The sequence below is a fragment of the Macrosteles quadrilineatus genome, unplaced genomic scaffold, assembly GCF_028750875.1.
Source record: "Macrosteles quadrilineatus isolate MER2022 unplaced genomic scaffold, UCM_ALF_1.0 Scaffold_9__3_contigs__length_116548681, whole genome shotgun sequence".
NCBI lineage: Eukaryota > Metazoa > Arthropoda > Insecta > Hemiptera > Cicadellidae > Macrosteles > Macrosteles quadrilineatus.
The window spans coordinates 84171630-84696448 of NW_026542602.1; the positions used below are offsets into that span (position 1 = coordinate 84171630).

A 524819-nucleotide genomic window follows, 5' to 3' on the forward strand; every position below is an offset into this window, starting at 1 on the left:
TATAATAATCTTTGCAAAATTTTTCTCGTCACACTGATAATAAAAAATTACTAGTTAGGTAAGTGATTTGTCAGTGTGTTTTTGATAAGAAGATAGCGTAGGAAGACCACTGAAGAAACCACCCAAGCTGAATATAGAGAATAAGGTGTTACATAAACTTCTAGCTCAGAGCACAGACAACAAAGGGGATAACTTAAAACAAAACAAAAATTGAGAGAAATTATTTTCAATTTAAAGAACCTTATTTTCATTGGTACGTGAAGGATATTTACTGTGTAAGGTAATCATTTACACAACATAATAAAAACATTCTTCATTTTTAACAGTTAATAGTTAACATTAAAAATAACACTCTTATAGCCTTAATATGATACATAATTTTTAACACTACATTATATCATAACTGCAATGATCTTTTACTTAATAAATTAAATTATATATAATTTCTAGAGTTACCACTTACCAGTACCTTCAATGTATTCATAGTGGTAATAGCACGGACCAGGAAGTAAAGATTTACTTTTTTTAAATAGAATGTGACAACCAGAACTTTAGTGTGTTGATTTTTGTAGTCGGTTACTACATTATTGTAGTCAGATTATTTCAAAATGTATCACTCACTTAAAATGTGTTCACTTATTAATAAATGTAAAATCTTTGAAAAAAATAATGAAACACAATGATAAAAGAAACGATGTTTCTGTAATAGTAACTTCTAAAAACAAAAAGTAATATTTTCTGACAGAAAGAGTCTTACCTACTACAAAAATCCACATCTTTTTAATTTCAAGGGTAAAATAACAGGAAATGCAACAAAATATTTTTACGATTTTAAAATTAAAAAACTGATGAATTAGTAGGATTTTAACACTGTATTTTCTGATTATTCTTAAAATAATAAATTTATATGAATAGGTCTAATAGGCTGTTCCTTATTTAGAATTAATATTTTCAGTTTAATGCACAGCAATAAACCAATAAACCCATGATGTTTATATATGATATACTAACTACTTTTCCAAGCTCAGCATTTTACTATGTCTATTTCTTAGTTTAAACTGGTGTTCAATAAAACATGTTCAAGCAGAAAAAAACAAATATTCTTGAAGACATTTTTTTTACCTTATCAAAGGTTGGCTCTACCAATTTATCATTATTAAATATCACTTTTAATTGGTTTAAATAAAGAACCATACTTCATAACACTTATTTACAGGGGCGTCCATCAATATGGTCTAGGGGGGGGGGGGTTTGAGCCCCTCCTATGAGACCCCCGTTTACCTTGGGTAGTTTTACAAAATAGTGTAAAATAAACAATTTTGTACCTAAATTTTAAACAATGTCTAGGTAGGACCTTTGCCGCTACTACCCACTATCTTGCAGGGTTATTCCAAAGCCCCCCAGCTACCCCTAAGGAACAGCTAGATGGAGGCTCATGTTCTTTTTCTTAATGTGTAATATGCCAAAACTCTTGTCAAGAAAAATGAAAAAACCTACAGAATAACATTTTGTTCATATGGTACACGCCAAATGTTACTGTTCCTCAGAACAAAAATAATAATTTTGAAATATTGTTGCATATTTCAAAAGTTGATGAGAACCAATTTTTTTGGACACCTATCTTTAGAGGTAAAGCCAAACCTTATAATCACACATATTTTCATGGACGTAAACATCTTCAATACTTCAGTCTACTTTTAGGTAACTTACAAAAATCAAAAGTCATTCACGCCTTTCTGAAACGTTGAACAAAAAATATTCTATCACAACAGTATACACAGACTCTATCACAAACCTCAAGGAATATAACAACAAACTGTACAAAAATTACACAAACTTCAGTAACGTAATACAGTAAAAATCTTACAAGTATATACAAATTCTAATTCAGCCAGCCCTAGCAATATTGTAGTAATTTCTGTCAATCTTGTTTTTCTTGATTGAGCTTTTTCTAATTCTACTACAATAAAAAAACACAAAATGTTTATTGAAAACACTAAAAAGCTACTTAAAACATATTTGGAAGACCATGGAATATTTAAATGTTTAACATTAAACCATTTAAGATCTTTTATATAATTTATGCCAAACTCACTATCACATCCACAGGCTTATTTTATAAATTCAATAAAACTGTTTTTCAACTAACTGTAATTTTATACTAGCATCAGTTTATTTTTTATGTGTTCTAAAAATAGTTGTCTTTGGCACATTTTAGATAGTCACCCATTGAAAAATTCTTCTTAAACAAAATTTACTTACTCTTACTTTCAAGGCCAGTTACAACAGTGTGATTTTTAGCTGTACCAACAGAACCTTTGCCAGGCAAAAAAGGAAATTTATCCAATTAACTTTTAAGCGGGCAAGTTTCTCAACTACCCTCACCATATTAATACAATCTTTGGGAGAAAAAATAATTGGGATTCACAGTGAGTTTTGGAGGTTTGAAAGAGGGGTTATGAATTTTAAAAGTGGTTTCCTCACTGTAATATCTTAATGTTTGCTTAAATCCAATGCTCAGTCAAAAACAAACTACTGTGTTTGCCATCAAGTCAGATGTTTTTACAAAGAAAGGGTTCATTTGGTGAAAGTACTTGCATTTTCCAATCTTTGTAAAAAGTTCATGTCAGTACAAACAATGTAAGTGCAGATCTAAAAAAATCTGTCCTGCAACTAACTTTGAACTTGAACAAAGCACCGTGCAATATACACTGGGCTGTTATAGTTCTGAAGGTCTTCATTATATTTCAAAAGTAATATGGTACAAAACATGACTTTGTCCTATATTTTTTTATCTGTTGCAATTTTTTTAACAGATTTTTACTCTCAATTCTGATTATAATTAGCCAGATTTAAAATGTTTCCTTTTTTCAAATGTTGAGGTGGTATTCTAAGACCTTGCAGTGTTCCTTTTGACAACATTTTATCATTGCTCTGCCAGTTATTGCTGGGCTGGCTGGCTGGAAGGTTGTGTGTTTTCCTAAGGTCAGTCGTTGCCTTTTTGTCTGCTTCGTCTCCGTCTCGCTCTAAATGGAGGACTGTCTGTTTCTATGCACAGTACAGCTAGTTGTTGGTCACATGGGAATCTGGACAAATCGTACATTGAATCAATGACTTGACACTTCATGACTTCATTGGGTACTTGCTAATTGCTAAGTAGTTCCTACTAAAGGACTTATGTAGGCTATAAGTTATCCTAAAGTTTTATGTGTGTTGATAGCTAATTGATTAACAAATATTTTTTTGACAAAAATAGATAAAGTTCATTTAAATATTGCCTGATTAGTATAAGGAAAACCTAAATTAAATGAAATGATCAATTCAACTCATCATCATCAAAGAATATATACCCTATCCAAATGATTTGGTGCTTTTAGTACAATCCGACAACACCAATACCTAAATAAATCATCTAAAGAAATTTCCTCTTTTTTGTATATCGACTACCACATAAATAGTATTCCACTTGGAAAAAATTGGCTTAGAAGATATAAGACTATTGTTGCAAATACTTCATCCGATGTTTAAATGTTAAAATCTTTACTGATCTTAGTCAGCAACAGCTACACAGATCATCTCACACTATTCTACACTCATCCTTCACTCATATTTGGGTTAAAACACGCACATAGGTGGCGTTCCATCTCAAATGATAATGACGATAATAATAATAAAAGTATAGCAGCTTACTGCAATGTGCATTCCATTCAAAACATTTTAAGTTGGATTTAGACTCACCTCTCTTGACCCAGCAGTTTGTTCTGTGCCAAGGGAGAAGCTAAACCCACTCTATCATGGCTGTCGGAATCCCAGGCATCACAATACAAGTCCATTGCTCTGTCCCCAGACGTTAAAGATCCATGCCACATGTACTTGTTGGGCCTAGAGAAAACATAACAAAACATACAGAATCCCAATCACTACACAGTTATTGTTACACACTTAACTTAAATTGTAAAAAAATACTAGGGAAACTATGGTACCAGAAGTGACACTCATCGTCCGTGGGCCTTCTGTAGTGTCATACATGAGGAGGCGGAACCGGAGATAATCCTCTATGATCGCATGTGGTATGCCGGAACGTGGAAGGTGTTCTCCAGAGCATCCAGCATATCGCACCACCTCGCACATCGAGTGTTACGAGCAGCCCAACCCTACGAGAGTAGTGGTTAAAATTCTCAGCTCTCATCACGGCTTGCTTCAACTCCTCAACAGCGTCAACCGTAGATCGCCCCATCCTGAATCCATACTGACGAGGGGACAGGTCCCCTGCAGCGACCAAGGCTGAATTCAGCCGGGAACTGATCAACTTCTTGAGGACTTTTCCAGCCGTTCTTTTTATAACTTCTCACTTATAATATTAGTAGGATTAGTAAACTATAACAGATCATTCTTAAACAGCACCACATATTTAATTCATGCTCAAAAAATCAATTTGTTATGGACTCTGACCTGCTAATTCTAACCCAGTATGGTTCTCCAAAAGTCAAATAGAGACAAAACCAGGACTTTAAATTTCAATCCCTTAAAACCAACTAAAAGTTAAGAATGTTATTCAGTTAACAGGTATAAAATCAACACATGTCACTGTCAAAATACTATGAAAACGGTTTACACTCGATCTGTGCTGGTTTGCTAAGCTAAGAGGGCATACAATTTGTTATACTATGCTTGAGTACAAAGAACACAATTGTTACTGAACTGTATATTTACTCTGAAATTCACCCATAATGCAGTGCTGGATTGTAAAAAAATAAGGTGCCGGAACTGTAACCTATTTAATCTGATTAAATACCTATTTATGACAATATTTCTATCTTTTCAAAAGTGTGTGGAAAGACATTCTTCCTTGTTCCGCTGCAAGTTGAGCACTGCATACATGTATAGCTTTTATTTGGTATCTTACTGTGCAATAAATACCTAAAAGTAAATTTAAGTATACCTAAAAAGAGCTTACCAAGAGAAATCTGTGAGAATGTTTTTCCCACTGAAGCTGTATATTCTGGGCGGTTGTGGAAAATATGCTCCGTCTCCGTTAAACAGGTCTTGCCAGGAGTTGAATAGAACGTCACCCTGTAAATAAACAAAGTCCACGCTTTGGTCATCCAAAGTAATAGGTGGGAGTTATCAATATTTTGTGAGGAACAAGTTGTGAAGTACCATTAGTTAACAAGAAATCAAGAAAACTTTATTTTGATAATTTTTGATCTTCGGAAAAAATAACCCTGTCATTTTAGGTAACTTGGGCTGGCGTTTCAGCATAGTTGCTGATGACCATCTTCAGAGCCTTAACAGGGCTCTCTACTACTGGTGATGGCCGATAGAAAATCACTAACATTACCAGCGTTTCTGTAGACCAAGATTTTATGGACTTTTGCCTGTCGAAGCTTAGCAGTTTTAAACAGTTAAAAAGTTCTTAGCAACTTTTCAATACAATTTTGGGTTTTCAAATGTTAATCGATTACAAATGTTTCTAATGATAATGAAAAAAATTTTTATGAGAATAAGTTGACATAGTATAGTATAAAAGACTATTTGCTTTTAAAGGCAACCACAATTACTTATCAATTTGAAAACTGAATACCTAGAAGAAATGCAAGCGTCAAGTGAGAAAACTATGGATGATTGTCAATAAATACTCCATGTGTACAGGTGGTATTTTCCATTAAAAGTGTACACTCTTCCATGTGATTATTCAGTGGATACTGATATTCCTGATAAGCACAATGAATATGTTTTTTCAGCTTTTCAATCTATTAAATCGTTAGAACCCAACCCATATGTTTATACCTTCAGGTTGACGATGGGTAGATCTCTATCAGCAAAACGGACGAGAGTGTTGATGTTTTGAACCCTCGATGATAGGAAAGCTCTGAAGTCCCCCTTGAGACCGGCCCGTCTCGCCTGCCGATAGCATTGGTAATCTGCTTGGCCTTTGAGATCTCCAGCAAATGGCTCATTTAGAGCCACCATCCTTAACTGCATTGCATAACAATTAGTAGGTAGGTATTGTATGTGAGTAATATAATCACTTAATTAAGACAGTGACACACATTGTCTGAGTAGGGGGGAGTTTTTGTCATAAAATAGCAGCTGGTCTCAGTCAGTAAAAAAGACATACATGGCCACACACTCCATTCTACACTCCTTTACTCATATTTGGGTTAAAATACGCCCAGTTGTGTCTTCTCAGTTGATATCGATGATGTAGAATGGAGTGAAGGATCAGTGTAGCAGCAACAACAAGTAAGTTGACTAAAATCAGCTGTTTTCTTTAAGACTCCATCAAAAGTAATTTGATCATAGACATGATTAAGCCCCCCATAACCGGACGAGAATGTTTGCGAGCATATTCGTGACGGTGTTGGCGGCGAACATGCTCGCCCGTGTGAGGGGTCTGCGAGGCTTCGTACCGGCGAGCATGTTGGGCTCTGCAATCGGCTTGTCGGACTGTCACAGCACGAGAGAAGCAAGAGTAGGCCTACTGTGCGGTGGCGGCAAGCAAGTATGCGTGAGCGTGTCCGCCAACAGGCTCGTGGCCGTGTATGGGGGGCTTAACAGATTCAAACCATCGAAAGGTGTCGAGCCAGTGACATGCTGGTTTTTTAGGCAAGCTCAACAAGCCATATAACTACTAAGCTATAGTCCGTTCACAAAATTGAGGTGGTTTGAGGCGAAGTTCCCTCACTACTATTTTTCTTAATGTATATGTTGCTGCTGATTAACGTTTTGGTAAATCTCAGCTATTGTTTTAAAGGTAGGATCAAATGGAGGGGATGGATCTTTTCCCCTGCTACAATTTGTGAACGGAGTATAGTCAGATAAGTAATGCATGTTAGTAAATATAATGTGTTGGAGTTGATGACAAGTTTTGATTGGAACCATTGGCGAATCCAGAAGGATGGGGGAAGGGAGCTAACCCCCATCAGGCATTTAGTTTTTTTACTACATGTAATGTCAAAATTTTGACGCGATCAGCAAAGACGATGATGATGTTCCATTACCTCGTGGGCTATTCAGGGTTTTGCCGTGACCACGGGAGAATGAGGATGTCCACACGACTGCGGGAAATGGACAATAATTTGCCCAGATCTTGAGAGACGATGATGATGTTCCATTGCGGAGATTATTCGGTGTTTTGCTGTGACCGCGGGAGACAATGACGATGTCTACACAGCTGCAGGAAATGATCAGAATTATGCCGAGATCGTGGAAGACTATGATGATGTTTCTGTGACTGTGGGAAACGAGTGTATGATGTCTACATGGCCCTGGGAGATGATCAGAATTTAGCCGCGAACAGACAACGATAATCAACGATAATGTCTACACGGCCACGGGAGATGTTCATAATTTTGCCGCAATCACAGAATACAGATATGGTGTTAGTTACCACAGGGGTTATTCAGGATTTTGCCGCGAACGAAGGGGACAATGATGGTGTGTCTATACGACTCCGGGTTTGCGGGAAATGAAACAAATTTTGCTGCGATCAGAGAAGACGATGTTGATGTTTTCATGACTGTGGGATCTTGAGATGATCAGAATTTAGTTGCAAAAGCAGAAGGCAACAACAATGTCTACATCAGGAGTGTGGGTATTGTTCATGATTTTGCCGCTATTGCAGAAGACGGTGGTAATGTTCCGTTAACGCGGGGGTTAGTCAGGGTTCTGCCGTGACCGTGGGAGACAATGATGATGTGGGGGGCTTCACCAGTAATCTGGCCCCCTCAATCTAAAGCTGGATCCGCCACTGATTGGAACTGAAATTTGTCCTAAAAAGGATCGAATGTAAATGTTTGGTGTTGATGGTTACCCCTCTAAACCCATCAAGGACAGAGTTTTGTTTGATTATAATTAATTATTGGATATACGAATGTTGCTCAGAATGTAACTTCCAATCATTTATATGAAGAACAACTATGTAAAAAACCAATCATTATACACATTTGAAAACCAAATCATTACTTTATACATCAACATGATACACATTTGTATCATGATCACATACTTTGAACATGATCACACATATTCAAGCAACTGTAATACATTTTACCTACGACCGCTTTTTAAAGTAGCCGTTTCTTATACAGTTCTTAGAATTGAAAAGTATCTCATAACAGCATTGTTTACTTTCATAACAGCATAGTTTTACTCATAACAACACGGGTAACGGAAACGGACCAATGAGGTTCAAGGATTGAGAGAGGAGAAGCAGAATTGTAATGATTCAAAATTCAACTAATCAGCTGTTCAGGTCAATTTAATTGTTGATTGGTGCAATTAGTATTTGATACAATGTTTCGTTGCATCACTGTCAGTGGCAATTAGAGGTTATAAACAAAACCATAACCTCTAATAAGAAGTTATGAGTAGTGATTTTGAGTAATTAAAACACCGTCGTAGATAAAGTAGTGTATGCAACTCGCGTAAATAGTGTTAACGACACTTGTAGAAGTTTTTAAGGCACTCGCCAAGGCTCGTACCTTAAATTTTCTACTCGTGTCATTAACACTATCTTTACGCAATCGTTGTGTAAACTACTATTTAAAAACGTTAAAATATTGTCTGAGCCTTAATACAACGATATCTTTCAGTTCTTAATCATTACAGAATTACTGAGATAGTAATAATAATAAAGTTAAATATAGTTACCAGCCAATTTTTCATCATATGCAAGAAAGAGATGTTATTTACTGGGGGCTATTTTCATGCTTATTAGCACAACAGCGGATGTCAGCATTTTGAGGCGGTTGTTTTGTATGGCTTTACTGAACAGATTCACAATCTACTCCTTTGCTCATCACATTTGGTCCATATTGAACAATATTTCTGATGAATGACTGCAGATGTATACTTTTTTGATGTTGGAAATCTTACAACAACTAAGTTGGTGGTATTTAAACTAGTTTACACATTTTGCGGCGCTTCAAAATTGAAATAAGTGTTCCCCATACACAACCACGGCTGGACTCCAAATAACCTGCCACATAAGGCTGTATTGAACGTCCCCGCTACACTCATTACTTCCAACATTGTGTTCCAGACCTGCAGTTTGCATGTGATGCACTATGGGCCTGTGAGATATGCGCCTCTTCACCTACATAAAGAGGGAACCCTCTTGTGCCTTTGGGGCTACATTTATTAAAGCATCCCTAGCTGTTGTGTTCAAATGGAGGTTACTTTCTGAATGAGCCAAGAGTGTTTACTTATCCTAATCAAAAGTTGTAATTATACTTCCAGATTTTTAATGCTTATTCTATAAAAAAAATATACAAGGTGGCAAAAATGTCTGGAAACAGATTAATGTGTTTTTAACTAAATCCGTTAGAAAATTCAAACCTTTCACATAAACTTATATGTATGAACAAACTACTTTTTGCAAGCATTACCATTATTTTGAACTCTACTAGGGGACGACCCATTAGGAGTAGGTACATATTCCTTAATGTAAGCATAGGTTGATATGCACATATTTTTAAAGGGCTTGTCAACTGGAGTTCATTGCGTCTCAAAAGGTTCATCCGTTACAAAATGGCGGATGTCCAAAGTTCTTGTGGAAAATACCTGCACAGGCCTTAAATACTTGCAGTCAACATTAGCTAGAGAGATGAAGCCTGGTTAATTTGTTTTGAAAATTAAATTATATTAGTCACTTTGAATTTCAACCTTTGATGGGGACGGACCATGAGGAGTCAGTGTCACCTCTCTATAGCTAATGTTGACTACAAGTATTTAAGGCCTGTGCAGGTATTTTCCACAAGAACTTTGGACATCCGCCATTTTGTAACGGATGAACCAATGAGACGCAATGAACTCCAGTTGACAAGCCCTTTAAAAATATGTGCATATCCAACCTATGCTTACATTAAAGATTATGTACTCCTGATGGTTCGTCCCCTGTGGGTAGAGTTCAAAAAATGACAATTCTTGTAAAAAGTAGTTTTCATATTTATATCAATTTATGTATAAGTTTTGAATTTTCTAACGGATTTAGTTAAAAAGATATTAATCCGTTTCCAGATTTTTTTGTCACCCTCTATAACATGAACCATTCACCAAAACAACTAGAACTCAGTAAAAAGCAATAATACTTACCATTCTCGGGTAAGTCTGAAAGCGTGAAAGCAAAATAATATTATAGTTGGCCTAATATGCTGATGGTCACAATGCACAGCAATTGTTCATAACCAAAGAGTGGAGCACACTTTTTACAATAAACCCTAAGATATTTAAATATAAAATAGTATAAGAATGGATATTAGCACACTCAAACATAAGCAACATAAAACACACATTAAAACTGTGATATTTCAGAGTTCATTTTCCTACTACCGGATATTGAAGATTTAAATTGTTAAATAAACTGTTCAATATCCCTTGGGACATTTTGATACAGTGCTCCAGAGTTTACATTAGAATTTGGAAACCTACTTAAACTATTCACAGTACTTACCATGAACTCTAGATACTGAAGTAGATATTCAATATATTCTGTTTGAGCTTCTAGCAGCTTTAGCTCCCGAGTGTGTTATTATATACTCATTGATGGGTGCATAAAAAAACGAATCCCATAGTGAGGAAAAGTAATAAATAGGTGTTAACAAAGGAAACAGTATAAGTAACTACTAGTCCCGAAAGGGACCAATTTAGATTTTTGGGGCAAGATAGTAGTTTACAAGCGAGGTTAAGCTAAAAGTATGTTGCAGCTAAATTAACGTTTTGGAAAACCTCAGCTGTTGAGCTATTGTTTTAAAGGTATAGGTTCAAGAGGAGGGAATAAATTTTATCCTCTAAAACTGCCTTAATTTTGTGAACAGAGTATAGTGCTCCTGTTAAGCTAAAAGGGAATTTTGTTTTTGGTTGGGACAGGAAAAGTACTGTTTGGACCAGGAAATAGCTATTTACATTACAAGTGTAGTAAGAGTGCTTTTACATCACGCAGGTGAATGTTGTGCAACGAGCTGAAGCGAGTTGCACAACATTCACCTAAGTGATGTAAACACGCTCTTGCGTAACGTGTAACGTAAAAAATTTTGCCTGACCTGACAATATACAGGGGGTTACTTACAACATTTTTCATTACCGGTATCCATTTCACTAATCTTCTAACAGTTACGTTCTTTTACAAAAAAAGCTAGGTTAGGAAAATACTTTAAAGCATAACAATAAAATTCAAGCGCACAGCTGATTTCTAGCGTTGAACGTCGTTGGATCCATAGAGGTAGCCTATATTTTTTTAGTTGAGCACTCAATGTTATTTAAATGGGTTTTATTACTTCACCGAGTGAGTTTTTGAAACTTTACTTCACTTGTGAAGTAAAGAAGTTGTATACATCACGCTTGGGATGGGGATAATTTAACATGGCAGGTTAGGTAAAGTTATGTTTAGGACAGACAAAATGTCAGCTGTACAGAAATCTATTATTTTAATAGCAGAGTGATAAAATAATTATTTTACCTAACCCGCCATGTTAAACTTCCCTATCCCAAGCGTGATGTATATAACTTCGTTACTTCTCGAGTGATATAAAGTTGAAAAAAACTCACTCGGTGATGTAATGAAACCCATTTAAATAACATTGAATGCTTAACTTAAAAAATATACCTCTATGGAGGCAACGACGTTCAACGCTAGAAATCAGCTGTGTGCTTGAATTTTATTGTTATGTTTTGAAGAATTTTCCTAACCTAGCTTTTGTTTGTAAATGAACGTTACTGTTAGAAGATGAGTGAAATGGATAATGAAAAATATTGTTCGTAACCTCCTGTATATTGTCGGGTGAGGTAAAATCTTGTACGTTACACGTTACGCAAGAGCGTGTTTACATCACTTCGGTAAATTTGATGTAAAAAGGCTCTTACTACACTTATGTAAGGTAAATAGCTATTACACAAGCCACACTCTCTAACAGTGGTTCTACATCTACTCACGTATAACTGATGGCCACATTTAAAGGGAAATATTGTATAGTTTGTGGTAGTGTATCTACCATCAAAGCAATATCCTCACCTGATGAGATTCCACATGATGTGGCAGGTTGAGTAGGTTGGATGTTTCAAAGACAGGCTGATGTACATGATGGTCTGCAGGTGTAGTGGAAGGTGGAACTTCAGTAGTCACTGGTACCAGGGACCCCAGCTGTGGACAAACCATCAAGGGCATTGGACCAGAAAAAGGATACCATATGAGCTACAACTATGTGTTACCTTCTATTACCAATCGTGAATTGTTGACCCTAGATAGTAAACAATCTATCATAAGCTTTGGAACAAAACTACTACAACAAAATAGTATTATCATTGACTAATTGGATACTGAAGAAAAATTTGTATGGGAAAACTCTATCCGTGGTTTCTGTGGTAAAGAAATCTCTTCATTCGCACGTTATTATGTCTGCACTATTGCTTAAACCACCCTTTACCGATAGATATTAGATTTTAACTACGCTCATACCAGGGAGCGTATTTTAAGGCAATGACTGTTAATAAGAATAAGACAACTACTTCGTAATCAACTGAAATCAATTGGTTCTTGAACCAGCATCATTATTACTAAACGACCAATGATCAAGGACAAATGGACCCACTTTCAAACTTAAGTCAGTTCTTTAAATGTTTCTTAAGTTTTAATAGGTTAGCTGTTTGGTTAGGAACTTAAGGAATGTTCTCAATAATTTCATGGGATTGTACAGGGTTACTTAGGATTCCAAAGCAAGGTCTCTGCAGCATGTTGTACACTGTATAGAAATGTTATCTATGCATCTTTTGTATGAATAGTCAAAGGTAAGGTAAGTTACTATCCAACACAAATTATTTTTAATTTGAATCTGACACTTTATAGAATTTTCACTTTCAGTTACTGGTTCCTGTATTTGTCTTGGAATTGTTAATAAATAGCTGTGGTCAACTCCATTACTGTACAAACAAACTTTGGATCACAACTAATAAGTTACCCTACAAAAATGTATAATATGCATTATGAGTAATGTACCAACACCATCACAAATCAGATTCTAGCTTAGATGCTAATTTTAATTTTGATTCTACCGTTTTAGTTACCAAACCTTTGAATGGTTTGGTTAGAGAATTCATGGATTGTTTACCCTGCTGGGGATGAACAATGCATTACAGACTAAGAAAATCTATTACGGCTACTTTAAAGTATAATCAAAGATTACATATGCTACACAAAATAGATATTGCACCTTACGGCAATTTTGTATAGCATTTGTAATCTTTGGTACAATATTTCTACATAAATATCCAAAATATGGATCCATAGAAATTGTAAGGCCACAATTAAGGAGTCGGAGGATAGGAAAATGAGGATAGGAGGAAATAACATAACATTCAAGAAGAGCTGGATTCACTTTTAAATCTAACGCTTTTAACTTTTCTTAGGGTCAAACAAGCCAAAATCATCTTTTGGTGTTGTCCATGTCCACAGATAAATAGTTCATCTATATAAATTCATACTAGTGTCCCTGTTGCTCGAAATCGAGCAATTGCTATGTATTATAGGCGTTATTTTAAAACGAATAACAGTCATAATTTTTGATGACTTTAAAAGATGCGACTTAAAGACTATGGAATACTCAAGATGTAAATAACAGATTGATATAATCAACATTTCTTGTAAATATACTATTTCTTCTCCTTGGTGCTGTTCTATGACTTTTCTATGTTTCCATAGTTTGCAAATCGGCTCTTTCAATGATTACTAAGAAATGCTGCACAGTGTTAATTCAGTTTTCTTTTTAGTATATCAATTTATCCAGGCTCTCTCGTTTATTTTTTTCATTGTAATATTTACGCTAACCCAAATTCAAATAGTAAATATTTCATTTCAACCAAGTAAGTAAATGTTTGTAACAAACTAACTGTTAAATTAGAAAACTTATTGACTGTTTACAATAACATATGTTCTTCTTCTCACTTTTAATTTCTGACAACAGCTGGAGTTTCATAACAATATTTGTTTCCCATGTTAATCTTATGGATAAATACGAAACTTTAAAGGGCCCCAGGGCCTCGCCCTCTAATTATTTCCCTAAAAAGAAAGTTTCCTGCACAACTTCACGTTACGCTCCTTTCAATGACACCAAGAACATGTCAATCGGTTCAGTAGTTTCGGAGGAGTAATTGTCACAAAAAACCTGCTTGCGTATTAAATAAGTATAGATGTATATTTTTTTAGAAACTGGTGTTAGTAACACTTCTGGAAATCTAATTGGGCTTCCAGGTCCCAAATAAATCATTTTAATAAAGGGCTGTAGCTCAGACTAGTGAACCATAGTAAACGATTGACCATACAAATTATAACATGTGGGTAGCTTTAACTCCGAAACCCAGATAATGCAACGCAAACAGGATTTTGTTGCAACAAGATCTATTGGCGAATTTCCAATTTCCCATATAGGGGATAAGCTATTACCGTAGGTCTCATGGTAAGACCTAGACCCGGGACCGATTTACTTTTTCGTTTTGAGGTCAGACTCCACTCTCCACTTCTGCGCCTAGAAAACCCAGCTTTAAAATTTTAGAAAGATAGCTATAGACAAAGGTAGACATGTCAACTTCGTAAAAATGTTACCGCATGTGCATTTTCGGTCAACTATTCAAGTGGGACTACCATTTTAATATCAATACTTCTTTTTTGATCAAATCAAAATTCCACAACAGAGGATACACTTTTGGTATTTTTTTTACCAAGGAAGACATACTCACAGCCACATACTGCCAGCCGTTTCTCACCCTGACTAGGAGTGCCTCTTCATCTATAACGTATGCCAGAGTTCCAACTGGGCTTACCACTGACATCTGCCAATCAGATGCTAGAATTAGTCAATGTAACACAAAAACTGACGGTTAGATTCTTAGCAAACAGCATTATAATTACATGATGTTTTAAAGGTAAATTTTATGGTAGGTGGATAGAGTGATTTGTAATTGTTTTCAAAATTACAGCTTAATGTAAGGTGACAAATGCTTTTTGATTGGCTACAGAAGATTTTTCTGCTCTTCATAGCTGCTCATAGTCAATAATTAATTAATGATTATATCATGCATATTTTTATTATTTTTAATCTTAATTTATCTTGTGAAATTTTCTTTACTAAGACGCTATGTACGAGCCCAGGAGTGTTTTTCACATTACTACAGGAATTATACCCTTGGGTTTGTGGAATTTTCACTTAGATCAAATCCATTGTGATTTGGTGGAATTTTTAACCCGGGACCTCAGGGACCGAAGTCCCACGCTCTACCAGTAGACCAGCTTGCTCCCTAAATACATTTTTTAGAGATATCTTTTGAACAGCAAACATCCAAATTCTTTTAAATCAAGTTTTCTGTGGCAAGTATGGGCAAATAGTATTGCTGTCCCTGATTTTAAGGTGCAACTCGCATCCGAATATCCATCCTTACTACTACTAAAACACAGAGACAGTGCCGGATTTACCACTAGGCCGCGGCAAGCAAAAGGGGGCCGCAGCGGATCGAGAAAAACATTTTTTTTAGATAAAAAATAATTTATTTTAAACCACCAGTTTGCCGCGATCACAGGTGTCCATAATGATGTCTCCGCGGACCGAGTGAGATGTTCATGATTTTGCCGCGGCCGCGGGTGCCGTTGATGATGTCCCCGTGATTGCGGCCCGCGGGAGACGTTAAAGAATTAGCCGCAGTTGCAAAAGTCGATGATGATGTTCCGGATATTGCGGCTCACGGGAGATGGTAACGATTTTGCCGCGGCTGGGGGTGTCAATGAGGATGTCCCCGTGATGGCTTCCCGAGGGGGATGTTTACGATTTGGACATGGTCGCGGTTTACAATGATGATGTCCTCATGATCGTAGTCCACGGGAGAAGTTTTTAACACGACTTTGCCGCGATCGCAAGTGTCGATGATGATGTCCCCGTGATTGATGCTTCGCAGGAGATGTTTACGATTTTGCCACGGTCGCGAGTGTCGATGATGATGTCCCCATGATTACGGCTCACGGGAGATGTTCACAATTTTACTGATGCGGTCGCGGGTGACGGTGATGATGTCCTCAAGTTCACACCTCATGGGATATGATCAGGATTCCGCTGATGTTGCGAGTGTCGAGGATGATGTCCCTTTTTTGCAGCCCGCGGGGGATGTTTACGATTTTGCCGCGGTCACGGATACCTATCATGGCTTTGACTTGGTTTAGGAGAGATGTCCACAATTTCATCAACGATCACGGGTGTCGATGGTGATGACCCCTTGATGCATAGGAGATATTCATGATTATTTCCACTATCGTACGGAATTTCCACCACAGGAGGAGGGCCGCTCAAGTAATTTGGCCTAGGGCCGCAAGTACCCTAAATCCGGCACTGCACAGAGACTCAGAGCGACAAGTTATTCAATCTCAATCCATGGTACGGTACTGTCTTTTAGCTGAATAGACATATATGACACCACTTGGCTATTTCTTTGACATAACGGTAACTAATTAATATCGGTAAGCCCCAAAGCCAAAATAAGAAGTACTTCTAAAGTGTTGACTACCTGGTTGTACATTTCAGGTTAAATTTTCAGTACTTTTTGTTGAGTTCTTTGCAATAAGAATTGTAAATTAAAATTTGCATGTTACCCTTGATGTCCAATACTTTGGCCTTTGAATGTCCAGGGTTAAGAAAGAGTTATTATTCCTTTCTGACTTTCTAACAAATGAACTCACACTAGACATAGCAGCTTTGGTAGGGAAAGTAACTGCTCCTGGCACAACTTTGGTTTCATTGATCTGCCTTCTGGGAGATGAGAAGGGGCCTGTAAAATATAATCATTATTGTTGTACATTTCATACTGTAGAAATTAGAAGAATGTTGTCCATATTATAAGGCATAAATATATGAAATTGTTATTCTAGAGGTTATGTACCTTGTTGCTTGGCTTATATAATCCTTGGTCGTTGGAATGTTTTGGTTAACGCCCTCCTAGGAGCGACAACAACGTCTGAGAACGTATTTAAGGTGCTTGATATTGACACCTTAAATATGTCAAATCCGGTTGCATTCCAACGAACAAGGTTTACATTTATGTTGGCATCAAGATATTTAACCTCTAGAATAGGCCTACCTAGATCCATTGTAAATGGGTGGGTTTGCCTGCATCTTACACACACACTCGTTGCTTTGTACTAAGCCCAGAACACAGAAACAAACAAGTAGGAACCAGTGCCTTGCCCTGTTCCTCATTTATCTCATTATTGTATTATTGATCAATTCATCAATGATCAGCGCCATTTAGAAAGTAGGAGTACAGAACAGACTAACACTTATATTAAATAATAAAAAAATATAGGTATCTACATTATACAAAGATGCAATTCTCATGCCGCGTCCCCATCATCAACCAAACTTACAACACCAAATAACATTTGTGATGTCTGTCGAACATTGTTTGGTCTTTTGGTGGAGACGCCTTCTCGAACATTCTGAGCATTGTGGTGGGGGTAGTGGCATGAAGCTGTTTTTGGTTGTAAAAAATTCGCTCCCAGACCAAACATTTAGTCGAAATCACGTTTCTCTTCGTTTAGCTTGTAGCGGTTTTCATTGTTTTAGTGAAGTTTGACATTTGCTAGAGGTATTGTTTAAAGACGTAGTGTTTTTATTAATTTGATGATTGATTGTTTAATCAGTTTCAGTAATGGTAAATGGACAGAATAAGTGATTCAGCGAAGATTGAGATTTATAACAAACCAAGGAAAGTAGAAAATTTAATATAACACTATTGCTTTGATTCATATGAAAAACATCCTTTATTATCATAGTATCCAAGTGAAACTTGGTGAACATTCGGTTGGGGGAGGTGGCACACAGCTTAAAAAAAAAGGAAAAACACTATAGTGTACTAATAAGCCAATAACCATCCAATACTTCACTAATGTCCTTTTACATTATGCTAGGGTGCTATTTAGTTTAAAGGTTTAAAAATGTTTCAAAACCGTTTCTGAGTTTCAATAGCCCAATTCTCAAGGCAAGACAATTTTAAATGAAACTATGCAGCTTACCTCTATATCTTTCTTCTTTGAGCTGTTTTAATTCATTTAATGCCTTCAATTCTTCAAAGGATCCCATTCGTCCATCTAAAGAGACATGGACAAATGATGTTCCTAAATTCCACACATGATAGTGAACAAAAAGAATTTATTTAAAGATAATTTTGAATAAATAGTAATTAAATTTAACTACTTTATGTACTAAGTTTGGATCATTGACTAATACAAAGTTATGGGCAAACAAGCAGCAACAACAGTTTATTTTTTACCAAGATAACTTAACAATACATGAGGTACATCACCATAGCAATTTTGGTAACCATTAGTATAAAACCATGCAGGTAAATAATTTTGGGGGATACTGTACATAATCATCTTCAACGATCACAGAGACATCATGACTCTCTCACACATTTGCGACAAAATGTTCTGCCTAAATCCTTCCTTTGATACATCAGTGGGAAAATTTCAATTGTTTGTTTGTATTAAGCTGGATTCAAACTTGTGTTATTGTTATATATATATATATATATATATATATATATACTTTTTGTTCAGTTTTCTGGATTTTCAGAAAATGAAGCAAATAACAAAGTTTTGTGATAAAAAAATGTGGAAAGTGGAAAGTATACCAATTATAGGGATCCATATGGTGAATGGGGAGGAATATTGAGAATTTGAGGAGGATTGGATGCAAACTACGATACAAATTTTTAATATACCTATCTTTAATTTTTCTATTACTATGAACATATGAATTGTTACTTACCCAACCTATCAAAAGATGGACGATCCTTGAATTTTGATCTGAAAGATGAGTTTGTAGGTACAGTGCTTCCCTGGTAAATAAAATTATATATGATTAATAACTTGTAAATTTAGTTTAAAAGTGACACTAATTTTTTTCAAAAACAACATAGTTTAATGAGCTAGTTACAGAAGGTGCTCCAGTATAAAATTCTATTTTCTACCTTAGGATGTGTTTTTGGGGGTAGATGGACTTAGGACTTATAAAATACCACAGCCTACAACAAAGACGTCGTGTGATATCTTACTTAGTAATAATCAAATCATATCATCGCCATATCTACTTAGTTAATAAGTAAACGTAATAAACAGAATTCAGTAATTGTCTCAGTAATTGTGTCATGTAATAACTCTGTTGGTGGCTCAATGGCTCAATTCAAGTACAGTATGTTCATTTTCATTATAAAACTGGTGACAGCTATAACATGGAGATGGAATGTCTAGTAATGTCAATAGTCTTTAAGCAAGTAGCTAGTTGCTGATTTTGTTAATAGTGTTATTGTTATTACTGAACTCCCAAGTTGTTTTCCACAAGTTGGTATTTAAAATTACTAGTATGGTAAGACCAGTACTTTCACATAAAAATAAGATGAGTTCCATTCAGGACTACCAAAATAAATAGCTTCAAAATCATGTCTAAGCTTCCAGAACATACCGGAGGGCCGGGGGGTCCGGGTGGTCCGGGGGGTCCTGGAACAGGAACATACTGTACTCCACTTCCAGCAGGAAGTCCTGGAAGTCCCGCAGGACCTGGGTTACCGTCCATCCCTCTCTCCCCCTTCTCACCTTTCATCTGTGGGCAGAAACAAGATTGTATCATTGACTATATATACCTACAGAAGACATCCCAGGCTTATGGGCCGGTAGTAGTGTGAGCCAGGTCTCGGGAGCAAGTAGTTGATGTAAGCTGCTGGTAGGCGCGCGATAGTAGGATATCTGTGCTCTCTCTCGCACACTGTAGGTATATATATTCAATGATTGTATGAAGCAATGCTTCAAGGTGTTGAGACTGCTATGAGAAAATCCAAAAACAAACAAACCAGAACAAAAACAAAAACATAACGACATACTAAAAAAAAATACCACAATAAGATAACCCTTTAGCTAACTAGGAAGTAGTGATGGACAAACCCAGAAATGTTGAATCTCAAAACTGAAACTGAAACTCAAATCCTGAATCTTGAAACCTAAATACAAAATTTGTTTACTTGCTTGGAAAGAGTAAAAAAATACAGGAAGTAATGAAAAATTTGTAAATGTTATGGTTATGCAATCAAAACTAAAAAAAATATACCCCCTGACTCTAATATAATAACATGGTTTAAACTTAAAAGATCCTCATTTCTTATAAACAACTAACATTGAGATAAATTCAACTTCTGACACAGACATAATAATATAAGAACGGTACTTAATTGAATCAAAGGTTTGTTTTGAATTGCGAAACTCACAAAATTGAATACCAAAACCAAAGCATTTCCCAAGCTTAGGTGGTTTTAAGATTTGAGATTTGGTTTTGACACACACACCAAACCAAAACCTATTAGACACTATTAGAGTGTTATACATTCACAGTTTTTGTTTTTAATCAAACGACAATACAAAAGATGAAAAAATTATCTTATTGTCATTATGTGATTAATTTCAAGTATAGTAGTTTTAAAATTCCAGGGAAACATATACTAAAATATATACCTGCAGGGACACGAGGTCTTTGCTAAGTAGCAATTAAATATTGAAAATCAATGGCTCATTAATTAGCAATCATATTGTTCATAATTACACTACAATTTCAGGGGAAGAGATTTAAAGTCAATTTTTAAAATACTGTATTTAAGTTAACATTTCATCAGTTGGTGGTAAGGAACATCAAGTATTTTATCCATTCATAACTAATTTATAGAACTAATAGGTAATTTATAATGATGTAAAACATATTAACCAGTTTGATTGAAAGATTTATTAAGGAGCTTGAAACTTTCTAAATTAGATAAGTTGCCACCCTGCAACAGGAATAAGTTAAAGTGCAAGGTAGGTCTTTCGTAAAGTTGATTTCTAAAGAAAGTCTGTTCATCGCACAACTTTAACTTTATCCAGAATATAACTTGTTTTGTGGAAACTGAACAGAAAATGAAATTCTAAAGGAAATGAATTTCTTTGTTGTGAAGTAAAAGAAGAATAATCACGAGGCATTAAAAACTGAAAGTTAAAATGATCCACCGTAATGGAAATTTTCTCATGATTGCACATAACTGATAACAGATCAAATACTTTTAATAATAATACCTACTTTATATTGTTCTCTTTTTGCAAGTTTTTGCAATTTTCATGGAGGTCTCTAAGTTTTAAGGTTTATTAATTTTGATTGTTATCTACTAGCTTTGACTAATAGTCAATGCTACTAGTGAACAACACAAAAAAAAAATGTATAATTGCATCCAATTAATCTGTTAATCCGTTAAGTTTAACTAGTACCTAGGTTTGCCGCTACAGGAAAAGAAATAGTGTTTCTTTATGTTATAAAATCCTATAATCTAAATCAAGCGCATGTGCAAGCAAACTTTTATTTTTGTCCGAGCATTTTTTATTTATTATGGGGTATTTTGCCACGAGAAATCTATTGGGGTTGGTCCCAATACTTGGAAAAATATGGTTTCTGTCCTACAGCCCTATGAGTACTACGGTAAGTGCTTATTCCATATATGGGAAATTCGCTAAAAAAAGCCACTTTCTCCTAAAGTTTCACCCACCACAACTTGTGTAGGAGCAGGTAGTCCTGGAGGTCCCATAGGTCCAGGTCTACCTCTTCTGCCTCTCTTCCCCGTCTCGCCCTTGTCCCCCTTGATGGCCAGGAGGTCAAACCCTTGATCGGACACCAGACTAGGTCCAGGAGGTCCTGGGTCCCCCTTGGGCCCTGGAGATCCCACAGGACCTTGGAGTCCTTCCGGTCCTGCTTCCCCTTTTGGACCTTCTGGGCCCTAAAATGAACGAATTAATATAACTTTGGAGCAGATATCCCAAATGTAATGTAATGTATATCTAAATGTAAACACAGAGGATACGCGTCCGGTAACCAGACATGGATTAGGCGTCCGGTAGTGACGTCACCGGGTTGTGGGGTCCCGGAACGCCATTACCACAACGATACGATGTTCGGTCAGCGTTGTTCGTGGTGTAGTGGATAGAGTGCTCGGCTGATATCCTAGAGGTCCCTGGTTCGAAACCCATCGGTTACTTTAACTTTTTGTCACAGATTTTGCTTTGAATGTAATTTCTTCTTAACTGTACATCTTTTGTTAGACTTTTTGCCATTTATAATTTTATGTTATGAAGAGAATTGAACCTTCATTTGATTTTTTAATTATCAGCAAGTTTGGTTGGTTAGGTTAGGTTATGACAGTAACTGCCGGACGCCTAATCCACGTCCGGTTACCGGACGCGTATCCTCTGCGAAATGTAAAACCAGCTTGATTCTCCTTATAAATATAAAAGAAGAATGTTTGTTGAGGATATTTTCAGTGTGACACAATCAACAGTTTACTTATTATTGATTTCTTCACACTGTGATGATTAAATTAACTTTAACGATACTATTGTTTAAATAAGATCTCCAGATATGTAAAAATTGTATGTGAAAGACAGAAAATAGTATTTAACAGCAGCAGTCTTTAGGTTTCTCTCTTAAACTTTTTTCTCACTATTATAATAAAAGAGCTACCATTTAAATCTATAAAAGAGGACAAGATGCAACTAAAATGCTTTTATACTTATGCTTATGCTTTTTTTCCTTGCTTTTATGTTTTTATGCTTTTTTATGATGCTTTTTTTTGGGGGGTTTTATATTTAAAAAAATTAAAAGAAAGTGTGATTTGATTAAATTTTTTCCTCAGATTAAGATTTAGGGATATGGTTTAAAATAAAAACATGACTGGACTGCCAGTCTATATGGGTTGGGTGAGATGATTTTAGTATATTTGTTACTGATATAAAGAACGGAAACTCAAAAAGTTTATTTTAAAGTTTTATCTGATTCGTCATTCAATACTGGTGAAAGCATTGTTTTATTGTGATTGGAGGGTTTAAATAAAGTCAATTACACCTTTGCTCCTGCTTTAACCATACAATATTGTGTTCCAGTGTAGGAGTAACTCTTTGAAATGTAAAAAAAAAAAAATACTTTGTTTGATTTGTACTTTTAACAAACTCTGGTCACCAAATGGGTTGTGAGAATTATCTCTACAGTTTTAAACTATCAAAACGTAAGAGATACTCATAAGAGATGTACCTGAGGCCCCCTTGGTCCGGGTATCCCGGCCATTCCCCTTTCTCCTGGTTCACCCCTCTCCCCTGAAGGTCCTTTCTCCCCCCTTTCTCCCTTAGGACCAGGATCTCCCCGAGAAACTGCAAAAAAATTCAGACACATATCACACAGCTTTTCCAGTTAGCCACCATACTAATTTAGACAGGATACTTACATTAACAAATCTTGATAGCAAATCTCTCATGAGAAGGATCAAATAAGACTTGCTATCAAGGTTGATTCTTATAGGGGTTTGCAATGAAATTTAATGAAGAAAAATGTAAAATCTGTGGTGTGATTGAAAATGACACTTGTTATCAAGTGTCTTCTTATTTAAGTTCCACTTCACGTAAAGAGTATCTTTGTAAATCCAAATAAAGATATAAAATGAGACATGACAAATTTGGTTTTTTTACTGAATACATGACTGTACTAGTATGGCCACAAACATATGATGTACAGTAATCCAGTTGAGAAGATTTGATTGGTCAGGGTTTTAGACTTAAGGCTTATCAGGGTTTATAGAAACTCTATTGATCTACTCTGTGATTTGAAAACTGGATATAAATACCCGAATAAAATAATAATACTGATAACTTTTAACAACAATACATTTTTAAATTCCTGATAATATTATTTATACAATAACCCTAGAACTACAAGCAGGGACACAACTTGATATACTGAATGGAAGATTACCAAGGGAAGATGGATATGAAACAATATTTTATCTTACACACTTTGTGGTACCAATATAAATTACCCAGAAAATATTTACCTGTAAGAATAGTTCCATCTTCGTCTAATGTCATCATTTGTGCCACAGTTCCTGGAGGACCGGGAGGACCGGGGACCCCAGTGTCGCCTGGAACATAGGAAATGAAATAACACATGTATCCGGAGTCTTTGAAACACGGTATGTAAACATTCTTAATTATTGAGGTAAACAGACAGAACCAATTATTAAATGTTGTAAACTATGCTATGAGTAATGTTGGTCTGAATTCTTTTCATACCTTTGGAAAATGAATAAAGATGTCCAAAATAACTAATTTCAACTAAAAAACTAGGTTTAAGTATAAGACAGGTCTTATAGTCAAACAATTTTAATTAGGTTACAAGACAAATTATTTTAACATACATTTAAGAAAATTTCAAAATAAAAAATCAATAATAGCAATAATTCTAAACTAATTGGATTGTAGTGTTTATTTAATTGTGATGGTTGAAGTGAATTGCAAAATAGGAATAAGTCTTTAACAAGCTCTGGAAGAAGATATTGAAGTACGGTAATAGACTAAATACACTTCACAAGTAGAAGCTGAGTGCTTATAACTTGATAAGGAATGTATTTTTAAAAGTTAATTGGGCTGTTAAGAACTAATTTGTTGACTGAGCACTTCCCATTGCTTACTTAGGAGTATTTCGATATTAGTTAATTGGCAAAACACTTAAATATTAAAAATAAACCTTTTGGGTTGAATATTGTAACAAAAAAACTTAATTCAATAGTTGTCTGGATCAAGGGGGCGTCAGGCACATTCTACTTGTTTACATTAATTTCATGTTTCATTTTTCAGTAATTTAATGATTACGAAAACGAAACAAAACTATGAACATTTTAAACTGTTGCTTGTCAAGCTGGACCAATCAACTATAGAGTAAAATATACAATATAAATGCATGCTAAAATGAGATGGATACAATAATAAACTGTATTTTAATACTAATCATTAGTCTTTATAACAAAACACAACTAAAACAGGATTGAGATTTTATAATAAGATGAGAGGTGTACTTCTTAATTATTTCCAATTTATGTTAGCAAAACCAATATATCTGTGTACTACCATAGATGAAGTAATATAATTATATTACTTTATCTACGGTAGTACTTAATAAAGATATCTGCATTTAGCACATTGTTGTGTGTCATAGTGTTTAAGTTTCAAAGAAATATATCAGATAACTTACCATAGTAGATATTACTGCTAGACCGTAAAAATTAGGGAGAGTATGTCATATAAGTTTTATCTCAAAATTCTTCATTTTTAGATAGTTGTTCTTCGAATCTTATTGTAGAATCTGAAGTCATTTATGTAAGTTATGTTATATTGCAAAGGCGTATACGAATGTGAAATATTTCTCCTTTATTTAAGGGTGTATTTTACAATTTGTGCATCACTCTTGGTTTATAATAGTAAAAGACAAAATTTTACAAATATATTATTGCGTTTAATTAGTTGTGAAAATACAAACGAATAGTAACCAGTAAAGTACTTTCTATCCAAACCAGAAAAAAAAAACTAACAGTTCTTGGCAAATAAAAAATATTTTCCATAACAAAAAAAAAACTATTTTTATGATGATAATAAACAAAGAGCATCCACCTAGCAAAATAAAAAGCAGTTCATTTTTTTCAGCAGAAGATGTAGTAGTTGATCCCTGTAAAATAAAGTTTAATGTGTTTTTCAATTGTCATTTCATAAGTAAAGAAAAACCCAAGTTATTACCTTTCTCCCCTTTACTTCCAGGTCTCCCGTTTAATCCCGGTAATCCGGGTAAACCATCCAGGCCGGGAATTCCAGGCTCCCCTTTAACTCCTTGCATCCCGGCAAAGCCCTGAATAATAAAATGCCATGTAAAACACACAATAAAACACACAATAAAACCTCATAAAGTAATACAAAACATCATCTATTATTCTTTCTATTATTGCTTTCGGATCAAGTGTGTGTATTGCTTAAATCTTATCTTTAAAATAAGCCTACTGAGGGAAATAGTTTTGATTTAATATGATCAATAAACTTATCCTGATAAACGTGGTTGAGAAGAGGGTTAAGGCTTTAACTAGAAATGAGGGTATGAAAACTATTCGTATAGATCATAGGTTAGTAGAAAAAGACCCTTTTTAAGATTCTTTATACATGTATATAAAAAAAAATTTAAAGTTTTTATCTGAAATTGTCCGATGTCTTACCACTCCAAAAATAATAATACTCATGGAATTTACTTGCGAATGAATAGTTTTTATATTAACACTTTATAGCTTACTAAGCAAATTAAGTTAATTTCCCCTTTTATGGTTTGCCAAAAACTATTACACCTATGACTTATAACCCCCCCCCCTCGGTTTTACAATAAATACACAATAATTCCGTAAAAATATGAAAGAACATTAAATTATTCTGAAAATAATTATGAAACAATAAATAACAGAAGTAAAGCTAGTTAGCTTTCACATGTTTTACTTCGCAAATTAGTATTTTATCTTACGTGCTGCTACTAAAGTAATGTATAAATTAATACTCACTCTGTCCCCCTTTTCTCCTCTACTACCATCAACCCCCTTGTCCCCCTTTTCCCCACGCAGTCCTGGTTCTCCCTTTGGTCCCTGAGCTCCAATTCTCAAACTTCTAGGAGAGCCTACTCCTCCACCACTACTTTCCTAAAAACAGAAAAAACCCAGAAAAATTGTAAAAAAATATATATGTAGGTAGCTATCTTGTCATTGTCATCAATCAGTGTAAGGTGAGTGAATTATTTTATAACGCAAATATTCACGTACTAAAACGTCAAAGATAAAGTTAAAAATGTTTTTGGGGGTACCAATTATTTGCAGTACTTTTAAGAACAAATCTAGTTTTAAGGTAGTTACATGAATTACGTCCAAGCTCTTTCTAAAGTTATTTTTGTAATTTAGGCCTACTGATAAAAAAGGTTCTATTAAAATGTATGTGGCCATTGTATCACATTGTGAAAATCAAGCTAATTACAAATAGTTTATAAAGTGAATTTAGAATCAAGGATGAAAACAAAAGCAACCTTAATATTTCTACTTAAACTAAAATATAAAACTTTAATGTAATTTATTAACATTTAAGTCGTAAAACAGTTAAATTATGTCCTAATAAGAGTGCAGTTCCCACAAAATCCCAAGGGCATACCAACCATAGAGATATGTGTTAAAAGGAAGCAAACAATAAACATGTAATTAAATCAGAAACTAATTACATTTAGTACAAAAACAAACTCATAAAAAATGCATATTCATACCAAAATTGAGTCTTAAGTTATGATGGTGGAAGCTAAAAGGGAGGGAATCCCTGGCCAAGATGTAATGAGGGTTAGAACCACAAAAACGTAGTCAGTCGCGGCTGGCCAACCTGTTTCTCATTAAGCTTAATTGGTGTGTGTTATTTATTGTTGCGGTGGTGGTCTGACTGCATCCTTTATCAGTTTCCCCAACAAAACCTCCTCGCAAAGATAAACTCGTAATTGCTCTCATGCACATTGCGTTTTTCTGCTGAAATTTAATTAAGCTTTATAACAAAGTTGTAACGTGATTAATTATGGATAATACAATTTAGATTTTCTCAACTTTTATTCATTTTTTCTTAAAGTAAGAAATATGTTGAATATTAAATATTTGTTCGAACTCAATATGCATTAGGTTTTCTTTATTTTGGTAAGGAAAATCGGTTAGGTAGGGATTTACAATGTTGTATTTGAGTGTATTTGCACAATGTTTTTCTATGGTAAATATTAAACCAATACATGTGAAAAAAATAATACAGTATTGAACATATCGTTATGTAACTTGTAACCATGAAGTATCATCTACCATGTTAACGTTACAAAAGTGCAATTTAGAACAGTAGTAGTTTGTTTTAATTTAAAAAGTGGTCAAACGAGAATGCTATGCCAATTTATGTACTGTTTTACATGTGCAATGTATGCATTTTATCGTTTGCTTTTTTGTTTAAAATTAAAAACAAAATATATTACGTTCATCCAACTTTTTTTACCAACGGTTGTATTGTGCGTGCACTTGGAACAGGGTCGTTGAGAGGGATAAAAGCCTCCAGCGAAAATCTCCTTGCGTCGCAACCTCATCTTACTTGGTTTTTAAAATACACTCGCACAGAATAACTTAGTTCTAAAACATGTTGGCTACTGAAATAGAACGAATGACCGATGACATCAAAATTGTACGCCAATCACCTACAACCAGAATAACTGAGTTATTATAACTGTATTACCCGTTTGCCCAAACCTTTTTATTATATATTCTGTATAATATATAAATATCTTTGGAGAAATCTTTATATCGGCCATACCCACCTTCTGACACTGTCTCACAAAGTGATATGTACATAAATTAAAAACACGGGTTTGAACTACCTTAAAGTATCAGATACATCTGAAATACAACATCATTGTATTAATAATATGCACACAATAATAAAATTAAAACCAATTTCTTTTTTTGAAGAGCTGTTATATTCAGTGTGTGCTATGCCTTAAAAATCAAACCTTATGTTACAGGTTGTTATGCTTACATCCTGAGAGGATCCTCCTGCAGGACCCGGTGGTCCCGGTGCTCCCGGGGATCCTGGAAGTCCCCTCTCTCCCTGCTCTCCTACAGGAATAAAAAGAAAATGTATAGAGTAGGTGCATAATATTCCAGCAAGGGAACGTTCACTTTTCGCTACCTCAACTGAAGAGTCTATTTTTTGATCAGCCTAGTTTTACACTAGCAGCGTTAGTTTTGGAGAATAAGTAAACTGTTGTGGTTTACTTGTTTTTGGATATGATAGAATTTGGTAAATGTATTAACTTCTTCCGAAGCCATAAATATTTTACAAAAAACACACTTTATTATATTCCTTGTAGCAGCAACCCTGTGTACTTTTTAAACCTAATGTTATTTAAATAGGGAACAAATCTGAAACGTTCAAGAAAATATAGTGAAAATCGATTAGGAAGTTGGGAATTCACTTAGCAGGTTTGCTGCTGAGGATGTTATATTTTTGTAGTTTATTTAGATTAAATGCAAATTTAAGAAAGTAAAAATATTTAAATCAAAACCTTCCAAATACAAGAACTAAAAAAACTTATCTAATAATCTGAAAACCTGAAAGATGTTAAATCAGTTAACAAGTATGTAGTTGCAAATGTCGATAAAACCAATTAATTTACATTTAAAATTCATTCCAAAGTGAACTGATCAATCATCAATATCAACAAAGGGAAATCAAGCGTAAAAATACCACATGTGCCATAATTAACCCATTGTTGAGAAGCAAAACAAAATTATTCGACAGCGGGCGCAAAAACCGCTCATCAGCAATTCAATTTAATCAGTCGAGTTTGGCGGCAGAGAGTGGCCAAACATGCGCCGAATGAAACTAATTAATTCGCCCGATAGTGGATAAAATATAGCGAGCCTAGCCAGCCATAAAGTGGGGCCTATGAATAACACTACAGTTTAATAATGGACTCAGTTCAGTCGGAGTTTATTCCTCTTTCCATATGCGAGCTAACTTTTGCGGTTTAATAAACCCCTTTGTGCGAATGTGTTTTTAATTGTGTTTAACCCAGATTTGTGTTGGATGTCAAAAGGCAACAATAAATACGCTTGTAATTTTCATTAAATTTAAAATTTAATTTGTATGAGATTTTGTCAATTTTACGGACCTAAACCAAGAAAAAGTAAGCATGGGAAGAAGTATAACACAATTTTATGATAATGCAGGATAATGTCTACCTACAATGTAAATAATCGTACAACACTAAGTATACTTCTACGGTAGGCCTACTTATAGAATATAATCGTGTAATTTTACCAAGGTAATTCAATAGTGGAATAAATTAGGATTATCCCAAATGCTGTTAGCTCGCGTGGAGTAAAAATCCCACCTATTAGTCTTTAAGAAACCTTCAAATGTTTCAAGTTGTTTCAAGTGTTTGTTTTAATCGTCGTGAAAAATAATATAATTTCTTAAAGCTATGTTCAAAACAAGCTAATAATTGGTCATAATAACGTAACAAAACATTAATAATATAAAGTGAGCAGATGTAAGATACGATACCAAATAATTAAAATAAAGTTTCTTCTCTAGATGAAAAGTGTAAAAACACTGTGAAGAAAGAGATAAAATGAAGTTTCATTCAAATACAACAAAAATAATCTCAGACATATATAATATAACGGACGCCCTAGCATAGTCGTTATGAATGTAAGCTTAAGTTTGATTACATGACATGCTTTGAGTTGCTTTGTTGGCGTGAATACGTAGACTTTACACAAGCATGCAACGAGCTACATAGCTCTAAGATAGAACAAAGGCATCAACAACATTCGGACATAAAACGTAAGGAAAAACTAAAATATTACAGTGTATGCGATTTAAACAGTTTTAAACCTAAAACTAACAGCGTACAATTGTAAAAACACTAGTTTATAGTAACTGTTTGTTGGTAAATTAGTTATTTAATTTTTTACTAAAATGCAACCACCGAATACGTGCAGTTTTCGGAGTATTCAGTTTTGTTATGTCCTAAGGGCTGTAAACATTTTTCTAAGAAAAAAAAAATAGAATCTGGAAAAGACTAATTTGAAATTTGCATTGTATCGTCTAAACACTAGACAAGGTATTTTATTTATTATTTTAATAAGTATGGTTGTGATTAGGACTACTATTATATTAATAATTGGAAACATTATAACAACATTAAGTACCCTTTTAAATTCATTTTAATTAAGAAACGACATGTTTCGACACTATAAAATGAAATAAAAATAATATAAAAATTCATACTACATTAGCATAAAATTATTATTGTAGGCCCTACTGTAGTTCTTAGTTAAATTAAAAAATACCGCGACATCTTCTATATTATCAAAAAGGTTTAAATCTCCCTGCTTGGAGGAAACGGTTTTTGACAAATCAATATAGAAAACTAATTCACCATGTTTTAAAATATAATTGCATCTTTTTAAAACAATTATTTATCAGAAACCTTGGACATGTCTATACCCAGGTGTAATAGAATTAAACATTAACTCAACAATTAATCTTAACCACTTAATTCATTGAAAAAAAAAACTATTAGCAATTTTAAAATTACCTTTAGGTCCCGGGAGACCTTGAGGACCTCTTGGTCCAACTTCCCCTCTCTCTCCCTTCCTACCGGGGATGAAATCGAGGTCTGCAGGTGAATAGATTGAACCCTGGAACAAGAAGAGGTAAGTACAACACTGAAATAAAACATACCGCCACTATAGGCTGCGGTCATCAGCAATGTTGTAACACAATCCCCTCAATTCGTCCGTATTGACATTGGAATGTTAAGCTTTGTTGACTCTTGTGGTTACAATTCTACTGTGCAAATCTCGAATATAACACAACATTAGTATGAAAACCTCAAGTTACTTAATTTACACACACAAATAATGACACTGTTCAGTAAAGTAGTGTTTGTACATTATTGTATTAATTTAAATGTTTCTGTTTCTAAAAATTTTCCTCTAACTTCCTCTCATTTATGTAAATTTCCCATTGTCAAATTCAACCACTCTTCAGGTCACACATGTACGTTTTTTCTTAATTTAAATAAAACTCTTTTTTTTCCAAAAATTGCATTCCTTAGATTTTAAAATATATTTATTTTATCTACACCTTTCAAGGGCGATAACCTCCCCTACAGGAACTTATTTTTAAAAAACAACTTTAAACCTTAAATTGTTAAAGTCTGTTGTATCTAGCTTCCCTAAAAGTATATTAAGTTTTACATAAACCTAGGCACGAGTACATTTAAATTTATTTAGAACCTACTTAGTCATGTAATGTTTGGCTTTTCTGTGTTTCACCTCTTTGATTAAAGCCTGAAGATTGTTTACTACTTTATGTGTAGTAAAATATCTTACTTTTTAAATATATTATATTCTTTAGAAGAAACTCGCTTATTCTGAGGGACTATTAATCATCAATTCCCGTTTAAAATCTATGTAAGAACGTCTCCATAAACGAGGATAATGTTTCTTACATTATGTAAAAAATAAACACAATTTATTTGATGAAATAGAAGTTTTTGCCAACTACACCGGTGGAATTTTTACCGGAAGTATCACATGAGGAAGTATTCAAACTTTTTTTTTTAAGCGGCACAGACTTATGCAGGGTGGTTTTTTTTTTTTAAACTTGCTTCTCTATTTATATGAAAACTTCAATAGATATAAGTATGTAGTTTGCGGGAATCATCTATTGACGTAGGGGCCACAATTGTTGTGAATTCAACGTTAAGTTCCCATTCACCCCCTTTCTCCCCCTACCCTTAACTTAACATTTTAAAACTGCAATGTACCCCTTAAGTCACACGCTTTTTGAAACGGCTATAGCTAAAAAACGGTATGAACCAGCAGATTTGAAAGAATTTTCATGGTTAGGAATTAAATTTTCTACAAAACACTCTTAGGCGTTTCGCATTCCTTCACCTTTAAAAACGCCCTACTTCTAAAATTGGATATGTTAAGGGTAGGGGGAGAAAGTGGGTGAATGGGAACCTAACGTTGAATTCATTGTGGCCTCGACGTCAATATATGATTTCCGCAAACTACATACTTATGTTTGACGACAAAGCTTGAGAATGAAACACCAGTTTCGAAACTAGTCGCTTGTAAGACTATTCAAGGATTGACGACGTAAGGTACGTAAACCTATTTTATACTGTCTTAAATCAATCCTGGAGGCAATGCTGAATAAAATACATACTTATATCTATTGAAGTTTTTATATAAATAGAGAAGCAAGTTTAAAAAAAAAACACCCTGTATGTGTTGTAGGTGTGCCGGGAATCAAACCCGTCCTTCCCGTGCCGAACTCTGAGGCGCTACAAACTACTAGCAACACATACCACATTTTACTTTAACACGATCCTTTGTTAATTTGGAAAAATGTGTTTTAGCTTTTTATAAAACCATGTTATAAGGTTCCAAAATCTTTTAATAAAAGATGGAAAACGTGTGCAAACGTGCTACAAGTTTTATAGAAAGAGGAACTTGCAGAGTTACAAAAGTTCATAAATGATGCAGAGTAATTAAATCAAAACACAGATGGAGAGAACAAACATTGTATTAACTTTCAACGAGAGACATGTCAGAAAGCATCGATAAAGGGCTTAACATTTCAACCGTATTTGGTTCAAATTTGCAAGTTTATGTTTCGTATAGTCAGTTCGTACTTAATCGAGGTATTATATTATTTCCAATTGTATTTTATATCGGATTTTTTTTTCAAAGTAAGTTTTTTCAATCGTAATAAGGCAGTTTAATTTATTATTTTATAATTTAACTTTTTTTGACACAAAATTATTCGATTTTACAATAATTTGTTTATACTATAAATTAATAACTACGTAATTCATTTGTTTCATTAACTACTGTATAACGACACGAAAAAGTCAACTATGTTTTAAATGAGTTAACACTTCCTACAGCTTCTAAATATGAAAGAAATTTTTTACTTCAGTATGCAGTCTGAAGTCAACCTTAAAAAAATTGTTGAAAGAATCATTTATACTCGCATGATAATTTTAGTAGACGTGATGACTTTTGTTCAAATACCCATGTAGATTATGTTAATAAATGTTTTTTTAAAGGAACTAAAAAATAAAAACTGTATGGGTATAAAAAATAAAGCTTGGTTCAAACATAATGTCTAAAATACGGAGTTTTCGTTGAATACAATCTTTTATTGTTCCTGAATGAGTGATTGACGTCGCCAGACAGCTCAGCAATACCTCCTGATTGATTAACTAGCTAAACCACTTGACGAGACCTGCTTGATTTATTACTGTATTGTTTGTATTGCTGACAATACAATCTTTTATTGTTCCTGAGTGAGTGATTGACGTCGCCAGACAGCTTCAGCAATACCTCCTGATTGATTAACTAGCTAAACCACTTGACGAGACCTGCTTGATTTATTACTGTATTGTTTGTATTGCTGACAATACAATATATTACAACCATGTAGGACTTTACTTTGATATTCATTGAAGTACAAGTATATCATAAGGTTGGTTTTATTTTGTTGGTTTCGTAATATTAAATATTAAGCTCTACTTATGCAATATACAAAATATCTAAGAGAGAAATATATATAGCATATAAAATGGTGGAATTACTTAGTAAGAAAGGAATGTGGATACAAACTCAGAGACAGTATAAGTACACTAGGTGTTTACATTCTAAAACTAATTTTAAGGGACTATGTTGTTTAATTATAAGTGCATTCAGGGCCTATGAGTAGTTATTAAATTAATGATTAAGTACTTATATCAGAAAAATATATTTAAACAAATAAATTTATCATCACTTGATTGTTTAATTTAGAAATAATTATGAAAATGAAATACCTCCAAGGAGATGATAGGAAATGGGAATGGATTAGTTAAATGAAATGGGGAATAATTATTTCTCCTCGGGATAAGATACTTCAATTCTAACTTCAATTTATTTCAATATTTGTTTACGCTTTTGGTTTATCTTATTAACGTAATTGGAAACACGCTTTTCTCATTTCAAAGTGTGTTTTTTCAGTTCTATTCAAAATTGAAGGAGTAGTTTTGTTTAAACAACTAAAACAGAGTTGCTCATAATATATAAGCAAACTCCGACTACGACAATGGTTTAAAATGGTTATTAAACCAATGCAGTCTCGGTTTTTAAAATCAAGTGTAATATAAAGTATCCATATCTTATATTAGAAGGTAATGCATTCTTTTAAGCAAATTTCCAGGAGTCATAAGCAATTACAAAAGTCTCATTGGCGTAAAAAAATCACTATTCAATTTAGGTAGATAAATGTGTCAAATTCAACAGTTATTACTCCAATAAATACTTAGACACATATATTTGTTCGATACATTATCAACCATTCACTCAATTTTTAACTAGTCATAAAACTATCTTCAAAATGGAAGGGGTTTACAAAAGCTTTAAAATCTACAATTAATTGTTTCTTTTATTGTAAACATGTTTGTAACTTCTTTTTGCATTATAATGGTAGGAATCTTCACCGTGGTAGGATTCAATTGGATACAGTGGTATATTGCATATTCATGACAATATAATCGCTTAGATTATGTAAGCATTATATGTATTATATCCAGCAAATGTAACACATACAATCCCAGGTTTTGTTTTCGACAATATGTTGGGGTGGAGCATTAGTCTATGTTGTTATATGACAGTTGTTCAACGTATGATATATTAACGTCACGTGAAATAAGTATCTTTCCGCCCTTCCACATTGTTTATATCTACTAGTTACGCCTTTATAAATACAGTAATAACTTGCCAGATTTCCATTGAAGGTATCTTGTAAGTTCAGGAATTAACAGAAAGAAATTTAAATAAAGATTTATGTGAAAATAGTCGATATTATATTGAAACTTTATATTGATACATGCATTAAATTATTTAAATTATCTTATAAGGCAAAAAAGTATCAAGCCAATCCATATTCCTATTTTGATTCCTATAAACTTATTTTAAGTAATAATAAACACAAAATGTCTCTTTAAACTTGAAGGAAGAAATTATTCAGCAAAAAAATATGAAACGAAACAAGCCGTAGTTGTTAAGTCTGAGTTGAGAATGCGCTTTTAACAATATTTCAGGACTTAACATGATTACATTTAATACTGAACTTGAATAAATCATGAATGCTTTATAATTTCAATGGTTAGCCCAGTTGGTGGATGACTATTATATCTTTTATATGCAATATTATTAAGATTGTTTTCCCAAAACTGCATGGCACGTATGGCTAGTCTTCTGAGAACGGTGGTTGACAGATTACAGCTAATTACTGCTGTGGAATGTATAATTAACTACTGAATACCTCCCTATGTGGCCAGCCAATAGTAATTATGGCAAACCTCCAAGTTTGATTATTCATTACTAATTTGTGGATACCTAATTGGGCAGCTTGGCACACCTTTCGTAGTTTATATACAAATATAAGGAGCTTGTTAAGAATTGTTCTTGACAAGTCTATATAAAAGATAATAAGCGGGTTCGACCACTTTACCGGTACCGGATGGTGAAATATGTATGAATATTAATTAACCAAATTTTATTGTTTGTTATGTATCGTAATTTAAACATTCTTAGTCTTTGTTTAATAACATAAATTAAAAGCCGAATCACTGATGGGATATTAAGAATCGAACTTGATTGAGATGTACCCTTGAAATCTTTGGATTCAATGGCGTGTACTGTAACCACTGGCCTACCCAGATAATTAATAGTGATCAAGATGTTAGTGTATCATAAATTGTATATTCATTTCAGGGTGCTTATTTGTTTTCAATTCACGACCTTAATATAATAGCATTCCTATTTCGTGAAATTTAAAACAGTAGAGTATTATCTAATAAAACATGTTTACGTATAAATATGTGTAAACAGTTGAAATAACACTATCTTCAACTTTAATGAATCGAAACACCCAAAAAAGTATGTCAAACATTTATGTTTCACCCTACTATCGTAATAGCTGCAACACTTTGTGTATAAAGTAGGTATACTGCAACCATTAATAGCCAGCCATTTGGTTTACTTATTTTGTGGATTTTAGGCAAGTGGAAAACTTTTTAAGAGAGCTTCTAAGTGAGAAAATATAATTTAAGTCACTCCCCAAATTGTTGAGTTAAAAAGAGGATTTATTAAACTAGAAATCGATTGTGATATCAACTGCATTTTCACAGAAACTATAAAAAAAACCATCCCTGGGCTGTATGGTTGGGGTGTAACCGTCAACTGGGGTGAGCTTTTTATTGAGGTGGTTTACAGGAAATTGTACAGCATCACGGATTATCTCTCATTATATAATTGATAATGTTTAAGCATTTGGAAATAAATAGATTGTTATAAAATATCCATCAAGGTTTTCTAGAGTACTTTACTTCTATTCTAGAAATTATACTCATTAATATTTGGTTAATTAATAATACATTTTTATGGAAACACACTAATTACGATTAAACCCCCTAAGTCTCACTGGCCTTAGAAACTGCTAGATGTTTTATATAATAACAATAAAAACAACATTGTAGATAGTATAAAGAAGACAGCTTAAGCGTTTCGGAAGGAAATTCTGATGCTCATAATAATAAAACGACTATTTATGAAGACTTAACTCAAAGGCGATTATAAGAATTGTCTGAGGCTTTGCAAGTTTCCCGGATGCAAATTTAAAACTTACTTTGAACAAGGGAAACCTTTGTTTAAACATATTTTTGCTAGTTAATGAGTCTGATACTATAGTATTTTTATACAAATTTAAAATTTATTTCAAAAAGATTTATTTACCTTTGATGTTAGTTGGGTACGTTTTGCAGTTATTCTTTTAATTCGGAATATTACTCATCTAAACCAATGGGAAGACAAATTGCGTTGATAATGACCAACACTGAATTATTTTTCAGCTTTAAAAAATATGAGTAAACTTATATCTTACCTTTACGGCTTGGATATTTTTTATCACACAAAGCTCAAAAGATAATTATATTTGTTGTAAAGCTTACTACTCACTTAATTTATTTCCCCTTGATTTTTTAAACTGAACCTTTAATAAGAACAGACAGCAATACTACCGGTACTCCAATATCTGAAAGAGGATTGATTCAATCTGCTCCATGATTATCTTAGCGTTATGTTTAACCACAATATTAACAGGTAATGCAATTAGAACGGTATTCAAAGTGACACAAATGACGTCATGTTAATATGTCACATGACATCCAAGCAGGGTTGCTACCAACGCTTGCAGTCAGTGTTACCAACCGTGCAATGGTTTACCTTATGAAACTTACATGTATTTAAACCCTATGCAAAAAAATTCAGTCTTCGCGTGAAATTTATACCTTTTTGACGAATCATTACGAATTATGTGTACCTCTCGTTGTTTATCCAATACAAATTAACACGAAGATAGCTAAATTTAATTAATCAGTAATTTTTTTACAAACTTTCAGCGTAGTCAAAAGTTGAATACGTAGCTGGACGTTTTGAGGGCTCGAAATCACATTCCACCAATCGCGCTTGGATTTGTGTTATGTTGTAATCAGTGGTTCGGAACCCACAATAAGCTCCAGATATATTTACCTTAAAACCAAAGTAACATATCTCTATCAGACGTGTAGATAATACTCTATATTTGAGACCTTCCTCCGATAATATCAACGCATTTATACATTTAACTAATATTATATTAATTATGTATAAAGTGAGTGACAAGGCATGATTGATTAACCCATGGTATTAGTATTATGTGGTGGCATTCTGTGTTGTGTTATCTCTAGAACAAGTCTTTATTCTTGTTCAGGAAAATGTTTTCATATCAGAGCTAATGAGGATGTAGTTAAAAGTTAATTGAAACAAATCTCAACAAAAAATGGGCTTGAGATAAATAGGCCTACCTCGAATGTGAAATTTTTATGGAATATTATTATCTGTAGTTGAACAAGACATAACAAAATCCTGTTTAGCATAATACTTATTTTTATGAATAATTGTCACCCATAAATTCGTTATCATTTGTTTTAATTACATTCGATCCAACAAACTGTATATTACAGCCGATGAGCAGAGGCATCTCAAGTTGAACTTAACTCTACCATGATTAGATGGTTCGAGTTGGTTGAGACAACTAGAAGTTTAAAAAGTGTCAATGATTATGCAACTTTTGAATGAAACTCTATTGAAATGTTAAACACGTTGGAGTTAGACAACTATAAACCCTCTTCGGAATTGGTAATTTGCTATTTTAAACTTTTTGAATGTCGAAATAGTGACTGAATCAGCTGAATTATATTTTTATATGTTTTGATAAAAAAGCAAGAAATCCGCTAAAACTCCGTTTTTATATAAAATACATACTAATTTGATAATCATTGAAATAAAAAACGTTCTATACAGAGTAATTAAAATACATTTTCCATCTACTTTATTCTCATTGTGAAATTGTAAATGTCAAAACATAGGAATGTTCTACTAAAGTATAAAATACAAACTATACAAGAATTACTTAGCCTTATTAATGTACAATATAAATAAGTCAATTGTTATAGGTAGTTGAAAGGGTAGGTAGGGTTACTCGTTCCATATCGAAATGTTCATACAATAGCTCCAAAACCAATATGAACATTCTATTTACCACTGAAATATCCACGACTCGAGTCTTAAACAAACACATTGCTAATTTAAACAAGTTTATTTAGCTTGACAAAACTACGTTGAGCAAACGGATCTCTCATCACTATGTAATGTTTGTGGTATGTAGTGCGAGAGTATCTAGATACAAGTTTTATAAACGCTAGAATGTTTAATGTTACGTAGAATATACATGAATGTGGTTACTGTAAGACTTATTGCAAACGTGAAAGTTACATTCATTTACCAACCATCTTGTAATATAAAAAAAAATAGTTTTCCTTTTCCGAGTTCGTTTGGATTTTCAACTTGACAGATTTTCATGATTGAGATCTCAAGTTAAAGGTATGCACGCACAGATTTGCCATCAAGCATCGGCATACAGTATATTGATCCCCACCCGGCTATAGTATATACAGCCCCACTCGGTTCATACGTAAACGAAATTTGTTCCTCACGTATTTATTACGGGAGTTAAGTTTTGTTTTTATTTTCGGAGTTCGTTTTGGCTCTTACATCCGACCGATTTCCATGATTGAGGTCTCAAATTGAAGTCATGCACGCACAGATCAAGACATCAAGCATCGGCATATATTTATTGCGAGTCCCATGCCTCACTTTAAATTTAAGTTTCCTAAAAGTTTCCCACTCGCTTAGCCTAGTCAAGAGGTGTTAGGTTAATGAGACATAAGACTGATTAAGGGTGTTACTCAACGTGTAATAAACAGAATTAAATTTAGAAAAACTACAAAATTAACAAAGTGTTACAACAGCAAAAGAAAACTTTGAAAAGACAAAACAATCAACAATAATAAGATAAATTAAATTACAACGTTAAATTTACAAGAAAAGAAAATCGATTGAAAATATAAAAGCATTAGTTACTGACAAATTACAAAACTTTAGTTATATATTTTATTCTTTTTACATACTGTTAATTGTCCCAGAAGCACACGCACCGATACACGCAATCCAAAACTTCTGATCTTCTTGGTCCCGTGGCCCGTGGTGATCTCCTCGATTGTCCTCTCCAGGTCCTCCAGCTCCGAGACTCCTGACCCCTCCATCTTCTTCATTAGCCCTTCTCATTGGCTGATTACCGATAGGGTGTGTGGCTAATAGGTTAATGATGTTTCTTGGAAGTCAGCCCTACCGGTCATCGCCTAGCTCACATCAGCTGGGAAAGGAATTTGTAAATCGATGCTCATGCTACTGTTCAACTCTGTTCACACCAACTGGTCGACTAAGTGTAATTTGAACAGAGTGTCTGCATAGATGAGCACCGTGGGTACGGGGTTAATCCCCTTTCTTACATTATTTACTGTATTACTCGACCAAAAAACATAGATTTGATTTATTATCACCAGTTATAATAATTATATAATCCTATATATTTTGGTCTAAGAACTTCGGTTAAATACCGGTTTTCATTTAAGCTATTAGTTATTCAAATCGGACGAGTTTCAAGCAAACACAAAGTGAACAACCAACATAACATTATTTTTATGAGGTTTTCTATTATTAAAAAGTCAATAGCTCCAGTATTGTTTGTTTTTTAACATAATTTACACTCAAAATAATCAGTAAATTATAGGCTTTATTTTGAGCTGTTGATCATTTGAATCAGGTAAGTTCAAGATACTTAATTAGTCAATAAAAAATCACAAATTTCATTATTTCTCGGATATTAATTTCAACGCTGTAGAGCAGCATGGGTCCTCGAGTATACTTATTATTTTATAAAATGTACAATTTGTAAATGTACTAAAATGACTCAACTGAAAAGATCACAGTAACAGTGTAAGTAAATCGACATAAAATAAGTGGATTGAGTTAATCTTTTGATTTATTTAGTTACTTATTCATAGGTTAAGTATATAATATACACCTTTTAGATATTGGAAATCAACAGAGGTTTAATTCTAGCTGCCTGTTACTTTAAAACCAATGCATACAGTTCAATTAAATTTGAATCTCTTGGAATAGCATTCAAGAACGATGATAGTTCAAATACATGTTTTCTCAAGATTTTTATCTTTAAATATATTCTAAACCTGAGATGCAAGCAACCATGAATGATGCAAAGGTTTAATCAGCAAAGTCCACCACGGATATTAGTCATGCCACCCTAGCTCTGTACAAGTGAACTGAAGCGTACAGTTCAAGGCTTTATTTTAAATGCAAAATTACTGTTTATTATTATTATTTTTCAAGTAAATCACAACTCATTGGATATAAGTGCATATTTTAGTCAAACGTGTTAAAAACTCGTGCTTGTATTTTACTATAATATAATATAATTAATTTAGTCATTATCTGCCAAAAATTGTGAAAATCCCACTCGAAGATTAACGATATCCTCTTACAACATCGCTCCATCAAGTAATGATATCAACGGAGCTTCAACGACAACACATAGAATACGTAAATAAAGTGACGACATAATACTGGCTGTCACTGCGCCACAGTGTCTCGTGTTAATCAATCAAACGTCTGAATTTACCTGCTTCGTGATATAATACGAGTAATTAATTACGTGCTGCACACTTTGACATGGAAATACGAGAATAATGTCTTTACATATAATTTGTGTAAAGTAAAAGGACTTGTATTTATTCGGAAAATACAATAATTTTCTTTGTTGGTAAAATAAAAATGCTATGTTTACGCTACTGTGTTTATTTATGTTACCTATTTCAAATGTCATTTCTTAGAATTCTTTTTATATGATCGAACAAAATCTTTCACAACTGTGTGTTTTTTAACGCGATTCATACAAAAAAATAGTTTCAGCTTTGCACCCTGTGCACCTAATTTTCTCATTCGCATTTCCCTTAATTATTTTAACTTTTTAATTTCGCAATACAGTACCAACCTTCTGGCCCTTAAAAATAGTTATAGTATCTTCTTGTGTTCCATTATCCTAACTCAAATATCACATTTCTATTCATAAATAACATATTTTACATTTAAAACAAGTCTAACGTATTGGTAAATGAACTACAAAAACAAACAATTTTACGAATACACTATGTGATATAGTGTAAAAGGATTTGAAAAGGTAAATGTTAATGATAAATTTATTTTATAAAGCGAGTGCTTGTATTGGCATATCAATCGTCGACAAAGGTAAAAGCAAAGCTCTATTGTAAAATCCCTGGTTGAAAATTCAATTGAGCTGATAAATTTTCCTGGTAATGTTTGAAAAACAATCGGAAAGCCCGTTCCGAAATGTAAATGTAGGTATGCTTTAACATATTGGTGTAAAAATGACAACATTAGCAAGGAATATTATAGACTTTATACTTATTCGTAGTAAAAGCCCTGATGAAAAAGCTACATTTACGGATATTAATGTCATAATGACATTTCTATCATCAATGTCTTATTAATCTTACCGATCCTTAATTATTTAGGTTTTAAATAACCAAACACATTTAAACTATTTATTCCTTCAACCTCATAGTTTAAAATTGTTAGATTTTCCATAGAACCATCAGAACTTGATATTATATACGTTTACAAGCTAAAATATCAAGTCTTTTAATTGTATATTCTTTAATAAAATATTCTTTAATTAATAAAAATTAATATTCTCTGATCAATACTTAAGTGTGTCGAAAGGAAATTCTGATGCTCATAATAATAATACGAATTGTGATAAAGACTTAAGTCAAAGGCGATTTTGTGAATCGTCTGAGAATTTGCGAGTTTCCCGGTTGCAAATTTAAAACTTGACTTTTAACTAGGTGAAAACTTAAAACGTCCATTGTTGCTATTAAAAACGTCTTTATTTTGTAGACTTTTGTTGTTTATATTCCTAACGCAAATTAAAAATGTATTATTATAACAATTTGCAATAGGAAAAAATACAGCAAGACTACAGGCACAATAAAATCTAGAAGCTCATTGATTCATTTTGTTTAGATATTCTCAGTGTTATGATTAACCGTAATTTTAACAGGTAATGTAATAACAGTTACACAAACCGACGTTACGTTAATATGTACGTCATACAAGCTTGACAAGCTAAGCAGGGTTGCCATCTGATTAATGTTAATGCTATAGACAGTGTTACCAACCGTGAAATGACCTTATGAAACATGTGTTTAAACTCTAAAGTAGAATCGTTAGAAGCATTTCATTTATTATTTTATAATTTAACTTGTTGACACAAAATTATTAATTTTACAATAATTTGTTTTTACTATGTTACGAAATTAATTTGTTTCATTAACTATGACGGCACGAAAACTCAACGTTTTAAATGAGTTAACACTTCCTACAGCTTCTAAATATGAAAGAAAATTATTACTTCAATATGCAGTCTGAAGTCAACCTTAAAAAAATTGTTGAAAGAATCATTTATACTTGCATGATAATTAGTAGACGTGATGACTTTTGTTCAAATACCAATATACATTATGTTAATAAACGTAATTTAAAAGAACTAAAAATAAAAATTGTATGGATATAAAATAGAATACTTGGTTCAAACATAATGTCTAAAATATGGAGTTTTTGTTGAATACAATCTTTTATTGTTCCTGAGTGAGTGATTGACGTCACCAGACAGCTCAGCAATACCTCCTGATTGATTAACTAGCTAAACCACTTGACGAGACCTACTTGATTTAATACTGTATTGTTTGTATTGCTGACAATACAATCTTTTATTGTTCCTGAGTGAGTGATTGACGTCACCAGACAGCTTCAGTAATACCTCCTGATTGATTAACTAGCTAAACCACTTGACGAGACCTGCTTGATTTATTACTCTATTGTTTGTATTGCTGACAATACAATCTTTTATTGTTCCTGAGTGAGTGATTGACGTCACCAGACAGCTCAGCAATACCTCCTGATTGATTAACTAGCTAAACCACTTGACGAGACCTGCTTGATTTATTACTGTATTGTTTGTATTGCTGACAATCTTTTATTGTTCCTGAATGAGTGATTGACGTCACCAGACAGCTCAGCAATACCTCCTGATTGATTAACTAGCTAAACCACTTGACGAGACCTGCTTGATTTATTACTCTATTGTTTGTATTCCTGACAAAACAATCTTTTATTGTTCCTGAGTGAGTGATTGACGTCGCCAGACAGCTTCAGCAATACCTCCTGATTGATTAACTAGCCAAACCACTTAACGAGACCTGCTTGATTTATTACTGTATTGTTTGTATTGCTGACAATACAATCTTTTATTGTTCCTGAGTGAGTGATTGACGTCACCAGACAGCTCAGTAATACCTCCTGATTGATTAACTAGCTAAACCACTTGACGAGACCTGCTTGATTTATTACTCTATTGTTTGTATTGCTGACAATACAATCTTTTATTGTTCCTGAGTGAGTGATTGACGTCGCCAGACAGCTCAGCAATACCTCCTGATTGATTAACTAGCTAAACCACTTGACGAGACCTGCTTGATTTATTACTCTATTGTTTGTATTGCTGACAATACAATCTTTTATTGTTTCTGAGTGAGTGATTGACGTCGCCAGACAGCTCAGCAATACCTCCTGATTGATTAACTACCTAAACCACTTGACGAGACCTGCTTGATTTATTACTCTATTGTTTGTATTGCTGACAATACAATCTTTTATTGTTCCTGAGTGAGTGATTGACGTCGCCAGACAGCTCAGCAATACCTCCTGATTGATTAACTAGCTAAACCACTTGACGAGACCTGCTTGATTTATTACTTTATTATGTTTGTATTGCTTACAATACAATATATTACAACCATGGAGGACTTTACTTTGATATTTATTGAAGTACAATTATATCATAAGGTTGGTTTTATTTTATTGGTTTGGTCAAATTAACTACTAAGCTCTCCTTATGTATAAGAAACATCTAAAAGGAAAAAAATATATATCATATAAAACGGTGGAATTACGTTGTTAAAAAAGGGCTGTGGATACAAACTCCGATATAGTATAAGTGCACTGGGTTTTTGCGTTCTGAAAGTAGTTTTAAGGGTCTCCTGCATTCAAGGCTTGTGATTAGTTATAAAATGAATAATTAAGTACAGTACAAATAAAGTGAAAATCTCCGAAACGATTAAAGTCTAATTTTGTATACCATTGGAATTACACCTACCACTCAAACACTTTTGCTAAATTATTGTTAAATATTTTTTTAGTTTGGCTGTAGAAATTAGGAAGGTTTATCATATTAAATTACTGCTTATATCAGAAAAATATTTTAAAACATTTATATTTATTGTCACTTGATTTTTTAATTTAGAAATAATTATGAAAATGAAATACCCTCAAGGAGATGATAGGAAATGGGAATGGATTAGTTAAATGAAATGGGGAATAATTATTTCTCCTCGGGATAAGATACTTCAATTTATTTCAATATTTGTTTAAGCTTTCGGTTTATCTTATTAACGTAATTGGAAACACGCTTTTCTCATTTCAAAGTTTGTGTTTTCAGTTCTATTCAAAATTGAAAAGGTAGTTTTGTTTAAATAGCTAAAACAGAGTTGCTGATATTAAATAAGCAATCTCTGAGTACGACAATGGTTTAAAATGGATATTAAACCAATGCAGTTTGGTTTTTTCAATCAAGAGTATTAAAAAGTATCCACATCTTATATTAGAAGGTAATGCATTCTTTTAAGCAAATTTCCAGGAGTCATAAGCAATTACAAAAGTCTCATGTCACTCATTGACGTAAAAAAAATCACGAATCAATTCAGGTGGATAAATGTGTCAAATTCAACAGTTATTACTCCAACAATTGCATAGACACATACATTTGTGCGATACATTATCAACCATTTACACATTTTTTATCTAGTCATAAAAATATCTTCAAACTGGAAGGGGTTTGCAAAAGCTTTTAAATCTAATTATACAATTAATTGTTTCTTCTATTGTAAACATGTTTGTAACTTCTTTTTGTATTATAATGGTAGGAATCTTCACCGTTGTATGATTCAATTGGATATAGTGGTATATTGCACATTCATGACAATATAATCGCTTGGATTATGTAAGCATTATATGTATTATATCCAGCAAATGTAACACATACAATCCCAGGTTTTGTTTCCGACAATATGTTGGGGTGGAGCATTAGTCTATGTTGTTATATGACAGTTGTTCAACGTATGATATATTAACGTCACGTGAAATAAGTACCTTTTCCTACAGTTACCTAACAATGTACATGTTCTCTCACTGATTTGAGAAAGCAAAGTGGCCAATTCGCTCATCAGTGAGACAATGTTAACATTGTCTCACTCTAATTACTTTGTCTCACTCCAGATTTGCAACGTGAAGGCACGAAATAGTGAGCGCGTAACATGCAGGCAACGTTTTATGCGCGCGAAATACGTTGGCAGCACTGGCTGTAAATCAGCTGGTCAGCTGTTGTACTGTTGTATTTGTCACTTCGCGTTAAATGTTATATTAAAAGTTCACTTCTGTGTAAAAATAGGTTATGTTTCTTCACCAATTTATTTGTTTTATGGTAACTGTAGGAAAAGTATAATGTGCAACTCGAGTTCAAAGTACAATTGCCTCACTCGAGAAACCATTCCTCACTCGCCTACGGCTCGTGAGTAAGGATATCTCTCGAGTGAGTCAATTGCTCACTTTTCTCACTAGTTGCACAAATAACTATTCCTCCCTTCCACATTGTTTATGTCTATTAGTTACGCCTTTATAAATACAGTAATAACTTGCCAGATTTCCATTGAAGGTATCTTGAAAGCTCAGGAATTAACAGAAAGAAATGTCCATAAAGGTTTATGTGAAAATAATCAATATTATATTGAAACTTTATATTGAAACATGCATCTAAGTATTACAATTATCTTATCTAACAAAAAACCACTAAGTGGTAACACTTTCCCCGCCAAGTCAGCAATCCAAAAAAGATAATAAATCATTACTTTTTCCGCCAAGAAAAACAATGTAATGTATGTAAGTTTGGCAACTTGCCGGCAGACTTTTGCTCGATCACTTTAAAAATACCATAAAACTAGTTTCATTGAGCAAGTATCTCTCCCATTAGTACATTGCTAGGTGAGAGCTTATTTTACAAAACTTGACCTTATTTGTGCCACATTTCATAAAATCATAATAGTGATGGTTTTATATTTACTGATTACCTCGAAATTATTATACTTAGTTGGACTAATTAATTAGAGAAGTTGATTTGTGAAATTATCCACGAACGTAACTTAAATGAAAAAAAACCAAGCAAAAGTATGCCGCCAAGTTGCCAAACTTACATACATTACATTGTTTTTCTTGGCGGAAAAAGTAATGATTTATTATCTTTTTTGGATTGCTGACTTGGCGGGGAAAGTGTTACCACTTAGTGGTTTTTTGTTAGATTTTATTTATTTTTGTAGAAAATTAACCGTTCAAATAAAAATACTCTTTTCTCTTAAAAAAAAAAATAAATTTTAATGCTAAAGTTGACTGAACTCTCGATCTTCCGGTAGTCTTTGCAGAGGGTACCGGTTTTGTACTCTCATCCTGCACTTTTTTGACATTTTTGGTCTGGCACCACTTCCTGTCTCTCACATAAGGAGCCGAAGAGGAGTCACAACTTGTGTTGTAAAGTGGAAGGTCAGACCTGTACTTCTGCCTTAGTCTGTTGTATTCGAGAATGGCGGATTTCTGAGGCTTCACATCTCTTGGGTTAAAGTTAATAAGATGAAGCCCTTCTAATGAAGTCACTCGTGACAAGGCAACATATGATTGGCCACATGTAAATATGGACTCCCCAATATCAATTATTACGCTATTTAAGCTGAGGCCCTGGCATTTGTGAATTGTAACCGCGTAGGACATTGATATCGGGAATTGCTCTCGATACACAAATGCGTTATCCATAACTTGAAACTTGACGTTTACTCGCTGTAGGTGATGGGTAATGCCACAATCAAAGTTAATTGTCACTGAGTCTACGTCATCAGAATTGTCTGTATTAAACCTCAACCCCGTTACTGTTCCAATGGCGGAGTTAACTAGCCCCACAGTGACGTCAATGTTTCTAAGCAACATAACTTTAGCACCAACCTTAATAGGAATAATTTTCTCCATACCAGCCGTTCTGCTGCAGTCAGAGTTGTAAGAGGACAGTATCTTTTTAACTTTGTTTTGTTGACGAGGTAGACAGTCAACTGAGTCTTTTGCAACCAAGTTAACGACAGGACCACTTATTCTATTGACCATTTCATCATTTATTATGGAGCATTGGTAACCAGTTGAACAAAGACACACAGAATTGTTGGGTAAAGCAGACAAGTAATCTCCTAATAGAGAAAGGTTTTCACAAGCAGTTTTTCCATTAAGATGTATTTTCTTGCTTTCAATTAGACGGATGTCCTCAACGGTCATATTGCCTACTCTGACTTTGCTTAACACATCAGCAAACTTAGAATCTTGAGCTTGTCGCATGTTTGTAGTAAGTTCATCATAAGAGAACTGTTCAGACCAGATGTTAACACAAGACAGAGAGCCAACAAAAGAACTAAGTTTGCTACTGTCAAGTTCAATGAATGGGGAGTCTTCGTGTACTGGTGGAAGTTGTAAAAGGTCTCCAAAGAGCAGTATATGTTTTTTACCAAACCAGCCGTTACTTTGGTCTGAGGTGTTGAATATTTCACACAATCTGAGATTTATGTACATCAATGTTAGATTGGAGACCATGGACACTTCGTCTATTATGAAGAGCACCACATCTTTCAGGTTGGATCTCAACATTTTTAAAACATCATCAGTAAGAGCTTTGTACTTTGGAGTTTTTCCATGCTCAACTGGCAGCTGAAACACTTTGTAGATCGTAGAACCATTGATGTTGTAAGCACTTAGTCCTGTGGGAGCTGATATTGATGTAGAGGCTTGAAGACATTTTTTAGTCCAAGAGCTGATAGTTTTTATGAGAAAACTCTTACCAGTACCTCCCACACCACTTACAAAATGTCTGAGAAATTTATCTGTCCCATCAGAGTTTGCAACAACTCGTTTGACATAATCAAACACTCTCTTTTGGTCGTCATTGAGTTTTTGGTATTTTTTCTCAAACGGCTCGTCATTCGGCGACCAATTGCTGTCCCTGACAGGCTGGGATGCGGGGACAGGTTCATTAAAGGGCTGAAAGGCTATATTGGATGGATCAGCAACCTCTCCTTCTTCTGCATTGATCTCTTCAACTCGGTTTTGAATTTTGTCTCTTGCATTCTCCGATGCCGCAATAATGTCTTTTAAACGTTTGTCATAGTTGAAGGCTTGAGTGAGAAGTGTCCGCTTGGCCATAAAAGCATCTGTGTATGTTTCATGAGACTCTTTCAGCTCATCAGTAGATCTCCAACAAAGAAACATAAGAAGTAATGCATGGTAGTATTTTTCAGGATCCTGAGTGGGGCTGTACTTATAGTGATTCAGTAAGCATGGTCTGACTCTTTTAGTGAGGAATTTGCCTGAATTCAACTTATGCACTTCACGGTCGCCTTTAGGTGGTTGAGCAGCTATATCGTACCATCTCACAAAGTCGTATAAGTTCATATCTTCTAGTTCGTCTGGTCTAGTTAGGTAGTGGTCATCAACCCACGACTCGTAGAATATGTTCGATATCTTTTACTGTTGTAACAAAGTAATAACTGCTGCTTCTACTGTTCTGTTAATAACAGCATGTACAAATTCTTTGAACCAATGGGCCATCTTTGATTTGATATTTGTTCATCATTGGCTGTTGTCCAACCTGAAGATGTCTTTATGGTACAAGTGTAATGCCCTCGTGATATTGCATCTCCGTGATGAAAAATTGCTGCTGTAGGTCTATATGTTTTATTACCTATAGTCACTTGAGCACTTGGGACTCCTACTATGTTTGTTGCGGTTATCTTTTGTAGGTTGTTGTCAAAGATTAAAAATTGTAAGATAACACAGCGGTTTGACTTTGTAACGTGTACCTTGCCCAGGCTCGATCCTCGTTGGCCGCATTCATCATTACTGCACACATAATCTAACAAGGGCTCCCAGTTGTTTATCGTAAGGCTTAAAAGATTTTTTAGCGTTACCTTACCAGCCACCACGGGGATTCTGATTATATTGTCTGTCTCTTCTTGCCCTGTGAATGTGTAATGACAGTGCTGGCATTTTGTGGTTTTCACCGTGCTGTATGAGATGGCTTCTATAATGCCCTTGTTTGTCTCCAATAAGTCCAGCAAGAACAAAGCACAGTCTTGCTGCTCTGTCAGGGTATATGTATTGTTGTTAGGGAGATTTCTTATAACCACTGTATCTAAAACAACCTCCGAGGGAGAAACTTCGTAATCATGAAGATGTTGTTTTAACTCAGGACAAATTAGTTCAGAGTTCTTTATTATCTCTCTGATGTACGGAACAGAATACAGTATCTGAACTGCAACATTCGCATAACAAGACACACGATCATTGTTCTCAAACCCTCTTAATGCTAAAGTTGACTGAACTCTCGATCTTCCGGTAGTCTTTGCAGAGGGTACCGGTTTTGTACTCTCATCCTGCACTTTTTCGACATTTTTGGTCTGGCACCACTTCCTGTCTCTCACATAAGGAGCCGAAGAGGAGTCACAACTTGTGTTGTAAAGTGGAAGGTCAGACCTGTACTTCTGCCTTAGTCTGTTGTATTCGAGAATGGCGGATTTCTGAGGCTTCACATCTCTTGGGTTAAAGTTAATAAGATGAAGCCCTTCTAATGAAGTCACTCGTGACAAGGCAACATATGATTGGCCACATGTAAATATGGACTCCCCAATATCAATTATTACGCTATTTAAGCTGAGGCCCTGGCATTTGTGAATTGTAACCGCGTAGGACATCGATATCGGGAATTGCTCTCGATACACAAATGCGTTATCCATAACTTGAAACTTGACGTTTACTCGCTGTAGGTGATGGGTAATGCCACAATCAAAGTTAATTGTCACTGAGTCTACGTCATCAGAATTGTCTGTATTAAACCTCAACCCCGTTACTGTTCCAATGGCGGAGTTAACTAGCCCCACAGTGACGTCAATGTTTCTAAGCAACATAACTTTAGCACCAACCTTAATAGGAATAATTTTCTCCATACCAGCCGTTCTGCTGCAGTCAGAGTTGTAAGAGGACAGTATCTTTTTAACTTTGTTTTGTTGACGAGGTAGACAGTCAACTGAGTCTTTTGCAACCAAGTTAACGACAGGACCACTTATTCTATTGACCATTTCATCATTTATTATGGAGCATTGGTAACCAGTTGAACAAAGACACACAGAATTGTTGGGTAAAGCAGACAAGTAATCTCCTAATAGAGAAAGGTTTTCACAAGCAGTTTTTCCATTAAGATGTATTTTCTTGCTTTCAATTAGACGGATGTCCTCAACGGTCATATTGCCTACTCTGACTTTGCTTAACACATCAGCAAACTTAGAATCTTGAGCTTGTCGCATGTTTGTAGTAAGTTCATCATAAGAGAACTGTTCAGACCAGATGTTAACACAAGACAGAGAGCCAACAAAAGAACTAAGTTTGCTACTGTCAAGTTCAATGAATGGGGAGTCTTCGTGTACTGGTGGAAGTTGTAAAAGGTCTCCAAAGAGCAGTATATGTTTTTTACCAAACCAGCCGTTACTTTGGTCTGAGGTGTTGAATATTTCACACAATCTGAGATTTATGTACATCAATGTTAGATTGGAGACCATGGACACTTCGTCTATTATGAAGAGCACCACATCTTTCAGGTTGGATCTCAACATTTTTAAAACATCATCAGTAAGAGCTTTGTACTTTGGAGTTTTTCCATGCTCAACTGGCAGCTGAAACACTTTGTAGATCGTAGAACCATTGATGTTGTAAGCACTTAGTCCTGTGGGAGCTGATATTGATGTAGAGGCTTGAAGACATTTTTTAGTCCAAGAGCTGATAGTTTTTATGAGAAAACTCTTACCAGTACCTCCCACACCACTTACAAAATGTCTGAGAAATTTATCTGTCCCATCAGAGTTTGCAACAACTCGTTTGACATAATCAAACACTCTCTTTTGGTCGTCATTGAGTTTTTGGTATTTTTTCTCAAACGGCTCGTCATTCGGCGACCAATTGCTGTCCCTGACAGGCTGGGATGCGGGGACAGGTTCATTAAAGGGCTGAAAGGCTATATTGGATGGATCAGCAACCTCTCCTTCTTCTGCATTGATCTCTTCAACTCGGTTTTGAATTTTGTCTCTTGCATTCTCCGATGCCGCAATAATGTCTTTTAAACGTTTGTCATAGTTGAAGGCTTGAGTGAGAAGTGTCCGCTTGGCCATAAAAGCATCTGTGTATGTTTCATGAGACTCTTTCAGCTCATCAGTAGATCTCCAACAAAGAAACATAAGAAGTAATGCATGGTAGTATTTTTCAGGATCCTGAGTGGGGCTGTACTTATAGTGATTCAGTAAGCATGGTCTGACTCTTTTAGTGAGGAATTTGCCTGAATTCAACTTATGCACTTCACGGTCGCCTTTAGGTGGTTGAGCAGCTATATCGTACCATCTCACAAAGTCGTATAAGTTCATATCTTCTAGTTCGTCTGGTCTAGTTGGGTAGTGGTCATCAACCCACGACTCGTAGAATATGTTCGTTGAACTTGGGTCCATACTTCGTATCTTGTCGATTTTTTGTAGTCTTTTGCGTCTGGTCATGCCTACATCCAACCATCTTATTGTTGTCTCCGGGTCCGTGCCGTACAATGGAATGCCCAACAGTGTGTCACTAGCTTCTAAAGAACCACACTCACGGTTGTTTAAAGCTCTAAGGCCAACGTTAAACAGTCTACTAGCTAATGATTTTGTAGAATTAATCTCTGTATAAACTTGGCCAGCATGACTTTGTTCACTTTTGGTAGTGTACTTTGTGACATACCAATGTAGGATAGAAGTGCTTTCGCCTACATACTGGATGTCCACGTTTCCATTCCAAGCTAGCAACACGGCCGGGTTGTAGTCATTGACAAAGCTCTCGCTTGGTGTTCTGGGTAGGTCATAAAGACGTGACTTAGACTTGAGAGCTTTTCTGCCAGCTACAGACTCGACAACGTCACGCAGAACAAGATTCCCTGTGATTGGCCGGGGGAACCCGAAACGACAAGCCTTACGAAACCCGGTTTTGGTTTTCTTTGTCCGCATACAGTACGAGTTGTGGTGATGCATTTGGTAACTTGTAACTCTGTTGTTGAGAGTAGGTGAATCGGATGCATTTGGAACCTTGCAAGTAATGTACTTAAGGATAAAGTCGGCTACTTCTGCGTTGCTGGACGTCCCCATTACAGGAGCATTTTCTACCCACAGAAGAAGATGGAAATGTTGGAGACCTCTGCTTTGGTATTCTCGCCTGTAGAAGTAGTGACTTACTTTTCCTAAAGGAGCAGCATCAGAGACAATAAAATCCAACATTGCCTTGAACTTTATATGGATAAACCGTGACGCACTGATAGGATCCATAGCCACAAGTTCACTAGTTTGTTTTTTTTCTGCGCCTGGAACACTCCGGTTAACTTCCCTAATGAACAATGCCATGTCATCCCAGTTCCAATCGCTTGGGCTTATGGTTAAAAACCATGTAGCTGGTCCATAATGCTGAGCCATGCAATTGACATCATTTCTAGGCTGTATCCAGTACTGGCTAGTGTTCCTGAGTTTGGAGAATACTGATGTCAGGTTCCCCTCTAATTCTCCCGATGCAAGGTTGTTCAAACAGTCTCTAGCACTAAGAGAGCCACTGAATCCAGTGACGTTGAGCTTGTGGAATACTCCTTGTCTTAACTGCCGAAGGTTTGCATCGTGCAGCAAATAAAAAAGGTACTGCTGATTCAGTCTGAACTGAGAATGCTTTGAAAGCAACCGACATTTGATAAATTCAGCAGAAGAGAGTTTAGTTTCTCTGGAATGAAACTGGCCAAATTTACCTTCGGGATACAAATCAGGGAAACAAAGCACGTCAATCTCTTTGTTTTCATGACTAATCGGAGGTTCATTCACTTTCAGCATCTTATAGAGCTCGGTGTCATCACTATAAGATTTTGACTCATGAAGAGCGTGGATTGTATAGTGAGACTCTTCTGAATCCCATTCCTCGTGAGTTACCTGAGTTAATATAGCACGTCTATGTAGTATTTCCTGAGGTGGCAGTTCGTTTTGATGGGTAGATTGAAACAAATTTGTGTCATCATTAAGGTTGAAGAGTCCTTCTGGATCTGTAGGTAGTACGATGCTACCATAATGAGCGTTGTTTTTCTTTAAGAAAATTAAGGCTGCGTGTACCTTATCCACACTAACCAACATTTGCCAAACTTTCTTTGCTTTGGTCGGTACCCCTCTGACCAAAACGTACAGCTCGTGGTTTGGATTCAGAGGGTCACTTGGTTTGGGCAATTTTTGCAGGGTTTCTTGAAGGGGTAGTGGCAAATGAAAACTTCTTCCAACGACTTTAGAAATTTGTTGCTGAGCTCGACTTGTTCTTTTCCCAACTGTGTTCATTTTTGTAACAACCTGAAATGCTTTGGCTCTCTGAATTAAAACTTTTTCATAACTGTTAAGGCAAGTTAGCTCTTTCGGCTGCGCACAAACATAGAGATCGTTAAGAATGCAAGTAGGAGGCATCTGACCTTTCCTTAGTTTTTCGAGGCAGCCCCGACAAATCCATCCTGTTTTGCACTCTTCTTTCTTTATGTCTTTTATTCTTTTCCATATGTGTCCTACAATTTGATTTTTTAGGTTTTTCAAAAGGCTTACTTGCTGCTTACTAAACAACTTATCGCATGAGACACAGGGAAACACTGGGGTTTCAGAAGAACGCTTCTCCAATGCCTCAAATGCTTTTTGATATTTTTCGAACAACTGAGACTCAGATTCAGGGACCTTGCTTTCACTTGTGTCGTCTGTAAGAAAGGCTTTTGTTTGCTCTTTAAATTCCCTCTCTATCGAAAACAACACGTTCACCTGCACGTTAAGAATACCATTTTTAATTAGCATAATCTTCTTAGTTATTTTCAACAGTCGGTAAATTTTGGAGACAAGACTACGAATTGCAGGAAAGTGAGGATAGATTGTTCTCAGAAAAGGAAGTTTCGAAACACATGCTCCTGAGTAACAGTCCAAAGAGTGAGGATGAACACCTACACGAGATGATACACCACTTTGACATGAGTGCTCTCCCATGCTGACAATAAGCTTAGAACCTTTAGTGAGAGAGCTGGCAACTATTTCATTGTAAAGAGATTTAAGTTGCTCTAAGTGGTCAGGCTCAATGAAGCACATATCTGAGTTGCATTTCCACTGTTTCTTTGGAGAACTATGAGCTGTGCTGGGCTCATTACCAACAGTTATTTGTTTACCAGGAAACACTCTATACGTAAACTCCCACAAATAAGGCTCCGACGTGGAAACATGAAGACTGTGCCCACACAACGCCTCAACATTGTCTTCAAACGTGCTTGTTGCAGATAGCTTAGCAAGAGACTCTTTAGCACGATTTTGCAGGCTAACAAATAGCTTAAGGAAATTGTTTTTGTAATTTTTATAAGCATGCAACACCCATTTCAAGAGCTCTTTAGCCCTTAGCAACCTTTTGGTATAACCTTGCTCAAGTATTTTCTTTGCTATAAGTCTGGCTATTTTCTCACAATTTATTTTCCCAAAGAAAATATGTGAAGCTGCAACAGTTTTTTTAATTTTCCTTTTTGCATTTTGTAATGATTTTCTTTTCCCATCAGATCTATTTCTAAAAAAAAGCGTCTGCTTTGATAGGCTGCACACTTTCGCACCCTTTCGTGAAAAACCTTAAGTTTATATCGCAAGCGAAAGTGGCCAGGGTGTTTTGCACAAAGTACTTTGTAACGTCTCCTGCGATTAGATTGTTTCATTTCTTGTTTTGCACCGTAGTTTAAACGTTGTTTAGCTTTATAATATTCTGGATCAGTAGAGTATTTCTGACGCACTCTAGCCTTGTGTGGCTCAGGATCAGTAGAATACTGCTGACGCTTCCTAGTCTTGTGTGGCTCAGGATCAGTTGAATACTGCTGACGCTTCCTAGCCTTGTGTGGCTCAGGATCAGTAGAATACTGCTGACGCACTCTAGTCTTGTGTGGCTCAGGATCAGTAGAATACTGCTGACGCTTCCTAGCCTTGTGTGGCTCAGGATTAGCAGAATATTGCTGCCGCAACCTAGCTCTGTGAGGTTCAGGATTAGCACTGTACTGCACACTTTTTCTTAACCTCTCAGTTTCAATATTAGCTAGATAACGTTTTCTGGCTTTGGATTTTTCTCCTTTAACATGTTCAAGGTACCAAGCTTTAGAAGTAGAACTCTTATTAGTGGATTGTATGCTAGCTTCTTCTGTTTTTCTTTTTTTTATAGCAGGGGCGTTTTCTAAATACCATTCTTGTTTTCTTTTTCTTGCCAGTCTTTCTTTAGAAGGCATACTGATGTTAGATTAGAAAGAAAGTAAATGCAATTAAAACATGGACGTGGTATCTTACCAAATGATCCTAAGAAATGTTCTCAATCATCTCAATGTTCTTGAACTAGATCTCTTCACTAAACATAAACAATGCTGCTCTTTTTGTAAAAATAAACAAGACATCAAATTTTTTTTATTTACAGCTGGTAATTAAAAATGGTTATAAATAGTTTGGGTGAAATATATAGACCACGGCACAACTACATCTCATTTCATTTCAATAATATTGTTTGTGTAGAACTAAATTCTACATTTTTTGGTCTTATCTGCTATAAACCAATTAAAAACTTTTTGACACACCTACCAAAATTACTATTTAACAAAAATTGCTACGTTGGAAGTTTTTGAAAACATGTGTTAAACGTATAGTCAACAGGGTGGTTGTTTCTATTTATGATTTTGTCAAGAATATGTTTATTTTAAACTAAACACACACTTTGAAACTGTATAATCTAGTCATCATCCATTAATATAGGTTCTGTGTCTGGGGCTGTAAATTCAGCAATGTTCATCTTGAACAACATAAAATGCGTTGGTGTTACATAAGTGTTCTGATAATTAAACCCGTATATCTAAAGACTAGTGTAAATTGAGCCCTTATTATAGAAGTAAAAATGTAATCAAACAGTTTAGGTTTGTTGGAAATAGCATAAGGCAAAACGAATATTGAAAAACTAATTAATCCTATATTTACATTTTAATTGCTGGTTTAACATACGTAAAGTGACTTTCCCGATTCTTTTATTTGTTTTAGTGTATCAAAAAATAAAACAAACCTTAGTACTAGTACTAAGTTTCAAGTTACTAGGTTTCATATGTTTTGATAAGTAGTATTAAACTGTTAAAAATGACGAACTGCTGTACCAGTGTACCATCGGTACACTGCATTTTTCAATGGAAAGTATCGGGGAATATCACTGCTCTAAGTAATTTTATATAGTAAGTAGTTCAAATCATTCGGTATACCTGAAAAAATACTTTATGAAAGTTTTAAAATAATTTTTCAGCTGTTCCTATGAATTTCTCTAACATTTAAATTAATTGAGATTTAATCGCAGCTGGTCCTTCTTTTGTTTTGATTTTAATCCCATGTTATTTAAATGGGCCAAAATCGTACTTTGAGGGCTTGCCAAGGGTTTATGGTTCAACTCACCGACTTGAGACCCTCAAAAGGCACATCTACACGTTAAGGGCTTTCAAACAACATAAAGAACATTAAAATTGAGCCAGTGGTTTGGGCTGTAGGTCCGTCAACATTCAAGGAGAAGGAGAAGGAGGAGAAGGAGAACACGGAAAATTTGTGAATTTTCAAACTAGTTTTTCTTGGCTCAAACACAACAGTTTTTTAAATTCTTTTTTTTATTTTGTTGAGGATGAGTGCCCCTATCCAATAGATGAACAATTATTTTAATAGCTTTTGTTTCTTCAGAGCTATAGACGAGTGAAAAAGCCACTTTGTCACGTCAAGTATATATACACTGCAGCAGCTGTGTACCGCTGGGGGACTTGGCGGGGCGGAACGCTGCCGCTTTAAAATTTATTTCAAAAAGATTTATTTACCTTTGATGTTAGTTTGGTACGTTTTGCAGTTTTTCTTTTAATTCGGAATATTACTCATCCAAACCAATGTGAAGACAAATTGATTTGATAATGACCAACACTGAATTATTTTTCAGCTTTAAAAAATATGAGTAAACTTATATCTTACCTTTACGGCTTGGATATTTTTTCTCGCACAAAGCTTAAAAGATAATTACATTTGTAAAGCTTACTACTCACTTAATTTATTTCCCCTTGATTTTTAAACTTTAATGAGAACAGACAGCAATGTAGTATTTGTGAATTTGAATGTGTACCAGGGATGTAAATGTGAATGTGTTGTAGGTACTCCAATATCTGAAAGAGGATTGATTCAATCTGTTCCATGATTATCTTAGCGTTATGTTTAACCGCAATATTAACAGGTAATGCAATTAGAACGGTATACAAAGTGACACAAATGACGTCACGTTAATATGTCACATGACATCCAAGCAGGGTTGCTACCAACGCTTGCAGTCTGTGTTACCAACCGTGCAATGGTTTACCTTTGAAACTTACATGTATTTAAACCCTATGCAAATACGTAAATTCAGTCATCAAGTGAAATGTATGTAATTTTGATGACTCATTATGAATTATGTGTAGCACTCGTTGTTTATCCAATACAAACTAACATGATAGCTAAATTTAATTAATCAGTCACTTTTTTGACAAACTTTCAGCGTAGTCAAAAGTTGAATACAAAGCTGTACGTTCTGAGGGCTCGAAATCACATCCCGCCAATTGCGCTTAGATTTGTGTTATGTTGTAATCAGTGGTTCGGAACCCACAATAAGCTCCATATATATTTACCTTGAAACCAAAGTAACATATCTCTATCAGACGTGTAGATAATACTCTATATTTGAGACCTTCCTCCGATAATAACAACGCATTAATAAATTCAACTAATATTATATTAATTCTGTATAAAGTGAGTGACAAAATAATTAACCCATGATAGTATTATGTGGTAGCATTCTATGTTGTGTTATCTCTAGAACAAGTCTTTGTTCTTATTCAGGGAAACGTATTCATATCAGAGATAATGAGGATGTAGTTAAAAGTTAATTAAAACAAATCTCAACCGAAAATGGGCTTAAGATAAATACCTCGAATGTGAACTTTTCATGGAATATTATTATCTGTAGCTGAACAAGACATAAAAAAATCCTGTTTAGCGTAATACTTATTTTTATGAATAATTGTCACCCATGAATTCGTTATCATTTGTTTTAATTACCATTCGATCCAACAAATTGTATATTACAGCCGATGAGCAGAGGCATCTCAAGTTGAACTTTACTGTACCACGATTAGATGGTTCGAGTTGGTTGAGACAACTACAAGTTTAAAAAGTGTCAATGATTATGCAACTTTTGGATGGAACTCTATTAAACCGACACTTTACTCTATTAAACTCTATTAAACTCTATTAAAATTAAACTCTATTGAACTCTATTAAAATGTTAAACACGTTGGAGTTAGACAACTATAAACCCTCTTCGGAATTCGTAATTTGCTATTTTAAACTTTTTGAACGTCGAAATAGTGACTGAATTGCCTGGACGGTATTTGTATATGTTTTGAGGGTAAGGAAGTCGCTAAAAACCCGCAGTTAGATAAAATTAAAACTATTAATAAAAAAAGTTCAATACAGTAATTTAAAATACATTTTCCTTCTACTTTATTTTCACTGTACAATAGTAAATGTCAAAACAGAGGAATGTTCTACTTAAGTATAAAATACAAACTATTCAAGAATTACTTAGTCTTTAATGTACAATCTAAATAAGTCAGTTGTTATAGGTAGAAAGGTAGGGTTACTCGTTCCATATCGAAATGTTCATACAATAGCTCCAAAACCAATATGAACATTCTATTTACCACTGAAATATCCACGACTCGAGTCTTAAACAAACACATTGCTAATTTAAACAAGTTTATTTAGCTTGATAAAACTACGTTGAGCAAACGGATCTCTCATCACTATGTAATGTTTGTGGTATGTTGTGCGAGAGTAGTATCTAGATACAAGTTTTATAAGCGCTAGAATGTTTAATGTTACGTAGAATACACATGAATGTGGTTACTGTAAGACTTATTGCAAACGTGAAAGTTACATTCATTTACCAACCATCTTGTAATATAAAAAAAAATAGTTTTCCTTTTCCGAGTTCGTTTGGATTTTCAACTTGACAGATTTTCATGATTGAGATCTCAAGTTAAAGGTATGCACGCACAGATTTGCCATCAAGCATCGGCATACAGTATATTGATCCCCACCCGGCTATAGTATATACAGCCCCACTCGGTTCATACGTAAACGAAATTTGTTCCTCACGTATTTATTACGGGAGTTAAGTTTTGTTTTTATTTTCGGAGTTCGTTTTGGCTCTTACATCCGACCGATTTCCATGATTGAGGTCTCAAATTGAAGTCATGCACGCACAGATCAAGACATCAAGCATCGGCATATATTTATTGCGAGTCCCATGCCTCACTTTAAATTTAAGTTTCCTAAAAGTTTCCCACTCGCTTAGCCTAGTCAAGAGGTGTTAGGTTAATGAGACATAAGACTGATTAAGGGTGTTACTCAACGTGTAATAAACAGAATTAAATTTAGAAAAACTACAAAATTAACAAAGTGTTACAACAGCAAAAGAAAACTTTGAAAAGACAAAACAATCAACAATAATAAGATAAATTAAATTACAACGTTAAATTTACAAGAAAAGAAAATCGATTGAAAATATAAAAGCATTAGTTACTGACAAATTACAAAACTTTAGTTATATATTTTATTCTTTTTACATACTGTTAATTGTCCCAGAAGCACACGCACCGATACACGCAATCCAAAACTTCTGATCTTCTTGGTCCCGTGGCCCGTGGTGATCTCCTCGATTGTCCTCTCCAGGTCCTCCAGCTCCGAGACTCCTGACCCCTCCATCTTCTTCATTAGCCCTTCTCATTGGCTGATTACCGATAGGGTGTGTGGCTAATAGGTTAATGATGTTTCTTGGAAGTCAGCCCTACCGGTCATCGCCTAGCTCACATCAGCTGGGAAAGGAATTTGTAAATCGATGCTCATGCTACTGTTCAACTCTGTTCACACCAACTGGTCGACTAAGTGTAATTTGAACAGAGTGTCTGCATAGATGAGCACCGTGGGTACGGGGTTAATCCCCTTTCTTACATTATTTACTGTATTACTCGACCAAAAAACATAGATTTGATTTATTATCACCAGTTATAATAATTATATAATCCTATATATTTTGGTCTAAGAACTTCGGTCAAATACCGGCTTTCATTTAAGCTATTAGTTATTCAAATCGGACGAGTTTCAAGCAAACACAAAGTGAACAACCAACATAACATTATTTTTATGAGGTTTTCTATTATTAAAAAGTCAATAGCTCCAGTATTGTTTGTTTTTTAACATAATTTACACTCAAAATAATCAGTAAATTATAGGCTTTATTTTGAGCTGTTGATCATTTGAATCAGGTAAGTTCAAGATACTTAATTAGTCAATAAAAAATCACAAATTTCATTATTTCTCGGATATTAATTTCAACGCTGTAGAGCAGCATGGGTCCTCGAGTATACTTATTATTTTATAAAATGTACAATTTGTAAATGTACTAAAATGACTCAACTGAAAAGATCACAGTAACAGTGTAAGTAAATCGACATAAAATAAGTGGATTGAGTTAATCTTTTGATTTATTTAGTTACTTATTCATAGGTTAAGTATATAATATACACCTTTTAGATATTGGAAATCAACAGAGGTTTAATTCTAGCTGCCTGTTACTTTAAAACCAATGCATACAGTTCAATTAAATTTGAATCTCTTGGAATAGCATTCAAGAACGATGATAGTTCAAATACATGTTTTCTCAAGATTTTTATCTTTAAATATATTCTAAACCTGAGATGCAAGCAACCATGAATGATGCAAAGGTTTAATCAGCAAAGTCCACCACGGATATTAGTCATGCCACCCTAGCTCTGTACAAGTGAACTGAAGCGTACAGTTCAAGGCTTTATTTTAAATGCAAAATTACTGTTTATTATTATTATTTTTCAAGTAAATCACAACTCATTGGATATAAGTGCATATTTTAGTCAAACGTGTTAAAAACTCGTGCTTGTATTTTACTATAATATAATATAATTAATTTAGTCATTATCTGCCAAAAATTGTGAAAATCCCACTCGAAGATTAACGATATCCTCTTACAACATCGCTCCATCAAGTAATGATATCAACGGAGCTTCAACGACAACACATAGAATACGTAAATAAAGTGACGACATAATACTGGCTGTCACTGCGCCACAGTGTCTCGTGTTAATCAATCAAACGTCTGAATTTACCTGCTTCGTGATATAATACGAGTAATTAATTACGTGCTGCACACTTTGACATGGAAATACGAGAATAATGTCTTTACATATAATTTGTGTAAAGTAAAGGGACTTGTATTTATTCGGAAAATACAATAATTTTCTTTGTTGGTAAAATAAAAATGCTATGTTTACGCTACTGTGTTTATTTATGTTACCTATTTCAAATGTCATTTCTTAGAATTCTTTTTATATGATCGAACAAAATCTTTCACAACTGTGTGTTTTTTAACGCGATTCATACAAAAAAATAGTTTCAGCTTTGCACCCTGTGCACCTAATTTTCTCATTCGCATTTCCCTTAATTATTTTAACTTTTTAATTTCGCAATACAGTACCAACCTTCTGGCCCTTAAAAATAGTTATAGTATCTTCTTGTGTTCCATTATCCTAACTCAAATATCACATTTCTATTCATAAATAACATATTTTACATTTAAAACAAGTCTAACGTATTGGTAAATGAACTACAAAAACAAACAATTTTACGAATACACTATGTGATATAGTGTAAAAGGATTTGAAAAGGTAAATGTTAATGATAAATTTATTTTATAAAGCGAGTGCTTGTATTGGCATATCAATCGTCGACAAAGGTAAAAGCAAAGCTCTATTGTAAAATCCCTGGTTGAAAATTCAATTGAGCTGATAAATTTTCCTGGTAATGTTTGAAAAACAATCGGAAAGCCCGTTCCGAAATGTAAATGTAGGTATGCTTTAACATATTGGTGTAAAAATGACAACATTAGCAAGGAATATTATAGACTTTATACTTATTCGTAGTAAAAGCCCTGATGAAAAAGCTACATTTACGGATATTAATGTCATAATGACATTTCTATCATCAATGTCTTATTAATCTTACCGATCCTTAATTATTTAGGTTTTAAATAACCAAACACATTTAAACTATTTATTCCTTCAACCTCATAGTTTAAAATTGTTAGATTTTCCATAGAACCATCAGAACTTGATATTATATACGTTTACAAGCTAAAATATCAAGTCTTTTAATTGTATATTCTTTAATAAAATATTCTTTAATTAATAAAAATTAATATTCTCTGATCAATACTTAAGTGTGTCGAAAGGAAATTCTGATGCTCATAATAATAATACGAATTGTGATAAAGACTTAAGTCAAAGGCGATTTTGTGAATCGTCTGAGAATTTGCGAGTTTCCCGGTTGCAAATTTAAAACTTGACTTTTAACTAGGTGAAAACTTAAAACGTCCATTGTTGCTATTAAAAACGTCTTTATTTTGTAGACTTTTGTTGTTTATATTCCTAACGCAAATTAAAAATGTATTATTATAACAATTTGCAATAGGAAAAAATACAGCAAGACTACAGGCACAATAAAATCTAGAAGCTCATTGATTCATTTTGTTTAGATATTCTCAGTGTTATGATTAACCGTAATTTTAACAGGTAATGTAATAACAGTTACACAAACCGACGTTACGTTAATATGTACGTCATACAAGCTTGACAAGCTAAGCAGGGTTGCCATCTGATTAATGTTAATGCTATAGACAGTGTTACCAACCGTGAAATGACCTTATGAAACATGTGTTTAAACTCTAAAGTAGAATCGTTAGAAGCATTTCATTTATTATTTTATAATTTAACTTGTTGACACAAAATTATTAATTTTACAATAATTTGTTTTTACTATGTTACGAAATTAATTTGTTTCATTAACTATGACGGCACGAAAACTCAACGTTTTAAATGAGTTAACACTTCCTACAGCTTCTAAATATGAAAGAAAATTATTACTTCAATATGCAGTCTGAAGTCAACCTTAAAAAAATTGTTGAAAGAATCATTTATACTTGCATGATAATTAGTAGACGTGATGACTTTTGTTCAAATACCAATATACATTATGTTAATAAACGTAATTTAAAAGAACTAAAAATAAAAATTGTATGGATATAAAATAGAATACTTGGTTCAAACATAATGTCTAAAATATGGAGTTTTTGTTGAATACAATCTTTTATTGTTCCTGAGTGAGTGATTGACGTCACCAGACAGCTCAGCAATACCTCCTGATTGATTAACTAGCTAAACCACTTGACGAGACCTACTTGATTTAATACTGTATTGTTTGTATTGCTGACAATACAATCTTTTATTGTTCCTGAGTGAGTGATTGACGTCACCAGACAGCTTCAGTAATACCTCCTGATTGATTAACTAGCTAAACCACTTGACGAGACCTGCTTGATTTATTACTCTATTGTTTGTATTGCTGACAATACAATCTTTTATTGTTCCTGAGTGAGTGATTGACGTCACCAGACAGCTCAGCAATACCTCCTGATTGATTAACTAGCTAAACCACTTGACGAGACCTGCTTGATTTATTACTGTATTGTTTGTATTGCTGACAATCTTTTATTGTTCCTGAATGAGTGATTGACGTCACCAGACAGCTCAGCAATACCTCCTGATTGATTAACTAGCTAAACCACTTGACGAGACCTGCTTGATTTATTACTCTATTGTTTGTATTCCTGACAAAACAATCTTTTATTGTTCCTGAGTGAGTGATTGACGTCGCCAGACAGCTTCAGCAATACCTCCTGATTGATTAACTAGCCAAACCACTTAACGAGACCTGCTTGATTTATTACTGTATTGTTTGTATTGCTGACAATACAATCTTTTATTGTTCCTGAGTGAGTGATTGACGTCACCAGACAGCTCAGTAATACCTCCTGATTGATTAACTAGCTAAACCACTTGACGAGACCTGCTTGATTTATTACTCTATTGTTTGTATTGCTGACAATACAATCTTTTATTGTTCCTGAGTGAGTGATTGACGTCGCCAGACAGCTCAGCAATACCTCCTGATTGATTAACTAGCTAAACCACTTGACGAGACCTGCTTGATTTATTACTCTATTGTTTGTATTGCTGACAATACAATCTTTTATTGTTTCTGAGTGAGTGATTGACGTCGCCAGACAGCTCAGCAATACCTCCTGATTGATTAACTACCTAAACCACTTGACGAGACCTGCTTGATTTATTACTCTATTGTTTGTATTGCTGACAATACAATCTTTTATTGTTCCTGAGTGAGTGATTGACGTCGCCAGACAGCTCAGCAATACCTCCTGATTGATTAACTAGCTAAACCACTTGACGAGACCTGCTTGATTTATTACTTTATTATGTTTGTATTGCTTACAATACAATATATTACAACCATGGAGGACTTTACTTTGATATTTATTGAAGTACAATTATATCATAAGGTTGGTTTTATTTTATTGGTTTGGTCAAATTAACTACTAAGCTCTCCTTATGTATAAGAAACATCTAAAAGGAAAAAAATATATATCATATAAAACGGTGGAATTACGTTGTTAAAAAAGGGCTGTGGATACAAACTCCGATATAGTATAAGTGCACTGGGTTTTTGCGTTCTGAAAGTAGTTTTAAGGGTCTCCTGCATTCAAGGCTTGTGATTAGTTATAAAATGAATAATTAAGTACAGTACAAATAAAGTGAAAATCTCCGAAACGATTAAAGTCTAATTTTGTATACCATTGGAATTACACCTACCACTCAAACACTTTTGCTAAATTATTGTTAAATATTTTTTTAGTTTGGCTGTAGAAATTAGGAAGGTTTATCATATTAAATTACTGCTTATATCAGAAAAATATTTTAAAACATTTATATTTATTGTCACTTGATTTTTTAATTTAGAAATAATTATGAAAATGAAATACCCTCAAGGAGATGATAGGAAATGGGAATGGATTAGTTAAATGAAATGGGGAATAATTATTTCTCCTCGGGATAAGATACTTCAATTTATTTCAATATTTGTTTAAGCTTTCGGTTTATCTTATTAACGTAATTGGAAACACGCTTTTCTCATTTCAAAGTTTGTGTTTTCAGTTCTATTCAAAATTGAAATGGTAGTTTTGTTTAAATAGCTAAAACAGAGTTGCTGATATTAAATAAGCAATCTCTGAGTACGACAATGGTTTAAAATGGATATTAAACCAATGCAGTTTGTTTTTTTCAATCAAGAGTATTAAAAAGTATCCACATCTTATATTAGAAGGTAATGCATTCTTTTAAGCAAATTTCCAGGAGTCATAAGCAATTACAAAAGTCTCATGTCACTCATTGACGTAAAAAAAATCACGAATCAATTCAGGTGGATAAATGTGTCAAATTCAACAGTTATTACTCCAACAATTGCATAGACACATACATTTGTGCGATACATTATCAACCATTTACACATTTTTTATCTAGTCATAAAAATATCTTCAAACTGGAAGGGGTTTGCAAAAGCTTTTAAATCTAATTATACAATTAATTGTTTCTTCTATTGTAAACATGTTTGTAACTTCTTTTTGTATTATAATGGTAGGAATCTTCACCGTTGTATGATTCAATTGGATATAGTGGTATATTGCACATTCATGACAATATAATCGCTTGGATTATGTAAGCATTATATGTATTATATCCAGCAAATGTAACACATACAATCCCAGGTTTTGTTTCCGACAATATGTTGGGGTGGAGCATTAGTCTATGTTGTTATATGACAGTTGTTCAACGTATGATATATTAACGTCACGTGAAATAAGTACCTTTTCCTACAGTTACCTAACAATGTACATGTTCTCTCACTGATTTGAGAAAGCAAAGTGGCCAATTCGCTCATCAGTGAGACAATGTTAACATTGTCTCACTCTAATTACTTTGTCTCACTCCAGATTTGCAACGTGAAGGCACGAAATAGTGAGCGCGTAACATGCAGGCAACGTTTTATGCGCGCGAAATACGTTGGCAGCACTGGCTGTAAATCAGCTGGTCAGCTGTTGTACTGTTGTATTTGTCACTTCGCGTTAAATGTTATATTAAAAGTTCACTTCTGTGTAAAAATAGGTTATGTTTCTTCACCAATTTATTTGTTTTATGGTAACTGTAGGAAAAGTATAATGTGCAACTCGAGTTCAAAGTACAATTGCCTCACTCGAGAAACCATTCCTCACTCGCCTACGGCTCGTGAGTAAGGATATCTCTCGAGTGAGTCAATTGCTCACTTTTCTCACTAGTTGCACAAATAACTATTCCTCCCTTCCACATTGTTTATGTCTATTAGTTACGCCTTTATAAATACAGTAATAACTTGCCAGATTTCCATTGAAGGTATCTTGAAAGCTCAGGAATTAACAGAAAGAAATGTCCATAAAGGTTTATGTGAAAATAATCAATATTATATTGAAACTTTATATTGAAACATGCATCTAAGTATTACAATTATCTTATCTAACAAAAAACCACTAAGTGGTAACACTTTCCCCGCCAAGTCAGCAATCCAAAAAAGATAATAAATCATTACTTTTTCCGCCAAGAAAAACAATGTAATGTATGTAAGTTTGGCAACTTGCCGGCAGACTTTTGCTCGATCACTTTAAAAATACCATAAAACTAGTTTCATTGAGCAAGTATCTTTCCCATTAGTACATTGCTAGGTGAGAGCTTATTTTACAAAACTTGACCTTATTTGTGCCACATTTCATAAAATCATAATAGTGATGGTTTTATATTTACTGATTACCTCGAAATTATTATACTTAGTTGGACTAATTAATTAGAGAAGTTGATTTGTGAAATTATCCACGAACGTAACTTAAATGAAAAAAAACCAAGCAAAAGGCTGCCGCCAAGTTGCCAAACTTACATACATTACATTGTTTTTCTTGGCGGAAAAAGTAATGATTTATTATCTTTTTTGGATTGCTGACTTGGCGGGGAAAGTGTTACCACTTAGTGGTTTTTTGTTAGATTTTATTTATTTTTGTAGAAAATTAACCGTTCAAATAAAAATACTCTTTTCTCTGAAAAAAAAAAATAAATTTTAATGCTAAAGTTGACTGAACTCTCGATCTTCCGGTAGTCTTTGCAGAGGGTACCGGTTTTGTACTCTCATCCTGCACTTTTTTGACATTTTTGGTCTGGCACCACTTCCTGTCTCTCACATAAGGAGCCGAAGAGGAGTCACAACTTGTGTTGTAAAGTGGAAGGTCAGACCTGTACTTCTGCCTTAGTCTGTTGTATTCGAGAATGGCGGATTTCTGAGGCTTCACATCTCTTGGGTTAAAGTTAATAAGATGAAGCCCTTCTAATGAAGTCACTCGTGACAAGGCAACATATGATTGGCCACATGTAAATATGGACTCCCCAATATCAATTATTACGCTATTTAAGCTGAGGCCCTGGCATTTGTGAATTGTAACCGCGTAGGACATTGATATCGGGAATTGCTCTCGATACACAAATGCGTTATCCATAACTTGAAACTTGACGTTTACTCGCTGTAGGTGATGGGTAATGCCACAATCAAAGTTAATTGTCACTGAGTCTACGTCATCAGAATTGTCTGTATTAAACCTCAACCCCGTTACTGTTCCAATGGCGGAGTTAACTAGCCCCACAGTGACGTCAATGTTTCTAAGCAACATAACTTTAGCACCAACCTTAATAGGAATAATTTTCTCCATACCAGCCGTTCTGCTGTAGTCAGAGTTGTAAGAGGACAGTATCTTTTTAACTTTGTTTTGTTGACGAGGTAGACAGTCAACTGAGTCTTTTGCAACCAAGTTAACGACAGGACCACTTATTCTATTGACCATTTCATCATTTATTATGGAGCATTGGTAACCAGTTGAACAAAGACACACAGAATTGTTGGGTAAAGCAGACAAGTAATCTCCTAATAGAGAAAGGTTTTCACAAGCAGTTTTTCCATTAAGATGTATTTTCTTGCTTTCAATTAGACGGATGTCCTCAACGGTCATATTGCCTACTCTGACTTTGCTTAACACATCAGCAAACTTAGAATCTTGAGCTTGTCGCATGTTTGTAGTAAGTTCATCATAAGAGAACTGTTCAGACCAGATGTTAACACAAGACAGAGAGCCAACAAAAGAACTAAGTTTGCTACTGTCAAGTTTAATGAATGTCGAGAAATGAATGAAGGGGAGTCTTCGTGTACTGGTGGAAGTTGTAAAAGGTCTCCAAAGAGCAGTATATGTTTTTTACCAAACCAGCCGTTACTTTGGTCTGAGGTGTTGAATATTTCACACAATCTGAGATTTATGTACATCAATGTTAGATTGGAGACCATGGACACTTCGTCTATTATGAAGAGCACCACATCTTTCAGGTTGGATCTCAACATTTTTAAAACATCATCAGTAAGAGCTTTGTACTTTGGAGTTTTTCCATGCTCAACTGGCAGCTGAAACACTTTGTAGATCGTAGAACCATTGATGTTGTAAGCACTTAGTCCTGTGGGAGCTGATATTGATGTAGAGGCTTGAAGACATTTTTTAGTCCAAGAGCTGATAGTTTTTATGAGAAAACTCTTACCAGTACCTCCCACACCACTTACAAAATGTCTGAGAAATTTATCTGTCCCATCAGAGTTTGCAACAACTCGTTTGACATAATCAAACACTCTCTTTTGGTCGTCATTGAGTTTTTGGTATTTTTTCTCAAACGGCTCGTCATTCGGCGACCAATTGCTGTCCCTGACAGGCTGGGATGCGGGGACAGGTTCATTAAAGGGCTGAAAGGCTATATTGGATGGATCAGCAACCTCTCCTTCTTCTGCATTCATCTCTTCAACTCGGTTTTGAATTTTGTCTCTTGCATTCTCCGATGCCGCAATAATGTCTTTTAAACGTTTGTCATAGTTGAAGGCTTGAGTGAGAAGTGTCCGCTTGGCCATAAAAGCATCTGTGTATGTTTCATGAGACTCTTTCAGCTCATCAGTAGATCTCCAACAAAGAAACATAAGAAGTAATGCATGGTAGTATTTTTCAGGATCCTGAGTGGGGCTGTACTTATAGTGATTCAGTAAGCATGGTCTGACTCTTTTAGTGAGGAATTTGCCTGAATTCAACTTATGCACTTCACGGTCGCCTTTAGGTGGTTGAGCAGCTATATCGTACCATCTCACAAAGTCGTATAAGTTCATATCTTCTAGTTCGTCTGGTCTAGTTGGGTAGTGGTCATCAACCCACGACTCGTAGAATATGTTCGTTGAACTTGGGTCCATACTTCGTATCTTGTCGATTTTTTGTAGTCTTTTGCGTCTGGTCATGCCTACATCCAACCATCTTATTGTTGTCTCCGGGTCCGTGCCGTACAATGGAATGCCCAACAGTGTGTCACTAGCTTCTAAAGAACCACACTCACGGTTGTTTAAAGCTCTAAGGCCAACGTTAAACAGTCTACTAGCTAATGATTTTGTAGAATTAATCTCTGTAAAAACTTGGCCAGCATGACTTTGTTCACTTTTGGTAGTGTACTTTGTGACATACCAATGTAGGATAGAAGTGCTTTCGCCTACATACTGGATGTCCACGTTTCCATTCCAAGCTAGCAACACGGCCGGGTTGTAGTCATTGACAAAGCTCTCGCTTGGTGTTCTGGGTAGGTCATAAAGACGTGACTTAGACTTGAGAGCTTTTCTGCCAGCTACAGACTCGACAACGTCACGCAGAACAAGATTCCCTGTGATTGGCCGGGGGAACCCGAAACGACAAGCCTTACGAAACCCGGTTTTGGTTTTCTTTGTCCGCATACAGTACGAGTTGTGGTGATGCATTTGGTAACTTGTAACTCTGTTGTTGAGAGTAGGTGAAACGGATGCATTTGGAACCTTGCAAGTAATGTACTTAAGGATAAAGTCGGCTACTTCTGCGTTGCTGGACGTCCCCATTACAGGAGCATTTTCTACCCACAGAAGAAGATGGAAATGTTGGAGACCTCTGCTTTGGTATTCTCGCCTGTAGAAGTAGTGACTTACTTTTCCTAAAGGAGCAGCATCAGAGACAATAAAATCCAACATTGCCTTGAACTTTATATGGATAAACCGTGACGCACTGATAGGATCCATAGCCACAAGTTCACTAGTTTGTTTTTTTTCTGCGCCTGGAACACTCCGGTTAACTTCCCTAATGAACAATGCCATGTCATCCCAGTTCCAATCGCTTGGGCTTATGGTTAAAAACCATGTAGCTGGTCCATAATGCTGAGCCATGCAATTGACATCATTTCTAGGCTGTATCCAGTACTGGCTAGTGTTCCTGAGTTTGGAGAATACTGATGTCAGGTTCCCCTCTAATTCTCCCGATGCAAGGTTGTTCAAACAGTCTCTAGCACTAAGAGAGCCACTGAATCCAGTGACGTTGAGCTTGTGGAATACTCCTTGTCTTAACTGCCGAAGGTTTGCATCGTGCAGCAAATAAAAAAGGTACTGCTGATTCAGTCTGAACTGAGAATGCTTTGAAAGCAACCGACATTTGATAAATTCAGCAGAAGAGAGTTTAGTTTCTCTGGAATGAAACTGGCCAAATTTACCTTCGGGATACAAATCAGGGAAACAAAGCACGTCAATCTCTTTGTTTTCATGACTAATCGGAGGTTCATTCACTTTCAGCATCTTATAGAGCTCGGTGTCATCACTATAAGATTTTGACTCATGAAGAGCGTGGATTGTATAGTGAGACTCTTCTGAATCCCATTCCTCGTGAGTTACCTGAGTTAATATAGCACGTCTATGTAGTATTTCCTGAGGTGGCAGTTCGTTTTGATGGGTAGATTGAAACAAATTTGTGTCATCATTAAGGTTGAAGAGTCCTTCTGGATCTGTAGGTAGTACGATGCTACCATAATGAGCGTTGTTTTTCTTTAAGAAAATTAAGGCTGCGTGTACCTTATCCACACTAACCAACATTTGCCAAACTTTCTTTGCTTTGGTCGGTACCCCTCTGACCAAAACGTACAGCTCGTGGTTTGGATTCAGAGGGTCACTTGGTTTGGGCAATTTTTGCAGGGTTTCTTGAAGGGGTAGTGGCAAATGAAAACTTCTTCCAACGACTTTAGAAATTTGTTGCTGAGCTCGACTTGTTCTTTTCCCAACTGTGTTCATTTTTGTAACAACCTGAAATGCTTTGGCTCTCTGAATTAAAACTTTTTCATAACTGTTAAGGCAAGTTAGCTCTTTCGGCTGCGCACAAACATAGAGATCGTTAAGAATGCAAGTAGGAGGCATCTGACCTTTCCTTAGTTTTTCGAGGCAGCCCCGACAAATCCATCCTGTTTTGCACTCTTCTTTCTTTATGTCTTTTATTCTTTTCCATATGTGTCCTACAATTTGATTTTTTAGGTTTTTCAAAAGGCTTACTTGCTGCTTACTAAACAACTTATCGCATGAGACACAGGGAAACACTGGGGTTTCAGAAGAACGCTTCTCCAATGCCTCAAATGCTTTTTGATATTTTTCGAACAACTGAGACTCAGATTCAGGGACCTTGCTTTCACTTGTGTCATCTGTAAGAAAGGCTTTTGTTTGCTCTTTAAATTCCCTCTCTATCGAAAACAACACGTTCACCTGCACGTTAAGAATACCATTTTTAATTAGCATAATCTTCTTAGTTATTTTCAACAGTCGGTAAATTTTGGAGACAAGACTACGAATTGCAGGAAAGTGAGGATAGATTGTTCTCAGAAAAGGAAGTTTCGAAACACATGCTCCTGAGTAACAGTCCAAAGAGTGAGGATGAACACCTACACGAGATGATACACCACTTTGACATGAGTGCTCTCCCATGCTGACAATAAGCTTAGAACCTTTAGTGAGAGAGCTGGCAACTATTTCATTGTAAAGAGATTTAAGTTGCTCTAAGTGGTCAGGCTCAATGAAGCACATATCTGAGTTGCATTTCCACTGTTTCTTTGGAGAACTATGAGCTGTGCTGGGCTCATTACCAACAGTTATTTGTTTACCAGGAAACACTCTATACGTAAACTCCCACAAATAAGGCTCCGACGTGGAAACATGAAGACTGTGCCCACACAACGCCTCAACATTGTCTTCAAACGTGCTTGTTGCAGATAGCTTAGCAAGAGACTCTTTAGCACGATTTTGCAGGCTAACAAATAGCTTAAGGAAATTGTTTTTGTAATTTTTATAAGCATGCAACACCCATTTCAAGAGCTCTTTAGCCCTTAGCAACCTTTTGGTATAACCTTGCTCAAGTATTTTCTTTGCTATAAGTCTGGCTATTTTCTCACAATTTATTTTCCCCAAGAAAATATGTGAAGCTGCAACAGTTTTTTTAATTTTCCTTTTTGCATTTTGTAATGATTTTCTTTTCCCATCAGATCTATTTCTAAAAAAAAGCGTCTGCTTTGATAGGCTGCACACTTTCGCACCCTTTCGTGAAAAACCTTAAGTTTATATCGCAAGCGAAAGTGGCCAGGGTGTTTTGCACAAAGTACTTTGTAACGTCTCCTGCGATTAGATTGTTTCATTTCTTGTTTTGCACCGTAGTTTAAACGTTGTTTAGCTTTATAATATTCTGGATCAGTAGAGTATTTCTGACGCACTCTAGCCTTGTGTGGCTCAGGATCAGTAGAATACTGCTGACGCTTCCTAGTCTTGTGTGGCTCAGGATCAGTAGAATACTGCTGACGCTTCCTAGCCTTGTGTGGCTCAGGATCAGTAGAATACTGCTGACGCACTCTAGTCTTGTGTGGCTCAGGATCAGTAGAATACTGCTGACGCTTCCTAGCCTTGTGTGGCTCAGGATTAGCAGAATATTGCTGCCGCAACCTAGCTCTGTGAGGTTCAGGATTAGCACTGTACTGCACACTTTTTCTTAACCTCTCAGTTTCAATATTAGCTAGATAACGTTTTCTGGCTTTGGATTTTTCTCCTTTAACATGTTCAAGGTACCAAGCTTTAGAAGTAGAACTCTTATTAGTGGATTGTATGCTAGCTTCTTCTGTTTTTCTTTTTTTTATAGCAGGGGCGTTTTCTAAATACCATTCTTGTTTTCTTTTTCTTGCCAGTCTTTCTTTAGAAGGCATACTGATGTTAGATTAGAAAGAAAGTAAATGCAATTAAAACATGGACGTGGTATCTTACCAAATGATCCTAAGAAATGTTCTCAATCATCTCAATGTTCTTGAACTAGATCTCTTCACTAAACATAAACAATGCTGCTCTTTTTGTAAAAATAAACAAGACATCAAATTTTTTTTATTTACAGCTGGTAATTAAAAATGGTTATAAATAGTTTGGGTGAAATATATAGACCACGGCACAACTACATCTCATTTCATTTCAATAATATTGTTTGTGTAGAACTAAATTCTACATTTTTTGGTCTTATCTGCTATAAACCAATTAAAAACTTTTTGACACACCTACCAAAATTACTATTTAACAAAAATTGCTACGTTGGAAGTTTTTGAAAACATGTGTTAAACGTATAGTCAACAGGGTGGTTGTTTCTATTTATGATTTTGTCAAGAATATGTTTATTTTAAACTAAACACACACTTTGAAACTGTATAATCTAGTCATCATCCATTAATATAGGTTCTGTGTCTGGGGCTGTAAATTCAGCAATGTTCATCTTGAACAACATAAAATGCGTTGGTGTTACATAAGTGTTCTGATAATTAAACCCGTATATCTAAAGACTAGTGTAAATTGAGCCCTTATTATAGAAGTAAAAATGTAATCAAACAGTTTAGGTTTGTTGGAAATAGCATAAGGCAAAACGAATATTGAAAAACTAATTAATCCTATATTTACATTTTAATTGCTGGTTTAACATACGTAAAGTGACTTTCCCGATTCTTTTATTTGTTTTAGTGTATCAAAAAATAAAACAAACCTTAGTACTAGTACTAAGTTTCAAGTTACTAGGTTTCATATGTTTTGATAAGTAGTATTAAACTGTTAAAAATGACGAACTGCTGTACCAGTGTACCATCGGTACACTGCATTTTTCAATGGAAAGTATCGGGGAATATCACTGCTCTAAGTAATTTTATATAGTAAGTAGTTCAAATCATTCGGTATACCTGAAAAAATACTTTATGAAAGTTTTAAAATAATTTTTCAGCTGTTCCTATGAATTTCTCTAACATTTAAATTAATTGAGATTTAATCGCAGCTGGTCCTTCTTTTGTTTTGATTTTAATCCCATGTTATTTAAATGGGCCAAAATCGTACTTTGAGGGCTTGCCAAGGGTTTATGGTTCAACTCACCGACTTGAGACCCTCAAAAGGCACATCTACACGTTAAGGGCTTTCAAACAACATAAAGAACATTAAAATTGAGCCAGTGGTTTGGGCTGTAGGTCCGTCAACATTCAAGGAGAAGGAGAAGGAGGAGAAGGAGAACACGGAAAATTTGTGAATTTTCAAACTAGTTTTTCTTGGCTCAAACACAACAGTTTTTTAAATTCTTTTTTTTATTTTGTTGAGGATGAGTGCCCCTATCCAATAGATGAACAATTATTTTAATAGCTTTTGTTTCTTCAGAGCTATAGACGAGTGAAAAAGCCACTTTGTCACGTCAAGTATATATACACTGCAGCAGCTGTGTACCGCTGGGGGACTTGGCGGGGCGGAACGCTGCCGCGTTCCTTAATAAGGCAAAAAAAGTACCTAACTAATCATATTCCTATTTTGATTCCTAAATAACTGAGAAACTAGAAACACTTATTTTAAGTAATAATAAACACAAAATATCTCTTTAAACTCGAAGAAAGAAATTATTCCGCAAGAAATTATGACACGAAACAAGCCGTAGTTGTTAAGTCTGCGTTGAGAATGCGCTTTTAACAATAGCTCAGGACTTAACATGATTACATTTAAACCTGAACTTGAATAAATAATGAATGCTTTATAATTTCAATGGTTTGCCTAGTTGGTGGATGACTATTATATCTTTTATATACAACAGTATCAAGATTGTTTTCCCGAAACTGCATGGCATGTATTACTAGTCTTCTGAGAACAGTGGTTGACAGATTATAGCTAATTACTGCCCTGGAATGTATAATTAACTACTGAATACCTCCCTATGTGGCCAGCCAATAGTAATTATGGCAAACCTCCAAGTTTGATTATTCATTACTAATTTGTGGATACCTAATTGGGCAGCTTGGCACACCTTTGGTAGTTTATGTACAAATATCTTAAATAAGGAACTTGTTAAGAATTGTTCTTGACAAATCCATTTAAAAGACAAGTGGGTTCAACCACTTTACCGGTGACAATGTATGAATAATAATTAACCAAATTTTATTGTTTGTTATATATCGCAATTTAAACATTTTTTCCATTGTTTAATAACATAAATTAATAGCCGAATCAATAATGGGATATTAAGAATCGAACTTGATTGAGATGTACCCTAGCAATCTTTGGATTCAACGGCGTGTACAGTAACCACTAGCCTACCCAGATAATAGTGATTAGGATGTTAGTGTATTATTAAATTGTATATTTATTTCAGGGTGCACATTTGTTTTCAATTCACGACCTTAATATAATAACATTCCTATTTCGTGAAATTTAAAACAGTAGAGTATTATCTTATAAAACATGTATACGTATAAATATGTGTAAAGATTTGAAATAACACTATCTTCAACTTTAATGAAACGAAACACCCAAACAAGTAGATCGAAACCTTAGATTTCCCCATACTATCGTATTAGCTACAACACTTTGGGTATAAAGTAGGTATACTACAACCATTAATAGACTAAACTATTTGGTTTATTTATTTTGTGGGATTTTATGCAAGTGGAAAACGTTTTAAGAGAGCTTCCAAATGAGAAAATATAATTTAAGTTACTTCCCAAATTGTTGAGTTAAATAGAGGATTTATTAAACTAGAAATCGATTGTGATATCAACTGCATTTTCACAGAAACTATTAAAAAAAACATCCCTGGGGTGTATGGTTGGGGTGTAACCGTCAACTGGGGTGAGCTTTTTATTGAGGTGGTTTACAGGAAATTGTACAGCATCACGGATTAGATCTCATTATATAATTGATAAGGTTTAAGCATTTGGAAATAAATAGATTGTTATAAAATATCCATCAAGGTTTTCTAGAGTACTTTACTTCTATTCTAGAAATTATACTCATTAATATTTGGTTAATTAATAATACATTTTTATGGAATCACACTAATTACGATTAAAATCCCTAAGTTTCACTGGCCTTAAAAACTGCTAGATTAAAAAAATAACAATAATAACAACATTGTAGATAGTATAAAGAAGACAACTTAAGCGTTTCGGAAGGAAATTCTGATGCTCATAATAATAAAACGCCTAGTTATGAAGACTTAACTCAAAGGCGATTATAAGAATTGTCTGAGGCTTTGCAAGTTTCCCGGATGCAAATTTAAAACTTACTTTGAACAAGGGAAACCTTTGTTTAATAAACATATTTTTGCTAGTTAATGAGTCTGATACTATTATTTTTTATACAAATTTAAAATGTATTTCAAAAAGATTAATTTACCTTTAATGTTAGTTGGGTACGTTTTGCAGTTATTCTTTTAATTAGGAATATTGCTCATCCAAACCAATGTGAAGACAAACTGCGTTAATGATGACCATCACAAAATTATTTTTTAGCTTTAAAAAATATGAGCAAAATTATAGCTTTCTTTTACGGCTTGGATATTTTTCATCACATAAAGCTTAAAAGATAATTATATTTGTTGTAAAGCTTACTACTCACTTCGTTTATTTCCCCTTGATTTTTTAAACTGAACCTTTAATGAGAACAGACAACAATACTACCGGTACTCCTATATCTGAAAGAGGATTGATTCAATCTGATCCACGATTGTCTTAGCGTTATGTTTAACCGCAATATTAACAGGTAATGCAATTAGAACGGTAAAGTGACATAAATGACGTCATGTTAATATGTCACATGACATCCAAGCAGGGTTGCTACCAACGCTTGCAGTCAGTGTTACCAACCGTGCAATGGTTTACCTTATGAAACTTCACATGAAATGTATGTAATTCTTATGGCCCATTATGAATTATGTGTAACACTCGTTGTTTATCCAATACAATTTAACATGAAGATAGCTAAATTTAATTAATCAGTCATTTTTTGACAAACCTTCAGCGGATTCAAAAGTTGAATAGAAAGCTGGACGTTCTGAGGGCTCGAAATCACATCCCGCCAATTGTGCTTAGATTTGTGTTATGTGGTATTTAGTGGTTCGGAACCCACTATAAGCTCCAGATATATTTGCCTTAAAACCAAAGTAACATTTCTCTATCAGATGTGTAGAACATTCTTTATATTTGCGACCTTCCTCCAATAATATCAACTCATTAATAAATTCAACTAATATTATACAAATGTATAAAATGAATGACAAAATGATTAACCCATGATAGTATTATGTGGTAGCATTCTGTGTTGTTTATCTCTAGAACATGTCTTTGTTCTTGTTCAGGGAAATGTGTTCATATCTTAGCTAATGAGGATGTAGTTAAGAGTCAATTGAAACCAATCTCAACAGAAAATGGTCTTGAGATAAATATACCTAGAATGTGAACTTTTCATGGAATATTATTATCTGTAGCTGAACAAGACATAACAAAATCCTGTTTAGCGTAATACTCGTTTTTATGAATAATTGTCACCCATAAATTCATTGTCATTATTTTTAATAACCATTCGATCCAACAAATCGTATATTACAGAAGATGAACAAAGGCATCTCAAGTTGAACTTTACCCTACCACGTTTAGATGGTTCGAGTTGGTTGAGGCATCTAAAAGTTGGAAAAGTGTCAATGATTATGCAACTTTTGGATGAAACTCTATTAAAATGTTAAACACGTTGGAGTTAGACAACTATAAACCCTCTTCGGAATTCGTAATTTGCTATTTTAAACTTTTTGAATGTCAAAATAGTGACTGAATCAGCTGAATGGTATTTTTATATGTTTTGATAAAAAAGTAAGAAATCCGCTAAAACTCCGTTTTTATATAAAATACATACTAATTTGATATTCATTGAAATAAAAAACGTTCTATACAGAGTAATTAAAATACATTTTCCATCTACTTTATTCTCATTGTGCGATTGTAAATGTCAAAACATAGGAATGTTCTACTAAAGTATAAAATACAAACTATACAAGAATTACTTAGTCTTATTAATGTACAATCTAAATAAGTCAGTTGTTATAGGTAGAAAGGTAGGGTTACTCGTTCCATATCGAAATGTTCATACAATAGCTCCAAAACCAATATGAACATTCTATTTACCACTGAAATATCCACGACTCGAGTCTTAAACAAACACATTGCTAATTTAAACAAGTTTATTTAGCTTGATAAAACTACGTTGAGCAAACGGATCTCTCATCACTATGTAATGTTTGTGGTATGTTGTGCGAGAGTAGTATCTAGATACAAGTTTTATAAACGTCAGAATGTTTAATGTTACGTATAATCTACATGAATATGGTAACTGTTGGCAAACGTGAAAGTTACATTCATTTACCACCCATCTTATATACAAAAATGGTTTTCCTTTTCCGAGTTCGTTTGGCTCTTCTACCCGATCGATTTTCATGATTGAGGTCTCAAATTGATGATATGCACAGCACGCACAGATTTCACATACAGCATTGGCATTTATCTACAGTCCAACTCGGCTCATACGTAAACGAAATTGCTCCCCATGTATTTCTTATAGGAATTAATTTTTTTTTCTTTTCCGAGTTCGTTTGGCTCTTTTACCTGACCGATTTTCATGATTGAGGTCTCAAATTGAAGGCAGATTTTCTCATGCGCAATCAGATTTTACATCAAGCATCTGAATGTATTTATCTACTGTATTACTTTACAAAAAAACATAAATTTGATTTATTATCACCATTTATAATAATTATATAATCCTATATATTTTGGTATAAGAACCTCAGTGAAATACCGGTTTTCATTTAAGCTATTAGTTATTAAAATTAGACGAGTTTCAAGCAAATGCAAGGTGAACACCCCCAACATAACAATTATTTTATAAGGGTTTTCTATGATTAAAAATCAAAAGCTGCAGTATTGTTTATGCTTTTATTTATATAATTTAAACTCAAAATAGTCAGTAAATTATAGGCTTTAATTTGAGATATTTATCGTTTGTATCAGTTTAGTTCAAGATAATGTATTACTAAATAAAAAATCATAAATTTGATTATTTCTTAGATATGATGTTTATTTCAACGCTGTGGAGCAGCTTGGGTCCTCTAGTATATTTTGAGATGTAAAATTGTAAATTTACTAAAATAACTCAATTGAAAAGATCACAGTAAGTAAAACGACATATAAGTGGATTCAGTTAATCTGTTGATTTATTTAGTTACTTGTTCATGGGTTAGGTACATAATATACATCTTTTAGATTTTGGAAATCAACAGAGGATTAATTGTAGCTGCCTGTTAATTTAAAACCAATACATTCAATTCAATTAAATTTGAATAAATCTCTTGGAATAGCATTCAAGACCGATGAGTGTTTAAATACATGTTTTCTCAAGATTTTTATCTTTAAATTTATTCTAAACCTGAGATGCAAGCACAACTATGAATGATGCAGAGGTTTAATCAGCAAAGTCCACGACGGATATTAGTCATGCCACCCTAGCTCTGTACAAGTGAACTGAAGTTTACAGTTCAAGGCTGTAGTTTAAATGCAAAATTACTGTTTTATACTTATTTTTCAACTAAATCACAACTCATTGGATTACATATTTACATATTATAGTCAATGGATTACTCAATGTACATATTATAGTCAAACGTGTTAAAAACTTCTGTTTGTATTTCACTACAATGTAATATAATTAATTTAGTCATTATCAGCAAAAATTGTAAAAAATCTTCCTCGACGACCATTAAAAGCATCTTTACACAACATTGCTCCATCAAGTAATGATATCAACGGAGCTTCAACGACAACACATAGAATACGTAAATAAAGTGACGTCATAATACTGACTGTCACTGCGCCACAGTGTCTCGTGTTAATCAATCAAACGTCTGAATTTACCTGCTTCGTGATATAATACGAGTAATTAATTACGTGCTGTACACTTTGACATTGAAATACGAGTATAATGTCGATACAAATACTTTGTGTAACGTAAAGGGACTTGTATTTATTCGGAAAATACAATCATTATCTTTGTTTGTTAAAATAAAAATGCTATGTATGCTACTGTGTTTATTTAAGTTACCTATCAAATGTCCTTTCTTAGAATGGTGTTTAAAATTGAACAAAATCTTTCTTAATTGTGTGTTTTTAACACAATTCATACACAAAAAAATAGTTGTAGCTTTGCACCCTGTGTACCTAATTTCTCGTGCGTATTTCTCTTAATTATTTTAACTTTTTAATTTCCCAATACCTACCTCCTGGTCCTTTAAAATAGTTATCGTATCTTCTTTTGTTCCATTATTCTAACTCAAATATCACATTTTTAATACTAAATAACTTATTTTCGATTCAAAACAAGTCTAACGTATTGGTAAATGAACTACAAAAACAAACAATTTTACGAATACACTCTGTGATGTTATGGAATTAAAAAGGTAAATGTTAATGATAAATATATTTTATAAAGCGAGTGCTTGTATTGGCATATCAATCATCGACAAAGGTAAAAGCAAAGCTCTATTGTAATATCTCTGGTTGAAAATTCAATTGAGCTGATAAATCTTCCTGGGTCTAGTAGTCTAGTATTTACTAGTCCATGGACTAGTAATACTAGTGTATTTTACAAGTCTACGTTTCAAAAACCTACTAGTGTAAAATACTAGTTACTAGTGTAGGGACTAGTGGTTTTTACTAGTGTAGACAGCAATGTGTTTCATAAAGTTTTACTCTTGTAAATTACACTAGTAAATACTTGCTATTTTCTACCAACCTCTCTTCACCCGTATTATTTGAAGTAGACTAGTATTTTTGGAAAGAGAGCTATTTCATTACTCACATCATAAAAAAAAATGAATTATTAAGTTCTTTTTGCAAGTGCGAATTGGCTCACGAATAGATCTGTGAGTGCTAAAATGATAATTATTAGATATAAATTACAATCAATAAATGTGGCGTAGTACAAAATGAGAGAAATAGAATTTTGTAATGTATATACAATCGCCCTATTAGAATTAATTATAATTATAAGTTATCAATTATAGTCTAATTTTACTTGAGTTAAATTTCATGGTTATATCACTATGTAGCCATCACAGAGAAAAGATTTTTAAGCTTTGAGAGAAACCAATTTTAAACCGCATACCGTATTGCATACAAAGATGTAACAATAAATGTATCCAACATTGCAACATTAATCAGATTATTTTACACCCAAGGCTCTCGGTTTTATTTAAAGACATTTTAGTAGGAAATAATAGCAAGACAATTTTAAAGAGGAGTTGCATTGTATTTAATTTATTGGGGTGCTTGTTATTTGCTTCCCTAAATAGCTAAGACCCTGTGATATACTAACAATTTTGTAGGCCTATATTTGATTTTTGGGCGTTGAACTGAACTGCTTATCATAAAAACATTACTTTTAATCCATTTTGGTATTCAGAATTTGTTATTCAAAGTAATAAAAACATTTGATGTTGATTAGAGCTGTTAATTAATGGAATTAAAAGTATAGTGAGTGTCATGGATTTGAACCAGGGACCCGCCACATGACTAGCGAGAACGCTGAGCTACGCCCATGCTACGCCCTGCCGTAGCTACTATGCCATGTTTTACTATACTTGAAAATCTACTCCATTGCTTGTAACAGCTGCAATTATTTGTTACATCAAGAAACGTTTAGGCTTAGCATTCATGGTTTGTAGACTCAAAATAAGAATATCACCAAATGGTGTTTAACCCAAATATCCTTATGCATTCGAATAATTGAAAACATAGGTAAGGGTACTTGAAACCGTTCCAATAAACAAAATGTCCTTAGACGATTTAATTACATTCAAAATTTGAGCCTTCTTTTCTTTACTCATAGCAAGCTTAATTTTATATGTCAGAATAAAACAAAAACTATACAAATCACAGCGAATGCGGCAGCAACAGATCAACTTCCTTCCACCCAACTGTTGAGCGCAGCAACTAGGCCTATAACCGACTACTACTATCACCGTGTTGATTGCAGCGACGCGACGCCGCGCCGCGCCGGCGCGTCGGTGGGCTCATTGATGAACATAAATAATAGCGGTTTGATAAATAATGTGTGATTGTTTTACTTATGTGTCTATATATGGTTATTAATTAAAAGAAAACACTGCGTTTCTACAACTATTTACTTTTTGTATCAAATGAAAACAAAATTAAAACCCTTTATAAAGGGTTTGAAAACCCGTGATTGAGGTTAGAAATTTTTTTTGAAAATTTACCTTGTAAAGTTGGTCACGTGACTAGTAAAATACACTAGTATTTACTAGCGTTATAAAAACGTTTATGAAACACAAATTAGTAGGACAGGTAAATACGGGGCTAGTATTTACTAGACTAGTATTTTTATGAAACAGGGCCCTGGTAATGTTTGAAAAACAATCGGAAAGCCCGTTCTCAAATGTAAATGTAGGTATGCTTTAACATATTGGTGTAAATATAACAGCATTAGGATAGCAAGGAATACTATAGACTTTTATACTATTTAAAAAGTTAAAGCCCTGGTAAAAAAGCTACATTTACTTGATATCATCAATGTCTTATTAATCTTACCGATCCTTAATTATTTAGGTTTTAAATAACCAAACACATTTTAACCATATATCATTGAACCTCATCGCTTTATTTTTAGATTTATCATAGAACCACCAGAAAATTTGATATCATATACGTTTATAAGCTAAAATATCAAGTCTTTCATTTTTATGTGTACTGTACTAATATCTTTTTTTATTAAAAACCTTTAATGTGGTTTACTGGTTTAAAAGTATTCTCTGATATTTACTGAAATGTGTCGAAAGGAAATTTCAAAGCTCATAGTAATAAAACGAGTTGTTATGAAGACTTAAATCAAAGGCGATTTTGTGAATTGTCTGAGACTTTGAGTTTCCCCGTTGAAAATTTAAAACTGCCTTTTAACTAGGAGAACACTTCCTTTACATTCATTGTTGCTATTAAAAAGGTCCTTATAAATAGACTTTTTTATTTATATTCCTAATGCAGATTAAAATGTATTGTTATAACTATTTGCTTTATATAGTTTAACAAATAGTAATTTGTAGAGTTTATATTTTGATTAATTACTTCCCCATAAACGACATTAACATTATTTATAAGAACAGGACCTTCAATGAGAAAAGACGGCAATACTGCAGGCACTCTAAAATCTAAAGGCGCATTGATTCAATCTGTCCCATGATATTCTCAGTGTTATGATTAACCGCAATTTTAACAGTTAATGTTATTACAGTTACACAAACCGACGTCACGTTAATATGTACGTCATATTAACACGCTTGACAAGCTAAGCAGGGTTGCCACCTGATTAATGTTAATGCTATAGACAGTGTTACCAACCATGAAATAGTTTACCTTATGAAACATGTATTTAAACTCTAACTTTTTACATGCTTAAATTCAGACTTTATGGCTTTACAGACTTATTGTGAATAAGTGGAACCACTCATTGTTTATCGAACACAGATTTTTAAATGGCTATCTAAACACAAAAATAATTACCCATTTGACAACGTTATAGCTTAGTTTAAAGATAAAATAATTTAGTCCTATTTTGCACATGTATAGCACACCATTAAATATTATAATAAAAAGCAGATGTCTGAAACTAGTTGTGGAATACAACGATTGCATTGCCAAAATCAAGGTATTTAAACCATTCCTAAAAGTTATTCTTCGCAATCTGGAGGCTATTCATACTACAATACAATTTATTAATTGTTTGTCACTATAAAATTCGTGAGTTAATCTTTAAAAAAGTTCGAAGAATATAGTGTACTCAAGACCTCCTTAAAACAATACAATAATCATGAATCAATTACTGTATAGCCAATTCATATTAGGTATATGATAAGATATAATTGACTAGCTTATATTATCAAATGATGAAACACTGTCTTTAAAAAATCTTTTTCACGACATATTCATTATCTTATAAATTAAAAACTCTTCAATCTAATAAATTTTATTTTACACCCAATGAACAAAGACGTCTCAATTAGAACTCTAGACCGATTATAAAACTCGAGTTGGTTGAGACATCTTAAAGTATAAGTGTCAATGATTAAACAATTTTCGGACGAAACCCTATTGAAATGTTAAACACGTTGGTGTTAGAACAAGATAAACCCTCTTTGGAATCCGTAACTTGCTACGTTAAAACTATTTATTGTTGCATTTATCAAAATGTTGACGCAATTCGCTGATATTTAGATAAAGATGTTAGCCAGATGATATGCATTATATGAGTAGCATTATATGTAAAAGAAATCAAAGAAAAATGTTTACACGGTTTTACATGGTTTAGGAGTAACGATACTATATTTTAAAAGCTTGACTTATGGAAAGTCCATATAAAACCCTAACTGACAGCTCATAGTTATCTTATGAAAAGAAAGTGAAAGACCAAAAAATAACACACATAACCCATAAACATTGAATAACATCAAAATGTATCGTTTCCAGCCAAAATTTTAAAAAATCTTTGAGATTTCAGCCAGTTAATCACAAGACGTATAGGAATGATTTTTATTTATCTACAATTTCGAATCAGATGTATAAGATGAAAAGATACTTGACCAATATAGAATTATACATACAATAATTCCAAAACCAATATCTATATTGACTTTTACCACTGAAATATGGATCCTGGAGTCCTAAACAAATACATTGCTAATTTAAACACGTTTATTTAGCTTGATAAAACTATGTTGAGCAAACGGTTCTCCCTTCACTATGTAATTTTTGAAGTTTGTAGTGTAGAAAGTAGAATATTTTTACTTGCCTAGACGAAAGTTTTGTGAACTTTAGTGTTTGAAAATGAATTATAATCACCACAAATATAGGCCTAGTAACTGTAAAAACATTTTCTAAACTCGATAGCTTGATACAAAATATATTATTATATGTATAGTGGAATTTTTTAAATTTACATTTAAAATGTAAAACATTATACTAATCTTTTTTATAGGAGTTTAAATTGTTAATATACTAAAAAATATATTTCAAATTGCCACAGTTTTTTCATAACAACTTATACGTCGAATGAATGAAATTGATTGATTTATCATGTTATTTCTTTAATTTTTAAGATAAAGAATTTTAATAAATAATGAATCAACGAGAGACTGTGCGTTGAGTTGTGTTACTTTGAAACACACAAATACTCTTGAACTAAATTTGAACAAATCTCTTGGTAATAGCTTAAAGAACGACAAGAATGTTGAAATACATGTTTTATCAAGATTTTATCTAAATAGTTGTTCTAAACCCAAGATGGTAATACATACTATGAATGATGCAAAGGTTTAATCAGCAGAGTCCACCACGGATATTAGTCATGCCACCCTAGCTCTGTACAAGTGAACTGAAGTGTACAGTTCATGGCTGTATTTTAAATGCGAAATTACTGTCTTATAGGCTACATCTTTTCTAGTAAATCACACCTCGTTTGAAATATGTGTACATTTATTCAAGAGACTTTTTTTTAATTGGCTTATTACGTAAATGTAAGATCAATTTAAAAAAAGAATATTGCTATTGAAAAAGATTCAGTTAACGTGTGCAAATAATATATTTAGCCTACTGAGTGTTTTCGTTGCTTACTTATAATATTTTAATACTCTGTTATGAAGAAGTGGCTGGTACATTTTTAGTACGTTAAAATTTAGTTACGAAATTAGCTAGGAATTATGACGTTATTATCTACTTTTATTTCTAAATTTAAGGAATTGAAATAAATGTAAGCTGTTTGACTTAGCTGAGTTAATTTAATTACATAGGCTACAAGCTTTTAACAATTCAATAACTGCATTTCATACCTTTGAACTAAAATCTTAAAATCCCACTGAATTTAAATTCAACCTAAATAAATGTTCACAAACTAATCGATACCCGATTTTAACGAGAAATATTTAATTGGTTGGCCCATACAGCTGGCTGGTAACACGACTTTATCACTGGATAATTCAGTTTAAATTCAGCTAATCGCAAATTCTTACAGCCAACTGATCAAACAAGATCCTGTATAAAAATTAAAATCCTCCATTATCAAAGCAAATACATAACCATATCATTAACGATGTCCTCATACAACATTGCTCCATCAAGTAATGATATCAACGGAGCTTCAACGACAACACATAGAATACGTAAATAAAGTGACGACATAATACTGGCTGTCACTGCGCCACAGTGTCTCGTGTTAATCAATCAAACGTCTGAATTTACCTGCTTCGTGATATAATACGAGTAATTAATTACGTGCCAAACACTTTGACATGGAAATACGAGTATAATGTCTTTACATATTGTGTAAAGTAAAGGGACTTGTATTTATTCGGAAAATACAATAATTTTCTTTGTTGGTAAAATAAATAATGCTATGTTTATGCTACTGTGTTTATTTAAGTTGCCTATTTCAAATGTCATTTCTTAGAATTCTGTTCATAATTGAACAAAATCTTTCACAACTGTGTGTTTTTTAACGCAATTCATAAAAAAAAAATATTTGTAGCTATGCACTCTGTGCACCTAATTTCTCGTTCGTATTTCTCTTAATTATTTTAACTTTGCAATTTCCCAATCCCAACCTCCTAGTCCTTCAAAATAGTTATTGTATCTTCTTTTGTTCCATTATTCTAACTCAAATATCACATTTCTATTCCTAAATAACTTATTTTCCATTCAAAACAAGTCTAAAGTATTGGTAAATGAACTACAAAAACAAACAATTTTACGAATACACTATATGATACAGTTTAAAAAGATTTAAAAGGTAAATGTTAACAATAAATTTCTTTTATAAAGCGAGTGCTTGTATTGGCATATCAATCGTCGACAAAGGTAAAAGCAAAGATATATAGTAAAATATCTGGTTGAAAATTCAATTGAGCTGATAAATTTTCCTGGTAATGTTTGAAAAAAAAAATCGGAAAGCCCGTTCTGAAATGTAAATGTAGGTATGTTTTAACATATTGGTGTAAAAATTACAACATTAGAATAGCAAGGAATGTAATAGACTTTATACTTATTGAAAAGTAAAAGCCCTGGTAAAAAGCTACATTTACTTGATATCATCAATGTTTTAGTAATCTTACCGATCCTTAATTATTTAGGTTTTAAATAACCAAACACATTTAAACTATTTATTCCTTCAACCTCATACTTTTAAACTGTTAGATTTTTCATAGAACCACCAGAATTTGATATTATATACGTTTACAAGCTAAAATATCAAGTCTTTTAATTGTATGTATATCTAAATATTCTTTAATAAAAAAAAATATGGCTTACCGGTTTAAAAATATTTTCTGATCATTACTTAAGTGTGTCGAGAGGAAATTCTGATGCTCATAATAATAATACGAATTGTGATAAAGACTTAAGTCAAAGGCGATTTTGTGAATTGTCTGAGAATTTGCGAGTTTCCCGGTTGCAAATTTAAAACTTGACTTTTAACTAGGTGAAAACTTAAAACGTTCATGAAAACGTTCATTATTGCTATTAAAAACGTTTTTATTTTGTAGACTTTTGTTGTTTATATTCCTGACGCAAATTAAAATTATAACAATATTTGCAATAGGAAAAAATACAGCAAGACTACGGGCACTCTAAAATCTAGAAGCTCATTGATTCGTTTTGTTTAATGATATTCTCAGTGTTATGATTAACCACAATTTTAACAGTTAATGTAATTACAGTTACAAAAACCGACGTCACGTTAATATGTACGTCGTATTAACACGCTTGACAAGCTAAGCAGGGTTGCCACCTGATTAATGTTAATGCTATAGACAGTGTTACCAACCATGAAATAGTTTACCTTATGAAACATGTATTTAAACTCTAACTTTTTACATGCTTAAATTCAGACTATATGGCTTTACAGACTTATTGTGAATAAGTGGAACCACTCATTGTTTATCGAACACAGATTTTTAAATGGCTATCTTAAAACACAAAAAAATTACCCATTTGACAACGTTATAGCTTAGTTTAAAGATAAAATAATTTAGTCATATTTTGCACATGTATAGCACCCCATTAAATATTATCATAAAAACTAGATATACGAAACTAGTTTTGGAATACAACAATTGGATTGCCAAAATCAGTTAATTAAACCAATGCTATAAGTTATTCTTCGCAATCCGGAGGTTATTCATACTACAATAACTTTATTAATGTGTTTGTCACTATAAAACTAATTTTTAAAATAGTTTGAAGAATATAGAAAAATGTACTCTAGACCTCCTTACAATTAAAGCAATACAATAATCTACTTTAAATGTTAACAATGAATCAATTCCTTTATAGTCAATTCGTATTAAGTATCTGATAAGATATAATTGACTAGCTGATACTATCAAGTGATGAAATAAAAGTCTTCGCTCCTGTTGAGGAAACTGTATTCATCGACACATATTCATTGATAGAAAATATTTTAAAATAAATACAAAGATAATATTATTTCAAAATCTAAAAAAAATTAACATTTCTTGTCTTTTTTCGCGTAATACTAAGTCCTATAAATAATTAAGAACCATAAATTCACGAACTATTTATTTTCTTAGGAATTAATTACTCTTCAATCAAATAAATTTTATTTTACACTCAATGAACAAAGACGTCTCAAAAAGAACTCTAGACCGATTAGAAAACTCGAGTTGGTTGAGGCATCTTAAAGTTTTAGAAGTGTCAATGAATAAACTACTTTGGGATGATACCCCATTGAAATGTTAAACACGTTGGAGTTAGAACAAGATATACCCTCTTTGGAATCTGTAACATCCTATGTTAAAACTATTTATTGTTGCATTTAACAAAATGTTGACGCAATTGGCTGATCTGTAGATAATGATATTAGCCAGATAATATCTTAGTAGCATTATATGTAAAGGAAATCAAAGAAAAATGTTTACACGGTTTTACATGGTTTAGGAGTAACAATACTATATTTTAAAAGCTTGACTTATGGAAAGTCCATATAAAATCCTTAACTGACAGCTCATAGTCATCTTATGAAAAGAAAGTGAAAGGCCCAAAAATAACACACATAACACATAAACATTGAATAACATGAAAATGCATCGTTTCCAGCCAAAATTTAAAAAAATCTTTGTGATTTCAGCCATAAGTAATAGTTAATCACAAGACGTACATTAGGAATGATTTTTTATTTATTAAAAATTTCGAATCAGATGTATAAGGTGAAACGATACTTGACCAATATAGAATTATCCATACAATAATGCAAAAACCAATATGTATATTGACTTTTACTTCTAAAATGTCCATGTCTGGAGTCCTAAACAAATACATTGCTAATTTAAACACGTTTATTTAGCTCAATAAAACTACTTGAGCAAACGGTTCTCCCTTCACTATGTAATTTTTGAAGTTCGTAGTGTAGAAAGTAGAATATTTTTATTTGCCTAGACGAAAGTTTTGTGAACTTTAGAGTTTTAAAAATGAATTATAATCACCACGAATATGGTAACTGTAAAAATATTTACTATACTCGATAGTTACATACAAAAAAGTATTACATGTGTTATGAATTATACATTTACATTTAAAAGGTAAAACATTTACTTAAGGTTATAAATTGATTTTTTTTATAAGAGTTTAAGTTGTTAATATAAAAAAAAAAAAAAACTATTGAAATTGCCACAGTTTTTTCATAACAACTTATAAGTTGATTGAATGAAACTTATTTATTTATCATGTGATTTCTTTAGTTGTAAAGATACTTACTTACTTACTTACTGCTTACTACCATGGCCATTGTAAAGATACAGCTTTTAATTAATGAATCAACGAGCGACTGTGCGATACGTTTTGTTAATTTGAGACAAATAAATACTTTTAAATTAAATTTGGACAAATCTCTTGGTAGTATCTTAAAGGAACGAGAAGAATGTTAAAATACATGTTTTATCAAGAATTTTACTTATAAGTTATAATAAACCCAAGATGGTACCTAATACATACTATGAATGATGCAAAGGTTTAATCAGCAGAGTCCACCACGGATATTAGTCATACCACCCTAGCTCTGTACAAGTGAACTGAAGTGTACAGTTCATGGGTGTATTTTAAATGCTAAATTACTGTCTTATAGGCTACATCTTTTCTAGTAAATCACACCTCGTTTGAAATATGTGCACATTTATTCAAGAGACTTTTTTTATTGGCTTATTACGTAAATGTAAGATAAATTTAAAATACCCCCGTCGCAGCAAACCTGCATACTAAGCGAATTTCCATTTACCCGGCTTGATTTCTTCTAAAATATTCCCTATAAATTTTCAGATTTATTTCCTATTTAAATAACATTAATTTTAGTGAGTAGTTAGGTTTGCTGCTACGGGGAAGATGTTGAGGTGTGTTTTTTCAATTGAAATATTGATAGCTTAGTATGAAATAAACCAAATTGCCAAATTTGATTAAAATATATCCATAAACAAGCAAACTAAAACAGTTTATTTATTATCCATAAAAATAACATTGGAATTTTAAATTTACAATTTTTTTAATTTTCACCATAGTCAATGAACATTCAAAAACACTTCAATATACTAAATTATTTGTTTTTTAAGCTCTTCAAAATGGTCTAGAGAGAAATTTAGAAATTTAAAGTTTTTAGGGTCAAAAATGAGAAAAACCCATTTTTACCCCATAAAACCCCCCATAAACCCCTGATCCCATAGTCCGATTATGCTGGTTCGCGAACTCGTTCGAATAAATGTAGGTTTACACGTTTGTACCAAATTTCATCAAAATCGGATCAATTTTGCTCGAGTTATTGCGCTAACGGACACATATATAAATATATATATATAAATATATATATATAAATATATATATAAATATATAAATATATATATATAAATATATATATATATATATATATAAATATAAATATATATATATATATATAAATATATATATATATATATATATAAATATATATATATATATATGAATTTGAACGGATGGTGTTTTTGGCCTCTGGGAACCTCAAAACGAAAAAGTAAATCGGTCCCAGGTCTAGGTCTTACCATGAGACCTACGGTAATAGCTTATTCCCTATATGGGAAATTCGCTAAAATAGTATATTACGTTACTAGTCCTGAAAATAAGTGTTTACCGGACGAGTGTGGTCGTTCCCGTGCGAGACGAAGTCGAGTACGGGATTACCATACGAGTCCGGTACACACATTTTGGACGAGTTACGTACGATAGTTTACGCCATACTACTAAATCCGTACAAATCCTTATATATTTCCACCAACTAAAGGACTAATAATTACTAGTCATAACCTCTAAGAGAGGTTATGTTTTTGTTTATAACCACTCACTGCCACCTAAATACAGTATAATCAGCTGATTGGTGTCCGGCAAAACTCATTGCAGCACAGTAGTACGCAATGAAACCCCATTTGAATAAGCTGGCGGCAAACAGCTGTTTTCTGGACTAAATCCTTGCGTGGGAAGTTCGTCAAAATAATGTAGTGTGGCGTAAAGAATATTACTCTTGAAAAAGATTCTGTTAACGTGTACAAATAATATATGTACTGAGTGTTTTCGTTGCTTACTTATAATATATTAATACCCTGTTATGAAGAAGTTGCTGGAGTAAGATAAAATTTAGTTACAAAATAAGCGAGGAATTATGAATTATTAAGAAAAAGTTACTTGTATTTGTACAGTATATGTAAGGCATTTAAATTAAGGTAAGCTGTTTGACTACAGTAAACTTAATTTTCAACAATTCATTAACTTTATTTCATACTTTTGTAAAATAAAGTTTGAAAACCCTCTGAATTTAAATCAACCTAAATAATTGTTCACAAACTAATAGATACCAGATTTTAACGAGAAATATTTAATTGGCTGGCTCATACAACTGGCTGGGAAGACGACTTTATCACTGGATAATTCATTTTCAATTCAGCAAATCACAAATTCTTACAGTCACTTGATCAAACAAGATCCTGTATAAAAATTAAAATCCTCCATTATCAAAGCAAATACATAACCATATCATTAACGATATCTTCATACAACGTTGCTCCATCAAGTAATGATATCAAAGGAGCTTCAACGACAACACATAGAATACGTAAATAAAGTGACGACATAATACTGGCTGTCACTGCGCCACAGTGTCTCGTGTTAATCAATCAAACGTCTGAATTTACCTGCTTCGTGATATAATACGAGTAATTGATTACGTGCTATACACTTTGACATGGAAATACGAGTATAATGTCTGTGTATTTATGGTCTGCGTAATCATTATTAGCAATTCTAATTACAATTTGAAAAGTATAAAATCTTAGTATTATTGTAAAACCCCCGCCGCAGCAAACCTGCAGACTAAGCGAATTTCCATTTGCTTGATTGGATTTACACAAAAATGTCTCCTATAAAAATATTACATTTATTCCCTATTAAAATACATTAATTTAACGAGTATTTAGGTTTGCTACAACAGGGAGAGTAAAAATGCGTGTTTTTTTTTGTAAAATGTTAATAGTTTAGAATGAATTTTCTAAATTTGATCAAAATATGTTCATAAACAAGCAAACTACAACAGTTTACTTATTCTCCATAAGAATAACATGGGAATTTTAAATTTCCAGTTTTTTGGATTTTTCTCCGTAACCATTAGGCGCATAATAACGCTTCAATACACTAAATTATTTCTTTTTTTTAAGCTCTACAAAATGGTATGGAAAGAAAATGTTAAATTTTAAGTTTTTAGGGTTTAAAATGGGAAAAGCTAATTTTTACCCCATAAAACCCCCTATAAACACCTGTTCCCATAGTTCGATCATGCTGGTTCGCGAAATCATTCGAATAAACGTAGGTTTTCACGTTTGTACTAAATTTCATCAAAATCGGATGAGTTTTGCTCGAGTTATCACGCTAACGGACACATATATAAATATATATATATATATATGAATTTGAACGGATGGTGTTTTTGGCCTCTAGGGACCTCAAAACGAAAAAGTAAAATCGGTCCCGGGTCCAGGTCTTACCATGAGTACTACGGTAATAGCTTATTCCCTATATGGGAAATTCGCTAAAAACTTAAACATTGTATATTTATGGCTGACAGTTTACTTCAGTTAACTATTTTAAAAGTTATTTGTGAAAAAAAATATCTTTACTATTGAACCAAATTATTCCCTAAATGTATAGTTGAATAACGCATGTTATATCAAAAATAAAATAATTAACAGTTGTTTTTGTAATTAATATAAAATTGCGTACTTTTTTCCAATCTACGCTTTTGGTATTTTTAACTAGTTTGTAAGGAAACAGTACAATACCTTGGTCTTGACCAGATCAACTTAAAAAATTTTGTTAGACACCATCATTTATTGATATATTTCTTTAGTTTAGTATACATTTCCATTTTCAAACTCATCCCAGTGGCCTTTCAGATAATTCTTGATTTTTCTGAATTCATTCCTATCTCAAACACAATCCTAGTTCTAAATTTTAATCATACATTAAATAAATATAACTTATGGGTAAAGAAGGAACATACAAAACTATAAACCTTTATACACTTATACGTTTACATTAGAACGGAATGATGTCTCATCGAATTAAAAAGATAAATATGAATATTAAATCTCTTTTCAAAAGCCTAATGCTCTTACAAGCATATCAGCCTTTGACTGAGGTCAAAGCAAAGCCCCATTGTCAAATCTCTTGTCGGGAATTCAATTACCATGCGCTGATGAATTTTCTGGATAAGGGTTGAAAAAAACTTGCAAAAAAATGTAAAAGAAGCATTGATAACTGTATTGCTATAAATATAAAAAGTAAGATTACGTTGACTGGGAATTAATTTTATACACTATATATAAAACTTGTAATTCGAAAAAAGCTTCTTACTCTTAACACCAATATTTGTTTAAATCATTACGTTTTGGAAGCTCTTTGATTCTAAATTTAGCTCCAAATAACTTTTAATTATTTACTTTCTATTTAAAGGCTTACTAAACTGTTCCATATTCTTTACACAACAAAAAATATCTTATATACACTTTAAAACTATTTTTTCGGTGGTAAAGCTTTAAATGAATTTAAATTCTACAGTCACTTAAGAGAAATATTGGTATGTCTTGTCTATAAAATTGCAGATATCCGTTGGTATATAAAATAAATAAATAAATAAAATGACTCAATGAGCCTTTTCTTAAGAGATTTGAAGTACATTGATATTCCCATATTTGATCTATAAAAGCTTTCTTTTAAATAATTACATAAATGTATATGAAACTAAATATTATTGTCTAACAAAAATGAATTGATAAAATAATTGTGTTTTAACAGGAAAAGTGAAAACCCTGCTAAGGGTATAGTTACAAAAATTGCATTAGACCAATTATTTGAAGAAAGTCTATGTACAAACACCTTAATATTATCAATTGTCGGACTTTATCGTAAAAGAATATACAAACGCGGCTAAAAGACAAATAAAATAGAATATAACCAAAGGTTACAGCTTAATGATTGTATATTTTGGTGTATCATAAACTCTATATTTGTTTGTTTGTTTATTAAATGAAATTGCTACTGTTTGCGTACAGTCGCAATTTCATATTACTTTAAACCAGCGTTTGAACCAGTGTTAAACCAGTGTACTTTAAACCCTTAACAAAGTTTTAAACAAGAAAACTTCATACGATTCCGCTCTAGCATTGTTATTTAGTATCATTGGAAATCATAACAAGAGGATTACGTGTTTTAAGATTAGGTTTGCGGATGGTTGGGAGTTAGGCTAAAGTCCAAAAGGAAAATAAATACGAGCTACATATACCATTACGGAAATTACAAATACAGTATGCGAGATACCTTTAATCCTGAGAATATGTGTTCTATCTTACTTAAAAAATGTAAACATAGAGAAGTAAGAAATATAGATTCCTTGAGATGTTGATAGTCTTTGGCTAACAAACCAGAAATTGCTGTTCCCAGCCTCTGAAATATCTTTCTTCTACAACTATCACAGGCTTGTCTAAATGACTTATACTGTAACAATACTTAACTGGCCGTAGTTCACCACATGAATCCCATAATTAACAATAGTATGTAGTGACAAGCATGTAAAAATTAGTGGTTGGAGAGTTGTATTAATAATGTTAACGATAAAAGACGTAAAATTAAAAATATTTTCTGGAACACAATACAGTTTTTTCCGGTACAATAAATAGAAATGATCCTTAATAGAAAAAATGAATGATAGACAGTGGCGGATATTTAAGGTACTATAGCAAATGAGCTGATTCGCAAATTAGCATTTACCTTGTTAAAAGTCTGTTTCCATTGAAGTCAACTTTTAAAGCTTCATACCATTCTTTTAATCGCATTTTGAATAACTGCCTGTTTCATTATTATAAGCATCGGAAGTTTCTTCATAATTCTTAAGCCTTTTGCAAGTTCATCGGTGTTTTAAAGTAAACACATAAAGACGAGGTAATTATTTTCAACGTTGAAATTGTGATAAACTTCAATGCTTCCAGACATTAAGTATATACATTAAGTATATACATCTATTAACATACATGTATATACACACATCGGCTGGATAATGTTAGATCCACATTAGAATTGTAAATGTTTAGTGTGCCCGAATCTTTTCAAATAACTGATTCTATAACTAATTAACATAATGCAATGTTTATCAGAAATGAGCTACCTTCTCAGGCTTGGCTTCATATTTCAGACATACCAACATAATTTGGAAAAGGTTAAAGGAACCTTTACCATTTTTCGTTATTTCCTCCTGCTTCGAATTGGTGTTGCTCATCAAGAGATCTGACTGAATACCTTTCAGTATAGGATCTATGCTATTTTAAATACAAACTAAGTATATCAAAATAATTAACTTGCCATTCAAACTTTAGATACAAGCAACAAAATACATTGTACGCTAATGCAATAACTCCTCTTTTGTAACATGAATCAAGCTTAAATGAAGTAACAACAAAACTTACTTGGATTAACTAGATTCTTAACTTCAAGATATTCTAATTTCAAACTTTAGAGTTTGTTGTTAACGTTTTAATTCAGTTACCTAAGTAATTTACAATGCCTCATCTTGACACTTAACAGTAAGAAGTTTCCTCGTTTACAGTTTGAGTTTATTAATTTAAAATTCGCTTCATAACATTTAAACATATTTAAATAACGCATACCACATACTTCAGAGATTGTTGTCTTCTAAATTAATAAAGGATTTGGATAGTGAAAACCTTCCAAGTATTCCAATAGAGTGTGGCGAAACTTTCACAACTAACGACTAATAAGCTAAAATTCGTAATGAGTACGCAATTGATTAGCAAAGGAGCTAAGGGGTCTGACCATAGTCTATGTATGATGGTTTGATTTGTGGTCAAGCCAATCCGATTGCTTATTTGCTTAAGATCGTATTAGCAAAGACGATAATGGTGAGATATTGGAAGTTAGTAATAAAATATCAAATTTAATGAATTAGTGTAGACATTGTCCAAGACGAGCCATACACGGTTGATGAATAGAATAGATTGAAGAACAATACTTAAACAAATTGAATTACAGGCAATTTTGATTAGTTCAAAATTGTAATTAAATTAATCTAAGTACTGTTTTGATATGGTATTTATTTATGTATGCAACTGATAAATAATCGGTAAAACACACATAATAATTTCCAAGACAAATTAGATGATATAAAAAGCCCCCAGTAATCCATTAACATATCACAAAAATTAAATAGGAACGTTTATTTTATGTAAATCTTAACTTTATCCCTACAGATAATTTACTTTTTTAAAACGAATTAGGGGAAAAATTATAACTTAAGGCTGAAACATCCACTTTACTATGGCTAAATTTTAAGTATTGTTTTATCGAAGCCCATCTAAACTTAAAGATATACGAAATTAATCATTGTCTTCTTTCCAGGGTTTTCACTTTTCTTTTGATACTACTGTATTTTGTTTTAATGCGGCAAAAAATAAGTTAAATTTCATTTAACGACAAATGCCGAACCAGCAGTTCCTAATATATTTATTGTCTAACAACACATAATCAATCTGCAATGGCTCCCCCTTTCATTTAAATTGTCATTTGCGTGGAATAGAATATATACATGGTGAATAGAAAATAAATAATCAACAATGCCAATTTAAGGTAAACCCAAAATATAACTAACTAATTTCTGTATAAAGAGGATACATTTCTTAGAATATTTCTTTTTACCGACTTAAAATACAAAAATAAATTCAAACCTCATGCTTAATACACCACCCTTGTATTAAATTAGGTCATGGCTTATGCAATAATTGATTCAAGATAGAGCTACAGATATAACCATCTATTGTGTCCTTGTATTGATCAATCTAGCGATACTATGCAGTTTGATTACTCTAACATAACTAGTACACAACTAAGTTACTCACGGGATATCTAGTATCAGACTCCACGAAGTTGTTATAAGATGCGATGATCTGAGAAATGTTGCAAGAACATATACCAGGGGGTCCCGGCGGTCCGCGCTCCCTTGGTCCACGTAGCTAGAAAAAACAAAAGTAAACATTTTAAATTTCTTAGATCTAAGAAAAAAAGTTAAAACTATAGGAGACATATTTCCCTCTCTTGGCATAATTTACGTATATTATTGTAAGGCTTTTAATAGAGGGGAACTCTATACAGAGAATGAGTGGACAACAGCTTATGTGCACCAAACTACCGATTCAGGGTGATATCACAAAGCTAAATTAATTGATAATTGAATGGTATTAAATTCGAGCCTCAAAAACAGAAGGGCAAAGGTCACACATAACACGGATCAGCTACACTAAACAATTATTTTTATGAATAATGAAAAAAATTTAAATCTGTCATTATATTAGAAGAAACGTTAAACTAAATAAGAAGACATAATCCCCTTCGTAATTGGTAACGTGGTCAGTTAAAATAATATCTTGAACTAAGTTTATTAGCGTAGTCCTTACACATGTGACCTTAACAAATACAGCCTAACCTTTTGAAAATATGTAAGTCCCTGACACTATACAGTATACACTACTAAAGATGACATGAAGAAATAATTGAGAAAATATCTGTCTGAAAACAAGTTTTGTTTGCAACTAACTAATAAAATACTAGTAACTTAGTTAATAGTACTACTAATACTAGCAACAATAATTTTTATTGGTGACAAACCTAAGTCCAACTAAAATTACAACATATTCACAATAATTAAACAATTGAAGTTAACAGATGAAATACTATTTCATCTAGTAATTAGTCATAAGTCAAAAGTTCTTCATTCCAAAATAACAAATAATACATTGTATTGGAAAGGTTATTAAATAAACAATAGTGTAAACCGAACATTTCTTGATCAAGATAATAATGTGTACAAAGACTACTAACTAAACTATTTGAATTCTGGTTAAATCGTTAATCCAACAGGAATGACTGACTACATGTCAGCTGAGAAATCACGAACGCTGTAACAAGCCTTTTCAACTATTGTGCACAACAATCATGAACACAACTAATATACTTGATTAAGCTCGCTATTGTCATGTAATACTAATAACAGAATTATTAGAAATTCCATATCGATATGAAATAATTTGGATAATGGACATTCAGTTAATACAAAGGGCTTCCATGTTTCAACAGCCAAGTTTAAATACCTGGCTTTTAATCATAAGTAACATTTGGTAACGTGCTAAATCAATCGACTCAAATAAATCCCCGATTTGTCTGCATCAATTATGAAAGTAGTCACTAGTTTGAGTATACTGTAGTATTAGATTTATTTCAAATACTCATAGTTAAGGGAAATACTCTAATCTCCAAAAATATAATTGAAACTATTAGTAGGATACATTATGCTTGTATTTTGATGCATTTAAGGAAAGGTTTTCTAGATTGATTGTTGAACACTTTATAAAGCTTGAACATTTATCAAGGTTAGCTGATGTAATGGAAAATCTCAGCACACGTAAACTAAGCTGTGTCCCAGAAAGGTTCTTGGAACTGATGGTAGCAACATGCTGAAAATGTTTATGAATAATATCACCTGCTGTTATTACACGGTAGATTTAAACTTGTTTTTGAGCGATTTTCGATAGAAAAATACAAACATTTTCAAACTTATGCTATGCGATGAGATTATTAAGTTTGGTATAGTGAAGTATCTTGAGACAATTTTATACATTCTGCGACTGCGCTAGGGAAATGGTGAAAAGAGCTTTATTCAGACTTCAAAATTACTCTAACTGAAATAAAATGTACAGACAAATATTTAAAAGTAAAAGTAAATCAAGATGTCACGACATAAAATGTATTTGCCTAGATGATAAAACTGATGCCGAAATGCCGTTCCCAAGTACAAAGAAGAATCAAAGAAGTCTTGAAAACATTTGGGTATTGAAATACTTTATGCATATGAGATTTAAGTCAAAGTCAACAAGGAAAAGTAGAGACTAAATAAACTAATTGAAGTGGATTTATTGATTTTAGCTCATAAAGATTCTTTTTATAATAATCCTATCTGAAAGGTTATTTAATGTGACATATGCACTGAAATTTGTTATACTCTAAGGCTAAATTTATTGTAAACAAAAAATTGGATCAATTTGATCCAAGTTAATGAAGTAAAGGTTTGTAATGTCTCCTTTTGCTTGTTTTATTTCACTTGCAATTTTAATAATTGAATGAGGGGGATTTATAACTCTACAATGTGTAAACATTTTTCCTTGTAATGAACTCACATTCAATTCACTGTAATGCCCAAGAAGAACAGCGCATAAATATAATTGAACAGGATCATGCCTTTACAAAATCATAAACAATTTATAATACAGTTAGAGTTAATTAAACTAATTTTTATACAATCCATTCTCCCAATACAGAGCTTCAGATAGTGTATAAAAGCTACTTTTTATGTCGAACTCTCCACATTCGGGTAACAAAGTGTCCATTAGCAAAGACTGATACTGGTTATACAGCGGGAACTCGCACCTGGACTAGTGCATTAGCCATCCGTACATTGTTTTGGACAACAGCCATAATACAACACTGTATAACAAGGGAGAAATAATAACAACGACGAGATTACTATTAGGGGAAGGTATCTTGATTTCCCAGCCATAAATGTTGTACAAAAACAATATATTTTGTTTTTCATATTATTAGTCAAAGAAGAAAACACTTTTCATATTATAAGTCCAACATAAAAAACAAATTAATTTATTTATTCATCTATGTACTCATTTATTCATACATTCAGTGATTCGTACATCACTAAATGATTGTATATCTTTAAATCCATTCATCTATTATTCATCTATTTCACCATAAGGATTATAGAGCATATAATACTCATCCATAAATGGCTTACGCGGACGAAAAGGGTCAATAAAAAAAGCTATATGAACTGTAAAATATTGTTTAGTGAATGGTATAAGTCTTGGTACGTATTTTTTGTGAGCTGCAGTAATAACATTAATCACAGTAGTTTACGTAGAAATCAAGAGGAAATAGATTTTTCTAGGAAATCTAGACCGACAAACCAGTTTGCAAAATAGTTCAAAACACGCCAAAAATAAGGTGTTTTACTGATCATTGTAAAAAAGTTACAGTTACTGTTTACTGTAATCGACTTTATGGATTAAATATATAAATCATATACAAATCATTGTAAAATCCATGCTTTTGAGTTTTATGGAAACGAATGAACTAAGATTTAATGGTTTTAACAATTCAACAATCACGTTTAGTAATTATTATACGTAAACCAATTCAACAACATTCAATTTTGTCAGAGACAAAAGAATGCGATGATACTTTAAGATGAGAAGAGCTTTATGATTCAATCGATTGCACTTTAGAGACCAACTGTAGAGTCAACTTGAGCACGTTTATATCTTTACAACTTTAGATAAATTCACTGAATTCTATATTTAGTAACGTTAAAAAATAAATTATTCTTTAGTTGGTGTTCCCTGACTGGAGATGACGCTGTAGTCTTTCACTTACACCCTATCAGTAGCGTTTCTATATTCAGTATTTTAAATTATTGTCTATTTAATGTACGACAAACATTGTAACATATTATTTAACATATTTTTAGCAGAAGAGCGTAACAGGACTGAAAAGCCTGGTGTATTTTTTTCAACCGAGACTAACTTCGAAAATAATGGTTTGAACGTTAAATAATGTGTCTGTAACTTCCGTTTTTTACTAACGAACATGCTTCAAACCATTACAAAATATATTCTAATGATTATGAGCTCAATGTTTCTAAATTAATGTATAATTAGCATTACAGTCGAAGACTATGCACTGCTATTCCACGTTGGTATATTTTACCATACAAAATTCCTGTAAGCTTTATTAACATTAATATTTATTAAAATACCCCCGCTGCAGCAAACCTGCCGACTAAGCGAATTTCGATTTGTCTGAATTGATTTTCAGTTAAATATATTTTAATAACATTAGGTTTAACGAGTACCTAGGTTTGCTGCTACAAGGAATCTAATAAAGTGTGTTTTTGAGTAAAATATTGATTGCTTAGTACAAAATTAATAAATTTGCCAAATTTGATCAAAAAATATCCATAAACAAGCAAACTACAACATTTGACAATATTCTCCATAAGAATAACATGGTAATTTTAAATTTACAATTTTTTTAATTTTCTAGGTAACTAATAATCGAACAGAAATACTTTTATATACAAAATTATTTATTTTTTTAAGCTCTTTAAAAAGGTCTTAAGAGGAATTGGGAAATTTTGTGTTTTGAGGGTCAAAAGTGAGAAAACCCAATTTTTACCCCATAAAACCCCCCGTAAAGCCCCGTTCCCATGGTCCGATCGTGCTGGTTCGCGATCTCATTCAAGTTTATCCCACTTTACACCTTTAAACCAAATTTCATCAAAATCGGACAAAAATTACTCAAGTTATCGCGTTCACGGACGTATATATATATATATAAATCTATATATATATATATATATATATATATATACATATATATAAAAATTTGAACGAATGGTGTTTTTGGCCTCTGGGGACATCAAAATGAAAAAGTAAATCGGTCTCGGGTTTAGGTCTTACCGTGCCACCTACGGTAATAGCTACTTCCTTATAGGGAAATTCGCTAAAATGTTATGCTTTATTCAATCCCTTTTTTGCTGGTATGCATTTACGTAGTTCGTATAACTTTCAGCATAATTCAGCTGGGATATTTAAAGAAAGTTCCACTTTGTCGGAGCCTTGCTTGTCCGCACATATGGTGCCATGTTCAGATTGTTCGTCTTTAACTACGCACTCGCATAAAAAACCGTTTATGAAGGGTTTAATTTAATAAGGGCCTTAGTGTGCATCTTTCTGAAAGTATAATTAATTTAACGTATAAAAAGTAATATATTCGTATTAAAAATTTTTAACTTGTAAAACCATGAATAAATACCCCAAGAGTGAAACAGTATATAGGATACGTAGTTCATTTTTTATTACTAAAATTATTACTAGAATACGTGTAGCTTTGTTTAGGCTGTGATTCGCCCTCATTTTCCTATAAGAGATTTTTAGTGTACGTTTCAGTGATACATATGTGTACAAAAATTGCCGGGCGAAGGAACAAGATTTTTGGTATAAAACTGTTTCCCTGAAATAATTCGGTCTTTCAGTTTACTGAGGTAGATCAAGTACTTTGATATTCTAACAGTTGATTGCTATAAAATCACACCGTTACTTCTAAAATTATGTCTGTTAACCTACTTAAATTAAAAAAAAATAATTATCTAAAGATTTTATGTACCGGTATAGAAAAGATTTTGATATAGTATAATGTTTATAGTTTATCTGAACTAAAATATATTTAATTCCTATAGCTTTGAGGATTAAAACTAGTTAGTTAAGCCCATTAGTGCTTAGCTGTGACTTAACGGACTTAACATCCTAAAAAGTTATGATTACACAAAGATATGTTTTACAAAACAAATCTAGCACTTACTTTCAACATATTGAGTTTAGTGATATATTTCTTACAGGCAAAGAGTGAAAAATTGAATCAAAATCAGTACTTTAATCAAGTTTTAGTTTCAATATATCAAGGGAAACGAAGGACAGCGAGGCTCAGTGCAATAAAACGATAAGGCTGATGACGAAGATAGAAACAACCCGCCAGGGAGTACTGGTGTTTTACATTAGTTGAAACTCTACATCAGACATGAAAATATGTAAATGTTCAACCTTTGACGACATGTTCTAAAACAGTGACACTCTGCATTATAATACAAAGGTATTATTTGCATTAGGTCTGAGTGCAACGGTAGTAATGAAACAAGTATTATGTTTGAAGTGTTATGCCTAAACAAAGCAACGCTGACTATTCTGGTCACTAGGGCTCTCGAAATGTAATTGCAAATCGTAATAATGTGAATTTAAGCTAAGTTTATTTTAGTTAAGTTAATTTTTGAAAGTGTGAGTTTTAGTTAAGTTGTGAATTTGAGTTTAAGTGTATTTGTTGGAAAAATAGTTTTGCAGAGACGTTACTAAAATATATTTTACTATAATATTTTTACTTAAGACAATTTTAAACTGTAAGCTGGTGACGGGTTTTCATATTTATTCATATCATATCATTAATTATAAAATAATAATTTTTTTTCAACCATTTTGTTTGTATTCCAAAACAATAGCATTACTTACGATTTAATAAATAACTAGTGTCCCTGTTGCTCGAATTCGAGCAATTGCTAAGTATTAGAAGCGTTATTTTAAAAGGATTAACGGTCATAATTTCTGATGACTTTAGAAGATTCGACCAAAAGATTATGGAAATACTCAAGATGTACATAACAGTATTATATCAATTTATCCAGGCTCTCTCGCTTTTTTCCATTGTAATATTTACACTAACCCAAATTCAAATAGTAATATTCCATTTCAACCAAGTCAGTAAATGTTTGTAGCAAACTGTATTAGCAAACTTATTGAATGTTTAGAATTAACATATGTTCTTCTTCTCACTTTTAACTTCTGACAACAGCTGGAGTTTCATAACAATTTTTGTTTCCTATGTTAATCTTATGGAGAAATACGAAACTTTAAAGGGTCCCAGGGCCTCACTCTCTAATTATTTCAGTAAAAAGAAAGTTTCCTGCACAACTTCACGTTACGCTCTTTCCAATGACACCGAAAACATGTCAATCGGTTCAGTAGTTTCGGAGGAGTAATTGTCACAAAAAACATGCTTGCGTATTAAATAAGTATAGATAATGTAAAAGTAATTTAAATTACTGAACCATTAAAACCGTCTAAACCATACATTTGTAAAGATGAACAGCCTAATGAAGGAAATGCAAGCATCATTACTAGGCCTATTGAATACTGGTAAACGGTTAGAAATTTAATCAAATTTTTAGATAACAGAAAATTAGTCCAACGTGAATAAACAAGGTTAAAAATTAAAGATGTAAAAACACTAACAAACAGTTGAGAATTCCCACAGTATTACTCAACAGCTGGTACTAATGGACACTTTGTTACACTAAATGTAGACCCTTCGACATAGTGGGCTATTGTAACATTAACTGATGGTACCCTATAGCGAAGCATTCCCTTACATGTGTAAAATCATTCCGTTTTGCTTGTAGCAAAATTCAATTTGGCGAGTTAAATTTAGAGAATTTACCAAATGGAATGAGCTACTAGAGTCCCAGTAACGCTTTCCTTTTTTCAATGTAGCAAATCCACCACATACGAAAAAAATATCATGAAGGAACTATTACTAGAAATTATAAGAGTAAAATTCCCATCATGCAAGTAGAAACTTTCACTGTCTGCAGGTTTTCTGAGGCGGAGGTATCTTTGATACCCTGGCGTTACACTGGGGGTACAAATTAAATTAAACAATAAAACCAGACTTTTCAAGCTGGACCTAGTATATATTTTATTGTTGCTTTTTTGTATGCAAACATTGTAACCAGTTATGCAGGGATAGAATAGTTAAAACAGTGGGTTTAGTGACATGATTAAAACACAAAGACTAAAATACATTAAATTATGTAACTACCTTAACATGATAATTTCATTCTTTTTTTCCAGCATAGCACTGAAAATTCTACTGTTATAGTAGTGTAATAACTACAGAACATACCTGGATGAAAATTAAAATCAAATTAAGCATGTTAAGTCTACAAGTAACACATTAGTTTTCTCTGTATTAGTCTAATTGAATTTTAAATAACCAATCCCAAGAATTATATTAATCCCTTACAACTGAACATTTCTTATTTGAAACAAATCTCGTGAATAACTCGGTTTGGTTCATTCCCGCGAGCTTAAAAGAGAGGATTTGGTTAACAAAGCAAACGTGATCGAGTTTTAAATTAAGCTCGAAACGTTTCAAATTATACTTCAATCTGGTTTTGAATGACTGACCTGAAATTATGAATTACTTAAGGATATCCACAAAGAATTCAGAATATAATGTTTATTAAATTAAGCCATAAGAACAAGAAAAGGGACTATCATGTTTTCGAGATATAATCTTTTTCTTTCCTAATATTTTGTATTTTTGTATTTACGTTTATTTAATAATATATATTTTAAAACATTTCGAATTGAAACAATATAGAAAATCCAACATTAGGAAGTATTAATAATCATGTTGTTATAACTCTTTCTTTACTACAGAAATGAATACTTTTCTTTGCTAAATAGTTTATTTAGCAAAGAATTTATTAAAGAGAACTAACATTAATACTGTTGAAAGTGAACAAACTCTTTAAGACTATTAAAGCAAAAGCTTAAACAATTGAACTCGCTACTGAGAACTAAGGAATTGAAGAAAACTGAAATTACGAAGTAGTATCATCATAGTAGTTGTTTCATATGACACGTACAATTAGAATTAAAGTGTCTACAATCTGATACAAACTACTCATGGCTGTATCTCAACTCACTTTAATAAAAAGTAAGTAATTTACTATTCAGGCAAGCTAATGAAAAATATCAACTATAGGAAGAATGGCTTTGTTTATCTTTCTTTCTATTTGGCAGCGAGAACAAATTTCATAAGTGGGATATTTGTAAGTTTGAGAAACAATGAATAATGCAGTATTACAATTTTCGTGAGATTACAATATAAAACAGGCTTTAGCACATTATTTCGTCAAAACAACACAGGTTGAATGTAATGCTTTTAACTCTGCAGTGAGATGGAAAACAATAGCTTTTTAAAATCGCTCTTGAAGAAAATTAAAACAAGTTTTACATGGTTCTTTTATACGTCGTATAAATAATTGTTCTTATGATCATACTCGAAAATTTTATTTATCCAAATATAAAAAAATAACTGGATAAGTTAACTTTAAAGGTAACGACCAGTAATGTACGTTTTTTAAACACTAATTGCATTAAGTTTACCTAAGAATACAGGGTGTTTCGTAGTAAGGAAAACTTAGGGATAGGTTCAATCTGTCCAAATAAAACAAAAGTATAGAATAATATTTGTTCAAAAAGTGCCTTGTTAACGAGATATCCACATTATATTGTTATAAGAATATTTGAAACCATTTATGATATATTTATTGAATTTTATAAACGATTTTGACAAGGAAAAGGTTAAGCACAAAAAATAATCATTATAAATGAGTTAAGGGTCAAAATGGTGGTCATTTATATATTATAACTCAAAACAAATAATGAATGGATGAATTTAATAAACAATAGTAAGACCACTTTTATTCAGCATTACAATTATCTTGAAATGAAACACTAGTTCAAAAACATCCAAAAATAAATAGCTGAGCAATTACAATTTTAAAGCGCATCCTAACGGCTTCGCCTTATTCTGCCAAGCCTGTACGTACAGTGTACAACAACCTAGAATCAACGAATCTTGCCATTACCTTTAAAAGTAATCATAGATATAATATTTCCTACCAAGAAAACTATACGTAAAAAAATCTGGAAAACAATTAATAACGATGAAAAAAGTTAGGAATTTACTTATATAATAATCAAATTAATTACGATAAGGACAAAAAATAATTATATGTTTGAGGCATTATTTTATTAAATTAAATGTCGGAAAGTTTAAATTCACAGTACTAAACATTACATCGCTGAGTAATTTAAAATTGAGTTCTTTTACATGTTAGAATTATCTTGTATTTCTAAGGATCGTTTGTATGAAACCTCCCAACTAAATCACACTTTTATGAATTGTTTTCGTTTCATTTTTTATCAAAGCAAGTTTTCAATGAAAAATCGCCTAACATCTTGGTGTAGAGGGTATTTTATTAGTTGAGTTTAACCGACTGATTACGTCCAAATACACTACAATATTATATGAGCAAACAGTTTAAAATTACACATTTGTGGCAATTCATATTTTCTACATTTATACGTGAAATATGACATTTTCTCCATTCAAAAGCATAATTATTCTGGTTAGGTGGGGATTAAAAAGTAAATTGAGTGTGTCACAAAGAACACAAAAGTAAGCATTAACAAGTCTAATGAGAAAGACCAAACAGTTCTCAAAGTAAAGCTCCACTTTGTATATTTAAATCCTCGAATGTAAATGTTTATTGTCATCTTGTGATATTTTTTTGCACTTTCGCTTTTCAGCTGGTCTACTAATTACGTAGATTAAAATGGCTGTAGGAGTAAATACAAATGAAATATTTTCAACCTTTCAAGTCCTTTTAATTCTGTGTACTATACCTCATTCATCTTTCCTCAACGATGTTTATAATTACTGAAAGACAATTATCAAAGTTTCTTCACCGAGCTAACAATTAATTACTCCTCTGTTATTCTTCACTGGTTTTAAGTTTCACCTCGATAATTTTAAATATTGCTGGTTAACGCAAAGAAAGGGACGTAAAAATCTAATGTTTTAATACATTATCTGTTTTAATAACCACTTTCATCAGTAACATCCTCCTGTTACCAAACCATTACCTCCTAATATTACTTGATTGAAGCCAGATTGGTCCAAAAGACAAAATAAAAAGCTTGAAATAATTTTAGACAACTTTATAATAAAATAACGTATTGCTAGAACGCATAGCATAACCCATCCTTACCGATTTTAATTTAAATCCAATATGACTGTTTTAAAATCCACTTAGAGATTTCCCAATGCCAAGAGTTGTCGAGACCTGTTCCCATACGTTACAAAGTCGAGGGTTCTTGTAGACCCTTCGGAGTTTGCATATTAAAACAAAGAATCACTTGTTCAAAACTTTTGAATTACCATAGGAATAGTAATTATTGTTATCCTTCAAAGGACCTTTGTATCAAAATTAATGATCATTGAAATAGTGAACGAGCTCTAGTGTTTAGTTATTATTATTTTGTGCATTGTTTGAAATATGACAGAGGCAATTTCATTGGAATATAAATTACTTCTTTCTATTTAAATCATTTCAACCAATTGAGGAAACAACAAACATCAACTGAACTATAAATAAATATCACACAAAACAAATTATTAAATAATGATTAAATGAGGTTAAATCAGCTTAGTTTGTTTCAACTTTGTCCAATTTCGTATTTTAGGGCTGATGAGTGAACGATCAGTGTCAAATGTTAGAGATGACTACTAGAACCTGACTAAGATCAGCTGGTTAGCCTACTCTAATGATAACAACTTAGTCCACTTTCGAACCTTAAATGATTTGAAGTCTGTCAGAATTAAGCTGGTAACATTATAATTTTTAGATGACCACTATAACATTTCAGCTACCTGTAACCAACTTTAAGAATAAACACCTCCGGGAACTTAATGGTCACAAAAAATAATAAGAGTAGGAATATACAAAAACCATAAGAATAATAAAAGGAGAATCGCACAATAATCCATTCAAATGTAAAGGGGAGCAGCAAACAAAAAGCCATTGAATTAAAAAAAGAGAATTCGTGTCTTATAATTACATGAACCTTATGTCACTACAGAAAAGCCTATGTTCAAATTTAATGAACACATCGCTCCTTTGTGGGCGTATGGTTCAAAGCGTAGTCCATCATAACATATGCATTTCCTTAATTACATTTCTGTACATGGGAAACTCTTGTATGTACACAGCTACATTTAAAACCAATTGATATAATAAGATTGATAAAATGTATGGCATACAACTGAATAAAGTTCCATTAAAATAAGATAGAAAGAGAGAACTAAAACTTTTTTTACAACGCGCTTATATATTATAATTATTATATATATTATATATAAATTATATATATATATATATATATGTAAACTTAAATACAATACAGAAGTAAATATTAATTAATATATAACAAGGAGACTTCAATATTTTCCATAACTATCAAAAATAATCAAACTAAACTAACTAAAATACCTCTTGGCTAGGGATTCAGAATTTTATTTCATAATAGATAAAAAATGATGGTGTAAAAAAGGCCAGTGAATGTTATAGGTTTATAAATATACAATAAATAAAAAAAATTAAATACTGTACAATATAGTACAATATAGTGCACTGGGTAGTGTACTGTACAATATAGTGAGTCGGTGGCTCAGTCGGTAGCGTCGCGGACTTCGGGCCCATGCGGGGCCAACGTAAACTAACATGGCAGCGATGTCGTGGGTTCGGATCCTGGTCACTGCCGATAACATTTTATCAGTACAGTTCACCTTTGTACTGTACCGGCTCACTCCTTGCTTTGCTGTAAACGATCCACGCACGGGCGCTTAGTCTATGTGGACGAGCAAATGCAAGGTTAAAAGAGGCCGCCAACCTCTTTAAAAAAAAAAAAAATATATATATATATAACTGTTCAAATCATCAAACTCTCTATATCATATTACAACGTGTTTTCCTTGTGTACACAGGCTCACCTTGTGTTAACGATTGTGGTGGAATAAATACTCCATTACAGTTTAAATAACCAGTCTCTAAATCAGGAATTAACTCTTTAGCAAGTATATAGAAACTTACGTCAAGTCGAATATATATTATTCAGTAATTATAAATTTTACCTACGACCATTTTTTAAACTAGCCGTTTCAGTTCAGTTTTAGAATTGATAAGATTTACTTAACAGCGTTGTTTACCTACTTAACAGCATTGTTTTTTACTTAACAATACGGGTAACGGACTAATGGGGTTCAAGGATTCGTAGAAAAGAAGTAAAATTGTAATGCTTTGAACTTAAACTAATCAACATATTTTGATCAATTTTGGAAAACTATTAACATTTCACACAAAAAACATTTTCACTGGTTAAACACTCTCTAATAATTAAAATCAAACGTTACATGGCGATTGCATTTTTTAATCTCATACCTCTTGGAACCAAAAAAAGTACAAATGATACATATAAATAAAATCTGACGGTTTATTTTATTTTAAGCTAAATAAATTTTTTTTAATAATATACGGTTGAAAACTTTTGAAAATTTAGATTTTAGAGCTTAAATGTGGGGTTTCTTGTTGCATGATTCTCAGGTTTTTGGACTTTTTATGCTTTGTTTTTATGCTTTGTTGTCAAGTTTAAGCCCGTAATTGTATGAATAAAAGGTGTTTATTTTTTAATATTTTTGTTTGAAAACGGCAACACAAACATACGCTCAGCTTTATTCAATTCCCATGTAACATTTGTATTACCAGTTTAATAAAAAGTGTTCAATCTCTAAAATGTATATTGTGTACGATAAAAAAGTCAGATATCCGTTCTTATCTATACTTAACCATAGTTAATGTATAAGTTATTCTTCAAATTTCTCAAGAATACCTTAAGGTAATACTGAATTATGTACTGTGATAGGTTTGTTTAGTAATTAATATCAAGTTAATTGGCTTTGGGAATCACTTGATACTAAGAACTGTATAAAGAAGATTTTCATTACCAATCTAGCAATCAATCAGATGGTGAAAAGTGTCATAATAATGTTGAAACGTAACCAGCATTAAATTAGAGTACCAAATATTCTCTTTGACTTTTTTGCACCACTTTAACGTTTAGTACCTATACTCTAAGTTATGAGTGTAATTAATTTTATAAAGGACTTCATTTAAATTTAAACAATACCTTCAAGTCGTTTAATGGTTGAATAATGTAGGTTTGAGCTCTATATGTTTAGTTTTATTTAATTGTAATGTAACTAAATCCGATTAAAATATAGAATAATGGAGTAAAGATTTTCGTTGTATCAAAATGATAATAAATTTCAGTAATGACGTCTAATTTGTTTGGATAAAAATAAATACTAAAATAAGCCATGGATACAATTTATGAATACTGCATTAAGCCTTAATGTAAACTTGATATATTGTTTAAAAAACAGTGTCAAGACAAAATAGAGTTACATGGATGAATTATGAAAATCTCCTCAGGACTCCAAAGATTATGTATTATCTTTGACTCTCAATACAACTAACAGTATCCAATAGTCAATGGTATTATTGATAAGAATGTAGGAGTAAAGAAGGTGCTACACATAAAAAATATTGAAAATATTAACATCCTTGAAATATATGAATTATCTGTAATATCTGTAAAATCAACCGATCAACCGACTAGGCGGGTTGATTTTATCCGCAAAGTTTAGACATCTGTATTTTAATAATATTATTAGGTGTTTATATTATATATTTGAAAACAACGAACAAAATAATCTGTAGTGATAAATCTAAACACAAATCAATCAGACATTCAAATCATACTTTTTAGCCCATTGACCTAATTAATGTTATAATTACAAGTCGTAAAAATACACGGTATCAACAACTATATTATGGTATAACAACTATTTTCACGTTAGTTGTATTATAATTACAACAATGACGATTGGTATTTTACTTACCATGAATATTGTAATGTAAAAGCCACATACATGGCCTTGCATTTTAATCAAAACACATATTATCCCTTTATTTCAATAGTAACACTGATTTATAAAGAGCGGAAGGTAGGGACAAAAACTTGTGATAGCAATTGAAAACGTGTCCAGGCTTTAATGAAACCAATGACAACTCATCTAGAAAATCCGAACCACGTTAATCTTCTCATTTAAAATGGATTTTGAAAACAAATTTTCCATGTTTAATTTATTTAATTAGTTTAAATACATATCCACTTCCAAGTGCAATTTGAGGAATTATTACAAAATATACTTTTTTGGAATCTTTACGTACCTATATCTTTATCATACTATTAAAAAAGATATATGACGGCAATAGTTCCGAAAAATAAATTAAATTATGTTGTAAAATATTATAGTAGATTTGTTGGTAATAGTACATTTAGCAATGGATGCACTATCATAAAGTCAATATTCCATGCCTAGGTATTTATTTTGTCTTAAGATAAAAATAATTTTGTTCGTTTTTCCATTTAAACAGTTTTCTTTATGAAATATAGTCTTCCCTTCTTACAGAAAGTTAGTGAGTCGGTGGCTCAGTCGGTAGCGTCGCGGACTTCGGGCCCAAGGCAGCGATGTCGTGGGTTCGGATCCTGGTCACTGCCGAAAACATTTTATCAGTACAGTTCACCTTTGTACTGTACCGGCTCACTCCTTGCTTTGCTGTAAACGATCCACGCACGGGCGCTTAGTCTATGTGGACGGGCAAATGTAAGGTTAAAAGAGGCCGCTAACCTCTTTAAAAAAAAAAAAAAAAACTATTCGTCAACAATTTTTACATATGAGATTCAACTTAATATATAAAAGCAAAAAATAGCAGAAACGATTAGTTTGAGGACGTGGATTGCTTAAGCTGTGGTTTCCTAGGCGCGGAAGCGGAGAGCGGAGACAGGAACGCGGAGAGCGGAAAAGAGATTAACATGGTGTTCCACTCCGCTTGTAGGAAAACAGTAACATTAAATTACCTTAGACAAGTGGAGTCCGCTCTCCGCTTCCGCGCCTAGGAAAACCCAGCTTTAGGCTCTTTTTATGCACCTGCGGTCGCCATACTGCGGCCCGCAAGTCCAGTGCGGTGGACCTATAGGAAACGCAGGTTTTTTGCGGCGTAGGTACATTGGGTCTTATGGGAACTTTTATGCATTGGGGCGGGCCGCAACCGCATTCAATGCTACCAGTGATATAAAACCTGCGGTGCCGCAAGTTCAAGACCTATGGAAGCCAAACTTTCAATTTATGTTTTAAAATATTATAAAATACTAACCTGGTCATCCCTGAGGCCTGCATCAAGCACGCCAGCAGCTCCCGGCATTCCGGGCAGTCCAACAATAGATTCACCAGGCGGTCCCTGAAATAGGTACGAAACATCAAGTAAATATTAAATGTTAGACGTGGGAAGTTGAGTAGGGTACTGTAATCTAACACGTATAGTCTAAGAACCCTGAACAAAAAGTTTGAATTTTTCCATGTAAGTATTCACCAGACTTAAATAAATAGTTTAAATAAACTAGATTATATACTTACCAGTTAAAAATTTAAATTCAATTAAAACTTGCATAAACTAGAAATGCGCATTTATGTGACCATTATAATATCCTAAACAGCAACCTTGAATAAATTCTTTGTGAAAATAAGTGTACTTAAGGCTTCGAGTTATATAAATTGTTATAATAAATTGTTGTGATCCACTCTTGAGAGTCAAAAAACAATTTGCCAATTACATAAATTTTTTTTAACATGATATTTTAGTTCTTTATTATATTTTGGAAGTTCTTTACTAATAATAGTTTGCACAATTTACTATAAACTATTCAATAATTTATGCTATGATAAGTTTTTTGCATAACTATTTTATTAATATCACTATTTATTTGATAAGTGGGTTAGTAACAAAAGTACAATGATATCATGGTAATGCACGCCTATACATTTTAGGCTTAGAAATCAACTACTAGTTTTGCTTCAAACCTAAGGTAGAGCTTGTCGTTTATTGGTGTGCTGTTACTAAAATAAAAAAAAATACCGAAAATATAATAAAACGATGCTTTTAAGTAAAAAATTTTAATTTGGTAAAAATGCACCGTTATATTTATTAAATTAAGCTGGTGAGTCTTGGCAAGGTTCACAATCCTAATATCTAAATATGCAACACACATATTATGCATATGCAAAACTGCAGCTGAACCTAAAAACATCGTCTCCTCTTGGTATTTTATGCAAATGGATTACATCTGCATGAAAGAAACAAGGCCTCTTATGTGTAAATGTTTACAAACCATTGTCTTGTAAAACTCACAAGACATACCAATTCTAAAAGGCGAAATTCCCTTCTACTTACAGACACAATGCTTCGTTAGCTGTTTGGGCTATTAATTAACAGCTGTGTCTAAGGAATATGTCGGCATTAGTCACTAAAACAAGACTACAAGATCGTGCCACTCATCCTACACTCGTCCTTCACTCATATTTGTGTTAAAATACGCACATAGTGGCGTCCCCATCTTAAATAATTGATATAATTGATACTCTTGGTAAATATTGTTATACCAGGCGAAAAGACATATATTTTTAGTAAAATCTGTAGCAAAGAGAAATTTTGCAAGATTTTTTTTCACTAACCAAATCTTGTTTTCAAATAAATAATGGTAATCATAGTCCATTTAACCCTTCAACGGTACATACCGCAAGGGAACTGTGCTTAAACAACCTTCCTGTTACAAACCTGTATTCCAAGAGAATCTATTGGCTTTAATAATAGAATAATGACAAAATGAATTAACAAAGTACTGATATTATGTTGTTTAATATTATACAGTGTGTAAAAAATGTCTCCCCCCCCTATTTATTTTTTTTTTTTTTTTAAAATAATGAAATATTGTTTGGGGAGTGATAGTAACATAACGTGAAGTTTCTTTTGACATAGTTAAAATTTTTGAATTCCCCCCCTAAATGGGGGGTAAGGGGGGTAACTCAAAATTTTTAAATGTAAACCCCTAGCTTGTGACACCTCATTTGAAAGAGCATTAAAAAACTAGGTAAATGGTGAAAACTAGAAATTTCTATCTAATTTCTAACCGGAATTACAGCCAAAAACGCTCAAAATTACAATATTTTTGGGAAACTCAAAATTGTAATTATTGCATACACCCTTTGAGTGACCCCTCATTTGAAAGAGCAATAAAAATCAGGCTTATGTTATTAAATTAAAAAACTGTTACTTCCTACAGCCAAAAATTTCTACAGCTAATAAATTATTATTTTAATAAAATCTTTTATTTCTTTATTATTGCAAAAGTGCAAAATAACATCTTTTGAAAAAAAGTGAAAATGAAATGTATTGGTTATCCACAACAGAGCAAGTACAAACTAAAAATTTAAGGTTATTACAATAAGAAATTTTCGTGAACATGAGTTTGTTTCATTAGATGACCTTTGCTCAGCCGGTTTTCCCTGTTTGCCCTGGCATGGGTTTCCTCAACTCATTCTGTCAATGAGCTGTTACAGACAGGTCTAGGTCAGTACTGCAGCATAAATTCAATTTCTATTTAATAATAACAATTATGTAACTATTTGATAACTGTAAAGACTTTTTTGTTCATTAAAATTCTCTAAGGTTAATAATTAATTGTTAGTTTGTTGCTATTTAGTTAGTCAGGTTTTTTAATTTAGTTTCTTTATTCAATAGTTAGTTTTTTGTTAAAAGTTTATTAGAAATTTTTAATAATGGCTCGAAGCAAAGACGATAAGGTGGAAATGGTTTTAACTTTTGGTGCCTCGAATGAAAACTACCACGAGACAGAAAGGAGATTCAACGAAGCACATCCTGATCGACCAGTGTGTCGAAAATATTTGAGGGAACTAATTGGCAAGTTCAGACGAACTGGATCCGTAGCTAATGCTCCAAAATCAGGCCGAACATCTTTAGACGAAGAAACACAATTTGAAGTTGTGGCAGAATTTGTAGAGGATCCTCAGCAGTCGACTCGATCAGTTGCTACACTGTGTGACTTATCCCATCAAACAGTTCGAAATATTTTAAAGAAAAATAAATTTCACGCTTATAAATTTAAACTTGTCCATGCATTAAACGACGATGATCCAGACCGTCGACTTCAATTTTGCGAAGAAATGGAAGAACTAATCAAAGCTAATCCACATTTCGTGTATAATGTAGCTTTTTCAGACGAATGCACTTTTTTTGTTAATGGAACTGTCAATAAACATAACTGCAGATACTGGGATACTGCAAACCCCCATGTTTACCGAGAATCCTCAACGCAGTACCCAGAAAAATTAAATGTATGGGCTGGGATGTTGGGTAATCATATCCTAGGACCATTTTTCATCGATGGCAACCTCAATGGAGAACATTATTTGCAAATGCTTCAAGAGTCGGTTTTTCCAGCCATAGTGGAAGTTATTGCACAACATCCACATGAGTTTGATGAAGATATTGTTCACTTCCAGCAGGATGGCGCTCCCCCTCATTTTCATCGACAGGTCCGAGCATTTCTAAATACACAACTGAATGGTCAGTGGATTGGCAGGCGTGGCCGGATAGAATGGCCAGCACGGTACCCCGATCTAACACCTTTGGATTTTTTTCTATGGGGGTTTATTAAATCGACAATTTATAAAACTCCCGTACAGAATATTGAAGACTTGAGACACAGGATTGTTGAAGCCTGCAGAAAAATCACTGAGGAAACATTCCATAACGTGAGGGAAGAGTTCACGTCTCGTTTATTTTACTGTCAGGAAGTAGGAGGACTTCAGTTTGAACATTTGCTGTGAATTTATTTGGTGAACACAACATCGCTACTGTTATTTCGCACTTAAGGTTAGTTTGTTTGTAAAAATCATAAAAAACCATCTAATTACCTGTTAGAAATTATTAATCCTTATCATTGGCCTGATTTTTATTTATCTTTCAAATGAGGGATCACTCAAAGGGTGTATGCAATAATTACATTTTTGAGTTTCCCAAAAATATCGTATTTTGAGCGTTTTTGGCTGTAATTCCGGTTAAAAATTAGATAGAAATTTCTAGTTTTCACCATTTACCTAGTTTTTTAATGCTCTTTCAAATGAGGTGTCACAAGCTAGGGGTTTACATTTAAAAATTTTGAGTTACCCCCCTTACCCCCCATTTAGGGGGGGAATTCAAAAATTTTAACTATGTCAAAAGAAACTTCACGTTATGTTACTATCACCCCCCAAACGATATTTCATTATTTTAAAAAATAAAAAAAATAAATAGGGGGGGGGAGACATTTTTTACACACTGTATGTGTATCATGTTCGATAAATACTTATGTGTCCTACCACGGGCAACACATATAATTGAATGCATTTGTAAAATTGCAAAACCATAAACCGCAATAAACAGATTTGCTACATTCCATAAAGATAAATTTAAGCAATATACAGCAAAATATATATTAACCTTCAGTATAAAATCGAAGACACCATTCTGACCGTTAATAGTTTTGGTGTACAATAGGCCTTAAACAAATCCTAGGTTTTCTTCCAATGTAAAGAGATTAGATTGAATGATTGATATGAATAAGTCAACAAATGTGTTAAAAATTTACAAAAAATATAACAACACTAGTGTTTGTTATTACCTTTATCCGTTTCCTTGCAAATGTAAAAATAATACAAGTCTTAAATCGAAGAACTACAGTTAACCAAAAGCATTTTCTCTTTTAGTATATATTTATATTACAGTACATATACATGAACATAATTTAGTTATATTATTGAACCTACGTATTTAACATATATTAACTTACCTGGAACCCTCGATCACCTTTCTGACCCCTTGTGACAAATTCCTCATCGTCAACTGGAAACGAAAACAGTGCTTTAAACATTGTACTAACAGATAATAAAACATAAATTACTATACATTTTAAAAACTTAAATTTTGGTTTAAGAAAATCTGGACTATTTTCTTTCGCAAGGCCAGCGAATGTAGACAAAATAATGTACAGCTGACGTCATCAACTTTAGCTGGTTATTTTTCGCCCAAGGAAAAAAAGAACTACTTTATATTTGCAACAACAAAAATTTTTGCCGCAGTGTATATACTATTTCCCTATTGAAAAACCATGCTGTTTTGTAACTAGGGTCTAAAGTGACTCTCAAAAAGACACTTTTGCCCAGATGAACTAAATTTTGGTCATACTGCATTATTCTTGTCGCAAAAGTAACTGAAAAAACTGAAAATATCAAAGTCATAAATTGTACGGATGACGTAATTGACTACATCTGATTATTGCCCACCCTAGAAAGAGCTAATTAGACTCACAACATATTGGAAACAGCCGTTTTCGCCGCACTGTGACAAACAATGATTATGAAACATATGCCCCTGTCATATTAGTATTTCTGATCCTTTATATGACTATACTTGTACTCAATATTTCAAGTTTGTAGCTTATTTATCATCATCAAACCAACTCTAATTTTCAACTATTATCTCAAACTAATCTTCTTAATGAAATTAGGACTGCAACAGGTAATCAATTTGAACTTCTTCAACGATAAAGTTGATTAAGTGTCGAGAGTGCAATAACCAATTTTCTAATGCCACGACGGGGAGGTATACAATCAAGTTGTTATACAACCCTCAGGGTGAGTTCGACACTTCAACTTGATTATAACTTGGTTCTAGTCAGAACTTGGAGATGTGGTTATTGCATCAAACACATCTACATGAACTTGCAAGTAGTAAACATTGACAATAATCTAACTGTTGGGTGGCAATTCCTATGGTGATAGTGTGAATCAAACAATTTGATGGTGGAAGATGAAGATTTTGTGAAATTGGATACCTCTGAAAATTCAACAGAAGTCACCAATGAAGAATGAAAAGTTTCTAGTTTAGGAAATGATTTTAATTTAAATTTTAATCCATCTGTTAGTTTAATTTTTGTATGTTAACGCTGTTAAAGCTGGTTATTTACATGCTTTTGTATGGAATGACCTGAACTACGTTTTGTATCCGTCTATGTCTTGTATCTGTGTAAGCGTGGTAGAATCAACAATTGGTAGGGACAAGGGGTGCAGAAATGGAAAATTTAAATTTGTTTCATAACGATCCGCTTGTACTTTGACACGCTATAATCCTCCCAATGTTGAAAGCTGCAATATAAAATATAATGCAATGTTAAACTGCAATGTCCTAAATTCGATTGAAGATACTAACCCATTATATTTCGTATAAACTTACCAAACAGAAAGATGATGATTTTGTAACGATTTTTTACCTCGATAATGCAATTATTGATTTATTTCGTCATACAAAATAATATTGTTTGGAAGTTCTGATTTGTTGCAATTTTGATAATCCTTAAATATTTTGATCACAGACCTCTTATATCGACATAATTTGAACTTGACACAAAACTAACAACTTATACATGCTTAGGAATGTCCAAGAGTCATAAAGCAGAACAAACAGATGATAATACATATGATTTAATTTGGCATGAAAATTTTATCAAGATGAAACTCGAATGCTGCTCTTTTTACACAGCTCCCCAGCGATGTTCTTTGGCAGATTTAATTAACTGAATGCGACTCCGAGGAAATATGCATAATGATAACGGAGATTTGAAATTGTTTAATGAAGTTAAATATAGCTCAACGTAATATGTCCATGGTAAATTGTTTGAAGCTTCTTGTAGCGTATAGTTGTAAAAAATAACAGATTTTGATGCAAAACAGATTTATATCACAAAATTAAACAAACAATTGTAAAAAACAGAATTACTTCTTACATATCATTTTACTCAAAAGATATGTAACCTTAAAATTAAAGTAGGCCTACTTGGTGGAAAATATATTTTGCGACATTTAGAAAAGAAAGCGGGTGGATTTTATTCCAAAAGCTACAACTTGGAAGACATACACCATCTCATAACAGGCCTTTAAAGTGTTACAACAATAAAATAGATAATGAAATTATGCTTATTTCATTCCTTATTGAGAAATATTCCACAAAAACCAAGGAATCAATTCAACCAATCTTAAATGCACTATTTTTTAACAGTATTCAACTTATTAAATATAATAAATTGTTACAACCCTAGAAAATCACCCATTTCAATACCAGAATAATTTTTACAAGTCAAACCATTGTATTTTGGATACTTAAGTAGAAATCCCATCAATATGGACTAACCGAAGCTATTTTTTTTTTTTTTTTTTAGGAACATTGATGAATGTACCACTCGTACAGTTTACCACAGTCTAAAATTATATCTTCTCTCTTAGCTTTAATTGCCGTGATAATTGGTTTGACATAGAATGCTATAGCGTTTAATAAGTCTCCCACTCAGTTTTGATTGGTTAAAAAGTTGCATATTGGAATAAAATAAGTAATTTACATCAGCGTACCCTGACCGTAGCTTAATTTAACTCCGTTAATTTGTATTCAAAACTTAATACAACTATAAAATATAAATTAAGATGTGTAGTTCGACTCACAGTCAGATGTAATACATACACAATAAATCATAGTAAGGAAAAGTTACACACGGATCTTGGACCATAACTCATGCAGCGCTGAGAATATCAAACTTATCCCGTTATTCTTCTTTGGCTGTCCATTTCTCATTTTACCAAAAGCCAAACGTAAGTAAAAAAATATGTCACATACTAATGTTTTTTTCCTAAATTGTGGAAAGACACAATCATCACCATTGAACAATGTCTGTATTAAAATTATTTACACACTCATTTGGTACAGTATGAAATTCCGAACAATAATAACTGCCTAGGTAAATATTTTAACTTCAGTACAAATGACGGTATTTTAGCTTCAAATGCAATAATTATACGTTTAGAAAAACTCGAAAACAAGTTTTAACATAAATAAAATTATTTTTTAATAAAATTAAATACAAATAACTGGACATTTATTCACTTCTATTTTATGAACATGATGGCTAAATGCATTCGTAATTATCACAAAAACTCATTATCAACAAAGCTATTAAAGGGTGATTAAAAACTTCACACCTCATCAATTTCCCCTTCTGATAAGCAGATTATGATTAAATTGCTTTGATTTCAGATAATGTCCGATATAACGTTTATTAGGGGGTTTAGCAGTGGCATTATTGCTTGTTAACTTTTGTAAGTTAGAGATAAAAGAATAGGGGTTTGATTTATTTTAATAGACAATTATAGGCTAATAAAAAATACTTTTGACAAGTTTTCCAGCCGTAATAATTCCTTTTTCAGGCCTACATGTGAAAGAGACTACAATAAGAAAACTAGGAGCAATGACTGTAATGTTCCACTTTTAAATATGGATAGTCAAAATCACACTAATTAAAATAAATTTATGTTAAGAATATATGTGTGAAAAATTTAAAAGATCCAATAAGATAAAACGGAAATTTTATGACTTTTATTTACAGGACTTTTTTTTTAAATTCAAATAGTAAACCCGGCAAATACTGCATGCAATTTTAATTGCGATGAAATATTTAGTAGATAAAAACGTATATTTGAAGGACACAAAATGCAATTTACAACTTCAAATAAACTTGACAAAGACAATTAGACGTAATCAAGCTGGAATAATTAACTAAACGCCGTTATGGACAGCTACTGGTGTTTATTTCACATTTTAATTCTCTTTAGCGATTGTTATTTCAATTTTAAATTATAATTAAATACATTAAATTCACGTTAACACATTACACTAAATTGAATGACGTTTCATAAACATAATAACGTAGTAAAACTAGTTCTAGCTAGAAAAACTGCCTTGTGTAATGCGAAAATGAAGTTTAAAAGTAGTTTAGGGGCAATGTTTAATATAAACCAGCAAGACCTTGGTTATATATAATACTAAAACCCATTTAATCTAATGTTCATATGTATTACATTTTAATTGTAGGCCTACTTTAAATAGGATTTTTGCGTTGAAATAATTTACCTACCCCATAGGTTCTATTTTTTATTTACTATCAAAACTATTTCTTATAATAATGTTACCTCCATCGCTTCCATTAATCAAATCTTACTGAAAGATCTCAACCATCATCTGGAACTTTTGGAAATAGAAATATTCAATAATAGCAGTAGAATGTTTGAACAAAAATCTATTTCAATAAAAATCAAATATTAAAACCCAAACATATACTTGGGTTAGAGGTTAGCTGTCAGACGAGTTTTTTTTTTAGTTTACCTACTCAACCACGACATATGTACACAATAAGCTGTTTCAGCTGCGATGCAATCCCATTGACTACTTATAAGCCTGACCCTCTTAAAAAATTAATGTAATACTCAGTAGCACAGGCAATATATCTTCATCTCTTATAGGATTATGCTTAGAAACGCTTGCCAGATACCCGTATCGAAAATGTCGTCCTTGGCTTTTGGCTTAGCTTCCTGACGTGAGGTTACAACGAAAATAGAATTTACTGGCGTTGGATATGTCTAAAGATGGATACACAGGGCGTTATTGTTTCTTGGTTTTAAAGCATTTAAAAACAAATATTTTTACAAACAAACTACTTTTAATAACCTTTAGCTAGGAAACGTGTTTCCAAACAATTCCATGAAACTAGTTCTAGGGTGAAACTTACGAATTGTGCAAAGCTTGTAGGGAATGTTAGATTAAACGATGGAAGCCAGATATTAAACCCTGAAAAATAATTATTTCGTTGGGTTCCGCCAAATACTAAACAATCAGCACGAATAGTTTTTGAATTAAATGTCTCGAATATGTTTTCAGTATATTTTCATGCAAATTAGTTCAAAAATACTAACGAATTGGCATCAGAGGCGAAAGAACATACGAATCATAAGTATTAAATAGTTACTGAGATATTCAACGAGATAATCACTGGTCACTTACAATATTATCTAATATTGAGAATGAATTAATTAGTTAAATTAGCTTGATAATATTTGGAATATTTCTATGTTTATTGTATATTTTTCAAGGGTTTCTAAATAAAAAAAGGTTAGTCTTAATCATACCATGGCAAAAACAACAATTTCCAAGAATATGTTTTGAACATCAGAATGAAGCAAGTACTCTTCAACCCACTTTTACACTGGTTGTGTTGCTAGTAAAAAATTACGACTCTGTTGGAATGAAAACTCTATTAAGCAACTTGTGATTCAGCCTACAATTGTGCTCTGACGGGGGGCAGTTAGATATTATTTCAGCTTAACTTAGTTACTTGTACATTTTAGAACTAATTCAGAACAATCGACACAATGCAAGGATGAATCATGTCCAGTTATGTTACAATGTAGCAAAGTTATAATCATATTATGAGTTTTAATTTGAAATCCTCACTTGTAATGTTCCAGGGCCTGATTGGTTCGCGTCAACTTCCTTGATTGAGTTTTAATTGCCTCTGATTGTTATTACTGAAATCATAAGCACTTAAAGTTTTTCAAAATATATATTTTAAATTTAAATAACCATAACATTGCTTGTTTAAGGGTGAAACTAAATACGGTTTTTAAGTACTTTGTTTATTTTTTAATAAATTTTCTTGATGCGATAGAATACAATTAATTAATTGTATTTCATTGCAAACGAATTTTAGAATCTCCTAAAAAGGCCGTCAATTAATAACCCATTTATAAAATAAAAAAATACATTAAAATAAATGTAATTATAGTCTTTAAAAGCTTGCTGAACTTTTTAATATATTAAGTACATAAAAATACGACAAAAAATAGGGCAGTCATGGTTAGTTGTTCAACTAGCGTCCGCGAGAAGAATAAGGTAATTCTTTGTTTGAAGTTCATTGTTGGTGATGGTGAGTTTAAGTTTTTCAAAGGTTTATTGCGGACATTTTCCATCACGAATGTAAAAAAACAATACACAACGTTTCAAACAAAACACAATAAACAAAAAAAAACAATAAACAATGAAACACGTGTTATTGTAACACAAAAAGTATTCATTAGCTTGCATTCCTCTCTGGAAATTAAATTTTTATGAATTTTGCTAATCAAGTTCTTCTTGGCACTTGGGAAATTAAAGACGGTGCAAGGATGGACGAATCCAAAATAAACTTGTCTAAGTGTGCCACCGCATAATATTACTGAAATATATTATACACTTATGCAAACTATCCAATTCTTTTGCAAATTTTTTGTTACCCTACATAAAGCATTTTACTAAGTAGGTATAACGGTTATCTGAGGAAAACTTTCAGTAGTAATTCTTAGAAAAGTAGTAATTTTATAGCAAATTATTAAATAAGATTAAATATATTTCAAGAATCCTGATAACTTGTACGTAATTTATTGTTTCAAATTGTATTTTTCTACTGAGAAATCATTTATAGATGGATATATTTTCGTCATCTCACTTATCCGAATGCACATTGAGAAATATTTCTGAGAAAGAACCAAGAGCTACAAATAATTAAAGAGATCTTTGCAAACTTGTTACTTTTGCCTTTCACTTTTCCATGTTATTTCGCATTATTTATTTACCTACACAAAGTCGTCCCAGTTATATGCGGATCTATTTACAGAACACAAATCTCATTTTATTGCCGTCTAGGTATCTTTAAAAATTTCAAACATTAAAAAATATAATAAAACTAGTTAAAGCTGTTAAAGAGGTTCTGTTAAATTTAACTTATGGTTTAAAGTTAACAACTGAGTTAATTGTCAGTAAAAATCGTCTTATCACTAAAATCTACTGCTATGAAGAGTTAACGATCAGAAAACAACATAATAATAAAATATAAACTGAATTATACCCGCAAGACCGTTAAATTAGACATACCATCTACACAGAACTTCAGTAGCCATATTTTGAGGTTTAGAATAGAAGCCTCTAAGAAAGTGTAAACCATTGACTATTTATAATATATTAGATTATACATGCGGTATATATATATATATATATATATATATATATATATATATATATATATATATATATATATATATGATTATTTACTTTTTAACCCGTCATAGAATGTACCACAATATTATAAAAGAAACCAGTATGGATCGTAAACATAAACAAATTAAGTATATGGACCCAATCCTCTACTAATAGCAGTAACGTGTGTTCCATTTAAGCAATGTTAAACAATGTTTACTTTCGGGCTAGTAACATTATTTGTATAAGTTAATGATCCATACCGGGTCTGCTATAGTATTCGTGGATTGTACTAGCCTATTAATGAAATTGCATTTTAAACGTATATTTTCGTTACATCAAAGAAAATCTTTAGGTTCTATATTCTGTGTTTCCATGCATATAAAAGACACAATATTTTACTAGTAAATGTTACACTATTTACCTAGGGAATAAAATCCCTTTTAAGTCAGTATAGGAGTAAAAGTCTGGTGTTGTTAACAGTTTTAAACTTTGATTGTAAGCCAACGCATTTATTGAAATCACATTATTATAATTTATCGATTGGTTTAAACGTTTGTACCTTATTGTTGCATTATTATCAATAATGCAACATATCGATGGTATAATAAACCGTAACACAATCGTATTATACGAAATAATCGAATCACTAACTAAATAGCTACTTAGAAATTGTTTTGAGGGGTTATCTTAACATGAAAAGTATTTTCGTTTCCTAACTTAGTTTGTTAAACAATGGTGAAACATTACGAAATATATTGTTCATCACACGTGCAAAAAGTGTCTTTTTAGGCCTCTAGTTCATTTTCCTTGAAACTTGAGCTCGGGTCGAAAAGAGTCATTCAATGCCATAGTGATAAAATATACTACTTTGGACTTTGAAGTAATCATGATAGGGATAATAAATTAACTGAAAACCGTTGTGAACTGCTGATGGGGTTCCCTGATATTATTTTTTTTAAGAATTTTCGTTTTACTGTTTTTTTATTCACGCATTTATATATAAAAGAAAAACAAGGACAATTTAGAAAAAAAAAATATTCAAGTATAAGGAATAAATTAAATATTTAACCAAATAATTTCAAAGAAAATATTAAATTAATGACTATTCTAAGTCTCTAGTTTTGTTAACGAGCGAAACTTTACAACTTTAGCAAACTTTGCTGGTTTCAACAAACATGATAGGAGGTCAACGTTAATAATGTTGTAATTTTACACAGAGGTGCATTATCCCAACAAATAAAGTTTTATTACCGGAGTTTAAGTCAGTAAAAACTAGTTTGTTACAAAACATAAAGTAAAAGAAAGTTTTATGAACCACATAAAATGTTGACGCATTTGTGAACGCAAATGCGTGCGTATTGTTGTGTATCCTACCTACTTTTGCAGAAACTCTTCTTCGAACTTCGTGAGCATTATGTTTAATCATTAAGCTATCATTTATATTCAAAAAATTGTATCATACAATTAGCTGGTTAAAACTATTGCTTCTTAGGGTATTTTTTAAGTTTTTTTTGCCATGAAACCTATGTTTACATGTTTAAAACAGAAGGTTAGGAGTATTGGTTCTCACTAATTGTTATAGCTGTTAACATTTAAAACAATCCACGATCCAATAATAACAATAAAAAGATGTGTAGCGATATAAAATATCTAATATTGGGTTATGTTCAAAACACCTATTTAAAAATGTCGTCACCTTAACGGTTTTTGGTCCCATATAAATTATAGTTCCATCTTAACCTATGATAAAATATGACAGGTTTTCTTCGTAGAAGAATACCATTTACGTGACTGACTTGACTTACTAGTCGTTAACGACGTAATAACGACAATAAAATATGTAAATAGAATAATTCATGCAAGGTTGTTAAATTAGACATACCATCTACAAAGCACAACTGAAGTGATCTTCGCAAACTTGCTGTATTTGTTTGTTTCTTTGAATTTAGGTAGTGTAGTGACCAGCCATATAGCAGTACATGTGAAAAGGGAGCTATATGCAAAACAGCCTATACTAATCACCCTAGTTCATGCTTATTTATGAATAAAGTGACTCTCAAAAGACACTTTTGCCCATATGATGAACTACATTTTTGTCATACTGCATTATTCTTGAATCAAAGTAACTGAAAAACGGAAAATGTCAAAGTAATAAATTGTGCAGATGACGTAATTGGCTCCAGCTGACTATTTTTCACCATAGAAAGAGCTAATTATACCCACAACGTATTGGAAACAGCCATTTTCGCTCCACTTTTGACATACAATTATTATCAAACATATGTCACTGTAACAATAGTATTTCTGAGCGTTTATATGACTATACTTTAATCAATATTCCAAGTGTTAGGCTTAATGATTATTATAATCAAACCAACACTAATTTTCAACTACTATCCCAAACTAATCTTCTTCATTAAATTAGGACTGCACCAGGTAATCAATTTGAACTTCTTCAACGATAAAGTTGATTAAGTGTTGAGAGTGCAATAACCAATTTTCTAATGCCACGACGGGGAGGTATACAATCAAGTTGTTATACAACCCTCAGGGTGAGTTCGACACTTCAACTTGATTATAACTTGGTTCTAGTCAGAACTTGGAGATGCGGTTATTGCATCAAACACATCTACATGAACTTGCAAGTAGTAAACATTGACAATAATCTAACTGTTGGTCAATTCCTACGGTGATAGGGCGAATCAAACAATTTGATGGTGGAAGATGAAAATTTTGTGAAATTGGATACTTCTGAAAATTCAACAGAAGTCACCAATGAAGAATGAAAAGTTTCTAGTTTAGGAAATTACTGTAATTTTAATTTAATCCATCTTTTGGATACATTTTTTATTGTGTTAGTAATATTAAAGATGTTTATTTACATGGTTTTAGATGAAATGGCCTGGCTTGCATCTGTGTAAGCGTGGCAACATCAACAATTAGTAGTAACGAGAGGTGCAGAAATGTAATATTTAAAATCTGTTTCACAACGATCCGGTTGAACTTTGACACCGTGTAATCCTAATGTTGAAAGCTGCAATATAAAATCTAATGCCATGTTAAACTGTAATGTCCTAAATTCGACTAACCCGTTCTATTTTGTATAAACTTACCTAATAGCAAGATGATTATTGTGATGATTTTTTTCCTTGATTATACAAAGATTGATTCATTTCATCATACAAAATAATATTGTTTGGAAGTTCTGACTTAATGCAATTTGGATAATTCTTAAATATTTTGAATCATATTTTGAACTCGACAAAAAACTAACAACTTATAACTCCTTAGGAATGTCCAAGATTCATAAAGCAGAACAAACAGATGATAATACATATGATTTAATTTGGCACGATAATTTTATCAAGATGAAACTCGAATGCTTTTTACACAGCTCCCCAGTGATGTTCTTTGGCAGATTTAATTAACTGAATGCGACTCCGAGGAAATATGCATAATGATAACGGAGATTTGAAATTGTTTAATGAAGTTAAATATAGTTTAACGTAATATGTCCATGGTAAATTCTTTGAAGCTTCTTGTAGCTTATAGTTGTGAAAGCTTGCGGATTATTTGATGCAACAGATATTTATACAACAATTTTATACAAAAAATTTAATTAAAAAACCGATTTATTTCTTACATATCATTTTACTCCAATGATATGTAACCTCAAAATTAAAATAGGCCTACTAGGTGGAAAATATATGTTGCGACATTTAGAAAAGAAAGCTGGTGGATTTTATTCCAAAAGCTATAACTTGAAAGACATATACCATCTCATAACAGGCCTTTAAAGTGTTACAACAATAAAATATATAATGAAATTATGCTTATTTCATCCCTTATTGAGAAATATTCCACAAAAACCAAATTGGATATTCTCTCTTTAATTGCCGTGATAATTGGTGTGACATAACATATAGTGTTATAGTGTTTAATAAGTCTCCTACTCAGTTTTGATTGGTTAAAAAGATGCATATTCGAATGAAATTAGTACTGTAATTTACATCAGCGTACCCTGATTGTCGCACAATTCATCCCCATTAATTAATTGTTATTCAAAACTTGCTACAGCTATAAAATATAAATTAAGATGTGTAGTTCGACTCAGAGTCAGATGTAATACATACACAATAAATCATAGTAAGGAAAAGTTACACACGGATCTTGCACCATAACTCATGCAGCGCCGAGAATATCAAACTTATCGCGTTATTCTTCTTTGGCTGTCCATTTCACATTTTACCAAAAGCCAAACGTAAGAAAAAAGTATGTCACATACAAACACGTCAACGGATTTACAGTTTTTTTCCCAAATTGTGGAAAGACACATCACCACTGAACAATGTCTGTATTAAAATGATTTACAAGATAATTTGATAAAGTATAAAATAAATGTTAAACAATAATAACTGTCTAGGTAAAGATTTTAACTTCAGTATAAATGACAGCTTAAATGCAACATTTATACGTTTAGAAAAACTGGAAAACAATTTTTAACATAAATGATATTATTATTTTATAAAACTAAAATATAAATAACTGGACAGTTATTTACTGCTATTTTATCTACATGATGGCTAAATGCATTCGTAATTATCACAAAAACTCATTATCAACAAAGCTATTAAAGAGTGATTAAAAACTTCACACCTCATCAATTTCCCCTACTGATAAGCAGATTATGATTAAATTGCTTTGATTTCAGATAATGTCCGATATAATGTTTATTAGGGGGTTTAGCAGTGGCATTATTGCTTAGTAACTTTTGTAAGTTAGTGACAACAAGAATACGGGTTTGATTTATTTTAATAGAAAATTATAGGCAAATAAAAAAATACTTTTGACATGTTTTCCAGCCGTTATCATTCCTTTTTCAGGCCTACATGTGAAAGAGACTACAATAAGAAAACTAGGTGCAATAATTGTACCTAGTTTTCTTACTATGTGTAGTTTTTGTGGAATATTTCTCAATAACGGATGAAATGAGCATAATTTCACTATCTATTTTATTGCTGCAACACTTTAAAGGCCTGTTAGGAGATGGTATTGGTCTTTCAAGTTAGGCATAGCTCACTGTAATGTGTTTCTTTAAAATATGGATAATCAAAATCACACTAATCAAAATAAATTTATTTAAGAATATATGTGTGAAAAATTTAGAAGATCCAATAAGATAAAACGGAAATTTTATTACTCTTATCAACAGGACTTTTTTAAATTGCAAATTGTAAGCCCGGCAAATACTGCATGCAATTTTAATTGCTATGAAATATTTAGTAGATAAAAACGTATATTTGAAGGACACCAAATGCAATTTAAAACTTCAAATAAACTTGACAAAGACAATTAGACGTAATCAAGCTGGAATAATTAACTAAACGCCGTTATGGACTGCTACTGGTGTTTATTTCACATTTTAATTCTCTTCAGCAATTGTTATTTCAATAAAATATTTTAATTGAATACATTAAATACACTTACACTACACAAAATTAAATTAATTTATTACACTAAATTGAATGACGTTTCATAAACATAATAACGTAGTAAAACTAGTTGTAGCTAGAAAAAAACTGCCTTGTGTATTGCGAAGATTAGGTTTAAAAGTACAGTAGTTTGGGGCAATGTTTAATAGAAACTAGCAAGATCATGGTTATATATTATACTAAACCCCATTTAATCTAATGTTCATATGTATTACATTTTAATTGTACTTTAAATAGGATTTTTGCGTTAAAATAATTTACCTATCCCATAGGTTTTAATTTTTATTTACTATCATGACTATTTCTTATAATAATGTTACCTCCATCGCTTCCATTAATCAAATCTTACTGAAAGATTTTAACTGTCACCTGGAATTTTTGGAAATGGAAATATTCAATAATAGCAGTAGAATGTTTGAACAAAAAATCTATTTCAATAAAAATGAAATTTTTGGGTTAGAGGTTAGCTGTCAGGCGTGGTTTTTTATGTTGAACTACTCAACCCCGACTGGCAAAAGTCAGAAAATAAAAAGGTGAAAAACCAAAGGTACGCCAACGAATTGACCTGTTACATACATACGTATTCATAATTTTATCTAGATTTTAAAATACAGACGAAATGTAATACGCAGTAGTACAGGCAATATGTCTTCATCTCTTATAGGATTATGCTTGGAAACGCTTGCCAGATGCCCGTATCGAAAATGTCGTTCTTAGCTTTTGGCTTAGCTTCCTGACTTGAGGTTACGACGAAAATAGAATTTACTGGCGTTGGATATGTCTAAAGATGGATACACAGGGCGTTATTGTTTCTTGGTTTTAAAGCATTTAAAAACAAATATTTTTACAAACAAACTACTTTTAATAACCTTTAGCTAGGAAATGTGTTTCCAAACAATTCCATGACGTGAAACTAGTTCTAAGGTGAAACTTACGAATTGTGCAAAGCTTGTAGGGAATGTTAGATTTAACGATGGAAGCCAGATATTAAACCCTGAAAAATAATTATTTCGTTGGGTTCCGCCAAATACTAAACAATCAGCACGAATAGTTTTTGAATTAAATGTCTGGAATATGTTTTCAGTATATTTTCATGCAAATTAGTTCTAAAATACTAACGATTTGGCATCGGACATACGTATTAAAAACGAAAGATCATACGAATCATGCGTATTAAATAGTTACTGAGATATTCAACGAGATAATCACTGGTCACTTACAATATTATCGAATATTGAGAATGATTTAATTAGTTAAATTAGCTTGATAACATTTAGAATATTTCTATGTTTATCGTATATTTTTCAAGGGTTTCTAAATAAAAAAAGGTTAGTTTTAATTGTACCATGGCAAAAACAACGATTTCCAAGCATATATTTTGAACATCAGAAAGAAGCAAGTACTCTTCAACCCACTTTCACACTGGTTGTGTTGCTAGTAAAAAATTACGACTCCTGTTGGAATGAAAACTCTATTAAGCAACTTGTGATTCAGTCTATAATTGTGCTCTGGCGGGGGGCAGTTAGATATTATTTCAGCCTAACTTAGTTAACTTGTACATTTTAGAACTAACTCAGAACAATCGACACAATGCAAGGATGAATCATGTCCAGTTATATTACAATGTAGCAAAGTTATAATCATATTATGAGTTTTAATTTGAAATCCTCACTTGTAATGTTCCAGGGCCTGATTGGTTCGCGTCAACTTCCTTGATTAAGTTTTAATTGCCTGTGATTGTTATAACTGAAATCATAAGCACTAATAAAACTTGCCTAAAAACATGTCCTTCCAAAATAAAATACGACTAAGCTAATAAGTATATAAAGTATGCAAACCATACATCTCACGCTTATACTAATGAACGATTAAATTAAGGACTAAATTTATATTCAAACATTTAAGGCACGTACAATTCCATAAATAGATTACACAGTTAATTACTCAATCAGTGATTATTGGCTGCATTTAACAAAATAATCATTTTGCCGTCATTTCAGTAAATAAAAATATTGCTTACTACTCAAACCTTAATACCAATGTATAATTTTTAAATATACCATCGATACTTTTTAAATAAATTCCTGTTTTTTTTTATTTAGACTTTGAGCAGTTACGTTATGAGTATTGTGTTGTATTAATAATTCATCCAATAAGCTATGAACTAGTTTCCTCTCCCTTATTAATTTAGACGGAGATTGGATGAAAACACGTGTTGTTGTAACACAAAAAGTATTCATTAGCTTGCATTCCTCTCTGGAAATTAAATTTTTATGAATTTTGCTAATCAAGTACAATTCTTCTTGGCACTTGGGAAATTAAAGACGGTGCAAGAAGAGACGAATCCAAAATAAACATGTCTAAGTGTGTCACTGCATGTTATTACTGAAAAACTATTATACACTTATGCAAACTATCCAATTTCCTTGCTAAAATGTTATTTGTTATTATCCTACATAACGCATTTTACTAAGTAGGTATAACGGTTATCTGAGGAAACATTTATTCTTAGAAAAGTAGTAATTTTATAGCAAATTATAAAATAAGATTAAATATATTTCAAGAATCCTGATACCTTGTACGTAATTTATTGTTTCAAATTGTATTTTTCTACTGAGAAATAATTTATAGATGGATATATTTTCGTCATCTCACTAATCCGAATGCACCTTGAGAAATATTTCCGAGAAAGATCCAAGAGCTATAAATCATTAAAGAGATCTTTGCAAACTTGTTACTTTTGCCTTTCACTTTTCTCTGTTGATTCGCATTATTTATTTACATACACAAAGTCGTCCTAGTTATATACGGATCTATTTAAAAAAAATTAAATCTTATTCAGTCATTCTATGCCATAGTGAAAAAATATACTACTTTGGACTTTGAATGTATTTAACTAAATCATATGCACTTAAAAAATATATTTGATGTTATCATGATGGGAATAATAAATTAACTAAAAACCGTTGAGAACTGCCGATGGGGTTCCCTGATATAATTTTTTTAAGGAATTTTCGTTTTATTGTTTTTATTCACGCATTTATATATGAAACAAAAACAAGGACAATTTTGAAAAAAATATGCAAGTATAAGGAGTAAATTAAATATTTGACTAAATAATTTCAAAGAAAATATGAAATTAATGACTATTCTAAGTCTCTAGTTTTGTTAACGAGCGAAACTTTACAACCTTAGCAAACTTTGCTGGTTACAACAAACATGATATGAGGTCAAAGTTAACAATGTTGTAATTTTACACAGGTGCATTATGCAAACAAATAAAGTTTTATTACCTGAGTTTAAGTTGGTAAAAAACTAGTTTGTTACAAAACAAATAAAGTAAAAGATACTTTTATGAACCATATAAAATGTTGACGTATTTGTGAACGTAAGTGCGTGCGTATTGTTGTGTATCATACTTTTGCAGAAACTCTTCTATGAACTTCGTGAACATTATGTTTAATCATTAAAAACTAGTTTTTTACAAAACATATAAAGTAAAAGATACTTTTATGAACCACATAATATGTTGACGTATTTGTGAAAATAAGAGCGTGCGTTTTGTTGGACATCATACTTTTGCAGAAACACTTCTATGAACTTCGTGAACATTATGTTCAATCATTAAGCTTTAATTTATATTCAATAAAAATTGTATCATACTATTTATTGCTTAATTTATTGGTTAAAACTATTGCTTCTTAGGGTAGTTTTAGAGTTTTTTTTTCCATGAAACCTATGTTTACATGTTTAAAACAGAAGGTTAAAGTCATTGGCACCAACTACTTGTTTTGGCTGTTAACATTTAAAACAATCCACAATCCAATAACAACAAAAATATGAGTAAAGATATAAAATATACTAATATTGGGTTATGTCTAAAACGTCTACTTAAAAATGTCGTCACATTAACGGTTATTGGTCCCATACAAAATATATGGTTCCATCTTTTAACCTATGATAAAATATGACAGAGTTTCTTCGAAGAAGAATACCGTTTACGTGACTGACTTGAATTACTAGTCGTTAACAAAATATGTAAACTGAATAGTTCATGCAAGGTTGTTAAATAAGACATACCATGTACAAAGCACAACTCAAGTGATCTTCGCAAACTATTTGCTTGTTAATTTCAATTTAGATACTGTGGTGACCATCCATGTAGCGGTGTACATGTGAATAGAAAGCTATTTGCAAAACGGCTTCTACTTGAAAATAGTAGTTTGCTTTTTTATTAATACATTATTAAAACTTGGAAAATGTATTTGTTTTATTGTACTAATCTATCTACACGTTCCTAAAGCACGCACTTTATTGCCTTTCCTGTAGCAGCAACCCTACTCGTAAACATAATGGTATTTAAGTGGTGAACAAATCTTAAGCGTTTTATTGAACTGAAAATCGATGGAGAATCGAAATTCGGCCAGTCAACAGATTTACTGCGGTGGGCGCGTTTACATTTGGTACTCATCTCCCTTGCAATTAGTGCAGTATATTGAATCACAATATTTTTCACCATATAACAATTGAATAAATTTTAATTTTATCATTGTAATCATAAGCCAATTAAAAAGTTATATTATTTTTTGTACACATAATGTAAAACTAATTGTACATACAAAAAAGATGCAAATGACAAATTGGATTGAAAATATCTTCATCACAACCTCGTCTCGTTAAACGAAGCTGTCTAATTAAATAAAGGTAATTTCAACACTGAGGGCGCCTCTATGAGTTTGTTATCTCTCATAACTGTTCCACCTTTATCCCATTTCAGATTAAGTGATGTAATTTAGTAAAGGTTATAATATCTCGTTGTTTTTACAACAAACAGATTTCCACAACTAGAACGAAATAGTTGTTTTTATAGAACCGTAATTAGAGTGGTGAACTAGTTGTATTCATAGTAAATTAATCAAAAGATCTTAACGTGTGTAGTTGGTTAAATTTGATATTAGTATTGTTTGGCCTTTCAAATAACAATACTGTTGTTGGATCTAAAAACAGCGTCTAAGGAAAACAAATAAGATAAAAGTGTAAAACCTACTCGGTAATATGTGTACGAGATTTTATTATATTGTTCTTTTTATTTAACTATTGTATTGTACAAAAATTCAAAATAGGAAATTAATAAATCTGTTAGAGAACGTAATAAACAAAATACTGTACGTGGTTTTAGGTAAAACGAAATAATTATTGAAATGCAGGGTGAAACCTCTTGATCTAAGGAAACGCTCCAGTTGTCGAAAACGTAATTGCACTAAAATGATTTAAAATTATACTTTTTATGTCATACTTCTAGAAATCAATAAATTACCAAATCTTTATATCCTTTAAACATAATTCATAATCTGTATATTAAACAGAAACGTTGAACCATTATGTGTTTTATTAATACAAAATACAAAATACAATACTATAATTTGAATAAAGATACATAAAAAACTTCCATATGTTAAACACATTTGGGCAGTGTTTAATATGAAATATATTTAGTGATACTATCCCATTAATGCAAAGCTTATGTCCAATCAAAGCTACTTATGACTATTAATATCAAAAATCACGTGTGTTCATTATCGTTGAAAGCTAATCCCAAAGAGGAAATATTGAATTATACATAAAAATTAAATAAAACATAATATTATGTAGATAAAAATAAGTTCTTGACAAACCGGATGATTTGTTTTGAAAGTGATGTTCCAAATAATTGGTTTAGTTGGAAAACATTATGTAAATTTAAACGTAATTTGAATGAGAATTATTATTATTCTATTCAAACAGTTTATATTTGAAATGAGTGGTTACATTTTGGAGACAATTTAAAGCTGCAGACGAATATCCATACAAATTAATTTATATAGGGTGTGATTTTCATTTCATTTTTTGGACTCACTTTTTAAGGAAACCCCAAGATTCTATGTTATTAGCCTTACTTCCTACACTTCAAAACCGATCAGCTAATATGCACTTTAGCATTGTTTTCCACGCGGCATCGTGTTATTGGGAATTTATTATGAATAATACGCAAAATAGTGTTTTTACAAGTTCAACTATTGGAGTAAGACGGATCATAGCTGTTCCTTAAGGATGAGAAATCTACTAAGGGAGTATGTTTTATATGGTATAGGCCTACAACCTGAACCCGTAGCCGTTCCGAGAGTTGTATGGCCATACAGTATTATTCGTTCGTAAAAATGTTTGTTTGTGTTAACTTATGTTATTTATTCCCCTCTTTATGTGTTTTGAGTACTTTATGACGACCTCCTAGGAGCGACAACCACGTCTAGGGTTGTTTTAGGCCCACAGTAGTTTTTCCCCAAATTATTGGATTAATATGTTTGCTTCACTCAATATTGAATGCAGACATATTGCAAGCATTTTACACCCTAGTCATTATAAAGTCCTTAATACTGAAACATTAAGGGGAAAGCAAACGTAAATCTGCATTAACGACAATTGTGTATTTGTGAACATAATAGGATTATCCTTAAATACTCTATTTGATGACTTATGCAACTGCAAAAGGTATACAGTATAAATTTGATTAATCTACTCAATAAAAAAGAGTGCAGTTTTCAATCATACGGTGATTTATCAATCCGCTATTCCCACTGCAATAGAATTAATCAGGAAATCGACAGAGCCAAGTATGACAAATTTATGTTTTATTCAGTTTGACCGTTTGTCGATAGTAGCGCTTTAATTGAGTATCTTTCTAGTAAAATTCAGATTGATGGTAACAAACATAGTAGGACTGAAAATTCTATTTTTGATAAAGATTGAATTGAACCATTAGAGTCGTTACATCCATAAAATCAACAATTGTGTAATGTAGTAACTAGTAAGGACTTATATGAAATCTTACTTTATAAATGCAACTTAAAATTTTTGTATAAAAAAATGTATTTTTGCTGCGTCATAATATCAACTTACGAAAACAAAGAGCAAAACTGTGCCAGTTTCTAATCAAAAAACATTTTATTGCAGTAAAATTATCAATATATGTAAATATATAGATTTACGAGATTTGAATTCAAATTTTTTTCTCCGGTATTAAATAAAAACCTAATTTACTTTATTAATTATTAAAACGTTTACATAATCTTCATAATGGATACAAATGAAATAATATGCTATCTATTTTTAAGTATTTAAATTATTCCTGTTACATCGTAAAAGTAAATATATTGATTACCATGTAGATCAACATTGAATTAAACGCTAATAACACCAAAAGGTACAGTGTAACCCTTGTATTCCCAAATCTTACACGTTAATTAATAATTAATTAACAGTAATTGATTAGTTTAATTTAAAAAAAATAATCTTTATATTCTAATATAAATCAATAAAACACTAAAAAATATCCAAAAACACGTTTAAATGTCGTTGGATATCAATGAATACTTTTTATATGTGAATTTTGTTGTTGTATTACCAAAAAGTGATCAGATTTGAACTAAATAATTTACAATTAAAAATCCACATGTTGTTCATACAAGTTTTTAGCTAGTGTCTTTATGTAGGGAAATATTGAAATGATTTGTTCAACAATATAAATTTGGAGCAACAGGAAAGTACTCTACAAATTAATACGGGTGTTAAAATGTTTTGATAGGATTATAAATTCACCTGACGCCGACGGAAAGCTGGCAGCTCTGTTGAAGAGTTCCGGAGGCTCATAATTCTCTTCCTCTTCCTGATAAACCTGAAATCATTATTCAAAATTAGATTTTTTTACTTTATTTGACGAAAAAAGTTTTAATTTTATGTATTACTTTATTTTATACAAATGCAAATAAAATTAATATCATGAGTGCAAAGTATTATTTAAATATGTTCTAGGTGCCTTTGGTAAGATGAACACACAGTAGCTTTGGTATTTTCACAGTTGAATATCGATGTTGATATTTGTAATAAATATTATGACCATGCAACGAAGGCAAAGGGTACATTTTCATGAACCCAGTGATAGGAATGTCATGTGATCAAGGAAAACCACTATTCTAAAGGGAATGTTAAGCTTAATGTTAAGCTTCCAATGTTAAGCTTTCTTGAAAATACATCGAGTTAAAATAAAATGTCAGTACTGTAATTTGGGCAACTTGAAGTGCTATAAAAGGTGGTGGCTAATATAATGCGTTGTAAATGCTACTGAAAAACTAATTGGGTGGAAACGATATTAAAAATTAGTTAAAATCTTGTTGATAAAGCTACTCCCTACAAAATAAATGTTTCTAGAGGTGTGTAAGCTAAAATTGTCTTTGAAGGCGGTGTTAGCTTTTTAAAAATCATGTTTTTGCTGAAAAGAAACCAAAGTAGAACATTCAAGAGATGTGCTTGATTTAAGTACCCTATTACGTATTCCTGTAAACAAATATTAGGAAACTAAAATTATATGCAAGATGTTATTTTATCAAGTAATTTTATATATTCAGTATTTTTTTGGGCCCCGTTTGTTAATTTGAAAAAAGGACGCAATTATGTACGAATACGAATTCAGAATGTATTCAGCCTTATGAAAACGACAGAACTAAAGTGATAAGTTGAAATAAAATCACCCGCCACACTTGGGCGTCAACAGTTGATAACTTTATTACTTCGGGTCCCGACTGATTTGATTTAAACGAGTGTGCGGAATATTGAAAAGCTCTTATTAAATGACACGTCATTCAATTTATTTTAATTTTATAATTTTTTTTCAAATTGATTAGCAGGTATACTTTTTGATTTGCCTTGCATATTTAATATTATTGTTAAATTTCTGCAGTTTGACTCTAGTGTAACACATCAATTTGCAGAAATGTGATAATAATATTAAATAGCAACTCCCTCTGTGTACACATATCGTATTATTATGAGTTAAGATGTCCCCACCTAGGTACTGTAGAAACCAATGGGCCAAATACCGTAAGAGAAATGTTTTCACTGGGATAACCTACGGCGTATGAACTACTACAGTTCCATTCCAGATATTGAATACAGATTTAGATTTCGGCCTAGGACCCTGCCTATGAGTTTTAAAATGAAGTATAAAGGTTATTGAGTAGCAAAAACATAAAACATATTTATTTCACTTTCTGAATTTCCCAAATGCTATCCATTCCCACTTTTAAACCTAAAGTGTGAACGGACACTTATAAATCTAAAGATGAACAAATAAGATTGTATCCTCTGAAAAATAAATAATTATATGACACCATTTTGGTTTTGCCTTAATAGTTTTACAGGAAGACTCGTTTCTTACATCATTTTAATGAAGAGTAACCAACGTAAGAAAAATTTCTAAGCAAGTTGCTCAATGAAACATGCGAAAATCAACTTAAAACTTTGAAATACGGTAACGTACAACATGTTTACGTTACTGCTTTGTCCTCAAATAGCAAACTATTCCTAAACAACTAACTACTTAATGCTCCAAGCCCAATGAACATTCTAAATGATAATTTAATATTTTCACCCACACACCTTTGAACTACTAACCTTTGATTTCCACTCAAATTCGCTGTATAAAAGAAAAGTATTTCGTGTCTACATTTTGAGTGGTTAACATTTTGAAAAATAAGAATTACATATAAAAATAAAAACCAACATCATTTCACGAACACGTTATGCTACCTGGTGAATCAGAAGTGACATGTGTCCCAACCTTGTCAAACTTTCCAACGAAACTGTCTGTGCTCTGAAATGCCTCGTAATATCTTTCTCTGACAGACAAACTAGTCTTTATGTAATTTCCTGGTTTGACACTTTAAAATGTAACGTCAATCTCAAAGTTAACGAAATGATTTTTACCTACGACCGTTTTTTTAAAGTAGCCGTTTCAGTACAGTTCTTAGAATTGAAAAGTATCTCATAACAGCATTGTTTACTTTCATAACAGCATAGTTTTACTCATAACAGCACGGGTAACGGACCAATAAGGTTCAAGGATTAAGAGAGGAGAAGTAAAATTGTAATGATTCAAAATTCAACTAATCAGCTGTTCAGGCCAATTTAATTGTTGATTGGCGCAATTAGTGTGTTTCGTTGCATCACTGTCAGTGGCAATGGGAGGTTATAAACGAAAACATAACCTCTTAAATTATGAAAAGTGATTTTTAGTAATTAAAACAATGTCGTGGGTAAAGTAGTGTACGCAACTCGCGTAAATAATGTTAACGACACTCGTAGAAATTTTTAAGGCACTCGCCAAGGCTCGTATTATAATTTTTGTACTCGTGTCGTTAACACTATCTTTACGCAATCGTTGCGTAAACTACTATTTCTGACTTACTATTATTTACTATACTAAATTAAAGATGAGGGTCATACTTGTTTGCAGTACTTTTCCTGTATAATTTAATTTTATAAAGTAGAATTCTTTCAAATCTTTCCTTTTAAAGTTCGTTATATTGTGTTATGTGAAAATAAAAAATACCCTACTGTACTTCCAAATGCTAAGTAAAATACTTAAGTATGCCCTTATAACGCATGATGAGTAATGGAATCGTTTCAGAACAACCACTTTGTAATAGCTTTTTCCCTCCTAACTTTAATGCACTACGATAACTAACAAACGATTAGGATTTACCTGAAAAATTCCAAAACTATCTATTTTTACCATGTTTCTCAAAAGCTGATAGTATGCAATAACTCCTCTGTTGTTTCTACATTCATTTACGGCAAAGGTTAAAAAAAACGAATTAAATTGCAAACACATCAACTGTTTTCCTTACATTAACCGATAAATATCTGTTTTGATAATACATTTAACGTAAACGCTTACAGGTAAGTTTCAAAGATTGTTAATGAGGTAAACTAACAGGGTTTTCAACCGTGTAAACATTTGCCCCAGCAAAGGCAACAACGTCCCAATTTAACTTCGTATCACACATTCATACACTGACCGTTGGCCAGCTCGGTTCATTAGGACTCGTTAGAGTACATTGTTGACTTTGACGGACTCTGTCTGACCCTAAACCTGTAAAGTCTCCTAAGAACAATGGTATAATGTTTTATCATTAATAATGAATAAATAAATAATTATCAAAGAAATTGATCGATATTGCAAACAAAACCAAAACAGTTTTTTATATAAACTTATATGAGCCGACAGGTAAATTTTAAAATTTGACAACACTACTTAAGTTTTTGTACACAGTTTTTTACCACCTATTGGAGGAGGTAAGATTATACCACCTATCTTATAAGTAAGAACGAGACAAGGATGGTAAAAGATTTTAGAAGCGTATCGTCCGCAGTTATTGTAAGATTTTTATTCCATAATAAAGAAACTTCGGTATGAAACAACTTACCGTTGAAGATAATATTTCCCCCGTAGAAAAGCAATACCACTTGATAATTACATCATTAGCATCATGGTAATGTTTATGGTGTATGGAAAAACCTCATGCTTGAAAAAAGATAACAGAAAAAAGGATGTTTGGGAAAAAGATAACATGCTGTCCCAATAACAGTAATGTTAGGATGAAATAATAACTTATATCACTTACACAAGCTTACGCTTGTTAAATTTAATTATTGTAATACTGGAGAGTATCGGATTCAAAACATCTACATGGTATCTTCCTTTCTCTATGACATTAATATGCTTAAAGAAATATAGGCACAAAAAGAACCTCACTCTCACGAGTATTGATTAGGAGGTAAAATTTGAAGTGATTCACGAAACCAACAAGATATATGATCATTATACATACAGGGTAAAGTGCTGTTGTAGTAAACAAAGTATGTTTACATAATTTTATTCGTTAAATATATTAAAAACCTCCTTTGGTCTTGCTTTACCGGTTCCTCAAAACATTTAACGCAGAATTTTGTCCAATAAAAATCATGTTTATTTTTTGCAGTAGAAAAAAACTGTTTAGACGATTGGTTAAGAGTTCAAAACTTCAAGAACATAAGTATGAAACATATTATTATTAATTAGACTGAAACGTGATTTATAGAGAATTTTGCATATTTAGTAAGGTTTTTAAAAATAACACTTGAAGGTCTTCAAAGGAAACAGTAGTTCCCGCGGGGCTTGTACTTGTACATATTTAATTATGTTTCAACAACAACAAAGTTGAACTCAAACAACTAGTTTGGGTACAGAATTGATAGCGACATCTTAGAATATAGCAACCTTATTAAAATTGGATTACCTCAACTAATCATTTATACTATTGATTACTCAGAATTAATTACAGATCAGGACTTGTTTTTAACATCGATGTATATAACTCAACTGGATAGCGCGCTAGGTGGTGGAAAAACGGTCCGTGCCCGCCAATCGAATTGGCGGGATACCGAGGCGGACGGGCCGAATGAACCTCTGTCTTTTACACAAACATACTTTCACTCAACCTGCCCTGCTTCACTTATTTGCCAACGTAAAAATTCCAAATTTTTATTTTTATTTTCTGGAAAAGACAGTGCTTCTTACTGTATAGGTTGTTTTAACCTAAACATATTTTTTATAATTTATTTAGGCAAATTAAAACTGATGATCGTTTTTTAACACTACTAAAAACATGAAAAATGTAGTAAGCGAGGAACTTTTTTATTTTTTGGTCAGGAAAAAAATTCCTGCGGCAAAGTTTTAGATTAAAGTATGAATTAAATTTTTTATTTGAAGCTTTTTTTGATACGGAGTTTCCTTGTACCATTTTTAAGCGATTATATATACGCATAAAACTGCTTAGCGCGCGGCACCGAGCGCTGGCAGCCGTCGGCTCTGCAGCAGTTCACGGTAGTTATATACTGAGTTTCTGAGAAGTTATTATGTAACATAAAATATATTAGTACAATATAAAGGATGGTAAATAAGTCAAGAAACGTAGGTTCATACATTTTATTGCTTAAATCAAAGAAAACACTTTTGAATCATAGTAGTATACAACTTTAATTCACATGAGAAAACATGACAATATTTGGTTAACATTTTACTTGACTGAGAATAGACAAACAATTTGAGATATTTTCATAGAACATAATGCAATAATTTGATTTCAAAAACAAAAAACAATACAATATTTCTCTAACACGCTATTTACAGTAAGACAAAGAATATAACAGTACATAACATTGAACATAACAGTAAGAAATATTCTGACAGTATTGTGTTGCTAAGAATATCATATAATAACACGAGAGCTTACAGCAGAAAATGCTGATCTATTTTATACTGTTATTGTACAAAACTAATAGGAAATCTCATTCATGTTAGACTCATTCATGTTAAACGTTACTGAACAAAACCATTTTATTTAGTTTCTGTCTAAGTCCCAATTTGGACGAGGTAACAGCTGTAGTTTTATCCCTCGCATAAGAGTGGCCAACAACTTTGTAGAATAAAGCCCCTATTAACTTTATTAATTTCATTTCGTGAATATCATCATATGAACCTCTAAGTTTATGTTTGAATACCTGTCCAGCAAAATGCTGACATGCTAGTGCAACAAGCTGAGTTGTGTTGCACTTGCCCTGGACAATGTTTACATTGAACAGATTATACAAAAATCTAATAAGTTTCATTACATCACCAGATGCCCTAACAAGTTTTCCCCTCGACACACAATCTGTGAAGTGAGTGTAAGTACTAAGATTGCTGATATCTGTTTCTAAAACCTCCTTACATTCCTCGCAATCAATTTTATTCTGAATCCTTCTGCAGGGCCGGATCTAGACAATTTTTGAGTGGGGGCAAACTACAATTTGCCGCCCCTCCCCCCCCCCTTCACACACAACAAAAAATCCCTCACAAATTAAACCAAAATGGAATAGGTAGATATAACGAATTCCTTGATATAACGATTTTTTTTTTTCCCCTAGAACTCTCCATAAGACACAATGTATATTTTACCTCTACATAATGAACAAACTATAACAACGACCTTGATTTAACAAATTTTTCGTGATTTCGGCTAAAATAAGACACCTCAATATAACAAATTTATCATTGTCTGAACCTCTACATTGCGAATTTAACCTATGCATAACGAATTGTCTACGTCTTTCCCTCGATATAACAAATCCCCCACCCAATTATTGTTTTGGGAAAATCTGTTTCTTTATCAAATGAAATGGAAAGGTCACGTCATCGCTCGCGCTAACATTCGACTGCTCCGTTTTACATCTTTGTCTGCTGTCTCTGCGCGCGCTATGTTGCAACTGAGAAGAGAACTGATTTCATTCACTGAGGACTGATGACGACGTAATGTTTAGTAAGCTCAAGCTGTGATTGGGCGATATGGGATAACTATGGTGAATTTTACAATTTTTTTTATAAAGAAAAACCTAAGAAAGAATATAAAAACAAAACCAAAGAGAAAGAATAACAACATCGCTAATTTAACATTCCTTTTACGAGTATTTTTACTATCCATAAGTTGGCTATGATTATACACTTTTATAATGACTTATCTAATAATTTATTGTTTTCAATACGATTTTTTTCAACTAGCATTAGCAACACCAATGCTATAGTTAATGATTATTATTGACATTCCTCTGTTGTGATAAATCAGTACTGTACTGTAAGTAGCCTACCGGCCTATCGCGAGCAGTAGCTTTAGCTTACAAAACTTTCTACTGTTTTGTTTTGTTCTTTACATAATTTATGACTACGCAATACCAGGGCTGCAGATATACAGTGTTTGGCTAGGTTTTAGGAGGGTTAGAACAAGCTGTGATTTTAAACTTATAGTTTTTAACCTGTACCAAGGCCAATGCCATTGTCATGATTGCGCAATATTCAAGATCCCTCCCCTTTATTATGCCGGATAATTTAGGTTCTACTGTACAATGTAAACACTGTACTGTAAAGTATTGTAGCCCATGCTACTTTAATTGTACTGTATCTTAATGAGGTCAAGTCCCAACCTGAACCTATATTGATCGACGCTGGTTCTGAACCTCGACTTAACGAAATTCCTGCAATCTGCAAACATAACCTCTATATAACGAACCACGGCAGTGAGGCAGGGCGGCATGGCGCCTTGACAGGGATGGCGATCAGCTGAAATTATAAACAAACTTTTCTGTGCTGCTAACTATGCTATTAGGGCTCTCAGTGTTTTCTACTCCGTTGCAATTTATATTGATTTCTATTGTAAAATTATTGTTTGTTTATTACGTTATGCAGTTTTGAAATTACTTAATTGACGTTCCTTATGACGTTCGGCTCATTAAAAACTTTTACAAACTGTATTAAACAAATTTTCTGCAACCAGAAATTTGCCGCCCCTCAACCCTGCCGCCCGGGGCAACCGCCCCCTCTGCCCCCCCCTTGTTCCGGCCCTGTCCTTCTGACGATATACCCACAAATGTAATAAAGAATATTTTCCTTGTAATACGACGTTTGGATTACAGTTACTGCATCGCAAAGCTCTTCAAATTCATCAGTATTTTCTTCTTCGTCGATATTGAGCAATGCATGAGGTTCGTGGAAACTTAAAATTGCAGCTTGGTGATAGTCATCGAACTCTAAACAATTACTCCCTACAGGAGCATGTACACTATTCCGAAACATGAGTTTTCTCAGGGCCCATTGGAATTGTTTCACGTTGGGGTTATTGTTATTCCCACCTCTTGATCTTATACACGAAAAAACAATTCCAAGTGGTCCTGAGATAGCTTGTATGTTAAAATATAGCTAAAGTTTAGGTCTTCTAATAATCTACTATGGAGCATTTTAATTACATTTATGTTGCCTAGGAATCCTAACGCAAAGGTTTTCCTTGCATGTTTCATGACGGGAACGCCGTCAATTTTTAAAGTACTTAAATACGTGGTACATTCGTTTAGAAACTCTGTGTCTTTGTTTACATGTTCTCGTGTTATTGGTTTTTTAAACCCTTTACCATGTGGATCCCTGCTATTAAAGTAGTCAAAAAGCCTATCAATAATTCTAATAAAACGTACTGTGGCTTGGCAACCATCAAATGCTGGATCATTTTTTCTCATTAGGAATTCTATAGCGTCAGCAACTCCGGCACTTAGCGTTTGTGCTGCTACCTTAACGTTCATCTTTCTATTTCTGTAAAAGATGTGCCTATCCGAAAGTTTGTTTGCAAATTTCAAACCTTCAGTTTTTTGCCGATTGTTAAGATTTTCTACATACTTGAAATCTACGACACCATCTTCTGTTTCTATCGTGCGTTTGTCAGCCAATGTGTTACGAGCCAATTTGAGCATATGACATGCGTCTAGCATGACAAATATCTTACGACTTATACCTTTGATTTCAAAATATGGTTTCGACGGTAATTTACAGCCTAGTTTATTTACCGCAGCAATATTAGTGCTGGCTCCATCAAAAGTGACATTTTCTACAAGAACGCCGATGTCCTGAAGTTTCATTATTGCCATCTTCACCAAATTTGACAAAACATCAGCACATATTTTGTCAATAAAAAAGTATGCAATGGCGCACTTGAAATTACCTTTTAGGGATACAATTTGAAAAACTAGAACTTCTGAAGCTAAGGACTCTTCATTATTTACATTGGCACCATTTCCTAAATCAACATACCCTACGTTTTTCCCAATTTTTGAGTCGTATATAATTTGCTTTCTTAAACTCATGCTATCAAACACCAAATTAACATGTTTCAAGTTTTCATTTGATTTTACATTATTTCTTAAATAAATTAAAACTTCCTCCAAGAATCCAGGGGAACAGTTAAAATTTGACAGGTACTTTCTGAGTGTTGCTGGGTGAGGTAATCCTAATTTCATATTTCTAAGATACCTGTAGGCTTTAGGAGAATAGAAATAAATAGTTAGGGCAAATTCTTTCATTTTGTCGGTGTAAGTGTTCTTAAATTTACTTTTTTTAGCATTACTAAGATTGTTGACGAGCAAGTGCATTGGAAAGCCTGAGAAGTTATTTTCTAATACCTCGGTCAATCTTTCCGGTGCGTTGAGTTTTTTCTTTAAGAGTGATATGAGTTCTTTCATTGATGAAATCTTCTCGTCCCTCCTCTTCAATTTCTGTTGCAGTAGGTTTACTTTCCGCCGCAGTAGTATTTTAGTTGGCGTAGCCGGTGTCTAAAAAGAATGAAAAAATATGCATAAAGCCATATTGCACAAAACGTAGGGGAAATAACGATTAAAAACAATTTGTGTGTGTGTTGAAAACAGCAATTCTTTAAATGTTCATACTAAGGTTAGTGGCAGGCCTATATATTTATAAATTAGATCATTATTATTTATTGTGATTATTTATTGTGCCCTGAGAAAACTCATGTTTCGGAATAGTGTACATGCTCCTGTAGGGAGTAATTGTTTAGAGTTCGATGACTATCACCAAGCTGCAATTTTAAGTTTCCACGAACCTCATGCATTGCTCAATATCGACGAAGAAGAAAATACTGATGAATTTGAAGAGCTTTGCGATGCAGTAACTGTAATCCAAACGTCGTATTACAAGGAAAATATTCTTTATTACATTTGTGGGTATATCGTCAGAAGGATTCAGAATAAAATTGATTGCGAGGAATGTAAGGAGGTTTTAGAAACAGATATCAGCAATCTTAGTACTTACACTCACTTCACAGATTGTGTGTCGAGGGGAAAACTTGTTAGGGCATCTGGTGATGTAATGAAACTTATTAGATTTTTGTATAATCTGTTCAATGTAAACATTGTCCAGGGCAAGTGCAACACAACTCAGCTTGTTGCACTAGCATGTCAGCATTTTGCTGGACAGGTATTCAAACATAAACTTAGAGGTTCATATGATGATATTCACGAAATGAAATTAATAAAGTTAATAGGGGCTTTATTCTACAAAGTTGTTGGCCACTCTTATGCGAGGGATAAAACTACAGCTGTTACCTCGTCCAAATTGGGACTTAGACAGAAACTAAATAAAATGGTTTTGTTCAGTAACGTTTAACATGAATGAGTCTAACATGAATGAGATTTCCTATTAGTTTTGTACAATAACAGTATAAAATAGATCAGCATTTTCTGCTGTAAGCTCTCGTGTTATTATATGATATTCTTAGCAACACAATACTGTCAGAATATTTCTTACTGTTATGTTCAATGTTATGTACTGTTATATTCTTTGTCTTACTGTAAATAGCGTGTTAGAGAAATATTGTATTGTTTTTTTGTTTTTGAAATCAAATTATTGCATTATGTTCTATGAAAATATCTCAAATTGTTTGTCTATTCTCAGTCAAGTAAAATGTTAACCAAATATTGTCATGTTTTCTCATGTGAATTAAAGTTGTATACTACTATGATTCAAAAGTGTTTTCTTTGATTTAAGCAATAAAATGTATGAACCTACGTTTCTTGACTTATTTACCATCCTTTATATTGTACTAATATATTTTATGTTACATAATAACTTCTCAGAAACTCAGTATATAACTACCGTGAACTGCTGCAGAGCCGACGGCTGCCAGCGCTCGGTGCCGCGCGCCAAGCAGTTTTATGCGTATATATAATCGCTTAAAAATGGTACAAGGAAACTCCGTATCAAAAAAAGCTTCAAATAAAAATTTAATTCATACTTTAATCTAAAACTTTGCCGCAGGAATTTTTTTCCTGACCAAAAAATAAAAAAGTTCCTCGCTTACTACATTTTTCATGTTTTTAGTAGTGTTAAAAAACGATCATCAGTTTTAATTTGCCTAAATAAATTATAAAAAATATGTTTAGGTTAAAACAACCTATACAGTAAGAAGCACTGTCTTTTCCAGAAAATAAAAATAAAAATTTGGAATTTTTACGTTGGCAAATAAGTGAAGCAGGGCAGGTTGAGTGAAAGTATGTTTGTGTAAAAGACAGAGGTTCATTCGGCCCGTCCGCCTCGGTATCCCGCCAATTCGATTGGCGGGCACGGACCGTTTTTCCACCAGCTAGCGCGCTATCCAGTTGAGTTATATACATCGATGCTTCAACCTGAGCGCGCAATCCAGTTGAGTTATATACATCGATGGTTTTTAATCCATACCAGTAGATAGTAGGTGCAGAGTTTGTTTAGTACCTACTGTATACAAAATTAAAACATAATTAAGAAGACAAAATTATAACAACAACGTAAAAACACTAAAATATATTTCTTTATTGTCGTAATATTTATTTTAATCAAATGATATCATTTCAAACAACAAATGACGACGATTTTATCATTAGAGGAAAATTAGCTTTATATTTTACTCTACAACAAAAAATGAATGAAACAGTTGAAGAGTTTATAGTTAGTCTCCATTCCTTGGCTAGAACCTGTGACTGGGGTTCACTTAATGATGAAATGGTGTTGATGGTACTAATACTGGGTTTAAATGATGAGAAACTTAGTGATCGCTTGTTGCTAGATCCCGAGATGAATTTAGACAAGGCCATTACAGTAATAAGACATGCAGATAACGTAAAGAAAGAGAAGGCAGATTTATGTCTAGTTAGAAACCTGTATCTTCAATAACTAGTGGAACCTCTATAAGAAGATCCTCGATAACAAGTCACCCTTGATAACAAGTGTCATTTTCAAATCCCCTAGAACTTATTTTATCTCAAATCACATGTTATTGCAAAGGAGTCAACCTTGATAACAAGTCTCATATAATAATCCCCTTGAGAGTCTTGTTATCAAGGTTCTACTACTACCTTAGACATTAGCATAGCTAACAACAACCAAAGACAACGCTACCTTACGTACACATTCATTATAGTGTACTAATGTATCTACTTGACAATTAATTAAATTCCTTAACACAATATTTTTATTGTGACTTTTGTCCAACTTAGTTTCAAGGCGTTTTATTGTTAAACCTATCTAAGCTAGTAGGTTAACTCAGCAAAAGAAAAGGTAATTACCGTACTTGTTTATTTTTTGTGCAGATAATACCTTAGAAGGATGCTTTGCCAGAGCTTGTTTTGTCGTATATCATTGTCATACTGTATTTCAGTTTACACATTTCAAAGGAGAAACAAAAATATAAATTTTTATGTAATTGTATAGTCCCAGTCAATGGCTAATTATTATTTAGAAAATTTTTAGTTTCTTATAGAATGTCGATAATTATACATAATAGTACAATATAATATTGCAATATATATTGAAAAGACATTTTATTAGGCAGCAAACACATACAATCAAAAGCATTTTTTATTTCATTGTTACTTCCATATACTATGGTAACCAGTATCATCTTAGTATCATTACAATGAAGATAGGGATGTCAATAACTGAACCCAAAAGTAGAACTGAAACCACCTAAAGTACACTTTTAACCGCCTAAGTTACAAGGGGAAGAATGTGAGAAAACAAAACTTTTTCTTTCCGATTGTGTTTGCCAAAGGAAATGGCTTTAACTTTGCTTGTTGAAACTTTACATGTAACTGGAAAAGTCACAGTAGTTTCCGACCGGCTGTCAAGGTATTTCCAGTACTGTAACTAGTGTGAAATGACAAAAGACAGCTGCATTTTATGGTTGTTTTCTGTTCTGGTCTTCACACAACAAGGTGAAAAGATGTTATACTACCTAACCTTTTTTATTCATGCCTTCAATCTGCTTAGACCTCAGTTTTGAAAAAGTTATTTAGAGCCATAATAACCTTATGGTTTGATAGGTTATTATGGGTTAAATAATAAGTATTGTATGTTGTAGTTTTCTTTGGCATTTACGAACCCGTGTTTGACTTTCGCAAACATACTTATAAGCTCTAAAAAAACTTTAGAATATTCTATTCATCTTGATAAACGCATTTACCCATGTATATACATACATTAATTGAGCGAAGCTCTTGTATTACATTCCTGCTTTTGATTTACAAACACCCCTCACGGATGGCTGAATAGAGAAGCAATTAGGTAGGTCATAATAAACTAAACACGGAAAATAATTAATCTGAAAGGGTACAAATCAGACTTTAGGGGTCTAACCTACAGAAATTTTAACTTTTGGACATTTCCCATGGACCTTATGGTTTGATTGGTTATTATGGGTTATTAAAACATAATACTGATGCCACATTTTATATAAAATAAAATAATTACCTAATAGGTCTATGTTCAATAATAAAACATGGGTAACCAATTTACAAAAAGCTAGATGAATGAAATTATTAGTCCATTAAGACATTTTCCTCGATCAACCTTCGAAGTTCAAGTCATAACACAATGTTTACTTCGACAGGCAATTTAAGTTGGTCTAGTAAGTTGATCCATTCGACTTTAGCTTTGAGAACTAAACATTTCTAAAAAAAAAATAAAATAAAAACCAGGCAAATTTGTATTCGTGTAAATTAATCAATTTTAAATCGTGATACATGTCGTGATTTTATAACATTATAAAATGATCAGAGTAAAGGACGATAAAGTTATTCACAAATCATATAAGTGATTTTATGAAAAATCATAAATTATTGTTGTTATTAAGTGTGAAATAATTAAACAGTTTAAAAATAGTTTGTTTTTATGGCAGTCGAATCAAAAGTTTCAAAATTTGATTAGTTCCAAGTGTTAAATCTCGCATTTCCCATTTATCATGTTTCCTTAACAAAACTGAAATACAAAATTTAATAATAATAAAATTTAATGAATAGTAAATAAATTGCATTCATTATAAAAAAAAAGTATTATTCGTTTATTTACTCTCCCCTTATTCAATAGCACTCAAAACTCTTGAAGATTAAGGTTGGACATAGAATAAGTTACTGAGCAAAAAGATAATACCCCCGCCGCAGCAAACCTGCAGACTAAGCGAATTTCAACTTGTCTGATTACATTTTTACTAAAACGAGCTGGTGGCCCGTCCTACGTACGGGAATCGAGTTGTCAACTAAAACGGAATAATTCAGAACATCTAGTTTACACGCATAGACACAAATTCTGGCAGTTTTAATGGGGAAGATCACCTTATAAACAAAATGTAAAGTGACCACCTATTTATTCCATTCGAATATAGACCTAAAATATGATGTATTTTAAATCTGATAATTTTACCATAAAACAGCATTTGTGTCGATTTGAAAAATCTTGAAGTGAGATTGGCGACCGATTCACACTGGTTTTGAGTAGAGTAGCTACATGCCACATCCAATTGCATACTGTACTACTTATGTACTTATGTACATACCGTACCTTATCTTACCTCCGTGACAACTGAACCTTTTATGAGGATTCTCTTCTATCACCTGCCTCTTCAAAATTCAGATCCCAGTCTGAGGATGCATTTCATAACTTGATATTTCCCGTCTATCGTGTGGTACTCCTTGGAATATACTTTTTAAAAGTTTATATGCACAGCCTGTCCATCCAAGCTTTACCTACTTCTGGAAAGCATCCATATATTTGGGTGTTAACACATTTCTCTTAGCTCTCTGTTCTTTTTTATTTCGACCTCCGGGCCGTTATCTTGAACTGGTCTGTATATTTTCTCTGCACTTTATTATCTAACCCATCATTAAGGTTTTTCGGTTCTTTGGTCAGTGCCCAAGTTTTTGAATCATCAGTACTACGGGGATAGTTGGTGGTATGGTATGAGTCGACTTTGGTTTCTGCTGCACCCTGCAGTTTATTTGACAGTTTTATAGAGACCTACTACACCGATTGACGCTTTCATTACTAACCAAAATTTTAGTATACCGACATACTCACATTCAAACATACAGAAAAAGAAGTATCAAACCGTAAACCACTTGTATCTTAAACAATTAACTTAAGCGATAAACTGCTGAGAAAATATTTCCCAATCATGAGTTTAAATTTGCAATGCATAAACTAAATACTTACACAGATTGCATTTACGACAAAACTTGATTAAACGCAAGTGTTTGAGATGTTTAGTTCAAAATAACACATTTCCTGATAACGCAGATCCTTCACGGTAAGGGAAAACTACCTACATTTTAAAGTGAAATAGTATGTAAGCAAACACCAACGAACAATATTTTTTTAAACAAACAACTCGTAACATAAACATTTCAATGACAGTTATAAACCAGCTGTTTAAACCAGCATTGAAAATACTTTAAATTGCTAGCGTCGGCTGCTACACTTTTTAAAAATTAAAATTTAATTTCTAAAAAACTGAAACCCTAAACTAAAATTATGGCTTCGACATTCCCTAGTTCTCAAAATTATCTTTCTTTCAACACAAAAATAATGAAAATCCGTCAAGTGGTTGATTCAGAATCGTGAAATAAAAAAACCATGTTTCGTTTTAATATTATAGATAGATATTTCCATAAATAAGACATATTTAAGTATTCCCTATTTAAATAACATTAGATTTAACTCGAGAACTTAGGTTTTCTGCTACGGGGAAGGTAAAAAGTGGTTTTTGACCATACGTCAATAGTATAGGATGAAATAAATAAATTTGCCAAATTTTATCAATATACATCCATAAACAAGTAAACTACAACAATTTTCATTTCCTCCATAAGAATAACATGGGAATCTTAAATCACACAATTTTTTTAATTTTTTCCGTGACCGTTTAGCATACAACAGCGCTTTAATATACTAAATTATTTCTTTTTTTAAGCTCTACAAAACGGTTTAAAAATAAATTGCAAGATTTTTGTTTTTAGGGTCAAAAATCGGAAAACCCCATATTTACCCCATAAAACCCCCATAAACCCCCGTTCCCATGGTCCGATTATGCTGGATCGCGAACTCGTTCAAATAAACGTAGATTTACACGTTTGTACTAAATTTCATCAAAATCGGATAATTTTTGCTTGAATTATCGCGCTAACGGACACAAATATATATATATGAATTTGAACGGATGGTGTTTTTGGCCTCTTGGGACCTCAAAATGAAAAATAAAATCGGTCCCGGGTCCAGGTCTTACCATGCGTACTACGGTAATAGCTTATTCCCTACATGGGAAATTCGCTAAACCTGACAATCAAAACCAACATTAAAACCTGACGTTAATAGTCAGTTATAATTTGATTTTTTAAAACGTTTTTATTAGCTCGCTTTCTTGTCCGGTACAAATTTTGTAATCAATTTCATACTAACTTCCCAATGAGCTAGAGACTTGAAACTTGAAACATAGCTCACAAATGGAAGACAATGCAATATTATATCATTTAATTTTCATATTTCCCTTGGGCTGCGCCCCATGGGCTTGTTTTTATTAACTCGCTTTCTTGCAAATTGTGATACTTCCCGATGAGCTAAAGACTTGAAACTTGAAACTTGAAACATAGCTCACAAATGGATGACAATGCAATATTATATCATTTAGTTTTCATATTTCCATTGGGCTACGCCCCATGGGCTTGTTTTTATTAGCTCGCTTTCCTACAAATTTTGATATCAATTTTAAACGAGGTTCCCGATGAGCTAGAGACTTGAAATTTGAAACATAGCTCACAAATGGATGACAATACAATATTATATCATTTAATTGTCATACTTCCCTTGGAATACGCCCCATGGGCTTCCGAATTTTCCATGTTTACATTTTGAAAGAGTGTAAACATATCAAATAATTTAAGTCCGCTGTAAATATTTAAATTTGACAGTTCGAAGAGCAGAGACAGGTTATGCTCCCAAGAAATGCATTATACAAACAAACATTTCAAAATAAAGATAAACAATCTGATTGCATATATAAAGGTGTTCAATAATAATGTTAATTGCTATTTATTTTGTATTCTCTAAAGTAAACAATAAATTAAATAAATTGATATACTTATAGTTAGTAGGTAGGTCATACATTCAATCTAGTACATATTTATATGAAAAGAAACTCAAATAAACCTTAGATTTCCCGTTAGACATGCCTCTGTCTTAATCTGATATAGATGCTTGAATTAGATTTAACATCCCCACACATTAAAAACTAAAAAGTAGAAAATAATTTATAAATAAAAAAACTTTTTTAAAACAAAACGTTTTTAAACGCACTAAAAAGTAGAAAATAGTTTATAAATATGTGGAGAGTATAAGTACTTGTAAGATTTAAAACGAAAAACGTGGGGTGCATGCAATTGATAATACTACATTAGTTCAATAGGTGAAGGTAATTGTAAATTATCTATTGCATGCACACCACGTTTTTTGTTTTAAATCTTACAAGTATTTATACTCTCCACATATTTATAAATTATTTTCTACTTTTTAGTGCGTTTAAAAAGTTTTGTTTTAAAAAAGTTTTTTTATTTATTAATTATTTTTAATCCTTGCTGACTTAGATTACCAACAAGTATAGATGGAATAAATTCCTTAATCAATTCTAAACCAACAGTAGGCCTAACTGTACTGCATAAGTACAAATATGTATCAAATCAAATCAAATCAATTTATTGTTGTAGACATTTCACAATGTTTTAACAATCGTCATAAAATACATAAATTAATACAGCAAATTAATACTTAGATGTAATAAATCAATATAATAAGTTCTAGTATTAAAAAATATATAAATATTATAAATACAGGCACAATTAAATAGAAATATTTTGACATGTAAAACAATCCTCCACTGTATATGGGCATTTTTGTATTAATAGTATATTTCATTGCTAGGACCGAAAGCGGCATTTTCCGACGCGCGCTCAAGTTTCATGTGTGAGGCAAAGCCGAACACAGGAAAACCAAATTTCACGTGCGAGGCAAAGCCGAGCAGGTGAGAGCTATTTTCACGTACGAGGCGAAGCCGAGGACGGGAATAATGGAGCAAGTGTCGGAAAAAAGCTTTTGGTACGAGTTATGAACGATACTTTTCATCACGACGCAAAAATACACACATTCAGAATAACATATCTCAGTAGGATTAAAATAGTTTTAGACCACTCTCTATCATTGAAAATACACTTCACAACTTACATATATGGTTTCACAATTGTAGAGTATTTAGATAAATAATGTATTAATAAATACTTCGTCACGTTAATTAACTTAACATTTTGTAATTTGTACCAGTGTCTAAGCTTTCTGTATTCTTCTACTTATCCTTCCCGTGATTTATCCGGTGAAATGTGATAAGTTAAACTGTTTTCATCAAATCAGTAATGTTAGACATACTTTGAGCAATTTCAAACATGCATTATGTTAAAAACACAGCAAAACAAACTAATGCCTGTTTCTGTATAGATTTATATAAAATCAGCTGTTTCAAATCATTAAATTAAACCATAACAAAACACTAGCGCGCGTAGTGAGTAAATGGAGAACTAATCGAGAGCGAGGGAAAGAAAATTTAGAGCGAGGGAAAATCAGCTGATTGATTTTCCCTCGCCCTAAATTAGAGCTTGGGAAACAGCTACTTTCATTGATGACAGCTGTTATCGAAACTAGTTACTTTCGGCGAGGAGTGATGAAATAGTAGTTTACGCAACGATTGCGTTAAGTGAGTCTTTACGACACGAGTAGAAAATTTAAGGCACGAGCTATTACAGCTGATTTCCTGTAATTACGTGTTTGTTAAACTTCGTTAAATATTACATTGCTAGCAGCATTCTTACCATAAATAATATTGTATCAGGTACAATTCGGCAAATATTTCATTTATTTTTGGACTTCCACCAACTTAATTAAGAATACGCGAGTATCAACATGAACAAGTCGGATCAACAATTAAATTGGTCAACTGATCAGCTGATCAGCTGATTAGTTGACGTTCGAAGCATTACAATTTTAATTCTTTTCTCTCAATACTTGAACCTCATTGGTCCGTTACCTGTGTGGATATGAGAAAACTATGCGGATATGAAATGAAACTATGCGGATATGAAAGTAAACAGCTGTAAAGTGAAACTTTTCAATTCTAAGAACTGGACTGAAATGGCTACTTTAAAAAATGGTCGTAGGTAAATATGTTTTCAATTTAGATTTGAAAGTGTTCAAGGACAACTCCCGAGACTTCACTGATAAATTATTAAACAATTTAGCTGCCATGTATTGAATGTTTGTTTGACTCTTTGAGTATTTACAGAGCACTGTTTGCAAATTGTTTTTAAATCTGGTTTCATAATTATGTCTATTTGAATTTTCTGAGAACATTTCTAAATGATTTTTTTACATACAACAGAACTTGAAGAATATATATCGCAGGCAAAGTTAAGATTTTGAAATGTTTAAATATATGTTTACAGTGAGTTCTAGAGCGTACACCACTTGCAAGCCTTACTCACAATCCTCACAAAACTAACTTTAGATGAACCAGCATAAACCGATACAACGATTGCACTTTCATGTGGTTTTGATTATTATCACAGATAACACGAACTTTCCACACAGAGCACTATACACCTGTCATTGATGTAGGATTTAACTGCACCGCAAAGACTAATGTAATTAATGAGTTTACCAGAAGCTCGTTTGTTTTAATGGTTGTGTTATGTAATATGACTTTTGAATGTCACTTGAATCATGTTGAAACACAATATTTAATCATGAAACACAACTAGGATGATTGATTTAGTTGTGGACGATTGTAGTAGTTGTTGACAATTGTAGTAAAGAGGCCTATTTTATATCAAGCTGAGGTTCACTCTCCATAATTTTTTTTAGGTAATTATATCGATCACGGACGTGTCGCTAAAAAAAAATTTTTTTCACTATTCTTATGCTAAATTACGTCCTGAATTCAAAAATGATTGTCATTTTCGTCGGAAAAGCACCGTTTGCCCGGAAAAGTGGAAAAACAGAAAAAACAAATATTTTGCGGAAATGGGTCATGTGTATACTCAAATTAACCGGTAAAGCGAGCTAAACAAGAATATGCAGAATTTCAAGATCCGATTAATATTAACGGAGATACGGCCGAAAAAGCGCTGTCGGAAAAGTTCATTAGTCACAGGAACAACGGCATCAGGAGGATCAGTAGGTGCTGCTGTCTGTGGGAGCGATTTAGAGGTTATTTGGTGAATATATATTCTTTATACCCTTGATTATATTAGGTTAGGTTGGGTTAGGTTAGGTTAGGTTAATTTAGGTTAAGTTTGGTTAGATTAGGTTGTCTAACCTAACCTAACTTAACCTAACCTAACCTAACCTAACTTAACCTAACCCAACCTAACCTAACCTAACCTAACCTAACCTAACCCAACCTAACCTAACCTAACTTAACCTAACCCAACCTAACCTAACCTAACCTAACCCAACCTAACTTAACCTAACCTAACCTAACCTTTTTTTGGCCATTTGACGCTAACTCGATTTACCGACGCTTTTCCTGCCGTATCTCTGTTAATAGTAATCGGATCTGTAAAAATCTTGCATATTCTTGTTCAGCTTGCTTTACCGGTTAATTTGAGTATACACATGACCCATTTCCGCAAAATGTTAGTTTTTTTCCGTTTTTCCTCTTTTCCGGGAAAACGGTGCTTTTCCGACGAAAATGGCAATCATTTTTGAATTCATGACGTAATTTAGCATAAGAATAGTGAAACAAAATTTTTTAGCGACACGTCCGTGATCGATATAATTACCTTTTTGTATTATAGAGGCCGCTCCGATATGCATAAATGAATCGATAACTATTCCTTTAAAGCAAGACTTATTTAATATGTCGAGAACCACTCTAGTTAACCCCTTTGATTTCGTTGAGAGACAAGCCCGCTGGTAGTAGAAATACTCAGGATATGACCAAATTTAGATTGAATGGGTAGAACAACAATGCCACCATCGCAAAATAATGAGAATGTAGTTTTTCATGTTTATACACACACATTTGTAGGATTTTTTCTAAAGCCGGGGTTTCCTAGACGCGGAAGAGGAGCGCGGAGAGCGGAGGACGAGAGCGGAGGACGGAGAGCGGAAAAGCAATTAAAGCCGGGTTTTCCTAGGTGCGGAAGTGGAGAGTGGAGAGTGGAACGCGGAGAGCGGACTCCACTTGTCTTAGGTAATTTAATGTTACTGTTTTCCTAGAAGCGGAGCGGAACACCATGTTAATCTCTATTCCACTCTCCGCGTTCCTCTCTCCGCTCTCCGCTTCAGCGCCTAGGAAAACCCAGCTTAACATGTTCCTCTCCGCTTCTAGGAAAACAGTAACATCAAATTACCTAAGAGAAGAGGAGTCCGCTCTCCACGTTCTTCTCTCCGCGCTCCGCTTCCGCGCCTAGGAAAACCCGGCTTTTTACATTACTCTAAACGTGTTCAATGGTATTGTTCACTACTCAGTTGTGCTTGAAAGGATAGATAATTAATGTATAATATTTACCATTCCGCCTATAAGTGCAATAAATATTTTCTCTAATGCTATTATAAAGTCAATAAGCCATTTTAATGTAGATTGTTTGTCCACCACTCCACACACGTTTCTCCAAGAAAGTCCTCTACTGAAATTAAGTCCTATTTGGCTATACAATAGTTTATGGATTTTTTTAGAAAAGATTCTTCTAAGTTCAAAGAAAGACATTAGTTTTTTATTTAATGAGTAAGATAAACAATATATATATATATATAGCTTATAGTGTCGAATCGCTCGGATAAAGTGTGCCTTGTTGAACTTAATTTGAAGTTGGTATAACGAAGTTTAACCATTTCCCCAAACAAACTCAATCAGCACTAAGATATTCTACAGAAGTTTACACTTTCTTTCCTGAAGAACCAATTTTGCTCTTAATATGTTCAAAGAGTTGTGTATTTTATTTTAAATGTAGGTTTTCATGACTTTTATTTAAAGCTTTCATGACTTTCGAATGGGTTAGTTTAATTAACAAAGTAATTGAATTTACCTATCCACATAAATATTTCAGATTGTAAATAAAAAGATTTTCAAGGTTTTTTTACGACTTCTTTCTGATAAGGGATATTTTGGTTGTATCTATTCATATTAACAGTTCGTTGCTTAAAGTTAGAAAGGGTTGTATAAAAACTTTCCATTCTCTTTTTTTTTACATTTTTTCAATTATAAGGACTAGTTTCAATTTAAACAGGATTTAGTGTGGCTCACCTACAGTAGATTCATTATCTAAAAACCAAACCTTAAGAATTGTATTTTAACATACAATTTAAATTGATTTAATACAACTTTTGGGTAACCTGAGTAATTTTTTTTTATTTTATTGACTTTAAAAATACTTTTTTTAAGTTAAAAAATTTCTAAGAGATTGAATCCGCTTACAAAGGTTTCTTGCTTGACGATGCGATTCTCAAGAAACTTTGCTGATTTACCAATATTCCCAATATTTGTGGATGATCATCAAACTTTAGGTCAGCTTTTGGCAGCCATCCTATATCTACAAAACTCTGGCTCCATAGGACGCAAATTAATTTAAAAATCTTACATCATCAAGTGAGTTACGAAACTTTGAAAAACACTTTAAAATGGATTATTTATAAAATTAAGTCATAAAAACCTTGTCTATATTTAGACATGCACAGAGAAAAAAAATATTATTTTCATATAGTAGTGTATAGTACGTATTTAAAAGAGTTTTAAAATACTATACAAAAATAAAATTACCCTGCGGATACATATTTGTAATTTATAGTGTTTCATTTTTTATAACATTTTTGCCATGATATTGTTAAATGGTTGTAAAAGAACTAAAAAATAAAATAATAATAATTTACAGTTTTAGCTTTTATATATTTTTTACTCTTACGTTTAGATAAGGTAAATGGAACATTTGCTGTGAAGTCCGTATGTTATTTATAACTACTGGACAGTAAAGCTAGGTCTGTTATCGCAGAGTGCAGGAATATCCAGCCTCTGTCAGGGTTAATACCTGTAAATGTGAGTCCAGTAATATATATTCCTCCCTTATTACAAACTGATAGTTATTCAGTTAGTTAAAAATTAAATTTACTTCAAACGAAAATCTTTATTCACAATATTTTTTTTTTAATTATGAGTCTAAAAATAAAAAGATGACTATTTTATTCTCAAAGAAGAAAGGAAATTAATTGTCATGAGACCTAATAACTTTTATGATTTACTGTTGTTGTCCTAATTGATGACCATTATTTATAGTTTATTACAATAATTATTAATTAATGGTATCAAAAATGAAAGTGTAATACAGTGGTAAGATATATTTTACCAGAGTAATTATTAATGAGCGCGTTTATGTTCATTCTGGTACTTCTTTTCCAGTTTATATGCTGTTAATAAATAATACGCTATAAGGAAATACATGATATAGACACAAACGCTTGTCGAGGATAGTATCATGACGTCACCTTGCAGTTTACAATTAGCATAATATCAGACAATTGAGACAATGCGAGACACAGCCAATATAGAACAGATAAAGGTGACAATAGCGTCTGTTTGTCTAAATGGGACTCATTGAGTCAAAGGATTATTACTTCCAACCAGAATTATTACAAAAGAACAATTAGTATAATACAAATCTCAGTGATTAAACGAATAAGCCAACCAGTAAAATACAATTTAGAGTATATTTATAAATATTAAAGATTTTGTAAACACTTATTACAGCGGAAAAATCATTACACACACTTCTTTACACATTTACACTTGTAACCACCTAAGTTACAAGGGGAAGAATGTGAGAAAACTAAACTTTTTCTTTCCGATTGTGTTTGCCAAAGGAAATGGCCTCAACTTAGCTTGTTGAAACTTGACATGTAACTGGAAAAGTCACAGTAGTTTCCGACCAGCTGTCAAGGTATTTCAAGTACCGTAACTAGTGTGAAATGACAACAGACAGCTGCATTTTATGGTTGTTTTCTGTTCTGGTCTTCACCCAACAAGGTGAAAAAATGTTATACTAACTAACCTAATTTGTTCATGCCTTCAATCTGCTTGGTACTCAGTTTAAAAAAAGTAATTTAGAGTAGTACTGTATGTTGTAGTTTTCTTTGGCATTTACGAACCCGTGTTTGACTTTCGCAAACATACCAATAAGCTGTAAAATAAACTTTAGAATATTCTATTCATCTTGATAAACGCATTTACCCATGAATATAAAGATTAATTGAGCAAAGCACTTGTACTACATTCCTGTTTTTGATTTACAAACACCCCTCATGGACAGCTGAATAGAGAAGCAATTAAGTAGGTCATAATAACTATATATGGAAAATTGTTAATCTGAAACGGTGCAAATCAGACTTCAGGGCTCTGTCCTACAGAAATCTTAACTTTACGAAATTTTCCATGGACTTTATGGTTTGATTGGTTATTATGGGTTAAAACATAATACTGATTCCACAGTTTATGTACGATAAAAAAATTGCCTAATATGTCAATTTTCAACAGTAAAACATGAGTAACTAATTTAAAGAAAGCTAGATGAATGAAATTATTAGTCCATAACGTCATTTTCCTCGATCAACCTTCGAAGTTCAAGTCATAACACATTGTTTACTTCGACAGGCAATTTAAGTTGGTTGAATAAGTTTATCCATTGGACTTTAGCTTTGAAAACTTAACATTTCTTCCAATAAAAAAAACCAGTTAAATTAGTATCTGTGTAAATTAATCAATTTAAATCGTGATACATGTCATGATATTATAACATTAAAAAAATTATCAAGGTAACGGACAGTAAAGGTTATTTACAAATCATATAATTTATTTAATGAAAAATCATAAATTAGTGTTGTTATTTTAGGTGTAAAGATATTTAAACAGTTTAAAAATACTTTGTTTACAAGACAGTCAAATCAAAAGTTTCAAAATTTGATTAGTTCCAAGTGTTAAATCCTTCGTTTCTAATTTCTCATAATGTTTTCTTAACAAAACTGAAATAACAAATTTAATAATTAAATATTGAATGAATTGGTAAATAAATTGCCTTTCATTGTGAAAAAGTTTTAATCTTTTATTTATCTTCTCCCTTTTCATATATAGCAACTCATATAAATGGCACTCAAAACTCTTGGAGATTAAGGTACATATAAGGTTGGACATGAAATAAGCTACTAAGCAAAAATATAATAGTGATAAGAAAAACCAACATTAAAACCTGACATAATAGTCAGTTGCAATTTGAAACTTTTTTATATCCTTACCGACATAGATTACCAAAAAGTGTGGATTGAATAAATTACTTAATCAATCCTAAAACAATAGTCTGGCTAACTGTACTGCACAAGTACAAATATGTATACTCACAAAACTAACTTTAGATGAACCAGCATAAACCGATACAACGATTGCACTTTCATGTGGTTTTGATTATTATCACAGATAACACGAACTTTCCACACAGAGCATACACCTGTCATTGATGTAGGATTTAACTGCACCGCAAAGACTAATGTAATTAATGAGTTTACCAGAGCTCGTTTGTGTTAATGGTTGTGTTATGTAATATGACTTTTGAATATTACTTGAATCATGTTGAAACACGTTGAAACTCAACTAGGAGGATTGAGTTGTGGAGGTTTGTAGTAGTTGTTGACAATTGTAGTGAACAGGCCTATATTATTTAAAGCTGAAGTTCGCTCTCTATAATTTTTTTTATTCTATAGCCAATTATTTTAATTTTTTTATATTTTAAGCCGCTCCGATATACACATATGAAACGATTATCTCCTTTAAAAAGCAAGACTTCTTTAATATGTCGAGAACCAGTCTAGTTAACCCCTTTGATTTCGTCGCAACACAAGCCCGCTGGTAGTAGAAATTTTTAGGATATGACCAAATTTCCATTGAATGGGTAAAACAACAATGCCGGCTATTGCAAAATAATGAGAATGTAGTTTTTCATATGTTCATAAATAAATAATAAATAAATAAATAAAAATGCCTTTATTTATCAAGAGTTTCTCAGTACAAATACTGCTTCTCAGAACAACTTTCGTCAATAACAATATAAAACTAACAACAAATAATAGAGCAATAACAAAACAGAAACAAGACAATATGAATAACAATAATTAACCATCAGTGCACAATTCTTTGATCTTAATTCTAAATGATGATAAAGAATATTTTTTGAGGCCAGAGGGGAGGTCGTTGTACAGTTTTGGACCGAAGTACGAGAAGCTTCGTCTTTCAAACTCAAGCCTCACTCTTGGAAAGTAAAGCTGGAGACCTCCATGGCGGGTACTGCGCTGAGAGACCTCCTCCCGGAAAGAGAGCCTCTCAAGAAGGTACTGTGGCTCCTGTAAGACAAGAGCCTTGTGCACCATGCAGCACGTCATAATCCTGCAAACAGTGTCTACTGTCGTCATCCCCACTACAGCTCTATAGGGAGAGATATGTTCATATTTTTTGAGGCAAAATATGAAGCGAATAGCTGAATTTTGCAGTTTCTGCATTCGGGTCATGTGTACTCCAGAGATGCTGTTTCCATAAGCAGGGAGACAATATGTAAACACCGACAGGACTAGTGACTGCATGAGGCGCAGCTTCGCAGATTCTGGTAGCAGACTTCTAAACCTGTACAGCCCATTGTACATACCCATTCATACATACACATTGTAGGATTTTGTCTAAAAACGTGTTCAATGGTATTGTTCACTACTCAGTTCTGCTTGAAAAGATAGATCACTTACTGTATAATATTTACTATTCCGCCTATAAGTGTTATAAATATTTTCTCTAATGCTATTATAAAGTCAATAAGCGATTTAATGTAGATTGTTTGTCTCTCTTTCCACAAACGTTTCTCCAAGAAAGTCCTCTACTGAAATTAAGTCCTATTTGGATAATATAGCTACTTTATAATCAACTTCCTTAACACAATATTTGTATTATGACTTTTTTTCTTACTTTTGTCCAATTAGTTTCAAGGCGTTTTGATGTTAAACATATCTAAGCTAGTCGATTTACCCAGCAAAAAGTATATACAATAATTTATGGATTTTTTAGGAAAAGGTTGAGATCAATGGAAGTCATTGATTTATTTATTCAATGAGTATGATAAACACAATATATAGCTTATACTTTCGAATTGCTCGGATAAAGTGTGCCTCGTTGAACTTAATTTAAAGTTGGTATAACGAAGTTTAACCATTTCCCCAACAAACTCAATCAGCAATAAGATATTCTGCAGAAATTTACACTTTCTTTTCCTGAAGAACCAATTTTGCTCTTAATACGTTCAAAGAGTTATATAATTTTTTTAAAATGTACGTTTTCATGACTTTCCTAAAGCTTTTATGACTTTCCGATCTAAATGAAATAAAAAAAAAACAGTTAAAATCTTTTAATTTAGTAAACAAAATAATTAAATTTACTTATTCACATAAATAGTTTCGATTGTAAATAAAAAGATTTTCAAGCTTTTTTCACGACTTCTATCTTGTAAGGTATATTTTGGTTGTGTCTATTCAGATTAACAGTTCGTTGCTTAAAGCTAGAAATGGTTGTATAGCAACTTTTCATTCTCTTTTTCTTTATATTTTTAATGATTAGGCCTAGTTTCACTTCAATCAGAATTCAGTGTGGTACACTTACAGTAGATTCATTATTTAAAACCAAACCTTAAGAATTGTATGTATTTTAACTTGCAATTCAAATTGATTTAATACATCTTTTGGGCAACCTGACTATTCAATTTTTTATTTTTGAGACTTGAAAAATACTTTTTTTTGTTGAAATATTTCTAAGAGATTGAATCCGTTTACAAAGGTTTCTTGCTTGACGATGCGATTTTCAAGAAACTTTGCTGATTTACCAATATTCCCAATATTTGTGGATGATCATCAAACTTTAGGTCAGCTTTTGGCAGCCATCCTATATCTACAAAACTCTGGCTCCATAGGACGCAAATTAATTTAAAAAATCTTACACCTTCAAGAAAGTTATGAACCATTGCAAAACACTTTAAAACGGATTATTTATAAAATTAAGTCATTAAACAAACCTTGCCTATATTTAGACATGCATAGAGAAAAAATATTATTTTTATATAGAGTAGTGTGTAGTACGCATTTAAAGGAGTTATAAAATACTATACAAAATAAAATTACCCTGCGGATACATATTTGTAATTTATAATGTTTCTTTTTTGTCACTTTTTTGCCATGATATGGTTAAACGGTTTAGTAAAAGAACTTAATAAATATCGTTTTAATAAAAAAAATAATTTACAGTTTTAGCATTTATAAATTTTTATTCCTACCTTTAGATAAGGTAAATTGAACATTTGCAGTAAAGTCTGTATATTTATAACTACTGGACAGTAAAGCTAGGTCTGTTATCGCAGAGTGCAGGAATATCCAGCCCCTATCAGGGTTAATACCTGTAAATGTGAGTCCAGTAATATATATTCCTCCCTTATTACAAACTGATAGTAACACAGTTGGTTATAAATGAAATTAACTTTAATCGGAAATCTTTATTCAACGACAACAATACTTGTTTTATGTTATGAGTCTAAAATAAAAAGATGACTATTTAATTCTCAAAGAAGAAAGGAAATTAATTGTGCGACCTAATAACTGTTATGATTTACCGTTGTTGTGCTAATTGATAACCATTAATTAATTATAGTTTATTACAATTATTTATAACTAATTGTATCAAAATTGAAAGTGTAATACAGTCAGTAAGTAGTAAGATATATCTTACCAGAATAGTTATTAATGAGTGCGTTTATGTTCATTCTGGTACTTCTTTTCCAGTTTATATGCTGTTAATAAATAATACGCTATAAGGCAATACATAGTATAGACACAAATGTTTGTCGAGGATAGTATCATGACGTCACCTTACAGCTTACAATCAGCATAATATCAGACAATTAAGACAATGCGAGACACAGCCAATATAGAACAGATAAAGGTGACAATAGCGTCTGTTTGTCTGAATGGGACTTATTGAGTCAAAGGATTATTACTTAACCAACCAAAATTATTACAATAGAATAATTAGTACAGTACAAATCTCAGTGATATAACGATTAAGCTAATTTGTAAGGTAAAATGTTGAATAAATTTCTATAAAGTAAACATTTTGTTTAAAACATTACTTACTAACACTATGCTAGGGGGTTCTTTGTTGTATTTTAATTTAATTAAAATTTGGATATAATTTTTTGGGTTCCAATAAGATAAGTTAAGCTACCTCGTTTTTGATTTTATACTTAGGGTCTAGATTATTGCTGTACGGTAACCAGGAAAAATAAAAACAGAAAATTGAGAACAACAATGGACATTTATTTAAACGTGATGATTTATAAACTACTTACAGAATTCAAAATCAAACATAAGTTGAGATATTGATAAATTTAGAGATTGTTTACGAATATTAAATAGGCTAATTAGACAAGCCTACCTATATGATTTTAAATATTGATATGTGATTTCTGGCTTGAATAAAATAAATTAAATTAGATTAAATCTGGCCTGTTTGAGTGGTGATCTGAAGTCTCGTCGCTGACTACGGTTCCGCAGCTGAGCTGTAACTAGACTACAGTCTCCCACTGTAGACGATACGGTGATGTCAAATGAATAGTTCGATTTCAGCAAGACATTCCTTTGATGCCGACCCGGCTCAGTCTTTGCATAAACGGTAGAGGTCGAAAATACCCAACGTCGGTCTGAAGATAAATCTGAAGATAAGATGCAGCTAAGTCATTAAATCCACCCTCACAATAGACGGGAAATGTCGACGTATGCTCACCGGTATAACAGCACTATTATTGTCACTAACAACGTGAAGATCACACAAATCGGTTTCACGACATAGACGAATAATATATAAGGTACAGAATAGGCGTCTCGAATTGGAAACGCGTTCACTTCGACCACTGCAGCACGACAGCACTAATCACCACATGGCACATGGTTACATCGGAGCCAAACAATAACACGTCCATTCATCTAGGGTGGTATACCTCGACTGACTTGCCATGTGCCCTCTCAACGCTACCTGCTACACCTAACCCCTATGGTTCGAGCTATCCCATTAGCTGCCGAACTCTCCCTCGGCTCCCGAACCTCCCCGAAGATATACGAGACGGTTTTGCGTCATCGCATTGGCGCCGTCTTTTCAAGCCTGCCCCAACAGGAAAATTGTAGATACTCCTAGACTACATTTTGTCACGTCGGCCAAGTGAATTAATCGAATTATTTTTTATATTAAATACTTTCAAATTTCCAAATGACCCGTCACAACCACTACCCCAAAGTTTAAAGTAAAAACTGCAAAGTGCAAAGTATAAAGGCAAAATGTTTGTGTAAAGTTGTGTGTAAACACTTCTTTACACAAAAAAAAAACATTACATACACCTGATTGAAGATGGAAATTTTCTTCCAAATTAATAATTGCAATAACTAAGCCATTTGTTTTGATAAGATGGTCATAAGAATCTAACAAGTGAACCTATGTTTTGAAAGATATTTTATGCAATAAACGATTATTACTATTTTAAGATTTCTCCTCAAATTTGCAGTGTTTATAACTATCAGAAAAAGTAATACTTTAGTTTGGTATTGCAGTATTGTTATACTTGTTAGAATACTACAAAATCTTTATTACAATATTATATTTATTTTTTTTATTATTTTGTGCACAAGTCCTAAGGAAAAATAGTAAGACCTTCAACCTTCCATAATCAAAGGTTTTATACTTTTAGATTCTTACATACGTTTTAGTTTTGGTTGCTAGCTTTTTTAAACATTGTATACTTTACTAGCTTAGGTTCATGTTTAAGGTAATTAAGCTCTGAAAACAAATTTTCAAGGAATTAAAATAATACACGTGGGAATTATTTAATTCATTTAACGAACTAAAAACACTGAGAGCAAAATTAAACATGCAATTCGCGAAAGCTTAGCTTCAGAGTTGTCAAGACAAAATTAAAAATTTCTGCGATGAAAAGTGTGGAGGTACTTGGCTCGCCATTCTACCAGCTAACTTTTCTTTTTTTACCCCTACTTTGTCAGCTAATAACAAACAGTGTATTCACTAAAACACGTTAATACAAATATTTATTTAGAAAGAACCCGACTAATTTTTCTTCTTAATATCGCAGTTAAGAAACTTGAAATTTCACTACCTACAGTAGTTAATTTATATTTGATTTTGTGTGAAATTTTGAAATAATTTATCCAAATGTTTAGGTCTTACGTTAAAAGATGGCCTAGGGCTTGAATTTAGAATATGTCTTTCTTCCTCCAGTATTGGAGGCCCAAGAGAATACTAGGTTTCATCGCCTTTACCACAATAGCCTTTGTTGGTTAGAAAGGTACGTCCTTTTTATTTAACATAACAACTACACTGACTCTGCGGTAAACGTTTGTGCTATAACCAGGAGAAGTAAGAGTAATGATTGCTAGGAATTCAGAAATACACTAAAACATCATCTATAATATGGCCATTATAGGTAATATGATATGGCCATAATAATATGGCCATTAAATATTGTAATTCACTTATACATTGCAAAAAGACTAACTAATACACTTCTTAATACACAAACCCACCAAATACGCCCGATGGCTTATCCAAAAACAGTCCGTCATTGAAATGTAGAAATACTAATTAAATAAATAACAACAGTATACATCATTTCTAGTCCGTCACGATAAACTTGAACTAAAACCAGCTTTGCATAATTTGTATTGTTATCTTTATCATAATATTGATCGTGCTGAAAATGTACAATTTAAGTTATCGTTGTTAACGGTAAAATATCTCAGTAAATTTAATGTTAAAAAAATTTAATGTTAAAAAGTATTAACATTCCCATGGAAACAATGTATGTGTTAACAACATTCTCAACTAATAAACCTTTTTTCCAGGATTTAGACCTTATTTTCATTGGACCCAAGGTTTGATACGTCGGATAACTTGACGAGCGATTAACTTAAACTTAAACAAGAACTTAAAACTTTACTTTAGAACTTAACTTTTTTTTATTAACTTAAAAAGAAGTTTTTGGTCCAATGGAATGTCTAAAAACACGGTTAGGTTTTGGATTACTTCATTCGCTTGTCAAAATGCATATTTAGCTTGGCGTGTATAATGGATATTTATCCTAAATCATCTAATAAAAACGAAACGATACAGATTTGTTTTAATATTTTATAAACTAATACTCAAACATTTTACCCAACTTTCCCCCCAACAAATATGTTTAGGAAGAGTAGCACATACAGCATGATGATTGGACATGGTTCAATCCCTGGGAATCCCTGAACTAAGTTGGTTTTGTTGTTAAAGCCTCGTGTCCAAAACTAAGCAGCTTAGTTCAGTGTTTGCTGATTTTATGACGGATTCAGCAGCTGACGAAAGCTGACTATGTGACTCTATTGTTGTATCAGTATAGTAAAACCATTCAAGTGCAATGTTGTAATCTGAATACGGTTAATGGGAATTGTCGTTTAATGAAATTCCAATTAAATCATTTTTTTTTTTTACTTTTAGTATTGAGGAAACCAACATTATAAAATATTCTTCATATGAATGTAATTAGTAATATAAAAGATCACACATGCTACACTAACACATATTATGAAGGCATAACACAATTGTGTCTATAAATATTAATTTCAAATTAATATACCAACATTAACCACGGAGTATACACATTATGAATGTATAATACGGTTGCATACACTTCAAGAGACCTGACGTACGCGTTAAACCTGATCAAACTTTGTGAGAAGACTGTCAAGAGCTCAACAACTCAGGAGTTCATGTGGTATTTAACTTTCTAAAACGGTTTCTTCAGCTCTAAATAATTGTCAGCACAATGGCAACGCTATTTCTTTTCTAATTTTCTCGTTAAGATAAATGCTTTAGAAATTTGTTTATTATTTTTGCATCGGCTTTGTAAAATAATTAAACTTTTAATCTACATTTAAGATATTTTTTTATTTACAGCTCCTATAAATAATGTTTATCTTTATTATTTAATATTGTTTACTTATTAATTTGCAAATAAATGTTTTATTAACAATAATAACACACAATTTCATATACAGGTCAGAGCCATAATGGTGCATACAGATTGAAGTTAGTCTAAGCTAGCTTAGAACATGTCATGCAGAAGCAAATTGTTACCTGGGTCGTTATTTAGAACTTCTCAACCTTAACGTAATCCGTGCTATGCCCATCTGAATATTATAGACATGTTCATCGTAAGTTTTTTTATATAAAAAAAACATAACAATAATATAGTCAATACATTAATGGTTGCATGAATGAAAAGTTATTTACAACATTCAGTTGTAAAACATTTTGTATTATCTTTGAACAGTTATTGCAAATTTCCATTTAAAGCCTTCAACTCCATTATAGTTAAGAATTTCAAAGTGAAAACTGAACGTGGAGGTTTCAATGTTATGCCAAAATAATTATGTTTTTTCTCTAATAATAAATCCAGTCTTTAAAATGTAAACCTGGAACCGAAATATTTAATCAAATTTTCATTAAAATTAGGGGTTTTGATAATAATGGCCACAAATATTCATATTCTACGTTAAATATGTAAAACATCATTATTTTCACCAAGATTAAATCTGTAATGATTCCTCTTAGATACCTAAGTTCACTAAAGTAATTGACTACCGAGAGAACGGACAGGTTATATGCATTATTTTACCGAGGAAAAGAGACCAACGATAAGTTACGTTTAGTGTTCAAGCAAATTTTATGTTCAACAAGCTTATTTTTTATGTTGTAATTCATCACATCATACTTTTTTATAGAGATAAAAGATATTTACAAGACAAAAAATGTTATTTATGTCTTTCAACTTCATATGGAATCTTTATTCTGTATTGGAGATTTTAGAGAAGGCCGAACAAATTTAAAGTAAAGGTGTTGAGAGATATTTCCAGACTCACTTTTAAAACACTCACAATTCTTGTTGCTCCCAAGGGATAAGAATATATCGTTCCTTCTCCAAAAGGGTATAAAAGTTTTGGATTTGCAAAACAGATTCTATTGCAAGACTTTAATTTAAATTTTAATAATAGAAATATTTATGCAGTCGTTAGTGATTTCAATTTTATTAAATTAATGTTTTATTTATTACAAATTATGTTTTTTTTTGTCTAAATTTCCAGAATCAACATATTCTGGATATTCTGGAGGTCATATAAAGGAAAGGTTTTCGGTTGATAGGACAATTAGGTTTGTTTTTTCCGTAGAAATCCGTAGGCTGAAATATAACTTTAAGTACAGTTAACACATTAATAGTTAGTTTCCCATGTATTGTTACAGACCAAAGTACATATTAAAGTTTAAACAAATTTGACCCGTTTTTACCGTGAAGTCATTACGCCTACTTATACTGTTTAAAATATTTATTAATATTATAAAGGTAAAGGATGAAATACTTCTATGCAATTTTAGAGTACTTATATGCAAACGAATAACAAACTAATCAACCTAACAAAAAATCCAACTTAATACCGACAGCATATTTGCTAAATATTGTCACTAGTTAGTAACAAAAAAAATCTCTCACATAGGTTACAAGTACAATACTGTGCAATTATTGGAGTGGAATTGATTATAGACTATTATTATTTTATTATTAATACGATATTTATTAATAATACCGAAAAAATCTTTTCAATCACATAGTTACATGTTCAGCACTGTGCAACTGAGATTGGAGTGGAACCAATAACTATGGACTATGTTTATTACTTAATCATAAATAAAACTCGCTTTTGACGATATTATGCAAATTTTTCCGTCATACTTCTTAACACCTGAAGTTAGCATATAAAATAAGATAAATTTAAATAATTGTATTACGTCTATTCCATTATAAAACAATATATATCAACTTCCGTTTTTATGGTTCAAATAACGTTAAAACTTTACGTAAAAGAATATAAAAATCAAAGGAAGATACATTTTATTTTTTTACTACTAAACGAAATATCATTTTCTCAGCCAACGCATGTTACACATCCCATGAGGACTGACGAAACCTCATCAAACTTTGTCAGAAGACTGTCAGGAACTCGACAAGTTATAAGTTCATGTGGTATGAAACTTTGTAAATTTGTATGAAAACGGTTTCTTTACTTTCATACAGGCAGCTCTTTTTCAGCCGAGGTTTGTACGCCATTTTAGGCAAAGTATTCTGCTATCTCATCATCTTACTTTTGATATGGTTGCCTAGAGGGTGAAAAGGTCTCCAAGTCATCACGTCACGTCATATTTGCATAGCTAGTTACGGTTTGTGTTTGGTAGGACCTTAACTCTAACCTCCAAAACATATATCCCACGCTATAATCACGAGTAGAGATTAATTGTACCTCTGTGAAATAAAACTGCTAATTAAATGCATGTCGTTTTACAATAAAAGAGTATTATACGATTTTAAAATGTGTACTACAACCAACTTACACTATTTAGCGGTAATCAAAGTATTTGTAGTACTACATGACAACATACAATGTCTACAAGTGTAGCTTATTAGTTCAACAAATATTTAAGAAATGATTTAAAAGAACAAATTTGATTTATGATAAACATATAGCTGAAGTAAATAAACTTGCTACTGTACCTGGACTAGATTGTTATTAAAAGCTTCTCTACCATGACCAGATATTCAACCAAAAATAACACTATAAATTTATAACGGCAATTTAACAAACATAACAACGTTCATAGTATTGATGCGATTTTTTACCGACATTCAGAGCTAGCTTTATTCGTGTACTAGTTTGTCAATAATTAATTACGTTTTTAGATAATTCATTATTGGTAATTTTATAGGGATTTGAAAACATAATAAAAGAGATATACTGTAAGTAAAATCCAAATAAATTCACTTTGTTCGCAAAGGAACTAAATTCTAAGCCGTTTTAATTGGAATGCCGAGGGCCTTATGCTGCGTTATTTGCTTATTCAATTAAACTTAAGTCATTTTAAGATTCAATAAATAAGAGCTTCACTAACTTCAAATGTCCAAACGTTTAAATCCCCAATTTGGAATTAAAACCATTTATTAATCGCACGCCAGGGTTTGAGTTAACTGCAAGCTAAAAGAACTCAAGATACAAACTAATTTCTATCTTTTTACAGAATATAATGCAATTACTGTAACAAGTGGTGGTAATACCACTCAAACCACAAACACAAACGATTATTTATCTTTGAACTATTGACAATTTTTACCATCCTTTTTAGTAAGCCTTAATTTTTGAAATTGTTTATTTGTACTCAGTTTAAGTCAAGTAAACCAACTAAGTTGTTTTTGTTATGAAAGCCACGTGCCCTAAGCTAAGCAGCTTAGGCTCAGTGTTTGCTGATATTATGATGGATTCAGCAGCGTTGACGTATGCTGATTCAACCCGTTCGTTGAACCAGCATTTTACATAGATAATTCACAAACCGGCATTCACCAAATTATTCATAACTGTTTATTCGATCCCAACTGAAACATTAAGTTGTAAAAATGTAATTGTTTCAATGTCTGTTTCGTATATATTAAGATGTATGATTTACAGCGTACATTAGTATGCATTACATTGTTTTATTATATTGGTAGTATCATAGTAGTTGGCTGTTGAAGAACATAGACATATAGTTTGGATATTATTTTGGTTTTCATTTAATTAACTGTATCTTAAAGTTTTTTTTTTATATATATATGTTGCCAATTAAATAACAATTGTGTGTCGTTACAGTAACATAAATCAAGTTCTAAAAAATCTAGCGAATGAGACTGAGGGTGAAAAAGGAATATTACGCTTCGTACACTACCAATTTGACTTTAGCTGTTTCAAAACCTAACATATAAAAAAATCAAAATATTAACGAAGGATAAGAAAGGAACATTTTAATGGTCTCATTTACGCACTTTTTTCATAAACTCTACACCAATTAAACGAGACTGACTGTAAAATGAATCAAAACTATACAATGTAAATCAACGTTCAAAAAGACATTACAGGTAATGAATATTTGTCATGAGTTTGTGGCATTAATTTAAATAAAATAAAACAAAACTAATACTAAAATGCTCCATGTTATGCTTTATTTTAATTTATATGTATGGAGACTATCAGTGTAAACATCAACCAATCTAACGTCACAAACCAACCCAACACATTTACAGACTCTATTCATTGGTCAACTTCCTTAACTAAGGCTTATTACAGGACTCTGTTGACTAAGCAAGTAATGGTAGGTAAATACTGTTTATCAATAACGACCACTCTAGACATCAGCAAAGCTAACAACGTCCCAATCCAACACAATCACAGGCTCTACTCGTTGGTCAACTTCCTTAACTAAGCCTTGTTACAGGACTCTATTGACTAAGCAAGTAATGGCAGGTAAATCCGGTAAACTGTTTTATCACTAACTACTACTATGGACATCAGCAAAGCTAACAACGTCCCAATCCAACACAATCACAGGCTCTACTCGTTGGTCAACTTCCATAACTAAGGCTTGTTACAGGACTCTGTTGACTAAGCAAGTAAAGGTAGGTAAATTCTGTTTGTCACTAACTACCACTCTGGACATCAGCAAAGCTAACAACGTCCCAATCCAACACATTCACAGGCTCTACTCGTTGGTCATCTTCCTTAACTAAGGCTTGTTATAGGACTCTGTTGACTAAGCAAGTAAAGGTAGGTAAATTCTGTAAACTGTTTTATCCCTAACTACCACTCTGGACATCAGCAAAGCTAACAACGTCCCAAGCTAACACATTCACAGGCTCTACTCGTTGGTCAACTTACTTAACATTAAAGTAGTCCAACTTGTTACAGGACTCTGTTGACTCAAGCAAGTAAAGGTAGGTAAATCCTGTAAACTAGTTTATCCCTAACTACCACTCTGGACATCAGCAAAGCTAACAACGTCCCAATCCAACACAATCACAGGCTCTACTCGTTGGTCAACTTCCTTAACTAAGGCTTGTTACAGGACCCTGTTGCCTCAAGCAAACAAGGACAGGTAAATGCTGCAAAGTGTTTTATCACTAACTACCACTCTGGACATCAGCAAAGCAAACAATATCCCAACCCAACACATTTACATGCTCTACTAGTTGGTCAACTTCCTTAATTCAGACTTGTTACAGTACTCTGTTGCCTCAAGCAAGTAAGGCAGGTAAATTCTGTAAACAGTTTGACCACTAACTACAACTCTGGACATCAGCAAAGCTAACAACGTCCCATTCCAACACATTTACAGGCTCTACTCGTTGGTCAACTTCCTTAACTAAGGCTTGTTACAGGACTTTGTTGACTCAAGCAAGTAAAGGTAGGTAAATTATGTGAATTGCATGACAACAAAGCTAACAACGTCCCAAGGTACAAATATTAATTTATCAAGTAATTGCTGTAAAATGTAATAACATACAAAACTGTGGTGGAATCAAATCGCTTAGCTTTTAAAACAACAAGGAAAACTCGTCTATGTCATTAGATTAATTGAACAACCATTTCTTACAAGTCTTAATTCAATAGACTTATATATATATATATATTTTAAGTGTGACTACATGCCATTAAGTATGTACATTGTTGAGTTTAGTTTGAAATAAATGAAAGCCTGGAGTGGTATGAAAGTAAGGTGTGATTTTATATTGATTTTGATTGAAGAAACAATTTTATCCCTTGACTTGTTGCGCATTGAAAAGACAATCAGCTTCAAGCCTTTTACATAAGACAATTATTCCGTAGATATGAAATTCGTGTTTAATTTCTAAGAAGCAAATAAATTATCAATCGTGTTTGGACAGTTCTTTTACAAAAGGTTAAAACATGTCACTGGCGTAGATAGTAAACACCAAAATAAAATAAAATAAAACCAAAATAAAATAAAGTTAATTAATTTAATTAAAAAGTAATTATAATTAATTGATTAATTAATTATTTTAATTATTATTAATCATTATTATTAATTTATTTATTTCTTTGAACAACAAAATAAAATGTTGTCACACAGGTATTGTTAATCGGTCACTTTGTAAAAACTTTCCTAAGGTTCATAATTCTAGCAGGTTATATTTAATTCCCAGGTGTGTATGAAATAAAACACAGGAATAGTTTTATTATTATATTCAATGTATTTCTACAAAACTGACAAATTGATTTAACGTTTACTGTAGGAGCATAATTATTAATAGTAAAACATAACAGATACAGAGTTACATGGGTTATTAATGTAACTCTACTCATTATAATCTAGATAGTATTGTCATAAGAAATTATTTTCGTTAACACCAATGTAGAACTCACAGTTCTTGCTTTTGATTTTATAAGACCCCAATTTGAAACAAAGAAATGTTCCAAAGTATATAAAATTGTATCCTTAAAAATTAATCAGTAATCTTCATCAATCAACTGTCCATAAGTATATCAAAGAAGAAACAAGCTTCGTTTGGTAAATGTAATATCTTAGTAACCCACAGCCACAATATAAAAGTACCATTCTTATTAGACTATTATTTGTTCCCAGCTACAGAATTTAGAACTCTGCAAACACATTGTTTTTAAATCAAACCTTTTGAGATTTGTGTCACTGCTTTCATTACAAAGTTGTAGATTTTACGTGAACAACTTTGTTTACTTACAATTATTTTTAAATTGTGCTTTGGTTCTGATGACCCTAAAATGAAACCAGTAAAATGAAATACAGTGGTTCTAGAAAATGACTACGTTAAAGGTCCAAAGGGAAATTCCCTGAAAGCAAGCCACAACAACTTACATTGTAGTTGTTATAAAACTCGTTTCACTCAATCGTATAGAATGGAGGTTATAAATGAGTTAGCTTGGAACAATACAATTCTGGGAATCGTGTTATACGGTGACGCGTTGTTAGAAAATCAATTGCAGGGCTTTTAAATCACACAGAGTTTTCCCATTTATAGCTTTAAAAACGCTACTTTTAAGCGGTTTGCTGTGAAATTTAAAACCAGTATAATATTAGAGCCATATTTACAATAAGAAATCAAATTTAGCAAATTTACAACTAACGCACAAGCCAAGACTAAGGTTTACGCAAATGTGTCACTCAAGAAAAGTGGAATGAATTATGATTTAACCTGGTAATTTTCATAACCAATATAATCCTACATAACTGAACATAACCCAAACCAACGAAATATATTTCTCAGCAATCTGACCAAACTAACTTAACCTAGCCCAACCATTAACTTACAACCAGTAACTGAGAAATTTGTCAATCAAATTGTTGTACCAGTGTCAATCAATGTGTAGACGTTTTAATACAGTAATGCTATTTGAAAATTAAAATCAAACTCGTAATGATTTCAAATATAAGTTTAGTTTAGTTTTACGATTTAATTATTTGAATCCAGTCTTGCCATTTAACACAACAAGACGAGACTAGTTTTATTAGCGAATTTCCCATATAGGGAATAAGCTATTACCGTAGTACTCATGGTAAGACCTGGACCCGGGACCGATTTATTTTTTCATTTTGAGGTCCCTAGAGGCCAAAAACACCATCCGTTCAAATTCATATATATATATACAATTGTTTAGATAAAGGGCTACTATTATAAATAATGAAGAAAGCATATTAACTCAGTACCCTGAAATTATTGTTATTTTTAAAACTCAATAATAAATAAAATAAAAATAATTTCAGGGTACTGAGTTAATATGCTTTCTTCATTATATATATATATATATGTCCGTCAGCACGATAACTCGAGCAAAAATGATCCGATTTTGATGAAATTTGGTACAAACGTGTAAACCTACATTTATTTGAACGAGTTCGCGAACCAGCACGATCGGACTATGGGAACGGGGGTTTATGGGGGGTTTTATGGGGTAAAAATAGGTTTTTCCCATTTTTGACCCTAAAAACACAAAATTTTACAATTTATTTCCAAACCATTTTGTAGAGCTTAAAAAAACAAATAATTTAGTATATTGAAGCGATATTGTGCGCCTAATAGTTAAAGAGAAAATTCCAAAAAATTGTAAATTATAAATTGTAAATGTTATTCTTATGAATAATAAGTCAACTGTTGTAGTTTACTTGTTTATGAACATATTTTGATCGAATTTGGAAAGTACATTCATTTCATACTAAAATATTAACATAAAAACCACCTTTTTACCCTCCCTGTTGCAGCAAACCTAAGTACTCGTTAAACTAATTCTATTTAAATAAGGAATAAATATGATATTTTTAAGGAGGCATTTTAATGTGAATTCCTATCAGGCTAATGGAAATTCGCTTAGACTGCAGGTTTACTGCGGCGGGGGTATTAACTACATTCATTGAGAATGGATGGCACAACTGTTAAAAAAGTATAATCAAGGTACAATTTTAAAAACCTACTGCTTAAATACTCTAAATTAATAGCCAAAAATGAAACAATTAAATAACTACTGAGCTAGAACCTGGCTAGAACTGACTATCACTTAAACATTAACAATAGTTTGAGCAAGTTTTTGCACCATAAAATAAAAATATCACTAAATCACTATACAATATTAGTTTTCCGAGGGAATAAAAACATGACATGGAGATCACTAGATTACGTAATTTATTTCTATCTTTATGAACTTGGATTACTGTTGAATCAAAAGTATCAGTAAAAAAGGATATAATTAAAACCATGAAAATATTTTAGTTATTTATTCAAAACATGGATATTAAGCCAGTTTTAATGAATATTTTAAAGGTTTGGTGAATATCTATATTACTTAGATCCTCACCCTAAAACTGACTTATTATCCAAACACAAAAACTTTGTTCAGAGTACATGGGGAAGTTTTAATTAGAGGCCTGAAACTAAGAGGTATTGTGGAATTTCACTTTAGCCCTGAAGAGCTCAATTATGCAACGAATATACGACAATTGTTTCATCGTATCATTCTATTATGACAATTATAGGTGAAAATGGATAGAATATTGGTGTATATAAATAACTGTATAGTTTTTTGAGATAATTATAATTATCATCAAATGCAATTTGTTTTTTCGATCATTTTTTTGTCTTGAATAGGTTTGCCTATTATTAAATTGCACATTTCTTACACACTGTACAATGCCGTTGTGTCCAACATCGTTTGTATTAAAAAACTGCATGAAATCATATAAAAAATGAAACTTTATTTAACTTATGACTTGCTTGTAAAACTTTAAAAAATACAATACCTACTGTTTTTGTTTTTACAAATAAAAATTCAATCATATGTTAATTTAAAAACATTAGGAGATTGAACATTCCGCCCACCTTGAAAGTACCACTTTCAATAAAAAAAAAAAGAAACTATTTACAAAAAATGTCTTATCAATAATTGTCTTTGGCCTTTTCAAATTTCAATTGGTAATACACACAGGCGATTTACAGATCTCTTAAATGTTCCTGTAGAGGTTCGCACTGTAGCCACTCTAGTTTTTCCATCAAGTCCAGGATGAACATCTTCAACAATAGCAGTAATCCATTTTAAAGGTGGTAGATTGTCATCTTTGATTATGACTAGTTGACCAGGTTTGATATTTTTGGCAGTCGTGAACCACTTTTGCCTTTGTTGTAATTGAGAGAGGTATTCCTTGGACCAACGGCGCATGAACTTATATAAATATGAAACTTTATTTAACTTATGACTTGCTTGTAAAACTTTAAAAAATACAATACCTACTGTTTTTTTTTTTTTTTACAAATAAAAATTCAATCATATGTTAATTTAAAAACAGTCTGTTAGGAGATTGAACACACACAGAATTAAAAGATAGGAAATGTGATTTTTAATCCTATAGATTCTCACAGGTACTTTGGAATTTGTAAAAACAGCCGTTTTAATATTTGTGTTTATTTAATATTTGGCGGGTCTAAAGGAGCTCGTTTACTCCCTTTGGAGTAAAAGTCAGCAGTTGTAAAACTCAGATGTAAACTTCGATTGTAAGGAATCGCATGTGTCGAAATTATGAATCGATTGATTTCTTTGGTTGGAGCTTATTGTTGCATTCTTGTCATTAGATCGACATATCGATGGTATAATGTACCATATTACACAATCGTAATACGTATACGAAATGATTAAATCTATAAACAACTACTTTTATGCATTTAAAATTTTTTAAACAAGTTGTAAGTCGTTTTGAGGGGTTATCTTTCCATGACAAGTATTTCGGTCTTAAAACTTCAACCCGAAAGGGGTCACTTTACGCCCTAGTGATTAAATATACGTATAAATAATGTGGAAAATGTGTTATTTTAAATAAATTTCAAACCACAAACCAATTTACTAAACCAAATTTAATTTTTCCTAATCCTACTTCATGAAAAAATGTATTTAGAACCCCGTATTGATTCAAATTGTTGTCAATACTTCAGATTTATTATGATTCAATACTGCAGTTTTAAATGTGAAATCGAATAGGTAATACAAGGTTTATTTATTACTTCCAATCTTTGTTATTTGAAAATAGGTATGATAGATATGAGTTTTTGAAGTAACAGCAAAGACAATTCAGTTTAATATTCTTTGATGTACACACTTATCTCATTGTATCCTCCTTTCAAGCAATTGAAAACCTGTGTCTACTTTTTAATAATGCCTACTAATCTCACGTTGCTACTTAGTAAATTCCAGAAAGTGCTTTAGTCGATGTCGTTCGAAACTACAGTTTTAATGAAATATTGGTTTTGTACCAGTATACATGATAAAAAATTGAATTTTAAATTGAATACTATTAAAATGGACATTAGTGCAAAACTGCATATACATAAAAGATTTACACTTTTCGTTTAAGAGTCCTGTATGATAGATTTCATATTAACAATTATACAGTTTTTTAAAGCTTTTTTATGAATTTTTACTTTGAGTTGATGGTGCAATTTCTTAAAAATGCAGTACTTTTAAAATGTTAATTCTGTTCCAAACGACATAATTGAACATTATGTTTACTTAACAATATTATAATTCAATTACCAATGAAAGTTGTGTTATGTTTTACAGAAAAAAGCCATATACTCTCTTGGTGTATTGAGTATTAGTCTATAATTTAGGTTTACAGATATTCTTTCTTAATCTCTTCTAAAAAAATATACTGAGGTTCGTTATAAATGTAGGGTTACATTTCTCTGGGCGTTTCTTTGTCCAATGAAATAATAAAGTCGGTTAGTTTGTGATGTTATGAAAGCTTTTGTTCTTTATATCTTATAAACACACTCTAATTATCAAGGGAATTGTAGCTTAAATTGTCAATTAGTAACTAAAACTGAGGACGGTACAATTAGATCTTAGTAACAACACAATTCAACTCTAATTATGCGGAATTCGTCCAAATTATCAGTCTGTTTTCTTTAATTAACCGAATTTGAGCTCGTTTATTAGGGGATTTATTTCCTCTACAGAGATTTATATATTCCTATGACTGCTTCCAACTAAATCGATGTTGTGTCACGTCAACATTAAACTAACAAAAATAAAATAAGTAACACTATTAATATTGGACATATTTATTTTATGCAATGACTGCAATATGACCCTAACGTAATATTTAATATTCCTGCTATACATATAATACTTTTATATTAAAATAAATTCGTACCTATATCATTTTGTACATAACATGTAGCTACTGTAAGAACTACTACTTTATTGTGTTTATAGGAAATACGAACAATGCTGCAATGCTTTTGATGGTGACAACTCCCCATGTAGAAATCTTTCAACGCTTAGTATACATATATAGTTTCTTACACGAAATAAAGGTTATTCAAAGTCAAGGATTTTTGCATAGGAAATTTTTTTTATGTATATAATTTGTTTTAAAATTATTTCTAAAGACAAGATCTTGCAACATTGTTTAACAGATTTATAATTTGCCAAAATGTTAACTGAAATTCGGTTTCACTCACTAGAGAAGTAAAATATTATAGTATACATGGAATAGTAGGCGTAACCCTATTCTAGATAGGTAAATTCACAGACTAATATGAAACATTTTCGTTTTAACCTTTTCAACTAACCTTAATATAACCTTAATATAATGACCCCTAAAACTATATATGCTGAACTTTGTTAAGGAAAAGCACAATATGTTTAGACTATTAAATTATCAATCCGATATCAATATATCTGTTAATGATACAATTAGGTTAAATTCATAATTTATTTGTATTGTAACTCAAGCGTTTTCATTCAGTGCAAAGGAAAGCACGCAGAAGCATGTGCATATGTGCATGTATTCTTTTATTTGGCAAAACAATTATCACATATATGCAATAAAGCAATGTATATATCATTCAATGATAAACTATTATGTACATGTGACAAGACACAGCCTAGCTACAGGCTACAGATGTTAGCTCATCACAAATAAACAGCTGATTGTGCTACAATACCGGGAGCGGCCAATGAGAAGCAGTGTTTGGATTGACTGGTGTACAATAGGATTTTCGTACGTGATATCATAGACAAAATTCCTGTTGTCTATGATGATATGTAGTTGAAACAAATACTTTAGTTACATAACTTTAAACTTAACGCTGGTTCACTTGATATGCATCGCTGAAAAATGAAAAAAAACTAGCACCATCAATATTGTGATGTGGAATGTTTTCTTTCCTACTTCCTACTACTTTCCTTTTTCAATAAATTAATTTAGAAAGAATAATTTCACTATTAATCCTTAAGGATTTATTTAAGAATCTTAATTGTAACAAATTGGTTGCATTTAAGTAAAAATTGTGAAATTTAGACCAAACTATGTTTCATACAGCAACAGGAACCTTACAAGTTGTACAAGCCGATGTGACCGATTGGGCCTTTACCACAATATTGCCAGTGTAGCAGTAACATATGAGCAACATCGGCTACCCATTTGTCGTATTTTTCGAAAAAGATTTTTCCTCTTAGATATAAAAAATATCCTCCATGGTTTGCTTAAATAGAAAATACCCCCGCCGCAGCAAACCTGCAGACTAAGCAAATTTCCATTGACCTGATTGGATTTACACTAAAATGCCTCCATAAAAATAGCACATTTATTTCCTATTTAAATAGAATTAGTTTAACAAGTACCTTAGGTTTGCTGCAACAGGGAGGGTAAAAAAGATTTTTTTATAAAATGATAATAGTTTAGTAAGAAATAAAAGTATAAATAAATAAAGTACAAGTTTGTATATACAGTACTATCAAACATATAATTAAACTATTTTTTTTTACAACGCAAACATTCTGAGAAAGTACAATGGTGACACATCTATCGTTGTTAAGGGTATAATTTCATCCATGGTCAAATGGCAGTTATTAATGTATTTACCTGAAGCGTTTTATGGGTTGTTTTGTTAAGGCGAGCATTGATGTATTTTGATCGAGATATTTTAAATGAAAATTCTATTATACCGAACCTTTGGTAGAGATTATAAAAATCAACCCTTTGAAAAAACAATTGATGTGTTTTAGGATGAAGATTAGGCCTAGCAAAAAAAAAAACTTAAATACAACGGGAAATTTGTAACATTAATGTCAGGTAATGCAATCCTTTGAATATGTTTTTCATTCATCGCTAGCTTGTTTCAGTTGAATCGAAATTAGTCCACGTTTTATATATTTTTTTTACGTTTTAAACTATAAAACACCTGTTTGAAACAACACTAATGACAGCCAATCCTGAGTATTAAATTAGTTTGACAATAATTTAAGGCGTATAATTTATAAAATATAAGCAACACATACCAAACCTAAATTTAAAAAATGATTATATTTTTTTCTGAACGTTGTAATATTGCAACATACTGCTTTCTTGATGCATTAGAGGACCCATGCTGCACCGAAGCGTTGAAATAAATATCATATGCAAGAAAAGGTCAAATTTATGATTTTCGATTGAGTAAAACAGTATCTCGAACTTAATATGATTTAAACGATCAATAGGTAATATTAAAGCCTATAATTTACTGATTATTTTAGTCTAAAATACATAAAAAATATAAACGATGCTGGAGATATTGGTTTTTAATCATAGAAAACACTTGTAAAAGAATGTTTATGTTGTTTGTTAACCTTGCGTTTGCTTCGAAACTTGTCCGAATTGAATAACAAATAGCTTGAATGAAAGTCGGTATTGTAGAACAAAATGTATAGGATTATATCATTATAACTGGTGAAATACATAATAAATTGAAGTAAGAATTTAAAAATACCCCCGCCGCAGCAAACCTGCAGACTAAGCGAATTTCCATTTGACTGATTGGATTTACACTGAAATGTCTACTTAAAAATATAACATTTATTCTTGATTTAAATAGAATTCAAGTACTTAGGTTTGCTGCATCAGGGAGGGTAAAACTGTTTTTTTTTTTTTTTTTGTAAAATGTGAATAGTTAGATAGAAATAAAAACATTTTCCAAATTTGATCAAAATATGTTCACAAACAAGTAAACTACAACAGTTTACTTATTCTCCATAAGAATAACATGGGAATTTTAAATTTACAATTTTTTGGAATTTTCTCCGTAACCATTAGGCGCATAATAACGCTTCAATATACTAAATTATTTGTTTTTTTAAGCTCTACAAAATGGTTTGGAAAAAAATTGCTAAATTTTATGTTTTTTGGGTCAAAAATGGGAAAAACCTTTTTTTACCCCATAAAACCCCCCGTAAACCCCCGTTCCCATGGTCCGATCATGCTGGATCGCGAACTCGTTCGAATAAACATACGTTTACACGTTTGTACCAAATTTAATCAAAATCGGATCATTTTTGCTCGAGTTATCGTGCTGACGGACACACACACACATATATATATATATATATATATATATATATATATATATATATATATATATATATATATATATATATATATATATATATAAAATTCTCGTGTCACAGTGTTTGTCTGCAAACTCCTCCGGAACGACTTCACCGATCGTTATGAAATTTGGTGTGTAAATTCTGTAGGTATGCGAATCGGACGTAAACTATTTCCCGTTTCGAAATTCTTAAAAGGGCTCCGCCCCAGTGGCTCTGGAGTTTCCCATGTTAACCTTATGAGAAATGGAATTAATGAATCTTAACAGCTGTTTCAATTAAACAAGTTGGTTCTGTTCTATGATGTTCAATAGCATTAAAGTTACAAGGATTACCAACAGGGTGCAGCACTATTATTTCTTTTACATTTATGACAACAGCTAATTTGCAACCAAAAGGTGAGTGAGCGTAGCGAACGAACTTCAACCTGGAGGCGAGTTAGCGTAGCGAACGAGCTAACCTGAAGGCAAGTGAGCGCAGCGAACGAGCTCCAACCTAAAGGTGAGTGAGCGTAGCGAACGAGCTCCAACCCAAAGGTGAGTGAGCGTAGCGAACGAACTTCAACCTGGAGGCGAGTTAGCGTAGCGAACGAGCTAACCTGAAGGCAAGTGAGCGCAGCGAACGAGCTCCAACCTAAAGGTGAGTGAGCGTAGCGAACGAGCTCCAACCCAAAGGTGAGTGAGCGTAGCGAACGAACTTCAACCAGGACGTGATTGAGCGATGCGAACGAGATCATCTTGAAAATTAAACGTAACGGTACTTTCTTTCCATCGGTCTGTCTTAGGGAAAACCTATAACTTAGGCGATACGAAGTTCGCCGGGTCAGCTAGTATATATATATATATATATATATATATATATATATATATATATATATATATATATGAATTTGAACGGATGGTGTTTTTGGCCTCTAGGGACCTCAAAACGAAAAAAAAAATCGGTCCCGCGTCCAGGTCTTACCATGAGTACTACGGTAATAGCTTATTCCCTATATGGGAAATTCGCTAATAAATCTAATTAAAGTTTTTTGGTCGAATAATACAGTAGATAGATATAATATACCGGTGCTTGGTGTGAAGTCTGTGCGTGCGTGCATACCTCCAATTTGAGACCTCAATCATGAAAATCGTTCGGGTAGGAGAGCCAAACGAACTCGGAAAAGAAAAAAAAAACAAATTTTTTATATATAAGATTGTCTTTGAAATTCTTTGAACACAAAAATCACTATTTCTGTCAAATCACTTTAGCTGTACATGACCCAGCATAGTTATTATTAATTAAGTCAGTGGAACTATTAACTTTAAGGTTACTGGAGAGTAACAACAGATTGAAGCCATTTACTTCAGTAACCACAAGCAGTAAGGCTTTGTTTGCTGACCTTGACAATCCCTCACGCTTACTGCTTTGTGAATTTATTGATTTTGTAAAACTTAAGCTGAGTTGTTGTGCTGTTGATTGCATAAAGCGTAACCTTGCACGATTTGGAAATATTTCACAGAAAAAGGTCCAAACTTTGAGTTTGTTTGGATTAAATATAATGATATTTATATCCAACTACGATATTAACTATGATTAAATATCATATTAAACCAATTTAAAAAGTAGTATACATTTCAGTTTGCACTAAAATCTGAAAGCTACAATGGCATTAAAAAGAGACAAAAACCGTGAAAGAAAATGGTTGTTCACAATTAGTATGGCATTTATTAATGGAGTTTTTTTTGTTGTTTTTTTTAAACCACTCCAGAAATAGGTAGGAATTGTGTTTTTAGTTTTCCTACAATTCAAATTTTATTCAAGAGCAGAAAAATGTATTTACAATGTAAACTTGACGAACTCCGTATCTTGTATCCACACCTGTAAATTTATATCATTAATTTCAATAAAAATGTCCTTAAAAACCTTGTAGTAAAATTATTGTTCAGTAGGCTTTTCTTGAATTACGCGTATTATTTCGTTTAAAGTGTATTTTGAGTTATATCAATGTTAAATTACACAACATTCCAGTAATAAGTGTTACGCTTTCAGGTTTCTAGTTGCTTTAATATTAAATTAGGTATTGTAAGTATTGTAGTTAGGTAGTGTAAAGTTTTTTTTTATAACTGATATTTTATAATTTCCCATAAATCAATATACAGGCTAATTTAAAATCGTACTGGTGATATTTAGTATTAAAAATCTGTCCGTAGGCGCATTGTCAGAGGGGCAGTTTTCGTAATTTATTCATGAGCTGGGAATTTCATGTTTAAAACTTACGTTTTAAAACGAGCCATACCCACGGGATTTTTATTTGATTAACAAAAATATTTAGAATTATCTTTTCAGGCAATATACTTACAGCTCTTGTGTAAGGTAGGCATTTTCCCAACTTTCCACCAGTTTTTAATTCAAGTAAGAATATCGTAAAATGATCGTAAATTAAAAACCATAATGAGGGAGTGAAGGTTTTGTCTCTTTTCAAACATCTGTGAAACCGGCGTTTTCTATCTGTGAAACACCTGATTTCTAGAAAATGTGGAGAAACAAAGTAAAACTTTTCACTAGTTCATCTCTTCGGAGACTGTTTTTCTGGTGTTCCACCTTTTCTAGAACACTCTCTGTATAGAGATAAAATTAGGGATATAAAGTAAAATGTTTCCTGAGTTCAACGGCGTACATTTGAGAGTGTCGAAGTTTCAGACTCCCTTGAGAGACACGTCGTCGATGCGTACTCTGTATGTCAAGATAAAAAGTGTATAAATAAAGTAAAGTGTCTCATCAGATCAACAGAGAATCTCTGAGAAAGTTAGCTTTTAACCATTTCCCCAGAAAGCGGTTTATTCGGCATTACCACCTTGTCTCAACACCTGTGATCTTTACATAGAAATACATTTAGAGACTGAAACAGTTTCTATTACATTTAAGTTATTTTGAATTATGGAAATCACTGCAATTACGGTAATATATTAAAACGAACGTTTTGTAATCACGAGACTGTAAATTACAACGATTGGAGAGTTGAAATTATTTGCAATTTAAATGTAGTGTTAAAAATGAAAATGCTCGTGAACATTATGAGCTTTGAATTATCCGAGTTGTTAATGGTCCATACTCAACTGTATTTTCAAATGATATTTATCGACGTAAATGTGTTGCCTTTAGTACATTGCTCGTATATGTAAGTTTTGGCAATCATTTTATGTTGAATAACGGAAGAAATACTTTCAAAATTCCCGTCGAAAAGGATACATGTGTAAATTTTTAAATGGTTTTCTCAGTTTTTCATATACATTTTATGTATTACTAATTAATTTATTCTACTTGTTACCTTTCCGTCACCTTTAGGTATACAATGGTCCTCTACTGAAATTAAGTCCTATTTGGCTTTGGCTATACAATAATTTATAGATTTTTTAGAAAAGATTCTTCTGAGATCAATGGGAGTCATTGATTTATTTATTCAATTAGTAAGATAAACAATATATATATAGCTTATAGTGTTGAATCGCTCGGATAAAGTGTGCCTTGTTGAACTTAATTTAAAGTCGGTACAACGAAGTTTAACGATTTCCCCAAACAAACTCAATCAGCAATAAGATATTCTACAGAAGTTTACACTTTCTTTCCTGAAGAACCAATTTCGCTCTTAATATGTTCAAGGAGAATTTTATTTTTATTTTAAATATATGTTTTCATGACTTTTCTTTAAAGCTTTCATGACTTTTCAATAGTTAAATTTAATTAACAAAATAATTAAGTTTACCTATCCATAAATTGTTTTGCTTGTAGATAAATAGATTTTCTTACGACTTCTTTCTTATAAGGGATATGTTTGTTGTATCTATTCATATTAACAGTTCGTTGCTTTAAGTTAGAAATGGTTGTATGAAAACTTTCCGTTCTATTTTTTTACATTTTACTTTCCCCCTATACCATTGTTTTTGTTGAAATATTTCTAAGAGATTGAATCCGTTTACAAAGGTTTCTTGCTTGACGATGCGATTCTTGAGAAACTTTGCTGATTTACCAATATTCCCAATATTTGTGGATGATCATCAAACTTTAGGTCAGCTTTTGGCAGCCATCCTATATCTACAAAACTCTGGCTCCCTAGGACGCAAATTAATTTAAAAATTTTACATCATCAAGTGAGTTACGAAACTTTGAAAAACACTTTAAAATGGATTATTTATAAAATTAAGTCTTAAAAAACCCTTGCCTATATTTAGACATGCACGGAGAAAAAAATATTACTTTCATATAATAGTGTATAGTACGCATTTAAAGAGTTATAACATGATATAAAAATAAAATTACCCTGCAGATACATTTTTGTAATTTATAGTGATTCATTTTTTTATAAAATTTTTACCATGATATTTTTAAATGTTTTTAAAAGAACTTAAACAATAAAAAAAATTACAATTTTAGCTTTTATACATTTTTTACTCTTATACATTTAGATAAGGTAAATTGAACATTTGCTGTAAAGTCTGTATATTTATAACTACTGGACAGTAAAGCTAGGTCTGTTATCGCAGAGTGCAGGAACATTCAGCCCCTGTCAGGGTTAATACCTGTAAATGTGAGTCCAGTAATATATATATTCCTCCCTTATTACAAACTGATAGTAATACAGTTAGTTAAAAATGAAATTTACTTCAAACGAAAATCTTTATTCACAATAATTGTTTTATATTATGAATCTAAAAATAAAAATATGACTATTTAATTCTCAAAGAATAAAGTTAATTCATTGTCATGCGACCTAATATATCCTAACCTAATAATATATATGACCTAATATAATATATTATATGATTTACCGTTGTTGTCCTAATTGATAAGCATTAATTATAGTTTATTACAATTATTAATAACTAATTGTATCAAAAATGAAAGTGTAATACAGTCAGTGGTAAAATATAATTTACCAGAGTAATTATTAATGAGTGCAGAATGTTCATTCTGGTACTTCTTTTCCAGTTTATTTGTAATTGTATGCTGTTAATTAATAATACGCTATAAGGCAATACATGGTATAGACACAAACGCTTGTCGAGTATAGTACCATGACGTCACCTTACAGTTTACAATTAGCATAATATCAGACAATTGAGAGAATGCGAGACACAGCCAATATAGAACGGATAAAGGTGACAATAGCGCCTGTTTGTCTGAATGGGACTTATTGAGTCAAAGGATTATTACTTAACCAACCAGAATTATTACAATAGAACAATTAGCACAGTAAAAATCTCAGTGATATAACGATTAAGCTAATTTGTAAGGTAAAATGTTGAATACATTTCTATAAAGTAAAAACTTTGTTTAAAACACTACTTACTAACACCACTACCCCAAAGTTTAAAGTGCAAAGTGCAAAGTATAGGTGCGAAATGTTTACACACTACTTTACACACAAAAAAAAACATTACATACACCTGATTAAAGATGAAAATTTTCTTGCAAATTAATAATTGCAATAACTAAGCCATTTGATTTTATATGATGGTCATAAGAATCTAACTAGTGAACCTATTTTTTGAAAGATATTTTATGCAATAAAAGATTATCACTATTTTAAGATTTCTCCTCAAATTTGCGCTGTTTATAACTATCAGAAAAAGTAATACTTTTGTTTGGTATTGCAGTATTGTTATAATTGTTAGAATACTACAAAATCTGTATTACATTATTATCTTTATTATTTAGTGCACAAGTCCTAAGGAGAAATAGAAAGACCTTCAACCATACAAATATTAAAGGTTTTATACTTTTAGATCCTTACATACGTTTTAGTTTTGGTTGCTAGCTTTTTAAAACATTGTATACTTTACTAGCTTAGGTTCATGGTTTAAGGTATTTAAGCTCTGAAAACAAATTTTCAAAGAATTATAATAATACACGTGGGTTTTATTTTAATGAAGTAAAAACCCTAAGAGAACAAAATTAAACATGCAATACGCGAATGTTTAGCTTCAGAGTTGTCAAGACAAAATTAAAAATTTCTGCGATGAAAAGTATGGTAGCTGTTCTACCAGCTAACTTTCCTTTTTTTACTCCTACTTTGTCAGCTAATAACAAAACAGTGTATCCACTAAAACACGTTATTAGAAATATTTATTTAGAGAGAACTTATCTAATTTTTCTCTTTTCATCACAGTTGAGAATATTATAATTTGCATTACCTAGTAGTTAATTTATATTATATTTTGTGCGAAATTTTTAAATAATTTTTCAAAAAGTTTAGGTTTGACGTTAAAAGATGCCCTAAGGCTCGAGTTTAGAATATTTCTTTCTTCCTCCAGTATTGGAGGCCCAAGAGAAAACTAGGTTCCATCGCCTTTACCACAATAGCCTTTGTTGGTTAGAAAGGTACATCCTTTTTATTTAACATAACAACTAACACTAACTCTGCAGTAAACGTTTATACTATAACCAGGAGAAATGAGTGGATGAAATGTTTCGATGATTAATTAGTAATTGCTAGGAATTCAGAAATACACTAAAAACATAATCTATAATATGACCATTAAACATTGTAGTTCACTTATACATTGCAATAAGACTAACTAATATCTTATATCAATGAATACAGGCTCTGTATTCATTGCTAATATACTTCTTAATATACAAACCCGTCAAATACGTCTGTCTGCAGGCTTATCCTAAACTAGTCTGTCATTGAAATGTAGAAATAGTAATTAAGTAGATAACAACAGTAGACATCATTTTGTAGTCTGTCACGATAAACGTTAACTAAATCCAGCTTTGCACCATTTCTATTGTTATCTTTATCATTGTATTGATTGTACTGAAAATGTATAATTTAAGTTATCGTTGTCAACGGTAAAATATCTCAGTAAATTAATCTTGAAAAATATTAATATTCCAATTAAAACACTGTATGTATAAAAAAACATTCTCATTGATCATTGTAACTGAGTAGTTCCTACTTATATTTTTAACTAATACACTTTTTCTTCCAGGATTTGGACCTTTAACTTTTTCCTTGTACCCCAGGTTTGATACGTCGGATTAATTGACGAGCGATTCACTTAAATAGAAGTTTTTTGTTTAATGAAATGTCTAAAAACACGGATACGTTTTGGATTAGTTCATTCGCTTGTATTATAATTTTTGGAATTGCATATTTAGCTTGGCGTGTATAATGGATATTTATCCTAAAACATCTAATAAAAACGAAACGTTACAGATTTGTATTAGTACATTATAACCTAATATTCAAAAATCTTTCCAACTTTTCCCCCAACAAATATTTTTAGGAAGAGTAGCACATACAGCATGATGATTGGACATGGTTCAATCCCTGGGAATCCCTGAACTAAGTTGGTTTTGTTGTTAAAGCATCGTGTCCAAAACTAAGCAGCTTAGTTCAGTGTTTGCTGATTTTATGACGGATTCAGCAGCTGACGAAAGCTGACTATGTGACTCCATTGTTGTATCAGTAAAGTGAAACCATTCAAGTGCAGAGATGTAGTCTGAATACGGTTAATGGGAATTGCCATTTAATGAAATTCCAAATAAATCAAAAATAACTTTTTTGACTTTTCGTATTGAGGAAACCAACATAATAAAATATCCTTCATATGAATGTATAAAAGATTACACATGCTACACTAACACATATCATGAAGGCATAACACAATTTTGTCTATAAATATTAATTTTAAATTAATATACCAACATTAACAATATGGTTGCATACACTTCAAGAGAACTGACGTAAGCGTTAAACCTGATCAAACTTTGTGAGAAGACTGTCAAGAGCTCAACAACTCAGGAGTTCATGTGGTATTTAACTTTCTAAAAACGATTTCTTCAGCTTTAAATAATTGTTAGCACAATTTTAACGCTATTTATTTTCTCATTAATTTAATTTTTAAGATAAATGATTTTGAAAGATTTAATTATTTTTGCATGGGCCTTGTAAAGAAATTAAACTTTTATTCCACATTTAAGATATTTTTTTATTTACAGCTCCTATAAATAATGCTTATCTTTATTATTTAATATTGTTTACTTATTAATTTGCAAATAAAGGTTTTATCAACAATAATTACCACACAATTTCATATACAAGTCAGAGCAATAATGGTGCATACAGATTGAAGTTAGTCTAAGCTAGCTTGGAACATGTCATGCAGAAGCAAATTGTTACCTGGGTCGTTATTTAGAACTTCTCAACCTTAACGTAATCCGTGCTATTCCCATCTGAATATTATAGACATGTTTATCGTAAGTTAAAAAAAAAAAACAAAAAACATAACAATAATACAGGGTGATTCAAAAAAGACTTTACAACTTTGGAAATTCATATAAATCTTATTAAACAAGGTACAGAGCTGGTTTTGGGGTTGTTTTAAAGGAAAACACTTCAAGTTTTTTTACATTAAACTAAAGATGTTCTATGTGACTTCCGTTGAATTTGGGGAAAATAATTATTTAGGTATGAAAAATAGTAAAAACCGTTAAAAAATTTGAGAGAAATTTACAAAATTTTGAAGGTAGGGCGTTTTTTTGATGGTGAAGGAGTGCGATACACCCACTTCTAGATGTGCTAGGGAGTTTAAATTTCGCACACTTGTAGTTCTTGGTCCCAAACCACCCATAAAATTCCAAAAAGTCACATTTTCAAATTTTAACCCACCCAAAAATTTAAAATGGCGGACCTCTTAAAACGACAAAACACGTTTTTTTTAAACGGCTACAGCTCGAAAACGGTAAGAGCTAGAAAAGATTTGAGTTCGGAATTAAATTTCCTACAAGACACTAATTATGCGTTTTTCGAAAATCGCACTCCTTCACCTTCAAAAAACGCCCTACTTTCAAAATTTTGTAAATTTCTCTCAAATTTTTAACGGTTTTCACTATTTTTTCATACCTAAATAATTATTTTCCCCAAATCCAACGGAAGTCACAAAGAATATTTTTAGTTTAAGGTAAAAAAAAATTGAAGTGTTTTCCTTTAAAACAACACCAAAACCAGCTATGTACCTTGTTTAATAAGATTTATATGAATTTTCAAAGGTGTAAAGTCCTTTTTGAATCACCCTGTATAGTCAATACAAAAATGATTGCATGAATGTAAAGCTATTTAGAACATTAAGTTGTAAAAAATTTTGCATTATCTTTGAACAGTTATTACAGTTTCCCATTTAGTCAAGCCTTCAACTCCATAATAGTTAACAATTTCCAAGTGAAAATTTAACGTGAAGGTGATATGCCAAAATAATTATTCTTTTTCTCTAATAATAAATCCAGTCTTTAAAGTGCAAACCTGGAACGGAAATATTTAAACAAATTGTCATCAAAATGAGGGATTTCGATAATAATGGCCACAAATATTCATATACCACTTCTACGTTAAATATGTAAAACAACATTATTTTCACAAAGATTAAATTTGTAATGATTCCTCTCAGATACCTAAGTTCACTGAAGTAATTGACTGCTGAGAGAACGGACAGGTTATATGCATTATTTTACCGTGGAAAAGAGTCCAACGATAAGTTATGTTTAGTGTTGAAGCAAACTTCATGTTCAACAAGCTTATTTTTTATGTCGTAATTCATCACATCATACTTTTTTATAGAGATAAAAGATATTTACAAGACAAAAAATGTTATTTATGTCTTTCAACTTCATTTGGAATCTTTATTCTGTATTTGAGATATTAAAGATGGCCGAACAAATTTAAAGTAAAGGTGTTGAGAGATATTTCCAGACTCACTTTTAAAACACTCACAATTCTTGTGACTCCCAAGGGATAAGAATATATCGTTCCTTCTCCAAAAGGGTATGAAAGTTTTGGATTTGTAAAACAGATTCTACTGCAAGACTTTAATTTAAATTTCAGTAATGGAACCATCCATGCAGTCGTTATTGATTTCAATTTTATTAAATTAATGATTGATTTATTACAAGATTATGTTTTTTTGTTTTGGTATAAATTCTCAGAATCAACATATTCTGGATATTCTGGAGGTCATATAAAGGAAAGGTAATAAACAATTTACCTTGACCTTTTTGATTTTGGGTTGACGTAACTCAAAAGTTAAAATATGGTTAGTTTTTTCCGTACAAATCCGTAGGCTGAAAGTTTCCAATATATTATTACACACCAAATTAAATATTAAAGTTTAAACAAATTCAACCCGTTTTTACCGTGAAGTCATTACGCCTAGTTATACTGTTTAGAATACTTATTAATGTTAAAGAGGCAAAGGATAACATACTTGTATCCAATTACACAATACTTATATGCAATTTATAAAAAAACTTCAATTTACTTATCTAACTAACAAAAAATCCAACTTTATAACGACAACATATTTGCTAAATATCGAGTAACTTAGGAACCGAAAAAAATCTTTTCAATCACATAGTTACATGTTCAGCACTGTGCAACTGAGATTGGAGTGGAACCAATAACTATGGACTATGTTTATTACTTAATCATAAATAAAACTCGCTTTTGACGATATTATGTAATTTATTCCGTCATACTTCTTAACACCTAAAGTTAGCATATAAAATAAGATAAATTAAAATAATTGTATTACGTATTTTCTATTATAAAACAATATATATCAACTTCCGTTTTTATGGTTTAACTAACGTAAAAACTTAACGTAAAAGAGTCTAAAATCAAATGAAGATACATTTTTATTTTTTTACTACTAAACGAAATATTATTTTCTCAGCCAACGTATGTTACACATCCCATGAGGACTGACGAAACCTCATCAAACTTTGTCAGAAGACTGTCAGGAACTCGACAAGTTATAACTTTATGTGATATGAAACTTTGTATGAAAACTGTTTCTTTACTTACCTGTTCTGTACTACCTGTCATTCAGGCAGTTCTTTATCAGCCGAGGTTTGTGCGCCATTTTAGGCAAAGTATTCTGCTGTGTAATTATCTTACGATTTGATATGGTTGCCTACAGGGCGATAAGGTCTCCTAGTCATCGCGTCACGTCATATTTTCATAGATGGTTACTGTTTGTGGTTGACAGGAACTCTAATCTCCAAAACATATATCCCACGCTATAATCCAAGATTAATTGTATCCCTGTGAAATTAAACGGCTAGCACAATTATTTTTTTTAAATGCACTTTGTTTTACAATAAAAGAGTACTATACGATTGAAAAATTTATACCAACTTACACTATTTAGCAGTTTAATAAAAGTATTTGTAGTATTACATGATACATGATGCAATTGTTTATAGCTATTCATTGAGCTTTATTCGTGTACTAGTTTGACAATTAATTGGTTCCCAATATCACAAAATGTATTTACTCCTCAATGGAATGGACTAAAAGTGACATTAAATAGTGGTTACTATTTTACGTGATAAAACGGTCAACATCCGTCATATGATTTTAATAAAGCACAAGTACGTCTAAAACATATGTCTACTAATTAAGTATAAGTACATTCAGTATTTAAACCTGTAAAACCAAATTATTAACGTTCCGTAAATATAATCCATCCTAAAACAAGTTTACTATTATTTTAACTGTTTATAAAGTTCCCATGTGTTCAATCGCATTTAAGGAATTGCATTACCGAATTAGCTTGAAGCTGACCAACCCAAGTATTTTGGCAGTATAGAAATGTGTTGTTTAGTAATGTGGACATAACAACATGTGTAATTAATGTCTTATAATTAATTTGCATGGAAATAATTACAGTTTCCAAAGTCAATAATTAAACTAATAATAAGGTTTCTACTAAAGATCATATTTTCAATTGGAATCTTTTCTAGATTCCGATAGACATCATTCACTTAATTTAAACATGTTGAATACGACGTAAGTATATATTTTTATTTTAAAATATTTACTTATCTATCTTTAATACATTTTTAGACATTTCATTTTTGATAATTATATAGGGTTTTGAAAACATAATAAGAGAGATATACTGCAAAATCCAAATAAATTCACTTTAATCACAAAGGAATTAAGTTCTAAGTCGTTTTAATTGGAATTATGAGGTCTTGTGCTGCGTTATTTGCTTATACAATTAAACTTTAGTTATTTGAAAATTCAATAAATAAGAGCTTCACTAACTTCAAATGTCCAAACGATTAAATCCCCAATTTGGAATTGAAACTATTTATCAATCGCACGCCAGGGTTTAGGTTAACTGTAAGCTAAAAGAACTCAACATATAATCTAATTGATTATAGACATACAAAGCATATATACAGAGTGATTGGTACTCATTGTGACAAACATTTTTTGTGTAAGTACAAAGTAAATGAAGTGTGATGATGCATATCAAATGTTCCAAGTCTAAAAATTAGCTTCCCAAAAAATTATTTTATGTTTTTCAAAAATAACCATGCTTTTAAACCTAATACAGCGATTTCTCAATTACTTGTATATGGATTTAAGTAGATAATGTCATTTTCTATTATTCTTGTTATTACAGAATATAATGCAATTATTGTAATAAGTGGTGTTGGTAATACCATTCAAACCAGAAACACAAACGATTATATATCGTTGAACAGTTTAAAATGTTAGATACTCCTTTCAGTAATCACCTTATTTGTGATATTGTTTATTTGGACTCAGTTTAAGTCAGGTAAACCAACTAAGTTGTTTTTGTTATGAAAGCCACGTGCCCTAAGCTAAGCAGCTTAGGCTCAGTGTTTGCTGATATTATGATGGATTCAGCAGCGTTGACGTATGCTGATTCAACCCGTTCGTTGAACGAGCATTTTACATAGTTAATTCACAAACCGGCAATCACCAAGTTATTCATAACTGTTTATTTGATCCCAACTGAAACAGTACAGTGTAAAAATTTAATTGTTTCAATGTATGTTTCCCATATATTAAGATATATGCATTACAGTATACATTAGTATGCATCATATTGTTTTATTATATTAGTGGTATTATAGTAGTTGACTGTTTAAGAACATAGATAAACAGTTCGAATATAATTTTTGTTATCATTATTTTCCTGTATCTTTAACGTTTTTTAACATGTCGCCAATTAAATAACAATGGCGAGTTGTTATAGTAACATAAATCAAGTTCTAAAAAATCCAGCGAATGGGACTGAGGGCGAAAAATGTATATTACGCTTCGTACTCTACCAATTTGACTGCAGCTGTTTCAAACCCTAACATACTATCAAAGTATATAAATAAAATAAAAAAGTGTTGAGGAAGGATAAGAAGGAACATTTAAGTGTTTCATTTAAACATATTTTTTCATAAATTCTACACCAGTTAAACGAGACTGACTGTAAAATGAATCGAAACTATACAATGTAAATCAACGTACAGAAAGACATTACAAGTAATTAATATTTGTCATGAGTTCGTGGCATTAATTTGAATAAAATAAAACAAAATTAATATTAAAATCCTCCAAGTAATGCTTTATTTTAATTTATATATATGGAAAATATCAGTGTAAACATCAACCAAGCTAACAACGTCCCAATCCAACACAATCACAGGCTCTACTCGTTGGTCAACTTCCTTAACTAAGCCTTATTACAGGACTCTGTTGACTAAGCAAGTAAAGGTAGGTAAATTCTGTTTATCACAAACTACTACTCTGGCCATCAGCAAAGCTAACAACGTCCCAATCCAACACAATAACAGGCTCTACTCGTTGGTCAACTTCCTTAACTAAGCCTTATTACAGGACTCTGTTGACTAAGCAAGTAAAGGTAGGTAAATTCTGTTTATCACAAACTACCACTCTGGACATCAGCAAAGCTAACAACGTCCCAATCCAACACAATCACAGGCTCTACTCGTTGGTCAACTTCCTTAACTAAGCCTTGTTACAGGACTCTGTTGACTAAGCAAGTAAAGGTAGGTAAATTCTGTTTATCACCAACTACCACTCTGGACATCAGCAAAGCGAACAACGTCCCAACTCAACACATTCACAGGCTCTACTCGTTGGTCAACTTCCTTAACTAAGCCTTGTTAAAGGACTCTGTTGACTAAGCAAGTGAAGGTAGGTAAATTCTGTTTATCACCAACTACCACTCTGGACATCAGCAAAGCGAACAACGTCGCAATCTAACACATTCACAGGCTCTACTCGTTGGTCAACTTCCTTAACTAAGCCTTGTTACAGGACTCTGTTGCCTAAGCAAGTGAAGGTAGGTAAATTCTGTTTATCACCAACTACCACTCTGGACATCAGCAAAGCGAACAACGTCGCAATCTAACACATTCACAGGCTCTACTCGTTGGTCAACTTCCTTAACTAAGCCTTGTTAAAGGACTCTGTTGACTAAGCAAGTGAAGGTAGGTAAATTCTGTTTATCACAAACTACCACTCTGGACATCAGCAAAGCTAACAACGTCCCAATCCAACACAATCACAGGCTCTACTCGTTGGTCAACTTCCTTAACTAAGCCTTGTTACAGGACTCTGTTGACTAAGCAAGTAAAGGTAGGTAAATTCTGTTTATCACCAACTACCACTCTGGACATCAGCAAAGCGAACAACGTCCCAACTCAACACATTCACAGGCTCTACTCGTTGGTCAACTTCCTTAACTAAGCCTTGTTAAAGGACTCTGTTGACTAAGCAAGTAAAGGTAGGTAAATTCTGTTTATCACCAACTACCACTCTGGACATCAGCAAAGCGAACAACGTCCCATTCCAACACAATCACAGGCTCTACTCGTTGGTCAACTTCCTTAACTAAGCCTTGTTACAGGACTCTGTTGACTCAAGCAAGTAAAGGCAGGTAAACTGTTTTATCACTAACTACTACTCTGGACATCAGCAAAGCTAACAACGTCCCAATCCAACATATTCACAGGCTCTACTCGTTGGTCAACTTCCTTAACTAAGCCTTGTTACAGGACTCTGTTGCCTCAAGCAAGTAAAGGCAGGCAAATGCTGTAAACTGTTTTATCACTAACTACCACTCTAGACATCAGCAAAGCTAACAACGTCCCAATCCATCACATTCACAGGTTCTACTCGTTAGTCAACTTCCTTTACTAAGGCCTGTTACAGGACCCTGTTGCCTCAAGCAAGTAAAGGCAGGTAAATGCAGCAAAATGTTTTATCTCTAACTACCACTCTGGACATCAGCAAAGCTAACGTTCTAATCTAACACATTCACAGACTCTACTCGTTGGTCAACTTCCTTAACTAAGGCTTTTTACAGGACTCTGTTGACTCAAGCAAGTAAAGGTAGGTAAATTCTGTTTGTCACTAACGACCACTCTAGACATCAGCAAAGCGAACAACGTCCCAATCCAACACAATCACAGGCTCTACTCGTTGGTCAACTTCCTTAACTAAGCCTTGTTACAGAACTCTGTTGACTAAGCAAGTAAAGGCAGGTAAATTATGTAAACTGTTTGACCACTAACTACCACTCTGAACATCAGCAAAGCCTTATTGTTATTATGGTAGCCCCTCATTTATGAAAAGGTTGCCGCGAACCGCAAAATTTCAAATATCTCAAATAGGTAGTTAAAAATTTAAAGGGGGTGTGAGTTAATTTTCAGCCACCCTCATGGTTATTTGGATTTTAAACGTTTTAGGGCGCCATGTTGTTATTAGTGGGCCGATTTTGGTTTTCTTTGTGTCAATTGTTTTTTTTCGGCAAGATCTGTAAAATGATACCAAACTTGACTATACTTGCCTTTGAAAATTTGGAACTACCCCCTACCCCCACTACCCCTACGGGCAAAATTTTCAAAATTGACCATAATTATTGTAGCCCATCATATCAAAGAAGGTTGCCGCAAACCGATTTAAAATATCTCAAATGGTTGAAAAGTTAAGAGGGAGTGCAAGTTACTTTTCAGCCAACCCTATAACCTAGATAGTATTGTCATAAGAAATTATTTTCGTTGGCACCAACGTAGAACACACAGTTGTTTTTGTTGTTATTTTAAGACCCCAATATGAAATAAAAAAGTGTTCCAAAGTATATAAAATTGTATCCGTAAAATAAATCAGTATTCTTCATCAATCAACTGTCCATAAGTATATAAAAGAAGAAACAAGCTTCGTTTGGTAAATGGAATATCATAGTAATATACAATATAATATACAATATAAAAGTATCATTCTTATTAGACTATTTTTGGTTTCCAGCTACGGAATTTAGAACTCTGCAAACACATTGTTTTTAAATCAAACCTTTTGAGATTCATGTCACTGATCAACTTTCATTACGAAGTTGTAGATTTTACGTGAACAACTTTGTTTACTTACAATTATTTTTAAATTGTGCTTTGGTTTTGAGGACCCTAAAATGAAACCTACAGTGGTTCTAGAAAATGACTACGTTAAAGGTCCCAAGGGAAATTCACTGAAAGCAAGCCACAACAACTTACATTGTAGTTGTTATAAAACTCGTTTCACTCAATCGTATAGAATGGAGGTTATAAATGAGTTAGCTTGGAATAGTACAATTCTGGGAATCGTGTTATACGGTGACGCGTTAGAAAATCAATTGCAGGGCTTTCAAATCACACAGAGAGCCTGTTTTCCCATTTATAGCTTTAAAAAAGCTACTTTTAAGCGGTTTGCTGTGAAATTTAAAACGAGTATATGTAACCATATTAGCAAATTTACAACTAATGCACAAGCCAAGACTAAGGTTTACGCAAATGTGTCACTCAAGAAAAGTGGAATGAATTATGATTTAACCTGGTAATTTTCATAACCAATATAATCCTACATAACTGAACATAACCCAAACCAACGAAATATATTTCTCAGCAATCCGACCAAACTAACTTAACCTAGCCCAACCATTAACTTACAACCAGTAACTGAGAAATTTGTCAAACAAATTTTTGTACCAGTAAATGTGCAGACGTTGTAATAAAGTAATGCTATTTGAAAATTAAAATCACTCGTAATGATTTCAAATATAAGTTTAGTTTAGTTGTTCGATTTAATTATTTAAATTCAGTCTTGCCATTTAACACAACAAGATGAGACTAGTTTTAACTACATTCATTGAGAATGGATGACACAACTGTTAAAAAAGTATAATCAAGGTACAATCTTAAAAACCTACTGCTTAAATACTCTAAATTAATTGCCAAAAATGAAACAATTAAATAACTACTGAGCTAGAACCTGGCTAGAACTGACTATCACTTAAACATTAACAATAGTTTGAGCAAGTTTTTGCACCATAAAATAAAAATATCATTAAATCAATATACAATATCAGTTTTCCGAGGGAATAAAAACATGACGTGTAGATCACCATATTAAGTAATTTATTTCTAACTTTATGAACTTGGATTACTGTTGAATCAAAAGTATTAGTAAAATAGAATATAATTTAAACTAAGAAAATATTTTAGTTATTTATTCAAAACATGGATATTAAGCCAGTTTTAATGAATATTTTAAAGGCTTGGTAAATATCTATATCAGTTGGATCCTCACCCTAAAACTGACTTATTATCCAAACACAAAAACATTGTTCAGAGTACATGGGGAAGTTTTAATTAGAGGCCTGAAACTAAGAGGTATTGTGGAATATCACTTTAGCCCTGAAGAGCTCAATTATGCAACGAATATACGACAATTGTTTCATCGATCATATTATTATAACAATTATAGGTGAAAATGGATGGAATATTGGTGTATATAAATAACTGTATAGTTTTTTTGAAATAATTATAATGATCATAAAATGCAATTTGTTTTCTTTAGATCATCTTTTGTCTTGAATAGGTTTGCCTATTATTAAATTGCACATTTCTTACACACTGTACAATGCCGTTGTGTCCAACATGGTTTTTATTTAAAAAAAACTGCATGAAATCATATAAAAAATGAAACTTTATTTAACTTATGACTTGCTTCTAAAACTTTAAAAAACACAATACCTACTGTTTTTGTTTTTACAAATAAAAATTCAATCATATGTTAATTTAAAAACAGTCTGTTAGGAGATTGAACATGCCGCCCACCTTGAAAGTACCACTTTCAACAAAATAAAAAAAAGAAACTATTTAAAAAAAATGTCTTATCGATTGTCTTTGGCCTTTTCAATTTTCAATTGGTAATACACACAGGCGATTTACAGATCTCTTAAATGTTCCTGTAGAGGTTCGCATTGTAGCCACTCTAGTTTTTCCATCAAGTCCAGGATGAACATCTTCAACAATAGCAGTAATCCATTTTAAAGGTGGTAGATTGTCATCTTTGATTATGACTAGTTATGACCAGGTTTGATATTGTTGGCAGTCGTGAACCACTTTTGCCTTTGTTGTAATTGAGAGAGGTATTCCTTGGACCAACGGCGCATGAAATTATATAAATATGAAACTTTATTTAACTTATGACTTGCTTGTAAAACTTTAAAAAAATACAATACCTACAGTTTTTTTTTTACAAATAAAAATTCAATCATATGTTATTTAAAAACAGTCTGTTAGGAGATTGAACACACACAGAATTAAAAGATAGGAAATGTGATTTTTAATCCTATAGATTCTCACAGGTACTTTGGAATTTTTAAAAACAGTCGTTTTAATATTTGTGTTTATTTAATATTTGGCGGGTCTAAAGAAACTCCCTTTGGAGTAAAAGTCAGCAGTTGTAAAACTCAGATGTAAACTTTGATTGTAAGGAATCGCATGTGTCGAAATTATGAATCGATTGATTTCTTTGGTTGGAGCTTATTGTTGCACTCTTGTCATTAGATCGACATATCGATGGTATAATGTACCATATTACACAATCGTAATATGTATACGAAATGATTAAATCTATAAACAACTACTTTTATGCATTCAAAAAATTGAAAACAAGTTGTAAGTCGTTTTGAGGGGTTATATTTCCATGAAAAGTATTTCGGTCTTCAAACTTCAACCCGAAAGGGGTCACTTTACACCCTAGTGATTAAATATACTTGTAAATAATGTGGAAAATGTGTTATTTTAAATCAATTTAAAACCACAAACTAATCAACTAAATTAAATTTAATTTGCCTAATACTACTTCATGAGAAAATGTATTTAGAACCCCGTATTGATTCAAATTGTTGTCAATATTTCAGTTTTATTATGATTCAATACTGCAGTTTTAAATGTGAAATCGAATAGGTAACAAGGTTTATGTATTACTTTCAATCTTTGTTATTTTAAAATAGGTATGATAGATATGAGTTTTTGAAGTAACAGCAAAGACAATTCGTTTTAATATTCTTTGATGTACACACTTATCTCGGTGTATCCTTCTTCTTTCAAGCAATAGAAAACCTGTGTCTACTTTTTGATAATGCCTACTAATCCCATGTTGTTACTTAGTAAATTCCAGAAAGTGCTTTAGTCAATGTCGTTCGAAACTACAGTTTTAATAAAATATTCGTTTTGTACCAGTATGAATGATAAAAGAAATTGTTATTTTTTCAATCGAATGCTATTAAAATGGACATTAGTGCAAAACTGCATATACATAAAAGATTTTACACTTTTCGTTCAAGGATTCTGTATGATAGATTTCATATTAACCATCATAAAGTATTTTAAAACTTTTTATGTATTTTAACTTTGAGCTGATGGTGCAGTTTCTTAAATATGTACTGTTAAAATGTTAATACTGTTTCAAACGATATGATTCAACATTATGTTTACTTAACAAAATAATAATTCAATTACTCATTAAAGTTACGTTGTGTTTTAACATAAAAAGGCATATACACTACGTGTTTTGAGTATTAGTCTATATTTAGGTTTACAGATTTCTCTTTAGTTACAACAAATAAAATGTATTCTGAGTTTCGTTATAAACGTAGGATTGCATTTCTCTGGGCGTTTCGTTGTCCAATAAAATAATAATCTTGGTTAGTTTGTGTTGCTATGAATTTTCTTGTTCTTTATATCTTAAGCAACACTTTTATTATCACTTAAATTGTCAATTAGCAACTAAAACTGAGGACGAGGCAATTAGATCTTATTAACAACACAATTCAGCTCTAATTAAGCGGAATTCGTCCAAACTCTCAGTCTGTTTTCTTTAATTAACCGAATTTGAGCTCGTTTATTAGGGAATTTATTTCCTCTACAGAGATTTATATACTCTTGCTTCTAACTAAATCGATGTTGTGTCACGTCAACATTAAACTAACACAAACAAAATAAGTAACAATGTTTATATTTAACATATTTATTTTATGCAATGAATGCAATATGACCCTAACGTAATATTTAATATTCCTGCTATACATATTATACTTTTATATTAAAATAAATTCGTACCTATATAATTTTGTACATAACATGCAGCTACTGTAAGAACTACTACTGTATTATGTTTATAGGAAATACGAACAATGCCCATTGCTTTTGTTGGCGATAGCTCGCCATGTAGAAATCTTTCAACGCTTAGTATACATATATAGTTTCTTACACTAAATAAAGGTTATTCAAAGTCAAGGATTTTTGCATAGGAAAATTTTTTTATGTATATGATTTGTTTTAAAATTATTCCTAAAGACAAGATCTTGCAACATTGTTTAACAGATTTATAATTTGCCAAAATGTTAACTGAAATTCGGTTTCACTCACTAGAGAAGTAAAATATTATAGTATACATGGAATAGTAGGCGTAACTCTATTCTAGATAGGTAAATTCACAGACTAATATGAAACATTTTCGTTTTTACCTTTTCAGCTAACCTTAATATAACCTTAATATAATGACCCCTAAAACTATATATGCTGAACTTTGTTAAGGAAAAGCACAATATGTTTAGACTATTAAATTATCAATCCGATATCAATATATCTGTTAATGATACAATTAGGTTAAATTCATAATTTATTTGTATTGTAACTCAAGCGTTTTCATTCAGTGCAAAGTAAAGCACGCAGAAGCATGTGCATATGTGCATGTATTCTTTTATTTGGCAAAACAATTATCACATATATGCAATATAGCAATGTGTATATTATTGAATGATAAACTATTATGTACATGTGACAAGACACAGCCTAGCTACAGGCTACAGCTGATTGTGCTACAATACCGGGAGCGTCCAATGAGAAGCAGTGTTTGATGCAGGATTGACTGGTGTACAATAGGATATTCGTACGTGATATCATAGACAAAATTCATTTTGTCTATAATGATATGTAGTTGAAACAAATACTTCAGTTACATAACTTTAAACTTAACGCTGGTTCACTTAATATGCATCGTTGAAAAAAAATAACACTAACACTATAGTGATGTGGAATGTTTTCTTTTCTACGATGCACTTTTTTCATTAGAATAATTTTACTATTAATCCTTACGGATAAAATTGAGAATTTGTATTGTAACAAATCGGTTGTATTTTAATAAAATTTAGACCAAACTATGTTATCATACAGCAACAGAAACATTACAAGTTGTACAAGCCGATGTGACCGATTGGGCCTTTACCACAATATTGCCAGTGTGGCAGTAACATATGAGCAACATCGGCTATTCATTTGTCGTATTTTTCGAAAAAAAAACATTTTTACTCGTATATAAAAAACATCCACAATGGTTTGCATACATAGGACACATACTGGCACTATAATTAATTTTAAATATTCATCATTTTCGGGCTGCAAATATAAGTAAGATATAAAGGGGTCAAATCCATTAATTATCTGCTTTAGATTTTTTCATCTAATTCAAGCATTTTGTGTCCAATATAAGATATTTTTAATGAAATTTTCTTATTTTCTTTACATTTTGGATGTTTTAAAACTGCGACTGATGATTTTGTTACAAATTCTTAATTTAAGCGCTTGTTTCAGTAGCGGCAATTAAATGTTGTATTTTTTTAAACTATCAACTAATGTATGGATGCTCTGGTATGACACAGATTTAAATCCAACTTAAAGTTTTGTGAGTGTTAGTTTTATGTATAAATACAATTGAAGATTCAATTAAGTAAGACCAATAATAACTAATTCTGAAACGTTGCATTGTAGTGAGTATATTTGACATCTGCATTATTCAACGTTTGTACCTTTAACAGACATAATACATTTTAAATATTTAATGTATTTATCGATTATAACTACTTAAAGTAAAGTTTACATCCTGTAACCATTGAAATGTGTAGTGTTACGATAAAAGAAGCAGACGCTTAATTGATAAATTATTACTCATTGCAATTTACGTTGTTGCATATTTTTTTAGTTTTAAACCAAACAAAACTAAACACTTACATAAACGGGTTAATCACCCGGCTTGCATAATGTAAAGTCAATTATTATTTTAACACAAGCTTAGCATCAACTTTCTTGGAAAATATTCATCAATGTTATGACGTCCCTTACGAGTGTTTATTTATACATATTTAAATGTTTGTTTTCATTAATTATATCTAACCTCCAGTATTTATGCTAAATTATAAATTATATTCAAGAGTTTTAGCAGTTTTTTTAAGTATTGAGTTTCTTACAATAAATTAAGGTTATTGAAAGTCAAGGATTTTTACATAGCAAAATAGTTTTTTCATGTATTATTTGTTTTAACATTATTCAAAAAAAGATCTTGCAACATTGTTTAACAAATTTAGTATTTGCTTAAATGTTCACTGAAATTCGGTTCAAGTCACTAAAGAAGTAAAATATTATTTTGAAGCATTATTACTAATCTCGTGTTAATGTTAAGTAGCAAAACACAATTTCAATGATAGTAACTGGAAAATATACTGAAAACGTTAATTTGAAAGTTAAATATATTTGACATAAGACATTACAATAAAAGCATTTCTAGCACTAGTAGTGAGAACCAATCAGAGAGAATCACGTAGACCACGTGACGAGTCACTTCCGGTCTGTGACTGAGGTCGACTTTTACAAACAGTTCATTTCATTCCACTCTCTATTTGGCATGATCCTAAATGTTTACTTCGTAGCAAACAAAAATATTTAACAATTTACTTTATTACGCTTTCATGAGACACTTTGTCAACATGTTTTCATTTACTGTGATATTTGTACGTTTTGATTAAAAGTATTGCAAAATATGATAGATTTTTCGCCATAAAATGTACAAGTTTTTATATACAGTACTATTAAACATATTATTAAACTATTTTTTTACAACGCAAAAATTCTGAGAAAGTACAATGGTGCCTCATCTGGCAGTTATTAATGAGTTTACCTGAAGCGTTTTATGGATTGTTTTGTTAAGGCGAGCATTGATGCATTTTTCTGGAGATTGTAAATCAAAATTCTATTACACCCAACCTTTGGTAGAAATAAAAAAATCAAACGTTGAAAAAACTATTAATGTGTTTTAAGGTGAAGATTAGGCCTGGCTACAAAAATTATATACTAAGGGAGATTTTTAACAGAATTTTAAGGAAATATAATCCTTTCAATATTTTTTTATCACTAGCTCGTTTAGTTGAAGCACTTCAAATCGAAATTAGTACAAGTTTTATTTAAAAAATAGTTTTTGAAGAACATGTTAAACGATTAAAACACCTGTTTGAAACTACGCTAATGAGATCCAATGTATGGCGTAATATATCCAATATAAGCAACATATACCAAACCAAAATTTAAAAAAATGATTATATATTTTCCTGAACGTTGTAATGTTGCAATAATCAATAAAGCTTTCTTGATGTAGGCCTACTAGAGGACCCATGCTGCTCTACAGCGTTGAAATAAATATCATATGCGAGAAATTATAAAATTTATAATTTTTGATTGAGTAATACAGTATCTTGAGCGTAACTGATTCAAACGATCAATAGATAACATTAAAGCCTATAATTTACTGATTATTTTTAGTCAAAAGTATATAAAAAAACAATTTTTATGTTGTATGTTCACCTTGCGTTTGCTTCGAAACTCGTTCGATTTGAATAACTAATAGCTTAAATGAAAGCCGGTATTTCACTGAAGGTTCGTAGACCAAAATACATAGGATTATATAATTATAACTTGTGAAATATATCATAAATTGAAGTAAGAATTTGAAAATAAATCAATTTAAGTTGTTGGTCGAAAAATAGGTAGATAAATATGCCGATGCTTGATGTGAAATCTGTGCGTGCATACCTTCAATTTGAGCCCTCAATCATAAAATTCGTTCGTGTAGAAAAGCCAAACGAACTCGGAATAGAAAAACCAAATCTTTTTATAAATAAGATTGTCTTTGAAATTCTTTAAACACAAAAAATCCCCATTTCTGTCAAATCACTTAAGCTTTATATGACCAGCATAGTTATAATTAAAATGAGAAGTCAGAGGAACTATTTACTTTTAAAGTTACTGGAGAGTAACAACAGATTGAAGCCATTTACTTCAGTAAAACACAAGCAGTAAGGTTTTGTTTGCTGACCTTGAAAATCCCTCAAGCTTACTGGTTTGTGAATTTATTGACTTTGTAAAACTTAAGCTGAGTTGTTGTGCAGTTGATTGCTTAAAGCTTCACCCTTGCACAATTCGGCAATTTATCGCAGGAAATTTTTCAAACTTTAAGATAAAATATAATATAATATAATAGGATAAAATATAATAATAGTTATATTCAACTACGATATTAACTATGATTAACTATCATATTAAATCAATTTAAAAAGTAGTATACATTTTAGTTTACACTAAAATCTAAAAGTTACAATGGCATTAAAAAGTGACGACAAAAACCGTGAAAGACAATCATTGTCCATTATGGTTGTTCACATTTAGTATGGCATTTATTAATGGAGTTTTTTTTTGTTTTTTTTACCACTCCAGAAATAGGTAGGAATTGTGTTTTTAGTTTTCCTACAATTCAAATTTTATTCAAGAGCAGAAAAATTTATGTATTTACAATGTAAACTTGACGAACTCCGTATCTTGTATCCACACCTGTAAATTCCGAATTTATAAAATTAATTTCAATAAAAATATCCTTAAAACCCTTGGAGTTAAAATTATTATTCATTAGGTTTTTCTTGAATTACACGTATTATTTCGTTTAAAGTATATTTTGAGGTATATCAATGTTAAATTATACAACATTTCAGTAATAAGTGTTACGCTTTCAGGTTTCTAGTTGCTTTTAATATTTTAATAGGTAGTGTAAAGTTTTTTGATAACTGATATTTTAAAATTTCCCATAAATTAATACAAGGGCTAATTTAAAATCAAACTGGTGATATTTAGTTTTAAAAATCCGTCCGTAGGCGCATTGTCAGAGGGGCAGTTTTCGTAATTTATTCATGAGCTGGGAATTTCATGTTTTAAAACCTACGGTTTAAAACGAGCCATACCCACGGGATTGTTATTTGATTAACAAAAATATTTAGAATTAACTTTTTCAGGCAATATACTTACAGTTCTTGCGTAAAGTAGGTATTTTCCCAACTTTCCACCAGTTTTTAATTCAAGTAAGAATATCGTAAAATGGCCGTAAATTAAAAACAATCATGAGAGAGTGAAGGTTTTGTCTCTTTTCAAACATCTGTGAAACCGGCGTTTTCTATCTGTGAAACACCTGATTTCTAGAAAATATGGAGAAACAAAGTAAAACTTTTCACTAGTTCCATCTCTTCGGAGACTGTTTTGCTGGTGCTCCAGCTTTGCTTGAACATTCTCTGTATAGAGATAAAATTAGGGATATTAAGTCAAATGTTTCCTGAGTTCAGCGGCGTACATTTGAGAGTGTTGAGGTTTCAGTCTCCCTTGAGAGACACGTCGTCGATGTTTTAACCTTTCTTCAACACGTACTCTGTGTGTCAAGATAAAAAGTGTATAAATAAAGTAAAGTGTCTCATCAACTCAACAGAGAATCTCTAAGAAAGTTAGGTTTTATCCATTTCCCCAGAGAGCGGTTTATTCGTCATTGCCACATTGTCTCAACACCTGTGATCTTTACATAGAAATACATTTAGAGACTGAAACAGTTTCTATTACATTTTAGTTATTTTGAATTATGGAAATCACTGCAATTACGGTAATAGATTAAAACGAACGTTTTGTAATCACAAGACTGTAAATTACAACGATTGGAAAGTTGAAATTATTTGCATTTTCAATGTAGTGTTTCAAATGAAAATGCTCGTGAAAATTATGAGCTTTGAATTATCCGAGTTGTCAATTAAATGGTGCATACTCAACTGTATTTTCAAATTATATGTATCGACGTTAATGTGTTGCCTTTAGTACATCGCTCGTACATGTAAGTTTTGGCAATCATTTTATGTTGAATAACGGAAGAAATACTTTCACAATTCCCGTCGAAAAAGATTTATGGGTAAATTTTTAAATGGTTTTGTCAGTTTTTCATATATATTTTATGTATTACTAATAAATTTATTCTACTTATCACCTTTCCGTCACCTTTATAGGTATACACAAGATGCGAAACAGAATTTATTATTTTCCTGAATTAACTGGTGTCGTCCGTCCCTGTGTGTTTTCAACAGGCTGTTAAATTATTAAATATTGAACCGTAATAGTGATATAATGAACTCCAGTTATTGTCAGGTCTGAATAGTCGTCGTGATAAATTATCCTCTATTCAGGAGCGATTTAAAAGGATCCATTACCTGCCTGTAATATGAGAATACTTCATCGAACAGGAATTAAATTTAGTTGCAGTAATAAAAGTTAATTAAAGTCTACACATCACGATACAATGGTATTGGTGTTTGCATGTGTGTTAAAATATAAATACGTCCAATCCAATTAATTTACCAAATAATAATAATAATGTAATAGTTTTCCATGTGTTTTATCAAGATAATAGATAATAGGGTAATTTAAATTTTATTATGAAATGTTGCTTAAAAGTGGATATAATTTTTACTTCCTTCCCCCATTCATATGGAAAAAGTATAGTTTTCGTCAAAACTCCAGAAATATTGGAAACATCCGATTTGGGGTCAACTGAACAGAAAAAATATGGTTTTAATAGTGGTGTGTATGTACAGAGCTACAGACTATGCCTATCGTCTGATTTATATAACATTTAGTATGAGAGTGGTATCTCTCAAAACTTTCACAACGGTTGGAATGATTTTTATTGAAATATTTCATGTTTATTTCTCATATGACTCTAAACAAAATAATTTAACCACCAATGCTGTAAAAGTCACGGTTCAAAAGTTATTGCAGCTTTTGTAATTGTACCCATAACATATCATAGTTGTTATAAGAAGGCTAATACTAATATTTCCTTGTTTTAGCCAATGTACTCATACAAAACAGTTTTCCTGTTTAACCATAATTTTTATTGGTAAACACTTAATATCTGAAAGGGGTTTTATGTCAGTCGGTTCATATACATAACCATCATAATGTAAGATACAGGATGTTATAGAATAACAGTGTCATGTTAATGTTAGTTTATTTAAAGTTTTGCAAAGAAAATAAATTTAAAGATTTTTAAATGTGCAAATTTAATTCAAGCTGCATTTTTTGTAGCGTTTGATTGTGTTCTCGGTTTGAATTTGAAAACAACTTGTTTGATGATTATATTGATTTTTGGAAACTTTTTTTAATGGTTAAAACATGATATAGCTATAATTAGAGCACGCTGTAGGGGAAAAATAATAAATATGATTTTTTCCAATACAGTACTATATTTTTTCTTACAGTTCAAGGAGCCATCATTTTTTTAACTCACTAAATTTATGCACAAATGTAAGAGAATTAGTAGGCCTATACAAACATAATGAGAGAAATGGGGAGTTCCTAAATTAAAACTCTGGTTTAAAATTTAGAATGAGATAAAATTCCATGCAACATTTTATCACATTACTTACTAATTTAATATTAGCAGATTCTTCCAAAAGCATTATAGATTAAGCAACTAATCAATAACATTTTGTTTGGAAATCGTGTTATCGTAGTGGTCATCAACAAAAAGTCTTACTATCTTATAGAAGAATCTCCAAAAACAGTTTTAATGTGTTTTATGGTCGATGCACCTTGTGAGGAAAGAAAAATATCGCCAAGGTTTAATGGATATTCTACATAATATTGAAACTTTTATAATAATACACATAATTTAAATACAAATAGGGTAGAACTTGTTGTTAAAAGTAGGAAGAATATGGAAATAATCCAGATTGGGGATCGAGGCACTAAGCCAACAATAATGCAGTGTAACCATCCGTCAGCAACTCTGAATTTATCACGATTTGCAACTTTTAAAGTTGCTACATCCCCATACTGGGCAAGTGAAACAGTTCTCAGGTAGTACGAAAAATATACTAATGTGCTATTCCTAATTAATAGTAAGTGCCAGTGTTTAAGTACAACGGATTAAACATTGGTCTTGGTTACGCGAAGAGCGGAATTTAACAACCAAAGAATTTGGAAACACCAAAACAGTCTCCTTAGTAAAATAAAATAAATAAAGGGTCCAGTTCTTTAAATGTACGTGGTCGGGTAGTTGGGGTGATATAGTGCTGGCTTAGCTTTTAGAAAGTTGCCGGTCCTAAAAAGTCAGAAGCATTTTAATCGTCCAAACTGGGATCAGCTGTCTTTGATTATTGGGCTTTTGACAGATGGTCCTAGCCAAAGAAATTGATAATGTAAGTTTGGTGTATGGTAATGATGTATGGTAATGATGTAAGTCTATAATAAAGCGGTCATATTAGTCCTTCAACACTCACACTTCAATCATCTTCCCCTTAAAATGCACAGCCTGGATTAACGGCGTCGTATGGATCAGATATAGTTTATAACTTGGTGTAGTTGTTATTGCATCTGAATACTTTTAACGTGTGTTGAGGATTTGTTACTTTAGTTGCAATAGATAAAACAATGGTAAAATACTTCAGCAATTTAATATATATCTGTATAGTGTTAACCACAGCCTACATACAAATTACAATACAGTAGTTATGTTTTCATAGATGACTGTTAGAAAAGATAATTTACATTAGTTCAAATTTTTATGTCAATAAAAATATAATAAATACAAAATAAGTATAGAAGTCGTTATACTTTTAAACTTCCTGCATACCTGAGCTTTACTCTTCGACGTGGCAATGTTTTACAATGATGTCTGTTTGTTGTTTAGATTATTCCGTTAAATAAAAATATAATAAATACAAATAGGTATATAAATGGTTGTAATTATAAACTTCCCACGTACCTGTAATTGCACTTTGACGTAAACATTTTTTATAATGCTGCCTTTATCAATGCATTTTTTTGATTATTCCGTTTCATGTCTTATGACATAAGCATTTCTATACAATTTGTTACGATACAATTACAGAGATTTAAAATTATTACGTTTGGAAATTATCTAACTGATGGTATGTATCTATCAATTGCAGAGTTTCCTCATTCAATTCATGTAATGCATTTGTCACTACACAGACTGTAAATGACTTGGCAGCATTTCTTCATATCAAACATAAAACAACTCGTCAGACCGGCTCAAAGCTTGTTTGTAAAAGCCGTGTTTAAAAATGAAAACTCTTGACAACACAGTGTCAGAAGACATTTCACTAAAACAACATTTTCCTGTTCCTGTCTTATAATACGTTGTATGTCACATTTTATATTTTAATTAAAACATGTAACGCCCAATTAAATGTAAGGGGAAATAAAAGCGGCTGCATTGTTTTCACATTATCATACAATTAATTACTGATAACACATAAGACTAAAATTCCGACTAAAACGATACTGCAAGTTAGAAAATATATACTTTGCTGAAAACAATTACTACCTGCCATTGTTGAGCTTTGGATTTAGACTACATGGATTTAGATTATTGTCTGTTAAGGTTTATAAAATATTCAACAATATCAACATAGGTATTTGTATGGTCGTCAAAATCTAAAATGCTACCTGATAGTTCTTTTTTATATAAAATACCTTAAAACATTCTTTTAAATAAATTATTTGTATGTTTTAAACGGTCTAGAATAAATTTTAGATATACAATTAACAATTAAAGAGTGTTTAGGTTAAAATACATCGGTAACCAATCACGATACCGTATTGATGGCCGTAATCATTATACACCCCCTGGGAACTTTTCAATGTGTCCCTAGTGCAAATGTTGCAAATGCTGCATAAGCTGATTATTCTCTTGGCATTACTACAATACTCAACTCGTGTTAACTTTCAACATGATTAGGATAATTACAAATACATTACGGTCAATGATTGAACGTTTTTAATAGGAGCCTATTGTAAAGCCAGTTGTAGTGGATGCATTTTAGGTTAAACAGAAATTCAAGCGTAATAAAAATAATTTTACGTTTATTTTTAAGTGCTGCAAATACCGTATTATTCACTATAAGTTTCAATTTTTAAGTTTAAGCTTACATCTAAAAAAAAACAATTGTAACATGCTAGGTTATGTTAATGCCACTTGGCACTATTTTGTTAAACCCAAATCTCGATGAAAGAATTTAAACTTAGAAAACTCCAATGAACATTAAGACTCAAGCCTTCAATGAACATAAAGACACAAGCCTTTATTAACACATACCAAAGAGTCCATAGCTTCCAGTCCATTTTCCACACGATGGTTCCATCGTCTCCAGTCCAATATGTCCTATATACTACGTGTCTCATCCGTCTGATATTGTGCTAATTGTAGACTGACAACACAGCAATACAATTGTGTCTTCGTTCCAATATGTCCTATATCGGTGCTGTGTCTCGTATGCCTGATACTTCTCTAATTAATTGTATAGTGACAGCACAGCAATACAGATCTAAGAGCCAATAAAGCCCATCCAGACAGACAGTCTCCATTGTCTTCAATCCAATATGTCCTATATTAACGCTGTTCCTCGTATGTCTGATATTGTTCTAATTGAATAGTAAAAACACAGCAATACAGATCCAAGACCCAATAATGTCCAGTCAGACAGACGGCCGTCATTGTATACCGTCCAATCTGCCCTATATTGACTCTGTGTCTTATGTCTGATACTGTGCTAATTAATTGTAGACTGACAATTAACACAGCAATACAGATCTAAGCTAAGAGCCAATAATGCCCATTCAGACAGACAGTCGTCATTGTATTCAGTCCAGTCTGCCCTATATTGACTCTGTGTCTTATGTCTGATACTGTGCTAATTAATTGTAGACAATTGACACTGACAATTAACACAGCAATACAGATCTAAGAGCCAACAATGTCCAGCCAGACAGACGGTCGCCATTGTCTTCAGTCCAATATATCCAATATTGGCTCTGTGTGTCGTATGCCTGATACTGTGCTAATTAATTGTATAGTGACAGCACAGCAATACAGATCCAAGAGCCAACAATGTCCAGCCAGACAGACGGTCGCCATTGTCTTCAGTCCAATATATCCAATATTGGCTCTGTGTGTCGTATGCCTGATACTGTGCTAATTAATTGTATAGTGACAGCACAGCAATACAGATCCAAGAGCCAACAATGTCCAGCCAGACAGACGGTCGCCATTGTCTTCAGTCCAATATATCCAATATTGGCTCTGTGTGTCGTATGCCTGATACTGTGCTAATTAATTGTATAGTGACAGCACAGCAATACAGATCCAAGAGCCAACAATGTCCAGCCAGACAGACGGTCGCCATTGTCTTCAGTCCAATATATCCAATATTGGCTCTGTGTGTCGTATGCCTGATACTGTGCTAATTAATTGTATAGTGACAGCACAGCAATACAGATTTAAGAGCTAATAATGTCCAGTCAGACAGACGGTCGCCATTGTCTTCAGTCTAATATGTCCAATATTGGCTCTGTGTCTCGTATGCCTGATACTGTGCTAATTAATTGTATAGTGACAGCACAGCAATACAGATCCAAGAGTCAATATTGTCCAGTCAGACAGACGGTCGCCATTGTCTTCAGTCCAATACGTACAGTATTGGCTCTGTGTCTCGTATGCCTGATACTGTGCTAATTAATTGTATAGTGACAGCACAGCAATACAGATCCAAGAGTCAATAATGTCCAGTCAGGCAGACGGCCGCCATTGTCTTCAGTCCAACAAGTCATATATTGGTGATGTGTCTTGTATGTCTGATACTGTGCCAATTAATTGTATAGTGACAGCACAGCAATACAGATCCAAGAGCCAATAATGCCCAGTCAGACAGACGGTCGCCATTGTCTTCAGTCCAATATGTCCAATATTGGCTGCGTGCCTTGTAGTCTCTGGCTCTGATACTTCTATAATCAAAACCCAAATATTCCATAGCTTTATACGCCAGTGATAATTATTAAACATTTCAATTTATGACATGTAATTTACTCGAAAGTTTTCCCAGGATAAAATATATTTTGCTATTTTGTCGCGGATTCTTTTTTTGTGATGAATTACACTAACAACTTAATTTTTTTTTGTAAGAGTTCATATTAAATATTTTTTCTGCATCAAAGCTTTTTTGTTTTTCAAGATATCACTAGATTTAACACACATTTTAAGTTACATACAATGTCTCTTAATATCTTTAATAAAATACTATCCCATACATTTAAGTTCACAGACAATAGTTAATATATAAAAGTGTATTTTGTGTTAATAATGCTATTTTTAATAACAGATAAACTTAGAGTAGTTGATGCTAAGTTTATTTAGTAAAATGTTTTTGTTATGGATTTTACGTATTGAATTTTAAGTGTTTATTTAAACTTTTCTAACCGTAAAAAATAAAATATTGAATGCATAAGTGTAAATGTGTTTAAGAAATAAACGATTAATATATATCCAACTGTTACTCATGCTACAGTTTAATGTTTGAGATTTTTAGTACAAAACACCATTTGATCAAACGTAATTACTTTATAGCCCCTGGGAAAAGCCTACTGTGTCTAGTAAAGTATCACTGGCAAACATTTATTTCACTTGAAACTGCTTTAATGCCCGAAAACATTTCATTGTTTTCTCTCAAAGTATAGTTGCCTTTACGTGTGAATCCAGTGGCTCATCTAATTTGAATCATACAAGCTGTTTTACATTTTTCGATCTTTGGATATACTGGATGGGTTGTATATTCATATAATATATTCATGGAAAACCGAGTGACTAAAGTCACAGATAACCAAGTCCTTACTTTACTGTGTTTTAGGTCAAGTTTATACTCAATGGTTTTAGTCAAATCCGGGTCGCTTGTTCGATTCTAAGCGAGACAGCTTTTGGACCCAAATACCATTATTTGTCATTAGGCAATGAATTAATGGTGCTGTCTAACAATAACTTTGGGTAGTTTTTATTATTTTTTACACGTCACCATTACATTATAGGACGCTAGGTTCTAATCAGGAACCATTTTACACATTACTTGAGGTTAGTCCTAGAGTGTCGCAGTTTTATCACATGGATAAAAATCTATTGGTGATTAGAGGGATTTGAACCCAGGACCACGGGCTCGAAAGCTCTGAGCTCTACCACTGGACCAGCTTGCCCAGTAGTAGTCAATGTTGGGAAGTAACAAGACGAGGGTTAGGACAATTATCTTAGAAAATCATAAATACTGACTGAGAAAATTTTTAAATATATTGCCAGGCTTGGTCCATGGATATAGAGCATGATACTTGATACTTGATACTTGATCACTGCATCGGTGACCGACAATGTCGGAATAGATTGCGTCAAACTTATAACTAAAAAGGAATAATAAAAACTTATGATGGCGGCGGGTTGCCAAAAGGTGGTGTGTCCTCTAGCTCAGTCAACGAATAGAGAGGTCTGCGCACCAAATAGTCCTTCAGTTTGTCTCTAAAAGCTTTCACGTCTAACTCACGCACTTCAGATGGGAGTGTGTTGTAGAACTTGCTGGTATAGTAAGGGTAGCCCTTTTGGGTCCAGGCAAGACGGCATCTTGGCAGGTCAAGTAAATGGGCATGCCGTGTCTGGTATGATTGTTGGTCCTCACGTCGAACAAGTGTTGCTGAGTTTTCCTTAAGTAATACCAGGCTATTGAGGATGTATTGACTGTAGACGGTCAGAATCTTTAAATCCCTAAAGATAGGCCTACAGTGGTCACGGTATCCGGCGGACGTTATCACCCTCAGAGCCATCTTCTGAAGGAGCAAGATGTCATGTGCTGCAGCTGTATGGTTAGTGGTGCATGGCTGTGTCTGTCTGTCCTTCTATACTCCAATACGATCTATGTCTGTATGTCTCTCTGTCCTTCTATACTCCAATACGAGCTATGTCTGTCTGTCCTTCGATACTCCAATAAGATCTATGTCTGTCTGTATATCTGTGTATCCTTCTGTACTCAAATACGATTTATGTCTGTCTGTCTGTCTGTCCTTCTATATTCCAATACGAGCTATGGCAACGATACGGTTAAGAAGAACTATCAGCCTCCCTGGTCCAACAGATATCGTGCCGGGCTGAGAAACTGGAGGTACCAGGTTCGAATCCTGTCTTATCTGTCTGTCCTTCTATACTCCAATACGAGCTGTCCATCCATGGCTGTCTGTCTGCCTTTCTATACTATAATACGATCTATGACTGTCTGTCCTTCTATACTCCAATACTATCTATGTCTGTCTGTCGGTCCTTCTATACTCCAATATGAGCTATGTATGTCAGTCTGTATATCCTTCTATACTGTATGTCCTATCTATATGTGTCTGTCTGTCTGTCATTCTATACACCAATACGAACTATGTCTGTCTGTCCTTCAATACTCCAATAAGATCTATGTCTCTCTGTCTGTCTGTCTGTCCTTCTGTACTCAAATACGATCTATATCTGTCCATCCTTCTGTACTCAAATACGATTTATGTCTGTCTGTCTGTCCTTCTGTACACCAATATGATCTATGTCCGTCTCTCTGTCCTTCTATACTCCAATACGAGCTATGTCTGTTCGTCTGTCTGTCTGTCCTTCTATACTCCATTCTCTTTGTCCTTCTATACTCCAATATGATCTATGTCCGTCTCTCTGTCCTTCTATACTCCTATACGAGCTATGTCTGTCCGACTGTCTATTCATTTATACACCAATACCAGCTATGTATGTCTGTCTGTCCTTCTATACTCTAATACGGTCTATGCCTGTCTTTTTGTCTGTCCTTCTATATTCAAATACGAACTATGTCTGTCTGTCCTTCTATACTCCAATACGAGCTATGGCGACGATACGGTTAAGAAGAACCATCAGCCTCCCTGGTCCAATCGAAATCGTGCCGGACTGAGAAACTGAAGGTACCAGGTTCGAATCCTGTCTTATCTGTCTTTCCTTCTTTACTCCAATACGAGCTATGTCTGTTCGTCTGTCTGTCTGTCCTTCTATACTCTAATACGATCCTTGTCTGTCTGCTTGTCTGTCCTTATATACTCTAATACGATCCATGACTGTCTGTCTGTTTGTCTTTCTATACTCCAATGCGAGCTATGTCTGTCTGTCTGTCTGTCTGTCCATCTATAATCCAATACGAGCTATGAACCATCAGAACCATAAGAACCATCAGCCTCCCTGGTCCAATCGATACCGGGCTAAAAAAAACTGAAGGTACCAGGTTCGAATCCTGTCTTATCTGCCTGTCCTTCTATACTCCAATACGAGCTATGTCTGTTCGTCTGTCTATCTGTCCTTCTATACTCCATACGATCTATGTCTGTCTGCTTGTCTGTCCTTCTATACTCTAATACGATCCATGTCTGTCTGTCTGTTTGTCTTTCTATACTCCAATGCGAGCTATGTCTGTCTGTCTGTCTGTCTGTCCATCTATAATCCAATACGAGCTATGTATGTCTGTCTGTCTGTCTCTCTATACTTCTATAATCCAATATGATCTATGTCTGTCTGTCTGCCTGTCCTTCTATACTCTTATACGATCTATGTCTGTCTGTCTGTCCTTCTATACTCCAACATGATCTATGTCCGTCTCTCTGTCCTTATATACTCCTATACGAGCTATATCTGTCCTTCTGGCAGTCTGTCTGTCCTTCTGTCTGTCTGTCCTTCTATACTCCAATAAGATCTATATCTGTTTGTTCTTCTATACTCCAATACGAGCTATGTCTGTCCGTATGTCTGTTCTTTTATACACCAATACGAGCTATGTCTGTCTGTCTGTCTGTCCTTCTATTGTTAAATCGAGCTATGTCTGTCTGTCCTTCTATACTCCAATACGAGCTATGTCTGTCTGCCTTTCTGTTCTTATATACTTTAATACGAGCTATGTCTGTCTGTCTCTCTGTCCTTCTATACTCCTATACGAGCTATATCTATCCTTCTGTCAGACTGTCTGTCCTTCTGTCTGTTTGTCTGTCCTTGTATACTCTAATAAGATCTATATCTGTTTGTCCTTCTATATTCCAATACGAGTTATGTATGAATGTATGTCTGTCCTTCAATACTGCAATACGATCTATGTCTGTCTGTATGTCTGTCCTTCTATAATGCAATACGATCTACGACTGTCTGTCTGTCCTTCCATACTCCAATAGATCTATGGCTGTCTGTCTGTCCTTCTATACTTTAATACGAGCTATATCTGTCTGTCTGTCTGTCCTTCTATACTCTAATACAATCTATGCTTGTCTGTCCGTCTGTCCTTCTATACTCCAATACGATCCTTGCTGGCTGAACGTTTACATAGTTTTTGGGCCCGTATTCTTGATAACGAGTGATATAAAGCTAACAAAAATAATAGATTATTTATGTTGATTACTACCACATTATACATCCTATATTATCAATGCATTTATAACAACGATAAACTAATATAAACGAAACAAACATAACATAAAATATAATTTTCAACAAAATCTATTTGACTGATTTGTTAAAAAGCTTGATTTCCATTAAAATTATTATGTCTGTGTAACAAAATATTCCTGCAGATATACAAGGATACGTTATCTTCAACACCAGCGATACTCGCGTCATGGCATTGTCGCATTGGCGTCCTTTCAAGACCCAAATTACTTTGTTGTCTTAAAGTTTTACATTTATTCTAAAATATGTAATTTGTAAACATTTAATTTTTCTCTATGCTTAAGATTGCTTAAGCGTTGTTCAAAACCGAGTGGAAGAAGTAGACCTATCAATAAAAAAAATGTTAAAATGTTAATAAAGTTATTTAATTTATGCAATAATAAATAACTAATGGTAAATATAAGGGTAGCGGTCATATATAATAGATTTTTTTATCATACATATATATTATTCTTTCACTTATTCGATAATTGGTGTAATTTTGCATTTCGTTTGCAATTCGCAATTCCTCTCATGCATATTCTTAGATAGCAATTAGTTATGAATCGAACAGATGCAGTTTAGAGTGCATAGTACAGTAATAGAAAACTGTAAGTACAAAATCCAACCAAAATCTCTTATCATCAATCTCCAGTACAAATAACACACAGAAAACACACTTAGAATACATATACAGCTACCTCACTAACACGGATGTGAGACTCTACCTGGCGTCAGGTGCGAAGCTAAGTCGTGATAGCGATAGTTGGTAATTGCTACATTAACTGCTCTTTAAACGTTGCTAAGTGTCTTCTTACGCGTTATTGTTTTAAGTGCTGGTAATATTTTATGTCATAAGCTTAAAATGACTGCTATTTTATTGTATTGTTGAAAGTTTTCATAATATATTACTTCTCCACTTACCTAAATAGCACATTAGGTGGATTAGTGGATGGTAATTAATTAGAAAGTGTCGATATTAGGAAGTATATATTAAGGTCATAGTCCCAATACATATGCACGATTCTCACCTAGGAATTTTGGAATCAGAAACCACAAGTAGTTTGGATATTAATATATTATATTAATATTTTTTTTTCAAACAAATGTACCATGTTCGATTTGATTAATACTGTTACTTTTCATCATAAATGTTCAGATCAAGCGAATTTAACTGTTTTTCACTTAATACATATTAGAATTCCATATTCACAAGATGAAATCAACTACCACTGTATTTACTATTTTTGAACTGTAAGCGAAAGTTATAACAGAAAGTGCAAACTCACGACGATGTTTGCAGATATTGTCGTTGGTAGTGAAATGACTTTCAAGACACAAAAGTCTCAACACATCTACAACACCTGGTGCAGCTGAGGTACCCATGTTGCAACTTTACTGATATTTTTGGATCGCAAAGTCCTCCATTCAATATTTGCAATTTCAATAATTATTTAACAAAGCTTGTTCATTAAACTATTACATCTTTCACGTAGCTTGGAGTTAACGGATTTCTCTCTTAAATATAATTCCAATTTCCTTGGTGGTTGATAGTTTTAAACCCGGAAGCAGAGATAAGTCCTGGTTAAAGACAGAATTTTAGATGACATGCTACATTAGCATGCATTACGTGCTATGTCAATAGCTCGTTCTACTACAATTTTCAATATCACTTATATTTATATTTTCATGATTTTTACAATATATTGTAATAATAATTAAACATGTTAACTTACCAACGCATTGTATTCTTGAGAAATTTAGCCAAACACAGGACATTAAAAAAATGGGTTACAATTATCATATGCGTGATTTTAACATTTTAATGTATTTTTCAATAATTATTAACTTGATAAAAATATATATGTTTGGGTCTAGCCAAGGACGTGGTTTTAATATTGTTAACAAGATATACTATTATTTCAGCATGTACTCAATATTGGTTTCCACTCAAGTTTCATCTTTCCGAAGTTGGCAGCACTGGTTGTGAGAGCCAATCAGAGAGGATCACGTAGACCACGTGACCCACTACTTCCGGTCCCTGACCCTCAAAACCTTTTACTTTGTTTTACTCTCTACTTGGTATGGTTTTATGTAATATTCATTTTAAAATCAGAACCTGCTACTACATTATAAGAATGTTTTCAAAAATCACCATGATTAGGTTTTGCAAATGTCTATGAATACTTCAATGCGAAATCGAAAATGCAATTGAATAAACATCTCAGTGGGTTTATACAATTGCAACAATTAAAGAATTAATTTTAAACTAGGCTTAAACGTTTGATCATTTGTAGTAAATCGGAACAAGATTTTGAGTTTAAAATTCCGATACAAAAATATGCACTTAAAATGAAACCGCAGTAAAAGTTTGAATCTAGTTTGATTCCATATAATACCATAAACTAAACTAAAGATTAAATTATTTGTTTGCTTATTTTCGGTAGAATATTATTACTGAAAATGTGATCGTTTATTTTTAATACGTTTAAATTCATTGTTTCATTCATCATTGTTCATTGTTTCATTTTTGATGTTGTGTTTGTTTTTGTTTGAAAACTTACCATCCAGTATTGAGCTTTTTGACGTAAGTAATTTATTCTTACAATTTAATAACTTAAGTGAAATATCACTCTTAAACCAAGGTAATGAGCAAATGATAACTAGTTTTTAATTCAATTCTACTTCAGGAGCCTTGGTGATGAAATAGTTGTGTAAAAGATAAATCGCTCAGTTTCAGATGGAACTATAAATGTTATCTGGTTACGTAATTTTTATTTTTATTTTATTCAGTATCCTATGAAATTAAAATGGCAAAGTATTCGTTGTTTCATCTCAAACTTAGAATTTGAAATCCGTATTTTTTAGAGTCCGTTAAGTTCTTTTCCTGATCTCAAAGCATTGTAAATTGTCATCCTCAATAATTTAAATTTTTAATACCCATAATTTGAAATACACTTTTACTGTTACTGTCAGATTTAAAATTAATTGACATAGTTACAGTTTATTAACTAAGACAAACAAAACTTCAACTGGATCTAGATGAATGTCTCGTAGAAGTTTTAATTAGATCAAATAACGAGTGTAATGGACGAGTTTTGTTTGTCACTTGATTTGGGAGTTGTAAGTCTTGAAAGATTCACGGTTTCAATTTAACTTGACCCATTTAGCGCTTCTCATTTACCATAAGTTATCGGCTCTGTTAGTCAATCAGTACTGATCGGGTCTTAAGCTGGTCCATGTTTGTAAGTTTTTTCTGTACATTGATTTGTAAAGCTACGATTATTTAGATTTCCGATAGTTATTACAAATTCAGGTTGAGATGGAAGCGTTGCAAGTGATAAAACATGAATAATTTAAAAATAAACTAAATAAACAAAGGTTATTGCAAAATTTTTAAGTGTATTGTTGAGATTTTTAAATTGTAACAGAATTTATTTAAAGTTCTAAATGAACGAATCAATTTGAACGAATTGGTGAATAAAGGACATGATTAAAATGCCTTTAATCACTAGCATTTCGTAATTTATTGTACAGGTGATTTAAACTATTTAAACAAATACCCCTTTTCCTTGAACAGCATAAATAACATTAAATTGCTTAACAACCTTAACACAGCTTAAACAGCTTAAAATGACTATGAGAAATAGTTTGTAAAGTAGTAATTTACCTTAGAGTTATGCTACACACAAATGCCTACCATTGAAGGAAATGAGGTATTACTATAATATACTTTAACTTAAATACATTTATTATTTAATTTTTACACGTTACTATTAGGTTTACTAAAAACGATTAGTATTATGTAATTCGAAGCATGTATTGCCCGACAATAAACCAAGGCATTGTTTAATCCATGGTAATACTGAGATGTGATATGAAGGCTACGCTTTGTCTGTAGAACAATAAGGAACCTGATATTGCATATCTGAACACAGCACGTCTGTTTTACGTGTCACATGAGTAGTTAACATTTTTATACGCAGTTTGATATTTTATCAATTTATGGTCAAAAACATTCAGTGGCAGGCACATTTTCATGTGGTTTAACATCTGTAATCGTTATTCACAAGTTACACAATAGCTACTGACTAGATATTTTGTCAATGTACAAAAACCCTTAGTGCCCTAAGAAATAAAATATTTAAGGTGATTTATTAAAAATTTTAGTTGGATTTTTTTGTTTAATAATTTAAGTAAGTACACGCTACTTTTATTTAGCCCTTTTTATACTATTAATAAACACTGCATAGTAATCTTAACGATAAATTTAAATATCTTAAACCTATTACTTAGGCTACATGAATAATAATATCGTATATCCAACCCTTTTTTACAATTAAAAACTCCAACGGTAGACCCTAAGTACTTCAGAGAGTTACAAAATATAGACGACTGACCAAACGTTTGACCACACTATTGCAGCTATATTTTAAAATATTTTCATGATTTGAATGTGCTGTACTTCAATAAAACTTGTTGACATCTGTTAAATTAGTGTTAACTTAAAAACCCCTTTGGTTCAGTGTTTTGATTACCTACCAAAACTATACAGATTTTTCATTGCTTACTGCAGCAAAACAAATAAGAACTGAGTCTTGGGTCTCAAGATTCAAATTCAAATGAATTTGTTTCAGATAATAAATCATTACATAGAATATGTAAAACACAACACTCTGAAATTATGTCCATGCAAAGCAAAGCTTGAGTGCAGGGACCGGGTCAAAAGTGAATATTCTGCTTACAGACTGTGTTAATTAACTTAAAGATAACTTTGAACCTATTTAAGGATAATGGGTTGGTTTTCATTCTTAATAGAACATTTTTAAAATTAACGTATAAAAATTATATTAATACAACTGCACTTAGAAATATTTAACGATTATAAAGTAACATAATAACGTCGACGTTTACGATGTGACTGCGTCAGTAAATCTTTCTGTGGACCTCTGAAACCATAAAACATAGAACGTGATCGTATCCAGAACTTGGGGCTTACTTTGAGTGGTATTGAGGTGAAAACCGATAGATATACGATCCAGGGGGATTTGGAGATCTTTATAAGAGACTGATTTGAATTTAATGTGATTACTTACGTATTGCTTTAGGTAGAATCGATAATTATGTAAATGAGTTTCCCTTTAAATGACACTTGAGATATTTTGGAATATTTTTGCAAACATTTAAAAAGCTTAAATACATTTAATTGACAAAGAAAATTAAACTATTTTTTTATAATGTTACTATAGTTATTATTGTACAATTTAATTGTTACTATTGTAAAAGGGTCAGACATTGGAAAAAGTACATGGTAAACTCTTTGTTTGAAGTTCATTGTTGGTGATGGTGAGTTAATGTTGTTCAAAGGTTTATTGCGGACATTTTCCATCACGATGGTAAAAAACAATACAAACAATACAACACAATTGGTATTGGTTTTTACCGTCGTGATGGAAAATGTCCGCAATAAACCTTTGAACAACACGGTACACCTCGCAAAGGTTAAATAAAAAATATATGTGGTACAGTTAATTGTTAGGTGTAATGTATTTTTAATCTTTACTCAAGGGGCTAAAGATTAAATGACATGATACGGGCACGTCGAAACCCATTTTAGTACCTTCCCGTCAATTCACTACCACCAGGTTTTTTTAGGTTGATATATTATAATTGCATACAAATCCTCTTTAGAATTAGGTCATTTTAGGTTGTTTCAGCCTACGATAGGTTAAACTAAGATATGCAAACTATATAGTTGTGGTGAATTGACGGAAAATCCACGGTTTTATATTAGAACCGAAATAGTTTTTAAGTTTAATTTTATTTTTTTACATATACTCACACATAGTAGTTCATGTAAGTCGCATACCTGTCAAAAATAAATACCCCCGCCGCAGCAAACCTGCCGACTAACCGAATTTCCATTTGCCTGAATTGATTTTCAATTGAATGTATTTAATTAACATTAGGTTTTATGAGTACCAAGGCTTGGTGCTACAGGGAGGGTAAAAAAGTGTATTTTTGGTAAAATATGAATAACTTTGTATAAAATAAATAAATTTACCAAGTTTGATTAAAATATATCCATAAACAAGCAAACTACAACATTTTACAATATTCTCCATAAGAATAACATGGGAATTTTAAAATAACATTTTTTTGAATTTTCTCCGTAACCAATAATTGTACAAAAACACTTGGATATACTGAATTGTTTCTTTTAAGCTCTTTAAAAAGGTCCGGAGAGAAATTGGGAAATTTTGTGTTTAGAGGGTAAAAAATTAGAAAAACCAATTTTTACCCCATAAAACCCCCCGTAAAACCCTGTTCCCATGGTCCGATCATGCTGGTTCGCGAACTCATTCAAGTTTATCCCGCCTTACACCTTCAAACCAAATTTCATCAAAATCGGACAAAAATTACTCAAGTTATCGTGTTCACGGACACATATATATATAAATCTATATATATATATGTATATATATATACAGGGTGTCTCAGACCACCCGGCCGGCTTGTATAGCTCCAATATGAAAGCAAATAGAAACCTAATTGCAACTGGAACCCCCTATTTTGACCCCAAGGAATCCAGCTAAATTATTTTCAACCCCAAAAAAACACCCCAAAGGGCAGATTTTGGGGGGTGGGGGTGGTTTTGGGGAAATTTTCAAACGTAAAGGGGGGTCGTGTTATACCTCTTTTTAAAGGTCCTTTAGTCCTGAGTATTTTAGTGGAAAAAGATTTAAATTATCTTCATCCCTATTTACAGGGTGTTCAAAAACGTACAAAAAATAGACCTTTGAACTACTTTTCACTGTAAAGAGGTGGAATTTCGTGGGGAGTTCAAATTTGGATAACACTTTAATTGCTAAATGAGCTTTCAAAAAACTCTGGTTTCAACCCTTTTGCTATCTTTTTACTTATGTTAAGCATTTTCAAACTTTTTGAAGTTTCAAGAGCTGCTATCTCAAAAATTTCAAATGGCAACATGGGTTTCATTACAAACCACATTGTAGCCCTTAAAATTTGCTATAATTTTTTTATGTAATGTTTTTTGGTATCTTCATTGGTTAAAGAGATATAACGAAATTAGTGTATTTTAATGTTTTATTAAATGGTATTCAAAGTGTTTGCTGTTGCAAATGTACACCTCTAGGTCTCAATTAAAACAAATATTGTCTAAAAAAATAAAATAGTACTCAGATTGATGATCTTGGAAGATTGATAAAGGTAAGAACACAACTGCAAATATTCTTAGTTATTTTACAATTCCATGGCTCTAATAGTGCTTTGAATGAATAATTTGTTTTAATCAGCATTAATAGCATACATACCGATGGACTTCTACAAATGCTTAAATTGCCTTCCATTTTGTTCCATGCAAACCCCAACTCTGTTTATGCACGTAGTACTTCTTCTCCACTATTATGGTACTGTATTGCTATTTTACTACCGCACGTGCACCTCTCGTACAGATCCAGTAAGTTCCTTATAATTTGTTTTATCTGATCAAACGTGACCAGTTTCAAGCACACGCTCATTGATTTCATGATGATTTTTTTATTTACCAGTAGCATTTATAGACAGTATTCATTCAAAGCACTATTAGAATTTTGTAAATTGTAAAATAACTAAGAATATTTGCAGTTGTGCTTTTTCCTTTATTAATCCTCCAAGTTTAACAATCTGGGTAGTATTTTATTTTTTTAGACAATATTTGTTTTAATTGAGACCTAGAGGTGTACATTTGCAACAGCAAACACTTTGAATACCATTTAATAAAACATTAAAATACACTAATTTCGTTATATCTCTTTAACCAATGAAGATACCAAAAAACATTAAATACAAAAATTATAGCAAATTTCAAGGGCTACAATGTGGTTTGTAATGAAACCCATGTTGCCATTTGAAATTTTTGAGATAACAGCTTTTGAAACTTCAAAAAGTTTGAAAATGCGTAACATAAGTAAAAAGATAGCAAAAGGGTTAAAATCAGAGTTTTTTTAAAGTTCATTTATTAATTAAAGTGTTGTCAAAATTTGAACCCCCCACAAAATTCCACCTCTTTACAGTGAAAAATAGTTCAAAGATCTATTTTTTGTACGTTTTTGAACACCCTGTAAATAGGGATGAAGATAATTTAAATCTTTTTCCACTAAAATACTCAGGACTAAAGGACCTTTAAAAAGAGGTATAACACGACCCCCCTTTACATTTGAAAATTTACCAAAAACCACCCCCACCCCCCAAAATCTGCCCTTTGGGGTGCTTTTTTGGGGTTGAAAATAATTTAGCTGAATTCCTTGGGGTCAAAATAGGGGGTTCCAGTTGCAATTAGGTTTCCATTTGCTTTCATATTGGAGCTATACAAGCCGGCCGGGTGGTCTGAGACACCCTGTATATACATATATAAAAATTTGAACGAATGGTGTTTTTGGCCTCTGGGGACATCAAAATGAAAAAGTAAATCAGTCCCAGGCCTAGGTCTTACCATGCCACCTACGGTAATAGCTACTTCCCTATAGGGAAATTCGCTAAAACAGTATTAATAATCATTTTACAAACCCTGACTTAAATGTCTCACTATTAACTAAATAGTAAATGCGTTAAGGTCGATTTCGTTTTAGTTGTAAGTCCAATTGCTAGTTTAGACACTCCAACTACTAACCAATCTAACCATATTTTTTTGTTCACAATTCATCGAGAACAACCCAGTACAATAGCTTCAATGACATCAATCTGTATGTGTACAGCTCACATCAAGGATACGGTTGTTATCTTGCCTTCCCTGTTATGTGATCTGCCAGTTGAGCCGTGACTATTTCCACCGGGCGAATGTCACGACTCATGATCAATGGTTCAAGTGTTTTTTTTTTATAGTAGGCTAGTTCAGTGTTTCTCACTCCACGACCCCGAACAAGGCTGTGGGTTTTGTTCTTATTACTCCCACCGCCGACGATTCAGAGGCTCCGAGACTTTCGTTAGCGCTGCATCGGCATAAATTTTGCATCGTCTTACATCTTAATTTTGTAGTATGTTTGCGTTGTATTTTTGCCTTTTTCTTACTTGTGTGAAGATATTCTCTACTATGCAGTAAATTAAGAGCGCCCAGCGCGCTTGATGGGTAAGTTTGGACTATTTTCTGATACTTAGGTTAGAGCACATGTTGCACTAGGTCTGGAACCTAGTCTTGGGGTCGTGGAAGACTTTTGATAGTTAGTTTCCCTTTTCTCTGTTGTTTTGTTTAATTCAGGGCTTTGCCCGAAATGCTAGGCCTAGAATTGACTGAGAAATGTTTGTTGGAAGGCCGCTATTTGAGAGAAACTGCCAAGTCAGTTTTTGGTCCTTCTGACTGCTTTGTGGTAGGCCTAGGCTTACAATTTTTGCTCAGTAAATGTAATTGTCTTAGGCTACTACTCTGGTAGTCTTTTGTTTCTGTGTCCCGTACAATTTTTAGTGTTTTTGTCTTGTAAAATGTTCAGTTTGTGTTACCCAGTCAAGTAAGGTTAAAGTCTTTTATTTTGCTTTGTCCTTGCCAAACTAGTTAAATTAAGTTGAATTAACTGCTCTTAAAGCTCCCCAGAAAGTTTGAGTCATTTTACTCAAGTTTTAAGAAAGTTATTAAGAGTTTGGCAATTCTCCATTCAGGTTTGAACTGGGTAACCAAAAGGCCTACTGGTTTCAGCCTTTGAGTTAAGGTTTGGAATGGTCTGGAAAAGCTGCTGGAACATTTCCCCCAGCTTTTAAGACCATTCCGAACAAATTCTGATCACAACTTTTGGAGAAATTAGCAAAAATACATGAGTCGTTGCGTTAGGCCTAAAATTTTTGTTTGGAACGTTTTTTGTCAATTTTAAAGTATTTCTCTGTGTTTAAGTGTCAATTGTTTACTGTTAACTTGTTCTTCTGGCCACTTTGGACCAGACAATTTAAATATTTTCTCTCTATTGGTGAAATTTACCACTGTCACATACCTGTCTGGCCTGCTGACGGTTTTACCGCAAATATTAATGTTACCATTCTTGTACTGTTTAACCTGTTAATTGTTATGTTTAAAATATTGTTATTGTTTGAAATGTTTTATATTGATAAAGAGCTGTTAAAGAGAGATAAACCTTTTAAAAATTTATAATTTTTTTTGAAAATATTATGTTAGGCCCAATCTGTGGATTTTTGGAAGTCAGTGAAAATAGTGAAATGTGTGACAGTGAATTTTGCGGATATGGACTTGAACTCTTTCTGGTACTACTGTGTTTCTGGGTTTGTTACTCAGGACCCGTGAGGAGGAACATGTAGCAGCCGCATCAGCATTGACGGAGTGGATTCTACTGCTCTTGGCCACCCCTGGATCATGGCCCCCCTCTTCCGTCATGCTCGTTTCCCCCTCCGGTGCTGCTTGCCCAGAACCATTGAACTGAACGCCCTACCGCAAGTTACTTAGACCTAATTTATTGTTACCGCTATGGACTGAGGGATTTTAATTGTTATTTTGTTAATTTGTGCACAGATCTCTATTAATTGTTATTCCTTTTAAATTTTAAATTCTTTAGCCTAGGCTACTTGTTGATTTTTTAGATTTTATAATTTTTTTTACATATTCTATTAAATTTCAATTTTGGGGCCCCTAAATTTTCTATAGTTACCATGAAATGAATTTATTAAAAGAGTCATTAGATATTTCATTGTTGTAATTTGTTAATTTAAAAGGTTAAAACTGATTAAATTTACTTTGACTGAAATTAGCCTATTTTGAATTTTTTTAAATTAATGTTTGTAAGTGAGTAGGTCAGAGTGGTATCAAAATTTTTTAAAGTTTAATTGAGAGTATTTAATTCATGTATTATTGTTAATTATTGTTGTGTTATTCTTTTAAATGGTTAATTACAGCTCGTTTCTCTCAAATGGCGTGTTGTTCTTGAACCTCCATCCATGGTTCTCATTTGTTAAGTAAAGTTTTGTGAGCCGCTCCTCGGGCCTGCGCATGGATCACGCTTCCTTTTCGTTAGTCTGGGTGCAGGCACGAGGGCATGGTTCACAGGTGATATTCCGTGTTTGTTTTCCTTCCAACAATATTGTAATTGTACAGTACCTCCTTCGCGCAAAACAATGTATACAAAGTGGGTAATGGAGACGTTGTGTCAATCATTCCATATTTTGTGTCATCAGTCACTTGCCTTCAACTAAAATTATAGAAACTTGTTTGGTGATTGTTTTAAATAAAAATATTACAGATTAAATTATTCCAATACTGAAGAGTATTTCTATATAGTCAGCTCATAAATTGTGTTTATAATTTTTTTTCTTTGACCTTTCATAACAGCTTGTCCTTCCTAGGATGATTACTTTAACGATTAAAAACTATTTTCTGGTACGAATTTACAAAAAAAAAATGTGCCTTACAAGATACAAATTTGAAAATACTGCTTGAAACAAATCACAGTTAAAATAAAAAAAACCCATATTTATAACTGTTGATAGTACCTTGACGTTGCCCCCCAATGAAACAGCTTTTAAACGTTCTGATAAAATCTATATGGTTACCCAAAATTTATAAATTCATATTTCACTAAAAGCTGTGTTCAGGTGTTCAGTAAAACAGAGAGCTGCCACAGCTAGGTCTCAGGGGAGTGATGATGAATCCTACATTCTACCTGTTGAAGTGTTACTTCTTCACAAAGTAAATGAAAATATTCTCAAAACTAAATGTGGTAAAATACTTAAGTTCTCTAAAGGCGTACTAAATTTACAAAAGCTCTCTATAATTAATTAATTAATCTTCTTAGTGATCTTAAATGCTAAAACAAATTGCAAATGTAGATGTTTAACCAAAGGAAACTGTAGAACTAAAATCTTAGTACAGTAATATATTTCAATTGTTTACTCCAATTGTTTACTCAACATAATTAATTGATAATCCAGACACGAAAAATGTAATTATAAAATATGTTGATTAAGCAAATGGTTATTGAGTCCACATCAATAGTTTTTTAGGAGACCGATTTAACCTTTCAACTTACCAGACTACTCTGTTTTCTTGTAACAACATTGCAAATATGTTTAGTGGTAAACAATAATCTCTAACATAATATAACCTATATTTAACCATATGTCAGTTCCAAAACTGTATACTTTGACGTATACAATGTTTTTTAATGTATTTTTTATCGACGTAAATTCATAAAATTATGTAGACTTAGTGTGTTTATAAAGCATTGAAAACTTCAACTTTAAGTGAATATTCGATATATAAAATATAGAGAAAAAGCTAATACCGTGAGTCCTGAAGGTAATAGTCCAAGGTGTTCGGACCTTGGACCGATTTAGGCCTAATATTATTGGTGTTAATGCTTTAATATTACAAAAACACCATACGTTATACATAACAACATAACCATAACATTGCATTTGCAAAACATAACATTTTGCAATTAATCTATAAGCCAACTTGAAAAAAAATATTTTGATGCGTTGTTCTGCGCTCAACTTGATAGATATTTACAGTGAAAATTACAAAAGACAGTAAATTTAAATTTCCACGTTATTTAAGTAAACTGCTGTGGTTTGCTCATTTATAGAAATATTTTGATATAATTTGACATATTTATTTATCTCAATCTTGGCTTTTAATATTTTACCAAAACACGCTTTCTTACCTTTTCATGTCTTATCAAACCTAGGCACTCGTTAAACCCATGTTTTTTTAATAGGAAATAAAACCTGACAATTCTTAGGAAATATCTTGGTGAAAACACGATAAGGCAAATGAACATCTGCTTAGTCTACAGGTTTGCTCCGGTGAAGGTATTGTTATACAAGCGTATATTAAATCAAAATTACTAAAAAACTAAGATAACAATGGGTTAAATTTAAAAAATAATTCATATTAATCTTAAAAACAGGTATAATTAATCTGATACAAAATATTTAACACCTGAAAGCAACATTCAGAATTTTAAAATTCCCTTCTTCCAAAGGGACAGTTTTTCGTAATTTATTCATGAGAAGATGTCTTCTGTTTTTAAAAGTAACGGTTCTAGACTCACCACACTCAGGAGAGGCTTTTCCTTTATGTGATTTTCAACATTATCTCTTATTTAAATATATATATATATATTAAAAAAAAAACTAAATATAAATATATCTTCAAAATGTTAACGAAAACTACTAAACTACAAACTAGCTCACGCATGTATGTTGAGCTTTCAAATAACTATTCAAGCAAATCGAAAAGATCCTTTGTCGTATTTTCCAAAGATTTGTCTATGGTTTTTGAGATAACCGATTGCAAACGTATAAAAGGTTTTAGGATTTTACACCTCGTCTATTTGTAATTTTTCTATCCTATTCTCAACATTTTTCCAAATGTTTTTGAATTTTAAGTATGAGTAATTTAATGGTTAGTCGATTATTGCGACCTAGGTTTCAGCACGACGTTGTGCTATCATCAGGCTTCCAGTCGAAAACGTTCAGCAAAATGTATAGTACAACGTCGTGTTGAAACCTAGGTCGCAATAATCGACTTACTTTGAACTGGAGACTGAAGGTAATTAAACCATTATATTAGTTATAAACCAGTTCAGGGGCAATTCCACATCTTATGATGTCAAAACTAAAACACATTAACTGAACTAAGCTATTAGCACATTTCTAAACACTTTAGGATAAGAGAAAATCCTCATCTGAAGAGTTTTATGTAGACACGCATTTGACTGAATTCATTTAACAATATACCAAGGTAGAAACAAAGTCTGCAGGTTGATAAACATAATCTAATTTAAAAGGGTTAGATGGCAGTTAGACATAAGGCACAAAACCATTATCGTTTGCAGAATCATTCCACTTAAAGTTTTTATTGTTGTTTTAAAACATAATGAGTCAACTAAATCAATTATGTGTATGTATCCGGGTGATTATACTGCTAACCTTCAAATCTGAAGGTCGCTGGTTCGATTTCAAGAGAGATCGTTTGTGGATTCAGTGATCCAGATACCATTCAGAATGTGGCTATCAATAATGCCATCTATTTCAAAAAGGGTCGACGATAGATGGTAAGAAAATTAGGACATGGATTTTTTTCTTGCAAAACCCGTTAAAATGTATATGCGGTATACAGATACAAAATTTGACAGTCTCATGTTAAACAACTATCTCAAACACTAGGCCGTCGTGGGTTTTTAAATATTTTAATATAAAAATAGCCTTTTTGATCCAATTTTGATGGTGAAATGTTTTAATAATTTACATAATTCTCATGGTGAATTTAAAAGTAAAATGAGACCTGGTAACAATCCCAGAAGACGCCAATGCGACAACGCTATGAGAACGAGTCTCAATGTAGCTGAGAAAAACATTCCTTACTTAAATATCTGCAACGCGATTCTTGACATTAGCAAATTAATTGAATAAGTTAACAAATAAACTTTTTAAAAATCATTACGTTTTACATCAAAACAATTTTAAAACCTTTTTTAGCGAATTTCCCTATAGGGAAGTAGCTATTACCGTAGGTGGCACGGTAAGACCTAGACCCGGGATCGATTTACTTTTTCATTTTGATGTCCCCAGAGGCCAAAAACACCATTCGTTCAAATTTTTATATATGTATATATATATATATATATATAGACTTATATATATATATATACGTCCGTGAACGCGATAACTTGAGTAATTTTTGTCCGATTTTGATGAAATTTGGTTTAAAGGTGTAAAGCGGGATAAACTTGAATGAGTTCGCAAACCAGCACGATCGGACCATGGGAACGGGGCTTTACGGGGGGTTTTATGGGGTAAAAATTAGTTTTTCTCACTTTTGACCCTCAAAACACAAAATTTCCCGATTTCTCTTTAAACCTTTTTAAAGAGCTTAAAAAAACAAATAATTTAGTATGTAAAAGTATTTTTGTTCGATTATTAGTAACGGAGAAAATTTAAAAAATTGTAAATTTAAAATTCCCATGTTATTCTTATGGAGAATATTGTCAAATATTGTAGTTTGCTTGTTTATTGATATATTTTGATCAAACTTGGCAAATTTATTTATTTTGTACTAAGCTATCAATATTTTACTCAAAAACACACTTTATTAGTTTCCTTGTAGCAGCAAACCTAGGTACTCGTTAAACCTAATGTTATTAAAATATATTTAACTGAAAATCAATTCAGACAAATGGAAATTCGCTTAGTCGGCAGGTTTGCTGCGGCGGGGGTATATTTTTATATAATTACAGTAATTAAAATATAAAAAGTTGCAATATATTCCGATCATACGTCTTTTAAATATCATGAAAATACGTAACGTAGCATAACCAAGCTTAAAGTCTACAAAATTGTAAATAGTCTTAAAAGAAGACTTTTTCTGTTTGAAACATTATTAAGGCTTTAGTCAATAAATAATCTTCATAAAAAGAACACCATCACAGTATAATAAATAAAGGCTATAGGGTTGTTCTAAGGCCTTCTATAACCTAATGTTCCTTTTTTAAAGTATGGAAACAACACGTGCATTTGCTATTTAAAAACAAGTAAACCAACAATTCCGAGTATTCCCACAACTAGAACAACATCACGTTAATGAATAAACTTAGCAGTGGTATTAAAGCTCGCTTTGACAAAGATGTTAAATGTAATTAAGACAAGTGGCAGTGTTCAGAACCCACACATGTGTACGTTAAAACCAAAACTGTAGATTATTGTAAACATTATCTTATATTCTGATATATACTCAATCTAGTGTCAATTAATAATATTCTATTTTCCTATATTTTAATACCAGCTGATTGGTTAATTATTTATTGTTTTCTGTTGTGAGTCAGTTGTACAATTTAATGTTTTTGTTTCAGTGTTTGTACATTTTACAATGTCCAAATATATTTCTCAAATGCTTAAAGTTTATTTAATTTAGACACAATATTGGCGACGAGGATGGGTGAAATACTTAAGCTTAAAAAGGTATTAACTGCAGTCAAAATTCAAATTAGGAAAGCTTACAATGCAATTGTACAAAATAAAACAGTTAGAGAAGACACGAGTAGTGATGAAGTCACAGTGCGGTTGTCTTCATTACGGACATATTGGAACAGATTCGAAAATGCTCAATCTGAACTTGAATCTTTAGTTGATGAAGAAGATATTGAGCAATTAGCAACTAGCAGAAGTGAAATTGAAGAGCTGTACATTACAACCGAAGTGGTGTTAAGAAACAAACTGCAATCCCCAACCACAGTTACGAATCAGTCTTCAGTAGGTCTACACCCTTCTGTTACATCAAATATTGCTTTTGTTCCGTTCGATGAAGGAGAATCATTTGCAAACTTCGTTAAAAGATTTGAAAACTTTATTTCCTTGAAGGAAATTTCTGATGATAAAACCAAACTTTGCACATTACTTGCAGTGCTTCCACCAAAACTACATGAACAGCTTCAAGACCTTGTTTCTCCAGATGATCCATACAAGATGAATTATAAAAATGTGGTAACAGTGTTGAAGGATTATTTGGAACCGTTACCTAGTGTTATATCTCTTCAACACAAATTTTTGTGCCATGTTCAGCAAGACGAATCAACGATGGATTTTTCAATGGAACTGAAGAGACTAGCAAAGGATTGTCGTTTTCAATGTGAATGTGGGAAATCGGTATCAGACATGTTACTAAGAATGCAGTTTGTTAGAGGACTTAAAGATAATGATGTAAGAGGGCAGTTACTACAGAAAGAAACAAGTACTTTCAAAGAATCAGTGCAAGCTGCAATTTCCTTCGAATCCTCAAGACTTGAGAGCAGCATTATATCAAATCCTACAACAGCTGCTGTTCTTAAGCTAACAGGAAGTACTGAAAGAAAAATGCCGCAACAACAACAATATGCAAGCAAAGGCCCTACCAAGAAGACCGAAAGATATCATACAGTTCGCTCTACATTTGACCAACTACGTGGACGGTGCTATCGATGCGGGGATAAATTCCATAAAGCTGACAGTTGCAGGTATAAGGATGAATTCTGCAATTCTTGTAATAAGGTCGGTCACTTAGCCAGGGTCTGCATGGCAAAGAACAGAGCTAGGCATATCAACCAGATCGAGGACAGTGAAAATGTAAGTGATATTGACCACGCAACGTACGACACATATAAGATACAAATGAATGGTTCTGACAAGTTCATGGTTGAAGTTACACTAGAAGGAAAGCCAATTCAAATGGAATTGGACACAGGAGCAGCTTTATCGTCGATATCATACAAGGATTATAAGAAACTAAATTTGAGTAAAAAGCTATTTCAAACTCATGTACAACTAAGAACTTACACGGGCGAACTTATCAAACCAAAGGGGGTAGTGTATGTCGAGTTTAACTTCAAAGACAAAGCATACTTCGGTAAGCTGTATGTTATTGGACAAAATGTTGAACCTATTTTCGGAAGAGAGTGGCTTAGGGAAATTAACTTAAAAATTGGGGATATCCGAACTATTCAAGAAAACTCGTGTGATCTTTCTAAACTCCTTACAGAATTCTCTGATGTTTTCAAAAAAGAAATTGGATGTATTCCAAATGAGAAGGTTCATTTATCCCTTCAAGAAGGTTGCAAGCCCATTTTCATCAAACCCAGGCAAGTTCCATACTCACTTAAAGGAAAAGTAGAGGACGAACTCAATCGACTAGAGAATGCCGGTATAATCACTAAGGTAAACAATGCTCAGTGGGGAACGCCAATTGTCCCAGTGGTTAAACCCAATGGATCTGTAAGAATATGTGCAGACTATAAAACTACACTGAATAAAGTGATACAAGACGACAAACATCCAATACCTAGGATAGAGGACATTTTCGCAGAAATGAATGGAGGCAAGCTATTTTGTACCTTGGACATAAGCAATGCTTACCTGCACATGCAAATGGACGAGGAAAGTTCAAATATGCAAACTATAAGTACTGAAAAAGGTCTTTACAAAGTCAACAGAATGATGTTTGGGGTTAAGGTAGCACCATCAGTATGGCAAAGGTTCATGGACAGAATACTACAAGGAATTAGCGGTGTTAAATGCTTCTTTGACGACATTACCATACAAGGATCAAATTATGAAGAAACTGTGCAAAGATTGAAGCTAGTCCTTGATAAAATGAGGGAACATGACCTTAGGTTGAATTTTGAAAAGTGTAAATTCTTTCAGAAAAGGATTGCTTACTTAGGTCATACAATTGATGAAAATGGACTTCAAAAAGGGTCTGAAAAGGTAAAAGCGATTGTTGAAGCAAAGTGACCTCGTGATGTCAACCAATTACGTTCTTTCATAGGTTTGGCAAACTACTACAACAAGTTCATACCTAAACTGGCAGAGAAACTAAACCCATTGAACAAACTCTTACAGAAGGGCAAGAAATTCGAATGGACTGATGAATGTGAAAGAAGTTTTGAATCTGTTAAAATGGACATTGCCAAAGACAAAACTCTAATCCACTACAATCCGTCATTACCTTTAATACTGTCAACAGATGCATCACCAACTGGCTTAGGAGCTGTAATTTCACACCGGCTAAATGATGGAACAGAAAAGCCAATTGCCTTTGCATCTAGATCACTGAGTAAAAGTGAGAATCAATACAGTCAAATTGACAAGGAAGCGACTGCCATTTATTGGGGTGTGAAAAAGTTCTTTCCATACTGCTATGGCAGGAAATTCATTCTTGTCACAGACCACAAACCTCTTGTATCTATTTTTCATCCTTCAAAATCCCTACCTGCAATGTCAGCTACACGTTTGTTAAATTACGCTCTTTTCCTTGCTGGTTTTGACTATAAAATAGAATACAGAAAAACTTCAGACCACTCCAATGCAGATTTTCTTTCAAGATTCCCAGTAGAAAAGTTAGAAGAAGGTGAAGATCTCTTCAAAATTTCAGATGAATCAAATATCTATGCTACCACTTACCAAAGAGACAATTGCAGAACATACGAAGAAGGATACTTTTTTCTCTAAAGTCAAGATAGCCCTTGAAAATGGAGATGATCTTGAGACAATGGGATTAAACAACAACGAGTACACATTACACAAAGGATGTGTTTTTCGAGGTATAAGGGTTGTGATACCTTCATCTCTTCAGAAAGAAGTACTCAAAGAACTACACGTGGGCCACCTTGGGATGACAAAAATGAAAGCAATAGCAAGAAGCTATTTGTACTGGAAGAATGTGGACAGAGACATTGAAGAGTTGGTCAGAAACTGTAAGATATGTTCCCAGAAGAGAAATGAACCTCCAAAAGACAGGAATCACCCTTGGGAAGAACCATCTGGACCATGGGAGAGAATACACTTGGATTTCCTTGGGCCCATGAATGGAAATTACTTCCTAGTCATCATTGATGCCCATACTAAATGGCTAGAAATATTACATACAAAATCTACTACAGCAGAATGGTGTATCAAAAAGCTACAACATCTATTTACAACGTTTGGTCTTCCAGTGACAGTCGTTACAGACAACGGGACACAACCAGCACGGCTTTTCAAAACTATTTGAAAGAAAATGGAATTTGTCACAGAACATGCGCACCATTTCACCCTTCTAGCAATGGTCAAGCAGAAAGATTCGTACAAAGCGTGAAGAAGGGGCTAAATTCAATGGTGGGGGAGAGAGGTGACATACAAACAAAGATCGACGCATTAGTCACACAGCTGAGGAAGGCACCAAGCTCTACAACTGGAATGTCTGCATACAAGATGATGTTTGGCAGAGACATCAGAACTAAACTAAACGTCATGTCAGATAAAACAGAATGGTTTAGAGTTGAACAAAGGAAGATTAGAAGACAGTTCAGTGTGGGACAAAATGCGCAAGCGAGGAACTATGCATCCAAAGAAAAGTGGAGATTAGGAGAGATCATCAGTCGAGTCCTGAAGTCCTGTGCTGATAGAATTCAGCTACGCTTCTTTCATGTGAAAAACAACAATTCTAACAGTGAGACAAAATACAGTAACTAATAATACTATGTTTTAAACAATGACCTCTGAATGGCTAGTGTACATGTTATATAACTGGTTTCATAAGACATATCTGGACGCAATGAGCACTGAACACAATATTGCAACATATGAATGTTTGATGTCTATATAGCGACCACCGGTGACGCATAGGTTGGCCGAGTTGGTTCTAAACTTCATATGTGTCTTATAAATGAAACTGCTGGATACTGAAACATTGAAACGTAGCTAAATTAATAGAATTTATTAGTTTTATCTATGATCCAGAAAAGTTCCATAACTCTTTCATCGTATTGTTGAAATTAAAGTCAATTTTTTCACAGTTCACACGAAATGATGGTATTATTGATTAAAAGAGCCTAGTAACTATTTCACGACTTCAAATTTAATTACTAACAACGCATGTAGTAAAATCAACAGTTTTCGATGAGGTTGGCCTATAAAGAAAAGAACTTTGCATCCTTCCACAAAATTACCCGTAAAAGGTTACTTGGGTGAAACACAATGGGTTGTGATTAAACAAAGGACGTTTCTTCGGTTCGGACACACAGTTAAATTAGTCTTAATGCACTGTCCTGGTCGAAATGGAAGGGGGATATTACCTGTTAAGAATAACTGAAAAGAATAGTGGTTAGGAATAATTAAACAGTAGAAAGGAGAAATATTACCCACTGACTTAAAAGATTAGCTATAAACACAAATAAAAGGAGAATGTGAGTGAGAAGAATTACCCAGCAACTTAAAAGATTAGCTATAAACACAAATAAAAGGAGACTGTGAGTGTATCAAACTAAAGATTAACAGCTTCCATGACTACTGTACTCTTTTGAGATTAATCTGAACCAATTATAGGAATAACCACAAACTATTTTATGAAATTTGTAATCAAATAATTACAAACCAAACGTTGTCTTATTTAGCAGAATTACACTTCCATGGAGCAAAACCAATAAAAATTGTTATTTTATAAAGTAATTAGAGTATGTCCAAAGGAATATGTACTAAAATGCAATACATTGTTGAGGTTTATGATAACCATGTCCATTCTATTTAACGCTTGATGGCCTTTCTCTATAAGCCAGAGCATATAACTAATTCTGATTCATCATATATTCCATTTGTACTGCGAGTGATTGAGCAGCATTCCAATAATATCGAGATTACTTTACTTTATACGTTCCTTGTTGACTTAATAAACTCCTGATGTTTGAAATTTAATTTTGAGTTGTTCAATTATGTTATCAAGAATTACCTTGGGTGCAAACCATGCTGTAACTAGGGCTTTGGTGGTTGAAACACACACAAATGTGAAAAAAAAACATTTCTTAAAGTGGCGTTTCAAATTCATTGTTTAGTTTGTATTTTGAATTTAAATTTAGTTGATTATAATTAACGAACGTTCAAACTACCAAGTACCAACAATTTAAAATACCTCCATCTCAAACCCAATAGGCTAATGATACTCACCCTTTTGGCAATTAGTGCCAAGTAAAAATCAAAACACTCTTGTTTTTTCATTGTTTACAAACGGTTGTTTCTTCACAAACTAAATATTTTTGATCCAAACAATTAATTTTGTTGTACTTAGGCATGCACACTCAAGCTGTTTTGTTTGCAAAAAAGTGTTTCCGTTAGATTGAATTTCAATGGATTTCTCTTCAAATACAATCTGAAGTAATATAATTCATTATAACCACTTTCAGTTCAACCAATTATACTTATTGTGTCGTAAAGTCCTCCCTCTATAAGGCAATAATATCATTATAAACAATAAATAAAACAAAATTAGATTAAGTCACCATAATACACAAATGTTACTAATGACAGATGAATTGTAATAAACAAATGTATTCTATGAGGTAGTGACGACGTAGTACAGTGTTAATGTAAGCCATAGATAGAGATGATTGAAAATTTTGTATTACCAACATTTGATATTGTTTTTATTAATTAAAAATTAGTATTAGAGCAACAAAAACACAGCTTCAATCAATAATTATATAAATTAGTTTTATTCTATATGAAATTTACACCATGGTTTGAGTATACGTCGGCATTAGTTTCGGTTGAATCCTCAGCGGTAAGGCGGTTACGACAGTTCCCCCCTGAGTATTAAATGGTCGTACTATCTTATGTGAACACACCTGCTCTCTACATAGATTCTGAAATATTCCGTTGAAACTCATACACTGTACAATTGATCGTAAGATACTGCGAATTCTCAATTTGACATTGTTGCTACGCCATTTTGAGTTGGAATGTTAGAAAATACCTACCTGAAGGTTTATCTAGAAGGTAAAACTGAGTCTAAATAAACTCTAAGGCATTGTTTCTTGTAAGAATTGAGATTGATTTATGGGATCTGCATGATTAAAAGTTTGAGTGTTGGAATGGGAACAAAAATATTACATAAAGAGATTTTTATTAAACTGCGTGAACTAAGCCTGAATTTAAACTCATTCGCAAGAACTAAAACTAAACTATTTCGGAGGAACGGCTTTTAAATTTAAACCTGCTTCAAGGTGAATTTTATTTGCAATTTTAAATAAAATCAATATCAACGAGTATTTAAGTTTTAAACAATTATCTATAGAACTCGACACCAATATAGGAAATAGTTATTTGTGCAACTAGTGAGAAAAGTGAGCAATTGACTCACTCGAAAGAAATACTTACTCACGAGCCGTAGGCGAGTGAGGAATGGTTTCTCGAGTGAGGCAATTGTACTTTGAACTCGAGTTGCACATTATACTTTTCCTACAGTTACCATAAAACAAATAAATTTGTGAAGAAACATAACCTATTTTTACACAGAAGTGAACTTTTAATATAACATTTAATGTGAAGTGACAAATACAACAGTACAACAGCTGACCAGCTGATTTGCAGCCAGTGCTGCCAACGTATTTAGCGCGCATACGACGTTGCCTGCATGTTACGCGCTCACTATTTCGTGCCTTCACGTTGCAAATCTGGAGTGAGACAAAGTAATTAGAGTGAAACAATGTTAACATCGTCTCACTGATGAGCGAATTGGCCACTTTGCTTTCTCAAATCAGTGAGAGAACATGTATATTGTTAGGTAACTGTAGGAAAACTAAATACTATCACAGTTTTTATATTTACATTGATGGGATTTAGCTTTATTTATTTGTCGGGGATTTCCCAAAAAGACGGTAAAATTTAAAAGCGTTCAGATTTAAAATGGGTATATCATAAAAATACACTAGTGGAATGTGTTCGACGTTTTACGTAGAGAATGGTGTTAAGAAATCTCTGCTTCCAAGAAATCCTTTTTGAAACACAAAGAACTATTTTGTTGAACGACTTCATTTAAAGGGATCAGCAGTTAATTGTTTTACTAGTTATTTTGCTAAGATTTGTGTACCACTACGAATGTTCTAAGTTGATAATCGGAGTTTTTGTATAATTTGTTTGGACATATAAAGGGTATTTTTTGTAAACGAAATACCGTTTTTAACACCTAGCTAAATGTTTACATTTTACAGTTAAAATGCGTCCAACATCTATAAAAACGGATAACTATACGAGATGATTTAAATATATTATTAAATCTAGTATGTATCCGTTCATTGGTTTTTGGCATACATTTTAAATTTTTTTACATGTTTTTTTTTGTTTTTGGTTTAGTATGTCACATTTCTCTATGTATAAGGCCTTGACTACCGTATATAATAATGTCTACCACAGGATCTAAATTGAACACAATTTTTTAATCCACAGACATTTATCGTAAGAAAATGCGTAAATTAAATATTTTTATTTTTGTTCAATTTTTAACCAAACGTATTTCTCAAATAAAACTATTGTGTGTTTTAGATACATACATGATAGAGTTGAGTAGAGATGAGTCTGTCATTGGGTGCGAATATAATTCTGTTCTATTGCAAAGCAAAAATCATTTCACCACTTAAAATGGCATGCAATCCGATTCAGCCAGGTACTGCAGGATAGGGTTATTGGGTGAACGAGATTATCAAATTTTAATCTGCCAGTGATTGGCTTCTGTTTTTAATGTTATACATTGCTGTCCGTTGAAGATTGGATTGGTTTCATAATTGATCGAAAGAGAAATCAAGTTATTTATTCATTTCATCGTTAATATAATTTTGATGTGTATGAAACAAATTAATTATTGCCTAAAATTTGTATTTTTAAGTTTAAGTTTTAATATAAACAGATTTGTATTCAAAATTACAATAATCTCTTATCTGACCTGTTAACTATACTAGTTTATTCTAAGTTTAATCGACAATTTGTTTAAAAAAAATTACGGAAAAAATACTTTTCAGAAAGAAAGGACTAACTGTTTGATTGGTTATAAAATAATTTCACTACAGCTTTGCCCATAGGTTAATTTTACAACTATGCCATGTTCTGCTTTTAAAAGCCCAATGAAATAGCATTTCATATCTTATGAAATAATTATAGGTTCTAGTAATATTATGTTTACAAATATTTTTATAACAGCCTTTGAATAGTGGTGATTTAAAAAAATGTTATCGAGGTAGGAAATTATTTTACAAATATTGCAGAAGTATTTTCTACTCTATGTCAAACAATTTACTAATGTATTATTGAAAACTATCTGTCGTAAAATATGAATTTCATGTGGGTGTTTTTCATGGTTTTAGTTAGTAAGAGAGGTGTGGATGGTAATTTATGATGAAACCAATATTTTCATGGAATTATATTTTGTCTTCTTTATCTTCTCTAATTAGTTATGATTCGCAATTTTTTATTTATTATCTACTGTACATGCCACTATGTGTTTGCTAATGGATTTAACTATAACCGAACTTTGAATCAACAATGTATTAATAGTGTGAAAGCGTTTTTTCCACTAACATTACAGTCCGTTTCAATTTTAAATTATTATTTTTCTTTATGTCAAATCAGTAATATTCACGAAAAAGATAATCCTAGCGCATAATCTCAATACAATCATAGTAGCAAATACGTTAACTATGAGTAAAACTACTACGTACACGCAGACATTATCTTAAAGACATTTCTACTTTAAGTGTATCTTAAAGTCCCATCGTCACTGTCAAACGGTAAAAGGAAAGTTTTCAGGAACTTTCTCTGTAATAGGACTTTCAAAGGTCATCTTGTTGTTCTACATTACGACGCTAACACGGATGGTTCACAAAAAAAGACACTTAAAATTATAACCTTATTTAGTGATTATATATTATTTATCAACGTATATTTTATTTTAAAAGATAAATGTTGCTAATTCGTAGATTTTTTTATATTTTAAGTACTTAATTATTACGTACTCGTTGTCGATTTTATGAATCAAATAACATTAGGTATTAATAAAAGATAACACCAATTGTATTATAGGTCGTAACCGGTTCAGTAAATCATTTAGTGGATCTCTAGAGCCATAAAACACCAACGTGATCGTATCTTACTCGAGAGTCAATGGAAGTAGTGTGAAACAATTTATGATATTTATTCATTATATTTGTTATATTTAAACCATAATATTTGTTTCAATATCATTGTTCCTTAAGTAAAAATGAGACTATTTCATGAGGCAATATATATAGACACATGATGACAGGTCTTCAGTCAGATTTTTTCGTCACATTTTACGTTCCATCATTTTCTAAAAAGGTTTTTATTTTTTTATAAAAAAAACAATTTTCTTAATTTGCAAAAATGATTGTTATGGATATATAAGAATATTCATCAGACGTTAGATATTGAATAGAGTTACCAGGTACAAATTTAAAAAGACGTCTCTTTTAAAAGTGCAAACCTATGCTCTGGATGGCTGGAGGTATTTAATTGTTGATTAGTTTGCTGAATTGATCTTTAACAAACAATTGTGGAGTGAGGTATCAGTTCCTATCGTACCTTTTCAAATAAAAGTTAGTTTTTACAATGTGTAAAATTTTAATTGTGGATTAATACTCGGACAGTAATTATTGTGAACAGAACTGAGTTCCAATTTTTACACAGTGGATTCTAATCATACAATATACAAAATCAACCTAGAAAGCGACCCTAGATTGGACCCAAAGAATAATATTGTCATGTTGTGCATCAAGAACGAACAGCTCAGTAAACTTAAACGCATAGAACATTGGAACAAAATGAGAACACAGCAAATATTGTTGAAGTACGGAAAACAGATGAAAACATTTCCTTTCATTTTACACAATAACATTTTATCGCAATTGTGTGTTTGTGTTACTGTCAGCATAGTAATGATCATCGAGAGCATTTTTATATATTATTATATGGAAATTCTTTTTATTAAAGAATTTGTTTCATATTGATAAAGCACTTAATATTTCTATTCTTAACGATTGTATAACATACATTAAAACTGAATAACTAAACGAACTTATATGATGTAATTTAACTAGTTGTAACATCATAGTACATTACCAAAACAGTTATTAAATAAGAACAGTTCAATTCAAATATAGTTTAAGTTAAATTTTATGGTAATTTATTTTTATAATTTTATAACGAGATCACAATTCGGTTCGGATAAATGAACCTTACGAAGTATTTAACTTTGCTCAATTTTTTGATCACATCTTTTTTAGTTTGAAGTAAGAATCAAACAGTAAAAAAGTAAAAGTGAAGATTCCATTTCAATTAAAACCTATGCCAGTTTGCTGGAGAATGTACGTATTCGAATTGAACTTCCACCACAGTTTTCTCCTTCTTACCATAACTCTTTGTTCTACTATTTTCTATAAAAGTAAGGCAATTTAAGAGCCACGTTTTCATCATATCAGCTCTCATAGTGCAAATATAGAAAGAAACTATAATTTTAGTAGTAGTTCAGTCCAAGAAAAACTCATTGAACTATGTTAAGTTAAAATTTCTCTAAGCTGTAACATGTCCATATAGAAGGGGTGTTTCCCATTACTCATTTATTTAAGTTATCTTTAAAGCCATGCACGTTTGTCATCACGACTTTATTACACATTTAATGTGACAACACCCTTAATAAATCGCATGTCACTAAGGCTACCTCAGAAACCTGTATTTATAAAACATGTTTATTAGCCTCGACCAAGTAAAGTCCCCCAGACCACACAAACCAGCAACTGCCGTAGTCATTATAGTGTATTGCTTGGGCAGCATCGCGCTCTAAGTGCCTATAACTTACACTTAGATTACCGCGTTCCAGACCCACCTTTCTATTGACCATTGATCTTTAATTTCTAGAATAATCACTATTTAGAAGTATAATGTAGCATATTTGTAGATAATTTTATTGTTGGAAACACTTTTAATTGCCTTACTATGTTTAATACGATTTGTGATTTCTTATTTCGTTACATAATAGAAGCATTTATAGTTAAAAATTTTTAGTGTAATTTCAAAAAACATTTGAACGACTATCAAATCAAAACATACTTTATTTCCAAAAATATTGCAGAATATAAATTATAAACATAACTTCTAGTGAAACAGACACCTTACTTGCTATTGCATAGATAAAAATAATTAAATATAAAAATACATGTAAACTTAATAATAACAACAAAGGATGTAAGGTCTCAGAGAAGCTATGTTAAACATATACATTAAGGAAATGAGCCTACATGGGCGGAAGCCTGTGCGTAGGCTCAGTCGCTATCAGTGACTTACGTATTTGTTGGAAAACAATAATATTCATAAATATTCAGAAAATCTTAAAAAAAATAATTTAATATAATTGTAAAACTATTCTGAGGCTAAATTAGTGAAATGAGCAATTTGAGGAATGAGGCAAGGCGGAGGACACAGACATAAATATAGTTACGAATGTTCGATGTTAGTAATTCAGTTGCTCAGTAAAGATTACGAGAGAATAAAGTAGGGTCAAGTCTGCCTGTACTCTGCTTTGACTAGGAGTTCTGATTCATCTACACCCCACTCATTTACAAGTCTCGTATGCTAAACAACCATCTCAAACACTTGGCCGTCGTAGGTTTTTAAATATTTTAATATAAAAATAGTCTTTTTATCCAATTTTGATTGTGAAATGTTTAAATAATTTACATATATCATGGTGAATTTAAAAGTTAAATGAGACCTAGTAACAATCCCAGAAGACGCCAATGCGACAACGCTATGAGAACGAGTCTCGATGTCGTCGCTGAGAAAAACATTCCTTTCTTGAATATCTGCAACGTGATTCTTGACATTAGCAAATTAATTGAATAACTTAATAAATAAACTCTTTAAAAATCACTAAACATTTTTATTTTATATTATTACAATAATTAAAATATAAAACATTGCAATATATTCCGATCATACGTCTTTTAAATACCATAAAAATACGTATCGTAGTATAACCGAACTTTAAGTCTACAAAATTGTAAATAGTCTTAAAAGAAGACTTTTTCTGTTTGATTAGAAACATTAATACAGCATTACTCAATAATTAATCTTCATAAGAACACCATCACAGTATAATGAATAAATACTTTAGGGTTGTTCTAATGGCTTCTATAACCTAATGTTCCTTTTTCAAAGTATGGAAACACCACATGCATTTACCTTTGAAAAACAAGTAAACCAGCAATTCCGAGTATTCCCACAACTAGAACCGCATCACGTTAATGAATACACTTAGCAGTGGTATTATAGCTTGCTTTGACAAAGATGTTAAATGTAATTAAGACAAGTATCAGTGCTCACAACACATACGACACATGTGTACGTTAAGCCTAAAACTGTAGTTCATTGTAAACATTATCTTATATTCAAACAAAAGTACCTCATTGTTGAAATTAGAAAATTGTCATCTTGACGATTTCTAATCCCCTTTCTCAAAGATAGTTGCAAGTACTGTAGTTTCAAAGCAAAATCAATAATTCTTAATCTCATGTGTACATTAGTATGGAACAGATATTTGTTTAAGACGAGGAGAGCGACTATACTCTCTAGGGAGTATTATCAGGGAGTATTCCCTGAATCTTGGCTTAGCCTCTGATGATTTACCTTCGTAGGTAATAGGATTTTACTTTGAACATATTCATTGGGCACATTAACTTGATTACATAAAGAAACACATATACTTTTTAGTTAATTAACTAAGTATACAAAACCCGAAAGTATTTTACCGTGTTCTTTAAATAAGTTCTGCTCTCAAAACCACCATATCATTCTCCAATCTCAATTTTTTAATTGAACTTGGTCTTCCGCGACTAAAGTCCTGTGCTAATAGAATTCAGTTACGCTTCTTACATCGTGTAAAAACAACAATACTAAAAGTGAGACAAAACACAGTAACTAATAACACAATGTTTTAAACAGTGACCTCTGAATCGCTAGTGTACATGTTATATAACCGGTTTCATAAGACGTATCTGGATGCACTGAACACAATATTGCAACATATTTGAATGTTTGATGTCCATGTAGCAACCACCGGTGACGTATATGTTGCCCGAGTAGGTTCTAAACTTCATATGTTTCTTATAAATGAAACTGCTGGATACTAAAATATTGAAACGTAGCTCAATTAATGGTATTTATTGGTTTTATCTATGATCCAGCTACGTTCCAGAACTCTTTCATCTTATTGTTATAATTAAAATCTATTTTTATACACAGTTCACAGTAAACGATGGTATTATTTATTAAAAGATCCTAAAGTAACTATTTCCATCACGACTTCAAATTTAATTACTAAAAACGCATGTAATAAAATCAGCAGTTTTCGATGAGGTAGGCCTATAAAGAAAAGAACGTTGCATCCTTCCACAAAATTACCCGTAAAAGGTTACTTGGGTAAAACACAATGGGTTGTGATTAAACAAAGGACGGTTCTTTGGCTCGGACAGACAGTTAAATTAGTCTTAATGCACTGTCCTGATCGAAATGGAAGGGGGATATTACCTGTTAAGAATAACTAAAAACGAATAGTGGTTAAGAATAATTAAACGGTAGAAAGGAGAAACATTAACCAGTGACTTAAAAGATTAGATATAAACACAAATAAAATAATACTGTGAGTGAGAGGAATTACCCGTTGACTAAAAAGATTAGCTATAAACACAAATAAAAGGAGACTGTGAGTGAGAGTGATTACCCAGTAACTTAAAAGATTAGCTATAAACACAAATAAAATAATACTGTGAGTGAGAAGAATTACCCACTGACTAAAAAGATTAGCTATAAACACAAATAAAATAATACTGTGAGTGAGAGGAATTACCCAGTGACTTAAAAGATTAGCTATAAACACAAATAAAAAGAGATTGTGAGTGTGAATAATTACCCAGCAACTTAAAAGATTAGCTATAAACACACAAAAAATGAGACAGTGAGTAAGAAGAACTAACCAGTGACTTAAAAGATTAGATATTAACACATATACAAGAATACTGTGAGTGAGAGGAATTACCCAGTGACTTAAAAGATTAGCTATAAACACAAATAAAAGGAGACTGTGAGTGAGAGGAATTACCCAGTGACTTAAAAGATCAGCTATAAACACAAATAAAATAATACTGTGAGTGAGAGGAATTACCCAGTGACTTAAAAGATTAGCTATAAACACAAATAAAATAATACTGTGAGTGAGAGGAATTACCCAGTGACTTAAAAGATTAGCTATAAACACAAATAAAATAATACTGTGAGTGAGAGGAATTACCCACTGACTAAAAAGATTAGCTATAAACACAAATAAAATAATACTGTGAGTGAGAGGAATTATCCAGTGACTTTAAAGATTAGCTATAAACACAAATAAAAAGAGACTGTGATCGTGAATAATTACCCTGCAACTTAAAAGATTAGCTATAAACACACAAAAAATGAGACAGTGAGTAAGAAGAACTAACCAGTGACTTAAAAGATTAGATATTAACACATATACAAGAATACTGTGAGTGAGAGGAATTACCCAGTGACTTAAAAGATTAGCTATAAACACAAATAAAAGGAGACTGTGAGTGAGAGGAATTACCCAGTGACTTAAAAGATTATATATAAACACAAATAAAAGGAGACTGTGAGTGAGAAGAGTTACCCAGTGACTTAAAAGATTAGCTATAAACACAAATAAAAGGAGACAGTGAGAGTATCAAACTATATACTAACAACTTCCATGACTACTTACCTCTTTTAGAGTAATCTGAAGCAATTGTGGGAATAACCACAAATTATTTTTATACAATTTTTAATCAAATAACTACAAACCAAACGTTGTCTTATTTAGCAGAATTACACTTCCATGAAACTAAACCAATAACAATTGCTATTTTATAAAGTTGTAAGAGTATTTCCAAAGAAATATATTATAAAATGCAATACATTGTTGAGGTTTATGATAATCATGTCCATTCTATTTAACGCTTATGCCCTTCCTCTATAAGCCAGAGCATATAACTAATTCTGATTCATCATATATTCCATTTGTACTGCGAGTGATTGAGTAGTATTCCAATAATATCGAGATTACTTTACTTTATACGTTACTTGTTGACTTAATAAACTCCTGTTGTTTGAAATGTAATTTTGAGTTGTTGAATTATGTTATCAAGAATTACCTTGGGTGCAAACCATGCTGTAACTAAGGCTTTGGTGGTTGAAACACACACAAATGTCTAAAGTAAAACATTTTTCGTTGAGTTTCAACTTTATTGTTTGGTTTATATTTAGTTGTTTATAATTAACAAACGTTCAAACTACGAAGTACTAACAATTTAAAACACCCCCCTCTTAAACCCAATAGGCTTAATGCAAGTACCCCCTTTTAGCAAGTAGTGCAAAATAAAAATCAAAGAAATCTTGTTTTTCATTGTTTACAAAAGGTTGTTTCTTCACAAACTAAATATTTTTGATCCAAACAATTAATTTCGTTGTACTTAGGCATGCACACTCAAGCTGTTTTGTTTGCAAAAAAGTGTTTCCGTTGGATTGAATTTCAATGGATTTCTTTTCGAATACAATCTGAAGTCATATAGTTCATTAGAACAACTTTCAGTTCGACCAATTATACCTATTGTATCTCAAAGTCCTCCTTCTATAAGTCAAGTCAATAATATCATTAGAAACAATACATAAAACAAAATTAGTTTAAGTCACTATAATACACAAATATTACTCATGACAGATGAATTGCAATAAAAAAATGTAATACTATAAGATAGTAACTACGTAGTACGGAGCCATAGCGATGGTTGAAAATTTTGTTTGACCGACATTTAATATTGTTTTTAATTAATATAAATTAATATCAGAGCAAGAAAACCACAGCTTCAATCAATAATTATATAAATTAGTTTTATTCTACATGAAATTTACATTAGTTTCGGCTGAATACTCAGCGGCAGGGCGGTTACGACAGTTCCCCCCTGAGTATTAAATGGTCGCGCTATCTTATGTGAACACACCTGCTCTCTACATAGATTCTGAAATATTCCGTTGAAACTCATACACTGTACAATTGATCGTAAGATACTGTGAATTCTCAAATTGACATTGTTGCTACGCCATTTTGAGTCGGAATGTTAGAAAATACCTGAAGGTTTATCTAGAAGGTAAACCTGAGTCTAAATAACCTCTAAGGCAGAATTGTTTCTTTTAAGAATGATATTGATTTATGGGATCTGCGTGATTAAAAGTTCGAGTGTTAGAATGGGAACAAAAATATTACATAAAGAGATTTTTATTAAACTGCGTGAACTAAGCCTGAATTTAATCTCATTCGCAAGAACTAAAACTAAACTATTTCGAAGGAGCGACTTTTAAATTTAAACCTCCTTCAAGGTGAATTTTATTTGCATTTTTAAATAAAATCAATATTAACGAGTAGTTAAGTTTTAAAGAATTATCTATAAAACTCGACACGAATTTCTTCTTACTCTTATTCTTATTCTTAATTGAGAAAAACTAAATGTTATCACAGTTGTTTTTAGTTACTTGATGAAATTTTGCTTTATACATTTGTCGGGGATTTAAAAGAAAACAGTGTAATTTAAAAGCGTTCAGATTTAAAATGGGTAGAACATAAAAATACACTATTGGAAGGTGTTTGACGTTCTACGTAGAGAATGGTGTTAAGAAATCTCTGCTTCCAAGAAATCTTTTTTGAAACACAAAGAACTACTTTGTTGAACGACTTCATTTAAAGGGATCAGCAGTAAATTGTTTTACTAGTCATTTTGTTAAGATTTGTGTACGACTACGTTGATATTCAGAGTTTTCGTATAATTTGTTTGAACATATAAAGGCTACTTTTTGTAAATGAAATTCCGTTTTTAACCCCTAGTTAAAAGATCATATTTTACAGTTTAAATGCGTCTAAGATCTATAGAACGGATAATTATTCGCATATAACAACGATATAATTTAAATCTATTATTAAATCGAGTAATTATCCGTTCATTGGTTTTGGCATACTCTAGTATGTCACATTATCCGTGTTCTCTATGTATGAATAAGGTCTAGAATACTGTATATAATAATGTCTACCTCAGGATCTAAATTGAACACAATGTTTAATCCACAGACTTTTATCGTAATAAAATTCATAAATGAAATATGTATATATATATTTTTTCTAACCAAACATATATTTTTTAAATAAAACTATTTCATGTATTGGAAATGCATGATAGAGTTTGAGTCTGTCATTGGGTGCAAATGTAATTCTGTTCTATTGCAAAACAAAAATCATTTCGCCAATTAAAATGGCATGAAATCCGATACAGCCAGGTACTGCAGGATAGGGTTATTGGGTGATCGAGATTATCAAATTTTAATCTACCAGTGATTGGCTTCTGTTTTTAATGTTATACATTGCTGTCCGTTGAAGATTGGATTGGTTTCTGAATTTATCGAAAGAGAAATTAAGTTATTTCTTTATTTCATTGTTAATATCATTTTGATGTGTATGAAACAAATTAATTATTGGCTAAGATTTGTATTTAAAGTTTTAATACAAACGGATTTTTATTTAAAATTAGAAGACACTTTTATCTGACCTTTTATTTATATTAGTTTATCGTAAGTTTTATCGGAAATTTGCTTTAAAAAAGAATTACTAAAAAGACTAACTGTTTGATTGGTTATAAAATAATTTCACTACAGCTTTGTCCATAGTTAATTTTACAGCTATGCCATATTCTGATCTTAAAATCCCAATGAAATATATGTATATAAAGCCTTTGAAATAATTATAGGAACTAGTAATATTCTTTACAAATATGTTTATGACAACCTCTGAATATTGGTAATTTATAAAGAAGTATTATCTACTCTATGTAAAACAATTTACTGGTATATTATTGAAAACTATCTTCCGTCGAAAAATATAGTTTGTATGTGGGTGTTTTTCATAGTTTTAGTTAGTAAAAGAGGTGTGGATGGTAATACATGACGAAACCCATATTTTAATGGAATTATATTTGGTCTTTTTTATATTCTCTAATTAATTATGATTAGCAATTTTTTACTTATTATCTACTGTACATGACACTAGGCTTTTGCTAATGAATTAACCTTAACTGTACTTTGAATCAACTATGCATTCATATTACAGTCCGCGATATAATTGTTATTTCCATTTTAAATTATTATGCTTGATTGTGTCAAATCAGTAGTCTAATATTCACGAAAAGATCCTAGTGCATATAGTCTCAATATAGTACAAGTATAGTATAAAATACGTTAACTATGAGGAAACTACTACGTACACGCAGACATTATCTTAAAGACATTTCTACTTTAAGTGTATCTTAAAGTCCCATCGTCACTGACAAACGGTAAAAGGAAAGTTTTCAGGAACTTCCTCTGTAATAGGACTTTCAAAGGTCATCTTGTTGTTCTAAATTACGACGCTAACACGGATGGTTCACTAAAAACACACTTAATTATAAGGCTATTTAGTGATTATATATTATTTATCAACGTATATTTTATTTTTAAAGATGAATGTTGCTCATTCGTAGATTTTTTATATTTTAAATACTTAATTATTACGTACTCATTGTCGATTTTATGAATAAAATAACATTAGGTATTAATAAAAGATAACACCAATGGTATTATAGGTCGTAACCAGTTCAGTAAATCATTTCGTGGATCTCTGGAGCCATAAAACACCAACGTGATCGTATCTTACTCGAGAGTCAATGGAAGTAGTGTGAAACAATTGATGATATATCTTCATTTAAACCCATAATATTTGTTTTAATATCATTGTTCCTTAAGTAAAAATGATACTATTTTATGAGACAATTGATGATATTTCTTCATTTAAACCCATAATTTTTGTTTTTATGTCATTGTTCCTTAAGTAAAAATGATACTATTTTATGAGACAATATATTAGTACCAGACAATATATTAAATACAGGTCACATGTCACAGTCTATATACACATAGATATATACACATAGACACATGATGACAGGTCTGCAGTCTGATTTTTTCGTCACATTTTACGTTCCATCATTTTCTAAAAATGTTTTCATTTTTTTATAAAACAAACAATTTTCTTAATTTGCAAAAATGATTTTTATGGTTATACAGGGTGGGGCAATGAAAGCGCCCCAATTTATAAGCAGTACAAACTCAATAATATTCACCCTATGGATATAGATAGCACATCAAAACACAGCTTGTCTTTTGCCATTTTAACTTAACAAAGTCATTTTTCCATTTCTTGAGAACAAATTCCTGCAAGTGACGTCCTTGTCCTACTTGACATTAGGCACTTGAAAACTCCATCAAATACTCCTCCAGCATTTCTTCAGGAATCACTTTAGGTTGTGGACAATTCTTAGCTTCGGTTCAAGCAAATCTGTGGGGTGACTTTGAAAAACCTCGAACTTCAAGTAGCTTATTAGAAACCCCCCCCCTTCCAAAAAAAGAGCAAAGCTTTCAACAACAGCTTCCTGGCAAATCTCTTTGGACTTTGAGTTACTGCGACTCGCACTCTTTCAACATTTGCTGGTGTACAAAGAGTTTTGCGGCACCCACCGATTATTTTTAAGGTTTAAGCTTTTATCCTAAATAATTTTACCCAGTTCTTTACAGTTTAAAACAATTTCCATTGTTTTCCAATCTGAAACAGTGCCATGTTGACCAAGGATGGAATGTGGTACTAACAATCTCTGGGTTTTGCACAAGAACCACTATTTGAAAAATAGGTTTGCAAATCAAAATCTCAGTGTTAATAGCCTTGGGCATAATATTTACTAAAATGGCATAGTTTAATTGATGTTTTGATCACAACTGATCATTCGTTGTTGCAACAATTAACATGTGACAGCTGAAACAAATTGTGGCGTTCATTGCCCCACCCTGTATAAGAATATTCATCAGACGTTAGATATTGAATAGAGGTACCAGGTACAAATTAAAAAAGACGACTCTTTCAAAAGTGCAAAACTATGCTCTGGATGGCCGGAGGTACTTAATTGTTGATAAGTTTGCTGAATTGATCTTTAACAAACAATTGTGCAACGAGGTATCAGTTCATATCGTACATTTTCAAATAAAAGTTAGTTCTTACAATGTAAAAATTGTAATTGTGGATAAAAACTCGGACAGTAATATTATTGTGAACAGAACTGAGTTCCAATTTTTACACAGTGGATTCTAATCATACAATATAGACTACCAAATCAACCTAGAAAGCGACCCTAGATTGAGCCCAAAAAATAATATAGTCCTGTTGTGCATCAATAACGAATAGCTCAGTAACGTAAACGCATAGAACATTGGAACAAAATGAGAACACAGCTAATGTTATTGTAGTACGGAAAACAGATGAAAACATTTCCTTTCATTGTACACAATAACATTTTATCGCAATTGTGTGTTTGTGTTACTGTCAGCATAGTAATGATCATCGAGAGCATGTTTGTGTATTATTATGTGGAAATTGTTACTTGTATATATTCTTTTTATTTAAGAATTTGTTTCAAATTGATAAAGCACTTAATATTTCTATTCATAACGATTTCATAACATATTTTAAAACGGTTTAACTAAAAGTGATTATATGATATAATTTAACTAGTTGTAACATCATAGTACATGACCAAAATAGTTGTTAAATTAAAACATTTCGATTCAAATATAGTTTACCACAGCTTTTAACTTCAATTTTATGGCAATTTACTTTTATAACTTCATAATGAGATCACAATTCGGATAAACGAACCTTATAAAATATTTAACTTTGCTCAATTTTTTGATCACATCTTTTTTAGTTCGAAGTAAGAATCAAACAGTAAAAAAGGTAAAAGTGAAGTTTCTATTTTAATTAAAAACCTATGCCAGTTTGCTGGAAAATTTACGTATTCTAATTGAACTTCCGCCACAGTTTTCTCCTTCTTACCATAACTCTTTGTTCTACTATTTTCTATAAAAGTAAGGCAATCTAATAGGCATGTTTTCATCATATTAGCTCTCATAGTGCAAATATAAAAGAAACTATAGAACTATAGAACTATAGTAGAAACTATAATCTTGGTAGTAGCTAAGTCCAAGAAAAACTCATTGAACTATGTTATGTTAAAATTTTGCTAAGTTGTAACTTGTCTATATAGAAGAGGTTTTTACCCTATTCAAGTCCAAGTCTATATGACCGTGACATCTAGTGCAACTTCTTCACAAGCTCCTGCCTCTCTATCCATAACCCATTTATTTAAGTTAATAATCACGACTTTATTACACATTTAATGTAACAACTCCCTTATCAAATCACATGTCACCAAGGCTACCTCAGAAAAATATATTAAAAAACATGTTTATTAGCCTCGACCAAGTAAAGTCCCCCAGACCACACAAACCAGCAACTGCCGTAGTCATTATAGTGTATTGCTTGGGCAGCATCGCGCTCTAAGTGCCTATAACTTACACTTGGATTACCGCGTTCCAGACCAACCTTTCTATTGACAATTGTACTTTAATTTCTAGAATAATCACTGTTTAGATGTAAAATGTGGCATATTTGTAGTTTATTTTATTTTTAAAAACACTTTTAATTGCCTTACTATGTTTAATACGATTTGTGATTCCTAAAGCCGTTACATAATGCAAGCATTTATAGTTTAAAATTGTTATTGTTATTTCAAAAATATTTGAGCAACTATCAATATGGAGTTTAAAGATCTTTGGCTGTTCTTCACAATACTCCTTCTCCTTAGTACACTGAAGTAAGTACACCCCGTTCATAAATATGAATGCAAACGTTGGCAGCAAATGAGAACATGACAAACGCAACCCAATTAAACGATTGTCTAACTACGATAGGAAAAGTGACAAACTAACAGGTTCAGACAAACATAAATTATTCCCTATGCTATTTATAATATTTCCTATTACTATATTATTTAAGAAGAGTATACCACCACCGAAGAAAACCTGCGGACTTGGTGAATTCCCATTTGTGATTTGTTCTCTGATTCAATTTTGAGCTAAATTCCTTAAACATGTCAGATTGATGTTCAATCTAAACAACATTAGGATAAAAGAGTACTTATGTTCGCTTCTAGGAAGGCGAAAATATGTGTTTTGGTTACAGTTAAGGATGAATTAATCCAATTTAACCAAGTTAAAACAATTTACTTATACGCAATATCATGGGAGTTTCAAAATTATCCAAACCTACCGTAAAAGCTTATTACCAATACGGGAAATTCACTAAAACGTGAATATACAATAAAATCTGGTCCATCTGATCATACAGAAAAACGTACGTCCTTTTTAAGACTCAAAATAATAAAATAATTGATCAAAATAGCTCAAACCTAGTTGTGTTACTTTCAATGCACACTATTTACTCTTCATTTAAAAATTCCTTAATTATATTTTAAAGACTCCTAAAACATAGACTAGCAACATACATAGACAAACATAGACTCGTAGAACTACAATTAAAACAACGACGAAATTACGATTATAATAACAATTAAAACATACACTCAATGACAATGTTTTCCCAAAATAATTTCGTGTTGTTTGATTTGGTCCCAACTGCAATATATAATGTTACGCTCAGTGATTAAATTACTTTTAAAACATGAAACAATGTCAAACAATTCACAGTTTCATAAAAAATGTTCATTACATGCTGTCATTTCTTATTTGATTTTAATTCTCATTTAATGTTATTGAATCTGTATTTTCTTCCAAACCAGTGCAACATTAGCAAACTTTTAAGTCTAGATTATTTTCAATTTACATTTAACATAGATTTAAAGTATAAAATGATATTGTATCGATATTTAAAGGTTATGCGTATGTTACATACTTACATGTCTAGATTATTTTCAATTTACATTTAACATAGATTTAAAGTATAAAATGATATTGTATCTATATTTAAAGGTTATGCGTATGTTACAGGCGTGTTATTATAACTAAAGTTCACTGCTCGACAAAAGTTAGTCGTTTAGGTGATATTAGGATATCATCATATATTTCCATGCTAGGATGTAATTATTAAAATCATAATTTTAATTGTTTCATATTAAATTTTCCAAAGCTACCTCTGAAGGAATTTAAAAAATGCCTACTTTCGGTTATTAAGGTCTAATTTTTTAAGAGTTATTTTAGTTTAAATTTCTCTGTAAAGATTATCATTTTATTTTAATAGCATAGTACCGATTTCATAAAGAAATATCGTTTATTCTGAAATAATTATTTATTCATCAAATGATTCTTAAGATTTAATCTGTGTTGTATTATTTTCCTTAAAAACACGATGGTTCATGTTGTATTTCATAATATTAATTCTTACATCCTAGACGTACCAAACTACACAAACCTAAATGCATTTACATTTAATGCATAACATAGCATTGACTCTTACAATACACAACCCTGTAAAGTGAATGTTTGCATAATGTTGAAATAACGTAGACACCAATTTGTAAACTCGCCGAATGTTTTTGTATCTGTTGCATTGTATCGACAAGGCTGTCACAAGTAGTTTACACGTTACAAGTCTCTTATACTGTTGCCTGAATAAACACTCCAGGACCACATTTCCATTCAGCAGGAGTATAGCTTTCTGCACTTTCTGCCAGGAAAACAAATACAGTTGTTTACCAAACTATTTATTTTACCTGGCCGTTGGTATCATCAGTCTTCTCCAAATGTCATGTAAATTTATTCATTTATTTATTTGTTTATTTATTTATTTATTTATTTATTTATTTATTTATTTATTTATTTATTTATTTATTTATTTATTTATTTATTTATTTATTTAAATAGTTGTCATATCACTCAATGTCCCCATTATGTATTTCCGCTTCAGTTTTTTCTTGTTTTATGTTTTCTGTTCGTGTGTGATAACCAACGACCTCGACTTGAGTAATATGACATTTGAAGAAGCCTAATAATGAGATTTCAATATCGAAACCACTCGCCATAGACGACAATAGGATCACCGACGGACAGGTAATAAAACCATTTAATTCTCTGACTGACCCTAGGACGCTAAATTTAAAATTACTGTGTTGTATATAACATAGCATTAAACTAAGATAGCCTATTTCCAGAACACTGAGAAAATCTAATTACGTTGAATAGTACCATAGACTAACAACACAAGAAAGTATGTTTTATCTATAATAGTACTTACAGAATTTGAGTTCAGTTGTAGTAGGTTAACGTACCTTCTTTACCATGCAACATGCTGTACGGTGGTATAATCATTAGCTGGCTATTTAAAATCAGTAGTGGTATGTAAAATTCTAATCTTACGTAGTTAAATCAATAAAATAAGTTGAGTATGGCAGTCAATCATCTTCCTTTAAAACTTCCTTGGATTACTTTAAGAAGGAATTAGCTGTTAAAATATTAGGAGAAACACCTTTTACCGTGTAAAATGTTTATTTTCATTGTACTCTGTATTCAACACATTTTATTAGTTTTAAAGATTACCTCCATTTTTAGTCGTTATGCTATAAGATTCCTAAGATACATAGCCCTCTTTCAGTTTCATAAAAAATATTATTTTACATTGTAAACCAATAATGCTTTAGTCACAATATTTTTATTCATGGTATTTCAATTGCCATATCTTTAGTGATATAAGTGAACATGTTTAGCCCCTAGATAATGTTTTTTACCAATTAAAGGGTTAAATACTGTTGAACTGTCAATAATCCGTTTTTTTTCTGTGACCAAGCTTTCTAATCTAAAGGTTCATTTTTAAACTGTATGTGGTTTAAAAAATCCTCTCCGTCCCTGGGGGTTTGAAAGGTCGTCAAAGGGACTCGTACTAGTGATGAAGGCAAATTTTACCACTTGGTGAACATCTTGCAAATGAACCTTTAGGTCCAAAACCTAGTCACAGACTAAAAACTGATTACTTTTTATGACAGGTACAGTATTTAACTTTTTTATTTGATGTAAACAACTTGTTGCAGTTCGTGTGAGGTTGTTGAAAAATTTGTATAGCTATTTGGAAAACACTTTCTAATGCAATATAGGAAACGCGACGCCAACGAAAACGGAAACCAATACAAAAAAGACAAACGAACAGGAACTGAGAGGATATTTGTCTCCGTTGGTTGTATTTCTGTCCAGTCATAAATATTTGAAAGTTCTCTAGGCTCACTTTATACTTTGTAGCTTGCATAACTACAAAACTACTTATTATAATTCGTTTCATGAAACAAACTTGATCTGAAATAAGTTTAACACTAATCCAAAAGCTGTTATAGATGAAACATTTTTGACGTAATATCACGACTGATTGAGCCGCTGTCACTCGTCAATCTGTTAGCGTTCACTAATACGTCATCAATACGTCATCAATACGTCATCAATATGTATTCACTGTTTATTACAGTATGTCAAGCGACATTCATCGCCTTTCGGTCAGTAGTGATCATACACGAGCGTTTTGATGTTTCGAAAGATTAAAAATCTCAAAACAGCTATAAACTCTGAAAATATAAGCACATAAAACTATTCCTATTTTATTATTTATACTAACCGAAGAAAATATATTTCAATTAGTATTTAAGTTTATACTTAAAAGTAACTTTTTTAATTTCACTTTACCTAACTTTACTTTAATTTTTCATAAACAATTTATTTTTGTTTCACAACGTTTACATTATACTGTAAGAAATTTCTAAATGATCATAACATTTTAATTCTGGCTAGTAATTAAATCACATTTATCGACGAACTTAATTTTATAAACCAATTGAATAAAATAAAATATCATTGTATTGTGATATAAAAAAAAATTTAATTAATCGGATTAGTTAATTAAGTCAAATAATTTATGAAACAGAAAATCTAATTCAAAAACATAAAAAAAACTAACAGGTGATCAATAGTAACGGTCTTAAGTTAATTACATTAGTTAAACACATCACATGTTAATAAAATTATTAGAGATTTTCCCTGGCCAACATTTAATGCTACCTTATCATGTTATGTTTGAAAGTATAACATTACAGCAACAAATTATAAACATGGCCAGTTATATAATAAGCAATCTAACATGTCCCCAAGAAAATGAAGCAGCCAAACCTAATTTCTCTTCAAACCTTTTACGTTAAAGGGATCATTCAAAGAATCCAATGTAATGTGGACAATATGTTTAGAAACCAAGATATACTTCTAGGCAGACTTGGACACTGTAACCTAGATTGTATTGGCTTTTGTTCTTTGTTGGATATTGGTACATCTCTGTAACATATGTCTAGAATAAAAACCCTCTAAGAAATTTTAGAAACTGTATTTAATGGTCATTTAAATTTAAATAATTGTAGCTCATTCATAATTCCTGAAAACACAATTCTTATTTATTCGTCTTACTCTATAATTTCAAAAGCGATCTTTAATCTATTCCAATCTCATTTGAATGTGCTCTTCAATAGCCTTACCATTATATTGTGCATGTACAGATTTGATTAAAAGCTCTATTGAGAACGTTCATAGAAGGCGTGCGTTATATTAATTTTTTTAAGTATTTCGAAAGCTCAAGAAGGTAATTCAACACTTGCCAGACCAATTTATCTAGGATTATTATATGTAGATAATCAGTGAGTGTAGACAGCAACTCAGTGTTGAAATTCACCAGAGAGCGGCTTCCCCAGAGAACGATACGTAGTTTCAAATACTTGTGACTGGACACAAATACAACCAAACAGAGACAAATATCCTCACAATTCCTGCTCGTTTGTCTTCTTTGTATTGGTTTCCGTTTCCGTTGGCTCGTCGTTCCTACACATATCTGATAGTATTTCTTCCCAACATCTTTTATACGTCTCGCGTTTAAAGGAATTATAATGATATCAGTTTAGATAGGTGAGTAGAACACGGGCACTTTAAAATAAATACATTTTCAAAACTAAATGCATTCAATTATAATAACAACTAAGAAAATCATGCAAATTCTACAGTATCATCTTAAAACGAGTTTTTTTACAAAGTTTTTAATTTTTTATTGTGTTGTTTCCAATTACAATTTAATGAATACGAATTAGTAAAAGTTGACTATTTGAGACCTATTAAGATGATAAAAAGGAGGGTACTGGGTACTATTTTCATAATACTTAGTTTTAAATTTTAATATACAGGGTGTTTTTTTAAAAACTTGCATCTTTATTTATGTAAAAACCTCAATAGATAGAAATATGCAGTTTGCGGGAATCATCTATTGACGTAGGGGGACCAATTGTTTTGAATTCAACGTTACATTCACATTCCCCCCCTTTCCCCCCCTGCCCCCAACTTATTTTTTTTAAATAGCAAGGTACCCCTTGTGACATATCAAATAAAAGAGCATAAAAAAAGAAAATGTTTGATGAAAAAAAATTGAAAATCGGTTCATAAATTTATGAGATATTCCCCCCCTCACCCCCCCGGAACTTATTTTTTTTTAATAGCAAAGTACCCCTTGTGACATATCAAATGAAAGAGCATGAAAAAAGAAAATTTTTGGTGAAAAAAAAAATAAAATCGGCTCATAAGTTTGTGAGATAATCACCCCCCTTTTCCCCTACCCATAACTTGTTTTTTAATAGCAAGGTACCCGCCCTTGTGACATATCAAATGAAAAATAAATTTCGCCAAAATTTTTCTTTTTTCATGCTCTTTCATTTGATATGTCACAAGGGGTACTTTGCTATTAAAAAAAATTAAGTTCCGGGGGGGGGTGAGGGGGGGAATATCTCACAAATTTATGAACCGATTTTCAATTTTTTTTCATCAAACATTTTCTTTTTTTATGCTCTTTTATTTGATATGTCACAAGGGGTACCTTGCTATTTAAAAAAATTAAGTTGGAGGCAGGGGGGGAAAGGGGGGGAATGTGAATGTAACGGCGAATTCAAAACAATTGGTCCCCCTACGTCAATAGATGATTCCCGCAAACTGCATATTTCTATCTATTGCGGTTTTTACATAAATAAAGATGCAAGTTTTTAAAAAAACACCCTGTATGGCTTCAATTTGATTAAGGTAATTGAGTAATGATATCTTATGAGCGTACTTATTTTTGGTTTCGAATTAGTTGTTGCTTAAGAAATATCCAAAATTTGAATTACACTACCTTCAGATTAAAACAATTTAATAATAATTTCTTCCATATAAGTTGTGTCATTAAATGTTTTGCAGTACATCTTTCTGCAAAACACATGTACATGTATTGCAATACATTTAACCAACGTGTTTAGATTATCTTTGGTTTACACCAACGTAATTTGTTTTAGGTATCGGTGCAGTTTCCCACAAAAGAATACCCATAGTTTCTATTTAAAATACAGATTTTACGCGAAATATCAATTAAATTTGAAAAATGAAGTCGGCGAGTCCATTTTTGGTAATGTAATAATCTTAAATTCGTAAAACAATTTTTTTGAGAACCTTCCTTGCTAAATTTGAAGCCTTACCAACAACTAAAAACGAACCAAAGCTGTATTTTACACAATATTACCTCTTGTATTTCATCATAACAAAACTGTTACCATACACGTCAGTGTTTTATTCGTGCTAAATTGGATTTATGCCAATTATTGTTAACGAGAAACTACAGGCCCTACGGAATCATTTTTATGTACCGGTAACAGTAACTATTGTAATTATATTTGTCAAGTAGCATTTTAAATTCTACAACTAGGTAGTGTTTTCTAGTAGTAGAGGCAGAAAATCTAAAGATTTTAGTGCAGATGCATCTTATATGTTATGCTGTAATTAAAAAAAAAAAACTCAATTAAATTTTAGAATTATATTTTAGTATAGTAGTAGAGCGATATGTACCAAAAACATATAAACATTTTCAATATCTGCAAAATTCTAAAGTATTTTATCAGTATACAATGAGATCAAATCGTTCATGGCGCAATCAAGACACGATGAGCTCCAAACTCGATATCATTTTGTTCACAACGTATCCATAAACACCATTGGCTGAACTAACAGTGGAGTTTTATCACTATCGTTAATCCGATTATGTGTCCATTTAAGTGTTGGGTAGTATGGTACGTTATCCAAAACAACATTATTGTCTTTGAGATTACATTTATTTTCATTGGGATGGTTTTTTTTATTTAATTATCCTACTCTGCTGGTCACTGTCGACTACTTGGATTTAAATAATTTTTATTACAGTAACACATAGCCAAGCTAGCGGTGAGATAGTACTGTCAATAATGAATATCTGATACGAAGGTATATCCGCGGCACCGTAATCCAGGTCTTAGTTGTGGCCTGCAGTTGGGATACCAACTGAATATAATGGCATTTAGGCTAAACATTTTTGCGATTTCCCTTGTCCCTTGTTCCATCGAAATGAAGAGCACGTCATCATTGGTAATAACTTATCATTGTGTTAACATAACTCAAAACTCTATAAGAACGACTTTTAGTTGTATAATTAATAAGTATATTAGTTAATATAATGAATTAATTAAAATAATTAGTTAATATAAGTTATAAGTTAATATTAGTTAATAAGGTTGTATAGTTGTTTGTGTAACTAGTGCACAAAGAAGCGTAAAATGTCAGGTGATATAGTCGACAATTGTAAAATATCAGATGGTAATAGACAACAATCAAGCGTAAAATACCAGATTATATAGTTGACTAACAAGCGTAAAATATCAGATGATATAGTTGACAAACAAGCATAAAATATTAGATGATATAGTTGACAAACAAGCATAAAATATTAGATGATATAGTTGACAAACAAACATAAAATATTAGATGATATAGTTGTCAACAAGCGTAAAATATTAGATGATATAGTTGACTAACAAGCGTAAAATATCAGATTATATGGTTGACTAACAAGCATAAAATATTAGATGATATAGTTGACTAACAAGCGTAAAATATCAGAAGATATAGTTGACTAACAAACGTAAAATATCAGAGGATATAGTTGACTAACAAGCGTAAAATATCAGAGGATATAGTTGACTAACAAGCGTAAAATATTGGATGATATAGTTGACTAACAAGCGTAAAATATCAGAGGATATAGTTGACTAACAAGCGTAAAATATTAGATGATATAGTTGACTGACAGGCGTAAAATATTAGATGATATAGTTGACTAACAAGCGTAAAATATCAGATGATATAGTTGACAAACAAGCATAAAATATTAGATGATATAGTTGACTAACAAGCGTAAAATATCAGATGATATAGTTGACTAACAAGCGTAAAATATTAGATGATATGGTTGTCTAACAAGTGAAAAATATTAGACGATACAGTTGATTAACAAGCGTAAAATATTAGATGATATAGTTGACTAACAAGCGTAGAATACCAGATGATATAGTTGTCAATAAGCGTAAAATATTAGATGATATAGTTGACTGACAAGCGTAAAATATCAGATGACATAGTTGACTAATAAGTGAAAAATATTAGACGATATAGTTGACTAACAAGCGTAAAATATTAGATGGTATAGTTGACTAACAAGCGTAAAACTTCGCATGATATAGCTTTTAAAACACGTAGGCTATACAATACTCCCTGATGAAGGCAAATTTAAGAATACTAGTTGTTCTGCCCGTGCTTCGCTACGGGGTGATAATGCAGAAAAGAATAATTCAGATTTACTTTAAGATATAATAATATACTAACAGAAACAGTTACAACACACTTAGCCTACCAGGAAACATATAGGCAAAGGTTCAATCGTGCTTATTGATTATTTAAATGAAGATCTCTTAATGTATTACAGTACTATAATTTTATATAATGTATAGCATTTAAAATATATGCAAAAGTATAATTCATTGACCACATGGCACCAAGAAACAATTCTTGTAAACAAATTAAATTCAATAGCAGAACAGGATTTCTGAAAACAGCTGGAGTTTCATAACCATTGTTTATTTCCCATTTTAATCTTATGGATAAATACGAAACTTTAAAAGGCCCCAGGGCCTCACTGTCTAATTATTTCCCTAAAAAGAAAATTTCCTGCACAACTTCACGTTACGCTTTTCCCAAAAACATGTCAATCGGTTCAGTAGTTTCGGAGGAGTAATTGTCACAAAAACCTGCTTGCGTCTTAAATAAGTATAGATTATATCAGATGATATATTTGGCAAACAAGTTAACAATATCAGGTGATATAGTCACAGACATTACCCAGTGATATTTGAACATTACAGTAGTATACTTTGTCTCTATTCGGGATAGTCCCGAGTTATACAAAATATTTTATCGGTTTCCAGTGATGTGAGTACTGGGGAACATCCGATTAGTTAACAATAGAGTAATGTTATAATACTCGATTTAATTGTTTATATTAGGCCTACTGCAGAACTTTGTTGCGCAGGATTTGTTTTGAGTAAGACCGCTTGTTTATTTATACTGTGCATGATACCATGATGGATTATTTACAATCGTCATTTTAAATTCAGTTATTTATACGATTTATTTACCTCCTGCACATAAAATTAGACAACAATAGACGATTATCGAAACGACAGTCGTACTTATTACTACTATCAGTTCAATATATTCTTCGCCGATTCAACGATTAATTATTTTGACTGTATGGTTTAAAACTCATATGCAACCAAACTATCTCTTACAATACCCCTTAAGAGTAGTAAAATCCCATATCTCGGCAATTAAAATTAGCGTAAAAACTATGGCCTCTTCTACAAAAAAAATTATCTGACTAGAGGGTTCAATTTCAAACCAAGACGTTTATAAAAATCATTGACTCGAATAGGTTAATGTGTACATTACTGACCATGTTTTAAATTAACCCATGTATTTACATGGAAGTCTCATGTTTATCTCTAATAAAAACAAGTATGTTTTTTTGAAACGATAGTAAGTGATGCATGGAAAAAAGACAACTTTTAAATTGTTAACATATCTAATTTCGTGTACTCGTGCTGTTCAATGTATTCTATACATTTCATCCCAAAATAAAACACATATTTTTCCTAACTCCTCTTTCTTTTTCCGGGTTAGAAAAGTATGAATTATATACCAGTATTAACAAGTATATTCATACAATATTAATCAGTTAAGACAGCTCTATTCAAAAGATCTTAGAGTAATGTTATAAAAAATAATGCAAGCTTCTTGGGAATTGTTTTCTGTCCAAAAAATCTTATACAAATTTCTGGTGTCCCTCTTTCCCGTGTCCAACTTAAAGCTCGGTTGGAATTCCAATATAAGGACTAAGAAAATGTGACCAACCAAGGCCTGATACGCGTCCTACACAACACAAACGTCATTAAACACAAACTAAATCTAGATATGGCTTCGAGAAGAAATGTTTAATCAGAATAACATATTAAAGTTCAATAAATGTTTCCTACCACTGTATGAAAATAATCACATTGCCACACCTTTTAACAGTACGCAAAACCACTCATCTATCTTTCGAGCTCACTGATTTCATTGTTAGAGTTTCACTAACACTAACATTCAGTAAGAAAATAAACACAACTAAAAATAGGAAACATAAGATGAATGGCATTTTATAAACAACTATTAAGTTCATCCGTGTGTTATAAAAAGTTAATTATGATAGCAGGAAAAATCATGTATGTATTACTAGCGCAAACAGACGTTGCCCATCTTGAAATCTATCTACTTCAGTTCTTGAGCAGCACGTACGTACTTTGCGCTCTTAATATACATCTATTATTCCGTATCATCAAACGTTAACCTATTTGTTACCACTTAAAACGAGACCTTTTAGTTTTATATCTTACTAATCTGAAAGTTTGTGAGTGTGTGTTGGTGTGTTTGTGTGTGTGTTTGTGTGTTGCTCAATCACGCATAAACTACTGGACGGATTGGGCTGAAATTTGGCATGATGTTAGATCACATTACCAATTAACATTTAGGCATATTTTTATCTCATAAATCCTTTCGGTCTCCACCCCAGCTGTGATACACAATGAGAAATGTCAAAGTAAGATTGTTTACAGTTAGGTTTGAGTTTTAAATTTATGAATAATTTGTAATATTGTGCGATGATTAATTTTTTCCTGATGTTTAGGTGCAGTGGTAGAACATTATGGCAATGGTATATGTGTTATATTATATTCTACCATAAATTTATGAACCAAATATTATCAAACTGCGTGTCCTCCCCCGTTGCAAACGCAAAGCTTGAGTATAACTGCACTAAGCATTTTATACTTATATGCCCACCCCGTACGAAGGACGGGTGCTCAGCTAGTTAACCATAAAGTAAAGTGGGTTTGCAAGGAATGTAATTAAATTGCATATGCAGTTTATTTGTATGGGCTTCTAATATTGGCTTGAGGTTGTTTGAAGAGTCTAATATAACGTGGTAAATATATAATGAGTCTCTTTCCACGAAACTATGTGATAAGGGGTTGCAATAATCTCAGATATCCTGTTTAATATACACCAATCTCTATAAACAGATTATTATAGCTTATGGATTATTATAGCTTATCGCGAACGATAAATTGTACTATGGTAAAATTTTTAATCGTTCACATCAATAAGTAATATACAGTTTTCCTTTTATGGGTATCATTGTAAACCCCGTTGCATTGAAGCGATGACATGGTCAATAAAGTTCTCTTAATATTTTACTTTTTCAGTCCATTTGTTTATTGTTTTTTTAATTATTTAGCTATTTACATAGTATAATGTGTTAGGAATGTATGTAAATTTGCTACAAATTCATTTAATATTATCAATGTTAGGAAAATATGTATGTTACTTTCCATAGTAGTTTTATAACGAAACCCTTACATAGCTAAAATATACGCACAACCGGTTGTGCCATTTCATTATATAATGGACGTTTCAATTGTCTTACTAGAAGTCGGTGCGTTTTTCGTTTTTATGAGATATAAATATTAAGAGTAATGCATTTACAACAAAAAAGTATTGAGTTTTGGATAATAAAACGTATTGGAAGTGTTTTATAATTTGTAACCAAACAATCTCTTTAGGCTCAAAATCAATATCCGATACAAAGGTAGATCCGCCGCACGGTAATCCAGGCCAAAGTTATGACCCGCAGTTAGGGGTACCAACTGGGTATAATGGCATTCGTACATTTATGCGATTGTTCCTTGTCTATAGTATTTATAAAACACTAACTCAACTATGTATTTACTACTACCGACCATCTATGTTACTACCACACTTATAAGACCAAAAGTATATTAGAATAATTTGCGTGACGCTGACATACTAGAGTACATATGGGTCAGGAAAGATAACCGAAAGATGGATGTCAATTTAATGTGATGAAAACGTTGTTACAACCTAAGATCTGCTAGTTTAGCCTTAGAGCCCTTCAAGAATCAGGCTAGTTAAGCCCTTAAGGCCCTTCAAGAATCAGGCTAGTTAAGCCCTTAAGGCCCTGCAAGAATCAGGCTAGTTTAGCCCTTAAGGCCCTTCAAGAATCAGGCTAGTTAAGCCCTTAAGGCCCTGCAAGAATCAGGCTAGTTAAGCCCTTAAGGCCCTTCAAGAATCATGCTAGTTTAGCCCTTAAGGCCCTTCAAGAATCAGGCTAGTTAAGCCCTTAAGGCCCTTCAATAATCAGGCTAGTTTAGCCCTTAAGGCCCTTCAAGAATCAGGCTAGTTAAGCCCTTAAGGCCCTTCAAGAATCAGGCTAGTTTAGCCCTTAAGGCCCTTCAAGAATCAGGCTAGTTTAGCCCTTAAGGCCCTTCAAGAATCAGGCTAGTTAAGCCCTTAAGGCCCTGCAAGAATCAGGATTGAACCGAAAACCTGTCGATCAGTGGGTGAGCACTATCAGTAATATCTTTGACTATTATTACAACTATGGTACTATGGTACTATACAATTAGCAAAAAAAAATGGTCCAAGCTTATTATACAAAGTGAAAGCTAGCATATAACTCCAATCTGTTCAATATAGTTACAAAATTGCATAGTACAGGCTACACCATTTTGACCGTCAGGTTTGTGGAAGAGTGGGGGGTTAAAGTTAAAAAATGTTTTCTTTTTTATATATCTCATAAACCTTTATTTTATAGCAAACTTGAAATAAACACACTATAATGTTCTTCTAGAGAACTATTTGTCTGAACAAATCTTTAAAGCATGTAAATGATTACCTGTACTACGTCAAAGGTTATTGCGTCCAGTGTAACAGTATAAATCATTCACCACGTTGTATTCAAGTTGACTAACAATTGTAAAATTTCAGAAAAGTATACATATTATCAGGTGATTTAGTCACTACACAAGTAAATTATGTAGGTGATATAGTCGCAAGTATTCCACAGAGATATTTAAACACAACGAGCGGTACTTTGTCACTATTAGCGGATAGTCCCGAGTTATACGCTGTATTTTATCTGGTTCCAGTGTTTTGGGTACTCGGCGAAATCCGATCGGTTTGAAATACACTAATGTTATGATACTCGGTTTAATTTTTAATTGATAACGGTCGAACGTTGAGAGGAATGCGTACAGAGTAAAAATCCTCGTGTTTTATATCAAATATAATATCACGGTGAATGTTTTCAAGCTGCGTGGTTGGTTAATTAGTTTTAGGAATATTTATTTACCTCTGTAACGTAAAACTCTGCAACTGTGATATATCACTAACTAAACATTTACCGACAGGTCAATGAATTCCTCACAGTTTTAACTGTTGTTATTTTTTTTAGGTTTGAATATGTAAAACTAGTATAAATCCCAACTATCCCTCTGTCACTACCTTAAGCCTTAAACTTCTTAAATTGGAAATTGTATAATCGTATATCCAAGCAAATATAAAACAGTGAAATCAAAAACAAATATTTACTATAGCACGTCCTGTCTACAAAAATCTCTACAATATATTGTACCATTTATACAATGTATATACTTAATTAATGTTTAAAATCTTTTCAAGTCATGATAAAGCAAATACATGTAAAAATAAATAAACGTTGAATAGTTTGCGATAAAAAATAGTAAAATAATTTATTTTTTCTTGTTTCATGTGTTATTTGTTATTTATATATTAGTTATTTGTGCAACTAGTGAGAAAAGTGAGCAATTGACTCACTCGAGAGAAATCCTTACTCACGAGCCGTAGGCGAGTGAGGAATGGTTTCTCGAGTGAGGCAATTGTACTTTGCACTCGAGATGCACATTATATTTTTCCTACAGTTACCATAAAACAAATAAATTGGTGAAGAAACGTACCATATTTTTACACAGAAATTAACTTTTAATATAACATTTAATGTGAAGTGATAAATACAACAGTACAAGAGCTGACCAGCTGATTTACAGCCAGTGCTGCCAACGTATTTCGCGCGCATACGACGTTGTATGCATGTTACTCGCTCACTATTTCGTGCCTTCACGTTGCAAGTCTGGAGTGAGACAAAGTAATTAGAGTGAGACAATGTTAACATTGTCTCACTGATAAGCGAATTGGCCACTTTGCTTTCTCAAATCAGTGAGAGAACATGTACATTGTTAGGTATTTTTCAAGATATTTTTAATTTATGAAAATATATTTTTTATTTATTTTTCATTCTTCTTTTGCTCTATTTAATCATGAGATACGAGCTATACATTGGTAAACTGAAATTAACTCATTGTACATTTGTTTAAAGCGTGTGTAGTGTATGGTTCAGTTATACAAATTATTATTAGAATAAAACATTTTTGTGTGTGTTGCTAGCCTAGTGGTTAGCGTCTCGGGTTTTGGTGCGGGAGAGTCCGGTTCAATTCCCGGCACACCCACAACACACATGGGTTTGGACCGCTTTCCCCTAAAATCTTTTTTTGAATTGACTTAGATAAAAAAAAACTCCACTGGTGTAGACACAAGCAAAGAAAAACTATACAACTACTGCCACTTGGTTATTAGTTTTATTGAAACGAGAACTGTTGGTTTCATACTCGTTGCAAGGTAAAGTGGGTTTGTAAGGAATGCAATTAAAGCTGCATATTCTGTTTATCCTAGACGGGGAAGCTTCTAATATTGGCTTAACGTGTTTCGAAGAGTATATTATGATGTGGGTCATATTTAATCTTCCCACATAGTCTACCTACGAAGTGATGTGTATAACCACATACAGAACCACTATTATCTTTAAATCCTTAAAAAATAAACAAATCTGCTTTGACAGATTATTATGTTTGGAACATGGATAACGCAGCTTGTAGAGTCGTATTTAAAAATAATAAAAAAGGTAAAAAAATCTTTCATTGGTTGTCGAAACCTCTAAAAATAGATTTACTTTTCTATTCTACTTCAGTATTTTACAGTTTAATATTGGATATTTAATGTACACTTTTTGTAGGATGCATGTCTTTATGATAAATTCATGCTATACAATATCACTAACTTGCTACACCAAGTTTTTTAGGACAATATTACATAAGCCGATTAATTTAATGGTATTTAATGGTACATTGTATTATATCAAACAGAAATATATTATACAGGGTGATTGATATAACTGCGCCAGCCGTTTTATTCGAAAACTATAAGAGATATCAAAAAAGTTAAACAGAAGTGCCTTGGATTTTTTATAAAAAAAAATTGAAGTCGAACAAAATATTTTAGCCGCCACTTTTCTAATATGGCTGCCAACTTTGATTTTCGTTATGGAACACCCTGTATTTTATGATGTGTTCCAGTAGAAAATGTAATTTTAAGACGATTTTATTCTTGTGATTCTTTTCATAAACCTAACCGTTTCAAAGATAATATTGGTTAAAGGTTTTAAATTTCGGCATGAGAAAGAGTTTCGATAAGGGCCTAAGCAAGCATGCCAGATGTTTTATTCGAACACTATTCGAAATTTCACAACTGAAACCATTATTATCTTTGAAATGGTTAGGTTTATGAAAAAAATCACAAGAATAAAATCAAAAAAATAAATCTTAAATAAAAATAAATAAATAATATAAATCTTAAGATTATATTTTCTACCGGAATACATACAGAGTGTTGTTCTTTAAGAAAAATCAAAGTTGGCGGCCCTATTGGAAAAATGGCAGCTAAAATAATTTTTTCAACTTGACTACAATTTTTGTAAATAAAAAATCCAAGGCACTTTCCGATTAACTTTTTTTGATATCTCTTATAGTTTTCGAATAAAATGGCTGGCACACTTATATCAATCACCCTGTATACGTGAGATGAACCCCTCATCGTAGTTTATAGTGGCCAAATATTAACTTTCTAGTCAGCTAAAATTTACCCCCAAGTTACAAGGGGTAGCTTATTAAACAATCTTATAGCTAGTGCAGATGGCTTTTTATTGGTTTACTAAGTCTAACATAAGGCAATTGTAAGTCATGTCTTATTCTAGTGTTGTAAGAGTGCGTCTTTATTATGCATCAAATATGGTTGATTTTTTATGAAAAACAAGTTTTGCAGAACAAAGGCATAGTAAAAACTTAATGCAGAGTTAAAATAAACCTTATGTTAATAACAATAAACAATATTGTTATCTAAAAGATGATAACGATTCCCAGTAACTAACTTGACTAAACTATCCAAATTGAACTATGTAAAACTCTACAGGGTTTAGCGTAAAACTACTACAAAACTTTTTGAAATAGTGAATTCAAAGCAATAGTTAAGACAATTTACTCGCTTTTAAAACAGTTTACATTTAGGAAAGATTTTAACAATAACGAGTTCGGGGGAAATAATGGAAAATAATTACATTTTGACAACATGACATTAACAGTGTTATGTCAAAAATGTAACGACTTGTCATCCATAACTGATGAATTCGCAGCAACATTGTTTTCCGATTTATTATTTATGCAACGTGAATATTATACCAATTGAATCCACAAACCAGTCTACCCCTTGATGGGGTTTTATGTTAAATGTGTAATGTTAGAGTTTCTGTGTTAGTGGATATAGAGGATAACATAAGTGGAGCTTTTAATAGAAACAGCTCCTTTGGTAGCGAGCTGGTCTAGTGGTAGAGAACGGATTTTGGAGCTCGAGGTTCCGAGTTTTAATACCGCAAATCACCAACGTATTATATTATCCATGTGTTAATACCGTAACCCTTTAAGACTAGTCTGAAGTGAGGTGCAAAACAGTTTCCGGCTAGAAACTGGCGTCCTAGCATGTGAAAAAGTAGAAAAAAATCCAAAATACACGGGAAGAATCTACTCCTTTCGATAACATTATATTTAATGCTATTCGTAGAGGTATGAAAAGTTTAGGTACATATACCCTCAACAGGATTGCGTGGTTTTCAGATAGCAAGTAAATGTGACAGGATTTACACCAGTTAAGATGTAACTGGTGTTTAACTTTTCATCATTAAACGTAACTTAATAAAATCCTAAAATATCATTATTCGGTAATTACTAATACGTATATGAACGTATGTTTATATAAATCAGAACGGATTGTGTTTTTAACCTCTGGGGACATCGAAACGAAAAACTGTATCGGTTCTTGGTCTAGAGATTATACCATGTCACCAATAATAATAGCTTATTGTTTACATAAGACCAAAAACAATAGATTATTCATTATATAGAAAATATGCAAAATTGCGGTGGCATTGTCAGTACAAAACTACGTTTGTAAAAATAACACTTAGAGAAAACAGGAAACAGGAAACAGAAACAAATAAAAACTAGAATAGCACTGAATTCACACCATGCACATATGAACAATGCTTCAGTTACAGGTAGTTGGTGTGAGAAATTATAACAGGCCTTGTTAGTGAACGCTTATAACAAGATAATTATTCAATTATTCCTCACACGGATTTGTCATCAATGCAGGATTACGTCTGTCATCCTGCATTGATGACAAGTCCATGTGAGGAAAAATTGTATAATTAATTAATTATCTTGTTATTAGCGTATTGACTATTAAAGCAAGCTCTAAATGTAAAACACCTAGTGTTGGATACTATTCATGTTCACTATACATTAGATCGCTTGTGTCACTATCGCTATTTGTTTTCCTTGTTATGCTCTGTAAACCGTTAACATTTGTATTTGTTCTAAGTTGCTTGGCAAGAATACATTTCATGGTCCCTGATTCTCAAACACAAGCCATTCCTTGTACCTTGAACAGTCAACGTTTACATTTATTCTAAATTAATTTATGTGAATACAATTTTCTTACTTGCTTGTAGTAGGTGAACGGCAATAAGGAACGAATAGTTTGGCTTAGCGCATAGCGTTTCACTGAGCAGTTGAGCAGAACTAGCAATAGCGACAAGAATGTCAATAAGTGCAGCAAAACTAGTGTTTCTTTAGACGTGCTCTGTTTGTTAAATTGTTCAAGTTTACACAAGAGTAGCTTAAAAATTTGTAGAGCTATATTTTCTAGCACTTTTTTAGTCTACAGATAAATAATACTAACGTTTTTACTGCTAATAATACTTAGTTTGTAACGAAATTAACTTAGTTTAGTTTACATAATTTGTAAACTTTGTAACAAAATACTTTTTAGCACTTTTTCAATCTGCTGATCAATGATACTGGTTATTTGTATTAGTAGACACATCATCATACAAAAAAATTGGATTTTTTGTATATGATTTAAGGTACATAAATTGTTTAGTAGAGCTGTAATTAAAATAAATATGTTCTTGGGCAGATGTTTCTATGCGGTTACAAAACTATACTAACTACGAATTCATTAAAACATAATTACATTTTCCAAGCACTATTGTATTGCACTAAATGTCATAAGCGAGAAAACAAAAACTGTTCGTTGTTTTCTGCAGTAAATAACCATTTTAGTTAACTATATAAGTGTTCGTGCTCCACAGAGCAAAAGTACTCCACATCCTTATATAGAATAGTACGTAAAAACAATTACTTTGGTCTGCATTTAATAATATAACATAGCTTTTAACCTTTTTTCCGAACAAATACATTTTACGAAAAAATTAGATCGATATTTACCAACTTTTACTCTGACAAAAAACTTTGTTTTCAAAGAAAAAGGTTTGTTAAGCATGCCGATGGTGGACCCAGAGGCAATTCTTATTGGAATATCATATGATGCTACCTTAAAAACGTTTAAGATAGTAACGAATAACCTAAATTTTCGTTGACCTTAATAAAAACTTAAACTCCAACAACGTAGGAATGGATCAGAATAGTTTTTAACAAATGTTTAATAATTACTGAGAATACATTTAATTTTTAAAAAATGTCTAAATACCTTTATTGCAATTTATTTATATAACAACAATTCTTCTGATAATTAACATCAAATATTTGACTTTGAATGTCTCTGAACAAGTTTTATAAATAAAATGTAATCTACGTGCCCTTGGTGATTTTTCTTATGACACAATATAACATACATAATACAACAATATAATTACGACTGTTGATCGAATGATAGCTATTTTATAAAACAAAGTTTCTATGATAAATCTTACGTAAGGAAGCCACTAAACCCAATTTTGATACAATCTCAAGATGCCGGACGAGGAGGAAAGATACCAAGAATCCAATGTCTTGTGGACAATATGTGAAGCACGCCGGGGATTCTTGTATTAAAGTCTGGTTGAACTTTCTTACCGTCACCTTTATACTTAACAGGGTGTCACTAAGTATTAAAATTTACGAATACAGTTTATGGGTAAAAATAAACGGAAATTAGGAATACAATTTTTTTCTAAAACACCTTGTTAGTGAGACATATTGTTATTATTTTAGATAAATCACTTAAGTTCAATGAATTTTTTTATAATAATCTACTTTAAATATATTCAGTTTTAAAATATTTGTACAACTAAATCCAGAGTTCTACTGGACCAATTGTATTAATTAATGGGTCGTTGGAAAGCTTAATTCGTCTAGATTTGGAAAAAACTATGAAAATTTGTTTTTGTTATAAGGTATGATGAAAATTAAAAAAAAAACTGTTTTCCATATTTTTTTACTACGTTGAAAAAAGGTTTTTTAAATATTTTTATTTGGAGGCAACTGTTGGCTGCCTTTTTGAGTATTTTCAAGAAATGCATCGTACCAATTTAAAAAAAATAAAATTCTCGTTCAGAATATCACCTTACACTTTGGTCGATTAAAAAGTAATTTTCAAAAAAACTAAGCAGCCTCCTAATTTATAGTATTGAGAAAATACTGAGTAATTTTAAATTTTATGTTTATCTTCGTACAACTATATCTAGACTTCTATTGGAGCAATTTTGTTAGTTAATGGGTCATCGAACAGCCTAACTCATGTAGAGCTGCAAATAATTTTATAAAAGTGTGATTTTATTAGTGGTGAAAAAGTAAAAAATAACATAAATACATTAAAAACTGCTTTTTCAAGTTTCTGTTTTCAATTTCCAATTTGTAGTCACCTTTTGGCTGTCTTTATTAATTATTTTAAAAAAATAGCTGTTATTTGTAGAAAATTGTATTCCCTTTCAGAATATCACATCCACTTTCCTCGATTTTCTGACAATTTCAAAGTTATTAAATAAGCCAAGTGATTCCAAATTAATAGCTGTTATTTTTTATAAAAAATCTATTAAAGTTTTTTTTATGTACAAAAAAACCAAGAATAAATTAAAATCGCAATATACTAATACTGAATTAGAGATCTTTTGGTTAAACTTTAGAATTAAAGCTAGAGTTATACTACACAAATTTTGTTAAATAATACGTCAATGGAAAGCTTTATCCATGTAGGTTTTTAAATAATTAATTACGAGAGTTTTGGCAGTAATGGTTTGCCAGTATGCGTCGTCTAAAAGTGTGTTCCTTATGTTATGTATGTGTTTCTAAAGGCATGTGCTTAATCTGTACCATTAATAATAGTGAGTGAAGTGGTGCTTGGATTTAATAATTGTTATTTTCCTAGAGACCGTTATATTTAACCACAACGGCCTCTGTTGCGAGTTTTTAATGTATGATAAAAACTATTAATCGATACTGAGTTGAAAAATATCAAATGATAAATAGTTGAAATATCAAGATTTTTACTTGTACAGTCCAGGCAAAATGAGCCACCAAGGGAGGCTTTGTTGTGCGTAAAAGCACACTTCGTTGTAGTATTTTTATTTTTCTAAAATACCAACCTAATATTTCAAAGATACGCACCAAGAGCTTTTTTATATAATGACGTTTGAAAGCCATTAAATCTATTCACTAGTTTAAACCATATATTTTGTGATAAACTTACACGAAACCGACAAATTAGCTTTCAAAGCTAAAATTACAACTTAAGTATCGATACTTTAGGGACAAACCCATTTGAGAAATGAATAATAAGTAAGTGAAATAAAAGAGCAGTGACAGCAAGCGCATTTGCATCTGTTACTTTGTATTGACGGTGCTGTCACAAATGGTTACACGTTCTCCATATACTTTACCCTAGTCCTTGCAGCTGAAATGCCAATTTCCTTGGAATACATTTTCGTACTTCTTATTGGAAAGACCATTTTCAAATATTTCGTAATGGTCTTAGTAATGGATTCAACTGCATATTATGATTTTTTAGTGATGCATTCTAACTTTTTTTATTTGATAACATATTTGTATTCATTAAAATGTGTACAGTTTGCGTTTTAACATTTGTACAGAACTATAATAACTTAAATGAAAATATATAAAATAAAAAGTCTTTTCAATAATGCATGAAATACTACATGAAACACTTATAACTTCTAAATCTGTTGATAATATTATTATTGTTAGTCCGTGATTTCATTGATTATTAGGGATTTGTTCATATAACTGTGACTAATGTTTGACTTTCTTTCTGTTCTTTGCACTACAGTATATGTAATTCGGATAAGATTGGATTTTCGTTTCGTATTAATGGATATTTAGTGATATTCCCACGAAAAAAATGTTTTACTTGGTTCTATGTGCTCATGATATGTTTTAAAAAGGTTTCCAATACCTCTAATTGATGACTTGTGCGTTTTCACATGTCACTGGTAATTTTTATTCGTGTATTTTTAGTACGAGATCATTTTATATATTGATAAAGACGTCACAGATATTTTAGCTGTGTATGGTACTTTTATGAAGTTTTGTTACGATAAAGAAATTGTTTTTTTCAAAACGTCTAATAATGCTTTAACAGTTAACTTACAAGACTGCAATGAAAATAAAAGATAGTTTATTTACCATATTAAGTAACCATTAAGTTAAGTTAGCCATTTAGTTTTATTTGTGAGTAAGAGGTATTAGTGGAAATATATGTTTCAAGTGTAAATATACGCATTTTCATTTACACTGATTATAAACATAAAGAAATTAATTCACATGTCTGATTATTTTATTAATAACATTGAGCTTGAGAGTGTTTGACACTTCCATTCAAATAACAAAACAAACCTGTTTACTTTCTGGCCAGTGACGTAATTTGTTTGGTTTTATAAAATTTACCGTTTCCGCACTAAAATTGTTTTCCTGATTAAGAAGTTACTAGGTCCGTTGATTAAAAAGCTGTTTCTACGATATGCTTGAAATATTATCTGAAATAAATTGGGGCAAAAACAAATATTTACAATCAACCACCAAATGATAATTGTTAACACTAGTAATATTGGGTGAAAAAAGAATTGGACCGTCAGTGGAAATGTAAGGTAGAAGAATAAAACGAAAGTGCCTGAGATCGAACTCACGAATGTAACAAGGGATAGGGCCACCTTAAAGATATTTTAATATGCGATGTGTTTCGGAAGGCTGAAGTAAAATCGATGGCCTTGAAGAGCGCAATGATTGAAGCTGAAGAGAAAAGACAATTAATTGAATTTTGTTATACAAGTGTTTCAAAAGAAGTACCTATCTCTATGGTACTTGTTTAAATGTTTTTGTGTTTTCGATTTTTCAGGAAGTTAGGCCTACACGAATCTTAAAGGAATTTATATGGACACTATTTAAACATTCCAATTAATATTTAGATACAATGTACAACAATAGGGGTAATGCTAAGGATATTCTAGTGTATTATTGACTTATAATGATGCAGAAAAGCTTTCCAAAACGTTGTTTAAACAAACAGAAAACTGTTGTCAACACAGTGACGTTTGTTATGGCATGAACTACATTTCAACGTAGACGACTTTTCTGTAGAGACAATACTGATACCGTACGTCAGTGGAACTACGACGTTTGTATTTGTTTATCTACAACTGTGCTCATAGACTGTTAAAACACTAACAATCTTTGTTAACCAACTTAATCTATTCATCTAATGTTTTAGCTCTGTATTGTTTTCTACATTTTTTTACCCACAAATATTTATTCATACTATAATTTAACACGATCAAGTAGATTGACTACCATTTATTGGCTCAATAAGTACCTATTTTATGACATTCTTTATGCTAGTTATAGGTAAAACTAGTGGAAAAACTCGCATTAAATATGGTTTTCAATTATTATTTTTGAGCTGTTTCATTTTTTTCAAGTGTCATATGAAATGTACCCCACCCTTAATATATCACTTTTACAGATGAAAATTGTTTACATAATGTTCACAGTTTAATCCTTAAATTTTGTTACATTATGTTTTTGTAGTATTTGTTGGTTGATTTTAATTGTGTATGATCTAAAGGAGGCAAAAAACATAATTTTTAAACTGGACACTCATTTAGTAGCTAAATATAAATAATATATTTTTGTTATTGAAAACTTTTTTTATTTAAGCGTTTGAATATAATGTCTACTCCACGATGCATGTAGCCTAAGATTAAATACGTACGTCTATGGAATAAATTTAAGGAATGAAAATCACAACATTCTGATACTTAGATCTTCATAAAATAAAACTTAATCACTAGCTCAATATTCCACGGCGGAGCTTTTTATCCTTTTACAAAAGCTGTTTCTCTTAAATTTAATTGAGAACGTTTAATACTTAAGGATATAACAGCGATCGTTTTTATTACGAATGTTTTATTAAAATAAAACTTCTTATTACTAGCAAAAATTTTAGGTGCTTAAAATCGAAATTTTAAAATTTGCAATTTTTTAGACCATGAATCTAATCCAATTGTTCATAAACTAACTCAAATTTGAATTCAGTTCCATTTAATGTTTTTGAGGTCACTCAAAAATTATATGTAAAGTATTATATGGTACTACCTGACACTCATTTTTGGATAATAATGTTATTTTTCACAGAGGAACATCACTTTCATTTAAATAAATGAAAGCTAATCCCACGGACAAAACGTTTTCCTTAAGAAAATCCTATTTATTATAGAACAGCAATGTTATACACATCGAAGGATTATGTGAACTGACAAATGAGAAAACGTATTGTTGGACGATTATGGTAAACAACAACTTGTATTCGGAAGTACTATCGAAAACACGATTGTTCCGAAATGATTTGTTTATCTGTAAATACGCATGGGCAAACGTTGCTTAAGCCATTATTGTTTCATATACTCTTTTGGAAGAGAGGAACATAACAAAAATAATGGCTATGAATTGTTTCTAGTCGTCATGTTTGTATAGCTAGACATAGCCGTACAAAGATTATCATTACTTGGGTAACCTGTGCTAATTCACTTAAAAAATATTGCACTTTTGGAAGAGAGGTTTTCTTAACAATCCTCTAAATAAATTAGCCTTTAATCCATATAATAATAATGATTTTTATTCACGAAACAACCCTGTAGAGATTAAGTTTTTCAAAATGGTGAAACAACGTAAACGCAAGTAGCATCGTTTAGACAAGCCTGCCAAAATTATTTTTCACATTCCTTATACTGTTACCTGAATAAACACTCGAGGGCCACTTTGCTATTCCATTTTAATACAACTCTTATACACTTTCCTCAAGTACAACAAGTACTCATTTTAGTTCGAATATTTGAATATCTAATAAACAATAAAAAATATTAATCCAAGAGCACTACAGTAACGGTTTTTTCGTGATAGTTACAGGATTATAATTCTTTGTTTGAAGTTCATTGTTGGTGATGGTGAGTTAATGTTGTTCAAAGGTTTATTGCGGACATTTTCCATCACGAAAGTAAAAAACAATACACAACGTTTCGGGATCTGGAATCTGATCCCGTCTTCAGGTGCAAAAAACTTAACTAACACATTACAACTAACAATACACAAACGCCCAACCTAAGTTGGAATACACTACCGAGGGTAGTAGTCAAAAAATATGCACTGTATAGCAGTCAAGTCATGATACAACATGCAATTAATAACAAATCACAAAACACTATAATCTATAAAAGGTTTACGTACAAAAAAACTCACACAATGGAACACTAACAACACCGTACGCTATGACTCCACCAATGAAACTGAACCAACATGGCTGACCAATCGGAAACACGGAGACAACAGAAATGGCTTCCGGTCCCTGGAAAAGTAAAACCAACAGAATGGCGGAGCAATGTACGATGCCGCAAGATGGGTGTTAATTATGTTTATTCCTATCACGAGTTTTACTACGAGTTAACATAACGTGCGAATTTTGAGGAGAACTCGTTATTTCCCTATTTATCGAACAATTAAGTTCCCTATCCTTTAGTTCCTTTTTCAAAATGGGTAGCCAAAGTGGCCTTATTTCAACCGATGACTGACTGATTGGTTGGTCTGCTAATTTAATGTATGAGGCTTCAATGAGTTTACGTTTGAAAAAATGAGGTTCCTTATGGACAATTTTTGCCTCTTCAAAATTCATACGATGATTTTCGGACCAGCAATGATGAGCGATCTTAGATTTTTCCACTAAACCTTTTTTGGTGTTTTCTCTGTGTTCTTTGATTCTAATGTTCAATGGTCTTTTTGTCTCGCCATAGTAAGGCCTGGAACAATCATTGCAATTTATTCTGTAAACACAGTTTTTAGTATCCTGAGTGTCATTTTTGGGTTTTGTTTTGACGAGACTCTGCCTAAGTGTGTTTTGTGTCCTAAATGCTGTTTGCACATTAAATTTCCTAGCAACCCTTCTGATCTTTTCCGACAGTCCTGACACATACGGGATTGACATGTGGACGAGTTTTTCCTTACGATTTTGTAAAGGTTCACGCGTAGCCCTATCTTTCTTGCATTTGTTTATAATGGATCGAGGGTATCCGTTACTAGCCAAATCCTGTTCTACTTTCTTAATTTCATCCTTTAACTCATCCTGATTGGAGCAAATGCTCTTAGCCCTGTCAAACAGAGAGTAAGCAACCCCCTCCTTGACAGAAATTTGGTGGTTTGATTGAAAGTTTAGATACTGCCCTGTGTGTGTCTTTTTTCTATAAACAGATGTTCTAAGACTGTTCAAATGCTTTTCTACGCACACGTCCAAAAAGGGGAGTTTGTTTTGTGATTCCACCTCCATGGTTAGTTTTATGGAGGATGAAACGCTATTAAGATGCTCTAAAAACTCATTCAATTTATCATCTCCATGAGGGAAAACCACGAAAGTGTCATCGACATATCTCCACCATATCCTCGGTTTGAGCCGAGCTGAAGCCAAAGCTTTTTGCTCAAACTCCTCCATAAAGATGTTGGCAAAGATAGGTGACAATGGTGACCCCATGGCCATACCCTCATCTTGACGGTATAATTTACCCTCTAATTGGAAATAGTTACATTGAGTACACAACTCCAAAAGTTCCATTATGACGTTAACAGGGAGTTTAGTTCTGTTTGCTAAAGTATCGTCGTTTGTGAGACGATTCTCAATTATTTTTAGGGTTTCCGAAACGGGGACATTCGTAAACAGACTTTCAACATCGAAGCTGACCAGCTTGTCAGTATCAGCCAGTACGATAGATTTAGACTTTTCTACAAAATCTTTGGAGTTTTTGATAAACGAATCAGTGTTTCCTACTAAAGGCTTTAAAATGTCCAGAAGGACTTCCCTACAAGCAGAATCACGGGAGCTAACTATTGGTCTCAGAGGAACGTTAGGTTTGTGGATCTTAGGTAACCCGTACATGTGTGGAATTTTGGAATGGTGTGGTGTCAACCGAGTCCTTTGTTTGTCGCTAAAAAACTTTTTGTGTTTTCTTAGAGTACTAGCGATCTTACGCTCGAAAGTTTCTGTGGGGTCTTTTTTCAATTGGGTGTATTGGCCAGATTGCAAAGTTTCTAACATTTTTTCTTCGTATGTCATAGTATCAAGAACTACCGTGGCATTCCCTTTATCCGCGGGCAAAATCTTTACAGTACCGTAGTTTTTTTGTACGTAAACCTTTTATAGATTATAGTGTTTTGTGATTTGTTATTAATTGCATGTTGTATCATGACTTGACTGCTATACAGTGCATATTTTTTGACTACTACCCTCGGTAGTGTATTCCAACTTAGGTTGGGCGTTTGTGTATTGTTAGTTGTAATGTGTTAGTTAAGTTTTTTCACCTGAAGACGGGATCGGATTCCAGATCCCGAAACGTTGTGTATTGTTTTTTACTTTCGTGATGGAAAATGTCCGCAATAAACCTTTGAACAACATTAACTCACCATCACCAACAATGAACTTCAAACAAAGAATTGAATCTCGGTACGGACCCGGAGTAAGTAATCAAATAAGTGAATTGGAACAAATGCATTTAAAATTGGCTAATCACACAAACCATTTGACCTTTCTTGTGAAATGCAAACGTGATAATTTGATACCTAAAGGTTTTTACCTAAAGCTTCCTTACAAAAGTTTCAAAGCCAGCAAAATAATGTCTTTAGCTTCTAAATCTCTAATCAATGAAAGAATTGAACACCACCGTTTAGAAAAAAGACTTCTGAAAAGCTCTATGGAGAACAAAAAAGCTGAATTGGCACTAATAATAGGTTCTGATTTTCAAAACATTTTTCAAAGCATACAAAATAGGTTCAACAAAGAATCGGAAAATGTGAAGGCTAGGCAAAAGGCTAAACTACAACATCTCAGACCTCCCGATAACATTGATAGGAATACTCAAATTTCACAGTGTGATGATGCAAAAAACCAAGTTGTGAATCTGTCTTCTAAAGTTCTAAACCCAGTTGAGATTTCTGTTTTGGGCAGAGGGCTAAATTTTTCCGTTGTGCCTAAATCAGTTAAAACGCTGGATTTTGTGACAGGGATTGAGTCTGCTGTTTCTCAGTTACCTGAGTCTCAGGGGGATCAGTTCCGTTGTGAAGCTAGTATTTTACTAAAGAAAATTCCTACTCCTAAACCTAATCTTAGTAAAGAGGAAACCAAAGCAGTATCAGTCCTTGGGAAAGACGGTACTGTAAAGATTTTGCCCGCGGATAAAGGGAATGCCACGGTAGTTCTTGATACTATGACATACGAAGAAAAAATGTTAGAAACTTTGCAATCTGGCCAATACACCCAATTGAAAAAAGACCCCACAGAAACTTTCGAGCGTAAGATCGCTAGTACTCTAAGAAAACACAAAAAGTTTTTTAGCGACAAACAAAGGACTCGGTTGACACCACACCATTCCAAAATTCCACACATGTACGGGTTACCTAAGATCCACAAACCTAACGTTCCTCTGAGACCAATAGTTAGCTCCCGTGATTCTGCTTGTAGGGAAGTCCTTCTGGACATTTTAAAGCCTTTAGTAGGAAACACTGATTCGTTTATCAAAAACTCCAAAGATTTTGTAGAAAAGTCTAAATCTATCGTACTGGCTGATACTGACAAGCTGGTCAGCTTCGATGTTGAAAGTCTGTTTACGAATGTCCCCGTTTCGGAAACCCTAAAAATAATTGAGAATCGTCTCACAAACGACGATACTTTAGCAAACAGAACTAAACTCCCTGTTAACGTCATAATGGAACTTTTGGAGTTGTGTACTCAATGTAACTATTTCCAATTAGAGGGTAAATTATACCGTCAAGATGAGGGTATGGCCATGGGGTCACCATTGTCACCTATCTTTGCCAACATCTTTATGGAGGAGTTTGAGCAAAAAGCTTTGGCTTCAGCTCGGCTCAAACCGAGGATATGGTGGAGATATGTCGATGACACTTTCGTGGTTTTCCCTCATGGAGATGATAAATTGAATGAGTTTTTAGAGCATCTTAATAGCGTTTCATCCTCCATAAAACTAACCATGGAAGTGGAATCACAAAACAAACTCCCCTTTTTGGACGTGTGCGTAGAAAAGCATTTGAACAGTCTTAGAACATCTGTTTATAGAAAAAAGACACACACAGGGCAGTATCTAAACTTTCAATCAAACCACCAAATTTCTGTCAAGGAGGGGGTTGCTTACTCTCTGTTTGACAGGGCTAAGAGCATTTGCTCCAATCAGGATGAGTTAAAGGATGAAATTAAGAAAGTAGAACAGGATTTGGCTAGTAACGGATACCCTCGATCCATTATAAACAAATGCAAGAAAGATAGGGCTACGCGTGAACCTTTACAAAATCGTAAGGAAAAACTCGTCCACATGTCAATCCCGTATGTGTCAGGACTGTCGGAAAAGATCAGAAGGGTTGCTAGGAAATTTAATGTGCAAACAGCATTTAGGACACAAAACACACTTAGGCAGAGTCTCGTCAAAACAAAACCCAAAAATGACACTCAGGATACTAAAAACTGTGTTTACAGAATAAATTGCAATGATTGTTCCAGGCCTTACTATGGCGAGACAAAAAGACCATTGAACATTAGAATCAAAGAACACAGAGAAAACACCAAAAAAGGTTTAGTGGAAAAATCTAAGATCGCTCATCATTGCTGGTCCGAAAATCATCGTATGAATTTTGAAGAGGCAAAAATTGTCCATAAGGAACCTCATTTTTTCAAACGTAAACTCATTGAAGCCTCATACATTAAATTAGCAGACCAACCAATCAGTCAGTCATCGGTTGAAATAAGGCCACTTTGGCTACCCATTTTGAACAAGGAACTAAAGGATAGGGAACTTAATTGTTCGATAAATAGGGAAATAACGAGTTCTCCTCAAAATTCGCACGTTATGTTAACTCGTAGTAAAACTCGTGATAGGAATAAACATAATTAACACCCATCTTGCGGCATCGTACATCGCTCCGCCATTCTGTTGGTTTTACTTTTCCAGGGACCGGAAGCCATTTCTGTTGTCTCCGTGTTTCCGATTGGTCAGCCATGTTGGTTCAGTTTCATTGGTGGAGTCATAGCGTACGATGTTGTTAGTGTTCCATTGTGTGAGTTTTTTTGTACGTAAACCTTTTATAGATTATAGTGTTTTGTGATTTGTTATTAATTGCATGTTGTATCATGACTTGACTGCTATACAGTGCATATTTTTTGACTACTACCCTCGGTAGTGTATTCCAACTTAGGTTGGGCGTTTGTGTATTGTTAGTTGTAATGTGTTAGTTAAGTTTTTTCACCTGAAGACAGGATCAGATTCCAGATCCCGAAACGTTGTGTATTGTTTTTTACTTTCGTGATGGAAAATGTCCGCAATAAACCTTTGAACAACAGGATTATAATGTTGAAAATGTATTACTGAAATATTCATGATAAATTGTCATAATATTTACGAAGCTTTTATCCTTCGTCTATAAATATTTGTAGACGATAGATACATTTGTAGAGGATTATGTAGATATATAATGTTCTTTGATATGCAAAATACATATTCAGTCCCGTAGTAAATATTTTCTGGTAGTCTAATTACATTTATTTTTATTTTATTTATTTTATTTCATTCCAACGGCAAAACCATTATACATTTCAATACAAGAAAGATGGCTAGGTACTATTTACATACTAAAAAAAAAATAATGGATACTGAGTGCTAACAAATACATAACATACAAGCAAATAAGTAGTAGTAATAACAAAGGATGCAACAACAACAACACTGTGGCTAATTAATAAACTATTGACATACCACAAAGAAGAATTTCTAGAAAGCTATCAGGCACACATGGAAGTTCCTTACTAGATAGTATAAATAAATATAACAAACAATATAAATAAATATAACAAACAATATAAATATATATAACAAACAATATAAATAAATATAACAAACAATATAAATAAATATACAAACAATATAAATATATATAACAAACAATATAAATAAATATAACAAACAATATAAATAAATATAACAAACAATATAAATAATTATAACAAATAACAACAAATGACATTAACAACAACAGCAACAATAAGACTTTTCAATGGTGTTCAATGGTGTGACGGGCTTCGAGAACTCTTCTACGAACAGAGGAAGTATTCTCGTGGAAAAAGTCGACTGTGTGGCAGAATCGATTCCCAAGCCTCATCATTCTTGCAAGTGGGCTGTGAAAGTCGTAACCACGTGCATGATGCCTCCTGCCGAACAGATCCAGAGATCGGGTCACTGATGGAGTGCGGAAGTCCACCTGAGTGAGAAGCATTGGGCAGTCCAACAGGCCATTGATCAGCTTGGCGAGAAATACTACATCTGCCACTTCACGTCTGACTTGAAGATCATGGAGATGGAGGTCAGCCTGGAGATCAGCAAGTGGAACCTCCGTCCAACACACAAACACACACACACTAACACACACACTAACTACATTAACAAAAACCCAATTTGGCTGGACTAATTTAGAAAATAAACTGAGCCAAGCATTAGATCCTTCCTTTGAAACAGATTATCAAGAATATTCAGCTTAGTTGGATTATTTTAAGAAGGATTTAACTGCCTAGTTGTTTAAAGAAAAGCCGGTACTTGAGTATTAAACGGAGGCCACCATTACGAAACGCGCCGCGGCACTTATAGAGGGTTAAATTGTTATAGATGTTGTAGTAGAACTATTCTAGTATGGTTGTGAGTCGAGCGTTATCAGATGAGTCATGTGTCTACTCGCAGAATCCCCTCCAAGTAGGCCAAGGTCAGGGTCGTTGACCGGAGCGCGCGCCATTACCTGTCATCGCCTGTCACTGTGTCTGGTCAGCTATATCAGTTATAAAATTAAATTATCATAACCTAACCTAACCAACCAAACTTGCTGATAGTTAAAACATCGAATGAAGGTTTACTAATAATCAGTATTATCATAGCTAAGTTAAGAAACTGTAGGTTAGGTGGCCTCCGTTTAATACTCAAGTACCGAAAAGCCTTTTAGAGTGTAAAATGTTTTTTCCTTTGGGTCATATATTGTACCTTTATTTTTTTAGTTTTGAAGATTATAATCATGTGTTTATGCATTAGGTGTCTATAAAAACCTGTTGTATTTTAAAAATTAATAGAAATGTTGTTTAAGAATATGAAACAATAATTTTTACACAGCCCCTCCCCCCCACAAACATTAAGAAACTTTCTAGATTAATCTTTTGGTAGCAATATCCGTTTTGAGTCACTTGAAAAAGTGGTTTTTGTAATTGACATCACTGACTTTGGGAATGTATTAAATGTTTGCGTATGAGTAAGATATGTGGACAGAGCTACAATTCACACTTGTGGTTAGATTTGCATGATATTTGGTAGTAGGTACAAATTCATGATTTTTAATTTCCCCTTAAAAACCATGAAATAATAGAAAAATCAGCTTTAAGAAAAACTACTCGATCGATTTTTATAAAAAAACTGTTGTGTCTTATGTTTCTTTTTAACTCTAAACAAAATGGAGCACGACTTCCAATACCGTGAAAATGATTGTTAAAAAAATATTGCGTCTTTTTACTAATTATAGTAAATTTTTAACAGAATATTTTAGAAAGACAACGGTTAAAATCTTTAGTAGCGATAGTTGGTTTTCAAACAGCTATTTAAGACTATCACGCATTACAGGAAAAAAATCTTTATTTAGTAACAAAAAGAGGCTCTATTGTTTATACTTACATGTTATTAATTATGAAAATAGTGTAAAAGTTGTAAATTACGACAACAATATAGAAGGTTTCCCTGTTTATCAAAATTAAAATTATATAACAAGGACCATCTCAATATTCTCTACATTTTTGTTCTTGCTAATAATTCATTTAAATTCACCCAGGAATTAAAAATAAACTAAAAGATCAAAAGTGACTTATGGTTCCACAACTAGTTGTATATCGTATAAAAAGAACATGTCAATCAAATAAAAACTAAACTTATAATATAACAAATTATTGTGCCTTACTCAATGCTACCCAACGACGTTAAAGTTGGTTTAAACACGTAACCAAAACCCATATAAAACAACCTCTAGTGTATTAAAAAAGTAATCGTAAAATTTCCCATATAACAAAGGAACAAAACCCAATTTCGGCCTAATCTTAAAAGGGGCGTAAAAAGGGACATTCGAAGAATTTATCGTGTTTCAGACAGTATGTTAGAAACTCAAGAAATACTTCCAGGTGAACTTTGGTACAATCTAGATTCCCTTGGTTTATCTTCCTCGTTGGGTATTGATCTATTCTCTGAGTCGCATTTATAGTATATACCACCAAAAAGTCTATTACAAGCTGTTTATTATGTATATTTTTTTATAATTGGAGCGTATCCATATCTCCTTAAAAATTATTAAAATGTTATGCCATCACATTCTGAAGATAAAAGTTATCTTCAATGTAACTAACTTAATTTTATTTCTCAATCATTCTCATTTTATTTCAATTCACATTCTTTTTTACATGCTTTATTGACTTCCACAGTACAAGTATACTTTTCGTACTACTGTAAGGATCTTAAGCTTGTTTTATTTGGTTTTCACGTTGGTGGCGTTGAACTAGTGTTAAATTTTTTTTTCATTTTTAGGTTCAGTTTTAGAATTTTTGCTTTACCGGAAGGTTATAAGAACAAAGGACGAGCAATAGGTTTGTATTAGATCGTTTTATTTGGTAAGAAACGGATAGTAATCTAAAACACAATACATAAACCAGACGAAACTAGCAGTAAAATTTTCACAAAAACTGTGAGCATTACAAATCCATGTTTATATATGTGATAAAATCTAAACCATATGAGTGTATTTATGAAAAAGGTAGAAGGTAGGTCCATTGATATTATTTTTAAAGAGCTAGTTATATTAACACAAAAGCTCACTAAGATCGGTATTCACGGGTTTGGCACACCCCAAGATCATTATACATGTGATGCCATGCTGATACTGTATAGTCTAGTTGCCAAAAGGCATTTTTCACCCAAACCTGAAAGTAAGGTCCACCCGAAGTTTTATGGTGTTTTCTGTTTCTTCAAGACCTACATAACTAAAATCTGCAAGGTGCCACTTTGTCACTCTTGAGCAAATTGAAATATTCAAGATGGCGGCCAAGATGGCTTAAAAACTGTATATTTGCTGTATCTTTTCCTATAGAAGAGACAGGATAATAATTTTTGTGTCTAATTTTATGTTTTAAGGGTCAGAGAATACCAATAATTGATTATCTTAGTAATAAAAAGACCCCCGCCACAGGAAACCTGCCGACTAAGCGAATTTCCAGTTGCCTGAATTGATTTTCAATTAAATGTATTTAATTAACATTAATTTTTATGAGTACTTAGGCTTGCTGCTACAGGGAGGGTAAAAAAGTGTTTTTTTTTGTGAAATATTAATAACTTAGTATAAAATAAATAAATTTACCAAGTTTGATCAAAATATATCCATAAACAAGCAGACTACAACATTTTACAATATTCCCCATAAGAATAACATAGGAATTTTAAAATAACAATTATTTAAATTTTCTCCGTATCTAATAATGGTACAAAAACCCTTTGATATACTAAATTATTTGCTTTTTTAAGCTCTTTAAGGAGGTTTGAAGAGAAATTGGAAAATTTTGCGTTTAGAGGGTCAAAAATTAGAAAAAACAATTTTACTCCATAAAACCCCGCGTAAAACCCCGTTCCCATGGTCCGATCATGCTGGTTCTCGAACTCATTCAAGTTTATCCTGCCTTACACCTTCAAACCAAATTTCATCAAAATTGTATAAAAATTACTCAAGTTATCGTGTTCACGGACACATATATGTAATTGTCTAGTATGAAAAATTGAATTTTGGTATGTTTCAAAACCCCAACTTTTTCAATCAATCAATCAATCAATTTATTTATTGAACTATAATGAATACATGCATATTATACAATAGGTGCAAAAACCATACAAGGCTTGTCTGCACCAACATATTATGAAAAACAGTGTTCAGTGTTCTCATGCTAGGATTTTGTCAGATCTTTTTATACATTGCCCTATATGTATGAATGTATGATTCCAAAATATGTTTTAAATGTTCTCAAAGCAATTTTTCCCACCTCAAAGTGTATTTTAATCGAACTAGATGTAGTGGTGCAGCCCGCGTCACGACTAGCGTTCCAAGTTGAAGACTAATAACAATATATCCCATAATATATCTTCAAAGCAATATACAAACTGATATGAGGTTGATAATTGTTGAAAATTGTATTCAGATTCTTTTAAGAGCCACAAAATATGAATGTTCTTATCACCTGAGTTTGTATTTGCAAACATTTAAAGGTTTTACAAAAAAAATCTTCGAAATTTGCTATTGTTTCAATTTAAAGCTGTCTATTTTAAATAAATCAATAATGAAATGGTATAAGGTTATTATTATCTTAAAGTAAACTTGAAGAGGAATCTATTAAGACAAACCGAAAATCGTTAAAACGATTAGTTGTCAAATAATTGATGTTTTACTAAAAGCTTACATAAATCCAATATGGCGGAAGTTTTTTCAAAAATGGTGGCTTTCCACCACATGGATTTTCTTGATTTTTAGTATAATATTCTTGACACCTTTTTTGACAAAATCCCATATATTTTGGAATATATGGGGAAGAAATATATTTTATTTCTTTTACCTTAAGTTTGATGTTGGACCGTATTTTGACTAGCCTAAAGAACAGTGTTTTTTTCTTAATTCAAGAAAACTATAATTTAAAAAGCAGTTGATAAAGTCATTCACTGTTCCTGAAGAAGGATAATGCACTGTCCCCAGTACAGCACAAGCATCAATTAGAAGAACTGCTTGTAAGTTAACTGATTTGATGACTGTGTTCTGTTTGAATGTAGCACTTATCCTCAGAAACCATAGATATAATGTTTTAAGTCAAGTAAATACTTGAAAACATTGTTGATAAGGTAACTTGGCAACAAATTAATGTGGAAATTTATTAAAAACTTATATTGATTTATTATTTTGGGTAATTTTCTAATTAAAACATCAAACTAGGCACAACATGATTATCCTGTCTCTTCTATAGGGAAAGATACAGCAGATATACAGGATTAGTAAACCGAACCAGCATGATCGGACCATGGGAACGGGGTTTTACGTGGGGTTTTATGGAGTAAAAATTTGTTTTTCTAATTTTTGACCCTCTAAACGCAAAATTTTCCAATTTCTCTTCAAACCTTCTTAAAGAGCTTAAAAGAACAAATAATTTAGTATATCAAAGTGTTTTTGTACCATTATTAGTTACGGAGAAAATACAAATAATTGTTATTTTTAAATTCACATGTTATTCTTGATTATATTTTATATATTTTTTATATTAGGATATATTTTGATCAAAATTGGTAAATTTATTTATTTTATACTAAGTTATTAATATTTCACAAAAAAAACACACTTTTTTACCCTCCCTGTAGCAGCAAGCCTAAGTACTCATAAAAATTTATGTTAATTAAATACATTTAATTGAAAATCAATTCAGGCAACTGGAAATTCGCTTAGTCGGCAGGTTTGCTGTGGCGGGGGTCTTTTTATTACTAAGATAATCAATTATTGGTATTCTCTGACCCTTAAAACATAAAATTAGACACAAAAATTATTATCCTGACTCTTCTATAGGAAAATATACAGCAAATATACAGTTTTTAAGCCATCTTGGCCGCCATCTTGAATATTTCAATTTGCTCAAGGGTGACAAAGTGGCACCTTGCAGATTTTAGTTATGTAGGTCTTGAAGAAACAGAAAACACCATAAAACTTCGGGTGGACCTTACTTCCAGGTTTTTTGACCGGCAACCAGACTAGTATAGCTGTATGCAAGTTTCGATAGTGACTCAGTCAATGGGGACAATACTATAAGAAAAACGATTAACAGTAAAATGTCGTTTTGGTAAAACAAATTCAGAAATTAAATGCATGCAATACAGTAATATGTTGAACGAAGAAAAGGGGATTAAGTAATAGAAAGGGCTTCTATTTCTAGCTTCGCATCTTTAATGAAGATAGATTTTACATTATTGCAATAGATCATACATCGGAGACCATAATTTTTAAAACCGAATTCGTTTACTATATGTTTTTAATCACGTTGGTTCCTCTTAACTGTATAAAATGTAAGTACAGTAACAGTAAAAGTTGAAATCGATTTAGATGATGTTAGATGATGGTGTTTAGATGATGAAGAGTCCTATTTTATTGTTTAGTATGAGTTGGCAAAAGGAAAAACTGAGCTATATAGAGAAGGTAAATTTTTACTTTTTTTTGTAATTTAGACAGTTTACATATACAATATAGCCTCGGTTTTATAATTTCAGCTGAGCAACGCTACCTTATGAAGGTTGATAACGTACCGATATTAATTTTGTATCAAATTTGTTACTACAAATAGGAAATACTTGTACTAATAAAATAAGGAAACGGACAGGTTTATAAACAGTTTTTAGAGAATGATATTCAGCTTGAAACCCGTATAAAGATGTTCACTATCTTACTTTTTTTATTCGCTCCATACTATAACGATAAAGTATTTTTTATCAATCTAAAATAATATAAGATCATTATAGCTGCAATCAAGATACGATGAGCTCCAAACTCGATATCATTTTGTTCATAACGTATCCATAAACACCATTGGCTGAACGAGCAGTGGAGTTTTATTACAATCGTTACATCGTTGTTAGAGTCGGTGTTCGATTATTTGGAGTAGATAAACCACGGTTCATGATTAGGGTGTCTAAATTTTTCATCTAAACTGTATTAGATGGTATTGCATGTTATCAAAAATGTTCAAATGTTTTATAGAATTTTACCTTCTTAGATACATATGTATAAAATATATGTTTTAAATTAAAAACGCCCTAAACCACTCATCACCATTGACTTAAGGTTTTTGGTGATATTAAGGTTATTTAAGTTTAACACAATCTCATATCCTGTCATTTATATTTATATGCGTACTTATTGTATTTGTACTTATAATGCATACAGGATGGCATATACTTTATTACGAAGCTCTCTTAGAGCAAAAAAATACGAACAAGCAATCGAAACTTTTCATTACTATCTGGTCGTTTAATTTACCTTACTAGAATGTTATGCGTTTTTCGTGCTTACACGATATAAATGTTGAAAGTAAATTAATTTTGATAATACATACACTACACATAATATGGATTTAAAAAAAAAAATATTTGAATGGTTGATAATTTGTAATCCAACAATATCTTTAGGCTCAAAATCAATATCCTATACAAAGGTAGATCCGCAGCACGGTAATCCAGGCCAAAGTTATGACCCACAGTTGGGCATACCAACTGGGTATAATGGCATTTATACATTTACGCGATCATCCCTTGCCTATAGTAGGCTATTTAAAACACGCTAACTCCATCATGGATGTAATACTACCAATGTAACTATGACAGACTTTACTCAGGAGGATATCATATTGGTACCATAAGGTTTATATTCACAAGAGACCTAAGATCAGCCGTTTTTTAGTCAAAACTATTTATTTCACCTCAATAATCAGGTACAGCTTGATCCAGTTTTGAAACAAGACACTGCTGATCCAGAGACTTCTCGTTGCTAGGCGAGTCTTATATCCACACATCTATCGATTCATGATTTAAAAGTAGACTTTACACGTGCGATAACTCTTACTTAGTATAAAAAAAACTATAAGTTTAGTAATAAATCAACTCTATGAATCAAATGTTCAGAGATATATTTTGTGTTGGAATATCTTTAAATGGAAATACAAACTTATGCTATGTTGTCATTTTTAAATCCCTACTGATTGCATGGCAAATTATTACAATGGTACAATAAGTTTTGCGTCTAGTAGAATGATTGGATTTAAGATCCCAATTTCACCTCATGGTGTTGACAAACATCAGGTGATAGTTAACGAACAATTTTACAGTATCAGGAAGTAATATATATCGACAAACAGGTGTGCGGTATCGAGTAATATAGTTAGCAAAAAGTGTAAAATAGCAGGTGATATAGTCACAGGTATTTATTTCCCAGTGATATTTAACGAACGGTACTTTGTCACTATTAGCGGATAGTCCGGAGTTTAACAGAGTATTTTATCGGTTTCCAGTGATTTGAGTACTCGGTTAAATCCGATAAGTGTAAAATCGATGTTTTGATACTCAGTTTTATTTTTAATTTTTAATGGTGGAACCTTATTGGGCGAAATTTGTGCTGAGTAAATCTCCTTGTTCATATTTTATACTGTATGATATCACTATTAATTTTACGAAATTATTGTCATTTCATTGCCTCGACAATGATCTACCTCATAAACTTAAACGACAAAACTAACGAAAGAACTATTGGCAGCTAAATGACACTTCACAGTTTCTCGTCTAATTATTTTTATCGATTAATACAGTTAAAACTTTAACTTTTTAATTTTTTATGTACCAGTAACTATTGTAATTATATTTTTCAAGTAGCGTTAAAAACTCTACAACTACTGCTTTCTAGTAGTAGAGGCAGAAAAACTAAAATATTTAGTACAGAACTTTTTTATATTATGCTGTAATTATAAAAAAAAACTCTCAATTAAATGTTTATATTATTTTATAGTATAGTAGTAGAGCTATATGCTCGTTAATATGCATAAGCTTCTTTCTAAATGAAATAGGTATAGAGAAAGAAAAGCGCAGTTGTCCTTCAACAAAAGGGTAACAAAAGTTTACAAACTTAAATTCATTACCAAAAATATATAAATATTTTCAATTTCAATATTTTATTTATGTCCATACTGTAACCACTGCAAAAGTTTAAAGTATTTTATCAGTATACAATGAGATAAAATCGTTCATGGCACAATCAAGACACGATGAGCTCCAAACTCGATATCATTTTGTTCACAACGTATCCATAAACACCATTGGCTGAACTAACATTGGATTTTTATCACTATCGTAAATTCGGTTATGTGTCCATTTAGTGGGTAGTATGGTACGATATCCAAAACAAAATTATTGCCTTTGAAATTACATTTATTTTCATTGGAATTTTTTTATTTTTTATTAAACCATCCTAATCAGCTGGTCACTATAGACTACGTACAATTGAAAATGTTCATTACAGTAACACATAGCCAAGCTAGTGGTAAGATAATACTATCAATAATCAATATCTGATGCAAAGGTAGATCCGCAGCACAAGTAATCCAGGTCTAAGCTATAGCCCGCAGTTAGGGATCCCAACTGAGTATAATGGTATTTTTTAGGCTAAAGATTTTTGCGATTTGCTTGTCCATTACTATCCATCAGAATGGAGAACACGTCGTCATTTGGTAAAAACTAATCATTGTGTTAACATAACTCGAAGCTTTAGAAGAACGACTTTTGGTTGTATAGTTAATAAGTATATTAGTGAATAAAAATACCAGATGATCTAGTTGACTAACAAGCGTAAAATATTAGATGATATAGTTGTCTAACAAGCGTCAAATATTAGATGATATAGTTGTCTAACAAGCGTCAAATATTAGATGATATAGTTGTCAACAAGTGAAAAATATTAGATGATATAGTTGTCAACAAGCGTCAAATATCAGATGATATAGTTGTCATCAAGCGTCAAATATCAGATGATATAGTTGTCAAAAAAGTGAAAAATATTAGTTGATATAGTTGTCAACAAGCGTCAAGTATCAGATGATATAGTTGTCAACAAGCGTCAAATATCAGATGATATAGTTGTCAACAAGCGTCAAATATCAGATGATATAGTTGTCAACAAGTGAAAAATATTAGATGATATAGTTGTCAACAACCGTCAAATATTAGATGATATAGTTGTCAACAAGCGTCAAATATCAGATGATATAGTTGTCAACAAGTGAAAAATATTAGATGATATAGTTGTCAACATGTGAAAAATATTAGATGATATAGTTGTCAACAAGCGTAAAATATCAGATGATATAGTTGTCAACAAGCGTCAAATATCAAATAAAATAGTTGTCAACAAGCGTAAAATATCAAACGATATAGTTGTCAACAAGCGTCAAATATCAGATGATATAGTTGTCAACATGTGAAAAATATTAGATGATATAGTTGTCAACAAGCGTAAAATATCAGATGATATAGTTGTCAACATGTGAAAAATATTAGATGATATAGTTGTCAACAAGCGTAAAATATCAAACGATATAGTTGTCAACAAGCGTCAAATATCAGATGATATAGTTGTCAACATGTGAAAAATATTAGATGATATAGTTGTCAACAAGCGTAAAATATCATATGATATAGTTGTCAACAAGCGTCAAATATCAGATGATATAGTTGACTAACAAGCGTCAAATATCAGATGATATAGTTGTCAACAATCGTAAAATGTCATATGGTATAGTCGACATTCAAGTGTAAAAATTTGCATGATATAGCTTTTTAAAACACGTAGGCTATACAATACCCCCTATACAATATTGATGAAGGCAAATTTAAGAATATTATATCCGATGATATATTTGCCAAAAAATTTAAAAATATCAGGTGATATAGTCACAGACATTACCCAGTGATATTTGAACATAACGGTGGTATACTTTGTTTCTATTCGGGATAGTTCCCGGTTATATAAAAGTTTTAATCGGTTTCCAATGATTTGATTACTGGGGGAAATCCGATTAGTTGACAATAGAGTAATGTTATAATACTCGATTTAATTGTTTATATTAGGCCTACTGTGAAACTTTGTTGCGCAGGATTTGTTTTGAGTAAGGCCGCTTGTTTATTTATACTGTGCATGATACCATGATGGGTTCTTTACAATCGTCATTTTGAATTCAGTAGTATTTATAGGATTTATTTAACTCCTAAACATAAAATTATACAACAAAACACGATTATCGAAACGTCTTCTATTGTCAGTTCAATATATTCTTCGCCGATTCAACGATTAATTGTTTGGCTGTATTGTTTAAAACTCATATACAACCAAACTATCTCGTACAATTTCCCTTAGAGTAGTAAAATCTGGCATATCTCGGCAATTAAAACTAGCGTAAAAACTATGGCCTCGCCTACAAAAAAAATTATCTGACTAGAGGGTTCAATTTCAAACCAAGACGTTTATAAAAATCATTGACTCAAATAGGTTAATGTGTACATTACTGACCATGTTTTAAAGTAACCCATGTATTTACATGGTATTCTCATGTTCATCTCTAATAAAAACAATTATGTTATTTGAAACGATAGTGTTGCATGGAAAAAAGACAACTTTTTAAATTGTTAACATATCTAATTTCGTTTACTCGTGCTGTTCAATGTATTCTATACATTTCATCCCAAAATAAAACACATATTTTTCCTAACTCCTCTTTCTTTTTCCGAGTTAAAAAAGTATGAATTATATATTAACACGAATATTATTACAATATTAATTAATTTAAACAGCTCTTTACAAAAGATATTCGTGTAAATTTATAAAAACTAATGCAAGCCTCTTAGGAATTGTTTTCTGTCCGAAAATCTTATACGAATTTCTGGTGTCCCTCTTTCCCATGTCCAACTTAAAGCTCGGTTGGAATTCCAATATAAGGACTAAGAAAATGTGACCAACTGAGGCCTGATACGCGTCCTACACAACACAAACGTCATTACACACAAACTAAATCTAGATATAGCTTCGAGAAGAAATGTTTGATCAACATAACATTTTATGGTTCAATAAATATTTCCTACCACTGTATGAAAATAATCACATTGCCACACCTTTTAACAGTACGCAAAACCACGCATTTCTTCTCTAGAACGGGAATCACCTTTCGAGCTCACTGATTTCATTGTTGGAGTTTCACTAACACTAACATTCGGTAAGAAAATCAAATAACCTAAAAAATTATACATAACCTAAATGGAATTTATAAACAACTAAAAGAGTTTATCTGTGTGTTATTAAAAGTCAATTATGATAGTAGGAAAAATCGTGTGTATATTACGAGCGCAAACAGACCTTGCCGCTCTTGAAATTTATCTACAGATCTTGAGCAGCAATTACTTATTTTGCGCTCTTAATACACAGCTTTTATTCCGTATCAACAAACGTCAACCAATTTGTTATCACTTAAAACGAGAACTGTTAGTTTTGTATTTACCATAAGGTAAAGTGGGTTTGGAAGGAATGTAATTAAATTGTATATGCAGTTCATTTACATGGACTTCTAATATTGACTTGAAGTGGTTTGAAGAGTGTGTGGTAAATATTTAATGAGTCTCTTTCCACGAAACTATGTGATAGGGGTTGCAATAATCTTAGATATCCTGTTGAATATACATCAATCTCTATAAACAGATTATTATAGGCTATGGATCATATAGCTGGTATATTAGTGTGTATATAAAATAGCAATAATTGATATAGACCTACAGGGTGGGTGAAAAAAACTTGCACCCCCCCCCCTTTAGCTTTTGAACTATTTCAGATATTTGCGGCAACCTTCTTAGATATGAGAGTGAGAGTTTACAATACTAATGGTTGGTAAAAAAATTCAAACCTTTAGGGGTAATGGCTAGCTCAAAGTTTTCTTGGTGAAACTAAACCATTGGGATAAAGGAAATAAAAATCATACTAAAATGGCAACAAAAATTTATTTTTATAACGCACTTTAAACAACGATGCCTTAAACAGCATTGAGGTGGTAAAAGAAGAAAAAAAACAATTATTTTATTAACTTTTCATTTGTATCAAGGCAACTTTTTTTCTGATCTGCATGGTTAGGAAACAGTTTCTGGAAAATCCCCCATAATAAAAGTTAAGGGGCCCTGTATGACAATACAATTGAAAAGCGTGAACAACTTGATCAAACTTCATGGGATACACAACATAATATATTGTAATTGAAAATGTATGTTTAAAATGTTAAAAAAAATTATTTAAGTCAAACAATAAATTAATTCATTCTAGCAGATTCTAATAATAACATATGCAGGTTAGCGCCTTATCAGAAAGAAAGCTTTAAAATCTCTTTTAACGAGAATGTAAGAAACATACAACTAGAGCATTTTTTATCATTTACATAAATGTACATTTAAAATAAATTTTATTATATTACTGTATATGTTAACTTAAAAAAGAAGATTTTAATTATATGTTACGCTGGCCATTTTTGCTTCACTACTGTTCACAAATATTGTGGGTGGGTTAAGCATCATTTGGGACGCGTTGCAGAAAGTCAACAGTCCCGGAAGGTCAAATAATTTAAACCTGTGCCGCTAGGTCAAAAACTACAATGTTTGCAGTGTCTGTAGATCAAAAATCCCAGAAAGTCAAATAGTACAGTCCGGGCTAAAAGTTTAGTCTATTTTAAAGCAATTGACTTATTGGGAATTTGACTTAATGCAACAGCAGTTTTAATATAACGAAATAAGATAAAATATAAGTTCAGTTTCGCTGAGTCAACAGTGCCGGAAGGTCAAAAGTATAATCTGTTAAAAACAACGATAGTCCTCTCGACGCATGTCTTCAATAATTTCGTGTTTTGGTGTTCTTAAAGTTGTGCTAAAATTTTGAAATTTGGCACAGAGCTTCTTGGTTAGTCCTACTCGATGACTATTTTGTTGGAACTTTAAACTATTTACCGATCTAATTAATAAAAAATGATTTGTATGGTGAAATAGTTTTAAATCGTGATTTCTAACATGAAAAAGTTAGCATGCGAGATTTTTTTTTGTTTTTGGGTTAGAGAGGTTTTGTCTGTGGCAAAGTTGTAGCCAAAAGTGTAATGCGTAAAATATATTTTTTTGAATTTTTTACAATCAGTGGTTCAGTAGATAACTTGGGTTGAAGAGGACGGCAAATGTAGCATTTCGCAACGCATGGAAAGAACTACATCGTACGATGCGACTGCTGAGTGGACTTTTAATTTATCTAATTTAATTTATCTAAGGACAAGAAAAAGGTGAATATACAGATCACCAGTACATTCATATTATTTATAAAACATCTTTCTTTATTACCAGCTAACATTTTTCACTTATAAGAATACATCATAAACAGGGTGTTAAAATAAGCGGGGAGATACTTTACCTAGTAATTCCTTGGGTCAAAATAAACAGAAAATCAAGGATAACATTTTTTCCAAAATAATTTCGTTAACCAGATATCCGCCATTTTGTATTTTTTACATACAAATATTTATCTTTGCACTTTTCCAACCGATGTTTATCAAACTTGGTATGTATGTTAAGGTAGGAGAGACCCATGTTATAAACAAAGATTCATCTCGATTCACCCTAAAATTTCAAAATTTAACACTTAACTACAATATAATATACTCTACTACACCACAATATTTACGTATCACCATAAATCTTTAACAAAATAAAACTATCATTTTTAAAAACCAAAGTAAATCAATATAATATTTCTTTTTTGAAAAATATATTTAAAAAACAGGCGATGGTAAAATAACGACAGGCGAGTTTCGATCTGGGTGTTTCAGGTTTGAATCTAGGAGGATTTAACATTAATTAACATTAATGTTTAATCCTCCTAGGTTTGAACTGATTGAGAGGAATACATGAAACCGAAGGGGGGAGGTAGCAACAAGTGCACTAGTATTTACTAGTGTCCAATTACAATTTGATGGATTTAACCAAAACCTTTTCTATTTCACTTATTTTCAGCTGTTAAATTTCAAACGATACGTTTTAGCGACATCATTAACGTTATTATCATCATCCTCGTTTGAGTTTGGGTTTGCAGCAATGTATTTTTATGAATAAAACCTTTAATTTGATACCAAACTTGACCTCTGCTGCTATTAATTGACTGTATGCACTATTAATTAACAGCTGTGTCTAAGGATTATGTCGGCCTTAGTCACAAACAGGACAACAAGATCGCTCCACTCATCCCACACTCATCTCCATTCATACTTGGCTTAAAATGCATACATTTTGTATGGTCGCCATTTCAAAGCAACATGGCTACATTATCAATGACAAACGTGGAAAACCTTATACGAGTGTGAGTAAGTCCGAAAACAACTCTAAAAAACAATAAGCAATAAATTGCAAGAACCGTTGCTTATATCATTGGGTATACACGTATGTACTGACGTGTATACTCAATGCTTATATCGAACGAATGTACATCGTGAGAATTTCCATTAGTTGTTCCATTTAGTTGTGTGTCCATTAGTATAATAGTTTAGTTGACTCTTTTAAAGTCAGCGGAAATTGTGACTGTTATTACCCTTGAAATAATGTTTGTGTAGTACTTTGCAATCCTACCAATGCTTATAGAATCATACGATTACAATATTCTGGCTAGAATATGTCGCATAGAGTGGTGACTACTGTATCTTTTTGGTTTGCTTGTAAAACAGGATCAACAGAGATTTTCCATCGACTTAAACAATACGATAGGTACTCTCAAACTGTTCATTGCTATAACAAACTATCACACAGTTTGATGAATATTTGTGTGTAAACCACATACAGTACACCTGTAGTCTATCTATTTTTCCTTTTATTTTCCAAGACTTTATAGAAAATCACGCATTACGTGATCAGTGAAGAAAGGTGTCAACCTTGTTTTATAGGTAAAGAAGAACACTGCTTCATGTCAGAGCATTCAGTTATCTTTCAGTTATCATTCAGTTTACCAAATATTTGGTGAGAATTGTAAATGCTAGTCGACCTGTACCTACCCTTCTAGACCTGTACGTAAAAAGAAATGTACTGTACACTGTTTAAGCTCGTCAATTGTACTCTGGATGAATGGGCAAGAGATAAGAGGGGCCCAATCAGCTGTTTGATAACGGTATTCGTGCGGTTTACTATTTGAGTTTCCTCGTTCATAATTCTACTATAGGCTTTATTTCTGCATAATACAACCGACTTGCTTGCCCGTAAAATATTTGGGATTGAAACTGTTTAATAGTAATAGTATTCATTAACGTATTATTATTAAATTTCTTGTTGTCCTATTAAAAACAGGACTCGAAAACCCTTGTTTCTCTGTAGTACAGCAATATTGTTACGCACAAGTATTAAGATTGTTTAATACTGACATTGCATTATTATATTTTAATTTGAGCCTAATTACGACGGTCTACGTACACGTTATTAGTGATATAGTAACATTGTTTATTATCATATTGTTGTATTACACGAAAGACATTAATTTACGACGATCCTTCGGCTTACATATTATTGGATCATTTGTTTACGTATCACGATTGTAAACGTTGATTGTTGGGGTATAATTTTAGCGATTTAAATATTATACAGAGCACCTACGGTTAGGAACAAACTCCTACAACAGTTTTATTGTTATTTAACATACTAATCAACAATAACGTTTGCCGCCAATTGTATTAAATCTAATATGGGTCCTTGGAACCTATTTTTGTTAGTTTGGATGTACTATCTCTTCCCGATGGTGTAAGTGCTGACTGAGCCAGAAGACAGGCAAAAACAGCCTTGCAAGAACAACGACTCATCCGTGCCTACCACGACCACTCCCGCCGTTATCACCGTGACACTGGCGTACTACACCCAAGGCAATAGTTTTAGCATAGATTTATCATTAACTTTAGATACTGCAAGTAGAGATTTCATTTAAGAGAAACAGATAAAGCATTGACTTTGGATACTACAAGTAGTCATCCCATTTATGAGAAACAATTATACAATTGACTTAGTGGACTTGTAGGAGACATCTCAATTACGTGAACTATATTTAGCATTGACTTTGCAAAAGTATTGGATTACAGTACTATGATAGCTCCGCTCAAAATTGCAAGCAGACAACTGCATTGTACACCTAGTACATATTAGTACACGCAAAATAATGCAAGGGACCTTGAAAGAAATATTGGCAATGAATTTTTCATAATGGCAGAAAATAATTACAGTACAAAGCACTGTGGTGCATAATCAACACAGTAAATCAATGAAAAAAGAAAAAAGTTCAAAATCTACACATTTTTTTCTACATCTATTATTTCTTACTTTACAAAATCACCGAAACCACGCTCTCCTCGTGTAAGTATAGATATATTGTGGGAACTACATCTGCCCTAGGTTGAATTAGCATAATAGCGCAAGTTTAAATGAGAACAATTGTATGACTAAAACTAGTAAAAATAATTGATTTGGTAACTGATGACGTTGTTTAGACCTATCAGGAAACTACACTCCTTTACCACGTAAATATCTAACATAGTTTGTACCTCTGTGATTTCGTCTAATCATATTCAGTGATTCATTATTTACATAGTTTGACTTTTTCGTAGGCCTGGTTGTAATATAGCTTATGTCTGGTTTTTCATAGGTGTTGTCGTTGGTTATACAGTAGTACTTGCACATATTCGCGCCTTTTTTAATCCCGCGCTTTTATCGAGTGCGTTGACATTGACTAGTTATTCCAACTATTGTCATCAGTTTCTTGTTCTGTAACACACATTCTAATCCTGATGTATCCCTCACTACATTTCCGCCTTGAACTGCATTATTTGACGAGCGTCTGGTTTAAATACATTAATCGATTTACAAGCTACATTATGAAATATTCATAATGTACCTTGCAAATCGATTAATAGATAGTCTACTAACTAATTTACTCCCTACAAATAATTAGGTAATACATTATTTAATACAGTGATATCAATGACAAATGTATATGATACTTTTACTAATACAATATTCTTAAATTTATTACACCTATTTGCAAATGTTTCAGCTACCTTGTCCACAGTAACATTTACATTCGTGTAGTTCTTGACAGAAGACTTTAATACAAAACTAGATGTATGTCTCTTGGACTTGACATAATTTCAAAAAGAAGTGATATTGTATACAACTCACAACAAAAATCAAATAGTTAGTATACGCTGTCCTAATTGTTATTTTTACTTCCGATTTTATAGTTGTAAACAAGGCAATAATGGTGGTTGGAAAACTTAAGTTTTTCGCATACTTGTCTTAATTTACAGATTCGGTTGCATCCTTTGTTAACCAAAAAGGATATTTACATTTATTGACAAAATAAAACTTAGACTGATCGATGATTATAAATTCGATGACAACTGCATTTGCATCACCATACTTATGCAAATAGGTCCAAAATAAATCTCTCATAGACAATATAACTTATAAAGACCGGCCTCTGCAGTAATATGGTTTACCGTACTTATTAATTGCGTACTTATTAATTTACCTTACTTATTAAAAAATAGCAAAGTGCCGATAATTACCAATTTGTGGGTAAACCAAAGTAATCCAACCTAGCTTACTCTAACCTAACCTAACCTAACCCATGCTTAGATCAGCAAAGTGCCGAAAATTACCGATTTTGGGTAAACCCAGCTTAGGTTAGGGCTGAGGAGCTCAGCTAAAGGTTATTTTAGGGAGTCCTTGGAGGCTAGTGGCCATTTTGGATAATTTCAAACAGCTGCTGAAGAGCGATTTATCGTCCAAAAATATTTTTTCAAACACCAAAGTGATTATAATTTAACATCGAGTATAGTGTGAGATTAGAAATGTTCTTTGTAGTTTTTTATTGTTCTCCAGTGGAGTCAATGAAAGCTAACAGCCATCTTGGATTTGTCCCCCATAAGAGCGATGTTAATTACGTTAATTTCAGACAGCAGCTGGAGATTTATTTACAGTCCAAAAGTATTTTTTCAAACATCAGAGTGATTGTAATTTAAATATCTAGTATATTGTTAAATTATAAATTGTCTTTGTAGTTCTTACATTGTTTTATGAGTTACAACGTCTAGGCTCCAAGGACTCTTTTACACTCTTTTATTGACACTTACCAGTCAAATGTGGCGATATTAATGATTTATAACGCTTTTAACGATTTTCAAACGTGTTTTTCGTGGTGAAATATGTGTTTGCTGAAAAAGTGCAAGAGGAAAAGAAGTTTGAAATGACTCGAATAATAAAAAATAGGCTTCCATTAAAAGAAAAAAAGATTTTTCAAGCGCTTATAATCGCCGATTTTTAAAGCTTTTCTCGATTTCCAAACGTGATTTTCAGGGTGAAATAGTCGTTTCCCCCTAAAGTGCCAAAGGGAAATAGCATAATTTTGGTAGATAAGGTAAAAAATGCGATAAAACATAAGTAGTGCAAGTTCAGTATTGCCTCCTGGATTTCACCAATCACGTATTCAGACCCTAATTCCAAAATTTAGTTAACCTTGCGCTGAATTTTGAGATAAATATTGCAAACCCACAACGGACCTTTCCAGTTCTTGCTTATCTTTACCGCATATCTCTCTTATCTCCAAGACTACAGACTGCGCAATGAAGGAGGGTCTCGTGCCTATGCCTAATCTGACGAAGAATGAGCAAGAGCAATCGTACATTTGTTTTTTTAATTGTGGTGTAAAACTTTTTAATTTATGTTTAGATGTTATTTAATTTCTTGTTATGTGAGTTTGAATTTAGTATGGTAGCCATTTCAGATGAAAGTATTAAAGTAATTTGAGATGTTAAGATTATGAAGAAATGTCATTTCTTTAACAGAAATACTAAGATAACTTCTCAAAATGACTTCTAAATTGTTATTTATTTTGCTAATGCAAACAAGCATCTGTTTAGTAAATATAATTAAATTATTTCGTTTATTACGATTGTGTTAGTGTATATTACTATCGATATATCGAACTATTGACAAGAATGCCACATTTAGCTACCCCATTCAGTTTTTCATATTTAAAAATCATATCTTACAAACAGAACTTTCCAAATTAAACATCAAAATTATTTAACTGACCTTTACCCTATAGAATCAGGAATCCCCAAAGGAAGCGTACTTGAACCATACTTGTATATTCCCTTTACATCGGACCTACCAGAAATTGTAAATACTATCGTTGCCACATTTGCGGATGATATGACCATTTTATCTGTCCACGACAAACCGGTTCAAACTACAGCAAATTTACAGTTAAACTTGGATGAAATTTCACATTGGTTTAAAACATGGAGGTTCAAAATTAGTGAAAATAAATCAGAAAACATTACTTTTACCCTAAATCTGGCTACATGTCCTCCAGTATCCATGAACAATATTTACCACCCTAAAGTAACAGAAATAAAATACTTGGGCATGCACTTAGATGCAAAGCTTAATTGGAAGGCACATATCTGGACTAAAAGACAATATCTAAATTTTAAAATAACTAAGCTTAATTGTCTTCTTGGATCTAAATCAAAACTTAGTACACAAAATAATGTTACTTTGCAGAAAAGTTATAAAACCAATTTGGACTTATGGGATCCAACTTTGGGGATCATCAAGTACATCAAACATTGAAATTTTTCAACGATACCAATCAAAATTGCTACGTAAAATTGTCAACGCACCTTGGTTTGTTACTAACAGAACACTTCATAATAATCTTAGAATTTGAAAAGTCAAAGAAGAAATTACAAAATCTAGTGAAAAAAGATAATCAAATTGGAAAATCATTCAAAATCGTCTTATACAAAACAACTTTTGCAAAACTTATGACAGCTAGCCTGACCATACTACTGGAACGAATTACACGCGGTTGGTACCAAATGAAAGATATTTTCCTGTAGATGTGATGAATCCCTTTATAAATTAAAATAGGCTCAAAAATAAACACAAGAAACGAATTTAAAATTTTAAAAATAACTTGGGCCGTATGGGTTGCCATGTAGGTAACGAAATAACAACTAAATGTAAACAGAAAATAAAACCAAATAGAAGAAATTCCATTTACATGTCTTATTTATAGCATAGGGTAAATATAGATAAGTTGGAAAAATACATACTTTTGGTCAAGTTTCCGACCACAAGGCGAGCTCTCATCTTGCACTAAATTTATTGGACAATCACAACACCATTTACGACATTTAAACCTCCCATTCAGATTCGGCTGTGTTATCAAAATTATCTTTGTCAGCTAGTGTTGAGAGTGGTAAATCACTATACTTTTAACGTTGTATTATTGTTAATGTATTTGCTTATTTTTCTACTTTTGAAACAGACTGTAAATTAAATAAAGTTGAAACCCGATTAAGCTACAACCCATTTAATAGTATATTTCGTACCTAGGGCCAAAAATAAGGTTTTGCCGGCTCGAGATAGTTCGACTTCGTCTCGATCGAGAGCTGCAAAACCATTTCGGTCCGTGGTACGAACGCTATTTTGCACCACACTATACCCTATTGCCACTATTCACCTCTATAATAATGCACACTGATGGTTAGCACAACTACAACTTTAAGGTTATGTGAAGAAATAATTCGAGGCATCAGCAAAAATAAAAATAAATTGTTGCTAGGCAACGGTGACAATAAAATAATTCTATGGATACTGATTGTGTATTTAATATGCATTCATGTTTTAAGTAAGTAAGCGGGCAGCTAATTTTGCGGCCCTAGGGACCAGCGACCACAGAATTAAAATTAAAATTTTAATTCTGTGGTCGCTGCTAGGGACCTGCTCGGTCCCCGAATAACGATGACAGCTAAAAACCTAATAATTCTATAGAATAACAAGCTGTACCCGCTGGCTTTGCCCCGTTAAACTAATTAATTTTCAAGATTAGCTCGTTCGCATGGCTCAATCAAGTCCTGGTTGAAGTTCGTTCGCTACGCTCTCTCACCTTTAGGTTGGAGCTCGTTCGCTGAGCTCACTTGCCTTGGGGTTAACTCGCCTCCAGGTTGAAGTTCGTTCGAAACGCTCACTCAGCTTTTGGTTGCAAATTAGCTGTTGTCATAAATTGTTAAATTGACACAGCTGTTATGATTCATTAATTCCTTTTAAATATGAAAAATCATAAGGTTAAGATGGGAAACTCCAGAGCCACTGGGGCGGAGCCCGAATGCCCGATCATAATAAAAACTACTTAGTTTTCCTATTTAATGCCCAAAGAATCGGTGTATCGAATTTCAGCCTCCTAGGTAAATGGGAAGTGGGAGAATTAGTGATGATGCGTGAGTGAGAGTGAGTGTGTCAGTGAGGGCTTTGCCTTTTATAAGTATACATAGCACATTCAACCAGCTGTTAGTTAAAACAAATTATATTGGACTAAAACAAATCGATGATTACAAAGAATACTTTAAAAAATAATTTGAACATCCTACTACTGTATTTTACTATGCACATTTAATTAAACTGCCATCCTCGTACCGAAGAATTAAATGTATCAATGGTCAGCATTACACATACATAGTATAAATAAGTCAACCATAAGTATGTATTTGAATTTTCTTCCAAATGCTGAATTTGTGTCACAAATACTGAATGTTACAGCTGTTATGTTAAGCAAATTATAATGTACTAAAAGCTAGCTAGAAGCATTGACTTATTGGAGAAGGTTAGCATCGGCTGCTAGACTTTTTAAAAACTAAAACTTAATTTATAAAAAACTGGGACATTAATTTTAAATTATGGCTTTGAAATTATCTAGTTCTCAAAATGGTCTTTCTTTCAACACAAAACTAATGAAAATCCATCGACTGGTTGATTCAGAATCGTGAAAAAACCCCATTTACGTTATAATAATATATATGATAGTTTGGACAGGTTTCAACCCTTCCGTGGCGTAATACATTACACAGTTTATATGTAGACTACATTATAACTCATAAAATAGTTCTACAATTAAATGGATCTCCTTTTACAAACGTATATAATAACCAGAAATGTTCAGATCGTCCTTGCGTGTATTTTATGCCACAAATTTTGACGAAAGGCTTTTCATTACATAAACTATACCTATTTACAGTGTTGACCAAACAGTTGGCAAGAAGCATTAATAAATAAGCTATGTACCAAATATGATAATTTTAGCTCTATTCTAATTATGACAAAACACGAAGTAACTAAAAGTGAGTTTTGTTGGTGTAGTAAGCGTTGCAGGAGGTCTACTTTACACTGAATCGACGTTCACTTTTATTGCTTTTGATCTTCCGACACTTTTGACTCAGCGAAACTGAACTTGTATTTTACCGTATTTCGTTATATTAATCCTGCTGTTGCATTAGGTCAAATTCCCAATAAGTCAATTGCTTTAACATAGACTAAACTTTTAGCCCGGACTGTACTATTTGACTTTCTGGGATTTTTGATCTACAGACACTGCAAACATTGTAGTTTTTGACCTAGCGGCACAGGTATAAATTATTTGATCTTCCGGGACTGTTGACTTTCAGCAACATTCCCATCATTTGTATTGAGAGAGCAAAAATTGGATTTAAAGATCAAAATAACGTTTTTAAATGTACGTATTTGTATCTTTTAATAAAGCATAAAATATGTATTTAGTATTGTTTGAACCATAAAAAATTATGTTTACTAATACCTCAGTAAGAAATGTCCCTCAACACCCCGAACATTATCGCGTACTATAAATTGTACCATGGTAAAATTTGGAATCGTTCACATCACTAAGTTATATACAGTTTTGATTTTAATGGGTATTATTGTAAAACCAGCATTGGAGCGATGACGTGATTGTTCAATAAAGTTCTCTTTACATTTAACTTTTCGTATACATATTTAATTTCTAAAAGGCCATTTGGTTATTGTTTTTTAATTATTTAACTATTCACACGTACAATGTGTTAGAAATTTATATAAATTTGTTACAAATTCATTTAATGTCATCAATGTTAGAAAATACAAAAGAAATATGTATGTTACTTCCCATGGTAGTTTTATAACGAAACCCTTACATAGCAAAAATATACGAACAACCGGTTGTGCCAATTCGTTATATAATGGGCGTTTAAAATATCTTACTAGAAGTTCATCTTTATGAGATATAAATATTAAGAGTAATACATTTACTACAAAAAAGTATTGAGTTTGGGAAATTAAACTTATTGGAAGTGTTTTATAATTTGTAACCAAACAATCTCTTTAGGCTCAAAATCAATATCCGATACAAAGGTAGATCCGCAGCACGGTAATCCAGGCCAAAGTTATGACCCGCAGTTAGGGATACCTACTGGATATAATGGCATTCGTACATTTATGCGATTGTTCCTTGTCTATAGTATTTATAAAAACGCTAACTCAACAATGTATTTACTACTACCAATCAACCATGTTACTATTACAGTTATAATACCAAAAGTGTATTAGAATAATGTGCGTGACGCTGACAAACTAGAGTACATATGGGTCAGGCAAGGTAACCGAAAGATGGGTGTCAATTTAATGTGATGAAAACGTTGTTACAACCTAATATCTGCTAGTTTTACCCCTTAAAGGCTTTCAATTAACAGGATTGAACCAAAAACCTGTCGATCAGAGGGTGAGCACGATCGGTACCATGTAATTGGCCAAATAATGGTCCAAGTGGCTATATCCAAAGTGAAAGCTAGCATGTAACTCTAATCTGTTCAATATAGTCACAAAATTGCATGGTAAAAGTTACACCATTTTGACCGTCAGGTTTGTGGAAGAGTGGGGTGTTAAAGTTAAAAAATGTGTAGTTGTTTTGTCTTTGTTGGATGTCTCAAAAACCTTGTGGTTTACTTTTAATTTATAGCAAACTTGAAATAAACAGACTTGGATGTTCTTCTACTAGAATAGTAGACAACTATTTGTCTGGACAAATCTTTAAGGCATGTAAATGATTACTGTGTCAAAGGTAATTGCGTCCAGTGTAACAGTATAAATCATTGTAACGTTGTACTCAAGTTGACCAACAATTGTGTAATTTAAGACGATGAGTATAACATCAGATCATGAAGCCGATAAACAAGTGTACATATTATCAGGTGATATAGTCACTACAAAAGTAAATTATGTGATATAGCGACCAGGTGATATAGTCGCAAGTATTCCGTAGAGATATTTAAACACAACGAGCGGTACTTTGTCACTATTAGCGGATAGTCCCGAGTTATACGCTGTATTTTATCTGTTTCCAGTGTTTTGGGTACTCGGCGAAATCCGATCGGTTTGAAATACACTAATGTCATGATACTCGGTTTAATTTTTAATTGATAGCGGTCGAACGTTATTGAGAGGAATGCGTACGGAGTAAAAGTCCTCGGGTTTTATATCAAATATAATATCACGGTGAATGTTTTCAAGCGGTGTGGTTGGTTAATTTAGTTTTAGGAATATTTATTTACCTCTGTAACGTAACTCTACAACAGTGATGTATCACTACCTGAATATTTTCTGACAGTTCAATGAATTCTTCACAATTTTAACTGTTGTTTTTTTTTTAGGTTTGAATATGTAAAACTAGTATAAATCCCAACTATCCCTCTGTCACTACCTTAAGCCTTAAACTCCTTAAGTGGAAATTGTTTAATCGTATATCCAAGCAAATATAAAACAATGATATCAAAAACAGTATTTACTGCAGCACGTCCTGTATACAAAAATATTTACAATATATTGTACCATTTATACAATTTATATATATAATTAATGTTTGAGCATTCTCAAATTAGGTCTAAACTTAAAATTATTTTAAATAAAATAATACTTGTTTTGTCATTTAAATAATAGATATTTAAATGTTTTGTGTGTAAATAAATAACTGCTCTTTTTGGTTCAATTCAGAATAATATTTTTAAGTGAATTCATAAAATAAAATTGTATTAAGTTAAGCCAGACAGAGAGAGAGAGAGAGAGAGAGAGGCAGACAATGCAGAGGAATGTGCTGCGTATCCTGCTTATCAGTTCCAGCCGACATGATATAGACTGACCAGTGGCTTTTCCTGTACACTGCTCCAATTCACTCAGTTACTATGCAGTCTTCATGTGAAAAACATTATGAGGGTCTCTGAATCCCTCTAACTATTTTACCATGGGTCTCAGTATCCCATATTAAATTATCAATTATTGACTCTATTGTTTCTACAGAAGTTTTATTTAACCGTGAGGAACATTCACCAGAAGTTTGTGTGCACACAGTGTTATATTTTATTTTCTCAAGAAGTGTTAATCTCCATTACTTGGTATTAACGAACATTCGATAATTTCTTCTCTTCGAGGTCGTGAGTACATCTCTACACATCATTCCTCTCTGTCTATTTCAATTTGGACTTAAATATATCATCAAGAGAATAGTTTTGATTTTAATATTTTTATTGTAAAGGGTTAATTTAATTTTGTATCATTATAATATTTTCTTAACTCAAATGAATTTATTATTTTTCCAGTAGTAACTCACTGTTTAGACAGATCAATAAACTTGCTTTCTACTATATTAACCAATATCTATTGAACCAGCAATTATTCAGTTTGGTAGCAAAGTCAGGAATTCAATTTTTAATTCCCCTTTGTTCAAACATATTGGTCCTTCGAGCCGGATTAACTTAGTCATTTTTTGTCAATTAAAATATAATTTATAAAAAAAACATATTGAAGGTCATTTTTTAAATTGTCAAAGTAAGGTTAATTGTATTTGAAGGTTATTGTAGATTACAGTTGAAAATTTGTTTGTTTAAAGATAGTTATCATATAAAATATTTGGTATTCATTTTGTCTTAGATTAAATTAGATATTTAAACGTAAAACGCTCATACATTTCTCCAGTATTGGTTTTGTGATTTATTAATATTTTTAAGAGTTATTAGGGTTGTTTAGAGAATTTAATCTGAAAATATATTCTTCTGCTGAATAGTTTCTTAACACAAATAAATATTGCTGATTTATATTCTACAATCTTGTTTTATGTGCTGCTGTAATATTATATACAAGCTTTATTGAATCATTTTGCAAATCATTATGTGAATTTTTTTATCTATTTTCATTATGAGTTAATGGTATTCTTTATTCTTTGTTGATTTTTTTACTATCTTGAAGTATATAGCACTTGTCATGTTCATACTTGTGTAAAGATTGCTCAAACATTCTCGTGCCTTTGATTATTTAAATTTTGTCTTGGTCTTCAATTTCTGAGGGGTAAAATGGATGCAGAAGATTTTAAGCGTAAGGTTTCTGCCTTGAAGAGAAAATTATCAGATAGTGCTAAGGAAGTCCAAACTATTAATGAGAAGGGTAGGGCAGCTCTCAAAGATCCTGCTCAAGTAAACTTATTTAAGGGTATGTTTAAGGTGTTAGAGAAATATTTTTCCAAATTTGAAACTCTCTGGGATGAACTTATTGACCTACATGAAGATGAAGGAAAAGTCTCAGAATTTCCTGTCGAAGCAGATCTGACTATGCAAACTAAGGCCAAACGTTATTACTACGAGGCACACACAAGCTATGAGGCACTTATGGCTCTTGTTCAGACAACATCACCTCCCTCACGCCAAAGCATTAATCCTAATGAATCAGTTATATCATCTGAAAACAGATCAAATAAAATTTTACCTCGGATCAATCTGCCCCACTTCAACGGACAAATTACAAACTGGCCTAAATTCCGTGATGCATTCTTATCAATTATTCATAATGATGCTTTGTTGACTAAAATGGAGAAATTCCATTACCTGGTTTCCTCACTTGTAGGCACAGCTTCTGCAGTTATAAGTAACTTGCCATTAATAGAAGACAATTATGACTTGGCATGGAAGGCATTGAACGACACGTTTAATAATAAACGTATGCTAGCCTCTAACTATTTAAATCAGCTCATCCAGTTTAAGCCACAGCAAGGCAAACCTACCATTGATTCTCTACAGAACTTTGTATCACAAGTTTCAGACAATATTGCAGCATTTAAACTGCTAAAAATTCCAAATGAAGCAGATTTTGTATTGTTTCATATTGCAGTTCGATTATTAGATTCTGCGACCAGAGAACAATTTGAACTTCAACACAAAGATAAAGATTTTCCTGTCTTTGATGATCTTACGAAGTTTCTACGGGAACGATGCCTAGCATTACAGCTCGCCCTTGGAAATTCTCATCAATCCTCACTTGACAATAACTCTGCGAAGCCTAGTGGCGCTATTAAAGGATATAATACTAGATCTTCTAGCCGTGGTATGCGAGCTACACTCTTGGCTAACTCACCAAGAAATAACATGCAATCGAAAGATAACAATAAAGGTTTCACATGCTTTCTATGCAACAGTGGTAGTCATACACTCGGGAGATGTAAAGATTTTATGAATGCAACAGTTGATGAGCGACACAAGATGTTAAAAAATTGGCATGGATGTAAAAATTGCTTGTATGCCAACCACACTATAGGAAAGTGTAACTCAAAGTGGACTTGTAAATTTTGCAAGAAGAGACACCACTCGTTACTACATATTCCAACCTCAGCTGATGAAGAACCGAAAGATAATGCTACTAGTGCACCAACTTCGTCTTTGACTGCAACTCTTCCTCAACATAGCAACATATTGCTGGGTACTGTTGTTGCTGAGATAAAAGATGCTTCAGGAAGATTTCAACCCATACGTCTAGTGATAGACTCAGGAAGTCAACATTCCTTCATAACTCACAAATGCCTCACCAAACTTGGTTTATCGACAACTCCATATCCAAAGAAGATATCGGCTATTGGCCAGACCATATTTGATGGTGCAAAAGGCAAGGCACTTTGTCATCTGAAGCCAAAAAATCAGGAAACCCCTATCCTCAAAACAGAAGCTGTTGTGATCAACAATATTACTTCATACCTACCCAACTTCACTATGCCTTCTAACTTATGGTCGGAATATACCAAATTTGAACTAGCAGACCCTAAGTTTTGGGAACCTGGACCTATTGAGTTTTTATTGGGCTCTGACTTGTTTCCAGATGTTTGGCTTGGATCTTCGATTACTCTTCATGAAAACCAACCCAAGCTGTTTGCATCAGTCTTTGGCTACATTGCTATTGGGAGAGTTCTTGACTGTCAATCATCCGCTAGTATGAATGCTTCTTTCTTCACCCTTGCTTATGATAAAGATGATATTCATAATCAGCTGCAACGATTTTGGGAACTCGAGGAACCTGCTTCTATCCCAGTCCAAGAAAACCCAGAAGATTTAGCTTGTGAAAAGCATTTTACAGAGACTCACTACAGACTTGAGAGCGGCCAGTACGTTGTTCGCCTACCGTTTAAAAGTGAGCCAAAGCATCTTGGTGACTCTGAAAGAAATTCTCTGAAAAGACTATACAGTCTAGAAACAAAACTGACAAAGAATTCTCTACTTAAGTCTGAATACTGCAATTTCATGAAAGAATACCTTGAACTGGAACACATGAGCCCCACATCATCTACTTCAAAATATGTGATCCCGCACCATTCTGTTACTAAAGAAGATCGCTCACAGATTAAGCTCAGAGTAGTATTTGATGCTTCTTCCCTTACTGACTCTAACACGTCTCTAAACAACCATCTTATGATAGGACCAAAGTTACAGCAAGACATCAAAAGTATCTTGACAAGATTTAGGATGTATCCAGTAGTTTTTGTGGCTGATATAATAAAAATGTACAGGCAGATTTTAGTTCATCCCTCTGATAGGGTATATCAACACATTTTCTGGAGATTTGATCCTTCTGAAGCTATTCAGAAATATGAACTGAATACAGTAACGTATGGTACTACCTCTGCACCTTTTTTAGCCTTGAGAGTCATGAAACAGCTAGCAACCGATGAAGGGACTGACTATCCACATGCAGCAAAGGCTATTCTTCAAGACATGTATGTCGACGATCTTGTCACTGGTGCTTCTACTGTTGATGAAGCCTTGAAACTCAAGGATGAAGTAATCAATCTTTTACACAAAGGTCATTTTGGTCTAAGTAAATGGGCCAGTAACTCTCAGGAAATTTTAAATGCAATCAATCCTTCAAAACATATCAAACAGATCAACCTCTCATCTAGTGAAGATTCAAATGTCAAGATCCTAGGACTTCAATGGAACCCTTCAAGCGACACGTTTGCATACCAGATTGAACAATTTACCCCTGTGTTTACTAAAAGGGCCATCCTATCAGCTGTTGCAAAGATTTTTGATCCTCTAGGATTCGTTTCTCCTGTGATAATGATTGCAAAGAGCATAATACAAAGCCTATGGAAATTGAAGCTGGGCTGGGATTCGGAAATCCCAACTAACTTGAAGACTCTATGGAATGACTTGACTACTCAGCTAGAGAACCTGCAACATCTTAGTATTCCAAGATTTGTAACATCTGACAAACCATACAAATTGCAAATAGTAGGATTTGCTGATGCTTCAGAAAAAGGATATTGTGCTGCACTGTATCTGAGAGTTATTAGTGACAAAATAACTACAAACCTTCTAACAGCCAAAACTAAGTTAGCCCCGATCAAGACTCTGTCTATCCCACGCTTAGAGTTGTGTGGAGCCTACCTGCTTGCAACAATGTTCCACTCTGTTATGGAAACCCTCAGCCAATTCACCAGTAATCAGTTTCAGAAGCCTATTTTCTTCACTGATTCTTCAATTGTCTTAGGATGGCTGAATACACCAACTTACAAGCTTAAAGTTTTTGTAGCAAACAGAGTTGCACATATCTCAGAACATACTCCTGTTTCATCGTGGAGACATATTAAATCAGAGGAAAATCCAAGTGACCATGGTTCTAGAGGACTTTTACCAGATAAACTAACTAACTGTGATCTATGGTGGCATGGCCCTAAGTGGATGAATATGCCTGAAGATAAATGGCCAGAGTCTACAGTACAGTTCCAGCAGCAGCCCCTACCTGAAGTGAAAGCTGAACCACAAGTGCTTGTCTCAAATATTACTGAGCCAGAGCTTATCAAGATGATGGAAAACTATTCTTCATACTACAAACTTTTACGTGTGATATCTTGGATCAGAAGATTTATCTACAATTGTCAAGCTAAACTACACAGTACTAGTCGTCTTAAAGGACCCCTTCAGCCTAAGGAAATTCAAGAGTCCTTACTATTCTGCATCAAGAAAATTCAATCACACTTTTTCTCTATTGATGGCGACAGAAGATGTGCAACTGCTGTCTTCAATAAGTTTCATAAACTTACCCCTTTCTTTGACAAACTGGGGATACTCAGGGTGGGCGGCAGGCTAAATAATGCAGCTATCCCAGAAGATCAAAGACACCCAATCCTTCTGCCAAAGTGTCATTTCACCTTATTGTTGGTAGATTATTACCATAAAATCTACCTACACCCAGGACCCAACTTGCTTCAAGCTCTGATTCAATTACGATTTTGGATACCATCACTGAGAAATATTGTCCGTCAGCGAACCTTCAAATGTCTAAGGTGCTTCAAGCTAAAGGCTGAAACCTTTTCCCCGATGATGGCTGATCTTCCTTCGCAACGAGTGAATGTAAGCCGAGCATTTTTACATGTTGGTGTTGACTTTGCTGGACCTTTGACTATGAGAGAGTCGTTAAGAAGAAAAGCAACCACTGCCAAGACTTACATCTGTGTTTTTGTCTGCATGGCTACTAAAGCTTTACATTTAGAGCTGGTAACCGCACTCTCAACAGATGCCTTTATGGCTGCTTTCAGACGTTTTATTTCTAGAAGAGGTCTTCCTGAACAAGTGTATTCCGACTGTGGAACCAACTTCAGAGGAGCAGCTAATCGTCTTCGAGAGTTAGGATTATGGTACTCCAATCAGACTACACAAGAAGAAATTCTACAGCAAACTACTAAACTGGAAGTAAAATGGAATTTCAATCCTCCCTATTCCCCACACTTTGGTGGACTGTGGGAGTCGGCAGTTAAATCAACAAAGACACATTTGAGGAAGATAGCTGGAGAAACTGCTTTGACTTATGAAGAGTGGTCAACCTTGCTCACCCAAGTAGAAGCAGTTCTGAATTCAAGACCACTCTGTCCTTTGTCAGCTAGTCCAGAAGAAACTAATTTTCTTTCTCCAGGACACTTTCTTGTTGGATGTCCTCTTGTTGCTCCTCCCGAACCTTCTCTTCTTGATCTTCGAGAAAACGTCCTTACAAGATGGCAACTAGTCCACAAGATGGTTCAACATTTTTGGAAGAGGTGGCGAGTGGAATACTTGAACATCCTGCAAGCGAGAGGAAAATGGACAAGATCTTCTACAAACCCTAAAATCGGAGACTTGGTTCTTCTTAAGGATCAAAATGTACCTATCTTGCAGTGGCCTCTTGGAAGAATCATCAAGACTCACCCAGGCCGTGATGGAATTGTTCGAGTGATGACTGTCAAGACCAGTGACTCTGAATTCCAACGTCCAGCTGTGAAATTGGTACCTCTTCTTTCAATCAATTCTGACCCTTTTAAGTAAGATGCTAGAAATTTCCTTTGAAATTTCGGTGGGCGGTATGTTTGAGCATTCTCAAATTAGGTCTAAACTTAAATTTATTTTAAATAAAATAATACTTGTTTTGTCATTTAAATAATAGATATTTAAATGTTTTGTGTGTAAATAAATAACTGCTCTTTTTGGTTCAATTCAGAATAATATTTTTAAGTGAATTCATAAAATAAAATTGTATTAAGTTAAGCCAGACAGAGAGAGAGAGAGAGAGAGATAGGCAGACAATGCAGAGGAATGTGCTGCGTATCCTGCTTATCAGTTCCAGCCGACATGATATAGACTGACCAGTGGCTTTTCCTGTACACTGCTCCAATTCACTCAGTTACTATGCAGTCTTCATGTGAAAAACATTATGAGGGTCTCTGAATCCCTCTAACTATTTTACCATGGGTCTCAGTATCCCATATTAAATTATCAATTATTGACTCTATTGTTTCTACAGAAGTTTTATTTAACCGTGAGGAACATTCACCAGAAGTTTGTGTGCACACAGTGTTATATTTTATTTTCTCAAGAAGTGTTAATCTCCATTACTTGGTATTAACGAACATTCGATAATTTCTTCTCTTCGAGGTCGTGAGTACATCTCTACACATCATTCCTCTCTGTCTATTTCAATTTGGACTTAAATATATCATCAAGAGAATAGTTTTGATTTTAATATTTTTATTGTAAAGGGTTAATTTAATTTTGTATCATTATAATATTTTCTTAACTCAAATGAATTTATTATTTTTCCAGTAGTAACTCACTGTTTAGACAGATCAATAAACTTGCTTTCTACTATATTAACCAATATCTATTGAACCAGCAATTATTCAGTTTGGTAGCAAAGTCAGGAATTCAATTTTTAATTCCCCTTTGTTCAAACAATTAATGTTTAAAATCTTGTCAAGTCATGGTAAAGCAAATACATGTAAAAATAAATAAACGTTGAATAGTTAGCGATAAAAAATAGTAAAATAATTTAGGTTTTCTTGTTTCATGTGTAAGATATTTTTTATTTATTTTTCATTCTTCTTTTGCTCTATTGAATCATGAGATACGAGATATACATTGGTAAACTGAAATGAACTCATTGTACATTTGTTTAAAGCGTGTGTATGGTTCAGTCATACAAATTAATATTAGAATAAAACTTTTTTGTGTGTGTTTCTAGCCTAATGGTTAGCGTCTCGGACTTCGGTGCGGGAGAGACGGGTTCAATTCCCGGCACACCCACAACATACATGGGTTTGGACCGCTTTCCCCTAAAATCTTTTTTTGAATTTACTTAGATAAAAAAAAACCTCCACTGGTGTAGACACAAGCAAAGAAAAACTGAACGTCTGCTACCACTTGGTTATTAGTTTTATTGAAACGAGAACTGTTGGTTTCATATTCGTTGCAAGGTAAAGTGGGTTTGTAAGGAATGTAATTAAAATTGCATATTCTGTTTATCCGAGACGGGGAAGCTTCTAATATTGGCTTAACGTGTTTCGAAGAGTATATTATGATATGGGTGATATGGGTAATCTTCCCACATAGTCTACCTACGAAGTGATGTGTATAACCACATATAAAACTAAATAAATTTGAACCACTGTTATCTTTAAATCCTTACAAAATAAACAAATCTACTTTGACAGATTATTATGTTTGGAACATGGATAACGCAGCTTGTAGAGTCGTATTTAAAAATAATGAAAAAGGTAAAAAAAATCTTTCATTGGTTGTCGAAACCTCTAAAAATAGCTTTACTTTTCTATTCTACTTCAGTATTTTACAGTTTAATATTGGATATTTAATGTACACTTTTTGTAGGATGCATGTCTTTATGATAAATTCACGCCATAAAATATCACTAACTTGCTACACCAAGTTTTTAGGACATATAACATAAACCGATTAATTTAATGGTATTTAATGGTACACTGTATTATATCAAACAGAAAGATATTATATACGTGAGATGAACCCCTCGTCGTAGTTTACAGTGGCCAAATATTAACTTTCTAGTCAGCTAAAATGTATCCCCAAGTTACAAGGGGTAGCTTATTAAATAATCTTATAGCTAGTGCAGATGGCTTTTTATTGGTTTACTAAGTCTAACATAAGGCAATTGTAAGTCTTGTCTTATTCTAGTGTTGTAAGAGTGCACGTCTTTATTATGCATCAAATCTGGTTGATTTTTAATGAAAAACAAGTTTTGTAGAACAAAGGCATAGTAAAAACTTAATGCAGAGTTAAAATAAACCTTACATTAATAACCACAAACACTATTGTTATCTAAAAGATGATAACGATTCCCAGTAACTAACTTGACTAAACTATCCAAATTGAACTATGTAAAACTCTACAGGGTTTACAGTAAAACGACTACAAAACTTTTTGAAATAGTGAATTCAAAGCAATAGTTAAGACAATTGACACGCTTTTAAAACAGTTAGTTTACATTTAGGACAGATTTAACAATAACGAGTTAAGGGGAAATAATGGAAAATAATTACATTTTGACAACATGACATTAACAGTGTTATGTCAAAAATGTAACGAGTTGTCATCCATAACTGATGAATTCTCAGCAACATTGTTTTCCGATTTATTATTTATGCAACGTGAATATTATACCAATTGAATCCACAAACTATTCTACCCCTTGATGGTTTTTAATGTTAAATGTGTGATGTTATTTGTATGTTTCAGAACAATGGTGAATGTTATGAAACTAAACTTAAAATTTTACACTGTAGCATCATTCTAGGCTTAAATAAACATAGCTATAAATGTAGAGTTTCTTTGTTAGTGGATATAGAGGATAACCTTAGTGGAGCTTTTAATAGAAACAGCTCCTTTGGTAGCGAGCTGGTCTAGTGGTAGAGAACGGATTTTGGAGCTCGAGGTTCCGAGTTTTAATACCGCAAATCACCAATGTATTATTTATCCATGTGTTAATGCCGTAACCCTTTAGGACTAGTCTGAAGTGAGGTGCAAAACAGTTTCCGGCTAGAAAGTGGCGTCCTAGCAAGTGAAAAAGTAGGAAAAAATCCAAAATATATAAATTTGAACTGATGCGTTTTTAGCCTCTAGGGACATGAAAACGGAAAAATTTATCGGTTCTTGGTCTAGAAATCCTACCATCAGACCAATAATAATAGCTTATTGATTACATAGGATTAGACCAATAACAATAGCTTAATTAAATTATTATTGTTACCTTACAATATCCGTTTAGGATATCCGTTTAGACTAAACGGATATTGTAAGGTAACAATAATAATTTAATTAATATAAAGCAATATCCAGAAGTAGGACAATGAATTCTAACAATAGCTTATTCGTAAAATGCACTAGCATTGTCAGTACAAAACTACGTTTGTAAAAATAACACTTAGAGAAAAGAGGAAAAAGGAAAACAGAAACAAATAAAAACTAGAATAGCACTGAATTCACACCATGTGCATATGCACAATGCTCCAGTTACAGGTAGTTGGTGTGAGAAATTATAACAGGCCTTGTTAGTGAACGCTTATAACAAGACAATTATTCAATTATTCCTCACACGGATTTGTCATCAATGCAGGATTACGTCTGTCATCCTGCATTGATGACAAGTCCATGTGAGGAAAAATTTTATAATTAATTAATTATCTTATTATAAGCGTGTTGACTATTATAGCAACCTCTAAAAGTAAGCACCTAGTTTCGGATATTATTTATGTTCACTATACATTAGATCACTTGTGTCACTATCACTATTTGTTTTCCTTGTTATGCTCTGTAAACCGTTAACATTTGTATTTGTTCTAAGTTGCTTGGCAAGAATATATTTCATGGTCCCTGATTCTCAAACACAAACCATTCCTTGTACCTTGAACAGTCAAGGTTTACATTCAATCTAAATTAATTTATGTGAATACAATTTTCTTACTTGCTTGTAGTAGGTGAACGGTAATAAGGAACGAATAGTTTGGCTACCGTTTAGCGTTTCACCCAGCAGTTGAACAGAACTAGCAATAGCGACAAGAATGTCAATAAGTGCAGCAAAACTAGTGTTTCTTTAGACGTGGCCTGTTTGTTAAATTGTTCAAGTTTACACAAAAGTAGCTTAAGAATTTGTAGAGCTATATTTTCTAGCACTTTTTTAGTCTACAGATAAATATTACTAAAGTTTTTACTGCTAATAATACTTAGTTTGTAACGAAATTAACTTAGTTTAACTAAGTTTACATCATTTGTAAACTTTGTAACAAAATACTTTTTAGCACTTTTTCAATCTGCTGATCAATGATACTGGTTATTTGTATTAGTAGACATATCATCATACAAAAAATTTGGATTATTTTTTATATGTTTTAAGGTACAGAAATTGTTTAGTAGAGCTGTAATTAAAATAAATATGTTCTTGGGCAGATGTTTCTATGCGGCTACAAAACTATACTAACTACGAATTCATTAAAACATAATTACATTTTCCAAGCACTGTTGTATTGCACTAAATGTCATAAGCGAGAAAACAAAAACTGTTGGTTGTTTTCTGCAGTAAATAACCATTTTAGTTAATTATACTAGTGTTCGTGCTCCACAGAGCAAAAGTACTCCACATCCTTATATAGAATAGTAAGTAAAACAATTACTTTGGTCTGCATTTAGTAATGTAACATAGCTTTTAACCTTTTTTCCGAACAAATAAATTTTACGAAAAAATTAGATTGATATTTACCAACTTTTGCTCTGACAAAATAACTTTGTTTTCAAAGAAAAATGTTTGTTAAGCATGCCGATGGTGGACCCAGAGTCAATTCTTATTGGAATATCATATGATGCTACTTTAAAAACGTTTAAGTTAAATAGTAACGAATAACCTAAATTTTCGTTAACCTCCTTAATAAAGACTTAAACTCCAACAACGTATGAATGGATAAGAATCGTTTAATAACAAAATGTTTAATAACTCCTGAGAATACATTTAATTAAAAAAAAATTCTAAATACCTTAATTGCAATTTATTTATATAACAACAATTCTTCTGATAATTTATCTCAACTAGTTGACTTTGAATTTCTCTGAACAAGCTTTATAAATAAAATGTAATCTACGTGCCCTTGGTGATTTTTCTTATGACACAATATAACATACATAATACAACAATATAACTACGACTGTTGATCGACTGTTAGCTATTTTATAAAACAAAGTTACTGTGATAAATCTTATGTCAGGAAGCCACTAAACCCAATTTTGATACAATCTCAAGATACCGGACGAGGAGGAAAGATACCAAGAATCCAATGTCTTGTGGACAATATGTGAGGCGTGCCGGGGATTCTTGTATTAAAGTCTGGTTGAACTTTCCTACCATCAAAATTGTCATCAAAGGGTGTCACTAAGTAAGTATTAACATTTACGAATGCAGTTTATGGGTGAAAATAAATTAGGAAATTAGTAATAAAATTTGTTTCTAAGGCACGTTGCTGAGTTAGTGATCTTTTTAATAAACTTTGTAGGTACATATAAATGTAAGCTTTTACCGGACTAATTTTGTTATTTAATGGGTCCTTGGAAAACCTAACTCATGTAGATTTGCAAATAATGATTTTATGTGATTTTATTAAGTATTTGTGGTTAAAAAGTAAAAATAACATAAATACCTACATTAAACATGTTTTTTTTTTCAAGATTCTGTTTTCAAGTTTCAATTTGTAGTCAACGTTTGGCTGCCTTTATTAAGTATTTTCAAGAAATCCATAGTAGTAAGTTGTAGTAAATTTTATTATCTTTCAAAATATTGCATCTACTTTGGTAGATTTTTCAACAATTTAAAAGGTATTGGCAAATAAGCCAAGCGATTCCAAATTAATAGTTGTTTGAAAATGCTGAATTCGAGATTTGTTTTGTACACTTTGTACAACTAAATCTAGACTTCTACTGGACCGATTTTGTTGATCAATGGATCGTTGGAAAGCTCAATTAGTGTAGATTCGCAAATAGTTATCAAATTTTTATTTTTCGATTTATTTTAATTTATTTTTTATGAAAATTACAAAAAACCCAAGAATACATTAAAACTGTTTTTTTTTTCAAGTTTCTATTTCCAATTTTCTATTTGTAACCAGCTTTAGCCTGCCTATATTGAGTATTTTTAAGAAATGCATAATATTAATTAAAAGTTGATTTGCAAAAAGGTTAAGCAGCCTCCGTATTTATAGTTGTTAGAATATACTGAATTAGAGATAATTTTGTTAAACTTTGTAGAATTAAATCGACAGTTATACTAGACAGATGTTGTTAAATAATTTGTCAATGTAAAGCTTTATCCATGTATATTGGCAAATAATTAATTATGAGAGTTTGATTTTAAGATTTATGGCAGTTTATTTATGTTTGCCGCTATGCATAGTCTAAAAGTGTGTTCCTTATGTTATGTATGTGTTTCTTAAGGCATGTGCTTACTCTATACCATTAATATTAACATTGAGTAATGATATTAGTGAGTGAAGTGGTGCATGGATTTCATAACTGTTATTTTCGCAGAGACTGTTGTATTTAACCACAACGGGCTCTGTTAGCCCGGGCTAGTTTTTAATGAATTGGTTTGTTCTATACTTAGTTGAAAAATATAATATGACTAGCTGTAACCCGCTGGCTTTGCCCCGTTTAACTTCTTAATTTTCAAGATTATCTCGTTCGCATGGCTCAATCACGTCCTGGTTGAAGTTTGTTCGCTACGCTCACTCACCTTTAGGTTGGAGCTCGTTCGCTGCGCTCACTTGCCTTCAGGTTGGCTCGTTCGCTACGCTAACTTGCCTCCGGGTTGAAGTTCGTTCGCTACGCTCACTCACCTTTTGGTTGCAAATTAGCTATTGTCATAAATGTAAAAGAAATAATAGTGCTGCACCCTGTTGGTAATCCTTGTAACTTTAATGCTATTGAACATCATAGAACAGAACCAACTTGTTTAATTGAAACAGCTGTTAAGATTCAATAATTCCATTTCTCATAAGGTTAACATGGGAAACTCCAGAGCCACTGGGGCGGACCCCGAAAGGATTTTTGAAATAAGAATATGCCTATATGTTAATCGGGAATGTGAGCTATCATCATGCCAAATTTCAGCCCAATCCGACCAGTATTTCTCGCGTTCACTTGTCAAAAACATACATCCAAACATCCATACATCCATACATCCAAACTTTCTCATTTATAATATTAGTAGGATGAATAGCTGAAATATCGCGATTTTTATTTGTACAGTCCAGGCAAAGGAGCCACCAAGGAAGGCTTTGTTATGCATAAAAACACACTTCTGCAAATAACAAATAAAATAAAAATATACTAACATGAATATTTACTTTAAATAAATTAAAAGAAATAAGAGGCCGCACAGCTTCTCCACCTCTTTTGTATAAAAATTCTCAGAAAATATATTCAGAACCAAGTAATTTTTATCAACTATGTTTGGTTAAGATATTTTATTGCATTTTAAAGAAAGATGGCTAATTAAGTTTAAACAAAAATCTAATATGATGATCAGGATATTTCTATTGTTTTATTGTTATACCGACAAAATCTCATTTAATGTTGTAATATGCTGAGATTAAGAAACGTGTGATGAAGTATGAGCCGAAGCACTGAAGAAACATATTCATCATATATTTTATTTCGGAAAAAACTACTGTGTTTTTAGTAACTAAAATTTAGTTTAATGATAGTTGTTTTGATACAACCTACAAATAGCAACTTTTTTACGTAATTACGATGGCGCTTGAAAAGTCAAACTTAATTTTATTGTAGTATTTTTAGTCTTCTAAAATACTAACCTAATATTTCAAAGTTATGCATCAAGAGTTTTTTTTTATATAACAAGTTTTGAAAGGCATTTATTCACTGGTTGAAGTCATATATTTTGTGATAAACATACACAAAACCAACAAATTAGCTTTCAAAGCTAAGTAAATCGAATTACAACTTAAGTATCGATACTTTAGGGACAAACCGATTTGAAAAATGAATAATACGTAAGTAAAATAAAAGAGCAGTGACAGCAAGCACATTTGTATCTGTTACTTTGTATTGCAGCGCTGTCACAAATGGTTACACGTTCTCCATATACTTTACCCTAGTCCTGGCAGCTGAAATGCCAATTTCCTTGGAATACATTTTCGTACTTGTTGGAAAGACCATTTTCAAATATTTCGCAATGGTCTTTGTAACTGATTCAACAGCAAATAATTATGATTCTAATTCTTTAGTGATGCATTCTAATTTTTTATTTGATAACCTTTTTGTATTCATTAAAATTTTTACAGTTTGCGTTTTGCGTACACTACTATAATAACATAATTGGAAGTGCATAAAATAAAAAAGTGTTTTTCAATAATGCATGAATTATTACATGAAATACAAAAATCTGTTGATAATATCATTATTCTTAGTCCGTGATTTCATTGATTATTAGGAATTTGTTCATATAACTGTGTGTATAGGTTTACTGTGACTAATGTTTGACTTTCTTCCTGTTCTTTGCTCTACAGTATATGTAATTCAGATAAGATTGGATTTTCGTTTGTTATTAATGGTTATTTAGGTTTATTTCATGAAAATAAATGATTACATGGTACAAAGGAGGTTAAAAGAGGCTGAAGTAAAACTCGATGGTTTTGAAGTGCACGATGTTTCAAGCTGAAGTAAGAGAGAACACAATTAATTGCATTTTGTTATACAAGTGTTTCAAAAGAAGTATCTATCTCTATGGTACATGTTTAAATGATTTTGTGTTTTTGATTTTTCCGAAAATTATGCCTACACGAAGCTTAAAAGAATTTATATGGGCACCATTTTAAGCATACCAATTAATTGATATACTTACAATATACAGCAATATAGGTAACTCTAAGGATATTCTAGTGTATTATTGAGTTATAATGATGCAGAAAAGCTTTCCAAAACGTTGTTTAAACAAACAGAAAACTGTTGTCAACACCGTGACATTTGCTATGGCATGAACAACATTTCAACGTAGACGTCTTCTCTGTAGAGACAATACTGATACCGTACGTCAGTGGAACTACAACGTTTGTATTTGTTTATCTACAACTGTGTTCACAGACTGTTAAACACAAACAATCTTTGTTAACCAACTTAATCTATTTATCTAATGTTTTAGCTCTGTATTGTTTTCTACATTTTTTTCACCCACAAAGATTTATTTATACTATAATTTAACACGATCAAGTAGATTGACTACCATTTATTGGCTCAATAAGTACCTATTTTATGACATTCTTTATAGGTAAAACTAGTGGAAAAACTCCCATGAAAGATGGGTTTCAAACATTATTTTTTGCTGTTTAATTTTTTTCAAGTGTCATATGAAATGTACCCCACCCTTAATATATCACTTTTTACAGATGAAAATTGTTTACATAATGTTCACAGTTTAAACTTTAAATTTTGTTAAATTATGTTTTTGTAGTATTTTTTGGTTGATTTCAATTGTGTATGATCTAAAGGAGGCAAAAAACATAATTTTTAAACTGGACACTCATTTAGTAGCTAAATATAAATAATAAATTTTTGTTATTTAAAACTTATTTTTTGTTATTTTGAGCGTTTGAATATATTGTCTACTTCACGGTGTAGGCTATGTAGCCTAAGATTAAATACGTACGTCTATGGAATAAATTTAAGGAATGAAAATCACAACATTCTGATACTTAGATCTTCTTAAAATAAAACTTAATAACCAGCCCAATATTCCACGGTGGAGCTTGTTATCCTTTTACAAAAGCTTTTTCTCTTAAATTTAATTGAGAACGTTTAATACTTAAGGATATAACATAAATCGTTTTTATTACGAATGTTTTATTAAAATAAAACTTCTTATTACTACCAAACATTTTAGGTGTTTAAAATCAAAATTTTAAAATTTGCAATTTTTTAGACCATGAATCTAATCTAATTGTTCATAAACTAACTCAAATTTGAATTCAGTTATATTTAATGTTTTTGAGGTCACTCAAAAGTTATATGTAAAATATTCTATGGTACTACCAGACACTAATTTTTGGATACAAATGTTATTTTTTACAGAGGAACATCACTTTTATTTAAATAAATGAAAGCTAATCCCATGGACAAAACGATTCCTTAAGAAAATCCTGTTTATTATAGAACAGCATTGTTATACACATCACAGGATTATGTCATAGATAAAACATACTCTCCTGTGTTGGTTAGTCTATGATTATGTCAACCGACATATAAGAAAACGTATTGTTTGACGATTATGGTAAACAACAACCTGTGTTCAGAAGTATTATAGAAAACACGATTGTTCCAAATTGATTAGACATAGCCGTACAAATATTATCAATTACTTAGGTAGCCTGTGCGAATTCGCATAAAAATATTGCACTTTTGGAAGAGAGGTTTTTTTAACAATCCTCTAAATAAATTAGCGTTTAATCCATATAATAATAATGATTTTTATTCACGAAACAACCCTGTAGAGATTAAGTTTTTCAAAATGGTGAAACAACGTAAACGCAAGTAGCATCGTATAGACAATCCTGTCAAAATTATTTTGCACATTCCTTATACTCTTACCTGAATAAACACTCGGGGGCCTCATTGCTACTCCATTTGAATACAACTCCTATACACTTTCCTCAAGTACAACAAGTACTCATTTTAGTTCGAATATTTGAATATCTAATAAACAATAAAAAATATATACTCCAAGAGCACCACCGTAAAGTGTTTTTCGTGATAGTTACAGGATTATAATGTTGAAAATGTATTACTGAAATATTCATGATAAACTGTTATAATGTTTACGAAGCTTTTATCCTTCGTCTATATATTTTTGTAGACGATAGATACATTTATAGAAGATTATGTAGATATGTAATGTTCTTTGCTATGCAACATACATAACCATTCGCGTAGTAAATATTTTCTGGTAGTCTAATTACATTAAGATTGGTATTAAAAACTAAAATCCAATTTTTATGGACTAATTCAGAAAATAAACTGAGCCAAGCATTAGATCCTTCGTTTGAAACAGATTATCAAGAATATTCAGCTTAGTTGGATTATTTTAAGAAGGAATTAACTGCCTGGTTGTTTAAATAAAAGCCTTTTAGAGTGTAAAATGTTTTTTTATATTTTTTTCCTTTAGGTCGTATATTGTACCTTTTTTTAGTTTTGAAGATTGTAATCATTAAGTGTTTATGCGTTAGGTGTCTATAAAAACCTGTTGTATATTAAAAATTAATACAAATGTTTAAGAATATAATTGTATAAGTATATAATTGTTTAAGAATATGAAACAATAATTTTTACAACCCCCCCCCCCAACCCTTCCTCCAACCTCTTCACATACGACGTAGACTGGCTGATCTTGTGGTACTGTACAAGCTGGTTAATGGTCTTCTGGACAGCCCCGATCTGCTCTTCAACATTGACCTTATTGTTCCGAGAGGTACTCGCTCCAGAGCAATTTTCCAGCGCAGATTCCATCCCACATCATATGCGTACAACAGCGGCTTGTCTCGGTTACTGCGTGAGGGCGCTGTGGCGGCTGCTCATGTGGACTTCTTCAGCACTTCAGCTCCTGTTTTTAAAAGATGTGCCAGTGCCTTTTTAACCTAGTGGCTGCCTAAGGGCTTCAGTAAAGTTTCAGTTATTTCTTTGGTGGTGCCTTTAAAGGGCCACATTTGTGTCCAGTTGGAGCTTCCTGTTTGTCTATTAAATAAGTTTCCTGTTGTGTTTGCGTTTGTTAAATAATTTATGGCTGTTGTTTTGTATATATATATATTTATTTATTTTTATTGTTGTTGTTGTTGTTGTTGTTGTTGTATCTTACTTTTTCTTTTGTTAGTCTACCGGTATTGCACTTGTTGTTTCCTTTTTTCTCGTTGTTGTTATGTCTCGGTTGCATATTGTTAAATATTGTTGTTGTTATGTTTTTGCACTTCATATTTTACCTATTGCTGTTATCTTTTGCGCCATATTATTATGTCTTTTGCATCTTATGCCTGCATCTCATTTTCATTCTTATTAATTGCACGTATTTTAGTAGCCTGTACCAAATTTGCTATGTCTTTGTATGCCTTATACTAGAAATGTTTCAGCCTATGAATGTATTTTTGCTTTCTTTTATACTGGTTATGTATTTTGCATGTCATGTCTGCTTTTTAATTTATTCTCATTATTATAGCTCATATTTATTACCTAATTATGCTATGTTATTAAGTGATTTAATCCTATTTAATGTATATTCTAATGTAAAAATGGTGTTACCGTTGAATGAATAAATGAATAAATGAAAATGAAACCCAAACATTAAGAAACTTTCTAGATTCATTTTTTGGTAGCAATATCCGTTTTGAGCCCACTTAAAAAAGTGGTTTTTGATGTGACATCACTGAGTGTGGGAATGTATTATATGTTTGCGTATGAGTAAGATATGCGTACAGAGCTACAATTCACACTCGTGGTCAGATTTTTATGATATTTGTATGTAGGTACAAATCCATGGTTTTTTCATTTCCCCTTAAAAAACCATGAAATAATAGAAAAATCAGCTTTAACAAAAACTACTCAATCGATTTTGATAAAAAATGTTGTGTCTTATGATTCTTTTTAACTCTAAACAAAATGGAGCACCACATCCAATACCGTGAAAATGATTGTTAAAAAACCATTTCATCTTTTTACTAGTTATAGTCAATGTTTAACAGAATATTTTAGAAAGACAATGGTTAAAATCTTTAATAGTAATAGTTGGTTTTCAAACAGCTATTAAAGACTATCACGCATTACAGGAAACAGATCTTTATTTAGTACCAAAAAGAGGCTCTATTGTTTATACTTACATGTTATTAATTATGAAAATAGTGTAAAAGTTGTAAATTACGACAACAATATAGAAGGTTTGTTTCCCTGTTTATCAAAATTAAAATTATATATCAAGGACCATCTCAATATTCTCTACATTTTGTCTTGCTAAAACTAAAATTCATCATTCATAAAAAATTTGCATTATGCATTTAAACTCACCAAGGAATATGCATTTATTCGTTCTACAACTAGTTTTATTTAGTATATTCTGGCCATCAAATCTGTCAATCAAATAAAAACTAAACTATAGTTTTAGAAAATATTATGCCCTACTTAACGCTACCCAACCACGTTAAAATTAGGTTTAGACACGTAACCACAACCCATATAAAACAACCTCTAGTGTATTAAAAAAGTAATCGTAAAATTTCCGGTATAACAAAGGAGCAAAACCCAATTTCGGCCTAATCTTAAAAGGGGCGTAAAAAGAGACATTCGAAGAATTTATCGTGTTTCAGACAGTATGTTAGAAACTCAAGAAATACTTCCAGGTGAACTTTGGTACAATCTAGATTCCCTTGGTTTATCTTCCTCGTTGGGTATTGATTTATTCCCTGAGTCACATTTCTCGTATATAACGTCACAAAGTCTATTAAAAGCTATTTATTATGTGCTGCATTTTTTTGAATAATTGTAGCGTATCCATATCTCTTTAAAAAATATTCAAAGTATATTTCCATCACATTCTGAAGATAAAAGCTATCTTCAATGTAACGAGCTTAATTTCATTTTACATTCTCTTTTACATGCTTTATTGACTTCGACAGTACAAGTATACTTCTCGTCCTATTGTAAGATCTTAAGCATTGGGTTTCACGTTGGTGACGTTGAACTAGTGTCGACGAAATATTTTTAAATTGTTTTTGTGTCATTTTTATATTTTTTCGCATCTTTAATGAAAAAGGATTTTACATTATTGCAATAGATAATACATCAGAGACCATAATTTTTAAAACGGAATTCGTTAGCTATATATTTTTAATCACGTTGGTTCCCCTTACTGTATAAAATGTAAGTAACATTAAAAGTTGAAATCGATTAAAGATTGTTTAGATGATGAAGAGTCCTATTTTTTTTGTTTAGTGTATGAGTGAACAAAAGAAATAGCTGGGTTATATAAAGAAGGTGAATTTTTCCTTTTTTTAATTTGGACAGTTTACTTGTACAATATGGCCTAGGTTTTATAATTTCAGCTGAGCAACGCTACCTTATGAAGGTTGATAACGCACAGATATTTATTTTGTAATTTTGTTAATTTTGTTATTACAAATAGGAAATACTCATACTAACAAGGTAAGTAAGATGACAGGTATATAAACAGTTTTTAGAGAATGGTATTCAGCCTGAAACCCGTATAAAAATGTTCACTATCTTGCTATTTTTATTCGCCCCATACTATAACTCGATAAAGTATTTTTTATCTATCTACAATAAGATAACATCATTATAGCTGTAATCTATACACGATGAGCTCTAAACTCGATATCATTTTGTTCATAACGTATCCATAAACACCATTGGCTGAACTAGCAGTGAAGTTTTATTACAATCGTTACTTTGCCGTTGTTAAGACTCGGTGTTCGGTTATTTGGAGTATAAAAACCACGGTTGATGATTAGGGTGTGTAAAACCGATGGATTTGTCATCTAAACTGTATTAGATGGTATTGCATGTTATCAAAAACGTTAAAATTGTTTATAGAACTTTACCTTCTTTGAGATATATATGTATAAAACGCCCTTAACCACTCATCACCATTGACTTAAGATTTTTGTGGCTATTTTAAGTTTAACACAATCTCACGTCCGGTTACTTATACTTATATGCGTACTTATTACTTGTGTACTTAAATACATACAGGATAACATATACTTTATTACGAAGCTCTCTTAGAGCAAAAACATACGAACAACCAATCGGAACTCTTCATTACTAACTGGACGTGTAATTTACTTTACTAGAATTGTATGCGTTCTTCGTGCTTCCAGGATATAAATGTTAAAAGTAAATTAATTTTTATAATACATTCACTACAATTAATATTGAGGTTAGGAAATAAATATTTGAATGCTTGATAATTTGTAAACCAACAATCTCTTTAGGCTCAAAATCAATATCCGATACAAAGGTAGATCCGCAGTACAGTAATCCTAGCCAAAGTTATGACCCGGAGTTGGGATACCAACTGGGTATAATGGCATTTATACATTTACGCGATCATCCCTTGCCTATAAATACACTAAAACATAAATATAGGCTATTTAAAACACGCTAGCTCGATCATGTATTTAATACCATTGACTATACACATGTTGATAGGGCCTACTACCTATGTTACTATGACAGACTTTACTCAGGAGGATATGATATTGGTACCATAAGGTTTATATTTACACGGGACCTAGGATCAGCCGGTGTTTTAGTCAAAACTATTTATTACAGCTCCAATAATCAGTACAGCTGGATCCAGTTTTGCTACAAGGCACTGCTGATCCAGAGACTTCTCGTTATTAGGCGAGTCTTATACCCACATGTCTATCGAGTTATAACTTAAAGTAGACTTTAGACAAGTGATAACTCTTTCTTTAAAAAAAAACTATAAGTTTAATAATAAATCAACTCTATGAATCAAATGTTCATAGACTTTTTTTTATTTGTTGTTGCAATATCTTTAAATGGAAATAAAGACTTATGCTATGTTGTCGGATTTTAAATTCCTACTGATTGCATGGCAAATTATTACAATGTAGCAATATGTTTTGCGTCTAGTAGAATCAATCATTCTACTAGACGCAAAACATATTGCTATGATATGATATGATCTATTGACCCAATTTCACCTCATGGTGTAGACAAATATCAGGCGATATAGTAAACGAATAAGTTTACAGTATCAGGAAGTGATATATATCGACAAACAGGTGTGCGGTATCGAGTAATATAATTAGCGAAAAGTGTAAAATAACAGGTGATATAGTCACAGGTATTTCGCAGTGATATTTAACGACGGTACTTTGTCACTATTAGCGGATAGTCCGGAGTTGAACAGAGTATTTTATTGGTTTCCAGTGATTTGAGTACTCGGTTAAATCCGATAAGTGTAAAATCGATGTTATGATACTCAATTTTATTTTTATTTTTTAATGGTGGAACCTTATTGGGCGAAATTTGTGCTGAGTAAATCTCCTTGTTTATATTTTATACTGAATTTAATGTCACCATTAATTTTACGAAATTATTGTCATTTCATTACCTCGACAATGATCTGCCTCATAAACTTAAACGACAAAACTATAACGAAAGAACTATTGGCAGCTAAATGACACTTCACAGTTTCTCGCCTAATTATTTGTATCGATTAATACAGTTAAAACTTACGTAAAACCATTGTAAAACCTAATTATTCATGTGACACATCTATACTCACTGGCCACACTTACTTGTGGCGTAAGCTTTTAAAAGGTAATCGATACAACGTCAAATATCTTATAAAATATTAAATAACGCAAAGAACACAATAACGATGTAGAGTTTAAGGGGAAATAATACTTTTTAAGGAAATATTCCACGTATTCTCTTATTCATTAAATTTCACCCCATTTTCTCTTTATTTTTAATTTTTTTATAATTCAAGGTAGTGAGACGAACACTTGATGCACCTATACGAACACTGAGCAAACCTAGATAGTTAACATATCTATTTCAATGACCATTTAATTCGACTTATTGTACGTATGTTGATCTAAAAGTGATATTATAACTGCATAAACCAAAAGTATGCTCCGTGCACTAGGAATTGTGTTTGCTAGCCCAAAACTAACACATTCTCAGGGCTCCATCTCCTTCTTTTGTCTAGAAAGCAGAGCTCAATTGGAATTTTAGTAAGGTACTAAGAAACGTATATAGTCAAGACGTGATGGAAGGACAACAACGTCACAACAAAAAGGTTTAAAATTGAACAACAAACCATAATATTACAAAAACTTAAACAAATTTATAATTTTTCAAGCTTACGATGGTTTTGACTTTACTCCGTTTTCGTTATGTTAAATTAAAAATAAGAAGAACATTTAAATTTATAAGCTGCATTTAAATAGAAAGGTATTAGATTTTTTATTTTCAAAACTAAAAAGGAAAGTGTTTCAAACAACGTTTGTCTGAATCATAGATGGATAAATATAAATGTTTTAACAGCTACCACATTTTAATTAATTTTAATTTAAACTGTTGCTTTTGCATTTGCTGCAAGGTAATGTTGGTTTGTGAGAAATGTAATTATTGTTGCATAATTAGTTTATTCGCGTGGGAAAAGCTCCTTATATTGGCTTGAAGCTGTTTGAAGAACCTAATAAAATGAAACCCAAATGAATGAGTCCCTTTCCCACGACGTGATGTGTATAACACGAAGTAAATAAGGGTCACTATTATCACCATTACAATGGATCATATAGTTATATTGATGTATAAAAGTCATAGAAAATAGTGACTGGCGTAAATTGATAGGTTTAGCATTGCTGTTTAATGAGATATCCTACCCTACATAAATTGTTGTAAACATAAAATTGCAGAATATTTAATTAATTTTTTTTTATTTCTTCAAGATTATCTCAGTGATAAATTCCCACAAAAACAATTAACTGAGTGAACTTAATGTTTTGGGAAAAAAATTATTTAATGAAATTAATCAGTTATTTTAATACTCTCCCAAATATTACAGTAGTTTAGAAAATAAAGTTAGTTTTTAAATAGTTTTAAAAGAATACAGTAAAGTATAAAAGTATGAAGCATTAAGTAGTTTTTAAATAAATAACCTTTTAGTTCAAACCTTTACTATACAGATAATCGTATAAATAATTTACGTTCTTAATCACCCTTAAACTTACACTGGTCAAATGGAAATTTTTATCGTGCAATATGCCAATATGTTTTGCTACAGCCTAATCTACGGAAAAGGATTTTTATATTGTATATGGGCTATTGAAATTTCCTAAGATCTTTTTAATATGACAGAAACAACGCCCAACATAATATATGGAACTAAATAAATAAGGAGATAAACCTGATTTCATAATACTTCTATAGAATGAATAACTGCTATACTATACTATTGACATTCAATTGTAATATTGTGCCACGATAGTGTTGATTCAAACAAAATGTTTAAAACCCCAAATAACATTGCAATCTGAGAGAATATAACAATTCCAGATAACTAAATTGTCTAAAACTATCCAACTGGTGATTCGTCAAATCGATGTTGTGAAATATGATTCCATAGAGAAAATATTGGTTTTGATTTTCACATTTCTGGTTTTTACTCATATTAAAAAAGTGAAAATGTGATTGAAAAATGATTTAAGTATCATCGTTGATAACGATGATACTTAAATCTCTCTAATAAAAAAACTTTTAACAGAAAATTGTCACTACAGTTGTTTGATTTGGGAATCAGACTATACAAGGGTTTTAAATTATTTGGTTTTCAACAATAGCAAATAATTGACTCGCATTTAGAACAGTTGATTTATGTTTAGAGCTAAATTATCTAAATTGGGACTGTAGGCAAGAATGGAAAGTAATTATATTTATAAAACAAAACGTTTACAGTGAAGTGTTACAAATTGTATAACATGCTACGAATAAAAAAACGAACTTTCAGGAACATTGGTTTTAAATTTAATAACGAAGCAACGTAATTATTATTACGCCAAATGTCGCCACTAAACATGTTAGGCTGTCATGTTTGTTTTATTGATTGATCAATATGTAGTTTAATCGTATTTTTAGATTTTACGTAGGATTCCATAACGATCAACTGTAATAAGTGTACACTGTAAAATTAATTAACAATATTGTACACCAATATACTTATGCAAAACTGTAAATAAAGCTTTTCTGTTATTATTACATACTAGCAGAGTACCCACACTACGTATGAGGGTGACATGATTTGTTAGGTGCTTATTGCAGTTCGGAGCACATGAAAAGAGCCCGAAATTTTAATCCCCAAAAAGGTTCACTAATCTTAAGCATGGAAAGAGCCCGGGTCTCCACAGGTACCTGAGGAGGACGCTGACTCGTGTTCTGAAATAGCGTTGTGTTTAATTGGGTTAGGTTAGGTTAAGTTAGGATAGGTTAGCTTAGATTAGGTTAGGTTAGGTTAGGTTAAGTTAGGTTGGGTAAACAGACTATATCTTTTAGTAATGTGTAAATATCTTTTAATAATCTATATTTTAATAATTCATCTTTTAACAGTGTATCTTTTAATATTGTAAATAAATTCATGTATTTCAACTGTGATTGGTTCTTTCTCCTTTAAAGACTCGTTGTGAAAGTTCTAGGAAGAACCCGGGCTCTTTTCGCACCGTCCTGGGGGGGACCTTGGAGGTCCGGGCGCTTTTCAAGCGTCTGCCTGAGTTTTTGTTCTCTTTTCATGTGCGCCCTTGCAGTTGTGTCAGTGCTTTGCGTTTACATCAGGAATTGGACCCGACCCGGAAGTGGGAATGTTGGACCTTTAAATTCATATTATGAAATAGTTGCACATCTACCAATGATTTGAAATACTACATTCAATTGCAAAGTTTTTTATTCATTTCCCTTTAATTTTACCTACTTTTATTCGGTTTATCGATAAATTATATCATGGTTTGTATTATTTATGTAATTTGACGTATGTAATTGCACCATGACCTATACAGGTCCAAACTATATAACGTGAAATAATTATAATGTAAACAGCAAAATCTTTATGTGTTCAACAATCCGAGTACACCACAAAAACAGCAATCATAAAATATACACAATCAAATAAAATAAAATTTACTTAATATAAAAACAAACTCACTAGCATTACAATATAACCACGCTCGAACTGAAATACAAAACTGGAACATAACTGGATATGCGAGTTAAATAAAACCAGAACAACACTGGATTCACACAATGCAGGCTCTAGTTTCAGGTAGTTAGCGTGTGAAATGACAACAAGCCTTGTTAGTGAACTGAACTGTCTGTAATCCTGCATTGATGACCAGTCCATGTGTGGAGAAATAGAGCGAATATCTGGTTACAAGCCTATTGATTGCTATTAACGCTAGTCTAAACGTAAAAAAAAACTATTGAAATGCACTATGTATTAGATCTGTCATTTTGTTATGTTTTGTATACCTCCTCTTCAATCGTTTGTGTTTTGTTTGACCAAATATAGTCTTTAGTTCTTATTATTAAAACACGAGCTAAATGAGATCATCACAATTTATAAACTGAACAAATTGTCTAGGTAGTCGCGTGGTTATAGTGCTGTGTGTGTAGAGCTCACCTTCAAATCTGAAGGTCGTTGGTTCGATTCCAAGTGAGATTATTACCAGGGCTAGATTCAATGTCAGTAGGCTGTCAATTATTGTTGATTTCTAACCAAAGGTTGATGTTAGATAGTACAAGACCACGGTTTGGACCGTTCCCTTGCTAAACACTTAACAAATGCCAGTGAAAATTCTATTAGTGATCCAAAAGAATCACTATTCCTTAAAAAATGATCTGCATCAAATCACAGATTTAATGACTCGCTAGCGCTATATTTATAAAAAAAAACATAGTTTAATTCATTGCCTATTGGATGACGGTTTAATTAAGGTATAAAAACAACTGTTCATTAATTGTTGCATGTTTTATTTATCATGTGACAGCGAAAAATCGGTTGTGCTCAAATTGCCTCCCACGTAACGTAAAGATGAAAAAAAAACTTCACCTCATGATATTTCTGGAAATTTTATATTTACATACTAGCATATAGTGAGTAACAAGTAATTTATTTAGTAAAGTAAGTAAAGCATTCCATTCCGGAGTTGTGCAAGAGCTTGTAACAAATGTGACAAGAACTCAATAAGACTCAATGAGATTCAATAAGTGCAGCAAGAGTAATGTATTAAAAGACATGACTAGTTTGTCAAACTATTCTAGTTTCCACAAGAATAACTCGAGACATACCTTTTAATACTTTTTCACTCTTCAGATAAATAATACTGATTAATTTTGACATTTTTCGTTCGGAAATAAACAATTATTAACTTTTTAATCATTTCTAGAAAATATTTACATTTTATTTGGCCACTTAATGATTGTAGATAAAAGGTTATTATTTAGGTGTTAACATTTTATTGACTTTTTTCTTGATAGGCAGTTTGTATGCTATCCTATACGCATTTTGCCAGCTCAAGTGGCATTTGCAGTGTCTTCTTATCTTGTCACACCAACACTAACATTATAGTCTATATCAGGTAGTGTTAATGACTAATGTGACAACATAAGAAAATGCCGCACAAACTCGCGAAGTGTGCCATCTTGTGTGGCACAAAATGCAAATTACTACTCAAGAACAATAGCAACAAAAGCTATCACAAAATATTATGAATGAGGAAAGCGAATGTCCTCATTGAAAAGCAGTTTTAATTAGTTATTTAGTTTGTGTAGTTATTAACCGTTCCACGTGTTTTATAAAACCACAAAAGTATTATAATGGTTTGTGACAACACCCCACGTTCTTAAATGGGACAATGCGTTAAAGAAATTAATTTTAATTGCAGCTCTCGAACAAATAAACAACAATTTACTTTGATATAATATCCTCATTAATCAATCATTCTTAAAAATCATTTTAGTTTTCGCTAAAAGTTTGCTGAAAATCGGCTCATGCGGGGATTAATTCTGGGTCCATGAGACACTTTATTAATGGGCTATCAATTGATGATGCTACCTAATATGTTTTGGATGTATATAATCAGGACCATGATTTTGGACCATTCTCTAAAAAAAATAATCCAACAGTGCGAATGAATTAACAAAATAATTTTTATCTTTACCCAGCAATAACTTACACATGTTTTTTTTATTTTTATAATTACATTGTATCATAAATATCCGTAAGTATATCATTAAATTATTTTTTTTATTGTTTTGTGAAACAATATTACATTTTGGACTATTGGCTATTTTATAAAATGAAGTTTCTATCATGGAACTTATGTCGGAAAGCCACAAAACCCAATTTTGATACAATCTCGAGATACCGGACGAGGAGGAAATATTTCAAGAATCCAATGTCTTGTCAACAATATGTGAGGCGCGCCGGGGATTCTTGTGTTAAAGCCTGGTTAAACTATCCTACTGTAAAACATATATTTCCTTTTCTGGGGTAGATTTAAAAGCAATGTGGGTTTATAAAATATAATAGACTTAAGAAAACTAGAAGAAATGAGTGAAAATGAAATCATACAGTAAAATATATTTAGAATTTGTAATATTATGCTTTGATTCAAAACTGAATAATACGTGTGAATTTAATAAATTAAATAACCATACTTTTTCTTGAATAAGTTTGTCAAGTAGGTCCTTCAGTATAACTGATATCTAAAATGTTAAACTAGATTTTAATCTTTCAGCACTCTAGTATTGCGAATACAATACTGCAACAAAATTATGAAACGGTACTATTATTGGCAAAACTAAATCAATTTATATCCAAAATAGCCACTTCAGTTTTGAGTTGTGGCCTATTTCTATGTATTATAAGAAGTAACTTGAAGAAAAAATAGTACGACTCGTGCGCATAAATTTGCAATAAAAATATTAAATATAAGCTATATTTTTCGATTATGGTTAAATTTTACTCTTTATCAGATTATTGGGTTGTAGTAATAGATATTAATTTAATGATGATATTTTTGCTGTAGCCTTCATAAGTCTTTAATAAATAGTTTTAAGCTAATTTAAATGCCAAATATAATCGCCTTTGTTTCTAATTATTTATTTTGTAAGCTCTTCATACTGAATGTTTTATAGCTAAAAATTATATATACAATATTATCACATGTTTTGAGTTTCTTTTATAACACTTAAATGAAAAATACACAAACTTGTCAATGTAAGACTTGTATTGATACCTTAAGGACAAATCGATCCAAGAGATGAATAATTCGTAAGTAAAACAAAAGAGCAGTGACAGCAAGCACATTTGTATCTGTTACTTTGTATTGGCAGCGCTGTCACAAATGGTTATACGTTATCCATATACTTTACCCAAGTCCCTGCAGTTGAAATGCCAATTTACTGCATAGGCCTACATTTTTGGAAGTGTCTTCAAAAAGAGCATTTACAAATATTTCGTAATGGTCTCAGTAATTGGTTTAACAATTGATATACACCATCAGACATCAGCAATGTGTTCTAATTTTTTACAGAATGAATTTTAAATTGAAGACATGACAAATGTATTTTTAACTTTTTTAAGTATGTAATTTTATAGTTTATTCAAGACATTTACTTATATTAAAAAACCTGTGATAGTATTAATAAGCTTATATGGTTTCTAATTACCAGTTATGGATTTCTTAGTTGAGTCTCCTTTTTATCGTTCTTATTCAGTGCACTACTCGTAATTTAGAAAATTTTAGGTTTTTTCTATGATTAAAGAAGATTCTTTTTAAATTTTCCTGTACCGTTAACTATTTTCGACCAATATTCTCATTATGTGTTATGAAATGACTTTTTAAAATTTAAATTTTTTTTATTATCTATTGGCTATAAATTGAACGGCTGTTATTTTTGGGTGTGTAATAAATAAAAAATTTTAAAAATATATAGAAATTGTCTTAATGCTAAACAATGTATGTAATCAAAGTTCGTTTATACATCTATTAAAATCTCTAAAAATATTTTCTCAAGATATTATTTGAAGAAATATATAATTTTTCCAAAAAAGTTAATGCTGACATGAATTATATCGGTATAGTAAGGATTTAGGCCGTAAATATTCAAGCACTGTAGAGTATAGAAAACATGTCGTAGGTGTCTGAGATTGAACTGGTGAACTGTAAAAGGAGTGGAATAATCTTACAGATGTTATGTGAAAAGAGTCTGAAAGTCTAAAGTAGTTATCGACATCCTTGAAGAGCGCAACGTTTGAAGTTAAGGTGAGAGAGGAGCGCTATAAATATAGTTGCTTATATTTGTATATTATCTTGTGATAATTAACATTTTAGTTAAGATATGTATCCGTACATGAATATTGTTTTGTGGCTGTCAAATATTATTCAATAAATCTATCTCAATGGTAGTTTAAAAACGTTTGTGTATCAACAGACTATGTTGTGCAAGAGACTACTGCGATTTTAAACCATTTATGTTGGCACAAACTCAAACACACTATAATCATTTCAATTTCGTACTACTAAATTTATGTTAAATTCTAAAAAAATCCGATTGGAAAATATTCAAACAAAAATGTGTGTGAACCGTTGTCTATCAATTCATTCATTCATTCCAAAGTGGCCTTCCTGTAAGTGGAGGAGTCATAATGCTTGATATATTTTGAAATAATCCAAAAGATGTAACATAAATCTCATTCTTTTAACATGTTTTTTATATTAGTATACCTTAGTAGAAACAATATATACAACGGCGCTGACTAGCAATATAGAGGCATGCATGTACTGCGGTTATTGCGTTGGAAGAATACCACGGCGCTTGCCACTACTGCCGTCGACATTAACGTATATACGACGTTGTAAGATAAAATATAGGATGAGTAGGTGTCATGTTAAAAGCTTTTCAATTTAATTTTCTCATAACCATTAACCATACATACCTTTAATCCTTTCATCGAGTTAACTAGGTTTTCACATACCTGTAACAAAAATACAATTATTTAGATACACCATCTAAACATAGTTTTTAAACAACACGTAAAATTGCACATTACTCCTCCAAAACTTGAATACGATCTTAAGAACAGATTTTTGTAATTTCAAGAGTAACATTCAATGTAACAAAAGTATTTGCAGAATATCGTTTACGGAAAACCCCATTTCCTATGCTGGGATAAAGTTTGGAAATACGATTTTCAAAACAATTCTTGTTTGAAAATTATTCCACCAAAACAGGCGTAACTCTATGTTTCTGTAACTATAAATCACTGCATTCTCAAACTAACTTTCCAGTGAAAGGAACTTTATTAAAGGGTTCCTATTGAATACAACATTTGAATCAAAATCACAAGTATCACTACGTAAATCGTCCTTCCTATTTTTGCGAGGACTTTACTCTGCAACTTTTAACGATGGATGCAAAAGTTGTACCATTAAAGTACAATGGAAAAACTTACTTATTGCAAGGAGTTAAAATCTGTTGCAAACATCTAGCCTTGTAATTTAGCCTAAGCAATTTGCACTCGTAATAAAACGTGTATTTATTTATTCGACCTTTATTGCAAAACTAATGAAATCTATAACGATGCAATTAGCTAGTAGCTTTTATATGTTTTTTGTTTTACTAACAAATAGTTAAAAATAATGTTCCACCTCTAATGGAATATGGTTTTAATTGTTTAAATGTAGTCTAGGTTTTTTATATGTAACTAGAAAATGAACATTTGTCCTTCTGATTTTTTATCTTTAGTAAATTATCTTACCACAGTCAATGTTTTAATCGATAAGATAAACTAAATATGGAATCAAACAACTCATCACAAACCTCTTTATTATTTTATCGAAGCAATGATTATTGACATGGTTCTCTATCGAGAACTAATCTTATTTCAGGAATACAAATCAAACCGCCCAACAGTAACAGTATTCCAGCCGTGATATTGTATTAGCCAATTGATTAATGACATTTTACCCTCAGCTGTGGAAAATATAAGACGACCTCTCAACAATGAGCTTACAATCTTTGTTATTTATCTATATAAGTATAAAAGAGGATGTTTGTATATATATTTGTTTGTTTGGCAGTGATAAACTCATACACTGCTGAACCGATTGTCACAAAACTTGGTACATACATGTAGAATATCATGGAATAGGTTTATACACCATCAATTTCGTGATCCGTCCAATCGGCTCCGCCCCAGTGGCTCTGGAGTTTCCCATGTTAACCTTATGAGAAATGGAATTAATGAATCTTAACAGCTGTTTCAATTAAACAAGTTGGTTCTGTTCTATCATGTTAAATAGCATTAAAGTTACAAGGATTACCAACAGGGTGCAGCACTATTATTTCTTTTACATTTATGACAACATCTAATTTGCAACCAAAAGGTGAGTGAGCGTAGCGAACGAACTTCAACCTGGAGGCGAGTTAGCGTAGCGAACGAGCTAACCTGAAGGCAAGTGAGCGTAGCGAACGAGCTCCAACCTAAAGGTGAGTGAGCGTAGCGAACGAACTTCAACCAGGACGTGATTGAGCCATGCGAACGAGATCATCTTGAAAATTAAGAAGTTAAACGGGACAAAGCCCGCGGGATTATAAATAGTCAAAGGCAAGACAACGTCTGCCGGGTTCAGCTAGTCATATCTAATTCATTTTTTGTTAGTTCTTATATTTCAATAATTATTGAATATTACATAATAGTAGAGTTTAAATATATTATTAAAAAAATAATCATTTTGGTTTCATACGAAGGTAAAATAACAACAAAATGATGGTCAAAATCCCTCAAAAGTATAAAAATAATCATAATTCAGTTGTTCATGGTTAAGTGCACGTCAGAAATTTATAATCGAAAGGAACAGCTTAACTCAGTTGAGTACTGATTGAAGCTACACTTTAATAGGTGTAGCAGTACTTTTTTAAGTACAGTAATTCTGAAAAGTCATCAAAATGAAAAGCCACTTAATTCACAAGCTTAAGCCTAAAACATTTTTTTTACTTATCACAACAAGTTGCTGAGATTGTTATAACTTTAATGTATACAAATTAATATTGTTTACAACTATTTAATAAAGACTAATACGTTTAATAAAGACTAATACGATGTTTTTCTTGGCTGTAATAGGTAGCCATAAAAGAATCGTTAATAGATACAGGGGGCCTTGTCTATTATCAGTGCCTAAATAAGATCTAAGTTCAGTTTAAAGCTTCGCCGTTTAAACCGCAGTAATAAACAGAACTAGGAGTACGTTTACCTCTAAAATAAATATATTGACCTTAAAACGACAGATCTTGTGAAAATCAAAGCAATAGCCTCATGCTTTGAAAACAGGCTCAGTATGGGATGGTAACTGGTGAGTTATGCCTCGTACAAGAAAATTGGGTGGGTACTACTTAGTTTTTACAAGGTCTCAAACACCCCCAACAACATTAAACCTATTGCAAGACATTACATCTCCAACAAAGATATTACTATTTGGATTAAAAATCTCCAACAGCGATCGGAGCTTTTGATTAAAAGTAAACACAATTAGTGCGAACAGAAGTAGAGGCTGCAACAGCTGAAAAAGCATTTCCGGTCGAGCTAGAGCGAGGAGGTTTTGAACAGTGGTTTTGTTGGATAATTAATATCTTGATTGAAACTCATTTGCACCATTTTGTGAAGGTTGTGTTGTTTTTGTTGTTTTACTCAAATTTCACCTTTGGGTTTTTCTATAGTAGCCTCTAACTTGAGCTGTTTTATTTTAAACACTTTGTTTTTAACTAATATACGACAAACTTACTATTTAAACTAGTGTAATTACAAAGAAACTATACACTAAACATTATTGTAAATTATAGTGTAAATATATTTTTTTTTTCAAAAACCCTTGTAAAACCATCTCTTCTTTTATCTACAGTACTACCATAATACCACCTAGTAATGGTGGTATAGTTACTTCCATTAACCATAATTATTTCATAGCTTTTGAGAAAAATACTACTCCTTTCTAACACGGGTGTAGGTTAAGCTTATATCGAAAATGTAAGATAATCAATTACACATCTGCATGGCAGATTCTAAAAAATACTACATTACACCAAATATTTTTTATATACACGTCACTAAGACAGTGGCGTTCTTATTGTTCGTTTTTAATACAGTACAGTAGTATACTTCGTGTTCGTTACTTAGTAAAAAAAAACTGTTGATAGCTCACACAGACTGGTCCTCAATGCAGGATTACAGACAGTTCAGTTCACAAAGCCCTGCTGTCATTTCACACAATACGGTAACTACTCTAGTTACACAACCTTTATTGTGTGAGTCCAGTATTATTCTGGTTTTTATTTGTTTCGTGTTTCCACTTTATTTGTCTAGTCACCATGTTACAGTTGTTTGTCCTAATCACGGATATACTGTGACTATGAATGAGTTTGTGAGCATTATACATTTTGGGGTTGGTTTTAAAAAGTGTAGAAAATACGCCTATGATTTTTTTTAAATGGATATAATCGTTTTATGGCTTGGCTAAGATCAAGATTTTTTAATCGATTGAACTAAAGTTATGTTATTTCGAAATATTATGAACTTCTAAAGCCCAGACACCCCAGATATTGTTAACCTTACCCATTTAAATGACAATATTGTAACATTTAGTACATTTCTAGTGTTTAGCTTTTACCGACGAACAAGTTGAAATCTGTTCTTTACAACTATACTTTACAACTATGAATTGCCATAGCAATCTTATTGTAATACATATATATTTTGAGGTTTTGCTACTGAATTTTCAACTGTTTAAATTAAATAAATAACAAATAGGCCTAGTAATAGCTATTTACGTTACAAGTGTAGGAAGAGCGTTTTTACCTCACGCAGGTGAATGGTGTGCAAGGAGCGGAAGCGAGTTGCACACCATTCGTGATGAAAACACGCTTTTGCGTAACGTGTAACGTACGAGATTTTACCTGACCCAACAATATACAGGGGGTTACGTACAATATTTTTCATTATCCATTTCACTCAACTTCTAACAGTAACGTTCTTTTTCAAACAAAAGCTAGGTTAAGAAAATACTTTAAAGCATAACAGTAACATTCAAGTGCACAGCTGATTTCTAGCGTAGAACGTCGTTGGCTCCATAGAGGCTTAATATTTTCTTAAGTTGAGCACTCAATGTTATTTGAATGGGTTTCATTGCTTCACCGAGTGAAGTAAAGAAGTTATTTACATCACGCTTGGGATGGGGAAGTTTAACATGGCGGGTTGGGTAAATTATTACAACAATTATTGATGTAAAACTATTAAGCTTATAGTGTGGTGAAAATTAAGTTAACATTCAGTTGTTCGCTTTTACTGAGCGGTTACATGCACGTTGGGAATGTATAATCAAAAAGAACAGCTTAACTTAATTGAGTACTGACGGATGTTACACTTCAATAGTTAACATTGAATCAAAATATCAACATCTGTGAAAACTTTTGGAAGTGTTCGAAGGAGTTGTTTTAATGTGGCCACTGTAGGTGGCAATATTTAATGTGTAACGCCTAATGAAATATCTACATAGACTTATATTGCATCATTCTCATAATTTGCATCTTACTCATTTAAACACACACCTAAAAAAAATTACATTTAGTGATATGACCCAACAACCTTTAAAAGACAATTCTCTATACCATCTCTCTCCAAGCCCCTAGCCACTTGCCTTTTCCACATATCCATGGCCCCGATGGGGTCGCCGGGTGTTGATGGGGATGGAAAGGTCGTCCTCCGAAGGGTCGAACCATCCCAGAGCGCTTCCAATGACAAGGGTGAGGATGAGACCAAAGGCGGTCACCACAAGGGCAGTCACAACCTTCGACCTAGCGGAGATCACTATGGCCATTCTGGGGACTTTAACGGTGGAGTGGGTGAGTTCTCCCGTAGTTGGGGTTGACACAAACGTTCTAGGTTTGAATTTAAACCTTCAGTTTTCGTACCTCACATCACTTTTAATTATCTCAAAATATAGACCTACTGCGGAAGGGTTTGTGTGAAATCTTGTTTTGTGTAAAACACTGGGACATTATTGCAATCTTTAACTTTTTGATATTTCTAAGTTCGACGATGGAAACTTTTTTTCCTATTACAGTTAGTTTATTAGAAGAATATTTAGCGGTACATGAAAGTTTATATGAGAGAAATTACACCATTACACTAGTTAAGACATTAAATATGGCCTAAATTCTCTAAAGGTATTGAAAACAACTGATTCAAGTATTGTATAGTAAAGTTAACGCCTACGTTTAAGTTAACTTACTTAAACTCAAACACACTATGAGCAAATTTATTTTTTTAGAAATCAAGAAATTATTAAAAAAAAGTGCTTTAATAATTTTAAAATATCTCAAATAATGTTCATCAGTAAATTGATTAGGAATAAATGTCATGTTCCATTCTGTAATGTACTTTTAAACACTATGACTTGTTTACCAAACAATATATTTTAACTTTCACTTAAAACACTTGACTAAGTAAGACAATGAAACTACAAGTTCTGTAACGGATATTTAGTGGATGAAGTGAACTGTTTACTAACTCTCATTAGCTGGAACAAACTTTAAAACTCATTACTTTGCATTATGAAATATACTGAGTGTTTTTAACTTTTGCTCGACTTTACGAATAAATTGTTAAACACGTACTTCGTATTACACTAATACCATTAAACTTCAAGAAGTACATTTTTATAAATAGTTTTGACAGTAAATATAGTTTAACTTTTTAAGTTTACTTAGTGAATAAGTTAGTTATCACTACTTAACGTAGTCGAATTGTAAATATTCCCCCTATTATTATTTTCAATAAAACCTAATGCATTTTCGTATTATTTTCAATTAATGGACAATTACTTGAATTTTACTGCACTATAGTGTGTCCTAATGTTAAACAATTATTCACTTCTTATAGTAAGGTCTAGTAGGTATAGATGACACATTAAAATGATAAACAAAGATTGAAGTAAATCTATAATACTCCAATCTGTAATTAATCATACAAATGGTTACTCTACATTCCATCTATAGATTAAACATATAACCGTTCACCCATTCTAAAAACTAACCACAACAATTTATTAACACGTGGCCACACTTCACAACTAAATCTCTAGTTGTTTACAAAACCCGTGACGTCACTCTGCACACAACACGTTCACAAGTACCACATCGTTGTACACGCCCGACGTGATACGTACGTACGTAACGTACGTGTCTCGACGTCGCCCGGACGTCAACTGGCGCCGAGACGGCGGCATACAGACAGGGGCGACGCGACGCCGACGCCACATCCATTCATACCTCCACCACCGCCACCCAACCCACCCCAACGTTACGATTTATACCTCGACTTCCCGCGTTCAGTTTTTACAAGTGCGCTCAGCAGAGCAAAATGAATTGGGTAATCCTTTACCGATATACTGACGTGGCGTTTTGAAATGGATGTATTGTTTCATCTTTTATTTTTATATCGATTGAATGGGTCTGAATTTATAGAAGAGCATGTTTTCCTTCAGCAAATTAATCATGTAAAGAGGTTGTGATAATTTGCAATAAATTTCAACAGCGGTAGTTTTGAATGTATTAATGAATTCTTAATAGTGATGCAATCATTACAATTTTTGGGGGCTCATATGCGTATTTGATTTAGTTGACATAATCACTGTTTAGTTTCAATTTAATTTATTTATTCAGAAAAAGAAACATTACATGTAATTTTTTACATCAAACACTCTGAAGTTAGGCCCCTGCGAAGCAAAGCTTGAGTGCAGGGACCGAGTCGCAAACATCAAATGAAAATACTACACAATAACAAATACATAGATATATCAATAACATTAAATTGTGACATAAATATTATTGCTATTAACTATATCCTAAGACATTTATTAAATTTTCTATTCTCAATGCTCTACATGCTCTAGTTCGGAATAGTTTTTCACATTACTTTAGGCTTTATTTGTTTATTTACGGTATATTAATTTTACAATAATTTAAATATGCATTCATTTGCATTCACAGGCTTGGCCTAGAGGATCGCGGAAACATCACTTAGGAATATTCTTTTGGTGATTTACGGCATTTGAACCCAGGACCTCACAGACCGAAGTCTAAACCAGCTCACTGCCTTATGCCTTAGCTCTAATGAGTAGTAAATTACCAATCCTATTTATTGAAAATTATGAAATCTCAGGAATTTTAATATGTAAAGGAATGTATAATACAGTGTGGTAGAAAAGTCCCGGAATGGTTAAATATTTTTAAATATAATGCAAATAGAGCTAAAATACTTGGTACAAAGTTACAGGGCATAAAACTCTATTTTAACACATATTCAGTGATTAAATAACTCTTCAGGGGGACGTCCCACAAGGAGTCAGAAGAAAATCTTAAATGGAAGCATAGGTCAATATGCACATCAAATTAAAGGTATTTTTTTTAGAATATAATGCCGCAAACCGCACTTCAAAAGGTTGATCTTGCGCAAAATGACAGTTGATCAAAGATTCATTTAATTTACATTGCTATTATACGCTTTCTCCTCAGGGGGCACAGCCCTAGGAATCGGAAGAAAATTGTTAACGTAAGAATAGGTCGATATGCACATCAAATTGAAGGTCTTCACTTTTAGATTACGATGCCTTAAATTCAAGCTCAATAGAATGCCTGAGTAAAAAATGGCAGTCGTTCAAAGATTCAAAATGGCGGATTCAAGAAATCTTTGAAGATCTGCCATTTTGCGCAGGATCAACCCTTTGAAGTGCGGTTTGCGGCATTGTATTTTACAAAAAAAGACCTTTAATTTGATGTGCATATTGACCTATGCTTCCATTTAAGATTTTCTTCAGACTCCTTGGGGGCCGTCCCCCTGATGAATTATTGCTAAATATGTGTTAAAATATTTAACAGTTTTATGCTCTGTAACTTTGTACAAAGTATTTTAGCTCTATCTGCATTATTTTTTTTAAATATTTTACCGTTCCGGGACTTTTCTACCACACTGTATAATAGAATGGCAAGGTAATGTAAATAATAGGAAAAGATATTCAAACCCATATACAAAAGGACAATATAGCACGTCAAAAAGAATTAGGAGATGAAACTTCATTGAAGACATTTGTAAAATGAAATTTGACATTTTATTTTAAATTTCAGGACTTTATACAATTTTATTCCACGTAAAATGGTTTTACAACTAAACAAAATTGTTTTAATACTCTAAAATATATTTTTTCTAATGGTTATAAATCAAAGGAAAGGCCTGGAAGTATATACAAAAAAGTGTTTGTAAATGGGTTCTTAATATACATATTATAGATGTATACATATTTTGGTTAATCAGACTTTTAGATGGAATAAAAATTAAATGAAGCCACAACGATCGTGAAGCTTAAAAACGGTAATTTCTTAGATACAAAAATGTTTACGATGTTTAATGAAATTATGAGATTTTAAGATATCAACAAGAACAAGGTTAATTAAAGGATAAAACATTATCCCGCCATGAATCAAACACACAGGAAATATGTAATAATACACAACAAATCAATAGTTTACGTGTTTAAAATAGTACGCTCGCCGAAACTGCGAAACTAAATATAATTGGAAAAGAAAATTTAATTTGTTGAAGTAAGCTATGGTTTATTATTCAACATAAATCTATAAAAAATTGAAGTTTCACTAAGAAACTCCAAAATGAAACTTACCATGAACAACATACTAAATAATTAAATTATCTAATTAGATTCATTCAAATTACATTAGTAGGAGAGGTTCTTGAAAGTTACTGTTCATAACATTAGTGTTATGGAGACAAGAGATTTGTTAATGTATTATAGAGTCGTGTATCCTATGCTCCTGAGTATAATAACAACGATCAGAACGTTGTAGTTGATCAATCTACCGGTTACATAGCTTAACGACTGAAGTAATGATGTTGACATTGATCTTTGCCACACAGTCAGTATGTGACAGTTTGAATATTGATACAATGCTTGTATGGTTTGTTATCTTAATCATGAAACTTGATTTATAAATGATTTGCATTTACATAATTTATAAAACATATTATTTTCACTATTGTTCCCATAATCCTTCAGGCAAACATATTAAAAGGGGAAATAATTGGCGATTCCTAACAAGATTTCTTCTTGGTTTTGGTTCAGTGATATTTATTCAGTCACGTATTCACTCAAAATATCTTAAAAAAGTTTGAGTAAACCATAAAAAGTTTCCCTTCAACCATGTTCTGATTGTTTGTAATCCACAAGGATTTAAGTAACAATGTGTTTGTACATTCTCTCTTTTCGGTCCACAATACGTTTTATTTCCAGAATCTCGAAGTTTACAGGATTGCGTTTATAAACATTAATGTAACTAAAGCAGTTACCTTTTTCAAGTAGGTGCTCAAGATAAAAGGCGAGAGGTGAAGACACTTGAGAAATAAACCCAACATTTTCACGAGTGAGACGAGAATCGTAAAATCCATCGTTAAAAGAAACACTTGCTTTACATTTTTGCAGCCTTCTTAGTAGCTTCAATCCAATCCAATCTTCTTAAAACTTTTCAACAGATATAATGTGATCGAGTGCTTAGTTTCTTGTATTCTTTAAGAAAGAGGGAAATTTATCATTACTAAGGTAGAGAAAATCCCATTCGTAGAATCTTCAATGGAGTTATCTTTTAATCCATTGATAAAAACTTTCAATTGATAAATCTGTCACTGAGCGAAACAAAATTTCTCCAGTTTTTATAACACAATATATGATTTTTTTATTATTTATTTGAAATACAATATATATATATATATATATATATATATATATATTCCTTAATTTGATATATATGATATCATTTAAATCAGAAGGTACAAAACGATAAATAACAGTTTTTACATACGTCTGCTACAGAAGAATAGCTGATAAGTTATTTTTGTTTAAATAATTCCTTGATCAGCATTGTACGTGTTATTAAATTTACGGAAAGTAAATAAAAAAACATCTTACCCACCACAAAAAATAAACCACTTACCATCTTTTTTGTATATTTACCTTCTGTGAGTAACAGTATAAGCGTAAATATATGTTTTAAGTGTTATAAGACGTTTCTTTTATTTACTTTCCGTTCTTTTTATTTGTACAGTTAATAGAATATTAGTCTAGCGAATATAAGAACCTTATAACTTCAAACTAATGCTAATTAGTAGATATCTCAATTTTTTACCGGAAAAAGATGTGGTATTTCTACAATCAGGCTATATGTTTATTCCCATCAAAATGTGTATAACTACTTGAGAAGTTGAAAATGTAATGAATTAACAACTTAAGTTTGTTCTAAACATAAATAAATGTGTTAATAATGTTTTTACCACTACATAATAGTTAAAAGAGAGATTGGCTTGAAGTAACCGGTATAAAAAAAAACATATTAGGCAAATAAAGTAATGAACATTTCCTTTTAACGATACGTTTTATGGCCGTTTCGGTAAAGTGGTACTGTTAAGTGGATTTCTCGTGCATCTTCAATCTCCATATTTGTATAGTTGCTTAACTAAATGTCGATTTAATTATAAAACCATTACAACTGTATAAAAGATTGGGTTTTTTTTTACTTTTTTACCAAACAACTGTAAGGTTGTAGCAATATTTTGGAAAAGGTATATTGTAATTTTTCCTATAACTTTCATCAACAAGATCTAAGTGGTTAAATATTGACAATCGCCGCAATTAAGGTATGTCGGTACGTTTTTTTTATGACGACCTCAAGTAAAGTTTTGGAGACTGGCATCAACATCATACTCAAAAGTAAAATCATAATCATAATATTCGTCACATAGGAATCTTCGACAGGTTCCAACTACTACACTTTTCACTAGATTTAGTAGTACGTAAAAATTAATTTGATTGTCCCTAAATTTAAAAATAACTAAATATAAAATTTAATCGATTCTTTAAACGACTCTCCTTTTTAAAATGAATAAAAGTATGTCTTTTCAGACTTCGTATTACAGTAACCACTGGAAAGAATATTAAAATGTGTATAATCATTATCTCAACTAATGTATCTAAGGGACTGGGGACTGTGTACGTAAAGGCCTGTTCACACCGGCGTAGCCCGACGTCTGCAGACGTATTCGGTGTATTAATACGTTGCCCGTGCACTGTTCACACCGCAGCTACGTCTGACGGCTACGTAGCCGGTGAGCCGGCTGTTGTTTGTTTATTTTATTATATTATTTTATTATATTATTTTATATTTGGTAATTTTATTGTTTATTTTTATAAGCGTTTTATGGATTTCAGTTAAGATTGTCACGGTTCAATTGCAGCTTTTATAGTACGCTGAAAAGTCTGTTTATTAATGACTTAATGTTGACAAAAATGTTTCATTCTAATTTTAGGCCGTATATAGTAGACTATAAGACTTGTGCTATATTATAGTATAAAATAAATACTATCAGAAAACATGCAATAATTTTGCTCATCCATGGATTACATAATAAAATATTCTTTGGTGTAAGTAAGACGTAGGCCTATGTCTAAAAATAATTCATTAATGTTTCATAAATATCAGCCCACAATATGAACCATAATAAACCATATTAAGAAAGACGACTTTTTTGATAAGGAGATTTACAAGCAAAATGTTAGTGAACATTAGGTACTCGTATGATGAAGTATTATTATATTGATCATATAAAGTTTTCTTAAGGTTGTTATGTTATAGTGATTTATTGATTTTTTTTAAGTGATTCTAAATTTTTGTGTTATAATCCAACATGTACCGCTTAATAAATTAATTATAAGGTGGAGGGAGGGTGGCGGTGACAGTCCGGTGTGCTAGTGCGCATGCGCGTATTCGGCTATGCGAGCTACGCGTAGCTAGCCGGCGTAGCGGCAGCGCCGTAGCTTCCGTAGCTCACGTATTAATACGTCGGTGTGAACACTCTCTATGAATTACATTAAGAGCTACGTCAGCTACGTATTCCGAAAAAGTATTAATACGTCTGGCTACGCCGGTGTGAACAGTCCTTAATGATAAAGCAGTGTAAGTGACTTATCAGCTGTCAGTAGAGTTAATGAAGCATGTTCGTCATTAGAGTTATATATTTTGTGTTAATTGTAGAGTGTCTAATCTATCGGTAATGATTGCAAGCTTATTTCATTACTTAATAGCAAGAAGTGGTGTGATAATATCATAATATCATATTATGTCCACATATAAATTTACGCAGGAATTGTGATTTGTATTGCTGAGATTTGTATCGGTCCTTACTACATTTATTTTTGTATTATTAATTACCTTAACACAAAAATTGATTTGACTTTAAATGAGTAGTATTAACAATTAAATATAATAACTACTTACGAAATCAAGTATAGCATTCCAATTGTACAGCAACACCAACGCAGCCTCGTTATAAATATTTTGCTTAAGGGTTTCAACAGTTGATATTTATAATGAGGTAGATCTGAAAAGACGTGCTGAGCCCCACTTAAAAATACAATCACTACAGAATAAGATGTTTTGGAGATGTTTACAAATTGAAGGACTTAAGCCACTTGAACCGCTTCTAGTTGGGACAATTTAAAAGGAGTTCAGCATTGGTTGATACTATTTCAACACTATCCGATTACACGTTTCAGGCTACGGGTTACAGATTGTTAAGGGGTGCAAAGCCTACAAAGAACATTAAGAGAAGAATAGTCTAAATAAAAAAATTATGTTAAGGTTTGCTGCGGCAGGGTTATTATGTTAATAATTAATTATTTATTGACATATTGTAACGTATTTCAGTAGTTGTAACTGAATTTTAATCAAATTTATGTTTAGAAATAATAGAGTAGTGCCATCGTACTCTATAGCAACCACTCTTAAAGACTGGGCTTTTGTGCCATAAACTGTCACAATTGAAAGTTGTATATATCCATTTATTTCTACCAAATGATAACACATTGTAATATTGAACTGGGAACAACGTATGTATGTTAAGGGTCAATGATAATGTTATTTTTAAGTTGAGAAACAAGAGAATTTTAAAAAAGTCGAGAAAAACTTGTAAGGATAACTCAAGAGAGAAAAGCCGAGTTGATTTTCGGAGGACTGAAGTTAAGTACAATCCCAAGACAGGGATTTTTGCCGGCCGAAGTAAACACTGTCAGGAGCTCCAGCTAATTCACACTGACTGTTGCCAACTCAACAAATTTATACTCTAAACAACATACTTCACCCTAATGCATTAAAAGTACCAGTCAATGTTGAGAAATAGAACATTGACGAGTTAAACCTTTTGTTCCTGATTAACAGCGTCAATATTGGATGTGTAGGAAACATTTTTTGAACAGATTAAAAAGTATATAACTGCGTTGCACGAGTTAATTTGCGGAAAGTAAATAACAAAGTACAAACATACATTACACTTACGGTAAATATCTAATTAAATATATGCTAGTATACAATATGGTTTTAATTCACTCGCCCTTAATTTAAAAAGTAATATTAGAGGTAGTCAATCTTCCTTTGAGAATGTCATCAACTGTATTTGATAAATGCAACTTCTGCATTCCAAAAATGTAGTCTTTGAAATGTAATGTGTTAGGAAGAAAGGTGTTACAAAGACTATGGTAGTTTGTATTTTATTCCAGCGTAGTCATGATCTCCATTTTTGTGCTATAGGCCTATCATGCGTATTACACTTAATACATATATGTAATATAACAAGATAACAATCCAAAGTCGTTTAGATGTGTGACATATTTAATAATTGAATGATGTATTTCTTCACACAAAAATGTTTTACTAATTCCTATTATAAAGCAAAATACAAGCATTAACCTGATACAAACTGTAGAAGCCAGTTCGAATTGACTTCTATGGATAAACTAGTTAGAGTGAGACCTGTCTTTCCATTGACCTGATTATAAGACACGTTCTATCAATAGAGGCTTTAGAGGTAAAGTGTAATAAGAAACTCAATTAATTGTGATACTATTTTGAGCGACTATTTCTTACAAAGAATTGCTTTTAACTCATAAATCACATACTCGTTAGTAAAATTCATTCCTGGTTTCAATAAAATTAGAACTAATTTAGATCGTAAATAACATTTGCCAAGATTATGTTATGAGAAACCAAATATCAATTTTAGCAAAGTTTTCACGAAAAATTAACAACTTAGCAAGCAAGGTAATAATTCAAACTTAATAATATATTTTTTCTTACCATCTACGAAATCAGAGGCTTTATCGTACTACGGCCGTTTCGGAGATAACTCCATCCAGGAGCGTTGTAGTCCATAACGGCCGTAGAGCTGTATCACCTTTGATTGAGTAGACAGTAAGAACAAAATATATCATTGTATTTTCACGCAATCTGCCACACTCGAGAATTATAATTCCACCTAATTTATTCCGTTCAAATATATACATGCAGCATTAGCAATCACTAACCACTTATAGAAAATAGTGACCTCATACTCATCCTGCTCAATAATACATGGAGGACAAAACTAATCACATTATTTTAATGTTCTCCAAAAACACATAAACAACTTGGCAACTATGTATAGTCTGCTCAACTATTGGTTACATGCATCATTGGCAACAACACTACTCATAGAGTCGTTTCTATCCTAATCTCTATTTAATGTAACATGTAGTGACGTAATGTAGCAATGTTGCAAATCACAAGCAACTTATCAACAGTCAACAGTCAATGACGCAAGTGTGTTTAGAGTCTGATTAACATTGATGGCGTCACTAAGCATCATTTATACCTCACTTCAAAGAATGTAAAGAGGGTTTAAAGCTAAGTATCCATCTATAATAAAATTTGACATTCATAATAAGCCCTAGTTGTCGGTTTTAAAATATATGTTAACATTTCTCCAAACATTAGATGCGACTTAATTAACACTTTTTGCCAAGGAGAATAATAATAATAATAATGTTATATTAAAACGACAGTTATGTTACGACTTAAAGGATTGAACAGAATCTATATATTGTATGATTTAGCTACACATGACGTCATATGTGTGTTTGAATCCCATCTGTTTGAGAACTAAAGGCATAAATTCTGCGACTGTGAAGACGCCGCAATAATAAATCTTTGCAGCACGTCGACGCACCGTAAAGTTTCCAGAGATCCGGTACGGTCTCAGATGGGTATAATACATTGTTATTTTTCCCAATTTAGGGTAATTCTTCCTGTTTGCACCCACCCTTGTCGTAAAATGCGGTGTCTTTAATAACCGCAGACAAATTTTAGTGTTTTGCCAATATGGAATAAGCTTTTACCATAGCCTTCTTGTTAAGACTTCTGGAAACACGGTATTTTAGCTTTATTTCCAACAGGTAAGTCAGCCATTAACCTCGAGAAGCGACTAGGTGTAATAGAAGAGCGAGAGGCTTCGGTCTCCAAGGTCCAGGTTATGTATACACTTCACATAACTTGAGCCTAGCGTCCTAGAAGTGAAGTCAGGACTTAGGGAGACAAATAGCTACTTAACTGTAGGATAACTGAGTCATAGTATTAATTTTACCTTTATGCTTTCGGGTCTAGGTTCCATAAAGTGAGTTATTATTTGTATATAAACATTTGTTCCACAAAAACAATTAATAACAACAAACATTAATAAACAATGTTCCATAACGAGTTATAAGTAATTAAGTTGACCAACAGTAGAGAAATGTGAATATGTGGCACAAACTACGGTTGGAGCTACGTTAACTTTTTTTTGTGCAGATGTTTACGAATGGTTGGAAACCTTAACCATTGTCACACAGAGAAGTAAGTGGTTGCCTTGATTAACAATCTCCTACTACTTGATTATAGGGTTTTACAATATTTACCTTATCTCAAAGATATATGTTTAAGGTAAGCATGTACATGAAAGTACTTTAAAAGTAGTATTTGCCCGGTGATCTAATAAAGTGCTGTGTGTAAAAAAATTGAATATCCGCTAATGATGAAGTAAAGTCCTATGTCGTGAATAGTTATATCTTTTGGAGGCCTTTAAACAGAAATCGCTGTTTATCTAGGTCTATCGATTGTCGGATGAGATCGTTTAATTTTATGGGAGATACTGCCAGCTAAACCATTACCAAATGAAACTATGGTTTTCTTCAAGGTACTCATTTTTAAGAATACTAGAAAGAACTAAGTTAGTAGACTGTTGTCAATTATTGTAAATGATATTCGTAAAGATTTTGTGAATGATATTAGTTATCAAACTTCGTTACGTTATTATCAATATAACTTAGCTTGCATCAATCACAGTGAACGTTTTTTGTACGTTTCAATGTGTAAGGATAGCAAAGTGTTTGGTTAGGAAACTATGTGTCTAAGCTCTGTCTTAACTTACTTACTTTAAGTGATCTTGTTTTGAACTATTGGTACTCGATGTAATTTAAAACACTAAAATATTAGGGAACTTAAATGTATCCTAATAACGTTTTAACCCAGATATCGAGTTAGTTTATGCTTTATAAGATCTATTTACCCTCGCTAAAATGGAGTATGACCTCAGAATTGCATGGTATACAAAATAAAAAGTTATAACAACCAGTTAAGACACATCTAAAGAATAATACTTGATGCAAAATTTGTAACGGTCTTTCGGAACAATAGGTAGCCAAAATGAAATATCTCCGGTTTTATAAATAACGTGAAAAAAAATAGGGCGTTGGTGTTAATTCCTTAAGTACACAAGCTAGAATTTTGCACTTATGTTGTCAAGTCGATCATTGAATACCAATAATTTTGAAAGTTTAGAAAATTGCATTCACCTGGGAGCATAAAACAGTTTTCTTTTCGACGTTGGTGGATTCCAAATAAAAGATTTACATATCTAGGATTTATTTCAAGAATTTAAGATCCCAAAACATTGTTCAGGCCCTAATGTATGATGTAACATGTTTGTTTAAGCATAATAATAACACAAATCTCCACTTTAACTACAGGTTCGTCTTGTACAGGAAATTCATAAAATTTTGTTTAACATACGATAACAGTACGTACTAAATAGTATTAACACTTACCTTAGGAAAAATCCACGATAACTTGTCTTCCACCGGCCACAAAATGTGACATAGCGTGTGTTGATTTAGTGACTTCCTGCAAACAAAAGTTAAATTGTTAAAACTCACTCAAATCAGATTCTTTTCAAGATGTTATAGCGGCTGCAACAGTTATCATGCAGTAATTCGAATTACGAATAAATACCCCTTATTTTATCACCACCCTACTCCATTCCTGGAGTTGTACGAAACGTCATTATTGGAGCATAAACAACATCAAATAATTACCCTGATGTTCTCTAAACAGACACAACGGTTGACCTCATGCTCCAATGGTCTGTAGACATGTAGGTTACAGTGTGTAATAGACCATCCGTCGATGTGCTCTAGAAACTGTAGTGTGTTATAGCCTTATTTGTATTCATAATATTGCTTTTTGAACACATTTGTCAAAATATTCTTTCTACATAACTTGTCCACAGATCTAATCAGTAATATGTCTGTGGGATCAAAGAGATTGAACATTTGAATTTATATTCTCACAATATATTCTACGTAATAGTTTTTGCGTTAACTTACTCAATTTTTCGTATCACATGTTAATATAATAGATACTACATTAAATAAACACCATTAATATTATTTTTGCCCTTCCGCTTAATCATTACAGGAAGGACTATAGTTTTGTGGGAGAGTAGTCTCTGAATCTTGACTACAATCAACTACAACAATATGTCGACGTTAGATAACAAGACCACATAAAAAGAACTTAAGAATCCCCCTGCTGTAAACATATTATATCACATTAATTGTAATGACTATTACCTTACAGATACAATTAACTACGAATTGCCAATACTGACTTGCTGCAAGGGGAGAAGAGAGTAAGTCAGAGTCATAAACCCGATGAATATTAATGAACTCGCCCCGCATATCAAGGCGTATCAGCGTACCCCAGTTTTATGCTGTTAGGCAAAATTTACCTTCCTCAGGGGTTTTAAGAGATTTTAGCTACATTGTTTATCTCTACAATCATATACAGGGTGTATATAAAGTCCCACACGGGCATAATATTTTATAAACGACAACAGATAAATCAATAAGATTTGGTACACCAATACCACACATTAAATGAAAGGTCTTTTTTGGTGGAATACAATGCCGCAAACCGCACTTCAAAAGGTTGATCCTGCGCAAAATGGCAGCCGTTCAAAGATTTCTTGAATCCGCCATTTTGAATCTTTGGACGACTGCCATTTTTTACTCAGGCGTTCTTTTTTATGTGCATATCGACCTATGCTTACGTTAACAATTTTCTTCCGATTCCTAGGGCTGTGGCCCCTGAGGAGTAAGCGTATAATAGCAATGCAAATTAAATTAATCTTTGAACAACTGTCATTATTGGCTCGGTTGTCCGTTTGAGTTCAATTTTGCGGCATTATATTCTGCTAGTAAAGACCTTTAATTTGATGTACATGCCAACCTATGCTTATATTTAAGATTTCCTTCCAACTCCTTGCGGGACGTCCCCATGATATGACAGAAATTGATAGTTCCTTGAAAAAGTAGATTTTAGGTGTGGCGTTGATGTACCAAATCTTATTGATTTATCTGTTGACGTTTAGAAAATATTAAGCCCGTGCGGGACTTTATACACCCTGTATGTATGATACAACCATTCAATTCCAAAGCGGCGTCGAGACAAAAATACGTCACTTCGCTACAGATCATATAACGGATTCACAGTCAACGATATAACGGAACATTTTAGGATGTTTTCGTTATCGGTTTTATCTCGTGAAATGAAACAAGAACTTTTGTAAACGTAAACAGATAATACGTTTACTGCGGTCTTTATGGCTGTGTTACCGTCTCCTTCTGGATCTGGCTTGGTAGTTTACAATAATCACTTACAGAAGGTAAATACGCATCTAATTATTTCGGAATGTAATAATAATCTTATGACTGCCTCTTTACCTTTAAAGGAAGAGGATATAGAATGAGTTTTCAATTCGTCTTAGTAACCCTCAATTAGTCATTTCTTTGAACTGTACAATTCCGCTAAAGGTTACTTATTTTTTACTAGAAAACTATTATCAATGATGCTAATGTAGTAACACTTAAGGAATTTATTTAGAGAATTCCCCGTCGAAGGTAAATAGTTTTTTCCAACCAAGAATGGATTTTCATAGTTTTAATTATTTTACTATCGGCACTCCTTTAATATGCAAAAAACACTTAAAACACTGTTTGCTATAAATGAAAAACAAAAGCCTTATAATGAAGGTAGGCAACTAACAACAACAAATAGAAAATTAGTATTCAAGTGCAGAATTATATTAAATTATATATTTATAATTAAACTCTACCTTAACTGGAAATTCTCCTTATAATAACTCCCAGTCTTTCATTTAATATTTTTGATTCTTGAAATTGAAATAAATAAAAAGAAACCTATTGTTACGAATACATAAGCCAAGTAATGTAAAAAAAATTATTAAAATATAATTCTCAAAATCAAAAAGATATTGCAAGTTGTCTTATATTTTTCCAGATTTAAGACCGTTGTACATCACAATCCTACAGGGAAGAATCACGAACCATTCCGGCTGTGATTATTTCCAAGGGAGTTGTGCAAACTGTAGCTTGGTAACGCAATCTTGATTACCAAGGCACTAACTAGGCCTAGTAGAATAACTAGCATTGCAGCAGGAGTATATTTTCTAAAATATAAATTCACTTAAAAAATCCCAATTTGTAACTTTTAAATATTCGTAAATCGTCCAAGAAAATCCTTTAAGCGAATGAACTTTAAAATGTTCAAAGTTCATGGAATGATTTGCAAATATTTTTTCCCTAGAGTCACTCGACAAAGTGGGCTTCCTTGCACGGATTGTAGTAGTATTCCATCCAAACCACACAAAACAGCGTGCTTTTATTATGCACGTAATCCGTGTACGCTTGAAAATAAGTTGGCAAAACTTAAAGATATTACGACTGACTGAGATCAGCTAGTGCAGCGTTACCCATTTCGTCAAATGTTTGGATTTAACCTACCCTAAAAACGTGTTGTACAGTGGTTGAAAGACTAATTATTTATATGATTATAGTAACTGTATGAAAAATGTAATGTGTAACACGAGCGCAAACTTCCTTTGCTGCACTTGAAAAACTTTCCACACTAACCAACGGCTCGTGCATAAACATTTCTCTCGTGGGTAGCAAAGTGCCACACAAATTGAAGGCCAATAATTGGAACATTTAATTTTCACCCCATAAAACTCCACCCCCATTGACAGATCATACTGTTTCGTGAACTCATTTGAATAAACGTAGATTAACACGTTTGTACATTCATACATTGTACATTGTACATACATTCTTTTTTCGACTGATACCTTAAACCCTAATTAAATACTTTGTATAAAGGAATGGCCGTAGCCTTGGTCTTGTTACTATCTACCTTCGACCTGTCGTTAGATACCTACTAATGATTGATAGTCCAACGGTATGATTTTTTGTAAAGGGGTTGCCAATTTTGGACCACAATTGTGATAAACCAATCAATTTTCAATATATAATATTTAAGGTCAAAGTGAAGTAAAATAGTTTGTATTTGGTTTGATCAAGCACAGTTAATGTACAAAGCGATCTCGAGACGTTAACGATGTATGATCGTTGTATGCGGCTTACAGAGTTATCAGTAACCGTGTTGAGGCTTGAGATAATTAAGCAATCAAACATACGACTCATGTGCTGTCACTAACTAGTTAATACATCAAACAACTACTATTAACTATACAAAGATGACTCCTTATGGAATAAATTTTATACAGGGAAATAGACGTTTAAAACTTGTATTTCGATTTTAAAGAACTACTATAATCTAGTTCAATATGTCAGAGAAACCTATTTTACTAAACCTTTACTATTCGTATGAACAAATAACAGTATGTATATGATTTGGTATTTTAAATTAATTTTACAGTCACATTATTAGCCTAATTGTTCGGATTTTAGGATGAATCAAGAACTCTAGAAACTATGATTATTATATAATTAACTGTAAGTTCAATTATTACTAACTTATAATATGTACGTTCTTAATTTAAAGGCCTAATGATGATGGTTTTTGCAGAAAGGGAACACAAGTGACAGCAAAATCGGCGAAAATAATTACGTAAGGAAAATTTTAGAATCAGTACTTAGTTTTTTAAAACATTTTTTTAACGCAAGATTGGTGACAACCTTTGCTAAATAAGAATAATTTTATCCACGCACAACAAGATTAGTTCCAATTTTTTGTATCAAAATTAACAAGTCTTTGAAGAAGCCGTCTTCACGTGTGCAAGTATTTATGTTATTAGATTGCAGCTCAGAAAGAATTCCAATCGGGGATTCAATAAGCAATAACTCCAAGAAACGTCGATTTCAATACGTTTCTTGCAACTATTAACAACCTTAACGTGTTATTGCTCTTCATTTTAGCTCTTTTAATAAATAAAATGACTTATCGTAATTTTTACTCTGTTACATCTTGAAATTATTTGTTATTGTCTGTATACATCTAAATTAGTTGTTTTATGATTGGGATTATGCATTTGATGTGCTAAATGTATGAAATACAGTAGTATAATTTTGATGTAATTCATGAGCAGAATTTTTGATATTATTTGCCTTTTAATGAATGACCATAATTTAAGTTTTTGAACTTTTTAAAGCCAAATATAAATGCCGGATGATTTTTTATGAATGAAATAAAGTGAACTGCGTAGCTTTGACAATAATATATTATTAAAATATTGCTACTCCTATGCTTTAAAAAGGTTTAACGATATGAACGCTTTCATTCACCCGTTTCTTTGCATATTTTATTTCTTTAAACATGCCAAATGAATTTTGACCACAATACCGTTTGCAATTTCACAAGCAAGTACTTAACCAAGTGCCAATGTATTTTTTGGTAGTTTTAACATAATAATACACAATAATAACTCTACTTGAGTTTTCCTAACTAGAAGCGGTCCAAGTGACTTAAAAACTCTTCAATTTTTTTACATCTGCAACACATCTTATTCTGTAGTGAATGTATTTTTACGTAGGGCTCAGCAGGTCTTTTCAGATTTACCTCATTATAAATATCAATTGTAGAATGAACTCACAAGCGATATATTTATAACAAGGCTGAATTGATGCACTGTATAAAAGTCGTTATGTGGTTTTAAAATGTATATTTTCGTCATTTACATCATACGATGTGATTTATAATAGCTTGTGTATTTTGAAAAACATACTTGCTCCTATTTGTTTAATGTTTTCGGGATCAAACTTTTGGGCTATTTATATTTTTCAACCTTCCATATTATCGAATAATCTATGACTTTTTATATATTGGAAAAACAAAACAGATTACAACATTAAACTCTTTGCGAACTCTTATCATTGAAATAAACTCAAACGTAGAATCAATTTTATCAAAGTACATTACGTTAACTCTATTCTATGGAAAATCAACTGCAGTTTGTAGTTTATTGACATTTTAACGTAACAGAACAATATTTTCATAAAATGATAGATTCTATTTTAGCCCTACCTACAGGTAAATGTTATTTTTTACTTATATCAAGCAAATATATACATACATAGTCCTATGAACTGATCGAAATTTGTTGTTTAAACTACCTAAATAATTGTCTGTATGTTCCTAATAAATCACCACATACAGGAGTGATTTCAGTTTATGTAAACACGTCTAACATAAAATGAACAACATGAAAATATTTTTCATTCGTGGTTTGTGTTTGTTCTCTCCGTTTGTTTTGTAAACTAGTGTTACAAACGGGTTCAACATCTCAGTTAATATTGATATTCTTTTTTCCATTCGTCTGTTTCTACTGAAAACCCAGTAAATATTTTGTTTTCACAAAACACTATGTATAAGTAATCAGTTTAACTAAGATAAATAAAAAATTAATCAATAATAACAACACTTGTGTTTACTAAATAATAACATAGCTAACCTGACTGTGAATCTAAATAACATTACGCATAATATCACATCATTTCTGTCATTAAAATGTAATGATCAAAGCCTACAGTCATTATCATTACCACTTCACAGTGACAAACACACATCATTAACTCTACTGACAGTCTGATAAGTCACTCACACTACATCATTAGGCATCATTACATGTGCATTGGGTATCAGTCCTTGTAAGTTGCTGAGATGCTGATATAATATCTTGTACATTAATTACACATTGATTACATGGACTGTGTTGATTGATTTGGATGTACTATGTTAACAGTAATAAAGTTTAGTTTAATATTTTAGGGTTCAGATTAAAAATACAAATGACAAATGAACCATAGCTATTTACTTGTCTTTAAATCAGTGGCTTTTTGATGGTTCTAAGCTGAGTCCAAATGCCATTGATATGGCGATTTCATTAAATGGTCCTGGCTAAGCAGCTAGTATTTTTCAGTTACAAAGCTGTACAGATCACCTAACTCCATTATAAACTCACACTGAATTCATATTTGGCTTAAATTACGAAGTGTTCGTTGATATTGATAAAGTAACAAAGATGCCTAGTTACAGGTTTGTGTATTGGGAACTGAAATGATTTTTGGAACAAAATGATTTAGACCTGGTAGTTTGTCTGATCCTAGAATATAAAAACTGCAAAATGTTAAACATGTATATTAGAAGAACTCTCGCTTTTGCCTATTTTAAAAATAAGAATTTTTTAAATTAAATGCTCACTAAACAACTCGACCTACGATAGCACAACCTTAGCAACAGGCGAACGGTTGTTTACAGTGGTTGTATTGGTTTTACGTTAAGGAAAGAATTTCTCTCAAAAGATCCAATAAGCAATAACTTCAAGAACCCTCGTTTCAATAAATATGTCTTCTCTGATTTGTTTTTCACTAAATAGCCTATTACGAGATTTGTTTGTTTTCAAAAACGTCTAGAGCTTATTTTACTCTCAATACACATATTTATAAAAGGAATTATTTTTAATTCCACTAAAGGGTAATATAGGTTATTTGAACCAGCGTTTAGGAATATTTTTATTAAAGTGACCAAAGTATTTTTAATACATGTATAAGTTACTTATAGATTCAATAACATTTTCGCTTCAATTACAACTTCGACAATTTAGAACTTACTTAGTGCGACGGTTTTGACTATACTTGTACAACTTCGCTAAGCATATGTTCTGTAGGTTCGACCAAAGAAGTATATTTTACTAAGAATAAATATACTTATTTAAATACGAGACCTTTCCATACATATCAACCACCAGAATACAAAAAAAGTATTAAATGTAAGTGAGACCCAACCGTATACTTACTGTCTGTGGACGTGTTACTAAGATATATTATTGTGGCGTCTTTACGGTGCAGAATTTATGTCTTTAGTTCTCAAACACATGGGATCAAACACGCGTAGACATACGACAAATGGTGGGGTTATGTAAGTAAATAATGGTTAATTAAGTGAGATGCTTGAAAAACGATTTGTAATTTATCTAACTCATTTAAAAAAGTGCTATATTTGTAACTACACTGAATTACACTTTATCAGATAACAGCTGAATGCTGATTTAATTACAAATTTGAATAATTCAGTACACGAATATTAGAACAGAAACTGTATGATCATAAACTTAAAAATAATTATATAACTGGCTCGAACACTATACTAATAACATTAAGAGTCGGCAGAGGAGTCAATAGTTTTGTATTGTTGTTGACCGTCAGATGCCAGAATGGTTGTCCTAGCGCCGATCAACAAAAGCATGTGTTCACGTTGAAGCATATTAATCATGCACCATAAGCTTGCTTACCGAACAGAAAATTTTATGTGAATTTAAAATATATTTTCCGTGTAAATTGCTTTTCGAATTTTGAAAACTTTTGTTTTACAGGTTGAAAACAATCACAGTTTAAGTCGATCCGAATTTATGTAGTTAGACAAAATAATAACTATTGAAATTTAAAATTAGACAACAAATCACATCCGCGGTTTCAATAGCTTTAAATAGAGATATTTTGATTTTTTTATATTAATAAACAATGCTGTATTATGCTTCAACCATTATCATTGCCGTTAGAAAATCAAAGAAGGCTGGTGGTGCAGCCGACTCTTAACATATGGTTTGGCCAGTTCCTTTAATGAATGTTAAATCATGTTTTCTTTCGAGCCAGTGGCATCAGTTGTTTTATGCTTATGATCCATGCCGTTTCTTTTCTATTATTCGTGATTAAGCATAAAAAACGAAAACCACGTATATATGACAGTCAATGAACAAATTAAGAGTGGACGACAGATAGCTTTTGGTGAATTCTCAGTATTCATGTGTTTTGATGTTTTGATGTGTTCATGCATGGAAGTGAATTATTATCCTCTGTTAATTATTAATTTTTATAATATTTTCCTATTTGTAGCTACTTTTAAAATGGTGTTTGCCATTGGTGTTCAATAAATAAATAAATAAATAAATATTAAACATTATCAAACTTTAAACTATTTATACGGGTCAAAGTTTCTAACGCCCCTTACTCATTAATACCTATTTTTGGCCAATATTGAATGATTAGTCCTATATAACCAATTCAATGACTTTCCAATGATTTTTTACTAAATAAAAAAGGATGAACTTATAGCTTGAAGACTGTAAAAAAATAACTAACACCAGCGACAGCAAATTCCTAATGTTCTGCAATATGTTCCAAAATAGTAGCTAGCATAAGATTTTAGAGATTCAAAAATTGGAAACCTGTGAGACAAATGAACACCAATGTTACATGTCAAGTTAAAGTCTGTAAATTATTTTTATAATTAAATTTCATAAATAATTATTGTATATACTTTTGTGCAAAACATGAAATGCCCTTCTAAAAAATTATCATACTAAATATTAAGCTATACAATTTTTATCGTTAACCTATTTTCGAAAATATATTACAATTATGTTTTGTTATCATGGTTATTTAAAACACCCCTGTAAAAACTCAATAGTGTTAATAGGTTGAATGTACCGAGATGAATTTACCCAAGGATTTTTACAGTAGAAAGCCTGGAAAAGGGCGGCAAAAGTTGGTGGAATTGCTTGACAATGTTTACCTCGGTCAGTATGAGACCCTGTCCTGGGATTTTACTTAATTTAGGTCCTCCAAAAATCAACTCTAGGCTTCCCTTTCATTCACATTACTTGTTTCTCCAAAGTCTTCCAAACTCCTTCTTCCTCTGTCACTTATATTATAATTTATGATTAAATCTGTAAAGAATGCTAGCACAGAAAATGTACCAAACATTGTTTTTTTCATATGTTTATATGCATACTACTATTTGAGGAAAAACATTTAATCACTCATTATTTTTTTCGAAAATGGCCCATAGCTGCAAAAACAGTCGATTAGCTAGCCAAGGAATGAACCGTTTATTTTACATAGCAACTTTAATTTCTTGTCACAGACAGTTATTTAAGTGTCCCTTTACACCACTAGAAGCACTAAAATAGCTGCTCGTAGTGTTGAGCTGGCCCAGCTAAAATTAAACCGAGTCATGCGAACTATAAACGCATGGATGGCAGATCACGGTCTCTCACTCGCGCTGAACAAAACTGAGATCGTGATTCTGACCAAAAAGCGGATTGACACCATTGTGCCGTTGTGGGTGGGGGACGTCGAAGTCCAGTCCGTTCGTGCCGCCAAGTATCTTGGTGTCATGGTGGACTCTAAGCTTAGCTGGCGGGACCAGATATTCCGAACAGCGGACAAGGCCGCTAAGGTTATCTCTTCTCTTAGCCGGTTAATGGCCAATGTCGGAGGTCCTCGTTCCAGTCGCAGAAGGCTGTTGATGTCTACAGTTCAGTCTGTGCTCCTGTATGGTGCGGAGGTGTGGGCAGACGCGCTCAATAAGGAGGTGTATAGGATGCGGCTTGCCAGAGTGCAGCGTCAGGCAGCACTCAGGGTAGCATCCGCCTACCGAACAGTGTCTGAACCTGCCATCTTGGTGGTTGCTGGAGTAATCCCCGTCAAACTTTTGGCGGCGGAGAGGAAAGCGATTTATCAGCGGCGTGGAGAGGACCATGCAAAAATGGAGGAGCGCAACCGCACCTACCAGCTCTGGCAGGAGAGCTGGGAACAGGAGTCGCGGGGACGCTGGACCAGGAGACTGATTCAGCAAGTCCAACCATGGGTTGACCGACGGTATGGTGAGGTGGACTATTACCTTACCCAGTTTCTGACAGGTCACGGGTTTTTTCGGTCGTACCTGTTCAGGATGGGCAAAGCCGTGTCACCCGATTGCATCTACTGCCCAGGCACTCCCGACGACGCGGAGCACACCTTCTTCCGCTGCCAGCGTTGGGAAGGTTCCCGCCTGGAGGCTGAACAACATGTAGGGCAGTTGTTGGTGGACACGGTCATTCCGATGATGACGGAGGGTGAGGACAATTGGACCTGTATGTCACATTTCGTCCAGGATATTCTCCGCACAAAGAAGCTAGAGCTTGACCGAGATGCAGTCTAGGTCATAAAGAAATTGAATGCCAGAAACGGCGCGAGCCCTGAGGGCTTAGGTCACACGTTGACCTGACCTGAAGTAATGTGACAAACAATCCCAGGTCTGTGTCCAACAGAGTAGAGGGGTTTTTTTTAGTGAGTAGTCTGACAAGCTCAGGAGTCTCACACTACAGGCTGGCTACCTGTGTGCGTAAAAGCATTTTTACCTCCTCTCCCTTATAAAAAAAAAAAAAAAAAAAAAAAAAAAAAAAAAAACTAGAAGCACTAATATGTCTATTGAATTCCATATAAATTACATGGTTCATATTACCATAATAGTTTCTTGTGTTGTATGCAACATTCCGAAACGCTTTACTTTTTCATCATATCTCTTTGCCACATATTCCTCTTTGTACAGTACCTTACGTTATTTAGTTGAAGTTGAAAGAATGTTTCTCGAGACACAGAACGTTTTTCGCATTAGATTGCTTTTACGCTAGACATATTACATGTGAGTGACTTATTACATACCAATGTAGTTTCATTATTTGTTTTGATATTTCCATATTTTAAGGGTTGAACTTAGAGCAAATTTCTACATAACTGTGTTCATGCATGGAAGTACAGTATTATTTGCATGTAAAATAACATATGAATGAATACAGTTCAAATGCTTTGTTGCAACCAACCGACATGCATCGTTAACTGTCAGTTCCTAAAGACCCATTATTGTGTCAATGTTTTTTTTTCACATAGCAAATATAATATAATCGCCTGGGTAGCACGTTGCCTCTAGTCAGAAGAGGTGAATCACGTGAATAGGTGAATAAAATGTTAATGAGTAAAACTACAATTGTTTCGGTCCATGAGAACTTTTTTAAGTATAATAAGAACTAAATAATTTTTAAGTAGCAAATATTGAAACAAAATGATTTGTTGTTACTGTGTAGCTGGTTCACGATAGCGAAAGAAAGATTCAATAAGCAATAACTTAGAATGTTCATTTCTTTATATTTCTTTTCAGGCTTTCTTTCTTTATAAATCCCTCGTCTGTTCATTGAACCTTTAGAATTTACAGAATTAATCAATACAACTTCATTCTAATTACTAACTCATAGTAATAATTTATTATGTATACAAACTCTTTTTCTTTCATGTGTTTTTTTGTGTTAAGAATTACTAGACATGTTCTCATTAGGCGTGTATTCTAGAATAGATAAATATAGCATTGTAAACAAATCATTTATGTTTAGAATAGGCAGTGAGAGTAAAAATAGTTTAGGAAAGTTTGCCGCTTTAAACGACCTAACAACAATCTTAGATAATAAGATTTCCACTGTTAAGATATCCACTGGTAAGATTTCCAGCCTTATTTATACCCTGGCGCGGTTACGAACGATCTAACGAGTTGTAACGTTTATAACGAGTTGTAAATATCAGAGGATAAAAGAATATCTTGCAGAATTCTGTGTACGTTTGTGCGTTTTAGATAAGCTTGTGGTACAACTACCGTTCTACCAAAGAATAACTAGTGAGACAATATATTCTGCGTTTCAGCAACTGAACATTAACCTAAGTGGGAAAATATAGTCTTCATATTTAGTAATCCCAGTGATGCAACACTATTCTATAAGTACTTTAAAATAGGTTACACCAAGTTTTTTCTGTTACACAGTATTACTAAGAGGGTATCAATGAATCAATAAGATTCAGTTTTTTGGTGCGCGGTCTTGTAGTCAGAGCAGTTCGAATCCCGCATATCCCCAATGACTTTAAGCTAAATGATAATGTTATTATAAAATATAAGAATGGACATTTTTAAAGGCAAGGACTTACTCTATAGAAAACTTCCTTCACGAAAACCCACCGGGTTATTTCGTTCAGCAATAATTCATTTACATTCACTACCCACATACCACAGTTCATGTAACCAGAACTGTCTAACATATCAACATCTCAGGCATTTCACAGCATTTAATGTCAAATTTTACGACATTTCAGCTCACAGCCGAGGCAGTAAGATGCAGAGACGGTTGTAAACATAATTTTATTGCGTTAGTCTTTGCTTTACACCTTCGCAGGATATGTCCCGGTGAAGTGTTCTGTGTAATCGTAAATATAGGTTATTATAAATTTCGTGTAGCTTGCACACGTGTGATTTTTTTGCACGCTTAAACAATTAATTTATGAAACTATTCCGAAACACTATACAAAATAGCTTTCATACGAAAGTCCAAAATATCAAAATAGTTTTTTGTAGGTAAGTAGTCTTTGCCTGATAGGTTTAAACTCAATTTAGACTTCCTATGTTTTATGAGAGGCTGATTAATCTAAGATCGAAGTATGAAATTTGAGAAACGAGAAAAGTATCAAACTTTTACAATGCAATACATCCTGTCACTATTATTTTATGAATGTGTTCTGTTTAAAAGCAGGCTCATAACAAATATTTTCTTATAGAATGTATTTTTTCTTCAAATCTTAATTGCTGACGTTAGTTTAGAGCACAATGTTTTTAATGCTGCAAGCAACAATAGTTTGTTGCGAACTAGATTTTTTTAGTCCTCGGTAGAAGCTATACAACATTTTACAGAAAATAATTAGCAATCATAATACTGTACTAGTTTTAAAAAGTAAAGGTTGAAGAGAAAAGCTTACAAAACACATGATTTGGTAAAAAAAGAGTGAATTAAACTGTATTGATGACATAATTCAACAGTTTTTTTTTTTTTTTTTCATTAGTCCACTCATTGTAGTTATTACCCAATATCCATAGTCTGGTATTGTGTTATTGATTCACTGAGCTAGGTCACCAACACAATTTGTGTCCGTCTTGAAGTTTACATTAGTGTATATGGATCAATATTCAAACTTATGCTACTGATATACGTATATTTTCTGAACCCTCTATCCAAAGCCTACTGGTTCTTTTGGCTTCATGCCGAGTTTTAAAACAACATTAGACTTTTGAAAGTGTCTGCCAACTTCTTAAAACTTAGTGGTAGACCTCGATTCCTACCGGATGCACATCTTTGAATTCGTATGGAATCTTAAAACATTGGGCTATTTAATTGTCACGAATGAGTTCTAATCTAGCGACCAAGACAGATCAAACATAAAAAATTATGACAACAGAACAAGCGATTAAAATTTATGACTATAATTATTGTTATTGTTATGTAAGTTCCAAATCAAATTCCAAAACAGCAATGCGTTTGAACATTTGTTTTCGTACCTAAAGAAGAAGATTTTGGTTTAAGAAATACGGAATTGTAAGTCGTAGCTTTTTTCTCATAAATTACCCTATATCAATAAAAATTATGGTTGCATAATAATGTACTCCAATGTTTACCCTGTTATTTGACCTATTCATATTGGATTATCTTATTTATATTGGTTTTTATTAAGGAATAATACTCAATAGGCCTGTCAAGTTTTACTTTATTTTATCTGAAATTGAAGAGCGGTATAAGGATTTCTGCTTCAATGAAGACTACATAATAAGGTAATAATAAAACAATTTCCAGTTCTTGCCATTGAGACAGTAAATAAAAATAAAGTCTTCTACTGCCTATAAATCTAGTTCAGAAGGATTCAATAAATAAGAACTTCAAGAACTGCCAACTTCCGCGATTCTATTCTTTTCTATGGCGTCTTGAGTGTTTTACAATAGATAATTGCTAGTAATAACACTAGTAACAACGATACCTACATGATAGTAAATAACGAAGTAAATTTGACATACATTCAACCCAAAGAACACTGAAAACGACAAATAACTCCAGTTAATATCTGTCAGTTATTAATTATCTGAGTGCCATCGTGATAATACCACTTCATTATTAAATATGAGTAAGAAAAATATTACGTGTTATTCTCGTCTCTATATTATAGCTAAGGTCATCCTCCAGAACCAAACTTACGATGCATGACTAGAATGAAGTACAATTATTTTGTGGCCTTCTTAAAATATGAAATGTTAGCGGTCAGTAGTTTTGTGTGGATACCAAGGATTCAAAGTCAAAGTCACTGGTTCCTCTTTCAAATCAATTCTTGGTCCACGGTATCTAAACTTTCAATAAACGAAGATAGTTGAATTATTTAGATCTCATTTGAATCCCAAAAATGCTTCCGCATAAGACAATTGTTTTCACAACCTTATCTATGTAAGATAAACCAACTACTGAAACCAATTATAAACACCCACCAATAAAGTGCTTTACAGCCGAGAGCTTCTCGCAGTTTCTTGATATCTTAAGAGTAGACAATAAGGTTTACGACACACTTAACGACACTACTGGTTCCGTAACGATATTCACGGTTCTAGGGTTCTCTTACGCTTAAAGCCATTTTGTTATGTTCATTTGATGATTTTTTCACACATACCTGGGAATGTTTTTCATGCTGTCGTTGTCAACGTATATGCGATTTACCCTCGGTAAATATCACGGACGATGTCAGTAATGAAAGTCAATGACATAACTAGGATATACTGAACACAACAAAATGACCTTGTTTTCTTCACAAAGCAAAACAACAAAATAAACTTGATTACATTTATGAAACGATATAAACACATGAGTGTAAAAATAAATAAATGTTGAAAACAAACAGTAGTTCAGCGATGAATAAAAGCCAGTCCCTTAGAAAAAGATTAAATAGAAATTGGGGTTTTATTTAATAACTGATCAAGCAAATCACGACAATGCTTATCACAAACTACAACATATTCAAATTAAAAGACAACTATTTATAAGCACAAATATTCTTCTTTTTTATTGTAGTAAGAGAAGCAATTATAGAGTCCATAAAATATCTTATACTAATGTAAGAGATTTTAAACTACGGACTGTACATGTATTGTATCATACAATTATTGTTGCTGTAACATTAATCTTTATTAAATTGATACTTCCATGGGATAAGAATCAACATTAACGGCTTAGCACCTTGGACTCTGCTCTATAAAACAGGATTGCAAGCATTGTGTTCAAATTCAACTATACTGCAGTTTTAACTGAATTTATGCAAGTACTGGTACTACACCCGTTCGATCGTTATAAACTGGATCTGGCTAATCTTTTAATATTGAGTTTTAATATGTGATCCTGTCTAAGGAATCACTGAAACTTTGTATTCGGCAAATGTGCATTGTACATTCATCCAATTCGTTACTTGTTGCCTTATTAAATTCAATTTTGTAGCCCTTGAACTGCGTAGTAGACTAAACTATTACATACCTCGTCTTGCAGTTCAAATAATATAGTGTTTGAGGTCCACTACATATGTTTCGCTATATATGGCATTCTTAAGTAGTTACAGAAACATTTTATCCAATTTGGACGCGTCAATATTGTATTTGAAGTAGCATATGACGAGGTATGTAATAGTTTAATTGTTTCCATCAATTTATATAGTCACTGCTTGAAAACTCTACACGATTGTGTTTTGTTAGATGTATGCCTGTTGTGTTATAAAATGTAATATTGGTATATAATTCAATATTATCCTCTTTGCAAAGATATGACTTGTATTTCAGATATATTAACAGATGTTTGATTATGATAATTTAAAGAAACATGAATGTAAACATTGTGTGTTGAAAAAAGAAATAGTAAATTTGTTCCAACTAACTTGAGACTGATTTTATTAAACTTTATTGAGAATTGGTTCATATTTGAAGTTAGTTTACATTTTTGGCGACCCTGCCAGGATTATTAGAAGAATAAATTATTTTGAAGTATTAATTATTGTATAAAACCTGAAGGTCAATTAACAAAAAATGGCAGATGACCTAATACGTTTAAACAGGAAGGAAGAGAAGACAGCTTCGGCGACAATTTTTGAAAGCACATAATAATTTTGAAAATGTTTTAAAAGAAGATTTGCCAAAAGAAGAACTCCTGGTAGCCATTGAAACACAATATTTAAGTATGGAGTGGACATGTGACAATCTCTTCACTATGGATGAACAGATACAAGACTTGATGCTAGGCGAGAACACTTCTGACGCTGACCTGGACGCAGAGTACGACGCTTCGTTAGAGTTTCGAGACAAGTGGTTCAACATGAAGGCCCAATACAAAAACCTGGTAAAAACCTCTCCCTGCAGCGACCGAGGTGAGTTGAACCCCTCTAAACATGAAACCAAAATTCGTTTACCAAAAATTGAACTAAAGAAATTTGACTGGCAGTTCAAAAATTGAATTGGATTTTGGTCACAGTTTTCGAAAATTCATAATGATCAGAGTCTGCGTGATGAGGATAAATTCGAATATTTAATTCAATCAATGACACCAGGTTCCGCGGCTCTAAAACTGATCGAGGGTTTTCCTTTGTCTCAGGAAAACTATTATAAAGCAATCGAGCTCTTGAAATCTCGATTTGGCAAAGACGAATTACTAATCGAGTATTATGTAAGGGAGCTGTTGACCTTAGTGTTAAGTAAAAGTAGCCAGGTGTCTGTCACTAACCTCTATGATAGACTTAGTGCAGCTGCGGGCTCTTGAAACTTTGGGCGTCACTAAGGAAAAATATGCCGCTATGTTATTCCCTCTTGTCGAAACTTCAATACCAGAGAATATTTTTAAAGTTTGGGAAAGGTATCGAGTAGGCAAAAATGTGACCACAATGGAGCCTGGTAATTGCTTACGAGAGCTATTGTTGTTCCTAAAGACGGAAGTCGAGGCAGAGGAGAGATTTAAGTTGAGAGAAGGATGTTTTGGGGTAGTTAGTAGTGAAAATAACAAGGCAAATGAAGATTCACAGAAACAACAACGAACTGGTAAGCCTAAGACACCTTCAGCAGCAGTTCTGGTATCGTCTGATGGACATCAGGATCCTAAAATGAGCACAGGTATGTACCCCAATAAGAATATTTGCGCATTTTGTGGAAAATCAACTCACAATTCATCTGATTGTTTTTCCATCTTTGATAAGACAACCTCAGAAAGAACCGAGATTGCAAAGAAAAGGGGTTGTGTCTTAAATGTTTGAAGAAGGGACACTTAGCAAGTAAGTGCAGGATTCAGGTAAAATGTCACATCTGTATGGGTAAACATCTGGCAATCTTATGTCAAAAGATCCCTACCACTAATGAATCCAAGCCGAGTGGTGAGGACAAGTCAAAACAAACTCCGGTTCAAAGTACTAGTTCATTTTCGACTTTGAACAACAAAAGTAAAACTACCTATTTACAAACTTTGTATGCCTTTGTTAATGTAAATGGAGAACCGAAAAGGGTTAGAATCTTATTTGACTCAGGTTCACAGAAAAGCTTCATTTCTAGTCTCTGTGTATCTAAATTGAGTCTCTCAAGCAATGGTAAGGTTCTGATCCAGCAAGAAGTCTTTGGAGGTAAACAATCCGGTCCTAAATATCATAACACCTATGAATTAAATTTGAGCTCAATAAATGAGAACTTTCGGACAAGTGTCAACGTTGTTGAACAACATGTTATCTGTAATCATGTTCCTAAGTTTTGTGATTACAGCTTGATCACTCGTTTAGAGAAAGAAAACATATTTCTGACTGATGTTTCTTCTTGTGACGGTGACGACTTCACTGGTATTGATGTCTTATTAGGAGCTGACGTTTGGACACAGATCATCACTCCAGAGTTTCATAAGGTAAATGAGCAACTTGTAGCTGTAAAAACTCGATTGGGCTGGACAATTGTTGTCACGTCTGACGAGTAATCTTCTTTTGTCTCCTCCATGTTTGTGGCTTTCCAATCTTCACAAGATATTAGGCAATTTCGGGAACTAGAGACAATGGGTATAATGGATCCGAGTGTCAAACAACAGAAAGAGGAGAGAGATAGAGATGTTTTAGCGTTCTTCGAAGACACTGTCGCCAGAGATGTGGATGGACGCTACGAGGTAAAACTACCTTGGATTGAAGACCACCCCCCTCTGGATACGAACCGTGAAGTAGCCAATAAACGTCTGTTGTCAACAACACGTAAGTTGAAACAGTGTAATATGTATCTTGATTATGATTTAGTATTGAAGGATTGGTTGACCAAAGGCATCATTGAGCGAGTGACAGATGAAAACATTTCACAGCCATTGAAAAGTCACTATTTACCACACCGGGCTGTTGTCAAGGAGGGAAGCACCACGAGGATCAGACCTGTCTTTGACGCTTCCGCTAAAGACATAAATGGATATTCTGTTAATGGATGTCTTGAGTCTGGACCTAACTTGATAGAGTTAATACCTAAGGTACTGACTAATTTTAGGTTACATGCATTTGCTTTAACGGCAGATATTGAAAAGGCTTTTCTACAAATTAGAATTGACCATGATGATCGAGACATGTTAAGATTTTTGTGGTGGGAAGACAGTCACGTGATCGTTTACCGCCATGCTAGAGTTGTCTTCGGTTTGTCGTGTAGCCTAGTCCTTTTCTTTTGGGAGCAGTATTAAATAATCTTCTGGAAAACGCTCCTACCAATCTTAGACATGTAGCCAAGGCTTTGCTAAAAACTTTTTATGTTGACAATTGCCTTACGGGAGTTAACAGCATTTCTGAGCAAGAGAATTTCATAAATGATGCTCAAACACTTTTAAAGCTAGGAGGCTTTAACCTAAGGGGTTGGGCTGGTAACGGTTACTTTAAAACTCCTGAACAAGTTGAGAACGTCTTGGGACTTAGATGGTTATGCTCTAAAGATGAACTGTACTGTAATGTTCAACCTTTGAATATCAAGGACTCAGTACTTACCAGAAGGACATTGCTATCATGTGCTCAAAAGGTTTTCGATCCTATTGGTTTTACTGCTCCGGTTGGACTGATTCCCAAAATTATTTTGCAAATGACTTGGACGTTGAAGGTAGGTTGGGATGAAGAACTACCTCAAAACCTACAGGTACAGTTTCAAAAATGGGTCGAGGAACTAGGCTGTCTGGAAAGGTGTGTATTGAGTAGGAGAATATTTTTGAATGCTTCAAGTACAGTACATGTTTTTTGTGATGCCAGTAAAGCTGCTTTTGGATGTTGTATATTCTTAAGAACCGAAGTAGATGGTATCATTGACATAAATCTTATATTAGCCAAATCACGAGTTGCACCAATCAAACCAATTACTTTACCTCGTCTTGAGTTAATGGGTGCAATTACTGGTGTGAGACTCTCATGTCTAGCTTTACAGTGTCTCAACAACCCCGAAGTCCCAGTTTATTATTGGCTGGACTCCACCGTAGTTCTAGCATGGATTGCAAAGCAAGGGAAGTGGTCTGTTTTTGTTGAAAACCGAGTGAAAGAAATTAACAGATTGACCCAACTTTCACAGTGGAGACATGTTTCAGGACCTGACAACCCTGCTGACATTCTTTCCAGAGGATGCACTCCGATAGTAAGAACTATAGCGTGGATCTTGAGAATGTCTCCCAAGAATAAATTGAACTTAGGAAATAACATCAGTTCTGAAGAATTCTTGAAGGCAGAAAAGATTGTATTTAAATTGATTCAAAGAGAGAGCTTTCATGAAGGTCTAAAATCTCAAGAGCTAAGTGGTGTACAAAAATTTGTGGATGAAGATGGCGTCATAAGAATGAAAACCAGAGTATCAGATTGGGAGGAAGGTTTTGAATACCAGTACCCTGCCATTCTACCTAGCAAACACCCTGTTGTTGAGAAAATGATCAGGCAGTACCATTTACAGAATAAACATGCAGGAGTACAAGCGTTGATTGTCATCCTTCGTGACAGAGTGTGGATCCTAAAAGGCAGAAGGGCTGTTGGAAAGGTAGTTCACAACTGTGTTCGATGCAAGCGACACATAGCAAAAGCCTTAGAGATGCCATCACCTCCCTTACCCACAGACCGCACTCAGATTTCTTCATGTTTTCAAGTATGTGGGATTGACTTGGCTGGTCCATTGATCACTAAAGATAATCAGAAGTGTTGGGTGGTAATATTTACATGTGCCGCGTATCGTGCAGTCCACTTAGAAGTCATACAATCCCTCAACACAGAAGCATTCATAAGAGCCTTACGACGGTTTATAGCTAGACGAGGCCGGATAAGTGTTATCTATTCAGATAATGGCACAAATTTTGTTAGTTTAAACAAGAATCTGAAGTCTCTGAACTGGACTGAAATCCAAAATACATTCAGCCTCAATGCAATTGTGTGGAAGTTCATTCCCCCTGCAAGTCCTTGGTGGGGAGGATTTTGGGAAAGACTGATAAGGATCCTAAAAGGACTCCTCCGGAGGAATTTGGGAAATTCGTCTCTCACATACGAAGAAATAAACACCCTAGTATGTGAATGTGAGGGAATAATGAACAGAAGACCACTAACATACGTCTCAGAGGAGACGGGAGACTTAAGACCTCTGACTCCATCTATGTTTCTACAAAGCATTGTGGGAAATGAAGTCACGGACTTGGACATCCTAGAGAGAACCAGTTTGAAAACAAGATGGAGATATATTCAAAGTCTAAGAGACAATATGAACTCCCGTTTCAAAAAGGAGTATTTGGGGTTCCTGAAATCGACCAACAAGTTAAAATACGACGATATTAAAGTTGGAGACGTGGTATTGGTTCGAATTGAAGACAGAAGAAGAATTACTTGGCCTTTGGGTATTGTAATAAAACTGTTCCCAGGGAAAGACGGCAAAGTTCGGTTGGTACAAGTAAAAACTAAAAAGGGTTTAATACTAAGACCCATACAACGACTGTACCCACTGGAAGTTACCGGAGAAGGACTGAATGAAGACTTCTTATTTTGCGACCTCGCAAAAAAAGGGGGAGTGTGTTATAAAATGTAATATTGGTATATAATTCAATATTATCCTCTTTGCAAAGATATGACTTGTATTTCAGATATATTAACAGATGTTTAATTATGATAATTTAAAGAAGCATGAATGTAAACATTGTGTGTTGAAAAAAGAAATAGTAAATTTGTTCCAACTAACTTGAGACTGATTTTATTAAACTTTATTGAGAATTGGTTCATATTTGAAGTTAGTTTACACATGTCATAGCTTTAAAGTAGTAGTATGCTTAAAACTAATTAAATTTCTTTTCCTAACATTACTCAAATTTTATGGTAATTTGCAACATTTTGCTTCGTTCATTTTACTAGTTCAGCCGTAAATTATAGCTACTTTAGCTTGTAATCTTTTACTATCGTTATATAATTTTGTTAAGTGGACATACCGGTTTGAACAAATAAATGTGCCAATTGTTGTAGTCACTTCATTAAAAACCAAATAATAAATGTAACGCACATAAAACTAAATGATGTTTAGCAACCTACTATACAACTTATATTCAAATATAAAATTAGAACGTTAACATTCTAATTGCAAACCAGCATCATGTAACAAAGTTGATGAGCCGTTACGGATTTGACTGTTTTAGTTACAATTTCCCCATAGGGAACACTAACTGCCCTACTACCCTTAACTTTTATTACAAAGCTGTGAAACTCCCATTAACTTTCATGTGTATAATATACATAGCTATTTAAATTTTTAACAACTTAAGCATTAAAATTCAAAATTTTGAAACTTGTTTGAATGTTATCAACAAGTTAATTCTCAAAATACTCTAAAAACTGTTATCTTCTATTCGTTAATTAGTTTGAGATGCTTAGCTTCATTTTGCAATTTGCTCATATTGACTATTACGAGGTTTTGTGGAATTCTATCCCTTTATCCTAAAATATAAGCCAATTATTGATAATATAGTAATTTCAAAGAGGGTAATTAGATTTTTAACTTGTGGAAGATTACTGCAGTTTCCATTATTTTTGTATGAACATTAACGCAAACAAAATGAAGAATTAGTTTCAAAACTGGACCAATTAGTACGTATTAAAGTATGTTAAACATGTGTAAATTCGAATTACATTTATTTCTAAAATACCAATAACAAATATTGTTTCCGTAATTATGTTTTCATGCATCTGCAATGTCATGTGAAATATTGGGCTTTGACCTTTTTATGTAAGTAACATTCTTGTTCGATACAAAACAGAATATTAATAACAACAAATGTTATTATTTAAGCTACACAATCATTTATAACAAAATAGCCTAAATTTAAACCTTATAAGCCTTATACACTTTTTCACATATAAGCAACCATTAACGCATTTTATTTATATGTTACGACATTTGCCATATAATTAAAATAAAAAATAGTCATCATCCTTGTTTAGCATTCAGTTATTGATGTCTACCCTCTAGTCTTCTATTACATACTCTCCATTCATATTACAGTTTTATAAACTTATTTACAAATATAACAGGTTTTTTAATGGTAGATATAATTCAACATAACTTTTAATAAAATAGTAGTTAACGCACATGGCTCTTTGTTCAACAGGGATAACATTGTTCCAGGAAAACCATGTTATACCATTACTTTTACATTACATTATTACCGTAAGAGATATAAACTTCAGATTCGAAGTAAGCATAAAACAACATAAGTGGTAACTTTGGTACAAAGTAAAGCTAAATTAATATTAGTTAAAGCGGAATATAAAATGTCCAATTATTAATTTATGTTTTATTTTCTAGTCATCTACGTTCTATAGTATGGCTTGCACGTTTTTATAACAATTTATGTAATTACAATATAAATAGGTTTATATCCAACCAAAGCTATCAACAACTAGACGAACACTTTTTAAGTGTTTTTAACCGACTTCCCCACTACCATCAAAAGGAGGAGGTTCTCAATTTGTTTGTGGCGATGTTTTTTTTTATATGTATGTTCACCAATTTCTCTGTGATTCTTTTACCGATCAGTGTGGTTCCACCACCAAAATAACCAGGAGAGTTTCTATTTGGTACCTTATATATTATGTTTAAGTATAATATTTGTTTCGGTGAAAAATTCTGAAAACCTTAAATATTCAACATTTATTTTGTTTACATTTGTGCAGATTGTTGACATTTGTGCAGAGAAGGCAATAAATAATAATAACATTCCTACAGCTGTTAGTTGAAACCATCTATCTATATATTAATAGGCAAGCATGTTTCTTTAAAACCTTTTTTCTCAGCTCCTGTTTATTGCAGGGAAAATCTACGCATACCGTTAGAAAGACATTTACCTGCAGAAGTGCAGAATCCCTTTAAAAATTTAAATAGGCTCAAATATAAGCACAAAAAATGGATTTGAAATTTTACAAAATTAACATGGGTTTTATGAGTTGCCATGCTGGTGACGAAATAACAACAAAATATAAACAGAAAATCAAAACAAATGGAAGAAATTACAATCACATGTTTTATTTACAGCGTGGGGGTGAAAATATAAAAGCATGTACCTTTGACTTATAACTAGAAATTCCATCCCAATGTTTAAGTTGTCACCAATTATTTAATTAAATTCGTCGTAGTTGATGTGAGTCACCAACAGATTGTGCTGATCTAAATTACTATTCAGTCGAATACACGATGTTTTTTATCAAATCAAACTTATTGAATTACTTATTATGAGCTATGGCAACTGGTGTTACCCATCAACTCTGTCTGTGACATAAAATAAGGCAGAAAATAGAATTTTACACACGCATGCTATGACTAGCTCACACAACTACATGTTTTTAATATAAAAATGGCGACAGCTGGTCCATATAGATGGGATGTCTACTTCAGTATCCAATAGTCAATAAATGTTGCCTACATTACAAATTTTTGGTCGAATTTTCGACCACTGGACGACCACTAGTTTAAATAAAGCTACAGACAATTCTTCATGAAACAGTTGCTTCATATTGATCAATAAACTATTTCTTGCATGGAGCCTAAATGAATTACATTGAGAAAATGCATTTTGTTTTGGTTACTATAAAAAATGTATTTTAACGTTTGACCTGATTTGTGTATACAGTAATTCTGTTTTTAGAATTGAATATTCTGACTTACAAAAACATATATGTTTCAGTGAATAGCTGTATGATATTGACAAATAAAGGTGTATTGTGAAAACCAAAGCATTCGTAAAACAGGTCTAAATATAAATTAAATTCAATTACTCCTTACAGACAGTGCATAATCGTCAATTGTCTTAAAAGTGTTAAATATTTTAATTACTAAACATGCATTTGCAGATGTGGAATGTTTATTGATATTCTCTACCCAGTAACTATATCATATCAATACTATTAGGGAGCCTACCAGTAGACCGACAAGATACTTTGTCGTCTTGCCACTAGACCGTCTTTTTTAATTAAATAGATAAATGCTGAAAACCAGTACGTCGACAAGTTATTTCATCGTCAGTCCAGTTGACCGGCCGGTAAAACTAAATTATTATATTCGAGAAACCAACTTGTCGTCAATCCTCCACACCGACTTACCACTTGCTCGTCTTTTAGGTGGGGATAGGGGGCAGAGTGGGAGGAGCTAACCGGGGATTACCCAGGAGTTTGAGGCGCTTCTCATGGTTGAACCACCTCACTCGAGGCTAGAAGCCAGTATTGCCAACTGAAAGTACTATAGCTCCGTCGAACACTACACACGCGGCGTGTTTACACAGTCTGGCGTTAAGTTGACGTTGGCGCGCAATTCTCGTTGCGTCGTCTCTATAGCAACCGTGCCGTGACATTGTCCTTGGTCTCGCGCATTCCTCTGCCTTTGTATTATTTAATCTGCATCGAAAGATAAGACTCGCTTATATGCATTGACTATTGAGTCAATTACAAATTTCATTCGGGGTTTTTGATCGTTTGTTTGGATAAAACTACGTACCGTATATTGTAGAATTAAATTTGTAGTGTGGTTATATGGTATTATGGTATATATATATATCCTACTAATCCTACTAATATTATAAATGAGAAAGTTTGGATGTAGGGGCCTATGGATGTATGTTTGTGACAAGTAAACGCAGAAAATACTGGCCGGATTGGGCTGAAATTTGGTGTGATGATAGCTCACATTCCCGATTAACATATAGACGCATTCTTATCTCAAAAGTCCGTTCGGGCTCCACCCCAGTGGCTCTGGAATTTCCCATGTTAACCTTATGAGTAATATTTAAAACGAATAAAAGAATTTCGTCAGCTGTTTCAAATACACAAGTTGGTTGTTATAAAGTTTACTGAAAGGGTACAGTACTATTAATTTAAATGAATATATAGAATAATCCATAGCCTATATCGATATTTTTCATTGTTATGAGTGTAGGACAGATACTAAAGTGCAGCCAAATTTTGTTTCTAAAAGTGGTAGCCTATATGTGTAACTATTTTATACAACAAATGTAAAGATCAAAATGTTTGTATTTTGTGTCCTCTTCCCGTTGCAAAGCACGGGTACAACAGCTAGTATATACATATATATACATATATATATATGTACCAGGTTTTGCGTTGGATTTTTCGTCAGTTTCGTCATTGAGCTCTCTTGTAGTAAGTTGTATCACTTGCGTCTTGTTCATGTTCTGTGGCATATTTTGTATCACTTGCTTCCTGAGACGTATCAGAGTGGTGGAAACTGGTCCACGACGTAGAGGAAGTGGAGGGAAGTTGCAAAGGCAAAAGGTCTGGAGTGTGGGAAATGCCAAGCGACTATAGAATAATACAAAACCATGCTTAAAAATGCTTAGGGAGTGATGGAAACAGGCCCACGACGTAGAGGAAATGGAGGCAAGTTGCAAGGGCAAAAGGTCTGGAGTGTGGGAAATATCAAGTGACAATGGAATAATACAAAACCATGCTTAAAAAGGCTTAGGGAGTGATGGAAACAGGCCCACGACGTAGAGGAAGTGGAGGGAAGTTGCAAGGGCAAAAGGTCTGGAGTGTGGGGAATATAAAGTGACTATGGAAATATACAACACCATGCTTAAAAAGGCTTGAGGAATGATGGAAACAGGTCCACGACGTAGAGGAAGTGGAGGCAAGTTGCAAGGGCAAAAGGTCTGGAGTGTGGGAAATATCAAGTGACTATGGAAATATACAACACCATGCTTAAAAAGGCTTGAGGAATGATGGAAACAGGTCCACGACGTAGAGGAAGTGGAGGGAAGTTGCAAGGACAAAAGGTCTGGAGTGTGGGACATGTCAAGTGACGATGGAATTATACAACGCCATGCTTAAAAAGGCGTAGGGAATGATGGAAACAGGTCCGCGACGTAGAGGAAATGGAGGCAAGTTGCAAGGGCAAAAGGTCTGTAGTGTGGGAAATATCAAGTGACAATGGAATAATACAAAACCATGCTTAAAAAGGCTTAGGGAGTGATGGAAACAGGCCCACGACGTAGAGGAAGTGGAGGGAAGTTGCAAGGGCAAAAGGTCTGGAGTGTGGGGAATATAAAGTGACTATGGAAATATACAACACCATGCTTAAAAGGCTTGAGGAATGATGGAAACAGGTCCACGACGTAGAGAAAGTGGAGGCAAGTTGCAAGGGCAAAAGGTCTGGAGTGTGGGAAATATCAAGTGACTATGGAAATATACAACACCATGCTTAAAAAGGCTTGAGGAATGATGGAAACAGGTCCACGACGTAGAGGAAGTGGAGGCAAGTTGCAAAGGCAAAATGTCTCGAGTGTGGGAAATATCAAGTGACTATGGAAATATACAACACCATGCTTAAAAAGGCTTGAGGAATGATGGAAACAGGTCCTCGACGTAGAGGAAGTGAAGGGGAAGTTGCAAAGGCAAAAGGTCTGGAGTGTGGGACATGTCAAGTGACTATGGAAATATACAACAATGGAAACAGGTCCACGACGTAGAGGAAATGGAGGCAAGTTGCAAGGGCAAAAGGTGTGCAGTGTGGGAAATGTCAAGTGACTGTGGAATTAATTATACAACGCCATGCTTAAAAAGGCTTAGGGAATGATAGAAACAGGTCCGCGACGTAGAGGAAATGGAGGCAAGTTGCAAGGGCAAAAGGTCTGCAGTGTGGGAAATGTCAAGTAACTATAGAATAATACAAAGCCATGCTTAAAAAGTCTTAGGGAATGATGGAAACAGGTCCACGACGTAGAGGAAGTGGAGGCAAGTTGGAGGGTGGGAAATGTCAAGTGAATATGGAATTATGCAAAGCCATGCTTCAAAAGTCTTAGGGAATGATTAATAATTAAATTAATTTAATTAATAATTAAATTGAATCTAAATTATTGCATACAATTATTATCTGGTCAGAGGTGACAGTGCCATCGTGCGCGCAGAATGCTTCTATTGAGAATTTTTTCTTCCTACTTGGACGTCCTGCAACCTCATTTACGATGTGCCGCAATTTTCTGGAGTCTCCGTCTGCATCTTCGATTTTATTTTTGAAAAAACTGTACTTGGCTTGTTTAATTAATGACTTGAGAATATTCCTATATCCTGTCCGTGCTGTATGAAACTGACCTGTGCTGTATGAACTTGGTCAAACTACAGCACAGACAGTAGAAGGACAAGGATATAGGTTACATGAGCCTGATAATAGATAAGGAACTCTTACACTATAGCTGTCTCCCGGCATGTCTCTGAATTTTACTTTATAAGGAATAAGGATGTAGGTTTGAAATACCTTTAAACATTAAATAAAGAGGACAAATTGTAACAACTGTTGAGAATTTAATTGAAAATACTGTAAGACTGAAAATATGATTTTCTGGGTGAAGAAAGTTGTCTAAATTTGAGATTTCAAAGTCCCATAACTTTCGAACGCCTCAACCCATCAGTATGGGAATAAGTATACAATGTATATGATTTAAATCTCTACAATATCTGACCAAAAAAACAGTATGTCATCATGACTCATATCATGGTTGTATGTTGTATGTGTCCTATGGTCTGGCAGAGGCCTGACGTCACATGGAACTGTCACTGTAGGTGGTCTTTAGCTCTTTCCTGCTTTAAAACTCTCAATTCTTGGGTAAACTATAGGTTTTTTTTCTTATTACCTTGCTCCAACTAGTACTCTTTTGATGGTATGAGGTTTTAAAAAGTTTATAGTTATTAATTAGAATATTATTCACGCCTGAATATTTATTATTTTCTGTTCAGTTGTGGCTCAGTAGTTGCGATGCTAACACCACGGCAAAAGAAGGTTTTAGCCATGTACCTAGTATGGAGGCGAAGAAAAAGAAATAATAATAGCTGATTTGGGTTCACACAATACTTAATAATCGGCACGAGTTTGGGGCATCCAGGGTATTATTACGATGTAGTAACACTTCGGCCCAGTAACATTTCGGCCAAACTCAAATTTCTTAGAAAAACAGTATCACTTCGTCCCACTCGCTTTTACAGATGATTAAATAAGCTAATGGAGTAACATTTCGGCCCGACGAAAAATTGACAAGGGTTGAGGAGCGCAGTTCAGGTAGTAAGAGGTACATGACCTGTATACTTTGCAATCACCCTCTGGTGGAATGTCGCCCAACCGTCACCCCTTGCATCCTCTGACCTCACATGACGGAGAATCGGTGGAATCTTACCTAACCTAACCTAACCTAACCTAACATAACATAACATAACCTAACATAACCTAACCTAACCTAACCTAACCTAACCTGTCAAATATTTTGTTGGGACGAAGTGTTACTAGTGGGCAGGTAGAGAGTTGGACCGTAGGCCACATCTGAGGGTTTCGGGCCGAAATGTTACTGGGCCGAAGTGTTACTTGGGCCGAAGTGTTACGACACGATTATTACTCCCATAGCCCTACGCCGGAAACTAGCTATTACAGCATGGCAGTTCATGAGATATTATTTAATTGTAATAAAAAAAAATATTACTCTTTCAGTTCTGGGTAAAATGCAGAGCAATGCTAAAGTGGTACGTCAACTTCGTATTACGTTGTCATGAAATAACAACTTAAAATTTAATGATTGACAAACCCTTTCCTAAAATTGACCAACGTTAAAATGTAATTACAATGCATAAGTAACAATATCGAATACATAATACTGGGGTTATTAAAGTGTACAGCTGGCTAATAATTCAAATAGACTTAATTTTAGTTGTAAAAGGTGTTAAAAAATTAGATTTCCCTTGTTAATTATAATGAATTATTAATGTTGATTTATTATAAGTGAACAAGGAACACAAAAGGATACATAAGACAAAAGACCCTAATATATGGCATAAAAACACAAACAAGACATTGCAGTAGTGTACAGTGTGTGATAGTGGTACGCGTACAATAACAATAGTTTTTATTAAAGTAAGATTTTTTATGATTTTCTAAATATTAAACATTGTTAATTACTAACATTGGCATAAATATCAAACAAACTTTAAAACACTCATTTAAACTTTATGTTGACTTACAGGGTCGGCTACTCAAACATCTTTATTTTTTACAGTTGTTACAAACTGCATATTAGCGTCAAAACAATTATCTTATTAGAATATTTAATCACTAGGACCTCAAGTGACTCTTTTTGACCCGAGGTCAAGTTTTACGACCTAGGCAAAGCCGAGGTCGGTAAATGAGCGAGAGTTGAAAATTGCCCGTGTGGTGAACTATATTTTTCGTCATTTGCATCATTAATTAACAAACTAAACTAGAAATCGAATAAGGTTTTGTGTATAGATAACCTATCAAAATGAGCTTGTTTTCAATTCTGCTATAGCAAATAAGCAGCTGTTTAGCAATGGATTCAATCATTTCATCTATTACGATTGGTACATTATACCATACAAGTAGACTCCTCATATCTATATATTAATTACGTTATTACGTAAGCCGCGGGTCTTTACCTCAAAATTGTGGGTGACTGGGAAGTCGTAGAAGGACGGGAGAGGGCTCAAATTAAAGGACTCGATCCCGTGACGGCGGGAAAAATAGTTAATTTCCCCAAATTTCAACACAAAATTATATATAACGTAACATTGTCTCCATAAGAATAGCATTAGAAACCACACACAGCTGATTTTTGTTTACTTTAATGTACGGTAGTTGATCACAAATAAAATTAGAGTTTTGTCTGTACACTGTTCAGAATTATTTATTTTCGGTTATTTTTGCGTTTATACATTAAAAAGCTTTTAGTGTTTTATCTCAATTTCTGTCTGTCTGTCACGGCCCAGAAGGTATTTTACGTAGTGTTTGCATGTAAAGATGAACGAGAGGCCTTCTCCTGAAAAATACGAATACGAAATACGATAGGCATTAAAATAGTCTTTTTGTATTGACTGAATTGGCGAGAGTGTATTTAGCCAAATATGCATCGCTACTTATGAAATAACCTGACACCTCGAGCAAGCTTGGTCTCCTGATACTTGTGTTTTAATCAAACATTGTCACATTTTACATTACTAAACAGAAACAAATTACTTAAACCTTGTCAGATAATGAACATCAACATCAAGTGAAGACAACACAAAATCACTATTTACAACTTAATTATCGTTGTTGTCCCATCTTATTTTTTACAGTCATGTTACATTTAATTTATAATTTATGTCATACCGTACTGTATAAGTTTTGCGTTATCTGTCTGGATTCCGAAACGTTAGTTCATGCTACCAAAATTTTAACACATTTAAATTAACATTTTTTTTAGCAAACCGTCATAAAATACTTACGCTTGACATTGTTTACGTTGCGATGCTTATTTTACCTGTACTCTAATTAAAATTTAATTAGAGATTAGATTTTAATCATATTAAATGTCATAATTAAATTCTGTACTTTAAAATCTATTGATTGGGCCCAATGTTTTTAAAAGCCATCTGTTTCGAATATGGGTAAGTTTAGTAGTGTTGTGTGTTGCCTTTGTGGATATTATGATTTAGTGTCCCGAAAAGGGCGGCAACAATGTGATCAAACTAAACAGCCGCACATTGGGGCTGTAAACTAGAAAGTGCCTCTTCCTAGAAATGCCTAACAAACAAGGAAACTCCTAGTCTTCAGAACCAGTCCCATCCCCTACTGGAACTCAAACGGCATAGGCGGGGTTTTTAGTTTTTTTTGTTTTTTTTTTTTAGTTGTTTTATGGACGATTTTATCATTCTAGTATTCTTATGACCTTACCATCTTGTCGCATTATAGTTTTGTTTTAGTTTATTTCGTAGAAAACCCCAAGTCAAATAAAGTTGTATATACAGTACAGTATAACAATTTGTAAACCAGTTTTACACAAATTCTGGAACTGTTCCATTGTTATAGTGTGATTAGTCTCTATTCGTTATATTGTTTTATGTTAACTTTTTGGAGGGAGTTTTTTAGAATAATCATAGAAAAACCAACCTAAAAATATATATATAAATATGTACATGTATACATGTAGATTAATGTTATTACAATAACATAATGTATATATTAATATGTATATATTAATAATTAATGTATATATTAATATATATTAATAATGTATATATTAATATATATACATTTGAACGGATGGTGTTTTTGGTCTCTAGGGACCTCAAAACGAAAAAGTAAATCGGTCCTGGGTCCAGGTCTTACCATGAGTACTACGTTAATAGCTTATTCCCTATAGGGGAAATTCGCTAAAATGATATTAATTGCGTTAGTTGCCAAATATAGTTGATCATTCAATGAATAAAATATTTCCCATACTGTACGTAATCGGAATTTTTATAAATATGTTAATCTGGTATCTCTTCCTTTGAAAGAACCTTTAAATTGTATTAAAATAGTATTGGTGGATCTTTTGTAGCTAAACACTTCCGTGATTTCATCAGTGTAGCCTAATGCATATTAATCTATGATTTTATTTGAAATATATATCTGTTTGTGGGAAGACATGTTTTAACTTTAAAGGAAGGTATATCAGTTACAGCGTAAGTTTGATTTTTCCTTCGTCACGTCGCGTCAGTTCATATCGTACTTCTATGCCAATGAATAACCCTCTAGCACAGTTTTGAGAAATTAATTGGTTGTGGGGTTAATGTTAAAACTGGAATTCCTTGACATGGGGGATGTCAGTTAATTGTCTCAGCCTTATCAATTTCATAAAGATGTCAATATAATCTCTCTACGGAATGTTAGGTGTAGTGGAATATACTTGAAGTGAAGTTAGCTTTTATTCTTGAACTGTTAGGGGTCTCCTCATTTATATGGGTGTGTGGCTTCATTGGCAACAAATAATGGAAATTACATAAAAATTTGGCATTTCCAAAAAGCAAAAAAATAAATTGGCTGTTACGTAATTTATTGACGTTTACATGCATTGTTAATCAACGTATCTTATAAAGGATGATGTGATCTAGTTTAAAAGGAATATGACCTTTCTGTTATGACAGTAGCTGCTTAAATAGTATTTACTAATTGGGCCATTTTTACTGCCAAAATGTCGTGTTATTTTCAATAATGTTACCAACCAGTGAGCCACGGTCCGTAATATAGGCCACTGCAAATAATTTGTTAAGACAGGTACCATTTTTAGGCAAGGTTTTTGTCTTTGGATGTTATTAGACACGGTAAGAGTACAATAAAATTCTTCTCTGTAGATGAATTAACTGTTGGAGAAATATTAGCCGAATTATAATGTCACAATGCGAGTTTGAGTATTTTGTAACTATATAGGTAAGTTACATAGATTTTTTAGGCTGCTGCTCAGTGCACTTTGAGAATATACATTTTAGAGATAAATTAAATGGTTTTTGTTGCTGAGTAGCGCTAGTAAACATGCACAACCCTTTTCGTCTAATAACATTCAATGGCTCTCAAAGAGTTCAAGTTCTTATTTGTATACGTATCTATATTATGTTTTCACTAAGCTGAATGAATACGTAACCTCTCTGAAAAGTCTGTAGTATATTGCAGTTTTCCAGCTTAATGACTTTCTAAATCATGCACATATTTCTACATAAATATTGTAAAATGTTTATCCAGTTGCTGTAAACTACTATTAATTTAACAAAATATGGACACGGCTCGAATGGGTACCGTGCCCTTCTGCACTTGTAGTATTTAGAACCTAGTGTCCCTTAATTGTTAGTCCCAAGTATTAACCACAGTTATGGTTTAATTCGATTCGTTACAAATCATTCAATTAAAATGCAATTAAAAACTACTTTCGGCCAGAAATTTGGTTGGAATGTGGAATATTTTAGCTATTGTATAAAATTATAGGTTAACTAGTGTACATGTTGCTCGAAATCGAGCAATTGCAAAGAAGAACAGGAGTTACATATAAACAAATGACTTGTTAAAAAACTAATAACAGTCATAATTTCCGATGATTTTAAAAGAGTCAACTAAAAAATTATTGACTAATGGAAATACTCACAATTTACATAACAGTCCTATTCCAGTTTAAAGGGTTATTTTTTAACTATCAAACTGCCCATGGACGGGAAATGGTAAGCTTACAATTTAAGTCAACATAAAAAGTCTGTCAGCTTTTATAATGTACTGTACCTAAGTTATTTAGCCAATTTGTAGACAATAAGGTGTAGGCTACTTTAAACTCTACAGAACTCTCATGCTTCCATGGGGAGCAATTAATTATTAATATTTAATTCCTGACAACAGCTGGAGTTTCAAAACAATGTTTGTTTCCCATGTTAATCTTATGGAGAAATACGAAACTTTAAAGGGTCCCAGGGCCTCACTCTCTAATTATTTACCTAAAAAGAAAGTTTCCTGCACAACTTCACATTACGCTCTTTCCAATGACACCAAAAACATGTCAATCGGTTCAGTAGTTTCGGAGGAGTAATTGTCACAAAAAACCTGCTTGCGTATTAAATAAGTACGAGAGGTCGTCCAGTGGTCGAAACTCGACCAAAAATATGTAATGTACTCACTTAACTATTTTCACCCCACACTGTAAATAAAACATGTGATTGGAGTTTCCTCCATTTGTTTTGATTTTCTGTTTATATTTCGTTGTTATTTCGTAACCAGCATAGCAACGCATAAGATCCATGTTAATTTTTTACAACTTTTAAACTTATTTTTTGTGCTTATCTTTGAGCCTATTTAAATTTATAAAGGGATTCTGCACACCTACAGGAAAATAGCTTTCCAACGGTATGCGTAGATTTTCCCTACGATGCACACGAGCTGAGAAAAAAGGTTTTAAAGAAACATGCTTGCCTATTAATATATAGATAGATATAGATAGATGTGACTGTGGACCCAATTTTGTACTAAACACACGCTGTTGTTTGATCTCGAGTAGCCGACCCAGTGTTAGCATCAAGAGGCCAAAAACTAGGAACGTAGCGCCAGCCACGTCCCTTTCACTTTCAGCAATTTTACAACCCTCGCCAACCCTACACATCCAAAGACAGAGAGAGAGAGGGAGAGAGAGAGTAAAACAGCTGTCGAAGTCGATCGGGTCGACCTAGCCTCGGTCGTCAACTCGCTTTCTTTTTCTTCGCCTACAAGCGTTTGAATAGGGGCGCGGGAAAAAACTACTTGTGTGATGCGGCACGCGTAATACCGGAAAAGGCCTTCGGGTAGTTCTAGAGCGCCGCCAGAATTGGGTCGCTGGAGTCACGTTTTAGTTGCCACATTTTGCGTCCGTATAGTCTGGACTACTTATGCGCCGAACTTTGGCGTTAACGCGACGCATTAACGCGACGCATTTAGCGTCCGTATAGTACCAGCCTTACTATTGAAGACTCTTAAGTGGAAAAAGAGTTTATGACGAAATATACCCCCACCGCAACAAACCTGCAGACTAAGCAAATTTCTATTTGCCTGATTGGATTTACACTAAAATGACTTCTTGAAAATATCACAGTTATTCCATATTTAAATAGAATAAGTTTAACAAGTACTTAGGTTTGCTGCAACAGGGAGGGTAAAAGTGTGTTTTCTTGTGTAAAATAATAACATTTTATAAATAAATAAATGATTTTTTTTCTAATTTGATGCAAATATTTTCATAAACAAGAAAACTACTACAGTTTACTTATTCCCTGGTGTGAGTGAGGGTATACATTCAACTCTAGAAAATACGCTGGTCAACGAACGACAAAGAGCCGCCGATGTCTAGAGTTTCCTTGGATGGGTGGCTGACCGACCGGTGGTCATAGGGTGACGACACAAAGGGGGTGGTAGGCGGGTATCCGTGTCGGCCAGTGAGTCAGTGTTACCGGTGTTACTTCAAAGATGAATTAATGCCCTCGGGGAATCCCGAGGTAGGCGCGGCGCCGCCAGCTCGACACTTGTTTCGGTCACTGGTCTTGGTTGATTGTTTCGTTTTCGTTTTACTATCTTTTGATACTTTTACATAAACGATATAGCCATGATATATTACTAATGCAAATTAAATAAGTACATTGCACACTAGGATAGTTCATGTAAACAGTTGTTACTTAAATAGTTTGGAACTCTGGCCACGTCTATATTCTTCATTAGAGTGAACTTAACTGCAGGCTATTCAATAGACTGTGAAAAAAAACTGTGAATGATTTTATGTACTTGGGGTTTGATAATTTTTTTATTATTATAGCAAAAACTACCAATCTTTGTCATCCGCGTCATAATTCTTGAGCTAACTACTTCTGCAGTGATATACCTTACGTCACAAAACTGTATTAACCCTAGATCCAGTACCTCTGCTCCAACTAGTATTATAACATTGCCGTCCAGGAATCTTTGAACATATAGTTTGACAATAATTGCATGGATAGTACAGCCGTTTCAACAAGGATTTATTTACTATATGTTCTTAAAACTGAAATTAATTTAGAAATACTATTAAAATAAATTAAATTAATTAATTTGATGTGAATTTAGCTTTAGTTAACAACACTCATACAAGTTCATAAACATAAACCAAATAATTTTTTTTTTACTAGAAACGATTTGCAGGGTCGTCCAGATGAACTTGGAAATAGTATGTACCATAGATAAAAGGAGTAGACATACTCTGTCATACATACATGTCTATACTCCTTTTATCCTTATATTAGTTCATTAGAAAATCTGAATATACAGTAGTGCCGTGCATTTGAAGTACTTACTCAGAACACAGACTTACTTGAGGACAGTTACACAATAAAACGCAAAGATCCACGGAAGTAAAGACTACATTATTTAGTAAAAAAAAAGAACAAGGATGCGTCAGTTAGGGCCAGTTAGACAATTGAAGTACACAGAATTGAATCACCGTAGTATTGTCCATGCAACAACGTGAGAGGATAAAACATGTACTTCTTCAATTATAATTACATGTTTCTGTGTAAAACCGAAGACGTCTACAGACTTTACTAAGAAAAACTTCTCCCCGGTAACACAGGCAATGGGAATTCCTTCTAGACAAGGTTTTCAATAGGCCTACAACAAAATCATAAAACAAAAGATGTTTCTCAGGCTAAGTAGCACACTGTGCACTTCAGCAAATAAATAGTTTACCGAGATAACTATTGCTTACCAAGACAGCAGTGTCATTTAAGGAGAAATAGTACAAACTAATGTCACCAAAAGTCTAAATTCATTTTTTATTTTATTTTTTTAAGAGAGGGAAAAATAGACAACAAAGCTTTAAATAACCGGTATTATCAATTTGTATTTATCTGTCAATTGAATAAATGTAACGGTAGTTACCTCACCACTGTTCACAATATTTGACCCTCCTATTACATAAATATGTTAGTTAATTTAATATTCAAACTCGTGTACATGTTGCTCGAATTCGAGCAATTTCAAAGTATTACAGAATTTATTTCAAAACGAAAAAAGTAATATTCAATGAGTTTAAAAGAGTCAACTCAAAGATCACCAGTGTGTAACTGCTGGAGATACTCACGATGTATATACAGTAATCAACATTTCCTGTAAATATTTTATCATATTTCATAAATTGGTATTGCATTTTAATGTTTCTACAAATGTTTCCTGACTTATAGCTGCATAAGGTTGTCCATGTTTATCTTATTTATTGATAAACCTATGCATGGCACCACCCTTGTCGCCAGCAGTAAGTTTACAAATTTCAGTAATTTTTTAATAAAGATAAACACTTTTTTATCATATTAAGGACTTCCTGTTGTCTGTAACAATTTTATTTGTTCAATCGGCGTATTTTTATTTATTTAGCTAAATAAAACATTTATTTCATTGAAGTAAACTAATATAGGCCTATTTATATTCACTGTACTGTGTATAACAAAATATCGATTGGGAAACAAACAATTACACGTAATAAAAACCTCGCTAGTCCGCTGCATTGTGATAGCTGAAAATCGTCGGAATGAAAACCGCCGCTACAAGATACAGAAGTTGGTACGCCTGCAGTGCCCTCCACAGCTGCGCGCGCCGCTGGCACTGCCGCTCAACACATCCCCACCTAAAAGACGAGCAAGTGGTAAGTCGGTGTGGAGGATTGACGACAAGTTGGTTTCTCGTGTATAATAATTTAGATTTACAGGCCGGTCAACTGGACTGACGATGAAATAACTTGTCGACGTACTGGTTTTCAGTATTTATCTATTTAATTAAAAAAGACGGTCTAGTGGCAAGACGACCAAGTATCTTGTCGGTCAACTGGTGGCCCCCCATACTATTATGCCTGCTTCGGAAAGTCTTAGAGGAAGATGATTTGCAATTCCGACTAGGCTATATCTTGATCAAACAAAACCACCTACATGGCTTGCACCACTTTTAGCTGAACCAATCTTTCAAAAACATATTTCATTTGCAGATGTGGAATGTTTATTAATATTCTCTACCCAGTTACTATATCATATCAATACTATTATGCCTGCTTCGGAAAGTCTTAGAGGAAGATGATTTGCAATTCCGACTAGGCTATATCTTGATCAAACAAAACCACCTACATGCTTGCACCACTTTTAGCTGAACCAATCTTTCAAAAACATATTTCATTTGCAGATGTGGAATGTTTATTAATATTCTCTACCCAGTTACTATATCATATCAATACTATTATGCCTGCTTCGGAAAGTCCTAGAGGAAAATGATTTGCAATTTCGACTATATCTTGAACAAACAAAACCCCCTACATGACTTACACCACTTTTAGCTGAACCAATCTTTCATATAATATTTTCCAAAGGTACTATACGTGTTAACGACCAATTTTCCACTTTTGAGAGATTTTTTAGTGCTGGTGGCTGAGGAATAACTTTCATATTGTTCCAAAAGGCTTGAGATGTTACTGTATTTCTTTTTATAATGTAGAAGTACACCGATTGCAGGAAACGATGATGTCTGACATTTCAATGTATCTAGAAAAGACAATTAGTTTTTCATTAGGCCTAATGTAATGGACAACTCTTTCTTTCTTAAGGAATATCTAAAAATGTTTATTTTCATACCCATTGATTATGTAACCTGAACAGGTGACTGAAGCAGTTTTAAAATAATGATTGTTCTGTGGTACTTTTGATTGTTTCAAACAGTTTTGCTTATCAAAAAACCTCAAGTAATTAATACATAAAAATAATACAGTCACTAAAAATCATGAAATAATTTATTTTTGTAAAAAAATACAACCGACTTCAAACGCTCTAAAAAGAATGAAATAATTTCAATAAAGTAAACTTTTGTATTAGGCAAGCTCACGTATTTCAAGTCGGCGCGGCTCAATCTGCAAATATGATTGAAATTAAATATTGTGTGTGTATTTTGAAAATCAATAAATTGTAGCTGGAAACATAAATATATAAAAAACATACTGAACTGTTTTGTTTATATATTAAAAGAAATATTTTCTTGTATTTTATGTTTACTTCAGAATAAATGCATTATGAAAATAACACACACAAATGTTCTATATGAATAGGAAAATAATTTAGTTTGATATTATGATAGGGAAAAGAAGCTAGTTTAGTATTAAAACGTTAATTTTCCAAGTTAGAAACATTTAAATGCGTCATAATCTTTTTAAAGATACTCGTTAATACCACTATAATGCCGATCTCTGATTACGGTAATAAAATAACACTTAACGCATAACTATGAAAAAGACATGCAGATCAACACCTTTAGTTATAGATAGTCACTTGCATATGGACACCCTCTTTCAATTGTGTATCAAAAATCACCATAGAGCCGCGCCGACTTAAAATACGTGAGCTTGCCTAATAAAAAAGTTTACTTTATTGAAATTATTTCATTCTTTTTAGAGCGTTTGAAGTCGGTTGTATTTTTTACAAAAATAAATTATCTTTGTTTTGCATTTTGAAGTGTGACAAAAACAATGATAAACCAACCACTACGCTTGCTCACGTAAGTGCGACGGGTTTCTTTCTTAAAACATGAATTATTGCAAATCAGCTTACAATTACGAAGTACAGTTATCTCAAACCTGCAAACCTTATGAAAACCGAGTACCAGGTGTGTTAAGAAAGGAATAAGCAGAGGAAGTAAAAGAGACAACAACATTAGGAATGATCTGGGTTGTAAAATGTGCCGTAAAGAGAAACTATGAAATCCTCGCATTGCTTTGCACACTTTTGGGGTGAGAATTACTCTCAACCTTGTTGTGTTGGTTATCTGTTATAAGGGAGCTTCAATTATTATGATCAGATGCATGTTTTCACACATAGATAAAGCTCAAAATTAATTTGATGAAATACTCTACCGGTCCGTGCTTCGCAACGGGGAGAAAAATCTGTGTGGTAATCATTCACATAGATTTAGAATAAAATAATCAATGTTTAGATTAAATAACCCTACCACATAGTTGTGTAAAAAATATTTAATTTCTTTGGATCAGCTGTTTGAAATTGTGAAATGAGCATTTGTCAGGTCTTCTTGTTTACATTGAAATGTCAAAGCATAGATAAACATAATCAGTTTTCTCATTCTGATATTTACTTTTGAAAACCTCACCTCTTAACTTTGGACATCCACGGGGCGAAGCCCGAGGAAGTGAATATAGGGCTATGACGTTCCTAGATATATTATGGACCATCTTTGTGGTTAATTTTCGCTATACTGGTTTAGTATTTTAGTCGAGACAGCAACCCAGACAGACAGACACTGTCTCGATTTTATAATAGTCAATAGATAGATATATTTACGTGTTTAGTATAACTAAATCATCGTCTTAAGTGATGTCTTATTATTGTGTTGGTTCATTTATCTTACTTATGCTTTGCGGTATTAACTTAATTAATAATGTGGACATAACACCTACACGGGAAGGTTTAATCGTTCATTTCGTGATCGTGCTAGACTATTCCTGAATCCCCCAATCCAACCACAAATGTGAGGTTATCTCTCCGTCCCACAGCCGCGTCAGACCAGGATTACTTTGTCCAGTGTTATCGGTAGCGCTTTTCTCGGGATTGGAGTAAACTGCCACACCGACATACGCTTTTCCACACCACAATCTTTGTTTCGGCGAATCTCTCATATAGGTAATAAGCTATTACCATAGGTCTCAAGGTACGACCTGGGACCGGGACCAATTTCCTTTTTATTTTTGAGGAGGCTAAAAATAACATTCGTTCAAATATACATAGGCCTATTTATTTGCATGTGTCAGTTAGAGCGATAACTTGAGCAAAAAAAAATAATCCGATTTTGATTAAATACGGTACAAACCTGTAGACGGTTAACCGAACGATGTACGCGAACCAGCATGGCCGGGTTTAATCGCTTAATAAGAAAGTTTTAAAAGTACTGTGGGAACGGGTTCTTAGGTGGTAAAAATTGGGTTTTCCTATATTTGACCCTTAAATTATTAATTTTTTCAATTTCTTTTCAAACCATTTTGTAGAACTTAAAAAAATAATTTAGTATATTGAAGCATCGTTGTATGCCTGTAAAAGATTCTAACATAGTTGTAAACATATGTGTTTACTTCCCTATGGAGGTACAGTTTCTTAACTGGGCTATGCTAATATAGATTGAAACTATCGAATTCGAAATATTGATCAATAATCGATATTTTTAAATATATCTATTATAAAATTAAACTGTCATAACCTAACCTAACCAACCAAACTTGCTGATGGTGAAAAATTCGCATGAAGGTTTACTAATTGAATCGGTAGTTTCAATCGATATTTATTAGCATAGCTCAGTTAAGAAACTGTACCCCCTATGGTTCAGATATATACGTATATTATTGTATTTTTATTGACGCCATTGTATTATTCTTAATGAAACTACAAAATAAAGAATGATTTTATTTGATTTGATTGATATTCATGACACAATTAGGCTAAAATTAACAAGTGTTATACGAACAGCAAAATGAACAGTGCGTGAATAAATAGGTCTCTTGCCCAACATTTTCAGTAAAATGACATTAAAAAGGATGCAGTTAGTTATTAAATCCTCTCAAAATTGTAATCGTACAGTCAAGTATTGGTGAAATTTGTTTACATTTTTTGGATTATTTGCAGTTTACCAACAGCCGCTATGAGAGATAAAATCAGCTCACAATAACGGTCAAAGTAAAATCGTGTATGGATTTAAAGTCTGACATTTCGAAAAATAACTTAGGAAAATCTGTACTGGACATTCAGTCAAAATAATCAAAGTGTATATTTACAAATAACAACGAACTATTGAGGTCGTTGTCAAGAGTTTTGTTTTAAAAACTGACTGTAAATAAAAGTAGAAAATATAAATAGAGTTAAGATATATATTTCTTTACTTACGTTTATCCAACGGAGAAAATGAAATAAACGAGAAGAGCTTCTCACAATATAACACTTCAGCAAACACGGAACGTTCACTAACTACGTCATCTCAACAATGACTGAGCCTACTGATTGAAGCAATCATGTCGCATCAGGTTAAACAGCTGTCGAGACAACAATCAGCTGTTACAACTACTGTATCACCTGATTCGCCATAGATTGTGATTTTTTGCCGTACTAAGCTTATTCCTCATGAACGGCATTTGGATATAAGACTAATATTAATTGTCTATAATATTATGTGAAATTATATAAATCTTAATTTTTTATGTTGTGCAAATTTTAAATCATTAACAACCATTATTTTTACACTCTTATTTCTTAAGGTTATGACTATTATTGATAATGATTGTCAAGTAATTATTAATTACACGCATTTCAATATCATCAAAAGTGGTTTTTTGTCAAAGTAAAATTATTATATAAAGAATCATTTTGTAACAATGGTTTTTTTTATAAATTTATTCTTAATATTTGTATTTGGAATTAGGTTCAAGTAAGCATATAAGCAACAATAAACTTTAGCATTGTTACAGTTAAAATAATCATCAAATTGTATTGAGGCTTTGTAAAAATGCAGTAACTTTACATGTTTAAAAAATGAATAAAAAGAGCTAAATGTTTTTAATTAATTTAAAATTAAGAAGTTATATGGCATAAAAAAATCAAAATACATCTTCATAAATGTATTATGGTATATACTAAAATCTTAAACAATTGTTGTTTGATTTGCCTACTTCACTGATGTTCTGTGTAGTTTCTTGTTTCTCAACAGAGCTATTTCTAGAGGTCTGATCCCATTGTTTATTATTGTTAATTAGTTACAAAGCTGAAATGTAGACTGATAACCTGTTTGTAGCCACATTGACAACAGCTTGAAAAACTCTTTTTTGTCATACTGCAGAAAAAACAACGTTTTAATGCATGTGTGCAGGTCTAAAGTAGTTATTTTCTTTCTAGAGAGACTGACATTAATGAACCTATTAAAAAACCTTCATACAGTATTAAAGTTGATTATGTTCAAACGTTTTGTAACTTGTTTTGCTTAATGGTTCCGGTGCCATATAACAAATATCCCCGCCGCAGCAAACCTGCAGACTTAGCGAATTTCCATTTGCCTGATTGGATTTAAACTAAAATGTCTCCTTAAAAATAGCACATTTATTCCCTATTTAAACAGAATTAGTTTAATGAGTACTTAGGTTTGCTGCAACAGGGAGGGTAAAAAAGTTTTTTTTATGTAGAATATTAAAAGGTACTGTGGTTTTGTAAGAAATTAATGTATTTTCCAACTTTTATCAAAATATGTTCATAAACAAGCAAACTACAACAGTTGACTATTTCTCCATAAGAATAACATGGGAATTTTAAAATTATAATTTTTTTTGAATTTTCTCCGTAACAATTAGGCGCATAATAATGTTTCAATATACTAAATTGTTTGTTTTTTTAAGCTCTACAAAATGGTTTTAAAAGAAATTGTGAAATTTTGTGTTTTTAGGGTCAAAAATGGGAAAAACCTATTTTTACCCCATAAAACCCCCCATAAACCCCCGTTCCCATAGTCGGATTATGCTGGTTCGCGAACTCATCCAAGTTTATCCCGCCTTACACCTTCAAACCAAATTTTATCAAAATCGGACAAAAATTACTCAAGTTATCGTGCGGATGGACACATATATATATATATATCTTACTTATATATATATCTTACTTATATATATATCTATATATATTTATATAAAAATTTGAACGAATGGTGTTTTTGGCCTCTAGGGACATCAAAATGAAAAAGTAAATCGGTCCCGGGCTTAGGTCTTACCATGAGACCTACGGTAATAGCTACTTCCCTATAGGGAAATTCGCTAAAAATACAATTCATCACATGGGCAAAAAGTGTCAGGTCGAAAACAGTTACTTTATGCACTAGTGATGAAATATGCTATCTCGAAACATTGCTTGGATACAGAAAGATGTTTAGATACTTGTGTGTTTAGAAAGACATCAAATGAATGAAATAAAAAATAAATAAATTCCAAACTTTGTTCAGCTTTAAAGTGATATCCTATATTCCAGTTATTACTATCCCTAAATTATGTATATTTAGGTTGTGAAGAAAGTGTTTTAACAAATGTTCCTTAACTACCACAAATGTTAACAATTTACCTGAGAAGTTAATGTTATGATAGCAATAACACAAAACACTTACCTTAATTGGATCCCATGTTTAAGAAGAAGTTATAACTATAGGTTTAGCCTCTTCCACTAATTTTTTTGGGAAAAAATTTTTTATAAAAGAAAAAGCTATTTTAAAGAGTACATTTCTGGATTCCAAACACTAATCTTCACAAAACGATAAACCTAAGTTATTCATTTTATGTATTTAAAATTATACTCCTGGTTTGAATACATTAACTATTCATTGATAGTGCTTTCACCTTCTATGGTAATCCAAAGTAAGATTTTTTTAAAGTTTCATTGTAAGGTTTTTTCAGACTTCATTCTATAAAGGGAAACAAAAGGTGTCTTGTACTATCAATTTCTGAAGTCAATTGAGTTTTACAATTTTCACATTAAAGTGTCATACATGCTACCAAAAAATATGTCAAATTACTGGATTTGTAAAAAATAAGTTTTTATTAAATGTGTAAAATAAGTCTGAACGAATACGAAATTATCGACAGGGAGTTTTAAATTGTGAAACTTTGTCAATTGCCAAAAGTCTGAACATTAGAGACAAACAGTTAGTGTTCCCCTGGTGGGGATTTTCACAACAAAAAGTCATCCTCCTTAGAGCCCTTTGACGTTGGGCTTTTTGATAAATAGAACTAAACTTATACGGAAATATTGATATTAATTTTGATGGGTCGTAAATAAAAACAATATTATTACAATTTTGAAACCGCAGTTTGAAATCCATGCAATCGTTACTTTGCTTGTAGTTTTTCCTTTATTAGTAAAAGACATTTCCTGGTGAAATATAATACAAGTCACAATACGTTTGGTTCTTCTGCCAAAGTTACATTGATTTAAAATGATTTTCCTGGAACAAAATCATTCCCTGGAAAACATTGGTTTGTAGAAGATTAAAACATGTACAGCATGAGCAATAACTATATTTGATACCTTCTGGCAAATGTTTTTTTTTTCATATAATATCCTATGTGATTAAGGTTTTTTGTCAAGTTATTGGATTAAGTCTTACAAAAGTTTACAAAATGATAGCGAAAATATCACCACACTTCATGTACGGTTCAGAAAATCTTTGTCAAAATTCCTAAGAAGTTTACAACAAACTCAGTAAAGTGTCAAATGTCTTTAATAACGTGATATAATTCGCTACAATTATTTTGTCAGCTTTGAGTGAACTTTTTTCCTTGAACAGTTTTGAACTTCTGCAATACACTCACAGATATATTTTTATTGAAACTTTTCTCAACTTTATTGTTTGGTAATTCCCCTTTGAGTATGTAGCTATAGGTTTTAGTCAGCTAACGATACATAATGAAAAATTGGGTCATTTACTAAAAATATTCAATTTTAGATTGCATTAGCTGCTACCAAAAACGTTTAGTAAACTAATTAGTTATCTTACAGTGGACTCAGCCAATAACTGTCATGAATAAAGAGAATTACTTAAAAATAAAGTGGGACATTAAGTTTTTCCTCTATTAATGAGGAGTGTCTTTAAGTGTGCAACTCTTTTCTACAGTTGATTAAAGAAGCACTGTAGTACTCTCCTCTTATGCACTGTAATACTCTCCTCCTTAATGCTGCTTACAAATATGGGGAAATAGGTTTTTTTTTACTAGGACGTATGGAAAAAATTTATTTTAGGGAACATGAGGGGATTATTATAGAATAAATTATTGTAAGATAGCTTTCATTACAAAGTGAAAAGTCAAATGTCGCATATATAAATCATTAAATACAATGGTTTTGTTAAAATATTTTCTCAAGGATTACACGTAAAATATATCTTTTGCAACAATCAAATAATTTCAATAACATGATAAAAAATTATAATACTGTATTTTTATTTTTTATTAGAAAAAGTTTCTTTTACTTTCAAGGCTTAAAAGAACTTTTAGTGGAGAAAGGAAGAAAACAACGGCAATCTTGAACAGTGATTACATGTTAGTTTACTTTTCAACGAGTGGTTTGGTATTTGGGGAGGAAAACTAATTCTGGAACTCGCAACTAATGTCTGTAAAAACTCGGCGATTGTGTTCACAAAGAAACACATTGAGGGAAAGCTAGTTGCTTCAATTAGCAATTCTCTAACTTTTGTAATCCAGGATTGTTTACGCCTAACTTAATCTATTTGGTCAAACCACCTAATAAATATAGCTATGAAAGGATAAGTTAAGATTTGTAAGAAGATTTAGCTATGTCTACCTATACCATAATATATATATTAAACCGAATGTCGCAAATGTACCTTTAAAACTGTAAGGTAAAAAGGCCATCACCGTAATCATATTTTTTACCATAGTTTCGATATTAAGAATAGTGAAAACTGATAGGCCTATTGCAATTTTTTATTGCAACATTTCTCTTAAACAACACTCCTATTAAATTTCAAATACATTTTAGTCAGTCTTGTAGAAATAGTTTTTGTTGGTCATAGCCTGTCATTTGACTCAATAAATTTGAAAAGCTGAACTAAGAGAAAATGTTGGGTACCTATATAAAATTAGTAGGTTCTGGCCAACTGCAAAATCAGCTAATGAAAGCGTATCAGATAAATAAAATAGTTAAACAATTTTTTTAAAAACCTAGGTCTCTTATAGCCCTAAAACCTATCTATAAGAATAATATGATGAAATTTCATGTTATTTTTATGTATTAAAGATTTTTCTCGAACCAATATCAGTTAATGATATTAAATCATTTGAATTTATCTTTGCCCTGAATTGCTTTCAAAACCATTTAAAGGTGAACATTTATGAGGGAATTCTATTGTAAAGAAAACTTATGTATTGAACATTGACATTTGTAAGGAAACTTTAGCAAGTTGGCAAAGTTTGTTTTGTACCTCTAAGAACACCCGAGTAGATGTGGCGTTGTGTTTAATGTCTCGTTCTTCAGAAACTTGTTTGGATTCACATGTCAAACTTGTGTAAAAGGTGTTGAATGACAAGACAAGTGTAAAAATATTTTCTATTTGTGATTTAAAAAATAATTATCTTTTCATAGAAACGTAGAGAAATATTTTACATAAGATATATATACATAGTGATTTTCTCTGCAACACCCCTTTTCCACTCATACTACTTAACCGGATTTATACGAGTCCCCCCATAATCTATTATATTATTAAAGTATATTATTATATTTAGATTAGATAATATGTAGGACACAACAGGTGAAATGGATAAAGGATGAGTGTAAAATAAACGGTTACTTTGTTACAGACTAATATCAGCCGCTTCTTTAGCCAGCACAATTTCATAAAAAGTTCAAGCACAGCTGAGCCAAGATTTTAATCATCAAAATCCTCTAGTTTTTTTAGGATTGTTTTAAGAACAGTTTTTTTTTTTTCAATTAATCTTTATGCAGTCTATGATTGCCGTCCCTTCAATATAACCAAATTCTATGGTTATCTCCAGTTATCTTCAACATCTCCTTCACTAGTTATGCCAGGTGGTATATTGTATCTGTTGCAAAGGCAATATCTCTGAGATCAGCTGATTGTTAATGTAGGTCGTACAGCTGTGGAATATTCAACAGTTACAGAATGGCAAATCCAGTTTGATTAACTGACTGAATAGTTTTGTAACTCAACATATCTCAGTGGTACTGTACAAATCTTATCTTAATAATATTTCAAATGTAAGTTGAAATTTTTTATATGACATGTGATTGACCACATTAAAACTGGATCAATTATGCTAAAATTGAGTCAATATATGACAGATGGACATAAGCCAATTTTTATTTTGAATCCCTCTAAGTGCTCCGCCTGACCAGCTTCCAAAGTCGCTATTTTCTTCTGATGCAGAAACGTGATGCAGAAAACTTTCAAATTAAATTATAGTCATTGTCAAGGTTTTTCAAGACACTTATACGCCGTGCTAGGTTGCCTGGGAAATTTTGAACATCTTAACTTATTTAAAAGAGTTTTGTCAAAATAAGCAGTAACATTAGATTTTGTTTAAACAAAATTAATTATGCCTGTGTAACTTTTTCTTACATCAGAAATAAGAACCACATTATTCTAGTATTCAGTTTCCTCTTCCCATTGTGAAGCACTATTATAAGCTATGTTACAATCTGTTGAACCATCTAGGACCATCAGCTATTCCAATCCAACTGTTTGGATGTGCAAATAAAACTACTTAGAGATAAAGTTCAGCACAGTTTCAGTTGCAATATAAGCTAGGACTACTTAGAATAAGGTAAGTGACATGCTTATTTTTCCCCGACGTCACTGCAGCGTTACAAGAAATACGGTGTTTTGTTTAGTGGTTCTACTCGTTTTTTGTACACTTGTGTGTTGAAAATAAAGCAAATAAAGAACGTAATAAGTTATTTAACATGAGTATTCTAGTTCATCTTCTTTGTGCCATTTACTGTATCATAGTGGCTCTATTTCTGTGGAAACACTATTACATCAAATATGGAAGGAATCGGACTCTTGATTTACTTGGGAGAGGTCTCTATACTGTTATACAAGTAGAAGTAAAATTTAATCTCAAGCATAGCTTGATCAGGTGTCAGTTTAAATTAGTTAATTAATGTGTTACCTAAATAATTTAACTCACAGATTGAAGAATCATTACATTTTCTTATAATAACGTTTTATCAAATTAGATGTTCTTTTTCAACTCATTGATTTCAGTATTTAATAAAAAAATATCCAATTTAAATTTGCCACACACAAAACGTCAGTTCACGCATCGAACCATTGAAATCTTGGATGTCAAGTGAGAAACTTCTGACAGCATCTCAGATCTTAACATTTATCCCTCTAAGTTATTGACAAAACTTTTCCTTTCGATGTCGACATCAAATAAACAAGAAATACAATATCGTTGAGTTATTCATAAAACAAAGTATTTGATGTCGTTTGAGTAAACAGATCCGAACTGAAAATAACACTATTTGGCAATATCGGATTTGCAATACGTATGTAAGAGACAGATGTCAAAAGTTCTTTTCCATGAGGTTATAATGTTTTATACTAAGTCATTAAGTGATAATTGTACATACAATTTCCTGCTTTATCTAACTGTTTTTAGACAATATTATATCCAATTAAAATGTGTATACCCTAAAATAATAATGTGGAGCCAATGAAATATAGTGATGCAGGATGTTTAACAAAACAATATATATTGTTGATACTGTAATATTATTAATTTTAAATTGGCATTCAGTTGCCTTTGGAAAAATTACAAGGTAATATAGTTTGAAAGTTGGACAAGACATTATCTCCTGTGTTATCATGAAGGATACAACTGACAGGGAAGAAGAGGAATTGTGCCGAGATAATCTTTGACATTGGTTTTAAAGTTAACACTGACAATTGTAAAACGGGTGATTTTTCCAGGGAAATATTTGTGGATCTTGGATTTTAAAACACTACCAGCACAGACAAAAATGTGTATGAATATTAATAAATCAATAATGTTTTTATTGGTAAATCTGTTTAAGGATGTTTCACTGAATATAAGCTTAGATAACTACCATATTTCCAGATGTTTTTAAGATACTATCAAAACTATTGTAAGGTCAAAATGGGAGGAAATAAACAATGTTTTAAAAAACTTTTCTCTAGAAAGTTATAATGTCAAATAAAATTGTAGTTCATAATCATAAAAGAAATGCATACACATTTTTCAAAAGTAAGGTATTCAAACATTGTGAAATTCTAGCAGTATACGGTACCTGAAACAAAATACAGAGAATTTGTTAGTTGGTGTGACCAGAAATAATTAAGTTTTAAAGGGATTTTGTGGTTTTCTTTAACTAATACACAACATATTGCTGTGTGTGGTTTTGAAATTCTTCTTGTTATGTTTGAGGTACTTTTTCACCTGAGGACAGGATCAGATTTCAGATCTCAAAGGATTAAAAAAGTTTTTCTTTTTAATGGTAATGGGAAATGTCTGCTATTATTTTTTAAATACCGTTTTACTATGATATGTTTAGATAAAACAATTACTTCAGCTGATCCATATAGACGGGAAATTTACTTTAGTATCCTAAAGTATTTTTTCAAGGTCACAAACATACCTAGAATATGTTGAGGCCCAGCCTAGGAGGAAGTTTGTCAGCAGTCAGTTTGTACTTGGGGTGAAAGTCCCTCATCTTCAGTACTTCTTCAAGTACCTCTTCTTTGGGCTTGGTCTTGTACACACACACGTATCTGTCCTGCAGCTTACTGTCAGTGCCAAAGTGGCGCACCTTCAGACCGAACTTGGGCGCTCGACTGTCAAACACAATCACAAAATGTTAATCTGCAGATCTTACCATAACCTGAGAGGTCCACAACTCACACGAAAAACTTTGCCTCCCAAGAGTGTACAACACATACTTGTTTGTAGTCAGTGTTAAATTATTAAGATGGGCATGATACTGACACAAAATATGAACAAAGGATGAGTGAAGAATGAAGTGAAATGCCTTGTGTAGCATTGGGCTATGGCTCTTAATTCAATAGCTCGACTCAATTCCACATTCACCGTGCAGTCTTGTTGGAAATAGTCGTACCACTGATTATTTTGCTGGAGACTTTGTCTACTTGCTTCGAAATATCAAATTGTGAGTCAATTATTAAACCATTAATGTTGGTCTGGTAACATGACTCAAACTACCACTAGAGCCACCAGTAGAGCGTCAATTATCCAAAGACCAGTGCTCCGGTCGCTTATCCAAAATGAAGAAACAAAGATATCCTGACAAGTAACATGTGACTCATTGCCGTTCCTTAAAATGTGTTCCTTATTTTGGAAGAAGTAATGTCGCCAGGACCACAAGATAAGATATGCTCACTGATGTTGCGACAATCACAGGAGACAATCAAAACCAGTGAACAAATACATGTAAAAATAGGTAAATGCTATCAATTCATATTATAGTACCTATTTATTCCTGTGAATGACCCATTGACCCATAACATGAATAATTAGTTATGCAAACACCGCAAACCTCCAATTGTTTTGGATAGTCGGATCATTGACGTACTGTATGTACGTTTGTTATACTTACTCCAACAATGCCAGTTTCATGTCATGTGTGTAGATATTCTTGTCGAAGAACAAATCCTCATTTAGGCTGGATCTGAAGGATGTAAGTAGTTCATCAATCTTATCCAGTGTCAGTGGTCCAGTGTCCATATAGCTGAGAATTCTGGTACAAGAAAACAATGGAATAAAACTTTAAGTAGAGGGCATAAGAAATGTGTAAAAAAAACTATTTTTGTCATAATAGGCTACAGCAAAAACAGTTGTTTTCAATACATGCGTTGCAGGGAGTAAAGAATCATGAATAATTTCTCCTTAAGGAAAAAAAGAATCAGCTATACTCGATGACATACTGTACATATTTTTTAACTTGTAAACTTTGATACTGTAGTAGGCAAAATTTGATTATCAAGACTCGAGAGTAGGTATTGTTTTTGCCGATTGCAGTGAACTGTTTTATTGTTGTCGACTATTAGGCTATTTGAATTCATTTACTTTGAACACTTTGAATCTCACAAGACGAGTGATACAAAAAATAAATAGATTGATGCCGTGTAAAACCCATGAAAGTCAATGGTGTTTATTAACAGTTTTCGTAATTAATAAATAATTTTGAGTCTAGGAAAAGATTAGGTAGGAGATGATGATGGTCATATCAAAAAAGGTTACAAATAGCTGTAATCATTTATTTCTGTCGATGCATTGACCAATAGCAATTTTGTTTACATCTGCATTCTGCAATGTAAGTTAACAGAATTGGTTCATTTGTTGTGAGTTTCATTTCTTATCAAGCAGTTTGGGTTTTTTTAATCATACATAATGTATGTGTGTGCACTGAAAACTAGTTTTTTTATAAAATCTGATTATTTTAGTCATATATGCGAGAAAATATTGGAACAGAGGACCAATGTGCTTAAGATAAAATATCTTTCCTTTTTAGTATATTTTTAATAGTCTTCATCCACAGACATTGATCCACTGTTCTATCTTCAATTAGTAGTTGTAAGATTGTCACCTAGGGTTATAACATAGAATTAAGCTGATCCTTGGACAATTGTTACAATTGAAGGTTTTGTTACATTACAATGTTTAATAGGCTATATCAAACCTTGAGGCTTTTAATGTTAAAAATGTTTTTAATCAAGAATATTTGTTTTACTCACATGTAAGTCCGAGGATTGGTTTGGCAAGGGATGTTGTACCGAATGAAATTTGGCACTTGTCCGTCAGGAGGCAGAAAACCAACAGTGTGCTAAAAAATCAATCAAGTCATTACAATGCAATAAATAGGCCTAGAGCTTGAGTGTTAAAAAAAACTCACATAAAATGAACATGTTAGCCTGACTACAATCACCCATTCATTTAGATTCATTGACGACAACTTATGGGTCTAATCCGTCACCACATTCCTCCGCGAGATAGTTGTATTACTAACCCACTGGTCCTCAAATACTAAGTCAAATCTAACCTCTGCTCTTCCACAAAGGTTTTTTCTCCTCCTTCTTTTCAGAGGGTACTAGCACAGAATTCATAGCTTTCCAGAAAGTAACAGGCTTAAAAAAATGAATAAAAAACAATTTTTACCATACACATTTTGAAAGACAGCTCAAATGTTGAAACATAAGACATTTGAAAGAATGGAACAGGATAACAACCGACTTTGATGTAAAAGACTGGAGATAAAACACTTTAAAACAGCCCTACATTGATATTCATGAGTCATGACAAAACAAAGACATACCTGATTGACATTCAGATTGGGTAATTCATCATTTCATAACACTAAATGTTTGATGGCCTGTACTCCTCTTTTAAAAGGTACAGGTAGGAAACAGCTTCCTGAAATTCTAACTGCTGTCATTCCGTAAGTTTCTAAAAATTCAGTAAAAATCATGGAAAACGTTCAGAGCTTCGTTATCACTGGTTTTGTTGATTGTTCTTGCTGATTAAGCCATAAGACCATAAATTATTTAAGTTCCAATGTAAAATGCGCTTAAAAAAAAAGTAGTTTTGTAGGAACCCAAAAACTTTTCTCTCTAGGAATTTGCTGACTCCAGAATTAGCTGAGCAGTATTAGTAGCAATAATAAGCAATTAACAAGCAAGTTCCTTCTTGGAAAAAAACAGGGCAGCTTGGTCTCTGGCCGAAATTCCCGAACCACCAATAAAATTATTATCAGTGTTGACCAGTTCCTGAGTTAGCTAATTCCGCCACTCAATACAATGGCGGAGTTGACCAATGGCTCTTATATTCCAGTGTTTTCAATTCCCCAATGGTGACAAAGGAAAAGAAGCATTGTGGATATCACAACAGCTGGATACATACGCTTGGATGCAGAGATGTTAATAATCCAGTGCTGGGCAAAAATTGCTGTTACTTTCTGGACACCAATCATACATGGAACTTCTACTGATCTCAGCATTATCGCATAACAAGGAAATTCACAGTATTTGAAACTTATTCACCAAAAACTGACATCCCACTAGACGCTAAACCGACCACATTCTATTATAAGTTTGGTTGCAGATGTCCTACCTTCATATACTAGAACACTAGGCTCTAGCCTGAATCTGTTTTACACATTACTTCAGGCTAGGCCTAGAGGGTCGCGGCATTATCACTTAAATAAAATCCATTGGTGATTGACGGGATTTGAAGCCGGGACTTTGGGGACCAAAGGCTCAGACTCAACCACTGAACCAGCTCGCTCCCCAAAGCAAGAACTGACTTTGGCTTTATATTGTGTAGTATATAGTAACCGAATGAAAACCCCTTTATCTACTTGAGGTTAACATCAGTATTGTCCAAGTACATAAAGAGTATAACATTGAGTACACATGAACATAAGAGAAAACTAATAAAAGGGCAGCAATGTTTAATCACCGCAAAAAATATTTTATTAAACGTGTAAAATAGTGTATGAGCTCTAGAACTCAAGTTTCTTAGCATCAAACGTATCACAACTTGCATGAATCCTTATAGGTTTCAAAACCTAAGGATTCAATAAAAGAAGAAATTCACAGGTTCTATAAAGGAACTAGCAAATCAACTTTTCAAGTCCCTGAAGTCTTTGCAGGAACATTAAGTTGCTTGCGAAATGTGATACCAACATAGTAGGGGTCTGTGGATCATCGATACTTTTGGGTCAGGTTGTGCCAACGGTTGGTCAAGTCATTTATGTTAGAGGTGTGCAAGCTTTATTTTGCAGTCGCAGAAAGTGTCTTCAAAGGTATGAAAAATGACGATTTCACCGCAACTGCAGGTGATTGTCTGCAATGACGGTAAACAATGATGATGTCTTCTCTTCGTAACCAAAGAAGATGTGAATGATTTCGCTGTGACCACGGAAGATGATTGCCAATTTTTTATTCTGTGACTGGGGTAGATTTCAGGATTTCATGGTAACCTTGGAAAATGTTTACAGTACGTTTTCTCCGAGACTGTAGGAGGTGTTCATGGTTTTAATGCAATCTCGGTAGACTATACAAATGTCTCCCTGTCCAGGGAAGACATTCGCGATTTTGCAATGACCTCGACTGCGGGAGATAGTGTACAATATTGTATTAACTAATTGTTACAATTAGTTTTTTTTATCAATACTGTATTTTCCAAACTACTCCAATTCTGGTCTGACCCAATTCTGGTCTGACCCAATTTTTGCCTGAGGCTCAAAGGCCAAAATCTTTTACCTTACCCAAAGCAAAAAAGTCTGGCCTGCAGACCCCTACAACTTTGTAAGACCACATTGTACTTTTGGTGAAAAATTTTCTTAACCAATTAGAAATGGAAGATAAGGAGTTTAAAGGATTACAATCGAAAACACGGATGTAAACCTTTAAGGATTGCCCGGTTAACCTTCGTCATTTGACAGGTTACCAAGGAAAACCTGTGGAACTGCTATACCTTGATGATAGAACTCCTCTTTACAAGCATGTCAAGAGCAGTTTTCGCCGCATTGTAAACACCATTTCCAACACACAAACAGTACTGCTTGTCCCTTCCGTTGCGTAGAGGCAACGTAATGTGTACAGCTACCTTATTGCTTTGTTCCCTGGAATCAAATATTACATGAGTTAACTATGTAAGGTAAAATGTGATATTGATGTCACATAAAGCTTATGGCCATGTTGGAAATATTTTTTATCTAAGAAAATATTTGTTTACATAACCATCAAATAATGACCCTGATGTTTAGATGTTGAGGCCCAAATGTTTTTGAGCGAATTCATGGTAGGTAATTTTTCTCAAACAAGTCACATCAATTTTTGACAGACTCAAATGTAAGAAAGCAGTTCACATAACCCAACTCTTAGTTAAGTTGTGAAAAGATTTCATTCTGGAATTTTTATCATTAGCCACGTAGTTAGCGGTTCCCTGAAAAACTTATTAATGACAGAGAAAGAGTGTTAAGCACATAAGAGGTAACTATTATCTCCGGATGGGCCAATTCTACTCCTCGATACCTCAATACCAGTGGTGGTATCAAGGAACATCGATTTTCAACAATTTGACCCTTTATACTTGATATAGATTCCTGTAAAAACACTATACGGATTGTGTACAGGAGTTACGGTGCACCAAAAAAAAAATGTGGTGCAGAATAGTTATGTAGCCAAGCAGCCGACAGAGCCAGCTATGAGCTATGAAAAGACTGCAATGTGGATCGTTTAGTGAAGAAACCCCTGGTATGTGTGTACAGGAGTTTACGGTGCACCAAAAAATGTGGTGCAGAATAGTTATGTAGCCAAGCAGCCGACAGAGCCAGCTATGTGCTATGAAAAGACTGCAATGTGGATCGTTTAGTGAAGAAACCCCTGGCATGTGTGTACAGGAGTTTACGGTGCACCAACAAGTGTGGTGCAGAATAGTTATGTAGCCAAGCAGCCGACAGAGCCAGCTATGAGCTATGAAAAGACTGCAATGTGGATCGTTTAGTGAAGAAACCCCTGGTATGTGTGTACAGGAGTTTACGGTGCACCAAAAAATGTGGTGCAGAATAGTTATGTAGCCAAGCAGCCGACAGAGCCAGCTATGAGCTATGAAAAGACTGCAATGTTGATCGTTTAGTGAAGAAACCCCTGATATTAGAGACGCGTGGAAAATTGATGAGCTCCAAACCACTAGACTACAGCATTGTTCTTTAGCCAGTGGCCTTAATAAAATAAAACAAGACTGTCATCTAATGAATGTATAGTACTGAGTAATTTAAAAACTTGTATTTTAGAGGATTAATTTAATGTTGAAATATCTGGATCCCTTTCTTTAATTTTAGACTAGATACCTTTGAGCTCAGGTTGATTCAATGACATTATCAGTATCACTAACCAATAGAAATCAATAGAATATTGAAGTCTATTAGACAGTGGACAAAAAACATCATTCACTTGACTCATGTCCTGCTATTCCTCCAAGGAACATAGGGCAGCAGCCTGACCTCTCCAGCTCGGTAATACTGCAGACAATTGCAGCAAAAATGTCACAATTCACCGCTATCAATGCTGGTGAGGACTGCTATATTGCTAACATCACTTAAGATGGATTGTTGTTGCTTGTTCAAAATAAGAACAGGACGATTATGAGGCAGCTATACTGATGATTATTGTTTTGGTGGGACTAATGCATAGAGATTCTAGTGAATCCTCATTGTTTATTCATTCACCATTTTCTATTTGATGCACATCTTGTCCAGCTTGTGTACGCCCACCCATCAAAACTATCTGTGTTAAGTGTTAATGCTAGTTGGATGTTTTTAACTGCTCTGCACTCTTTGCTACACCTAAGAATCGGGATAATATTATTATTGTTTGACAGTCTATTTCTTTCCAAGACCTTTTTTGTGTTCCGATTTGTTTCTGGAAGAATGGGCCAAAAATAAGCACAACCAACTGTTGAAGCAACGTCAATAGTTTTGCTGATGTTTGAAGTTACTCTATGACCACTGCACTAAGTGATGAAACAGTTTTAGCAGTTTTCAAATAGAAATATCATAAGTCAAAGTTAATCTGCTGTTTGGGAGCTGTCCCATGACTGAGATTAAACTTAATTGATTCAATAATAAAATAACAAATCCATTAAATTTTGGCAAAGTAATATGGACTGCAATAGAATTCTTGGTTGGACAAAGGCAAAGTCTCATAGTACTTATTGGCCCAAGCCCACCAAAATGAATAATATGGTTTCATGGAATCCTGGGACTCTATATTTTTGTCTTTATATGGTTTTGTTTTCATGTCCGTCTGTAATCTAACCGTCGTCTAAGTGGTGGTAAACTGGTTACAAGATAAAAATCTATGTGAATTTTAAATTTAAGCATGACGATGAGACTTTAATTTAAAACCAATACCATTTAGATTTCAGTTGGATTTAGACAGACAGGTTCTGACCATGTAAAATTTCACCATTGTCGATAGATTGAGATCAACTTTAGCTATTCACACACCATGTTATTCCTCTTTTAAAAACTTAATAAAAACAAACTTGGTGTTCCTCTGTGTTTCAAATTGTCTAAACTAATTTCTCTAGCTTAAATAGCCTGATCACACCCATTTAAATCATTATACCAAAAATCTAAATTATCATAAACTATTGTAATAACTACTTTATCATTAAAAAAAAATGTAAAATCAATAAAAAGTAAATAAGGTGTTGACTCACAGTTCTATATCCGTGGGGAAGTTTGCTTCAAGAATCTTCCTGGGATCTTTCTCAAGTTCGCTGCGCACTGTGACAGGCCAAACTATCAACAGTGGTCCGATGTCGTCCCAGCGAGGTGTTGTGACATTCGCTTTAGACTCCCTCGGCCGCTTTGTCTCTGGAGCGTGTATCTCTAAAAACAATACAACTCCAAGTCAAATATCTAACCTAACAACATACATCACAACAAACTTTAAGACCAAGCACATCTGTAAGGCCTGGTTCTCACGAACGACATACCTAGCAGACTAGGCTTGGACTAGGTAAGCACGACTGGGTAGCGGACCACAGGATCACACCGGTTCACACGAGCGACATGTCCACGGACTAGGTGAAAATATCGATATCAAAACCACTCGGTTCCATCACTGGTGTACAATGAGAACAAAGGCAAGAATGTGAGCTGCAGCTCGACTACCCGATCGCTCGTGTGAACGCCCACATAAGGCTACATGTACTGCTACGAAGTTCGACTGGGTAGTTGCCAAGACGGACTGGGAAGCAGGGCCCGTCTAGGTTTTGGGACATCAAGCTTGAACACGACTAGCTAGTCGGCGTCCTAGGCTCGTGTGAACGGCTCCATTTGATCCTGTGGTCCGCTACCCAGTCGTGCTTACCTAGTCCAAGCCTAGTCTGCTAGGTTTGTCGTTCGTGTGAACCGGGCCTAAGTTAACTGAAATTAGCAAATGATTAATTTGACCAAAAATCATTTCAGGCACTGCAGGGTTGAAAAAGTTTTGGCTCGCTAAAAGTGCTAAAGGGCATATTTTTTTACTTAACAAATTTGAATGATTTATAAGTAATTGTAAGGATTACAAGAAAAGTGAATTATACAGTGCTGAAATTGTGAAAAGTGGTTAAGTCCCAAAAAAAGTGTGAAAAGTGAAAACCAAATTCAAATAAAACTTGCTCCTGGCTGAAGTATTCAATTGAAGTATTTAATAGTTTTCAATTAGAAACTAGGAGTTATCAAATACAATAGTTTTCATAACCCAGGCTCTTTACATTCATAGGAATAGGAATTATTGAAAACATTCAGTTACGGTAATAGAAAAGGAAATCCAGATCAGACGGTTGGAAGCTTTGGTTCAAAATTAGTCACACATAAACTATATTTCAATTTTATTTCCACGATTTTGAGTTAATAAAATATTCATACTCATGCATTTCACCAAAAATCCTCATAAGGATGCACACGATCATTTTAAAACTCTTGCTGGGTGGAAAAACAGGTTAATTCATTTTGATCCTAGTTAACTCTTAAATATTAATTTGTTTAGACTGTATTCATTACATTCAATCCAATAAGTGCAAATTTCCACTTAACAGGCAGAATTATTGTCCATCTAACACAATAACCATATTTACATCTGTTCAATTTTCCAAAAGCCATTTTGTGAGGACAGAGATTTCCTATATTTTAAATTGATCTCGTGTTCGGAAAGGCTTTTATACTGGTAGAATTATTTTGAATAAACAATAAACACACACAATTAATTAACTCTGAGATGGAAATAAAATCAAGCAGTATTTTAATCTGATTATAAATAAACATAAAGTATGAGTGTTGAATAGGCAATGGGAATATGATTTAAGTTCAACAAATTGCCATGGCCATACAAAAAGGAAATGTCACCAGCATCATTGGATCCTCACCCGCAGACAACCTTTTGTCAATATTTTACTTATAAAATTATTGTAAAAATTTGTATATTATCATTAAATTTCTATTTTCATGATTTATGTGGTTTTGCCACTGGTCAAATGATTCTTTAGCCTGGACCGTTGTTGATACTCCAAAGAACAAACACAACTGGGTATAGTGTCAAACCATAACTGCTGGTTTGGTAGCTGGTTTACACTATGCCGGCTGGTGGGACAATTGACAGAAGACATTTGACTGTCATGAAATCATTGGCTTCTTGTAAACATTTCAATCCAATTGACTTGCCAACTGCCCTGAAATTCAGTTGTCTCTGGGAGTAGACTGAGGACAATGAGCAGGACAAATGGCCTTCGACAATCCCGCGATCACGGAATGACAATTGGCAAAGACAACTGTCTCACCAACTGGCATCGTGTAAACATAACATGAACCACAATGTTTTTTATAGCATAAGACTTCGGACCAAACCAGCCAACACCTGATTAGGATGCATGCTTTACAACTACTAAATTGCCCATGAAACACAGTACACACCTTCCTCAACATACGGGTCTTGAATTGTTGTCAAACTTGAAATTAGATAATCACCTGCAATTAAAAAAGATGTGTTTGAGTTAAATGGAATTCAGTAAAGAAAAATACTAGGTAAGTACAGAAAGTACTAGGTAAATTATTTGATTAAGTGATTAATTTTGTCACAATTGCTAGTCTTGAACTTGGCCTTCAGGACTGAAATGGCACATTGTTACTATTAGGCTAGACAAATCAGTTAGTTATCATTGTAAACAGAAGTATTAAAATGCATAAATTAGTTTGTACTTATAGCTTTAGCTTTACCTTCCAGGGGGAGTTCCAGGATTACTTATGGATATAGTTTCAGAAAGACAGCCAAAGATACGATATTTTTTAAAGTACTGTAAACCAACCAACTATTCTACTGTATTCTATATAATTTATTATATAGATACTGTATTCTATATAATTTGTACAATTTTTGTAGCTATTGACTTTACGAGGGAGACACCACAGTTGGGATATGATTGAGTGGTGAGTGGCAACATTGGAATTTTAAATTTAGGTCAGGATATTTTTCAAAATGAATCCTTAACAAAAAATATTTTCAATATCCTTAATTGGGCATTGCTGACGAGTTCATGTTAAAAACTCCTTTATAGGAAGAAAGTACAAAATAGTTTGCAGACCTACAATTTGTTATTGTTAAACTAATGAGTTGTTTTGGCTAAAACAATTTTCAACAGTGCAGTACCTGATGTTTTTGGCTGATTGAACCTCACATCTTGGCTGAGGTCCATCTGGTCCCAGTCTCGCTTGCGGCTAACTGAGGAAAAATAAAAGGATTATGAAGTTTTATACACCTAGACTATAAATGCTAAATATAAGATTTCTGTGACCAACCTGACTGTTAGGAGCCCACCCTTTCATAAGAAACACATTACTTTACATTGTATACAGATATTAGAATATTTCACTAATACTGAAAGACTATTTTACCAACTAAGGTTAAATGATGTTAGTGAAATATTATGTACTAGTGGCTTGTAGGGACATAAGTCCCTAAAAAGCTCGATAGGTAGGCTAGTATAACTATTTTAGTTTCCCCAATGTTAGTTATCAAATCATTTAACCGTTTATATCAGTTACAATTAAATTTCTAATATAAATTAAGCAAAAATATACCTCTGTCTGTTCTACTATTTTGCTGGGATGACCAAGATGCATCTTTATAATTGTCTGAAAACATAAATAAGATTAATAGAATAACAAGCACTTTGTTTTCTTTATTTGATTATCAAATGAAAATTTACAAACTACTGTGAGATTGTATTACGAAAAGATGGAGGAACAAATCTTGTAGTGACTTGTTATAGCTGATCCAATATCCTTTAGCAAGGTAAAATGACTTGTATGGATTTGTCAGAGACTACGGTCAGATTATTATTTTTTCTGTATACTACGATGCCCACAATTACTAAAAATTTCTCCGCATAACTTTCAAGAGAGGGTATGTTTTCGTTTACAACCTCTCATATCTACTGATTGTGATTCAACAACTTAATGTTCCAACCACTCACTCATTGTTTAATTAATTAAATTGGTCTGATAAGTTTACGTTCGAAGTACAGTATTACAATTTTACTTCTTTTCTCTCAATCATTGGTCCGGTACTCGTGTTCTAAAGTAAAACAACAATGCTGTTAAGTAAGTTAACAAGTCTGTTAAGTGAATCTTTACAATTCTATGATCTGAACCGAAACGGCTAGTTTAAAAAACGGTTGCAGGTAACATACTAAGAATGTGAAAGATGTTATTAACAGTTACTTCATAATAAATAGTCAATGATAATATGTTCACCAAGCTCACCCCATCAGCACCAAGGTTAACTGCTAGGGATGGACGGGATTGAATTTTTAGTTCGGGACGGGACGGGACGGGATTTTTATTTCCTTCCCGATTTTCGGGACGGGACGGGACGGGATTGTTTCTGTGCATAAAAAGAAGTCATACCGCAGTTACCAAAAAAAGACATACAAAATCAATTTTTACCGTTTGTGGTACTGATCTATAAAAACCAAAAATATGGGTAATAATATACAGGTACCTATAGAAACTTTTGACTCACGGTCACGGTCACGGTGCGAACGTCAAAATGACCGCGGTCACGGGGTGATCGTCAGTATGACTCGCGGTCACGGGTTGATCGTCGGTATGACTCACGGTCACGGCATAATCGTCAGTATGACTCATGGTCACGGCGCAATCGTCGGTGGGACTCCACGGTCACGTCGTGATCGTCGGTATGACTCCGCGGTCACGGAGCTATCGCCGGTATGAATCGCGGTCACGGCATGATCGTCGGTAGGACTCCACGGTCACGACGCGATCGTCGCTAGGACTCCGCGGTCATGGCGCGATCGTTGGTATGACTCGCGGTCACGGTGCGATCGTTGGTAGGACTCCACGGTCACGGCGCGATCGTCGGTATGACTCGCGGTCACGGCGCGATCGTCGGTAGGACTCCACGGTCACGTCGTGATCGCCGGTATGACTCCGCGGTCACGGGGTGATCGCCGGTATGACTCGCGGTCACGGCATGATCGTCTAGGACTCCACGGTCACGGCGCGATCGCCGGTATGACTCGCGGTCACGGCATGATCGTCTAGGACTCCACGGTCACGGCGCGATCGTCGGTAGGACTCCACGGTCACGTCGTGATCGTTGGTATTACTCCGCGGTCACGGGGTGATCGCCGGTATGACTCGTGGTCACAGCATGATCGTTGGTAGGACTCCACGGTCACGGCGCGATCGTCGGTATGACTCCGCTGTCACGGGGTGATCGCCGGTATGACTCGCGGTCACGGCATGATCGTCGGCATGTCTCCGCGGTCACAGCGCGATCGTCGGTAGGACTCCGCGGTCACGGCGCGATCGTCGAAATGACTTCGTCTCCTGCGCTCGCAATAGCGGCGTCATCGGCACTCGCGAAGCGGCAAAATCGCCGGCGATCGGACCAAATCCCGTCCCGAAAAATTCCCGATTAAAATGTAATCCCGTCCCGATAATCGGGAATATTTTTTTCCCGAAAAATTCCCGAAATTTCGGGACCCGTCCATCCCTATTAACTGCTGTCATGAAGTCAGAGGAACTTTACACACCATTGATTTTTTAAACAATAAAAAGTATTTTGAAAGCTTAAAATCAACTTAGTAGTGGTAGCTTACTATAAATTTAAAAATTATTATCATTTACCTGCTCCATAATTTTGTGTCTGTGAATAAGAAGACTCTCCGTAATACGAGTAGTCATCTGTTGACAAAAGGCAAAACATTGGTTAAACATAGTTGTCTTACAATCTAATCATATCCTATTGTTAATTCGGTTAACGGTTAGCTAGAATTGTTGTAAATATGATAGTTACAGTTTACAAGAATGATGTGTATGCAATCATAAAATTAGTCACAGAATAATATATGACATTTAAATTTGACCTTAAAGGAGATGTCATCAAGATGGCTGATAGATCAGTTTGTCATCCATATTGTGCGTGTTCTAAAGCTGTGAATAAAGTTAAGCCCGGTATTAAGTGTGAAGGATTATGTGAAATAGTATTTCAAGTAATTTGTGCAGGGCTATGAAAAAGCGATTTTCGTGCTGTCCAGGATCTTGGTGATAAAAACCGATGGGTTTGTACGGATTGTGATGCAAGGTTAGCAAAGAGTAAAACCTGTAATTTGAAAATTTATGACTATTACATTAATATGAATGTGTTAGCAAAATATTTTCTGTTTTGAATGAATTGACAAATAATCATTTGGTTATTAATGAAAAATTTAATTATTTCATTCTATCTCTTTGAGGCAACTTAGTAGTATTACAAATTACAAATGCTAATGTAACACACAATGAAACCACAAAATCTCTTCTATACATTTTAAACAAATAGCATTACAATATTTTACTTAAATTCCCTAAAACAACTAAAACACAACATGAAACAGACTATGAAAACACAAAATCCAACGTAAGTAATTTTTTTTAAGTCATTTTAAATTTTATACAAATATCATTTCACTTTTTTATACAAACAGTATTTCACTTGAATTCACTGAAACATCACCAACTACAGATACTAGCGGCTAGTCCCTGCCCACCAAATCTGTTCGGGAGTTAAACTTCTACCCTCCCTCCAGCTGAACTTTTATTCCAGGATTAGTTTTGCCAACAGTGTCATTTGGAGGCTTCTGATTGATTATAATGAAGGTTAACAAATTGAAAAATTAGTTTTGTTCATAAAATAAAATTATAAATGCCTCAAATTCAATTTTATAATTTTTTATTATGAAATTAAACTGTCATAACCTAACCAAACCAACCAAACGCGCTGATAATGAAAAAATCCAATATAGGTTTATTAATCGAAAAAAAAATCGAACCCGACTCTTTCAGTTCATCAGCCCGGCACTCTATCCACTATACCACCGAGGCCGATGGCATCATTCCGTATCGTTGCGGTAATGGTATTCCCTCAGCCAATCAGAAGCCTCCAAATAACAGCTTTGCTGGAGGGAGGGTAGAAGTTTCGCTCCCCAACAGATTTCGTGGGCAGGGACTAGCCGCTAGTACTACAGATAACCCCATTTTCTTATGGATGGAAACAAAATTGTATTATGGCCATCTGTTTTGATGTAAACAAATGTAAATTTGAAACAGTTCAGATGATTGACAACAGAATTTATCACAAACTCTGAAATTTTAAATGCCTGTAGGACAAAGGGCTTTTACGAGATATCATCCAAACCCGCAAAAGGCACATATAGAGGATAAGAGATTTAAATTAATACCCAATATGCCTATAAAAAATAAATATTTAGGGGTCGATTTACTGCACACAAAAATCCAACAAATTCTTTTAATAATACAGATTCCAATTGATATATTACGACATAACCAACAGAAACAAGAGTTAGAAAACCCTCAAGTGTTAAAGTATTAAAACGCTCAATAACGCTTGCACGAATACTACAATAAATACTAAAGAATTACAAAAACTATAAAATTGTAACATTCACATACCTGCTCTGCGGGGCTGAGAATTTGAACTTCCCGCATAATAATCATCTGTTGGAGAAATACAATTGTTATTGTTAGATGTTTGTGATGTAAAAACATGGCACAACTACAATAGTTATTAAATATAGTTGAACCCCTTATCTGACCTCGGCATAACCGACTCCTCAGGATTTCCGACCTAGTGTTCAACCGTCTACTTATTATTTGTCTAGGGCAAAAATTCCAATTGCGTTCAGTTCATTGAAAGGCCGATCACACAGGTGTTACGGAGACCCCAAGATATGCTCCTCCCGATATCCAACCTACCATCCGTTCTGAGCATGGCCCAGTCCCGTCATGGTAGTAAATGAGGGGTTCTATCTCAAATGCAGATACGCCTAGTTAGAAGAGTAATTAGCATTTATACCTATAAAATGCAAAGCCCTCACTGACTGACTCACTTGTAACTAATTCTCCTACTTCACATTTATCTAGAAGACTGAAATTTGGAACACTAATTCTTTAGGCATTAAATAGGAAAACCAAGTAGTTTTTACTCTGATCTGACTTTCGGGCTCCGCCCCAGTGGCTCTGGGGTTTCCCATGTCAACCTTATGATGTTTTATATGTAAAAGGAATTAATGGTTCTTAACATCTGTTTCAATTAAACAAGTTGGCATGAAATTTACTTATTAACTTATTAACTTATTAATACCTACGAAATAAGAAGTCAAACTGGGCGAAGCCCGCGGGTAACAGCTAGTTAATGAATAAAACTGTTGTTTCAAAATAGAGTGGTTAGAAACATGTATGGACAAATCCAAATTTTTAAATCATAAAATATCTGTAACATTCACATACCTGCTCGGTGGAGCTGAGAACTTGAACTTCCCGCATAGTAATCTTCTATGGGAGAAACACATAAAGAGTTAAAAAAACACTGCACAACAAAAATAGTTATAACATAATTTACCTAAATTGCAGATAAGCCTAAATAGCAGATAAAATAGCAAATATATCAAATGTTTTAAAATAGAGTGCTGGATATATGTATGGACCAATCTATATTTTTGAAGAAAATATTCACAACATTAACTTAGGCCTACCTGCTCTTTGGGGACGAGAATTTGAACTTCCCGCGTAGTAATCTTCTGTGGGAGAAACACATAAAGAGTTAAAAAACATGGCACAATAAAAATAGATATAAAATAATTTACCTAAATAGCAGATAAAATAGCAAATATATCAAATGTTTTAAAATATAGTGCTAAGATATGATATACGTATGGACCAATATATTTTAAAACAAAATATTTGCAACATTAACATACCTGCTCTATGGGGCCGAGAATTTGTACTTCCCGCATAAGAATCTTCTGTGAGAGAAACACAAAAAGTGTTAAAAAAACAAGGCATAAATAAAATAGGTATAAAATAAATTATCTCAAATGCAGATAAGCCTAAATAAATAGGAGATTAATTAGCATTAATAAGTATGTAAATTGTTTCAAAATAGGGTGCTTAGAACATGTAGGGACTTATCTATATTTTAAAGCTTTAAAATATTCGCAACATTAACATACCTGCTCTAGGGAGACGAGAATTTGAACTTCCCCCATAAGAATCTTCTGAGGGAGAAACATAAAAAGGGTTAAATAAACATGGCACAACTAAAATATTAATAAAATAACTCACCTCAAATATAGAAAAGCATAAGTAGCAGATTAAATAGCAAATATATAAGCTATTTCAAAATAAAGTGCTTAGAAACATGTATAGACCATTCCATATTTTTACCAAATGCAGCGGAATGGAAAAACCCCAAGTTAAGATACACTCAACTATAGAAGTGACAAGTGAGTCAACAAAAAGAAGATTAAGATGTAGGGCTATGGGTGGACAAGATAAGATTAAGATGTCGGGCAATGGGTAGAGGGGAGAAGATTAAGATATCAGGCTATGGGTGGAGGAGAGAAGTTTAAGATGTCAGCCTATGGGTGGAGAAGAGAAGATTAAGATGTCAGGCAATGGGTGGAGGAGAGAAGATTAAGATATCAGGCTATGGATGGAGGAGAGAAGAATAAGATATCAGGCTATGGGTGGAGGAGAGAAGATTAAGATATCAGGCTATGGGAGGAGGAGAGAAGTTAAAGATGTCCGGCTATGGGTGGAGGAGAGAAGATTTGACAGTCGAAAAAAGAATTTCAAGAAAAACTACAAGGTAGGCACCTTGTAGGCACCAAGGTAGGCTACTTGACAATTATTTTGAGAATTACATGGTAAGATCAAGTAATGAAGGACATTCCTACACTGAGGAAAACTTCTAGAGCTTTTAGTGACTCTTACTGCAAAATTAAAACAAATATAATTTTGCTTTAGACCGAGAAAACTATATCAGTAAAAGAATGCTATCTATTAATCATAGCGGATAATAACATCTAGGGATGGACGGGTCCCGAAATTTCGGGAATTTTTCGGGAAAAAAATATTCCTGATTATCGGGACGGGATTACATTTGACTCGGGAATTTTTTGGGACGGGATTTGGTCCGATCGTCGGCGATTTTTCCGCTTCGCGAGTGCCTATAACGCCGTTATTGCGAGCGAAAGGTCCGCGAATGCAGGAGAAAAGTCATACCGACAATCGCGCCGTGACCGCGGAGTCCTACCGACGATGGCGCCGTGACCGCGAGTCATACCGACGATCGCGCCGTGACCGCGAGTCATACCGACGATCGAGCCGTGACTGCGAGTCATACCGACGATAACACCGTGACCGCGCAGTCATACCGACGATCGCGCTGTGACCGCGGAGTCATGCTGACGATCGAGCCGTGATCGCGAGTCATACCGACGATAATGCCGTGACCGCGAGTCATACCGACGATAACCCCGTGACCGCGGAGTCATACCGACGATCGCGCCGTGACCGCGGAGTCATGCTGACGATCGAGCCGTGATCGCGCGTCATATCGACGATCATTCCGTGACCGCGGAGCCATACCGACGATAACACCGTGACCGCGCAGTCATACCGACGATTGCGCCGTGACCGCGAGTCATGACGACGATCGCGCTGTGACCGCGGAGTCATGCTGACGATCGAGCCGTGATCGCGAGTCATACCGACGATAATGCCGTGACCGCGAGTCATACCGACGGTAACCCCGTGACCGCGGAGTCATACCGACGATCGCGCCGTGACCGCGAGTCATACCGACGATCGCGCTGTGATCGCGAGTCATACCGACGATTGCGCCGTGATCGCGAGTCATGACGACGATCGCGCCGTGACCGTGAGTCATACAGACGATCACCCCGTGACCCGCGAGTCACAAGTTACTATAGGTACCTGTAAATTGTTACCCATTTTTTGGTTTTTATAGATCAGTACCACAAATGGGGAAAATTGATTTCGTATGCCTTTTTTTGGTAACTGCAATACTTTCTTTTTATGCACAGAAAAAAATCCCGTCCCGTCCCGTCTCGAACTAAAAATTCAATCCCGTCCATCCCTAATAACATCCAAACACACATTATAGCCATGATGCAGGAAAAATCCATACTGAATTTGTTAATTCAATCAAAATTGTATAAGCCTATTATAGAAAATCAAAAGTTGGTGGGATGAAAAACTATAAAATGTTTAAAAAATATGTATGTGAAATGTAATAAGATACAATTACATTTTGAAAAAATATCCCAACTTTTCTAAGACTTACCTGGTCTATAATATGGCGAGTATGCATCTAAAGCTGCTAAATAATGATCGTGGTATTGCCGGGCTGGGGATATTGGTGGGTAATATCTCTCTGAAACAAACACATAAAGATCACAACCGAAAATGTGAAGTTTTATTTTTTATCCATTATACTGCATTTAAAAATGTTGCAATCCCTTTCCTAAAGTTAGTACTTATTTATTTGTTTTATAGAGCATTTTAAAATTCAAAATATGAGAAAACATTGTACTATACCAGATCTCGAATACAGTGAGTTGTCTTCCCGATAGGCTGGCTCATTCCTTTGGTTGTTTCTCACTGAAAAATAACATATATTTAATCAATGTATTTACTTACTTAATACTATAATACTTTTTATTACTATGGATAGTGTACAAAATATGTCATTTGTTGTTGGAAAAATTTATAGAATATAAACCATAGGGATAAGAGAAGGGAAAATGGTAATGACTAATCAACATTTTCACCCAGTATCGCATGAACATTATGTATTAGGTAGTATAGTATTTATAAAATTTGAAATTTTATTTTCTCCCTCTACACATAGTGTATGGATAAAGCACTGTTTTGTCAACAATTTTAAATTGAAGTCTTGAGAGAAATTTCTTCTTGTCTTGAGTTCCCCTTGTATGGAAAAAAGTTGTTTTCAAAATGAATATGTCTATGTGTGTGTATAATTGTACAGAGCTACAGACTACACCTGTGATCCGATTTTAATGAAATTTGGTATGTGGATATTAAAATTCAGGTCATTTTTTTATTATTTTGATTCACAATAGGGCTGTGTTGATTCTCGATATAATAGATTCTCAGACATTGGTATCAGTATCGAGAATCAATTATCAAGAGTAGCTGTCGGTACTGAAACCTGACACGACTGCTGAAGATGGGTGTGCGATGCAGCATCTTTATTCAATTCGATGCATAAAAGTGATTCAAAGAATTTTGATTCAAATCTACACAATTATTATTGCAAAAATTATTTAGAAATTGCGTTGAAATGGATTATTTACATTAGAAAAGATTAAAGAAAAAAATGTACCAAATAAAATGTGTTCCTAACAAGATGATAGTTGCTGATCTAACCTCCTGCTGATGGACACTGCTGATTTTATGGTTGGCCTAAGAAAATCCAGACTTCACTAACAATTTGAATAAGGTTTTTCTGATGCATCGGGACCCAGGGTGTCCACAGAAAATTTTTCATTAATTTCCATGATTTTCCATAACTACCCATGACCATTTACCCATGATTTCCATGACTCACAAACTTTACTTGAAAATTATAATTTAACATACACACGCGAATAATACTCCCTAGACAAGTTATTTCACAGAAAATACTGAAATATGTATTAACAATTAACAGATAACAATGGAGTACAATAGGTACAACAATGAACTAATACCATAGGCAATAGAGTAAATATAGACTGTCAAAGAAAGGTTTTGCGATCTGCCGCTAGAGCGTTATCGCCGTTCAATATCGGTTATCGGTATTCTATTCGGTTTCATCGTCGACTACTCGCCAGCTGTTACCAGCACTACCACTCTTGCAATTTGAAATGCTTACTATATCGCTATTATCGTCTTCTGCAATCGCGTCAAAATCATGAACATCCTCCGCGGCTGTGTAGACATCATCATCGAATGCCGTGGTCCCGAAACGTCATCGTCGTCTACGATTGCGGCAAAATCGTGAACATCTTCAGCGGCCGTGTAGATATTATCGTTTTGCGTGATCGTAGAAAAAACGTGATCATTTTTCCCGCGGTCACGAAAACGTCGTCTAGCACGGTTGCGGTTTAAGAACATCTCCCGCGGCCTGCGGTCGTGTAGACATCATCATCGTCTTGCGCCGTCACGGAAACGAGATCGTTGTCTAGCGCGATCGTGGTAAAATCATTAAATTTCCCGACTTTGATATCAAATAAGACTAAATCCCAACTTTTCAAGACCATTTTGAAATTCAATACTAATACCTGACTTTCCCGTTTTCCCCGACTACTCTAGACACCCTGGTAGATTTTACCTTGCAAATATAAAACAAAACCTTCCAATAAACAACTTCCTAAAATCATGGATTAATCAAGTTATGAATTAAGATTATAGTTTCGGAATAAAATTATGATTAATAAATTGAATCATTGTAATGAAACTACAAAAGTATAACAAATATATGCCTATGTTTAAAAAAATACAATAAATGATGGCATTTTAATTAATTTATTGCTAATATTAAATAAGTCAGTAAACTCCAATTCCGGGGAATTCCTCCAAAGTTGGCAACACTACTCCCAACTACCAAGTTGTTATGGAAACGGTCGCTAGCGCTTGATGCTGCAGCGGTGTGCGCCGTAACTACACATTACCCCTAGCGGTCGGCGCCGGAATATACGCTAGCCGCAGCACAGCTGACAGTCTATATTTATTTCTTTTTGTCTATGCTAATACTAACTCAAAACTAATAAACTACCTAATAGAACTGTAATAATTTAAATCGTCCAACATTTTTGAAAAATCCTGAAAAATACTACAATAGTTGGGGTTACGACGGCCGACTAGAGAATTGAATGGTCCCCTCAAATCCATCCATTATTGGGGATTTCCATGACTTTTCTTGACCTTTTGCCTATTTCTATGATTTCAATAACCAGAATTTTATCCCATAACTATCCCTGACTTTCCAGAATGTGGACACCCTGGGACCAAATAGATGCATCAAGATTAAATCGAGATGCATACTGAATTGAATCACCATTGGAGGCATTGAATCAAAATTTCAATACATTTTCGATGCATTGCACACCAATTAAAATTAGTAGGGTCTTAAATTTTAATATCAAGGTAACAAGAAAAAAAACATGTGTTAGTTCACTGATACCATTTGCGTTTATTATCTAATTCAATATTCTAAGGATAAATATCTCAAGTATTAAACATAAGTACCTGATCTGGGCGACTGTAATCTTGATCTAGATGGCAGTGAATGAATATCTCTTCTCCGCTTACTGATTTGTTGGTTGGAACGTCGGTTGTTAGCAACTCTGCTTTTGGGGCTTTGGATGTTTGAAGTCTGCATTTTACGTTTACTGGACGCTGCTAAATGCCACACACAAAAAATGAACACAAAGATATACCAAAACATATACAATCAAGGTGAGGATGTAAATTTGATTATTATAGCCTAAAGTAACGTACTATAGTACTACTGACTTTGTAGTTTAGAATGTTGTTAAAACTACAAATAAATAGCTACAAATATAAGAAAGGCTTTTGCATAGTTCTTCAGTTCATCCTTACCAATTAATACTAGAATCGGAAGACTTTGTTTTCAGTTATGGTTGCAAAATTTAAAATTTAAACAAATTACAAGTGAAAAATTACAACGTCTTTTTTTAATATTTCTGGATTATCTATCTATATATACTTATTTAATACGCAAGCAGGATTTTTGTGACAATTACTCCTCCGAAACTACTGAACTGATTGACATGTTTTTGGTGTCATTGGAAAGAGCGTAACGTGAAGTTGTGCAGGAAACTTTCTTTTTAGGTAAATAATTAGAGAGTGAGGCCCTGGGGCCCTTTAAAGTTTCGTATTTCTCCATAAGATTAACATGGGAAACAACACATTGTTTTGAAACTCCAGCTGTTGTCAGAAATCTATATATCTAATTCCGTAAGCCCAAAATTTTACAATGAAATTGTGAGCGAACTGGAGGCCGTAGAAAGCTGGAAGGGGTCTCATTTTAAAGGTCTGGGCATGAAGTTTTGGGGAAAAATACTCATTTTTCTTACTTATGCACCAAAAGGTTATTACAGGATAAAATAAATCACATTTAAATAGCATGGGAATCCAGGTCATGTCCGATTTGTTTACTTTAAAACATGTGGTTTAGATTTATTTAAAGCATATGGTAATGTCATTGACTATTGGCTACAAAAGTTGTATTAATAGTGTTAAAGGTAGTATGTAATATATGTATTGTATGTAACTATAGTGCATTTGAAAGTAAACATGCGTGCAAATGAAAATGAAACAGCATTTTGTGATTGGCTTCTACGCTTATATTAGGTAATGGAATCTTAGAGAGCAATAGGGCAACACCGGCAATTGACATTCCAGATAACTTTGTTCTCTCTGATTGTGCAATAGTTTATGGCAACTCAATAAATCCAGAAAATATTCAAAACTACTCCAATCAAATAATTGTATGCCCTTTAAATGAACATTGTGATAATTTAAATGAAGAAGTATTAAAAATCTACTACAGTAATTATGAAGTAGTACATTCCAGATAACTTTGTTCTCTCTGATTGTGCAATAGTTTATGGCAACTCAATAAATCCAGAAAATATTCAAAACTACTCCAATCAAATAATTGTATGCCCTTTAAATGAACATTGTGATAATTTAAATGAAGAAGTATTAAAAATCTACTACAGTAATTATGAAGTAGTTTCAGAAGACCCTACAGAGAGGTTGAACATACCAATTGAGTTTATAAATTCAATTACACCATCTGGAATGCCACTACACAAATTAGTTTTAAAAGTTGGTTCAATAGTGATGCTCATAAGAAATAGGGTCTGGATTAGTTAATGGAGTACGATTGGTTGTGTTGGGTATGTCTGAAAAAAGTGTAAAGTTAGTAGTAATTACTGGAGTAGGGAAAGGGAACATATTTTTCATGCCAAAAATAAAACTAATATCTACAGATCCTAATATGCCCTTTAAATTTACAAAGGATTCAATTCCCATTGCGATTATCTTTCACCATTACTATAAATAAAGCGCAAGGCCAAACCTTCCCAAAAGTTGGAATTTATTTAAAAAAAAAAAAAAACGGTGTTTACCCATGGTCAACTTTATGTTGCTTTTAGCCGGGTAAAGCGGCCAGATGACGTTAAAATAGAAATAGAAACAAATAAAGACCAAGGAATGGACCAAAATGGATACTACACAACAAATGTTGTTTTCAGAGAGATTTTGTTACAGAATTAGTATTTTACAATTTGGAAGATGACATTATCTCTATGTGTTGTGTTTTTCTAAGTGAATTTGTCTATATAAAAAAAAAATGTATATATATTTAATTAATAGTGAAGATTATTGAAAATGTTCTTTTGCTGTATTATGATTAGAAAATTTATGTTACAAACCCACCACATGAAGAGTCATTTTGAATTTTTATCCTAAACAGAGCAGACATAAAAATGAATTATGCAGGTATGTGATAACTGTTATACATTATTATAATATACAAAAAATTTAAACGATAATTCAAGGTAGGGTACGGTAACCCATGAGACAAATAATTTGTACAAAATAATTATTAGAATATATTACATATACTGTATATAGGGGCTATTGCCCCTACAAGCCACTAGTTAAATATTAATAATTGGTCTCCATGGAAGCATGAGAAAATTCACAATGTTTACATTTGCTTTGACATTTGAATGTAAACAACCAGAACTGTCAAATTCCTATTACACAATTGCAGACAGCTGATCCAAAAAAAAAAAAAAAAAAACAACTATGTAGTAGGTTTATTTAATCTTAAACTTTATGATAGATTATTTATTATAAATCTATTTCAATGATTATGAAACAGATTTTTCCCGTTGCGAAACAAAAATTAAAAGTGAGAAGAACATATGATAATTGTAAACAGTCAATGTGTAAATTATCTATGTTGTATTAAAATTGTGTATAGTTTTGGATGTTGGTTTGTGTTTAATGGTATTAATTATTGCACTTTTGTTTTAAGGATTTGGCATATGATAAATAACACAATTTCAGAGTTCTGTCAGTTTTTGCCTAACTCTGTTCTGTAGAGTTTAAAGTAGCCTACACCTTATTGTCTACAAATTGGCTAAATAACTTAGGTATGGTACATTATAAAAGCTGACAGCCTTTTTACGTTGACTTAAATTGTAAGCTTACCTTATCCCGTCCATGGGCAGTTTGATCGTTAAACATTAACCCTTTAAATTGGAATAGGACTGTTATGTAAATTGTGAGTATTTCCATTAGTTAATAATCTTTAGTTGACTCTTTTAAAATCATCGGAAATTATGACTGTTATTAGTTTTTAAACAAGTCATTTGGGTATATGTAACTCATGTACTTCTTTGCAATTGCTCGATTTCGAGCAACATGTACACTAGTACTTATTTAATACGCAAGCAGGGTTTTTGTGACAATTACTCCTCCGAAACTACTGAACCGATTGACATGTTTTTGGTGTCATTGGAAAGAGCATAAAGTAAAGTGGTGCAGGAAACTTTCTTTTTAGGGAAATAATTAGAGGGTGAGGCCCTGGGGCCCTTACAAGTTTTGTATTTCTCCATAAGATTAACATGGGAGACAAATATTGTTATGAAACTCTAGCTTTTGTCAGATATTAAAAGTGAGAAGAAGAACATTGTAAACAGTCAATAAGTTTGCTAATTTAACAGTTAGTTTGCTACAAACATTTACTTACTTGGTTGAAATTAAATAGTTAATATTTGAATTTGGATTGGCGTAAATATTACAATGGAAAAAACGAGAGAGCCTGGATAAATTGATATACTAAAAAGAAAACTGAATTAACACTGTGCTACATTTCTTAGTAATTGTTGAAAGAGCCGATTTACAAACTATGGAAACATAGGAAAGTCATAGAACACCATCAAGGAGAAGAAATAGAAATAATTTTTTTTTATATTTATAATCGTTATTATGGACAACCTAATGCGGCTATGAATAAGGCTATTTGTAGAAAACACTAAAAAACAAGATCAGCTCTTGAAAAATGATAAGATATTTACAAGAAATGTTGATTATATCGATCTGTTATGCACATCTTGAGTACTCTATAATCTTTGAGTCGAATCTTTTAAAGTCATCAAAAATTATGACTGTTATTCGTTTTAAAATAACGCCTGTAATACTTAGCAATTGCTCGATTTCGAGCAACAGGGACACTAGTATGTTTAAATGACAAGTACCTTGAGTTAGTTTACAAATCTACAACTTGATTTCTAGTATATTGTATTAAGGGTTTTCAAATAGTTCAACTCTCCAGCTTCAAGTGTACTTTACCTGGTCTTTGTTTAGGGGTCTGTTTGGGCTGTCCTACTGAAGGGGGTTTCGGTTTCTTCTGTTCTGCTGAAGGGGGTTTCGGTTTCTTCTGATCCACTGAAGGGGGTTTTGGTTTCTTCTCTTCTTCCGAAATAAGTTTAAATTCTTCAGCAAAGTTCTCAGCTGCCCAGCCTTTAATCCATTCCATGTGCGGTTTGCTGCTACAGGGTTAAAAAGGAAATGTTAAGTAAAAGTTTACAGAAATACAGAGAATGATGAGACAATAATTTTAAAAAAACATGTGACGTAAATAGTAAATGATATTGACAAAAGGAACAGCCAATAGTGATACAAATATGCATTACTTACAAGAATTCACAAGGTGGAACCAAGAAGAACTTCAAATCCTGATGATCAGGAATGTTTATCAATCTGTCTCGAATCTTTAACGGACTGAGTCTATTAAACAATGCAACACTGTCCCAACTGGTCAATCCCTCGGCGGACTTCATGAAACGATAGTTCAGACCTTGCTCACTGGCAAACCTGTAATAAACAAATCACCATAGTATACTTAGGAGGGTAAAAACAAAAGTTCTGAAATGTTATCCTCAAAGTAAAGTAAGAAAGTTATGTTCTCAACAGATTATGTCTAACTATAAACTAATGATAATATTTAGTAAACAGCTGCTATACTGTTGTAGCATTTACAAAAGTTTGTAAGATGCTTCAAATAAAATTATTCAAATGGTGAAAAGGATTAAAATTTATCTTTGTTGGCGACTAAGTAGCTCCAAGAAGAAGTGTTATGGGCCATAGAGACTTATTGATAATATTTAGCGAATTGAGATAAGAATTTGTTATCCATATTATTATTATTTGCCTCTTAAACAGTAACAGGTAGCTAAAATAAATAGGTTAGTTACCTGTTACTATCGCCAAACCTATAATTAACAGACTTAAGTTTCAAGTTATGTTGCCCAGTTATCGTACGTATTAGCGGCATCAACACTTACGCAGTTTGGAATTTTTTACTATTTGGCCGGCCAAACATGTATAAATGTTCTGTGTAATCTATACTTATTTAATACGCAAGCAGGATTTTTGTGACAATTACTCCTCCGAAACTACTGAACCGATTGCCATGTTTTTGGTGTCATTGGAAAGAGCGTAACGTGAAGTTGTGCAGGAAACTTTCTTTTTAGGTAAATAATTAGAGAGTGAGGCCCTGGGGCCTTTTAAAGTTTCGTATTTATCCATAAGATTAACATGGGAAAAAACATTGTTTTGAAACTCCAGCTGTTGTCACGAAGTGAATATTAATAATTGGTCTCCATGGAAGCATGAGGGAATTCACAATGTTTACATTTGCTTTGACATTTAAATGTAAACAACCAGAACTGTCAAATGCCTATTTCACAATTTCAGACAGCTGATCCAAAAAAATAAAACAACTATGTAGTAGGTTTATTTAATCTTAAACTTCATGATAGATTATTTATTATAATTCTATTCTAATGATTATGAAACAGATTTTTCCCGTTGCAAAGCAAAACTTAAAAGTGAGAAGATCATATGTTATTGTAAAAAGTCAATATGTAAATTATCTATGTTGTATTAAAAATGTGTATAGTTTTGGATGTTGGTTTGTGTTTAATGATGTATAAGTTATTAATTATTGAATTTTTATTTTAAGCTTTTGGCATATGAGTATGGCTATGATAAATAACACCATTTCAGAGTTCTGCCAGTGTTTGCCTATCTCTGTTATGTAGAGTTTAAAGTAGCCTAAAACCTTATTGTCTACGAATTGGCTAAATAACTTAGGTATAGTACATTATAAAAGCTGACAGCCTTTTTACGCTGACTTAAATTGTAAGCTTACCTTTTCCCGTCCATGAGCAGTTTGATAGTAAAAAATTAACCCTTTAAACTGGAATAGGACTGTTATGTAAATTGTGAGTATTTCCGTTAATAATCTTTTAGTCGACTCTTTTAAAATCATCGGAATTTATGGCTGTTATTAGTTTTTAAACAAGTCATTTGTTTATAAATAACACCTGTAGCCTACTTCTTTGCAATTGCTCGATTTCGAGCAACATGTATACTAGTTGTCATTAATCATTTTGTGTGTATGAACTTTACGTGTGTTAACTCAAATGTTTTCATGGCAATGAGAAGTGTTCAGCAGAAAATAAGAAGACAGAAGATGTTGCAATGGCAGCAACTATAGTCATGTGTTAGGATTGGCTTCTGTAAAGGTGACTAGATTATTTATTTTGGTAAGAATATTCTATGATTTTTCATTAAGTTCGTAAATACAAAAAGGTGATATTCTTAGTTGGGTTACCCATCCCATAAGGTACAGTCAAGTCAGGCCTGGATTTGAATTGATTCACACAGGTAGAGAGTTCAAACACATGCATTTCTTTAGAGTTTTGTTAGTTTTTAACTTCTTTCAGAGGGAAATTTCCAAAATACTGATTTTGTGTATCATTTTGTGTTATTGCACGATTGTTTATCTGAAGGGAGAGATTGAGAGGGTTGTTAGAGAATTATCTACTTTAATTATTTAAATAAATGAATGGTAAAATATTAATTTCTTACTTTTTCAGAGGTCCCAAATGTTCAGTGACGGAAAAGTCTGATCCAAACACAAGTTCCGCATCAGTTTCTTGACTAAAGAAATTTAAGATGAACTTCCTCAGCTCTGCAACTTCTAATGGTGCAGGAAAATCACTTAGTTTTACAGTCCTGCAAGCAGAAATAAATAACTGAAAAACTTTAGACTCATGAACCGATAAACTTAATTATAAAGGATATTTGTAAATAAATAATATTAGGGGTGAACAAAGCAGCAAAGGTTTTTTTGATTTGATTCCAAAAATTTTCTATTTGAATCGATGCACTTGGATTCAAAGCAACACTATTATTTTTTGTAGTTTTTAAGTATTTTTCTATTCATACTTGTCGATGGAGTGAAGTAAAAACAATTAAAATTTATCAGATTTGTGTTCTGCAAATTTTTGTTAATGTGGTATTTGCCTATATGTACACATACATGACTTTAATAGGGGTCTGCGGTACAGAAAATTTAAGGTCGGTACGGTTCGGTACGGTACAATATTTTGTACGTCGGTTCTTAGTAAAAAATCGGTACAGATGCGGCTACCGGTATTTTTGCGGTTTTCTTTTTACAATTGTATTTAAACCATTATTTTTCATTACATTGACATTACTATGAAAATGGATAGTATTCTACATTCATGGTTCTCTAACAACAATTTATGTACCACACATTATATTAGTAAAACCTTTTACTCCTAAAAGGATAGTGTCAAGAAAAAAATACAGTTAAGATAAACGCTTTATCTATTTTACTCTGAGATACTCTAAAAGGCCATGATAAAATAGTTTTAAAATTAGGATAAGAACTTACTTTAACTGATCTATTAATTTATGTTTATGTTAGCGTCAGAAGTTTTTTAAAACTATTCTAGTATTAGTTGTTTATCAAAAATCATGTATTTTCTATAATTTTGAAGTGTATTAGCTTTGACTATTAATACAACTAGTTACTGTACATATTCATGTTAATATGCCAGGATAATTATTTCCTTCAGTTTTGATTGTACACAATAAACATTTTTATTATTACCTGTGTGTTTTGTTGTTTTTTATTTTGTAATCTTGACAAAGCAACTAAAATAGTTTCAAGTTTAGGTTAGGAGATTAAAAATTTCTGGTTTAACCATCACTAAATCCTACTCTGTAAACAATATGTCCTAAACAATGTGTAAACTTAGTGTTCTCGGGACACAAAATTAAGTTTGTAAAAACGTAAGGTAATGGTGAAAATAATACTTACTTAAAAACTGTACTAAGTTGATCCGTATCGGCACAGACAGGATACAATCCACTGTTAAAGAAGGACATTTTTGCCTGAAACATAAGATACTGTATTTATCTTGGCACATTTCATCAATAGGTAAATATTACAACTTTAATCAAACTCAGTTGCTAAAAAATAGAATGTTAAGAATTAATTTCCAACTAAAATCTAATAGTGTCTCCATATTCTATGCCAATATTAAGTTAGGCCTGGTTTGTAAATGTAGGTCAAAGAAAAAATATCAATGTTATGTTTCAAGATCCTTTAATTGTGTATCTGTCAGACTGTATTTGTGTTGTGTGTCATCCCTAGTGAAAAAAAATTTCTGGTCCAGGTTCTGGCCAGTACTGTCACAGAACTGACCAGTTCTGCCACAGTACTGACAAGTACTGGCCAGGTTCTGGGCGAGACTGGCCAGGTTCTGGGCGATACTGGCCAGGTTCTGGGCGATACTGGCCAGGTTCTGGGTGATACTGGCCAGGTTCTGGAATGATACTGGACAGGTTCTGGAGGGTACTGGGCTGATACTGGCCAGGTTCTGGCGAGTACTGGGCTGATACTGGCCAGGTTCTGGCGAGTACTGGGCTGATATTGAAGTTTGTATCTTTATTTTAATGGGTCTGGTTTTACTTGATAGTTTTAGTGACTTATGCCCAGTACATTTTTGTATTATTATGGCAATAAAACTATATTCTGATTCTGATACTGGCCAGGTTTTTGCTGGTACTGGATGATACTGGCAGTGTTCTTGGCTGATAATGGCCTCTGGTCCAGAATTCAGATTTTGAATGGTGACTTTTCCATAAAAACCCATGAAATAATAGCAAAATCTTATTTTAAAAAATTGGCCAAAAATTTTTTATAAATAACAAGTATGTTAGAGCCCTTTAAATTCTGAAAAAAATTTTACAACGCCTATTACTGTAAAATTACGGTTTAAAAGCTACTGTAACTTATATGTAATTTTATATATAATAGAGGAAAACTGTGTTTTTTTAACCTATATTGATCAAAATTAGTATATTTTGGTCTTTATAATTTAAATCTAAATGGTGCAACCTCTCAGTGTTGTGAAAATTAGGGTTTATGTTTATATTTTTTGCAACTTTTGTGATTTTTTCCTGTAAAATATTAAAGTTACTACAGTACTACCACATACCCATACATAGGACAAGTATGTGTCCTAGAATAATTATCTCTAAAACCAAAATAAAAGATTGATTAAAATAACTACTGTATTGTTTTGAAAAATTGAGCAAGATTAAAATTTAAAAGAATTTTCGCGCCAGACTGAGAGCTAATGACAGGGTCCAGTGCAGTCCGTGGCAGAGGAGGGGAGGGGACTGATTTTTCTGTTCCAACTCCAACTGTCAAAAGATCGGCGTCGCCATCGCCATCTTTATCTTTGCTTGGCTGTTGTGCCTAACCTCTTGACTTTGCAAAAGTATAACTTAGTCCTTTCAATTTAAAATGTAATAGTGTATAATCGTATCCATATTATATTAGTTGCCTAAGATTTTTGTTGTTAGGTAGTTTACCTTCAGTTTTTTAGTTTTCTTTCACCAAAGAATATCGTTATTGAAGAGGCTGTCTCCCAAACCAAGGTAAGGAATTCAAAATAACATTAGGCCTACTTTAGTTAATAAGTTTCAATGTGAGTTACACATCAAAAATTAGGTTCGATAAAAATTCTGCAACATCTAGTCTTTCTTTAAACTGATTAAAGTTAGGTTAAGTTATAAACCGGTAGTTAAGTTAAGTTACTTATAGGCTAGAAAACTAACCTAAATGAGTTAGCCAGGCTTTGGCTTACAGTTTTAAGTTTTTTTAGACTACCTAACAAATTTGCATTGGATTTAATCTTAGTACATTTGTTAGTAGGCCTATAGCCTTTATGGGGCTTTCTTTGAAAGTTTGATTTTTACTTGAACGGAGTCCTAACGTTTTACTGCATGTCCTAATGCGATATCACTTTTTAACCTTACTTAGGTGAATCATTGGCCACAGTTTCAAATCTGCAACTTTTAATAACCTATTTAGGAATATACCTAACTTAGCCTACTACAATCATTTTCTTAAACCTATGCAGTCAGCCTTAGTCAAAGCCTAGATTAAAAGTTAGGTTACAAGTTAAATATCTTAAATTCAATTGTTAGGCCCTACACCTAAATAATTCTTACACCCTTAAAGGATAGTTGATTTCATAAAATAAATTCCTTAGGCATAAGTTAAAAATAGGCTACCGGTACTGCTAGATAGGGTAGGATGAAAATAAAATCGAGCCAAGCGCAGTAAATTAAACTTAGGCTAGGGAGCATTAGCTAACCAAAAATAACTTCCAACAAACCGAAAATGTACTCCTATCTAACGTATTTGTTTGACCAATTCCTAGAATAACTTAATTTGTTATTTACTGTCACACTATGGATGAGGCCTATTTTATGTTATAATTAAGTTATTGGTAACATTTCTCGACTGATAACTTACCAATAATTTATTCATACGGTATTGACAGTGACAGCCAGTTTGTTCTAATTTACCTGAACTTTGCGACATTTTACATATCCTAGGTTAAGTTAAGTATAAGTAAATATAAGTTAAGTTCTAGCTAACCAATTTGCGTCAAAATCTGTTACGTTTCTTAAGCGGTATGGATTTTTCTAGGCCTGTTTACTTCTTAACTGAAAGTAAGTTAGGCTAGAACAAATTTTATGTTGTTAATAAATGTAGGTATGTAGCCTACATAGCTTGGTTATTGTATCCATACTTTTGAAATTTGTGATAATTGAATGGGAATCGGCTGCGGCACATTTTATGTGCGTGGGTTATGCTTGTCGAAGCACCTTATTGCACCATGCCGAGTTTTGTGAACTGTACCCTATTTAAGCATGAGTAGATCTGGGAAAACTTTATTATGGTTGATTTTTTAGGCCCTTTTACTACAGCATTGAGAAATATATTAAGCTGATTTTGATTCAATCAAATTTATTTATTCCCAACAGCAAATCACCGTTACATGAGATTGCAAAAAAATAAAGTTAAAAAAGTGTGCATGAAGTTCTTGTCAAAGGTTTAATTTCTTTTTGTCTGTCTTCCCCATTTAAAGTTTTGAATCTAGAAACTCGCTGATGGAACCTTTTCAAGCTGAAACCTTTTTCAAAGTTTTGGTGGTTTTGAGATTAGATTTTGACACGTTACTAGTGCTACATAGCCTACTTACTATTAATAATAGCAAACTTCTTGTTTTTTCTTACAGAAGCTGTTTTTCAACCAGTTTCCAGAGGCCAAAGAAAAAGAAACATCAAGACGGTAATAAAAGATTGGCTAAGACCGTCATGAAATCGAATTGTTAGCAAGTAGGAAGGAAGGTAATTTGATACCTAATGATTGATTAATAGATGATGTCAGTCACCATCAAAGCAAAATGTAAAAACTTAGCCTAATGTTTCATTTGCCTTACAGAGTTGATGCTTGATTTATTTGCACATAGCCTATCTCTCTAAGATATCAAAACTAATAGGTAGGCCTATAGACAAACAAATTAAAACCAACACTTTTTTTATTGGAAACTGCAACATTTTCTCAACCAAAGCAAAATGACATGTTTAAGGAGTTAATGGCAAAAAAGGGCTCAGTAAATTGAAAGAAGCCAGGTGTTCTGATTCTGCTTTAGAATAAGAAATCTGTTCATGAGTCATCTCTTAAAAATTTACATCCAACACCAGTTGAATATATTCAATGTTAATAATATAATGTTACTTTTTTCAGGAGAGAAACAACTGAGGAGGGAGAAACGACTGAGGAGGACGAAGACTGCATCCCATAAATGGCTCATGGACTCAATCTTTAGATAATCTTTATGTCTTTAAAATTCATTATTATTTATAATTGCAAAGATCTAATGTAATATTTTTAAATACATACATGTTGGAGTATAATGCTGAATATTGATTAAGGCCTACACATTTGCTAATGAGGTAATTTTTCAAATACCTATGGATAAACATTAACAAAATTAAATATTTTGTAATGGATGATCAATTTAACAGCAGTATTACCTTGCTGACTAAAATAGAAGAAAATTCACAAATAATAATTCTTTTACCAACAAAGGAGCTAGTAGACCTAATAATCCTGTAAATTGTGCATTGTCTTTTGATTTTGTCACTAAGGTAGGCCTAAGATTTATATGCCTACATAAAAAATCGATAAAATGCTGGCATAAAGCCATCTTTACAAACAGTTTCAATAGAAATTAGTTAATTTAACAATCAATATTGTTATATTTTAAAAAGTTAATTAACCTCAATTAAAAATTGTGTATCAATCCGTAAAATTGTGTGATATTAGGTATGATTGAGATTCATGTTAATATTAGACATGTAATATTAGATACATTCATGGTAATATTAGATATGTATTTGGTTATTTTAATTTTGTTTGACGGTTTGAATAGCACGGAAATAACAAAAAAGTTTTTTTTTTATTAGGTATAACAGTGTCTATTGTAATTGAGTACCTAATCTTACATAAACTGCAGAATTATAGGGTCCTCAACCATTTCAGTAAGAAGTAATCATGCCCATCAATAACCATGGTTTAGGCCTATATAAAATTAATTAGTCTTGCCATTGATTTCAGTAAGTAGAAAAGAGTGGAAATTGTGATAAGATAATGGCAGTATTTGTCTGATTGGAAAGTGTAAGTCAAGAGTGTGACCCTTTACAATCATTTTCTACAAAAGAGTTATATAAATGGAAATAACAAACAATCGTCATGTACCAATAATGTAAAAATATCAGCATACAAATTTAATTTTTTGGAAAATCCGTCGATAAATTCCTTTCCCTCATGTAAAAAGGTAAATATTTTTAACGAGTTATTCACGTAAAATACAAAAAACTATGGATACAAAAACGTTACTGTATTTTAATTTGAGAAAATGTGAAAGACGTGATAAAATACTAACACAATTATGTTTTTTCACATCATTCTCATGTAAAAGTGGGTCGTCTTCGCAAGCTCAAACAACCAATACATTCTGGAACAGTAGGCCTACTGGCCAGGTTCTGAACCAGTACTGGCCAGGTTCTGAACCAGTACTGGCCAGGTTCTGGAACAGTTACTGGCCAGGTTCTGGACCAGTACTGGCCAGGTTCTGGAACAGTTACTGGCCAGGTTCTGGGCCAGTACTGGTCAGGTTCTGGAACAGTACTGACCAGGTTCTGAACCAGTACTGGCCAGGTTCTGGAACAGTACTGGCCAGGTTCTGGAACAGTACTGACCAGGTTCTGAACCAGTACTGGCCAGGTTCTGGAACAGTACTGGCCAGGTTCTGGAACAGTACTGACCAGGTTCTGGAACAGTACTGGCCAGGTTCTGGAACAGTACTGGCCAGGTTCTGGAACAGTACTGGCCAGGTTCTGGTTCTGGCCCAGGTTCCTGCCAATTCTGGAACCTGGGCCAGAACCTGGCCAGTAACTGGATTTTTTTCACTAGGGATGTCCTAGCCAAAAACCAATTTATTGTGGTGATTTTACCTCCATCTTTATGGAACATTTGTGTACATGTTACGATATCTCAATTTATTATACTTTTATTTCTGTATCATTAAAAATCATGTGTAGGCCTACTGGTAATTTTTTATAATCCCAAAAGAGATTTAACACTACTTTTCCTGCATTTATTAGCCCGGCCAAATCATTAGTTGGACAGGGGTCCGGTTCTGTGGTGAGTGGATATGAGGAGTTAAACTATACTGAAATTTATAAAATTTACAAGGTTGAGCACATCTGGACCAATAACTTACTTTAACAGTGTAGAAGTGTTGTCCGAGTTTGTCTACCAAAGCAGCTTGTCCTCTTTGTCCAATAATCTTGAAGCCGTCCGTAGCGGGGCCCTCCTCAGTGTGGATACATATTCCGTTCCATTTGAATTTTACAATCTGTCTGTAAACAATCAAATTGAATTATAAGTTGAAATTTTTACAAAAACAATTCACATAGGTACAATTTTTAGTAGCTACAATAGTAACATAATAAGTGCCTACCCTACTCACAATGCAAAATTTATATAACTGATTTTCTATTAGCAACCATATAATACATGCCTTAAACATAACAAGTTTTTATTGTTGGTTGAAGAATGTTTGCTGACATTTTTCTTTAGCATTTGAAACTTAAGTTTTACAAGCAACAATCCCTGTTACAACATAAACATATATCACCAATAACAAAACTTACAAAAAGGAAATTATCATTATTTTTAATATTTTTATAATAATATTATTATGTGGATGGTAACTTTATCTATGTAAAGCAGAAAATAACCGACACCCGTAAAACAAAATCCAACTAAAACTTGCAACCGACAAATCAGTAATTTTAAACACCCTATTTTCACTGCAGCAGATTAAAAATATCAACTATTGTTTCACTGAAATAAACTACAGAATGTGAGAACTCATAGATTTACCATTCAACAAGATATTTACAAGTGACAAGAAGAAAGTAGATTACTGGAACATACTTGTGTACAAGATTGTGTGCCTTGTAAACTTCTATGTGCTCAGTCATGATCCCTCCGCGACCAGTAGCTTCGAATGATTCTGCCAGAATGTTCTGAGTGTTTGAGATGGCACAGCTTTCTCGGTCAAACCCGTAATAGAGAGTGAACTCATCACCCAGGATCCTGAAACAGGAATAAGTTGCACATTTTGAACAGTTTCTCAATAATAAACTTGATGATTACTGATTCATAGTTGTATTAGATACAAATCATTGTGTAAATGTTATTTATGTGTTATTAAATAGACTAAAAGCTAACTTATGACAAATTTTATACATAGGCTTTATATAGATTTAGCTAATTTAACCTACGCATACATTTTTTACGTTCAGCTGAATCTACTGCCCTTGAATAAACAAAATCTTAACTGAGACTTAAATACAGTTATCACATGGAGAGTTCAGTCATTATTTTTTTCATTTTACTGCAGAAGGAAAGGAATATAGCAATCTAGTGCTAGTCTAGTAAATGCTTTTAGGGTTTTTTACACTCACATTACATGACAAAAACAATTGATCTTTAAATTGAGAAAAACTTATAAGATCAAAAATATGTACAGAGTTGCAACACTTTGTTTTGTGGCAAAATAATCTATGGCAAAATAATGGATCTGCTACCCACCTTCCAACCTAAATGTGTATTAATTTTGAATGGGTTGAACAGAATTCAATTAATTAAGCGGGTAATCCACACTATGCAAATTGTTTTGTAAACCACTGAACATTTTTTAAAAATAAATGCATAATCTAAGTAATCTAATAGGCCTAATCATGGTGATGGTATTAATCCAAACATTCACTGTCATGATCTAAGTTTAAACCGTCACACCATAACCTGTGTGACAATTCAATTCCTGAGGTCCCTGGCTCAAATCCTGCCAATCACCAATGGAATATCTAACTAATAAAGTTGCATCCCTCTAAGCCTATTCTGAAATAATGTACAATTTCAAGCTAGAATTTCCAAAATGTACCTTGCGAGCTCCTCAATGGGAGGCGGAGTTTCTCTCAGTTTTTCAACGACAGACTGCGGCAGGTCAGACTCCTCCCTTGCTAACTTTGTCCACATCTTAATGCCCTTGGACTTCACTGCAGTGGTGTAGCAGGGAGTTACATTATGCAACTTCACTATTCTGTGAATCCATCCTCCGATTCGTCTCACCTTCCTCTCGACAAACCCAACTCTGTGCTTCCCATGCGTTGACTCAACGTTGATCAGCTTTTCCGGGTTTGCCTCTTTTTTTTCTTCTGGAACTAATGATTTTTTTTAACCTTTTAAAGTTGGTTTCTTAGGAAGAGGTTTTTACCGACAAGTCGTCAGTTCAGGGATTTCTGTCAGAAGTTTTACTCTTTGAAGAGGCACGCTCAGTAGCTATAGACTCAGCATAGCCACTGAGGATGCCTCTTCAAAGTAAGGAAAAATTTCTAAAAGTAATCTTCAACAACGCTATTGAAATAGCTTAAAATGTTTGCTACAAGGTATTATACAATATGCAAATACACAACGATATGCAGTATTAACGTAAGTCAAGTCATCAAGTACTAGAAATCCTAATATCCAAGATATACAAATGAAGCTGAGAATTCATTAAGCAGAGGGAGCAAAGCTCTTATACTACATTCTTGCATGTGAATCACAATTACTCCTCCTGAACAGCTGAAGTGATCCTTACAAAATTTGGCATGGTTATATAAACTAACTAGAAGGAAGATCTGAATTAGACAAATCGACCTTAGGGATCTGTACTACAGGAATTAAAACTACAGAAATTTAACATCACCTTATGGATTGATTGGTCACGATGATAGCTATGTGAAATACCAAAAAATCTTAAATAACAGAGTTGTAACATAACTCATGTTTAATTACAAGCCATTTACACAAGTATGTTACAAATACATAATAGCACAATTGGATTAATACCATTGAGCATAATATATTACACAAATGAAAAACCAATTAATTAGGTCTATACCTATTGTGAGGGAATTCATGCCAAAAATATTAACTAACAGTAACACCAATAGTTAGTAATATTTAATTAGGCCTATATAGGCTATGTTGCAAGAAGAAGATTAAAAATGAGATTGTTTACCAAAAATACAACAAATAAACTTAACAAAAGGAAATTACAATGCACCCTTGATATGTCCTATATTTACCTGCATTTCCATTGGTTGTAACTACATCAGAAGGAACAACAGTAGGTGTTTCTTCTTTCAAAAATGGCTGGTAAAACTCTTCTGGGATAATCTTCTCTGTCCACTCAGCTAGCCAATCGAAATAGTCTCGTCTGTAAAGAAAATTGATATCAATAACGTTTTTTGAATTAAGTATTTTTATCAAACAAAGCACTTTTTGATATGTGTATGAGGATGCTAGGTAATATTAAAAAGTGTTAGGATCCCAAACATTACTTTCACTATAGGTTTAAATGCTTCATAATAAAATATGTACCGGTATCACAACAACTTTGAGTGAAATGAAATGAAATGAAATGAAAAATCATTTATTTATACGGCAAAGTTAGGGCCACATGGCCCTTTCTTACACTTAACCTGTACCAGTGACCATAGCTCCTGTGAGTGTTGACCAGTGTTTAAGTTTTATTAGCTTGAATCAAAAGTGATAACAATAAACTAAACAACTTTCCAGAAAACAGTTGCCCCTTTATGATCTGACATGTAGGAAGCTGGGAAGGTGTTAGATTACTGAAAATGTTGGATAGTTTATTCTCAATTCAATTGAATAAAATAAAATACTACTTTAATTTTAAGATGCACTATTAATAATAGGTATTTGGGAATGTATAAAAACACAATATAGTTTACAAAAGGTACCTAGCAGTACATGTAATTTATAATATTTATAATACTAGGCCACACAATGACTACATACAGTATTGTGAGAAGAGGGGGGGGGGAGTTCATGACACTGATAGCTTGCTTTGATTTTGCCAATCACAAAGACTTTTACCCCTGTGATACACAACAAAATTTAAAAATGTTATGGACAGGTGTAAGTATTTAGAAAAACCAAAATAAAACTCAAACTGTTATTTTCTCAATGCTGGTTGAATTTGTAGTAAACTAATTTAAATTAATTTTACGTAGGTAAGCATAAAATGATTTTAATGTTATTATAGTTTTAGCAAATTTAGCATACAGGGATTAAGCTTTTATTATGGCAAGGGTTATTTTGTATGTGTTTGATAATTTTTTTCCAGGTCAATAAAGTATAATAAAAATTAGAAAATAATTTATAAATAAAAACTTTTTTTAAACAAAACTTTTTAAACGCACTAAAAAATATAAAATAATTTATAAATATGCGAACAAAATAAATACTTGTAAGATTTAAAACGAAAAACGTTGGGTGCATGCAATTGATAATAATACTGTTGCGGGCTTAGCAGGTTCTTTACAAATAAAACTTGGCGATTTTATAATAACTATTTATTTACACTAATTATTCTATATTTACAGATATTAGAATTACCTAACACCTACCTAACCCTATCTAAACCTAGCTAAAGCCTATTCTAATTTACAATGTTTCTACTTACAGCTAGCCTCTACAGGATTTATCACTTCTGTTACAACACTGTCACTACACTGTCACTAGAGTCACTACACTGTTACTCTCACTGTCACTACACTGTCACTGCCACTAGCACTAGCACTGGTCACTAACACCGACACGCGCTTGCTGCGACGATTCTCGGAAGGCTCAACTCAACTCAACTCAACTCCGTGTGCCGGAAGACGGTCCCTTATATAAGTTTGACGTGGAACATTCTGGAGACCCCTGGTAGCCTAGACAAAGGTGTTTACGCCGTAGAAGTGTAGAAGGTTCTAGGGCCCCTATTGAGGTAGTCCGTTGACATGGGTCTATTGTCTATCAGTGGTGCGTTCTGAGAAACCCGTGTAAACAAACAATCCTTTTGAGACGGCGCCTGGCTATTGTTGCGCGGGGCTCCTGACTTGTAACACTACCCCCTCCTTAAGACTGTTCTGTCCCAGAACAGATTTCCCCTGAAGCTTGCGATCTTCTGGTCCACCGGAGGTTCCCCAAGGGTTGTATACGCAGACCACAATGTCGATGCCAGTGTCCTCGAAAAGTTCCTGCACCATATTTCTTACAATCTTCCATTCCAATCCGTCATAACCACATCCCAGCCTTGGAATAGCCAGCTTTTTGATTCCAATCCGAAGGAGCTTGTCTCGCAGGTCTTGCAGGCTTTTCTTCAAAGATTCGTAGGACGGCTTCTTGCTAGATGTTTCCTTTGTAACGAGGTAGAACAAATGCTGTCCATTGCGCTTCAGGTGAAGGGTGGTGCCGATGGTGGGTCTCTGACGCTCGAGATCTTCAGTCCCTCCAAACTTTTTCCTGAAGACTGTGGCTATACCTCGCGACGCTCTCAGGTCTTCTGCTACACAGTGTGCCAAGGCATATTCCACTGGCAAGGTGAAGAGGTCCTTGTATAACAGCCTCGGTCCTTCATTTCCACGTCTCTCAGGCACGATGTCTCTTGGCTCGGTTGAGAGGTTCCGAACTTGTTGTTCCTCTTGTTTGCCGTGATCCCCGTTGTAGGATGCAAGCATGTTGAAATGGACTAATATGGGTTTGCCGTCTGGTTGCCTCTTAATCTGATAGATGACGTCATTTAGACGGGAAATAACTTCATAAGGTCCTTCCCACGAGTTCTGGAGATTTGGCGAATATCCACGACGCCTTCGGGGATTGTGTAGCCACACGAGGTCTCCAGGTCTGAACCCTCCTTTCTCGGCCTTCACGTCGTACCTCTCCTTCATCCTGTCACTTCCTCCAGATATGATGCGACGGACTTTCTCGTCCACCATCTTCCCGTTCTTTGACAAGGGAGCCACATCCTGCCACGATGATCTTCCTTTATTGCCCATCTTCCACTGCATAATGTGCCTTAGGTCTGGGTCCCCCTTCTGGTCCTCTGAGAGCTTCTTCTTGTCCTCTTCGTCGTTAATGACGGTCACACGACGAACCGATGCACTATAGTCTTCCTTGCGCACACAATGATTGCCGCTGTCTCCACATTGTATTCTGAAGAGTGCATCCGCCTTCTTATGGCTCGGCCCAGTTCGATGATTTGACTCGAAGTCATACTCCTGCTTTGATCCTGGAGGGATCGAATGAGGTTTACTCCGGGGACGCCCCATCTCTCCGCAGTTCCAACAGCGTGCCTGCCAGTGACGATTTTTGAGTGCCTCCAGAACTCTCTCTACCAGGTCCTCGATGTCCAGTGGAGTTGTAGGTTCTGCGTCTGTCACACGGACTCGAGCCTGACTTCTCACCGACTGCCGTACAGCCTCGAACTCCAGTGCTTGTGTCAGTGCGTCACTCAGGGTCTTTGGTCTGGCGAGCTTCACTGCCTGTTGAGTTTTAGGTTCACGTAGTCCGTCTAGGAAATTATCCACTGCCAAACTCTCGTAGACATCATCCGTGACCGATGGATAGGCGTTTCTCACCAGGCGAGCAATGTCGGCTTCGAACTCCTGAAGTGACTCGCTGGGTTTCTGGATCCGGTTCCGCAGTTGAGATCGGTAAAGCTGGTCCATGTGTCGATGCCCGAAGCGCATGTCCAATCTTCTTACTAGTTCAGCGAAATTCTTCCGCTCCGCCATTGGCATAGCATGCAGAACAGCTAACGCATCGCCCCGTAGTGCAAGACACAGCGTCGAAGCCTTTGTTTCCTCGGTCCACCCATGGACCATAGCCGCTGTCTCGAAGAGAAGCATGTAGTCCTCCCAGGGAGTTTTACCATCGAAATGAGGAACGATGTTCTGAGGTACAGCGGCAGCAATGGTGGGCGCTGGCTTGGAGATCGTTTCTGGGGTGTTATCCTGCCGAAGTTCGTCAGTGCTAGCCGATGACGCAGGTGTGAAGCTCCCCGATGCAGCCATCTCCTGTCTAAGCTTATCAACTAACCTATCTTCTAGATTTTTTTCTATACAGTTAACTTTCTCATCGATTTCATTTATCCTACTTTCTAAACTATCAACTTTGCTAGAATATTCACCTAATTTGTTCAGCATTTTTGATTCTACATTTGACATTTTTGTCTCAATGCTAGTTTCTAAGTTTTTGTTATTTTCTGACATCTTTGACTCAATGCTAGCTTCTAAGTTTTTGTTATTTTCTGACATTTTTGACTCTAATGATTTGCTGTTTTCTAACATTTTAGACTCAATATTTGCTTCTAGGTTTTCTAACGTTTTACTAGTTTCCGACATTTTTGACTCTAGGTTTTTAAGCATTTTATTCATATCAGATGTTTCAAATAAAACATTATCTGGATCTTCACCTGCATCAGTCAAAGCTTGTTTAAGGCGTGCCTGAAGGGCTGATTTAGTTCCATTGGTATCTAGATCACGTTCTTCTAATTCTCTTCTAAGATCAGCTACTTTTAACTCATCAAGTTTCACACCTTTGAAAGCCATTTTTATGAAAAACAATTACAATTATTTTTACAATAAATTGTTATTTTTCAGATGATACAAGCTCAACAATAGCAATAAACTAATTTTTCCGTAAACAAATTTACGACACAAACTACTAATATGAAACAAAATCCCTGATTCTTACTAATCTCTAATACAACTAAAACAAAACTCAATATTTTACAATTAAAATCGCCAAAATAATGCCGCTTTCTGACACCAATTGTTGCGGGCTTAGCAGGTTCTTTACAAATAAAACTTGGCGATTTTATAATAACTATTTATTTACACTAATTATTCTATATTTACAGATATTAGAATTACCTAACACCTACCTAACCCTATCTAAACCTAGCTAAAGCCTATTCTAATTTACAATGTTTCTACTTACAGCTAGCCTCTACAGGATTTATCACTTCTGTTACAACACTGTCACTACACTGTCACTAGAGTCACTACACTGTTACTCTCACTGTCACTACACTGTCACTGCCACTAGCACTAGCACTGGTCACTAACACCGACACGCGCTTGCTGCGACGATTCTCGGAAGGCTCAACTCAACTCAACTCAACTCCGTGTGCCGGAAGACGGTCCCTTATATAAGTTTGACGTGGAACATTCTGGAGACCCCTGGTAGCCTAGACAAAGGTGTTTACGCCGTAGAAGTGTAGAAGGTTCTAGGGCCCCTATTGAGGTAGTCCGTTGACATGGGTCTATTGTCTATCAGTGGTGCGTTCTGAGAAACCCGTGTAAACAAACAATCCTTTTGAGACGGCGCCTGGCTATTGTTGCGCGGGGCTCCTGACTTGTAACAATACATTATCAATTGCATTCGTTCAATAGGTGAAGGTAATTGTAAATTATCAATTGCAAGCACCCCACATTTTTCGTTTTAAATCTTACAAGTATTTATACTGTCCGCATATTTATAAATTATTTTCTACTTTTTAGTGCGTTTAAAAACGTTTTGTTTTAAAAAAGTTTTTTATTTATAAATTATTTTCAACTTTTTTAGTCTTTAACTAGCTGTGTGGCCGTTCTACGCACGGGGATCTTATTGTAGTCACTTGAAACCTTCTTATTAAAAACAGAAGTTGGTTTGCATATTTTCAGATATGCTGGTAAAACTATTACCTATATATAAACCTTCGCAAATACAGTATCTGACAGTTTCAAGCCAAAACAAATGCTTCGAAATTAAATGTAACCTGGGTCGTGTTGGTCCATATGTTAAATCCAATGATTAAACTAAAAAATGCTTTATAGATCTATGAGGCATAGCCCTAATGTAGGCCTATAATTGAAAGTTACCTTCCACAATGGTTAAAAGTATTTAAGGTACTACCTCAACCTCACAATTTAACACTTTATTCGGGTTGACATTTTCATTACTAGGGTTGCTTTCAGAGAGGTGAAAGCCAGTTGAGCGGAACAAACGTGATTTGATATTTGTATAAGTAACTAAATGTAAAAAAGTCAATAGATGTATTATTGCTTGTTGTATTGATTAAAATTATAATAATTCACGGAGGGAAAATTTACATTTAAATTCAATTGTGCAACATAAACATTGGTCTTCATTTCAACCCTTGCAATCGGTTAAACTCAGCTTTCTTTGCTGAAAATAATTTATGATTGTTAATACCAAGTATTCTTGATATGATTGTAATGTAACTGGAATGTAGGTCTTCCACCATTATTGGGACGATTTAGAGACGGCATTTTAATACTGGCCTTAATAAAACCATTGACCATTGGATACAGAAGATTTTGATTAAAAAGCGGGCTATAAATTTAACATGGGGATGGAATGTCTAGTTGTATTGATAGTCAAAGATAAAACATAGGCTTACGAAAAATGTAGGGCTATTTCAATGCAAGACTCAATGTAAATACCTTTAAAAGACTAAAATGAACTGAATTATCAATCATGTATTTCAATGTGTAAAAACGTAAAAACTGCAAAAAGACTAATTTTAAACAATAAAATAAGATGGCTGAAATGTAGGCCTAAACATAAGTAATTTAAGTAAACATAGCATTCAGCTGATTTAAGTGAAAACAGAATAATAATAAGAAGGGAAGACATGCCTTAAATATACAATGTAGACAATATAATTAGAAATTATTAGCCTACTTCTGGACAAGCCTAGACAATTTCCATACCGTGGTTAAAAGTGTACTTCTCTAAGCCCAGGTAATTAATTATTTACTTATTATTACGGTTGTAACTGGACGTATGTATAGTCCGTGGCTTGGCAATCAAATAACAGTATTTATATAGGATATGCTACTGTTATCAACATTTGAAATTACTGAATTGTTACCAATTTACTGTTTCACAAAATGCAGATTCCATTTTCAGCCGAGCCATTAAAATGAGGATTTGCCGAACAATTATTAATATTACAGAATACTATTTAATGATGTACAACTTTTCACATTTCATAAATTATATGTTAGTTTTGCGATGGGCAAAGGTCCAAATCCAAATGTTCTTTTCTTTTGGTTTTTATGTAGTAATTTGCTAGAATCATTGACTTTATATAAAGTCAATGCTAGAATACAGTAGATGGTTTGTTAAGACCATATGCAAACATTTTTGAAATCGTTTCCCCGTTTAACCAACTATTCCAAAAGATAAAAATTATATGGTGCAACACAAATAAACAACTCGATCACCTACCTATAACCTACACTTTACCTCCCTAATCTAACCTTACTTCAAAACACTTAGTCACGAATACACTCATAAACCCCGACCTTCCTTCCCCACATGCCTAAATTAGATCAGTGTGCAATCTGCGTTTTATTAATAAGTGTAATAACTTACTGCACCGTCGATGTAATTCAACATAATATAATCAGTGATGTATTATCGGATTAAATATCGATTTCGATGCGGTTCGATATATCGCTTATTAAATCCTGATTTCTAACATTGGCTGTTTCTAGTCAGCTGGCAACACAAATAGGTTCCCAAGAAAGTAGTCACTGGTCCGTATCCCTCCGCTCCTTGTTTATGCTCCGCGCATTGAGAAAGTAGTTCCGTATATTTTCTCGATTTTCAGTGAATTCCGCACCTTAAAAAAATGTTTTAACGGCATTTTCTTGTTTATTAAAATCATAGGAATGGTTTAAAAACGTTTAAAAGAAAAGTATAGAAAGTTCAGAAATACCTTATGATTCTCTTGTTTACATTTTTCTTGTAAACAAAAAAACTGTCATAGCTACTTTAGTCCCATAAGCCTAATGTTAAAAATTTGAAATTTTAAGTTCGTTTTAAATTGCATTAGCATTATCTAATTGAAATTTGTTTGTTTACAAACCATCTCATTATTAGTCTAAGTAGTCTTGTTAAGTTTGGCTGAAATGTGTTCAGCCGTTATTGAGTGATGGTGTTATATTGTTTGCATTGAAGTTGATCCCAAAGAGCTTCGCTCGCTTCGCTCACTCCGCTCAATAAAGGTGCTTTTGCCCCTTCCCGTGAAACACTGAGAAATAAGGACATTAATGCGTTACCAACAGACATACACACACAAATACAGAACTTAATTAGGGAATTTGCTACGCTTTAAGCGTAACAAAGTACTTATAAAATCAGTATCTGAAATCTTTGTTAATTTCATCAAATTTCATCATAACAATTTATATTTGCTTGGACCGATGATGACCCGAAATGACGGCTTACTATATGAAATGAAGTACTATAGACGATTTAGATTGGTAATTTATAATAAAAATTACCGAAATAGGCCACGAACTATTGATAAATAAACAACGTAAAGCGTTAAACAATTCATGAAGGTTTGCTGAATAAATGTTTCACTAAAATGCGTTATTGTTTTCTTAGCATAAACAAACATTTTGGAATCAAGAAAGAAAAAGCAAAAATTGTACAGTTAAGACATCAATTAAATTGATTACGCCTGTAATAATAAATAAGGTGCAACACCAACGATAACTAATTTGTAAAGTACAGTGATGTGTTGGTACTTAAAAATGATTCTTGCTGCTACCAACAGTACCAATGGTTCTAAGGAATAGAACCGGTACCAAAAACCAACGTTCACAGTTGAGAACTATAGTACAGCTGACCAATTATATGAGTTAATCAAGTCCCGAGGTTATTGATCTCTTGGTTTTGGATTTTCTCGTAAAACGTTTTAAAACGGCAATCAAAAGTTATTTCCCATTAATTGCTTTATTTGTAAACAACTTTTAATGTAAACTTATCGGTGTCAGTTTGAAAAAAAAACTTTTTGTTATTTTAATAGAATACTTATTCTCTAAACAATGATTGGTATAGGCTATCTATTAACATTAGAAGGAAATGTGACAAAAATCACACAACGTTGGGTTTTTGGACGTTTGTAATTTTATTTCTTAAGTAGGTAGGCCGTGTATTCTAGGGAAAAGTACGGGTATCAAGGATCGTCGTCAAAAAGGTTGTTATGAATAATTGGGTAGGCGTACGTACCCAAGAGATGGGCTATGGGCCTATTGGCTGTATGGTCCAGCGATTGCATCACGCGGTGAGTAGGTACTATTCACTATATAGGCTATATATATAGTCAATGGTAGGAACAGAAAATAACACATTAGAAAAGCGAGTTTAGCATCATCCGTAAACCTCTGTTACAATCACCCACTGCAGTTGTGATTTTTTACTTTACACTTTACATAACCGCCATTGAAGTGCCGTCAATGAGTGGAAACCATGTTTCTAAGCTATTGGCGACGATCATTATTAAATTTAAGTTTCCCAGCCGTATACAACACTGATTCAAGTTCTTCTTTCTGGTTATCAAAACTCAAGAACAATTTATACACAAAGAATCTCTGGTTCCTGAACTGGATGATGCCTAGTTATATCATTTCATTTGCGGTTACACTATTACACTATATTATTGCACTTTCGATTAATTAAATCCGTTATGTAAGAAAATCGTTTTTAATCTCACTTGGTTGGGATTTGCATTCAAAACGTGATTGAAAAAGGTTGCGGTATTTGTAAACAACATGTGTAAACATATCAGTGACAGCTAGGAAAAATAATCTTGATCCGAACAGCTGTTCGTTATTTCATAGATGATTATGCAATAAAAATTGGACGAAAACAACATTTTTGAACGTTCGTAATATTATTTACATAGTAGTGAGGCCATATTTTAATGGCTAAAGACAATCTCGCCAATCCAGTGAATACATTAAAATTACTTGGATCTTGATAGGTACTCTCGTTTTCCAGGAGAAGATAGCGTAAAATGCCATCTTGAGTGTTACAGACAGAGGGAAAGACAGACACACAGACAGACAGAAATTGAGATAAGACTGGTTTCTGCTTATTTAATGTATAAGACGTAAAAATAACCTAAAAATATATAATTCTGAGCAATGTACAGATTATTTGATATGTTTACATTCTTTCAAAATGTAAATATGGAAAATGTGGAAGCCCATGGGGCGTATCCCAAGGGAAATATGAAAATTAAATTATATAATATTGCATTGTCATCCATTTGTTAGCTATGTTTCAAGTTTCAAGTATCTAGCTCATCGGGAACTTAGTATATAATTGATTGCAAAATTTGTACCGGACAAGAAAGCGAGCTAATAAAAACGTTTTAAAATAGGCCTGCAGAAGAGCGTTGACTATCCCAAACAATTGAGACAGAGGGGTATTCAGATAATCAATTTTTTTCAAATATTTGGACATCAACGTAAAATAGCCGTAAAATATGATGGTTTTTAGACTGTTTACAAGAATTTGAGACCTACAAATCCATAAAGAATGAGCCACAACATATTTTAAATGAACAGACCTCCTTCAAGTCCAACATTATCTATGACGCAGCGATTAGAATAGGATAACAATATCACCACCGGCATTTGTTAGGTAAACGGGAGGGGAGCGAGGACACCTCAGTCATGACCATGCATCTACCCGTGCCTTGTCGTAGTTTCCTGTACTGGCCATTTACCAATATTTGTAAAATGTCCCTCCGTGTTTGCGTGTTCATGTTTTATGTGTTTACCGACGATCTCAATTTGAGTGAATTGACATTTCTAACAGCCTGATGATGGGATTTTAATCCCGAAACCGGTCACCTAAGACGACAAAACGATCACTGACGTACAGGTAATATAAACCATTTAAGTAAAATAGCCCTATTTCTTTCTCTTGTTTAAGTGTAATTAGAATCGATCAATCTTGGCATAAAGTGTATAATTTAAGCTACAAACAGCATTTGCGATCATTGTACTGCTGTAGTGCTACCGTGTTCGTCAGCACAGGTTCTCACCAAGATCTTCTGCGTATCAGACCATATCACCATAATCATCATCAGTTACTGCATACGGAGCAATAAAGTATAGCACACTCAGCATTGCATATAAACTAAGCATTGAGCATAGTATACTATGCTAGCATATTATGCAGGCTTCCAACCTCACTGTCCAGCATAGACGCAAACATTGTAATAGATGCACTGTTCTTTTTATTGTCAGTGATTGAGTTCCCCAAGCTGAGCTCAAACCACTAGCACTGTATTTCAGCCGATCTAATATTTTAAGTTTGTCAGATATACCAAGTACAACTTGTTTCCTTTTTGCTTACATCGCTAAGCCCTACCGTAAACTAAAAAGCAAACCAAAAACAACACGTACCTACTTTAAACAACAATTACTGATGTCTCTGACACAAAGTGAGGTCCGTGTAGAGCCTATTTGACAACATGACCACCACGTTGTGTCACCGAGTTTCACTTCGCCATGTACGCTCCTGTCGCCCATTTTCGTAATGTTGGCATGGCTGTAAATTTGAATTTAACATCTTTGACGGTGGTTTCATTTACCCCCGGTTTTGGATGACCAGTATGTGTCCACCAAAATGTGTCTTCATTTTTAACCAAAGGGATACCCTCATATTTCTTTAATTTTGCTTTCAACAAACTTGTACCAATAAATTACAGCACTAGACTCACTCAGGGCCACAGGGTGGGACTAGCTGGAACCTGATATCTCTATGTTCCGGGGTCTTCATCAACATCTTGCGAACTTCTCGAGGGCTGCGATCAAGAAACACACTCACGTTGTCAAAATGTTCCGAATCACTGCTGGACTTGAACAGTCGTACGCCACATTTCTTGGAGGTTAAGTTGATCACTAGCCTGAAATGGTAAATAACAAAATAACTAAAAGTGAAAAATGGAAAATCAGTAACTGAATTTCCTGATAGGATATATTATTACATCAGCCAACATATGTAACACACGGTTATTGACATTTCCCTTTTGTCTGTGTTTATGTTTCCTTTGTTATCCCAATTTATGCCTATGTTGACATGTGAGTAATGTAGCTGATTTGTAATGCTCTATGCCAGAAAAGTTATGTCTTATTAATTAAATAATTGTTCTTCTATAGGCTACACAGCCTTATTTGTTTAAGAGTTAAGTAATCAAAAATTTCCCATATAGAGTAGGCTAAGCTTTTACTGCAAGTCTCAAGGTAGGACTTAGACCCAGGATCACTTTACAAATTGTTTTGATGTGCCTAAAGACCAAAAACATAACCCGAATTTTGGTTAGCAACTTCCTGGGTTTATGCTGCGAGAGGGGGGGGGGGTAACCTCGGCAATGAACTGAAATATGATTACTCAAAAACAAATGGCCTTCCCTCAAAAAATGTACAATGTGACCTTCAAGGTAAAAAGTTTGGAGACCCCTGCTCTATCATGTTATGACTTGTGGCTATCCTAAAAATTATGTTAACCATACTAAAGTTCTTATATTCTTTTTTGCTATAGTACCCACATAGCACATAACATCAATTTGACGTAAAAATTAAGTAAAAGACGTCAAATTGACGTCCTGATCAAATTGTAGACGTCATATTGACGTCAAATTGTGGTCAATTTTTTTATCACATATTTCAATGAAAAAATTTTGTTTCCTTTATTTTTAATGACGAAATATAATTTGTGTTAGTATGATAATCAAAACCAACTTCATAATCCAACTGGAACAAAAATTATCATCAAAATGTTTACATCATTTTGCCGTAAAAATGACGTAAAATAATTTATCAACTACACTGATCAAAAATCTGTATATAATTTAAAGTGGAAATGAAAAAAAAACTTTGGAGACTTACTTATATAACTCGTACGAAAACCTAAATTAATTGTTGTATACATTAACTTAAGCTATAGTTCACATATTTTACAGAGTGAAAAAAGTACATAGCCTAATCAAATTGTAGAGTTCCATTGAATACAAGTGTCAAATAAGTGCTTAAAGTCGTGTAGTAAAACAACGCTATTTTCTTTAAAAGTCAAGAAAGTTTCTTTTCGGATGAACAGAATGTCATATTGGTTTAAAAAGGCATTTTATTATGGCAAGCTACATTAAAAACTTTATTTATGTACACTTTATTTATAAGGCAAGTTTGTAAAAGCAGTTAGTTGACTCCAACAGTAAAGGTACCTCTATCTTTTTCTTTGGTCCTTGTCCAATGTCCATTAATAATTTTTGTTGTCATGCCTGTCTGGAGTGTCTGGTCTGCTTGTCTGCTTCATATGGTTGAATGTTTATGTTTATGTTTGCTATGTGTTTGCGTTATTCATTTGTGATGGCCAAAAAACCAGCCGACTTTTTCTTGAATGAATTATTTATAATCATCCAATTATTGAAAAATTAAGATGTATTATTACATTAATAACTTATTATTATTTGGTAGTTTCAATTGTTAACAGTTTTTTTAGTCTAACTTAGCTAGTTTTACTTAAAAACAAGTGTTCAGGCCTAGAAGAATCCTTAAAAGTTCAACCGGGAAATCCAATTTCAACAGAACTCAGGCAAGTACTAATCATTTAACCTAAGCAAATAACTTAGCTTTAACATTAATCGGTAACATTAAGCCTATTTCATATAGACTCCTGGCCCACGGCTATTTAATTAGGCAGAGGATACGCGTCCGGCAGTTACTGTCATAACCTAACCTAACTAGCCTAAACATACTTGCTGATAGTGAAAAAATCGAATGCAGGTTAAATTCTGTTCATAAAATTAAATTATAAATGCCTCAAATTCTAACAAAAGATGTACAGTTAAGAAGAAATGGCATTCTAAGCTAAATCTTTGACAAAAAGTTAACTTAGTGCCTCCGTTGGTATTGGATCTAGATAACTCTTGTTCATCAGCCGAGTAGGCTACTCTATCCACTACACCACTGAATATGGCTGTATGTTGTATCGTTGTGGTTATAGTGTTCCGGGCCCCCACAACCCTGTGAGGTTGCTGCCGGACGATTAAATTATTCTACGTTCGGTTACTGGACGCGTATCCTCAGCGATTTAATCAATACGGTTGCAGCAAAGTATTTAGCCTAGGCTATCTTAGAAGTAGGCCTACTCTACAGTTTCAAGTTAAGCTAAGCTTGTTTGGTATCGTAGGGGTAGGCCTAAGTTAAGTAAGTTAGGCTATCTTTTGGATAAGGAGTAGGTAATGAAAAGGTAATGTTCTAGCCTAACCATTTTGTACTAACTTAACTTATTTTGGAAACTGAAGCAGGTTACAAGTTATTCCGTCAATCAGGACCTGCCAGTTTAGTATTTAAATCAGTAGGCTAACTCAATAACTTAACAAAATAGCCAAGGTAGTTGGATGAGCCATCTACACAGAGTGTGCTAGCCTACTGTTTTAAATTATATTTTATAGTACGGTATAATTCTTAAAAAACCACTTACAGCTAAATAGGCCTATATGTGTAAACCTTTTGCATTTCGAACTGAGTTCATCTTGCCCATCATCAAAATTTGCTGGATACCGATATTTAATATACAATGGGATAATTAGGTTACCGGTACTTAGTAGCCTACTTAATTTCATCTGCTTTTCACTTTGTAAACATAGCCTACGAACAGCTGATGTACAGTAACACTATTTATCTAATATTACCCTGAATTGCCCACTTCGCGACTTCACTTCACTAACAACAATAGATATAGTATAGGCAGGCCTAGTGTGATACAGTTATCGCAGCTAGTCTGGGCGCGCGGACCCTTGTGTACTAACCGTCCCCCACGCCAAAGCCACGAAGACAGCAGTGAGGCGCTGAACAACCCCAGAGAGCCGTGTGGGCCAGATGTTTTTGGAAATGAGCAATAAACACTCTCCTCTACACCCCGCACCCTAGCGCGGCCGCGCGCCCAGACTAGCTGCGACAACTGTACATTGAGAACTGTAATTATGTTGTTCCAAGCAAAAGCCTATAATTTTTAAAGTTACATTTTTCCAATCAACCGTAATTAAAACTACCTTATCTTCTTTACAGTACGGTACAGAGGCTATCATGATGAAGAACTCCAAATGCCCAGGGTCTACCGCCAACATTGTTGAAGACCTCAAAATAATTGGATGCGGGTGGCATGCTACTTGAGGTTTCTTAGCCTAACTTACTAAAAGTAAGTTTTCATAGATAAACTTAACTTACATGTAGGCCTATTAAAAATAAGTTTGATGAAGTTACTATAGTTATAGGTAGCATATACAAAATGAATAAGGAAATATGCCCAAGTATGAACAAATGAAATGTTAAGACGAATCATGAAAATAGTGTTGTTCCTGTAACCTAAATAAATAAATTGTTATGCCCATGATTTAACTTTTTACATAAAGTTAATTAACCATCATTAAACATTAACCACCATAATAATTTAAATAATCCACCATAAAAAACAACTCCAACTTTTTATTTAAGTTCATTTTTTGTGATATTGCGATTGTGTTGGTTCCGCGTTTAATTTTCAGAGGAAGCATTGCCTAATTTCCACTTCCAAATCCCGACATGTATTACTACAATAATCCTGCATATTGAAATACTATTCCCTCTCAAGATACAATAATAATATTAGATTAAGTAAATTTAAAATCATTTACAGGTAATTAGCAATCATGTTGTGATTTAATTTATATTTATGATATTTTGTTTTGTTGTGGCAATAGGGATTGTTTACTGTTCTATGGTTTGGTTGGGGTATATAATTAGCTCTTCAAAAGAGGGATTCAGAGTTGTGATTTAAGAGACGAATTAGACCTAACAGTAATCTTCCACCAACTTTCAGTTTCTATACCCTCTGTATGAAAGGGCTTGTGGCCCTTCTTATAGGTTATAGTCACATCAAGTAGGCTGTTGGCTAGTACTTTAATCCATCACAAAAAGTTTGTTTAAGCTTCAATCTAACTGTAGCCTAATCGGAGCATGACCAAGATACAAGATTAAACTAGTTTGTACGCTAACGACGAGATAACATTGTCACTGTTAAACGCTACCTACTTACGCATCTTAGGCTACGCCAATTATCGATTATTTATTTAGAAGGTCAACTTGGCTATTAACTTATGTTGATAAAATGTTAAATAGGCAATGTTAAATAGGCCGATTTTGATCAAATACATTTAGCCAACTTGGCTTACTACTTTACTTTAGTACTAGCGGTGTCTATAGTTTAGATTTGTATTAATTAATTAATTCAAGATTACGAACGTTCAGTTTAATTAGTAAATCTTTAATATGTATTTTAATATCCAGAGACTTGATATCATATTCCTAACCCCCCCTCCCATTGGGGATGATATAATTAGGTCTTGGGAGTACCCCGATTGGATCTACACTATGAAGAATAAGTTAGTAGGCCTAACCATTAATGTATTTACCATATCATGATCAATTCTGTGTTCATCCTAAGCAGGCCCCCGAAGATTCTATATTTTTATATTACAGTATATTTTTTCCAGTTAATCATAGTACGTATGCTGTATGCCTACATTAATTTATTACCCCCTTTCGTCAGATAATTTTAAAGTGTAAGACGGGTTCGTTTTATTGAATCGGCCAGGGTAGAATACTAGTCAGACCTAGACTACAGAGTCATTCTTAAAGCTAGACCAATTTTAGGGTGAATATGAGATAGCTCTCACCTAAGCGTCTGCTAGATTTCATGAGCACTTCTAGAGCTCTATAAAATCCCCTAGGGTCCCTTCGATAAAATTAAAATAACTAATCAGTTAAAAAGAGTGAAACAGCTTTTTATCGACCCCTGAATTTTATCGGCTCCTTCTGAGCGTTCCGAGTTTGAGGGAATTTGAGTGTGGCTGGTTCTATGGGTAGGCCTAGTCTTTTTCGTGAATACAATTTTATTTGTTTTTTCTGCGTTCGTTTAAAATGGATTCTTAATTTTATGCTTGATTTTAATTTATAATCCTTTTTGGTCAAATTTCTTGAACCGTCCTAATTTTCCACTCTAATGGGTTAACAGGTAAAATTTTTGAATACGCTAAGTTCACAAACGATCAAGCAATACACATTTTGAAGTTCAGTTGTCATCCTCAATAAAAGGCACACAAAGAACAAAATCGTAAATCGCTGTCTATTAAAATTATTTAGAAATAACTTTAAATAATACCTCATATTTTTAAACATAACTGAGGGTAAATATTTCTGAAAATTTTTTCATTTCAATAAATAAAATCAACAAATATATGCCTATAGGCTATTAATAAAAACGCCCATGTATGAGCGTTTCTCAGTATGCTATAAAAAAATCCCATGCATCGCAAATTAGCTAGCATGAAACCATGCACTTGTTTGCAAAGCCTGGCCACATCTTGTCCTAAAACTTAAAAGAGTTGGTAAATTTGACTATTTCGTCACACCACCCTCTTTTTCGTGTCTGTCCTCCTGGGTCTTTAAAACGGATAGGTGTATTTGTATATTTGGTTAGCCCCTCAAACCGTTGGTAAATCAGTACCAGCCCTCTGACACAACATTTGTGCGCTGCTATCCATTTAATGATCTTTCTATAAAGAATCTATTTTGTATTTCCATAATCAACCATTTTATTTATTGATTGTTACAGGAGGGTGCAATAGAGAAGAATTGGAGAGCGAATATGAGTTATATAAGTAGTGTGGATGTAAATGATGTACCTAGTTTTATTGTATGAATAAATATTTTTATTTGGACTCCAGGTTTTATTTTCCAGTATAATTAATTCCTATTCTATTTTTTTAAATATCATAAATTGAAAATATTTTTGTACAGTAAAATGTAAAAAGTACATAAAAGATTCTGTATGAAATTTATAAAGCCGATCATTTCCGTTTTGTAAGATACTTTTATATTGTTATTTACATAACCTTAGAATATAAACACCATAATTTGAAATATATCAGGAAGTAAGAGCATACAAATATATTTTCCACAGTTAGTTTATACCAATGTCTAACACTGCTGTTGAAAAAGTTTATACCAATGTCAAACGCTGCTATTGAAAAAAATTGAAGCCTAACAAATATAAATTGCAGTATTTTTTTAGTAGGCCTAGTTATTTTATCTGTTATGCAGAAAATTCATCAGCTGATGCCTAGGTCATCCATTTGTTTTACAATTTGTTAAATAAAACTTATTACCTTTGTCTAGGTTAGGTATTTATTTACATGTTTTCCTCAGCATGGTTCCAACAGATTTTTGCAAAAGATTTGCCAATTATGTCATCAAGATTTTGCAGAACTAAAAAATGTTTGGCACTAGTAACATTGAAAATTAATATGAATACAATTACAGTTCTATGAAGAATTACCGATAATTTTATAAAAAAATAGGGGAAATATTTTACATTATTTTTATGTCAATTTTACATTTTTTTGCTCAACAAAATGATGTCAATTTGATGTGAATTTGACATCATTTTGCCTAAAAAACTGAGCAATATTACGTCAAATTTACAACAAAAAGACGTCAAATGACGACAATTTTTTTACATCATTTTTACATAAATTTTATTTTCTTTTTTACTTCATATTGACGTCATTTTGACGTCATATTGATCTTGATTGACGTCAAAATGACGTACAAAATATCATTGACGTTGACGTCTTTGACATCAATTTTACGTCAAATTGATGTACTTGTGCTATGTGGGTATTTATAAAAAATTGGCTGTTCCAAATGTTTCATTTAATAACATTTTGTCCTTGACTTAAACATTTTTTTCATATTTTTTATTTTGCAATTTTCGTCTTTTTAAGTACAGTACTTTTTTATTACAAAATGAGTATAAAACCAATTATTTAAGCTGAATTATAAATTGCATGTATTAAGCTGCACAAAAATATATAACAAGTTGTCGTTATTTTGCAAACTAGATTTGTTATAATTTTAAATAAATATTTATATTTATGCATAATGCCCGAAATTGCTAGACACTACACACATATATTCACTTATGTGTATTAGTACCTACACACACATACATTAGTACTAACACACTATTACAAACTTACTTCTTTATCGGCTCCTGGAACTTTTCATAGAATTCCGGCCCAAACACCAACTCATATTCAGGTTTCTCTGCGAGGAACTTGAAGATGCGCTGTTTTATATCATCAAATGTAACTGACCGAGGGAAATCTGACATCTTCATCACCCTTGAAACATGGTCAAAGTTATTAGATTTGCAGTGCTTTCCTACATCTCAGGTACCTTTAAACTTAACTGTTATTTTCAAGGCCAAACCATCAGAAATTTAGAAACCAATTAGAACATTCATCTAATAAATATAACATAAGAGGCAAATGTTTAAAAACTCTGAAAACACAGTATCAAAACTAATTGTTTACAAAATTTGATCAATTTGCAAACTACGTTGAAATTTTTAATGGCTATCACAACCAAAATAGGTTTGTACCACTGATTATTGCAATGATATGAGTCTAACAACCTCAACTGCTTATCTATTAAATGATGCAAACCTCTTAAAAAAAGGTAGGTAAACCTACTCTTCTAAATTTAGTTTTCAACCCTTTGGTTAACAAAAGGAAAAGTTACTTATGTTTTGTTATTAATGTTTTTTTTTCTCAAATTTGGATTATTTTTATAGACAATTCCAGTTAGTAGTTAAGCCTACACCCTCATAAACCTAACAACTTCTCCAAGACAGAGAGTAGATGATTCTAACATACCTCAACAGTTGTTTCAGCTGATCTTCATCTTCACACTTAGGTGGTAAGCCATTGTAAAAGCTCCCTCTAGCCTGCCAAACAATCAATATGTTACACAATATATAAGGCGTTGCTCACAGCGACACTATAGTTATCAGCTTCAGTGCGGGGGTAAAAGCTTTGTGTTTCATATATTATTCAACAATCTGGTGGACATATTGGTTGGTTAATGAATCAGTTCACTCTGAAATCTTCAAACTATAGATCATCAGTAAATTAGTTGATTTAGATCAATGTATAACAAGACCCTGGGGGTTTGGACTGTTTCCTTACAAAGGTAAAAAAAATATTAATGGTACCGAAAAACACAGTTTAACTCACCTTGACTGTAAAGCAATGTTGACCCAGTTTGCTGAGTAGAGCTGTCTGTCCTTGGTTTATCATTTTCTTGTGAGTGGCAAACTTTTTGTTCTCCTCCTCATGCACCACAATCCCGTTCCATCGAAACTTGACTAACTTCCTGAAGAAAACAATATAATTACAACCAGCTAGTTTTGACTATGTTTTTTTTTTTTTTTTTCGCATAGTTGGTTTATATTATTTAAACAAATTAAAACCAGTAATGGTTCGGCAACAATTGTGAATATGTGAATTAGTCATTCAAGCTCAGTGTTGACCCTCTCAACAAAAATTGTTTTAACAAAATACAATACTTTTATTCCAAAAACAAAAATAATTTTAAAATATGTAAAGTATGCAATAAAAGACTTACTTGACAACTTCACTTGCAGTTTTGTCCAAAACATCGATTAACTCTACAAACAATCCTCCTCTGTTTAAATTCTCAAAGGAAGCCGTCAACACAGTGAAGTGACCTTTGAGTATAGTACTCTCCAACGTGTATCCATGAAACAGTGTGAAATCGTCTCCCAAAATCCTATAACATAGAAGAAAGACACAAGTAGTACTTACATCTACATTGTTACCAATAAAAGGAGAAAAAGAAATGGTCAGAATTATTTTTTCCCTGGCAATTACAGCAATTCAAATTTAGTTTCATGTTACACTGCAGCTAAATGGTTTTTTTTTTCAGTACAAGGGTTGCAGGCTCTTTTCATACCTAGGGTAAAAAAAGAATCAGTTGGATTTGAGTATACAACTGAATGTTTTTTTCTGAATTTGAAATTCTTCTGCTGATTATGCCAAACAAAATGGTACCAATTAATAAAATGCCTTCTTGATGTCATACATTCTTTGCAAAAAGTAAGCAACTCACTTTATGAACCAAAAAATTTGTTCCCACAGCAAAGATACAGTGATTAATAGAATAAGTGCAGTAGGCTCCTGAAATCCACAAGTGGATTAACCACGTTGCAGTTGATGAACCAGAACCGCAAAATTAAAACAAAACAAAAAGTGTGTTATGTAATTTAAATGTACTTTATGCGTCTTCTCTACTATTATGTTGAGGACTTTCGAATGAAAAATAAGATAACATCCGTACTAGCCTGAATAACTCCATGGTCGAGTCGTAACTAATTGCTATACCATTTAAGATCACATTAATGCAGGTATTTACACCAATTTGTAGTATTTTTGGTAAGGTTTGCGTTGTCCACAATCACTCAGCCACTCATTAACGTGGATAAGTGGGAGTCTTCTATAGTTAAGTGAGACTAGCCTAACCCTACAGTTCACTTTTAAGTAGAAATAAAAAGACGTAAAAACTAAAATCTATATTTACCTTAACAGCTCATCAATGGGTATGGCCAAGTTTTTGTACTTGGTATGAACCTCTAATGGCAGGTCTGACTTTTCAACTTTTTCTCTAGTAGCTGCAATCTTTTGGTTGATGAAAGCTTGGCTTTCAACTGTGAAGTTTGAAAGAAATTTTTTCAACTTGCAGAAACGCTTTGTCTTATAAACAAATCCATCAATGTGCTCAACTATATTCTCTTCTTCCTCTTTAGTTCCAGTATTTTCTGGGCATGAGAGGATGTTATCAGGTTCTGGACCTTAACAAAACAAATACAAATTAAGATTTCTCTACAAACTGATAGATCAAGTTTTGTAATAGGCCTACTATTTTTTATCTAGCACTGTATGGATCCAATTACACACTAGGTACCAAAACTATGCTATTAATTTCTTCCTAGATTAAGTTAGTGTACTACATTTAAGTTAAAGGATTTTTAGTGAGAATAGCAGGCTTGCCTTAATGGGATAGAGTCCAAACTGGTAGGCCTAAGAAATACAAAACTTACAGTTTACACTTAACATTAGGATATTTCACTTTCAGCAGTTTCAACTAAGGTATGAGTAAAAAAAAGAGTTTTCTACGATTATAGATTGGAGATAAAACTTTATTTTCAACTCTCACCTTCCTTAGTTGAAGATGCTGTCAGCGACTGTGAAATATTCTAGTGTTTAAATACTTATACCTAGTGCTAGTGTAAAGTTTTGTGTCTCTTGTTCCAGTTTACTCTTTCCCATCCAAGTAAGCTGGCTATCCTAACTAAAAATCCTAAAAACCTTGGCCTCTGTGCTGATTTTACATCCTCACATTAAACTTATGTAGCGATAAGAATAAATTAGATATAAAAGCTCAACTTACTAGTCTCATCTCCCAACAGGTGCAAACAGACGACACCACTCTCAAAAAAAGGGACCCAACGGATCACATATTTTTGGGTGTACTTCATTAAACAGCTCTGAGAGGTAAACGTTATACTGGAGTTTCTGCGTCCCTTCTCTGACACACAAGTCCAATTGCTATGAGTGTACGGCAGTTCCAACTTAAAATCTTTCATAATTTTCTCTACAAACACTCCATTTTCGTCTCCGTCTTTGTACACCAGCGTGTCCTCGATCAACGTGTAGCTCACATCTGTATTGAAGTCACCGGCGACCACATACATAGTTTCTTCCGGAATGTTTCTCATCATTTCCATCAGTAACAGGGTCGTCTCTCGGAACTTTTCAGCATCTTTGTGTGACGGCATCGAGCAGCAGATTACGTTGATTGCTGTTTCTCCAAGAGAGAGCGTTCCGATGCACAGATATTCATTCACGATTACAAAGTCGGAGAGAGTTATGTCAAAGGAGTTTTTAACGAGAATTGCAACATTTTTGCCCCAAAGTTTCTTTGATGTGAACCAAGTGTAGTTAAGGTTCTCTAGGTCTTTGTCGCTAGTGAGGAAGAATTCTTGTACACAGACTACAGGAATATTCAGCTCACTAAGGGATTTATCTACGGCTGCAGGAGAAGCTCCGTGTACATTCCAACTAGCGAGGCCAACTTTTGGCAAAAGCACACTTTCATATTTCTCATACACCTAAAAAATAATACTTTAATTTTAAACACGAGTAATGAACATGATGTTGTAAACATATTATAATATTATTAAAATAGTTTAAATTATTTTAACATTTTTGCCAATAAGATTGATGATCTGAATATATAGTACGATACATATCTTTGCCTGTCTTCAAATTTACTTATGTATAGTATTCCGAGAAGAATTACTAGTTTCAGGTCATTAAGACCAATGGTCAAATTCATTGAATTAAATTATTAATTATTTAATAGTCTTTAAAAATGGACAGACCTTTTTATGATTAAACTTTTATCGACACATTAATGTTCAAAAACAGAGAAATAATTTTAATAAACGTTGGGCTCCACATACACTAATCTATTTACCGTAGGTACTACTGCAATGAGGATAGGAACGGAAGCCTCTTGGTTCTAGGAAAAGGTTGGTAAAACTTACCAATTTTAAAACCGAGGGAGGATAAACCAAGCTCTTTTTTGCTAAGACAGAGGGTGTCTACAGTACTTAACATTAAAGTAGAAACGATTAGAAGTGTCTCATTGATCAATGTGAATGTAAGCCAGATTTTAGACTATGTAAATAAATGACATTTAGGATTAAGACAGATGTGAGTACAGTAGAACCTCTTTAATCCGAACTAATTGGGACCAGGGGTAGTTCGGACTAGTGAATAGTTCGGATTACAGAACATATTGCTGTTTTTACATAACAATAGCTAAAACATGGTTAAAATTGATCTAAATTATTTTGGGAAAAGTGAAAAAAATGTTTTATAAATTAAAATACATTGTTTATTTAATACAGTAGTAAACATGGTGAATAAACAGTACTGTACATTAAATACAGTATACAATAAAGAACTGCTGTACTGTGTATAGAGTACAGCAATTAGGGGTTCGGATTAGTGGACGTTCGGATTACGGGGGTTTGGATTAAAGAAGTTCTACTGTAGATCAATTACCTGTTTAAATCCTAATTAAATAGTCAAGTGCATAAAGGACTCATTAGATAAGAAACTATAATCTGTTTGTCCAGGGAGTGCAGCTGAATCTTGCCCCTACCTACGAGGGAACCAACTCCTACACACACACACTCACCACTGTCCAGATTGCCTAAAGGATCCGCTCCCCTTCCCTACCAATGGTTGCTAGTAAATTAAGTGACGATATACAGTAAAATGCTTTGTGTTTCTAAATTTGCTACTCAATTCCTAGCAAAATAATTCCAAATAATCTTAACTTCTAAATTAGTTTAGTAAAATTTAAACATTGAATGATATCATTTTACATATCATTTTGAGCTTGACAAAAAGCATTAGACTCAAACAGGAAGGAAAAATTAGAAAAACCATAGTAAAATCTACTTTTACAGAGGAAACTCATCACCTAGATTAGAAAATTTTTAATAAAATTTGTGTGAGCCAGTGATTACTCACGTGGCAGATCAATGGTCCGTCCTAATCGGTTGTGTCTGTGTGAGGGTTACAAGTGTGTGAGTAGGGCTGATCCTGAGTCCAGCCACACTCTTTGAGCAACCAGAGTACCTATAGGCTTGTTACTTAAACTTTGATCCCTATAACTTACCTTAATTCGAACACATTTTGAAATTAGAGCACTCTTGTAGCCTGAATACCAGCTACTCTCAGTATCTTGCAGCAAAGTTCTTGTGTGAAACGGAATCCTATCAGAAGACCCCATGATGTAGCTCCGCTGGGATGCTCGGTCATCTTTATACGTGGGTACTGGCCGACCTGTACCGTAAGTGGTTAATACTGTAGCATGCCAACTCAGTATACACTTCCTCAGTTGAACGCCATTTTCATCAGAGACGTTATGAAACAGCTTTGGGCCGATCATACCTTTAGTGATACAATCATCTTTAGTGTAACAATCATCTCTACCAATTTTCGCGTTAAAATCACCGGCAATAACATATGCAGCGTTTGCTGGAACTTTTTTAACAACAGATACCAATTTTTGCCATAAGTCTTTGGAAGCATAATCATCTGAAGGCGGGATGTAACAAGATATGACGTATACAGGTATTTTGTCTTCAGTAACAACATGAGCCACGCATATCTGTTCACATACTTGTTCAAAGGTCTCGGCTTGTAGAGAGGATGTTTTCTTGATTGCCACAGCTGATCCTTGCTGTCCAGAACACAGCCACTTGTAATGTGGCAAATCGCCAACAGGCAGGTTGGCTTGCTGGATACAAACAATGTGTGAACTTTGTTGTTCAGAAGATTTATGTAAAAGTTTATCAATCTCCTCTGGAGTTCCGTTCCCACAAACATTCCATGTAGAAAATTTGATGTTACCTACTTGGTTTTTAGCCATTTCTGTAACAAAAAAATTAAATTAAATTTTTCATTTGATAAGTATTTTTTTTTAGCTGCAGCTGTTCAGAAGAACAGAATGCTATTCATTATGCACTTAGCATTATAAAAATATATTTTCTCAACACATTATTTGAATTTTGAAGTGCAAGTTAAAGGATTTCTTTTGCTTTACATTCAAATAAAGATTGAATGTGTTCTCATTGAAGTTGGTATGTTTTGATTTTCAATTAAATCTATTCAAATATAACATTATGTTTAACAAGTAACTAGGTTTGATAACTACAGGGTGGGTAATAAAGTGTGTTGTTAGTAAAATATTAATAGCTGTAGTAAAAAATAGATTTGCCAAATTTGATCCAAATCATACTAATATTATGAGAAAGTTTGGATGTAGGCCTATGGATGGATGGATGTTTGTGACAAGTAGCCTAAGCACAAAAAATAATGGTCAAATTGGGCTGAAATTTGGTGTGATGATAGCTCACATTCCCAAATAACATACAGTATAGACGCATACTTATCTCAAAAATCCTTTCGGACTCCACCCCAGTGGCTCTAGGAGTTTCCCATGTTAACCTAATAATCTTACTATAATATTATAAATGTGAAAGTTTGTGTTTGTTTGAAGTTCAATCACGCATTAACTACTGGACGGATTGGGCTGAACTTTGGCATGATGATAGATTACATTCACGATTAACATATAGGCCTAGTCTTATCTCAAAAATTCTTTCGGGCTCCGCCCCAGTGGCTCTGTAGTTACCCATGTTAACCTTATGAGTATTCATATTCAAAAGGAATTATAGAATTTAGTTAGCTGTTATCAACTGATGATTGTTATTTCATTGTGTTTCAACCACTATTTAACTGTGCAAAAACAGTCTGGAAGTAGCATAAATTAATGAGTCGGTTCATTATAACCTAACCTTTAACTTACATAATCTAACCTCACTTCAAAACACTTAATACAGTCACGAATCCGCATAAAGTCCGACCTATCTTCCTCACATGCCTTTTCTGACATAAAATGCGATTTAAACATTACTATTAAGGTTGGGTTGGGTTGGGTTAGGTTAGGTTGGATTAGATTAGATTATGTAACATCATTTATTAGTTGCTGATACATTAAATTATGCACTGTGGCACGTTTTCACTTTTAGACACAATGGGATTATGTACTAGATGGGATTATGCACTATGGCACGTTCATTAACAGACGTTGAGGCATTAGTCAATGGTTCAGGATTGGAATGAAGACGATGATCATGTCGGCAGTGGCCTTGCTTCTATTACTGATATTTTACGTGAATAAATTCTATTTTGTTCTATAATTTATGTTGATGTGATTAATAGTTTATGTATCGTAGTTGATTTAGTGTATTTTCTAAACAGCACCAATAGTTATTTGTGTAACTAGTGGTGAAAGTGGCAATTTGCTGCACACGAGAGCAATGTTTACGCACGAGCCGCAGGCGAGTGCGGAATGATCTCGAGTGCAGCAAAGGCCTTTTTAACTCGTGTTACACATTATATTTTTCCTACAGTCACTATAAAACATATAAATAATTAGTCTTTCAAACAATATACAACACGTTTTTAGGTTCAGCTGGCAACACAAATGGTGCCCTAGAGAAAGTAGTACCCGCGGTCCGTATCACTCCGCTATTTTTCCTCGGCAAGAAATGTGCTCCACGTTTTGAGAATATAGTTCCGTATGTTTTTGTAATTTGAAGTGGTTTCCGCGCCTAAAAAAAATGCTTTAAAGGTATTTTCTTGTTTATTAAGATCGTAGGAACCTTTTAAAAACGTTTAAAAGAAAAGTCAATAAAGTTCAGAAATACCGAAACTATAAACACGAAATGACAGGTTAAATCGTAGTTATAATAGTCAATCAGCTGCTCATAGTATTATTATCTTTAAGTGTTGCCAACCTATTTCCAAGCTTACATGGATTACGTGCATAATAGAACCACGCTGTTTTGTGTTGTTTCGTTGGAATCCTGATGTGCGGCAAAGTATAAACCGTACGACAAAGTATAAACCGTACGGCAAAGTATAAATATGCAGCAATTAGCAGCTTTCTGTACTATAAACAGTACAAGGAAGCCAACTTTGTCGGGTGACTGTAGGAAAAGTCCATTTTCTTTTAAAAATCTAGTTATTGCATATTGTAACTCTGATTTTGCTGTCATGGCGTCCTGTGTGGTTTTGTCTGTTGTTATCGAATGTAAACAACTGACAGCTGTTTCCACTCCACAATCCTTCCTCCCCTTTAAGTGTTAGTCGCCACTAGAACTTGGACTCGCCCATACCACAAATATGTGAATATTATTTACTACAAAACTGAAGCTTAATATTAATTATTTAACTGTCCGGTCATTTAGGAATCTCTCCAACAAAAACTGATTGCATTTCCGGATTCAGCGTGCAAAAAACTCTAGGGTAGACATAAGTTAAGTTACGGTACGGTAGATCAAAATTACGGAATGTAATCAATTAATTTATTGCGACGGCAAACACCACTTTTTACATGATGTTCAATATTGTGCAGCTAGCGGCATACAGTGATACATACACTGGTAATTAAATTTACAATGAAAATATACGATTGAATGGGCTAGGACTAACTTAGATAAGCTACTTTTAAGTTCAATGGAGCCTGATTTCAAATTTTGGCCTACTTTACTTTAGGTCCTACACAAACAACCAAATGAAAATATCGATTATTCGATTGTTTCATTTGATAGCCTACATCGTTTGGTTAGTTAGGTTAGGTTAACCTTACCCTAACCAAACGATAGGCTATATCGAATAATCGATACGGTATATCGATCGATATTTTCATTCTAATGAGTGTAGGACCTAAAGTGCAGCCAAATTTTGGCCTAAATTTCTAATCTAGCCTAGACTATTATAAAATTAGGCACATGACAATAAAATTATCCTAAGTTAGGCCTATACAGCAAATTCAATACTTGTGTGAACCTGGCAATAACTTGGCAATAAGTAGTGCGCGCGCCACAAAAAATCTATTGCTGGCCGTTTTGCGGCAAAATACGTCCGCGATGCATATAACCGATGATGCCAACAGATAGAGGACACTTTAACAGACACGACAGTATCAACATTATGTACCTGGGGAGTAGTATAAGGGGGGTAAAATCAGCAATAAGTAATGCGCGCGCCACAAAAAATGTACATTAAATAACTAATACAACTAGTACCTATTAAGACTACAGCCTGGTTTACAAGGGTAGAGTTGTGGGTAGAGTAGAGTTTCTAGTAGAGCCACTATCTTGTTCACTCTACCGATTTACAGAAGCCGACTGTTCACACACAGTAGAGTGTTGATGATAGTGTGCCTCACTGTTCGTGTTGGTGATAGGTTTTTAAATTCATCAAAATGAGCGTTGTTGTGAAGAAAATACAAATACAAATACAATAATATTCACCCAGAACACGCCTGAAAATCAATAATAATTATCAATTATCAATTATTTAAGATGGGGACGCCACTATGTGCGTATTTTAACCCAAATATGAGTGAAGGATGAGTGTAGGATGAGTGGCACGATCTTGTAGTCTTGTTAGTGACTAAGGCCGACATGTTCCTTAGACACAGCTGTTAATAAATAGTATAATTAATGAATACACGAATGTCAACAATACAAGTCTCAAATACAGCTCAAGACAGTTTCACTCTACTGGAAACTCTACTCTACTACTGACTTAATCACGTTTACACGGGTATAGTGTGCAGGAAAGTGAAAATTAGGGCAGTAGTGGGGGAAGTAGAGTAGAGCTACTATGCCACATGTTGGCATAGTACATGATGGCATACCTTTTACTATTAGGTACTAGTTGTATTAGTTATTTAATGTACATTTTTTGTGGCGCGCGCACTACTTATTGCTCATTTTACCCCCCTTATACTACTCCCCAGGTACATAATGTTGATACTGTCGTGTCCGTTAAAGTGCCCTCTATCTGTTGGCATCATCGGTAATATGCATCACGGACGTATTTTGCCGCAATACGGCCAGCAATAGATTTTTTGTAGCGCACGCACTACTTTTTGCCCATTTTACCCCCCTTAACCTACTCCCCAGGTACATAATGTTGATACTGTCGTGTCCGTTAAAGTGTCCTCTATCTGTTGGCATAATCGGTAATATGCATCGCGGACGTATTTTGCCGTAATACGGCCAGCAATAGATTTTTTGTAGCGCGCGCACTACTGTTTGCCGATTTTACCCCCCTTATACTACTCCCCAGGTACATAATGTTGATACTGTCGTGTCCGTTAAAGTGTCCTCTATCTGTTGGCATCATCGGTAATATGCATCGCGGACGTATTTTGCCGCAATACGGCCAGCAATAGATTTTTTGTAGCGCGCGCACTACTTTTTGCCCATTTTACCCCCCTTATACTACTCCCCAGGTACATAATGTTGATACTGTCGTGTCCGTTAAAGTGTCCTCTATCTGTTGGCATAATCGGTAATATGCATCGCGGACGTATTTTGCCGTAATACGGCCAGCAATAGATTTTTTGTAGCGCGCGCACTACTTTTTGCCGATTTTACCCCCCTTATACTACTCCCCAGGTACATAATATTGATACTGTCGTGTCCGTTAAAGTGTCCTCTATCTGTTGGCATAATCGGTAATATGCATCGCGGACGTATTTTCGGCCAGCAATAGATTTTTGGTGGTGCGCGCACTACTTATTGCTCATTTTACCCCCCTTAACCTACTCCCCAGGTACATAATGTTGATACTGTCGTGTCCGTTAAAGTGTCCTCTATCTGTTGGCATAATCGGTAATATGCATCGCGGACGTATTTTGCCGCAAAGCGGCCAGCAATGGATTTTTTCGGGCTCGCGCACTACTTATGGCTGGAGTTATTGCCAGGTTCACACCAATAAATTCAATAAACCTAAGTTACATTATAAGTGTGAATAGTTAAGTTAGGCCTATGTGAAACAGCGCCCGGCAGGCTATAGGCCTACTTATGAGGAACTTAAAACTTAAAAGGTTAAAGAATAAGACAATAACTAACCTTAGTTGTTATTGCAGCAACAAAATTAGGCCTATAAATCCTTATGTATGATACTATTTTAAGCTAGACACGAAAACACAGTCGTTCACAAAATCGGTGTCCAAACATTTTCAATTTCAATTGATTATGTCAATATCAATCTTCGCGCAACTTCAACATCATATTCTAATCCTAATCGTAATCGCCTCGGCAATCGGGTCTCGGGTCACGGAATCGGCTTCGTTTTCGTTACTTCGATTCTCGTCACTTAGGCGCCTTAAAATAAGAAAATAAATAGCAAAACCTAGAAATAATTAGAACACAGATGAAACCATTGTTGTTCGATAGTGAAAAGTGTTGTGAATGACATATCAAAAGTCTCCAAAAATATCTTTGGTGGAACACCACCATTTTTCCAAAATGGCGGCCAAATCCAGTAGTTTTTTGCTTTTTATTGAAATTCTGACTTTCCAGTCAATATTGGTGAAAAGTCGTCAATACATTTAATGTTCCTCCTGAAATTACCTTTAAAATGATACCAAATACATGTACCTAATACAAAAAATAAACCCCGTAGGAATAATAAAATATTTAAAATAAAAATATTTGTTATAAATTAATGTAATAGTCCATAAGCAAACTAAAAATAAAGTACACAGGGATCGTATAAAAATTTGCAAGTAAACATTTTATGGTTTTATTTTTATTGTTGTGGTGTGCAGAGTGACATACCAAAAGTTGCAAAAAAATCAGTCCATGGGAAACCCCTAAATTAAGGAAAAAATGGCGGCTTTTCCCAATATTGGACAAATTTTGCAAAAAACTTAATTTTAATTTCAATAGGGGCCGCTTTTTGGGCCGCCATCTTGGATCGGCCATATTGGATATAAATATTTTTTAATGTAATTATAGTGTGACACATCATTATGAACTAGATTTCCACGCTGATTTCAATGCTGAAATCAGTTTTTAAATAGCGTTTTACGATTTTAAGATATATAAAAACGAAAACTCTCCCCCATACATTTTTTATGGACTTTTCGTACTTTAACAATTTAAAAACACATTGAAAACTACCACAGCCTAAGGTTGTACTAATAGGTTCAAGTATGGCGTGGAAATAGTTCACCAGCAGATCCAACAGATTGGGAGTGGTGTTTGACTGATGGTACATATGACTAACTTTTAAATAACTGTACTTATAAATAACTGTAACTGTGTAACTTGGAAGTTATATTTAGATAAACATAAGATATAGCCTTTAAACAATTTCAACAAAACGTTTTATGGTTTTATTTTGTAGTGTTGTGCAGGGTGAAAACGGGAAAAACTCGTCATAGCTATTCGTTCAAGTATTGACTTTTATTTTAGCTATGAATTCCTTATTGGGAGTTATTTAGAATTGGGGATAAATGTCTTTAACTAAAGACAAATTTCAAAATAACAATAATTCATTCAATAGTTCATTGAAGGTAGGCCTACATGATTCGTTTTAAATTTGTCTTAAAATTAATAAAATTAAAGCCAAACATTTACTGAGTATACTTTGATACCAGAACGAACTTGTTAACATATTAACAACCCGAGATATAAATCTTTAACAACAACTGATAAAAAAAAGTTAAATTTTGTGTTGGGGTTTGTACCTTGTCTATAACTAGTCTGTTTTAACTATAAATAAAACAAAATGAAAGCTAACTAAAATGACAGCTCTTTTATCACTGAATATTTTAAGGCTAGAACGAACTGCAAGCATTAATAATACCTGGAGAAAAATATTCCAAACACATTTTCAAAGTACGATACGTCCGTAAGTGATGTATAGGGGAGAGTTTTCGTTTTAATATATCTTAAGCAACGATAAAACGGATTTCAGCATTGAAATCAGCGTGGAAATCTAGTTCATAATGATGTGTCCCAACACTATAATTACATTATTAAAAAATATTTATATCCAATATGGCAGATCCAATATGGCTGATCCAAGTTGGCGGCCCAAAAAGCGCCCCCTATGGAAATTAAGTACGGACCATCCAACATATTTTGTTCGTGGTTCCAAGTCAATATCTCGAAAAATGTGCAAAATAACATGTGGTATCTTTTGCTGAAAATTTTTTCCAATATTGGGAAAAGCCGCCATTTATTCCTTAATTTAGGGGTTTCCCGTGGACTGATTTTTTGCAACTTTCGGTATGTCACTCTGCACACAACAACAATAAAAATAAAACCATAAAATGTTTACTTGCAAATTTTTATACGATCCCTGTGTACGTTATTTTGAGTTTGCTTATGGACTATTACATTAATTTATAACAAATATTTTTATTTTAAATATTTTATTATTTCTACGGGGTTTATTTTTTGTATTAGGTACATGTATTTGGTATCATTTTAAAGGTAATTTCAGGAGGAACAATAAATGGATTAACGACTTTTCACCAATATTGACTGGAAAGTCAGAATTTCAATAAAAAACAAAAAAACTACTGGATTTGGCCGCCATTTTGGAAAAATGGTGGTGTTCCACCAAAGATATTTTTGGAGACTTTTGATATGTTATTCACAATACTTTTCACTATCGAACAACAATGGTTTCATCTGTGTTCTAATTATTTCTAGGTCAAACCATATATTCAGGGGCCTAACTGAGCTGATTCTCGTTTCTGTTCTGTATTGTGTACCAATTTTTCTGTGTTGTCATCTGTGCCCTCGCCCTGTGGTCACAGGGATTCACAGGGACTCGCCTACGGCTCGTGAGTAAGGATTTCTCTCGAGTGAGTCAATTGCTCACTTTTCTCACTAGTTGCACATAACCCTATTGGGTATTTACTCAGGGGAGGTATAGAAGAGGCTACGATGTCAGCTGTTGGCTTCTTATTAGCTGAGGGAACGCCATTACCGTAACAAAAGGATCCTTAGTCATCGGCCTCGGTGGGCTAATGGTTAGCGTGCCGGGCTGATATGCTAAAGGTCCCTGGTTCAAATCCCGCTGGTGGATTTAACTTTTTGTCCAAGATTCTTTTATTATCAGCAAGTTTGGTTGGTTTGGTTCGGTTATGACAGTTTAATTTTATTATTAAGTCATTATAAAATTTTAATTGAGCAATTTCTAGTTTTATTTAATAAACAAAATTATTTTTTCTATTACTAAACTTTTGTTATATTATTTCATTATCAGCCAGTTTGGTTAGTTCGGTTAGGTTATGATAGTTTAATTTTATAATTAAAAAATAATAAAATTTAATTTGAGGCATTTATAATTTTATTTTATGAACAGAACTATTTTTGAGATTAGTAAACCTTCATTGCCAAAGTACTCTCTAAGTTTACTACAGCGCTGTTCACTGAGGAATTTTGAACTAATGCCTCATTCGTACCTCCCCTAAGTCAGACCCTAACTATTGTCGTACGGTTTGTTTATACTTTGCCGCACATCAGGATTCCAACGAAACAAAACGAAACAGCGTGGTTCTATTATGCACGTAATCCGTGTACGTGTACGCTTGGAAATAGGTTGGCAACACTTAAATAAAAATAATACTATGAGCAGCTGATTGACTATTATAACTACGAATTAACCTGTTATTTCGTGTTTATAGTTTATGTTCTCTTTTCGGTATTTTTATATATTACTAGCTGTAACCCGCGGGCTTTGCCCCGTTTAACTTCTTAATTTTCAAGATTATCTCGTTCGCATGGCTCAATCACGTCCTGGTTGAAGTTTGTTCGCTACGCTCACTCACCTTTAGGTTGGAGCTCGTTCGCTGCGCTCACTTGCCTTCAGGTTAGCTCGTTCGCTACGCTAACTCGCCTCCAGGTTGAAGTTCGTTCGCTACGCTCACTCACCTTTTGGTTGCAAATTAGCTGTTGTCATAAATGTAAAAGAAATAATAGTGCTGCACCCTGTTGGTAATCCTTGTAACTTTAATGCTATTGAACATCATAGAACAGAACCAACTTGTTTAATTGAAACAGCTGTTAAGATTCAATAATTCCATTTCTCATAAGGTTAACATGGGAAACTCCAGAGCCACTGGGGCGGAGCCCGAAAGGATTTTTGAAATAAGAATATGCCTATATGTTAATCAGGAATGTGAGCTATCATCATGCCAAATTTCAGCCCAATCCGACCAGTATTTTTCGAGTTTACTTTTCCCATACACACATACAGCAACCACCTCTTTTTTATAATAGTATAGATAGATAGATGTCCATGAACGCGATAACTTGAGTAATTTTTTAATTTTTGTCCGATTTTGATGAAATTTGGTTTAAAGGTGTAAGGCCCAGCCCAGCGCACACGGTGTGACTGTTTTACAACTACAGTTGCGTCTATTGTGCAATCAGTGGAGTGTCAATTTAGTGTTGTTACGTTGTTTTAAGGCCAAGTGCGCTTACTATGCCAGTCTCAGACGAAGAAGACGTTATTAGCTATTATCAATACCGAAGACAGCGAAGGGTACTGAGAGAGCATTGGGTTCACCCTTATTTGAGCAAGAATGTTAAGTACTAGGCTGTTTGTAGCAGCTAGAGCTAGTCGGATAGGAAATTATAAACACTTACGGCCGTCAAAATACCATCAAACACCCCGTGGTCTCGTGCAACTGAAGTCTGCAACGTCGGGCCCACGGTTGCAACTGGTTTCAAATGTTTTTTTTTAAATCGCATACAACCAGTTGCGTCGTGTGCGCTTCCCCACTGCAATACATTGCCGAGGTCACAAAACAGTTGCACTCGCAACTAGTTTGCAACGAAAGTTGTAAAACAGTCACACCGTGTGCGCTGGGCCTAAGGCGGGATAAACTTGAATGAGTTCGCGAATCAGCATGATCGGACCATGGGAACGGGGTTTTACGGGGGGGTTTATGGGGTAAAAATTCGTTTTTGTCATTTTTGACCCCCAAAACACAAAATTTCCCAATTTCTCTCTAGACCTTTTTAAAGAACTTAAAAAAACAAATATTTTAGTATACAAAAGTGTTTTTGTACGGTTATTGGTGACGGAGAAAATTCAAAAAGTTTAAAATTTAAAATTAACATGTTATTCTTATAGAGAATTTGTAAAATGTTATAGTTTGCTTGTTTATGGATATATTTTTATCAAACTTGGCAATTTTATTTATTTTATACTAAGCTATTAAAATTTTACTAGAAAACTCACTGTATTAGTTCCCTTGTTGCAGCAAACCTAGGTACTCTTTAAACCAAACGTTAAATAGATTTAATTGAAAATCATTTCAGATAAATATGGAAATTCGCTTAGTCGGCAGGTTTGCTGCGGCGGGAGTATTTCGTTGTGGTCCGTCTCCGTTTCTGCTGTTTCCTGTCTCTGTTCTGTCGTTCTCGTTCTGTCTGTCGTTCGTCCCGTCCGTCGTTCGTTCTGTATTCTCAATTCTGTGTTGTGTTGTTTTCAAGAAAATGGCGAATATACCGAGGACTCATGAAGGTAATTTTGATAAAACTAGGCATATTTGGACTTCTTCGACGCTTGATTTTAGTCTGAAAAGTTACATTTATTTATCTTAAAGTAATATACAGTAAACTTATGAATATTCTGTATTGTATTTGTTAGAGCGCTTCTAATAAGTTTGTGGAAGACCCTGCGGACCCCATGAGAGACTAGCCTTTTTTTATTGGGTAATCAAGTAAAGTAGGATCGTTCTTCATTTACACAATCTATTAAATAATCAATTTTAGATTAAGTACATTCAAAACAAACTTGCACTTAATTCTTACTTGGCCTAAGCCTACTTTGTTGAATGTAGTGTAACTTGGTGCAGTCCAGTCCTAGGCCTAGCCTAGGCCCCCAATCTTGATGTCAAGGACCGTTAAGCATCTTCAAGAAGATAACCATGCTTTCAATCTAATTCATATGTTAACGTAAATCTTGGTGATAGCCTACTTTTACATAGCCTAAATTACATAGCCTATAACCAGTTCACCGGCAGACATTAACCCTTAGAGTGCCAGGCGAGAAATAAAAGTAACGCTCAAAAAATGCCGATGATTTTTCCCGAAGGTCGCGCTAAACATTCCGAGCGCGATCTGGCGATTTTTAGGTTAAAATTTCGTAAAAATCGAATTTTCGATATTTCGACCAACGAAACGAAGTATCGCATCTAGTAACTTTCGACTCAATGTTAATATATGGGTTAAAAGAATCCGAGTATCCATTCGGTTGTTATGACAACTGTTCGATCATTACGAAACGTCCGGTCAGCCGGACGTTGGCACTTTTGGCTCGTTTTAAAAACGTCCGGTTCCCCCGACGTTGGCACTCAAAGGGTTAAGTTAGGGAAATTAGCCTATGTCGATTAGGCCTAAGGTGACCAAGGGAACCATAGTAATTTTTATATCATTAGAAACTATATTTTTACCTGAAAACATTGGTGGTAATTATTTGGACGTAGTGACTACTCGCAAAAGTGAAATTTTTGTTTTTCATAATGACCTAAATTTCACGCTGAATCCGAAAATGACGTTTTTATTTTTCGGAAAATACCGGAAATTCCCGAAAAAAGGGAAAAACGGGAAAAAATATTGTTTACTCAAAATACGTCATGTGGGTACTCAAAATACGCGGGATATTGTGTAGATTAAGAATATGCAAGAACTTTTTTGATCCGATGAAAAACACCGGAGATAGGGCGAAAAAACGGTGAATAATCGGTTAGGTTAGGTTAGGTTAGGTTAGGTTCGGTTAGGTTAGGTTCGGTTCGGTTAGGTTAGGTTCGGTTAGGTTAGGTTAGTTTAGGTTAGTTTATCAATAACATGAGTATTGTAAGTAAACTAACCTAACCTAACCTACCCTAACCTTACCTAACCAAACCTAACCTGACCTAACCAAACCTAACCTGACCTAACCAAACCTAACCTAACCTAACCCGAAAATGTGCGATGTTATTTTAGATTTTTTGTTTAACGTTTGTTTGTGTTAAAATACCAGCTGATCAGCTGGTCTTTATTTTATTATTATTGTTTATGTTAGATTGAGTTAGGTTACGTTAGGTTGAGTTAGATTAGGTTAGGTTAGGTTTGGTTAGGTTAGGTTAGGTTAGGTTAGGTTAGTTTACTTACAATACTCATGTTATTGATAAACTAACCTAAACTAACCTAACCTAACCGAACCTAACCAAACTTAACCGAACCTAACCAAACCTAACCAAACCTAACCAAACCTAACCGAACCGAACCGAACCTAACCTAACCGAACCTAACCTAACCTAACCTAACCTAACTTACCTAACCAAGCCTAACCTAACCGATTATTCACCGTGTTTTCGCCCTATCTCCGGTGTTTTTCATCGGATCAAAAAAATTCTTGCATAGTCTTAATCTACACAATATCCCGCGTATTTTGAGTACCCACATGACGTATTTTGAGTAAAAAATATTTTTTCCCGTTTTTTCCTTTTTTCGGGAATTTCCGGTATTTTCCGAAAAATAAAAACGTCATATTCGGATTCAGCGTGAAATTTAGGTCATTATGAAAAACAAAAATTTCACTTCTGCGAGTAGTCACTACGTCCAAATAATTACCACATTGGTGCAAAAAGTTTTCTGCTGTCACAACAACTAAGTAAGTTAGGCCTACCGTAAATAAGTCTAAACTAGGACTATGATCGTTTGAATTTTATTACCGTAACCTTTTGAGCGCCATCAAAAGATGCAACGACTTCGTCTATGAATGGGCCAGCAATCATATACATGTGAAGCACCAAATGGCCAGAGCAAAATCAATGTTTTCTGCATGTTTTTGCTTGGTAGGCCTAGGCTACCTACCAGAAAATTTGAATGACTTGACAAAAAAGGATCCTGTTTCTTTTATTTTATTAGTTTATTGTAATAAACTGTATTTAAATATACAGTCATTGCATATAAAAAAAACAACAAAATTTTTTGATAGAAAAAAAGTCTTATTTTGTTTGTATTTTCTTGTTCAGTAGACAGGCTAAGTTAAGCCTACTCTAATGGTCAAGCAACCAAGTATTTTTATATTGGATCGCTTCAGATGGATTGACCCTGAAGACTGTAACATAGGCCTAGATCATGAGAAGAAGAACATAGTCGATAAACAAAATATTGACTAAGTCTAGAAATATTCTAAGTGATTCTGTTGTCAATAATGTTTTCTTTAAAGGGAATTTTATCACATTTAGAGAAATAGCTAAAGGCCTAGATGGACTGACTGACTAATAACACGTAGAGCTTAAATTAACTTAAGGCATGTCAGGGTGATGCTAAGTGTAGCCTACAAAAAGATATCAAAATGGCTGCCCAATTCATAAAGGCAAGGAAAGGAATATCAAATAACTAACTGTTGGTGTTCAACTCATTATTATGCACATCGTGACTCAGGACTGACTCGTGAAAAGTGTAGGGCCTACCTAATCAGATGGTTTTCTAATTGCCGAATCAGAGTTAGTTGATGAGTTAGTTAATTAAGTTGTCACTTTCAGTTGCTTGACGTTTTGTTGAGGAAAACAATCAGCTGTTGGCCTATTTCACCCACAGTTCATTCCACTTGTAAATGTCATCCGTCCTACCTTGTTTATTCAATTGATGTATATTTGGACGGTGACATCTTCAGTATCGGTAACATTCAGTGGTGAATGAGCAATAAATAGGCATACATTAAGGCCAAAACAAGGGACACTCGGAGGGTTAATGTAGGTATATTTGGATTCAGGAGGTAAAAAACTATTAAGCAAGATATTAAAATTAGTCTGGAGGCACCTATAACGAAAAATTAACCGTTTTAAGTTAAATGGTACTTTCCGTTACCGAGTGTCATTTAACATAAGTTATGGCTATATTGTTAATCATTCAAATTTTTTAGATATTGAAGCCCAAATTCGAGAGATCCAATCCAAAAAGAAAGAAAACATCGAAGCAGTATTAACCGAGAAGGAGAGGGTTGGATTAGGAGAAAAAGGTTTTTACGACAGAGATATTTATGATGGTGGGGGCAAATATGAAGGTTACGTCACATCGATTGCAGCCAATGATGAAATTGAAGTAAGTATACTTTATTACTACCAGTACCGGTACCTCTTTACTTAAGATTCAGTAAATATGTCCCATTAAGTTAGGCCTAATGTTTACCACATTTGATTTAGTAAGTTAACGAAACATGGCTATTTATTGTTTCCCATGTTTGGTTTATCTATGAGTAACTTTGACAATATACATTTGTCCATTTTATCCAAAATATTTGAGATTTTATTGTCCAATTTGACCTATAGGCCTAGGCCTATATAAATAGGCCTCTAAATATTGGCTAGTTCAATAGTAGGTACCTATTTTGAATAATGATTATCTTCACTAATGTTTAAAATGACCAAATTTTAAGTATAAACAAGGGCTATCTAGAAATTAATGACAGATTTGGCCTGGAGGGGAGGCTAGGACTGCCATCTTGGCATCAGCATGTTTAGCTACAATTAATTAGTACTGTACCCAACCAGCCGTGGCAACTAGAGCATCTTGGACTATATTGTAAGTTTTATGCAGTAGAGTTTTTACATTGTGCCCTAGGCAGCGGTGACAACAAAACAACAAGTTATTGTCTAATGCTATGGGAACTGATTGTGTACGGTATTTAATATGCATTAATGTTTTAAGAAATAAAGGAACATCTGATTTTCGGCCCTAGGGATGTAAAAACCTGCTTGGCCCCTAAATGACGATGCCAGCTGGCATGGACAGCAATACGTAGTTTTCTGCCTGTTTCAAACATCCGATAGGCCCTAACTGTTAGTAAAACGGCAAAAAATATCGTAGTGTGGTGAAAATACTTTTAATTGTATCTGTACAGTAGGCCTACATCTTTGTTTACTGATTTAGGCATAGTAATGTTGGCTTCATAAATATTTAAGTTTCATCAAATGTGTGATCTGGTCTGTGACACATGTCCTGTTTGATCTTGGATTTGAATTGGTGCAGAAATATATTTTTTTATTAATTGTCATTTTTACAGGAAGAAGAGTATGATGTCCCGTCTTTTCCTCAAAATAAACGGGCTGGTTTTACGGCCCCAGCTGCTCTTCTTAATGATATCGCTCAGGTGAGTCATTGTTGTGTTTAACAGCTGTTGAAACACACACTTGTCAAAATATCTATTAACACTGTCAGTCTGAATTATCACTTTTCATTTTATATTTTGCATATCCTCAACCATACTTTTTCTGATTTGTTGCATTGGACGACAATAAAATTGATGCTTTAATGAGTTCCTTAGAATCCTCTGCAAATAAATATTTGCCTTATGTCCTTACTTGATGTTTATAATTTTTTAAACTTGAAAATGTAGTTTTATCAAATCAGTAATAGCTACCTTTGACTTTTAATAGAACTAGACATTCCATCCCCATGTTAAAGTGTCACTAGATTTAGATTTAAAATGGACTTAATTGATAAACCACAGACAAATCGCGCTGATAGAAATTATACATTTTTAAATATGCCATTTTTTCATCAACAACTTCTTGTTATTTTTGTGTACTGTACGAGGGCAAATTTTCAAGCAAGAGCAGTTATGCGTATGAATCCGTAGTTCGCTTGTATGCCACAATGAGGCTCCTTGCCACTTACTGGCATAATTTGTGAAGAGAATGACACAATTTGTAGCTGATATGTATGCTTTGCTGTGTGTTTTTAAAATGTTTAAACTATCAAAACAACGCTGTGTGCGAGTTAAGGTCAGTGATAAGTTTTTGGATCATAATAAACACATCAGATGCTGACATTCATCACCAGATGGCTTTAGGCTATGGCCCTAATGCAATAAATGAAGGTAAGGTGCAGAAAATGGGTTATGGAGTGTAAATGGCCGTGAAATCTTTTTTCCGTTGTGGTCTTGTTTGAGATGTCTGAGTATCCACAAACATACAGCAAAGCTTACTTTCTTAAATAACCACTCTTGTATGTCACAACATCTATTCCAGTTACAACAAATAAAATTGAAAATATAATTTAGACTCTAGCAAATCTTTTGACTGACTCATTTTACCATGTTCTTTGTGAATAAAAAATGTTCGACAGTTAGTCCATAATAGGCTAGATAGGATGTCTACTTAAGTATCCAAAACTCAATGGTAAAACCCTCCTATACACTGCTATGGTTGGTATGTTTATGAACTATAACGTCTAGAATAAGTTTTTAAAATCAATATTGCATTAGGCCTAATCTATGACCCTTTATATTTGAGATGCTTAAAGTGCTACACCTAGCAAGTTATTCCCCCAAAAGCTAATTTGTTTCAACTCAAGTTTGCTGCATAGGAGATTTTTTCAGGATATGTAAGTACACAGCTCTAGTACTCAATCTGAATTGATGTTTTTCAGAGCGAATCAGACTATGATCCTTTTGCTGACAGGCGCCAGAAAACGGCTGCGGAAAAAGAAGACGAGTACAGACAAAAACGCAGGCGAATGATCATCTCTCCTGAACGTATTGATCCTTTTGCTGAAGGTCAGATTTTATGTTTTACAGTATCATCCTTTTATCATGGTTATCACTCTGTAAAAAACTCATTTTAAACCACTGACATTGTAATGAGGGACTTGAATGTTTCAGTTTGAAGCCACAGTTGTATTAAAACTTAGTTAAAATATTGGTTGTGGGTCTTACATTTCTCCTTAGCCATTTTTCTCCATGGTTGATACAAACAAGGTTTAATATTCCCATTTTAAATTTGGAGTTATGTAAGTTTCAACTCTTATTTTGATTTTGATTTCTATTATCTTTGCAAATTACATATATGTGATCAAATAGAATCGGCCTACTATCATCAAAAATAATTCTTAATTAATTCAGCGGGTCTGTAATATTAACATTTCTAGTTAAGAAATTAACAGTTTACAAATTCATAATACTTTAGATAACCTAGATTGATATTGTTTTACACAGAACTCATAATAAATTTAAAGTATTTAGTGATCAAGCTTTTCTACTTCTGTTACTTAACTTTGTTTTTGTCCTTTGAAAAACTCTTTGGAAATGGTTCTGATGGTTTTGAACTGTAAAAGATAAATTTTTAAAATTTCCTTCTCCCTTGTTTGCAACTATTCAAGCTCAGTGTACAGACAGTGTATATCCTTTGGTAAATGTTAATGCAAAGTCGTCTTAATTGTAACTATATCTGTTTCACTATGGCACAGTTTTTGCAGAATAAATTGTTGAATTCTGAAAAGTTTGCTGTCAATGTCAGTGGTTCTATAGATGGATTTACATATTTATATGCTGGGTGAGGCTGAATGTGTGTGTGGATGCGTTAGTTTGTTTACATTACTAATGTGGATTTTGTTTATTCCATTTGGGTCTATCGAGTCTTCTCTCCGCTTCCCCCAGAAGATGACCAAGTAGAAGAAACCCATCGCTTCATCTTATTTGTAATTTGTTGCGGATAGTGTTGGTAAAGGGTCTTGTAGTTTTGTTTAGGTTGTTTTACAAAGAAATAAGTATCTGCGAGAAATCCAGTAAAAATAGCTTGAAATGTTTCTTATACATTTTCTAGTTTTGTTACTGTAGAACGCCTCTTATCTACCGTCGGGGTTACTAAATATGAATAATCTTTTCCACCTTCAACTGCGGATATTTACATACAACAACCAGATTTAAGTGTATGGATTTTTGCATTGTCAAAACGGAGAATATTTCTCCTGTTTTTCTGAAATGGATGTGCTTATATCTAAGGCAGGGTGCACACTGGAGAAATCCGTTTCAGGAAACCGATTTAATGAAACGAGAAACTTTAGTTGCTTGCAACAGATACATTAGTTTAACACAGGGCAGTGCACACTGTGTTGCATGAAACTGTAATTTCATTTGTTTCATGCAACTGGTTTACATGAAATCCAAAAAACAGATTTCGTATAGGCTTCAGTTTCACGTTTCTATTGGTTTTATTGACTTAACTCAGTGTATTGTTATTTTTCCTCAGCACTCAGAGCTAACCTCCGGTTGGTGTCCTTCTTTGTTATTATTGAGTTAAGTAATTCCACAAAACGTTCAAAAAGAGGCTTTGGCATGCTAAAAATCAAAGAGTTTGACAGGATCACTGCATAGTTAACGAGCTACAATGTAAGTACTGTGTTGACCATCCCGAACCAACGGGTGAACCCAATACTTCTTTCTTTTCATTTTCTTTAGCCACCACCACCATCTTCATCATCCGAATTCATATCACAAAACTGATGGAATCCCGTTTCTTCTGTGTGCATTTGTTAAAGAAATGGTTTCCTTGAAACCAATTTGATGAATCCAATTTCCTGAAACGGGTTTCTCCGGTGTGCACCCTGCCACTACTTGAGAAAAATTTGGATGAGATATAAGATGCTCTAATGTAATAAAAATTTGTTCTAAATAAGATTTATCCAAATTCCAAACTGATACAGCTTTGTATTTATTATAGCCTAATGAAGGACTTCAGTTTCAAAAAGCAGTTGTAATCTTTTTGGAAAGTTTTTGTGCAAATAGTTAACAGTTTATTGCATAAAGTTATAGTTTACCCAGTAACTGATTGTTTAACCACACTGCACCCAAACTACATTGATACATTTTTACTTAGAAGAGCATTTAGCTTAGAAATAAAACAAAGAAGAAGAAATAGAAACAACCAACTTACTTGAGGCAGTTGACAGTTCACAACGTTCTAGTTTTTAATCTAAAGTTTTGAGACTATTAACTTAGCCTATATTTTTTTACAAAACTGGCCGAGAACAATTGTTGCTGTAAAACCTAAGAAAATAAAATTACAGAAAACCCAATCCTAAAAATATTTAAGTTGTGGAGAGTTAATAACAGAAAGCAAGTGATTGTTTTCATATATACTTATTTAGCATTAACAGAAAGTGTAAATTGGGCATGAAATAATTTGCTGGTTGGAAATAAAGTTATTCTTTCTGTTAGGTTTTTTTTTTTTTTTTAATAAGATAATTTGTCACTCAAAGAAGAGCAGTTATTAGCAAACAAAAATTCTTAACTATTGTTAATTGTAGCATTATTCTATGAGAGCCTTTTGTTTTTAATATTATCTGTGATCGTGTATTCAGCCTCTAATTGTGTAAGTTAAGCTTGACATTTGTTAAGATGGGCTGTAACAATAAGAATGCTTAAAGAATGTTGTAAATTTTGTGAAACATAATTCAGTAGGCTTAATTTAAAATAAATTTAAGTGTCCTTTGCACTAAAATGATTCCACCAAAATAATGTTTTAACATGTGATCTTGAATTGAATTATGTCCGCGATTGTGATTGATTTTTTCTTCAGATAAAATCTGAAAAAGGAATGAAACAAAAAGTTGAAAAAAAAACTTTTTGTTGACCTCAGCTTTGTTGTTAATTTCAAATAATCACAGTTTTGATTGAGATTTCTCAATGGGAGAGGCCTTAGCAATTTTTTTAAGTTCCATATGGCTTGCGCTTCACGGCTACTAACAACTTATCAGGGAGATTTTACTAGATCTCTAAGTACCAACCGTTATTTTAATGAATCATTTTCTTGCAAGGAAGTGTAGGTGATAGGTCTATGGTATAAGCATCCCGTCTAACTCTCTCTAATCTAATTTTCATTTACAGAAGGATCTCAAGCTCTGTATTTCAAGAATCATCAGTCATCATGAGAGGGGGAGGGGGGTTAGGGAAGCTGTGGTCCCACTATATTTAGTTAAGGTGCACGTTGGGTCTTGATACACTTTAAGTCAGACAAATGTGTGGAGTAATATGTAAGGATAACAGCCTATGCTCCATGCTACATTAACCGTGTAGTACAGAGTCCATAGGACATCTCTGTCCATAAGGAGACTTGCCATCGCAAAAACCTAAAGTTTGTATTTGCAAAACGCTTTTTTACTTTAACTTTTTTTACTACGATAGTAATCTAGACAACACCAAAATTAGCAAGTAAAAAAAGTATAACTTAAAGTAAGTCAAATGTACTTAAGCGCCTTCTCACGGGTTATGAGTAGGCCTTCGGTTGGCTAAAGATAGTAAACATGGATGTTCTCAATAATGGTAGTACAATGACAATCTCCATTACGACCTGTACTACACGGTAAATTGTATTGAGTATTCAATTTACTCCCTTGTCTTCGGACACTTCAGGTCCAAACTAAAAACTAAAAAAAAAAAAATTAACAAAAAAATTAAATTATAACTGAAAAAAGTACAGATCAGAACCAAGCAAGCCATGTAGGTATGTTAAGTTTCAAACAATTATTATTGATCTTTAAGTTAGGTAAGTCTGTCTCGACTATAAATATTAAAGATATATTAAAGATTCAATTAATCTCTTTACAAATTAAAATCTTGTTTCATCTCACAAGTAATTGAATTAAGTAAATACCATCCTTCAAACAAAATAATCACTTTTTTTATGTCTAATGGAAATGAGTAAACATTTTTTTCCTCAAGTTAAAAAAGCTAAGAAAGTAATTTTCAAGTTAGAGCTCAATTAAAAACCTTTCTTTACTATGTATTAAAACAAGAAAAACAACTCGGCTGTGGTTGAAAGAAATTGTTTGTATTTCCATTGTACTGCTGTTGTAGAATAAAAAATCTTTCCCACTAGCAGCATTCGATATTTATACATTTAGAGATTGTTGCAATGCAAATACAGCTCATCTTGACATTTTAATATTCTCTGTTGACATTTTAGGTAAAAGTTTGCACCCATGCTTAGGAACTGAATAACATAATTGATTCAAGATAATTATTTTCAAGTTTATCTTTTCCACACCCATTAATTAAAGTTTTGTCTTCATCCACATCTGTTTTTTTTCCAAGTTTGATCATTTTCCATATCTATCTTCGAGCTTTATTTATGCCTTCTTCAAACTATTCTTAACCCTGTGTGGTTTTATAAACTTGTTATTGGTTTTTTTATTATTATTTTATTTCAAATTGATTTCATACTAAATTATATTGAAATAAATTTGTATTAAATAAGCAATAATGGCAAATTTTGTTGCACTATACACACAACTGATCAATGCGTTTATTCATTTTATGAAAATTATCAACTCAACAGGATGAAATATACAATCCTTACCGGTTTTCCTGGCTGCTGAATTTGATTCCCCAATACACCTGTGTTGTTTATAGGTACCTACACTAGACTACTAAAATATGTTACAAAACCAAGTCTGTAATTGAATATCGTAGATCTAGAAAAATGTCCTTGCCAAAAAGGGGGCTAAAACATACTTAATAGCCTATTCACAATCCCGCAGTTGTATTCGGCAGCTAGGAAAACCCGCCTTGATAGTGGCATACCTTTTGTTTAGTTAAAATATTGCAAATAATTTTTGTAAATCATTGAGATATAACAGTATGTTTTAACTGAAGATCCACGGTGTTTGTGAGAGGCTAAGAACAGCTAAGAGTTAGTTGTAAGTTAAGCTATTGTGTGAAGATAGTTGTAAGGTAGTGGGACCCGGCTGGGCAGTATGAGAGTGAGAGTGAATGGTCTAAGAACATTATTAATGAACCCCAGCTTATTTCAGGTGTCGTAGTGGATTGCCGCCACCTCAGTCAGTTGCCGACTACGAGGCACACGTACGTATCTTGAATGGCTTCCATTCTGCGATACTTGTGCCTCACTGAGTCTTACCATCATCGAGATTCTAAATTCTATTTGACCTACATCAATTGTTCACCAAATTGTTTACAATCTGTGTATTCTGTATTTTAACACATTAACACAAACAGTTAATTGAATTGAAGTATTGTAGACCATTCATTTATCTGTGAAATCGTCAAAACTGTAAATTAGCCGTGAATTTTTCCAACTGAAAATAAATCTGGATTGAGTATATTTTGCGGATGATCATTAAAATAGGGCTGGGTAAATTTTAATTGGTTATTCCTCAAAACTTGATACAGTGGTATCACAGGATTGTCGATTCCCAATATTAAGTTACTTTGGAATCAAAAACGATTCCAAAACCTTCTATCATTGTAACCTCTTAAATTTTCAATTGCACAAACTTCGCAAAGAGCTTCCATGATTGCATTCATATCTCAGGATTCTCACATTCAAAAAGTCAAAATATAAAAACCCTGCCAAAAATAATTCTTGGATGTCAGGCCTTTGAAATTTCATTTTTGATTTACACTTTTGTCAGATAACGCTGGCAGCTGTGGATTGGTCACTAGCTCCATCTCATTGTATTGTCTACAATATTTTTATATATCTTTTTTTTTAATAAATCATCAGCTTTCACAACCAAACTAAAACTTCACTACAACATTGTCGCCAACCAGTATTCCTATTGTTTTTAAAGTTTGTTGTAGATCCTTAATTTTAAAAATTCATGAGTACAGTACAACCTTGTTGTCAGATCAGACATAATGAAAATCTGTGAGCCAAAGAAAGAGGAAAAAGCTAAAAAAAAACAATTTAACTTACTATAATTTCTTTTATTTATTATGGAGCTAAACGCTCAAAAACACATCCCACATCACAACAAAACATCACAAACTGACCATGACTCGTCGCCTAAGTACAAACGCTACTGTCAAGCATCAGATGTACATACATGGCAAACAAACTTGATTGTGCGAAAATGGCGGAATATAAAGTAGTAGCGCTACCAAATGCAAATATTATATTAATTTATGTTTATTCATTACAAGCCAATCTAGTTTTTCTGAAGATCCAATTTAAAAGGGGCTGACAACGAGGTTGTACTGAAATAAGTAGGGCCTACCAGAGTTTATACTCACACCTGTGTATTTACTACTCAAAACCACCACTGATCCTCAATTGACAATTAATTATTAATATTATTATTATTTCAAGTATTCCTATTTAACTAGGTTTATAGTTCCTAAATAGCAATTCAGCTTTAAAAATTTCAAACTTGGAATGTTAAATGCCTTCAGTGAGGTACAAGTATTGTTGGCCAAGTTTTCAGACAATTCAGTAATTTAAAAAAGTGTATTTTTTTCTTAATAACTGTGAATTTTTTACTATGTTGCGAATTTCTCCATCTCCAAACACCTTGTTTTTATACTGGAATTTAATCTTTTAGTACTATTTGTTTACAGAATTACCTTTCTTGTTAAACTCATTAACTTCTATATAATATTCTCTGATAGTTACGAAGATTAACATATTTAGTTTCTACAGAATCTCTGCTTGGACAATAGAAACCAACTTTTTCTGTCTGTTTTTCTATCCTTCCCTGTTATATGCAATCTTTATACTTGACTATTGAAATGTTTTTCTCTATTGTCTGAAAACTTGTGTATTCTGTTTAGTAACTTATGATTAAGAACAGATACTACACAATCCATAACACACCAGTCCTACTGTGTTTGCAGTCATTGCACTTGTCTAATCTATGGTTTTGTATGGTTTTAGGGGCCAAAACTCCTGATGTGGGTTCCCGAACTTATACAGAGATCATGCGAGAACAGTTGCTTCGAGGCGAAGAATCTGAGGTAAGTTTGGTAATTCATTTAATCACACAACAACATAACATTATTTGTTTTGTTTATAACATAAACGTAAAATACTATTAACCTACGACCGTTTTTTTTTTATCTAGCCGTTTCACTTCAGCTCTTAGAATTGAAAAGATTCACTTAAGACTAAGAGCGTTGTTTTACTTAACAACACGATTAATGGACCAATGAGATTGTAATGCTTCGAACTTAAACAAATCAGCTGTTTAGATCAATTAAAATGTTAATGAGTGTCACAATTAGTGTTTGGTACAATTATAATGAGTCGTTGCATTACTCTCGGTGGCAATAAGGGGTTGTAAAATGAAAACATAGCCTCTCTTAGAAGTTGTGAGTAGTGATTGTTGGCAATTAAAAAACGGTCGTAGGTAAAGTAGTGTGTGCAACTTGAGTAAATAGTCTTAACAAGAATCGTAGAAGTTTTTAAGGCACTCACCAAGGATTTCCACTTGTGTCGTTAATACTATCATTATGCAACTGTTGTGCAAACTACTATAACAGCTGTTTCCAATTTATTACAGATATGATATGCTTGAAAACTTGCATGTCAAAGTGGCTAATCAATAAAGCCACTCACTTGACATTTTTTATGAACAATGACTTCTTTGGTTTATAGAAATGGTAGTAGATACCGGTAATGGTATTTATTTAAGTTCATTGAACTTTTTTCATACTGGTAATTTGTTTTAGGTTTATACCATTCTTTTTTATAATGCTGTCTATTGGTGTGTGTTTAGTTTAATAACAATGAAATATTATTCTATTAATAATCGCAATCTGAACTACACTGTATTATACTCTCAAATGAAAAATGATTAGGATTTTAACTAAATGTTGCTAACACGACAATCTGCCTACAGTTGCGCAAGAAGCTGGTAGAGAAGGCCAAGGAAGGAACACTAAAGCCTGTAGCCAACGGAGACTCCAAGCCTGCGCCTAAGAAGAGAGGTCGCTGGGATCAGACGGCTGACGGGGACTCTACACCTTCCGCACCCAAGAAGAACAAATTGCCTACTGACTCACCCTGGGACAAAGAGGATGTGAGTACACTTGCTCGTCTAATAGTAGATAGTGCAGGCCCCAGGTTCAAATCCCGCTAATCGTCAATGGATTCTGTCATTGATAATGTTAAGATCCTCTAGGCCTAGTTTGAAGTAATTCAATCATTGTTACATGGTTTGCTGCGGCGGGGGTATTGTTACCAGCAACTTGATTTATTTCCAGGTCTGAAGCTATTTAATCATAAATAATTTAAAAAAATAATTGCTGTTATGTATCAATCTCTATGTTTCCTTCAAAGAATTAATTCAAGAACATTGTTCCAATAAGTTTGATGGCATTAATAAGTCTTATTGAAATAACTATTATCAGCTTTCATATCTGATTTGGTTATTTTAACAATTTTTCATATATTCAGGCAACTCCTGCCACAACACGTTGGGACGAGACGCCAGGCCACGGCAAGGGTGGGGAGACTCCGGGTGCTACACCAGGCGCCAGCACCCGGATGTGGGATGCTACACCCGGACATGCCACACCCGGACACGCTACTCCTGGACGGGAGACGCCCTCTCACGACAAAATGGCCTCCAGTAGACGTAACCGCTGGGACGAGACACCCAAAACTGAGCGAGGTAATCATGTAACATTTATGTTTGAAGATTGTTTACAGAAATTAATTTGTACCGTATATGAATTCTCTTGACTTGTGTTGACGGTTCTGCTTTACAAAATAAATCAAATGTATCAGTGAAGTTATGTCTTGGTTCTAACTAAAACTTATTCAATTTGAAGTTGTGATGTCTTATCTGTCATATAATCTGTCACCTAAGTGGCGTCCCCATCTTATTGATTGATTATTGATTATTATTATTATTGATTATATAGAAGATATACTTGAGCTACATTCACACTTGATTATCCCAACTTTCAGACTTTGGAACATTGCTATTTAGTGTTTTACTCAGCTTTGGTCACTTTTAATGGCCTGTTAAATACATAACTTGTTATTACAGTGTTTCACTACTCAGTTTCTTCGTACGTAAAAACGTAAACACTAAAACAAATTTTATTTAAAAAGGAAATATAGGACGGGAGAATCTTTAATTGAAGTTTTAAGTCCTGAGTATCCCTAGTTGTTAGATACTATTTAAAGAGTTTTCTATGTTTGGTACAGAGACGCCAGGCCAGAGTGGGTGGGCCGAGACACCTCGCACAGAGCGTAGTGGTGGAGGTGACCTCATACAAGAGACCCCCACACCTGGTGCTAGTAAGCGGCGCAGTCGCTGGGACGAGACACCATCAAGTCAGATGACACCCGGCGCCGCTACACCAGTGACTCCTCACCCCTCCACTCCTCTCATGACACCCAGCGGAGTCACTCCTACGGGACAGAAGGCGATGGCTATGGCCACCCCTACACCAGGTAGATATTAACATTAACTATATACTTTGGTGATGTTTCACGAGTCTACAATACTTGTAGGCCTACTGTTTTAGGTGAAATACCATTTGTTCTAGAGAGTGTTTCTACTTGCCTTAACACTAGATTAGGAGCCTCGGATAAAATCATGTCTTGAAAAAACTAGGTTTTATGATTTAGCCAACAATAAATAAGTGGAATAAGATATTTTGCCATTAATAACAAATAAGCCATCCTTACTGACCTTTTTTGTAAAAATATCTCCAGTTCTGGTCTGATAACTTTACTACAACTCATAACAACTACTAACTTCTTTATTCAGTCTAGGGGTCTGCCCCTTTTTTTGGGTCAGACCAATAATTGGCGCAATGGATAAGTTTGGGTCAAAAAAAATTTTGGGTCAAACTCAGTTCAAATTGAACCAAGCCGAGCTTTTATTTGTGTGAGGGTCAAAAGTGTATGTGATGATTCACAGCGCCGCCATTCCATGTGATATTGCTGGTTTTGCCGCTATCGTGGGAGATTATGATGTCGAGGTGACCATGGAATATGTTCATGAGTTCCTCTGACCATGGAAGATGTTCTTAATTTTGCTGTGACCGCAAAATACATTATGATCTAATGTGACCGCAGATGATTTTACATTCCCTCACTGCTGAAAATGTTGAGTTTTACAATAATGTGGTGGTGGTCACGTTTTAATAAATCAATAGCTTTACAAGCAACCCGAGTAAACTACTGTAATGTTGTATGTTGTGTGAAGGTCATCTACTGACAATGACACCAGAGCAGCTGCAAGCATATCGCTGGGAGAGAGAGATTGATGAGAGGAACAGACCTTTGACTGATGATGAACTTGACACTATGTTCCCACCTGGCTACAAGGTCCTTCAACCTCCTGCAGGTAAATACTCTACCAACAAGTTATCACTTACTTGTACAGATAGAACTTGAAGAATCAAAATATTTGTCCAACATACTTTATTCAAAACCTAATTTAATATCACTCTTAATTTGAGCTCAGGTTTAAAAATCTGTCGAAATACTTTCTAACGGAACCTGTGCAGTTATTATTTTAATTTGGTGACCTTACCAGCCTTAGGCTACGCAGTAGATTATATGTAGAAAAAAATACTGACCTTAAGTAGCAGATGTTGATGTAGGCTATTATTTAAAGCACTAATTTACCCACAGATTATCATGTACCAATAATTTTTTTCTTAATTAAAAGTTTTTTATTGAAAACTTAAGAATTCTTGCTACCTGGCAAAACCTAAAATACCTCCTCTCAGTATTTTCAATGTTAAATGTTTGTTTTTTTCAGGTTACATCCCCATCCGCACCCCAGCGAGGAAGTTGACTGCCACTCCCACCCCTATAGCTGGCACTCCTACTGGATTCTTCATGCAGACAGAGGACAAGTCTGCCAAATATGTAGACAATCAGCCGAAAGGGAACCTACCGTTTCTCAAACCCGAGGATGCTCAGTACTTCGACAAGTTGTTGGTTGGTTTCTTAAATGTTTTCCTTCCCTGTAATAGGCTAGGTTTGTTATAAATAGTCTCAATCAATGCGGGTGTTAGTTTAGGCCTAATATGTTTACAATAGACTACTCTCACTGGATTATTTTGTTTCGTATTCTAGGTGGCTTATTAGGTGGTTTGACTCACAAACTTGCATGTTCTTTTTATAGCCACATAAGTCAAAATTTGTACGTCTATTGCTGTTTTGTATATTTACATTTGATATTTATTCCTTTATTGCGTGTTTACTCAATTAGCACACACAGTGTGGTTTTGAAACGTAATTCTTCATTGGACTATTAACATTAATGGTTCAAACCTCTTATAATTCATACAAAGGTCTGGACCGAAATTATCCACTCAAGAGAGAACCCTCTGTGTTACCAATGATTTCAAATAAACTATGTAGGCCTAATAATAATATTTAAATTTTTTCCTTTTTTCATTTTTATAATTTAAAGCTGTAGCAGTGTATTGTTTGAACATAAATAAATTTATATTTCTTAAACCAAGAAGCTGTCGTGTTATTAAAGAACTTCAAAACTTAATTTAACATTTTATTCAATTTTTTGTAGAAAGATAACAGACTAAAAGAAAACAAAACATCAACAGCTGGAAAAAGAGCTAGTACTTTTTAAAATTTGATGTTTCATGTGTACTTTCAACTACTTTCCTCAGAAAAGAAAGCCTGCTGTTCATCCTTCCAAGAAATCCTTAAAACCAGAAATCATGTATGCCAAATAATGTCAGGATTTGAAATGTGGTCTCCTGTAATTTATTATGAATTTTTAACTGTTCCATAGCTTTATTCTGATCATCAACTCACACTTACCTTTTCGTAGAAGTTAATCTCGTACCTTTCACAGGTGGACGTTGACGAAGAGTCGCTGAGCCCTGAGGAGCAGAAGGAACGTAAGATCATGAAGTTGCTGCTGAAGATAAAGAATGGGACGCCGCCAATGCGCAAGGCAGCTTTGCGACAGATCACCGACAAGGCTAGGGAGTTTGGTGCCGGACCACTGTTCAACCAGATTTTGCCCCTTTTGATGTCTCCAACATTAGAGGACCAAGAGAGACATTTGCTAGTCAAGGTTATAGACAGGATATTGTACAAGCTGGACGATTTGGTGCGACCCTACGTACACAAGGTGGGTGTTGAAGCTTGTGTGGTATAGACAGGGTTGATGTGAGCGAAAACTCATTAAGTAGATGCTTAATGTTGTCGCAATTGTGGGAAGATGATGATGATGACGGTACAGCAATTCTGATGTTAACACTTTTACTATTGACTCAAAATATCAAAAAACTGTGAGAATTTATTTGGACTGAAGATTCAATTATTTTGTTAAAAATTTTATAAACCTTAAGATTTTATAATTAAGTCTGTGATAACAAATTCCAGGGTTTGATAATCACTAATAACTATTGTCCTCGACACCAACAATAGAATTATTAGCCTATTATTATAGTTTTAACTGGGAAATCTTGAATTGTAAACATAGAAAGCAGTCCTTCATATGCTGGACACCTTGATTCACAGTTGACCACACAAATAACACTGATATTTCATCCTAGTAAAAACTTAAAAACTTGTGAAATCGTCAGTATAATAATCTTTGATAACAATGGGAAATATGTAGATAGTGATCATATTAAAAGAAGATATGCTTACACACTCAAAAAATGTTCTGCATCAACACAATTTGTTTGCAGATTCTGGTGGTGATAGAACCACTGCTGATTGACGAAGACTACTACGCTCGTGTGGAAGGTCGAGAGATCATCTCCAACTTGGCCAAGGCTGCTGGGCTGGCCACCATGATCTCTACTATGCGACCTGACATTGACAACATAGACGAGTATGTGCGTAACACCACAGCCAGGGCCTTCGCTGTGGTAGCGTCCGCTCTAGGCATACCCTCACTGCTGCCCTTCCTCAAGGCAGTGTGTCGTAGCAAGAAGTCCTGGCAAGCCAGACACACAGGTTAGTCATGAGAAAAATCTGGCATTAAAATTATATTGGACGCAAAAACTCTTTTGTAATTTAATTTTTACGTTAATTTTTTTATTAATACCAGTGCTTGACAAAAAATTACATGAGATGTAATTTTGGGTGGGGGAGGTGATTAAATTACTATTTAGCAAAAATAACTTTAAGGGGGTCTAAAAAGAGCATTAAGTAGTTATTTTAACAAGAAATAAAAAAGTAATAAAATAATGTGAGAATAAATGAAATAGGGATAAGACTACTTAATATACCATAAAAAGAGGCAAAATGAATTAAAACAAGAGACCAAAGTGTTAGTGGAAATGATCTGTCAAGTTACCTGCTTCTGTTTTTAAAAGGTCGAAGAACTGTGCTAACAACTATTTTCCATTCTTAACCTGCTTTCCCAAATGTATCTCAAAATCCTAACTCTCGTACCTCTTTCAAATTGTTTATGTTTACTAACTAACTTACTGGTGTTGTCACAGGTATCAAGATTGTACAGCAGATAGCCATTCTGATGGGTTGCGCTATCTTGCCCCACCTCAAGAGTCTGGTGGAGATTATAGAGCACGGGTTGGTGGATGAGCAACAGAAGGTGCGGACAATCACTGCTCTGGCCATCGCTGCTTTAGCAGAGGCTGCTACACCGTACGGTATTGAGAGCTTTGACTCTGTACTCAAACCTCTGTGGAAGGGTATCAGGACTCATCGAGGAAAGGTACGTAATCTAATTATGGTATACGATTGATATTTTGTTTGTATATTTATTGTGGAAATAGATTTGATTTGATTTGATAACTAAACACAATAGACCAGATATATTACAAAAGTTAGCCTATACTGAGGGGTAATAAAAGAGTGTTCTTAAGATAGAAATTCTTATCAAAATGCAAGTTTTTAAGCTGCCAATTAGGACTGTGGAGATTTGAATGTCGAGCAAGTGTTTGATGCTTTTGTTTTTTGCGGTACAGTCCCTGCCAAATTCAAAAGCTAAGAAAACGACTGTGCTTAGTCTTTGTGTGAAGAGTCTTAAAGTGTCGCCAAAAATTCAGCGGTATTTGGCTGGGGGATTAAGAAAATCTGCCTAAAAGTTTCTATTAGTTCTCACTGCTCATCCTGTTTCAGTAGTTGAATTAGATGTTTTATTTCTTGATAACATTTAGATAAGCAATTTTCTCCAAAATTTCATATCACATGTGTAGATTAAATCCTAGCAAGGCTGATTAAATCTATATAGATTTCCCAAATATTGTACCTCCCCCAGGGATATGTATGTGGGGATGTATATTTGGGAATTGAAAGCTATTGTACACTCATAAAAATTCTCACTTTCAATCCAACCCGCCATTTGTTGAGCTAGTGTAACATCATGTGCTACTGAATATTTCACTTTCACTGCAGTCCTACATTTTTATTTAAAGCAATTAATTTAAATTAGTGAAAAATGAAACCGTTAATAAAAGAATGTGCTATTAAAACCTACTTAATTCAATGCTGCAGTCCTACACAGAAGCAATGTTTTAAAATAGATTCAATAATCAAAAAAATTATTTACATAATAAAAGAAAGAATTTGAGTAACGTTTTGTTAGGGATTTCTAATCGTTAATGTTTTGTTGTCCAGGGTTTGGCTGCCTTCTTGAAAGCCATTGGTTACCTGATCCCATTGATGGATGCAGAATACGCCAACTACTATACCAGAGAAGTGATGTTGATCTTGATCAGAGAGTTTCAATCTCCCGACGAGGAAATGAAGAAGATTGTCTTGAAGGTAAGCATTTGCAAAATACTTACATTGAATGAGGATGGTATCATCAAAGTCTTGGAATATTTATTCATTACGCACATTTAAAGGTACCTACATTAAAAGGCGCCAACTTTTGGCATACAATTTGTGCTTATTTTACTCATACTAACAGGTTAATGTATGTTATCTTTGACCTCTCAATTTAATTTAGAGAAATTTCTTAGGATATGTCATAGGTTTAAACAGATGTATCTCTTCTAAGATAGAACTAGAACTAATTCAGGCACCAAACTATAATTTCATAACAATCACATTATATACTCACAAAAAATTTGGTTTTTGCCTAGAGAAGATTGAAATGAAAAGATAGAACACTATCTATACTTTGCGACATAACCTCAAAGAACCTGTTTCAGAGGAGTATTAAGTATTAAGATGAGTGGTATTATTTCAAACCATAACACAGGGGAGACAAAGAAACACAAGATATAACGTTCCCTCCCCTTTTTGTTTGCTAATACAAGGTAAATAAAGCTACCTCGGTAAATATACACACTTCATTATTGACAGTGGCGTCATAACTTATTTAAATACCACTTATGCTTATTTATGTGGTATGCTTTTATGCTTATTTACATATACTTATTTATGACCAATGTCAACTTTTGGTTTTGTTAACTGTTTGCCAATTCTGATCTCCAAATCTTCACTGATTCTCTACTTACCATACCCTTGTGTTTGTATACTTCCTTCCGTCTCTTGTCTGGACAACCATCATGTCCTCCACTTTGTCACTTTTCTAATGTGTAATGTGTTTTGCAGGTAGTGAAGCAATGTTGTGGCACTGATGGTGTGGAGTCTCAGTACATCAAGGATGAGATCTTGCCTCACTTTTTCAAACACTTCTGGAACCACCGCATGGCCCTAGACAGACGTAACTACAGACAGGTAACCTGCCTATATTTGAATGGCTAGATACATTTACTGGAGTACAAATCCAAGTGATTTTGTTGTGATATATCTTTTAATATCCATATCACTGAACTTTGTCCATGTATTCTTCTAATGCAAAGGTGTTGCCATATTTTTATGCAAACTGCAGACAATTACAATCCCCAAAAGTCATGTATTTTACTGTCCTGAACATGCCTAGATACAAGTACAGTACATGTTATGTTGCAGTTGGTGGACACCACAGTAGAGATAGCCAACAAGGTCGGGGCCTCAGAGATCATCAACAGAGTGGTGGACGACTTGAAGGATGAGAACGAGCAATACCGCAAGATGGTGATGGAGAGTATAGAGAAGACCATGGCCAACCTTGGAGCAGCAGACATAGACTCTAGGTTGGAGGAGCAACTCATTGACGGCATACTGTACGCCTTCCAGGAGCAGACCACTGAGGTAAAACTATTCATTGTTTCCTTCAATTTCTTAAAATGTTCTCATTATTATAGTTAGCCTACATACTTTTCGTTTTACTTCCTAGATATTGGTGAATTTTGTTTTCTTTGTTGTCTTTTCCACAAAAGTTATTGGACTAAAGGTAAATTTAATTTATAATTCATTTTGTTACCCTTTTCAGAGAATTTTTTGTTATTGTTAAATATTAGTTGAGACTCCCGCCCACACACAGAAGTTTTAATCTTCTTTGGGTGTGTATATTTCTTCGCAAGTTAAAGCAAACTGTTTTTATTTAATTAATTAACAATAAGTTTTGATTACATTGTAAAATAATTTGTTTTGATAGATCTTTGTAATTTTATTGTATTACTTGTGGAGAAATAAAGATTTATTATTATTATTATTCATTTCTGACTTCCCATTCCCAACTTAACCTTTCAAGGTAGGATTTTTTAAATGCCGGATGGGCCCTGCCATTTCCTGTAATTTTTCAAATTTTGTAAAATTATCCCTTGTTTTGCCCTTGGCTGTTCACCATAAGTGTTGGTGCTAGTCATAGTTAAATTTATAATTTTCTCATCAAAATATATTTTAAAATATCTATGGGCTATCAACTGAAATTATAGGTCCATAGACGACTCACAACAAAATGGATCTCTAAAGGGTTCATAACCTTCCATTAGGATCAACATTTTATTGTTTAAACATTTGAAAACAATGCATGTTCTACTCACTACGGTCAGGAAACGGTGTGAAAAATCTAGCAACGAATGGTTAAGGTTCTGAATACAGTCCTGGTTGGAACAGTTCACCAATTTGTCTTCAGATACCACAGTTATGTTATTATGTCTACGCAGTTTTGTAATTTATTGTTATAACGACTTGTCTTGTTTGTTATTATGTCTACGCAGTTTTGTAATTTATTGTTATAACGACTTGTCTTGTTTGTTCTCAGGACGCAGTGATGTTGAATGGCTTTGGCACCATAGTGAACCAGCTGGGCAAGCGAGTCAAACCTTACCTGCCTCAGATCTGTGGTACGATCCTGTGGCGACTCAACAACAAGAGTGCCAAGGTGCGACAACAAGCGGCCGACCTCATCTCTCGTATAGCTGTTGTCATGAAGACATGTCAGGAGGTAAGTGCAACGTCTTGGCACAAGAACCACAAAAGCCATTCAATTTACAAAATATTTGGAATATTTCTGTGTCACTCTTGACATTTTCAATAACCAACCAGGGTGTACAGCCAACCTGGAAACCAGGTATACATGATTTTTGAAAACTTTGTTTGAAAATTTTTTCATGGCTAGTTTTTAATTTGAATAATCTTAACCAAAAGAACTTAAGTCTAAGATGGTTTTTACTTTTATTCTTCTCGAATTGGTTTCAATGAAGGCTCTTTGAACGCTTTTTAATGTACTAGTTGGCACAAAAAGTTAATGTCTTTTTTTGAGCAGCCAGTTTTGGCCCATAAAAACTCCTTACCTTGCTACACCACCTTCGTTCTATATTCAAAATATAATTAAGGTTATGGTAAATGGTGTGTGATCAGTTGTTGTCACGTATTGAAACACCTCACTACGATTAGGTGCTTATGTAACTAACTAGTTAAATAGATCCCCATTAGAATAAATTGTTACTACTCATTTCTGTTCTTGATGTAACTGGGTCAAACAGTATTTCTCCCTAACTGGCATTGGGGTGAAAGAGTATGTTGAATACTATGAAAATTATTAACAAAGTCAACTCAGAATTTGTTCAAGCCAGAGCCAGAAAATCTAAGTCATTTAAATGGCACTAAATTTTATAAAATGTGATCTCACCATTTTACTTTTTATTTTTATTTTATAATATTGAACAATTATAATATTAATGCCTAGCAGTTCTCATTGTTTTTGTTCTCAAACCATTGCATAGCCCTTTTGTTCTCAAGGTTATCTGACCATAGCCTAGTACAATTAATTATATTTTGATTACAGAAAAAATATAGCCTACGTCACTTCAATGATAATCTGAAAATATAGTTATAATAATTATAAGTATAGATTTAACATACTTCTTAGAGATTCATCATCCTTATTGATCTGGTGAAGATAACATGAATTTTTGTTCCGTCTTATTTGCAAGGTTTGTTTTTAACTATTTCTTGTTTTTATCTTTTTAAAACCATTGCTTGTCCTATTTTAGTATGTATTACCATAGACAAATGGAAAAAATATAGACCGTCAGCTGTGCTGCGGTTAGCATAAGTTCTGGCGTCCACCGCTAGGTTTGCCGTGTAGTTACGGCGCACATAGCTGCAGCGTCTGCTGGTCGCATATGGCTCCTGCACTCCTCGCCTGCAGCGGTGTGCGCCGTAACTACACGGCAAACCTAGCGGTGGGCGTCGGAACCTTCCTTTGACAGTCTATATTTATTCTATGGTATTATCAAAGAGAAATGCACAAATCATAAAACAGACACTGGTGTTTAAACGCCACAATCACAAGCACACATTAAAACAAGCCCCAGATTTTACAACAGGATGTTAGGTCTACTTGTTCTATTCAAAGTTAATGTCATCTATAATTATCACCAATTTTGTTATGTTGATTTTTTTCAGGTAAATTAAATCATCACAAACCTTAAGTGATGTCTTGTAAATTTGTTCAATATATCCTGGACTTGCTAAGAAATCTAACTAAACAGCATACTTATTGTGGAATTACTACCACAATGTTGGGGTTGAAAATAGTAGTTATTTAACTCTTTGTATTTTGTAGGAGAAGCTGATGGGACACTTGGGAGTTGTATTGTATGAGTATCTAGGAGAAGAATACCCTGAGGTGCTGGGTAGTATTCTTGGGGCTCTCAAGGCTATAGTCAATGTCATAGGTATGACTAAGATGACACCTCCCATCAAGGACCTGCTACCTAGACTGACACCCATTCTGAAGAACAGACACGAGAAGGTAAAATTTCATATGAATCTGGTCTCTTAAACATTTTCTCTGGCTATTTATTGGATTCAATATTCAATACTTCTGCATTACCTGACATTAATGTCATTTTTTGACATAGTCTTAATTTTTGTTCTTTTAAGAAATAATATTTACAAAATTATTTACAAAATATGATGAGTAGTAAAGTATTTTTTTTTTCTTTTTTTTCTAAACAAGTGGAATGTTTATAACGTTTATATAAGGGAAAGGTACAACCCTGGTCATGTTACTATCTGATACTGATATTTTTTTAAAGATTGAATCATTAATTGAATGCCCATTGACAAATGGCATCTGGGACTGGCAACAATCTCGCTTATAATCAAACCAACTACCTTCAGATTTAAAGGCGAAGCACTATAACCACTCAGCTACCCAAACAGTTAAATGTCTTGTAAACAGATATAATAAAACAGTTGGATGTTGTAGAGACAAAACAAATTGATTTGTAGAGCAGATCTTATGGTTTTTGCTGTCCAGGTACAAGAGAACTGCATTGACCTGGTTGGTCGCATCGCAGACAGAGGTCCAGAATACGTATCAGCCAGGGAATGGATGAGGATCTGTTTTGAGTTGTTGGAACTGTTGAAAGCCCACAAGAAGGCTATCAGACGAGCCACTGTCAACACGTTCGGTTACATCGCCAAGGCCATCGGGTATGTAGAAGAATTAATGTAACAAATCGGTGTTATTAATTGGGGCTGTTTTGGTTCTCACTGTCCTTTTTCAATTCCAAAACCTTATCTAATGGCTTTTTGTTAGCAGGATTTGTTTTATTACTTTTTTTACTCTAAGGTTATGTTTTTAGGAAAAAGCATTTAGCTTGGATTAAATAAATAAATATAGGATGGAGAGGACACAGCTAACTCTGAAAGGTTGCAGATGAGTCAAAGAACACATAAAATCATAAAATTTTATGTGTTCTTTGACTCATCTGCAACCTTTCATCAGGTGAGTTAGCTGTGTCCTCTCCATCCTATATTTATTTTTTTACTCTAAGGGTTTTGTTGTTATTAAATTTTGTTTTGTTTTTTTAATTTGACCAAATTTATTTTGGTTGTCTACTCTAAATAGACATAAAATAATTATATAACCTTTAAACTTAAAAAAATAACAATACAAGTAGAATAAGGAATTGTTTTTAAGAGAATTAGGTATTGAATTCAGCAAACTTACCGTAACTGATAGAGAGTCCAGTGGCAAGTAGATGCACAAGCAATTACAAAGCGAAAACATATCTCTGATATTTCATTTCATCCTAATATTATAGAACTTTAAAGAGTAGATTGAAAAGAGATATTTTATTTCAATGTGGATTTTCTCAGGTAAGCTAGCTGAACTCTTCCTAACTAACCACTGCTTTCCTTTAAACTCTAATAGATATTAAGAACTGATAACTTTATTGTGATGCATCCTCAGGCCCCACGATGTGTTGGCAACTCTACTCAACAACCTGAAAGTCCAAGAAAGGCAAAACAGAGTGTGTACAACAGTTGCTATTGCCATCGTAGCGGAGACCTGTTCTCCCTTCACTGTACTGCCGGCGCTCATGAACGAGTACCGAGTGCCAGAACTCAACGTGCAGAACGGAGTGCTCAAGAGTCTCTCGTTTTTGTTTGAGTACATCGGTGAGATGGGAAAAGACTATATCTACGCTGTCACCCCACTTTTGGAAGACGCACTCATGGACAGGTAGAGTAGATTACTCTTTTTTTAAACTTTTAAATGGGTAAAATTCAATATGATCCTTCTTATTGATTTTGGGAAACAAACTTTTAGGGAAATTGGGTATAAGTAGAATATAAGCACCTACCGGTAGTGTCTTACAGTTTTTTAACACTTTTACAATCCAATTTTTTTATTTATAAAATTTATACATCAATGAACAAATCTATGCAGGCCTACAATGCAGAACGTGTGTTCACCTGTCAATTTGATTTTTTGGTTTATTTCATCTTTTGATTTATTTTTATACATATTTTGCAACCAGTAGTTTTATTTTGTAACCAATACTTAGATAAGAATAAGAAATGTCTGTTAATTGTTATATTTTGTCGAAACATTTTGTTGGTTTTTATAGTTTCAAAATTGTTGTATAATTAAAATTTTAATAATTCTTTAAGTTAATTTAGGTTCTGTGCACACTTTTAAAATTGATAGTACGTACAAATCTAGATCAGTTTCTTTTTTTTAGCAACAAGCTGTGATGTGAAAATTTTGAATTTAGATCCTGAAAAACTTGGATTTGTTTTTGAATTGTATCCTCATGGGACACTGGATACTCAGTATAGTGTGTGTTTGCAGGGACTTGGTACACAGACAGACGGCATGTGCTGCCATCAAGCACATGGCGCTGGGAGTGTACGGGTTTGGCTGTGAAGACGCTCTCATCCATCTGCTCAATCACGTCTGGCCCAACATATTTGAGACTTCGCCTCACTTGGTACAAGCCTTCATGGACTCCATAGAGGGACTCAGAGTTGCTCTTGGACCCATGAAGATACTTCAGTATACATTGCAGGTAAGAGTAAAGTTCTTATTTAAGTAAACGCTATTTTAAATACAAATACAAAACGCTTCCATCAAACATATTTAATAAATTTTATTAGTAAAAGCTTGAGTAACTTTCCCTTTAAGTTTCCCTGAAAAACTCTAGTCAAGCCGATTACTGAAATAAATTAATAATCAACCCCTTGAGCACTTGCGCATCTCTAATTTAAAAAAATACATTTTTTGTATAAACTTGTATATTTTCAGCCAACAGCACTTAACATACAAAACTACTGTTATTAAAATTTATTACTAATAATATTGGTAACTGAATTTTGTTTGGCTCCTTTGTTTCGGTTAGTTGGGGTTTTACTGTTTGGCTTTGAAGCTTTCTTTATCTCTTTTGAACTGTCAGGAAATAATGTTTTTGGTGGTCATAAAACTAAACCAACATTTTTTTGTATAAATAATGCACAACTGTTTTGTTTACGTTCTGTATAGTTCAACTTTGACATTATTTGTTTTCCTTACTAACTAGCTGTTTATTGCATGTAACTGCATGTACTGCTCTATAAACTCAAACCTCACTTCATCTTAAAAATTCCTCTTTTACTAGTGTCATTAGCCACACCTCTTTGCTATCTCCTTATACTGTGCTATCTGGGAACTATTACTTGTGTTTTTATGCACTTTATTCATAAAAATGAGGAATGTGTATTTTTTCCACCTGTCGTTTTGTTTCAAAAATACTAATTTAACTAAATGTTTCTACCAAGCCTTGTTCAACTTTCAAGGTAAGCCAGCCCAACCTTATGTCCGATTTACTTCTTCTGATCATATTTAATGGTTTCTAGATTGTCATGAACATTTTTTCTATTGTTATGTCAGCATCGGTGGTGGAATGTTGTACCATTGAGTTGGCAACACTGATCTTTCCCACTGACAGCTGTTTATTTGTTTCAGGGTTTGTTTCACCCAGCTCGCAAAGTCAGAGATGTCTACTGGAAGATTTACAACTCCTTGTACATCGGAGGTCAGGATACCCTTGTAGCTGGATATCCTAGGATACACAACGACCCCAAGAACCAATATATCCGATACGAGTTGGATTACGTAATCTAAGCACTCAAAACTTTGCTTTTATCACTATATGTATATGTCTTGTGTATTTTATCTGGTATTTTGTAAATAAAAATCAATACAAGTAAGTGTCAAAATTTGTGTTACTTAATCCCTAAATAATTAACAATTTATGTACCGGTACCTATCAATGTAATTTTTTACATTTTGTTTTATGTTTTGTTTTTATGGGGTAGGCATGTATTAAAAAAAAATAAAAGCCAAAAAAGAAATATCCGTCTTGTCATCTTACTAATATTATATACTTTATAAAATAAGTTAACCCGTTGGCGCCGACTTACGATCATTACTCGTACGGCCGCTGCAGGCCCAGCGGCTGACTTACGAGTGCCGCTCGTGTCACCGCTACGCAGCCCCACTAGTTATTTAACACTAATACCGAAACCCCGGTCTGACAGGCCCACGGGAATTTTCAAAAACGCATGTTGGCAAAACTGTTTACTTGGTAGATTCCATTCCCCCAATACCTTCCCCCCTTTTTCTTCCCTACCTATTGATATATCGTGTGTTCATTTTGAATGGGTGCCGTGACCTTGACAGGTTGTCTGTTCATAACATGTCCGTCTCAGAAGCCAAACGTTAGTGTATTTTAAAGCGGGGTCTCACAGACCGAGGGTTTCGGTTTGTGTGTTTCTAAACAGGGTCAATTATTTTTCAAATGGGGTCTCACAGACCGGGGGTTTCGGTTAACGTCAGCCTAGGTGGGGTTTCAGTATTAGTGTTAATTAATATTATTTTCCCCTTTTTTTTTCTTCTTACTTTTATGATGTTTATATATATCTTGCTTCTTGTTTTGCATATTTACTCATTTATTTTTGCGAATTTTCAATTTTATAATCTTTATAGCCTAATTTTATTTTTTTATCTTGCGTTTTGACTATCCAATTACCACTTTTATTGTAGACAAATTTACTGTGAACAAAATGGCTAAAGAATTATTAATTTATTACATAAGGTTTCCTTTCTATAACAATTAGAGTAAAAGTCTGTCTACAAATTCAGTAAAATTGATTGCCGACAGAGGGCACTGGAGGCAGTGCATCAATTCCTTCCCCAATGTGTTGTGTTGTGTTCAATCCCAATCAAACTCTGTGGTTATCGATTAATCAGGAAGCGATCAGCACCCAAGACCCCCCTGCACCTTCCTCTGGTCCGTCTCTAGCCTCCTCGTCCCAAAGCTTTGATATGGAACTGCTGGACTTGAGCGGTGAAGAAGCCCAAGCCCCATCCACATTCAACCCGATGGACAAGGAGCTGAAGGTTGGTATTGATATGGATCGAGATCACATGCATAAAGGTATATAATGTCCTAGGAAAACTTAGACAAAACAAGCATTCTACAGTATTTAACAATAGATATGTATCATGCACAGAGTGTCACAAGGACCAAAACCACTGTTCTGTGAAACAGTAAATACAGAGTAAAGGCCTATATCGAAAATTTATTTATTAATTTAAGTTATGACATGGGTGGCTATGAAAGTTAATGTCTCTAGATTTAATATTCTTTATCTTTTCATTGTGACCAAAAATTGAAAAGGGTTACCTAAATAAAAATGCTAAGATCTACATTATTCGCATTTTACAAAACGATTATCTAGCCATTATCCAATCATAACATTTCAAGTAAATACAGGGTGATTTGTACTCAGTGTGACAAAATTTTTTTGGTGTAAGTACAAAGTAAATGAAGTGTGATGATGCATATCAAATGTTCCAAGTCTAAAAATTAGCTTCCCGAAAAATTATTTTATGTTTTTCAAAAATAACCATGTTTTTAAACTTAATACAGCGATTTCTCAATTACCTGTATATGGATTTGAGTAGATAATGTCATTTTCATGTTCTACATTAAATTTTGAACAAGAATAGTAGAAAATGACGGAGGATCAGTTGTAAAAACTCCATTGTAAATATATTCAAAGATAAAAATTAAGATGCTTGATAAAAATTTTAAAAACAATGGTCTTTTGCATTTTTTACACCCTGTATACAAGAAAGTGTCGGAATATGTTAAAAACTGCGCCATTTTATAAGCTTTCCAACGATATGCTACACTATTGAGGTTTATGTCTGCTTATGTACGCTTTAATGGTTTGAAGACTACAAAGCATGGCCTTTATCATTTAAAACATAGAAAGTCAGCATGTATTAAGCAAAAGTTGTATTTTTGTTTCAGCTTGAACAGTAAAAACGGTAAAAAAAGTTCCCTGTTTTCTGGTATTCAAACCACTAAAACAAACAAAAAAATATCTAAACCTCAATAGTGTAGCATATGGTTGGAAAGAAAATGATGGATGGATAATGTAGAACACGAAAATGACATTATCTACTGAAATCCATATACAGGTAATTGAGAAATCACTGTATTAAGTTTAAAAGCATGGTTATTTTTGAAAAACATAAAATAATTTTTTGGGACGCTAATTTTGAGACTTGGAACATTTGATATGCATCATCACACTTCATTTACTTTGTACTTACATAAAAAAAATTTTGTCACACTGAGTACAAATCACCCTGTATAATCTTACAAGAATATTCCTTCATAAAATAAACCTGGCAGGTTCTAGTTTAGTTGGAACTAAGAAGTCTCCACTATTCATGTTCAAACTCCTAATGCATTATACTAATCAAGACACTGTGTACAGGAAAGGTGGCAATAGGTAGAGGTGCATTGCCTAGGAAACAAACTACCCCAAGGGGATAAAAGTAACATGGGTGGTACAAGATGAAACCAACAAACCACCCATGATTAACCTGAAAAAGCCATCTAAGGGCAAAAAAGGTCTTGGATCCTTTTTTGCCCCTTCATGAGAATGCAGGAAAAGGTATCTTGAAGAAAACTGCAGCAAGCAAGGAAGCTTGAAGGAAGGAGTAATAACTACAAAGGAAGAGGTTGGAAGGGATGAGAATACTACAATAAAATGGGGCTATTTAAAGGTGCAGAATAAAAGGCTGCTAGGAAATAAAGGCAATAGTCTCAGAGAGAATATTATATAGAACCAGAGAAGAAATTAAGGGTTTATTACTGAGATGCTGCATTAATGAAGATGAAGTCTGTTGATAGAGATATTGTATACCTGCATGTCAAAAATTACTGATTGTTTACTTTAACTTAAATGAGTTAAATCAGTCTCTTGTGAGAATTATGAATGTTTCAACCGACCAGACATTTCAGTAGGTAGGCATATTCTTGGGTTGATGCTTATTTTTAATTTAGCCTCTTGCCTGTACTATAAATAAATATTTATTTTTAAGAAATGTATAGGGTAGGATACGCTTCCCCTTCAGGAGGACAAGTAGCCTAAAACTTTGAACGGCTTGTAACTTTTGATTTGATAGTCCAGTTCAGTTGAGTACGGGTCGCGGCCGCGGCATTGTATTTTAGTAACAAATGCCTTTGATTTAATGTGCATATCAACCTACTATGAATGTTTCAACCGACCAGACATTTCAGTAGGTAGGCATATTCTTGGGTTGATGCTTATTTTTAATTTATTGCCTCTTGCCTGTACTATAAATAAATATTTATTTTTAAGAAATGTATAGGGTAGGATAAAGAAAGGGCTATGCTATAAAAACTGGGTACAAAGTCATTGCGCATAAAAGCTACTTTAAGTAACACGCTTCCCCTTCAGGAGGACAAGTAGCCTAAAACTTTGAACGGCTTGTAACTTTTGATTTGATAGTCCAGTTCAGTTGAGTACGGGTCGCGGCCGCGGCATTGTATTTTAGTAACAAATGCCTTTGATTTAATGTGCATATCAACCTACAATAATTAAGATTGTCCTCTGAGTCTCCGACTGAACAATGTGTTAAAATTATTTTTGAAATATTAAACTGTCCAGGACTTTTTTTGCCCTATATGCTTAATTAATATCACCAATACATTAACAACAAGACCTTTCGGGGTAGACCTACTGGTTGCCACCATCAACACATGAATAGGCTAAAAGCATTAAGTATCAATGCTCCACTAAAGTTTTAGACAGGGCCGGATTTCCCAATAGGCCCGGTAGGCCCGGGCCTATGGGCGCGAGGTGCCAGAGGGCGCACGGCCGGAGTATTTTTTTTATACCTAGGCTATCTAAAAATAAAAATAAATAGTCATAGTTGATAAAAAAAACTCCAAAGCATTGTGATTCTGAAGTTCATCAGAAGAAATAATTGTTATGACATTTAAACTATATTTTCAGGATTACGCATCAATTTCGTTGCAAAATTGCTAACGAACATTGGTTATACGGGAGTAGGCTGTAGGGATGTTGACGTTGACGAGCGCCCATGGAATACGCATCGTATTGCCACTGCACTGCCACTATGCTGGGTCGGGCTCGGCACTACTGATCAGAGTGATAAGGGGCGCATGCATGCTAGATATGACATTGTTACCACCCTCACATCACAAAACAAAGTTATTT

The 524819-nt window shown here is 33.1% G+C and overlaps 4 protein-coding genes and 1 long non-coding RNA gene across 13 annotated transcripts; 3 read left to right on the forward strand and 2 right to left on the reverse strand.

Annotated features, from left to right (window-relative positions):
* Positions 1 to 1375: 1375 nt before the first annotated feature.
* LOC129003604 (collagen alpha-1(XVIII) chain-like) lies at positions 1376 to 355576 on the reverse strand. The gene is made up of 22 exons (XM_054431902.1): positions 355233 to 355576; positions 139751 to 139826; positions 119524 to 119576; positions 114993 to 115076; positions 99253 to 99366; positions 31056 to 31158; positions 26455 to 26516; positions 25655 to 25763; positions 23920 to 24006; positions 23127 to 23242; positions 21592 to 21819; positions 19497 to 19634; positions 18804 to 18873; positions 18047 to 18121; positions 16715 to 16803; positions 14731 to 14823; positions 12014 to 12142; positions 10099 to 10113; positions 5791 to 5979; positions 4958 to 5073; positions 3739 to 3882; positions 1376 to 3086 (listed from the first exon to the last, which is right to left on the reverse strand). Exons 1-22 carry the CDS (start codon positions 355410 to 355412, stop codon positions 2987 to 2989), a joined length of 2370 nt encoding a protein of 789 aa, XP_054287877.1. The 5' UTR covers positions 355413 to 355576; the 3' UTR covers positions 1376 to 2986.
* A 30300-nt stretch (positions 355577 to 385876) lies between these two features.
* On the forward strand, positions 385877 to 388884 carry LOC129003605 (uncharacterized). The gene is made up of 3 exons (XM_054431903.1): positions 385877 to 386066; positions 386109 to 386329; positions 386680 to 388884. The coding sequence occupies exons 1-3, from the start codon at positions 385877 to 385879 to the stop codon at positions 388882 to 388884; spliced, it is 2616 nt and encodes an 871-aa protein (XP_054287878.1).
* Positions 388885 to 417335: 28451 nt separating this feature from the next.
* Positions 417336 to 486483, reverse strand: LOC129002303 (uncharacterized). Of its 7 annotated transcripts, none has more exons than XM_054429998.1 (35): positions 486247 to 486478; positions 480426 to 481183; positions 478122 to 478842; positions 477252 to 477522; positions 476280 to 476444; positions 475889 to 476027; positions 475529 to 475599; positions 474851 to 474994; positions 467492 to 467677; positions 456189 to 456319; positions 455000 to 455279; positions 453988 to 454149; positions 453269 to 453407; positions 447436 to 447509; positions 446175 to 446321; positions 443937 to 444113; positions 443589 to 443788; positions 439443 to 439592; positions 436728 to 436790; positions 436474 to 436563; positions 434336 to 434380; positions 434084 to 434128; positions 433859 to 433903; positions 433614 to 433658; positions 432777 to 432821; positions 430953 to 431009; positions 428880 to 428933; positions 428449 to 428520; positions 427716 to 427769; positions 425477 to 425648; positions 422726 to 422873; positions 419986 to 420074; positions 418848 to 418988; positions 417873 to 418068; positions 417337 to 417524 (listed from the first exon to the last, which is right to left on the reverse strand). In XM_054429998.1, the coding sequence occupies exons 2-34, from the start codon at positions 481179 to 481181 to the stop codon at positions 417873 to 417875; spliced, it is 5274 nt and encodes a 1757-aa protein (XP_054285973.1). In that variant the 5' UTR covers positions 481182 to 481183; positions 486247 to 486478; the 3' UTR covers positions 417337 to 417524. The 7 variants fall into 7 exon arrangements, with proteins under 7 accessions (XP_054285979.1, XP_054285973.1, XP_054285972.1 ...); XM_054429997.1 differs by having other exon boundaries at positions 439443 to 439595; XM_054429999.1 differs by lacking the exon at positions 434336 to 434380 and having other exon boundaries at positions 439443 to 439595.
* On the forward strand, positions 470850 to 473530 carry LOC129002304 (uncharacterized). The gene is made up of 2 exons (XR_008491562.1): positions 470850 to 470970; positions 473425 to 473530. It is a non-coding gene; the product is annotated as an uncharacterized LOC129002304 (long non-coding RNA).
* Positions 486484 to 491576: 5093 nt separating the features above from the next.
* LOC129002131 (splicing factor 3B subunit 1) lies at positions 491577 to 520472 on the forward strand. 3 transcript variants are annotated; one of them, XM_054429728.1, is made up of 22 exons: positions 491577 to 491671; positions 495065 to 495243; positions 496205 to 496291; positions 497572 to 497698; positions 504594 to 504673; positions 505558 to 505737; positions 506115 to 506331; positions 506874 to 507122; positions 507883 to 508023; positions 508444 to 508625; positions 509509 to 509790; positions 510356 to 510626; positions 511118 to 511350; positions 512256 to 512402; positions 513201 to 513326; positions 513561 to 513782; positions 514738 to 514920; positions 516547 to 516735; positions 517246 to 517421; positions 518185 to 518457; positions 519070 to 519286; positions 520219 to 520472. In XM_054429728.1, exons 1-22 carry the CDS (start codon positions 491644 to 491646, stop codon positions 520375 to 520377), a joined length of 3948 nt encoding a protein of 1315 aa, XP_054285703.1. In that variant the 5' UTR covers positions 491577 to 491643; the 3' UTR covers positions 520378 to 520472. The 3 variants fall into 3 exon arrangements, with proteins under 3 accessions (XP_054285703.1, XP_054285705.1, XP_054285704.1); XM_054429730.1 differs by lacking the exons at positions 491577 to 491671; positions 495065 to 495243; positions 496205 to 496291 and adding an exon at positions 502732 to 502783 and having other exon boundaries at positions 497661 to 497698; XM_054429729.1 differs by lacking the exons at positions 491577 to 491671; positions 495065 to 495243; positions 496205 to 496291; positions 497572 to 497698 and adding an exon at positions 502179 to 502783.
* Positions 520473 to 524819: the final 4347 nt, after the last annotated feature.

What these genes read in the sequence shown, in the direction of transcription:
- LOC129003604 (XM_054431902.1), bottom strand. Translation starts at nt 355,412, where the DNA reads ATGGCCATAGTGATCTCCGCTAGGTCGAAGGTTGTGACTGCCCTTGTG. An exon ending in GAGGAGAAAAGGGGGACAGA is followed by an intron (nt 25,764 to 26,454) that starts GTGAGTATTAAT and finishes TTTATTATTCAG; the next exon opens with GGCTTTGCCGGGATGCAAGG. An exon ending in AGATGGAACTATTCTTACAG is followed by an intron (nt 23,243 to 23,919) that starts GTAAATATTTTC and finishes ATTTTTTTGCAG; the next exon opens with TTTCTCGGGGAGATCCTGGT.
- LOC129003605 (XM_054431903.1), top strand. Translation starts at nt 385,877, where the DNA reads ATGGGTATAATGGATCCGAGTGTCAAACAACAGAAAGAGGAGAGAGAT. An exon ending in ACGTCTGTTGTCAACAACAC is followed by an intron (nt 386,067 to 386,108) that starts GTAAGTTGAAAC and finishes ATTATGATTTAG; the next exon opens with TATTGAAGGATTGGTTGACC. An exon ending in TGATAGAGTTAATACCTAAG is followed by an intron (nt 386,330 to 386,679) that starts GTACTGACTAAT and finishes ACACTTTTAAAG; the next exon opens with CTAGGAGGCTTTAACCTAAG.
- LOC129002303 (XM_054429997.1), bottom strand. Translation starts at nt 481,181, where the DNA reads ATGGCTAAAAACCAAGTAGGTAACATCAAATTTTCTACATGGAATGTT. An exon ending in CAAAATGTGTTCGAATTAAG is followed by an intron (nt 478,843 to 480,425) that starts GTAAGTTATAGG and finishes ATTATTTTTTAG; the next exon opens with GTGTATGAGAAATATGAAAG. An exon ending in CAGCTGAAACAACTGTTGAG is followed by an intron (nt 474,995 to 475,528) that starts GTATGTTAGAAT and finishes CCATGTTTCAAG; the next exon opens with GGTGATGAAGATGTCAGATT.
- LOC129002131 (XM_054429728.1), top strand. Translation starts at nt 491,644, where the DNA reads ATGGCGAATATACCGAGGACTCATGAAG. An exon ending in GGTCCTTCAACCTCCTGCAG is followed by an intron (nt 508,024 to 508,443) that starts GTAAATACTCTA and finishes TGTTTTTTTCAG; the next exon opens with GTTACATCCCCATCCGCACC. An exon ending in TCAGGACTCATCGAGGAAAG is followed by an intron (nt 511,351 to 512,255) that starts GTACGTAATCTA and finishes TTTGTTGTCCAG; the next exon opens with GGTTTGGCTGCCTTCTTGAA.